The sequence below is a fragment of the Eurosta solidaginis genome, chromosome 4 (genome assembly GCF_040869045.1).
Source record: "Eurosta solidaginis isolate ZX-2024a chromosome 4, ASM4086904v1, whole genome shotgun sequence".
Lineage (NCBI taxonomy): Eukaryota > Metazoa > Arthropoda > Insecta > Diptera > Tephritidae > Eurosta > Eurosta solidaginis.
The window spans coordinates 63,343,270-63,919,985 of NC_090322.1; the positions used below are offsets into that span (position 1 = coordinate 63,343,270).

Here is a 576,716-nt window from a genome sequence, read left to right on the forward strand (position 1 = left end):
CTTAATTGCTGCCTCGAGATCTGGCAACTCTGCCGCCTCTAATAGCTAGAGCCTTGATCTGGGGAGCGCACGACAAGAGCAATAGAAATTTCTCAACCGTTCTTCCTCAAGATCGCATTTCCTACACCTGCTGTTACTGACGTGGCCTTGCTTATAACCGTGTGACGTCAGAAGACAGTGTCCAGTTAGTATACCCATCCTTCCCTAAATCTTGGCAAGTAATTTTATTAAAAATTAAAACTCTTTTTTTCTTTGATCATAGGAATAATTTCCTAAAAAATTTAATTGTATGACTATCACGGCCGTAGATTTCTAGGCAAGGTTTGCAAATTTACATTTGAGTACTCTTATTCACTTCGCTAACTCGTACATGTAAGTATTCAAGTATTATCGATTAAAAAAAATGAAGAAAAATTGTCCTCACTTTCCTCAAATTAATGAATAGTTTTACACAAAAATAAGAAATTCTTACTCGATGTATATTGGAACGATTTTACGTCATCCCTTGTCAAATTTGGTTTGGAGACAAATCGGTTTCTGATATAAAGATCTATTTCCAATAATACCACTCCAAGAGACATTGGAAGTAGTCAGCTCAACAATACAAAACAAAAACAAAAAAACAAAAACAAAGTCAAAAGCACGGAAATCACAAGCACGCTAAACACCACTTTACGTCAAAACTATGTTCAATTCAACAATAAAATATACAGACAAAAAAACGCTCTTGGAATGGGAAGCTCCACATCAGCCATTCTTATGAAAGTGTTCAATCTTGAAGATAATTACATACAGGAACTGAAGTCCAAATTAGGTGTGTAATATGCGCTTTAACTACTATTAACGAAGAAGTAATACTGCAGTACCTCAACAAGCAGCACGGAACATAAAGTTCACAATGGAAACCGAAAAAGCTGGAGGAATCAACTATCTAGACCTCACGATAAATATTGATAAGTTTGCCAAAAGATTTAACTACGACATATATAGAAAGCCACCGGCTACCGACACAATAATACATAATAACTCAAATCACCCCCAACAGCATAAAAATACAGAATTAAGGCCTTTGGTACATAGATTTAAATAAAATAATTTAAAAACATTTTTTAAGTTAAACGGTTTTATTGAAAACAATACTTACATTAAGTAGTAATAATACTAAAAGATAGAAAATAATTAGGTAAGTCCTAGGTACTAGACATCACACTCCCCATCAATCAAGGCCGTTGATCAGACAATTAAATAAAAGCGTTGGACGCGTCAAATTTCTATTGATAGTCATAAGTAAGACCAACTGAACCTTAATCAGATTATGCTACGTCTCACATTTTTAGAAATTTCACGCGGCCAACGATTTTATTTAATTGTCTGATCGACGCCCTAGATTGATGAGGAGTGTGATGACTAGTACCTAGGACCTACCTAATTATTTTCTATCTTTTAGTATTATTAGTACTTAATGTAAGTATTGCTTTCAATAAAACCGTTTAACTTAAAATGTTTTTGTTATTTATTTTATTATACTGAAACTTCACTAGCAAAATTTGAACTTATGTGCTCCAAAGTATTTTGACGTCACTTCTACCGGGAAATCAATTTTTTACTAAAATTTCACTGGCAAAATTTGAACTTATGTGCTCCAAAGTATTTTGACGTCTCTTCTAACGGGGCTTGAATTTTTATACTGAAATTTCACTAGCTCGCTTTCTATTCATGTATGTATTATGTGTTCCAAATATGAGCTAAATCGGACCACAAATACGATTTTTGTGATTATCTCGATCCTTGCGCCACCTAGCGGCGATTTTTTTCTTATTATTGCATTTTCATCGGGTTCTGAACTATATTCCAAGTTTCAAGCTTGTAGTTTATCGGGAAGTTACTTAAATTTTAATTACAAAATTCGCGCTGGCCGAGCAGCCTGTCAAGTCAACCTAAATAAAACCGTTTATAAAAAACACCTCTCAAACTAGAAGCATATAAAAGAGAGCTTGAACTCATATATAAAATTGCTGGAAACAACAGATATAAAAAAGCACTAGTAGATAAGCTCAGAAGGACGCATGGAGAACCAAAAAGAAACAATAAAAAGGAAAAAATAACACGACTATGACTATGACTATGCTGGAAAAGCAACATATAAATTGGCAATTTTTTTTTAAATACAACATTAACACATCGTTCAAAACACCGAGCAATCTGGGCGAAAACTAAGAACTAACACTAACTCAAAATCCAAACATCATACCAGAGTCCAACTTCACGAATCACATGTTCGAAAATGAATATTCAGTTAGGGTACTCCACATACAAACAAAAGGCCGACATCTGAGCGTACTCGAAAACATGGAAAGCTACAAACAGAAAGCATTCGAAGGTAGAATAAACAAAGAGCAGATAAACACAATCTCTGACACAATATTTGAGTCTTTAAAACTTGTTTGCCAGAAACAAAGTTATCTCAGAGGTACGATAGACAAAAACACAACAACAAATAAACACACCAAAGCGACAAAGCCACAAAGAAGGAAAACGACCAGAATTACTGACTTTTACCTTCAACATTCGGCCACACAAATCGATCAGTAAAAGCCACCCTGAATGAACACACAGCAAATACTCATATACACAATACACAAACATCCATTTTGACAATACCTGCTCATGTACCTACGAACATCTATGTATAAATACAAGACAAACAACAACAAGAACTGATCAGAACGAAAATCGACACCGATGATGGTACAACACCGAAACCGGTTTGACTCGAAACCAAATTTGACAAGGGATGTCGAAAATCGTTCCAATATACATCAATTATCCACCCTGTCGACAAATCAACAAAACCAAATAAGTCAAATTCTTAGTCACAAACATTGAAATTTTCCTCAATTTAAAGAAAAATTTGTTAGGAAATGTTTTCTTAATTTAAGTGCTTTTTTCGAGTATAGGCTTAGACACTTTTTATCTCGTTTGGTAACTGTTAGCCATATCGGTCCTACCTTGTTTGCTTTGTTTATTAATGCCCTTCTTACGGTTCTGACCTCTTGAAGCTCCTTACCGTTTGCCGATAATGTCAAACTTTTTATGCCCAGAGGACAGATTACTGCTACAATCCTATGTACATTATTTTGCTATGCGGTGGGATGTGAGCAACATGGAACTTAACCTTAATTATTTAAGTTCATGTGCTTCACGAGCAGAGCTTTGCCAGTACCTAGCTACACCATTGGTTGCTGCCTAATTTGGCAGAATTCAAGCTTCATTGATTAAGGTGTTACAATCGATCATAAGTGTCGTACAAAATTTTTTTATTTATTTATTTATTTCTCCTTACAGCTTATACTAAGCCTAGCTTATAACAATATGTAGTAATTAATATATAATCTAATTTAATTTATTTATATGAATCTATTGACTGCCCAAATGGAGTGAGAGATAGGTAGCAGACTAATGACACCAACGCAAGGATTGTACCAGTTGTATCTGACGCTGTTAACGTATTTAAAATGCGAAGGCAACATCTGAAGGGCTATGCACTTATTAGGTTGAGTTACAGCATTACAGTGTCATCCTACTAGTGCCAGCGTAGAGTACTCGGGATGTATGCAATGCTATTGGTGATTCGAAAGTTTGCCCACCTTGCAATAGAATGGCAATGTTCGACAGTAATTGTACAATTTGTGTTTAAATTCCCTTATGTTACTATATTTAACATCATTTGGTAATTCATTGTAGCATGTTAGTCCTTTATAGTACAAATTAAAAATTAAGAAAACCGTCATACGAAATGAAGAAGAGATACAACAATTTAAATTTTCGTAATATTTTGTCAGATTTCTCTAACACCTCCAAAAATCAGTTAACAGTTTATAAACTGCTAAAAGCGGAAACATGTCTCCTTTCCACCAACATATAAGTTTTGTTCGTAGACCAAACACAAATAAAGATAAAGGCCGATATATAGACCAACCAATGAAAGGGAGGTAACGAACGCGACAAATTTTGGGCAACAATAAAATATGTTACCCAAAGTTTCCAGAAAATTGTATTCTATTTTTGTAAAGAAGTACGCATAACTACTTAAAATCTGAAAGCTTTTTCAGTTTGAAATGCACGTTTTCTTTTTAAAAAATTTTTTGTAATTTTTGGGAACAAATGCGACACAAAAATAAGGGTAGAATCCATTTATAAAACCTCCGTTTTCCAAAGTTTTTTTATATTTTTTTTTAATTTTAAACAAAAGGCTAGAAAAAACTGTAATTAAAGCAAATATATAGATATAGGTTGAACAGCGCAACTACATAAAAAAAGACGTTATATTTTGCTAGTAATACAGCCAAACTCGCAAAACCGATGAAGATTTTCTTTGAAATCATATCTCTCTGTCCAGGATGAGAAAAAACAATAAAAAGTTTTATTTCCACATAAAACATATATTTGACCTTTAATCCAAAGTGATAGCAATAAAGTCTGAGCACTTTTGATTTTGGGTTCATGGTGGACCTTCTTTGAGATTCGCCCATATGGATTAAGGTGTGTGTCTCTTTTGACTCTGTAATATCTACGCTAGATGGGAATTCGCTAATTAAAATGGACTTTAATATTTTTTAACAACTTATACTTACGTCATATCCATACATACATACATATATATGTATATGTAATTCGATAATTCTAACTACAATTGTTAATTTGAAAGTACACATTTCCAAGGTCACTAGACTTATAGTTAGCTCGGAGCTCTATTTTTTTTCTTAATTGAAAATTTATATCCCTCAATAAAACATAAAAACATACATACATACAGAGACAGATACAGATACATATATATTCACTATGCACAATTAATAAATTCTTAATATGACATACATATTAATTGACTAAATCAACATTTAATTTTCTAACTATTGTTATTAAGAACTAGGTCTAGCACATTTAAGTATGTGGCAATTTGATTTACAAGTAGTCTGATAAAGTCGCAAGTACCTTCTACTACTAAATGAGTTTGTTTAATGATTTAAATCTCATTCTAATCGCTATCGATTGAGTAATCGTCAATTACAATAGTGCCTTTTAACCGGATATACACCAAGGCAAATTTTGGAGGGTACACTTTATTGCTCTCTAAAACGAAGGCGGAGAAGAAAAGCCTAGGGAAGATGATAAAACTGCGCCCGCAACCAATGAGGATGGAATTAAAGTCTCTCCACCTAATAATGACGAAATTAGAATAGCAATAACCATTTCCTGCAGAGCTATTCAAATATGGCAGCGAGGAGTTAGCAAGGCGGATGCATACATTTCTTTGTAAAAGTTGATCGGGCAGGAGCATTCCTTGTGATTGAAATCTAAGTATTCTTTACCCACTCCACAAGAAAGGTGATCCTGGAAATTGCGCCAGATATCGCGGAATCAGTCTAATTAGTATCGTATATAAGGTCCTGTCAAGCATGTTGTGCGAAAGATTGAAGCTCACCGTGAACCATTGGACCACGGAAAGTATCATTGCAGCTTAATATCTGGTAAATCCACCATCGACCTCATTTTCATTCTGTCCGAAATGTTAAAAAACAAGTAAGGAAGGTTAAGTTCGGGTGTAACCGAACATTACATACTCAGTTGAGAGCTATGGTGACAACATAAGGGAAAATAACCATGTAGAAAAATGAACCGAGGGTAATCCTGGAATGTGTTTGTATTACTTGTGTATCAAATGAAAGGTATTAAAGAGTATTTTATGAGGGAGTGGGCCATAGTTCTATAGGTGGACGCCATTTAGGGATATCGCCATAAAGGTGGATGAGGGTTGACTCTAGAATTTGTTTGTACGATATGGTTATCAAATGAAAGGTGTAAATGAGTATTTTAAAAGGGAGTGATCCTTAGTTCTATAGGTGGACGCCTTTTCGAGATATCGCCATAAAGGTGGACCAGGGGTGACTCTATAATGTGTTTGTACGATATAGGTATCAAATGAAAGGTGTTAATGAGTATTTTAAAAGGGCGTGGGGCTTAGTTCTATAGGTAGACACCTTTTCGAGATATCGCCATAAAAATGGACGAGGGGTGACTCTAGAATGTGTTTGTACGATATGGGTATCAAGTTAAAGGTATTAATGAGGGTTTTAAAAGGGAGTGGGGGTAGTTGTATAGGTGGCCGCCTTTTCGAGATATCGGCATAAAGGTGGACCAGGGGTGACTCTAGAATCTGTTTGTACGATATGGGTATCAAATGAAAGGTGTTAGTGCGTATTTTAAAAGGGAGTGATCCTAAGTTCAATAGGTGGACGCCGTTTCGAGATATCGCCATAAAGGTGGACCAGGGGTGACCCTAGAATGCGTTTGTACAATATGACTATCAAACGAAAGGTTTTAATGAGTATTTTAAAAGGAGTGGGCCTTAGTTCTATAGGTGGACGCCTTTTCGAGATATCGCCAAAAAGGTGGACCATGGGTGAAACTAGAATGTGTTTGTACGATATGGGTATCAAATTAAAGGTTCTATAGGTTAACGTCTTTTCGAGATATCGCCATAAAGGTGGACCAGGGGTGACTCTAGAATGTGTTTGTACGATATGGGTATCAAACGAAAGGTGTTAATGAGTATTTTAAAAGGGAGTGGGCCTTAGTCCTATAGGTGGACGCCTTTTCGAGATACCGCCATAAAGGTGGACCAGGGGTGACCCTAGAATTTGTTTGTACGATATGGGTATCAAATGAAAGGGGTTAATGAACATTTTAAAAGGGAGTGGGCCTTAGTTCTATAGGTGGACGCCTTTTCGAGATACCGCCATAAAGGTGGACCAGGGGTGACTCTAGAATGCGTTTGTACAATATGGCTATCAAACGAAAGGTGTTAATGAGTATTTTAAAAGGGAGTGGGCCTTAGTTCTATAGGTGGACACCTTTTCGAGGTATCGCCATAAAGGTGGACCAGGGGTGACTCTAGAATGTGTTTGTACAATATGGGTATCAAACGAAAGGTGCTAATGAGTATTTTAAAAGGGAGTGGGCCTTAGTTCTATAGGTGGACGCCTTTTCGAGATATCGCCAAAAAGGTGGACCATGGGTGAAACTAGAATGTGTTTGTACGATATGGGTATCAAACGAAAGGTGTTAATGAGTATTTTAAAAGGGAGTGGGCCTTAGTCCTATAGGTGGACGCCTTTTCGAGATATCGCCATAAAGGTGGACCATGGGTGAAACTAGAATGTGTTTGTACGATATGGGTATCAAAATTAAAGGTATTAATGAGGGTTTTAAAAGAGAGTGTTGGTATTTGTATAGGTGGTCGCGTTTTCGAGATATCGACATAAAGGTGGACCAGGGGTGACTCTAGAATTTGTTTGTACGATATGGGTATCATATAAAAGGTGTTAATGAGTATTTTAAAAGGGAGTGGGCCTTAGTTCCATAGGTGGACGCCGTTTCGAGATATCGCCATAAAGGTGGACCAGGGGTGAACCTAGAATTTGTTTGTACGATATGGGTAACAAACGAAAGGGGTTAATGAGCATTTTAGAAGGGAGTGGGTCTTAGTTCTATATGTGGACGCCTTTTCGAGATATCGCCATATAGGTGGACCAGGGGTGACTCTAGAATGCGTTTGTACAATATGGGTATCAAACGAAAGGTGTTAATGAGTATTTTAAAAGGGCGTGGGGCTTAGTTCTATAGTTTAACGCCTTTTCGAGATATCGCCATAAAGGTGGACTAGGGGTGACACTAGAATGTGTTTGTACGATATGGGTATCAAATTAAAGGTATTAATGAGGGTTTTAAAAGGGAGTGGTTGTAGTTGTACGGGTGGACGCCATTTCGAGATATCGGAATAAAGGTGGACCAGGGGTGACTCTAGAATGCGTTTGTACAATATGGGTATCAAACGAAAGGTGTTAATGAGTGTTTTAAAAGGGAGTGGGCCTTAGTTCTATAGTAGGACGCCTTTTCGAGATATCGCCATAAAGGTGGACCAGGGGTGACTCTAAACTTTGTTTGTACGAAAAGGGTATCAAATTAAGGGTGTTAATGAGTCTTTTTAAAAGGGAGTGGGCCTTAGTCCTATAGGTGGTCGCATTTTCGAGATATCGCCATAAAGGTGGACCAGGGGTGACTCTAGAATATGTTTGTACGATATGGGTATCAAATGAAAGGTGTTAATGAGTATTTTAAAAGAGAGTGGGCCTTAGTTCTATATGTGGACGCCTTTTTGAGATATCGCCATAAAGGTGGACCAGAGGTGAACATAATGTGTTTGTACGATGTGGGTATCAAATTAAAGGTATTAATGAGGCTTTTAAAAGGGAGTTGTGGTAGTTGTATATGTGAAGGCGCTTTCCAGATATCGACCAAAATGTGGACCAGGGTGACCTAGAACATTATCTGTCGGGTACCGCTACTTTATTTATACATATATGTAATACCACGAACAGTTATCCTTCCAAGATTCCAAGTGCTTTTGATTTCGCCCTGCAAAAATTCTTCAATTTCTTCTATTGAATATGGTAGGTGTCATACCTATTTTACAAATTTTTTTTCTAAAGTTATATTTTGCGTCAATAAACCAATCCAATTACCATGTTTCATCCCTTTTTTCGTATTTGGTATTGAATTATGGCATTTTTTTTCATTTTTGGTAATTTTCGATATCGAAAAAGTGGGCGTGGTCATAGTCGGATTTCGGCCAGTTTTTATACCAATATAAAGTGAGTTCAGATAAGTACGTGAACTGAGTCTAGTAAAGATATATCGATTTTTGCTCAAGTTATCGTGTTAACGGCCGAGCGGAAGGACAGACGGTCGACTGTGTATAAAAACTGGGCGTGGCTTCAGCCGATTTCGTCCTTTTTCACAGAAATAAGTTATTGTCCCAGAATCTAAGCCCCTACCAAATTTCACAAGGATTGGTAAATTTTTGTTCGACTTATGGCATTAAAAGTATCCTAGACAAATTAAATGAAAAAGGGCGGAGCCGCGCCCATTATGAAATTTATTTTATTTTTGCATTTTGTTGCACCATATCATTGATGGAGTTGAATGTTGACATAATTTACTTATATACTGTAAAGATATTAAATTTTTTCTTAAAATTTGACTTAAAAAAATTTTTTTTTTTTAACGTGGGCGTGGTCGTTCTCCGATTTTGCTAATTTTTATTAAGCATACATATAGTAATAGGACTAACGTTCCTGCCAAATTTCATCATGATATCTTCAACGACTGGCAAATTACAGCTTGCAAAAGTTTTAAATTACCTTCTTTTAAAAGTGGGCGGTGCCACGCCCATTGTCCAAAATTTTACCAATTTTCTATTCAGCGTCATCATTTCAACTCACCTACCAAGTTTGATCGCTTTATCCGTCTTTGGTAATGAATTATCGCACTTTTTCCGTTTTTCGAAATTTTCGATATCGAAAAAGTGGGCGTGGTTATAGTCCGATATTGTACATTTATTTATTATTTATTTTTATTTTATTTATTTATTGTTTAGTTACATACCAAATTTCATCAAGATACCTCAAAATTTCCTCAAGTTATCGTGTTAACGGACAGACGGACGGACGGACGGAAGGACATGGCTCAATCAAATTTTTTTTCGATCCTGATGATTTTAATATATGGAAGTCTATATCTATCTCGATTCCGTTATACCTGTACAACCAACCGTTATCCAATCAAAGTTAATATACTCTGTGAGCTCTGCTCAACTGAGTATAAAAACGCGAAAGAAAAGAAAAATAACTTCTTTTTCGATTTTAAAGCCGCCTTCGACAGCATCAAGTGCCACATCCCCTTCTTCCTCATCCCACATTTTCTTGGTAGTGTTAGGGGTTGGCCTCATATAACCTTTTTGAATTTCAATGCGCTAGCAGGAATACTTCCAGAGCTATGCACAAAAAGGACCTGCATTTATGCAGTGACGTCTGAATTTGATTGCACCGCAAAAGTTTAACGGCGGTACAAAATGACGTAGAGTAATTCAAATGTTAAGTCAACACTAAAAAGGCCCTCTCCGAACCATTCAAAACTTCAAGAGGCTTCAGACAAGTTGGTGCTGGAAAAAATTATACAAGCTGCAGAACTTAGCCGCTATGGAACAGTACAGCGTACAATGCCTGGCACCCTGAACACCCCCGTCGAAAGTCAGCTTACTGCAAACTGGAACACGAAGCGGAAACGATGGGTTTGATGGTGAATGAGAACAAAACCAAGTACATGCTGCAATCAAGCATTTTGTTTATTTGAGAACCAGCATTCACACAAAAAAACCGTTAGCGTAGAATTCCAGAGAAGAATCACCTTTGTCATTAAACTTTGCAACCTTTGACTGAGTGTGTAATGGAAGAGTAAAGTCTTCTCGCCAAACGAAAATTATGATCTACAAGTGATTGACGGAACACGTCCTGCTATAAGGTGCAAACGCATGGATGCTGAGAACATCAGTTGAGCCGGCGCTGTGTGAGTTCAAAACGACGCGTTGTCAACGACCCTTTATATGCCAAGTAAAGCGAAGAAGCGTCTTGTGTTATGGCCAAAACCGTTCAATAGTTTAAGAGACAATTGAGTAAGTAAAAATAATTTTGGTCCGATGTAATAGCGACGAAGAAAGAAGGTTTGCAGGAACGATTACCAATACAATTTCCACAATACGGAAAAGGTGTTTTTTAAAAATTCTTCACACGTTGGCGACACGGGATCTACATGTATTATGCCGACTGCCAACGGCAGCTGCTGGGCTGATGAATTTTCACTGAGAAGCTTTTGACGGAAGTAATACACTCGGAGTGCGTGCCAAATCACTGCCGAGGGGCGACTCCGCTTAGAAAAACTTTTTTCAGGTTATTGTATGTGCGATGCGGTGGCCACCAAAATGTTATATATAAAAAGCAGGTGTGGTTATTGTTCGACTTCGCGCATTCAAACATGCTTGGGAGATGAGTGTCAGGGAATGAATAAGATAGCGGGAAATTTCCTCAAGCTGTCGGATGAACTAGCTAAAATATGCCCATCCCTCGAAGCTTGCTCCGTGGATGTTCCAATTTGATTGGAATATTATTAGCTGAAGACAATAGTGGCACACGATCGACCAAGCAGGAAAGATCTACAGACATGGCTTCATTAATTTCTTTTTTTACCATGTGAACTTTTTGTGTTTGTTTTAGAACAGGAATACTTACGTATGCATTTTTTGTATTTACCTCAAAACAAAATCGGATCATGAAAATATAGATGCAACAAAACTAAAGTCAACCACAAAATTTTTTCTGTGAAAATGAAGTTTTAAAAACTGTTAGTAATTAAAGGCAAAGATATTTAATGCAAATACCAGAGCACAAGTGCAGGTGTTGCGTTATCGACGCAAGCAATTTGCCAATCCATCGAAACAAGCGCTTGAATATACCAAACGCATTCTTTGCATGTATGAGTATGTAATTGTTTATTTCTTGTTCAACAATTTCTTGACAATATTTGCTTTCAAGAATTTCCACACACGAGGCGGCGGCAAAGCTTTTGCTGCTGCTGTCTGAATGCTGAATGCCTGTCCGGCTTCCGAGCTTCGAATAGCAAATTTATAGATTAGATATGCGGTTTTTGTTCGATTTTTCCCGCTGTGGAAAAACTGAACCCTTTAGACGGGACTCGTTTGCCAGCATTTATTTGCTTACTTCTAGATGTGCTTTTATGCGTTAATATTCAATGGTTCATTTTGTGGTAATGATCGCTGCTCACCGTTTGTCAAGTCTGCTTGCCACCTATTGGATTTAGCGAATGTTAGGCTAGTTTATGTCCTACGATTGTGCTGTGGACACATTTTTGTTTTTTCATTTTTCACCGTACGCATTTATGTATTAAAATACTATTGATGTAATTGGGGTAGAGTTTTTACTTTTAAGGATATTTGTATCTGGGTCGTGCGCTTATCTCAAATAACTGAAGTCCCGAGTTCGAATCCTTTACGCTGTACTGTCGAGTGGTCTAACGAATATAGATTATTAAAAAACTTGTTGTTTTAAGTGCCTCCTTATGATTTTTAATACAAGCCTTCGATTTATTGACGAACAAAACAAGCATTAGAAGAACAGCTGAATACGCTGAGGACCCAGACGTAGTTAGTTAACCAGTCCGATTGAAATTTTTAATAACATAATAGCGCTGTAGGCAGATTTCGGCATTCGCTTGCTTTATTTTACTCCACCTTCCTTTCTTTCTCTTCCTTTACCTTACCTGCTTACTCCCGCATCTACTTCCCGTTTCACTTACACTCCCATTTCCACTCCCACCCCATTAACACTCCTACTCCCACTCTAACTCTCACTCCCACTCCAAATCCCACTCCACTTTTCATTCCCGCTCTAGAGCACACAGAAACCATCGAAATAGATTACGAGTTATGATGCATTTGAATTTCGTCTTTTCTGGGGGCGTGACAGCGTCTAATTTCCAAAACGATAAACAGTGTATGCTGTGACCATATAAAAATAATGTGAAAATATCGTTTAAAAGCTTTGGATGCCGAAACTCGAGTAAACCATGCATCAACATTTTGAACGAGAAGTAAAACTATCAAACTTGGCCCTAATTAAAAAGTGATCAGGAGGTCATTGCGCCATCTTTCGTAGCCTGAAATGTTCGGCTCAGTTTAACCGGCGTGCATTTTTCGATCTAGTAAAACATTGAAGAGAATCAGCCGTGAGCTTATCGAGTTGACGTAGTGTTCTTAATACTGGTTGCCTTGGAACCGTAAGAAGAAGACAAGGACATTTCGAAGCATTTCCCAGATAGCACAAGCAATTTTTGGAACGCACAGATCTGGCAAAGCCTTATCATCATCGATAATGCCCCCCAAAACCTTCGGGAAGGGTTTTTACCGCTTGAAGAAGAAGAAGAATGGCCGATGTACCAGTCAGACTCAGCTCGGTACAAGAGACACTCAAGTAATTTCTGATACCGATTCCTTCCTAAGAATGACAGAAAAATTATTGGCGATTATGCGGAACGAATGGGTAAGAAGGATTACACTTCAATTAATCTCATGCAACAGAAATATGCTCTAAGTGAAAGTAATGGTGAAGCTTATTGAAATTTCGCCGAAAGCTATCTCTGAGAGCTCATCAGAGCTGAAGAGTTTTTTCAACCCAAATCAATGGAGTTTTTAAAAAACCAGTTCTGCACTCGAAATCGTGATCTGATCTGCTGATTCGTCTATGTTAAGGTCTAAACGTATCTTTCCGATGCAGATTGCAGTTAAGTATCGATTGCAGGGTTTTAGGGCTGTATAAAACCTACACACACCTGCACGCTAGTCCTACAACTTTGTGGTATTGTTTTGAGTGTGGCTTCATATATAGTACCATCGACCAACCTGACACACATGACCCTCGATTTTTAGGCCGAGTTTGTTGGCACTAAGAGGTGCTGTCCATATGTCAATATGTCTGAATCAATTTCCCCATTTTAGCTCCAGGGGGCTAAGGGCCTTAGAATGCTACCTTGGAATGATTTTCGTAAGAAGCGAGAATCCATAAACCCAGTATCCAAATCGAAGTTACGTGCGCCTACCAGGGGAGGTTGCTTTCCTCAACTGCGAGCTTAGTCTTTAAGAACGGAACTTGGCGGGCATAGTGGTGCGACGCCGTTTTATGGATGTTTCTGAGGGTTTCATCATGTCCCTCTCTCTCAAACGGCTGAGTTCTTAAGTGCCGGATTTCTTCATAATGCTTACAAAAATGAATTCTTAAAATCCTGGGAGGCGATATCTGTTAGGAGGCCCATGCTGTATTCAGCAGAAGTATTATCGCTTCACTGTCTAGGTGATATTCTGGGGACATAAGAAACATCCCATTTTAATTATGACCGCGGTTTTTTTGACAGGCATGTGTTTCTTTTAGGCTTGGCGACCATATTGGGGACGCGTAGCAAACAAGCGACCGGCCAATAACTTCATAGGTTGTTATGAGCATTTCTCTATCTCTGTCCCAAGTGCGCCCGCAATGGGGTTGAGAACTTTATTACGGCTCTGGAATTGAGTTGCATTTGCGGCTGCATGCTCGTCAAGGACCACCAGTGGCGAGGACCACCAGTGGCTTTCTACATTTTGTGATAAAAAATGCTGCCAGCTTATTCCCAAGAGCAATGTTCGCGAGTTCTATATAGATTAGAAAAAAATACCAGGCACCTCCGAAGAGATTAAGGCCGAGTTTCTATTCCAATTTGCGTGATGCTCGTTTTGAATTTTCCTATGAATAGGCGGGACGTTTTCCTTCGAACGGCAACTACAAGGCAGATGAGTTTTCACTGAGAAGCTTTTCACGGCATTAGTACACTCGAACTGTTTACCAAACCATTACCCAGGAGCGACCCCGCATAAAAAACTTTCTAACTGAAAAAACTTGTTTCTACGTTTTCGATGTTGTATTGCACATTATTCGAACCCAGGATCTTCGATGTGGTAGGCGGAGCACGCTACCACTACCCCACGGTGGCTGCTTATATACATACGTACACTATAATTCAACAATCAGCATGGCTTACGAAAATTATATAAATTGTGGACTGAATGAAGAACCCCGCCATAAAACAATACTCGTAGCGCTATACTTATCGAAAGATAGAGTCTACTGCAAGATTTGGAAGGAACCACCCTTCCTCATAGCTTAAAAAGATGGACTGCAAATTATATATGTGGTCGGCAGTCATCAGTGCTGTTCAGGAACGTAATATCTAAACCCAGAAGAATTAAACAAGGCGTGCCTCAGGGTGATGTCCTATCCCTTTTGTTTAACTCTTACATATCGAAGCTCCCTTGCACAACAAAATAAATCCGCAAAGCCTTCGGGGAGCAGCCTTATCGCTACAACAACAACAACAACAACCATTGTGGCCTACACCGATAACTGCACGATAAAGGCAACAAGTCCCGGAGCTATGTTTTAAAAACAACTATCTCCCTAAATCTTTACAGGTTTTTTGCCTCCAGAAATCTGACATTGTCACCGACAAAACCCTCATCGACTTTATTTATTATTGGATATCCACGTCATCCAAAAATACAAGGTGTGACGTTCGACCAAGATCCGTTTCAATTAAGGTATTAGCCTGACCATTTCGGAAACGATTTAATAAGACCACATTGAACCTTCCAAGCCATAACGACTCCACACCCTAGCTGTTGATCTCCAAAGCCTCACCTGCTAAATATGTGTATAAAATATGGAAGTCCCGTCCCACCGATTTGAAAAGTTAGAAGGGGCATTACGCAAATTTGGAGAGAAATTCGGCCTGTAACTTCTCCGAGTCTTTAATTTTATCTTGTAGTCTCTTACTTTTTCACCTAATAAGGAACGAGGCACACCAGAATAAACTTATCTTATCTTGAAGTCTTAATCCTGCAACCTTCCATCTGTTTGGGAATATGAACTTCCCGCCTAAAGCAGGGCGTAATCCAACCATCCGCATTAAAAGTTCTTGCTGCTCATGGAAAAAAACTTTAAGCGAGAAGCTTGGCCTGCCAAAGCCCATATGTGCTTAATTCGTGCCATATTTAAAAAAAAATTGTTGGGTAAATGCTGTTGATGCAATACATTCATCAATGTTTGACTTGAACTGCAATTGCATTTCGTTGCAACATTTACCGACCGCCGACCGATTTCATGATGTTTCTGTTGGCCGCATTTGTATATGTACATAGACCAGTCTAATTATTTTCGCGAAAGAGAATGTTAGTCGGCTTCTAACTCACTCGACGGTAACTATGAAATGTTGTTGTGGTATGACTAGTTAAAGCGGACTTAAATACAAATAAAAAAAAAAGTTTAGATGTGGAAATGCTTTGTTGTTGTCTTAATATTTATATGGCTAATTCCGTATGGGGTTTTTAGGTCGTCGGTGCGGTGCGGTGCATTGCTGCACATGCGCATGCGCTCATGCCTTTTTCCTCGTTCTCTTTTTTTTGTGGCTGTGTTTACTTAGTTTTGCGCAAACAATTGTATAATTCTTCTGAAATGTATATATATAGGTGTTTTGTGTAGAATATGCACACTTTTGCTTTTAACTCCATATTCCCTGTCTGTACACTGGATTCGCCATCGCAAGAATCATGGATCTAAGCATTGCGTACGAAAGCCGATGAACAAGCCGCGCAAATTGTAAACAAGAAACTTATGCCACATTAGAGAATGGTTGGCTGGCTATTCAGGTTGTGGATTAGATATTGCTAACATAATATTGTGTTTTTATAATTGATAAACTGAGACAGCACGATGATACATAGTGTGCGATTTCTTTAGTCTATGTTTATAAAAATAAAAATTTTCGAACACGAACTAACCATCCTACTGTCATAGTTGAAATCGTGACTGGGAGTATATCCTTATACATCGTTTTACGCTAATTTCAACATATTCGTCTTCTTTTTCTTGTAATAGTGCTTCGCCCCATTCAGTAGTCGCGATCACTCACAAAATGTCATCGCTATCCTCTAACCGACGTTGGGTTTGGTTGAAGTGCCTGGTCTGTGAGGACCTCACATAGCTTGGATGAGTCCATAGTGTTATTAGAAGATTGCTCAACGACCAAACTGAAAAAAACCTATCAGGTTCTTTATTATAAAATTACTTCGTCCACGAAGCAATTACTAGAAGCTTTCTAGGACCTATGCCACTTGCTGCTTCTGCATCTAATAGTTGGAGTGTTAACCAGGCAAGCGCAGGGCCCGAGCACAAAACGTGCTCGACCATTTCCCTCTCCAACCCGCACATCCTAGATCTGCTATCACTGACCAACCCTAATTTAGAGGTAGGTATGTGACACCAGAAGCATAGTGTAGTCAGAATATCCATCATGAGTCTAGAGTCCTCCCTATTTAAATAATAGAAGTATGTAACTTTGTTAGTCAAGGGTTGTAAGACCTGCTTATGACCTTGGACACTAGGTTTCGGCACCCCGGCGCTAGGTTCCACGCTTTTTGTGCTTGGTCCATCATGTGGAGCTCTCGACCAATCCGATTGGAACGTCTACGTTACAACCTTCGAGCAATATGCTCTGTTTAGCAAGCTCCTTCGCTTTCTCATCTCCATATATTCTTATACGCCAACCGTAGATATATATTTCTTCCTATCCTGATTGTTTCCAGGAATAGCTTACACTATAACATACTTTAAGGTGCTGTCCTATGAGAGATTATAGCCCTAACTGCTTGCCTGTCAATGTTAAAATTGACGCCGCTGCAGTTTAAGCAATTTTCCTCCAGTGTTTGTACTACTTTAGGCTCTACTACTTCTACCTGAAAATCACTACAGTGATCTAGCAGCTTGTATGATTTGTTTATGTACGGATCTGTGCAGTATACCGTAGATCCTACTGCTTCCACTACTTTAGAACCATCGGTGTACATGTATATAGCCTCGTCTGCTATTTGCGCCAACCTTCCACCTCTATCTTGACACATCGAAGTGCAGGTAGCACACTTTTTAGTATTTCCGTCCAATATCTGATGACGCTGTACTACTATGGCCGTATGGTCTGCGCGCAAGCTGCTCCGAGGCTCCAGGTTTGGACCATAACGAAATTGGTGGTGGATGTATTTGTTCCATATTGCGATTGAAAAGATGTCTGGTGTCATGTGGGACAAATTAATGCAGTACATATATTGCGTTTGTCGGAATAAAGTATGGATAAGTAGGAGTTTAACCTATTAGAATAGCCAGACTGAAGTTGTGCCTCTCCTGCAAGTTGTGGAGATTGAACTCTATAAGCGGGGCTTCACGGGCATAACTCTGCATTACCGACTTTGTGTGGATTAGTATTAAGGATTTTAATACTTTCTTAATTCAAACGGCATGACTTTTGTGTGCCGAATCTCGTCATAGAGCTAACGGAGCTGTGCTCTTAAATATTCATTTGCTAGAGATTGTGTATTCGAGGTGTTGTTAGATGCACAATATAGCCAAGTCCGTTTTTCTCAAAAAGCTAAGCGGTCGGCGGGTATCATCACTTTTAGACTGATTTATCTATAGAATGAAACTCGAAGCACACGATCTTTGAAAAGCTTTCGATAAAGTCAATAACACCAGCTGTCTTCGAAACCTTAAGGACAGAAGAACGCATTCTATCTAGAGCGAATCGAGTCACTCTGCCTGGACTCCGTTCTGGTTGTTTTGACTTTTTAAATCTTTACCAATCCAGAGTAAACCTAGATATGACTAATGTTTCTTCCCATCAGACGACATGAACATTTTATTTCAGTGATCAGAGAAAGAAACTTAGCTAGCAACGTTAACTTGGTTCATCATGTTGAAACTGCATGTTTCTTATAACTTTCGTTAGAAGATAGTGCCAACAGGACAAAATACTTCTACAACAACAATACCTTTATAGATTGTGTGCTAAACATATATCTAGTAGATATTGCGGGAAAGGCGGTCGCGGTCCCATCGTTGGTAAGGCTTCGTGATATGAGCTATGGACTTTCTGACTTCCGGCACTCTAACCTTCTTACCAGATTCGATCTTATCCTTGACAGGACGGACTATTGTGTGCCGATAACTGCTACCTTCGCCTCAGTTATTCCCCCGAGAGAGGAATGGGAAAGGGGACTCATCTAGTGCAGGGGACCAGTTAACTTGTTCACTGATGGGTCAAAGCTGGACGGAAAGCTTAGTGTGGGGTGGCTATTTTGTCAAGAGCTAAATGTGAGCTGCAAGTTTAGGTTGACAGATCTGCGATTAATGATGCGGTGAATGAAATGGTATCCAGGGCTACTACGGTTAGGGAATTTAACATCTACGTCTAATAATAATCGAGTAGCTTTATGCTTGGTTGCCCAGCTTCTGCCAGAACTAGGCGAAAGTGTTTCAGTCGCGACTCACTGGGATCTGCGGAGGTTTTATCCAAGGTTGAGATTGATTTCAATAGAAGCTATATCGCTGCTACGCAACTATATATTTTGCGAAGGATTTTGATGCGATGAATCGAAATCTGGCCTCAAAACTGCTCTGTATCCTGACCTAAAAGTGCAAAAACACCGTTTTTGCCCATATTTGAGGTTATGTAGCATTGCAGATGTTTTCTTGGCATGTTTAAATACAAGTATTCTTCTTTCAAATGGCGTTGAGTTTGCTCAAATATCATTTTTTCGCTGAGATATCGCATTTTGAAATTTTCATGTTTCTAAATGGTGGGTTCTAAGTGTTAGGGGGTTCGTGGGGGTTGGTGGGTTGGAAGTTAAGTAAATTAGCCACTTGTAGTACCCTACAAGAAACGCTGATAGTTTTACTAATACACTCACACTTGTAATTGACAATGCTGATCTTGCGATGACGTAAACATTGATACTCAAATTTATGTATGTTCCTTTGTTCGCTCATGCATGTCCGCATGTTCCCAACGACAGCCTATAATAATGAAAAGGGACTCAAACTGGGAAGGCTTCGGACACCTGGTACAGAACAAAAGAACATACAGCAGATACCATTATTCATGTGAGACAGATACATAATTCTCAACGGAATTTTATGTATGCGAGGACAGTTTATCCGATTTAATCATGTTGTCACTACTGACTGTCATATGACAATCAAATGATTATCAAGGTTGTTTTGTTATTTTTTAAATTCCGCCATTTTCAACCGACGAAAACCATATAAAAAATAAGTTTAAAAAATGAAAAAAGAGCATTTCAAAGCTCCATGCTAAAAGAAAAAAAATCAAAAATAATATTAAAATATACAAAAAGCTGTCGGAATGTATGGGGCGCAATCAAAAAATTGATACGCGAAAAATAATAGTGGTTAGTGGTGATACATTTTTAAATGTGTTTCCGCATGAGGAAAGCGCTCTTCTGTTGTTTTGTTATTTTCTGAATTTAAATTGAACATTCTGAACTCGAATTCTTATAAAACTATTTATTTTAAACAAATAAGAAACACGTATGCTTTTATCACGTACAAAATTAAAAACGTAATGAAATAAAGTAAATAAAAAGCAAAAAGCATTGTTTCATTTTTGGCGGAATATAATAATGGTCATTTATGATAGTATAACAGTCAAACCTGATATCTACAGTAAACTATCATTTATGACACTTTTTGATAGTTAGAGTGTCAGCACTGATCCAGGAAAATGAATGAGAGCGAGCAGTACGGCTATATACTTAATCAGTAGGCCATGTTGGTGTATAAGAAGGAGACAACAATTCACACGTACAGAGTTGTTTACATCACATTTGCGCAAGTCCCCTTAAGTTTGTGATAGAAAGTTTGTATGAGGCGCTGATCGTTAGGTTGACATTGCTGACAATCAGATGATAGTCATATAATAGTCAGTATTCTTGTAGGGGTACTAAATATCAAGAAAAATATGCGACTAAACTCGCTGTGCCCAAGGTTAGATAGGTTTGCCTGCTTGTGGTGTGGTAGGGTTAGATAGTGTAGGGGTGTGTTGAGTTAGCACACTTATGGTGTGAGACAAAATTTTAAGAAAAATAAGACTCAATTCAAGAAAACTAGTAATCGACTATAGCATGTCTATGTTATCTCAATCGATTTTGAGGTGTAGGAAAATTTAGAAACATGAAAATTTCAAAATGCGATATCTCAGCAAAGAAAAATGATATTTGAGCAAACTCAATGCCATTTGAAAGAAAAAGACTTGTTTTTAAAGATGTCATCCTTTAATTTTGGTGAAAGAAAACATCTGCAAGGCTACATAACCTCAAATATGGGGAAAAACGGTGTTTTTTGCACTTCTAGGTGAGGATATCTCGAAAACAACCCATCATAAACTTTTGGACATATATATAGTCTGATTTCTGGGTCTGAATGTTTGTTAAATTTTGTCGGCCTATGTAATACTTAAATGAGCGCAAAAGCTAGGCAGGTTGAGGTGCTGCTGCTGTCGCACAAAAAACTATGTGGGAATACTTTTAAGTGTCTAAATGGAATTTGGTTGAAATCTCGTATGTTAAGCCAATATTTTGCAGTTTTCGCTGCTATCGGTTTTCATTACTGATATATACATATGTATTGTTACGAATATTAGCAAAACTAAGGGGTGATGCTATCGTCTCTAAGCCGATGCTAAGTAGTGACGTGAATTCACATCCATAGATCAATCATTATGTATCTACATAAACGAAACAATAATTGCGTCTACACATATGTACCATGTACGTATACGAGCAGCGGAGAGTCAATGCACAAACACATGTATATATCTGAGATACTCCTCTAAGTATGCAATGAGAAAAACTATAAAATTGTGCAATTGTAGTTACAGCTGAGAAGTTTGAGAGCTGCTGGACTAGTAGATTCTGGAAGCGCCTAGAAGATGCGAAGTTTGAAATCAAAGAGTATAAAAGGCGGTAATTGTAGAGGCGCTGGAATTCAGTTTGATTTGAGTTGTCAAGCAGTTTCGACTAAGACGCTATCTAGCGAGCAAGAGCAGTATTATTTTGAATAGTAGAGTTTCATTTGAGCTATCAATCAGTTTGGTTATTAAGCAAGCTATTCGTTGCACAGTTTGAGTGTTATTGTGAAGTACTTTAATAAAGGCCATTTTGCATTATTACAAATTGGAGTTATTTGTTCAACAGTTTAGTGATTCGAACTTAGCAGGGGATTGCAAATAAGAGGATTTACAAGTAAATTCGTTACAATTGGTGTCAGAAGAGGAATTGTTGTATAAATTCCAGAGGCCAACAAGGACATGGCAAGGTTCGGTGAATTGAAGATCCAGCAACTAAAGATGGAGTTGGAGAGCCGTGGATTGAATACAAGCGGCGTTAAACTTGAACTTCAGGCACGGCTACGAGAGGCAATGGAAGCAGAAGGAATTGATGTGGAAGAGTATGTCTTTCATTTTGATGGCGAGGAGACAACAAAAATTGAAGAGAAAAACGAAACATCGCAGACGGTTACCAGCACAGACTTGAACATGATATTGGCTGCAATATCTGCACAAACATCGACAGTATCATCAATGTCGTCGCAAATGTCAGAAATGTCGTCACAAATGTCATCTCAACTAGAAGAACAGGAAACGTATATGTCATCTCAACTAGAAGAACAGAAAACGTATATGTCATCACAGATGGAATTCCAAGAGACACGAATAACATCGGAGATGGAAGCACAAGAAACGCGTATATTCGAAATATCATCTCAGCTGGAATCGCAGGAGAACCGTATAACAGCGAAGATTGAAGCACAAGAGGCACGAATATCCGAAATGTCGGCGTAAATTTCAGCACAAATATCATCGCAGATCTCTGCTCAACTGGAAGAGCAAGAAGGACGTATTTCCTCGAAGTTGGAGGCGCAAGATACAAAAATTTTACAGTTTGAGGAAAAAATCGAGGCCGAGGTGGATGCTTTGAGAGGACGTATCGAGCAGTTGTAACTAAATCGCCCAGCAGTTTCAACGAGTAATCCAAAGGTAAAAACACCATCCTTTGACGGTTCTGTTCCTTTCCAGGTCTTTAAGCTACAATTTGAGAAGACCGCAGCAGTGAACAACTGGAATTCTGAAAATAAAGTTGCTGCTCTATTCGTAGCATTGAAGGAGCCAGCAGCCGAAATCCTACAGACGATTCCCGAGGGAGAGCGGAACAACTATGAAGCATTGATGGCCGCTGTCGAGAGATGTTATGGAAGCGAGCATAGAATACAGATATACCAAATTGAGTTGCAACACCTGTACCAAAGAGCAAATGAGACATTACAGGAGTTTGCTTCGGATGTTGAAAGATTGGCTCATCTTGCAAATGCGGACGCACCCGTGGAATACACTGAAAGGGTAAAGATTCAGAGCTTTATTAACGGCATACGGGACGTCGAAACGAAGCGAGCCACATGCGCGAACCCAAAGCCAACATTTGCTGAAACGGTATCCCATGCACTGACTCAGGAAACAGCGTCACTTTTGAGTAAGCCCGCATACAAAGCTCATCGCGTGGAAGTTGAAAGGCCAGATTGGGTAGACACAATTTTGGAAGCACTGAAGGGATTACAAAAAAACAATGCCGGAGTTATGAAGTGTTTCAAGTGCGGTAACCCAAGTCACATTGCAGCACCGGTCATGGTAGTTCCAATTTGGCTGGTCGTAAACGCAAATCTGGAGGAGATAAACAAGAGCGAGTCAAATGTAAGGATCGAGAACCTGCCCCAGCTATTGAATGCCGTGTGATACCTATCTCGCAAACTGGAAGGAAATCGAGCAGTCTAACCGTCAAAGGAAATGTGATGGCAAGGAGCGTGTACTGACTGTAGATACGGGCGCATCTCATTCCTTGATCCGATCTGATTTGGTCAACAGGAAAGTGAAGCCATTACCTGGAGCAAGATTGCGTACGATTACTGGCGAGTATAACCAAGTCCAGGGAGAAGTGGTATGTGAAGTCTTAATTGGGGAGGTCATGGTTCTACACAAATTCGTTGTGGCAGAGATCGTTGATGAAGTCATATTGGGATTGGACTTCTTGGTTGACCATGACATCATGATCGATATGCAGAGAAGGGTGATGCGTTATAAGAACCAGGATATACCACTTAACTTCAGTTTGGAGAAAGGGTTCAGCAGTAATAGGGTACCGGTGGAAAAGACTCGACAAAGACCACGAAAGTCAAAGGCAATGGTTGAGAGATCGAATGGGCCAAATAAATCAAAATCAAAAGTACCTGCGAGAGAAACACTGGCATTGACAAAACCTAATGGACGCACAAAACCGAAGCAACGAATTTCCCAGAAAGAATACGAGGGTAGTTTCAAGCCAGGGCACACTACTGTTGTGAAGCGTTGGAACGATACTGATTATGCAAAGCAAACCCGTCCAGCGCAAGCTCTACGAAGTAGTTCATTGGCCAAACAACACAGTGTGAAGGAATGGCCCAGGGTAATGAGTAGTAAGATGAAACACTGGCATGACAAGAACTTTAATTCGGAAGGTTTCTCGGCGGGAGATTTGGTACTGTTAAACAACCCTCACCGGCGGAAAGGTGTTCCATCCAAATTTCGGTGCAGTTGGAAAGGCCCGTACAAAGTTGTGAAGAAGATCAGTGACACCATCTACCGCATACAAACCATTGGGAAACCACGAAGTAGAAGAGTGGTACATTTGGATATGCTGGCAGCGTTTAGATCGAGAGATTTGTCTGATCGGGACGATCAGACTTAGGTGGAGAGCAGTGTTACGAATATTAGCAAAACTAAGGGGTGATGCTATCGTCTCTAAGCCGATGCTAAGCAGTGACGTGAATTCACATCCATAGATCAATCATTATATATCTACATAGACGAAACAATAATTGCGTCTACACATATGTACCATGTAGGTATACGAGCAGCGGAGAGTCAATGCACAAACACATGTATATATCTGAGATATTCCCATAAGTATGCAATGGGAAAAACTATAAAATTGTGCAATTGTAGTTACAGCTGAGAAGTTTTAGAGCTGCTGGACTAGTAGATTCTGGAAGCGCCTAGAAGATGCGAAGTTTGAAATCAAAGAGTATAAAAGGCGGTAATTGTAGAGGCGCTGGAATTCAGTTTGATTTGAGTTGTCAGGCAGTTTCGACTAAGACGCTATCTAGCGAGCAAGAGCAGTATTATTTTGAATAGTAGATTTTCATTTGAGCTATCAACCAGTTTGGTTATTAAGCAAGCTATTCGTTGCACAGTTTGAGTGTTATTGTGAATTACTTTAATAAAGGCCATTTTGCATTATTACAAATTGGAGTTATTTATTCAACAGTTTAGTGATTCGAACTTAGCAGAGGATTGCAAATAAGAGGATTTGCAAGTAAATTCGTTACAGTATGTAACTTATAACAGCAGCAAGCAGACATATAAATATCTATACATGAATGTTCATTTCTTCCTTGAAGAGCAGATTCTTTCCTAATCCACAATGTTGCCACTTTTCACTCAAATGTGGTTAGGCAAGCAAATTTAATGCAGATCCTGTTTGAAATACAAGATACTCATCTTCAATTGTAATTTATTTTTCCCATTTTTCTTCTGCCAGCTCTTAAAAGTTATTGCCTCTTGGGCTTTGGGTTGCAATCTGGGTTTTTACAACGTCAGAAGTCAACGGCCCATCAAGTCAATGGGCAATAATTTGTGTTGTAATGTCCCTTCGTATATTAATACATTTGATTAACGCACCAAGAGGCATTTGCGAAGAAGTTTGTATTTTATGACGTGTGGTTAGCCACTACAGTCAACAACTGGTTTTCGACATTAAGTTATACTCGTTAGTAAGATGGAATGCGAGTGTGTGCTTATGAAGCTTCTAAAGAGATGGGTTTCCATAATCATAAAATATTTTCTACCAGCCAATACGACAAAAGGCGTACGAAATGGTTCTGTGCACTACATTTAAGTTCAAGGAACTTTGGGTTTTATGTGCAAACACCTTCTGTTTCGTTTGCGCTAAGTATTGTTACAATAAAAGAACAGCAGACGCTGTGCTCGAGCCATGCATTCATGTTAGTATACTTAGACATGCTTTTTTTTTTTAATGGCCGTTGTGGCAACATGAAACCAGGCTAATCCGGTTCAAGCGATCGATTTTTATATATATATATAATAACTTTGTTTTTTTTTTGGTTTTTGGCGAGTCTTTGATGGACTGCTCAGCTTCAGAAGAAATATATCATGAGCTAAGCGTAATACTTGAAGAGATCAGAAACAAACGTATTGTAACGAATTTACTTGCAAATCCTCTTATTTGCAACCCTCTGCTGAGTTCGAATCACTAAACTGTTAAATAAATAACTCCAATATTTAGTAATGCAAAATGGCCTTTATTAAAGTACTTCACAATAACACTCAAACTTTGCAACGAATAGCTTGCTTAATAACCAAACTGATTGATAGCTCAAATGAAACTCACTTTCAAAATAATACTGCTATGGCTCGCTAGATAGAGTCTTAATCGAAACCGCTTGATAACTCAAATCAAACTGATTTCCAGCGCCTCTACATTTGCTGCTTTTATACTCTCTGATTTTAACGTTCGCATCTTCGGCGCTTCCATTTCCAGGATCTACTAGTGGTCCATGAGCTCTCAAATTTCTCAGCTGTAACTACAATTGCACGATTTTATAGCTTCTCTCATTGCATACTTTCAGGAGTATCTCAGATATATGCATGTATTTGTGCCTTGCATCTCAGCTGCTCGTATACGTACATGGTACATATATGTAGACGCAATTATTGTTTCGTTTATGTAGATACATAATGATTGAGCTATGGATGTTCATGATATCTCTGTTTAGCATCGGCTTAGAGAAAGCAGCACCCCTTAGTTTTGCTAATATTCGTAACAGTATTATAAATTAATTATTAAGAGAGATGAGAACAAATTAAATGTAGTCTCCTCTTCCCCCAAGTCGCAAAAGGTGGAGCGCAAATTATCTGTCTGGTCGGCAAGTATCGGTGCAATTCACGAACGCAACATCCAAATCAAGAAGAATTAAACAAGGGGTGCTACAGGGTGGTGTCCTATCCACGCTTATGTTTAACTTCTACATATCAAAGCTACCTTCACCACCAGAAGGAGTCACTATCGTTTCCTACACCTATGACTGCACAATAATGCACACAGGCCCAGGCCCACAGATCGATGAGCTTTGTAACAAAATAAACAGCTATCTCCCTCATCTCTCCAGTTTATTCGCCTCGCGAAACCTATCATTGTCACCGACTAAATCATCTGCGACCTTATTTACAACATGGACGCTCCAGATGGCGACCATATTGAACATCAACGTCGATGGGACCACGCTACCGACTGTCTTACACCCCAAAATCTTGGGTGTGATCAGGATCTATATTTTCGAGAGCATGCAGCGGCAATTGTACCGAAAATCCAGGGCCGTAACAAAATCCTCAAATCTCTTGCCGGCAGTACTTGGGGTAAAGATAAAGAAACGCTCATTACCACTTACAAAGCAATTTGCCTGCCGATTGCATGCTAAGCGTTTCCGATATGGTCGCCAAGCCTAAAGGTTACTCACTGGAAGAAAATACAGGTCTGCCAAAATACTCAGAACAGCTACGGGCTGCCTTCTTATGTCCCCAGAACACCATCTACATAATGAGGCGATAGTACTCCGCATTAGGGAGAGCATACAGCCGTATCAAGCAAAAAGCACAAGCAGGTCTTCAGTGATATCCAAGCGTCGGACCTCTATGTTGGGAATTGCCCGGCGAATCCAGTACTTAAAGAAAAATACCCAGAACTATCAGAGGAGGAACGCACTCTCCCTAGGGAAACGCGCGTCACTCTAACTCAAGGTTAAACTCTTACTTATCCGGAATCGACCCCGACATACAAAATGTATGTCCTGCTTGAAATGTGTCACCACATGATACCAACTATCTCTTCAATTGTATTGTGGAACCAACGCCTCTAACACCCCACTCATAATGGTCCACACCTGTTGAAACAGCAAGTTTCCTTTGACTCCCATTGGAGGACATTGATGACAATTTGTGATTGGTCGCGCCTATTGGATGGGGCGAAGCACTGCTACAACAACAAGAGGTGAGAACAGTCTTTTTTGCATAAAATGGGAATCCTAGCTATTAAATGTGTTTGAGCGAGAGTTATAATCTTGGCATAAACATCGAAAGGTACATTTAGTTCGAAATTCGTCGTACATTCTTTCAGCAGGGAACACAAAAGTTCACTTCGTCCATTTAAAAGTTTTGTGATAAATATTACACCAAGCATTTCCCTTCGATTAGCAAGAGCTGGAAGATTGGTAAGCTTTAATCGATTAATATAATCTTAAAGATTAGGAACTTTGGCTCGCCAGAGCCTCGCCTGCTAAACATTTGTATGATACATTCATATTTGTAACAGGATTCCCCTCGTGTAAGTGAGGTTGACAATTGGGTTGCGGAAGCTTTGAAGCTATAAAGCTTTGTATTGCGCCCTTGAGTCCCGTCCTTTGCCCGGTATAGATCAGGCACGTTCCAGTTACAAGCACCATTACGGTACTAAGCCGACCATCTTAGGAACGATTTAATATGAAAACATTGAATCATCCAGGTCATCCCGCCTTCACACCCCGTATTTCATGAGAAACTTTGAGTAACCAGAGCTTCGCCTCGCGTAGGTAAGGTTGACAATTGGATTTCGGAAGATCTTACCAATGAGTTTTATATGTGGCAAAAGAGGCAAACATTTTCCGGTATGTGGCTAAAGTGTAGAAATCATATTTATGGTCCGATTTTTGACAGAAACGATATTATATTGAAATATACAAATGTAAAATGTACACAAGTCTTTGGACTGACATCTAGATGGTGCCACTATGATTAAATCAATATTATTTTTGGAAAGTATAGATCTTCCTACAAGCTGAAAGATCACTATAGTGTTTTTTAAACCGAAGTGGTATCCGTTACCAAAGCAGTAGAAGCACTGGAAGAAAATAACTTAAACTGCAGCGTTGACAACTTTCATATTGACAGCCAAGCAACAATTAAAGCAATAACATCGCATAGTACAGCATTTAAAAGTGTCTTAGAGTCTAAGCAATCCCTGAAAATAATCGGTATAGGGAGAAGCATATATATATATATTGGGCCTCGGAGCATATGGGAACAGATGGGAATGAAAAAGCGGATGAACTAGCTAAAAAGGGCCCGAAGCTTTCTCTGTGGGCGTCGCAATTAGATTGGGTGAAATTAAAAGAAGGCGAGAGTTGTACATGATCGACCAAGTGGGAAAGGCGTAGACCGAAGTGTGGGATATAAAGCGTCGAAAATCATGTGTAGGTCACACAAGATAAGACTTAACATTAAAAAAAGGGGACCGTAGACTGATAGCAGGTATTCTGATTGGACACTGCGTCACTTGCCTTTAAATGAGGCTAGGCCAGTGATAGCAGTCGTAGTACGTACGGGTTGGAGAAGGAAACGATCGAGCACGTTTTGTGCTCATGCCCTGCACTTGCCAGGCTAAGACCCCTGCTATTAGGAGTGATACAGCTATAAGATATAGAAGCAGCAAGTCAACAAGTGGCATAGGTCCTAGAAAGCTTCTAGTATTTGTCAAGAGGAAGGTTAGGGGTTTTCATTTTGGTCGTTGAGCAAACTTGCGGAATAACTATGCGCTCATTCAGTCTATGTGGGGTCCTCAGGGACTGAGCAGTTCAACCTTATCAAACTTAAAAAAACAAAGCCAAAGCAGTATTTTGAAAAATCCTTCAACATTTATTTTTGTTTCACCATCTATCACAATGGTTCTTCTTGAGAAGGACGGTTGCAGCAAGGTAATCGCATATGCTGATGACCTTGCGCTGTTAGTTAGCGGTAAGTTTCCGCAGACACTATGCGATATAATGCAAAAAAAAAACTGAGACTGGTGGAGAACTGGACCAGGAGTAAAGGTCTATCGGCCAATTCAGCCAAAACTGAACTGGTTCTGTTCACCAGGAAATATAAGATACCTGCCTTGCAGCCGCCGGTGCTAGCGGGTATGACCCTGACGCTGAGGGACTCTGCCAAATACCTAGGAGTAATTTTGGATAGGAAACTATCCAGGAGGGAAAACGCTCAGGAGCGTGTAAAAAAAGCAACCGTGGCACCGTACAGCTGTAGGGGAGCTGTTGCGCGAAGATGGGGATTATCACCGGATATTACCCTGTGGTTCTACACCGCTGTGGTTAAACCAATTCTTTTATACGGGGCAGTGGCCTGGTGGACGAGCTTAGATACTAAATCAATTCTACGGGTGTTCCATTAGGTAAAAAAAGTGCTCTAATCTGCGTGGGGTACTCTGCGCACCACCCCTGCGGAGGCGCTGGACACTATTTTTAACGTGTTTCCAATAGATTTAATGGCCAAGCAATGTGCGGCCCTCTCTGCCCTGCGGCTGCGAGAGTTATCCGGATGGAGAGACAATGTGGATGGTCATGCAGCCATCCGTAAGTATCTGGATTCGCCTTCGTCGGACTATTGCGCTCCGACTCTATTGTTCAATATTAAGTACGAGGTTATTATCCCGGATAGGGATTATTGGTTGAAGGAGCCATGGGACCTGAGCGATAGGCTGCAGATATATACTGACGGCTCCAAACTGGATAATAAGGTGGGTAGCGGTGTCTTTGCACCTCAACTAGGGTGGAATCTATCATTTAGCCTACCCAATTATTGCAGCGTCTTTCAGGTGGAGGTGGCTGCTCTAAATGAGGCCGCTGATCACCTGGGGAAGGCTACTCACGGCTATAACCAAATTAGTATTTCCTCTAACAGCCAGGCTGCACTAAAGTACACAGTAGAGAAGTGCCGCAAATCTTTTATCGAGATCGCTGATCAAACTTCCCTCAGTCTGGTGTGGGTACCTGGACACTCGGATATACCGGGCAATGAGATGGCTGACGAACTTGCAAGAGGGGGCACATCCGTTCCGGTTTCGTCGTCCTGGAACGGATTGAGCATGCAGCTCGCTACCTGTAAACTCGTTTTGAAAGGGATTTTCCTTAGGGAAGCGGGTGTGAGATGGATCAATCTTGAATCCTGCTACCACTCTAAGCTCGTGTGGCCTGAATGGGACGCGAGATGCCTCTTTTTGGAAGGGGAGGGGGGCATATCTCCGGTGGTTGGACTTATAACCGGCCACATAGCAATCGGGACGCACGCACAATGGCTTGGTGCTCCCTATAATGATTACTGCATTAGCTGCAAAGACGAAGAGGAGATAGAAACAGTCAAACATTTTCTGGGCGATTGTCCCGCGCTTTGGCACAAGAGGAAGAAATCTCTGGGATCTCCCTTCTTTGAGGATCTTTGTGATCTGGCTAAGTTGGAACCTACGAAACTCCTGACGTTTGCTGTATCGACCTGTTGGTTTGAGTAGGGGAGAGATCCACGTGGTATCACAATGGGACCTTTTTGGGCCTAAGTGCACTGGTGCTCGCACCGGTGGCCACTCTAACTTAACCTAACCTATCTATCACAATCAACTTCATTTCTGATAAAATTTGTGAAAACTCCATGACTCAGCTGACCTGGCTTAACTGAGCTCATATAATTTTTCTCGCATGTTGCAAGTCTTTAACTTTTTTTAACTTTTTTTTCACTCCACCATTTCCATTTCCTCGACAAGGTTACCGCTTGTGTCTTGAATAAATACTTGAAATGCATCGTACAAACCCATAATTGCGTGAAATGGTAGGATTGTCGAAACTGTGAAGGTGAGTGCCTCGATGATTAAATTCGCTACACTTAGGCATGCAAAAGTAAGTAGAGACGCTTGCATATGCAACATACATAAATGTAAGCATTTTCATTTTCATTTTCCGATAAAAGTGCACTCTCAGTTTCTATGACTGGCACTGACTCAAGAAACTAAACCCGCAACTAAAAAGTGAGTGTTAAAAGCAATTCACAACAAATAGAGACAAGTTCATCAAAGCCACTCGTATGAAAATAAAGCAAAACATTACTAAAGACTTAAGAAACAAACTTGCCGCTGCAATATCACCAAGTAGGTAAGCGCTACGTGCAATACTCACAAACATACATATCCAAATATAAGTGGGTTTGTGTTGGCACATTTGCTGCCAGTGGCATTGTATGTGCAATGTGGTTTATTTGTATGCTTAGGTGGTTTTTGAACAATTTTCTTGCAATAATTCTTTTTTTATTCTACTATCAAACATTATTTCATTTCCAAGCTGCTGCATGCAACACGCGATGTGTAAGAATGTGCAAACTGGTGGCATATTTCTGACGTCATATTGTTGCATGGCTCACTGGCACACATATGAAATGTTGTAGCGCACGTTGCTTACTTCCCACTGCACATTTAGGATATCCAATGGTTGTCTTGTATATTCGGACAGATGTCTGACAGTAAATTGAAATTTTATATTGTGTTTGTTTTATAGTTTGGTTTTCAGTGTTTATGGGTCAGCCATTGCATATCTATAATATAATATTATATTTTTTTGCTATTATTATGATACTTGGCTTTTATATTTTTGTCATTGGTTGGTATTTTATTTTTTAAATAGTTATTCGTTTTTCGATCGATTTAATCAATTTAATATACAGATATTACAAATATATCGGCAATAAAATTGTTTAAGTGTTGTGAAGTAGTGTTAGATAATATTGTAAAGAATTCCGGGGGATTCTATTATTTTGCACCTTCTGCTAATGTTCGAATCACTGAAATGTCGATTGAATAACTCCAATATTCAGTATTGCAGAATAGTCTTTATTTAGACTACTTTGGGAGCAGTACTTCACAACAACACTTATACTTCACAACTAATAGCGTGTTTAAATCAAACTAATTAGTTATTCCTCAGCTTGCCCTGCTTTTATACTCTCTGTTGACTCGTTCGCATATTTCTCCTAAGGTCTAGACGTTTCACCTTCTAGAAGAGTTGTATCTCCTGCTTGGTTATTTAGTTATATGCGTGTGTATGTGTAAGTAACAACTTCTGCTCTAAGCTGATGACTAAATATGTGTATGTGAGATAATTTCTTTGCTTTAAGCTGCTGGTTATGTGAGTGAAATATTCTTCGTCGCCTTCTATGTATGTGTGTAAATGGCTTACTTTGATGTGTTTATGTACACAAGTGTGACTGCTTGCTGTTTTTGTTGTTGTGATTATTTGCTAACAACATAGAGATGCTAATATTGGCCGCAATATTATCTAAGCTTTTGTGATTCGGAGGGCAAACAAATTTTTTAAATTATAATATTTGTTATTTTCGGCGTTATTATGTATAACGAAAAGCGACGCAAAGAGTCACTTTCACCCAAGTGAAACCAAATTCGTATCATATGAGAGCATTCATTCACTTTAGTGACTCTCGGTGAATATCGGTGAATGCAGGTCTTACGTTTTTTCGTATTAATAGCGACTCAAAGTGTCATGAACACTCATTTTTGCTGTCAAAACATTCACTTGCTTTTGGGACGCGTTTGCTTCATTAACTTCGCTTTTTTATGGTCGTTTTTTTTATCATTTTTAGTAAAAACTGAAGAATCTTAACATTTCGTGAGAAAATTATTCAAATATTCGATAGACAGCCGATAAAGGTTATATGCAGAGCTTCGTTCAATGTGGATGCATATTTCGTAAAATTTTACAGGAATAAAAAAACCTATACAAATTATAGCCAGGGACCCAAACTGGTATTCCTTTTGTAATAAAAGTTCTTCAGAAAAATTTATTGGTGGTATGGCCTAGAAGGTTCAATGTGGTCATATTAAATCCTTCCCGAAATGGTCGAGCTTGTACTTAATGGTGCTTGTTACCGGAACATACCGGATATATATCCGGTAAAGGACCATCAACGTTATTGAAACTTTCGACGAGTTTTTTATCGCTACAACAACAACAACAATGAAATGAAATGCTAACCAAACTGTTTCTGTTGAATACCCACAAACCTGGACATCCCAACAGACATCTGATTGATGAGGCTCCACCGCCCAAGGGCTTATGGGGTAATCTCCGTAAACGTTATGAGGAAATACGGCACCTGAGAACACACCCGTATGAAGAAAAAAGCACAAACAGATCTTCAGTGATATCCACAAATAAGCCTCTGACCTCTAAGCCAGGAATTGCCCGACACATCCGGTACTAAAAGAAAAATTCCCAGAACTAGCAGAGGAGGAAGTCACTTTCCCTAGGGAAATGCGCTTCACTCTAGCTAAACTTCGATCAGGGTACTGTAATAGGTTAAACTACCTATCCAGAATCAACCCCGACATACAACTTGAAAGAACATTGAAGGAATTTTAAAATAAAATTCGAACACAAAATATTGAAAAAAATTAGAAATTTGGCAATACTCTAGAACAGGGGTCGACTACTAATACGCGTCCAAAAATATCGTGAGTGGTGTCAAACGAAAATAAAAATATTGTCACGGATATTAGCATCACTAAGCTATACCATCACTAAAGCCATGCTAAGCGATAATTACGTCAATAATCAAATCATGTATACACATATATAAGGCAGCCGAGAGATGTCACACACAGATGCATTTACTTACACGCCTATGTATGCGCGAGAGACTGTAAACTACAAACATTCACATCAATAATTTAATCATTATGTAACTACATAAACGAAACAATAACTGCGTCTACATATATGTACCATGTACGTATACGAGCAGCGGAGAGTCAATGCACTAACACATGCATATATCTGAGAAGTTTGAGAGCTACTGGACTAGTAGATTCTGGAAGCGCCTAAAAGATGTATAATATTGTGCAATTTTAGTTATAGCTGAGAAGTTTGAGATCTCATGGACAATGCTAGTAGATTCTAGAAAAATGCGAACGAGGAAACCAAAGAGTATAAAAGGCGACAGATGTAGAGGCGCTGAAATTCAGTTTAATTTGAGTTGTGAAGCAGTTACGACTAATACGATATCTAGCGAGCAATAGCAGTATTATTTTGAATAGTAGAGTTTCATTTAAGCTATCAGTTAGGTTATTAAGCTATTCGTTGCACAGTTTGAGTGCTATTGTGAAGTACTTCAATAAAGGCCATTTTTCCATTATTCAGTATTGGAGTTATTTATTGAACAGTTTAGTGATTCGAACTTAGCAGAGGATTGCAAATAAGAGGATTTGCAAGTAAATTTGTTACAATTGGTGTCAGAAGAGGAATTGTTGAATAAATTCCAGAGGACTACAAGGACATGGCAAAGTTCAGTGAATTGAAGATCCAGCAACTGAAGAAGGAGTTGGAGAGCCGTGGATTGAATACAACCGGCAATAAGATCGAAATTCAAGCACGGCTACGAGAGGTAATGGAGTTGGAAGGAATTGATGTGGACGAGTATGTCTTTTATCCCGATGTGGAAGAGCCAGCGACTAAATTGGAAGAGAAGATAGAGACTCCGAATCCATTGGCGAGTGTAGACACTAAGGCGATACTAGCAGTGCTGTTGCAAATGTCGTCACAAATATCAACCGATATGTCAACACAGCTCGAAGTGCAAAAGACAGATATAACATCTCAATTGGAATCATAGGAGACACGTATAACATCCAAGATGGAAACTCAACCGGAAGAACAGAAAACGTATATGTCATCACAGATGGAATCACAGGAGACACGTATAGCATCTCAACTGGAATCGCAGGAGAACCGTATAACATCAAAGATTGAAGCACAAGAGGTACGAATGTCCGAAATGTCGGCACAAATATCAGTGCAAATCTCTGCACAACTGGAAGAGCAAGAAGGACGTATTTCTTCGAAGATGGAGGCGCAAGACACAAAAATTTTGCAACTTGAGAACAAAATTGATGCCGAAATAGAAGCGTTAAAAGGTCGTATGGAGCACTTACAACTAAACCGCTCAGCTGTTTCAGCAAGCAATCCAAAGGTAAACACACCATCATTTGACGGTTCTGTTCCTTTCCAGGTCTTCAAGCTACAGTTTGAGAAGACCGCAGCAGTGAACAACTGGAATGCGGAAGATAAAGTTGCTGCATTGTTCGTAGCTTTAAAAGGATCAGCTGCGGAAATCTTACAGACCATCCCAGAGTACGAGCGGAACAACTACGAAACATTGATGAGCGCTTTAGAGAGACGTTACGGAAGCCAGCATAGAAAACAGATATTCCAAATTGAGTTGCAAAACCGTCACCAAAGAGCGAATGTGACTTTGCAGGAGTTTGCCTCGGATGTTGAAAGGTTGGCTCATCTCGCAAATGCGGACGCACCCGTGGAATACACCGAGAGGGTAAAAATCCATAGTTTTATAAATGGCATACGGGACGTGGAAACGAAGCGAGCTACATACGCAAACCCAAACCTGACATTTGCTGAAACGGTATCACATGCATTGACTCAGGAAACAGCCTCGCTTTTGAGTAAGCCAGCGTTCAAAGCACGCCGTGTGGAAGTAGGAAGGCCAGAGTGGGTAGACATAATTTTGGAAGCACTGAAGGGATCTCAACAGAAGAATGCCAGAGTTATTAAATGTTTCAAGTGCGGCAACCCAGGTCACATTGCACGTCTTTGCGATCTTGGTCCTAATAGTTCCAACAATGTGGGTGGCCGTAAACGCAAAGCTGGCGGAAATGAGCAAGAGCGTGTCGGATGTAAAGAATGAAAACTTGCCCCGGCTATTGAATGTCCTGTGATATCTGTGTCGCAGATTGGAAGGAAATCAAGCAGTCTTACCATCAGAGGGAATGTGGATGGTAAAGAGCGTGTACTGACTGTAGATACGGGGGCATCTCATTCCTTGATTCGATCTGATTTGGTCCACAGGAGAGTAAAGTCATTACCTGGAGCAAGGTTGCGTACGGTCACAGGCGAGTATAACCAAGTTCAGGGAGAAGTGATATGTGAAGTATTGATTGGGAAGGTCATGGTTCTACACAAATTTGTTGTGGCGGAGATTGTTGATGAAGTTATATTGGGAGTGGATTTCTTGATTGACCATGACATCAAGATCGATATGCAGAGAAGGGTGATGCGTTATGAGAACCAAGATGTGCCACTTAACTTTAGTTTGGAAAAAGGGTTCAGCAGTAATCGGGTACTGGTGGAGAAGACTCGACGAAGGCCACGAAATTCAAAGGTAAAATTGATGGAACAAATGGACCAAACAAATCAAAACTGAAGGTACTTGTGAGAGAAACACTGGCATTGAAAAGCCCTAACGGACGTACTAAAACGAAGAATGAATGCGAGGGTAGTTTCAAGCCGGAGCGCACTACTGTTGTGAAATGTGGGACCGATACCGATTATGCAAAGCAAATCCGTCCAGCGTAAGCTCTACGAAGTGGTTCATTGACCAAACAACAGAGTGTGAAGGAACGGCCCAGGGTATTGAGTAGTAAGATGAAACACTGGAATGACAAGAACTTTAATTCGGAAGGTTTCTTGGCGGGAGATTTGGTACTGTTAAACAACCCTCACCGGCGGAAAGGTGTTCCAGCCAAATTTCGGTGCAGTTGGGAAGGCCCGTACAAAGTTGTGAAGAAGATCAGTGATACCATCTACTGCATACAAACCACTGGGAAACCACGGATTAGAAGAGTGGTACATGTGGAGATGCTAGCGGCGTTTAGATAGGGAGATTTGTCTGATCGGGACGATCAGACTTAGGTGGAGGGCAGTGTCACGGATATTAGCATCACTAAGGCCATGCTAAGCGATATTTACGTCAATAATCAAATCATGTATACACATATATAAGGCAGCCGAGAGATGTCACACACAGATGCATTTACTTACACGCCTATGTATGCGCGAGGGACTGTAAACTACAAACATTCACATCAATAATTCAATCATTGTGTATCTACATAAATGAAACAATAACTGCGTCTACATATATGTACCATGTACGTATACGAGCAGCGAAGAGTCAATGCACTAACACATGCATATATCTGAGAAGTTTGAGAGCTACTGGACTAGTAGATTCTGGAAGCTAAAAGATGTATAAAATTGTGCTATTTTAGTTATAGCTGAGAAGTTTGAGAGCTCATGGACAATGTTAGTAGATTCTAGAAAAATGCGAACGAGGAAACCAAAGAGTATAAAAGGCGACAGATGTAGAGGTGCTGAAATTCAGTTTGATTTGAGTTGTGAAGCAGTTACGACTAAGACTATATCTGGCGAGCAATAGCAGTATTATTTTGAATAGTAGAGTTTCATTTAAGCTATCAGTTTGGTTATTAAGCTATTCGTTGCACAGTTTGAGTGCTATTGTGAAGTACTTCAATAAAGGCCATTTTTCCATTATTCAATATTGGAGTTATTTATTCAACAGTTTAGTAATTCGAACTTAGCAGAGGATTGCAAATAAGAGTATTTGCAGCAAATTCGTTACAATATTAACTCGTTCAAAATTTATTAACGAAAAACCGAAAAATTACCCCGGGTCCCTCCAAAACTGGCGGTGACATCCACAGTATTTTTGCGCAGAACACCTTTCTGCGTTGGTGGTCTTCGGCCGCGCTTATAAAAATTACTCTGGCCGATCCACCAATGGGATGGGATCAAAATTAAATGCGTGCAAAATCCCTTTTTACACAAAATTTTTTTCAGTGCACAACATTACAACAACCACATAAAATGCCAACTTGAACTGCAAATATCTACGGACCGAGATACAATTTTTATTTTCCGCCTTCGTATTATTGTTATCGAGGTCAATACGCATCTTTTGACACCCTGACCCCTGTTCTGGACTTTTACCAGCTTTTATATTATGAGAAAGAACAGGTCAACATTACAAACAGTGTAGCGTTAACAACTGCAACGAGGCTGAGTCTAGGGAAGCTTGAGCGCAGCCCATACGGCCATAGTGGTATGAACTTCAAGGCGCATGGTACCAAAATTGCAGCTGTAGTGCAAGGCCCCAACAAAATCCTCAAATCGATTGCCGGCAGTACTTGGGAAAAAGATAAAGAAACATACAAAATTAATCCGCAATTGAAAAGTAACGAAGCAACTGCTTTTAAAATTTTCAGGTGTTTCGCTGCAATATTGCCAGCTCGTTGAAGCGAAGTTATTCCGAAAAAATTGCACTGCAAAATTTTCCGAAATAACAAAAGTAATAAGTGACTATGCTGGCTACGTATTGGGGTTGACAGTCTCAGTGAATACGTAGTGACTACGTAAGAGGACAAACGCGAATACGTAAGAAGTTATAAAATACAAATTCTGGGTGAATGTGAATGTGAGTGAATGCGACGCAAACATTCACGGTGACATACATAATACGGGCCTTTATATCTTTATTTTATTTGTTTGTTCTTGTAGAGGAGCAGAATATGCCAAGCACCAGTTACACCTTTGTATGTATTTAATTGGGAGCGAGCACTTGGGCTGAAAAATCCCGCTTTTGAATAATAATTTTAAATTATATATTTCACTAACTAGTTGAGAATTACAAGCGCATTCAATTGTTAACGAAGGAAACGAAAGAAGAATTTTCATATTTTAAGTCACTTGAACAAATATGTCAATTCGCATCCAGATTTTTTTCTTAGAAGGAATCATTTTACTATATTATTTTGCATATCAATCTATATACGGGGTATTCCATCCCATTTCGACCAATTTTGAACCCGACCCCTTTAGAATTGGCCGAAATTTCTTCTTCTTTTTCTAGCTTACGAAAGACGTTTTTCAGAATTTTTTCAAATTTTTTCATCCAACTCAAAAAAAGTTATAAATTTAAAAAAAAACACCGTTTTTGTTTTCAAAATGCTATAGCTTTTTCAAAAATTGACCGTTTGGGATCTTTTTTTTTAATTTGTTTTTAAATGTACTTTTCTGAAAAAATACAAAAAAATTTTTAAAGTTTTTTTTGTAATTTTTCAGTTTTTCGAGATTTTTCGAATTTCGCCATTTTTTTTTTTCTCATAAAAAACTTCAATCAATTCTGCAATCATCCCCACTAATCCGCGAGTGGGCCGATAATTTTTTTTTATTTAATTGAAAAGAAAAAACTTTAAAAATTTTTTTGTATTTTTTCCGAAAAGTACATTTAAAAACATATTTAAGAAAACAAAAAGATCCCAAACGGTCAATTTTTGAAAAAGTTATAGCATTTTGAAAAAAAAACACCGTTTTCCAACTCAAAATAAGTTATGACTTAACAAAAAAAAAACGATGTTTTTTTCAAAATGCTATAACTTTTTCAAAAATTGACCGTTTGGGATCTTTTTGTTTTCTTAAATATGTTTTTAAATGTACTTTTCGGAAAAAATACAAAAAAATTTTTAAAGTTTTTTCTTTTCAATTAAATAAAAAAAAAATTATCGGCCCACTCGTGGATTAGTGGGGATGATTGCAGAATTGATTGAAGTTTTTTACGAGAAAAAAAAAATTGCGAAATTCGAAAAATCTCGAAAAACTGAAAAATTACAAAAAAAACTTTAAAAATTTTTTTGTATTTTTTCAGAAAAGTACATTTAAAAACAAATTAAAAAAAAAGATCCCAAACGGTCAATTTTTGAAAAAGCTATAGCATTTTGAAAACAAAAACGGTGTTTTTTTTTAAATTTATAACTTTTTTTGAGTTGGATGAAAAAATTCTGAAAAACGTCTTTCGTAAGCTAGAAAAAGAAGAAAAAATTTCGGCCAATTCTAAAGGGGTCGGGTTCAAAATTGGTCGAAATGGGATGGAATACCCCATACATATGTATATAAAAGTCAAATTACGTGTGTTTGTGTTCCCTATGGAAACGATCAAGACGAAGGCTTTTCATATTTCTGAACTAAGAATTTTAAATAAAAATTTGTTTTCAATTTCACGTGCGCCACTGGCTGGTGCGACAAATTTTGTATGTCAGCAAAAGTTACTCATACGCCATGTACGTACCTAAGATCAGAACTTTTGTTTGTTCCTAGCATTGAATTCACAAAAAGTTAAAGCGATTGCATTGACTGACTAAAAAGTTTTTATCAAATTTAAGCATACCATTGTAAAAATAGCTGCATATATGATTTGATAGACAAAAATTGTGCAGCTAAAATATTTTGATTAAGTTATGAGATTTTGAGTATGAATTGTGTGTGATAAAATGAAATTTTAAAAATAAAGCAAAGAATGATAAATTAGAGGAATGAGGGATCTAAGAAAAAAGAAGGAGAGAGGTAGAAGGTGTAGAAAAAGAAGAGGGAGGGATAAGGAAATTATAAAGGGTAAAAATGAGGAAAATTCGGAGACACCTTTTGAAGAAGATCAATAAAATCCTATATACTGATTGCTTGACTTGGAGTAACGCGAAGGAATGCGTTAAGATACACCCTTTTACTTAGATTATTATCTACCCGACCCGAGCAACGCCGGGTACCCTGCTAGGTATTTATATTCTTAAAATCATCATCACAAAACAACGAAATGAAATGGGTATAAGTTTAAGGGTATTTGATTTAGATCAATAATATTTTGTATGAATGTCACTTATATCTAAAGGTCTTAAATCTTATAGAAAAAACTCGGTAATATCGTTGTACGCCCATCACTTCACACAGAATGCTACGATTTTAAAACGGTCTTTTGCATTTGAAAGCTTAGCTACGTGAGATGGATATTTTCAATATTTGAATATCTTAAGGTATATATTATAGGGGCGTGGAAAATTGCAAAAATGTAGTAAACAATCATAAATATAATATATATAAATTCAAAACGGATGGATCGATTTTGATATTTCTTCTTTGCAGTTTTTTTATTTTTAATTCTTTGAAATATTTACCTTCGATCTGCATAAAAAAAATATGTGACTTCTCTTTACTATGAGCAAAATTGTTTGAACAAACGTAACATTTTTTCCAAAAAAGGCAGTGAGTGTTTTTCTTTGCTGTGAACTATGCGAGCAAACTTGCTTTGAGTGGGGCAGCCTCACAAACATACACACATGTTGAACTAGATCGAATTGTGAAAAAGGACAGCACTCGCTAGCGTTTTTTAACTTCGGGAGTACATTTATATCAGTTTAGTATACATATGTATGTAAATTTTTATGCGCGTTACCAAGTTAATGCAACACAAGTGGTAAAAATTCTTTAACAAAAGTTCTATTTTTTTGTATGCTTGTATGTACATACTAATCTTTATGCACTAAGGAGGTTTGACCTATTATCTCTATTATATTGTGGCGAATATTAGTAGTTCTATACATCGCTGTAGTGCTTGCAAATAAATTCACAACAACAATAAACCAAGCAGCCACACCTATGTACATGAACACATCGAAGCAAGCAGCCACACATACACACATTTGCCGCAAGCTGATTATTTCACATACACATATGTAGTCAGCAGATAAGAGCGAAGAAGAATGAGAAACAATCACACATCATGTTATCATGAGCTAAGAGCAGAAGTTGTTACTCACACATACATACGCATATATCTAAATAACCAAGTATGAGATGCAACTGTTCCAGAAGGCATGTTCGTGAAAAGTCTAGATCTTAGCAGAAATATGCGAACGAGGCAACAGAGAGTATGAAAGCAGCGCAAGCTTAGGAATAATCAATCAGTTTGATTTAAACGCGCTATTAGTAAAGTATAATTGTTATTGTGAAGTACTTCTACCAAAGTAGTCTAAATAAAGACCATTTTGCAATACTGCATATTGGAGTTATTTATTCGACAGTTCAGCGATTTGAACGTTAGCAGGAGCTAAATAATCGGAATCCTCCTAAAATTTGTTACAGTACATAGAAGGATGACTGTTTGTATGCTGCTTATGCACTCCGAAACTATTGCGCCGGTTTTATTAAAATTTGTAAGGTCGCTTCACAGCAACGCGATGAGTATTCCTGTAAAGTTTCGTTCCGGAAATTGGACCAGGGATCGATCTACTCGAACAAAGTCTATTAATGCCATTTGCCGGAAACTTGGCAAATATGTAGGTAGCCCTTTGCCTATATTAGCATTTATTAAACTTTTTGTTCAGGTAAACGGACCATGGACCGACTGGGAGTGGGACTTGGATTTCGATGTACTGTAACTGGAACTGGGACTGGGAACAAGGGATGTAGAATAATAAGAAGAGCTAGAGAGATGAGAAAAGACGGAAGCGTAAAGTGACTGAGAAAGAGATAGAGTTAGACGAAGAAAGAGAGATAGGGATAAATGGAACAGAAAAGAAGTGAGGGAAAAAAGTAGAAGTAGAAAGAGATGCAGAGAATAGAGAAAGAATAATGAAAAGAGGGAAAGAAAGGCGGATTATTATTATTATTATAGATGGAAGTGATTTTAGAAAATAGGCACAACAATAAAAACAATATTCGTAATTGTATATAGAAATGTGTATTTGTATGGCTAACTCAATCTTAATAAACATTTAATATATATTCCATTATTGTTATTTAATAAAGCATTAAAACACTTATTTGACGTTTACGTTTATCAAAAGTGAGTTTAATGATGAACAAATGTTTACTCTTTTAAAAATGTACAATTTAACTCAAGTAATGCAGAACAGGAAACAAATCTGAATGTCGGAATTATACTAAACCATAACACAAAAAATGTCTTTATGTATTCAAGCTTGCAGGTGATCCTCTTCAAAATCGATTAGCTTACTTAGCTCATATTTGTTATTACATACTTACGTAGCCGTATGTCCGTATTCGAGTAAGAAAAACAAATATCAGCAACCTTCAAATTAAATGCATAACCACAATGCTAATAAACATTTTCAAATTCTCAGATGTCTCTCTTCGTACTTGATGAATATTTAATAGCCAAATATGTATGCCGTTATGTACTTAGGTATTAGCACTTACAATTTGTGGATTTAAAAACTAATATTAAGATCAGCCACATATATGAATGTAGATGCTATGCATGACCATATAAATTATATGAAATCAGACATGAATTGCCTGTTGACTTAAATTTTTACTGATTTACAATTGCTACGTAAGAATTTATTCTAAAACATGTCCAATATTTTTTTTTCTTAAAGGTCATCGCATATTTTTTAGTTGAGTTAAAGCAAAGAAAAATACGCACGTGAAGCATACAAAAATAATTACAATAATTAATTAGTGAAAATTAATTTTGTGTGTAATTTTGATATAAGCAAGAAAACCTTAGTTCAGACGAAACCGAACATTATATACCCGGCTGTGTCTCTCATATACATATATAGAAATGATACAGTTAAAGAAAAATATCATGAACAATATATGATGAAAGCAGAGATTTACTTCTTTTACATATGCAAATATCGTCTTCCCTGAGAAGTAACGGTTGCAGTCAGGGAAATAATGTTCTTACCAAATCTCGTCAAAATTGGTCGCTTTTTGTTCGACCTAAAATAAAGGTTTAAAAAGTCTAAGTACTTAAAAGGAGCAGTCCAGCAGAGCCCGTACTTTTTTTCGCTAGCCCATCCTTGAAAGAAAAGGAATATAAAAGAGTTCAAGCTGCGTGAAGTTGACACACTGAAGTGCACACTTTTTAATAAAAATTATAAGATTAGCCCAAGAAAGACCAAAACTTTATTTTCGCTAGCCCACCCCTCGAAAAAAAAACCTAAAAAAATGCTTCTAGTTGAAAACCCCCAAAATTGAAAAAAAAAAAATTAAAATGATTGTTTTCTCACTGTAGTTTGTTTGCCCAGGATAGTCCACCCTTTTTTTGTTAGCCAAGCACTGGAATACAATTCTTGTAAAAAAATTTTTCAACTATCAAATATATATATATGATAACAAATTTTCAATGAACAATAATTCTTTTCTAATTGCGCAGCTATGGCAGGTTGTCTGAAAAATTTTCTACTTACTATTCCAAAAACAAAATAAAATTTTTCAAATTTAGAAAAATTAAAAAATAACAATAATTATCATTAGAAACAAATTAATGTTCTGGCCTTGAGCTCGATTCGAACCTTGAATGATTTATCAATAGGCCGATAGAAACAAAAACAGTTGTTAATAAACCATGAGCACTTGAGAATGTCAAACAAAGTAATTGACAATAAACAAAAATCCACCATTATCAGTGATTTGCACCAGATGGCGCAACACTGAATAAATATAGTTGGTAAAAAGGAATAGAAGTAGCAAATTTGCCAGTCAAACAAACCACACCGCTGTATAGCTAAATGGTTAGCGCAGCATGCCTAAAGCGTACTGATGATGAAGGCTTAGCACCCTTCGAAATGGATCTATCTGCGCAGCTATGGCAGGTTGTCTGAAAAATTTTCTACTTACTATTCCAAAAACAAAATACAATTTTTCAAATTTAGAAAAATTAAAAAATAACAATAATTATCATTACAAAAAAATTATTGTTCTGGCCTTGAGCTCGATTCGAACCTTGAATGATTTATCAATAGGCCGATAAAAACAAAAACAATAATTCTTTTCTTTGAAAAGCGAATATCTCCTAAAGTGTATTTTTGTATTTTATTTTTTTGGAGACGAAGTGGACTATTTGAACTTTTATATCATGAAATTTATCTCGACTAAAACGTTGGCGGCCACCGTGGTGTGATGGTAGCGTGCTCCGCCTACCACACCGTATGCTCTGGGTTCACACACCGGGCAAAGCAACATCAAGATTTTAGAAATAATGTTTTTCAATTAGAAGAAAACATTTCTAGGCGGGGTCGCCCCTCGGCAGTGTTTGGCAAGCGCTCCGGGTGTATTTCTGCGATGAAAAGCTCTCAGTGAAAACTCATCTGCCTTGCAGATGCCGTTCGGAGTCGGCATAAAACATGTAGGTCCCGTCCGGCCAATTTGTAGGGAAAATCAAGAGGAGCACAGCGCAAATTGAAAGAGAAGCTCGGCCTTAGATCTCTTCGGAGGTTATCGCGCCTTACATTTATTTTTTTATTTTTTAAAGCGTTCTGTTTGGGAGTCAAGTTTTTTGAATGAAACAATTGTTTTTTTCCAAATTTGATTTTTTTCGGAAATTTTAAATAAGTATGAAGTTCTATATATCAAAGGATTTAAGTACAACAAAGTTCAAGTTTACAGCCGTAGGAAAAGGCATTGGTTTTTAATATTTTTTTCGCTGAAATCCTTTCTACCAGTACGTGTTAGGTGCCCCGCGCATTCCTCACTTTCAGAATCCTTGCAATATCAGGTATATGTACATGTAAACAAATGTCATTTATACCAATAAATTCTTGATGGCACCTGGCACCTTAACTTGTGAAAAGCAAATAAAATTTGTTAATTGGTATTGTCTTTATTCAGCTAATTTATTTACTATAAACAAAAGTGGACAAAATTAATAATTAGTCAAATTTAAACTCCAATTAAACTACTGAGCAGTTTTTCAGTCACAGTTTAAGGCCGCCTTTGGGGTATGCTTTTTTGTGCCGCAACATTGGTTTTTTATTATCTAGATAATTTGTAGATAGGACAACAGCTGGATTTTGTTTACCCAACAAACATTTAAAAGATATTACTCCAACGAAACATATATCTAGTTCCGGAGATGATATCCAACATTAGTATCTAGTTATTCTTAAACCAGATAGTCCTCAAGTTGATATCCATCTTCATTCTCGAATCACAATCCAACCTTTGAGAAATTTTGTAAAATTTATAGTTCTCGAGTTGATCTCCAACGTAATTCGCATTTTCAAATTCTTATCCAACATTTGAGAGATTTTGAGAAATGTAAAGTTCTCAAATGAATATTCAACACGTTTCTCCAGTTGATATCTTACATTGGATATCGGGTTGAGATGAAGTTGAAAAAGAAGGCGGTATTTCCAAAGTCACCAGCTATTTATTGTCAGAAATAAACATCTGATTGCTAACAGTGATGAAGCGTAATTAATCAAAAGTTAATTATATATATTTTATTTTATTTTCATGAAAATACTGGAGTATTGGAATCTTACATTTTCTGTTTAGATGACGCAATAATTCTCAAGTTGAGCCACTGTTTTGAGACAACTCTTGAGATTTTAGAAGTATGCCTTGTAATCAACATGAGCTCTAATGGTACTCAAGGCCAAATACTTGTTGTGTGTATTGTGTTTATGTTGTGTTTAACCCTGCCAGATCGCCCACTTGAGCTTAGATTAAACTTCAGTTCAAGCGAACTGAAAAAGTGTAGAATACGAGTTGAACTTGTACTGAAAAACCGGGCCTAAGAGTATGCAGATAAAAAAGTACATACATATGTATGTACATATAGCCATTCAAATGTTCCTTTGGCTTCTCTTCCATTATCGATTTTATGTTTATTAAGTAAATTTGCAGCTTTATATGGGTTTAGTACTTTGAACTTAAGATGCAAAACATTTAACAGCAAAACCACAGATACTCTTCATCACTTGTTACCTAATATTTACAGTATTGACTTTATACTATGCTTAACAATATTACCTAAGATTTCTGTGAGGGTGTTAATGCCAATAAACAGAGTTCAGTGATCGTAAGGTTATTTATAAACTGTTATTAAAAATTGGAACCTTTTTTTCAAATAAAAGCAATAAAATTTCATATTTACTATTATTGACTCCAATCAGCGCTATTGCTCCGTTTTAACATCATATTTCGTGAACTAAGCACGGGAAGTTGAAAATCAACGGTCAATGCCAATCGCAGCCGCATTAGCAACAATCTCTTATGCACTACAACTAGGAAACGATAGGTTGAACTGGCCTGTCTGTTAGGACCTCAAATAGACTGAATTTGTCCAAAGTCTTCTCGTTCGCTACGAAAATAATAGAAGCTTTCTAAGACATATCCTCTTGCTGCTTATAGGTCTAATATCTGTTTCATTCCTCAAAGCTGGAGTCTTCGTATGGTGAGCGTAGAACACGAGCACAGAATACCATAATGGACCTACAGTTCCGCCACTGCCTGCGAATCAACCAATGCAGCATATTATAAAAGGGTCATTGTTTTAAAAGCCACTATTGCATTTGAGAAGCTTCCAAGGGCCAACAAAAACCAAACTAATACGTGTCTGCAAGTTTTTAAGAAATTTTGTCACAGCAGTGCTTGGGACCGTTGCATATTTCTTTCGCTCCAAAAGATTTTGGCTATGACATGAGCTTTTTTATGTATGTGTAGCACAAATCATTTTGCATATTGGCACAATTAGCTTTAACTTTAGCCCCTAAAATGGTCATACATTCAACATTTTTGTGACAGAAGTTGAAGTAAATTGAAAACAAAATCAGTGCACTGTTTTAAGTAAAACTTATCAGTTATGTTCAAAAAGTTAAAATTGTATCTATGGCAACAACTAAAAACATTATTGTGAAAATATGCGTATTCTCAAAAATATATCTGTCTACTACGCCGGGTCGATTTGTGGGGAGGCAAAAGAATCGCCCATTGCTCTGTGAAAATCATATTCTAGGGATCAAAATAAGAAACTTTGCCGAAGGAACCATACCTCTAAAACGAATTCTGATGTCCCCCCTTTGAGTCGAACTTGCAAATTTTGAAAAATCCCACTTTGAAATGCATATGTTTTTTCTTTTTGGAGTTTATTTTTCGCTTTAGAAATTTATTTAGTCAGAACATATGTAAATAAAAAAATGAATTTAACTTAGTAATAGAAAAGAAATTAAAAAAAATTATTAGAAATTAGCGTTTTTACAACCCCCTTTTAAAACCAAGACATCACTGTGATTCATTTGTGGGTTTTTTATTCAACCGTTTTAAAAAATGAAGGTATCACTGTGACACAATTGCAGATCGTAAAATTGCTTGTGTTGTTTTTTTTAAGCCACCACAAGACACAGCAGGTAGAATTGAAATTGCCCCTACCCAAAAGTTCGACCCAAAGGGGGGGACATCAGAATTCGTTTTAGAGGTATGGTTCCTTCGGCAAAGTTTCTTACTTTGATCCCTAGAATACGATTTTCACAGAGCAATGAGCGATTTTTAAATCGACCCGCTCTACTGTCTACTCTAGCTGTTAGTCATAACGCAGCTCAGCACCGTAAAAATGGCAAATAATGTAGTTTTTTTTTTTAAATAGACGTTGTGACAGCGCACTGCACTCAAGTGGTCCAAGGAGCCAGGTTAATCCTGTTCATACCGATTCGTTGTAAGACAGTGGTTTGTTAACCGTCGACATCTAAAACGGCCACCCACAGCCAAGCTCACGATCCGCTACTGATCCGCAGTGACCCGCTGATAATGTCGAGACACATACAAGAGACTAGTATTAATAGGTCGTCGGCATAGGAAGTGGCGGCTATAAATAGCAGCAATTCGAATCTATTCCCAATATGTTCTTAGTTCATTCGTGATTGGTTATAAATTAACTAGTTTTATCTGCAGTTTATTCACAGAGATTACAAGGCGAAACTACATAGTGTATAGGTAGTTCCTTCCTGATTTATGGGTAGGGGCAAAAGTATGCACGTTTAACCACAGTCTTAGATATGACACTTATTCACAGGGAATTCAAGGAGTTATTTGAGCGCAATACATTGCTCAGAAACCTTGGCATTCCAACATACATCGGATTGAAGAGGCCCCGCGTCCCATGAACTAAAGCACTATGAAGAGACATACACAAAGAATCGGCAATTTAATATGCCTATAATTGCCCAGTGAGCCTCGTTCTTAATGACCAATACCAGAAAGGAGCAGTAGCAGGAAGCAATCTCCCCCTGGAGACTCGCATGACTTTGATGCAACTTCGATCTGGATACTGCAATAGGTTTAACTTTTACTTATCCAAAATCAACCCCTACATACCCAATCCAGTCTCGCTTGTACCGTGTCCTTAAATAACACGAGCCATCTTTTTAATTGCAATGTGGAACCATCGTCTCTAACACACATATCTCTTTGTTGAAACTCCAAGTTTCCTTGAAGATATCGATGACAATTTGCGAATGATCGAATCTGTTAGATGGGGTGAAGCACTGCTACAACAACAACAACATAAGGTGCGTCAAGGGAAGGAAGATGACCTAGAAAGTGCTACCTGGTCATATGAAACAGTAACTCGGAGTGACATTTGAATTTTATTGGCGCTAGTTTTCAAAACTTGCCAGAATTGTATTCAGAAAAAGACCATTATTCATCGATAATACTCTCCAAGACTATACCGCAACAACACCAACGTAGTAGGACACTTATTACCAAGACCATAGCCGTTGCTTTCTGCAGCGAGGATTATTATTAAGTCTGCTAAGAAAAAACCTTTTGATTTTCTTAGGCTTAGCTTTCAATAGCTTTAGTCTAAAAATAATAAGTGAAATACCTATTAAGGATATTGTGAGTCGTTTTTGTTGTTGTTGCAGCGATAAGAACACTGGAGTGTTAATGATATTGATGGGTCTCTATCGGATATGGATCGATACGTCCGGTAACAAGCACCACTAAGTAAAAAATTTAATGTGACCTCATCGAACCTTCTAGATCATCACCACACCATTTGAATGCTCACTGTAGAGAGCCTCTTCCCCAATTAACCTGCAAAATCTGGCCGAGCGCCATGGTGTATGAAGCTTATAAAGAACAACTCATCGGTCTTAACAAACACCGTTCAGAGTCGGCAAACACCTGTTTAATTTTAAATAAAAATTGCTAAACAATAACGGGGATTGCTATACCATAGACTATTGTTTTACAAATGCATATTTAAGCCTTTTTTGATTTATGTAAATATGTATGTGTAGCACAAATCATTTTGCATATTGGCACAATTGGAAGTAGACAATTGGAAACAAGTAGAAACTATATGAGAACTATAAACCCACGAAATAGTTGGTAAGTTCTGGAAATAGAAGAGCCTAGATGTATGCAGCGTAAACTATAAAAGCGGCGCAAGCGAGTAAGAAGTAATTCAGTTTGATTTAAGTTGTCAAGCAGTTTCGAATAAGACGTTATCTAGTGAGCAAGAGCAATATTATTTTGAATAGTGGAGTTTCATTTGAGCTATCAATCAGTTTGGTTATTAAGCAAGCTATTCGTTGCACAGTTTTAGTGTTATTGTGAAGTACTTTAATAAAGGCCATTTTGCATTATTACAAATTGGAGTTATTTATTCAACAGTTTAGTGATTCGAACTTAGCAGAGGATTGCAAATAAGAGGATTTGCAGCAAATTCGTTACAATTGGTGTCAGAAGAGGAATTGTTGAATAAATTCCAGAGGACAACAAGGATTTGGCAAAGTTCAGTGAATTGAAGATCCAACAACTAAAGAAGGAGTTGGAGAGCCGTGGATTGAAAACAAGCGGCGTTAAACTCGAACTTCAGGCACGGCTACGAGAGGCAATGGAAGCAGAAGGAATTGATGTGGAAGAGTATGACTTTCATCTTGATGGTGAGGAAACAACAAAAATGGAAGAAACACCGCAGACAATGGCAAACACAGACCGGAACATGATATTGGCTGAAATATTGGCATAAATGTCCGAAATGTCATCACAAATATCTACCAACATGTCATCACAATTGGAATCGCAGGAGAACCGTATAATATCCAAGATGGAAACACAATTGGAAGAACAGAAAACACACATGGCGTCACAAATTGCAGAACAATTAAAAGAACAAGAGGCACGTATAACATTACAGCTCAAAGCACAAGAAGAGCGTATCTCAACAAAGCTGGAGCACAGGAAACAAAATTCTCATCGCAGCTGGAGGCTGTTAGTGAACGACAAAATAAAGTGGAGGCCGAGATGGATGCTTTGAAAGACCGGATTCAGGAGTTACAATTGAACCGTTCAAACACTTCAACGTCTAATCTGAAGGTAAAATCCCCAACGTTTGATGGTTCTATTCCATTCCAGGTATTCAAGCTCCAATTTGAGAAGACGTCAGCAGTGAACAACTGGAATGCTGAAGATAAAGTTGCAGCTCTGTTCGTGGCATTGAAAGGACCAGCTGCGGAAATCTTACAGACCATCCCAGAGTACGAGCGGAACAACTACGAAACATTGATGAGCGCTGTCGAGAGACGTTATGGAAGCGAGCATAGAAAACAGATATTCCAAATGGAGTTGCAAAACCGTCACCAAAGAGCGAATGAGACTTTGCAGGAGTTTGCCTCGAATGTTGAAAGGTTGGCACATTTGGCAAATGCGGACGCAACCGTGGAGTACATCGAGAGGGTAAAAATCCAAAGCTTTATAAATGGCATACGGCACGTAGAAACGATGCGAGCGAAATATGCAAACCCAAAACCTACATTCGCAGAAACGGTATCCCATGCACTGACTCAAGAAACAGCATTGCTTCTGTGTAAGTCAGTTTACAAAGCACGCCGTGTGGAGGTAGAAAGGCCAGAATGGGTAGACGCAATATTAGAGGCGCTGAAAGGATCGCAAAAGCGGAGTGAAAAAGTTATCAAATGTTTCAAATGCGGGAAGTCCGGTCACATTGCCCGTCATTGCGATCTTGATCCTAGTAGTTCCAACAATGTGGGTGGCCGTAAACGCAAAGCTGGAGGAGATGAGTAAGAGGTAGAGATCGAGAGCTAGATCCAGCTATTGAATGCCCTGTGATATCTGTGTTGCAGATTGGTAGAAAATCGAGCAGACTTACCGTCAGAGGGAATGTGGATGGCAAAGAACATGTACTGACTGTAGATACGGGCGCATCTCATTCCTTGATTCGATCTGATTTAGTCCACAGGAGAATAAAGTCATTACCTGGAGCAAGGTTGCGTACGGTCACAGGCGAGTATAACCAACTCCAGGGAGAAGTGATATGTGAAGTCCTAATTGGGAAGGTTATGGTTTTACACAAATTCGTTGTGGCGGAGATCGTTGATGAAGTCATATTGGGAATGGACTTCTTGGTTGACCATGACATCAAGATCGATATGCAGAGAAGGGTGATACATTATGAGAACCAAGATGTGCCACTTAACTTCAGTTTGGAAAAAGGGCTCAGCAGTAAGCGAGTGCTGGTGGAGGAGATTCGACAGAGACCACGAAAGTCAAGGAAAGTAGATCGAGCAAAGGTTGATGGATCGAATGGGCCAAACAAAGCGAAATCAAAAGTACCTGCGAGAAAAACACTGGCATTGACAAACCCTAATGGACGCACTAAAACGACTGAAAGAATTTTCCAGAAAGAATGCAAGGGTGGTTTCAAGCCAGCGCGTACTACTGTTGTGAAACGTCAAGACGATACTGATGATGCAAAGTCAATCCGTCAAGATCAAGCTCTGCGAAGTAGTTCTTCATTGGCCAAGCAACAGAGTGCGAGGGAACAATCCAGGATAATGAGTAGTAAGATGAAATACAGGTACGACAACAAGAATAATTCGGAGGGTTTCTTGGAGGGAGATTTGGTACTGTTGTACAACCCTCACCGGCGGAAAGGTGTTCCTTCCAAATTTTGGTGCAGTTGTGAAGGCCCGTACAAAGTTGTAAAAAGTATCAGTGATGCCATCTACCGCATACAAACAATTGGGAAACCACGAAATAGAAGGATGGTTCATTTGGAGAGGCTAGTAGCGGTTAGATCGAGAGATTCGTCTGATCGGGACGATCAGACTTAGGTGGAGGGCATTGTCACGGATATTAGCATCACTAAGCTATACCATCACTAAGGCCATGCTAAGCGGTATTTACGCCAATAATCAAATCATGTATACACATATATAAGGCAGCCGAGAGATGTCACACACAGATGCATTTACTTATACGCCTATGTGTGTGCGAGAGACTGTAAACTACAAACTCACATACATCTGAGAGACGCTGAAAAGTAGACAATTGGAAACAAGTAGAAACTATATGAGAACTATAAACCCACGAAATAGTTGGTAAGTTCTGGAAATAGAAGAGCCTAGATGTATGCAGCGTAAACTATAAAAGCGGCGCAAGCGAGTAAGTACTTTAATAAAGGCCAATTTGCATTATTACAAATTGGAGTCATTTATTCAACAGTTTAGTGATTCGAACTTAGCAGAGGATTGCAAATAAGAGGATTTGCAGCAAATTCGTTACAATATCAAAGAGAAATATAAAAATCAACAACAATTAGATCTTTCGATCCATTTTGTTTATCGGTCTTTTTGGAGAAATATCATTTCCCACTATAAGACACAACTTTAGCATTTGAGCCACACTTTAGATTTCATTAGAACAGTTTAGATTACCACAATTAAGGGATGTGGCCAACCTTTTCAACTGGGAGGTGACAGACCGAAATATAAAAATAATATTGCTTTGAGTTAATGGATACTGATTCTTTCATATATGATATTCAAACTGATGACTTTTATAATGATATTCGTGATGATATTTCAAAATTTTTCGATACAAACTCATATCCAAAGGAAAATATTTTTAATTTTCCTCAGTTGAATAAGAAGGTTCTAGGTATGATGAAGGATGAATGTAATGGGAAGTTAATAAAAGAGTTTATAGGTTTAAGAGCAAAAATGTATTCATTTAAAATTGATAACGATATAATGAAACTAAAAAAATTAAGGGAATAAAAAAGTGTGTAGCTTCTACACTGAGTTTAAGTGATTTTAGAAAATGTCTGTTGGAAAATAAATTGTATAATGCATCAATGTATACATTTAGATCTAAATTACATACGGTTTATACACAAAATATTTATAAAGTAGCTCTAAGCAATATGGATGATAAGCGAATTGTACGAGAAAATCATATTGATACTTATGCTTATGGGCATTTCGGAACCTTATAGTAGTAATTTACTGTAATACATTTAAGAAAAAAAAAATAATAAACAATTTATATTTTATATAATTTATTTTTATTAAATAAAAATTTTAAACATAATTGATCGCATATTACTGTGTTGTATTTATCTTTCTGCTCATAATTGTAATGTATTGCCGGCTTCAGATAATTAATCAGTTCAATCGGTGGCTGTAAATTTCCAAAACTATCAAAATATTCTTTTTAGTTTTTCTTAATACTTTCATGTTCTTAGCAAGATTTGTTAATGCAGTCATATGATTATTTAACATGATTTTAAACGAGCGATCAAAAAAATCGGTTACCTATCAGCTATGTATCTGATAAGAATCTGCTAAATCTGTTACCTAACAGTTGTGTATCTGATCAGCGGAGAAATCAAAAAGAGACATGAGTTGTATGTGATCCATCAAGCAGGAAAGGTTTTGTGGTTGTTGATGTTTCAACGATAAAGACACTCCCCGAAGGTTTTTGGGAGTGTTATCGATGATGATGGTCCATTGCCGGACATAGATTGGGTACGTTCGGGTAACAAGGCACCATTAAGGTACTTGTCCCACTATCTCGGTAACGATTAATATAACCTCCCTAACATCCTAGACCATGCTTCTGGCATCCCATATTTATATGTTAGGCTTCGTCAGTGACAGCAGATGTAGGAAGTTCGAGCTGCAGGAAGAAAGAAGAAAATGTGCACCTGTCAACGCAGCAATTAAGCTAGGTTCTAGATATCTTCTATAGTTGCAATGAGAACGGAGTTACTTTAACTTTAGCCCCTAAAATGGTCATACATTCAAAATTTTTGTGACAGAAGGTGAAGTGAATTTAAAACAAAATCAGTGCACTGTTTTAAGTAAAACTTATTAGTTATGTCCAAAAAGTTAAAATTGTATCTATGGCAACGAGTAAAAACATTATTGTGAAACTATGCGGATTCTCAAAAATATATTTGTCTACTCTAGCTGTTAGTCATAACGCAGCTCAGCACCGTAAAAATGGCAAATAATGTTTTTTTTTTTTAAATAGACGTTCTGACAGCGCACTGCCCTCAAGTGGTCCATCCAGGTTAATCCTGTTCATACCGAGTCGTTGTAAAGCAGTGGTTTGTTAACCGTCGACATCTAAAACGGCTCAGCTACAGAGGAAACTTCATCAGCTAAGTAAAATAAATGACGTATTAGTAATTAATATACATACATATAATGGATAGAATTAGTAGAAATTGAATTCAGTATGTTAATGAATACTGTTAGTTAATATTAAGAGAGGAAAGAACAGATTTTTTAATGCAAAAAAGCGAGTCCGAAGTATCAAATGTGCTAGAGTGGGAGTTTTAATTCTGACGCAAACAGCGTAAGGGCTCATTTAATTAAAAATTTGTTCTGCAATGTTTTAGGTAGAGAGGTTTAAAATGTCTTGAAGGCCCGGAAGGGACATTAAAGTTTACTTCGCTCAACATAAATGAGCTAGATACCGAACCATTTAGCAATTTAATCATAAATACAATTCCAAGCTTTTCCCTACGACTAGCAAGGCTGGGAAGATTAATAAGTATCAGGCGATTAGTATAAGGTGGCAGATTATACGTAGAATCTCAATGGAAATTTCTTAAGGAGGAAAGTAAGAATTGTTTTTGGGATGATTCTAGCCGATCAATATGAACCTGGTAGCTGTTGTTGTTGTTGTTGTTGTAGCGATTAGTTACTCCCCGAAGGCTTTGGGGAGTGTTATCGATGTGATGGTCCTTTGTCGGATACAGATCCGATACGCTCCGGTAACACAGCACCATTAAGGTGCTGGCCCGACCATCTCGGGAACGATTTATATGGCCACATTAAACCTTCAGGCCATCCCTCCCTCCCCACCCCCAAGTTCCATGAGGAGCTTGGGGTCGCCAGAGCCTCGTCTGTTAGTGAAACGGGATTCGCCGCTCGAAGGTGAGGTTGACAATTGGGTTGGAGAAGCTATATATTGCGCTACACAACCCCTTGAATCCCAACCTGGTAGCTCGGGCCTGAGTAATGTTGTATAAAGAGCTTTAGTAACGTACGGGTCGCTAAATTCTTTAGACCATCGCTTTACAAACTCCAGAACACCTCTAGCCTTATTAACAGATGCAGTAATATGCAGGTTGAAGTTAAGTTTACTGTCCTTATTAACACCAAGGTCTATAAAACTGTATACCTGTTCAAGATTATAATTGTTAAGAGAGTAGGAAGCTGGCTGAAGTAATCTACGAGAAAAGCACATAAATTTGCATTTTTTAAGATTAAGTGGCATATAAGTTGATGGTGCACCAATTGTGCCATGCGTCCAGATCTGATTGTAAAAGAGACCTGTCTTCGCTTGACGCATAGGATAAAAAAAATTGTACATCATCTGCGTACATCAAAATTTTTGAAAAATTTATTGTTGTAGAAATATCGTTTATAAACAGCAACAACAGAATTGGGCCAAGATGACTGCCCTGAGGAACTCCAGAAGTTACATCAATGGCATCGGACAAAGCATTTTTAAATATAACTCTTTGAGTTCTATCAAGAAGATAAGATAGGAATATTTAATCGTGGGAAGGGTGCGGGATGGCTTAGAAAGTTTAATGTGTGACCACATTAATCATTCCCAACATGGTCAGACTAGTACCCTTATGGTGCTTGTTACCGGAGCGTACTGGATCTCTATCCGGCCAAGGACCATCAACATCGATAATACTCTCCGAACCCTTCAGGGACCGACTTTATCGCTAACACAACAACAAAAACAACCCAGGGGCATGCTACAGGTGCGGACGCTTGTTATCAATCAACTGCTCAAGCTTACGACGTACGCAGATGACGTTGCAGTTATCATATTCTTTATATAATCATATCATATAGTCCTTTAATGGAACGGACACTTCGAAATATACATACCTGGGCATTTAATGTCGGGCTGATCGCCAGCGCGGAGATAACGGATATGATCTTATTAACTTGGAGATATAGGGCGTAGGAATTGGATTAAGCCTAAGCTAGGAGAGGTGACCTTGCAGGAGAAATATTGTACAAAATATCTAGGAATAATCCTAGACAGCAAATTATTTGCGAAGCCAAACGTGGAGAAAAGGGAGAAGCAGGCCTCGACGGAATTTTATGCAAGTAAAGGAACGCTGGAGTATATATGAAGTGTAGCGCCTGGTCTATAAGAGCCACAATAGAGGTGGAGGTTTGGCGCATCGATGGTTTTAAATGCAGGGAGTAAGTAGGGTCTGCGCTGATTCGAAAATGAACAGATCCTACAAGCTGCCAGATCACTTTAGTGTTTTTCAGGCGAGAGTAGTAGCCTTGACTAACGTAATAGAAATACAGGAGGAAAATAGCTTAACTACAGCTGCCTCAATTTTTACATTGACCACCAAGCAGCAATTAGTTAATTATTTCTCATTGTACAACATTTAGAAGTGTGTTAGAGTGTAAGCAATCCTTGGAAAGAATCAGAACAGGGAGAAATATACAGTCGTACTGGATCCGTAGTCATATGTGAATAGATGGAAACGAAAAACCAGATGAGCTTGCTAAACAGGGCGTAGACGTTCCAATCAGATTTGACCAGATTAAATGAAGTCGAGACTTGCACCTGATCGACCGAACAGGAAAGGCGTGAAACCGAATGGGCTGCAAAGTGATAGCAAATCTAAGAAGTGCTTTGGAGGAGGGAGATATAGAGCACATTTTTTGCTCCAAATGTTAAGGCTCCAGCTAATAGGAGTGACGCAGCTATCAATTCTAGAAGCAACAATTGGCATAGGTCCTTAATAGCTTCTTGTATTTGCCAAGAGGACGAAGCTTTTTTATAACATAGGTCCTGGTTTCTGATAGAAGTTTTCAGTTTGTTCATTGAATAAACTTATAGAAACACAGACTCATTCAGTCTAAGTGAAGTCTTCACGTACCGGCCAGTTCAACCTATCCTAACTTTGTGGGCAACGTAATTTTTTATATTTTTTGGGCTTTGAAACTGTGACGCGAGAGAAATTCGAAAGCGTTAAAAAGAAGAGGCGCATAAAGACTAATAATACTCCATAAATCGACTTACATATTTTATGTAGGGTCAAAATTGGGCTTTATTTTGAGAACTACTAAATTAAAATCAAAACAGTGTAAAATTTTAAAAAGTTACAAAAACATAGTGCAGGAACAATTTTTTCGGGAAAAATGCTGTAAGAATCATTTGCAATTTGTTTAACCTTGAAATTTTGTGTTTTTGATATTTATTGAAAAAAAAGCGGAAGAAAAAGAATGCATAGTTTCGAAAGTCTGTATCATCGTAAAACGATCATATTGCGGCCACTCTCTTAGCACAATGACAACATTTTCACCAACTTGTGTGAATTTGGGAGATATTTAGTGTTTCGAGTGGGAACACTTGAAAAGTCTCAAATATTTTGGAATACTTTTACACACAAATATTGACCGAAAACATCATAAAAAGTGCAGTGTTAAGATAATTAAATTCCCCGCTTTTCGCTGTCTGACCGTGAAACCGTAGATTATGCACAAACATAAATACGTACATACATGGAGTAAGTTCACATTTTAGACACTTTAACTACATACATAAATGTAAATATTATGAACACAAAAACGCTCCGCAATATCCACCACGTGTACGTAATCACGCAGATCAACTGTGAATATTAGCTGATACAGCAATAAGCCAGTAGCTGATTAATTTGGTAGCAAAACACGTCGTACTTTTCATTCACGTACGTGCCTCCGCACTTAAGTGTTAGGCACATTTTCTTGAAGGGCGGCACTTGCTTAATTTTAAGTAAATATTTACAAAAGTTTAGTACTTACATACACGTGCTTAGCGGGAAGAAAAGTTTACTCTATGACAATTAGGGTCGCTCTATTTGTTATGTACCGAATATCGGAAAAGGAAAAAATGGAGTCTCAAAATGGTTAATTCACTATGTGCGAATGCGCCGAGAGGAATGTGTGAATACTGACGAAAGTTGAAGGTTGAAGAAAGAAGCTAGAAAACTAGCCATAAGAAGAAGTGTGTGAATAGCTTGAGCAACTAACCAAAAATTAGGGTCGAATGGTTTCAATACTGGTGTGAATTCTGACAGAAAACGGTGACCTGGTAAGCCAGTCTAGAGAGTACTTACATTATGGAGGGAACACTCTCTGTCCTCTTGGACGAAGACAGCAATGAAGCACTCTATGAAGATGCTGATCCTGAACCCTCAATCTGATTTGGAGCAGATTTTCCTGAAAACAAAACGCCACACATCACCATCGTTAGCACGAAAATTTGCTGCCTATATGGCGCTTTGTCCGAACTTGGATTCCACGCAATAGTTATATGGCTGTGAAAAATGCTGTTGAGCAACACCACCAGCTCAGTCAGAACTGGGAAGGATCCCTCCGAGCCTTTCGAAACTAAACGAAGGTTTTGGGTCGGTAAGAACTAGCATAAGCACATAGAACAATATTTGAAATAAAGCGCGGAGTTAGTTTTGCCAACAAATGTTACTTTTGAAAAAGTGGGGAGTTGAGAAATGAAGGCCTGTCCTCGCAAACGAAAATGTGATACAACAAGTAACTTTTCAGTACCATTCCGTTAAATGGTGCAGCAGCATATATGCTAGAAGACGAGACGGATCTGACAGTACTTGAAAGTAAAGTTATACGGGAGATTTGTGGACTTTTTCGCAAATGCGACGGCTAGTAAGCTGTAGGAGCTTTTTGAAGACATCCATGAAATTAAGACACAGTAGCCTCGCTGGCTAGAGCATGTTATTCTAATGAAAGATGCTCGTGCTAGAAGGTATACTCAGCGATACTTGTCTGTTGAAGCAGAGGAAAAGGAGAGCCCCCTGCATCATTAAGTGTCTAAGCCATGACAAGAACCCATTAGTCATGGGGTAGCAAAAAACTTGTTAGCCCAGCCGTTTGCGATTGTCAAGGCACAAAGTACTTTCAACTTTTTGAGGCCAAAGAATTTATATTGACATTCTTTTTTTACCAACCCTAATATACATAGATATATACATATTTTTCGTGCAATTGTTGATATTATTTTATAAAGTATTTTTGAATTAACAGCTATGCGTTGCATCTTCAAAATATTTAATTAACTTTTATACAAAAGTGGTACAAGTACCTTGACTTTGAACATTTTTGTCAATAACAACAACAACAAAATCTTATGACAAGAGTAAATATTTATTACGTTGCTGTATTGATCGGCAGTAAGTATACATATATACATATTTAAAGGGCTCTCATCGTACAACTTTATCAACATAATATACATACATACAACCAAACAATAATACAAATACAGTGATTTCTTTATATAGAAAATTTTATCATAAAACACTACTATGATGGAAAAAATTCTGAAAGCGTATATCCATCAAATTAATTAAACTCTGCACCAACAAAAAAAAATAAATTTGTTTAGCAAAATAGAGAGCATCAGACATTTATTGTACTTGGAGTGAAGGCAAAACTTATCACTGCAACTAGAACTTTAGGCCCCAACTAGTGCCTGCTACTATAAAATAAGATGTGTTTAGAGTGAGGGTCAGATTTTGTCCTCTAGAGTAAAAAACGTTACAAGCTAGGACCTGGGTTTTTGGTAGATAGTAGAAACAAGTAAAGACGGGACTGTCTTCAGTTGTTCCGAAGGCTTCATACCTTTTATTAATGGAGGTACCATTCATAATATCCGAATAATCGGCCGTATAAGATACATATGTACTTAAACTTTAAATGGACTGCCAAGTGCATTACTTTATCTAAACTTATGAAATTGTTGCGGTAAATTTCAGCATGCATTATAGTCAGTTGTCTCCATTTTACCTCTACACTATTCTCCACTTCTATGACCAAAAAGTGTGTGTGTCCACGATTCATCGATTCAGCTATAGATTATACACTATGGCCACCATAGGTGCGCGTCTCCCTGATAAGAACAACCCGTTTTGTAGCGTGTTATTTTAGTACTGCCGCAAGTCTTCAGTACTTCTCGCTAGATGGGCCTCCTTAACATTATCGAACTCTTGTTTGCGCGCTAAGCCTAGCGAGTGACAAACATACATTTAAGTGAAGCTAATAACCGTGTTTTTTTACACGCGTATAAGTTTCGTTTGCGCGTTAAAAAAAACGCCTATCCTCGCCTAGATAATGCTTAGGAGACGGCAGTGGTTAACAAAAAGCTACAGCACAGGGTGTGCCGAAAAGCGGAGACCCAACCCTCTAATGGCCATAGTGTATAACATATAGCTGAATCAGTTGCTATGAATTGTGGACACGCACCATTTTAAGAGGTGAACCATAGGCACATATTTCAATTACATCTGAGTATAATGCATATTGAAATTTAGTAGTACTAATTTTATGCGTGGCAATCTCAGAGGTGTATTAAAAGTTTGTCTCTTAGCAGTCCATATAAAGCTTACGCGTAAACGTATATAGATGTGAAAAAAAACACAGCTAATATAAGCGTTTAAAAAAAGAATAAATAGTATGTAAGTACAAAATACCAGTCTAGAAAAAAAGCGTTTTATCATTTGACGAGATGAAAGTCTGGGAGGAATGGCCATTTGAACGCAATTTTGACAATTTCGCGAAAGGTTTCGCTGCGTGGAAATTGGAAACGCCAAATATTTTATAACTTTGATCACTGCAAGTTCTTTTAATCTAATTATATATAATGTAATTGGATTTACGGTTGTTAAAGAGGCCAGTAATCTGTTGTCCTGAAAACCAAAGATTATCGATAACGATGCAAATCGAGATTGGTGAACCTCTTTTTCAAACATCCTTGTGGCAGTTCAATATAAGTTTTTGTGCGTCGTAACAGCATAAAAAAGAAAATCGCATTCCGAAAAACCACCAATTTTACTTTAATTTTGCAAATCAACAAACTTTGCGAAACTTCAAAAATTCCCAAATACGTAAAAAAAAATTTGAGTGAAACCTCTTTCTTTTTATTCCATGGTACAAACTCGTCCATCAACGTTTTTCCCACCGCTTTATTCAAGGTGGTGAACATTTTGTCTAATATATTAAATTACTTACAAAATAAACAAATATTTTGACTTCTAATATTTTGAATATGTGTTTTCTTTAACAACAAAGCTACAGAAACATGCAAAAATGTAAAAATTAAATTAAACAAGCCTTAAGAATTTGGCGAATATTAAAGTCTGAGCAATGGGTCATATGGAACTTATTCGATATATACCACCGATATCTACGATTTTTTCATAAACAATGTATGCCATATACGGACTTACAATTTTGTGATTCGGACCAAACTTAATATCACATTTCATTTTCATGAAATGTATATAAAGAAAGTAAGTTTATGTAATCAGCTTTTGGCTTCATTAAACATAGCTGGAGTATAATTAAAACATGGGTGGTACTTCATAAACCCTAAATATTTTTTACAACGGCTTTATTAACTCTCATTCCCACTTCTAATCTCACTCTTACTTTCACCTCCCTCGACATTTCAACCCACTCCCACCACTGTTTTTTACTTTGAAAATTCCGTCAAGAACATTGGATGCCCACAAAATTTTCACACACGTATACTCGGTTTTAATTTATCTTGTTTCGTTTGTTAGGTTGATTTGCAAATTTCACGCACTCCCACTATGTAAATGCAGTACCAATTTATGTGAAATGTGAAAATTCTTAGCAGACATATATCTGTTTATTGTTTAGTGAAATTTATTTATGCATTTAATGCTAAATATATATACATACTTAAATAAAGTTACTTTAAATAAATCTTTTTAATTTTTTTTATTGGTTTTGTCAAAATTTACATAAATTGCGACACTAAGGAATTCATAATGGCAACAATGAGGAGCTTTGTGGCCAACTTAACGGTTGCTATTGACAAAATATGAGTAAATTAGTTCTCAGCATTGAGTTATTTTTCATGTGAACAATAAACATTTTTGGAATGATAAATCTTTTCGTATCTCCAATTCGCATAACTAACAAGTGATGACCAATTAACTAACGAATTGGAGCAGCTGCATATAAAATGTTTAAATTGTAGGTATATAAACGGGAAAATAAATAAATGGATAGACTACAGTATAATGAAAGTTTTCGATTGCGCGTGAAAATCATCAAAATCTTAGGGACAAATTAAGTATAACGCAACGAGTAATTTTTCCTATGAACCGAAATTTCTATCATATACAGTGAGTAACAGTAAACCTAAATGCCTTAGTGAAATGTTTGGTATCATATAGTGGTGACTGTGAAAGTGAGTGACTGCCACGCAAAGCGTCACAACGTTATACATAATCTGGCCCTTAATATATTTCATATGTCACTGATAGTCCCAGCAAGAGACTTTGGCTCATGACTTTTCATATTAGCTAGTTAAAGATTTCAAGCTTTTCGCATAGCCGCAGTTTTTCCGAATCCGCTTTTCCCACTCACAAATAACTAAAAAGTCCTTAGGTGTTACTATCTGCACTATTGCGCATTGCCTCAACACAAATCGTTAATTACGTATGTCTCAAATGATTAATAAATCAAGATTAATACTAATTACTTAAAAATCAAAATTATGTAATACATTTTACAATGAGGGACTTTCAAGTGCTGACCAGTCGTGCAATTTCTTGTTTCCCAGCTTAACGTTTCGCATACGTGACGAATGTGTCAACCTTTGAACGTGGCACGTTTTCATGCGTAACATATCATCACTGTCAGTGCTTGAGGCGTCCAATTACTTAAATATTGTTACCACCCGCCAACGTAACGTCAAAATGCCGATAATTGTTTATATATTAGCTGCTTAGTATATTTCTAGCTAAATATTAACAAAGCCCGATGTTCACAGCGTTTCTGCTTGACTCTTCAATTGCCATTTTTAATGTACATACATATGTACATATGTATGGACTTTTGTTGATATATTTTTATGCTTGCATGATACATACATACAATTTCACATAATTACATGCATACTTTTCATGTGCCAGCCGTAACACGCGTCTTCGCTTACTTAATGATAACCTTGAATTTCGTCCCACAGTTTATGCGGCAACCATTGTCCGCTATTGGCATTTTTATTTATTTCTGTTATTGTCAACAATTGCGACTCAGTTTACAAAATATATTTGAAATACCTTACGCATATTAAAATATTTGCCACTGTGCTAAATAATACAAGAAAAAATTGGGGCATACCAAATGAGGTGAATGTCTTTATTTTTATGCATATCAAGTTCGTTGCTTGAGTCTTTAGTTTGGTGGATGAAGTGAAGTATGGATATTTTTAGCCACATTCTTCATTATATTTTCGGAAGTATTGCATTGTGTGAGTACGAGAGCCCTATAAAGAATTAATTCCTAAAAAGTATATCAAATTATTTTTATTAATTAAAAAAAGTGTAAAGTTTCCTAAAAATTACAAGATCTTTTTCTGTGTAATTTTCCAACATTTGCAGGGCGAATTAGGAGTAGAATGTTCGGACCCATCTTCACCTTCACTAAAACACATTCAGGCTTGACTTGGTCGAGCTGAAAACAAAAATTCACCTTAAGTATGGTTCCTGTACTTTCCTGGGCAAGTAAGGTGGCGACGCAAAGCCACTCCTCTCGGGAGATGGCACCATCTTTCCTACTCCTATCCAGGGCACCGAGGGTTATGACGTCCGCTCATTTAACGATTTCTTTAACGCAAGTGCGTCCCCACCTCCTCTGGCCCTTTTTGTCGTTGGGGCATTCCTCTCATCCGACTTTTGCCGCTTCCTAGCCCCAAACCGGCGTGTGATCGTCGCCCACTACGACGCTCCTGGCACACTCCAGCTCGCGGCGTCGATGGCCCGGCAAGCTTCGACCCCAATACTCCAGCTGGGAAAGCTCCTCGATACAGGGCCTCTTTAATGGTGCTAAGCTGGTCCGTCGCATTTGGCGGACCTCTCCCTTTCCCAGTCACAGCCCCATATGGATCCGCAGTGGGTGTAGGTTTCGATCACCTACCTGAACTACACGTACATACGGGGGTTGAACCCAGACCCCTGCGCTGATCCGTCTGATCAGCCCTTTTGATCCGTCGGGAGTTTTCCCGGCTACCAGTGACCTGCTTCGGAGCGCTCTCCGTGCCTGTCGCGTCCCTCGCACCATGACGACCCTACCAGCCCAAAGCAGTCAAGTCCAAACCAAAAAGAAATCCAAAAACCCCAAACATTCTAGTTTGTCACCGTTGTGTACCGATCTTGACACTTAACAGAGCCCTCCCTTCCCTGAGCATTGCACAATGACTCAGGGGTGCGGGTTTTATTGAGTTGTCCACTCTAGATCTGCCATTATCAGTAGAAGCAGGGGTACGTCGTGCAGGACGTGATAACTAATCACGCGTGACAGTTCGTCACTATGGCCGGTCTAAGAGTTGGGATATAGCAAAAGTCCTTATGCACAACTCCCAAGTGTTGTGAGTAGTAAATAATGAGGGACTGGCGAAATGAAAGATACCAAATTGAACCAAATCTTGATTGATATGTATATAAGAATGACAAAAAAAGTCCAATTTTGCACAAAAATAGTAAGGAGCTCTATGGGTATAGTTGGAATGATTAACTTGGCATAGATCAGTGAGACAGAGGAAGAATGAACTGTCAAAGAACTGACAAAGACTTTGCTATGGGCAATACTCAATTTTGCAACCGCATGCAGTGAGAAGACGCCTCAGATGCATCCAACAAGCCTGCTTCTGAGAGACAGAAGGGGGAGCGAAAACGCCTTAGTACCAGAAGCAGGAGACGAGCTAGCCGGAATGACAGGAACTACATCTCTAAATCCGCAAAGACGAGCGAAGACGGAAGTATAAGTACTGAAAATCCTAGCATAAGAGATAAAGACGAAAAGGTTAATAAGCTAAAGAGAGGTAGCGATTAGACTCCAAATTACTCTTTTACCATCTCTAATTAAAAAACGAAATATGAACGGAGGAAATAAAGGTCTATGTAATATGTGTAAATATTATAAATAATAAATATTGGAATGAATTTACTGCAAATCCTCTTATTTGCAGACTTCTGCTAAGTTCGAATCACTAAACTGTTGAATAAATAACTCCAATATTGAATAATGGAAAAATGGCCTTTATTAAAGTACTTCACAATAACACTTATACTTTGCAACTGGCTTGCTTAATAACCAAACTGACTGATAGCTTAAGTGAAACTGATCTCTCGCCTCCACTGTTGTCGCCCTTTTATACTGTCCGACCTCCTCGTTGCATATTTTTAGGCTTTTCTAATTCCAAAACTTACTAGTTAGTTTTAAATTTCTCAGCTACAACTACAGATGTATAATTTTTATAGCTTCTCTCATATCCCATGCGCTTGTATGTGTGAGCGACACTTCCACAATCACAATTGCATCTCAGATAAGATATCTGCATGTGTTTGTGCATCTCTTCTCCGCTGCGTGTACGTACATAGACAAAAGGATTAAATTATTGATGTGCACTCACGTCACTGCTTAGCATCGGCATAGAGATGGCAGTACCCCTTGGTGTTTCTAACATTCGTAACACTGCCCTCCACCTAAGTCTGATCGTCCCGATCAGACAAATCTCTCGATCTAATCGCTGCTAGCATCTCCAAATGAACCACCCTTCTACTTCGTGGTTTCCTAATTGTTTGTATGTGGTAGATGGTGTCACTGATCTTTTTCACAACTTTATATTTTATAATTATCAAATTCAAACCGGTTTGGAGACCAAAAATATATAAGCGCAAAACACTTTTCCACAGCCACATTTTTTTTGGGGGGCACTACAAATCATCAAAATTACAAGAACCACATGAAAATTTTAAATTTTGTTTGCAGATATCTCCGGAAAGAAATAGAATTTTCCATTTCCGCTTTCGGATTCTTGATCCTGCGTCCAAGGCGCGTCGTTTGACACCTCTACCGATATGGACGAAATTTGAGCTAAAGTAGTAGCATTCACCATTCACTAGCTACACACAATTATGTATATTATATATTGAACTTACCTAAATTAAGGGTGGGGATAGCACCAAGCTTTAAACATTTCGCCGATCTTGCACCTTCCTCGAAATGACGGCTGCAAACAAAAGAATTTTTCCGAGGAAGGTTTTCGTAAGTGGGGATTATCCCTCCACTTTAGCTGATCCTCATTACTCCTTGGAAAGGAATAAAATTGTATGTTTTTTGATGTACTATCGGAAGTACAAGAGAGAACGCGACACTTTCGAACTTTCGGCATTTTTGATATTTAAAGTTTAAAGAAAAACTGAATTTCAACACGACCGACCGACCCGAATAAATCAGTTAATCAATAATGAATAAAGCCGTTGAAATTTCTTCTTTGAAATTGGAAAGCAACCATGGGGCAGATTCACAGTTATTTTCATGGTTAAATATTATAAGGTAAACCCGGTGGGCCGAAATGACGTTTAAAAAAATGTTTAAATTCTCATTATTTTTATTTGCCATATATTTTTATGGCGGCCACCGTAGTGTGATGGTAACGTGCTCCGCCTACCACACCGAATGCCGTGGGTTCGCACCCCGGGCAAAGCAGCATCAAAAAATTTTAGAAATAAGCTTTTTAAATTAGAAGAAAATTTTTCTAAGCGGGGTCGCCCCTCGGCAGTGTTGGCAAGCGCACCGGGTGTATTTCTGCCATGAAAAGCTCTCAGTGAAAAACTCATCTGCCTTGCAGATGCCGTTCGGAGTCGGCATAAAACATGTAGGTCCCGTGCGGCCAATTTGTAGGGAAAATCAAGAGGAGAACGACGCAAATTGGAAGAGAAGCTTGGCCTTAGATCTCTTCGGAGGTTATCGTGCCTTACATTTATTTTATTTATATATTTTTATGATATTTTATCCAAACCCGAATTTTTGAAATCTCATTCCAGAATGAATTTTCAATTCAAGAATAGCATGCTTCTGAGGAATTGTTTAGAAATTATCTACGTCTGCGCGACGAGAAGAAAAACCCGACTTACCGCCAAGGTGTACGGAAGAGATACATATCTACTAATAACAACAATTTGGTGTGATATATATCTGAGGAGCTTAAGGTCTAGCTTTGCATCCAATTCGAAGGCTATTATCGTGTATTCGTTTTTCTACGAACTGTCTCCGCCGAGCCAAAACTTTATCTGCTAAGGCGGATAATCGACTAGCTGTACACCACGGCGGCAGACTTTGACAGTTCAGCCCCGTAAATGCAGCCTCCAGGAACTATCATACTCCATGTTCTAAGCTGCTAAGAGCTACGGCGTTTTTGCTGACGTGGGCAATGGGAAGATCCCACTGGGTTCAGAGAAACAGGTGGGGGAAGACTTTGACCTCTCTTGGTGCCCCCTGTTGGCGCCAGTTATCGCGGAACAAGGTTAGCTGGAGTCCTTGTTACCCAGCATCTCCTAAATGGTTAAGCGCCAATTAAAAAATATATCTCCAAAAGGACCAAAACAAACCAAAGAATACTACCAATCCAAGATCATTTTTTTCAGCAGTAGCGAGGACACTTGAGGCTGCTGATCCGTGAAGGCATAATTGTTGTTTGCTTTTGTGCTTTGCTTTTGTTTTCTAGCTTTGTTACTATTTCCGAAATTAAAATAAAATTTAACCATGTTGGGGGATATGGCGGGTGGGTGTCTGTGGTTGTGGCGGTGTTTGCCAAGGTGGTGAAAGGGAGGTGTGGTGTGTGATGTTGCTGCAGCAACATGCAATAATATGCTATACTTATTGTGTTCAGTGTTTAAATTTGCAAACACTTTGAAACTTATGTCGCCATTACTGTAAGTTGATCAGACAAAAGCCCCAACAGGAAAAATAAGAGCATTCCCTTTCAAAATTCAATTTCATATATATGTATGTTCAAAATTAAGCGATGGAGATATTTTATAGAAAACGTTGCAACATTGACGTAATGCATTTTATCTGGAATGCCATGTTAAAACTAGTGACTAGCACAATCGCTATCGTAGGCGGTAAGTCGTACGTTGAAATCTCGACAAAATGATGCGTTGCAGGTTAGAGATATTATTATTAGAATTGATTATGTTTCAAAAGTTCAAACCGTTTCCTTGTCCGCACAGAGCATTATGAATGTAGATATTTTTTAATAAAGATTTTTTTTTTTAAATATTGTCCATTTCAGCGCAATATCCAGTAGACGAGTTCAATAACTTTCAACAATACAACTTGTCGTAATTTTAACGATTTTTCATTTGCGATAATGACTGTGCTATTCACTAACTTAATATTGACATCGCTATCAAGGTGACAGTTTTTTTGATGTTAAATGGAAGGAAGGCGGCCTCATATCGAACGCCGTTGACAGAAATTAATTATTTGGCTTCGATAGCCGATCTTAGATTTACTAATATCGATAAACATTTATTAATGAAAATAAAAAACTTTATTTTTATCAATTCGTTGTATAACGATGGCGAGTATCGTTAGGATAGTTAGAGAATTCCAGTACAGATCACAAAAAAACGCTCAAGAAATTTTGTTTTTTAAACGGTTTTATTTAGCTTGACTTGACAGGCAGGCCGCATGCACGGCCGTTTGTAATTGAAATTTAATTAACTTCCCGATAAGCTACAAGCTTGACGCTTGGAATATAGTTCAGAACCCGATGACAATGCAATAATAGGAAAAAAATCGCCGCTAGGTGGTGCAAGGATCGAGATATTCACAAAAATCGTATTTGTGGTCCGATTTGGCTCATATTTCGAACAAATATTACATACAGTCCGATAGAAGTGACATTAAAATATTTTGGAGTTGGAGGGGGACAAACATACGTGGCGCAGAGTCGAGGAAAGTCTTTGGAAGGATTACGTATTGAGGACTTAGATTGTAACAAATTGTCAGGAAAGAGTCCTTTTAATAATGAGTTACTAAATAGATTGGCGGCCACCGTGGTGTGATGGTAGCGTGCTCCGCCTATCACACCGTATGCCCTGGGTTCGCACCCCGGGCAAAGCAACATCAAAATTTTAGAAATAAGGTTTTTCAATTAGAAGAAAATTTTTCTAAGCGGGGTCGCCCCTAGGCAGTGTTTGGCATGCGCTCCGGGTTTATTTCTACCATGAAAAGCTCTCAGTGAAAACTCATCTGCCTTGCAGATGCCGATCGGAGTCGGCATAAAAAAAACATGTAGGTCCCGTCCGGCCAATTTGTAGGGAAAATCAATAGGAGCACGACGCAAATTGGAAGAGAAGGTTGGCCTTAGATCTCTTCGGAGGTTATCGCGCCTTACATTTATTTTTTTATTTAAATAGATTGAGAAATAATAGGCAATTAAATAAAGACAAGAGAAGAAAACTTGAAAAAAAAAAAATACAAAAAAAAAAAAAAAAATTTTAGTTAAACGGTTTTATTGATAGGGCGTTGATCAGACAATTAAATAAAAGCGTTGGACGCGTCAAATTTCTATTGATAGTCATATATAAGACCAACTGAACCGTAATCAGGTTATGCTACGCCTTACATTTTTAGAAATTTCACGCGCCCAACGCTTTTATTTAATTGTCTCATCAACGCCCTAGATTGATGGGGAGTGTGATGACAGTACCCAGGACCTACCTCATTATTTTCTAACTTTTAGTATTATTATTATTTCATGTAAGTATTGTTTTCAATAAAACCGTTTAACTTAAAAATTTTTGTTAATTAGTTTATTTCTCTTCAAAGCCAAACTTGAAATTTTTTTATTTGAAAATATTTATTTTCCATTTTTATTTTTCATTTAAAATTTTTTTTAGAGTATGCTGCTACCATAAATTTAGGAATACAAGATTTTCTTGGCGCATTTTTTGGAAAAAATTGGAGCACGTTCTAATGGTCTGATCCAGTATCATGTCATACGATCAGTGACTGAAATCTATTTTCACTCAAACTATAACAATGCAACTGTCAAAATATTTCTAAAACTTTTAATAAGTTATGGATCTAACGAGTATTCGCTGTCGCTAGTTCACATATGTCATTAATCCGATCCACCATTTCAGAGCTATTGTGATTTAAAAACTGTGTTTCGATCTCGCATCGAAAACGTTAACAAAAAAATAACTTTCTTATTTAGAACTGAGTATTGTTTACGTTTAATTATAACTCGCAAAAAGAATCTTAATTTCGTTAAGATAAGTCCAAAAATTTCGTCGTCCTGTAAGAATTTATTATATATTAAATTCGGCTAGGCTTGTTAGGCATTTGCCTTAAACTGAAACATCATTTGCATATGCCATTAGTTTGGCTCGTCCTCCGTCCAACCGCCTAAGCAAAAGGTTGATAAAATTGGTGATAAATCCCCACCCTGCAGCAACAAACTTTGTTACCACCGCGACTTGATTATGTTGCAGCTTAAAGTGGAGCCGATCCAGTTTGTTAAGGCCGGATGAATTTCAATCGAGTTGAGATTGATGACAAGTGTGATGACTAGTATCTAGGACTTACCTAATTATTTTCTAGCTTTTAGTATTATTATTACCTAATGAAATATTTTTTTTTTTCAATAAAACCGTTTACCTTCAACTTTTTTTTTTTAATTATTTTATATCAAATAATTTTATTACTAACTACATTAAACATGAATAATTTGAAAATTCTTTATAAATACTGCATACTCATATTTTCGATGTAGGAATTAATTTAATTAAGAAAATTTTACAGGAATCTAGTTTCCTTTCATCGCATTTCTCCTCCCTATCTTTATTGGTATTTATATCTCTGTTAAAATCTTTAGTCCCATTCCTTAGCCCAATTATTTCCTCTCCCCTCGTACCTTGCCTCTATCTTTATCCATATCATTATGCTCATTCCCTGCCCATTTCTCTCTGCTCATCCAAATGTTCTATCCTCTTCGCTACTGCTATCCTAAGAAAAAAGGTACGACTACTGTGGTCAACGGCTTCATCTTTTAAAAGAAACTGCAAAAAACACACACAGGCAGTTTAAGGGTTTAACAAGGTCAGAAAAGGAAAAGACGCTTAGGGCATTTCATTGGTTTGTAACAAGTTGTTCATAAATAGTTTGAAATTTTAGTTCCGCGGGCGCATTCGTATCTGCACACCATTCACACTTTTAGAAACCAACTCGGCCAATATATGTGGTTTGAAGTCTTTCACCGGCAGAAACAATGAAAGATGCTAAATTTCAGTACCAATACAATTACGGACCCCCGCACTAAAAGGGACAAACGCGAATGGATGCAATTCCTTTTCGGATGCCAGAAAGCGGTCTGCAGCAAATTTTTGTGGATTCGGAAAGTATTTTTCATCACGATGGATCACATAGGCTAGCAGTGTGATTGTAACACCTTTTGGCACTGTGATTTTACCAATTTGTAAATCTTCGTTTACCATACGTGAGTAGAAGGGTACAGATGGATACATTCGTAGTGTTTCTTTTATAACCGCTTCCAAGTAGGGCATTGACTCTTTTTCACGGCCTTGCAACAGCACAGACTCCTCGTACGTCCGTTGTTGGACATCGTGATGCTGGGAAAGCAAATAAAGAGCGAATGCGATTGCAGAGCTAGTTGTATCGTGACCTTCAAAGTAGTCTTCGCGTATATGTTCATGTGATATATCGGTACCTTCCATTTGGCTGATAAGTAACATATCTAAAAATGCTAAGCGTCGTTTGACATCAATTTCATTTAGTTTTTCTGCATCCGCAAAATTTTGTCTATTGGAGTCTTGCAACTGTTGGCGACGTAATTTGATAACACGATTTGTTTCGCCACGTAAAATCCTTAATGCTTCCTTCTGCTCCTTGTAAGAATTTGAAAACCGAAAAATTGCGTCATACCGTTGCCAAACTGAGAATGATCGTTTACGTAGAGTACGGCAAATCCTAAAACGATAAAGCTTACATACATATAAGCTACCTAACTTCTCAACTATGAGTAAATATTTTCTTCTAAACATCGTTAGCTTTTATGACTCACGTTTCCACCGCCTTCACATATTCCGATTCGATTTGCATTTGAACGTTCTTTTTGATTCCCATTGCTGTCTCTAATATTGCATCCAAAGCAAATAATGTTATATAAGGATATATATCGAATTGTTGACCATTGGCTTTCTCGCGCAATTTACTTATAAGAATTTTGCAATTGTCTTCCATGGGCTCCTTGAATTCGCTAAGTATGCGAAAGTGAAAAGCGGGCGTCAATAATTTGCGGCGTTCACGCCAAGCTTCATTGCTACTAGTAAGTAGGCCCTTGCCCAACCATAACTCTAGCAGCCTATAGTTTTTTGACTTCGAGAGTAGCGTGTTGTTACTCAACAGTTTACTGATATCTTCTGGATCTGTGAAGTACACAGAAAGGTATTTCCCAAACCATATTCGAAAAACTGGCCCATATTTTATGCGGAAAGAGTGCAAAGATGCGAGAATTTCATATTTTTCTAAAGACTAAGGCATTCGAATAAAGAACCTTTTTCGATACCCCAGCGGGTTAGGGGATTAGAATATACCCGCGGTAGGTATGCCTGTCGTAAGAGGCGACTAAAATACCAAATTGATTCAATGAATTATGTAGCGCAAACCTTTCAGGTTGCCAGCGCAATATATAGCTTCTCCAAATCCAATTGTCAACCTTACCTATTCGTGGCGAATCCTATTTCATGTATCTAGGGGGTGGGAGGGCGGTATGACCTAGAAGGTCGCATGTGGTTATAACAAATCAATCCCGAAATGGTCAGGCTTGGTACCGGAACGTACCGAATATGCATCCGGTACAGGACCATCAACATCGATAACACTCCCTCCCCAAGGCCTTTGGGTAGTGTCCTTATCGCTACAACAACAAAAACCTTTTTCGGTAACCCGTTTTCGAGTTATTGTAAAAGTTTCGAGTAAAAACCAGTTCCCAAAAAATGTACGATCCGATTTTTCTTTAAAAAAAATTTGAACTATCACATTAAGAGACGTTACTAGTTCACTTTTAACATTTTGATGTCCCACGAAATAGGAATTGGTCCACCTTACAGACCTTAACAACGCGTTCTTAACTGTTTCCCTAGTAGGTGGCTCTGAAATTTAATTAATACAAATTAAAATTTATGATAATAGGCTTTACTGATCTAAGTCGAGTATGCAAATAAAACTAAATTATTTCACTATCTTCCCAACTTTTCGCTAATCTTTGTTAGCATCTTCAGAGGAGTAATTATTTTAAAAAATCCCTGCCTCAAACAGAAAAATTAAAAATAAGCAACAAATTAACACATAGTTAAATAAGTAAAATTAATACAAACACTTACAATAACTGCATTTTTGTATGGAAAATATAAAACCATTAAAACAGCAACAAAAACTTTGATCAACTTAAACATATATATTAGGGTGGGTCGAATTATTAACCGATATCGCGTCATTGATTTTTCGATAGGATTTGGGCTCAGGAAAAAAAGTTCCACTACGCATATCCAAAAAAATAATTTTCGAGCCTGCGAAATTGGAATTTTTTGGTTTTTTTTCGACTTTGATTTTTAAGGTTTTTTTCATGACCTACTAAAAAATTTTCTTTTGATTTTAAAATTTTCATGTATACCCTGTCCGACCCAAAAATGTCTGCTAAAAACGTTGGGGATAACAGTTTTTTGAAAAAATAAAAAATAAAATTTAAAAAAAATATATAAACATTTTCATAAATATTTTTTTTTTTCAAAAAACTGTTATCGACAACGTTTTTAGCGGACATTTTGAGGTCGGACAAGATATATATATGAAATTTTTTTATTAGGTCAGAAGGTAGGCGCGATATCGGTTAACTTTCGTCCATACAAATCGACCCAGCCTAATATATATACATATGAAAATTATCAGTACCATTTAACTGACAAGACTACCGTCAATATTAAATGTTCTTATCAGGGGGTGAAACTGTTATTCCTTTTATGATACAATTCCTTGCAAAACTATTAATTTTGGACTTTAAATATATTTGGATCAAGCTAAAAATTATTTTCGGATTTTTATTTTTTGAGTCCGATAGAACTAGTTAAACTCGGACTTTTAAAAATAAAAGTCCGGAAATAAAAGTTAAATCCGGGCTTTTATTTTTTAAGGCCAAAATAAAAGTCCCGCTTGATAACAAGGAAACGGCTTATCCGAATTAAATTTTTTTTTTAGTTTGGCCTTAAAAAATAAAAGTCCGGATTTAACTTTTATTTCCGGACTTTTATTTTAAAAGTCCGAGTTTAACTAGTTCTATCGGACTCAAAAAATAAAAATACAGATTTTACTTTTATATGTGGACTTTTATGGAAAAAGTTCAAAAAATAAAAAGATGCATGATTCGACATGATATTGCTCTAGGGATTGATACCTGGGAACTCAAACATTTTCACCTAGGACAATTTTTTGACCAGGACTTTTTCGACTCCGAAGAAAAATTATTATTATTTTCCGTCCCTGGTTCTTAATTTTCTAAACATGCTATGTAAGCGGCAGCAATTTTTTCTGTATCTTCGCGTTTGTTCATTGTCTTTTCTCGTCTTTCCCTTATCCCCAGGCTTTCCAATGTGTACCTTGTTGCTTGTTGTTTCTCTATTTTCTTTATCTATGACTTTCGCGTTTTCAAATCAGTTGTATGGCCCCACTTGTCACCATATGCTGTGATAACGCCGTGCTCGTCTTTTGCTTTTTGATGTCAGCTTCATGTTCGCCCAGTCTAACAGAGGCTCGCTTAGTTGTGCCGATATATATTTTGTCACATTTTCATTCTCTCTTCCTTTGTATTTAATCTCGTATATAAACAACGTTGTTGTGTTGTTGAAGCTGTATAGGGTATTTTGTTTTTGTATATATTGTAGAGACAGTGTGGTTTGATTTATAAGCGAGTGTTGTGTTGTTGCTATATTGTGATGAATATTTTATGTAAATTTTTGAATATATGTGACGCTGTAGAATTTCTTTTGTGTTTGTACTTCTGTACTTGTTTTTTTTTTGGGTAATTGTTTCTGCTTAAAATTCTATATATTTTGTCTATATTTGCGTCATGGATTTCTATTTGCACACTCGACTTAGACCAGTAAAGCGTATTAACATAAATTTTAATTAAACAGAACTGAACGGAATATACAATTAATTCAAAAATCGGAAGGCCTACGGGGAAAAATTTGTTTATTTGAATTTCATCTGCCACTAACAACCATAGCAACAAAATGAAAGACTTTTACAAACACATCAAGTACAAAGTACTTTATTAATCAAAAGCAGAAACTTGCAAAACATAAAGAAGAACTGAAATTCTTATTAGAATGCAAACGATATAGACTTATCCCGTATCACTTAACCAACTCCAACAAACACCTAAAAATAAATACTAGTTCCGAAAGGATAATACCGTAAATGGACAAGTTCAAAAGAATATTTCTTCTGAAAACACTAAACTTAGAAATAACGCAAACCAATATAAACATAAAACTTACGAAAAATACTGTAACCCAGACTCATCAACAATTGAAATATGGATTGAGTGAGGTAGAATTGAACACTTTTATAACAAAACAAAACTTACTGAGTCAAAGGATCGCAGAACAAAAGAGAACAACGCTATAAGGGAAGTTAGATAAGCATAAGCAAGAGCTAATGAGAAAGCCAATAGTCACAAAAAACAATGACTGGTTCGTTAACAAAACGTCGATTGAATTCCCAGAAGAAGGTAAAAGGATACTCTCACTTGGAAGAAAATTGACGTTACCAACAACTAAATCCAATTTCACTCCAATACATGTAATAGCGGAATGAGCAGATCATACAGTCTTTGGAAAACGAAAAAGAAAAGGAAATAGCGAGAAACAAAGTGAACAACAAAATTATGCAATTCAAAAGAAGCATAAAGCACAACGCATCGGAAAATTATATACTTAACCTCAAAACCTGTGAGAGTCAAACCGAGCAAATCCACGGCCACTTTGTTTACGACGTGGAAGAAACAGATGACGCAAATATTGGACGCTCACATCAATGGTGTTACACTATCAACGCTACGCTAGACTGAATAGCCATCGTTCCTTTAAACTGAGTCAATATGTTTTGGAGAGGTTTACAAAAACGCGTATACAGGATTCAAAATCCGGAACATAAAATATTTCGACAGATCGAAAGTTATGAGTAAATGAATTTGGCAACATAAATTTTGCATAGACTTTACTTACGGGCATCTCATTAATGCTCCAAAGTCTCTCGCAAAGTTCGTAGGCCGTGCAAACTTCGGTATATAAAAAAAATTTTCATTCGGATGGTTTCCATGATTATGAGCCAATTCGAGTTTTAGTAAGTTGCTTTGTTAAGTAACGGATTTTTATATTTCTAAGCTTTTTAATACGTACGATACGGGTAAGTATCGAGTACTTTCCCATGATACTTGCCTTGGTATCGATGACTTTTTTTGATACTTTTTGAGCAAAGGAATCGAGTATAAGGTGGTATCGGAACAAAACGATTTTTTATTTCGGTGTTTGATAAATGCTATATGATAATAAAATTTGTAAAGTCAGTGCGTTCAAAATTGCATATGTGTTTTACTAATATCAAAAAACTGAATTATTATTCTTCCTTGGAAACTTACGCCTTTTCTTCGAATTTTCGAATAACTCCTGAGCACTTGGTCCCGGTAGCGTTGATGCAAATTTTCTTATTCGTAAAAATTGAATAATATTTGGTAAAAAGCGCATGAAAAGCGCCCAAGCCGCGAAAGCGATCAGCGCCCACACATTCATTGCTTTTTTCGCGTTTATAAATGCGATAAAACTTCCCTTAGAGAGCGAAATACCGCAGCGATCCGTTGCCGTTAACACCAATTGGTTTGCGGCTCGTTGCTAGAGCAAAACTGAATCAAGAGAACAACAACGCTTTTGAACTATTATTGCTTTTAGTTTGTTTAATAAAAGTAAGAGACATAGCACAACGGTTGCCACTTTGGTCCATTTGGATCAAAAATGGTCCTTTCCAACCCTATTTGGTCCGTTGGTTCCTTTTTTTCAATTTTGCATAGCTTCAAAAATTTGTAAATCGTTAAAATATAACAGAACCATGGCATTTCACCTAGGAGATAAATTAGGTAAGGCATTGGAAATAAACGTACTGGATCCCAAGTCAAACAATGTTTTAATTCATGTTTAAGCTATGTGTGCAAGCATACCAATAGATTTTAGAGTTTGTTATGTAATACATCGGAGTTCCGAACGAAAAGTAACACTTTACAAATTTTTTTAAAAAGAAATCCTAGGGTAAAATTTTGAAAGTGTGTCTTTTCGTTTGGCACGTCGTTAAATATGTACATTTGTCTTACGTAGCCCAGAGCAAATTATTGAGTTCAAGGAACACCAGGACTATTGTGGTGTTACAAGTTGGCTTGCTTTGGAAAGTGTCTTCGTGAGTACGCCTCCCAGTGCGATGCGACTATATTTTCTATCTTCGTGTTCGGATGTTAATGGCATTCCTACTATTCAATTGTCAAATTCAATATCAGATATAGAATGGAAAGTTTATATATATTTTCGGCATACACTCTAAAAAAACTAATACCAAAGAGAGTTTTCAGCGAACGAAATTAAAAACGTAATACATACAAATACATTTTATTTTTACTTGTGCATTTTGAATTAAAACACCTTTTGTTATTATTTTTAACATGTTTTGATCAAGCTTTAAATAGAAAACTACGTAAACAACATAAAATTAAAGATGTTACAACGAATACGTGAGTTGCCTAATTGTTTGTATACCAATTAAATAAAATAAAAATTTGGTCATTATGTTTGAGGTGTGGCCCTTTTTTCGATGAATTGTGAAAACATTGTGTGGCACCCGTGCATAGAACAGTTTAGAACATTGTCGCATTTACAAGTTCATCAATACATAGATATGTACATATATGAAGTAGGGCATGACAAAGTCTACAGGTACGCTAATGAAATATATTTTAAACAAGTTTTCTCATGTTTTAAGTGCATTATGATCGCTTTTAATTGTTATTGTGAGCAGGTATCTTATACAATAATAATAATAAATAATAAATAACTTTGATAATTTTTGTGTTTCACAGAACAAAACTTATATTCATTAAAAGTATGGTTATGGCCTTTTCCCCGAAGTGGTCAAACGGAAATTTCTTAAATGTCCACTACACAAAATTCACAAAGTTAATTGGCCGTAAGGCCTTGATACGTGTGCAAAGTCTCAATTGACCTTATGGCCATTTTAAGTGGTCATAAGTTCAATTGACCGTATGTCCGTTGACCTTAAGTCACTCCGGTACTAAATCATTACATTGCCATTGGTTCTAGATACATATGTAAAGTTTCGTCTGACCTTAATGCCATTAGAAGTGTTCATGAAGCTAACTGACCTTATGTCCGTTGAATTTAAGTCACATCATCAACTTATTTTAATGCCATCGGTCCTTGATTCGTGCGAAAATTAAAATATACCTTATGGCCGTTTGAAGTCGTCATAAGGTCAATTGATTCTGTGTCCGTTGACCTTGTGTCACCCCACCACCATTGATAAATGTACAAAGTTTGAATTAAATCTGTCTGTTTACAAACATATGTACATGTGGAGCTAATATAAATGTGTTAAAAATTCAGTTTGTACATTATCAACTCGTTTTGATAAAGCTTTATTCATAAAACACAGATATCTATGCATGAATGCGATATCAACATTAGTTGAACAGTTCTATATTTTTAGCACCTTGTTTATATGCATAAGAGATAAATCTATGGAATTGGTAATAATGCACGACTTGCAAAAGAACACACCAACACCCGCTCGGTTACATCTAAATTCGCAAAAATCAGCACACTGTTACAATTTTTGAATTTTAATATGAATGAAATTTTCCAAAAAATTTATTTGTGCAATTCACAAGAGGGTCGTGTTCAAGTAAAATTGTTAGATTTATGTTGTTTCCATGGCTTCCAATGATTGTGAATTCCTTCAAGTGAATTATCTGTAGTTGTTTTTGTTGTGGCAGTGCTTCGCCCCATCCAATAGGTGCCACCGATCACAAATTGTCATCAATGTCCTCTAACGGGAGTCCAAGGAAACTTGCTGTTTCAACAGGAGTGGACCATAATGAGAAGGGTGTTAGAGGCATGGGTTCTACATTACAATTGAAGAGATGGTTGGTGTCATGTGGGGACACATTGCAAGCAAACCATACATTTTCTATTGTAACGAATATTAGTGACACTAAGTGATACTCACATCACTAATCTGGAACTAATCTGAAACTAATCTGAGTAAATAAAGCCACAAAAACAATAAAGCAAGCTGCCACACTTGTATGTACGTAAACAAATTAATCATTATGTCTACACATATGTCCATACAAGCAGCGGAGAGAACAGCACAAACACATGCATATAACTCTATCTGAGATACTCCCAAAAGTAGGCAATCATCTGTGGAAGTATCACTCACATATACACGCGCATGGGCTGTGCGAGAAGCTATTAAAATCGTGCATCTGTAGTTATAGCTGAGAAATTTATAGCTGGTAGTAAATTCTAGAAATAGAAATGCCTGGAAGTGTGCGAACGAGAAAATCACAGAGTATAAAAGGAGGTAAAGCTGAGAATCAGTAATCAGTTTGATTTAAGCACGCTATCTGTTGAGCAGTAGAAGTGTTATTGTGAAGTACATTAATAAAGGCCATTTTGCATTATTGAATAGTGGAGTTATTTATTCAACAGTTTAGTCATTCGAACGTTAGTAGAGGATTTGGAATAAGCGGAATTGCCCTAAATTCGTTACAGTATGTTGGGGTTGATTCTGGATAGGTAATAGTTTAACCTGTTACAGTATCCAGATCGAAGTTGATCTACAGTTACGCGCGTTTCCTTATGGAGCTTGCGTTTCTCTTCTGCAAGTTCTGGGTATTTTTCTTGAAGAACTGGATTCGCTGGGCAATTTCTGACATAGAGGTCCGATGCCTGTTTGTGGATATCACTGAGGACCTGCTTGTGCTTTTTTGCTTCATACGGCTGTGTTCTAGGTGTCGCGAGGCGAAGAAACTGGAGAGATCAGGGAGATAGCTGTTAGTTTTATAACAAACCTCATTATTGTGTGGACCTGGGGCTGTGGCCATTATTGTGCAGTCATCGCGTTGGAAACGATAGAGACACCTTCTGTTGGTGGTTCCAGGTCTTGCAGTAACGTGGCGTGGTTGACTGTATCAAAAGGTTTTCACAGGTCTAGCGCAACGAGTACTGTCCGATGGTGGGGTTTTTGATTTAATCCGCAATTTATTTCCGTGTTAATTGCGTTTAGCGCGATGGTAGTGCTATGTAGTTTTCGAAATCCATTCTAATGACGCAAGAAGCAAATTCGCACTGAAATAGGGAAGCAGAAAGGCTTCAAGTGTCTTGGCTACTGGCGGTAGGAGAGATATCGGACGATAAGAATCTCCTATGTTTGCAGGTTTCCCAGGCTTTAAAAGCAGAACCACCCTGGTCATTTTCCATTTTTCTGGGATGACGAAGGTGGACTGGGACAGGTTGAAGACATGCGCTAGGTAATTAAATCTCTCGCTGCCCAGTTTTTAAGCATTGGCATGGCTATGCCGTCTGGGCCTAGCACCTTAGATCGTTTAGCGTGAACGATGGCATATTCGACATCTATGGCGGTGATGGCAATTGGGCACACGCTGTATTTATGCCTGTGTGCGTGTCTGTTGGTCCGCCATCTGGCTTCGTCAACCGTAGAATGCATTACATATTGTCGGCGAAAAAGCGCTCGCGCATGTTTTTGCATCTGACAGCACTTTATTGCCGAAGGCGATGGAGATTTTGTCATTGTGCTTAGTCGGGTTCCATATGGACTTTACTGTGGACCATAGTTTACCTACACCGACAGAGAGGTTTTAATTCTTTAAGTGCTCCTCCCATTTCGCCCGCTTGTGTTCATCCACTAGCAATCTGATGCGTTGCTGCTTATACGATCACGTTCTCTCGCTAGAGTAGCGGCCTCCGCTGGAAAATGTGGCCGGATTTCCGAATTCTTCCGGCGGGAATAAACCGAGTCGAAGCGGATTTATTGACCTTGCGGAAAGCACGCTCCCCTTGACGGTCATCAGGCGGGATAGGAAGGGCAACAAACCGATTGCCAGTATACATTTTGTAATCATCACACTTTCCTTTCTTGATATTGATGAAAGTACGTTATTCAGTGGTCGCTTTCGGCAGATCGCTCGAGTGAAAGGAGTGTGAGTAGGTGGTCGGATGCTAATGTTACCATCCGCTGCCAGTTGACACAGTTTACTAGTCCTGCGCGCACAATTGATAAGTTTGGCGAACTCGGACAGCTTCCTACCATACGAGTGGGGGCGTTTATCGGGCAGAACGTCGTTTTTTCTATGTGGTCCGCCAACATCTCATCCCTGCTGTCCGCCTGTAGGTTAGAATGCCATAGATCGTGGTGGGCCTAAGATAATGCGATTATCGCCAGAGGGATTTAGATGTTGATGATCTCTAAATTAACATCGTCGGACCGGACAGATATGCCTTGTCGTTAAAGGACACTGTCCCATGCGGCCGATGTCAGGATCAAATATATTATATTAAACTGAGTGATGGGTGATAAACACGAGACCGCCTCCATTTTCGCTCTCGCGATCTTTTCTGTGGACGTTACACTCAGAGTAGGTCTGTAAAGCAGATATTGCAGTGAGTTTCGTCTCATTTGTCGCAGAAATGTGGATGTTGTGCCGGCTCAAAAAATCGACCATCACAGTTTAACTGCAGTATTCTGAAATGCAATGGGGGAGACGTCGTTACTCTGGGGGTAAGTGACGGGTGACTACGCCTGAGTTGATGGAGGCAAGGACGCAAGTGCTGTTTTGAGCCTGGGACTGGACGTCCCTGGGTGAGCATTGGAGTACCCGGTGTAGTTGGGTTTGCGGCCTGGCAGAATGGCGCGATGAAACCCGTGGGGAGGATGTCGTCGCTGAGACCAGAACATCTAGGAAAGTGGCACCGTCCAAGGCAGGAGCTGCATTGGGCAGATGTCGCAAACATATATATATATTCTGTGCTGGCAAACGGTGCAGAAGGTAGTAGGGAGTAAGAGTCTTTTTCCCTGACAGTTGACTAGCTAGTGCCGGAAAGATGGGGAGAAGAAGAAGTGGGCAGGGACTGACGCTCGGCATTGCTACCTACTCTACTACGGAGATTGCAGTTATGAGTAGGAGCGGCCGTATGACCTGGTGGCGCCATGGAGCGCGAGCAGCAGCAGGTACTTGTTGTGGTTTGATGAGCAGCGTGGCTTCTAGAGGGTAGTGGGTGGGGGGACTCTAATGCGCAGATCACGGGACGCCCTTGGGCGTGATCAGCAAGGATGCGGTTCTCAAAAAGAAAAACTGATTCCAAATAATTGTAGCATCAACCCAAAACGAAAATAAGAGAACATTTTTTTTTTTCGAAAACCAATTTAAGGCAATACAAATTTAGCTAACACTTATTCAGCAGGAAGGCGCTTTATTTAGGTTTTAAACTTAGATCTCGCATACGGGTCTCAAAACGCTCGTAATTTCTGAACTAGACGAAGATCGATGTTCATCCCAAAATGATATTTCTAAAGGCTAAATTTGATATCAGCAACAATATTTCAGGGACTAGCCGTTTTTTAGTTAATTTCTTTTAAAACTGGCTTGTCCAAATATCAAAAATATAAAAAAAACTCGTTCGGCGAAATAAAAAAAAAATAAGGGCAAATTACTAGAAAAACATGATAACCGGAGAATATGTGATTGTGGTGAAAATTTCTGTGGCAAGCTATAGCTATAGTTCCTTTTGCAGATTTGAGTTCAGAAACTCAAAATCTATAGTAGGATTGATTTTTAAGAAAAAAAGCTTTAGTTTTGTTTTCAATGTTTGACTTTTACCATATCGGCGAAAAATTGCCCCCTTTCAAATGTTCTTAGTTTTAACAGTTGGTGAGATTTTGAAGCAATTTTTTTCCATTTTACCCCATAGTACGGCGCCTGATAAATCTGCAGTTTGAAGTTGAAACTAAAGATGTTAAAAGGTGGGCTAAAGAGCTCGATGATCCGTACCTCACTAAGGTTCTTTACACATCGCTGATTCGTCCAATACTCTAGTATTGCTCATGCGTTTGGTCCCCTCTTTCTCAAAAGCATATAAAGCGTCTTGAGTCAGTTCAAAAGCAATTTTTGATATTCCCACTGCGCGGCCTTAATTAGCACTCAAGCCTCCACCTTCCTCCATATAGAAGTAGACTTCTTCTTATTAACTTACCCACTCTGGAAAATCGGAGAATATTACTGGGGGTATTGTTCATCCATAAGCTCATTATTGGAGAAATTGATTCTGCGGACCTTCTCAGCCGCTTGTTTTTTGCGGTTCAGCGTAGAGTATCCAGACACTACGTTCCTTTTCATTTACCCCTTTGCCGACGAAACTTTGCTAAAAATAATCCTCTTCTTATCTGGTGCGCGTACTACAATGACTTGTATAGCTGTATCAGTCTTGAATGTACTTTTGCCACTATACGTAATGCAATACTTGCCTATCTAATTTAAGAGAAATAAGTTAATTTAATTTAATTTGCCGGCATATATTTCTTCCATAAAAAACAGGAACTATCTCGTTTAAGGATGGAGGAACATTTATCAACATGTATCATTAAGAAGGAACATCTGGTGCATTCCAACAACGTAAAAAACATGCTTTGTCATGAGTCACTGACCGGAATCGTATTGATTCCGGCAGTATAATCTTATGGATCAGGCATCGAGCTGATTGAATTCCGGTGCATTCCAACAACACAGGCCATGTTACTTTTTTATGCCTTGTGATGGCGTATCCTCATTACACTACTCTTAGCACTGCCGGATTCCCATGACATGCTGATTGGAATCTTGTTGCATTCCAACAGCAAGATTGGAATCCACTGCATTCCGAAATTATGCTGAGCGGAATCTGATGCATTCCGCCAGTATAAGATCTCGGTATAAGATCTTATTTCTGCTCATATTTCTTATTATTATTATATTCTGAAATTAAAGTGTAATGTTCATTAATATATCTTTGTTTGTAATGTAACATTGTTGAAATCTCGATATATCTTAAATTTTATCTTTTGAGTTGTATATTTATATATCTTTTATATTATGCAGTCGACCATAGTTTGTCGTCGACTTTAAATAATAAATAAATAAATAAAAAAAGACTTACCTTTTTTTTAACATATAAAGTAAAACTCTGTTTACGTTTATGGGTTTTGATATATTTCTTTTTGATTTTGAAAGTTGGCTACTTACCAAAAATGATATGCAACAAAGTTGGTAAGCCTACAATTTTTTTATTCAATTAAATTTTTCGTTTCGTAAAACGCTAAAACCCAGCGTTGTATTTCGGAATGAGAAAAAAAAGAAATCGATAAATTCCTGCAACTGATTGTACTAGTGCTGAACTAGCGAGGTCCCCAGTTTTTAAGGATAGGCACTGGTACCTTAAGCACCCTATTAATTGCTGATTCAGAAAGTAAATAAACTTATGAAGCTCAGAAAATTACAATTCTAGTTCAGAATTTTTCACAGGGACTCAAAAAATTACAATTGTATATGCAACTTATAACTTTCTGAGTTTGAAATGTAACTTTCTCAACTTGAAGTTGCAGTTGAATTTTCTGAATTTTTAATGAAAACTTGATTTGTAATTTCTTCATTTTTAGTTGTAATTTGTGATTTTGAATTGAGACTTTCCGAATTTTAATTGGTATTTTCGAACTTACATTCTGAGTATGAATATAAACTTTTTGGGCTTAAACTGAAAAATGTGTAGTCCAAAAAGAAAAACTTGCATACTTCCCGTTTTTTCTTAGTTGATTCAAGGCGAACCCAGTAACAGGCGCTGTTATCCCATCAGCTGATGGCTTCTTCCTGATAATATCCAAACAACGCCTTGGTACACAAGATGTTAGTTAATCGAAATCAATACAAATTTTCATTTGATTAGACATTCTTCTGTACGGCGAATCGAGTTGAATTCGCTTTGCCACCATCTGATATATCAATCATTTTCGAAAAAAATCAATCAAATGAAAAAAAAAGAAAGAAAATTTGTTTAAGCAAGCTTTGGCCAGCCAACAAAATTGATTAGTGTCAACACCTCATAAGCTGCGAAAAGAAAATAAATAAACAATTAAAAACAAGTCTTTAGTGTTAGAGAATATTTATTGTACAATTTAGTTATTTTTTAATGAAACAATAATCATTAATAAGTTTTATATTTGACATATTATATATATTCTTTATTGTTCCAATTTTCGTGGATTATATTTATTGCATTATAATTATGATCTTCCAGCGTACAGCATTTTAGCAATTTGTTTACGTTAAAAAAAGGAAACATGCATGGAATAATGGATTTAACGGGTTTTGTAGTCAAAACAAAAAAGAATATACGCGAAAAACGATATGAAATCCGTTTTTGTTCTGCGTGACATTTCGGCTTGACGTGTCAACATATGTTTTGTATTGTCGCAACACATATGTACTTATCTCGGTCATGGCAAAAAAGTTCGTATACATATTGTGACGAATACTAGCAACACTAAGGGATACTATTATCTCTAAGCCGATACTGAGAAATGACTTGTATGCACATAACCAAATTAATCGTTATGTCTACACATATGTCCATACAAGCAGCGGAGAGCAACGCACAAACACATGCATATATCTGAGATACTCACGAAATTAGGCAATTATTTGTGCAAGTATCACTCACACATATACACGCGCATATGAGAAACTATATACGTGCATCTGTAGTTATAATTTTATAGCTGGTAACTAAGTAAATTCTGGAAACGCCTAGAAGTATGGAACGAGGAAATCGAAGAGTATAAAAGAGCGCAATCTGAGCAATCATAGATTCAGTTTGATTTAAGCACGCTATCTGTCGAGAAGTAGTAGTGTTATTGTGAGGTACTTGAATAAAGGCCATTTTGCATTATTTAATAGTGGAGTTATTTATTCAACAGTTTAGTGATTCGAACGTTAGTAGAAGGTAGCAAATAAGAGGAATTGCAGTAAATTCGTTACAATATGTTCGTGAGTTACGCAAACGCAATGCGTTTTGTATATTTTTAAAACACGAATCGTAGGAAATGAAATCAACCATATATATTCCTTTCATTTCGCTCACGAAAAGATTGTGATATTATTTTATGTGCAATTTTTTGACATTTCTTATTGATGCCTGTAATAACTTGCATAATTTTGTCGGAGAATATAAACAATCCATTCACCTTGCACCTTGGTAATCCCCTTATTACTTTGTGTTTACTACACTTTGATTCCATTTACAGTAATACTTTCCTAAATTAAAGCTTAAACTTTTTTTGTTATTTGCAATTTAAATTAAATTTCTGTTATGGCATGGCGACAATATTTTTAAGGCGGATCATCTGAAACAGATTATACTTGGGATAACCTACATACATATATAGTTACCTTGGATTAAAAAGGGTCAAATATTAGCACTTCCTGCTAAATACTAGAAACAGTATCTCTTCCAGAAATTCAAAAGCTTGTGCCTAAAGTATAGAGTTCTACGGTTTATTCAAATCAAAAATTGTTGAAATATTTTTACCCGTTCAGATGTTATGACCAATATAACTTTAAATTCGCAATTTTTTTTAAAACAAAGTATAGGGGAAATGTTAACATTTGGATCATTATCAGACAAGTGAACAATTTACGTTATCCAATTAAAAATTTGTTTAGGTGGCGCGCTTTAAAAATTTTGTCCCACGTGATTTTTTTTAATGTGAAAGTAATAAATTAAAAAAGTCCTTAATACCTACATTTTGATTCACATGCAAATGTGCTTTTAAATATTTTTCTCATCTATTAATGATTTCAAGTAATACTCGTATTCTTTTAAATTATTTCGTGCAGCACGCATAAGTAATTATTTAATGAAGAAATGGGAAAGTACATATTTTCAATCTCTGCGATTCCAGCGCTGAGTTGGGATTATAATTTACAAAGCATTTCATGAGCAACTTTTACTTTAGAAATATACAATCAAGTTGCTTTGTATGTATGTACATCGATTGAGTTATACTTTTTCTACTTTGTGAACTTTTCAAATATTCGTACATTTCCCTGACAATTCCTTCGCAGTTGTGTAATATTTAATTATATCTAAGTACATTTTTATATTTATTAGTGAATTTTAAGCTTTATTTGCAAAATAACGATATCAACATTTTTATTTGTACGAATTAATAACACATAGAAAGCTTTTTATCTTAATTTAAATAACATACATACACACATTACATACAAATGGTTCATTTTATTTACAGTATATTAATATCATATTCCTATCTAGATTGCCTTCAATTTTCTTGTTCAGCTTGCGCTAATTAGATTTATTCTTATTTTTTATGTATTATTTTTAAATATTTAGCATTTGGTTTGAAACGGGCATAATAGTTATATGTGTTATCGCATAAACCAAGGTGATTCAGTACCAGGTGGTGTCATTCCATCAGCTGATTGCTTCTTCTTGAACGCGTTGGTACACAAGATGTCAGTTAATTGAAATCAACGAAAATTTGTTTTGACTTGAGTTCTTCTGCATGGCTAATTGATTAAATTTGTTTCGTCTTGGCATACACGTTGCTTCATAATAATTTTTGAATGAAAATTGAAAAATTTTTATTCAGTAGTAATTTTTTGTCAACGTTTAGTTTTTATTTTTCTTTCAATAATTATTTGTCAACGTTTATTTTTTACGTACATACATATGTAGCTTGATAATTATTATGATCAATAAATATGTATTGTCACGGATATTAGCATCACTAAGCTATACCATCACTAAGGCCATGCTAAGCGATATTTACGTCAATAATCAAATCATGTATACACATATATAAGGCAGCCAAGAGATGTCACACACAGATGCATTTACTTATACGCCTATGTGCGCGCGAGAGACTGTAAACTACAAACATTCACATCAATAATTCAATCTTTATGTATCTACATAAACGAATAAATAATTGCGTCTACACATATGTACCATGTACGAATACGAGCAGCGGAGAGTCAATGCGCAAACACATGCATATATCTGAGAAGTTTGAGAGCTACTGGACTAGTAGATTCTGGAAGCGCCTAAAAGATGTATAAAATTGTGCAATTTTAGTTATAGCTGAGAAGTTTGAGAGCTCATGGACAATGCTAGTAGATTCTGGAAAAATGCGAACGAGGAAACCACCAACCACCAAAGAGTATAAAAGGCAACAGATGTAGAGGCGCTGTAATTCAGTTTGAGTTGAGCTATCAATCAGTTTGATTAAGCACGCGATCTGGCGGCCAATAGTAGAGTTTCATTTGAGTTATCAATCAGTTTGGTTATTAAGCCAGCGAGTAGCAAAGTATAATTGTTATTGTGAAGTACTTTAATAAAGGCCATTTTTCCATTATTCAATATTGGAGTTATTTATTCAACAGTTTAGTGATACGAACTCAGCAGAGGATTGCAAATAAGAGGATTTGCAAGTAAATTCGTTACAGTATGTTTTTTCGTTGGCATTAAAAGTTGTTATTTTAATAAAATTTAGAGAAGATATTATTGATTTCTTTGCTTTATAGCTTTTAGTATACAATGCTGGTAGAGATGACTTTATACGTCCATAATAAAGCACCTCAGAAAAATCTTTCCAGAAGACACTTACGCTTATTGATAAGCCGGGAAACCAAGTTTTTAATAACCTGTTTATCCCAATTCAGTTTAAACTTCCACCGGAGTGTACCAAGATCACTTATCGAGCTGAGTCTTCGAAGTCTCATTAGCTATGTTTTGCATAATTTAAGATGATACGCCGGTTTATGAGCAGCTCGCTTTCGAACTATCTACTGTTACATTGAGCAAGATGATGGATGATCTCAAAGATTTTGAGTGTGAAGAAAATAGGTTTAATTACGGTTTGGTTCAGCCTTTGCAATATACTAGGCTATTTGAGATTGGGCTTACGTTATGTAAAGAGTCATCATGAAAATAATTATAAAAATCTAGTTTTAGTAACCATGCTAATGTTGGTTTCCATAATTTCTAAAAGGTTGTTGCGGTCACCCTGTTTATTTCAACGACCTTTCTGCTAACACTGGCTGCAAACATGTTAAAGCTAATGCAACAACCTTGAACTACATGTTGCGAACGCAGTCAACTCAGCTGTTTTTGACATTTCTGCAAATAAGGCAATAGCTGCCACGAGCTTCGCGAAAATTCTGTCCTCTTTCCGGTGATTACTCAAGGAGTTGGACGTGATCAAAAATTAGATCACAAACTAATAAAAAAAAGGAAAAAAAAGCAACAAAAGTCAATTTGCAGGCTCCATCGCGTGCTCTAAATAAGAAGCTACCTTGGTATGCCAACACGACAGGCAGCATTAAGCTATTAAAGCTGATTGGCACAAACAAGTGTGGGCACCGCCGGCAGCGAATTGTAATAGCTGCAATTTTTTTTGGACACAGCATATTCAGTGCACTGGACACCTAACTAATCCGCTACTTACTAAAAAAGCGCACCTTTGGATAGACAAATCGCCAGCAGGCAAGTCACTACCCGGTACCCACGGCACAAACGGGAAGTGCCGGGGCAGATTGCTAGCAAATATACCAGGTGAGAGTGTCTTGAAGTTTTTTTGCATGGAAACCATCACAGATCGGCGGGGAGCTGCATAGATCTTTGCCACAGCTGTTGCTCCCGCGGCATCACAACACATTGGAGTGCATAAATAGTTGCGAGATCACCGCGAACAGCTTGTAGTTTGCCAATACATTGAACTTTCATTATACAATTTTATCTGCACATTAGAGTGCGCATGCCTTTTGTTTCCCTCTCCTCCTCAAGGAGAGAAATTTTAATAATAGTTTGACTGAATTCATCATAGTAATGTTTGTGAGTCGCACGGTTTCATGCGTGTGAACAAGTGTGCAGGGGCACCCCTAAAGTAAAAGGAAGAGAGGGCGGGGGGAAATTGTAGGGATACACCCGTAGTTTTAGCGCTCACCGGAGCAAGACGTCTTGTAGGAGGTAGGCTGCCAAAACCCAGGCGTGGATTACACGCTCAGTACCCTGCGGTTTCTCAAACCGCTTCTCTTTGGCCGCGTTGGGCAACTTCTTTTAAGCATTGATAATTTCAATCGTCGGGCCGAACTGGGCCAAAAAGATGAGACTAGGCGACACGTTTGAGTAGCTTCGAATTTTCCATAATTCTTTCTTTTCACATTTTTATTAACAAAAGCACTGTAGCTTTATAGGGTTACGAGGGCCGATCGTAAGGCTCATATAGTATGTAATAAATACATAGTAAATAAGGACCACACGTTGGTGTGAATACAAACATGTGAATTAATTTGTCAATAAATTTACAATGAATTGCTAATTAATTTAGGTTGGTGGTATTTGATTTCGGATGTGATGTGGTCAGACGGACGGACAGGGAGGGGAAGGACGGGTGACATGAGGGGATAGACAATTGTAGGTAGAACATTGGGGCCGGCAACCATAAGGCCACTGCCGACCATGGAAGGGAGGGAATAAGAGGGCTGGCCAAATAACACCATCGGCAGCTGCAAACTTCGGAGGAGTCATGGTAAGTTAAGCATGCAAACGGGAGTTCTGAGTGTTGTGCCCATCGAATGGGTGATAAACAAAGGAGGGTACGAATTTTTTGTATGGTGCGGTCATGCCGCGGTGCCACAAGAACCCACGGTCCGGCGAGCTAGCTCGTGCGTGAGCAAGCGTACCCCGTGGCAGACCGGGCATGGAAAGTTGAGGGGCTGAAGGCGAGGAGTTCTTCGCGAAGATAGGCAGTAGGCGCGTCCACCCAAAACCCGTACGTAACAAGGTAAAGGACTTTATTTGGTAACTCGATTAATTAGGCAATTGAGAAACAAAGTCCCTTCGCCTTCACAAAACCTGGAGCTAAATGTAAGTATCAAAGATCAATCAATAACAAAATGATCGGTGTCTGTAGAAGGTCCAAATTTCGACTAGGACCATAAATTTGGGCATCAAGAACAAACAAACAAAATCCCCATGCGCATGATTTGGGGCCTGATCGGAATATTGAACGGAAATGCAACAACAAAATTCTGCGAATCACGGAAGGTCTCAAGACCGATGTGCAGAGTGTAATTAAGTTATGGAAGTAACACTTTTTCTCATTGCTAAGCGACAAGGGCGAATATGAGGCAGATTCCCTTGATATATCTGATGGACCTTACCGTCGGACTATGAAAAAATAAAAATGGTAATATTTCACTCGCCCAGGAAATTGTGCACTACTTGCCAATGAGTCACATGGAGATAGTAGTTTGTTAGAAGTGCACGTTAATACTTTTGCAAAATATAGTCGCATGATCGCATGTCTCCCGTAGTTACTCCAATCCTAAGGAAAAAAATCAAATTATCCAAAAAAAAAATAAAAAAAATACTTGTATTATCGTTTTAAAATTCTTAAAAGCAACGTTTTTTGATAAATTTCGAGTTTTTAATTTAACAATTAAATTGGGTTTCTGGTTTGAAATGAATTCCAACGACAGAAATTTGAAAACCTATGGTATTTCAAGTCTATAGTGGGAACAAAAACTTATTTTAAGTATTTTTTCACTAAGGAATAGAGATAGATGATAGATCTCCGAACGATTTCTGCACATATCAATATTTTAATGCTCATAATATTTTGCTATGAAGCTATTTCTTAACTTCCTCGTTTTTATTTTTATTTGTTAAAGCTTGTTGTGGAACTATTTGTTATTTCTTAAGAGGTTTTAAACCGTTCTTAAGTTTTTATAGTTTAGCAAATTTAGATATTAAGTACTTGTTCAATAATTCGAATATATGTGTGTATTCCCTGGTATAAGAACATCAATAAGTGTGATAAATTTTGTAATTTTTAGTCATATATGTAATAATCCTATACTGCTAATAGAAATTGCTCGCAATGTGTTTTGAATTCGAAATCAAAAGAAGACAGCCTATAAAATTTTTGTGATTGTAGCAGCAAAGTGTGACAAGAAAAAATTTTAATTTAGGTACACTCGATTATTGAATACAAAAACAAAAATGTTTAAATAGCAATATATCGGCACTCTGATGTTTGGGAATGTACCTAGCCGTTTGTAGCAATATAGGAGTATTACATACATATATGTTTTTAGTAATCAATGCTAGTGACTTTGTATACATCGTTTACTGGATTACAAAATGTACATATTTCAGCTTTATTCTGTATAAAGGTTTCATGAAAATATCTCTGGTTTTTTAAATATTGCTGCGAATATATGCGATTCCGAAACATCACTATGCCGCTAGTAAAAACATAAATGCTGCAACAATGTAAGCAGATGATATAGCAAATATCTACGCAGTCATGTACACAGCAGCTAAGAAAACAGACGTCATTACGCACACATGTACATAGCTACAAAGAGCGCAGACGGCTTTACTCACAGCCATACATAGAAGACAACAGCGAATATGAGATGCAGAGATGTGAGAGAAATGATTTATCAAATAATGTATAAGGCTTTTCGCGAAAAGTCTAGACCAGGGGTCTGTATTTCATAGCATAATTGTGCTCTCATTGCGTAAGCGAAGGGGCAATCACTTTCTGTTTTTGGGGATACTTAGTCTAGAACCTGAGAGAAATAGGCGAACAAGTCACCTGTGAGTATAAAATCATCGCAGTCTGTGAAAGAGTCATTGACCTTGATTTTAACTCGTTATAAGTGAAGTACGCGAGTAGAATGTAAAGTTTTAGTACCATAGTAATGCTCTAAATAAAGAACATTTTATATACCGAACATATGAGGAGTTTATTTATTGGACAGTTCAGTGATTCGAACGATAACAGCGGGCGGAGTTATCGAGAATTTCTAAAAACTCACTTCAATATGTATACGGGGATGTAAAATTAAATCAACGATTTTTTATTCAAACAGAAAATCCGACTATCAGGGCTAGTATCTAATTTGTAGCTTTTTCCGGAAAGTACCGAATCAATATTCAGAAAAGCGCTTTCACCATCGATAAAACTCCCCAAAAGTTTTGAGTTAGTGTTTTTATGGTTACAAGAAGAGGAAGTAGAAATAATAACAAGTTTTGGTGCTGATAGACGGCGGTTACCGTACACCGCATGGAGCTCAAAGTTAAAGATTTTTTTATTATATAATTATTACATTATGTCGTAATAGCAACATAATTTGTTAGGTTTTTTCGACTGGTGCAATAATTTGAGCTATCAGCCGTGATGGGCATATGCTTTGACAATATCAAACTTGAACAAATACTACTTTTTGGGATATTAAAGCCGAATAATGCTCGAAAAAAATTCGCCGGATGACAGAAGCTTTTAAGACCGGTGCTAATTGCTGCAAGAATGATAATGGCTTGGTACTCGAAGTACACAGAGCCCCTAAGTTGTGGAGGGAGCATTTCTACTCATTCCTAGCTAGCGAGGGAGAATGCGAGCATGATACCCCATGGCTGATGATGAAATACACGTTTCAGCTGCCGGCAAAGATGGTGACAATTGCAATATTTCGGCTAAATAATAACAAGGCGCCGGATAATGGTGAAATACCCGCCAAGCTGTTTAAACGCGGAGATGAAAAGAAATACGATTCCATAAATCGCGCTAGTTACCGTGGAATCGGTCTACTTAATATCGCGTATAAGGACAAATCTACAGTACTGAGCTATATATTGAAGCCAAGAATCAGCAAATTGATTAGATTGGATTGATTGGTAAATCTACTTTTGACAGGATCTTCACAATATGTAGAAGACTCACGATACTAGAATCGATATTTAACTCTTTTTGTCGACTTCAATGCAGCCTTTGATGGCGCAAAATGTAATTGCTGATATGTCTGAGTTTAAAGTCCCTCCAAAGCTAATATGGACTTGCCAGGTGGCGTTGGTCAACACCACCAGCTCCGTAAGGATGTGAAGGTCTTCGTCAATCTGGAAACCAACATTGACAGCTTTTCAAATTTGATGTACGATAAACCACTTGGTATTTTGTAGAAATTTAAAACTAGCTTTATCTTAAAATTTATTTAAATTAAATTAAATTATACTTCACGTTAAGCAGTACAAACGTGTAAATAAATTTTGTCCTCAAGACGATTACCGACGGTAATTCGAAATATATTGGCAGAACGAAAAAATTGTGTTTTTATTAGTTTTTGCAAGAAAAACATTGACCCAGAGCCAGCAAATTGGAAAGTTAAATTAAAGGATCTAAAAAGACATATGAAGGTAATCGAAAAAGAATTTGCACGCTCCAACCATAATTTTTCAAGAAACCAAAAAAGAAATCTTTGTTATGGGATAGATTAAAATTTATTTTTTTATTTTCAGCCTATTACAAACTATTGTCACGGATATTAGCATCACTAAGCTATACCATCACTAAGGCGATGCTAAGGCCATGCTAAGCGGTATTTACGTCATTAATCAAATCATGTATACACATATATAAAGCAGCCGAGAGATGTCACACACAGATGCATTTACTTATACGCCTATGTGTGTGCGAGAGACTGTAAACTACAAAAACAGATATGTACATCTGAGAGACGCTGAAAAAAGTAGAAACTATATGAGAACTATAAACACACGAAATAGTTGGTAAGTTCTGGAAATAGAAGAGCTTAGATGTATGCAGCGTAAACTATAAAAGCGGTGCAAGCGAGTAAGAAGTAATTCAATTTGATTTGAGCTGTCAAGAAGTTTCGATTCAGACGCTATCTAGCGAGCAATAGCAGTATTATTTTGGATAGTGGAGTTTCATTTGAGCTATCAATCAGTTTGGTTATTAAGCAAGCTATTCGTTGCAAAGTTTGAGTGTTTTGTGAAGTACTTTAATAAAGGCCATTTTGCATTATTAAATATTGGAGTTATTTATTCAACAGTTTAGTGATTCGAACTCAACAGAAGATTGCAAATAAGGGGAATTGCAAGTAAATTCGTTACAATTGGTGTCAGAAGTGGGATTGTTGAATAAATTCCAGAGGACAACAAGGATATGGCAAAGTTCAGTGAATTGAAGATCCAGCAACTAAAGAAGGAGTTGGAGAGCCGTGGATTGAATACAAGCGGCGTTAAACTCGAACTTCAGGCACGGCTACGAGAGGCAATGGAAGTAGAAGGAATTGATGTGGAAGAGTATGTCTTTCATCTTGATGGCGAGGAGACAACAAAAATTGAAGAGAAAAACGAAACATCGCAGACAGTTACCAGCACAGACTTGAACATGATATTGGCTGCAATAACTGCTCAAACATCGACAGTGGCACCTCAGCTGGAATCGCAGGAGACACGTTTAACATCCAAGATGGAAGCGCAAGAGGCGCGTATAACAGAAATGTCATCACAAATATCCACAATTATGGCATCGCAACTGGAATCGCAGGAGAACCGTATAACAGCGAAGATTGAAGCACAGGTGGCACGTATTTCAGAAATGTCATCGCAAATGTCATCTCAACTGGAACAGCAGAAGACATATATGGCATCCCTGCTGGAATCACATGAGACACGTATTTCAGAAATGTCGACACAGATTACATCAAAGATGGAAACACAACTGAAAAAGCAAGAGGCGCGTATATCATCAAAACTCGAAGCGCGTATGGACGAGAAAATAACGCAGTTTGAAGAAAAATTCGAGGCAGAGGTGGATGCGTTGAGAGGTCGTATACAGGACTTGCAACTTAATCGGCCGGCTGCTTCAGCGAGTAACACGAAGGTAAAAACTCCATCTTTTGACGGTTCTGTTCCTTTCCAGGTCTTCAAGCTACAGTTTGAGAAGACCGCAGCAGTGAACAACTGGAATGTGGAAGATAAAGTTGATGCACTGTTCATGGCGTTGAAAGGGCCTGCAGCTGAGATTTTACAAGCCATTCCAGAGGGCGAACGGAACTGTTATGAAGCATTGATGGGCGCTCTACAGAGACGATACGGAACTGAGCATAGGAGACAGATATACCAAATGGAGTTGCTGAACCGCTTCCAGAGGCCTGGTGAAACATTGCAAGAGTTTGCGTCGGATATTGAAAGGCTAGCACATTTAGCGAATGCGGACGCACCCGTGGAATACACTGAAAGGGTAAAAATCCAGAGCTTCATAAATGACATACGAGATGTGGAAACGAAGCGGGCTACATACGCAAACCCAAAGCCAAAATTCGCAGAAACGGTGTCACAAGCTCTGATTCAGGAAACAGCGAAGCTTCTGTGTAAGCCAGTTTTCAAAGCACGCCGTGTGGAAGTAGAAAGGCCAGAGTGGGTAGACGCAATATTGGAGGCGATGAAAGGATCGCAAAATCAGAGTGAAAAAGTTATCAAATGCCTTCAAATGCGGGAAGACCGGTCACATTGCACGTCATTGCGATCTTGGTCCTAATAGTTCCAACAATGTGGGTGGCCGTAAACGCAAAGCTGGAGGAGATGAGCAAGAGCGACTAAGAGGTAGAGATCGAGAGCTAGATCCAGCTATTGAATGCCCTGTGATATCTGTGTTGCAAATTGGTAGAAAATCGGGCAGTCTTACCGTCAGAGGGAATGTGGATGGTAAAGAACGTGTACTGACTGTAGATACGGGCGCCTCTCATTCCTTGATCCGATCTGACTTGGTCAACAGGAGAATAAAACCGTTACCTGGAGCAAAGTTGCGTACGGTCACTGGCGAGTATAACCAAGTTCAGGGAGAAGTGATATGTGAAGTCTTGATTGGAAAGGTCACGGTTCTACACAAATTCGTTGTGGCGAATATCGTTGAAGAAGTCATATTGGGAGGACTTCTTGGTTGACCATGACATCAAGATCGATATGCAGAGAAGGGTGATACGTTATGAGAACCAGGATATACCACTTAACTTCAAGTTGGAGAAAGGGTTCAGTAGTAATCGAGTAATGGTGGAGAAGACTCGACAAATGCCACGAAAGTCAAAAGAAGAGGTTGATATTTCGAATGGGCCAAATAAGGCAAAATCAAAAGTACCTGCGAGAGAAACACTGGCATTGACAAAACCTAAAAGACGCAGGAAAACGAAGCAACGAATTTCCGAGAAAGAATGCGAGGGTAGTTTCAAGCCAGCGCGCACTACTGTTGTGAAACGTCCAGACGATAATGATGATGCGAAGCCAACCCGTCAAGCGCAAGCTCTACGAAGTAGTTCATTGGCCAAGCAACAGAGTGCGAGGGAACGATCCAGGATAATGAGTAGTAAGATTAAACACAGGTACGACAAGGAAAATAATTCGGAAGGTTTCTTGGAGTGAGATTTGGTACTGTTGTACAACCCTCACCGGCGGAAAGGTGTTCCTTCCAAGTTTTGGTGCAGTTGGGAAGGCCCGTACAAAGTTGCAAAAAGGATCAGTGATGCCATCTGCCGCATACAAACAATTGGGAAACCACGAAATAGAAGGGTGGTTCATTTGGAGAGGTTAGTAGCGGTTACAACGAGAGATTCGTCTGATCGGGACGGACAGACTTAGGTGGAGGGCAGTGTCACGGATATTAGCATCACTAAGCTATACCATCACTAAGGCGATGCTAAGGCCATGCTAAGCGGTATTTGCGTCATTAATCAAATCATGTATACACATATATAAGGCAGCCGAAAGATGTCACACACAGATGCATTTACTTATACGCCTATGTGTGTGCGAGAGACTGTAAACTACAAAAACACATACATCTGAGAGACGTTGAAAAGTAGACAATTGTAAACAAGTAGCAAGTAGAAACTATATGAGAACTATAAACACACGAAATAGTTGGTAAGTTCTGGAAATAGAAGAGCCTAGATGTATGCAGCGTAAACTATAAAAGCGGCGCAAGCGAGTAAGAAGTAATTCAGTTTGATTTGAGCTGTCAAGAAGTTTCGATTCAGACGCTATCTAGCGAGCAATAGCAGTATTATTTTGGATAGTGGAGTTTCATTTGAGCTATCAATCAGTTTGGTTATTAAGCAAGCTATTCGTTGCAAAGTTTGAGTGTTATTGTGAAGTACTTTAATAAAGGCCATTTTGCATTATTAAATATTGGAGTTATTTATTCAACAGTTTAGTGATTCGAATTCAGCAGAAGATTGCAAATAAGGGGAATTGCAAGTAAATTCGTTACACTATGATATACAGCAGAAATGATTGCATTGGCCGGATTAATTTTTGAGCAATGAAAGAGGGTAAGCTGAAAGAAGTCACTGCATGCGGAAATTGGCGCTGGAAACCATTTTCGCGAGTAGCCTTGAAACAAGCAAACGCATTCGTCTCATTCTAACTTAATTTAATTTTATGATGGTTTAATTTGAACCCTAAAATATTATCTGGACTCAATTTTGGGGCTACATCATAAAATATATTTTCTAAATAGGGTTAAATACTTTTGACCCACTAACTTCAAAGTTTGATGCAGGATTATACAATGTAGTGATGTGTGTGAATTACAATTAAAGCTCAATAAGTACTATAAAAATTAAGAAGCCAGTGCTTGGCGTCATGCTACTCCGTTTCATCCTTTCAGAGCCACGGAATGCAAATGGCACGACACATTTCGCGTGGTGCAGGCTCTACACCGCTATGACCGCCTCCTCCTCCGCCTCCTGTACCACCACTTCCTCGTCCCCCTCCATCACATCCGCTACTAAATCGGAAGAATGAACCCCTTCGTCAGTGTTTATTTCCAGCAACTGCACTCGGCGACTGTTGTTGATAATTTTGAATTTGTTGTGATGTTCCCATGCTAATGCTACCATATGATGGTCGTTGATTACCCCCGCCCTCCCCGATACTACCCATTGTCTGTGTACCTGTTGGTCCCGCACACGCCACTGATGATGCTCGTGATAATGAGGTGCGTCGTTTTGGTATAACAAATGGTGGTGGCGCTTGAGGTGTATACTGTGGCGGTGTGGAACTAGCAGATATTTGACGTACAAAGTTACGTGCTCCTGCAATGGCATTACTGGCTGCTGTGGAAGCCGCTGTCGAACTATGCACTTGTATAGAGCTTGCACGAGCCATTGTACTTGTTCGCGGTGGTATAGCTGGTGGTGGACCGATAGGAGGAGGGCCACGTAACTTTGTTATAGGTGGGGATGTGTGCAAACTTTCTGTGGAGGTTTGTGAGGGAATACGCGGTGGTAACTGCGGCAAAGGACCTGTTCCACTTCTACCGCTACTTGTACGACTGAGTGAATTATGAGCGGTCATATGATGTGGCGATGGCTGTTGATGATGTTGTTGTTGTGACGAAACAGGTGCCGTTTTTGGTTGATGTTGTTGTCGGATTGGTTGTTGAGGGTGGTTCCAAGTACTGCTTGCTGTAGTTGTTATTGTCATAGGCGTAGGGGTAATTCTGGCCGGTGACGCATGTGGCAATTCAGCCTGAGGTTGTACAGTAGCTGTTGTAACAGATGGTTTTCGCATCGGTATTGTGTGTCGTATCGTTATTGTTGGATTTCTACCATTCCCATGATGTGGCGGTAATTGTGCCAGTGAAGTTGGTGGGGCGCTTGAGCAGGGCGGTTGAGTCGCCAGCTTTGGTGATGTCACGTGTGCACTTGACCGATGACTGATGGCACCACTAGTGCTTGGGTGAGTATGTTGTTGCTGTTGTTGTTGGTGGTGTTGTAATTGCTTTTGTTGTTGGGCATGTTGTTGTTTTTGTTGGGCGTGAATATCCTGTATTTGTGGTGTGATGACGACAGGATTTTTCTTCTGCTCCTGCCCAGCGGCGACATATGAAAAAACGCACAATACCGCATAACAAATCTGGTCAGCCTTTTGGATAGAGAGAATGGAAAGTTTTAGTTTTTTTTTTAATTAATTCTAAACTTATTGGATGCATTTGTAAAATTAAACCTACTGTTGAACAAAAAAGCCTCAATTCATTTGCGTTTCTGTTTGTGAGTATGAATGTATGTACTTAAGTGTTGTATAATAAATTTTTTTTTTTTCAATAGGCGGGCTCGCTTGGTGCACGGATGGTTTATATCCAAAGTAATTGTATTACTACACCCCATAGGGGGTAAAAGCATAATCAGTAAGAAGCTTTAAAATATTGACATAAAAAATAACAAAATGCTACGAAAAATCATTAAAACAATCTTAGGTTTTTCGTGAGCGAAATGAGAGGATCGAGAGGAATACCGATGAAGCAAGGTTACATTTTAATTTCCTACAATTCGTTGCCCGAAAATATACATATTTGAGCATAACACAAATTACACGAACTGCATGAACTCTTGCGTGAATATTGTTGTTGTGGTTTTACAATCCGTGCAATCTATGCATTCCGTGCAACCCGTGCACCGTTGCAAGGCAAAGCGAATCCTCCTTACATCTTATTCTAGAGTCAGCTGTGCACTGAAAATATAATCATTGGAATAGCTATTATAAGTAAATATCAAGCTTTTACGTCGCCTGATGTGATCGAATTATTTATTTCTAAGATTGTTCAATATTAATCCAGAATTGAGCGTTTTTCAATTATTTGGTATATTATTACAGCCCCAAATGTTCCCATGACTGATGGACTTGGGTAACTTTTTGAGATTTATTGGAAAGTATTCTCCAGTAGGTGCTCCACGGAGTACTCAGAAGAAGTACTTCGAGCTAGAGTATGTTATCTTGCTCTAGAATATCCAAATGAAAACCAAAAGTACTATTTAGGCGATCACCGACATGTGATGGCAGCTCGATTGCCTACCCCGCGAAAGCAACACCCAAGGAGTTTAAAAAAGTTGTTTCTAAATAGTGTCACACCTCGGTAGTTCTTTAGCAAGCAGTCGAAGCGCATTTCTGCCATGAAGAGCTCATCGGCGAAAGTGCATCTGCCTAGAAGATGTCCTTTGTAGTTCAATCCCGCCTATGAATTAAAAATGAGGATGACGCAAATTGGAAGAGAAGCTCGGCCATAGTATTTTCTTAGCAGGGATCTATTATAGTAGTTATTTATTTAGTTATAAAAAGTCCGGGTCAATAAATTGTCTCAAGTGAAATTTTATGGGATCCCGGGGATATAAATGAATTTTTTTTTTCATACCAAACCCTTCTTGTTTTAAAAGAAAGCGGTGTATCAAATTTTAAGGCCATATGAAGAGTTACATATCAAAATTCAATAAGTGTACTTAAAACTTTGTGTTTAAGGAATTCAAAAGCTCAAAGAGGGAATGCACTACTATACTCACCTGGAAAAATTGTTAAAATTTCAGACCTCAGAATAGTTAATTTCTAGTTCGTTCTGTCCATCGAACTAGTTGCATGGGTATTTCTATTATTTTTACTATTTTCTAAACCATTTACTAGTTCAAAGTTCGTAACTCAGTTCACTGTGAAGGCCGAAGAAATTTCCGAAGCTCTGCGAAGCTCTTGAGGGCACCCCTCAATACAGAAATATTTATAGGCACATGAAGTTTGTAAAACCATGCTATTTAGATGCTTACCGCAAAATTCATCTTTTTTTAAATATTTACTCCGCAAAAATCTGTCTAACCAATAAATCGAAAGAAAATGTATTTAAACCAACACACCCACATTACAAATGCACTTGAATATATAGGAGAGAAACAGCAAGAGGGATAAGAAAAATAAGAAAGAATGCCAGTTACGGGAAAGCTTGCCGAATCACTATTAAGTAATTCATACAAACTTTTATTGAAAGCTGGGGTGGACATCATCATCATTATTTGACTCTTAACCGCTTAAGCAGTTCTGGCTCTTTCTTAACGAGCCACTCCAGCTTTCCATGTTTCGCGATAACTGACGGCAATTGGGAGCACCAAGGCAAGTTAAGTCTCCCTACACCTGGGCGAATCCCTCAGTAACGTAGACGTTTCAATCGTTCCACATGATCGACCAAGCAGTAAAGGCGTGGAAGCAAATGCGGGGCTGCAAAGTGTCGAAGATCATGTGCAGGTCTTATAAAAAAATAAATGTAAGGCGCGATAACCTCCGAAGAGAAGGCCGAGCTTCCCTTCCAATTTGCGTCGTGCTCCTCTTGATTTTCCCTAAAAATTGGCCGGACGGGACCTACATGTTTTATGCCGACTGCGAACGGCATCTGCAAGGCAGATGAGTTTTCACTGAGAGCTTTTCATGGCAGAAATACACCCGGAGCGCTTGCCAAACACTGCCGAGGGGCGACCCCGCTTAGAAAAATTTTCTTCTAATTGAAAAACCTTATTTCTAAAATTTTAGTGTTGCTTTGCCCGGGGTGCGAACCCAGGGCATACGGTGTGGTAGGCAGAGCACGCTACCATCACACCACGTTGTGCAGGTCTTACAACCTCGAAATAACAATGTTACTCCTACCACTGAAGAGAGCGAACTGTAGGGTCATGGTGGGTACTTTAACTGGACGCCCCCGTCAGTGATAGTAGATAAAGGAGGAGGAAACGGGCGAGCTCACCAGGCTACGAATCCAGCTATTAGGAACAGTACATTTATCAGATCTAGACCAGCAAGTAGTCCTAGGTCCTAGAAAGCTTCTAATATTAGCATAAAGGAGTTATTTTATAACAAAAGTCCTGGTTTCTGATAAGGTTTTTCATTTTCATTGCTGAGCAAACTTCTGGTAACAATATGTACTCGTTCACTTTATGTGAGGTCCTCACAGACCGGCCACTCAGCAAGGGTCTCCCCTTCATCTGCTTTCAAACGCGGGTGTCGATTGGGCTTTTATCCGGTGCTTATTATACTTCCTTCCATACTCGGTGTCGGCATCATGGACAGGGCCATACATAGTCCTGGGAATTTTTCTGTCGAACACTTCAAGAACCATGTCATCTTTTTTTCGACTCCGTCCATGATTCCCAGCCATACGTCAGGACAGGTGTGAGGAGCGTCTTTTAGAAAGTGATTTTTTTCATGGAGAGAGGACTTTACTTTTCAATTTATTCTCCATTTTATTTCTAAGCTTTGCTATACATAACCGCTATCATGATAAAAACACGTTCAAGGATAACCTTTTCTGACATTAAATCAAATTTCCTAATTGCTTCCATAAACAAATTTTAATATTTAACTTTGTTTATTTTTTTAGTTTGTATAGTTTGGAGATGATTTTTGAATATTGAATTGTGCAAAAACTTCAAAAAAGAAGTCATGCTCGACCAGAAGAGAGATCGTTTATACCTTGTAAGTGTTTAGTGTGTAAGTGGCCGCTTTTCCATGCTATTTTCCAGAGAATATTTTTGTAGTTTTAATACATATTTACAGGGGCAGAAACTATTGTTCCTTTTGTAATATAATTCCTTGCAAAACTATTAATTTTGGACTTTAAATATATTTGGAATTTTAATTAAAAAAATTAAAGTTCGGATTCTTTGTTATCAACCCGGACTTTTATTTTGGCCTTAAAAAATAAATGTCCGGATTTAACTTTTATTTCTGGACTTTTATTTTTAAAAGTCCGAGTTTAACTAGTTCTATCGGACTCAAAAAGTAAAATACAGATTTTACTTTTATATATGGACTTTTATGGAAAAAGTTCGAAAAATAAAAAGGATGCATGACTAGACGTCATATTGTTATAGGGATACCTGAGAATTCAAACATTTTCACCTAGAATAATTTTTTTACCCGTACTTTTTCGACTCCGAAAAAAAAAAAATTATTTTCCGTCCCTGCATAAATGGGTTGGCATCAAAGGGGAGTCACCAGTTCATTTGTTTTGGCTAATTAATAGGAATCTTGTTTTATTAAACGATTAAATTCTTTCGTTTAATATTTCAATAAAAATCCAAGCCTAAATATACTGAAATACATGTATATATCCCACGTTTCACCCAAATTATTGTAGATTAGTAGTAGCATCTTCACGTTTGACCCAAATTATTGTAGATTAGTAGTACCAATCTTCAAGTCTGGAAATAAGAGCGAGGTAGCAAACTACAGGCCAATCTCTAAACTATCAACCTGTTCAAAACTGTTTGAGAAAGTAGTAAAGGAGAAGTTGGCCTTTGCTATTAAAGGAATAATCGATCCATGTCAGCATGGGTTTGTTGCGTGTCGTTCAACAGTGACAAACTTAGCTGTTTTTTTCGCAATACTGTGTTTCTGCTTTTAAGGATGGGTATCAAGTTGATACTATATATACAGATTTCTCTAAGGCGTTTGATACAGTGTCCCACAAGATACTTCTTCAGAAACTTGAGTACATTGGTTTCCATTCAGCTTTTCTGTCATGGTTAAAGTCATACCTGACAAACCGAATTTTATTTGTTGAAATCGAGAATATGAGGTCGTATGAGTTCTTGGCAACCTCTGGGGTGCCACAAGGTAGTATTCTCGGTCCAATCTTATTTGTTATCTTCATTAATGACGTCGGCTTATATTTAAAGCATTCAAATTATTTACTTTATGCTGATGATTTAAAACTGTTTAGGCGTATCACCACTGTATCTGATGCATTGCTTCTACAGAGAGATTTGGATGCTCTTAATGTGTGGGCTTTTAATAATCATCTGAGACTTAACAGTAGTAAATGTTGGCATATAACGTTTTCTAGAACTACAAGTGCGCTTACGTCAACATACTATATCGCTAATACATATCTTGCCTCGGTCAAAGAATTTCGTGATCTTGGTGTCATTTTCGACTCTTCGTTCACTTTCGTTAACCATGTTAACTATCTTATACCAAAAGCGTATGCTAATTTAGCGTTTTTACGGCGTTATGCGAAGGATTTTAAGGACCCATACACTAGGAGTATATTGTATAATTCATTAGTGCGATCTAAATTAGAGTACGCCTCTATCATATGGAATCCCATTTACAGCACTTACTCTGCTAGAATTGAAAGGGTTCAACGTAAATTCATTCGATTCGCCCTCCTACCCCTTCATTTTGTTAATCCCCTACCACCTTATATAAACAGGTGCATGCTTATAAATGTTATGCCACTGCATGTCAGACGCTCAGTACAACATTTAATGTTTATTTACGATATTATCTCTGGTACTATTGATTGCTCAGCTCTGTTGGAGCAGTTAAATTTTCTAGTTCCTAGTAGATCTCTACGCTCTCATAATATATTCTACGGTGAAGTTCTGAGAACCAATTACCTTAGCTTTGCCCCTCTCACAAGAGGTCTCGAAAAGTGTAATAAAATTTCCAGAATGTTAAATCTTGACTTTGCAATGCCCAGGCCTTTGTTTAAGTTACGGATTGAGTCTTACTATCGAGAAAATTTATCTCATCCTTGAATTAATTAATTTTAGTTGCTTAGTTTTAAGTTAATTTGCAAACTTGTAAATCTAGTCAGTAAGGTTTCTGCCATTGACTCAATAAATATGAATATGAATATGAATATGAAAACAATGCCCAACAGAGAAAAAAGCAACAATATTATTTTTCTCTAGCTCAAGTCGAATCCGTACCAGGTGGTGACAAAGCGAATTCAACCAATACGCCGTGCAGAAGAATGTCAAGTCAAAAGAAAATTGCATTGATTTCGATTAACTGACATATTAAAGTACAAATCAAGAATAAGCAATCAGCTCTTGGGATAACAACAGCTGGTACTGAATTTGCCTTGCTCTAGCTCCATCACAAACTGCATTTCGTTTGGAGTCTCTTTTCTGCTATATGCTCTAAAACACAACTTAGCTCATAGCCAAGGCGAATTCAGTGCCAGGTATTGTTATCCCAACAGCTGATTGCTTCTTCTTGATAATTTTCCATTCAACGCCTTGTACAACAGTATGTCAGTTAATCGAAATCAATGAAAATTTTCTTTTAACTTGACATTCTTCTGCAAGGCAAATTGTTTTAATTCGCTTTGCCACCACCTGGTATATATTCGCCTTGCTCATAGTAGAGCTCGTTTGCCCTGCTATCACTTTGTTATGCTACGGTTCTGCTCTATGCTCTATTCATGTTCAGAGCAAGCGCAATAGCAACAAAAAATACTCCAGAGGCGTATGGCATTTCCAATCACTGATTTAATTTAAAATATAAATTTGCAAAATTTTTTTGATTTTTTAAACATATTTGGAGCCATGATATTAGTATAGAGAGGTAGTTCCACTTCTTCTTCCGCCATTGACCACATGCAACATAAACCGTGCTTGTGACATTTTCTTTTGAAACTATTTTGGAAGCTACCATATTCTTTGCTATCAAAGCGAACCGATTTTATATTTCAAAAACAAAAAAATTTAATCTTAATTGAAAAAATGTTTAAATTAGAATAGAAGAAAGAAAAAATTTTGAAAAATTATTGTTAGGCCTTGAGCTCGATTCGAACCCGCGATCTTACAAATCAGTAGGCCGATATAACAACAAAAAAATTGTTAATACATCCCAGAGCACGGGGAAAAAAGTGTCAATACAATATGACACTATGGCAGCATTGCCATCAAACAAGTCCAATTTCCACATCCATTCTGCAACAGATGTCGCAGTGTTGTGAATATCAATTGGCACGAACCAGAATAGAAGTAGGATTAATGAAGACAAACAAAAAACCGCTGTGATGGCTGAATGGTTATAGCAGCGGCGCCTAAACGTTGCCGATGAAGGAATTTAGCAGTTCCCGAAATGGATCTATACAACGAGCTTTGGCAGTTGTCTAAATTTTTTCTTTCTTCTATTCTAATTTAAAAAATTTTTCAATTAAGAAAAAATTTATCTTAACAATAATAATGATAAAAAATTATTGTTAGGCCTTGAGATCGATTCGAACCCGCGATCAAAAAAATTTAATACATTTCAATTAAATATTAGAAAATATGTCGTCATTTCTCTTAAATAAAGAGAAAGGTAAGTAAATATGGTGGCCTCTGTGGTGAGGTGGTAGCGTGCTCCGCCTACCACACGCAAGATCCTGGGATTACACCCCGGACAAAGCAACATCAAAATTCTAGCAACAAGTTTTTCAATTATAAGAAAATTTTCCTAAACGGGTTCGCCACTCGGTAGTGATTTGGCAAGCACTCCGAGTGTATTTCCGCCATGAAAAGCTTCTCAGTGAAAACTCATCTGCCTTGCACATGCCGTTAGAGTAGGCATAAAACATTTTTAGGAAAAATTAAAAGGAGCAAGACGTAAGTTGGAAGAGAAGCTCGGCCTAAATTCTCTTTTGGAGGTTATCATGCCTTAAATTTATTTCTTTTTAAGTAAAATATGGAATTCCTTATTGTACATAAATGTTTATATTTTTGTCATTAGGTAGAAATATGAGCTGCATTTTTAGGAATGCTTCAAACTTCAGTTTCCCGGCGGTACCATACATATGAGAAAAATGTTTTAAAGCGTGTATGGTAACTGCAGATGCAGTGCCACAAGATTCACCTAAGATGGTAAAGATATTAGCAAGTTGTTCAATTCAGTTTTCAAAGGTATTTATAGCAATAAAAGTGTACAATTTCACTCTGCAAATGTGGCCCGGCTAGTAATGTGGACATAAGCATAACAAAATGTCATACCAGTCTCGACGATTTTTCCTAAGAGCTACTAAAGTTAAACATAAAGAGGGTGACGGTCCTAACGGACTGCCTAACTAGTTTCTTAGAAACTGTGTTGTTGGACTTGATCAGCCAGGTGCCCAATACACAAATCAGGCTCTAAGTCAGACGCATTTAATTACAGGCCTATCTGTATACAGCCGTCTATTGCAAAACTCTTTGAGAAAATCATCCTTCCTCAACTAAAGCTAAGCTTCAAAAGAAATATCTCAACAACAAGGTTTTTTCGATGGTAGATCAACTACAACAAATCTCTTTCTGTATACAAACCACATTCTAAATGCCATCAATCAAGGGCTGTATGTACCTACCTGCTATTTATAAAAAAATGTAAACCGCTATAGCCTCTCTTCCAATTTGCGTCGTATTCATTTTAGTTTTTCCTACAAATTTGCGGGACGGGACCTCTACTACCATCTATTTTCAAAGCTGCTTATGTGACGGGCTTTAACGCTGGTTGGATCAGCTGTTTTATGCAGATAAGGTTATGGCAAGTTTTCTAGCCTCACATTATATAAAGGACGGTTTAAACTTGACGTATCCATATCCATATAAAACAGATGATTTTTGGTTTTATAAAAGCGTGCAATTACTGGCATATGCTGATGACATTGATATCATCGGCCTAAACACCCGCGCTGTTAGTTCTGCTTACTCCAAGCTGGAAAAAGAAGCGGTAAAGATGGGTTTGATGGTGAATGAGGACAAAACGAAGTACCTGCTGTCATCGAGCAAAGAGTCAGCGCATATGCACCTTGGCAACCACGCTACTGTTGGCAGCCATAATTTCGAAATAGTAAAAGACTTCGTTTATTTGGGAACCAGCATCAACATTAGCAACAACATCAGCACTGAAATCCAGCGAAGAATTAATCTTGCCAATAAATGCTACTTTGGACTAGGTAGGCAATTGAAAAGTAAAGTCCTCTCTCGGCGAACGAAAATCATACTCTACAAGTCACTTATCGTACCCGTCCTGCTATATGGGGCAGAAGCATGGACCATGACAACAGCAGATGAAGCGGCTTTGGGAGTGTTCGAGAGAAAAGTTCTTCGAAAGATTTATGGACCTCTACGCGTTGGCGATGGCGAGTACCGAAGAAGATTTAATGATGAGCTGTACGAGCTATACGCAGACATCAACATAGTCCAGCGAATTAAAACGCAGCGGCTGCGCTGGCTAGGCCATGTTATGCGAATGAAAGATGATGCTCCGGCCAAGAAAGTGTTTCTATCGGAACCCGCCTATGGAAGCAGAGGTAGAGGGCGGCACCCACTCCGTTGGAAGGACCAGGTGGAAAACGATTTAAACTCCCATGGTGTGACCAATTGGCGCCGGTTGGCGGAGCGAAGGAGCGACTGTCGCGCCTTGTTGGACGGCCATAACCGTTTAGACGGTTAAGCGCCAATTAAGTAAGTAAGTAAGTTTTGGTTTTTCGGCATATCCATAACCTAAAAATATTTGAGTTGGTGAATTTACTAACTTTTTATACCTTTCATGAACATGAAATGGTATATTAACTTTGGTCCGATGTTTGTTACGTTGAGAAATATAAAAGATAGGCTCACAATTAAGTATACCGAATTGATCAGGGCGACGAACTGAGTTGATATAGCCATGTCCGTCTGTCCGTCCGTCCGTCTGTCTCTTTGAACGCAAACTAGTCCCTCAAATTTTTTAGATACCTCAATGAAATTTGGCACAAGGATGTATTTTTGTATTTTATTAGACATTTGTCGGATCCGGTAGGATCGGACCACTATAACATATATCTCCCATACAACCGATCGTTCAGATAAGACAATTTTGGTCATTCCTGCCGCAATTTAGAAAATATAAACGTCAAACTAGGTGATATATATTCTAATATATCATAGAAGATATCCTGAAAAAGTCACTTTGATCGGAGCTATATATAATATATATCCCATACAACCGATCGTTCATATAGAAAGATTTTTGGCCATTTCTCCCTTAATTTAGAAAGTATAAACGTGAAACTCGGTGATATATATTCTAATATATCATAAAAGATATCCTGAAAAAATCACTTTGATCGGAGGTATATATAGTAAATATCCCATACAACCGATCGTTCAGATAAGACAATTTTGGTCATTCCTGCCGCAATTTAGAAAATATAAACGTGAAACTCGGTGATATATATTCTAATATATCATAGAAGATATACTGAAAAAGTCACTTTGATCGGAGCTATATATAGTATATATCCCATACAACCGATCGTTCAGATAGAAAAATTTTTGGCCATTTCTCCCTTAATTTAGAAAGTATAAACGTGAAACTCGATCATATATATTTTAATATATCATAGATTTTCTGAAAAAATCACTTTGATCGGAGCTATATATATATTGTTACGAATATTAGCAAAACGAAGGAGTGCTGCCAGCTCTAAGCCGATGCTAAGCAATGACGTGAATGCACATCAATAATTCAATCATCATGTATCTACATAAACGAAACAATAACTGCGTCTACATATATGTTCCATGTAGGTATACGAGCAGCGGAGAGTCAATGCACTAACACATGCATATATCTCAGATACTCCTATAAGTTTGCAATGAGAAAAACTATAAAATTGTGCAATTTTAGTTGTAGCTGGGAGGTTTGAGAGCTCATGGACAATGCTAGTAGATTCTAGAACATGCGAACGAGGAAACCAAAGAGTATAAAAGGCAACAGATGTAGAGGCGCTGTAATTCAATTTGATTTGAGTTGTCAAGCAGTTTCGATTAAGACGATATCTAGCGAGCAATAGCAGTATTATTTTGAATAGTAGAGTTTCATTGAGCTATCAATCAGTGTGGTTATTAAGCAAGCTATTCGTTGCACAGTTTGAGTGTTATTGTGAAGTACTTTAATAAAGGCCATTTTGCATTATTACAAATTGGAGTTATTTATTCAACAGTTTAGTGATTCGAACTTAGCAGAGGATTGCAAATAAGAGGATTTGCAAGTAAAATTCGTTACAGTATATATCCCATACAACCGATTTTCCAGATAGAAAGATTTTTGGCAATTTCTCCCTTAATTTCCAATATAAAAACGTTAAACTTGGTGATATGTATTCTAATATATTTTAACGAATTTACTGCAATTCCCCTTATTTGCAATAGGGCGGGTCGATTTAAAAATCGCTTATTGCTCTGGGAAAATCGTATTCTAGGGATCAAAATAAGAAACTTTGCCGAAGGAACCATACCTCTAAAACGAATTCTGATGCCCCTCCCCCCCCCCCCCCCCCCTTTGGGTCGAACTTTTGGGTAGGGGCAATTTCAGTTCTACCTGCTGTGTCTTGTGGTGGCTTAAAAAAACAACCTTGTGTTGATTTTACGATCTGCAATTGTGTCACAGTGATACCTTCATTTTTTAAAAGGTTGAATAAAAAACCCACACAACTATGTTTACGACATGCAAATGCATCACAGTGACGCCTTGGTTTTAAAAGGGGATTGTAAAAATGCTAATTTCTAATAATTTTTTTTAATTTCTTTTTTATTACTAAGTTAAATTCATTTTTTCATTTACATATGTTCTGACTAAATAAATTTCTAAAGAGAAAATAAACTCCAAAAAGAAAAAACATAGGCATTTCAAGGTGGGATTTTTCAAAGTTTGCCCCTACGACCCAAAGGGGGGCACATCAGAATTCGTTTTAGAGGTATGGTTCCTTCGGCAAAGTTTCTTATTTTGATCCCTAGAATATGATTTTCACAGAGCAATGGGCGATTTTTTGCCTCCCCATAAATCGACCCGGCCTAATTTGCAATCTTCTGCTAACTTTCGAATCACTAAACTGTTGAATAAATAACTCCACTAACTCAATAACGCAAAATGGCCTTCTTCACAATAACACTACTATTGCTCGCCAGATGCGTCTTAAATCAAAACTGATTTTCGCGCCTCTACTGTTGCGGCCTTGTATACTCTGCAATTTCTCGTTTGCATACTTCTAGGCTCTTCCAGAATTTACTTAGTTACTGCTATATAATTATAACTACAGATGCACGTGTATAGCTCTCATATGTGCGTGTATTTGTGAGCGAAACTTCCACAATTATAATTGCATACTTTTGGGAGCATCTCAGATAAGATATCTGCTTGTGTTTGTGCGTTGCTTCTTCGCTGCGTGTACATACATATGTGTAGACATAATGATTGAATTATTGATGTGCATACAAGTTACTGCTTAGCATCGGCTTAGAGATGATAGTATCCCTTAGTGCTGCTAATATTCGTTACACTGCCCTCCACCTAAGTCTGATCGTTCCGATCAGACAAATCTCTCGATCTAAACACTGTTAGCATCTCCAAATGTACCACTCTCCTATTTCGAGGTTTCTCATTGGTTTGTATGCGGTACATGGTATCACTGATCTTCTTCACAACTTTGTACGGGCCTTCCCAACTGCACCGAAATTTGGATGGAACACTTTTCCGCCGGTGAGGGTTGTATAACAGTACCAAATCTCCCGCCAAGAAGCCTTCCGAATTATTATTCTCATCGTACCTGCGTTTCATCTTACTACTCATTATCCTGGATCGTTCCCTCGCACTCTGTTGTTTGGCCAATGAACTACTTCGCAGAGCTTTCACTTGACGGATTTGCTTCGCATCATCAGTATCGTTCCCACGTTTCACAACAGTGGTGCGCCCTGGCTTGAAACTACCATTCCTTCTGGGAAATTCTTTCCTTCGTTTTCGTGCGTATCTTTGGTTTTGTTAATGGCAGTGTTTCTCTCGCAGGTACTTTTGATTTCGATTTTTTTTGTCCCATTCGATTGACTTCCGTGGTTTTTGTCGCGTCTCTCCACCAGTACTCGATTACTGCTGAACCCTTCCTCTAAACTAAAGTTAAGTGGTACATCCTGGTTCTCATAACGCATAGTTCTTCTCTGCATATCGATCTTGATGTCATGGTCAACTAAGAAGTCCACTCCCAATATGACTTCATCAACAATCTCCGCCACAATGAATTTGTGTAGAACCATGACCTTCCCAATTAAGACTTCACATATTACTTCTCCCTGGACTTGGTTATACTCGCCTTTGACCGTACGCAATCTTGCTCCAGGTAATGGCTTTACTCTCCTATTGACCAAATCAGATCGGATTAAGGAGTGAGATGCGCCCGTATCTACAGTCAGTACACGCTCCTTGCCATCCAGCTTTCCTTTGACGGCAAGACTGCTCGATTTTCTTCCAATTTGCGAGATAGATATCACAGGATATTCAACAGCTGGAGCTAGCTCTCGATCTTTACATCTGGCACGCTCTTGCTCATCTCCTCCAGCTTTGCGTTTACGGCCACCCAAGTTGGAACTACCAGGACCAAGATCGCAATGACGTGCAATGTGACCGGGCTTCCCGCATTTGAAGCATTTCATAACTCTTTCACTCCGATTTTGCGATCCTTTCAGCGCCTCCAATATTGCGTCTACCCACTTTGGCTTTCTACTTCCACACGGCGTGCTTTGAAAACTGCCTTACACAGAAGCTAAGCTGTTTCCTGAATCAGAGCCTATGATACCGTTTCTGTGAATGTATATTTTGGGTTTGCGTATGTCGCTCGCTTCGCTTCCACGTCCCGTATGCCATTTATAAAGCTTTGAATCTTTACCCTTTCAGTGTATTCCACGCACGCGTCCGCATTCGCTAAATGTGCCAGCCTTTAACATCCGACGCAAACTCTTGCAGTGTTTCACCAGTCCTCTCGAAATGGTTCAGTAACTCCATTTGGTATATCTGTCTCCTATGCTCAGTTCCGTATCGTCTCTGTAGAGCGCCCATCAATGCTTCATAACAGATTCGTTCGCCCTCTGGAATGGTTTGTAAAATCTCAGCTGCTCACTGTTCCGGTCTTCTCAAATTGTAGCTTAAAGACCTGGAAAGGAACAGAGCCGTCAAAAGATGGAATTTTTACCTTCGGCTGCTTGCTGAAACAGCTGTGCGATTTAGTTGTAACTGCTCCATACGAGCTTTTAAATCATCTACTTCTGCCTGAAATTCAGCCATTTTTGCATCCTGCACTTCCAGTTTGATGATACCTGTTCCAAAATTTCTGCCGACATTTCAGATATACGTGCCTCTTGCGCTTCCAATTGGGTTACCATATATGTCTTTTGGTCTTCCAGTTGAGATGACACTTGCGACGTCATTTCTGAAATACGTGCCTCCTGTGATTCCAGTTGGGATGCTATATATGTATTCTGTTCTTCCAGTTGAGTTTCCATCTTGGATGTTATCTGTGTCGACATTTCTGAAATGCGTGCCTCCTGCATTTCCAATTGTGATGCCATATATGTCTCCTGTTCTGCCAGTTGAGATGACACTGTCGATGTTTTAGCAGATATTGCAGCCAAAATCGTGTTCAAGTCAGTGCTCGTAACTGTCTGCGATGTTTCGTTTTTCTCTTCAATTTTTGTTGTTGTCTCGTCGACATCGAGATGAAAGACATACTCTTCCAGGTTAATTCCTTCTGTTTCCATTGCCTCTCGTAGCCGTGCCTGATGTTCGAGTTTAACGCCGCTTGTATTCAATCCACGGCTCTCTAACTCCTTCTTCAGTTGCTGGATCTTCAATTCACTTAACTTTGCCATGTCCTTGTTGTATTCGAAATCTTCGAAATTTATTCAACAATTCCTCTTCTGACACCAATTGTAACGAATTTACTGCAATTCCCCTTATTTGCAATCCTCTGCTAACGTTCGAATCACTAAACTCTTGAATAAATTACTCCACTATTCAATAATGCAAAATGGTCTTTATTAAAGTTCTTCACAATAACACTCCTATTGCTCGCCAGATGCGTCTTAAATCAAAACTGATTGTCGCGCCTCTACTGCTGCGGCCTTTTATACTCTGTCATTTCTCGTTTGCATACTTCTAGACTCTTCCAGAATTTACTTAGTTACTGCTATATAATTATAACTACAGATGCGCGTGTATAGCTCTCATATGCGCGTATATTTGTGAGCGACACTTCCACAATTATAATTGCATACTTTTGGGAGCATCTCAGATAAGATATCTGCATATGTTTGTGCGTTGCTTCTCCGCTGCGTGTACGTACATATGTGTAGACATAATGATTGAATTATTGATGTGCATACAAGTCACTGCTTAGCATCAGCTTAGAGATGATAGTATCCCTTAGTGCTGCTAATATGCGTTACAATATCATAGAAGATTTCATGAAAAAATCATTTCGATCGGAGCTATATATAATATATATCCCATACAACCGATCGTTCAGATAGAAAGATTTTTAGCCATTTCTCCCTTAATTTCCAATATAAAAACGTTAAACTTGGTGATATATATTCTAATATACCATAGAAGATTTCCCGAAAAAATCACTTTGATCGGAGCTATATGTATATAGTATACACCTATCCCATACAACCGATCGTTCAGATAGAAAGATTTTTGGCCATTTTCCCTTAGTGAAACGTGAAACTTGGTGATATATTCTAATATATCATAGAAGATTTCCTATAAAAATCATTTCGATCGGAGCTGGATATAATATATATCCCATACAACCGATCGTTCAGATAAGGGGGTTTTTTTGCCATTTTTTATTTTATATTTATCTTAAAAATCGTTTAGGTATGTACATCTGTTCACTATATATTTCTTATCTTACACATCCGATTATTTTGAGATTACGAACGGCGGCCACCGTGGTGTGATGGTAGCGTGCTCCGCCTACCACACCGAATGCTCTGGGTTCACACCCCAGGCAAAGCAACATCAAAATTTTAGAAATAAGTTTTTTCAATTAGAAGAAAATTTTTCTAAGCGGGTTCGCCCCTCGGCAGTGTTTGGCAAGCACTCCGAGTGTATTTCTGCCATGAAAAGCTCTCAGTGAAAACTCATCTGCCTCGCAGATGCCGTTCGGAGTCGGCATAAAACAAGTAGGTCCCGTCCGGCCAATTTGTAGGAAAAATTAAAAAAGGAGCACGACTTAAATTGGAAGAGAAGCTCGGCCTAAAATCTCTTCGGAGGTTATCGCGCCTTACATTTATTTATTTTTATTTTTTTTTATTTTATGAAGTCTTCGGCACAGCCGAAGACATTTCCGTCCTTACTTGTTGTAGATTTTATTTGTTGTTTTGGATACGTTTTGACTAAGAAAGTTATTATTTGCGGTTTATGTTTGTATTTTTTTGCGCTTTGTTGTTTTTTATGAAAATTTGACGATTACTAGCCCTACAAGACGGAGGTAATTAGTTCACCCACACATTCAAAGCTTTTTTCGCTCTCCACTAACACATCGACGTTTCTTGCTGTCATCGAAATGACAGCGTCATCTTAATACGACAATTTATTAATTATTCCGGGAAACATTTTAAAACGATGAAAAACTATAATTGTGGTAATAAAACTAAAAAAGTGCTTGTGCTACGGGCTTTTAGGTGTGACGTGTGTTAGCTGTTTAGGCACTTCTAAATTAACCTGGCGCATTAACTAGAGGCAGCCAAGTCCTCTTGCCACCAATTGGAATTGGAAGATTCGATTTCCAAAACTAAAAAACGGTAACGTTTTCAAGACAGTGCACAACCTAAACAAAGGTGGTATCAAAAGACGCGTGTCGAGATCCGTTTTTAGAATTTTAAAGTTGTATAGAATCGACGGAATGGCCTAGAAGGTTTCAGGTGGTCATACTAAATCGCTCCCGGGGAGTGTCCTTATCGCTACAACCAAAGCAACATTATTTACTCTCTGCTTTTCATTCATACGTATGTGTATTTTTAAATAAGGTAGTAGTGCAGTTTACGGTACCCACCCTAAAGTTGGGCTAAGATTTTCGATTGAGGTATCAAAAGACGCGTATTAATCTCGAGAACAATAATCCGAAGGCGGAAAAGAAAAATGTTATCTCTGTCCGGAGATATTTTCAGTTGAAGTTGGCGATATTCATGTGGTTGTTGTTGTGTTGTACCCACAAAAAAAATTGTGCATCACCGTGGCGGTAGCCACGGTTATACCACACCCCGGACTTGGCATGGCGTAACCCAGGGTTATTTTTTATAAGCGCGGCTGAAGGCCGCCAACAAAGAAAGGTGTTCTGCGCAAAAATACTATGGATCCCACCCCCGGTTTCGGAGGGACCACGGGTCTTTTTTCGGTTTTTCGTTAATATCTTTTGAACGGGTAAAAAAAGTTAACTTCCGCTTTCGGATTCTTGATCTAGACGTGAATACGCGTCTTGTGATACCTCACTCGAAAATTTTGGCCCAAATTTCGGTGGGTACCGTAAACTGCACTATTACCTTAAATAATCAAAAAAATGTTATATTATTTTAATATATATCATCTCTGCCGGGGTGCGATTCAGCTCAGGATATGCCAAAACAACAAGAACCCTAGAATTAAATGCAGATTCACGTGCCATTTGCCAAGGATTTACCGGTAAACAAGGTACTTTCCACAACCAACATGCTTTGGAATACGGTACAAATTTGGTTGGATGTATTTTCCCAAAAAAGAGTGGAACTACGCATCTTGGTTTGCCAGTATTTGCTTCGGTAATTTATATTGATTTGTGTTGATTAAAAATTGCAATAGTAGATAATGTAATGTGACTTAAAATTGAATAAGTAGCCGAAGCAAAAAATGCAACTGATCCGCATGCAACTGTTGTTTATGTGCCGCCACCGGGAGCTGCTGCTGCTATCATAGCAGTATTACAAGCACGACATTTCTTTGATTGGTTGCATAATCGAAATTGTGCCCTAATATGATATGGTTCGCGTTAAGCACGCTATGTTAAAGCAAAATAAATCTCGTCTAGTCAGGCCCGATTGTCCAGGATCATCGCACCAGAAAGGGTAAGTAAATTGCCTACCATATTAAATATATAAACAACATGTATGAATTTGTTAGTGATAATTTGTCATGCTTTTGTTAATAATCAACTGAAGAAAGCAAATACCAAAGAGTTTGAAGTTCATGTAAATACCAATTGATTTCTTTAAATAGCGTTTGGAGAACAAGACCCATATGTATGTATATTAGGGTGGAGCGAAAAATTTTTTTTCATCCGACTGCAATCTAATAGTGAAAATCTGGTGCCTTTTGGGCTTAAATTACGTCTGGCAAAATTTTGTCCAATTCGGATTAGAGTAACTGCCTCCGCAGCGGTGAAAATATGAAAGTTCCCAATTTTGCAAAACACTACTTCATATAGGTGCGTAGAAAATTTGCATTTTTTAATTTTTCGATTTGAACTGTTGAATTATACATTATACTAATTCCCATAAACATTATTTGCTTTTAACTCTATAAGTATCTTCAGTAGTTTGGCCACTGTGCCAAAAAACGTTCAAAAAACTGAAAAAATAACGAATTTTTTTTTTAATTTCAGATTTAACCACTTTAAAATCAGAAAAAGTCTATGGACGAAAAAAAGTTAGCCCTTCTATGTTGTAGTAAATTTAATTACGAAAATTTTGAGCGTACTAGTACAACATTATGATGTGCCCTTGACTTTATAAGCCCTGCTATATTGAAAGTCCTCAATCAAAAATTTTCTGTTTTTACCCAAGAAATTTTATTTTTGCATTCGTTAAAAGGGTATGATGTTTCCTAAAACACTTGTTGCATAGTATTAATATTAAAAAATAGTAGGCGAGATAAACAATAGTGAAATTCTTTGAAGCAGTGCAAATAGTCATTTTAAAAAAAGTTTGTTAAATGTTGATGCGCGTCGAATTCTTGTAGACTTATAATTACTCGCCGTCCTGTGCCTTAAGTTTTTCGATCTATTATAAACGGAGAAATCAGTCTTGTTTTTATAAGCTTAGTTCGGAAGTATTCGAAAATATATTTACCGGAACTTGTCACGCACGCGTTGTTTTCAGTGCTGTTTTTATTGGTTTCAATAGGTCGGTATGCAAAAACTCGAAGTGTGAAATGTTCTATTTTTGGGGAAACTTGTGAAATAAAAGATAATGTTTTACCTACATACGAAGATGTGATAAAGTTATATGAATGGACGAGACATCAACTGAAATTGCAATTAAAAACAGCAAAAGAACCCACTTTTTCGGAGATTATCGTGACGTCCAGAATAGAAAATGTATGGCGAACTACATGTATTCCGACAGTAACACGAACGAGGGTCATTCAACTGTTAAAGGCATTTCATTTAAAATATAAAAACCTACCTAAGTCTATCAAGAGGCTTTCGGCAAAGTAGTGCGAAACTTTTTGATTTAGCAACATGCAAGTGCAAAGAATTAAGTCGGTGCATTTGTCCTAAAAATAAAAAGGTTCCTCAACAAAAGCAAACTTTTCTGATAGATCAAAGAACGTTGCGATTGCTGAAAATCAGTGAAGATGACGTCTCTGCCTCAAAGAAGTTGCAAAGAACTTTGAAAAGGAAACGTCCAAGCACATCCCAAAATAGTTCAACGTTAGCGGATTTAGACCTGAGCATTTCTTCCGCGTCATCATCGGATTCAGAAACTTCAGAATACACAATTGATATAAGCGCTCCTGTGAAGAAAATTAAAAAGTCTGTGCCCGTCCATTTTCCTACGTTATCGAAGACATGTGATCGATATGGAGTATCAGACAGAGCAGCAGCGGCAATAGCTTCATCTGTTCTGTCCGACATTGGATCTGATGCCGAGGTAATTGATAGACACAAGGTACGAAGAGAAAGATTTAAACTACGGAAAAACTTGATCGATAACTCAAAAGTCACAGAGCTAATAGCATTATAATTTGATGCGAGAAAAGATAAAACTCTTAAAATTATTAGAAAAAGGGGTAAATGCTACAGGTCTACGATTGTAGAAGAACATATATCACTTATTCAAGAACCGGGATCTGTTTTCATGGGATATGTTGTACCCGAGGTTGTACTGCGAAAGAAATACAAACCGCCATAACAGGGTTTCTGTTAAATGGAGAAATTTCTCAAGATAATATGATGGCCATTGGGTGTGATGGAACGAATGTCAACACTGGGAAAAACGGTGGAGTTATAAGACTGCTGTAAAAAAAACTACAAAAACCACTTCAGTGGATAATTTGTTTGCTTCATATGAACGAGTTGCCTATGAGACACTTGTTTCGGCATCTCGACGGGTATACTTCGGAACCTAAATCTTATATGCGTCCATTGGGAAAAGCCGTAAAAAGTGTGAAAAACTGCCGGTAACGAAATTTGAGAGCATTGAAGGAGAAATGTTACCAAAAATGGCTAATGATCTGAGTACCGATCAGCAATACTTGTACCAAATTGTCTCAGGAGTAATTTTAGGTGTGTTTCCAAAAGATTTGGGAAATAAGTCTCCAGGTAAACTTTCACATGCACGTTGGATCACATGCGCCAACCGAACACTACGTTTGTATGTAGCAACTGAAAAGCCGACGGAAAATTTGATAAAAGTTGCTACTTTTGTGGTTAAAGTTTATGCACCGTCCTGGTTTTTAATTAAGAGCAAACCATCATGCAAAGATGGTGCTCGCCATCTCTTTCACATTATTTCGGCCTCCAGATATCTTCCAGAAACTTTAAAAAAGATTATAGATCCTGTTATCCAAAGAAACGGATATTTCGCGCATCCCGAAAACATTTTTCTTGCGATGATAACAGATGAGAGAAAGGACATAAGAGAGCTGGCAGCACGTCGCATACTAAAGGCATGCAGTATGAGTCAACCCTTAACACCTAGGCTTTTTGACGTGCCATTTATACATTTTAACGCTAATTCGTATACTAATTTAATATACTGGGAGGAAAACTTAACTGAGCCTCCACTTTTGAAAAATTTATCAGACGCAGAAATTCATGGGATTGTAGAATCTGGTGGTGAGAACAAACCATTGTTTTTAAAGCTTCCTTGTCATACTCAAGCTGTCGGCATGTGTTATGTAAGAAAGCTCTTGGGATTCTTCGGTTATCTTTCGATAGGTCTATTATTGTCCTGTAGCGACTTGTGCTATAACTTCATAACAGTAACTTAGATTGTATCAAACCTGGCGTATTGCTGTAGTGTTCTTCTCTCTTTTCCCCCCTTCTCCTAATAAATGCCCCTGTGAGCCAACTGACAGGAACGGCTCGGGATCGATGGGTCATGCAGTTCCTGCCTCTCTTTCCGGGTTGTCCGCCTGCTCTTGTTGTAGCAGTGCTTCGCCCCATCCAATAGGTGCGACAGATCACAAATTGTAATCAATGTCCTCTAACGGGCGTCCAAGGAAACAGAAAGTTTCAACAGGGGTGGACCATAATGAGAGGAGTGTTAGAGGCGTTGATTCCACAATACAGCTAAAGAGATTGTTGGTGTCATGTGGGGACACATTATAAGCAGGACATATGTTTTGTATGTCGGGGTTGATTCTGTATAGGTAAGAGTTTAACCTGTTACAGTATCCAGATCGAAGTTGGACTAGATTGACTCCCGTTTCCTTAGGGAGAGTGCGTTCCTACTCTGCTAGTTTTTTTCTTTGAGTACAGGATTCACCGGGCAATTCCTGGCATAGAGGTCCGACGCCTGTTTGTGGAGTTCACTCAGGACCTGCTTGTGTTTTTCAGCTTCATACGGCTGTGTTCTCAGGTGCCGTATTTTCTCATAATGTAATGAGGGCGTGAACAACAAGAAGCCACAAAAGATTTGTAAAAGTTACGAGGACGTCGGGTTTTGGGATCAAGCCCAGAGCAACCTGTCCGATGCAACCATCCCTTGCACGTGACACACTGACAAGAGTATCACCGCCCTAAAAAGATTCTTTTCCGGCAAACGCAGCAAGACCATTTCTCATGACCGTGGTCAGGAGAAGGACACAGATTGGGTTCGATACCTTCCCGGAGGAGGAGAGTATGGCGCAGACCCGCTGCATGGATCTGCTGGGAGTATGATAATTTGTGGGAGGGACGCAACAAACTAAACACTAGAGTCCGCCTGCTCATTACCCTGTACTCCCCTGTGGCCTGGGACACAGTGCAACAGTACTACGTTGTGCACCCAAGGACCAGTGCTGACTTTATTTCGAACGCCACAATTGCCTTTAGTGAGGCCTGACTGTCTGACTGAGTGTGGCAATTGTTTCATTGGAGTATCAACGCTGAAGGTTCAGCTTAGCGCACCAACATATGGCGAAACTTCCGCTTGAAAGCTGCTCGTATGTGCTTTTAGAGGTACTGATATTTTGGCTCTGGGTTCGGAGACTCTGGCTTCAATCCCCTCTGGCGTCTTCGAACCAGGGCTGTAGAGAGAAAATCCGGGCCCGGGACTAAACAAATTTACGGCCCCCTATAAAAAATCCACTAATACATTTAATTAACGTGAATTAATGACGTTTCATTCATAAATCATTATTGATGGATTACATCAAAAAAAAATTTTTGCCACATCAACTAAATGATTTTTGGCTAAGAGCTGACAATAAAGTTAACACAGAATATTTACTATTTGTTTTATTTTATTGTAACGTAGAAATAAAATTCTCTTTTAACAGCCACATATTATTTCAAATAATCTTTTCTAGTTATTTGGTAACATTTTCATAAATTTCTGATAAATTTAATGATGATTATAAATTTTAATTATTCAGTATAGAATGTTCGGATATCAAAGAGTGGCTTTACTTGCTTTTTTCGCTGCAAAATTTTTTATAATAATATCAAAATTTAACTGTCTTGCCAAAACGGATGCAACAAAAAGCGTGGCAAGTCCTAAAACTCGCTCTTTAGATGAACACGATCTATGAAAGTCTTTCATTCTTGAAAGGACGCTGAAGGAACGTTCTGCACTAGATACAGTGACAGGTAAAGTGCAAAAGGTACGTAAACCAATACAAAAGTTGGGGGAAAATTGTATACATATTTTTAAAATAGACGGTATTTATCAATTCCAATGGTGACAGACCTTTATCAAAATTTACTTCGTAAATGTGTTTAAAGTGAACTATTTCACATTCTAAGCTTTGAGAAATATCCGACTTGTATTTTTCGACAAATTTTGCTGCGCTCGTACGAACCGTAGTTTCATCCATGTCTTAAATTGCCACAAAAAGGAAAACTTTTCGTTAAAATTTCTCATAGCTGCAAATCGTTCAGTAATGCCAGTGATTACCGAATCAACGATCACCAAGAATATATTGTTTTTGAAATCAGAATCTGAATCATCCGTAATCATCTCATTTAAATTATCTTCAGAACGCCTTTTGGGTTTTCTCTTTCGAATGTTCGGAAACTATGGCGAGATGTTCAATTGAATAGCAACTATTTTGCATTCGTTTAAAATTGTTTCCCATTGGTTCCTTCAAACTTCAAATCAGCTAATAAGGCATCTAGATGTCGGACCTCAACATCTGTGGTGGCGTCTATCGCTTGGAGGACCACGCTTCTTTCATTAATGGTAGGGTTTTGAACCAAATTGAGGACAGCAAGATACATTCGAACTTGTTGATGTACTTGAGAATGCCGGTAACATCGCCGTATGCTTGCGCAGTCAAATTTGTCTTTTGGCTGAAAGACTATGAAGAGAGCTAGGTACATTTTTTTTGAGGATGTCACATCGTTGTGGAGTGCTGCCGAAGAAAATAATTGCAGCCGTACAACATTCTGCAGCATCAACACCACATAAATTGATAGCGTTTTCTTTTCTGAAATAAATTGTTGCCTAAGTAAATGGTAATACTCTACCCCATCGGGTTAGGGGGTCAGAATATACCCGCGGTAGGTATGCCTGTCGTATGCGTAAGAGGGGACTAAAATATCAGATTCCAGGGGCTGTGTAGCGCAACCCTGCAGGTTGCCAGCACAATATATAGCTTCCCCAAACCTAATTGTCAACCTCACCTATCCGCGGCGAATCCTGTTTCACTAACAGACGAGGCTCTGGCGACCCCAAGCTCCTCATGGAACTTGGGATGGGGAGGGAGGGGATGGCCTGAAGGTTTAATGTGGCCCCATAAATCGTTCCCGAGATGGTCGGGCTAGCACCTTAATGGTGCTGTGGTACCGGAGCGTACCGGATCTGTATCCGGCAAAGGACCATCACAACGATAATACTCCTCAAAGCCTTCAGGGAGCAACCTTATCGCTACAACAACAACAACAACAATAGAGTTACTCCTACCCCAGAAAATGGTCAACATTTATAGTGCATACAAAGAACATTTCAACTCACCAAATTCACTCATATTAACAGAGTATATGTGGAACTTAAGAGCGAATTGAGAGTTTCACAAAGTTGCACTGCCATACCGCCATTTTATACAGGGTAAAAGTGTAACGCTTTTGCGTTGCGAGCAGGCAAGAATTTTCACAAAAGAACGAAATACCCCGTAAAGGCGTTGCCTGTTTTTTAGAATAGAACAACAACGCTTGCGTAACACTTTATCCAGAAAAGAAAACGCTATCATAGCTGCGGGTTGCACAAGGCGAGTAATCAGCATTCGAGTTTTTGTCGAGAATGTGACGTAGTGCTCCGTTGTAAGCTCCTTTCATATTGGCGCCGTTATCGTACCCTTGTGCACGACAATCTTCAATCATGTATGGCAAACTAGATCAGCGATTTTCTGAGCAGTTTTTTGGTTACAATTCACGAAAGCCAAAATCTGTTCTGGAATTGTAAATTTGTTGCTTTCGAATAGAAATGGAGTGAGCGCAAAATGAACGTAGTCAACGTGACTAGCATCAAGCATAGCATCAACGATAATAGCAAAATTCTTAGCTTTCTTGCCTTGATCTAATATAGTTTCCCTCATATGCTTTGCACAAATTTCTATAAACTCGTTCTGAATGTCTGGGGAGAGATAGTGAACTTGTAAACGTTTGTGCTGCTATTGTGAAATCCTAACTTTCTCCAAATGATCTCTAGGTATCATAATGGCTTATGAGATCTTAGATGCCCAAAAAATGTCCATCCTTTCGCTTTTTAAAAAAAAAATAGTGTCCAAAATTCTATATAAAATTTCTTTCCACTTTTGAGTTTCAGTGATTAGCTGTTCATTGATAAGTGTATCAATTGTAGCCTCCTTTCGAATTAGGTTTTGTAAAGATCGCCACTGAATATAACATTTAATGTGATCTTCAGTATTTTCGTGTGATGGCAGTTTAGCGTATAGCTTCCTCCATACCTGGAATTTCGAATATTCGCCAGGACAACAAATTTTAGGTCGATTTAAAGTATTGGTGCTTAACAGACGACATGGTAGGCAATAAAAAGCATTGCTACTGGCACTCCACACCAACCAGTGACGCTCCACTTTCTCTCCATTTGGCAAGATTCCGTTATCACGTGGAAAAATAACTTTTGATGACCTCGACGAATTATTTCGTTGACTTCTTCAGATCGCAGAAAATCATTATTCACGGTACCGATATCGAAGTCGTTTAAATAATCTAGACTCTGATACAGAGTTGGTGGTATTGTTGGAAAGCTTTTTGAAGATGAACCTTCATCAGTGTTACCACGAAAACTTTACGATTTCGGATTCATGTAAACATATATTTTTGTTTGATGTTTTTATTGTCTCCTCACTGTTCGAGGGACCAGGTAAAAAATCATTATCAATATTCGTTGCTTTTGAAATTCGGCTTAAAATTTCCACATGGAACAACTAAAAACTCTCCTGAATTAAAAAAAATGTCTTAGTACCTCTAAATCGCGGGCCCCTGAGAAATATCGTGCCCTGCGCTTGCCAGGCTAAGGCTCCAGCTATTAGGAGTGCTAAAGCTGTCAGATCTAGAAGCAGCAAGTGGCTTAAGTCCTAGGAAGCTTCTAGTATTTGTCAAGAGGACGGAGTTTTTTTATAACATAGGTCCTGGTTCTTGATAGGGTTTTCAGCTTGGTCGTGAAAACAAACTTCTGGTAACACTACGGACTCATTCAGTCTATGTGAGATCCTCATGAACCGGCCACTTCAACCTAACCTATATTTTGTGTTTTGGTTTTTACTTTAGAATCTATCGGTTAAGTAAGCGATGTCAGCTAACTAAGCGCCTTCAAATGTAGATCCATAAGGAACATGAGGTTGCCAGAGTCTCGGCTGTTAAAGAAACAGGATTCGCCACGGGTAGGTGACGTTGACAATTGGGTTGGAGAGGCTATATATTGCGCTGGCAACCCATTGAAAGGATTGCGCTACAAAACCCCTTGAATCAATTTGGTATTTTAGTCGACAGGCATAGCTACCACGGGTATACTCTAAGCCCACTAACCCGCTGGAGCCATGAGAAGCGTGAGTGCATTTTGGGTGTCGCAAGGCAAGTTCCGTCGTGCCTGGTGTTGTTGCGTGAGCGACCAGGCAAGGCAGCAGGGTACACATGCACCATTCAGGAGGATACCCTCGCTGAGCCCAGAAAATCTGGGAAAATTAGATGTACTGCTCAGGTCCAGCAAACGAGTATGTTCTGTACTGGCATATGATAAACTTGCAGACAACCAAACGTTTACTTTCCTGTCCAAAAGGGAATTGGTGCTCGGCACTGCTGCTAAAGAAGAATAGACGTAGTCATATCAATTCGTTCCCGGGTTACTCGGCGAAAGCAATTTTAGCAGTACTTTGCCCGTTTCAATTTGCACATCAATTCAAAGAGCTTCGCATAATGGATTAAACAGTCATCTGCATTTATTCGTTTTTGTTTTTGTAGCACGCCTAATTTACTATTTATTACCCCAACATCTATCAATTATCCCTTGTTATAATCTTCGGGTATCCCCGCTACCGGAAGATGCCTTGGCATGGTGGAGGTTCACTTGAATTTACTTTACAGGTCCAATCAGGTTATCTGAAATCCCCTTGAGTATCTTGTATTTATTAAGCACTTCCGGTTATATTAAAAACTTATTATCTATCCTTACTGATATTCGTTTCTTTTTCATTCTAGGTAATTTGATTTGACGATGTGGGCATAGCAATATTCCAGCTGTGGCTGTAAGAAGAACGTACATTTGCTCAAACTACAAGAAAACTGCGACAACTGTCCCTCGGCCTTTTTAGTATCACATATAGGGCCCTACCACGCATATTATGGGAAAGAGTCAAGTTCAAAGGCTCAACATGACCTGCAAATCGACTTTGATAGCACGAAATGGGGCTGCATATATTCCGGTATTATATCTACAATACTCATATCTATGCAAACTGATACTAACAACACCACCCGCGCAGGAAAAATTGAGCACCATCAGTCTGAGCTTCGAAACTCAAAATGGTTTCAGAAAGGGCACGACTACGAATGAGTTTATGTCTTTACATATGTAGTTTGTACATATAAATATGCACATATGTAAGGTTTACTAGAAAATTAAGCAAATTATTTGTAAAAACCATTGTATACATAATTTATTCATAATTAAATATTATTTCAACAAAAGTTACCCGTGTTGTTGTTGTTGCATATGTTTTGGTTAGCGATAACGAAAACATACCTAATGAAGTAACTTAAAAATGTAAATAACATCGAGCGAGAAGGAATGTCGAAAACACAATAGGTAAGAGCGAGAAAGCGAGTCACACGTACACTATTTTGAGAGAGCGCATGCGTTACCTTTTTCACGACAGCAATGTAAAAGTCATTAAGACGATAATTGGTGACCAAGTTATTGGTAACGATTAAGTAATCGATTGGGTAACGGGCACTTGTCTTGTAGGGAGGTTAAGGCACCAATAACGGATGCCATTTGATATGGATAAGTAAAAATATGGTTATGAATATGGCGTTCTGACTATCTCAACTTTGCCGGACTATTAAGGGCCCATTACTCATACTTAGCATAGACTTGACTTGACTTGGCGTAAACTTGGCAACTTAGCCACGATTATACTCTACTTAGCGCATACAATCTGGCATCATAATCCATAAATGTCAATTTGTATGACAAAATGTCAAAATAAAATGGAAACAAACAAATGGCATCTCAAAATGTAAGCGTCACTTAGAACTTCATACATAGAAAATCAACATTCCACAGACTTCTAAGTCAAGTTAAGTGTTGCTAAGTTTTGAGTAATCAGTAACATGCAATGCTCATTTAACATAACTGTAAGTGACAGTTCTCAAGTCAGGTCAAGTCTATGCTAAGTATCAGTAATGGCCCCTTTATGTCAGCTAACGTCAAAGTGGAACTACCTCATTTCTTGTATAATGGTTTAGCACGTACACTCAAGATTTAATAAAAAGGTCGAAATAAACAAAGATAATTGGTTGAAACATTTCAATTTTAAGTGGGTACATATGTATGTATGTTCATATGTATATGAATTTGAGTATGTAACGTAAATTAAGAGAAACGCAAATGACGGGGAATATACTTTGTCCTTTCCTAAGCAGAACTGTACATATGTACGTACATATTTACAACACAAAATCAACACACTTCAAAACGGGTACATGGACAGTGTGCGAAAAACACTAAATACATATTCAAAATTATACAAAAAACACAGTTGAAATTTCCGAGTGATGATTATTTAAATTTTTATAAACATTTATTTAATATTACTTAGAGTGTTGTAGTTACTAATATTTACATACAATAGCAATACACAAAGCATGCAGACAATTTCGATACACTAAAAGTTTTTTAAACTTTACTATTTTAAATCGTTCTATTTATTTAAATTTTTTTAAATATTTGAATATAGAAAATTTGATTAAAATTTATTATAGATCTTAATAAAAGGTCATATGCATAAAACCAGTGAGCATTGCTTTCAATGCAATTACTTGCAATTTCAATATCATTTTAGGTGATTATCATAAATAGACTGTGCCACTTTTATGCATGTGACCCAGGGATTGTAAAAAAGACAAATATGTATAATTTGATTAGATACGTTTTATTATTATTGTAGGTAGCTAAAAATATGTTTCATTGTGTAGAGATTTCATATAAATTGTCATAAAATTAAGTCGGCACAAAATGAGGCAGCATTTTTATAATGTCTATATTAGATTTAAAATTTATTTGGCATTGCAGCTTCATTTTGAAATTTTCGTATTTGCAATATATATTCAGCGATCATTTTTAAAAAATTTTCAAAGTAATAGCGCTGAATATGTTGAAGCTCTTTTAAAGGATTTTAGATTTATCACAGCTTAATTATACATATGCATATGTATGTGAACTTGATTTGTCTTTTGCGTCATCTACTTTTCTTGCTCCTGCCCTCCATTTTCTCGTCACTATTGTGCAATTCCAAAGTCACCTCAATCGTCTTGTCGTCTTGTTAATTTTTTTTCTTTCTCTGCTGCGTATTTCTCTTTCTCGCAAGTGCATATTGTAAGCAACGGAAAGGACGCGTATAAAATGATGAAGGATATATTCAACAGGTACCTTTTTATTCATGTTGTTGTAGTACAAATTAATTGTTCGAGAGTATCGTGAAGATTGTTGCAATATTTACAAACATCATATTGTTTTGTTGTACAAATACAGATAAAAACGGAATTTCGCATAATAAAATATTTACACGCATATATAGAGCGATTTTTTTACAATAACGGTTATGGTTTTAAATATTTATGATGTGGTTATGTTGGCGAGTATGATTTGTTGTTTGGTGTTCGTGGTAATGGTTGTTGTGATAGCGGAGGTGTGAGTAAATACAGATATGAAAGTAAAAAAAGAATAAATAATGAACAATAAATGTGGAGTGGATGTTTTATATAAAATCTAGTTCAGGACTACTCGAAGTACATATGCACATACATGTTGCTCAGCAAATCCGTCTTAAAACCATTTCCTAGCTAAAATTTCGCAAGTGTAACATCCAAAGATTTGTATATCTCCAATTGCGATGAAACTTTGTAGAATTGTTGTAATATTGGACCTCAGCTTACATACCAAAACGAAAGCCTTTTTAGCAAGGCGCCTATTGATTTTATACATATTTCTCTCATATATGTATGTGGGAATGCAACTCTGGCTTAAGTGACCATAACTCTTAGCGACCCTGACACAAAGCGTCTCTATTGGCCGAGACACAATCAAGTTTTTCAAATGGATGCGTTCAGTACAATCTTATGCATGCCAATAACATCGAGCCGTAATCATAGTTGCTGACTAAAACACTTACCTAAATTAAAAATGAGATTTAAAATTTTGATCTGTCACAGTCATATTAAACACAGTTTTCAGCTAAAATAAGCATGGACAGGGTATCCGCTTGAAAAAACCGCATTGATCGGCGCTACGAAGAAATTTTTTAGAAGTTTTTGAAGTTCTCCCTGTTCCTTACAACCGTGGTTACTTGACTCCACGTATAAAAAATGGTAATTTTTTACTGGACAAAAATTGTCAAAGGAGTACCTGAAGACGCGTTTCGATCCCAGGAATCATAATCCGGTGGCGGATAATTATCATTCAATTCTATTTAAAAGTAATTAGCAAACGTTTTGTAAAAATTCGCTGTGTTCTATCAGCCGTCTATTTAAAATTGAGAACTCACTCTATTAATTGAACATGAACATACTTATTTAAAGAAAATTTACATAATTTCTTTTTTTTTAAATTATTTAAATCTCGTAACATAAAGGAAAAGGTAGTTAAATCGGATTTGGGCTCCTTAAAACACAATAAGTAACATGGCGATTCACTCATAGGTACACTCGTATTCATGTTGAATAGTTTTTCCTAATGCATCATGTCACAGAAATCATATCCGCAAAATGCGGATGAAGGCACAAAAGTCGTTTTCAATTCAATTTGTACGCTGTTTGAAAATTTACGTACTTGTATATGACGCACGTTGAAAGTTTCGTTGCTACCATGAACATAATAATCAGTTACCGATTACAAAAATATAAAAGTAAGGCCTCAATTTTCTATTACGAAACGAACGTTCGTTTCGCCTCAGACACGAATCGCTAGTGTATTTGCACTATGTTAAACGATGGTAAAATATCATTTGACATTTGCTTTCGCCTTCCTGTTTGACATTAAGGAAGAAACGTAAAGCCCGAACGAAGCTGATAGAGAATACCATTGCTAGAAGAAATCGTTTGGAGGCGAATCGTTATGTCTGAGCTGTCGTTCGCAATACAGAATGAAGCCCAAAATATTTGTACCTAAAAATGAAAGTGACAGATTTTTTATACAATTTGACGTTGCTGTTGCGTTGTATACTAGAACGTTGTGAAGAAACGTTGTTTGCATTAAGGCAAATGTGACGACCGAAATGATGCAAACCTTAAATGTTAGTTGGCCTTAACTTTTTTTTTATAAGCTTTTTTATTTTTACCCTCACTTGGCTGTTGTATGTAATGAAATCTTGCAAGTCAAATTTGATACACTTCCCGGTGTCCGATTGAGCTGAAATTTTGCACACATGTATAACTCCGATGACAATGCAATATTACTTTGCGAGAATTCGATAAATTAATCGATAACACAGTTATAGGTAAAGATTTGTGTTTACTTTGGCATAAAAGCCTAAGGCCCATACAAACCCGGCGGTACCTAACCGTGGATTCTGAGACTTAGACTTGGTGAATCACATGATATTTATATGAGAAAATTTTCTTACAACGTGGTGAATCCCACGCTTGCGAAAAACTGAGACAGTACCCTCTGTTGTATTTATGTGTATAACCAATATAGCTGATTTTTTAAGGCTGTTTAACTCTGTAATCTTTGCTGTAATTTATTTTCCTTTTGCAAAAATGACCTATTTGAAATAAGCTGGCTGAAAAATATTGGCATACCAGCTTAACTTAAATCAACAATGGATTTGGAAAATGGAATTGGAAAATGTGAGCAGATGTGGCAATTTCGCGCGTTCGTTGAACAAAATATTGACAATCTGTTGATCATCGCTAGGAAATTAGCGACATTCCATCAACTGAGCAGCACTTTAGCAATACTACTGTTATTATTTGGCTGCTCAAACACAAAGCACAATTAATATGGGGTGCATTAAATCTAAAATATAAAACTCAAAAACGCTTCCGGTTGTTATATCCGCAGCATTTATTTGCTTCAAATACACAACCAATAATAGTCAAAGCCATAATAATTTACACGAGTCATCAATACTTTCTCTCATTCAAAAGCTGAACTACCAGCGCTACCGTCATCAGCTCGGTGTCATCATTGCCAGTAGCGCCAATAACACCAAACTCGTGCCTGACACACAAAAGTCGTTTCACTCAATAGCGCAAGTGAAATGCACTACGCACTCACTACTAAGTAGCGTCAGAAATTCGCTTGGAGTCATTGCGTCAATGAGCTACCATTGAGCTGGCACCGCATTGGTGCTGGCGCCATGCAATTTACATCACTAAAATTGCGCGAATACCCAGGCTCACGACTTTTTTAATCCTGATGGTAAAAACGAAGCAGGGGCAAAACGTATGGTGTATTCCTGGCGCAGCAGTTCCACTTTGTGGAGAATGAACGGCTCTACAATGCTCCCTCTTATTATCCTACTCTCTTTTGTAGTACCTTGTGTGAGGACCCCAAAGCCGAGGACTTTGTATCCTCACAACATACACATATCCATACATTTCTCAAAAGAACATACATTTTGAAATAACTTGAAATTTATAATAATATCTGAATTTATCACTTATACATTTTATATTAAGCACCAGAATGATGAATTATACCCTAAATACATATATTCTGTTGTACATTGAATTGATAATTAATAAATTAAAGAACAAATTAGACTTGCGCACTTTTTCACGCAAGCAAAATATTTACATTTTCGCAAACATAAATTTTAAATATAGGATCACCCTAACATGCATTGAATATTTGGAAGGCAGGTAGATACGCACAAAACATAAAGACGCAGCGGTCAATCAACCCTTTGCACAGTCAAAATCCAATACACCCAGCTAAAATACAACATACACAATAACTTAAGTGAACGGAGATCAGCAGCAAGTCGTCAAAATAAGCGCCGCTACTCATTGAAATTTCGCTATACATATTTACGCACTAGCATACAACACACCAACGCACGCCATACAACACACCAACGCACGCCATACAACAGACGGCAGAAGCATTGGGCAAAGCAAAACACGACTTTAGAATCAGGTGACCACAAACAAATGTACAAACACACAATAGTTAAAGCAAAGGCTGGAAAGCAGGGTATGAGCAAGTACAAAGGCATTGTATTCAATAAGGAGCATTATGGTGCGTGGAAATTCATGGGAAGGAAATATTCACCGGAATAACAGTTGTTTTATATTGTTAATACTATTAGTTAGAAGTTGTTATTATAAAATAACCGTTTGCCTGCGTGCAAGAATTAGTATATAAGGGCGAAGAGTTCGCATTAAAATTCAGAGATTAGGAGACAGGCATACGAGTCGGTAGGTTTTATGACTACCGACCAAGAGTACACCTGAAGGTTTTTGACTTCATTTGTACTAAAAGTATATTCGTCTGGAGGCTTTATTACTCCATTTGACCGCAAAGGTTGGCCGAGGGCTTTATTACCTCAGTCACCTCTTACAAAGCAAGGGAATCAGCTAGGAGTAGAAATAGAATTTTTATTAAATAAATACTTTTATAACGTTTTTATACGAAATAAACGGGGTTATTCTTTTAGAAGGACCGGTAGGAATTTCTACTTTCAGGAACCCTGGATGGACTGAGGCCAACCCCGGCAAAGTCATAGGAAAAGTCCGTCACATTTTGGCGCCCGAGCAGGTTAAACAAATCAAATTTTAAGATATACTTTCAGAGCATCAGAAACGAAGAGGGAAACAAGATTCACACACTTCTGGGTTAATACGACGAGGAAATAAAGCATAACAATGGTAAAGGTATCGTGGATATACTATCTCACTCGAGAGGATCTGGTAGCCTACAGCACGGAATTTGGGCTAGAGGACGGCGGAACGGTTGACGAACTAAGAAAACGATTGGTGACATTCATCCGAGAGGAGAAGGATTACGAGAACTTACGGGATCGATACGGCATGCGCGGTTAACAAATCCACAAGCATCAAAGACAAGCAGCGACCTAAATTCACCAAGAAATGATAGGCAGGCAAATGGTGCACCCAATCAATTGGATGTCGGACAACCACCGGTACATTTTATTCAGCAGCCTGGTACGTACGCAACGACAAATTATATTCAACAGCCTGGCACATATGCAACGACCATGGACAGAGTAAGGAACTGGGTATTAAAGTACGACGGAGGTAAAGATCCCCTAGGATTCATCGAAAGAGTGGAGGAGCTAGAAGATGGGTATGAAATCAACCGCAACACAATTCCAAAAGCGCTGCCGGAGTTATTGAAGGACAAAGCGTTGGTATGGTACAGGAATAACAACCGGCATTGGCAGGAGTGGGACGCCTTCAAGAAGGGCTTCCTGAAGTTCTTTCTAAGCTCCCAATACTTAGAGCAATTGGAAGATGAAATTCGAATGCGCGTACAATGACAAGGTGAGCTACTTAAAGATTATGTCTTAGTATTACAAGGACTCATGCGTCACGCGGGCTACACCGAGGAGCAGAAACTAACCCGCATCTACAGAAACTCGCGCAGAGAGTACCAACTATATGTAAAGCGAAGCGAGGTCAGCAATCTTGTGGAGCTGGTAAGTTTAGCTCAAGACTATGAAAATATTACTCCTGACAGGGAACCAAAGCGACCAACCACGAGGTCATTCATACCACGGCGTCATGGTCAGTACCAGTGTCTCCAGGCAGAACAAAGACAGGAGGAGCGAGTAGAAGTCCAACAACAGCAGAGGTCAGAGCCACAACAAGAATATGTAGACACAAGAACGGCCTGCGGAAGAGGTGGTCACTTTGCATACGGGTGCCGAGGCATAAGGAGAGAATTTTGCTGGTCATGTGGTAAGATAGGCGCGCTCACGCGTGATTGTTGTAGGAAGCCACAGGGAAACGACCAAAGACCACATTGGAACCGAGGGATGGGGTCTTCGGAAGCAGCGATTGACACAGAAGCGGCGAGGAGCTTTATACGTGATGCAATGGCGAGAAGATTAAAAACTGGCAAATTCAAGGAAGTAAAGACACGAGTAAGAATGGGCGATGGCAGAGAAATAATAATCAAAGAAGCGGTAGATGCAGAATTAAGAATGGGTGATAAAGTACAGAGGAACGAGATGCTAATCCTACCGGCACTGGGCGATGAGGTGGTAATCGGCACGGACTATCTGGAGAAGGTAAACTTGGAGATGTGGTGGTCAAGAAATAACGTTGAGAGTAGACGAACGGAAGCAAGAGGCATGTACAACTATGGTGGAAACGAATAGCGAAGATTTCAAGAAACACAACTCAATGGCGGCGATAGCAACTAGCAAGACAGAAGATGCGGTGAGTAAATTTCTGAGCCAAGAATTACAAGTATTTTCAAAGATGTCAGGAGTATCCAACGTGGCCACACACAAAATAGTTATGAGGGACGACCGTCCAATTAAGCAAAGGTACTATCCGAAGAATCCGAAAATCCAAGAAATTATCAACAAGGAAGTCGGCGATCTGATCGAAAAAGGTTGCATCGAACCATCGAATAGCCCGCACAGCGCACCCATAGTTCTGGCAAAGAAGAAGAATGGCAAATGAAGACTCTGCGTAGACTACCGTCAACTAAACGAAAGATCAGTATCAGACGCATACCCTTTACCACGTATACAACATATCTTGGACAAATAAAGAAGCGCTAGATTTATCAGTAGCCTCGACTTGAAAAATGGATATTGGCAAATCCCTAGGGTAGCAAGCAGCAAGAAATATACCGCATTCACAGTACCTGGGCGTGAACTATACCAATGGGGGTAATGCCATTTGGCTTGCACTCAGCCCCAGAAACTTTCCAGAGAGCACTTGATCGTGTCATAGGACCAGAATTGGAACCAAATGCGTTTGCTTATCTTGACGATATTATCATTACAAGCAAAACATTTGAAGAGCACATTGCACATTTAACAGAAGTATTTCGATGGCTGCATAGAGCGAACCTGAGGATAAACCCGGAAAAATGTGAGTTTTTTAAGAAAAGGTTAAAATATCTAGGTCATGTCGTTAGCGAGGAAGGCATCCATACCGACCCAGACAAGATAGCAGCCATCAAAAAACTGGAACCACGGAACAATATACGAGAGTTACGACGTTTTCTAGGAGTTGTGTCATGGTATAGAAGATTCGTGCCGGATTTTTCGCAAGTGTCACACCCGTTAAAATCGATGCTCAAGAAAGGTAGTAAGTGGAGGTGGTCTGAAGAGCAACAATCAGCATTCGAAGCACTTAAGGCAGCACTGACGCAGGCACCGGTACTCGCTTGTCCAGATTTTTCGAGGAAGTTTAGGTTACAGACGGATACAAGTGATTTTGGTCTTGGTGCAGTACTTACGCAAGGTTCAGGCGACGAAGAGCGAGTAATAGCATACGCAAGCCGCAGGTTAAACAAGGCAGAGATGAACTACTCACAGACAGAAAAGGAGTGTTTGGCAATAGTCTGGGCAACACGAAAGATGAGGCTATGCGTAGAAAGGATACACGTTTGCAGTAATAACAGATCACCTAGCGTTGAAATGGTTGAATGCGATAGAGAGTCTGACTGGTCGGATTGCGAGATGCGCGCTGGAACTACAGGAATACTCATTTGACGTACAGTATCGAAAAGGAAATTTGAACGTTGTGGCAGATGCATTATCAAAGCAACCGATGGACGAGCAGTTGGGTACGTTGACGATGGATGACGGAAAAGCCGAGTGTAAGTGGCTTAAAGCAAAGATGGAAGATGTAAGAAAGGCCCCGGAGAAATTCCCAGAGTACGTTATCGAGGATGGAAAGTTGTACAGAGGCATAGAAAGTCAGGTGGATGGCGAAGATGCAGTGCCATGGGAGCTATGTGTGCCGACTCCACAGAGACGCAGAGAGCTAGAGGAGATTCACGACACACCGAGCGCAGGGCATATGGGCATCCGAAAATCGATAGCAAGAGCAACTTTGCAGTGATCGTCTTCGGAGGAAGGAGGAGGACAGCCCACCTAAGTGAGCTGAAAGTATACCACGCAGCCGACGCCGCCGACAACAACGAATCCAGGAGGCAAAGTCATAAACAGAGATACAAGAAGGACGCTAGTGAAGATCAAACCGCGTCAACATCGTCAAATCGAACAGCAAACAACAATCCCGAGGTACAACAACAGAGAGAGAACAGCGAGGTAGCCATTTGCGGTACGCTAACACGAGTCAGGGAAGAGACCGCGAGACAACACGAAGAGAACCAAGGTACAAGTCAACAGCTGATAGCATACAGAGACGGTCAAGTAAAAAACATTGCGGAGAATCAGGTACAAATATTTCCAGAAAATAAATTACAGATCGCCAGAGAACCGGCACATGGATCAAGATTACACCTGGGAAGGCAGTTCGCTATGGCAGCCTTTAACGAACACACACCCCGAGACAACTGCGGAATTACAGACTATTTTGTAAGATTTTACTTCAATCCGGATGAAATCGGTAGTAATGGACACGCCCAAACGAGACAGTGTCAAATTATACACGAAGAAATTTCATATCAAGAATTACCCGGAAGTCGAATCAACCACTAAAAGCTCGGTAAACTCTAACCACAATTACATAAATATCCCATAAATATACTCTTTAACTATGCGCATGATATACCACGTTTTTTTCAAATCCACCATACACGGTGGGATCACCCTAAGGAAACTCCACCAGTTTTCATTTAAAGTACAGGCTGGCATCATACATACCACCAACTGGAAGGGCAGCGACGAGCAACAACATAGCAGCATCCTGATGAAAGTTACAAAAACTAATTTGGTAAGAAGGATTGAGTGATACCCGTTGCCAGGAAAAGTACCGTCTAACGCGTCAGAAGAAAACATATATAAACCGGGCCGCGGCAGGCCAAACCACAAAGTATCGTAAAGCGAGTAGCAATGAATACGCCTAATTATTCCGATTTTTCTGAAGACCAGAATGAAGGGTGCGAGCGGGTCCTGTTGAGTGCCCTGCACTTGCCAGGCTAAGACTCCAGCTATTAGGAGTGATACAGCTGTCAGATCTAGAAGCAGCAAGTGGCTTAAGTCCTAGGAAGCTTCTAGTATTTGCCAAGAGGACGGAGTTATTTTATAACATAGGTCCTGGTTTTTGATAGGGTTTTTCAGTTTGGTCGTTAAAACAAACTTCTGGTAACACTACGGACTCAATCAGTCTATGTGAGGTCCTCATGGACCGGCCAGTTCAACCTACCTACCTGTTGAGAATACGGCTACGGCGAACGACACCAGCTGCCACATACGAGGAGGGAAGTGGCGATGACAGCACCGAGGATTACAGGTCCGAGTCCGAGGAGTGGGCCATCGTTCGGACCCTACCCCGATCCCCATTTCCTCAGAGAGCGAGGATGAAGACGACAAAGAACCACCACCAAAACAGCAGGGCGAGCTTTCGATACGCCAGGAAGACGTGGAGACTCAGGGCCGAGGGTTCGTGGAGTACACTCGGCGCGTCAATCTCAAAATGCGCATATATAACGCGCATGTCGAAACCGAACCCCCGGCCAAGCAGAGGATCGTGGAGGCGATATGCGAACCGCCAACAACGAACGACGACAACAACGAAGTATTAAGCCGTATAGCCAGCGAGGCCAACGGCAGCCTCAACGACGACAACTATGACAACAACATATTAAGCCGTATAGCCAGCGAGGCCAACGGCAGTCCCAACGACGACAACGACGACATCAACATATTAAGCCGTCTGGCCAGCGAGGTCAACGGCAGCCTCAAAGACATCAGCAGCGACGTGCTAAGTCTGACGGCAAGCGGACATCGGCGACCGCAACAATAACGACGGAGACGGCAGCAGTATGATAGACGAAATCCAACAATGGCTGAACATCGCCCAAACCGATACGCCGGAGACGTAGGAGAATCGCTCCGGTATTCAGCCACTGCCAGAAGAACTCATCAAGGACATCGAACGACTCCTACACCGGCCACAAAATCAGGCACAGAAACGACGACAGGGATCTTTCAAACGCTTTATTGAGGGTCATCTCTACGGCATAGGCATTACGCGCACTGGGCTGGTCACGGTGAGTCTCGTTGCGGCAGGTGAGGGGGGAGTGTGAGGACCCCAAAGCCAAGGACTTTGTATCCTCACAACATACACATATCCATACATTTTTCTAAAGAACACATATTTTGAAATAAATTGAAATTTAAAATAATATTTCAATTTATCACTTATACATTTCATATGAAGCACCAGAAATATACATATGTATACCTTTATGAATTATACCCTAAATACATATATTCTGTTGTACATTGAATTGATAATTATTTAATTAAAGAACAAATTAGACTTGCGCACTTTTGCACGCAAGCAAAATATTTACATTTTCGCAAACATAAATTTTAAATATAGGATCACCCTAACATGCTTCGAATATTTGGAAGGGAGGTAGAAACGCACAAAACATAAAAATGCAGCGGTCAATCAACCCTTTGCACACTCAAAATCCAATACACCCAGCTACAAATACAACATACATAACTTAAAATACGTGCATAAGATTGAGTTAAACGCATCTATATGAAAAACTGCTTATGTGACGGGGCTTTTACACCAAACGAAAGGACAGTTCAATAAAACCATTGTGGATTAGTATGGTTAACAATGAATAAAACACGGATGAACGGACGCATGGCTATTTAGTCTAAAATATCAAACTTAATATCCAAATACTTAAATCTAAATCGTATACCATAAACTTAATGTAAAATTACTTACAAACAATAATGCTATTTGTTTAATAAATATTAATTATTAAAATCAAGAAAGTGTTTAGATGGTGAGAATACTTTTCTGTGCTCATAAATGGGAAGAGCGGTGAAACGCCCAGGAAAGATGATGAACCCGACCGCGCAATCGATGATAATGGAATAAATGTTATGTTCCCCCACCCGACTATGATGAAAGAAGAATAACGATGACAATGGTGCTGATTGATTGCCTGCGAAACTATTCAAATACGGCGGCGATGAGTTGGTAAGGCGCATGTACCAACTTCTAAGTAAAATATGGTCGAAGGAGTGGTTGCCCGACGATTGGATTGTAAGTGTTTTTTGTCCAGTCCACAAGAAGGAGGGATCCTGCTAACTGCACCAACTATCGCGATCTAGACCCTAAGATTTTTTAAATCTAGCCCAAATTCATTCAATGTTCTTAAAATTGAATCTACTAAAAAATTGTTTATCTAGATATTCTAAAATATTGAAAAAATCCAAAAAGAGCTAAAAAAAAGCTGAAAAAAGCTTTAAGCTAAATTGCAACTTTTCAAGCTAAATGGAGGAAAAAAGCTAAGTCTAGCTTTAAAAAAGGCTAAAATGGCAACACTGACCCTGGCAGGTGAAATTTTCGTTCAGAAGGTTGAAATTAACTTTTACTAGACTGCAGTCGAGAGACAATTGCCTTTTAAGACTTATGTTAAGTATTTTTTTTTTTACTTGCTGCAGGATATGAACTTGGAAATTTCTTTCAAATTTAACACTTATTAGCTCGTATTACCGCCATCCAAGGCTGGCAGAAATTTCTGTTAGGACCTTTATTCCGATAAATCGCAAATTGTACCGGTTTCTGTTAACTTTATAGTATAATGTGCCTAGTCTCAAGACAGTCTCAAGACTTCATTACACGTACCTATTTGAAGAAATATTTTAAATTCGGTATCGGGCAAGTTGGGGAAATAGTTACAATGTACTAAACTAGAGTTGATGTTTTCTTTGTTTGCTGGCGAAAAACATCGTTTTTTTTATTTACATTAGATATGCATAAGCTAAGTGAGGAAAAAAAAAATGATTTTTGCGGATTTATTGAGCAGACATGTATGCTAAAATAGATTCCGTCTTATTTGCAGCCTCGTGAAGCAACAAAGCAAGACTTAAAGCTTCGATCTTAAAAATTGTAAATTGATTGTAAAAATTGCCTTGTTAATGGGCAATGCTTTCGTAAAAAAGCTCCTAATATTGGTTAGTCTCCATAAGTTCCAGTTATTAAGGCTTTTCTGGACGTGCGAGATTTAGTTTTATGTTTGTAAAAATAATTAATTAATATTATTTTCATTTGCGTAACATTTTTTTAAGTAAATTTTTATTTGAAACAAGTAATAGCACATGAACATCTTGCTTTGTACGACAAAGTTTGCAAAATAAGGCGCACCGATATCATTTATGGAAACTGTTAATGTTAGTTGCCTTTACAGGTCAGCTCTATTCAAAACCAAAAAAACTTCTTAACAAAAAGTAAATATTTTTTGTAATAGCCATAATGACAGATGTTCATAACTCAACCAGCGCAAAAATTTGTTAAAGAATAAAATAAAGAAAAAATTATTATTACACGTGGCTTGAAAAGCATAAGAGTTGTCTGTATATTTGAAAAAATATTTACTTTATATGGTAAGTTACACAAGTTAATAGTGAATTCTGAACATAACAAAATGACATAGCATTACAACTGTATGTAAGTATGTACTTATGTGTACATGCATACCGTTTCAGTAAAAGTTCATTTAGTTAGACAATCATGGGTGATACATTTTTTCAATACTCTTTACTTGTGTTTCATTTTCTAAAAATTAATTTCACTACTTACCAGTTTGGATTTATATTTCCGTTGAATTAGATTTCTGGTCTTAGGATCTGTAAATAAGAAAATATTAAGAAAAAACGAAATTAATTACTAATTTGAAATTTTAAAATTATAGATATTGATATTGTTGCGAATATTAGCAACACTAACGTTAGCAGAAGATTGCAAATAAGGGGAATTGCAGTAAAATCCTTACAATATCAAAGTTGTACAAATCAAATAAAAAAAATCTGTTAAGGTGTTTATTAATTAAACATTTTATTTTAATACACCGCGGGCTCGAATCGAGCTCAAGACCTTAATAATAATTTTTTGCATTATTTTATGTTTTTTCTTAATAGAATTTTTTTTAAATATAATAAAAGAGAGAACAACTTTTTGACAACTACCATAGCTCGTTGTATAGATGCACTTCGGGAGCAGCTAAACTCCATTGTAAACTTTAACAAATAGCGCAACTAATAGCACCGACACAAAAGCAGTTTTTCATATAGATGAGGTTAAGACAAGCTTATGCATTATGAGTAGATTGCACGTATTTTTATGGAGAACGGTAGAACGAGCGACACTGGCGCCATCTGATATTGAAAAGTAGCCAATTCCCAAATTTTGTTCCAAGCAAATCATTAGAAGAAGAATTTGACATTTGCTTTGGGTAAGGGTGTTGGCACACTTTGCAAGTGAAATTATTTTTCCCACTGGTTGACTCATTTTCTAACATTTTTCGCAATTAAAAACTGCAATATAAGAACCAAATACGACACAAAATATGTTAGCAAAATTTTTGTTGTATAGGGAGAATGTGCTTCGCGAAATTTTGTATGTGAATGGGCAAAGCGAAATAAACTTCAATTGCCACGTCTGAAGTTCCTTCATATTTACAAACGCAACATCTTGGTTGATTGTGGCGATGTTATTGGAATGCATAAGCTTGTGTTAAACGCATCTATATGGAAAATGTCATTGTGTCACGGCCTTAACATCTGATCGCTCAAAATTAACACATACACACAAACATTACTAATGACCATATCACGAAAATCATTAAAGAAATTCAAGTTAAATTTTTAAACAGACATAAACTCTGATCATTATGGAATATATAGCATTGAGGATACCTTATTTGCAGTGATTAAGAGAAAAAATCGGACTACAACCACGCCCACTTTTTCGATATCGAAAATTTCGAAAAACCGAAAAAGTGCGATAATTTATTACCAAAGATGGATACAGCGATGAAATTTGGTAGGTGCGTTGACCTTATGACGCAAAATAGAAAATTAGAAAAATTTTGGACAATGGGCGTGGCACCGCCCACTTTTAAAAGAAGGTAATTTAAAAGTTTTGTAAGCTGTAAGTTGGTAGTCGTTGAAGATATCATGATGAAAGTTGGTAGGCACGTTACTCCTATTACTATATATGTACTAAATAAAAATTAGCGAAATCGGATGACGAACACGCCCACTTTAAAAAAATTTTTTTTTTAAGTAAAATTTTAACAAAAAATTTAATATCTTTACAGTATAAAAGTAAATTATGTCAACATTCGACTGCAGTAATGATATGGTGCAACAAAATACAAAGATAAAAGAAAATTTCAAAATGGGCGTAACTCCGCCCTTTTTCATTTAATTCGTCTAGAATACTTTTAATGCCATAAGTCGAACAAAAATTTACCAATCCTTGTGAAATTTGGTAGGGACATAGATTCTACGACGATAACTGTTTTCTGTGAAAATGGCCGAAATCGGTTGAAGCCACGTCCAGTTTTTATACACAGTCGACCGTCTGTCCTTCCGCTCGACCTTTAACACGATAACTTGCGCAAAAAAACGATATATCTTAACTAAACTTAGTTCACGTACTTATCTGAAGTCACTTTATCTTGGTATAAAATATGGCCGAAATCCGACTATGACCACGCCCACTTTTCCGATATCGAAAATTACTGAAAATGAAAAAAATGCCATAAATCTGTACCAAATATGAAAAAAGAGATGAAACATGGTAATTGGATTGGTTTTTTTACGCAAAATATAACTTTAGAAAAAACTTTGTAAAATGGGTGTGACACCTACCATATTAAGTAGAAGAAAATGAAAAAGTTCTGCAGGGCGAACCCCGGGCCCGGGGTTTCTAATGGGGCCCGCGATTTAGAGGTACTAAGACATTTTTTTTTAATTCAGGAGATTCTTTAGTTGTTCCTTGTGGAAATTTTAAGCCGAATTTCAAAAGCAACGAATATTGATAATGATTTTTTGCCTGGGCCTGAGGAGACAATAAAAACATCAGAGACAAATGTATGTATGAATCCGAAATCGTAAAATTTTCGTAGTTACACTGATGAAGGTTCATCATAAAAATTCTTCCAACAATACCACCAACTCTGTATCAAATTCCAGATTATTTAGACGACTTCGATATCAGTACCGTGAATAATTGGTTTTTGCGATCTGAAGAAGTCAACGAAATAATTCGTCGAGCTCATGTCAAAGTGTCCTGTTATTTTTCCACGTGATTGTCATGAGGAGGCATTTCCTACCTCGTTGTTAAACAGAATCTTTCCAAATGGAGAGAAAGTGGAGCGTGACTGGTTGGTGTGGAGTGCCAGTAGCAATGCTTTTATTGCCTACCATGTCGTCTGTTAAGCACCAAATCGACCTAAAATTTGTTGACCTGGCGGATATTCGAAATTGCAGGTGGGAAGAAGCTATACGATAAACTGCCAGCACACGAAAATATTCAAGATCACATTAAATATTATATTCAGTTGCAATCTTTACAAAATCTAATTCAAAAGGAGGCTACAATTGATACACTTATCAATGAACAGCTAATCACTGAAACTCAAAAGTGGAAAGAAATTTTATATAGAATTTTGAATACTATTTTATTGTTCGGTGAAAGAGGCCCAGCTTTCAAAGGCGAAAATATATATCTTGGTGAACGAAACGATGAACATTTTTTGGGCATCTAAGGTCTCATAAGCCAATATGATCCGATACTTAGAGATCATTTGGAAAAAGTTAGGATTTCACAAAAGCAGCACAAACGTTTACAAGTTCGCTACCTTCCCCCAGAAATTCAGAACGAGTTTATAGAAATGTGTGCAAAGCACGTGAGGGAAACTATATTAGAAAGCTAAGTATTTTGGCGGCCACCGTGGTGTGATGGTAGCGTGCTCCGCCTATCACACCGTATGCCCTGGGTTCAACTCCCGGGCAAAGCAACATCAAAATTTTAGAAATAAGATTTTTCAATTAGAAGAAAATTTTTCTAAGCGGGGTCGCCCCTCGGCAGTGTCTGGCAAGCGCTCCGATTGTATTTCTGCCATGAAAAGCTCTCAGTGAAAACTCATCTGCCTTGCAGATGCCGTTCGGAGTCGGCATAAAACATATAGGTCCCGTCCGGCCAATTTGTAGGGAAAAATCAAGAGGAGCACGACGCAAATTGGAAGAGAAGCTCGGCCTTAGATCTCTTCGGAGGTTATCGCGCCTTACATTTATTTATTTTTTTAAGTATTTTGCTATTATCTTTGATGCTATGCCTGATGCTAGTCACGTTGACTACGTTAATTTTGCGCTAACTCTATTTCAGTTCGAAAGCAACAAATTTTACAATTCCAGAACGGTTTTTAGCTTTCGTAAATTGTAACCAAAAAACTGGTCAGAAAATCGCTGATCTAATTTGCCATACTTGATTGAAGATTGTCGTGCACAAGGGTACGATAACGGCGCTAATACGAAAGAGCTTACAACGGAGCACTACGTCACATTCTCGACAAAAACTCGAATGCTGAGTACTCGTCTTGCGCAACCCACAATCTCAATTTATGTGGTGTTTATGCTGCAGAATGATGTACGGCTGCAATTATTTTCTTCGGAGTTGAACAAAAATTTATAAAAATAATTTATTTTCAGCAGCATTTCACAACGATGGAACATCCTCAAAAACATGTACCGAGCTCTCTTCATAGTCATTCAGACAAAAGCCAAATTTGACTGCGCAAGCATGCGGAGATGTTACCGGCATTCTCAAGTACATCAACAAGTTCGAATGTATCTTGCTGTCCTCAATTTGGTTCAAAATACTGACTACCATTATTGAAAGAACGTGGTCCTCCAAGCTAGTGACGCCATCATAGATGTTGAAGTCTGACAACTAGATGCCTTATTAGCTGATTTAAAGTTGATCAGGGAAATAATTTCAATTTCAATGGGAAACTATTTTAAACGAATGCAAAACAGTTGCTATTCAATTGAACATGTCGCCAAAGTTTCCGGACATTCGAAAGAGAAAACCCAAAAGAAGTTCTGAAGATAATTTAAATGAGATGATTACGGATGATTCAGAGTCTGATTTTAAAAACAATACATTCCTGGTGATCGTTGATTCGGTAATCGCTGGCATTACTGAACGATTTGCAGCTATGAGAAATTTGAGCGAGACGTTTTCCTTTTTGTGGCAATTTGATGACATGGATGAAAAAAACAAGTTGGAAATTTCTCAAAGCTTAGAATGCGAAATAATTCACTTGGAACACATTTACGAAACAAAATTTGATATAGGTCTGTCACCATTGGAATTGCTAAATGCCATCTATATTCAAAATCTGTATACGATTTTCCACAACATTTGCGTTGCTTTACGTATCTTTTGCACTATACCTGTCACTGTAGCTAGTGCAGAACGTTCCTTCAGCGTCCTTTCAAGAATCAAAAATTTTCATAGATCGTGTTCATCTAAAGAGCGAGTTTTAGGACTTGTCATGCTTTGTGTTGAATCCGTTTTGGCAAGACAGTTAAATTTTGATCTTAATATATAAAAAACACGTGACACAGGTTTGAGGCCAATGTACTCCTAAACTACTGAAACGATTTTGAATTTGTTTTGCACCCCGTGTGTTGTTTGATCTAACTTGAAATATAGGATAGGTGATATCTCAGTTTATAATCGCAATATTATTTTATTGCAATTTTTTATTTGTTTATACGTAATAATAAAATTTTACGTATACGCAGTGGCACTCATATTTTCAGGTGGTGCGGATATACTTCCGTGTAATTGCTTGGTGTTTAATTAAACAACCTGCTTATAAATAAAAAATATTATAGCGAATGATATCAAGTATAGCACATCACCAGGCCCGCCGAGAGGGCGGTGGGAGGGGGTTTCTGAGGGGCCCGCGATTTAGAGGTACTATGACATTTTGTTTAATACAGGAGAGTCTTAATTGTTCCATGTGCAATTTTTAAGCCGAATTGCAAAAGCAACGAAAATCATTTCATTTTAATATTATAGTGAAGTGTGAAAAATAAAAATCTATACATATAAAAAGAAAGGCTAAAATGTGTGTTAGTTGGTCGCCAGTGTTTGAAGAGATGCGTCGGTCGATTTTGTTCAAACTTTCACACAAGTTGCGTAAACCTCACGCGGTGGTTACTACAGGTACAGGGTCTCGAGATATAGGCTAAAACGTGGGCCAGTGAATGCCTAGACAGTGTTTATACAATATGGATATCAAATGAAAGCTGTTGATGAGTGCTTTGGTATAGAGTAATATATTGTAACGAATTTACTTGCAAATCCTCTTATTTGCTCTTCTGCTAACTTCGAATCACTAAATTGCTGAATAAATAACTCCAATATTGAATAATGGAAAAATGGCCTTTATTACAGTAATTCACAATAACACTTATACTTTGCAACTAGCTTGCTTAACAACCAAACTGATTAATAGCTCAAATGAAACTCTACTATTCAACATATACACACGAAAGTGTGAATCGGGTACTCGAGAGAAGAGAGATACAGCGTCCAATCCGTATGTGGATAAACGCCTTATTGCGTACGAGGGTTGCCGAAACCTCAAGTGGGGACGGTTCAGTAGAGATTAAAACAACGAAGGGATGTCCACAAGGGGGCGTCCTGTCACCCCTGCTGTGGAGCCTGGTAGTAGATGAACTTCTACAGAGGCTCTCAGACAACGGAATCCGATGTCAGGGGTACGCGGATGATATTGTTATCATTGTAAGGGGCAAATTTGAGAGCACCCTTTGCGACATAATGCAAAGGGCATTGAGGTTAACGAAAGAATGGTGTACTGAGGTAGGGCTAAGCATCAACCCTAACAAGACATCCATTGTGCCCTTCACCAGGAAAAGGAAACTGGAAGGGATTAGGCAAATCACAATGGATGGAGTACAGATGGAGTACACGTCTGAGGTGAAATACTTGGGAGTCATGTTTGACTCTAAGCTCTTATGGAAGAAACACGTCGACAACACAAGAGCAATAATGGTGTGCAGACGTATTGCAGGAAGATCCTGGGGATGCAGCCCAAAGATCCTAAGATGGATGTACACTATGATATTGAGACCTATCATACTGTACGGAGCAGTTGCGTGGGCATCAAGAACAACCATGGTGACCGTACAAAAATCGCTCACGAAGCTTCAACGCTTAGCGTGTGTCTGCATTACGGGAGCTATGCGAACATGCCCGACGGCAGCAATAGAAGTGCTGCTTGAGTTAACGCCTCTACATATAATAATTGAGCAGGCAGCCAGGAGTACTTTAGTAAACATAGCTAAAGAGGGATGTGGAAGAGGCAAAGTGATACAGTCACGGAGCATGGCGAAGCTGCAGGAGAAGATTCCAATTATCCAACTTCCCAGAGATGATACGAGGAAGATAATTAAGTTTGAGAAGCGCTTCAAAATAGAGCTGGGGAACAAATGTACGTGGGACACCTCCAGGATTGAAGCGCTTCACCAGGAACACACTATAATATGGTACACCGATGGCTCGAAGACACCGGAGGGCATAGGAGCGGGGATCTTTGGGCCCCAAACCAAAATATCCCTACCACTCGGAAAATATCCGAGCATCTTCCAGGCCGAAGTTGTCGCCATAAGCCGGTGTGCAGAGATAAATTTACAGCGGGGATATACCAACGAGAAAATCGCTATACTCAGCGACAGTCAGGCTGCACTCAAGGCATTAACTTCGGTTGAGATTAAATCATCAACAGTCCTTGAGTGCGTGGAGAGGTTAAACAATCTAGGAGTCAATAACACCATCCGTCTGGCATGGGTACCTGGACACAGAGGAGTGGATGGTAAGGAGCGAGCGGACGAGCTTGCCAAGTTGGCAGCGGCCGGAAAGCTAATAGGACCCGAGCCTATGGTGCCAATAGGGTCACATACAATTAGGGAGGACTTTATACAAAAGGAGGCGTGCCTCAGAGAACAACACTGGCGCGAAAGTCCAGGACTTCGGCAGGCAAAGGCACTAATAGGAGGGTACAACTCGAAGCGATATAAGGCTATGATTAACCTCCCAAAAAGTAGCCTGAGGATTGTAACAGGTATGCTCACAGGTCACTGTAGGCTAAAGAGCCATATGCATAAATTGGGCATATCAGCTATCTGTGATGTCGAAGATGAGTCTGCAGAACACATCCTGAAGGAATGTGAGACAGTCGCGAGACGAAGGCTTAGAATCCTAGGATCATTCAAACTAGAAAATAGTCACATACACTCTCTGAAGCCGGGAACCATTCTGGATTTTCTCAGAGAAGTCGGCTTGGATGAAGTGTTGTAAGGAGAATTGAGGGCACAATAGATCTGTATAACACTAATATCGAGCGACCATCTGAAGAAGACAAGAAAAGAGCAAGGACACAAACAATAGCTAAGTCGCAAGAACGGTGGGAGGCCTCGAGTAAAGGGCGTTGGACTTTCACACTAGTTTGGAACGTAGCTCAATGGAATGAGCGGAAGCACGGCGAACTGAACTACCATCTCACGCAGATAATGAGTGGACATGGCGGTTTCAAAGAGTATTTATGGAAGCGTAGGATAGAGGAAGATCCTCATTGCCCAATGTGTACCACAGAGTTAGAAAACGCAGAACACGTCATGTTCTACTGCCCCCGTTTCCACGAAGAAAGACTCACCTTGCATGGAGTCTTTGGGGAAGAACCTATAACGAGAAATTTAGTTTCACATATGTGCAACAGGAAAGAGTGCTGGACTGCAGTGAGCAAAATGGCATTTATAGTAATGACACGCCTGATAGATGCTGAGAGGGAGCGCAGAGAAATTCGCATGCGAAGCAGTGGCGATTAAATGGACACTCAGAGCAAATAGCGGGAACCTGGATGCAGGGACAACAGTAGGCTCTTAAAAAATGAGAAATATGGAACGCCACCCTGAAGTAATGCGAAAGTGGTGTCGGGGTGGGCGACGGTTCCAGAACGGGGATGTTTTTTAGTCGGACACACGGTTGCTGAGACGGCAGCAATAGACCAATAGGTCGCAGTGCTTAACCTCACAACATCGATATATCTATCTATCTATCTATCTTCAAAATAATACTGCTATGGCTCGCTAGATAGCGTCTTAATCGAAAATACTTGATAGCTCACATCAAACTGAATTCGAGCGCCTCTACAATTGCCGCCTTTTATACTCTCGGATTTCAACGTTCGCATCTTCTAGGCGCTTCCAGAATCTACTAGTCCAGCAGCTCTCAAACTTCTCAGCTGTAACTACAATTGCATGATTTTTTTCTCATTGCATACTTTCAGGAGTATCTCAGATATATGCATGTGTTTGTGTATTGACTCTCCGCTGCTCGTACATGGTACATATGTGTAGACGCAATTATTGTTTCGTTTATGTAGATACATAATGATTGTTCTATGGATGTGAATTCACGTCACTGCTTAGCATCGGCTTAGAGACGATAGCATCACCCCTAAGTTTTGCTAATATTCGTAACACTGCCCTCCACCTAAGTCTGATCGTCCCGATCAGACAAATCTCCCGATCTAAACGTCGCTAGCATCTCCAAATGTACCACTCTTCTACTCTGTGGTTTCTCAATGCTTTGTATGCGGTAGATGGTATCACTGATCTTCTTCACAACCTTGTACGGGCCTTCCCAACTGCACCGAAATTTGGCTGGAACACCTTTCCGCCGGTGAGGATTGTTTAACAATACCAAATCTCCCACCAAGAAACCTTCCGAATTAAAGTTCTTGTCATGCCAGTGTTTCATCTTACTACTCATTACCCTGGGCCGTTCCTTCACACTCTGTTGTTTGGCCAATGAACTACTTCGTAGAGTTTGCGCTGGACGGATTTGCTTTGCATAATAAGTATCGTTCCGATGCTTCACAACAGTAGTGTGCCCTGGCTTGAAACCACCCTTGCATTCTTTCTGCGAAATCCTTTCCTTCGTTTTAGTACGTCTGTTAGGGATTTTCAATGCCAGTGTTTCTCTCACAGGTACCTTCGGTTTTGATTTGTTTGGCCCATTTGTTCCATCAACCTTTACGTTTGAATATCGTGGCCTTTGTCGAGTCTTCTCCACTAGTACCCGATTACTGCTGAACCCTTTTTCCAAACTAAAGTTAAGTGATATGTCCTGGTTCTTATAGCGCATAATTTTTCTCCGCATATCGATCCTGATGTCATGGTCAACCAAGAAATCCACTCCCAATATAACTTCATCAACAATCTCCGCCACAACACATTTGTGTAGAACCATGACCTTCCCAATTAGGACTTCACATATCACTACTCCCTGGACTTGGTTATACTCGCCTGTGACCATACGCAACCTTGCTCCAGGTAACGGTTTTATTCTCCTGTTGACCAAGTCAGATCGGATCAAGGAATGAGATGCGCCCGTATATACAGTCAGTACACGTTCTTTACCATCCACATTCCCTCTGACGGTAAGACTGATCGATTTTCTACCAATTTGCAACACAGATATCACAGGGCATTCAATGGCTGGATCTAGCTCTCGATCTCTACCTCTTACTCGCTCTTGCTCATCTCCTCCAGCTTTGCGTTTACGGCCACCCACATTGTTGGAACTATTAGGACCAAGATCGCAATGACGTGCAATGTGACCGGACTTCCCGCATTTGAGGCATTTGATAACTTTTTCACTCCGCTTTTGCGATCCTTTCAGCGCCTCCAATATTGCATCTACCCACTCTGGCCTTTCTACCTCCACACGGCATGCTTTGAAAACTGGCTTACACAGAAGCAATGCTGTTTCTTGAGTCAGCGCATGGGATATCGTTTCTGCGAATGTGGGTTTTGTGTTTGCATATGTCGCTCGTTTCGTTTCTACGTCCCGTATGCCATTCATAAAACTCTGGATTTTTACCCTCTCGGTGTACTCCACGGGTGCGTCCGCATTTGCCAAATGTGCCAACTTTTCAACATCCGAGGCAAACTCCTGCAAAGTCTCATTCGCTCTTTGGTGGCGGTTTTGCAACTCAATTTAGAATATCTGTTTCCTATGCTCGCTTCCATAACGTCGTTCTACAGCAGTTATCAATGCTTCATAACTGTTCCGCTCTCCTTCGGGAATCGTCTGTAGGATTTCGGCGTCTGGCCCCTTCAATGCCACGAACAGTGCAGCAACTTATCTTCCACATTCCAGTGGTTCACTGCTGCGGTCTTCTCAAACTGTAGCTTAATGACCTGAAAAGGAACAGAACCGTCAAAGAATGGTGTTTTTACCTTCGTATTGCTTGCTGAAATAACTGGGCGATTTTGTTGCAGCTCCTGTATACGACCTTTTAAAGCATCTACCTCAGCCTCGATTTTGTTCTCAAACTGCATTATTTTTTCGTCCATACGGGCTTCTAGTTGTACAGAGATCTGCGATGATACCTGTGCTGAAATTTGTCCCGACATTTCGGGTATGTGTCTCGTGCCTCCTGTGCTTCAATCCTGGATGCTATTTGTGACGACATTTCGGATATACGTGCCTCCTGTGTTTCAATCCTGGATGTTATTTGTGACGACATTTCGGATATACGTGTCTCCTTGTCTTCTGCTCTTCCAGTTGTGATGACATTTGTGACGACATTTCTGACATTTGCGACGACATTGATGCTACTGTCGATGTTTGTGCAGATATTGCAGCCAATATCATGTTCAAGTCTGTGCTGGTAACCGTCTGCGATGTTTCGTTTTTCTCTTCAATTTTTGTTGTCTCCTCGCCGTCAAGATGAAAGACATACTCTTCCACATCAATTCCTTCTGCTTCCATTGCCTCTCGTAGCCGTGCCTGAAGTTCAAGTTTAACGCCGCTTGTCTCGCTTCAATCCACGGCTCTCCAACTCCTTCTTTAGTTGCTGGATCTTCAATTCACTGAACTTTGCCGTGTCCTTGTTGTCCTGTGGAATTTATTCAACAATCCCTCTTCTGGCAACAATAGTAACGAATTTACTTGCAAATCCTCTTATTTGCTCTTCTGCTAAATTCGAATCACTAAATTGTTGAATAAATAACTCCAATATTGAATAATGGAAAAATGGCCTTTATTAAAGTACTTCACAATAACACTTATACTTTGCAACTAGCTTGCTTAACAACCAAACTGATTAATAGCTCAAATAAAACTCTACTATTCAAAATAATACTGCTATGGCTCGCTAGATAGCGTCTTAATCGAAAATGCTTGATAGCTCAAATCAAACTGAATTCCAGCGCCTTTACAATTTCCGCCTTTTATACTCTCGGATTTCAACGTTCGCATCTTCTAGGCGCTTCCAGAATCTACTAGTCCAGCAGCTCTCAAACTTCTCAGCTGTAACTACAATTGCATGATTTTTTTCTCATTGCATACTTTCAGGAGTATCTCAGATATATGCATGTGTTTGTGTATTGACTCCCCGCTGCTCGTTGTACCATGTAGACGCAATTATTGTTTCGTTTATGTAGATACATAATGATTGTTCTATGGATGTGAATTCACGTCATTGCTTAGCATCGGCTTAGAGACGATAGCATCACCCCTTAGTTTTGCTAATATTCGTAACAATATTATCCAGAGACGGAGTGGGACTGGGATTAGGACTAGAACTGAGACTGAGACTCGGAGTGGGACTGGGACTGGAATAAAATGCATACCACCCTCTGGGACAGGCAATAAGGGATGCAGAAGAATGAGAAGGAATTGTGAGAAGAGAAAAGAGGGGAGAAGGAGATTGAGAAAGAGATAGAATGAGACGAAGATGGATGAAGCGAAAAAGACGGAGGGAGGAGTGAATAAAAGGATTAGCAAAAAGTGAAGAGGGGGGAGGGCAGATTCAGACGGAAACAGCTTATTAAAATGTATGCAGATAGGTCAAATTTAGGGCAGGACAACGTCTGCCGGGTCTTCTAGTATTATTATAAAAATTTTGCAGCGAAAAAACCAAATAAAGCCACTCTTTGATATCCGAACTTTCTATATTGCATAACTTTTATTCATCATTAAATTTATCAGAAATGTATTAAAATGTTACCAACTAACTAGAAAAGATTATTTGAAACAATATGTGGCTGTTAAAAGAGAATTTTATTTATACGTTGCAATAAAACAGTATAAATAGTAAATATTCTGTGTTCATTTTATTTTCAGCTCTTAGTCCAAAAATCATTTAGTTGATGTGGCAAAAATTTTTTTTTTGTAAACCATCAATAATTATTCATGAATAAGACGTCATTAATTCAAGTTAGTGAAATGTATTAGAGGATTTTTTATAGGGGCCCGTAAATTGCTTAGTCCCGGGCCCGGATTTTCTCTCTACGGCCCTGGGTCCACCCTTATTGCGATATCTCGAAAAGGCGTGCACCTATAGAACTAAGACCCACTACGTTTTAAAAAATAATTAACACCTTTCATTTGATACACATGTCATACAAACACATTCCAGGGTTACCCTAGGTTAATTTTGCTAAATGGTGATTTTCCCTTATTTTGTCTCCAAAGCTCTCAGCTGAGTATGTAATGTACGGTTACACCCGAACTTAGCCTTCCTTACTTGTTTTACGACAAATCTATTTGGTAAACCTTACGTCATCAGCAGATATTATCAAACGAATAGCAAAATCAGAGTCGGCCAAGATGGTTACCTTAAGGAACACAGAAGAAACATCAACTAAATGACTAAAACACCTAATAATGTATATCTAAAGAGGTAATAAATCTTTATATATAAAGATCACGTGTTACTATGTTTGAAATATAGGATAGGTTATATCTCAGTTTATATTCGCAATATTATTTTATTGCAATTTTTTTTAAATGGTTATACGTAATAATAAAATGTTACGTATACGCAGCGGCACTCATATTTTCAGGTGGTGCGGATATACTTCCGTGTAATTGCTTGGTGTTTAATTAAACAACCCGTTTATCAATAAAAAATATTATAGCGAATGATATCAAGTATAGGGGTTTCTGAGGGGGCCCGCGATTTAGAAGTACTAAGACATTTTTTTTTAATTCAGTAGAGTCTTTAATTGTTCCATGCGCAATTCTTAAGCCGAATTTCAAAAGCAATGAATATCTGCATTTCGTTTTAATATTATAGTGAAGCGTGAAAAATAAAAATTTATATATATAAAAGGAAAGGCTTAAATGTGTGTTAGTTGGTCGCCAGAGATGCGTCAGTCGATTTTGTTCAAACGTGGACCAGGGTACCCCTAGAATGTGTGTATAGTATATGGATAAAAAATTAAAGCTGTTGATGAGTGCTTTAGTAGGGGGTAATTTTCATACCTCTGTGTGACTAGCGACTCGAGATATAGGCCAAAACGTGGGCCCGTGAATGCCTAGACAGTGTTTATACAATATGGATATCAAATGTAATATATTATACCGCGGGGTGACTAGGGTCCTCGAGATATAGGCCAAAACGTGGACCCCGATACCCCTAGAATGTGTGGGTAATATGGATATCAAATGAAAGCTGTTGCTGAGAGCTCTAAAGTAATTTTCGTTGTGATATTCGATTTAGTCGCATCAACCTGGCAAAACTGATAAATATGCATGCGAAGCCGAAATAGAGACATGAATTAATAATACTCACATACCTAGTTACATACGTCCTATTCGATTTACCTGAAATTTGGTATATAAATTTGCCTATATTAGTGTTTACGATGCTTTTTTTCGACCAGAGACGGACTGGGACTGGAATTAGGACTAGGACTGGGACTGGAACAAAAGAGATAGAATGAGAGAGTGATAGAATGACACAAAGATGGAGATAGATGAAGCGAAAAAGACGGATGGAGGAGTGATTAAAAGGATTAGGAAAAAGTGAAGAGGGAGAGGGCAGAGTCAGACGGAAAAGCTTTTAAAAATGTATGCAGGTAGGCCAAATTTAGGGCAGAACAACGTCTGCCGGGTCTGCTAGTAATTGAGGGGCTAAGCTCATAACAAAAAGAAAAATTTTAAAAGTAACTGTGTGAAGGCTCCCTAAAATAATTGATTCTTATTTGAAGGTTGTTAATTCGAGGGTTGGCATAACATTTTAAAAACCCAAAGTACAAAACATAAAATAAAAAGTCAAGATTTAACAGCTCTTGAAAGTTAAAAAAAACAACAACAGCGTCCGCGTTCCCTAATAAAAAATATAAGTACTAGAGCTCACCTAGTCGTTGAAATTCACTTCATTTGCTATTCTGTCCTTTCTTTTTGTTCTTTTCCTTTCCTTCCTCTTTCTTTTCGTTTCTTAAGTTTCCTTTGATTTTCTTGTTTTACCTTCCTTTCCTTTTCTCTTCTTTCCTTTCCTTTTATTTTCTTTATTTTGTTTTATTTAATTTTATTTTATTTTATTAACTAACAAAGTAGCAGACAAAATTTCTGCAACCAAGAAAACGAAATAAATACTCTAACTTGAATATCCTACACTTTGATTATCAGTAAAGAAAATTGCACATTTACTCATATTTGCTGATTCTCGCGCTATTCTTCCAACAAAACAACTATTTGCACAACATAGTTACATGGGACAAACAAAACGGCAAATAAAAACGAGGTTCAGAGAACACATTTGAGATTACAACAAAAAAACATGGAGTCCAAACATTATACCAGAGTCTAACTTCGCGAATCACATGGTCGAAAATGAATGATTCCCAGCAAACATCAATAAAACAGTTAGGGTCGCTCACACACAAGCAAAAGGCCGACGTCTCAACGTACTCGAAAACACGGAAATCTACAAACAGAAAACATTCGACGGTAGAATAATAAACGAACAGATAAACACAATTTCTGATCAATATTCGAGCCTTTAAAGCTTGTTTACAAGAAACAAAGTTATCTCACAGGTACAACAGCAAACACAGAATAACAAATAAATACAAAAGAATAAACGCTCCAAAATGACAAACCCACAAAGAAAGCAAACAACTAGAATTACTGACTTTTACCTGCCACACAAATCGATCAGTAAAAACCACCCTCGGTTCTGAATGAACACACAGCACATACATATAACTAAATATACACAAGCATCAATTTTGACAATACCTGCTCATATACCTACGAACTATAAACACAGGACAAACGACAACAACAGATCAGAACGAAAATCGACACTGATGATGGCACAACGGCGAAACCGGTTTGTATCGTAACGAAATTTGACAAGGGATGACGGAAAATCATGCCAATATACATTATTTGCACACTCTTCGTTAATTTGCTAACGAGATAAAATTCATTTCCTTGGAATGATGTCGCCTGGTTTTCTCAACACAACATCACACATACGTGGCGTCGTTAGGCCCGGTTTGTCAGTAGTTGGTTAAACGAAGCTTACACTAAGTTTGCTTAAACTCTAGTCAAATTTAAACTCCAGTTAAACTACTGAGCAGTTTTTCAGACACAGTTTAAGGCCGCCTTTGGGTACGCTTTTTTGTACGGCAATATTGGTTTTTATTATCTAGATAATTTGTAGATACGACAATGGATGTAGCTTACCCAACAACCATTTAAAAGATATTTCTCCAGCAAGATATATATCTAGTTCCGGAGATGATATCCTACATCAACCAGAACCAGAAGTTGATATACAACTTCATTCTCCAATCACTATCCAACTTTTGAGAATTTTTGTAAAATTTATAGTTCTCGAGTTGATTTCCAACGTCATTAGCATATTCAAATTATTATCCAACCTTTGAGAGATTTTGAGAAATGTACAGTTCTCAAATGAATATTCAACATGTTTTTCCAGCTGAAATCCTACATTGGATAGCGAGTTGAGGTGAAGTTGAAAAAAATCTCCAAGGTGATATCACCAAAGACAACAGTTATTGTGAGAAATAAACATCTGATTGATAGCAGTAATGAATTATTTATCAAACATAAATTATAATATTCTATTATCAATTTTTGTTGTTATATCGGCCTACTGATTTTAAGATCGCGGGTTCGAATCGAGCTCAAGGCCTAACAATAATTTTTTATCATTATTATTGTTATGATAAATTTTTCTTAATTGAAAAAATTTTTAAATTAGAATAGAAGAAAGAAAAAATTTTAGACAACTGCCAAAGCTCGTTGTATAGATCCATTTCGGGAACTGCTAAATTCCTTCATCGGCAACGTTTAGGCGCCACTGCTATAACCATTCAGCCATCACAGCGGTTTTTTGTTTGTCTTCATTAATCCTACTTCTATTCTGTTTCGTGCCAATTGATATTCACAACACTGCGACATCTGTTGCAGAATGGCTGTGAAAATTGGACTTGTTTGTTGGCAATGCTGCCATAGTGTCATATTTTATTGACACTTTTTTCCCCGTGCTCTGGGATGTATTAACAATTTTTGTTGTTATATCGGCCTACTGATTTTAAGATCGCGGGTTCGAATCGAGCTCAAGGCCTAACAATAATTTTTTATCATTATTATTATGATAAATTTTTTCTTAATTGAAAAAATTTTTAAATTAGAATAGAAGAAAGAAAAAATTTTAGAGAACTGCCAAAGCTCGTTGTATAGATCCATTTCGGGAACTGCTAAATTCCTTCATCGGCAACGTTTAGGCGCCGCTGCTATAACCATTCAGCCATCACAGCGGTTTTTTGTTTGTCTTCATTAGTCCTACTTCTATTCTGTTTCGTGCCAATTGATATTCACAACACTGCGACATCTGTTGCAGAATGGCTGTGAAAATTGGACTTGTTTGTTGGCAATGCTGCCATAGTGTCATATTTTATTGACACATTTTCCCCGTGCTCTGGGATGTATTAACAATTTTTGTTGTTATATCGGCCTACTGATTTTAAGATCGCGGGTTCGAATCGAGCTCAAGGCCTAACAATAATTTTTTATCATTATTATTGTTATGATAAATTTTTTCTTAATTGAAAAAATTTTTAAATTAGAATAGAAGTAAGAAAAAATTTTAGACAACTGCCAAAGCTCGTTGTATAGATCCATTTCGGGAACTGCTAAATTCCTTCATCGGCAACGTTTAGGCGCCGCTGCTATAACCATTCAGCCATCACAGCGGTTTTTTGTTTGTCTTCATTAATCCTACTTCTATTCTGTTTCGTGCCAATTGATATTCACAACACTGCGACATCTGTTGCAGAATGGCTGTGAAAATTGGACTTGTTTGTTGGCAATGCTGCCATAGTGTCATATTTTATTGACACTTTTTTCCCCGTGCTCTGGGATGTATTAACAATTTTTGTTGTTATATCGGCCTACTGATTTTAAGATCGCGGGTTCGAATCGAGCTACAGGCCTAACAATAATTTTTTATCATTATTATTGTTATGATAAATTTTTTCTTAATTGAAAAAATTTTTAAATTAGAATAGAAGAAAGAAAAAATTTTAGACAACTGCCAAAGCTCGTTGTATAGATCCATTTCGGGAACTGCTAAATTCCTTCATCGGCAACGTTTAGGCGCCGCTGCTATAACCATTCAGCCATCACAGCGGTTTTTTGTTTGTCTTCATTAATCCTACTTCTATTCTGTTTCGTGCCAATTGATATTCACAACACTGCGAAATTTTTTCTTTCTTCTACTCTAATTTAAAAAATTTTTCAATTAAGAAAAAATTTATCATAACAATAATAATGATAAAAAATTATTGTTAGGCCTTGAGCTCGATTCGAACCCGCGATCTTAAAATCAGTAGGCCGATATAACAACAAAAATTGTTAATACATCCCAGAGCACGGGGAAAAAAGTGTCAATAAAATATGACACTATGGCAGCATTGCCAACAAACAAGTCCAATTTTCACAGCCATTCTGCAACAGATGTCGCAGTGTTGTGAATATCAATTGGCACGAAACAGAATAGAAGTAGGATTAATGAAGACAAACAAAAAACCGCTGTGATGGCTGAATGGTTATAGCAGCGGCGCCTAAACGTTGCCGATGAAGGAATTTAGCAGTTCCCGAAATGGATCTATACAACGAGCTTTGGCAGTTGTCTAAAATTTTTTCTTTCTTCTATTCTAATTTAAAAATTTTTTCAATTAAGAAAAAATTTATCATAACAATAATAATGATAACAAATTATTGTTAGGCCTTGAGCTCGATTCGAACCCGCGATCTTAAAATCAGTAGGCCGATATAACAACAAAAATTGTTAATACATCCCAGAGCACGGGGAAAAAAGTGTCAATAAAATATGACACTATGGCAGCATTGCCAACAAACAAGTCCAATTTTCACAGCCATTCTGCAACAGATGTCGCAGTGTTGTGAATATCAATTGGCACGAAACAGAATAGAAGTAGGATTAATGAAGACAAACAAAAAACCGCTGTGATGGCTGAATGGTTATAGCAGCGGCGCCTAAACGTTGCCGATGAAGGAATTTAGCAGTTCCCGAAATGGATCTATACAACGAGCTTTGGCAGTTGTCTAAAATTTTTTCTTTCTTCTATTCTAATTTAAAAATTTTTTCAATTAAGAAAAAATTTATCATAACAATAATAATGATAACAAATTATTGTTAGGCCTTGAGCTCGATTCGAACCCGCGATCTTAAAATCAGTAGGCCGATATAACAACAAAAATTGTTAATACATCCCAGAGCACGGGGAAAAAAGTGTCAATAAAATATGACACTATGGCAGCATTGCCAACAAACAAGTCCAATTTTCACAGCCATTCTGCAACAGATGTCGCAGTGTTGTGAATATCAATTGGCACGAAACAGAATAGAAGTAGGATTAATGAAGACAAACAAAAAACCGCTGTGATGGCTGAATGGTTATAGCAGCGGCGCCTAAACGTTGCCGATGAAGGAATTTAGCAGTTCCCGAAATGGATCTATACAACGAGCTTTGGCAGTTGTCTAAAATTTTTTCTTTCTTCTATTCTAATTTAAAAATTTTTTCAATTAAGAAAAAATTTATCATAACAATAATAATGATAAAAAATTATTGTTAGGCCTTGAGCTCGATTCGAACCCACAATATTCTATTATATTTTCGTGAAAATACTGTAGTATTGGAATCTTACACTTGAGTCCCGTCAAAGAACTACAAGTTGAGAACTATCATTTTTTCAACTTAAGTAATAGCGTTTTTCGCTTTATAAAAAATTCCCTCCTTTGCTGAGTACACCATGATTCTCATGTTGAGCCACTGTTTCGTAACAACTCTTTGAGATTTTAGAGGTATGTTAGTTATCAATATGAGCTCTAATGGTACTCAAGCCCAAATGCTTGTTGGTTTCATTCGACGCCATTTCGAACGAACCAAATCACCGATAGTTTAATTGGAGTTTAACCCAGCCAGATCGGCCGCTTAAGCTCAGCTTAAACTTCAGTTAAAGTAGACTGAAAAACTGCAAAACAAGTTTAAGCGTAGTTTAACTGACAAACTGAGTTGAACTTGTACTGAAAAACCGGGCCTTAGTGTGCGTGTCAACAGTCTGATAGTATAAATAGGTGTTTGGCACTGGTAGTGGTGTCATTTTGAAATTCAAATTTTAGCGGTATAACTAACTTTTTTGGAATTTTTAATGGCCTACACTGCTCTTTGAGAAGGCCTATCGATGCATGTATAGTTGTTTATACTTAAAACTATAGTTATAAATAAATAACAGGTACTTACTATATTCTTCCAAAACGAAAACACCGCCTTTCTGTGTGAAACATTTTCGTATGTGATCCAAGCGCACGAAGAACTGTAAAAATATTAAAAAATTGTTTAAGGTTTTGAAAAAACATAACTTGATAATTGATTTTATTTGATATTTGCAAAATTTTGTGCTCATATTATTATTTTAAAAAATATGGTAAGTGTTTGAGTCATCATGTTGAATATAAATGTTTAAGAATTGGACATGCAAAATAAATGTTTTATTGGTTTAGTCGTTCCAATTTTGTATATACACAGTCATGTATGTCAAACAAACATGTTGAATATAAATTTAAAAAAATATCTACTAAATAAAGGTATTTTTTACCGTATAAAAAAATTTCAAGTCGCACCAACTATGTACACTGGCAACAATTTAATACTTAATTGTAGGTAAAGCAACTAAATAGCATACATATGTATGTATATATATTGAAATACATACATATAAACACTCAAAATAATATAAGCTTAAGCCATTAGGCCTTGTATAATTAAAAATTAAAGAAGTTATAAACAAAATGGGCTAGCGAACATTTCGGGCAAAAAAACTATGCGCGCTAATGCTACCAGATGCATGCAAAATAGTTCATATGTGATAAGCTTTTGTAATTCTATATACTTGTTAGTGTTTTTAGCTTAATGGTTTTATAAAACTTTACGGGAATCTAGGCAAAAAGGAAAGCAAACTTAAAATACCATTTAATCAAAATTATATATTAGTTATAGGAAAAATAAAATACACACGAATAAATTAAATAAAAATAAGATATGGAGTAAAAGTAAATTTTGAAATATATTTTGTTTTTTTTATTGTAAGCTTTCCGGTTTTTTTAAAGCTTCTTTTACCATAGTTAGTACAGGTTTAACTGAATTCTAATTAGCACTTGTGAGATGGTCTTAACTAAACAAAAAAGGTAGTTTTATATATAGCATTTATTGTTTGTCTTGGCTATATGTTATATATTTTAGTAATAACGCTAACATTAAAATAAAGCTAAGTGATCATGTATAAGCAATTGCTATATCAAAAATAAACGCATTTGTTTTATTTTTTAATAAAGTTTTAACCGCAACTGCGTTTAAAAAAATCTACAACCACAGAAAAGCATAGAATATAAGAGGACGCTATGAGTGATGTTGGTTACATAGGCTGGTGTGGCAAAGTACCTACATTGCAGTGAGGGGGTGTTTATATAAACGTTATAGATCAACTTGAACTGGGATTTGATGATTACCAAAGAAGGAACAGATGAAAGCTGAAAGTCAAATTAAAATGTAGTAAGCTATTAATGAGGTTTGCAATATACTCAAAGCCGCTAAATATGTAATTTTTATATTATTTGCTACTTATATTACCATATTTTTACTTCAAGTAATTAATTAACTCGGCATGCGATAGTCAGTTCTTTTTTATCTACCAATTATATATGAACTTTTTTTTATAAATTCAATAACTAATTTTTGTTTAGTTAGTAATGTGTTGAATCTAGATACATTATTTTTAAAGATAAATATAGTTTTAAAGAAAGAAAAGAAATTATAAAATGATTTAGAGCTATAGCCTTCTCTAATGCTAACTATTTGGCTTATAAATTTTGAAATACATTTTGTTAACTAAAAATATATATGTTAAGTCCAAAACAATAATCACCAATAACTTTTCAAACGTTTTTACATAAGAACTTTCAAATTCCACTACATCTACTTAATTTAAAATTATTAAAAGAAAAACTAAATACACAGGCACAAAATAATGACACTAAATGTAATTTTTAAACTAAACTTTTTTGATTATCTTTATAACGTAAACAATGCCATTGTTTAATAATTTTTCTGCTTTTCTAAAAACCAGTATAGTTATCTTTGTTAATTGACAGTGATTTATGTATTATATTAGTATGTATTTCGGCAAATGATATCAACCACCGCACATCACTATGCTTTTACTCCCTTCACTAATAAATAAACGCTGTTTCAACAACAAAAACACTATAAGCAAAGCGATAGGGTCAACGTATATAAGGTCAAAAGTAATGACTGATAGATAACTGGACGTTGGCAGACTCGAGATAAGTGTAAATTCCAGGTACGAAAACCGCAGTAAACTATAAAAGGCAGCGTTCAAACAAGGCATGGTGATCAGTTTGATTTTCACTTATTTTAAGTAAAAAAGGTGAAATACGTCAACGTATGCATGTGTAGTACTATATAGTGTGTTAGAGTATTCAAGGGCCGTCAGACTGCCTGTTAAAATGTATCCCTCCTCTTATCCAAATTTTTCCAAATTTTGTTACCATTTTTCGTTAACATACATTTGGGTAAACGTGGTGAGTCGCAAGACTTTTCACATGGGAATAGAGGAATAACAGAATTCTTGCGTTTGGCAGAGGAAAATAACAGAATTCTTGTGTTTTGGCAGAGGAAAATAACAGAATCCACCCGTGCCACGTGTAATTATTTCATTTCCAGTTTCACCACACTGCATCCGGATTTATATCAAGTTTTTAAATTCTTCCACGAACTTATCACTTACCTTTTTATGCCTTGTTGGCACAAAATTCACACTGTTTTCAAGCAAAATATTTTTTGTTTGCATTTGATTTTACCAGTATCTTTTACATCCATTCGCACCGCTGCCACACTTCCTCAATATTATCAAATCGCCAAAGTTATCTACCAGTTGCGTAATCCCCAGATTAACAGGCAGTCGAGCAAACGCCTCTAATAACGTTTTTTTTTCTGAAATAATGATTGCCTAGATAAATGGTAAAACCTTAAAAGAGTTACTCCTACCCCAGGAAAGTGTCAACTCTTATAGTGCATGTATCCAGCTGATTTTCACAAACGCGCTGTCAATAATAATAAATATTAATTGGCAATTATTGCCTTTATTTCAGTTTTCTTCGCCAGAAATTATTGATGTTACGAAATTGAATTGTCACGTTCAGCTGGTTTAGCAGGGTTACGCTGCCACACCGTCATTTTATGCAGGGTAGAAGTGTAACGCTTTTGCGTGGCGAGTAGGAACTAATTTTCACAAAAAAAAAAACCAAATACTCCGTAAAGGCGTTATCTCCTTTTTAGAATAGAACAAAATATATTTACAACCCTTATGCGGCGCACAAAAGCATAGCACTTTTTCCAGAAAAGAACACGCTATAAGTGTGTTAAGAGGTGGCGTCGATCTGTAGGAAAATAATTTTGAATGGAAATTTTTGACAGATTAAAGGGAAATATAATTTCATGTAGATTGCTATTCGAAAGAATTATTACTCTAGTAATAAAAGAGGTAATTTCTGCCAATTGACATAGAGGGCGTAGACATTGATAGCGTTTTCTTTTCTGAAATAAATCGTTGCCTAATACGGCCCATACATGACACAAAAACCATGCGCAAATATAAAACGACGAAATTTGTGCAAATGAAAATTTTGACATACACGGCTCAAGAACACTGCGCAATATTCATTTTTAAAGTAGCGCAACAAATGAAACATGTGTTCTAATTGTATAAAAAATTATTATTTATTATTGAATTTATGTGAATTCCTGTTACAAGCTAGAGATGGTCCTTGCGCCTTCGATATTAACATTTTTAAGCTATAATTACCGATGTTATATTATCAGGAACCACAGGTAAACTGTGTAAGATTCACCACACACGAAGAAAAAAGCATGTGCAATATTTGCAGACATGCGTAAATATCAAAATCGTTTTAATTTTAGCGCAGTGCTCTGCGCAAATAGCGCAACCAGTGCACACACCGGGCAAATCCTTGTGCAAATTGGTAATTGGCACAAGGATACTTGAGCCGTGTAATTGGCGTATAAGAAAGCTGCAGACATTGGTGCTTTATCGGTAACCGTAACCTTATAACAGCTGATTCGACCAACCTTATGAGAATCAATGCAATCGATTATTGGTGCCGCTAAGGTCGTAACCGTATCGAAGCCAACCAATTGGTTTTTGGTTTACCATCGTAACGATAAACAGCTGATTACGTTAGGGATACGACTACAGCGATACGACAAACGGCACCAATGACTACAGCTTAAATGGTAAAGCCTTAATACTGTTACTCCTACCCCAGAAAATGGTCAACTTTATAGTGCATACAAAGAATATTTCATCTCACCATATTCACTCATATCACAAATCACACAAGAAGATTGCGCATTGCGCATGTAAACATTAGATCATCTCTTTTTTATGGGCAATTCTTACGTCATTTTCCTTCACCTCTTGTTTTTTCGCTCTTTCTTTCATTCGCTCAAACAGTCAACTGTGACGTAGATGCCCAGAACGAAGCCATTTTGAACTCGTGAATTCGCAATCTGGGTAGGTGATTTCTGCACTCATATTAACAGAGTATATGTGGAACTCAAGAAAGAATTGAGAGTTTCACAGAGTTGCACTGCCACACCGCCATTTTATACAGGGTAAAAATGTAACGCTTTTGCGTTGCGAGCAGGCAACAATTTTCACAAAAGAACGAAATACCCCGTAAAGGCGTTGCCTGTTTTTTAGAATAGAACAACAAGCCTTGCGCGGCGTACAAAAGCGTAACACTATAGCAAAAAAAAAAACGCAATAACTGTTTGGGAATTATTTACCAGAGTAGAATGAGTAAACGTCAGTCGTGAAGCGATATATGTACGTATGTTCTTATCTATTTTAGAAACTTGTACATTTGGTTAAACTCTAGCGATAACCATGGTTCAATTATACAGGTTGGCTCATCTCATCAGCTGATTTTATTTATGTCATTGCATGGTCGAAGGGATTGTCAAAAGGAGATGGCTAACTCAAAATGAAACCAACACATTGGCAACATTTTACTTACACATGCAAAAACTGCTAAGTTTTATGTTTCCATTCCATACCATTCGCACCAACATCAATACACAGATTTTGACAATTTGAACAGACATATTTTGTTGCTTTACAGATGAGCCAACCATGTATAGTTGAACCATGAGCGATAACTATAGGGAATTAGACAAAATATATTTCAAAATAGACAATATTATACAAATTTCAAGGTACTTAATGTTTGAATCATGTACTCATATGGAATTCAGAAACTTTCAGAACTCTTCTTTCGAAATACTTCCGCTCAGTTCAATAAACCGTGTCACTAAATTATTCCTTGTCTTAACTATGGGACAGATACTCCGAAATATATCAGTTACGACTAGCTCGTATTATTTCAAATTGGGTTGCCAAAAAAATATCGATATGCTATTGGAGTGTTATCCATTTGCTATCGACAAGTTACTGGCATGTTATCTATTTTTTATCGGCGAGTTTGTTATCGAAAATATATCGATTTATTATGGAAAAGTTATTGATTTCTTTTCGAAAAGTTATCAATTTAGTACAGATGTCTTACTGATTTTTTACCGGTGAGCATGATATCGATTGGTTATCGACGAGTTATTGGTTTGTTATCCAGGTGATCTGTGTGTGTTATCGATAATACCGTTATCGACGGATCATCGTCGGAGTCCCTTAAGAGTTCAGACAATTTCTGAAAAGATCCTATACGAGTCCCGAAGAAAGCCTAAAATAGAAATACTGTTAATACTCTTTCGCGCCGTCAAGCAATTGTTAGTGGTATGCTGTGCTTAAACGGTCGTACAGACATCGATAATGCGCCACACTCTGTTCGTCCAAATGAGGCAGTTACTCCAAAGAATATAATATAAATTTAGGAAAATTGTCCGAAATGGTCTTAAAATGAAATTGATTGAGATAGCTAGCATCGTAAAATAATTCAACACAGGTATGCATAATATTTTACGCGAATGCTTGAGTATGAGAAAGCTGTTTTTTAAATGGGTGCCGCTTTTGCTCTTTCACCAAGACAATGTATGGTGCAAGTCGTTTGTAACAATAGAAAAATTATGTGAGTTGAAGTTCGAATTGCTGCCCCATCCACCGTATTCTCCAGATATGGTTCCCACCGACGATTATCTATTAAAAAATCTAAAAAACGAGCTCCATGGAAAAATAATTGGGTCATTTGAAGAAGTGATTGTCGAAACTGAAGCGTAGTTTGAGGGCCTTGCAAATCATACTACAAAAGAGGTATTGAAATGTTAGTGAAGCGTTCGACTAATTGTATCATTTTCAAAGGAGACTATCTTCATGAATAAAGTCGAATTTTGCCAAAAAATATTGTTTTCTTATTTCGTTCAAAAATTTTTCTACCCACGTGTTATATCTGTCTATACCTTGTGGGTAAACATGCCTTAATTTTTCAAAGGCAACACAGTGAGTGTAACTTTATTCTTCTTGCATCATTATCTTCATTAAAAAACTAACATTGAAACAGTTTTTTGTTATATTAGAGTAGGTTTAGCACCAATTAGAATCATTTAACTTTATGATTTTTGATTCTGGGTTGTGACTTTTTCGTGAGGAATATACTTCTGGAGTATAAAGCTACAAAGTTTCACTGGTTTACAGTTTTTACTTACAATTACAACTATTTAAATAGAATCAGTGTTTTTCATGAACAAGTTTTGTTATTCAAAGTTATGATTTATTTGGCGGGTTCCTAATTGATCCAGCAATCAGAATTCGCGTACTAATTTATAGTGTTTAAAAACAATTTATGTAATACATGTATGTTTATGCATATTTGCAACCAATGTCGAAAAATTTAATGAGTTACTTCGTAATTTTTGTGCAGCTATAGAACTATAAAAAACAAAACGTCAATTTACAAAGCTTACTACAATGTCTTAGTTAATTGATGTGAATTTGACAAATTCTTATTCAGTCGTACAAGTTTTTACTTAGTATTTACTAAAAAAAAATTCAGTAACTCAAAAATGCGTACAATACTAATTTTTGAGAATAGTAGTGAATGAAAAATATTTAGCAAGCGTGTTTGTGGATAAGTGTTTTGAATATAACCGTTGTCTTTTTTAAGATTTTAAATTTGTTGGTAGTGCTTAATCTAAAATTCTAAGCTTTAATTGAAATAAAAGCAAAAAAGTATAAAAATGAAATTTAAATTAATATGCACGAGTATAATATTACTACTTGAATGGTTACGAAAAAAAAAAATTTACAAAAATGTATTTTTTTGTACGAGTAAATGTTGCTTGTATTTAGTTTAAGTGGACTTTGCTCTGTTAAAAATTAACTTCATTTATATTTTGGTATTTAAGTGAAATGAAATAATAACATTTTCAGTACCTCGAAATCCTTTTTCGAATTGCAAGATTTGTTTGTTTGTTTTTGATTTGTTTCAGATAATTCACCAATCGAACGAGTTCGAATACGAAGTAACGAGTAGATATCGGGTTAATCCAAAAAGAAGAGCGGCAGCGATCCGCATGATTTTTAAAAACAAATAAGAAAATAAACGAGTAATAGACATAAAATAAAAACGAACATAATCAAACAATTAGATATACTTACTAACAATTTTCATATCTAATATCTGATTTATTTGTTTATTATTATAATTTTTTGGGCTGAGTAATAAATACTAAATATTAATGTTTTCTAAGTCACTGAAATATTATTATACAGCTATAAAATCATCACCAATACAAACGAAGAAATGATTGAAAATTAACAAAAAAAAAAATTAAGAATGAAAACTAAATAATCCTAACACTCCTAGGCAATTATTTTAGTGAGAAATAAATCAAAATTCATATCTCAGAAATAAATACAAAGAAACAATTAAGAAGGTTGCAAGTTAAGAGAAAATTTTTGTATAATAGCGAATGTACACAAGGACCATCTCAAAAGTTACCCACTTAGAGAATTTCTCATTTGCAGTTTTTAATTTTAAGTTTTTAAACTAATAAGTAATGCACTTATAAAAAAAATTCACGTGCCATTTCAAGTAATTTTACTTGCTTGCTTCATTAAGTAATCCGAAAGGGCTAAACGTCATGAAGTCAAAAAGTTTTAATTAAGAAAATATTTAAAAGTTACAAAAGTTTGTTATTGAATTAAAAGTGAAGTGGTTTAGGTTTATGAAGTTTGGCTATTTACATGAGAAAACATTTTTAGTTAGTTTTAAAATATTAACAAAAATTTAATCAAACGTCAAATTAAAATTAAATAAACAAAAACTTAATAAAAATTAATATACAATTATTTAACTACGAAAATAGAAATTTTAAAATCTAATCGCAAGTTGTCAATTTATTACGTGAATTGAATAATAACAACAAACGGAAAGTGTTTTTCAAAATTTAAAAAGAGAAATAGAAAAAGAGAGCAAGAGAGGAATAGATAGTTGAAGACAGAAGTACAATAGATAGAGATAACAAGAAAGTGTTCTTTTAAACGTTTACATATGTATATACTATGTATATCATTTAAAAAAAAAAATAAAATATTTGTTTGTTCGTTTGAATTTGAGAAGTCCTAAAAACTTTATTTCGAAACTCGCTGTATATGAAATTTCAAATCGTATACAACACGCTCAAAAATAATTTTATTAAACATTTCGTAATAAAAAAACAAAACCATAAGAATAGTAATTATGAATAATGATAATAATAATATTAAATTGCAAATATGTAATTGTAGCATCTGTTAGTAAATAAAGTTCTTAACTAACAAATATTAATTAGTATTTTGCATTCAGTACATTCACTAGCATTTTATTTATTTATTTTATTTACTCTGCATATATACTAAGATAAAAAAATATATATTGATTTAAAAAAATAAGAATAAAATTATCAGAAATGTAGCTTTAAATATGCTGAGAGAAAAAAATCTTGAGCTAAATGTGTCTTTTTATAATTATTATATAATTTGTTTATTACGTAAAACGTTTAGAAAAATTAAATATGTATTTCTATAATGAGCGATGAAACAAGCTACGTTAAATCAAAAAAAAAAAAGTTGTAAATGAAGAAATGAAATACGAAAGTAAAACACAAGAAAGTAACAATAAGCTTAATAATTATTGTTAGAATTGCATATTCATAGCCAGGTTGTTTAAGAAAAAAAAGAAATTTTCAAGGTAGTTTAGAATACGTTTGTTGATCACCAAATCAAAACAACGATCAACTCAAAAAATCACAATGTTCAGGAGGGGCAAAGAACTTATTGACTTTCCCATATGCTTTAACGCATTTATTAGTTTTTACCAAGCTTTTTTTCGGTGAGTAATAATGAATCGAATACACAGATCAGTAGGTATTGAATTGGGAAACTCGCTGCTTAACTTCAAAATTTCGGATTTTTGACTTAGCTCTCCTTTGATATGAGTGTGCGATAGGCCTGCAGAGGTCTACACCAAAATGTTACATAGCCAAAACTTTACCGTTTTTTAAGGATTTTTAAAATTGGAAGTGAAAAATGCAACTCTACATTTAATACGTCCAGTTGAAGTCATCAACTTTCTTTTATTCTCCATTCATCTCAAATAAACGTATAGATTTATATTGGAACGATTTTCCGTTATCCCTTGTAAAAAGGCGGAATAAGTAACGAGACTTGTGAGTTGACTTTATGACGAGAAATAGATATTGAAAATAAACTAAATCGGTTGGCAACCACGCCCAGTCCTAAAAATTTATATCGAAAATTTTGACAATTCATTACCAAAGATCAATGAAGTGATGAAATTAGATACATGGGTTGACTTTGTGACAAGAAAGATAAAATTTTGGAAAATGGGCGTGGCACCACCCACATTTAAACATGAAAATTTAAAAGTTTTGCAAGCCGTAAATCAAAATCCATTGAAGATATCGTATTGAAACTTGGCATAGAGGTTCTCCTTACCAAATATGATATTTGCATGTGTATTAGTTGTATATTTCGTTTGTACATCATTTAATATTCGTGATATTTCTCCTTTAATGTATTCCTAATAATATACAAGCATATGAAAGGCCGGCGATAAAAAGTGTATTTATTTTAGGTGTCAATAGAAGCGACACTTATAAACATATCCGTGAAAGCAGGGCCGTAGAGAAAAAATCCGGGTCCCCTATAAAAAATCCACTAATACATTTTATTAATTTGAATTAATGACGTCTCATTCCTGAATCATTATTGATGGATTACATAAAAAAAAAATTTGCCACATTAACTAAATGATTTTTGGACTAAGAGCTGAAAATAAAATGAACACAGAATATTTACTATTTATGCTGTATTATTGTAATACCTATATGACACTACTTTATTTTTTTCTGTATTTTTCTTGTATTTTCTCTTATATTTTTTGTCGCACGGTTAGATAGAATATAGTTCATTAAACACAAACGAGCCAGTTTGCGTTTCGATAGGTTTTTTTTTACTTTCGGCCGTTCTTTCTTTATTTTTTCTGACAAATGAAAATTTCGTTTTTAGTTTGAAAATTTCGTGCCTAAAAACACAACTAAAATCAACTTTCTTGAGAAAAAAGTGAACCATCAGAGACCGAAATCATTTTCCCGCCTTACTTGCATTGTTTTTATTGTTAAAAATGTTAATAAAATTTAAAACATAAACAAAAACAAGTCAAACTCACTAATTTTGAGGGGAATAGTGGTCTTGTTTTCTCATGGTAGACATTTTTTTTTATTTTGAAGTTCCGATAAAGTTTCGTCCATGATACAAAAAACGGAGGTAGTTCCATTTAGTCTTACGTTAGCCACTTGACTTTTGCGGGGACTATGACAATTTCACCAAAAACAAGCTACCAGATTGAAAAATGTTACGAATTTTTCTAATTTGGATGGATTTCATATTGTGACGAATATGAGTGAACTAAGTGATACTCACATCCCTAGTCTGATGCTAAGTAAATGAAGTCACAACAACAATAAAGCTGACAGTCATTTGTATCTACATAAACGAATCAATCATTATGTCTACACATATGTACGTACACGCAGCTGAGAAGCAACGCACGTCCACATGCATATATCTGAGATACTCCCGAAAGTATGCAATGAGAAAAGCTATAAAATCTTGCAATTGTAGTTACAGCTGAGAAATTTGATAGCTGATGGCCAACTAGTAGATTCTGGAAATGGAAGCGCCTAGAAGATGCGACAAGGCAACAACAGTCGAGGCGCAATAATTCAGTTTCGATTAAGCACGCTATCTGTCGGGCAATAGTAGAATTATTTATTGTGAAGTACTTTAATAAAGGCATTTTGCATTATTAATTATTGGAGTTATTTATTCAACAGTTTAGTGATTCGAACTTAGCAGAAGGTTGCAAATAAGAGGATTTGCAGTAAATTCGTTACAATATTAACGAATACGACTAAATTACTTTCATAGGTATTAAAAAAAAAAGACAAAAATGGGCCCCATGCCTTGGAAATATTTTAATACGAAATATAAGCCTAGCAAAGTAGATTTTTAATAAGTTTTTCGAGCTCCCGAAAATTGTTTTGGTGGATCGAAGTATGGAAACCAATAGAATATAGCCTACCTAAGTGTCCGTACGTTTGCTCAGGACATTTTTACAAAACATACACGTTTGTAAATTGCTTGCTCAAAGGAGGTCCTTATAAACCGACACCGCAATTTCTTGATAAATTGGCTAAAAGCCCACATTTTTTATTTTTTTATTTATTGTATAATTCAAGCGTTGCGCTTTAGGAAGGAATTGTTAAACCATTTTCTAGGGAGAACATTACCCTGTAGCTCTGCAGGTTAGTCACTAGTTATGAGAGTGTTCTTGCCGTTGTACCAGGGGTTACATTGGGGCAACCCCGCTTATACACATTATGTGCCCTTTTAGCATTGACATAGATGTGCATACTTTGGAGGTACACTTTTTCTCAACATGCCTTGAGAAATATCCACTGTAGGGGCATGATAATAGGGCCATGCTAGAACAACAGGATTTTTCGTATTCCTCTCTAGGGGTCAAGCTGCCATAAAGATATGAGTCATTATCCACTATTTTTCAATAAAATTGCATGTTTTACTATGTTTTACAGATGACCATTGCGTTTTCATCCTCAAGGAAATTTCCATCCCGAAAAACCACAATTTGGCCTTAAACAGTAACGGTATGGCAACGCTTCTGTCAAAGCAACAAACATTATAAAACTTCAAAAATCCCCAAATACGTCAAAAAATTTTAGTGGAACTACCTTCCTTTTTGTATAATAGTTTCGTCAGTTTTTCTTGTTTGGAATTCAAAACAAAATAAAGTAGTGTCATATAGGCATAACGTAGAAATAAAATTATATTTTAACAGCTATATATTGTTTCAAATCATCTTTTCTAGTTATTTGGTAACATTATAGTACATTTCTGATAAATATAATTATGATTATAAATTTTAATTATTCATATAGAAGGTTTGGATATGAAAGAGAGACTTTTCTTGCTTTTTCGCTGCACATTTTTTTATAATATCAAAATTGAACTGTCTTGCCAAAACGGATTCAACACAAAGCGTGGCAAGTCCTGAAACTCGCTCTGCAGATGAACACGATCTATGAAAGTTTTTGATTCTTGCAAAGACACTGAAAGAACGTTCTACACTAGCTACAGTGACAGGTAGAGCGCAAAAGATACGTAAAGCAACACAAATGTGGGGAAAATTGTATACAGATTTTGAACTTATGTAGATCGCATTTAGCAATTCCTATGGTGACAGACCCTCGTCAAAATTTTCTTCGTAAATGTGTTTTAAGTGAATTATTTCGCATTCTAAGCTTTGAGAAATGTCCGACTTGTATTTTTCGGCAAATTTTGCTGCGCTCGCCCGAACCGTAGGTTCATCCATGTCTTCAAATTGCCACAAAAAGGAAAACGTTTCGCCCAAATTTCTCATAGCTGCAAATCGTTCCGTAATGCCAGTGATTACCGAATCAACTATCACCAAGAATGTATCTCATTTAAATTATCTTTAGAACGTCTTTTGGGTTTTCTCTTTCGACTGTCCGGAAGCTTTGGCCAGATGTTCAATTGAATAGCAACTGTTTTGCATTCGTTTAAAATTGTATCCCATTGGTTCCTGAACGACTTCAAATCAGCTAATAAGGCATCTAGATGTCGGACTTCAACATCTATGGTGGCGTCTCTAGCTTTGAGTACGACGTTTTTTCATTAAATTGAGGACAGCAACATACATTCGAACTTGTTAATGTACTTGAGAATGCCGGTAACATCTCCGTATGCTTGCGCAGTCAAATTTGGCTTTTGCCTAAAAAACTATGAAGAGAGCTCGGTACATTTTTTTTGAGGATGTCCCATCGTTGTGGACTGTTGCTGAAAATAGTAAAACATTTTTGTACAACCCCGAAGAAAGTAATTGCAGCCGTACAACATTTTGCAGCATCAACACCACATAAATTGAGACTGTGGGTTGCACAAGGCGAGTAATTAGCATTCGAGTTTTTGTCGATAATGTGACGTTGTGCTCCGTTGTAAGCTCCTTTCATATTGACGACAATCTTTTAATGGGATTTCATGTCTACCTAGAGTATGGGAAATTAAATCAGCGATTTCCTGACGAAAGTCAAAAACCGCTCTTGAATAGTAAAATGTGTTGCTTTCGAATTGAAATGGAGGTAGCGCAAAATGAACGTAGTCAACGTGACTAGCATCAGGCGTAGCATCAACGGTAATAGCAAAATACTTGGCTTTCTTGCGTTGATCTAATATAGTTTCCCTCACGTGTTTTGCACAAAAAACTCTGCCAAATGAAATATTTATTCTTAAATTTTAAGGAAAAGGACGTTTCAAATTATTTTTCACACTTCACTATAATATTGTAACGAATTTGCTGCAAATCCTCTTATTTGCCCTTTTGCTAGGTTCGTATCGCTAAACTGTTGAATAAATAACTCCAATATTGAATAATGGAAAAATGGCCTTTATTAAAATACTTCACAATAACACTCAAACTGTGCAACGAATAGCTTAATAACCAAACTGATAGCTTAAATGAAACTCTACTATTCAAAATAATACTGCTATTGCTCGCTAGATATCGTCTTAGTCGTAACTGCTTGACAAATCAAATCAAACTGAATTTCTTCTTACTCGCCTGCCCCGCTTTTATGGTTTACGCTGCATACTTCTAGGCTCTTCGATTTCCAGAACTTACTAGTTAGTTTCGGCTACAAAATCGCCAGCCACAACTACGTGCAAAAATTATTGCTCTCTCTTGTGACAACTCATATAAGATATATGCATGTGTTTGTGCATTGCCGCTCCGCTGCTCGTATACATACATATGTGTAGACGCAATTATTTATTCGTTTATGTAGATACATAATGATTGAATTATTGATGTGAATGTTTGTAGTTTACAGTCTCTCGCGCATACATAGGCGTATAAGTAAATGCATCTGTGTGTGACTTATTTCGGCTGCCTTATATATGTGTATACATGATTTGATTATTGACGTAAATATCGCTTAGCATCGCCTTAGTGATGGTATAGCTTAGTGATGCTAATATCCGTGACAATATTAAAACGAAATGCAGATATTCGTTACTTTTGAAATTCGGCATAAAAATTACATATGGAACAACTAAAAACTCTGCTGAATTAAAAAAAAATGTCTTAGTACCTCTAAAACGCGGGCCCCTCAAAAACCCCGGGCCTGGGGGAATCTCACCTCCCCCACTCGTCGGGCCAGCGTGAAAGTGTGGTAAAAAATAAGACGGCAGTAAAAGCTGGCCTTATCATTTTTTCCCTTAGGCTTGGTTAGGCTAAAGTGGTCGCCTCCGCTGCCCAAGCGCAGACGCACGTAGGCCATTGTCGCCCATTGTGATAGCACGAAGGAGCCTTTGTTTCCATTCTGTAGAACGTGGACCATACCCATGAAGCTGCGTTTGCTTAACGTAGCGCAGAACTTCGTTTATATTTGCAGATTCTAGCTCCGCAAGGCACCCAAAGAAGTAGAGACATTGGTACCTGGTCTTCGACAAGACGGGACAATGGCATAGATAGTGCTCTACGCTTTCTATCTTTCTTTAGGTATAATTTCGGGAAAATATCAAAATCATTTTGAGACTGCTTCGGAAGAATTTTGGGGCAGTTGATGCATCGTTTCGGGTACACCTCACGCTTTTTAAGGTATTATTTCGGGATAACTTCGGGATAATTTCAAGACTATTTCGAAACCATTTCGGGACAATTTCACTTTAGATTAATTTCGGGAACAATCCTAGGATAATTTTGTTATTATTTCAAGATCCTGTAACTGTCCTTAAATATTTCGGAATTGGTCCCGAATTAGTTTCGAAGTGGTAACAAAAACAGTCCCGAAGAGTACCTGAATGGATGCTTCAACTGCCCGAAAAATGATTTTGAAATTTTCCCGAAACTAATCCTAAAATAATTCCGAAGTGATACTGAAATTGTTCCGGATTTGTTCCGAAATATCTCGAAATGATTCTGAAGGTATCTTGTAACTGCCCCAAAATAATATCGAAGTGGTCTTTAAATGATCCTGAAGTTGTCCCAAATGATACCTAAAATAATCTGGAAGCGATCCTGAAATTGTTCCGAATGTGTTCCGATATAGTCCCGAAATTTTCACGAAAGGCTGCGAAGTAGTCCCAAAATGGTCCAAGAATATATGATACAGTTCCAGCATGATCTCTCCACGCTTAATTGAATCATCTGGTATGTCTGCTTCTGATGGAAAAAACAATAAGTCCATGTTTTATTGTATATTTCAGTGTGTTCTTGTTTTACGGGAAAATATAATAAGTCCAGATTTTACTGCCGTGTTATTTTATCGCACTTTTACGGATATGTTTATAAATTTTGCTTCCATTCACTCTTAAAATAAACATACTTATTATCTAGGGTGACCATGCGTCCTCGAAATGCGGGACATGTTCGGGGTTTTGATGAAATATCCCCCCGTACCGGATATATCCGAAATATCCCGGATTTTAAATTCGAAGTGGGACGAGCAAAACACCCGCGAATTCGAAAGTGGCTTGTTTTTCTGAGATTTTGAAAATCGTTCAGTTCTTTTTTTACATTCCAGCTCACAACGCTAACTGGGAGAGAGTGTTTTCATTACTAAATTCGCAATGGACGGACGAAATGAATCATTTCGATGTTCGAAACATGACGCGTATTATGATCGTGCAAACTTTACATGCCATGATTTTTTCGACATTTTTCAGACCCTATGAATGTCAAACTTCTAAAACAAATTGCTAGTTCACAGAAGTACGGACCGGGATACTGAAATTTAAATTTGTTTTGTACTCTGAAGATTTGACTGAAGCTATGTATCATATGTATGACTAAAGGGTAACGCAAGAAGTCTTGACTGAATATTATAATTTAAAAAATGTAAGGAAGAAGAAAATTTGGGCTGAGACAGAAAAAAGTGTACAAAGATTCAACTGAAATTTAAATTTGATTTGTACTCTGAAGATTTGACGTATATAATTTTGCCCGCACGTAGACTTCCTTAGTGGCGTAGTGAGGTTTTCTTACGCCCGGGGAAAAAGTTCGGTTCCATCGAAATATGTATTATAAAATTCACCCAAGTTCTTACAATTTCTTTCTAAGTCGTTATTATCCTTGTTTAACAAATTTCCAACGTCTAAGAGAAATTCAAATCTTAAATTATAGTAGTGTAAATCTTGTACGTATTTCTTGTTGGATACGATCCAGAACACTTTTCATAACGTGAGAAATTTCACATTCTGCGGAAAGACTAACATCTCTAGCCGATTTTCCGGGCATTTTGCGGCACACATTCTTACAGGTTGTACTATATCAATATCCCATTTTTCACAAAGAGACTTCGCTTTTTCTATTGCTTCTTCACAGATACTGTATCGAATTTTCGGAATGAACTAATGGTATGAAACTAACAAAATTTTTTAGTATAGAAAATTTTTTCCAGAAATCAGTTATAATAAAAATACAAATTATCCAGGAAGTTCTGCTTTTGGGACCGTTTGGCGCCCCTCTGTGAGCAGCGCCCGGGACAAGAGGCTCCCCTTGCCCCCCCGCCTCCCTCACTACGCCACTGGACTTCCTTACTTTTTAGGATTACATTCGGATTACGATTAGTCAATTTATCAGCCGTGCCTTAAATATATGCGTAGAACTACAACTAAAAATTTTACAAAATCAAACATTGTATATTGTCATAAATTATAAAAACTACAAATTAATAAACCGTTAATTGCAACATGTTGGGGTTAACTACCGGAAATGCTACTAAATCCTCAGCACCACAATGCATATTTGAAATACTCCTTAACTAGGCATTTCAATCATATTATTAAATCATTTTTCAGTGAAAAAATGTTATATAAATTGAGAAGGTCCTTGCTTTTATACACAAACAAATATTTCGCATGAAAAACTTTACAAATGAGTGAACTTTTCAAAATTAAATGACGCTGCTTTTGTGAACAAAAAAAAACAAAAGAAAAATAATTAAATTTAAAAAATTAGGAAAGAATAAGAAAAAGTTTTCACGTAGCTTTACAATTTAAAAATTTCACAAAAAAATGAAAACAATCAAAAAAGAGTTTGAAATAGAAGGCGTTAAAGATTTTTGGGAAATATACTTAAAATGGTTGAATACTCATAACAACTTCCCACAAATACCTAAAGACCTTTTTACACCAGAATATGCTTTTAAGTATTTTAAATTATCGACAACCAAATAGAACATTGCATATTTAATTTAAATCAGTTCACTTACCTTACTGTTGGAAAACAACAAACCAACACCTTCTAAGCACACCTGTAAAAGGCCACCCTCACCGGTGTTCATGTCTTGCACTGGAAATTCGCCACCTAACTCAGGTACATTCTTTGGTGTTCCACTGCGTTCCATTGACTCTTTTATGCAGTTGTACAATTCTCTGCACTGTAGTAATTTAATGGAGAAAACATTTAAAACATTGGAAACAGTATAATATCAACATTTCGTTGACACACCTTTCGAGTATAGAAACGATTTAGTTGTATTTGTCCACCGTTGCGACGCCAAAGGCAGAGCACTTTTGTTTTCGGCGAATATGTCATATTAACCAAACGTTCATAGAACCAACGTTCGACAATGGTGCCATCTACAGAACGTACCACAAGTCCATCGTCACGTACCTCCATAAATAAAAGTGGACCACTTGCATCTGAACCGGGATGAACGGTGAAACTCTGACGATGCAGCAATCTCGAGCCGAGTGGTTTTAGATCGATATCATTACCATTCTGTGAAATTTGTTAAAAAATAGTAGAGAAACGTAATTAAATGTGACATCAAAGGTACTACAAGCAAGCTGTGCAACTCACAAGATTATTTATTTGATCTACAACATTGTGCACTTCGGTTGAATAAACCAAACCAATGTGGCTTTTGCCTAACAAGCGTCGTATTTTGCGTCGTATCTCTTCTTTATTTACGCCAAGCATAACGAGTATGGCTGTTAGATTGTACAGCATTGTAGAGAGCAGTCGATCTTCATCATGCTCCAAACGTTTGCGCTCCTCATCGCTTAGCGACTTGTAGCGTTCCATCATTTCAATCGGACCCTGGTGATAAAAAAACATTTAAATAAATTCAAGAGGTCAGTACCACGTTCTAAAGAGCTTAGAATACACATTTTTATACACATACAATGTCTTTAATATTATAAATGTGAAAGCTTGGATATCCGGATATTTGTCTTTAAGACTCAATCACGTCAGAACGGCTTAGAGGATTTCGATGAAATTTGGCACACAGATAGATAGGATATACTGGTTATTTTTTCAGAAAAGAGGCATTCAACGCCCTAGAAAATAGTCACTTTTGTATTATTTTATCGTTATGAACGAATTTGGATGAAATCTGACACAAAGATAGAAAAAGTGTGGAAGTATCTTTAAATTGCTTCAACTCTTCCCAGGCTAATCATATTTGGTATCTGAGGTATATAGATAGACTTCATATGCCTAGGTCGATTTGACCTATTACAATGATTTTTGATTTATGGGCCATATAAACCTAGACTCAATATATTTGGAGAAAGAGACAGTGTTACTCCCCTGAGCCATCGAACTCCCCCTACAACTTTTTTCAAAACCGGCATAACTCTGGGTAATTCAGACGTCCAAACGTCAGAACTTTGCATCATAATTTTAGGAGCTTTCTAGAGACAATTTCAAAATTGTTTAGGACTTCAGATCTTCTCATGATTGTTTCGGCTCAGTACCTTGGTTGTTTTCGTAATAATATCGCTTATACCACCATTTCATGAATATTTCAGGATTATCTGCGTATACTTTCGAGATTAGTTCAAAATTTATATCGGCAGAATTGTTACGGAATATTTACGAGCTTTCGCCGGATCATTTCGAATTTGGTTTCGCAACTATTTCTTGACCATTTAGAGACTATTTTCTAAAACAGTGTTTCATAGAAGTTTTTAGTCCCACTGTTTTAAAAAATCAAGCATAAATTTCCTTCTATGGATCATTTCGGGTTTATCTCTGGACTATTTCGTGATTGTGCGCTATAATCTAAGTGGTTGTGACGCAAAATATATACCCTGTCCAACCCATTTGTCTACCTACTTGTTGCGGATTTTTTTATATGTATGTATATAAATGTATACGACTTTTCATCGGCTACAACCTGCTCGGTGAGAAAAAGCAGTGATACCTGATCCACTATTTTGAATATTTCACCTCAAACTAGCATTTTCCTATTCATTTAATATGGAGTGGTAAAAAAACTAGTTGAGAATCCTTGACAGTTTTAACAACAACCAAATGAAATCCTTCAGGCTAGGGTCGAGCTGATACCTAGCACCTGCGCGCAATGAATTTAAAGTTTAAATTTTAAATAAGTTAGCTAACTTTTCAGATGCCTCTATCGACTCTTCCAACTGATGAGCCCCGCTGCACGCTTTTAAATTTGTCTCTAAGTATTGCCTTCTTGTTGGTATTCCTTCAATACACAATTTTATACGTACATATATACTAGATGTTTCAAATACCAATTGTGTGGAATATTTTTAGGCTAGATCATTTTTTAAATTTTTTACTAATACTAATAACAAAAGAAAATTGTATAAGGCAATAGGAGCATGTCCCGCTAATTAAATACGTATGGGGTATTCCATCCCATTTCAACCAATTTTGAACCCGACCCCTTTAGAATTGGCTGAAAGTTTTTCTTCTTTTTCTAGCCTACGTAAGACGTTTTTCAAATTTTTTCATCCAACTCAAAAAAAGTTATGAATTTTTAAAAAAACACCGTTTTTGTTTTCAAAATGCTATAACTTTTTCAAAAATTGACCGTTTGGGATCTTTTTTTTTTTAAATTTGTTTTTAAATGTACTTTTCGGAAAAAAATTCAAAAAAAATGAAATTAGAAAAACTTCTGAAAAACATCTTTCGAAAGCTAGAAAAAGAAAAAAAACTTTCAGCCAATTCTAAATGGGTCGGGTTCAAAATTGGTTGAAATAGGACGGAATACCCCATATACATACCTAAATTATAACGATATAAAAGTGAGCAGCGGAAACATTGCTAATAATGCACTGTTATAAAAATTCCAACGTCACTGGTAAGGTTCTGCTGAAAGAGCTTAAAAATATTCCGCACATTTTTGATTAAAAACATATAGTAAACATATTTGCCTAATTGTGCATTAAGGAAAGCAACAAAAATGCAATATTCAGAAACAAATTACAAAGCGTGAAACGGGGCATTCGTGTGGCTCAGTGGATAGAGGCCTATCAGTATCTGCCTACCAGTATGAATTTATGTAGGTTATTTCGAGTTCAAAACTCAACAACCAAAAAGCTAGCTGATGAATTACTGAAATTCAGAAACTTGTACTAGTATCCATTCCACAAAAGAAAAATTTTGCGCAAAAGACCATTTAGGAAAAATTAAACCAAAAACTTCATAAGATCAGTAGTAACTCCATTAAATGATACCGGGGTAAGCAGTACTCAGGTCAAAAAGTACAATTTCGTAATGCTACTACTATTATCGAGCACTCTTCAATCTCTTGCACTCACCTGATCCATGCCAATCATATCACGTTCTTGACTCACTGCATCCAAGAAAGCATCTTCCCAAAATTGCATTTGATTCCACAAATTTGAACGATCTCGGCCAATTAAACCCTCAAAGAGGTATACTCTTGGACTTTCCGGTGATGGTGAAGAAGAAGTGTTGATCAAATGTCCGCCCGTATAACGAAAACCGGCGCTGAGCGTTGATTTGCCAGACCAAATATTACCAGAGCTTCGTTTTGAATCTTTCGAGGTGCACGTGGTGGTCTGGAATTTAGTTATACACGTTAGTAATAACCTCATATAGTTACGAATAGGACATGCAGGGATAAAATTGTATATGCACATATTTTTCTAGAAGGGCAAAATTAGTAAAAGAAGTCAAAAGGAAATATGACATCTTTTAGCTTATTTCATTTCAAATCAATTTCTAACATAAGGTTTTAGTAGAGTTTTCATTCGTTGCTAGTTTATACTCTTGCACAATCAAACTTAAATAAGGATGAAGTTTAAAATCATATGACATTAACATACAACAAGTATTTTTGTACTTACATTTTCATATTCAGTATCAGATACCGTTGAGCGACAACTCGCAGGCATACGGACATTCAAACTACCAGCAGGTAGTAAGTCACTAACAACAGATAGAGCACCTGTGGAACCGGCACCCTGGGAATGGATACCACAAATCAGGAGGAAATTTGTTCATTGTTCATCTAACTAACTACTACGTAACAACAAAATGTGGTATGTAGATACAATATGTAATTGATAAACTACGAACAAAGAGCAAGCCGACAAAAGTACTACAGGCAACAATAAAGTGGTGTTACGCAACAACTCTACGAGCACGGTATTTAAATGTTTTTTTTAATAATACGTATACATGTTTAATATTAGCAATTAGTTATAGAGATATTTTTATGTATGCATACATATGTATATATATTTGGCCATTCAATGTTTAATATGGTGTCCACACGGAACCTCATTCGGCCTCCAATTATGTGCTGAATTACATCAAATTCATTTGCACATTCTTTAAGAAAGTGTGTCGGATTATATTAGGACCCTATTTACATATATGATTCTTTGAAAGTTTTTAAATAAGATAATACATCTTCTGAAGATATATACGTGGATTACTGATTGAATTAAATGAATCAAGATGATATGGGCATTCATTAGACAAAATATTTTTTTCAACAGAATAATTGGATTTGAAAAGTTCTGCAAAGAAGCCGGCAATCTCTTGATGGCCACCCTATCACCCTGCGTTTAGAGTTTAAATAAATAAATAAATGTAAGGCGCGATAACCTCCGAGGGGATTTTAAGCGGAGCTTCTCTTCCAATTTGCGTCGTGCTCCTCTTAATTTTTCCTGCAAACTAGCCGGACGGGACCTACATGTTTTATGCCGATTCCGAACGGCATCTGCGAAGCAGATGAGTTTTCACTGAAAGCAGAAATACACTCGGAGGCCTTGAAAACACTGCTGAGGGGTGACCCCGCTTAGAAAAATGTTCTTCTAATTGAAAAAAACTTGTTTTTAAAATTTCGATTTTGCTTTGCCCGGGGCGAGCACAAAGCGTTTTCGGTGTGGATGGCGAAACACGCTACCATCACAACACGGCAGCCGCCGCCGTAAAATGCCTTCGGATTGCAAGTTATATTTCTTTTCATTTTGCTTATATAAACTTTGTAGCACATTTCGTACAATAACATAAATAAATACTTATAGCGTTGAATTGATTACTGTATGTAACGGGAATGTAAAACCGTCTTATTTAACAAGTTTAAAGACCGATTATTTTTATTTTCTTAAATTTTCAGCACTTTAGTGAACCATACTTCGCTTGAATTTACACCAACCTGCTTAGATACGTATTCTTCCGAAACGCTTTGCTCCACGTCATCACTGTATATTGGTACAACTATTCGAGAGATATCACGGTTAAATTTTTTGAAGTTGGCATTCCCAAACCCAAAGCGATAACTGGAGTTATTATTTTGAGGGAGTGGTACGCATCTTCAGGTCCAATATTGGGATCGATTCGACTAATGGAATATTTAGAGATATCATCAGCAAAGATTTGAGCTAATACTTTTCCAAATATATTATAAAGGATATTGTTAATCTCTGGCAGGCAAAGTTCGACTTTGACGAAACCGGTACAATATTTAGGTGAGAGATGAACCATGCGTGCGGTTTTGCGGCAGATTGAACTCACCCAAGACAATAGTCGAAACGGAAGGCTTTAGCATCGAATTAATAGTTTTTAGCAAGGAATGTGATGTACATATGAGCCGTTTATTTTGAAAGTGGCATAAGTCATTTCCAACTCATGGTCTTAAATGCATTGTTATTTTTGAACGAATGCATATATAGATGGTTCTACAATTATAAAATAATAATAAGAATTGCATCTTTTGGATATTGGACTCTAACAAACTGGAGGCGAGGAGAGATACAAACAAATTATCATTGAACCTAAACGACATGAAATGACTTATGCCACTTTGAAAATAAACAGCTCACGGATAGTTCAAATATAACTTTTTTCTAACTGACTGCGTATGCAAGAACTCAGTTGTATCAACGAAGGATAGCTTAACCTTTTCAGATGGTATTTAGGAGTGTACAGCAAGAAGAGTGTACTTCTGGGATGAAAGAGCTCATTAAGGCACTGAACCATGATTTTCAGCGACCCATTTTAATAGCTTTTTTTTTAGCCGTAAAAGTCCGGGTAAAAAAATTGTACGAGATGAAAGTGCATGCGATCTCGGGGATATCCATAGCATTTTTATGACGACTTATGATTAGGTAAAGTAAGAAAATAAAAGGCTAATACCAATTTTTATTTTTTAAGGGCAGAATAAAAGTCCGGTCCCATAACTAGGTAGGAAGAAAAATTAAAATTGGTTGAAACAATATCGTTTCGACTTTAAATGAGACTTTTGTAGATTCAGAGCCATCTGAAGTAGTTTCGCCTTAACTTTGCAAAACTAATTCAACGAAGCTTAAAGTGAAGAGATAGTTTCCTGATGTATATTGAAACTTTTCGTCATCCCTTGTTAAATTCGGTTTGGAGACATCATCAGTGTCATTTTTTGTTCTCCCCTCTATTTTCCCTATTATGTAGGCTGGTAAATGTACATATGTCCCACATAATTTTATCTAATGAGATATGAGAGACTCAAGCTTTATTTTTGTTTAAAATCAACGTGTAACAGCCGTTAGGTCACTCACACCGAAACACAACTCCACTTTAATATCCCTAGGTAAGTAATCATGCTCTAGCGTAGCAAAAAGCTTAATAGCATGGTACTCTATAAATACTCAAAAAAACTTTATCAGAACATGAAAAAGGGAATGATTTTTCGCCAAATAACATGTTTTCTGGCCCGCTGTTATTCATGGCGGAACTATACCAGGTGGCAGCACGGGACAGCTGATTAGTACTTTTTAATTTGATTTGATACATCAACTTCCGACGCAATACGATATTGACATTAGTCCATCGAATTTCAAAACAAAACAAAAAAACAACAAAGTACATGGAATTTTTATTTATGGTTGCAGGTATGTCACCATGCTGCCACCTTTTATGGTTCCGCCATGGTGTTATTCAACCACGTATTGAAAACGATAAAAATCAATATCTCCAACGTTTCGTAAAAATTATAAAATATAAAATTTTCTCACACATTAGACGGGCTTCGGTGTTTTCAGAAAACCTTCATTGTTTTGAGGAAGAAATTCTTATGACAAAAAACCATCCCCATTTTTTTAATAAATGTTTGTTGAGTGTCATAACAAAAAGGTTGCTGTATGCAAGTCCAAACACACAATCACATGCACACATATATCAACAAATAACTTACATCTGAGTCGAATGAAGTCAATTTGCTTAAAAAAGCTGTACGCTTTTGCGCCAACATATCCTTAAACATCTCTGTTGTCGATTGGCCATCTTGACTTTCAGCCGATGACATACGTCGCGCTGTTGCCGAGTTTGCCGCAGCTGATGGACCAGCACGATCAGTTTGTGAAGAACTCTTGCGCGATTCTTGTGGCGAAGCCCATTCGCTGCCCAATCCGGAATGGGAATCCATCGGACTGGATGGAGAGCGTAAATTCTCACGACTACCCATAGGGCTTGCGACATGACTGGAAAGTAAACTAGAAGACATTTCTGTCGTTTCATGAAACTCTTTACTCCAATAGTGCGTATGTGCAATTTCCATCATTTGAAATATCGAAGCCATACCACCGAGACCAAAGTTTGAATAAGTAACTTCGAAACCAACTGTGACGGCCAGCAAACATTTTAACATTCCCTTCCAAACGGGCTTCGGAATACACTGTAAAAAATAATACCATAAATTAAATGAAAGGCAAGAGCGTAAACTCAGCTATGCGTAAACGATGATATCATTACCTTAATTTGCAATGGCTCTAACCAACAAATTAAATACTTTTACATCATTGTATGCAGATTTGCTTTTTAAAAGTGGCATAATACCGTTGTTATTGGAACTAAAAGTGATGATTAGAACCTCTGTAAATTAAGGTAATGGCATGTGAAATTGGTTACACCTACGATAACGATGCTGTAATCGGTTATTTAGTATTTAGAGTAATTTTTTTAACTAATTAAATTTTTAAGGTGTAAACATTTTTGCTCACGGATTGAGGTATCCTGAATGTAAGCGCAAATTATAAAGTGTACGCGTGGGCGTAGTCTTTTTAAGTGGTATGCTATGTGGGTGATATCTGTCGAATGTACATAAATGCAGGCGTAGTGTGTGGTTTACGTAAATGTATATTTAGTCACTGCACTAAAGCATGATGTGGGAACAATGATAAGGGTGAAATCAGAAAGCAAATCAAGGCAAGGCTGGGAAAAGCAAGGAAAAGAAAGAATAGGAAAAGAAAAAAGGAACGAAAAGAAAGAACAAGAAAGAGAAATATCGAACAAGAAAAAAGAAAAGACAAGACACGAAAGGGAGGAAAAGAAAAGAAAAGCAAAGAAAAGAAAGGGAAAGGAAATGAAAGGAAAGGAATGGAGATAAAATAAAAGGAAAAGAGGAAAGAAAAGGAAGGGGAAAGAAAGGAAAAGAGGAAAGAAAAGGAAGGGGAAAGAAAGAAAGGAAATAAAGAAATTAAACTCTAACCCGGAACTAGATTGAACCAAAATCTAGACCGGAATCGAACATGAACCCGGAACCGTATTGGTATCGGGATCGGAACCAAACCCGAAAAGAGAACTATACCCGAAACCGGACCCGAAATCATTTATTATTTTTTAACGGTTTGTTATCGATAAAAAAGTTTATCAATAAGTTACTGATATTATGAATACGAGCTATCGGCTTGTTATCGACATTTTATCGTGTTATTGTCATATTGATTTGCTGTCGAAAAGGTTTCAATTTATCATTGAAAAACGATGAATTCGTTACAGGAAAGTTATCGATTTGATTTCAAAATCGAACAAAGGGTCAGCGCATACGCGCCTTGGCAACCACGTTATTGTTGGCAACCATAATTTCGAAATAGTAAAAGACTTCGTTTATTTGGGATCCAGAATTAATACTAACAACAACATCAGCTCTGAAATCCAGCGAAGATAGGCAATTGCAAAAATAAAATCCTTTCTTGGCAACAAAAATCATGCTCTACAAGTCAGTTATCGTAACCGTCCTGCTATATGGTGCAGAAGCATGGATCATGACAACATCAGATGAAGCGGCTCTGGGAGTGTTAGAGGGACACGTTCTTCGAAAGATTTATGGACCTCTACGCGTTGGCGATGTCGAGTGCCGAAGGAGATTTAATGATGAGCCCCACGAGTTTTAAGCAGACATCAACGTAGTCCAGCGAACTAAAACTGACCAGCTATGCTGGCGAATGCGAATGAAAGTTGACGCTCCGGCTAAGAAAGTATTTTTACCGCAACCCGCCTATGGAAGAGGAAGATGGTGGCCCCCATTCGCTGGAAAGACCAATTGGCTCTAGTTGGCAGAGCCAAGAAGCGACTGACGCGCCGTTTAAACGGTTAAGACTTAATTGTAAGTTAACAATTTGCTATCTAAACCCTCCTGTTCGTTATGAAAGAGATACTGATAAATCCTATCAACAAAATTGATGATTCATATGTAATCCGGCTATACTAAGCCGGTAAGAAACCAATAAGAAAACCTCGGTGATAGTAATAAAAAGAGCGCGCCGATGTCAGTCTTACCGTCAGCTTGAATTTTCAAGTATATTGCGAAAAACCCGTTAGATATCTTACTAGTTTTCGAGTTTTTAGAAATTTTCTTGATATTTTGAGGATACACTCACTAAAATTAACCCGAATTCGAGCTCATAACTCCAAAAAATATGACGGTTTGTGAGTTGGGTTAAAAATAGAGACCCTTTATTTTTTGGGTCCCAGTGGTATGATTATTTTAATAGCGATTTAAAATTTATTTTATAAAATTATAAAAATTAAATGCAGTAATCGCAGGTTCTCGATTATTCAAATGCGATTATGATTACAGTAATCGTAACAGTTTGGTAATAGTAATCCTAATCGTTTAGCTCTGATTGCGAGTAACTACTAACTCACCACATCATCAATATGATCATCAGGCATAATTTTTTTATCCAAAGTCTTATTAAGTTTACCAAGTACTAATGTGCGATAAGATTCATCTTCCATTAGTTTTTTAAAACGATTCATCTTCAACCAACCAACACCCTCGCCGGCCAGTACTTGTGTTATTATATCATTTAGGAATGTTTGATTTTCTGAATTACTATGTGAACGTTCTTGATTTTGTTGGCGTGTAATATCTTCCTGACTTTTTCCAGGTCCAGAGTGTTTGATGAGTGGGGTGCGTTCTACTAGACCTTTGCGACTTGGAAATGGATCGAAATTGACGCCCGCCTTCGACTTTTGCTGCGCACCACTACCACTTTGATGTGAGTGCGACTGCTGTTGTTGCTTTTGTTGGTTTTCTAAGGAAACGTACACAAGATGTTTGGTGATTATACTTAATTATAACTAACATTTTGAATATACTCACTTTTACCACCAAACATGCCGGAAAACATAGTAGACGTCGACGAGGCGATCCCATTGAAATCAGTGCCTATCGATGTAAAGAAATTTCCACCGGATCCTTGCATTTGTTTGTTTGTGGCGATTTGCTGTCCTGTCGTCTGATCGTATTCTTCCACCTTTATAATGCCCTTCTTCGTAGCAGCTTCTTTGGCAGTTTTTGTCAAATCACCAATTGTGGACTTGCTAACATAAGTTAGATCATCGAAAGTGTGTTTACTGACGCCAGCCGCTTGCTTGGAAACTTCCAAAGCTTGTTTGGATGCCTCACCTGCTGCTTTTTTTGCATGCAGGGTAAACTGTTGAATGAAATAGTATGAAAATTATACGCACTCAAGAAATAATGAAGGGTCCATTATCGAATGTTGAGTAGAATAACACAGTATGTTGACCGCTGCACAGTGGCGCCTCTGCCGTTAAAGCATGGCAAAAACCAAAAAAATTATGAAAGCGTTCGCTAAATCTAATACATGTTTCTAATAGAGAATTTTCCTGGGATCAAGAATATGCAACCTTTTTTCACAGAAAATTATAGTTTACCAGGTAGAGCCGCTCAAAGTTGACCAATTTTCAACATTGGGAAAAATTTGAAATTTTTCTTCTTCGTTGTATTTAAAATGGTTTTATGAGTAAAGAGGGCGGGCGGTTGTCGTTTTCTTGTATAGCTATTAAAGATAATTTAATTTAGGATTGAAACAAAAAAAAATGGTTTTTTTTTGGTAAAAGTTGGCGGATATACCTGTTTTTCGAAATGCCAATTTTTAGGCCCTTTTTAAAACTTTGATCGAAAAAATAAAAAATGTTAAAATATGTGCTCCGTCAAATTAACAGTAGTTATTTGTGAAATATTCAGTTGCCTAAATTCATAAAGTCTACCTGCATCCAGCTGCAACTTCACTTTTTAACATCAAATAAAGTTAAACAGCCTTGGGCATAAATACGCGCCTGAGTAGGTATATATGATTCAGTACGGCCGTAAGGTCATTTTTGTTATTGGAACTTGTTAACAACATACGTTTTTTTAGTTACGAATTGTATACCTGAAATTAATTTTAATAATTTGAGTAGGTATATAAAGCTATCCATCATAAAATGCACATTATCATTCGTCTTTTGGAGATTAAGGAACTAAGTATTCTGTTTACTTAAATAAAGTGAATAGTATTTTTAAATATAGTTCACAGTTTAATATTTAGTCAGATACACTCGAAGCCAATTCTAATATTTATCTAGAAAAATTTAAACTATTTGCGGTGTTTAAATCTACATAGTCAAGACGGGACTTCGTTGAGGCTATTATGAGAGAATTAGCGAGTGAAACTAGCATTAAAGAAAAGGAAGGCCTGGAAGAAAAATTGGTTTACAATACATTATGATAGAAAGAAAATGAAAGGACGTCTATCGTAACAATTCAAAATTTCTAAGTAATCATGAAAAGTGGTTAGCTGACAAAACTTTTTTGGACGAAGAAACGCCTAGCACGTCAACCAATCCAACTAGAGGAAGACCAACAAAACCCATAGAAGCAGTCTGATACCACAAAAGCTTTGGTCACGACTCATCTTTCAGAAGCACTGGCTGTTAGATATATAAAAAAGACGAAGAAAACGTGAAGTCTCATATAACAGAAGGAGTTGCGGTAGCAAGTCCAGTGTGACTGATGAGGATCAAAAACAGCATTCCCACACCACCAAATGCGCTACCTAGGAAATACACTCCCAAAGAAGCTTTGGCGCTCTTTATAGATCTCGGTTTAACGAAGGAAAAATATATTATATTGCGTAAGTCATTACTGCAACGTAATGCCGATATTTTACCTGGATACAAAAAAATTATTCAAGCCAAGAAAGAAGCAGTTCCTCTAAGTCCCAAAATAACCGAAGTATCAGCTGAAATTGAGCTACAAAACCTAATGGATCATACGTCTACACGATTCCTTCAAAGTCTTACTGAAGAAAAGTTGAAATCACTGCCAAAGGAGCTAGCCTTGATAACTAAGTAGGGCTGTGATGGATCATCAGGACAAAGCGCAAATAAACAAAGAATAAATGTAGACGATGACCCAATTACAGATAGTAATATGTTTATGGCTTCTATTGTTCCATTACGACTAAAAGATAAAGCTTCAGAATATAGGAAAAATCCGGGTCCGTCATCAACTATATTGTGCCGCCCGATATTATTTAAATACGAGAAGGAGTTTTCGGAACTCATAAAAGCTACAGTGAGTGATATAAAAAATCAAATTGCCAAATTAGAACCAACAATAATTGAAATTAAAGAGGGGAATGATAATACAATACAGCATGATTTTCTTCTAACAATGGTCGATGGAAAAGTTTTGAACTTAATAACAAATACGACATCTACAATGAAATGTCCAATTTGTAAGAAGAGCCAAAAGGACTTTGAAAATCTTGATGATTCAATAACTGACGAACTAAATTATGAGTATGGAATATCTCCTTTGCATGCTAGGATAACACGTATGGAATTTGTTTTGAAGCTGGCTTATACACTACCACAACAAGGAGAAGTTTTCGACGACAATACAACATGTAAGGAGAAACAAAACAGGAGAAAAAATAATAATTCAGGATGCATTCTATAAAGAGATTGACCTTAGAGTTGACTGTCCAAAGTATGGATACGGAAATACAAATGATGGTAACTCCTCAAGAAGATTTTTTTGTAAACGATGAAGTGACTGCTCGCATAACAGGAGTTGATAGAGATATTGTGAAAAGATTGGGAGTAATTTTAAATATTTTAAACTGCCATGAACCAGTTAATGGACCCAAATTTGGAGAATATGTATCTAAAACTACAGAGATGCTGCATCAAAAGTATCCTGAGAAGAAACTTACACCAACGGTACATAAAATTTTAGCACATGGAAAAGATTTAAAAGAGTACCAGTGCTTACCATTATGAAAATTGTCTGAAGAAACTCAAGAATCTAAGAACAAGGACTACAAAAGACATAGATGTATGAACACCTGCAAAGTATCACGAGTTAGACAAAACGAAGACCTTTTCAGCATGTTAGCTATCTCTTCTGATCCAGTCATATCATCTATGAGGTATGTAAGAACACAAACAGATCTTACAGATGCGTATAGCTCAGAAATGGTTGCTTTGTTAGATATATGTTCCAGTGACAATGACTATGTTAAGATAAAATAAGTTTCTCATTTCTTATCACAACAATGAAAAACAGATTTACTAATCAATTTTGTTACTTTATTGAAAAATAAGATATCTATGTACAAGTTAATTTTTTATTTCGAAAAAAAAAAGAAATAATTAATTTAGTAATTTATAAATATATACTATTTATACTATATTTATACTATATTTCTCTAAAGTTTACCAAATTTATTTTAAAGCTTAGGCATTTCGCATTCAGACAAGTATTAAATTTTTATAGAAATCAATACGTCTATCGAGTTTGGTACAAATTGGTAAAGCGGTTACTAACATCAAACTTTTTAGCATAAATGGGCAAAATTCGTTGGCTGTTTAATCTTGAGCTCAAATAAAATTTCATTGAACCACTTTCAATAACTTTTAGTTATTAATAAAATACATATTTGGCTTGTAAATTTAAAAAAAAAACATGTAAAATTTTACGATGAATTTTGAAGCACCTTGTTATTGTGTCACCAAAAACGGAAATTTGAGTTTTATAAGAGTATTGCCATTTAAAAGAAACAATACGTCTATCGATTTTGGTAGTCATTGAGTACGTGACTACTTAGATACAACTTTTTATCATAAGTGGGAAGTGCCACGCTATCTTATCAAAATCATTAGTTTATCTTGTTTAATGCTTAAATACGTCATTATAAGACAAATCTCATTTTATTTTTTTTATTTTTTACTAAATTTTTAATACAAGTTAATAGCCTTGAATATTGTAAATTGTTAGATTTATTGAGCTAAAAGGCTTCAAGATGAATAAAACTTATTTTTTTGTTTATATTCATTTATAATTTATTTGGTCGATATTTAAACTTCAATCTGAAGTCATCATCAGGACTGGGAACAAAACAAAACAATAATAATAATTAATTTGATATATACTTAAGTACATATTCAAAACAAAGTCACCACTTACACATATGGATATGTATGATCGACTGATTGGAGGAATCACAGAAAAATAACAAATAAGGTAAAAATGCAAAGAGATTAAAAAATAAACCATTTGGAAAAATATCGTAAGTATAAACAATTTTCATGAACCACAAGTATAAACAAAAATACAATAACAACATGACTTAGTTTAACAATTATGTGTGTGTGCATGTTCCCCTGCTTGGATTGTTGTGCTGCTAACAAATGACCGCCTTATGATGTTGTTGTTTCAAAACCAAATTCCTGAAGCTTGTGCACAATTTTCTGTGTCGATTTTAAAGTTCATTCTTTGTTCATTAGGGGTGTTCAAAATATGTAGCATTTCTAAAGCGAATCGTTTATTATAATGTTTTTCATTCTCTAGAATGGCTACGTTTTCAAAGTCAGGGTAGTGTCCTGTGGCCTTGCAATGGGAAGTTAAAGCCGTCTTGTTGTTCGAAGCATTATTCCTTAGTTTTATATTGGACCTATGAGCGGAAATCCTTGTCTTGAGTTTGAGTTTTGTTGTCCCAACATATACTTTGTCGCATACGTAGGACCCGTCACCATTGCACGGGATTCTGTAAACAACATCAGATTTCTCCTGACTTGGAATTTTGTCCTTCGTTTTGCTGAAAATGGTTTTCAACGTGTTATTGTACGTGAACGCCAACTGATACTTTCTTTGTCGAACATATCGGATCTCCTAATCCTTTCCGATACTCCTGGAATATAAGCCATAGATTTGTATATTTTAGTCTTTATCCTTTTTCACCGGTTCTTTGGCGCTCGTTAATTGATGATTTAGGATTAACTTGTTGATCAAGTTCATAGGAAAATCATTATTTTCCAAAGTTTTCTTGATTTTCCCAATGTTCTTATTGTGAAACATCTTGTCACTAATTGTCAGAACTCTTCTTATATAATCATAGTACAGGTTTAAAAGTATGATATGTATGAGAAGCAAACAATTCCTTTCTCTTTCTAACACACTGCCGTTTGACACTTCGCTCAGTGTCAAACTAGTGTGGAACTCAGTGGAACCTGCGTGGAACATGCGTTTGACACTGAACGAAGTGTCAAAATTACCGGGGTTGCTTTCGTGGAAAGCGACGCAGGGAAACAAAAAAAGGAGCGGAATATCAGATATGGGTTGCCGTGATGGTAAATTTTTTTGAACGAATTTAGTATGAAAATGTATTGCACCTATATGCGTCCTACAGAAAATTATACAATTCAAGATTGGGGTATCTGAGGACGCGTAGTTATTCGAGCATTAAGAATACAAACACGAGTGCTAAGTTTTTGTACCCGTTCAAAAGTTTTCCGCGAAAAACAGTTTGAAACCAAGGTCCACTGCTATAACCCGTCCAAAAATGTGGAAAGAGAAATGAAAAGACGCGTTTTGTCCTGTTATCAAAAGTTCAAAAGCGAAAAAGTATTCGAATTATTGGGAGCGAGGCAAAAAGGCGTATATTAATACCTCCCCCGATGGTTTTGGTCGTATTTTAGCAATCGTCCCCGTTAATAAATGTTGAGTAAACGAACCTGTAACCGACTCTTTATTTGATTTTATTTTATCTGTTTTACCCTGCGTTATAAATTGACAATCTAAATTTGAATCAAACTGCATTTTTATATATTATGTTTTCTATGCCACCCTGCAACATTTTGCCTTAACATTCTCGAACAACTACTTGAAAGAATGTGAAAAATTGTATCAAAGAAATGTTGGTGGAAAAATAATAGCAAATAAGTAAGTTACATTACTTGGAAACTGTCTTTTGTTAATTTGCATTATTTAATACAGATAAAAACTCCCCTCCACATATTATACGTACTTTACTGGGTCTTTTATTTTCAATACTTGGACATAAAACGGAGTTCTGTTATACTTGCATTGAATTCCCAACAATAAAGTATCACAATTTGTTAATTAAAATATTCCAAAACATATGGATTTTAAAAAGAGATGTAATTAAGTGCTCATTTGAAAGTAAATAAGGATATTTCTTTGTAATTTTACAATAAAAATTTCACACAGTTTTCGCTAGTAGCTACTACACTTTTCTTGGACCTAAGAAGTACAACAGTGCCAAATAGCATCCACACAAAAACGAACAAGAACAAGCATTTTATCAGGTGAGCGTGACTGTGTATGTGCGCCCTGCTACATATCCTACTTGTAGACCTGTACTATGTATATAATTATTCGCAGTGTTCAAGATAGTTCTGCGTTGGTGTTTGGAATGATAATTTATCAGTCTTCAGGACGCCATAGGTTTTTTATATCAATCCATGTATAATTTATTATTATTTCTAATTATAAGTGTGTCGAGGAAAGCAAGTCTATTATCATTTTCTACCTCCATAGTAAATCGAATTGTTTTATAATATTTGTTGAGCAATTGAAGCATGTTATCTAACTCCTCTGCTTTAGCGATTGCAAATATGTCGTCTACATATTTTGTTAACAGACGTGACTTGGTTGTTGATTCTTCCTCGAACTTAGTTAACAACTCCTGCAGAACTATATCCGGTATGACTGGGGAGGTTGGTGATCCCATTGGCATACCTGATCGTTGCTCGTAGATTTTGCCATTATACTTAAAATAACGGTTTTCTTTCACACAAAATTTTACTATATTAAGGAATAGCTCTTTTGTTAACAAAGTGTGCTCTTTAATATCACCCCACTTCGAAGAGAAAATATCAATAGCTGTATCTACGGGAATACTGGGGAACAAGGACACCACGTCGAACGACACTAAACTCTGATCATCGTATATATGTGTAAATTTAATTTTATCTTTAAACTCCGTGGCATCTTTGACGTTGTATTTTGAACATTTTGTAACATTTTTTAGTATACCGGCAACATATTTAAACAGCTGACTTTGAAAACGAAGCCATTCTAGAGAATGAAAAACATTATAATAAACGATTCACTTTAGAAATGCTACATATTTTGAATACCCCTAATGAACAAAGAATGAACTTTAAAATCGACACAGAAAATTGTGCACAAGCTTACAGGAATTTGGTTTTGAAACAACAACATCATAAGGCGGTCAATCCAAACAGGGGAACATGCACACACACATAATTGTTAAACTAAGTCATGTTCTTATGTATGTTGTTATTAGGGGGACTCATGTAACCGTATAAATGCCTTATAAAGTGTGTAAACGTATAAATTTATCTAGTTTACGCACGAGCTGTCAAATTTTGTATGAAAAATCATTTACACAATTTGTATAAATTTACGCGCACATTTCATTGTGTAAACGCGGTAAACTCAAAGGAATGCAACCTTGCAGACATTGCAGACGGCATTTTCATCAAAAATATCCAACATCAGCAAGTAAAGGCGTTTTAGTTTTGATTTTTCACTTAATCTTGGTATTTTTTAATTTGTATAACAATCAAAAACATTTTTTTGGAAATAATACAGCTGAAAAACAATCAAGTTTATCAAGAGTATTACTAGGTGCGTTCATATAACCGCGTGTGTAAATGGATATAATTTTACACCTTATAAGTTTATATGCTATCATGAGTCCCCCTATTGTATTTTTTGTTTATACTTGCGGTTCATGAAAATTGTTTATACTTACGGGATTTTTCCAAATTGTTTAATTTTTTAATCTCTTTGCATTTTTACCTTAATTGTTATTTTTCTGTGATTCCTCCAATCAGTCGATCATACATAAATTATAAATGAATATAAACAAAAAAATAAGCTTTATTCATCTTGAAGCCTTTTAGCTCAATAAATCTAACAATTTTTTACTAAAAACATTTTGTTTTTGCATTTTTCTAAACATCTTCGAGTTTGACGAATCTTTTTGAAGCACCCTGTATATGTGACATTCTGAGCTTTCACACAATAAAACTTCAAATAATTAGCTTTCATTTGCATTTTAAATTTTTAAAATATCTTCATTGGTTCAAAAGTTATGATTTTTGCAAAGAAAAAACTCAAAAGGCGCCACTGTGCGCCGTTTGAAAACCCCGCTATCTCACAAAAAGTTTAATAAACAACCTATTTCAAAATTTATTTCAAAAACGCCCTCTCTCGGAATTTTTTTCATAAAATCCCCAGCTTATGTCAAAATTTATTGAATTTGATGCGTTTTTGAATAAAATTTTGAGATAGGGAATTATTCAAATGTTTTCCGAGATAGAGCATTTTCAAGACGGTAACCGATATAGGGTGATATTCCACGCAGCAGTCGATATAAAAATACACTTATTATAATTGATAAAAAAATCGATTAAATTAAGTCGAAAAAAATGAAACTAATCTACTTTAACTAAGAATGAGGTGCGTTGGTATATGTGTATGTAGGTATGTTTCTTTATAATATTTAAGCGAGTTTTGTGCGGGATTCAGTGTAAGTTAAGCGGTATTAAATATTATTCTAACTACCATAACAAAACACAGGGCTATTAATCTTATATAAGGGGGGTTGAATAAAATAATCTGTAGGCTTTGTTAGAATAAAAGGTGGTGCAAACACATCGCACACCTAGATTAATAGGGTACTAAGTAAGTCAAAAATCTGAAATTTTAAAGTTATACATACTGCATACTTTTTAATATCACATATAACTAACACGAATTGGGATATGATACTGTAACGAATTCTGAGGATTTCTGATAATTATGCACAGACTGCTAACGTTCGAGACGCTGAACTGTCGAATAAATAACTCCAATATTCAGTATTGCCAAATGGTCTTTATTTAGACTTCTTTGGGAGTACTACTTTGCAATTATACTTCACAACTAATAGCGTGTTTAAATTAAAACTGATTAGTTATTCCTCAGTTTGTGCTGCTCTTATACTCTCTGTTACCTCGTTCGCATATTTCTTCTAAGGTCTAGACTTTTCACGAACATGGAACAGTTGTATCGCATACTTGGTTATTTAGCTATATGCGTATGTACGTGTGAGTAACAACTTCTGCTCTTAGCTGATGACTACATGTGTGTATGTGAGATATCTCTTGACTTCGCGCTGCTGGTTATGTGTATGGAATATTCTTCGTGGCCTTGTACATAAGTGTGACTGCTTGCTGTTTTTGTTGTTGTGATTATTTACTAACAGCATAGCGATGTCAACATTCGCCACAATACGATATCATATCGATAGTTTTGACATCGGAACTTTTATAGGTAAGTTTTAAGTGATCAAGTATTCGAGTTGTAGTATCGGATAATGTTCGACGAAGAAATCATTTGCAGTTACAGCAGACGAGATTTTTAGAAATGTAAAAATAATTGTATTTACTTGGTATGAAGGAAATACATTGAAGCGTTTATCAGCGTGAGTGGATTTGTAGAAACTCTCTCCATTTTATTTATTTATTTATTTATTTATTTAAAAACCCTTACAGACAAGATAACAATAATAACAGTATAATAAAACTTGACTTACAATTAAAAAAAAAAATTTTTAAACAAGCAGGGACTTAAAAATAGAAAAGTTGGAAAGAATATCCACATGAATATTATCATAGTAAAGTGAGTTAAAGTCAGTTAGCATTCAAGTTCTTGACTCATGCTGAGCATAATTACGCCTATAATATTCAATATGAAAGAGATCATAGTGACGTAAAGATCTACATGGAACATTAAGCTTTATGAGTTCTAGCAAAGGGGGGCAATCAATATTCCCATTGAGTAGGCGATGCAGGAACAAGAGTCCAGAAATTGTCCTTCTATCCTCAAGAGTTTGCATATCAATCAATCTACATCGCGAAATATATGACGGAATAGGCAAGTCAAACCTTAATTGGAACAAAGCAAAGTGCAGGAACCTTTTTTGAACACGTTCAAGTCTATTCGAATAGATAGCGTAGAAGGGATTCCAAACTATGGCCGCATATTCCAATAATAAAGTATTTTTTTCATAAAGGGATGCTTAAACTCACTATTTCACTTTATAAAAGCAAGAGCGGCATAAGCCTTCGGTATAATAAAGTTAAGATGTTCTGTAAAAGAGAAGTTGAAAGCGAACACAACACCAAGATCCTTAATTTTGTTAAAAATGGATTGTTATAAACCACATATATGATATATTGTTCTAAAGCCGTATTTTTTCTAGGTAAAAAAAAAAACCTGTAAAATTTGGGCCCAAACTTAAGACCGTTAATCAAACTTCTTCATACTTTTTTGATCTAATACAGGGTGTGGTATTTTTTCCCAAGATAAGCTTATTCATTTTTAATAAATTCTATACTATACTGTAGAGAGTGGTCATGAATATAGAGCCCAGCAGCCAGTCCTACCTATATATGGTACTCTCGCTCGAAAGATACTCTTCGAATACGAGAGACGAAAAAATTTATGAACCATCCGCAACGAATGAGATTGAATCCTCCTTTCAAACGTTGTTTCCTCAGTCCCTCTAACCCCATCGTGCTGTATTTAAAGTATTTTCGAACTGCAAAAAGAGATAGCAAATCGACATAAGACTGGGTGTGTTTACGACCCAAATAAGCTTATGACGAATCACATAGAATTAGTAGCCCTGTATGATCTAAAAGTACATATGTGTATAATAATAATAAAATTGTGAAGGAGCGAAAAATGTTAAATATTACTCGAAGATTTTCGATGCATTTAAGTACTTTTCAAAGCTACATAAATTCGAAATTTGTTTTTTGTGCTTATGCATCGTGTACAAAACAATTGTGATATCTTATCTGTCAACAGCCTGACAGGGTGCTAAAGATGGCTGCTATTTAACGTTTGAAAGCATTTTGACAGGATGTTCAATATCTCTCAATCTTCAGCGGGTCATAAAATCATGATAAAGAATGAGACCACAATAGTCACTTTAAAAACCCAGGTGATCGGTTCTGTTTGTTGTTTTTTTTATGTATATGCCGAAGATATCACACTTGTCTTATCCACATGTGTTTATGTTTTAATCCATAGTCAACACTATTTTTTACAAACCTTTTCAAAAGTGTGTCGCATTTTTTCGTCTAACTCTTCGGGTATACTACCCTCCATAGAATTTTGCTAATAGTTGTGGTTTGTATAGAGTTTTCAAAAACAAATAATAATTCAAAGACAAAACTAACTTGTAGAAATAAAATGAAATTTAAAATAAACCGTGGACCCAAAAAATGTATGAAGAAGAAGGACTTGAACGGAAAAAAGTATTTAAAACCCTATGTGAGTTTCTTAAAGCTATATATTCTAGCGTTGATTTCCCGATATTCATCAAGTACATGTTCTCTTTCTAAATCATTATTAAAAATAATTCAACTGAGAACACTCTTTGGAGTTACTGGCATTATAGTTTGGTAGCTAGCGGCTTTTTCAGATCTTCATGTCTTCAAAGGTAAAACATTTTGTCCCAGATCATTCTTTTTATCATGTGGTTAAATAAACCAATGCAGAACATATAAGCTTTGTTATAATTGGATACCAAAACTGCATTTTTCCGATTCTCTTCAATTTTCTTTGGTCCACGGTAAATAATAGAAATTTCAGGTCAAATAAAATTTTTAAGTCAGTACATATTTGCATTCTAAAACCATTTGATGCTTACCTTATCTACCTGGGCCAATAATCCTTCTTGACTACTTTGCCGAGTAGTTTCACGAACTAAGTCCTTGGCATGTGACGTGAAATTCTCAAAAAGTGAGCTTTGCGAGCCTTGACGTCCAGGGCTACTCGAACTAGAGCCAGAACTGCCAGTGCGCGCGAGAATATTAGACACTGGCGGAGTTATTGGAGGCTGGTCACATAAAAAATATTTCAATATCAAATCAAAATTTTTTATTGTTTACATTTAAAAACAAACCGGCCGTTTCTTTTCAACACCAACACGTTCTGTGTCACCAACATGCCGCTGTTGTTGATGTTGTTGCTCATGCGCCATAACAGGTGATTTTCTGACTTCTCCCAGTTCATTGCCTTCATTGTCAACACTCGCTGCTCGTATGGTCGCTTCGAGACGTATTGCTGCTGGTGCAGCTACATCAAAAGGGCCCGCACTTTTAGCTGGAAATTCAAATTCAGAATCACGGCTAGGCGAACTCAAATCAGAGCGACTGGATGACGAAGACAAAGGTGATTCTGCACATTCCACTTCTTCATCAACATTGGCCGCTATCTTCTGTGACATACTCTCTGGATATTGCAATGTTCTAGGCGGATGATATACTAATGCTGGGTCAAGATTTGATGAAAGAGTTTGTGGCACATTATGTGGTCGGTTGTGTGCACCAAAGACATCGTGTATACTAGGTGATAAATCTGACGATACCATTTCCGAAACAAAATCACTTAGCGAAGAATATGAGGAACTTGAACTTTCTGCACCCTCCGAATCGGAGCCACTCTCATCAGTGGCCTGACATTCCAATTGCTTGAGTGAACGTAAAGCACCATTGAGTGAACTACCATCATCCCATACTGAGAAACGTATGGGTGTAAGGCTATGAGCGAACCATTTTGGCTTATCGCCCACCTGAGCTGGATCCATTACGCCAGTTTGCACACGCAAGAAGGCAACATTAGTAGGCGTCAGTGACCATTCAGCAAGGAACTCGACGGCTTGTGTGCGTGCAAACTGATTAAGGAACTGTGATGCGCGTGGACGTGAGCGTAGGAAACTGTTAATTTGAAAAGCCACCACGGGACGTGGATAGAGCCGTAGGGTGCGAGTATGCTCGGAAAAGTTGGCCAAAGTGTTTTGGGCGTTAAAGAAACGTACCTTAAAATGTATCGAATTAATTAAAATCAATTAATAAATAATAGCGGAAATAATGTTTTACCATAGCAACACGCGTAGCGACATCTACTGAGTCTACGTCGGTGCCATAAATAAATGGATTTAATGCGGGTGAGTTCATGGGACTTGGTTGTCTCGAATGGCCGCCTTGTGCTGACATCGAACTCCGTTGACTTGCGTATGCTGATTGTGTTGGATACTGTGTCGCCAAACGGACTTGCGAGACTCTGTAACGGATTTTTTTTAATTCCAATAAAACTTAATTTTTCAAATTTGAGACATGGGACTTACCCTAGCAGCGTTGGCTCTGTGAGACTGTCACGCACAGATGGCATAAGTTGTTGGGCGGATATGGCCTGAGTGGAAGCCGACATGGAAGACAGCGCCTGACATTTAAACGTAAAATTTTTTTAATAGTCCATAACAAATGTTTGAGTAAATACATATGTATGTGTTCTTGGCAAGTTTAAGTACAATACGCAATTATGCATTTTTTGCGAACTCTAGAACCAAATACCTAGGATGTAGCATTAGGAATGTTAAATAAATAAATAAATGTAAGGCGCGATAACCTCCGAAGATATCTAAGGCCGAGCTTCTCTTCCAATTTGCGTCGTGCTCCTCTTGATTTTCCCTACAAATTGACCGGACGGGACCTACATGTTTTATGCCGACTCCGAACGGCATCTGCAAGGCAGATGAGTTTTCACTGAGAGCTTTTCATGGCAGAGCGCTTGCCAAACACTGCCGAGGGGCGACCCCGCTTAGAAAAATTTTCTTCTAATTGAAAAACCTTATTTCTAAAATTTTGATGTTGCTTTGCCCGGGAGTTGAACCCAGGGCATACGGTGTGATAGGCGGAGCACGCTACCATCGCACCACGGTGGCCGCCATTAGGAATGTTACTAAACTAAAAAGATGTATATGCTTCTTCTTACATATGTGGGGATTCACATGCAGCGGACCAATGTTATAGGGATTGATTATGATTATTATGTGGTAATGTTGTTATGGAATATTGATGGATGATACAGGAAAGGTTGAGGTGTATTTTCAAAGGGTTCCAAAATACTAGAAAAATATCAACAGGAAGTAAAGAGGCATATCTATCGTTGTTGGCTAGATATCATAGATATAACAGATAAAAAATAGCAACAACTCCGAGGAACAATAACCACTTTCAATATATTAAGTATACATATTTGCTTGATCGGAGTTGATCGTATTTTTTTCCAAAAAATATCGAGATATCCACGACCTCAACCAATTTAGCGATGCATCCAATATATATTTTAATGACTAAAGCTTTGGAGCCTGGAAAAATAAGCCAGGCATTCTATCACTCAAACTAGCTGGACTTTATCAGCGCAAGCACTATTACGCCGGCAGCACTCAGATGGTGAGTCAGGAGCAAAGGAATTGGGAGAGTGACATTTGAAGAGAAGAAAAAGGAGTAGAGTGTGATTTCAACATATACGCACCCTATACCACTTGTGAAAAGAATGTGTCCAATCACTTCCTTTGTGTACGCATGAGATTTCAACTCTTCGCCGATTTTCAAAAACAACAGAGCAGTTTTGCAACTCTAATTTTTTACTAACCAATTTTTCAGCACGGGTTGTTCACTTCACTTGGTGCTATTGTCATATACCTTTTCAGATTCAAATTATTGCGGCTAGGACTCTGTCGTCTTATTAATGCAGCTTTACCAAATACAAAAGCTGAATTAGGAAGGCAAAAAAGGAGTCATGTGGACAATATTGTGAGAACTAAAACTGGGGCACACTTATTCCCACGAAGCATAAAAAAGCCTAATGGTTCATGTATCATCTTTAGTCAGGAAACTTTAGAAGTCTTTGATGTAGACAAACTTTCTGGGATGCACGGATGCGACGAGCATCACTACGCCAAGAAACTGTGACTATTCTCCGAAAACCGGCGTCGCAAACATATTAAACCAGTAAAACGTTAAACTGAATTTTTCTCTTGACGCCTCTACAAGTGTTCGTGCAAGAACTGGTCGCCAAAGGGGATCTACGACTAAGAAACTCCAACATGTGGAAATTAACAGAATACTGGACGCGACGATATTAGATGGCATGACAAGGAATAAGAGGAAAACCTAGATTATGGTAGGGACATTATAATCTACACAGACCGCTCGAAAATAGAAAAGTGAACTGGAGCTAAAATGTACTCAAAGCTTCTGCAGGTGAATCAATCTTACCGACTTTCTAACTCATACAGTGTCTTTTAGGTGAACATCTATATATAGAGAGAGCAGCCAGACTGCTTATTACTATTACTATATTATATTACGGTCCCAGAAAACCATTCGAAGCCAAAGTGATACAGTTGGATATCGTGCGGAGGTGTCGAGGCTCGCTGGCGTCTATAAGGCACATAAATTTCTCCCTTTGCTGTGTCCTAGGGTACAGCGATATTATTGGGAATGAATTTGCAGATGAGATGAGCAGAAAAGCCTCCGAAATGGACATAGCTGAGATGGACAGCTCCGTACAACCACCGCTGAATTATCTCAAAAGAAAATGGAAGAATATGAGATTAGGGCAACGGCCATGCTGTAGACCAACTGGATGATTGCGAGGTCTCAAGGTCCTTATGGCCATGTTTGGAAGGGAAAGGAATTCAGCTTCCTTCTCAAGCTAAGGAAATCTGCAGTGAGGGTACTTACGTGTGTCATCATATGTCATTGCGTACCAATGCTCCGACGGTGGCGTATACCAACACACTCCCTCTGAAGAAGCTGTCAGGATAAGGAGGATTAAAGAAATCATACGGTTCTTTGAGTGCCATTAGGGATTAATCTGGTTGGACAAATATGCCGCTACCCGATACTCACTGAGTGCGCTGGCAATTAACAAAAATACCTCCGAGTGGAAGTGTAGGAAATTCCCACCCATGCCCTCTTAATTTAACCTAACCTAACTAAGTAATATTACTTACTCCACATTTCTAGATAATTTTTGAATAACGTCTATTAGATTAAAAACTAATCTAAAACTTAACGACACTGGTATTTTTTAAGAATTCAACAAAAATACATGCTCTAGAAAATTAATGTCGCTATATAATATTTGTGTTAGATGAGAAATAAAATAAATATATTTACACCGAGTCCAGCTTCATCCAAAAATTGCATAGCCTGTGTTCATGTAATGAAATTTTGAAAAGAAAATAGTTTGTATGAGAAAATACAATGTAGTAACGTACATGAAGTAAGAAGCGAATGATAAAATTGTAGAAATTTTGTGAATTTAGTAGATAGAGAAAGATCGAGTTGGCATAAGCAGTAAGAATAAAATAAGCAACAGGTGCGAATTGTATTTGGAAAACTCCAAAAGAGAGAGTTTTATATGTGTTATTCATATTTATATATAAAACGAAATATATAAAACTGAGGCAGTGGCTACTATCCAGAAAACTCGTTTCGTTCAGAATAAAAAGCAAATAGCAAGGAAAACGAAAATAATATAAAAATAACACAAATTACAGAAAAAATTTCCGCATATACCGAAACATCCTGAAATTACAAACGCAAAGAACTTACAATTATTTATTTTTTTAATGAAATTTATTGAAAATGTAATATGCAATAGATGAATGATATGAATATGAAGAACAGTCACGTTATATCAAATAACAATTAAGTTACATTATTGTGAAAGGGAAAGATTTAATTAAGCTGGTTAGATAAAAACAAAATAAAAAATCTAGTTTTCAAAGATGTAGCTGCAAATAAAGCCAATTTAAAGTTACAACACAATTAAAGAATATAATTTTTTTACAAATTTTGTTTCGCTCCTAACCGGAATATACAAACATTATTAGATTTTCATATTTTTGTACTCAGTTCTGCTAAGCATATAGAGTGTTAGAGCGATGCATAAGGCCCGTTTCTTCAGTACAAGTTCAACTCAGTTTGGCAGTTAAAGTACGCTTAAACTTATTCTGCAGTTTTTCAGTCTATTTTAACTGAAGTTTGAGCTTAGCTTCACCGGCCGCTCTGGGAGGGTTAAACTCTATTCAACCTATCAGTTATTTGCGTTCATTTGAAATGGCGTCGGGTATACGCAACAAACATTTGGGCTTGAGTACCATTAGAGCTCATGTTGATAACAAGGCATACTTCTAAAATCTCAAGAGTTGTTTCGAAAGAGAAAGTTTTTAATAAAGCAAAAAATGCTATTACTTAAGTTGAAAAAATTATAGTTCACAACTTGTGGTTATCTAACTGTACTCAAATGTATGATTTCAATGGTATAGTATTTTCACGAAAATAAAAGTAAATACATATATACAGTTTATTTTTGATTAATTGCGCTTCATTACTGCGATCAACCAGGTGTATATTTCTCACAATAAACAGCCGTTGGCTTTGATGGTACCACCTTTTTTCAACTCCACCTCAACTCGATATCCATTGTAGGATGTCAACTGGAGAAATGTGTTGGATATTCATTTGAGAACTGTACATTTCTCAAAGTCTCTCAAAAGTTGGATAATAAGTTGATAGTGATAATAACGTTGGAGATCAACTCGAGAACTCCAAATTTTACGAAATTTCTCAAAGGTTGAATAATGATTGGAGAATGAAGTTGGATATCAACTTAAGAACTATCTGGCTTAAGAATAATTAACTAATGATGTTGGATATAACCTCCGGAACTAGATATATATTTTGCAGATAAATATTTTTTCCATGTTTGTTGGGTAAACAAAATCCAGCTGTTGCCATATCTACAAAATATATAGATAATAAAAAACCAATGTTGCCGTACAAAAAAACCTACACCAAAGGCGGCCTTAAACTGTAACTGAAGAACTGCTCAGTAGTTTAACTGGAGTTTAAATTTGACTAGAGTTCAATCAAACCTAGTTTAAGCTTAGCAAAACCAACTACTGAAAAACCGGTCCTAAGCCGCTTTGCTCTTTTCCCAATAATATTTGTAGATTTTTCAAATACATTTTCCCTTTCATCAAAATAGTTGGAAACGTAGGGTGGATGCAAATAGCCCTAGACTCAACAAATGAAATGAATTAAAGTGAAATGAAACGACTCTCAATCAACAGCGTGAGTAATCTTGATAAAATTGAAAACGACCGCCCTTTTTGCACTGTTGACGCTCGGGATGCACTGATGAATCTATCGTACTGTGGCGAATATTAGCATCACTATGCTGTTAGTAAATAATCACAACAACAGAAACAGCAAGCAGCCACACTTATGTACAAGGCAACGAAGAATATTCCCTACACATAACCAGCAGCTTGAAGCAGAGAGATTATTTCACATACATATATGTAGCCGGCAGCTAAGAGCAGAATTTGTTACTCACACATACACACGCAAATAGCTTGAAAAACATAAACAGCAGATATACATGTATATAGCTAAATAACCAAGCATGACATACAACTGTTCTAGAAGGCATGTTCGTGAAACGTCTAGACCTTAGGAGAAAAGGGCGAACCGAGGTAACGGAGAGTATAAAAGCAGCGCAAGCTGAGGCGGATATCAGTAATCAGTTTGATTTGAACACGCTATTAGTTAACTATAATAATATAATAAGGCCATTTTGCAATACTGAAAATTGGAGTTATTTATTCGCCAGTTCAGCGATTCGAACTTTAGCAGAAGATGTATAATTATCAAGAATTTCCCAGAATTCGTTACAGTATTTTTCACTTAAATGTGGCCGCCCGCATAATTGAAAATAAAGTACGGCGACATAGCATAAGATGTATGTATGCAAAGCACGTGATGCCATCACCCTTAGAAGATCTGGCTACTACAATTGATAAGTCGGGCAATGTAGAAAACTTGTGGAAATGCTGATACATCACTGCTGTAATTACATAAATCTGAGTAGGATACATGCGAAAAAAAGTATCCTCTTCTTTTCTTGAAACCTAGACGAATATAACAGATGTAATATCTGTGACAGGGTGGCCACCTTGGTGTTGTGGAAGCGTGCTCCGCCTATCACACCGAAAATCTTGGGTGTAACTCCTGGGCAAAGCATTATCTAAATTTTAGAAACAAGTTTTCTTAGTTAACAACACATTTTTCTAAGCGGGGCCGCCCCTCGGTAGTGATTTGGCAAACACTCCGAGTGTATTTCTGCCATGAAAAGCTTTTCAGTGATAACGTATCTGTCTTGCAGATGCTGTTCAGAGTCGGCGTAAAACATTTCCCTTCCCGCAAGTTTGTAGGAAAAATTTAGCACGTTGCTATCCAGCGTTGCCATATATTTTTTTTCCAAGTCGTTATACGCCGCCCAAAAAATCGCCAAAAATCGTCATATCTATGGCAACAACCAATAACAACCAAAGTTGAGTTAGGACAAAGTTTGGTAATTACCAGGGGACGTACGATTGTATTCGCCGGAAATCAAAATGAGATCGCCGGATTTCATTCAACAATATTAACTTTAAAAGCGCTTTTTTGAAAATTGTCTTTGATTGTTATTTTTGTTGCCACATACAACATATAAACTCATTTTTAATTAAATTCCTTTTATTTTATAAATAACAAAAACGTCTTAAAAGATAAATTTTGTATTACATACAAAAGGTACTTGCTTTCAGTAATTTTAACAATTATTTTGCTTTTGTTTTCTTTGAGCTCAAATTGAACCTCGCATAAACTCCTATATCATTTTAGCTTCTTAGTTATACATTTTTGCGTTCATTTTTTTTAGCATATTTATTTGCGGTTCAATATTATGACAGGAAAAGTTATTCAATTTTAAATAATCTTGGGTTAACAATATTCCTTTTAATGTTCCAGTTTCCAGAAGGTTTCGAGTTTTTGTTTTGTTTAAATTTATTTTAGAAAAAATTCGTTCTACATTCGCTGAAGAGTGTGGCAAACACATTAGATCTGGAACGAATGCACATAAATTAGAAAAAGCATATGTAGAGTCAGTTCTTTTAATAGTACAAATAGTTTTCCAAAAAACTTCTGGAGGAACCTTAGAAATGTCTTCAAAATGTGTCTTAAATTCTAAAAACTATAATTCCCTATACTCGCTATCAATATCCTGCACAATTTTCTGATCGATTGTGTGCGAAAAGTGTTGCAAGAGCATATGCAAACACACGCGCATGAGCTGTGAGAGAAGCTATAAAAATTGTGCATCTGTAGTTATAGCTAAGAAATTTATAGCAGATAACCAACTAGTAGATTCTGGAAATGGAAGCGCCTAGAAGATGGGAACGAGAAATCATAGAGTATAAAAGGCAGCGACAGTAGAGGCGCGACAATCAGTTTGATTTAAGAAGCCACCTGGCGAGCAATAGTGTGTTATTGTGAAGAACCTTAATAAAGGCCATTTTGTATTATTGAATAGTGGAGTTATTTATTCAACAGTTGATTGATTCGAACTTAGCAGAATGTTGCAAATAAGAGGATTTGCAGTAAATTCGTTACAATACAATCTTGTTTATATTTGGCTTCTTCTTGCTCGGAAATGTTAGAGGCAATATATTTGAAATGTTTTCATAATCTATAATTTCTATGTTGTTTAATGTAATACGTTCCGGCTGTACAAAATTATACAATATACTTAAATAAAGTCTTTTTTATTTCTGAATACATATTATGCACTTGAAGCCCCTCACTCTGGAAAATTTTATCTACTTTATTAATATTTTGAAGGATATACTTCAGGAAGGAGAGATAACTTTCATTCATATCATCCAAGTTATCAAGAATGGTTTTTTGTTGAAATAAAAACGCGTGCGAGATCTTCAAGTGCAAAAACGGAAGAAAGTTTTTATTATATCCCAGAAGAAGTAAAAACAAAAAGAAAGATGGCATACATTTAGACAGCTGGTGGAAGGAAGAAGTATTGTACATATGATAGCTAAGGCTCTGTTCACAACATTTTTGGACTGTCTATTTTGTCAACATTAACAGCGAAGTTAAAAAATATTTTTAATGTCTCATAAAGTTCTAATACTCTGTATACTACTGCTTCTAAGGATAACCAGCGAGTTTGAAATTGATGTAGCATCTTTTTTGGCTGCAATTCCAATTGCGCAATTATATTTTTCAATTGAGTAGGTAATTTTGTGAAAACAGTAATTAAATTAGGAATTTCTTTTTCAAAAGTTCGGGCGACCGAATGATTCGAACCGGTCATGTTATTGGCTCCTTCTGCAGCAAAAGTTAGCATATTTATACTCAGCTGAGCAGAGCTCACAGAGTATATTAACTTTGTTCGCATAACGGTAATCCGTAACGGCATAAACTAATCGAGATAGATATAGACTTTTATATATCAAAATGATCTGGGTGAAAAAAGAAATTCATTTAGCCATGTCCGTCCGTCCGTCTGTCCGTCCGTCTGTTAACACGATAACTTGAGTAAATTTTGAGGTATCTTGATGAAGTTTGGTATGTAGGTTCCTGGGCGCTCATCTCACATCGATATTTAAAATGAATGAAATCGGACTACAACCACGCCCACTTTTTCGATATCGAAAATTTCGAAAAACCGAAAAAGTGCGATAATTCATTACCAAAGACGGATAAAGCGATGAAACTTGGTAGGTGCGTTGACCTTATGACGCAAAATAGAAAATTAGAAAAATTTTGGACAATGGGCGTTGCACCGCACACTTTTAAAAGAAGATAATTTAAAAGTTTTTCAAGCTGTAATTTGGCATTCGTTGAAGATATTTATTTATTTATTTATCATGATGAAATTTGGTAGGCACGTTACTCCTGTTACCATATGTGTGCTAAATAAAAATTAGCGAAATCGGATGACGAACACGCCCACTTAAAAAAAAAATTTTTTTTAAAGTCAAATTTTAACAAAAAATTTAATATCTTTACAGTATAAAAGTACAAAATAATTATATATAAGTCCATAATAGAACCGCACTTTGTATACTGCTCATCTATTCTATTCATTGTGTCAGACAAAGAAATAGATAAACTTCAAAAGATGCAAAACAGATGTATGAGATTTATTCTTAAAAAACCTAGAGATACTTGTACGGCTGATATGCTGCGAAGTTTGAACTGGTTAAGTGTCAAGCAAAAGATTTTTTTTCACGCTATGAAGTTTATATTTAATATTAAAAGTGAAAATGTACCTGAATATCTAAGTAAAAACGTGGTACTAGTTAAGCAAACACATAACATTAATACAAGGAATAAACATAATTTCAAACTGCCTTCATTCAAAACTGAAATAGATCAGCAAAATATTTTTTATAAAGGTCTAAAAAGTTTCAATGAACTGCCTATAGATATAAAAAGTTGTAATGAAATCGTAGCTTTTAAAGCAAAACTTTATGAATATTGTAAAACCTTAGCAATGAGATAGTAAATTGTAATCTAATTTAATTTATGAATTCGGCTTTTTTACCGTAATAAATAAATGAAATGAAATTAAATAAAAGTAAATTATGTCAACATTCGACTCCAGTAATGATATGGTGCAACAAAATACAAAGATAAAAGAAAATTTCAAAATGGGCGTAACTCCGCCCTTTTTCATTTAATTCGTCTAGAATACTTTTAATGCCACAAGTCGAACAAAAATTTACCAATCCTTGTGAAATTTGGTAGGGACATAGATTCTATGACGGTAACTGTTTTCTGTGAAAATAGGCGAAATCGGTTGAAGCCACGCCCAGTTTTTATACACAGTCGACCGTCTGTCCTTCCGCTTGGCCGTTAACACGATAACTTGCGCAAAAAACGATATATCTTAACTAAACTTAGTTCACGTACTTATCTGAAGTCACTTTATCTTGGTATAAAATATGGCCGAAATCCGACTATGACCACGCCCACTTTTCCGATATCGAAAATTATGAAAAATGAAAAAAAAATGCCATAATTCTGTACCAAATATGAAAAAAGAGATGAAACATGGTAATTGGATTGGTTTGTTGACGCAAAATATAACTTTAGAAAAAAATTTGTAAAATGGGTGTGACACCTACCATATTAAGTAGAAGAAAATGAAAAAGTTCTGTAGGGCGAAATCAAAAGCCCTTGGAATCTTGGCAGGAATACTTTTCGTGGTATGGCATATATAAATAAATTAGCGGTACCCGACAGAAGATGTTCTGGGTCACCCTGGTCCACATTTTGGTCGATATCTCGAAAACGCCTTCACATATACAACTAAGGGCTACTCCCTTTTAAAACCCTCATTAATACTTTTAATTAATTTAATTAATTTGATACCCATATCGTACAAACACATTCTAGAGTCACCCCTGGTACACCCTTATTGCGATATCTCGAAAAGGCGTCCAGCTCTATAACTAAGGCCCACTTCGTTTTAAATAATCATTAACACCTTTCATTTGATACACATGTCATACAAACACATTCCAGGGTTACCCCAGGTTCATTTTGCTAAATGGTGGTTTTCCCTTATTTTGTCTCCAAATCTCTCAGCTGAGTATGTAATGTTCGGTTACACCCGAACTTAGCCTTCCTTACTTGTTTTAGTATAAGGTATACAATGTTCAGTAAAGCTTGTATCTCAATTTTAAATATATGTAATTTCTTGGTGTTTGAACATTTAAAATAAATCTTATATAGAAGGCAGGCTTAAATCGTAATTTTTCATTACAAAATCGTCCAAGCGTCATTCTAGTTGAAAATCGTCAGAATGACGACGGCGCAATCTGTCAACGCTGCTGCTATCACACCACGGGGAGCGCCTAACGCTGCTGTGTTAACTAGTAACTATAAATGTGACCCTAAAAATACCAAGCGTCGTGAGCGTAAGTTTCTCTTTAAAATTTTCATAATGTTGACAGTTATTCGCTGAAATTACCAACGAAATCGAATTTTCTAATTTAAAAAAAGTTCAGTTAAATATTTTATTTATGACGAGAACTATTTCTTGGAAACTTTGGAAAAATCCATTAGAGAATATTCCTTATTTTGAAAGGACCAGACTTCATTGCGAGTTTAAAATCCAGCTAAGGTTGAATATAGTTCAACCCTGCCACTTAAGCTGAGATGATCAGCAAAATTTAATGAAAAACCGGGCATTAGTGTCAAAAAACTAAAACAGTAAAAGCTAACAGCTGAGTACTTATATAATGTTCAGTTCCACAAGAAGTTAGACAGCCTTAATTTATTTTCTCTAATATCAAAAGCAAAAAAGTAACTCCCACTGTTCTGAAGAGCCGCACAACTGAGTACACTATGTTCGGTTTCAACCGAACTTAGATTTTCCTATCTTTATTTTACTTGAATGACTGCAATAGTCTCTTTATATTTTCTTACTTGTTTCAGGTGATTTTTGAGTATGGTACCCTCAGGCTCTGGTAGTGGAGGAATTTCCTCGTAACCACCTGTGGGTGGTGATAACTTCGTTGAGTCTAGATCCACTACCCATATGTCATCTGGTAGGCTGTAAGAACAAAATATAAACTTACCTATTAGTGACTATCAATAGCCGTATACGTAATTGAGCTAAAAGGCTGCTACTCACCTCCGAAGAGACTAAAAAGCGTATATAAACACCTGCCAAGAAATGGGTCAAGAAAATCTTTCACTAAAATTTGTTCAAAGCGATACTCAAGTCACAAGTAAAAACACTACTATTTTTCTTTACTTTCAAATGGAAATAAGTGGGAAAGGCCTGGACTTAAGCACAGGGCTGCAAAATTTCTATGATCATGTGAAAATCCTACGACTTTAGACACACAAAGTTGCTCATATCTCCAAAGAGACAAAACTAAAGACTCACGATGGACATACTATCTGGACACTGCCCATATTTATGAGTTAGGCCTCGTCAGTATCAGCACTTGCGAAGTTAAGGCTCCAGCTACTAGGGACGGCGTAGTTTCCAGAGGCAACAATTAAGCTAGGTCCTAGAAAATATCTAATATTTGCCACAAGGACGGCAAGTCATCACATAAGTCCTGTTGCCGTAATGGGGGTCTTCCGTTTGATACACAAATAGTTTGTGGTAACACTATGGACACACACAGTCTATGTATGTGTAATTGACCGGCCAGTTCAACCTAACCTTAATTAACTTTTATGAAAAATCAAAGGTTGGTCGCGGGTTTTCGTAGGCAAAAAACATACGAGCATATATGTAGCACTGCTATAACAACAACAGCATGTATGTATATTTGTCGAACGAACAAATATGTTCTTATTTTCTAGAGGCATTTTCTTGAGGGGTGAGTAGCGAGCTTAAGCCCGTGGGAAAAATAAAATGTTAAACTGTTAGGCAGCTCACAAGAGCATCGTATGCGCTGTCCTTATATTTAACTTCCAATATAAATTGTTACTAAAACATAGCACAACGACGAATAGGAGATCATGTGAATTGCCTAATTGTGTTTTACCTAACTTGCCAACCTAATATAAAAGCATGCAAGTCATTTTCTGTCAAAAATGTCTCATGCACATACAACTAGTATGAGAGCAACCCAAATTGAATTTGCTGCGTGAAAACCTAACTCGATTTCCAATTTTTGTACTGCGTGACATTTAGATTTGACGTTTGTACACATGCTTTACAAGCCAACCTAATATAAACGCACGCAAGTCATTTTCTGTCAAAAATGTCTCATGCACATACAACTTGTATGAGAGCAACTCAAATTGAATTTGCTGCGTGAAAACCTAACTCGATTTCCAATTTTTGTTCTGCGTGACATTTAGTTTTGACGTTTGCACACTTGCTTTACATTGTCGCAACGCATGCTTATTTGGGTTAGGGCAAAAAACGCCGGTTGTTTGCGTGCGCTAAAAAAACGCAGTGCGGTTTTATTAGGTTGGCCTGTTACATTGCCGCAACGCATGCTTATTTGGGTTAGGGCAAAAAACGCCGGTTGTTTGCGTGCGCTAAGAAAACGCAGTGCGGTTTTATTAGGTTGGCATGTAACATACAGCATAAAAGTTCCAAAAAGCTATCAATTTTTTCTTAATTTTCTTACAATAACTCATTTACTTACCGAAAGTTCTTTTTGTACATTAAAAAGGTTGCTGGTACACCAATCACAAAAGGTGTTGGTGCCAGCAGCAACTGTTCGGCGCAACTCAAACATGTCGGCAGAAGCGGTATCACCGGGAACATATACTCTAATGGATAAAGCATTATAACGAACGCCATTACCGACATGGAGAGCGCATTATAATCGCGTGATTGAAAGAGTACTTTGTTTTCGAGCATTATCAAAGTCCAAACTTTCAGACACGTCTCTACGCCCAACAACTCCAACGGCAAATGCAGCGGAAAATCAACCATTGAAAAGCGTGTGTGATCTGGCAATGAGAAGAGCAGAGGCTCGTGCACTGTAGGCGAGAGCACTTCAACCTGCAGGTGAGATATAAAAAAAATTCAGCAGAAATAATATTAGTGGTGTTATTAGCTTTTTTTATTTTTAATAAAAATACCTCGACACGCGTGGAACCAGGTACCGGTACTGGTGTAGACAGTAGACGCAAAATCCATGTCTCAATTTCGCGCACATCATGCAGCACAATGGACGAGGTAGCCTCTGTGGAATGTCCAGTCAACACTGTCCACACATTGTCACGACTTAATTTTTGTGAAGCGCCCAAACGCTTTGGTGATGACGACTCATTGCAGGCATCGATTAGCTTTTTAAGTATAAACAAACACTCACGAAATGTCGAGAAAAAAGGATGATGCGATATAATGCAGAGCGAGGTTAGCGACTGATTGCGCAGCTTTGTACGTTTGCGTGAGGCGCGTGGTGAAGGCGAATGACTACCACCTGACTCAGAGTCAGCCGATGGTGCCACCAAACCCAGCTTGGGCACTTGTTGTTGGTGTATCTGTTGTTGTTGTTGCTGCTGTTGTTGTCCATGTATATGCGGACCATGTGTTATATGACGTTGATTTGTTGTATCCGAATCACGGCGCGATGTAATTTCACGTTCCGAATCACTAGGAGCGACGTTACTTCTGTAGTCGCTAGAAGAAGTTAAGAGTCCGTAACTATTACAAAAAATACGTTATTTAGCATCATGTGAGTTAATGACTAACGAATTTGGAATAAATTTATTTCGGTTGCAATTTTTGTTATCACAAGATGTGCTGAGATGAGTTTGGGAGTAAGATACTATAGAATCAACTTGCCTACTAAATGCTGAATCCGAACTACGATCCATACTCTTACGCCAGGATTCACGTCGGAAAGCAGAACTGCGGCGCCCCCTCGTACTTTGTCCAAGACCAACAGCCCCATTTCCACTAGCAGCACCGCGATCCGCCGTATTTCTTTCAATAGGACGATAAAAATTAACACATATACCATAGCGTGTTTTTCCTGAATCTTTGTCGGTTAACGCAAATACAAATGAGGTCATGTCGCGTATAGCAGATCCAGTTCGGCGTGGGCCCACACTTGTGCAACCTTCCGGCTGGCAGAAGTAAACCATGTCCAAAGGTAGTGGAAAGTCGGCATGATCTGAAGGTGGATAGCGGCGAAGCAACTCGGGAATCTGAAATGGAAATTTTGTATACAAACATGCCTCTAAGCTATAAGTAAAAATTCGATATGCAAAGAAAAAAAATTGGGAAATTTTTCATCGTTGAGTTTTTCACTAAAAGGGAATCCAGGTTAATATCATAGAAAAGCTAAGATGATTTAGTTATATTTAGCCACTGACTAATACCGCAACTGGCTTTCTAAAACCTCATATCTGACATTTACATTTTACAGTAGAATGAACAAAACATATTTGAACTATTTTATTATTTAATTCTTTTTTGTGTAAGAGTGACGGACTGAATAGGTCGGCGTTTTGACCTAACACGACTTGAATACTAAGCAAACACACTAGGATGGGGCGAATATGTTATCAGAATGTCAGAACTTCATTGCACCAAGAAAGATAAGTCCAGATTGTATGTTTTGAACTCAAAGTGAAAATTTGGTTAAATCTCAAAAACGATTCTAGTTTTTTTTTATTTCCTTTATATTCGGTCGGTTGAATGTTTGCACGCATTTTAAATACAAATCTCTTCTAAGTAACTTCTCATTAAGCTACAAACGTGAAAGTTCACATTTAGGTTAAGACACCGAGACAATGTAACAAAAGGAGGGAAAAGCGAAATAATTAGATGACAACTTAAACCTGCTTTTAGGTAATTCTCGATGAGCTAGAGACTTGAAATTTCAAACTTGATTCAAAGGCCGATGACAGTTTAAAATGCATAATAAAAAGTTTCGCTAGGGGACGCACGGATCGAGATATTTGGAAAAATCGTACGGAACGGAGGGAATCTTGCGATTGATTTTTAAGTAACTTCCCATTGAGCTACAAACATGAAACTTCACAGAAAAGTTAAGACACCGGGACAATGCAACAAAAGTAAAAAAAATGTGTTAGGTGGCGCACTGATCAACATAATTAGATAAGGATTTGGAAATTTGAAACCGGCTTTTAAGTAAATTCTTGTTCTTGTTTATAAAACCCCGGTTGTAATGAAAATATCTTTTAAGCAGCTGTACTGAAATATCAAATTTTCTCAGTTTCTTAGTTTTACTGATATTTTGATTATGCATCATTAAATTTTCTTCCATTCATTCGCGCCTTCAGCTATATATCTTCTGTCTTACCCCAGAGTTGATAACACGTATGAATCGACGAATTACGAAACTCATTTGGAAAATTCGCCTACGCATTTCCAAGTTTTTTTTTATGTTGTTTATCAGTGGTTGGACGCCGAGACCTTTTGCGTAAAATACCAGCATGCAACCCACAATATTAGAGCTGCCGCCATTTACATTATCATAAATAGTTGCTATAAATAAACTTCGATTTGTACTTTACATACCAATTGACATGTAAGTGGAATGAGTTCACCTATTTAACATATACCCCAAGGGCGAGACGAGAAAATATATATCTACATTGTGCTTTATACATTTATATAAAATCTTATGTATTTATCATATTTACATAAGAAAAATCACTTTCCACTCACCTGCACCGCCGGCGTTTTGTTGCCGGGTATTCCTTTGGGTAGTTGGGGAATGGTACGTGCACCCACAATTGCCATGTAGTCTACCAGGCGTGGACATAACGAAAGTTTTTGTTGTTCAGCCATTTTTCAAGTATTTACACAAGATTTCTTAGAATTAATTTACGCTTTTGTAAAGCAACGAAATATGTTTGTTGCGTTTCTTAGGTTTCAATTATCTGCTTTAAATTTTTTGTTACCAACGGCTTCCAGGGACCTGCAAAAAAGTAGTTAAAAAGAAATTAATTATTTATAAAGTTACTTTATGTATGTTGAGGTGGATTGAACCATGTATGTATAAATAAGTACTTAAGTATATAATGCCCGTAATCCCGGTCAGAGCTAGATTCCGAACGGGCCACGCGAAACATTGTGATGGGACGCGTTTAAGGTCGACCCTACCATGTTCTCTGCATCGGTTGTGCGGATACCCAACGGCTAACCAACAGCTCCAGAGCGACAGAAGAGAGTCTTAAAAAACAATGTGCTGTCTTTGTCACGCTAGCAATATCTCTATGTCATGGACATGAAAGTAGGGAGATAAAAAGCAGGTATACTGGCGGAACAGTGAAACCACGGAGCTGCGGAAAATATGCCACGGGATGCGAGAGGCCTGAGGCTCTAGAAAATACGGTGGCGTACAAAATAACGAAGAATGTTCTCTGTACAAGTCAAGTTAGCTTGCGTGAAGTTCCGTCCGCCATACCAGCTGATGGACGAGGATATCATAATACACATTGTGGATGAAGACCGCGACGTGGACTAACTCCAGAAAAAAAGGTTCAAAAACACCCAGCGCACTATGCAACCAATAAAAGACCCAGGGTCTGACGAAATACCCGAATATCTTGAAGAAAGCACATTTCCCACCAGATGGAGGACAGCGCGGCTATATCTTATTCCAAAAGAGAAAGCATGCCCCAACTCTCCATCGTCTTACCGCTCAATGTGCATGTTGGACAATGCAGATAAATTGACGGAGAGCCTTCTGAAGCAACGCGCCACGAGAGAATTAGAGGGCGGGGGAGGAGTCTCACCGACAGCATGGTTTCCGGAGGGGGCAGTGAAATTACGGAGCTGCGGAAAATTGCAACAGTATGCGAGGGCTTGCAACCCGTGCGGATAGCAGGCCTGAGGCTCTAGAAAAGTCGGAAGCGTACAAAGTAGCAAAGACAGCTCTCCGTGCAAGTAAAGTTAATTTGCATGAAGTGCCTTTCGCCAAATCAGCTGATGGCCGAGAATAAAAACAGAGATATTGTGGATTTTCTGTTGCCCACTAAACCACCCAGAGAGAATGGGCACGTTGCTTAAAAATACCCGTTCTTTTCCCACCAGATTGAAGACAGCACGGCTATTTCTCATTCCAAAAGGGAATGGATGACCCCACTCTCCATCGTCTTAGCGCTCAATGTGCATGTTGGACACTGCAGGCAAATTGATGGGGAGCCCCCTGAAGGAACGAGAGCATTAGAGGGCGAGGGAGGAGTGTCTCACCGTCAGCATAGTTTCCAGAGTAGGAATTCCACAATATATGCCGTATCAGAAGTGATAGATGCAGTCAAGAAAACCGAGAGCAACTTTTAGCTCATCGTGATGGGATGACAGGCCTGAGCACTAGAAAGTACTTTCAAGGTACCGCAGTATTTGCTAGAAATTGTAAGGGTCTGAAAGAGATATCTAATGTATGAAACAACTCGCGGTCGAGGATAGGTAAAAATAACAGGCGGAGCGGCCCAGAAAGCATCTTCCTCGTCGCTTCCGCAGACGACGTGACAATATAACAGTGATAACAGCCAAATCTGCGAGCTGGCACAGCTGAAACTAAACCAGGTCATGCGCACTAGAGTTAGGTGCATGGCTGATCACGGTCTCCAACTAGCAGCAGCAGAACATTAACCTCACGAGCTGCGGATTCCTACTGTCAGAAATATGATGCTGGGGATCAAAAAATGTAAAAACGCATTTCAACGAAATAGCTGGGCTCACCTTTTCGGAGCACACTCGAGGAGCCTGTGGAACGGCTGTGCACCTGGGCCTGATCGTTGCGAGAACCATAGCGATATATGCTCTCGCTGCGGAAAAAAATGTATCATACGACAGCATATCGACTTTTCAGTTCGACTCAGTTTCTTACCGTACACGGTTACTTCCACAAATATCTCCACAGAATGAGCAAGATTGAAGCTGCCTCTACTGAGGAAAAGTAGACGATGAATGCAATAACTTCGCCGAACAGTGAAAGAGGGTACAAGAGATACTTGCTAGGCGATCCCCTGGCAGTATCATCACTAACGTAAGCTGCGAAAGCGACAGATGGTTTACGATCAGCACATATGTGATGCATATACTTCGAAGCAAACGTGGAGATGGATGCCAAACGCGTTAGCACATATGTGAGGTATATACTTCTCAGCAAACAAGAAGATGGATGCCAAGCGCGTTAGCGTGAGATTAGCCATGGAGCTCACTTAGCGTGCACGCAGTCCCAGGTACGGAGAAATGCGCGGGTTTAGTGGGTAGCGCTTCAAGGAATAGATGCCCGCAGTGATAATATTAAACCAGGTAAAGGAGGTCAAAAAAGCTCAAATTCTACTACGCGATCTTACCTAATCAAATTAGGGAGATGGAAAGCAGGTATACTGGAAAGGTTGGTTTGCCGAAATTTGGCCTGATAGGCTAACTCCTTTTCGACTTATGGCTCCCGAAGCGAAGAACATTTTTTTAATTTCCTGTCAATCGCACTTGGGGAGAAAATGACACTTAAGCAGCGCTCTATGCGTAATTTTGATACATATTCTCCTGGAACCAAATACATGATGTACCCTGTATTTGTTTACTCAAACCATTTGGTTATATCAATAAACCTATTGATGTTCTTTGTGGAGCATTTCGACACCGCCCCTAAGTCGGATAGCACAAAACTTCCTAAAGTTCGGAGCTTCATGCTAGCTAGGGTTGGACGCTCGTAAAGGAAACGGGTGACTGTCTCTTTACCGCGGTCCTCACTACAGCTCCTGCACCTGTCGTTGAAGGGAATTTTCGATTCTTTCCCCATTTGCGCTATATGGCCAGTGTCCTGAATAGTAGAAGTGGTCCCCTGAATATCTCTTTCCTGGTCATATTCAGCAAAAACTCCCTTATTCCCTGGTTGTAGTTGAGTCAGGTTTGCTTGGTTATTTTGCAGTTATCCATAGAGTATCAATTGCGAGTTGCGGTTTCCTTGAGTTTGGTAAGAATGTCTAACAAGGTTTGCTGCTTGGGCTAGCTCCATATTAGAGTTATCGAAAGCCTTAAAGAACGTATATGGTGAACTTAGCACTTTGGGCGCTGCTTGGCTTGGAGTATATGCATATCTCACCGTCGCTTATGCAATTCTCTAACAGCAAAATACTGGCCGTCACTATAGCTAGTATCTCTGCTAGGAATATACTATCTGAGTATAGAGGACTGATATTTTGCGACTTTTAGCTATTCGGAGAAAACCGCCGTCCAAACGCCACAGGTTATTTTGTATACGTCAGTGTAGAGTGACGTTCAACCCTTTTTATCTACGTCGGCTAGCCTATGCATTCTTGAGGGAAACCTCACTTCTTGTCAAACTTCAAAGATAGTCTGTTGTCGTATCCACTCTTAGGAGACTGCTGTGGCCATACAGCTTTTCATATCAGCTTCTTTAATCCCTAAGTCAGATGGCTGAGCTTGCAGCTATAAGGCGTAAGTTGAGGTCCAATAGCAGCTGGTTAAGGATAACATTTAATGCTTCCGGTGGACTCGACTTAATTGCTCCTGTCTTGTTTAGTTTCTTAATGTTGTATTGCTTCTTAAGCGCTTTAATGAGTAAAAATGGGGGTAAGTACTTATCTTGGTGTGTGATTGCTCTTGTATCAACTGAACTGCCTGAATTCAACCATTACGTGAGCACAGATGTTTACACAACCAAAATTATTTTCAGGAAAGTTTATGAGTTAGCTCTGGACGTGAGATATGTATGTATGTATATTAGACTGGGTAGATTTATTAACCGATATCGCGCCCTCGATTTTTCGATAGGATTTGGACTCAGGAAAAAAAGTTCCACTACGCATACCCAAAAAATAATTTTCGAGCCTGCGAAATTTCATTTTTTTTTTTTACTTTGATTTTTAAGGTTTTTTTCATGACCTACTAAAAAAATGTTCACTTGATTGTAAAATTTTCATGTATACCCTGACCGACCCAAAAATGTCCGCTAAAAACGTTGTCGATAACGGTTTTTTGAAAAAAAAATACATATGAAATTTTTTTAGTAGCAGGCCATGAAAAATACCTTAAAAATCAAAGTCGAAAAAAAGTCAAAAAAATTTAATTTGATTTAATAATCGGGGATTGCCCGTATTGCTTTTTTTTTTTAAATGTATGAAAACATTTTATTTGAAGCAATTTTTTAATTTTATAATTTATTTAATAATTTGGGAAAAATTTAAACAACGTGACATCAGGACGGACAAGGCGACAGCTGTTTCGATTATACCTTGTAAATCTCTTCAAAGCCTTTTCTCCCGGGAGTGGGAGTCGAACCCGCACTCCTACGATAGTTGAGATGGTTATAAACGCATTCAGCAACGTCATGCCTTAATTGTTGTAAAGTTTTTCCCAATTACCTTCTTTTTGCATATTTTAATCTTTTACACATTGCTTACTTCGTATGCAATTATGTGTTAAAGCTATGCTTGGTACGGCGGTTTTCAAAGAAACTTTGGTTTTGTTGCTGTTTTTTTTTCTATTTATAGCTTGGTACGCAGATCACAAGTAATTGCTCAAGAAAAATTTTGCCTTTTTTCTTGCGTGAAAAATAGTAGTATGGAAGTAATTTTGACGTTTAAAAATCTACGGTGAATAGTGAAACAAGCAAGAAGAAGAGCACATAAACAAAAGAAATATAAAGAATGTCACTTCCTTATTAGGGAAAGTATTCGCAAACATATATTTTTGATAATTTTCTGTCTAATAAATGTTGTTATTTTTCTAGAGTGGTCCTCAAATTGGTCAGCTACACCACCAACATCAATTGCCGGCAGTGTTATATCTCCATACCAGCAAACAGATGAACAGCAAATGCCGCCGCAACTGGGTCCAATGCCACGACAGCCTGGTCTAATGCAGTCAAAATCCGGTCAAATGCCACCTCAACACCCTATGCGCCAGTCATTTGGTGGCCATGAGCAACAAGGTCCTCCAGGTATTCCGCCCGCATCTACTGGACCAGGTGGGGCAATGACACCATATCCAGTTATGCCAAGGTATATACCACAACAGCAACCGGGTTATGCAATGCCACGATAACAGCAGCAACAACCTCCCCAGGATGGCTATCTGCCAATGCCACAAAATCCGGGCTATCCACCACAACCTCAAAATCCAGGTTATCCTCTACAACAACCAGGTGCACCACGTGGTTACATGGGTCAAATGATGCCACCAACACAACCTGGACAGACGCCAATGCTCAGTCAACCACCCAAGCCGGGTCAACCCCCAATACCCGGACACGTCCGGACGTTCTGGTTATAATGTATGCTAATACAACTAATAATTTACAAATTTGTTGATGATTATTTTTGTGTTATTTTCTTTAGCAACCACCTGCAACTGTTACTGGTAAATATCAACAGCCGCAACAGTATGATCAAGCCCAACGCCGTTTAGATCCCGATCAGATGCCAAATCCGATAAGCGTTATCATTGAAAATCAAAATAGCGCTGGTGGTGCTTTTATTACTAATGAACAGGGTTTTTTTACCACCATTGGTGACCACAAAATATGTGGTAGAAAATTAGGGTAACTCCTCGCCACGTTACGTTAGGTATCGATAATCGAAATTAATGTTTTGTTTGGCAATTACATTGATCTTTCTTCTTTGCAGGTCGTCTTTGTATTGCATACCTGCAACAGCTGATTTATTAAAAACAACAGCTTTGTCCATTACACTTACCGTCTCACCAATGGCACACACGGTTGAGGGTGAATATGAGCCACCCATTATAAATTTTGGTGAATTGGGTGCAATTAGATGTAATCTTTGCAAGGCTCATATATACAATTTGTAGATGCTGGTCGTCGTTTCCAAAGTATTGTGTGTAAAGTAACAACAGATGGTAAAAAAATCTGTAAATTTTGCTTGTGTTCATTGATCCATATTTTTTCTCAACAGTGCCAACTGAATATTTCCAACATTTGGGCCACACCGGACAGCGTGTAGATAAATATGAATGTCTTGAACTTGTATTGGGTACGTATGAGTTTTTGTGTGAAAAATGTTTGGGTACCGATAGCTCTCAAGGTAAACCTCAACTCATATCCAACATCAACGCCTCGCAATCAATTGTGGACGCTATACGCACTACATTGGGTCCACGCAGTATGGACAAGCATATTGTTGATTCCAGTGGTAAGGCCACAATTTCAAATGATGGGGTAAGCAGTATGAAACTATTGCATATTGTGCATCCAGCCGTAAAACTCTAGTCGACATCGCCAAATCTCAAGATGCTGAGGTAAGTTTTTTGTTATATTAGAATGTGTAGAATAAAAATGTTTCTCTTATCAGGTCAGCGATGGCACCACTTCAGTAGTACTTTAAGCAGGTGAAATCTTAAAACAAGTTAAGCCATATGTTGAGGAAGGCGTGCATGCACATATCATCATTAAAGCTATACGTAAAGCATTACAATTATGCATGACCAAAATATGACATGGCTGTACATGTAGAGGCGCCAATCAAAGGAATAACAACGTGCTTTGTTGGAAAAAGGCGCTGCCACAGCAATGTCCTCCAAACTTATTCATCAACAAAAAGATTTATTTTCTAAAATGGTTTTGGACGCTGTACTTTCCTTTAATGGACCCAAGGTCATACAAAAAATATAAAATCGCAAAATTAAATATAGAATTGGAATTGAAGGCTTTTATTCAGTCTATAAATTTCACTTTCAGACAATGTATGTATATACAAAGAAACATTAAAAACTAAAAATAAATATACATACAAACAGTGGCTCTGAAATCTATAATAGAAGCCACCTAAACAAAAGTTGCAAAAGATACAGAGAGTTAATCAAACTTTGAAAAACGGACATCAAAGTTTGCACCTTTTTAGGCAGAGGGTCTAGCAAATTTTTGAGTACGCAGTTTTGTAGCCCAATCAATTTCAAAATAATAATGTAAATGCTAGAACGACTAAAAAGTTTATCTGAATTTTCAGAACTTTTTTGTAGAGGCTGTTCAACATTTTCTTCCATACAAAAGAAAATTTTTCTCATGCGTTGTATGGAAGAAATTTCTCAACAGCCTCCACAAAAAAATTCTGAAAATTTAGATAAACTTTTTAGTCGTTCTAGCATTTACATTCTAAGATACGGAGTTTTGGAACTAAGTTATAAAATAGGGCGTTTTTGAAAAAAATTCTAAGTTAAGGCGTTCTTGAAACAATTTCTGAGAAAGGGCATTTTTTTAAATGTTTTGAAACAGGGTGATCTTCCACTCAGCCTTCGATATACTAAACAGTTATATATTAATAAAAGATACTTAGGCCTAGGAAACTTATAATTTGACTTTTGTTAAGCCATGTAGATTTTCTGAAAGGAATTTCGGTGCTTTATTTATGTCGCACACTATATATCATACATTTCACCAACAGATTTCAATATTTACTCTTTGAGAGCTCATTAATAATACAATACAATAAATAATAATAAAGGCATGCTTTCAATAAGCGCCTAAAAACTTCCCCTCTTATCCATAAAAAAAAAAAATAGGTTTATTAAGCTCTTATAATTGGAAATTTGTATGGAAATGTCATTTTAAAATGCTTTATAAACCTTCAATATTTTATATGAATAATGGGATTAAATAAATATACCCCCTTATACATAAAAAATCATGAGGGTTTATAAAGATTTTTAAAATGACATTTCCATACAAATTTCCAATTATAGAGCTTAATAAACCTATTTTATTTTTTTTTATGAATAAGGGGTATAATTTATAACAAACATAAAATAACATTTCTTTTTATCTAATAATATATTGGGCAATATGAACAAAAGAGTTTGCTAATAGACTTCAATATTTGGACGCTTTAAGAGCTTATTAAATGTATACTTTCAATAAGGGCCTGTATTAGGCTGAGGCGATTTGGCAATTTATACCGTGCCGTCGAAATTATAGTTCCTCATGTTCGTACGAACCAAAAATTTAATGTTGTTATAAAAAAAATTAAAAACTTAGAGGGAATCATTTGCAAATCTAAATCTTTTCCATTTTGAATTCAGAAAACGTCAACTGAATTTCAGAATAGGTAATTGGATTTCAGAATAGGCAATTGAAATTCAGAATGTGTGAAGTGGATTTCAAAAATAGACAATTCAATTTCGGAAGGCATCAATTGGATTTCAGATATCAAACAATTTATTACGCAAAGTTGGAAAATAATTTGTAAGTTCAAGGCATTTCATAAATTCATTTAAATGTAAAATGGTTCGAAAGGTATTTTCTGAAATCCACTCGACGATTTCTGAAATCCAATTCACACATTCTGAATTCCAATTACCTATTCTGAAATCAAATTAACATATTCTGAAATCCAGATAACTATTCTTAATCCAAATGACAAATTTTGAAATGCAATTAACTATTTTGAAAGGTGTAGTTGACCGATCAATTATGTACCTATTAATTTGGTAATGAGTGTATGTCGTAGACCAATTTTCTGTTCGTACTAACATAAGGAATCGTAATTTCGACGGCGCGGTCTAGCCTGCTTACTTAAATATAATTTATAACAATTTTTCATTAGGACGATATGTGATATGTGATCACAGGTGGTGCACTGACGTACAGACCAATTGATTCTGTGGTCTGGCTGGATTTGTGTTCCTCGACTTTCTGTAGATGGATACTGTTTATGTGAAGACACATGTCATCTCCGACAGAACGCGGCAGCTTATTTAGCAGCCAGTCGAAAGTCGATTATGCCTGGGCGTATGGGGATTTCTTACGATCCTCCAAAAAATCCTCTTGCTTTTTTAAAATTCTATTGAAGCGCCAGCTTCTCATCTGGACTTTGAGATAACGTAGACGGGTTCGAACGCTTTGGATTCTGTAAATACAAAATTATAGGTATGTTTATATATTTTATTTATTTATATTTATAGAACGTCATGCTGTTGCGCATATTGCCAGACATCAACGCAGAATGTGATGCTGTGGCAAATGCGCAATACTGCTGTCGATATTACCATCTGCACCCATACTCACATAGTCGTATTGGGAATCGTTGTCACTAATTTGCGTGCTGTTCAAGTCCCCTGAGGGATCTAAGGGAGATTGGCTTGATTCCTCACTGAAATTCAGTGAAGATGTAAATGTCCTGCAAGAGAGTACATGTACAATGTTAACATTTTTTGAAGTATACACACAGAATTCAGGACAATGGATCAAACTTCGAAAAAAATTTTATCAAAATTTGAATTTTTTAATCCGAATTTCAAAAAATTTTTCGAATATGCAGTTTTGGAATGTGCAAGTTAGAAGTTTCTCAGAAGTTTCCCGAATTTTTAGAACTTTTTTGTCGAGAGTGTTGGTTATTTTCATCCAGGCCTGCATAATAACGTTATTTTCAAAAAAAATAAAAATATTTCGTTTTTTATTCGATATTCAAAAGTTTCATTTCGTTGATATCAAAGTAAAAAAAAAATTATTTTTAGAGTTTGAGTAGTTTTTCCATACAAAAATTGCTCAAAAATTACTCGAACATTCTAATTTTTTGATTTTGTTTCTGATGCCAACGAAACGAATTTAAAAAAAAAATTTTTTTTTTTTGATTTCGATGTCGAAAAAAAATTATTTGTTTATTTCGTTGTGCAGCCTTGGTTTCTTCCATACAACTCATGCACAAAAATTGATTTTTCAAATCTATCGCAAGATGCACCATGTTTCTAAGAGATTTTCAGTTATCTCGATCCCTACACCACCCAAAGGAATTTGGTTTTCCATGAATTAAATTGTCACCCAGTCTCGAACTACGTGCTGAGTTTCAGGACTCTAAGTCATCGGGAAGTTAGTTAAAAGTGGATTGCAAAATTACCTTCGTTTTTCTGAAACGTTTGGCAAGAATGCCACTTCCCCGGCAAACTCCCAATTTCCTCTGAAAATTTAGGCTCATCCAACGCAGCGCCGCCGCTACTGCCACTCTTTTGCCGCTTGGATGCTCTGGCGTGGTAGCGATAGCTTTCCCGAAGGCTGGTCCACGCGTCTTTGCTTTCAATCACTAATGTAAATAACACATACAATTAAATGTAATACTTTGCATTTGCTCACAATTGTTAAAACATGTCCAAAAATGTCGCGCGAGGTATATATAAATATGCGTTTTGACTTCCAATAACACACTTACAGTTTTCGGAACCCCCAATATTTGTGCTTACACGAACCAAATGCAAATTACAGAAAATTTCCAACTTTGTTTGCAAATACCTGTTTATAAAAGACAAAACGCGTCTTTTGACACTCCTCCATATATTTTTGCACGTGGTTTAACAGTTTTGAGCTAAAGTAAATAATGACCAATTAAAATACACAAATATGGTATTGTTTACTTTAGCTCACAACTGCAAAAACCCGACCAAAAATATCGGGAGAGGTGTCAAAAGACGCGATTTGCTCCCAGGACCACGAACCCGAGAGCGAAAATTCAAAATTTCATTTCTGTCAAAAGTTATATCCAAAAACCGAAAAATGGACCCGGAGCGCTACGAAACCGGGGGTGAGATCCATAGTATTTTTGCGCAGAACACCTTTCTGCATTGGCGGCCTTCGGCCGCGCTTATTAAAAATTACCCTGGGTGGGTCCAACACCGCGTTGGAGGCCAAAACTTTATCCACGCAAAACACTTTTACCCACAATTTTTCTTGTGGGTACTACAAAATCATCAAAATAACCAAATGAAAATTTTCAATTTTGTTTGAAAATATCTCCGAAACGACATAAAATTTTGAATTTCCGCCTTCGGAATCGTGATCCTGGGTGCAAAGTGCGTCTTTTGACACCTCTCCTGATATTTTTGGAGGAGTTTTAGCAGTTGTGAGCTAAAGTAAACAATTACCACAAATATACATACAAAAAGTTTTATTAACATACCTCTTTACCAAGGGAGCTATTTAAGTGGACCCAGGCCTGATCCACTGCATTTTTGTTGCAATGCAATGGATCAGAAGTATCCCTTATCCTGGGCCACTTTTTCACTTCCCTTATCAGGGCCCGTTTCTCCTCCGCCGTGAAATTTAATACGCGCTTTTTGCGGTTTGGTGCTGCAACAATATTTATTTCCATTTCTGAAATAAAATAATAATTATTTATTGCAGAAAAATTAAAAACCATGTTCTTACCTACTTTTTCCAGTTGTTTACCTTTTTTTCTTCAAGAAATATATGGCACTTGACATATTTCTTGCGGAAACCGGTGTTGCCGTATGGATGATGGAAAAATAGTAGTAAAGTATCGTACTAAATTTCTTGTAAACTGCGTACTACCTCAAGAAAATTTACCACAAGGAATTTTCTTGAGCATTTCTTGAGCGTTTTTTATATGGAATTTTTACTTTCTTGTGATCTGCGTACCACGCTTATAGAACTACAACGAATTAATTAACCAATTTTGTCTGTTTGTATGATTTAATAATCGGGGATTGCCCGTATTGCTTTTTTTTTTAAATGTCTGAAAACATTTTATTTGAAGCAATTTTTTAATTTTATAATTTATTTAATAATTTGGGAAAAATTTAAACAACGTGACATCAGGACGGACAAGGCGACAGCTGTTTCGATTATACCTTGTAAATCTCTTCAAAGCCTTTTCTCCCGGGAGTGGGAGTCGAACCCGCACTCCTACGATAGTTGAGATGGTTATAAACGCATTCAGCTACGTCATGCCTTAGTTGTTGTAAAGTTTTTCCCAATTACCTTATTTTTGCATATTTTAATCTTTTACACATTATGTGTTAAAGCTATGCTTGGTACGGCGGTTTTCAAAGAAACTTTGGTTTTGTTGCTGTTTTTGTTCTATTTATAGAACTACAACGAATTAAACAATTTTGTCTGTTTGTATGATTTAATAATCGGGGATTGCCCGTATTGCTTTTTGGAGTGCGGGTTCGACTCCCACTCCCGGGAGAAAAGGCTTTGAAGAGATTTATAAGGTATAATCGAAACAGCTGTCGCCTTGTCCGTCCTGATGTCACGTTGTTTAAATTGTTCCCAAATTATTAAATAAATTATAAAATTAAAAAATTGCTTCAAATAAAATGTTTTCATACCTTTAAAAAAAAAAGCAATACGGGCAATCCCCGATTATTAAATCATACAAACAGACAAAATTGGTTAATTCGTTGTAGTTCTATAAATAGAACAAAAACAGCAACAAAACCAAAGTTTCTTTGAAAACCGCCGTACCAAGCATAGCTTTAACACATAATTGCCTACGAAGTAAGCAATGTGTAAAAGATTAAAATATGCAAAAAGAAGGTAATTGGGAAAAACTTTACAACAACTAAGGCATGACGTAGCTGAATGCGTTTATAACCATCTCAACTATCGTAGGAGTGCGGGTTCGACTCCCACTCCCGGGAGAAAAGGCTTTGAAGAGATTTACAAGGTATAATCGAAACAGCTGTCGCCTTGTCCGTCCTGATGTCACGTTGTTTAAATTTTTCCCAAATTATTAAATAAATTATAAAATTTAATTTCGCAGGCTCGAAAATTATTTTTTTGGGTATGCGTAGTGGAACTGTTTTTCCTAAGCCCAAATCCTATCGAAAAATCGATGGCGCGATAAGGATTAACTTTCGTCCATACAAATCGACCCAACCTAATGTATATCCAAGTTAATTGCTTCTATATTATGAAGTACACATTTTTCTTATTATTTAAGAATTCATGAGCTTAACACTGGCTTATAATAATTAAATATTCAACTAGAATGTTTTCTAAGAGAAACTGAAAAGAAAGAAACATTTACTGGCATATTGCGATGGTACCATTTCGAAAACCGCCACGAACACACCATTAAATATTAAATAAACAAACATAAAAAAAGTAAAAATTTTTCTACAACCGTTAATGAGAAAATAACTTAAAATGCTTGAATCCTTTCACCTAACAATGCAACATTTTACACATTCTTGTGAACTGAAAGAATTCAATACCCTTACCACTGCACAAAGTAAAAGTAATGAACTTTGACTGTTTTCAATTATGGCAATATTCTTCTATACCCTACAACCGCAGCTTACGCATTTTTACTTGCCCAGTATGAACTTCAATAAACAAAGTTTATTCACCCTTCGTTATAACTCATGACCTGAACGGTAGTGTGAATCACTACGCATGGGTGGGGATGAAACGATACTTATAAATACAAAGTAGTTATTAGTACTTTTGATCCGATACCAAGAAAATTGGTACTCGATACTTTTGCACCGACTACTGAGTAGGTATCGGAAAGAAGTAGTTGTATCGAAGCACAATTTATCCGCGAATTTATTAATTTCATCATAACTTATAGAAAAACATACCTTAACGCTTGAAATTGTTTTACAAAATGTGTTAAATATACCCTGAAACAGATCATATCTTGCTGTACAAAGTATGTGGCTTGTAAGGCGAGGAAAACAGTTGAGATATTCCTCGCGTTCCAATGAAGCGAGACCCAGATATGGATAGAGATGTAGCATGCAAATACAACAACAATGTGATCTATGATCAAAAAATTTAACTTTCGCGCCAATTTTGAAACTAAATGGTTGACCGGAGGTTGTAAACCTCCTTCTACTAAGTGCCAGACAGTGGCACAGAAAATGCTGCGCTTCCTGCTCCTCGAATATATGCAGCTGTGGCAGTAATCGTACAATTCGTGGCGTGAGTACAAAGAGCCAAAAAGTTCACCTATAATCAAAGAGATCGACGTCTAAAAAAGCTTTTTGGCCGAGGAAAGCGAGACGGGACAAACCGGAAGAAATTTTTGTTAGAAAATCTTCTAGATTGTAGCTTATTTTCTTCTCAAATTTATTGAAAAAGGAAATCGGCTGAAAACAATGAGATAACTTCTTGTTTATTAATTTTTTAAGTCATTTAATTAGAACAATACAATTTTTAGAAGAAATCTGCTTGTTTTTATGAGAAAATTTTTAAAAAGTAAATCAACAAGGTCATCTTCTTTTTTTTACTTGAACCTTATTGAATTTATTAAGAAGGAAAACTAATTTTTGGTGACAGTGACACTCTTTTTCACCCGTTACTTTCTTGTGCAGATAAATACGTGCAAATTCATATACATACATATGTGACCCGGTCTATGAAAAGGTGGCTTATGACTCAAAAAATATTACTACTACTAAGAAACTCAAGAAATGCATTGATTATCTTTAACAGCTGTTTCTCGCAATTTCTTTTTTGAGTCATAAGCTACCTTTTCATAGACCGGGTCACATATACTAATTTATTTTTTTAAGGCAATTCCATTTATTTGTGACCAAGAAGCTTTATCGACAAACAACAAAATTCTGGAATGACTCGAAAAAATGTCTGAGGATTTGTCCTCCACTAAGTCAAGAGAATCCAGTGCGCCACCTTCTTGTTCTGAAAATTCCAGTTGTTTGAACCTTGTAGAGTTGTTAAAAAAACAGTAATAGGTCAACTTTTTTTTAACTTTCCACGAAAAAAGCGGTTACCTGGATAGTAGAAACCAGAAAAATTTTACTCATTGCATAGTGGATAATTATACTGCCTTGGGGCGTAAAATACAATATTCAGATATAAGGAAATCGGCCAATGAAATTGTTGCGGTATTTCCAAAAGAAAACAAGGTAACTGCATGAGTTCGATTATAACTGTCAAAAACTTAAAAACATTACTTTTGGAAAGGAAAAAGGGAAAAAGAATCCGAGTGGGAAATTGTTCTCCCGTTGGGCCAATGCCATAAAATTGGAAAACAAAGTCACTTCTAATACGCAATATGCTCATGAAGATAATTTGGATGGAATGCAATACTTACTAATACTTTTTTAAGAATTTGTTCTTTGAACAATATTTAACTTCTTATATTGCAGATAATGTTTTGGAAAAACAATATTGGCTAGCCCATAAGTGCACTCCTTTGGAGAAAGTCAAACACATGCATTTTTAGAAATAAATGTAAGGGCTCTCTATCGGATTTGCTGTCAGCTTATACCTATCAAACATTGATCAGTGCGTCCTTTAGCACAGCGTATGTAGGAAGTGCTAGCCACAGCATATTTTCCTTGCGTATTGTGGCGGCCACCGTGGTGTGATGGTAGCGTGATCCGCCTACCACACCGTATTCCCTGGGTTCAAACCCGGGCAAAGCAAGATCAAAATTTTAGAAATAAGATTTTTCAATTAGAAGAACATTTTTCTAAGCGGGGTCGCCCCTCGGCAGTGTTTGGTAAGCGCTCCGGGTGTATTTCTGCCATGAAAAGCTCTCAGTGAAAACTCGTCTGCCTTGCAGATGCCGTTCGGAGTCGGCATAAAACATGTAGGTCCCGTTCGGCCAATTTGTACAGAAAATCAAGAGGAGCACGACGCAAATTGGAAGAGAAGCTTGGCCTTAGATCTCTTCGGAGGTTATCGCGCCTTACATTTATTTTTTTTTTTATTGTGTTCGTGCTCGCACGGAACTTTAAAGATGCCATAGGTATACCTACTGAATCATTTTTGGAAAGGAATTAGGCGGCCATACCCCTCTTTTATTTATTTATTTATTATTCATTCAGCCTAAAAAGTACAGGCTTTCTTACAGACTAGTTAAAAATAGAAAAGAGTTCAAGCTTAAACTTATATAAGCCATTATTAAAATTAAGAACACTGCTATATCGATTTGCTAGATTTATAGTCTTGGATATAGGCTCATTCATAGCATAGTTCGTTCTATGAGTTGCTTTGATAAATAGTCTATTATTCCGTAGATAACGTGGAGGAACATACGGAATGAATAAGCTGGATACGTCGGAACAGTTGATGTTAGAGTTTATACCATTATAGGCAAACGTGAGTGAGAAACAAGTTCTTCTGTCACACAAAGCCTGAAGACCTATCAATTTCCATTTTGTGCGAGTTAGCTTCATAAAATGGATTCCATATTATTGAGCAGTATTCCAGACGACTTCTTACCAATGAGGCATAAAGTGCCTTCAACGTCATAGGGTCCTTAAAATCTTTTGTGTTACGTGTAATAAATCCAACCATTGCAAAAGACTTCGAGACAATGAAATCAGTGTGATTTGAAAAGGAAAGTTTAGGGTCAAAAATCACACCCAGATCTTTAATTTCATGACAGCGATTCAGAGATCTGTCTTTTAGTCTATAATTGAAATATGTTGCGGTTGTCTTTTTAGAATATGAAATAACACACCATTTGTTTGTGTTTAGGAGCAAGTTATTGTTTGAGCACCATTCGGCAAAAGAATTGAGATCGGATTGTAAGTAAGAAGTATCACGGACTCTTTGAAAAAGCTTGACGTCGCCTGCAAACATTAAACATTTAGCGAACTTGAATTGCTGAGGCAGATCATTGATAAAAATTAGGAATAGTAGAGGACCGCAATGGGTACCATGAGGGATTCCTGACCAGGCGTTGATAAGCAAGGATGACCTATCGGCTCCAATTGACACATATAGCATCTTGTTTTCCAAAAAACTTGAGAAGAATTTTAACAGGTTACCATTGATACCGTACATCGCCAGCTTGTGTAGCAGTATAGAATGATCGACCTTGTCAAACGCTTTAGAGAAGATCGTATAAATAACATCAAGTTGCTCTTGGCTCTCAAAAGCACCGACAATTTGATTGGTGAGTAAAGCTAAATTGGTGGAGGTGGACCTTTCAGGAAAGAATCCATGCTGGCACTCAACTATAGCATTACCGATGTAATCGAATAGTTTACCATGCAATACATTGTTACGAGTATTAGCAAAACTAAGGGGTGCTGCTATCTCTAAGCCGATGCTAAATAGTGATATCATGCACATCCATAGAACAATCATTATGTATCTACATAAACGAAACAATAATTGCGTCTACACAAATGTACCATGTACGTGTACGAGCAGCGGAGAATCAATGCACAAACACATGCATATATCTGAGATACTCCTGAAAGTATGCAATGAGAGAAGCTATAAAATCGTGCAATTGTAGTTACAACAGAGAAGTTTGAGAGCTGATGGCAACTAGTAGATTCTGGAAGCGCCTAGAAGATGCGAACGTTAAAATCAGAGAGTAGGCAACAAATGTAGAGGCGCTGGAATTCAGTTTGATTTGAGCTATCAAGCAGTTTCGATTAAGACGCTATCTAGCGAGCCATAGCAGTATTATTTTGAAAGTCAGTTTCATTTAAGCTATCAGTTTGGTTATTAAGCCAGCTAGTTGCAGAGTATAAGTGTTATTGTAAAGTACTTTAATAAAGGCCATTTTTCCATTAATCAATATTGGAGTTATTTATTCAACAGTTTAGTGATTCGAACTTAGCAGAAGGGCAAATAAGAGGATTTGCAAGTAAATTCGTTACAATTGGTGTCAGAAGAGAAATTGTTGAATAAATTCCAGAGGACAACTTGGACATGGCGAAATTGAGTGATTTGAGGATACAGCAACTGAAGAAGGAGTTGGAGAGCCGTGGATTGAACACAACCGGCAATAAGATCGAACTTCAAGCACGGCTACGAGAGGTAATGGAGTCGCAAGGAATTGATGTGGACGAGTATGTCTTTTATCCTGATGGGGACGAGGCAACAACAAACATTTAAGAGAAGAACGGAAGTCCGAGTCCAGTCGCAAGCAGCGAGAATAATGCGATATTGGCTTTGTTATCACAGATATCGGCAAAAATGGAAACCCATAAAACACGCATAACAGAAATGTCATCACAAATATCCACAAATATGGCATCCCAACTGGAATCCCAAGAGACACGAATAACATCGAAGATTGAAGCACAAGAAACGCGTATATCAGAAATGTCGACACAGATTACATCCAAGATGGAAACTCAACTGGAAGAGCAAAAGACATATATGACATCTCAGTTGGCTGAGCAGTTGAAAGCACAGGAGGCCCGCATATCCTCGCAGCTGGAGGCACAGGAGATACGGGTAACATCAAAGCTGGAAGCACAGGATACAAAAATTGTGCAGCTCGAGGACAAAATTGATGCCGAGATAGAAGCTTTGAGAGGTCGTATACAGGAGTTGCAAATGAATCGCCCAGCTGTTTCAGCGAGTAATCCAAAGGTTAAAACACCATCCTTTGACGGTTCTGCTCCTTTGCAGGTGTTTAAGATTCAGTTTGAGAAGACCGTAGCAGTGAACAACTGGAGTGCTGGAGATAAAGTTGCTGCACTATTCGTGGCATTGAAAGGATCTGCTGCTGCTCCAGACTATTCCCGAGGGAGAGCGGAACAACTACGAAACATTGATGAGCGCTCTAGAGAGGCGATACGGAAGCGAACACAGGAAGCAGATACACCAAATAGAGTTGCAAAACCGCTACCAAAAAGCTAATGAGACTTTGCAGGAGTTTGCGTCAAATGTCGAAAGGCTTGCACATTTGGCGAATGCCGACGCACCCGTGGAATACACCGAAAGGGTAAAAAAATCAGAGCTTTATAAATGGCATACGGGACGTCGAAACGAGGCGAGCCACATACCCAAAGCCAACATTTGCAGAAACGGTATCACATGCATTGACTCAGGAAACTGCCTCACTATTGAGTAAACCAGCATACAAAGCTCATCGTGTGGAAGTGGAAAGACCAGATTGGGTAGACACAATTTTGGAAGCACTGAAGGGATCACAACAGAAGAATGCCGGAGTTATTAAATGTTTCAAGTGCGGCAACCCAGGGCATATTGCACGACATTGCAGCACCGGTCCCAATAGCTCCAACAATGTGGGTGGTCGTAAACGCAGAGCTGAAGGATATGAGCAAATCTCCAAGTCCACTCAATCGTTCAACTAAAGCGATTCAGCCGCAAGGGGCGACAGCTGGCTCCCTCAATTGAATGCCCCATAATCTCTATCTCACAAATTGGAAGAAGGTCAAACAATCTTACTGTTGGAGGACATGTGGATGGAAAGGAACGTTTACTGACTGTATATACGGGCGCATCTCATTCCATCATTCGAGCGGATTTAGTCAACAAAAAGATAAGACCATTGCTTGGAGCAAGATTATGTACAGCCACGGGAGAGGACACCCAGGTAATTGGAGAAGTAGAATGTGAAGTAGCAATTGGGAACGTCACGGTACTACACAATTTTTTAGTGGCAGATATTGTTGATGAAATCATAATTGGAGTGGACTTCTTAATCAACCAAGGCATCTGATTTGCATAAGCACGATGATGCGATATAAGAAAATGGATATGCCGCTTAATTTCGACTACGAGAGAGGCTGCAGCAGTAAACGAGTGCTAGTGGAAGAGAGTCAGCAAATACCACCAAAATCCGAAGCAGTCATCTGGGCAAAGGTTGATGGAGATTGTGGGACAAACAAATTGTGGGTTGTCGAAGCAGCAAAGAAATCAGCACTGAACATACTTGCAGGAAAAACCCTGGCTATGACAAAACAAGATGGACGTATTCCGGTAAGAGTACTCAATGAGTTCAAGTCACCATTTAATTTGACCAAAGGAGCTATTCTGGGAAGATGCCAAGAGGCTGAAGTAGTTATTAACTGTGAACAGCTCCAGGAACACGTTTCATTTAGTAATACTGATCTTTCAAATGACATCACGACGTGGACGCAGGGGCTAGAAGAAGCCTATCAGAATAAGGCAAAACAACTGCTCCTAAAGTACGCAAACATATTTGACCAGGATGGTTCCAAACCAGGCCGCACAAATGTTGTGAAACATCAAATTGACACTAGAGACGAGAGGCCGACACGCCAAGCTCCACTTAGTGTTCCACTGGCGAAGCGGGAAATTGTGAGTCAAATTATACAAGAAATGAGCGACAGCGGCGTCATCGAACCATCAGCTAGTCCCTGGAGCTCACCGGTAGTACTTGTAAAGAAGAAGGATGGAAAAATGAGGTTTTGCGTGGACTACCGGAAGTTGAATGACGTTACGAAAAAGGATAGCTACCCATTGACGATACTCTGGACTCGCTATCTGGTACGAAATGGTTTTCCACACTAGACTTGAAAAGCGGTTACCGGCAAGTTGAGGCGAAGGAGGAAGATAAAGAGAAAACAGCCTTCAGTGTCGGTGATGGTCTTTGGCAATTTACAGTGATGCCTTTTGGACTTTGTAATGCACCAGCTACTTTTGAGAGACTCATGGACCAGGTACTGAAAGGACTATATTGGAAAACATGCTTGGTGTACCTGGACGACATCATCGTATTGGGCAAGAATTTTGATGAACATCTTAAGAACTTGGAGGAAGTTATCCAGAGAATAGCTGGCGCTGGTCTGAAGTTAAGTCCCTAAAAGTGTGCGCTGTTTAAAAAGGAAGTAAATTATTTGGGTCACAAGGTAACGACAGAGGGCATCTGCACTGCGAACGAAAAGATAGAGGCTGTAAAGGATTGGCCAAGACCACAGAAGCTACATGAATTAAAAAGTTTCCTTGGGCTGTGCACATATTACCGCCGATTTGTACCAAATTTTTCCAGCGTAGCCCATAGCCTCCATGAGCTTACAAGAAAAAATAAAGCTTTTGAATGGAAGAAGGAGCAAGAAGTGGCTTTCCAAACATTGAAGGAGCGTTTGTGCACTGCCCCAATGTTAGCATATCCGATTCCAGGAGCAACATTTATTCTAAATACAGATGTGAGTGGATATGCTATAGGAGGCGTTTTATCACAACTAGTCGATGGACAGGAGAAGGTCGTTGCATATTACAGCCATTCGATTGGAAAACCAGAGAGGAACTACTGCGTTACGCGGAGAGAGCTGTTGGCATTGGTAGAGTGCATTAAACATTTTCACAAATACCTCTACGGCCAGCGATTCCGTGTCAGGACAGATCACGCAGCTTTAAAATGGCTTCTGCAGTCCCGTAATCCGGAAGGACAATTGGAACGGTGGATCGAGCGTCTACAAAGCTATGGCTTTTCCATTGACCATCGAAAAGGTAGTACCCATGGAAATGCCGATGCAATGTCACGAAGACCATGTAGTTTGGAATGCAAGCACTGTTCAAAATCCGAGGCTAAAGAAGACATAATAGATGTCCGGCTAATGACTATAACATGTACAGATGAATGGGACAAGGAACAGCTAAGAAAGTGTCAGCTAGAAGATACAGATCTGTCACGTGTTATGTAAGGGCTCGAACGAAACGAAAGACCAAACAGAGAAGAGATGTCAGCAGAGAGTCCCATTGCGAAGTCATATTGGGCACAGTGGAACAGTTTAAAATTGATATCCGGTTGCCTTCATCGAGTATGGGAGAGTGAGGATGGTAAATGCAAGAAGAAACTGATAGTTGTCCCAGGAAGAGGATTCCTGACGTGCTCAGCGAGCTGCATAATGGTCCAAGCGGAGGTCATCTTGGAATCACGAAGACGCTCGAGAAGATTAAACAGAGATTCTATTGGGTTGGTAGCCGTCAGTCGGGCACTGAGTGGATTGCGAACTGCGAGGTTTGCAGCAGAGCGAAAGGGCCCAGAACCCGAAGTCATGGCCAGATGAAGCAATATAACTCAGGTGCGCCATTTGAAAGGATCGCTATGGATGTCGCCGGTCCATTTCCTACTAGCAACGGCGGAAAAAAATATGCACTGGTAGTTATGGATTATTTCAGCAAATGGCCAGAGGTATACCCAATCTCAAATCAAGAAGCGGAAACGGTAGCAGAAGTGTTTATAAACAATTGGGTTACAAGGTATGGTGTACCAATGGAGTTACATTCTGACCAAGGCAGGAATTTCGAATCAGCTGTGTTCCAGGAAATGTGTAAATCACTGGGCATTCGAAAAACACGGACAACTGCATTGGATCCTCAATCCGATGGTATGGTAGAACGATTCAATAGAACATTGGAGGAGCACTTAAGGAAAGTAGTAAACAAGTACCATAAAGAGTGGGATACCCGCATACCATTATTCTTGATGGCTTACCGATCAACAGTGCATGAGACAACGGGCCAAACCCCTGCAAAAGTAATTTTTGGCAATGACCTTAGACTGCCATCTGATTTGAAGTTTGGGATAGATGCCAATACGGAGAGAAATGCCAAGAAATCCACTGGTGATTTGGAAGAAGAGCTAAGAGAAATACATGATCTCATAAGGCAACAAACAAAGATTATGAGTGACAATATCAAAGCCAAATACGGTAAAGCAATTAATTCGGAATGTTTTCAGGAAGGAGATTTGGTGCTGTTATACAACCCACAATGTAAAAAGGTTTGTCCCCGAAATTGCAGTGTAATTGGGAAGGCCCATACAAAGTTGTAAAACGGATGAACGATGTAGTGTACCGCATACAAACCATCGGTAAACCACGAACCAAAATGAAAGTGGTCCATTTGGAAAGGCTGGCAACGTTTAGATCGGCAGATTTGTCTAATCGGGACGATCAGACTTAGGTGGAGGACAGTGTTACGAATATTAGCAAAACTAAGGGGCGCTGCTATCTCTAAGCCGATGCTAAACAGTGATATCATGCACATCCATAGATCAATCATTATGTATCTACATAAACGAAACAATAATTGCGTCTACACATATGTACCATGTACGTATACGAGCAGCGGAGAATCAATGCACAAACACATGCATATATCTGAGATACTCCTGAAAGTATGCAATGAGAGAAGCTATAAAATCGTGCAATTGTAGTTACAACAGAGAAGTTTGAGAGCTGATGGCAACTAGTAGATTCTGGAAGCGCCTAGAAGATGCGAACATTGAAATCAGAGAGTTAAAAGGCAGCAAATGTAGAGGCGCTGGAATTCAGTTTGATTTGAGCTATCAAGCAGTTTCGATTAAAACGCTATCTAGCGAGCCATAGCAGTATTATTTTGAAAGTCAGTTTCATTTAAGCTATCAGTTTGGGTATTAAGCCAGCCATTATTCAATATTGGAGTTATTTATTCAACAGTTTAGTGATTCACGTATCTTGCGTATTGCTGGAGACTTCGTCATCATACTCCATGCAGGGATGGGCGTTATCAACAAATTTGAATAACCATTGACGAAAAAATATAAATAAATTTTTATTCATTATTCAAGAAAACTTGAGTGATGAATAACATGTTATTTTTTATTCAAGCATTTCTTGAATAATGAATATCATTTTCTCGTTATTCAAAATATTCTGATTGATGATAACCGCTCATTCTTATTTTTGCAAAATTTGAATAAAGAGTTATTATTCCTTATTTACAAAATATGAAATAACAATAAAATTTTAGTTTTTATTCAGTTATCCAAAAATAAAAAAATAAACCATCGAGATGCCCTGAAAATATACCCATATGCGTAACCAGTTCGTGTGTAGTTCTGAAGCTTCTTAGGGTAATATTGAGATGATTTTGGGGAGTATTCGTTAGGTTTTTTGGGGGCGGTTGGGGGTAATTTCTGGGACACCCTGCGGATCCTCCCGGGGCCTATTGGGGTCCATTCCAGGGGCCCCCTCGCGATCCTTCTAGGGTTTTGGGGTCATTTCGGGATGACTTTTGCGACTCCCTCGAGGTCTTTTGGAGGTCATTTTGGCATGGTTTAGGGGAGTACCACGGGGTCCTCCCGGGGTCATTCCGTGATCTTTTTGAGACTCCCTCGGGGTCATTTGGGGGTCATTCCGGGATGATTTTGGGGACTTCCTCGGGTTCATTTCGGGATGGTTTTGGGGACTCCCCCGGGGTCATTTCGGGGTCATTCGTAGGTTATTCGGGGATCTTTTTGGGGACTCCCTCGGGGTCATTTCGGGATGGTTTTGGGGACTCCCTCGGGGTCATTTCGGGATGATTTTGGCGACTCCCTCGGGCTCATTTCGGGGTCATTCCGGGACGGTTTTGGGGACTCCCTCGGGTCATTTCGGGATGGTTTTGGGGACTCCCTCGGGGTCATTTCGGGGTCATTCCGGGATGGTTTTTGGGACTCCCTCGGGGTCATTTCGGGATGGTTTTGGGGACTCCCTCGGGGTCATTTGGGGGTCATTCGTAGGTCATTCCGGGATCTTTTTGGGGACTCCCTCGGGGTCATTTCGGGATGGTTTTGGGGACTCCCTCGGGGTCATTTGGGGGTCATTCGTAGGTTATTCGGGGATCTTTTTGGGGACTCCCTCGGGGTCATTTCGGGATGGTTTTGGGGACTCCCTCGGGGTCATTTCGGGATGATTTTGGCGGCTCCCTCGGGCTCATTTCGGGGTCATTCCGGGACGGTTTTGGGGACTCCCTCGGGGTCATTTCGGGATGGTTTTGGGGACTCCCTCGGGGTCATTTGGGGGTCATTCGTAGGTCATTCCGGGACCCCGAGGGAGTCCCTAAAACCATCCCGAAATGACCTACGAATGACCCCCAAATGACCCCGAGGGAGTCCCAAAAAGATCACGGAATGACCCCGAGAAGACCTCGTGGTACTCCCCTAAACCATGCCAAAATGACCTCCAAAAGACCTCGAGGGAGTCGGAAAAGTCATCCCGAAATGACCCCAAAACGCTAGAAGGATCGCGAGGGGGCCCCTGGAATGGACCCCAATAGGCCCCGGGAGGATCCGCAGGCTGTCCCAGAAATTACCCCCCAACCGCCCCCAAAAAACCCCACGAATACTCCCCAAAATCATCTCAATATTACCCTAAGAAGCTTCAGAACTACACGCGAACTGGTTACGCGTATGAGTATATTTTCAGGGCATCTCGATGGTTTATTTTTTTATTTTTGGATAACTGAATAAAAACTAAAATTTTATTGTTATTCCATATTTTGTAAATAAGGAATAATAACTCAACTCTTTATTCAAATTTTGTAAAAATAAGAATGAGCGGTTATCATCAATTAGAATATTTTGAATAACGAGAAAATGTTATTCATTATTCAAGAAATGCTTGAATAAAAAATAAATTTTTATTCATCAATTAAAAAATTTAAAATGATGAATAATTTTTTATTTTTTATTTTGATTTGTTTCATTTCAAAATAACTCAACCCTGACTCCATGGTCATGGGGAAGCCAGCTTATCAGCTATACAATTGTCTTCAATATCCCTGAGACTAGGTACCCATACAAGGATAATTATAAAGTACTGGGTCCTCTCACTGAAAGATTCGCGACATTCAGTGGTCGACACATGCATACAAGACAGCCTAGCTGTCCGAGATAATTATCCCCCTTTTCCTCTTTTTAGGCACAAGTGCCAGGTGATTTACAGCACCGCTTTCATTCTGCTTACACTACATTCAGATGTCTTCTACTTACATACATATGTACATACATGTAGCCTAATAGCATTGCCCAAAATAAAACGTGCAATCCACTTGAGTGCAATATTAATTTATGTATTTATGCATTCTTGATTCTGATTCATATTTGTTTACGTTTGTCAAATAGTTGCATTGCCCAACGAACTGAGTGCATACATATATATACATATGAATGTGTGTATATAAATAGTTCGTTGGCTTGTATATTGACCCGGTATGCTGACTTGCATATATGAATATATGTACATTTAGTTTGTAAGTATTAGTGTAAATAGGTATTCTAGTAAATAGGAAATATTTGTATAAAAGAATCAATTTTTGTCAAATAAAATCTATCCGGTTCGACAACGAAACAGAACACTACAAAAAATAATTTTATTTATTTCATGGCGATCCTGCCTGGAAAAAAAGCTTACTGCTAAAACCGTAAGCAGGATTAATAATAAATCAATTGGTCGAATTCCAAGAAGCCTTCAATCTCTTTGACAACCGTGGTGAGGGTAATATTAAATTGAGTAAAGTTGGTGAATGTTTGCGTGCAATCGGTCAAAATCCTACCGAATCGGATGTAAGGAAATGCACACATCAACTTAAACCGATGAACCATTAGTTTTGAAGTATTTTTACCTATTTATCAAGCAATTTCGTAAACACGCTCAGGTGTTACAGCTGATGACTTCATTGAGGGTCTACGCAATGTTAATTATAAAGAGTTTGTGCGCATGGTGATAAATGGTTAATGGACGGCAGCAAGGAGTTGGCAACACATAATGAACACGACTGGCAGCAATAAATCAACACTTTGACTGCCAGAAAAAATAAGTATAAGTATAACCTAGCTTCACTATGGCAACCTAACGGTTGCCCACCAAGCAGCAGAAATTTTTCTGCTTAGGGTACATTTAACAGACATGACTTTCAAAAAAAATATATACATATATAAAAAAAATGAAATTACCAGTAACTAATTCTAACCAACTACTAAGTGAACAAATCAAAATGCTCAGGTAGATTAAATAAAATTATTGGGGTAAACTAAGAAATTTTTTTATTATTAATGACAGAAATAACAAAAGAAGAATTCGATGCCATCTTCAAAAAATGGCATAAAATCTGCAAAGAATTAGAAAATAAAATCAAAAACGAAAACATCCCAAAATTCACTGAAGAGGTTCCTCAAACCCCTATAGTGTTAAAGCAAGGTCCGTTGCCGATAACCATCTTCTAGTCAGACTCCATTAATTGAATAACATAAACCAATTGAAATAGGTAAATTGCCAAACGCAAAAGTCAAAATCAAAATGACACAAACAGTAGTAGAATTCATTAAGACAGCTTCATCAGTGCTACCCGAGTTTGATGGTAAGCCAGATAATTTGCAAAGTTTCTTAGATGCTCTTGATATCCTTGAACAAATCAAAGATAATCACGAAGATGTAGCAATAACAATGATTAAAACCAAGCTAAAAGGTAGAAGTAGAAGTTTTGACAGAAAAACTCCTTAACATACAACGTAGTAAAACTGTCAATCAATATACTGCAGAAATAGAAAAAATTAGAAAATCACAAGAAGGAGCTTACATATCTGATGGATTAAGCCCAGACTTGGCAAACAGATATTCTATACATGCAATTTCTAAATTTACAAATAGTTGTACAGAAATAACAGGCACCTCAAATTTCATTTTTAGCATACGGCAACAAAATCAATACCGTGGTAATTTCCGTGGAGGTTACCGAAATAACAGCTACGGAGGTTATCGGGGTAGAAGATTTAGACCATAGCCACTATATAACAACAATTTTAGACAAAATAACAACTCCCAGAGGGGATCACTAGCCCAAAACCGAAACAGAAACTTTAATCACACGCAAAACAACACTCGCAATGTACATAATGAACCCACCAGAAAAACCAGCAAACTCCACTTCAACAGCAAACAGCAGAAAAGTGCGTGTACTTAACCTACACTTAAATACTTACATATCTACCAAAACATCTCTAAACAACTCAATCTCAACTCTCTTAATAGATACAGGAGCAGATATGTCTATTATTAAAAAGAACCAAATTGATATCAATATCACAATTAATACCTCACAAATAACTGATTTAAAAGGCATTTCTCAAGGAATAACAAGCATACTAGGTACGGTCACAACAGATTTCAAAGGAGATGATCTCTTAATCAAACACAAATTTCACATAGTAGAAGATAATTTCCCAATCTCATGTGACGGACTTTTTGGACTAGATTTTATAAAGAAATATAATTGCATTTTAGACTATGGTAAAACAGGAGACAGATTAATTCTAAGACCTTATGATTTCTCAGAAAATATAATAATTCCTATGACAAATAGATCAGCTATCAACACAATCACAATTCCCGCTACATCCGAAGTAATTGGACAAATTAACGTAAATACTAAAGATCAAAATCTTTTTATTCCTCATCAAAAATTGGCCGAAGTTATCTTTATTGCAAATACAATTACAAATAAAAATCAAACTCTTGTTAGAATCATCAATACTACAGATAAAAACGCAACCATTCAAAATTACAATATTAAAACAGAAAATTTAGATAACCACATATTAATTCAAGAGCCTACAGATAATAAAAATAATAATAATACAGAAAAAAATAGAAAGATTGGCCAAGCATTTTCCAAAATTTGTCAGCTCTCAATTAACCTCATTATGCTCAGAATTTATAGACATATTTGCGCTAGAAACAGAATGAATATCTTCTAATAATTTGTATAAACAAAAAATACATATCGTCGCCCGCTTGCCAGAATCGTGAATGTGCCAAAATGAAAATGTTGGGAAATCGAGTTTTAAAGTTTATTGCTCTCTCAAAATTAGAAGAATTAGTTTCTAGTGTAAAAATGTACTTATATAGACTCACACTATGCTCTTTTAACTGAGATAATTGTTCTGATCGCATCCCTTCTATTCTCCGAGATTTAGCATATTCATTTTTCTGGCACAACAAAAATTTTAAAATCTGATATATTTTATGTTAACATATCTATACAAAAAAATTAAAAGTAGTCGGATCAGGTTAATCTGCCCATGCTTTCTATGCATCTTGATGCGCTCAGGTTAATCTGCCCATGCTTTCTATGCATTTTGATGCGCTTAATCCGAATAAGCTATAAGAATTGGCCCAACTGGTCATGGTATGGCCTTAACCTCAAAAGACATAAAAAAATCCTTACAGATTGATTTTTAAATAACGTTATGGCCAAGCCAGGACCCGCCAGGCCAATTCCGTTGGCGGTATGGGATTCGGAGCATCACAGTACTTGGGAAAACATCCGCAGCTTTGTCTTATCGAAAGTATGTATGTAAATGAAAAAAGTTACACATTGGCCCGTAATCATAGTCGCTGACTAAAATACTCTTTAGTTAAAATCTTGCCTAAATTAAAACTGGAATTTAAAATTTTGGTCTGTCATAGACATATTAAACACAGTTTCAGCTAAAATAAGCATGGTAAGGGTATCCGCATGAAAAAAGGGTATAGATTGGCGCTATGAAGAAATTTTTTAGAAACTTTAAAAGTTCACCCTGTTCCTTACAACCGTGGTTACTTGACTCCACGTATAAAAAATTATAATTTTTTACTTGACAAAAACTCTTAAAATACCACAAAAATTGTCAAAGGAGTACCTCAAAACGCGTTTGAATAATAATCCGATGGCGGATAATTATCATTCAATTATATTTAAAAGTCATTAGCAAGCGTTTTGTAAAAATTCGCTGTTTTTTATCAGCCGTCAATTTAAAATGGAGTGCACAATCTTTTAATTGAACATAAACGTACTTATTTAAAGAAAATTTACTTAATTTCGTTCTTAAAAAATTATTTAAATCTCGCAACATAAACGAATAAGTAGCTAATGCGGATTTGTGCTCCTTAAAGCAAAGCATTCATGTTGAATAGTTTATATAGTTTGTAAGGATGTTGTAAAGAAAAGTTGTTTTCATTAAGACAGATGTGACGGCCAAAATGATGCAAACCTTAAATGTTAGGGGGCCCTAACCGTTAAAGCCGTTTAATTTAATGTACCCGAAACCGAATAGGGATATCTCTAACCTCGATAATAATAAGTATGAGGACATTCAATGATAATCACGTTAGATCAAATTTAGGTTTGTCTTAGCAAAGTCAGCATAAATAAACGTTTAGAATAGTTTTCCATAGGAAAGAAGTGACCTAGAATGTTTAGCCATTGTACATGGACCTGCAAAGTGTAAGTCCCTTTTACATTAGAAAATCACTGAACTCAAGTCGATCATGATATAGACTAAGAGGGTGATAAAGGGGAAGTAGTTCAGTAGCGCCCGTACCAAGCAGTTCTTAAAATTTTTGTTGCTAATTCTTGTTGTATTCCGTGTTTTATTTCACGATTTCTTTTAAGAGGTATTGGCAAATGTAAAGGGGAATAGAAGATACAAAAGGATATGCCAGCAGAATTGAACTCAAGAATTCTGTAATGTAATTCAATAATTAGAAGTCGGAAATAAGAAATTGTTCTTTTATTAATAGATATTCACAAAAAACCGAATAATTAGCCTGAAACGGCTGCGAAGCTGGTGAAAATTGTATCAGCGCAAAACACCTTTTAAGTTAATTTTTTTTTGTGTACAACAATATCACCAAAATTACACCAACCACATGAAAGTCTTAAACTTTATTTTTTTTTTTGCAAAAATATCTTGACAGAGTACAAGTATTACTCTGCCGCCTTCGGATTATTGCTTGCGAAATTAAAACGCGTCATTTGACACCTCTCCCGAAATTTGTTGACATGTGTTAAAAATCGACGCCTGTGGTAAATAATTCCTTCCATTGAATATATATTTCTAAATTTAATGCCAAAATCAGTATAGGATGCCACTTTTTGCTCAAAAGATACTAAAATATCAAAACTCACAAATATCTTTGAACGCGGAATAGTCTTAATTAAAGGTTTCGCATATGTGGAGCCAAGTAACCATCGCAGATTTTAAGATTGTGTAATTTTCGACACAAATATATTAAGACGCATTCTAGGTATAATAAATTAGTTCCTGACATATACTGGCTTGTCGGGGAAGCCTTTTTTTCACTAGTTCATCGCGTTTATATAGGAAATTGTTTAACTTCTCGCAACTTTTGACAGCAGACCACCAACTTAAACCCTATTTTAAAAAATTAAACTCGGGCTCATGTCATTTTAAATTTCAAATACTTTTTTAGAGATAAAATAGTGTTTAAGTGGACTATAACAGACTTAAAATGATATTTAATTTAGAACCATGTTTAAACCAATAAAACTCTATTTTATTTCGACTATGATTACGGGCCATTCAATTCAATTTCATATATAGTAATGTGTTTTTATTTAAGATATTATTGCAAACATAGAACTAGTCCTTATTCTCATCAGAATCAAAATCTTCTGAAATGTTGGGTTCGGGAAAAACGTTGCCCTCAAGATTTTTATAAAAAGAATGATATTATTTTGGTATAACCAGTTTCTCACACAATTTTTCCAAGTATTTTAGTTTTGATTCGGGAAGAGGCAACAGCTTCGAATAAACCGGTTTGCCTTCAATTAGACACCTATTTTTTCGGGTATTAAGCTATTAAAAATTCTTCATCGATATAATTTTTTTTTAAGAATACCAGGCACGTATACCCGAATGACCGAACATACGAATATGGGCTGTTCTTATTTTTTTTTTTTTAATTGTAAAAATTGTTTAGCCATATCAACGAATTTGTCATACAATGTGCCACGACGATATGAAAGATGATACCCCAGTCTACATACAAAATTACAGATTATCTCAAGCACATAAAGGCGAAACGAGCAAAGAAGTAAATAAACTAATCGAAGATGATATAATAGAACTATCTCCATCAGAATACAATAGCCCAATTCTATTAGTACCCAAGAAGTCATTACCAAGTACTTAATAAAGAAAAAATGGAGATTAGTCATTGATTATAGACAGGAAAACAAAAAACTAGCTTCAGGTAAATTTCCACTTCCAAGAATTGACGACATTTTAGATCAGTTAGGAGGAGCAAAATATTTTTCATGTTTGGACCTTATATCAGGTTTTCATCAAATAGAATTAGACACAGACTCTAATGATATAACATCATTTACAGCAGAAGAGGGCACATACGGATTTAAAAGATTACTATATGGATTGAAGGTAACCCCTAATTCATTTCAAATAATGATGACTTTAGCATTCGCAGGTCTTAAACCTTCACAAGCATATTTATATATGTATGACTTAGTAGTATAAGGGTGTTCCGAAAACACATGATGAAAAATTTACGAGACGTATTTTCAACTTGTAGAAAATTTTATTTAAACTACATCCCAACAAATGGAATTCTACCAGACCCAAGTAAATTCGAAATAGTTCAAAATTATCCAACTAAAAAAACAGCCAACGAAGTTAAATGGTTTGTAACTTTCTGTAATTATTATCGAAGATTCGTACCAAATTTCGCAGAACGCTCAAGAGTATTAACTAGACTTTGTAAAAAGAATTTTTGATTGGACAGAAGAATTTCAAAAAGCTTTTGTCTATTTCAGATCATACGTCATTCATTAGCCCATTTATTTTACAATATCCAGATTTCAACAAAGAATTTTATATAACAGATGCCAGTGGCGCAGTTCTTAGTCAAGAATATGAAGGCAAACAATTACAAATTGCCTATGCGTCAAGATCATTCACAAAGGGTGAAATTAATTAAGCAACAATGGAAAAAAAATTAGCTACAGTCCATTGGGCCATAACTTATTTCAGATCATACATTTATGGCAGAACATTTTTAATTAAAACCGACCATCGACCTTTAACATATGTACCTTTTCTCGATGAAGAGTCCTTCATCAAATTTAACACGAGTTAGATTAGATTTGGAAGACTTTGACTTTGAAGTGGAGCACATAGCTGGAAAAGAAAATTAGATAGCAGACGCATTATCGCGAATCAACACCAAAAGTCTTAAAGAAGTGTCAGTGGAAGCATGGAAGCGTGCAAAATACTAAAAGTTACCACAAGATCGGAAACTAGAAAACCAGCCAGTAACAATAATAGAAATGAAGAAACTAAAAGTCACAATGAGAACCCCATAATATACGACGCGCTTAATAAATTTGAAGTGTTGAGCTTGTTTTCAATTATTTTTCAAAAAAGGAAAGAAAATTTGTAGCACAACAGATGCAAGCAACCTAATTGTTGAGGATAAAATTGACTTAGGACAATTCTTTACCGAGCTTACGAAAGAAGCCGGCAATTTAGGACTTGTAAAATTGCAGTTGTCCTTAGGAGACAAATTGTTTAAAAATAACTATACTGCAGGGGGTAATTTAAGGAAATAGGTACCCAAGTTCTTCAAAATTTAACAATTGCATTAACCCCAGAAGTTATGCATGTGACAAATGTCGACAAAATTAAAGAAATTCTTCATAAATATCATAACGATCCTGTTTTTGGTGGCCACCCAGGAATAAATCGCATGACAAACAAGATCAAACAAAAATATAGCTGGAAAAATATCAAAAATTATATAAGAAAGTATATAAAAAATTGCATCCACTATAAGAAAAATAAAACCAATAAACACATAAAAGAGCCAATAATCATAACGGAGACACCTCCGACAGAATTTGACATAGTATAAATCGATACAATCGGACCATTACTGAAATCGATATACGGAAATTAATGTGCCGCTACTATTGTATGTGATCTAACTAAATACTTAGTTGCAGTGCCAGTTCAGAGCAAACATGCAGTTGCAGTTGCTAAAGCTGTATTTGAGCATTTCATTCTGCTTTATGGTTGTATGAAAACAATTATAACGGATATGAAAACCGAATACACGAATAGTTTATTTGAGGAATTGTGCAGTTTTCTCAAAATTGATCATAAAACCTCAACACCTTACCATCATCAAACTTTAGGCACTGTTGAACGCAAACACAGAACATTTAATGAATATGTACGTTCTTACATATCCAGTGACAAAGACGATTGGGATGAGTATTAGGGTGGGTCGATTTGTATGGACGAACGTTAACCGATATCGCGCCATCGATTTTTCGATGTTCAGGAAAAAAGTTCCACTACGCATACCCAAAAAAAAATACTCGAGCCTGCGAAATTTCATTTTTTTTTTACTTTTTTTCGACTTTGATTTTTAAGGTTTTTTCATGATCTACTAAAAAAATTTTTATTTGTTTGTAAAATTTTCATGTCTCACCCAAAAATGTCCGCTAAAAACGTTGGCCAAAAATATTTTTTGATTCAAAAAACTGTTATCGTCAAATAAATTTGTATTTTGTTAAATAAAAATCAATTCCGTTCGACAACGAGACAGAACACTATAAAAATACTTTTATTTATTTCACTTCTTCGAACTGCCAGTTTCTCTATTTAGCAGAATAGCGTTGAGTACATCTGTCGGATTGGAGACAAGAGCTCATACAGAGCTTCCGACTCCTCTGGTATTTTTGTAAGCCATTGAGGTTCGTGGCCTTTGTGAGCGCCGGCCACCAATCCAGAACACCAGAAGGTTGAATTGAGCGTACAATGGCTGGTTAGATCCAATGTACTACTTTTGGAGAAAAACCTACCTAGCACCAATTGCTCTATAGGAGACCAACGTAGTTTTTGCTTTCTTTACCCGATCCGCTATATTATCACTCCGGAGTAGTTTTCTGTCTAGAATGATGCTCAGATACTTGACTCTATCGCTAAAAATCAAGCTTTCGCCGTGAACCTTAGGTGGTATACCATTCGGATTGACCCCTAGTCCCGAGCTTCTTGCCTAGTTACACCTTTTTAATAAAACAGTCTCCATTAGATTGCAATGAGTTTGGGGAAGTTTTCCCTGCATAATAACATAAATATTGCCACTTAGGCAATCACCTTTTGGCCATCCACTTCCATGAGTTGTAGAACTCGGTTTACTGTCACCACCCAAAGTAGTGGAGAGAGAACAACTCCTTGCCGGGTGCCTCTATTTACCAGCCTGTGGACCGAGTAACTAACCAACTAGCTTGCACTTTGATTGGGCTCCAAAACACCTCGCTGAAGTTTGACAAGACAACTTTTAGGTGGAAAAAAAGTAACTATTGGGTAAATTTCCGTAATTGTCCGTGATACAAAAAAAAAAAATGTCCGGGACCATACTTAGAAAATATCGAGTCGCATGTCTTAGTACCTCTAAATCGCGGGCCCGGGGTAATTCCCCCTATTACCCCTCCCCCCCTCTCGTCAGGCCTGGTGATGTGCTATACTTGATATTGTTCGCTATAATATTTTTTATTAATAAACACGTTGTTTAATTAAACACCAACCAATTACGCGGAAGCATATCCCACCTGAAAATATGAGTGCCGGTGCGTATACGTAACATTTTATTATTACGTATAAACATATAAAAAAAATTGCGATAAAATAATATTGCGACTATAAACTGAGATATAACCTATCCTATATTTCAAGCTAGATCAAACTACATACGGGGTGCAAAACAAATTCAAAATCGGTTCAGTAGTTTAGGAGTCCATTGCGGACAAACAATGTGAGACGTGATTTTTATATATAAAGATTACGGCAAATTTACGGCAATTTACCCAACAGTTAATTTTCGTTCACGCAAAAGTTGTCTTGCCAGTTTCAGAGAGGTCCCGCAACCCACATAATTGAACTAGAACTATAAATAAAAAGTTCGAAGTTTTCGTAAAATTTTCTCGAATTTTAATTTTTTTTAAACCGTTTGTGAGATTAGTTTGCATATTTTCATAATTATATATATATATATAATATAATTTTGATCTACAAACCGGTGTAGGACCCATCCAGGGCAATGTTTTGTAAACGCGGCAAAAGGCCAAAAGGTGTTCTGAGCAAAAATACCACGAATCATTTCTCTTTTTTTACGAAATATCTTTTGACAAAAACAATCATAAAATTTGTAATTATCGATTTCGGGCTAGAGAACCATTTCAGGTTTATAAAAAAAGCCGGAATACATTCGAAATAAATATCCTTTAACTTTTTTAGAGTGCAGACTTTGGAGCTCGTATAACACTTGGTACATAAACCTGCAAAGAAAAAAGTTACTCCCTACCCATGATTAGTTCTTCAGCACCTCCCCGCTCTTGCTTAGATTACTATACAGCAAAATTCTTAACTTTGTGCCTATCGTATAAAATTTCTTTAAACAAATTTCAAAATCTTCAAATTAAACTAGTAAAGACGGGTGTAACCGAACATTACATACTCAGCTGCCAAATTACAGCCTGTACAAATTTTAAACTACCTTCTTTTAAAGAGGGCGGTGCCACTCCCATTGTCCAAAATTTTACTAAAGTCAACCCACCTACCAAGTTTCATCGCTTTATCCGTCTTTGGTAATGAATAATTGCACTTTTTCGGTTTTTCGAAATTTTCGATATCGAAAAAGTGGGCGTGGTTATAGTCCGATTTCGTTCATTTAAATAGCGATCTGAGATGAGTGCCCAGGAACTTACATACCAAATTTCATTATGATACCTCAAAATTTACTCAAGTTATGGTGTTTATGGACAGACGGACGGACATCGCTAAATGAATTTCTTCAGATCATTTTGATATATGGAATTCTATCTCAATTAGTTTATGCCGTAATGGGGTACCGTTATGCGAACAAAATTAGTATACTCTATGAGCTCTGCTCAGCTGAGTATAAAAACCTGTTAACTGAACTTTAGTCCAAAAAGTGCCACTTTAGTATAGAACGGAAATTTGTTGGAAGATTACCAATAAATTAAGTTCTTGAGATTTGTTGAAACTTAACTAAGGCTGATGATTTGTATAATAATTGATTCTTCCATTATGAGTGAACAGCGGAAGCATTGCTAGAAACGCACTGCTAAAAATTTAATGGTACTTTTCAAAGTTCTGTTGAACACGTCTCAAAACATTCCACACATTTTGCATTAAAATTATATAGTATATACATATATACATACCTAATTGTGTATACATAAATTAGCAACAAAGGGCGACCAATTACAAAGCTTGCAATTGGTCATACATATGGCTAAGTCGACAGTGACCTTAATACTAGTATGAACAAGTAAGGAAGGCTAAGTTCGGGTGTAACCGAACATTACATACTCACTTGAGAGCTTTGGAGGCAATATAAGGGAAAATCACCATGTAGGAAAATGAACCTAGGGTAACCCTGGAATGTGTTTGTATGACATTGGTATCAAATGGAAGGTATTAAAGAGCATTTTAAAGATGGACCAGGGGTGACTCTAGAATGTGTTTGTACGATATGGGTATCAAATGAAAGGTGTTAATGAGTATTTTAAAAGGAAATGGGCCTTAGTTCTATAGGTGGACGCCTTTTCGAGATATCGCCATAAAGGTGGACCAGGGGTAACTCTAGAATGTGTTTGTACGATATGGGCATCAAATGAAAGGTGTTAATGAGTATTTTAAAAGGGAGTGGACCAAAGGTGACTCTATAACGTGTGTGTACGATATGGTTATCAAATTAAAGGTAGTAATGAGGGTTTTAAAAGGGTTTAAGTGGCCCTTAGTTGTATATGTGAAGGATAGAAAATTTTTTTTATGAAACAAATAGGAAATATAAAAATTAATATAAAAATAAATTTCAACATTATAATAAATTAAAAGATTGAAAATAATCATTACCATAAGTTCGAATTAATGAAACTAAAATTGAAAGACCTAATACCCCTTCACAAACTCTAAAAATTAAAAACAAAATTCTAAAAAATAATCTATAATCTATCAAATTTAAATATATAAATAATATAAAAAATAAACTCAAAACAATATATTCTAATCTCAATAATATTGATAACAAATGTTTACGATTAGAAACAAACCCAAAAACTACAATTAAAAATAAAATAAAAGGCAACATTCAATATAAAATTATTAGCATTAGTTTTAATAGTTTAATAAAAACATTGGTCTTGTAAATCAAAAATAAAAATCTTTTTTAAAACTTCAAGAAAAAAGAAACTTCTTTATCATTAATCTCCAAAATTAATATTTTCATAAACTATTCCTTGTATAATTCAATTATTTTTTTTTTATTACTATATTAATTTCTAGATTAATTTTTATTCAAATAAATCATCCATTAGCTATAGGACTAATATTACTTATACAAACATTACAAATTTGTATATTAACAGGAATACTATATAAAACATTCTGATTTTCTTATATTTTATTCCTAATTTTTTTAGGAGGAATATTAGTATTATTTATTTATATCACTTCATTAGCATCAAATGAGATATTTTCATTATCAATTAAAATAACAATTTAATGTATTATAATATTCATTATTATAATAATAATTTCAATTTTCTTAGATAAACCCTTTATATTAAATTACATAGAAAATAATGAAATAAAAACAATATATGATATGAAATCATACATACAAGAAAATTATATTGTACTTAATAAATTATATAATTACCCAACAAATATAATAACTATTATATTAATAAACTATTTATTAATTACATTAATTGCCGTAGTAAAAATTACTAATATATTTTATGGACCACTACGAATTATAAACTAATGAACAAACCTTTTCGAAATCAACATTCTTTAATTAAAATTTCTAATAATGCTTTAATTGATTTACCAACACCTATTAATATCTCAACTTGATGAAATTTTGGTTCATTATTAGGGTTATGTTTAATTATTCAAATTATAACAGGGTTATTCCTAGCCATACATTACACCGCAAATATTAGGGGGACTCATGAAAGCATATAAACTTATAAGGTGTAAAATTATATCCATTTACACACGCTGTTATATGAACGCACCTAGTAATACTCTTGATAAACTTGATTGTTTATCGGCTGTATTATTGCCGAACAACATTTTTTTGATTGTTATACAAATTAAAAAATGCCACGATTAAGTGAAAAATCAAAACTAAAACGTCTTTACTAAGATATACTTGTAAATGACTTGCTAATGTTGGAGATTTCTGATGAAAATGCCTGCTGTAATGTCTGCAAGGTTGCATTCCTTTGAGTTTACCGCGTTTACACAATGAAATGTGCGCGTAAATTTATACAACATGTGTAAATGATTTTTCATACAAAATTTGACAGTTCGTTTACGCACTAGATAAATTTATACGTTTACACACTTTATAAGGCATTTATACGGTTACATGAGTCCCCCTATTAATTTAGCTTTTGACAGAGTAAATCATCTTTGTCGAGATGTAAACTACGGTTGATTGCTACGAACATTACATGCTAATGGTGCATCTTTTTTTTTATTTGTATTTATTTACATATTGGACGAGGAATTTACTATATATCTCATTTGTTTACACCTACATGATTAATTGGAATTTTAATTTTATTTTTAGTAATAGCAACAGCTTTTATAGGATATGTATTACCATGAGGTCAAATATCTTTTTCAGGTGCAACAGTTATACAAATTTACTATCAGCAATTCCTTATTTAGGAATAAATTTAATCCAATGAGTATGAGGAGGATTTGCAGTTGATAATGCTACATTAACTCGATTCTTTACTTTCCATTTTATTTTACCTTTTATTGTACTAGCTATAACAATAATTCATTTATTATTCTTACACCAAACAGGATCAAATAATCCTATTGGATTAAATTCAAATATTGATAAAATTCAATTTCATCCTTATTTTTCTTACAAAGATATTATTGGATTCATTATTATAATTTCAATATTAATATTATTAACATTAATCCACCCATATTTACTAGGAGATCCAGATAATTTTATTCCAGCAAATCCATTAGTAACTCCTATTCATATTCAACCAGAATGATATTTTTTATTTGCTTATGCAATTTTACGATCAATCCCTAATAAATTAGGAGGAGTTATAGCACTAATTATATCAATTGCAATTTTAACAATTCTTCCATTTTATAACTTAAGAAATTTCCGAGGAATTCAATTTTATCCTATAAATAAAATTTTATTCTGAGTTATAATTATCACAGTAATTTTATTAACATGAATTGGAGCACGACCAGTAGAAACTCCTTATATTATTGTAGGTCAAATTTTAACAATTATTTACTTTTTATATTATATTACAAATCCTATAATTAATAAATGATGAGATAATTTAACTAAATAGTTAATGAGCTTGAATAGGCATATGTTTTGAAAACATAATATAGAAAAATGCTTTCTATTAACTTTACTTAACAAAATTAATTAAATAAAATTTAACAACAACAACTTAAACCCAATAAAAAATAATAAATAATTCAAAGAAATTGGTAAAAAACACTTTCAAGCTAAATATATTAATTTATCATAACGAAACCGAGGCAAAGTACCACGTACTCAAATAAATTCAAAAGAAATAAATATTAATTTTAAATAAAACACAAAGTTAAATAAATCACAACCTAAAAAAAAATTCTAAATAATATTCTCATAAATAAAATTCTAGAATATTCAGCTATAAAAATTAACGCAAATGCACCTCTTCTATATTCAACATTAAATCCAGAAACTAATTCAGATTCACCTTCAGCAAAATCAAAGGGTGTTCGATTAGTTTCAGCTAAACAAATACAAAATCAAATAAATCTAAGAGGTAAAAAAATTACTAAAAATGAAATATATTTTTGGTAATAAAAAAATTGAAAAATATTATATCTTCCAATTAAAAAAACAAAAGACAATAAAATTAAAACTATTCTAACTTCATAAGAAATTGTTTGGGCAACCGCCCGTAACCCTCCTAATAAAGCATAATTAGAATTTGGTGATCAACCAGCAATTATAATTCTATAAACACTTAATCTAGCACAACTCAAAAAAAATAACAACCCTAAAGTAAAAGAAAATAATTTTACAAATAAAGGCACACAAAATCAAACAATTAAAGAAAGAAATAAAGAAAAAATTGGAGAAAAATAATAAGAAATATAATTCGATAATAAAGGATAAGTTTGTTCTTTAGTAAATAATTTAATTGCATCACAAACAGGTTGAGGAATTCCTAATAAACCAACCTTATTTGGACCTTTTCGAATTTGAATATATCCTAATACTTTACGCTCCAAAAGAGTCAAAAAAGCAACTCTCACTAAAACACAAATTAAAGTTAAAAATAATTCAAAAATAAACAAGTACTATTTGTAATTAAAAATTAAATCTATAAATTCTAAATTTAATGCACTAATCTGCCAAAATAGTTAATTAAATTATATTAATAAAATTCACATAAATAAAATATAATTATTTTAATAACTGGTCCTTTCGTACTAAGATATTATAATATATTAAAGATAGAAACCAACCTGGCTTACACCGGTTTGAACTCAGATCATGTAAGAATTTAAAAGTCGAACAGACTTACCATTTAAGCAACTACACCTAAAATTATATCTTAATCCAACATCGAGGTCGCAAACTTTTTTATCAATAAGAACTCTCCAAAAAAATTACGCTGTTATCCCTAAAGTAACTTATTCTTTTAATCATTAATAATAGATCAATAAATCATAAATAAATGATAAAAATTAATTAAAAGTTAATTAAATTTTAATATCACCCCAATAAAATAATCTTAAAAATTAAAATAAAATCAATCTAAAAAATAAAAATTTGTAAAACTATAAAGATTTATAGGGTCTTCTCGTCTTTTAACAAAATTTTAGCTTTTTTACTAAAATATAAAATTCTAAAAAAATTTATATGAAACAGATTATACTTCATCCAACCATTCATACAAGCCTTCAATTAAAAGACTAATGATTATGCTACCTTTGCACAGTTAAATTACTGCGGCCATTAAAAATTTTCATTGGGCAGGTCAGACTTTAAAATTAACTCAAAAAGACATGTTTTTGTTAAACAGGAGAGTAATATATTTGCCGAGTTCTTTATATAAACTTTTCATTAAAAATTACTTATATATATATATATATATATATATATATATATATATACTAATTTAATCATTATTTCTTTTCAAATAAAATTACAAAAAATTTTTTCATAGAAAATTAAAACATAAATAAATAATATTTAAATAAAATAATTTTTAACAAAATTAATAATAATTGCTAATTCTAAGCATATATTTTTTAACTAATTTATTTCATTTATAATAATTTATTTTAAAGCTTATCCCTTAAAATATTATAATTAATAAATTTATTTATTAACAAAATAAATAAATAAAATCAAAAATTACTAAATTAAATTTATTTCTAAAAAAAACTAGATATATTTATAAACGAATAACATTTCATTTCTAATAACTTATTCAAAATAATTTTAATACATTAAATTTAATAAATTATTAACTCTTATAAAATCGAGATTAATATTTTTACTATTAATTATTTAATAAACCGTGATACACAAGGTACAAAAAATAAATTTTTTTATAAAATAAAAATTTTTCAAATTATTTCAATAATCTTTCACAATACAAATAAACTATAATTAAATTTATTTTTTCATTAAAAATTACTAAAACACTAATTTTTATAATTACTTTTAATATAAATTAAACAAATAATATTAATAAATAAATCATAAAATAAATAAATATTAAATTCAATTTATATTGATTCGCACAAAAATCTCTTCAATGTAAATGAAATACTTTACTTTATAAGCTTTAAATTGTCATTCTAGATACACCTTCCGATACATCTACTATGTTACGACTTATCTTATTTTAGAATAAGAGCGACGGGCGATATGTGCATATTTTAGAGCTAAAGTCAAATTTTTTATCTTTAAAATTTTACTACCAAATCCAATTTCTTTAAACATTTAAAATTTAAATTCATTTAAATAATTTTATTGTAACCCATTTCTACTTAAATATAAGCTACACCTTGATCTGATATAAATTTAAATACAAATTATTGAAAATTATTATTCTAATAAAATATTCTAATAACGACGATATATAAACTGAAAACTAATTTAAGTAAGGTACATCGTGGATTATCGATTATAGAACAGGTTCCTATGAATAGACTAAAATACCGCCAAATTTTTTAAGTTTCAAGAACATAACTAATACTACCTTAATGAAAAACAATTACATTTTTTATAATAGGGTATCTAATCCTAGTTTAATAATAAAATTTTTAAGACTAAATAAAATCAATTTAAAAACTATTATAAATTTAAAATTTCACTTAATAAATTTATATATATATATTTAACTTATATCTTTCATCGAAAAATTTTTATTTGCATTATTTGTATAACCGCGGATGCTGGCACAAATTTAACCAATACTAAATAAAATTACTAATTCCAATTTTAATTGATTAATAAAACTATTTTTTTTTTTTTTTTTTTTTTTTTTATTTACTGAGAATAAAATTTAAATTATCAATTATTAAAATAAATAATAATACACACAAAAATTTACATATAAAATAAATGTATAACAAAAAATAAGCTAAAATAAAACTTTATATAATATATAATAAATAGATTTATAAAAAATATGAAAATGAATAATAAATATTAAATACAAATAATAAAAATAATTAATTTTAATAATAAAAATATAAGTTATGAAAATTATTAATAATTTTAAAATTTTTAATATTATAAATTAACTAATAATTATCAAATTAATAATTTAATATAGTAATTTACCCCCCTAAAAATTTTTCCATAAATTCATTTAATAATATAAAATATACATTATGAAAATAATTAATAATTTTAAAATTTTCAATAAAAATCAATTTCATAATAAAATATAAAATAAAAACGATTAATAATTCTAGAATCTAAACTATTTTTTTCTAATAAAATAAAATAATTTATTTAAATTTTTAAAATTTATGTTTAATATTAATATATAATTACATTCAATAATTTAAATTAAATTTTCTTTTATAAATTATTTTCAATTTTATATTCTAACACTTAACTCCTCATATTTATAAAGTATATTATAAAAATAATTAATAATTTTAAAATTTTTAATAAAAACCAATTTCATAATTAAATATAAAATAAAAACGATTAATAATTCTAGAATCTAAACTATTTTTTTCTAATAAAATAAAATAATTTATTTCAATTTTTAAAATTTATATTTAATATTAATAGATAACTATATCCAATAATTTAAATTAAATTTTCATTTATAAATTATTTTCAATTTTATATTCTAACACTTTATTCCTTATATTTATAAAATATATTATAAAAATAATTAATAATTTTAAAATTTTTAATAAAAATCAATTTCATAATTAAATATAAAATAAAAACGATTAATAATTCTAGAATCTAAACTATTTTTTTTTTTCTAATAAAATAAAATAATTTATTTCAATTTTTAAAATTTATATTTAATATTGATAAATAACTATATTAAATAATTTAAATTAAATTTTAATTTATAAATTATTTTCAAATTTATATTCTAACACTTAATTCCTCATATTTATAAAATTTAAATATTATGAAAATGATTAATAATTTTAAAATTTTTAATAAAATAAATAATTCATAATTAACCCCTAATTAATTATTAATATTTAATTTATAAAAATTATGAAAATTATTAATAATTTTAAAATTTTTAATAAAATAAAATAATAATTTATAATTAATTATTCAATAAAATTAAAAATAATTAATAATTTTAAAATTTTTAATAAAAATCAATTTTATAATAAAATATTAAATAAAAATAATCAATAATTTTAAAAATCTAAAATTATTTTTTTTAACAAAATAAAATAATTTAATTTCAATTTTTAAATTTATTATTAAATATTAATAGATAACTATATTTAATAATTAAAATTATATTTTTATTTATAAATCATCTTAAAATAAATATTTAAATATAGTACTTAGCTTCCCGTAAAAATTTTTTCATAAATTCATTTTATAATAAAAATATAAATACTATGAAAATAATTAATAACTTTAAAATTTTTAATAAAATAAATAATTCATAATTAACCCCTAATTAATTATTAATATTTAATTTATAAAAATTATGAAAATTATTAATTTTAAAATTTTTAATAAAATAAATAATTCATAATTAACCCTTAATTAATTATTAATATTTAATTTATAAAAAATTATGAAAATTATTAATTTTAAAATTTTTAATAAAATAAATTAATAATTTATAATTAATATTAAATAAAATTAAAAATTATTAATAATTTTAAAATTTTTAATAAAAATCAATTTTATAATAAAATATTAAATAAAAATAATCAATAATTTTAAAAATCTAAAATTATTTTTTTTAACAAAATAAAATAATTTAATTTCAATTTTTAAACTTATTATTAAATATTAATAGATAACTATATTTAATAATTGAAATTATATTTTTATTTATAAATCATCTTAAAATAAATATTTAAATATAGTAATTATCTTCCCGTAAACAATTTTTCATAAATTCATTTTATAATAAAAATATAAATACTATGAAAATAATTAATAATTTTAAAATTTTTAATAAAATAAATAATTCATAATTAACCCCTAATTAATTATTAATATTTAATTTATAAAAATTATGAAAATTATTAATGTTTAGGCAGGATGCCTAACTTTTCCGCATCTGATTGCGATCCCCCCAATGCAACTCTGCAAATCGATACTCGATACTCGTTTTAATTTATAACCACCCACACCATCACTGCCACATGCATGTGCATGCATGTACATGCACGTGTATGTGTGCTTTTTGTCAACACTCATGCATATGCATGTCGGGGTTGATGTGCGGGTGCCTTCCCCTTCCAAAACGGAGGATTTTGCGGGTCAACGGTTGTAGCTTTCAATACAACCGGTCTCTTGGATTCTAACAGCCAACCTGTTCACATCTGCCGCCAGCGATCTCTGCCGTAATTGTTTGCGTTTATTCAGGTAATATTGTAACCAACTAATTCATATAGTTATCCAATAAACCACATATATTATAACGAGAAATCTCGTCTATTTGCTTATTTTCTATTCCATACACCTATTCCCACTGAGATCGACCCCGGTGCGCCCACCTACCTCCAGGAGCACACGCACCCCGGCCGAACATTTGGTCCTATCTCACCAGGAATTGGAAACAGCACCTTAACAATACAGTCCACAACATAATTAGCCCGAAAATTTATACGGAAAAATATTTGCCCATCAACAGCTATACCACAAAATTTTGAAAGTCTATTATTTAATACCAGCGTGCAAAACACTGAGCAAGCGACAGCCAGCTTAAGCCATCAGCAACACCACAAGTCATCTTGCCACATCATCACCAGAACATACAAATCACCAAAAAGTTCAAAGTAAGTGAAAAAAATAATAAATAATAAAGTGCGAAAAATCGATTTAAAGTGCCATACGTGATTATAATTAACCGCTAAAAGTGTGAAAAAACTGTGTAGTGCCAAAAAGGAAAATAAGTGCAAACGCGTTGCATTAACGTCGTTTAAGATTCCTTGTGACTATCTGGCCTGTCCCCCCACCAGCGGTAAGGCTCTCCGGACACAGCACAAGGAAGAGGTACACATAACCTCACTTTCACATAAAATTTCACGCCATTCGATTTAAATTTTCTTTTTGCATCACATTATTTTCACTAATTTTTCTAATTAATTTTGTTACACAGTTTTGTTCCTTGTTGCATAAGATTTATTTCACGGTTTCACACTTTTCGTCGAGTTTATATCAACGCGCGCACTTATTTCATAATAAAATTGAAGGTTGAAGTGGCGAGTGGCCCTCCTTTACTTTACACAGTACACATCGGTGTTGCTACCCCCTGCTCTCTGTTTTAAGGCACACATAATCTGCAAAGTCAGACAAAAATAAACAAATTAAAAGTAGTAACTAAAATTTTGCGTAATTTTAATAGTTGTTGGTTGGGTGATTCGCTCAGGTTTTTCAAGTTTTATATCCCTTGGTTAATTCGCTCTCCACTTTTCAACCATGAACATGGACTCCTACATTAGATTGGCCGATCGAATAATCGAATTCGAGGCCGAATTTAATGATATCAATGCGGCTCTGCACACTGTACACACTCTTGCAATACAGCAAAAAGAGTTGCAAGCCAAGTGGGAAAAAGCAGAGAACGCCCTAGAGGAGTTGCTTGGCTCTGACACGCTCGACGCAAAGAAAATTGCAGCGGTCAAGATCAAGCGTAAAGCGGCATATGCCGTATTCCTTAGATGCATGTCGAACATGGCTGAACTTCAAGCCAAATTGAAGGAGGAAAAAGATAGGGCAGTCAAACCTGAGGGAGAACGCGAGCGCGAACACAGTATCCGCCTGCTAGCTTGCGATACTGAGGTATTCAAGGGCGACTACCTATCTTGGCCAACGTTTCGTGACCTGTTCACGGCCATCTACAAAAAAAACAGTCGCCTAAGCCCGGTAGAAAAGTTGTTCCACCCTAACCAAAAAACCCAAGGTGAGGCAAAGGACATTGTCAAGAAATGTCCTTTGACAAATGAAGGCTTCGAAACAGCCTGGAAAAATCTATGTGAGAGATACGAGAATAAACGGATTCTCGTAAACTCACAACTACAAATTTTGTTTAATCTAAAAAAGATAGATAGCGAGTGCGGCAGCTCAATCAAAACCTTACAGCGCGACATAAATAATTGTTTAGCATCCTTCTTGACGTTTCAAATTGGGATGCGATTATTACTTATTTATGTTCGAGAAAATTACCTGAGAATACGTTGGCTCTATGGGAGCAGAGCATTGACCACAAGACGGACATATTCAAGTGGGAGGATATGGACAAATTCTTGTCAAATCGTTTCCAGACACTTGAAACCGTGTCTGGTTTTACAGGGAATGCCACTTCTAAAGTGCAAAAATCAAACACGTCGCGCCAGTCGACGGAAACCCTACAAAAAGACTTGGTGCTTTTCAAACCAAAGTAACCAAGCAAACAACAAAATCAATGTGTAAAATGTGCAAATCTACGGAGCACAGATTACGCAACTGTTCACGTTTTTGCGATTTAAACCCGGTGGAAAGGATTAAATTCGTCAAATCCACAAATGGCTGCCTGAATTGTTTATCCCCAGGACACACAGTGACGAGGTGCACCAGTTCATACAACTGTTCCAAATGCCACTCTCGTCACCACACGCTCCTGCATGTGGACACACTTCAGCAACCGGCGGTACGAAATCCCTTCAAAGATGCGGATAATGCCCCATCAACTTTCGCACAGGCAAGGAAAAGACAGGAATCGGGACAACCACCTTCCTCTGCGAATCAGAATGTCAAATCCTGCCATGCCAATTCCAGCACAGGCGTGCTATTAGGAACTGCTCGCGTACACATTCACCATAATGGTACCGACTTCTCCGCGCGGGCATTAATTGATTCTGGGTCTGAATGTTCCTTTATAACTGAAAGACTGAAACGCAGAATCAATTTGCCAGCGAGGAAAATGCATGCCCATGTTTCAGGCATCGCAAATGCGGTGTCAGCTCAGGTGAAAGAAGCATCCAACATCGAATTACGTTCACCAGTGGATCCCTGCTTCAGCCTGACTACACCCGTACTAGTTCTAGCGAAACTCACTGGGAATCTTCCATCCTGCCATATCAACGCAATGACTATGCAGGCATTCCCAGACTTGGTTTTGGCAGACAAGAGGTTCTACGTCAACGAAGACGTAGACCTCATACTTGGCGGAGACATATATCCCCAAATTATAATGAACGGTATAAAAAAGAATGTGCTAAACACACTCTTAGCCCAAGAGACAGTATTCGGTTGGATACTAACCGGTCGTATCGAATCACCGAATCCAACGAAGAGCATTATGTCTTTTTACAACGAGGTTGCGTTAGACAATCAATTAAAAGCTTTCTGGGAGCGAAGTGAGAATGGAAGGTACACCGTGTCACTACCATTCCGGCAGGATTACCCTAAAAATATTAACTTAGGACCATCCCTGAAGCGTGCATGCTCTCAATTCTTCCGGAATGAGGGGCGGCTAATAAAAAACCCAGATTTAGGTAAGGAATATGTTCGAGTGTTGTCAGAATATGAAACGCTCGGACATATGAGAAAATTGAAAAAGAATATCCCATCCGACGATTCGGATCATTACTTCCTGCCCCACCACGCCGTTGTAAAAGCAGAAAGTACAACCACCAAGATACGCGTAGTATTTAACGCCTCGAGCCCTACGGCCAACGGTAATAGCTTAAACGATATTCTCCTCCCGGGCCCAGTTCTACAATCCGATCTACCCATCCTTATATTACGATGGAGACTATACCGTTTTGTCTTCAATAGCGACATCGAAAAGATGTACCGTTAAATTTGGGTGAACGATAAGCACACCAAATTTCAACGTATTGTGCATCGCACGTCCCCGAATGACCCTATTAGTCTTTATGAATTAAAGACGGTTACCTTCGGAGTGAATTGCGCTCCATATCTCGCGATAAGAACGCTCCTACAACTGGCAGACGACGTGTCAAACTCACACCCTACAGCGGCTAACATACTACGAGAATACATGTATGTAGATGACGTGTTAGCGGGTGGACATACGATCACACCGACTCTTAAAGCCATAGATGAAATTCGTCAAGTCCTACACTCAGCGGGCTTTCCACTTCGCAAATGGACATCCAATTCAGAGAACATTCTAAGGGACATCCCCAAAGCAGACCTGCTCAATGAAAACTTCCTGGCATTCGAAGATACCAGTTCAGTTAAAGCGTTAGGCATTCGATGGAATACCCTCTCCGATTTATTTTATTTTAACGCAGGGACGCTGGACAACCCGGAAAACATTACGAAGAGAGTGATACTATCAGCAATCGCCAAACTTTTCGATCCCTTGGGATGGCTGGCACCAATGGTTATTGTGGCAAAAAAACTCATGCAGAGTATTTGGTTGGAAGGCACCGCTTGGGACGAACCAGTATCTACCAGTACGCTGGAACGATGGAAAACCTTCACCGACCAATACCATGAAATCGATAAAATCCGGATACCTATATGGGTCAACTTTTCACCAGGAACCGACCTCGAGATCCATGGATTTTGCGACGCATCCGAGAAGGCTTATGCAGCAGCCATTTACATGCGCGTCAAAACGGATGATAATGTCTGCACGAACCTGCTTCTAGCCAAAACCCGACTAGCCCCAGTGAAAACTCTTTCTCTTCCACGTTTGGAACTTTGCGGAGCCGTGCTGTTAGCGGAAATCACCGAATCCATTTTCAGAAACCTTAAGTTGGGACCAGTGAGAGTTCACCTTTGGACGGATTCAACTATCGTCCTCGCATGGATAAGGAAACCGCCGTGTTCCTGGTCCACTTTCGTCGCACATCGGATCACCAAGATCATCGACATGGTCGGAAATAAGGACTGGCTGCATGTAAACTCAGAATCTAACCCAGCAGATTTAGGTAGCAGAGGATTACCTGCGTCTGAATTGGTCAACAATTCGTTGTGGTGGCAGGGACCTTTTTGGCTGCAAGAAGACACTTCCCAATGGCCAGCACAAGAAAGTGACTACATCACCTCCGTAGAGGAAAAGAGGGCGAAGACCTGCGCAACAACAACAGTAAATACTACCGATGTTCTTCAACGCTTTTCAGACCTACCTAGGGCTTTACGGGTGCTCTCATACGTAATGAGGTTCTACCGAAGGACTCACCCCAAAACAAAAAAAATATTTCAGGTCGAGTCACCTTTAAGTCAGAAACAACACTATAGTTCCGAATATAGTGATCTAAAGGCCGGAAAACCAATTGCAGGGAAAAGTGCAATACTCTCACTTAATCCCTATCTAGACCAACATGGCATCGTTCGGGTAGGAGGGCGACTCGGGGCGTCAAACGACTTAGCTTTTAATGAACGCCACCCAATCTTCCTCCCATACAACTGCCGGTTATCCCGTCTGACAGTCCTAATGTTTCATCAACAAAGTCTGCATGGGGAAAACCAACTCATGTTACGTCTGATACGCACCCAATACTGAACACCTAACATCAAAACCATGATTAGGTCAACCATTCATAATTGCAAAGTTTGCACGATACACCGAAAGCGTGCTCAGACCCAACTTATGGGTATTCTCCCTCGCGAACGCACGACATTCAGCCGTGCATTCACGAATACTGGAGTCGACTTCGCCGGACCCTTCGACATTAAAAGTTACCGCGGCAGAGGGTGTCGACTATCCAAAGGCTATGTCTGCCTTTTCGTGTGTTTTTCCACACGAGCGATTCATCTGGAGGCCACTACTGACCTCAGCACCCCATCATTTCTTGCGGCTTTTGCCCGTTTTATATCTAGACGCGGATGTCCCAAAAACGTCTACTCCGACAACGGTACAAACTTTGTCGGAGCTTCACGATCCCTACGATCGGAATTTAAAACTTTCATTTCACAAACCCGAGACAATGCTGTCTCGAAGTACAGCCACCAGTCACTCACTTGGCATTTCATCCCTGCGGGCGCTCCCCACATGGGAGGGCTGTGGGAGGCTGGAGTGAAAAGCTTCAAAAGCCACTTCAAAAAGATAGCCTCACCACACAAATTCACATTCGAGGAATTCCATACACTCTTGTGCCGCATCGAGGCATGCCTGAACTCGCGGCCGCTCAGCCCGGCATCCAATGACCCAACGGACCTTGAGCCGCTTACTCCAGGTCATTTCCTCACTGGCAGCCATCTACTGGCTCCGCCAGAGCCGGATGCTAGTGAGAGCCCTGCCTCGATGATCAATCGGTGGCAGAAACTCAAAGCCCTCCGTCACACTTTCTGCAAGCGATGGAAAACCGAATAACTATCCGAACTTCAAAAAAAAGTGAAGTGGAAGCATCCCAGACAGAATATAAAAGTGGGAGATCTCGCTGTCCTCAAAGAGGACAACTTATCTCCCAACGAATGGAGGTTAGGTCGAGTTGTCAACGTACACCCCGGCGAAGATGACCGAGTACGTGTAGTCGACCTCAAAACAGAGAAGGGTCAAATCAGACGACCTTTGGTCAAACTGATCCTTCTTCCACCGGAAGAGACGGATTGCGAGAAGGCGACGAGCTCCTCCTAAGAATCCCTCCGTTCCTCCATATCCCTACTTTCAAAAAAAAAAAAATCAAACCCAGCTCTCGTTCACCCGGAACGAGGCCAACCATCAACCCAAATTCACTCGCTCACCCCGAGCGAGGACATAACAAGCAACCCCAACTCACTCGTTCTCCCAGAACGAGGACATCATAAAAGCCTACCGCAGAAGGGCGAACCGATCTGCCACAGAATCTAAGGGTTTTCGGCCCTTTGTATATTTTAAATTTCCCAAACTCAACCCCAATTCACTCGTTATCCCATAACGAGGTCAACAGAAAGGCCTACCGCTAAAGCGCAAATCGATCTGCCACAGAAGACCTTTGCAATCGTTGGAGCGCAATGAGGCCCATCGCAAGCCAAACGCAGATGGGAAAATCCACCGCAAGGTACATTTTTCGATATTATACTCGTTATAAATTGGTTGCGGTAATAATTCCCAAACCAGTTTAGCTCTCAGTATTCAGCGACAGTCCAAGCTCGTCTTTCAGCCAGCTATTTTGTCAAAACTTTTGACGATTCACGCGGTAAGCAGACATTTCACACTTGCCTGTTGCGTTAGTCAAATGTTAGGTTTACTATTTTATATTACAGTTAAATTTAAAATTGGCTTGCAATCGGTTCTCTATATTTGCATAAATTCAAAGTATTTTCGGCTTTAAGGATAAAATATAGTGAATTATATATTTGACTCTTGTATGCATCGATTTGCAAACCACGGGTTAGTTTGTGTTCATTAGGTTGAGAATCGTTTATTAAATCAGCCCATATTCACAGTAATCTCCAATAATTCGTATAAAAATTAACTCTTGGTCAATACAATCGCATGAAATACAAGCAACCTGAGAAATTGAATTTTTGTTTCGAAAAATAGTAAAGCCAGCAAGCTATATTGTTAGCACAAAAAATTCGATTAATTGTTTCCACAGAGCTTGAAGTTAATAATCTAATTAGCACCTCCGTTTAAAAAAAAAGAAGGGTAAATTTTCAGGTCGTATTGTGTCTTGATTAATATCTGTAGGCAGGTTTAACATTACCTTTACGTTTGTTTTTATACATATAGGTAAGTGATGACATGTAATAAATAACTTACTTAACAATTTTTTGCAATGCCGCAAACCTTTCGGATCGGCTCGTCCTGTTTCAAAGAATCGTCGATGAATTGTTGTCAAGTCACATCTGGAAATAGCACACCTTCATGCCTTTATTGGTAACTGCCGCCATAGATTATTGTGCTTGTCAAGTCATCGCTTCAATCGCTCCACATCACATATCCTAAAAATTATGAGGAAAAACAAAAAAAAGTCTCAACTCAATCCCTTGTCTTCAAATTGCACAGAAATATATTTTTCCTCACTTACATACGTGCACGTTTTGTCACAATACGTTGGGAATCAGCAGATTTGCCCTCGAACTCCAAATACTTCAGCTCTCTTGAATATCGTAGGCTATAGGCAATTCGCTGCCATACCATCTGTTTCTTTTTGCCCACCTCGATTACCTAAGCCTTGCTTATTGTACAGAACTTGATGCATTCGCACCCTTATCGATTGGTTTCATTGCTGCAGTATCGATGTCGCTGTTCCCTTATGTATTTGCACAGTTGGTGCCATATGATTCATTTGTGAGTCCAGCTCACATAATAGTTGTGCTTGTAGCTCGGAACGCTTCCTATACCTGAATGCGAGGGTACCTATTTGATAAGCGTTGAATCATTTTTTGGTAGCCTCAAGTGCTGGTTTTTTTTTTTGTTTTCCTCCCGATTATACGTACCTTCGCAATAATCGGCGACACGCTCCAAATTCGTCTAACTATCACGCAAGCTTTGTCTGCCACCCGGAATTTCCGTTCGTATCACTGATGCTAATTCGTCCATTATGTTTTCATTGACCATCACCGACCTGACGGTAGGCGTGAACCGATCCTTCCGTTGCCCATCTTCCTGTGTGCGAAAATCGAATTCTGTAGCAAAAGTGGCGCTACGTCCTTGACCCATCCCAGCGTCATTCTTCACTTCAATGTAAATAACAACACCTGTCTACACCCTTTTCCTTTTGTAACTGTTCAAAAATACTGGGATCACTGTTCAAAATAAATCCTTTCACTGCTTCAGTAAATACGTAACTATCACAGTCACTATAACTCCAATGCCAGTTTCTTGTAAATGTTCACATTCGTCCCTTTTAGTAATCAACTCAGGTAGCGCGAATTAAATTTTCATACGATATTAGTTAATTCATGTTCTCCTTAGAATTACCATTACTGAGAAAGACATGTGATAGTAAAACCAAGCGGTCAGCCTATTCAAATCTTCAGCATGGGCAATTTTCAAGGTTTCGCGCAGGAAGCGTTTCGCCTCATGAAGGCTGCCTTTCTGACCCACATAACATTCATTCATGCCTAGTGGCTCTACGTATGTGTATGTCCAGTTGAGAACGTGTCCAAAATTTGGTTTTATATCTTGTTCCCGATGGTGAGAAAAGAAGGGCTAAATTTAAATTAGCAAATAATTTCCGATATCGTTCGGTTGTTTGCACGCATTAATAACCAACCCGCTTGTGTACGATTCAAAGACATACGACTATTTTGCGATGCGGAACGTAAAAGCTGTTCTGCTGTATTAAATACAACTTTGCTTTGGTATGTGGTATGCCCAATGGTGAATAACGCACACTGTCTAAGGTGGCAGCCAAAGCAGAGCTATAACACGCTAGTGCTTTAGGCGAAAAGCGTAGATGTTCAATAGCATCAACAAAACGATCTGAGTGGCGTTATTTGGCTCGGTACAGCCACGCAGACGCAACGCAAACACCATGCAGCAGCTAAACGTGCCGCAGCGCATGGATGCACCAGCACTGCACAGGTAGCACCAATTGAGTTCAATGTGTGAGCATGTAGCGAAGTTTGTTCTGTAGTGCACAAACCAATCACTAGGGAACCTAACTCTTGGAGCGCGCAAACAAATAAATGTGGACGAAAATGTGTTTCTTGGTTGGAATCTTTTGCGTTTCAGGATTTAAATCGAGTGAATTCATTTATACGGCTATAATATGTATGAGCTCTTTGCCTGCTAATGTTTGCGCCTTCTCACCCAACATTTTTCCACCAATCGAACGTGATATAAACTTAACACATTTACGTGAATATACAGCATCAACGTGAGATGAAGCAGTTTTTGGATTTGCTGCCAAATCTAATACCTAAATTAGGAAAGTGTTTAAGATTACGTTCCAACCAAGCGCTTCCCATAAATTGTACGAATACCACATATGAATGTGTACCGCCAACACGTACCTCACGATTTACGCTTGAACTACCTTTGATGATTTCACCTGTACCCTTAAGGAAGGACACGCCACCACGCAAAAATTCTGACATCAAAATCCCCAAAGCTGCATTGAGCGAAATGTCGCCCGCTTGATTTTATCGCCCACCGAGAAGAGTGTCGCAAAGCAGCTAACTACCAATTTACGTGCCGGGCCCTGGTGAGCCGTGGATGTTTTCCTAACTAACTTCTTTTTGATATCCCTTTATATCGGATTTTTGCGCAACCGGTAGAACCTTTTCTAAGCAGCGTAACCAGCCGAATATGAATACTAGTCGCTTGATGTATTAGAGATGGATATGATATTTCAATTAACAACGTATCATTCGTGCAAGGATAACATTCATAGTTCGCTCTTAAATTTCATGATTGCAAAAGCATAGTGCAAAAGTTTTTTTTTTAATATAATTTTTCATATTTATATTCACTTCTTCATCACGGTAGCTCTAGCTCCTGGAACCCCACTGCCAACCTGCAAAGAAAAAATGCATTACTAAGTGCTACAAAAGACATCGTAAAAGTGTGACAACTGCCGACGCGGCCGACGCCGCAGTTGGAGCACACCTTTTGCGATGCCGGTAACCTAGAGAAAAAAAGGGAAAGAAAAATCAAAATAAGCCCGGTGTCCTGCACACAATCCACCAGGCATCACCAGTCACCTGAAAATAAAAGAAAATGTATTAAGAATCCGAAATAACATAAAAAATAACAATAAAAATTACTGACATAAAATAATTGCAAAATGTTTCACTACTTACCCTTTTGTTCAGCCACGCGTAAATTTCACATGTAGAAGCGAAACGGTAAAATAAATCTTTCGATTCATTTTTTTTTTCTTCGGCTTCATTCTCTATACTGGAATGCTCAACCAACGTAGGTATGTATATATGATACATACAAGAAAACGAGAAACGGCAGAGTTGCCACGTTACCTAACGCGACCACCAAATGGACCGTTTCACAACGCCTCTGTCAGGGTTCAGACACATCACTTTCCCTTTACCCAGGAAGACCAGGATCCAAATAAGAAGATCGACCTTATTTGTGAGCATTATATTTTATTCCATAAATAACATAGCTCAATCCAATTCCTAAATACAATAAAACCGAAATTCAAATGTTAAAATTCAAAAAAAAAAAAGGTATTTCATCTCGTGAAAACCACAGACCCCTATCCCTAGTGCACCCGTTTTCGGTGCAGGGATAACGCAGCCGAAGACGCATACCGCCTTAAACAATCCCCGCACCGGTACGGGAAAAAGCCCATATGCCCATTCAAATGGGCAATCAGACACGAGAACGAGCTTAGTGCCCGCTGGCACACACGGCAACTAAATTGCCAATGAGGCACTGGAACCTGGTGCGGCCGCCGCACCCATAACACCCCCTCACACCCGCGGTAAAATGTGGAGTACCACGTCGTGGCCCTGCCGCGCACCCTCACGACGATGGGCGTCCGCCTAGCACGGAGCACCCCGGGGTCGGCGCGCCGCAGCTCCTCCCTCACTGCATGTTGCAGGACATCGACCGGCGCAAAACATGGCCATGAGCCCCTTCGCCGCTCTGCATAGCGGATGTCCGCGACTACCTCAATGGGTTCCGCATCCCCCTCCGCAGACTCCAGTATCAAACATATATATTGCCGCGGGTCCATTTGACACTGAAAAGAAAAAAAAGAAAGAAAATAGAAAACCCATTAGAAAAAAAAAAACAAAAAAAAAATATTAAAAAATCAGTTAGAAATTTGTCATACTTACGTTTTACCAGCTTGAAAATACTTTTCCAAATAACAATGTGATGAGGGTAATTTATCCACCATAATCCTACATTAATGTACCCTGGAAAATTCCTGTTACGGGAAAACAACTGGATGGCAACCCGCAACATAACAACGGCAGCCTCACTAGTGCTGTCAGACTAAGGGCGGATACCGAACACTAAATAGACAAAATCAGTACCGAAAACCGCAAAACATCACAATCGGGACTGACGCGTTATTGTATTTTACTCATGTGGGCGTCTCATGCAGTACCAACCAGTCATACACAACAAAGGAACTCAAAAAAAAAGGGGGAAACAAAACAAAAAAAAAACCTCTCCTTGCACAAAATTTCACATTTTTTTTAACAAAGAAATTTGTTGTCGTCTTGTTTTACCTTGTCCGTTTTTTTGGGTACTGTTTTCTGGCTGGGGGGTAGGACTTGTTGTTTTGCAACAACAAATATCACAAAAGGTCATTATAAAGGCTCGGTGCAAGAACAATCCGAGTCCCGAAAATAAAAGAATCCCGACACGACAAAATCCCGAAATTGAAAAAAGCCAACTGTTTCTACCGGCCTAGTGTGCTACTGCCCCATTGACCTAGTTTTTTTTCAAGGGCAAGCAAATACATATATGTATATATATACTCGCACACCACAAATTCACCATACCAGCTGTCAGCTAACCAATAAATACACGACAGGGTTGCATGCTATCTCAAAATGGTACGTGCAGATAAAACGCGTCGTTGAGAACGCATCGTCAATCTGCATGCAAGCACCGGCAGTTGGTACACTTTCAAATTTAAGTACGAACTCATCTCTTTTAACATACGTTTTGTAATAAAACACCGCCGTTTCACCCAGCCAACCTCACGGTCACTCGCCCTGGCACCTCAAAAGATGCTACACCTCATCCAACAAAAAAAAAGGCCAGCCGCCGCGAGAGCGACACGATACACTAGACGCTGGAACGGAGACCTCGGCCTCTTCGTCCAGCCCAGAAAAACCTAAACAAAAATAATGCGAGTCTGGAACGGAGACTTCGGCCTCTTCGTCCAACCAAACAAAATAATGCGAATCTGAAACGGAGACCACGGCCTATCCGTCCAAAAAAAAAAAAACTTTTTTTTGCCAGTCTGGAACGGAGACCTCGGCCTCTTCGTCCAGCACGATGGACCTTCTACGTCATATCACTTCATGGATTCTATTAATATCTAAGAATTATGTATAACCAAAGGCAAGAAATATTCACTTTCCTCCACTTCTAATGTTTCTTATTCATTCTAGCTTAGGTGGCATGCTGAGCAAGTCGGGCAGGACTCCCGGTCACCCGCGACGCTGGCGAAATACGCAATTTAGGTTAAGTTTAGTTTTAATGCAAACGTTTTTCTCGTTGCTTTTCAGCGGTCGGAGATCGGTGGGGGTAAAACGATGTTGTGTATCGCAAGGGGGGCCGGCATGTTTAGGCAGGATGCCTAACTTTTCCGCATCTGATTGCGATCCCCCCAATGCAACTCTGCAAATCGATACTCGATACTCGTTTTAATTTATAACCACCCACACCATCACCGCCACATGCATGTACATGCACGTGTATGTGTGCTTTTTGTCAGCACTCATGCATATGCATGTCGGGGTTGATGTGTGGGTGCCTTCCCCTTCCAAAACGGAGGATTTTGCGGGTCAACGGTTGTAGCTTTCAATACAACCGGTCTCTTGGATTCTAACAGCCAACCTGTTCACATCTGCCGCCGGCGATCTCTGCCGTAATTGTTTGCGTTTATTCAGGTAATATTGTAACCAACTAATTCATATAGTTATCCAATAAACCACATATATTATAACGAGAAACCTCGTCTATTTGCTTATTTTCTATTCCATACACCTATTCCCACTGAGATCGACCCCGGTGCGCCCACCTACCTCCAGGAGCACACGCACCCCGGCCGAACAATTAATTTTAAAATTTTTAATAAAATAAATTAATAATTTATAATTAATTCTTAAATAAAATTAAAAATAATTAATAATTTTAAAATTTTTAATAAAAATCAATTTTATAATCAAATATTAAATAAAAATAATCAATAATTTTAAAAATCTAAAATTATTTTTTTTTAACAAAATAAAATAATTTAATTTCAATTTTTAAAGTTATTATTAAATATTAATAGATAACTATATTTAATAATTGAAATTATATTTTTATTTATAAATCATATTAAAATAAATATTTAAATATAGTACTTAGCTTCCCGTAAAAATTTTTTCATAAATTCATTTTATACTAAAAATATAAATATTATAAAAAAAATAATTAATAATTTTAAAATTTTTAATAAAATAAATAATTCATAATTAACCCCTAATTAATTATTAATATTTAGTTCATAAAAATTATGAAAATTATTAATAATTTTAAAATTTTTAATAAAATAAATTAATAATTTATAATTAATTATTCAATAAAATTGAAAATAATTAATAATTTTACAATTTTTAATAAAAATCAATTTTATAATAAAATATTAAATAAAAATAATCAACAATTTTAAAAATCTAAAATTATTTTTTTTAACAAAATAAAATAATTTAATTTCAATTTTTAAAGTTATTATTAAATATTAATAGATAACTATATTTAATAATTGAAATTATATTTTTATTTATAAATCATATTAAAATAAATATTTAAATATAGTACTTAGCTTCCCGTAATAATTTTTTCATAAATTCATTTTATAATAAAAATATAAATATTATGAAAATAATTAATAATTTTAAAATTTTTAATAAAATAAATAATTCATAATTAACCCCTAATTAATTATAAATTAATATTAAATAAAATAAATAAAACTATCAAATATAATCAATAAATATAAAATTTTTAATATTAAAAAATTTAATTATTAATAAATATCTAATAAACAAATAATAATTCTAAAAAATAATTAATAATTTTAAAATCTTAATAAATAATTAATAATTAATCCCTAATTAATTATTAAATAAAATTAAAAATAATCAATAATTATAAAATTTTTAATAAAAATCAATTTTATAATAAAATATTGAATGAAAATGATTAATAATTTTAAAATTTAATTTTCAATTTTTAAAAATCAATACTTAATATAAATAAATAATAAAATATAGTATATAAAATTTACATTTAATAATCAATAAAATTTAAATAAAATATAAAATTATAAATAATAAATTTTAAAATTACTAAGTCTTACAATTTGTCTTTTAAATAATTTAAAAATTTTTAATTTTTAACAAAATTTCAATTTTTTACAATATTAAAATTTTTTAAATTATTAATAATTTTCATAATATTTTTTTTTTATTGCAAAAAATTTCGAAATTTTTAAAAAAATTTTTAAAATTTTGTTACTAATTAATTTTCTTTATACCGAAATAGACACTTTTCATTCAATTATTTTATATACATGAGATTTTATTTAAAAATTATGTTCTATTCATTATAATTAAGAGATATACTATAAAGATCAATAAATATTTATATATATATAAATATTTAATATATTAATAGATGCATATTAATTTTGTCCAAAAACCCCTAAAATTTAAAAATATAGATTAGTATATTAAAATTTGATTATTAATATTATAATCTATTATTAGAAATTTTTATAAATCTAAATATTAAATATAAATAAACGATATACATCTATATATCTATATTAAAGTTGTGATTTTAACTCTCATACCTATCTATATTAGAATTTTTTATTATTTAAATAAAATTAAAATCAGTAATTTTTCAAACACTAATTTTAATTATTTAATATATTACATATTTAAAATGAATTTTACATAATTTTTTCTAAAATCTTAGTATAAAAAAAAACCATTTATTTTAGAATGAATTTTAATCTTTAATTTTAAAAAAGATAATTTTGCATTCTAAAAAATACATTCATTATATTTAATGGAAATAAACCATTTCTAAAAGTATCAAAAACTTATGTGCATCTTACACTAAAATATAAAAAGATAAGCTAATAAAGCTACTGAGTTCATACCCCATTTATAAAGGTTATAAATCCTTTTCTTTTTAATTTTTAATAATTCTGCAAAAATTATATTCTTTTCGATATTACTAATAAGAACAATAATTACAATTTCATCAAATTCTTGATTAAGAGCTTGAATAGGTTTAGAAATTAATTTATTATCTTTTATCCCCCTAATAAAAGATAATAATTATAATAATCTAATATCTACAGAAGCTTCTCTAAAATATTTTTTAATTCAAATAATTGCATCAGCAATTCTATTATTTTGTATACTTATAATATACACAAATATTTTATTGATACAAAATGATTATTTATTTAGTAAATGAATTTTAATTTCTTCTTTATTATTAAAAAGAGGCACTGCTCCTTTCCATTTTTGATTTCCAACAGTCATAGAAGGATTATCATGAAATAATAATTTAATTTTAATAACATGACAAAAAATTTCCCCTATAATATTAATTTCTTATTTAATTAATATTAATTTTATAAATGTTGTTATTATTATATCAATTATTATTGGTTCTTTAGGAGGATTAAATCAAACTTCATTACGAAAATTAATAGCTTTTTCATCTATTACTCATTTAGGGGGAATATTAGCAGCAATACAAATTAGTGAAATATTATGAATTACATATTTTTGATTTTATTCATTTTTATCATTTAGTATAATTTTCTTATTCAAAAATTTTGAAATTTATCATATGAATCAATTATTCAATTCATTTTTCAATTTAAAAATTTTAAAATTTATTTTACTATTAAACCTACTATCTTTAGGAGGATTACCACCATTTATTGGATTCTTACCAAAATGATTAGTAATTCAACATTTAATTATAAATAATCAATACTTACTGACAACAATTATAGTAACAATATCATTAATTACATTATTTTTTTATTTACGATTATGTTTTTCGACATTCACATTAAACTATTATGAAAATAATTGAGTATTTTCAATAAAATCAAATAATTTTTTTATTAAATGAATATTAATGATTTCTTTTATTTCAACATTTAGTCTAATTACAATTTCTATTATCTATCCACTATTCTACTAATATTTGAAGGTTTTAAGTTAAAAAAACTAATAACCTTCAAAGCTATAAATATTAGTAGAACCTTTTAAGCCTTAGTAATCTAATTACTGCTTTAGATTTGCAATCTAATGTCATTATTGACTATAAAACTTTAATTAAAAAGAAATATTCTTATAAAAAGATTTACAGTCTACCGCCTAAAATTCAGCCATTTAATTACACTATTGAATATACCATAAATAAGTCGCACTTAGTCGCGACAATGGTTATTTTCAACAAATCATAAAGATATCGGAACATTATATTTTATTTTGGAGCTTGGGCAGGAATAATTGGAACTTCATTAAGAATTATTATTCGAGCTGAATTAGGTCATCCAGGTAACTTAATTGGAAATGACCAAATTTATAATGTAATTGTTACATCTCATGCTTTTGTAATAATTTTCTTTATAGTTATACCAATCATAATTGGGGGATTTGGAAATTGACTAGTACCCCTTATACTAGGAGCTCCTGACATAGCATTCCCTCGAATAAACAATATAAGTTTTTGATTATTGCCCCCATCCCTTACACTATTACTCATTAGCAGTATAGTAGAAACTGGAACTGGAACAGGTTGAACAATTTACCCTCCTCTTTCATCTACTATTGCACATAGAGGAGCATCTGTTGATTTAACTATTTTTTCTTTACATTTAGCTGGAATCTCTTCTATTTTAGGAGCAGTAAATTTTATTACTACTGTTATTAATATACGATCGACAGGTATTACATTTGATCGAATACCTTTATTTGTATGAGCAGTAATATTAACTGCTCTTTTACTTCTATTATCTCTACCAGTTCTAGCAGGAGCTATTACTATATTATTAACAGACCGAAATTTAAATACATCATTTTTTGATCCAGCAGGTGGTGGAGATCCTATTTTATATCAACATTAATTTTGATTTTTTGGTCACCCAGAAGTTTATATTTTAATTTTACCTGGATTTGGAATAATTTCTCATATTATTAGACAAGAATCAAGAAAAAAAGAAACTTTTGGTTCTTTAGGAATAATTTATGCTATAATAACAATTGGATTATTAGGTTTTATTGTATGAGCTCATCATATATTGACAGTAGGAATAGATGTAGACACACGAGCTTATTTCACTTCAGCAACTATAATTATTGCTGTCCCTACAGGTATCAAAATTTTTAGTTGATTAGCAACCTTGCATGGGACTCAATTAATATATTCTCCAACGATACTTTGATCTTTAGGATTTGTATTCTTATTTACCGTGGGAGGATTAACAGGAGTAGTATTAGCTAATTCATCAATTGATATTATGCTACATGATACTTATTACGTAGTTGCACATTTCCACTATGTTTTATCTATAGGAGCAGTTTTTGCTATTATAGCCGGACTTATCCATTGATACCCTTTATTTACAGGATTAACTTTAAATCCTATTTGATTAAAAACTCAATTTTTAATTATATTTTTAGGTGTAAATTTAACATTCTTCCCTCAACATTTCCTAGGTTTAGCAGGAATACCACGACGATATTCAGATTATCCAGATGCTTATACTACATGAAATATCACCTCCACAATTGGTTCATCTGTTTCATTAATAGGAATCTTATTATTTTTATTTATTATTTGAGAAAGTATAATTTCTAAACGAATAGTTTTACATCCTATACAATTTAGATCCTCAATTGAATGATTTCAAAATACTCCCCCAGCAGAACATAGATATTCTGAATTACCTTTATTAACTAATTTCTAATATGGAAGATTAGTGCAATGGATTTAAGCTTCATATATAAAGATTTTACTTTTATTAAAAATTAAATCACAACATGAGCCACTTTTAGATTTCAAGATAGTGCATCACCTTTAATAGAACAATTAACTTTTTTCATGATCATACATTAATAATTTTAATTATAATTACAATATTAATCAGTTATTTAATATTTATATTATTCTTTAATAAATATACAAATCGAAATTTATTACATGGACAAACATTTGAAGTAATTTGAACGATTCTCCCAACAATTATATTATTATTTATTGCTTTCCCATCACTTTGATTATTATATTTATTAGATGAAATTAATGAACCATCAATAACATTAAAAACTATTGGACATCAATGATACTGAAAATATGAATATTCAGATTTTTTAAATATTGAATTTGATTCATATATAATCCCAACAAATGAAATAATTAATAATAATTTTCGATTATTAGACGTAGATAATCGAGTAATTTTACCTATAAATTCACAAATTCGAATTTTAGCTTCAGCAGCAGATGTTATTCATTCATGAACTATTCCTGCTCTTGGTGTAAAAATTGATAGAACACCAGGACGATTAAACCAAACTAATTTTATAATTAACCGTCCTGGATTATTTTTTGGACAATGTTCTGAAATTTGTGGAACTAATCATAGTTTTATACCTATTGTAATTGAAAGAATTCCTGTAAAAAATTTTATTAAATGAATTAATAATAATTCATCATTAGATGACTGAAAGCAAGTATTGGTCTCTTAAACCACTTAATAGTAAATTAGCAATTACTTCTAATGAATTTAATAATAAAATTATTTCATAATATAAAAAAAATTAGTTAAAAACATTAGTATGTCAACCTAAAATTATTAATAATTTTAATATTTTTTAATTCCACAAATAGCCCCTATTAGATGATTAATATTATTTTTTATATTTTCAATTACATTTATTATATTTAGAATTATTAATTATTATTCATTAATTAATCAAACATCTAAATCTAATTATTTTAAAAATAAAATAATTAATTCATTCAACTGAAAATGATAACTAATTTATTTTCTGTATTTGATCCTTCATCAAGAATTTTAAACTTATCATTAAATTGAATAAGTTCATGTATTGGATTATTAATTATTCCATCAACTTATTGATTAATTCCTTCTCGATGGAATATTATATGAAATTTTATCTTAACATCCTTACATAAAGAATTCAAAACTTTATTAGGACCAAAAAGTTACTCAGGATCCACTTTTATTTTTATTTCATTATTTTCAATAATTTTATTAAATAATTTTATAGGATTATTCCCATATATTTTTACAAGAACTAGACACTTAATTTTTACATTAACAATAGCATTCCTTTATGAATATGTTTTATAATCTATGCCTGAATCAATAATACTCAACATATATTCGCTCATCTAGTCCCTCAAGGAACACCTAAAATTCCAATACCATTTATAGTTTGCATTGAAACTATTAGTAATATTATTCGACCAGGAACTTTAGCAGTACGATTAACTGCTAATATAATTGCTGGTCATTTATTATTAACTTTATTTGGTAATACAGGATCTTCTATTAATAACATAATTATAATATTATTATTAATTAGTCAAATTGCACTATTAATTTTTGAATCAGCAGTCGCAATTATTCAATCTTATGTATTTGCAGTATTAAGAACTTTATATTCTAGAGAAATCAATTAATTATTTTTATAAAATGAAAACACATGCAAATCATCCATTTCACTTAGTAGATTTTAGCCCTTGACCTTTAACAGGAGCTATTGGAGCAATAACTTCAATATCAGGACTAGTAAAATGATTTCATCAATATGATATATCACTATTTTTATTAGGTAATATTATTACAATTTTAACTGTTTATCAATGATGACGGGATATTTCACGAGAAAGAACATTCCAAGGACTTCATACATTACCTGTACCACTAGGATTACGATAGGGAATAATTTTATTTATTTTATCAGAAATTTTATTTTTTTTATCATTTTTTTGAGCTTTTTTTCATAGAAGATTAGCCCCATCAATTGAATTAGGTATTTCATGGCCACCTATAGGAATTAAACCTTTTAACCCTTTCCAAATTCCTCTATTAAATACTATTATTTTATTAACATCAGGAGTAACAATTACATGAGCTCACCATAGATTAATAGAAAATAATTATTCACAAACAACACAAGGATTATTTTTTACAATTTTATTAGGAATTTATTTTAGAATTCTTCAAGCTTATGAATATATTGAAGCCCCATTTACAATTGCAGATTCTATTTATGGGTCTACATTTTTTATAGCTATAGGATTCCATGGAATTCATGTATTAATCGGAACAACTTTTTTATTAATTTGTTTAATGCGCTACTTAAATTATCATTTTTCAAAAACCCATCATTTCGGATTTGAAGCAGCTGCTTGATATTGACATTTTGTAGATATTGTATGATTATTATTATATATCTCAATTTATTGATGAGGAAATTAATAATTTACTAATATATATATATATATATAAATAGAACTAAATTAATTAATTAGTCTTTATAATATAATTGTATATTTGACTTCCAATCATAAAGACTACTAATTACAGTAGTATAGATAATTTATTTAATCTTAACAATAATAATATTAATTATATATATTACAACAATTATCATAATTATAGCATCCATTTTATCCAAAAAAACCTTAAGAGATCGAGAAAAATGTTCACCATTCGAATGCGGATTTGATCCTAAATCATCATCACGATTACCTTTCTCTTTACGATTTTTTTTAATTACCATTATTTTTTTAATCTTCGATGTAGAAATTGTATTAATTCTACCTATAATCATAATTATTAAATTATCTAATATTTTTATATGAACTACTACTTCAATTACATTCATTTTTATTTTAATTATTGGACTTTATCATGAATGAAATCAAGGAATACTAAACTGATCAAAATAATTATATAATAGGGTTGTAGTTAAAAATAACATTTGACTTGCATTCAAAAAGTATTGATTCTTCAATCTACCTTGAATAATGAAGCAATTTTATTGCATTTAGTTTCGACCTAACCTTAGGTAAATATTATACCCTTATTCATAATATTAATTGAAGCCAAAAAGAGGCTTATCATTGTTAATGATAAAAATGAGAAAATAAACTCCAATTAAAGAAGTAAGATGATCAAGAAAAAGCTGCTAACTTTTATCTTTTAATGGTTTAATTCCATTTATACTTCTATAATTTATATAGTTTAATAAAAACATTACATTTTCATTGTAAAATTAAAAAAGTTTTTTATAAATTTCATTATTGTTATTACTATAATTAATTCACTACATATATACAACATGTATATATATATATATATATATATATATATATATATATATATGTATATATTCATATATTCAAAAATTTATTAATTACCCTAACAACTTCAATGTTATACTCTAAATTTAAGCTATTTGAATAAAACAATAATAATAAAATTATTAATATAATAATTCATAAAATAAATAATGTTAAATAAATTTTTAAATTGTTATTATGAAAAACAAAAAATAATTGAGAATATTTAATTAAATTGTTATATAAATTTTGACTACCTAAAAATTCAGACCAACCTTGATCAAAAGATTTATAAACTATATTTCCTAATACTAAAGGATAATTAATTAATCCATAAGTAGAAATATAAGGTATAAATCATATTGACCCAAAATAACTAATAATTAAATAATTATTTAAAGATTTATTAAAATAAAATAAAGATACATTAGAAATTACATATCCCAATACTCCCCCTAAAATACAAATAAATAATGCTATATATTTCATATAAAAAGGTAAACAAATTATATAAGGAGTAATAAATAATAATCATCTCAATATTCTACCGCCTAAAATTCTTATAATTACTAATCCTATTATACCTCGAAGCATAATTCATCCCTCATCATTTAATATATTTAAAGACCCACAATTTAACTCACCAATTATTGAATAATAAATTAAACGAAATGAATAACATACAGTTAAACCAGTTGAAAAAAAAAAATACAAAAAATATCTAAAAAAATTAATATAATTTATAGAAACTATTTCTAAAATTATATCCGTAGAATAAAACCCAGCTAAAAAGGTATTCTACATAAAGCTAAATTTGCAACATTAAAACAAGTTGAAGTAAAAGGTATAAAACTTCTCAACCCCCCTATTAAACGAATATCTTGAGAGTTATTCATATTATGAATAATAGCCCCTGCACATATAAATAATAATGCTTTAAATAAAGCATGAGTTAATAAATGAAAAAAAGCCAATTTTATAAACCCTATTGATAAAATACATATTATTAAACCCAACTGACTTAAAGTAGACAATGCAATAATTTTTTTTAAATCAAATTCAAAATTAGCACCTAATCCAGCTATAAATATAGTTAATCCAGATAATAATAATAAAATACATCTTAACAAAGCATCTAATAATAAAATATTAAACCGAATTAATAAATATACTCCAGCAGTTACAAGAGTTGAAGAATGACTTAAGCAGAAACTGGAGTAGGTGCAGCTATTGCTGCAGGCAATCAAGAAGAAAAAGGAATCTGAGCTCTTTTAGTTATAGCTGCTAATATAATTAATAATATTACAACATTCATCTCAAAATCTTTTTTTATAAATTCTAAATAAAAGATAAATCTTCAACTACCATAATTTAACATTCAAGAAATAGCTAATAAAAAAGCAACATCACCAACACGATTTGATAATACCGTTAATATTCCAGCATTATAAGATTTCAAATTTTGAAAATAATTTTCGAGATATCGACCAAAATGTGGACCAGGGTGACCCAGAACGTCATCTGTCGGGCACCGCTAATTTATTTATATATGTAATACTACGATACTGTTCCTACCAAGATTTCAAGGGCTTTTGATTTCGCCCTGCAGAACTTTTTCATTTTCTTCTACTTAATATGGTAGGTGTGGCACCCATTTTACAAAGTTTTTTCCAAAGTTATGTTTTGCGTAAATAAACCAATCCAATTACAATGTTTCATCCCTTTTTTCATATTTGGTATTGAATTATGGCATTTTTTTTTATTTTTCGTAATTTTCGATATCGAAAAAGTGGCCGTGGTCATAGTCGGACTTCGGCCATTTTTTATGCCAAGATAAAGTGAGTTCAGATAAGTACGTGAACTAAGTTTATTAAAAAATATCGATTTTTGCTCAAGTTATCGTGTTAAGGGCCGAGCGGAAGGGCAGACGGTCGACTGTGTATAAAAAACTGGGCGTGGCTTACACCGATTTCGCCCTTTTTCACAGAAAATAGTTATCGTCATAGAATCTATGCCCCTACCAAATTTCACGAGGATTGGTAAATTTTTGTTCGACTTATGGCATTAAAAGTGTTCTATACAAATTAAATGAAATAATTGAATTTTTTTTTTATTTTTGTATTTTGTTGCACCATATCATTACAGGAGTTGAATGTTGACATAATTTACTTATATACTTTAAAGATATTCAATTTTTTGTTATAATTTGACTTAAAAAAATTTTTTTTTTAAAGTGGACGTGTTCGTCATCCGATTTTGCTAATTTTTAGTTAGCACACATATAGGAATAGGAGTAACGTTCCTGCCAAATTTCATCACGATATCTTCAACGACTGCCAAATTACGGCTTGCAAAACTTTCAAATTACCTTCTTTCAAAAGTGGGCGGTGCTACGCCCATTGTCCAAAATTTTACTAATTTTCCATTCCACGTCTTAAGGTCAACCCACCTGCTAAGTTTCATCGCTTTATCCGTCTTTGGTAATGAATTATCGCACTTTTTCCATTTTTCGAAATTTTCGATATCGAAAAAGTGGGCGTGGTTATAGTCCGATTTCGTTCATTTTAAATAGCGATCTGAGATGAGTGCCCAGGAACCTACATACCAAATTTCATCAAGATACCTCAAAATTTACTCAAGTTATCGTGTTTACGGACGGACGGACAGACATGGCTAAGTAAATTTCTTTTTTCGCCCAGATCTATTTGATATATAGAAGTCTGTATGTATCTCGATTAGTTTATGCCGTTACGGATTACCGTTATGCGAACAAAGTTAATATACTCTGTGAGTTCTGCTCAGCTGAGTATAAAAATGATTGCTGGACTTCAGCTGATGAAGAAGTGAAATTCAGAAACATGTTCTAGTTACCATCGCCGTGTGCAAATTTCGTACGCTTTATTGGAAAAGTAATGGCGTGCTCATTAGACAATCCAACAACGTGTGATGGTATTTCATTTAACAACGAACCGCAATTTACCAGAGCTATGCACGTGTGAAGGAACAATTCGAGTATTTAACAACTAAGAATCCTTGCAAGTTTAATGACCTTTCCATATTAATTCAACTTTTCTATCACTTCAAGCGTCAAGATTTCACTTCAATCGCATTGTATGAGGCGGAAAAAGAGAATATGAACAACAAAGGGCCACAGCTTAACCCATAGTACACTGTAGTACTGTACGTAGAGACGGGTTTGGGTTGTTGAGAATTTTCGCGTTCGTATTGACAAACTTGTGGCTTCAGAACAAATGTTAGCATTCACACTCTCTCGACAAGTTGCGTTGCATAAAACTGTATATAAACTTCACCAGAAACAAACAGTTCCGGGCTTTTTGAGAAGAGCTTCGTCGGCTTTTTATTGCTAGCCATATGGATTGCTTCTTTCTAATCGGCTTATTATCGATAATTGGTATAATGCCCACAGAAAATATCGCGAGAGCGGAAATGGAGGCGGTCTTGCGTTTATTATACACCACTCAGTGCAATATAATCTATTTGATCCCGACATCGGCCGCAGGGACAGTGTCTTAGAACGTCACGGCTTATCTGTCCGGTCAGGCGATGTTAACCTAGAAATCATCAACATCTACAACCCTCCTGGCACCTGTAGCTCCAGTGGATACCGCCCTATTATCAGAGCACTACTCACTGGCGAAAATCGCATTATCTTAGGCGATTTCACTGCCCATCACGATCTATGGCATTAAAACCTGCAGGCGGACAGCAAGGGTGAGATGTTGGCGGATCAAATAGTAGAAACGGCGTTCTGCACTATAAACGGAGACGCCCCCACTCGTATTGTAGGAAGCTGTCACAGTTCGCCAGGTATATCAATCGTGAACGCAGGACTCGTAAACTGTGTCCACTGGCAGCCGATGGTAACATTGGCATCTGACCACCTGCCTATAATTATTTCGCTTGAGCGAACCGCCAACTTCATCGTCACCGAAAAACCCACTTTCATAAATTTTAAAAAAGGAAAGCGGGATGAGTACAAATCCTTCACAGACAGTCGCTTTGCTGCCCTGCCTATCTCGACTGATGCCCGCCAAGGAGAACGTGCTTTCCGCAAGGTCATTGAATCTGCCTCGGCTCGTTTTATTCCCACCGGCAGAATAAGGGATAAAAACCAACGCATTAGATTGCTTGTGGATGAACACAAACGAGCGAAACGGGAGGAGCATCTAAGTAGTGGTAACCTCTCTCCCGGTGTGGGCAAGCTTTGGTCCACCGTAAAGTCCCTATCGAATCCGTCGAAGTACAATGACAAAATTTCCATCGCCTTTGTCTATAAAGTGCTGTCGGATGCGAAAAAAAATTTTAAACAACATGACATCAGGACGGACAAGGCGACAGCTGTTTCGATTATACCTTGTAAATCTCTTCAAAGCCTTTCTCCCGGGAGTGGGAGTCGAACCCGCACTCCTACGATAGTTGAAATGGTTATAAACGCATTCAGCTACGTCATGTCTTAGTTGTTGTAAAGTTTTTCCCAATTGCCTTCGCATATATTATCTTCCACACATTACATAATTCGTATGTAGTTATGTGTTGAATTTATGCCTATTTGTAAAGCGGTTTTCAGAGAAACTTGGTATTTGTTGTTTGTTCTATTCATAAACAATATTCAGCATCTTTTAAATTCTTTCAGTTTTACTCTCTCAAATCCCACTTGTCTCTCAATTCTGTATAACTTTTCTAATCAAGCACAATCGATTTTCGAATAATTCTCTCGTTCAAACTTAATTTCCTTTAAATTCAATTTCTATTCAATCTTCATAAACAAATTCCACATATCTTGCTCCAATAAAATTTTAATATTTTGTCTGTTCGTTTCAACACGTATGGACCTAAGAAACGGGAAGGTAGTTCCTAAAAATGCACATCCAGGTTCAAATTCCAAAAATTCAGAGCAAAATTTAGATTCCAAAAACTCAGTGCAAAATTTAGATTCCAATAATTCAGATTCCGAATCAGCTTCAACTGCATCTTCAACTGATACCTTAACAAGTGAACATTGTAAATTATCCCTGAGTGCAGATCTTTTAGGATTTGCTGATCAACCTGTACTTCCAAATTCTAGTTTTTCTATTCTAACTCCGATTATTAACGTTACAACCATGGCCACAATCGAGGAGAAAAAATCGTTTATTAGTACTTGTGCCTTGATTATGCGAGAAAACTACAGTGGAAAGTTAGCACTTGGCTCATTTATAAATAAAGTTGAATGAATGGAAGTATTCTCTAACGAAACTTAACTCCTACTTTCATTGCATTTTTAAAATCCAAACTCGAAGGCAAAGCTCGTGAATCCTTACCAGCGGAAATAAATTCAGTGAGCCAAATTATAGAAGCGTTACGCGGTAAAATAAAACCTGTCAACTCAAAATTTGTCGCTGGCAAAATCGCAGCTTTGTATTTGTATTTGTATTTGTATTTATTAGGCAATTCATCCCAGCACAACAATTTGACAAAAATTATTTTACAGTGCTAGTCGGTAAAAGGCATAAAATAGGAACAATCTAATCTTGAAACTTAAAGCTAATGACTATGGCTAAGAAAAGGTTACAACAAATAATATATTTAATAAATAGTAAATAGATAAATAAAGGAATGATAGAGTACATTTGCTTAGAAGGTATCAGTATTTTAATTGTCTAGGTTATTATAGAAACTTGTTAATTCTTTATTGAAGAGCAGAGCATTGCTTATAAGCCTAAGTCTAGAAGGGAGCGAGTTCCAAAGACGAATGGAATTAATGAAGAACTGGCGATCAGATATTAGCATACGATGTCTGAAGTGGGTAAGGAGAACAGATCTAGACGACTGGAGAAAATTTAGCCTCCGATACAGATAGTCAGGTTCCTTCATATATATCAATTTATGTAGCGTGGTGAGCGTTTTAAGTTTAATAAGGTTATCGAAAGAAATGTTTAGCAACCTGTAAGCATGTTGAGAGACGTGGTCAAGTCTTTTCAACCCATAGACGTATCTAGCAATGTTGTTATACACAACATTAAGTTTCCTATTACATACATAGTCACAATTGGAGTAAACCTCACATCCATAAAGGAGCGTAGGTATTAAGTACGCTTTTGCTATTAGTAGACGAATATGTAACGGAGTAAAATATTGTATAAGCCAGAGTGTACGAAGCATCCCATACACTTTTCCCACTGTGCGGAAGATGTGATCTTTCCATGTCAGGGTTTTGTTAAAAACTATACCTAGATTTTTTGCCGTGTCAACGTATTCTATAATAGTGTTGTCTAAAATTAAATTTTCCATTCCACTTTTATCTAGTGACCTTCTATGAATGACTATACATTTCGACTTCTTAGGGTTAAGACATAAGCCGTTCATAGAAGCCCACGTACCAATTTGACACAAATCGTAATTTAAGTTATTAATACATGAACTGGTACGATCACTAAGACAGCACATATACAATTGTACGTCGTCAGCATAAATGTGAATATTACAATACTTGAGAACACCAGGCAAATCGTTTATATACAAAACAAATAACAGGGGACCAAGGATTGAGCCTTGTGGGACTCCTCTTAAAACACTGACGAAGTCAGACTTTCTGCTACCAACACTTACTGCCTGAGTTCGGTCGGCCAAATACGATCTGATTAGGGCTGTTGCACAGTTGGAGAAATTAAATAAGTTGTCCAGCTTCTTGCAGAGAGGGTAAATAACAAAATTTTTCAGAATTTTCAAAACAATTAGAAGAGCTTTCGGATTCGCTGGAACGTTCCTTAATCATAGAGGGTATGACACAAGCAAAAGCTCATGAGATGACGGTTGAACAAACCATAAGCTTTTGCAGACTCAATAGCCGTTCGGATATGGTAAAATCAATCCTGGCGTCAACCACATTCAAAGATTCAAAGGACGTTGTAGCGAAAATGATTATAGAGCGAGAACAGGAAGTTAAAGAGCGACAAGTGTTAGCGTTTCGGTCACGTCCGATAAGATATAGTAATTTCCGTGGAAATTCCAGAGACAACAGTAATTTCAGATACAACAACAATAGTAATTTTCGATTTAACAATAACGCAAATAGGCAACACAATAATACAAATTTCCGAAATAACCATTATAACAGAGGCAATAATCGCAATTACAATAGAGGCAACAGCAATTCCAACAATAACAATAGTAATCGGTCCGGAAATAACAGGAATTCCAATAATCAGGGTTGAAATTCTAGAAATTCAGCCAATGTTCGTTCTTTAAATGCCGAAGCCCCTCAGGCTCAGGAACACTGAGGGAGCAGGAGCAATTCGACAAAATACTTCTCAGTCAATATATTGTCTAAATTTAAATTTTTCTGATTTCGTCGAAGCCGCTTGTAGCGATTCTCATAAAATATGTGCCTTTCTAGTAGATTCACAGGCAGAGATTTCATTAATAAAAATTTCCAGTTTGGCAAACGATGTAGAAGTAGACGATAGTAGCGTAATAAATATAACAGGCGTAACAACAGACACGGTAACAATACTAGGAACAGTTAATACAAGTATAATTGCATCAAATACATTTTTTCTTTGACTCTTCACGTTGTCAATGACAATTTTAATATTCCTTCGGACGGTATAATAGGGAAAGACTTCCTAAAAACGAACAAATGCATAATCAATTATGCTAATGACACAATTACGTTCGGACAAGGGACAGAAAAGGTAAATATTTCAATTTTGCATAGCACTTCGACAAATACTCTTGTAATTCCACCAAGATGCGAAGTTTTTCGTGTTTTTAGTTTGAAAAATTCGACAAGTCCAGTTTTTGTCGATTCCCAGGAACTTTGTAACGGTGTTTTCACAGCAAAATGTATCGTTGATACAAAAAACCCAATAATAAAAGTTATCAACACCACCGTCAAGCACGTAAAAGATTTCAATATTCAAACTGAAGACATTAAAAACTTCAATGCCTATCGCATAAATGATACACCTATCGATCCAAAACGCACAGTAGAGCTTAAATTCAAATGCCTTTTTATGCTAAAAAGAAATTACTTGATTTATGAAATATTCTGATATATTTGCATTAAAAACCGACTTAATGGCGCTTAATAATTTCTACGAACAAAAACTTAGATTAACTGACGAAACTCCTGTCTATATTAAAAATTACCGTTTGCAATACACACAACGCGAAGAAATAAATAAACAAGTCGAAAACATATTACAGAATGATTTAGTGGAACCTAGTTTTTCAAATTATAACAGTCCTTTAATTTTGTTACCGAAAAAAGATCCAACAGGCAAAAAGTCGTATCGTATGTGCGTAGATTTCAGAGCAGTCAATAAAAAGCTTATAGCCGACAAATTTCCACTAGCACGCGTTGATGACATACTCGACAATCTTGGCAGAGCCAAATACTTTTCAACTTTAGATCTTTTTTCTGGTTTTCACCAAATACCCCTTTACCCTAAATCTAGAGACGTAACTTCTTTCAGTACAGATCGAGGAGCTTTTCGTTGGAAAGTTTTACCTTTCGGATTAAATATAGCACCAAACTCTTTTTCTCGTATGATGTCAATAGCATTTTCAGGCATTTCGCCAAATCAGGCTTTTATGTATATTGACGACGTTATCGTCATTGGTTGTAGTGAGACACACCACCTTAAAAATTTAGAAAAAGTTTTCGAAACCTGTAGAAAGTTTAATTTAAAGCTTAATCCAAACAAATGCAATTTCCTTCGTTCCGAAGTAACTTTTCTAGGCCATAAATGCACGTCAAAAGGTTTGCTGCCAGATGATTCGAAAATAGACGCTATTAAAAGGTATGCTAAGCCAAAAGACAAAGATGCGGTTAGGCGATTTGTCGCGTTTGCAAATTACTACAGGCGATTTATACCGAATTTTGCATCACTCGCAGCGCCTTTAAATCGCTTAAATCGGAAAAAATTGAATTTGTTTGGGATGAAGCGTGCGAAAACGCTTTCGAAAAACTAAAACTAGCATTAATGTCTCCTCAACTACTACAATACCCTGACTTCACAAAAGAATTTATAATTACAGTAGATGCTTCTAAGAGTGGGTGTGGTGCTATATTGAGCCAAAAGCATGGTGATAACGATTTACCAATTTGTTTCGCGTCAAAATCTTTTAATAAAGCAGAACAGAAAAAAGCAATTATCGAATTAGAACTCCTAGCAATACATTTCGCTATAAAGCATTTTCGTCCATATGTTTACGGTACCAATTTCATAGTAAAATCCTATCACAGACCACTAGTTTACCTTTTTAACATGAAAGACCCTTCGTCTAAACTTTCTAGAATTCGATTAGAATTGTCAGAATATAAATTTACGATTGAATATATAAAAGGAAAATCTAACGTTGTGGCTGATGCTCTTTCACGCATTAGTATAGACGAAATAAAAGAATCTACAAAGCATGTTTTAGCAGTTCAAACGCGATCACAAACCAAACGAAAGGAATTACAAAATAAAGACGATAATTTTACTGATACTTTTTGCGAAACGCCTAAAGTACAAGTTTATGACAAATTTCCATACGATTTTTCAAAAACGATTCCGCGAATAAAGTCGACTATACAATTTAATAAAAATAATGAGATCTCCAATATACAAATTTATGCGCATTTAAAACATAAAAAACTAAATTTACTTAATTTTGTGAATGCTAACGGAAAAACAAATTTAGATGAGTTATTTTCGAGGCTTGAAAAAGCAGCCGGCAGTCACAATATTAAGCAGTTAGAATGGCCAAAAAACGGTATATTTTTCAAAGAATTTTCAATTACAAATTTTAAAATCAGCGGTAATAAAATTCTAAAATCATTACAAATAATATTAACAGACCCTGTAGAAACTGTAACAGAAACAGAGCAAAAAAAACCTATGACAATTTATCATGGGGATCCTTTGTTAGGCGGCCATTGTGGTACAAAACGATTATATTCCAAATTAAGAACAAAATACTATTGGAAAATTGTGACTCGTGACATAGCTAAGTTTGTCAAAAATTGCAATAAATGCCTTTTGAATAAAGTAAAACCAAAAACAAGGAAAATCTTGTGTTGACTCCAACACCCTGCAAACCCTTTGACATAGTAATTGTCGATACAATAGGTCCACTTCCGGAATCAAAATATGGTAAGAAGTTCGCTGTTACTATGATTTGTGATTTTTCTAAATACCTGGTAACAGTAGCTGTACTATATAAATTAGCAAAAACTTTTGCTTGTGCTATTTTTGAAACCTTTATATTAAAATACTATCAGACCCGTCAGAAGTGGTTCTGCCCTAAATTTGGTATATTTGCATACATTTTAATAAGCTTTTTCCATCTAGCCCTGCCCTCCCCCCTCTTCACTTTATCTTAATCCTTTTATTCTCTCCCCCCTCCGTCTTTTTCGCTTCATCTATCTCTATCTTCATCTCACTCTATCTCTTTGTCAGTCTCCTTCCCTCTTTTCTCTTCTCTGAAGTTTTTCCCATTCTTCTTCATCCCTTATTGCCAGTCCCAGAGGGTGGTATGTATTTTGTTCCAGTCCGATTCCGAGTCCCAGTCCCACTCCGAGTCTCAGTCCTAGTCCTAGTCCTAATCCCAGTCCCAGCCCGTCTCTGGTCTACTTCCCGGAAAAATAAAGGATCGTAAATACTAATATAGGCAAATTTATATACCAAATTTAAGGCAAATGGAATAGGACGTATGTAAATAGGTATGTGGGTATTATTAATTCATATCTTTATTTCGGCTTCGCATGCATATATATGCCAGGCTGATGCGATTAAATCGAATATCACAATGAAAATTACTTTAAAGCACTCAGCAACAGTTTTCATTTGATATCCATATTACAAACACATTCTAGGGGTATCCGGGTCCAGGTTTTGGCCTATATCTCGAGACCCAGTCACCCAGGGGTATAATGATTACTCTGTACTAAAGCACACATCAACAGCTTCAATACCCATAATGTAAAACCACATCCTAGTGTTACCCTGGTCCACGTTTTGGCCGATATTTCGAGACCATAGTCACCAATAAGTATAAAAACTTCCCTGTACTAAAGCTCTCATCAACAGCTTTCATTTGTTATCCATATTCTATAAACACATTCTAGGAGCACCCGCGTCCACGTTTTGGCACATATCTCGAGGTTCTAGTCACCCACGGGTATAAAGATTACTCTGTACTAAAGCATACATCAACAGCTTCAATTTTATACCCATAATGTAAAAACACATCCTAGTGTTACCCTGATCCACGTTTTGGCCTATATCTCGAGACCCTAGTCACAAATACATAGGTTTGAAAATTATCATGTACTAAAGCACTCATCAACAACTTTCATTTGTTACCCATGTTGTATTACCACTTTCTAGGGGTACCCAGGTCCACGTTTTGGCCTCAATCTCGAGACCCTAGCCACCCACGGGTACGAATACCCGTATCAAAGTATTCACAAACAGCTTCCATTTGATACCCATATTAGACAAACATATCCCAGGATTACCCAAGTCCACGTTTTGATCTCAAAACCCTAGCCAGAACGGGATAAAAAGTATCCTATGTCTGTCTCCTGGTTCTAAGCTACCCCTCCACTAATTTCCAGCCAAATCTGTTCATCCCTTCTTGAGTTATAAATAGTGTAACTAACACCACTTTCTTTTATATATATACATCTCATTAGAAACTTCAAAAATAACAGCATTTCTCCACTATTTAATGGATGTTATTATACATATAAACCTTCCTCTTCAATCACTCTATCTGCTAAAAAAAAGCGCATCAAAATCCGTTGCGTAGCTTTAAAGGTTTCAGCACTCAAAGGGACATAGGGACAGAAAAAGCGACTTTGTTTTATACTACGTAGTGAAAGTGATACATGCGAAAGAGTATTTTTCGAGAGATGTATGCATTCTTAACCATTTATTATTATTTGTGTATGTCAAGCTGATATGAAAACACATACATATGTACCTATAAACCTACGGCCGAAGTTAAATAACTGTTGTGTAGCTGGCTTTCAGTGGTAAGACAGAGTTGGCGTGTGGCATGGTGGCAAGCCCCTGCTAGCTCGTCGGACGGGGTGGGGTTTTGCGCACCAGCCTTACCAACAACTACACTAACAAAAAAAAGGGGTTCATGCCTAGAGAAGAATATATAAATAGAGGGAAAGTAGGAAATGGAAGAAAAAAAGGAAAGGAGGCCCGTCCAGAGTCAGGGGGAGTCTACCCACCCTCTTCGCGTGTCTTACGCGAAGCCATGCGCGCCGTGCTGACTCCTCTAATTTTACGACGCTCCCAATGCCTGACTCACGTTCGTCTGCCTAAGGGTCCTTCACGTCATTGTCCCTCCCACTTCCCCTCTTCGACCCAAGGACAACACCCGCTCCAAAGAATATGGTTTTAGCCCTCCATTATTAAAAATAAAATGTTCAACCCTTTAGATTACCAAACGTTTTAAACATATATTTATTCATTATAAAAAAGAAACAAAAAAAAATACTTTGCATAAATCTACTGCCTTATAATGTCGTTCTTCAATCAAAGAAAATGTAATTCGAAATAAATATAATTTTCTTATTTAAAAATGTAATTTAATTTAAAATTTAAACTAACTTATCAATTCAACGTTAGAAGCATCCTAATCCAAAAAAAATATTGTATATTAAAAAAGCTATTAAATTGAAACAAAAAAAATTGATACCAAGAAAAAGAAAAAAAATTTTAAAAGTAATTTAGGTACACCCTAATGCAGGTGGTGTCGGCCAATTACTTGGTTTAACCATATATACGATACACCTTTGTATCTTTAAATACTAATGACCCAAAACACAACAGAAGAAAGATCTGTGCATCAAAAATTTACTGTGTATGGAAAGAAAAAAATCCCTGACCTAGGCTAAGGTACTTGGCATGCACATAGCAAAGAGATTGTTTGTTACATATGTAGGTATATACGTGTGACAAAAAAAAAAGGCATGATCTTTTACTCACTCACCTGATCAGCACATCAGCATTGAAGGCGCCTGCAAACTGTGGGGGACCTGTGAGGAAAAGAATTTTACATACATATGTTCTTTCCTATGCGTACATAGAAACCATTTACCGCCTGAGCTAGGTTCAATGATTTCTTACTATTGATATCGCGCTCACTCACTCGCGATAGCGGGCGTCGAGGGGGTCAGAATAAGCGGCACGAAATAAATAGAAATAAAAGTAGAAGCGAATTTAATTAAAGATGACTAAACGCTAACAAAAATATAAAAAAAAGGAAAAAAAATTTAAAAGAAGCTAACCAGACCGCGTGCGAATGTGTTATTGAACCAAAAAAAAAAAGGAAAAAAAAACGTAAGTGGAAGAAAGCAAAGTTCAAATTTAACTTTAAGCTATAAAACTAGCAATAAAGAAATCCAAAAAAAATGTATATAAAAAAAAAAAAAAACTTATATAGATATTATCGAACGCATGCAAAAAAAATGTTTAAATACAAAATTATCAAAAAAATACCCAAAAAACAATGATTCATATTAACATTCATTTGCCCTCCTTGGGCTCGATTGTATTGGTGGTGATGTCGTCGCTGGTGTCGTGTTGTCAGTGGTGAAATTGCAGTTGCGGTCGCTGTCGCTGATGGTAGCATTCGCTGCTTGCGTCGGCGTGGTTGCTGGCGGCGGCACTGTCGTCAATACTGATAGACACCGTCCACCATTAGTGGCTCTTGCTTTCCACACACACTCTCTCTCTCTCTCTGACTCTCTCTGTCCTTCTCAAAAAAAGTTCCCATCCGTTAATTGCCGGCAAGTAGGAAATATGCGTTCCAGTTTTTCCACAAGTTCTTATATGCATGTAAGTATTAAGTAGGACCCTTTACTGAGGCCCGCCACAAAATCGGTGACAGGCTGTTCAACGAAATTTCCTTTTCGTTGTTGGTTGGCTTGTACTTTACAATTGTGCAGATTGAACGGAATTGAAACCGTTTTGCGAGAATTACGGGATTTTTTTTTTTTTTTGTTTTATTAAAAAATGAAGTTTTTTTCTTTTTTCCACTTGGCCGGCACTGTACTTTACTTTAGCTTTTCCGCGGCACGTCCACGCACTTTAAATCCAACTTTTGCAATCATTTTCTGAGCTTCAGCTCAATTGTGCGCATACCCCGATTCATATCTAAACGGAATTTCCTACCACTTTCACTCAATTCACACCCACGCATGTGCAGTTGCATTTCGTTTTTTTGCGCATGCACACATTCATACCTGTACATGTAGGCCTCCTTCCACTAATGTTGCGCAACGCGCGCAGATACCTGGTTGAAATACATTTTGTCGATAAGGGTGTAACGCAAGAACAAGTACGGTTGCCGGTGACATATGTATCTATGTATCTTGAGGCTAGCGTAACAGGCTCGCATCCGCCGATGGGGCTTGCTCCATGGAGCGTGTGCGTAAAATAAATTCATACGCGGCCGATTATGTGTCTTTTCCTTCTTCTACCCCAATGTGTGGCCTTGACCCACGACTTAATGCCGGGCAAAAAAAAAAAAATCTTCCAAGTCAGTTATAGCTGGGCATGTGCAACACGTGATTGCGACACGTACTCACAACATCACTATCTAAGCACCTGCTAACTACATATGTCACAAGATCACTCATAATTCTAGGTTTGAAAAAAAATATCACAGTTTTAATAGTCCGTCAATATTGTTAGTAAAATATAACACAGTTAGGATTAAGGTCGTAGAAAAAAAAATATCACAGATTGCTGACTATTGCTACTTGACTAAAAGAAAATAAAAAAAATAAACAATTGAATAAATAAATAAAAAGGGGTTTAATAATTACTAAGTGGTCAAGTAGGTATATAAAAAAGATCACTGGGTGTAAAAAATGCTAAAAATCCTACGTCAATAGAAAGGTAGTCGGATATGGGAATCGTCAGGTATGCAGATAAATAATGACGTCGTCGGAGGTAGAAGATTAGTCAGGTATTTGACAATCACATTGTTAACATTTAACATTCAACGTGCCACGTCTAACATGCAACATATAACCTTTACTTTGTACATATATCCTTAGCGTGGTATACCCCGATTCTTTTCCCGCTAACATCCCCTAGCTCGTACATTGAATTTCCTATTGTTTTAAGCACTATACATTTGACTTGCTTGGGTGCCAGTTTGGTATTATAGTTGTCAATCTGGGAGCTCTGTTTAAAATTCCGGCGGTATACCACTTGTCCAATTTTAAACCTAACGTCCCTACTTCTGGTATCATACACTTTCTTACTACGCTCGTATGCTAACTTCAGCTCCTTTTTAATTCTGTCCCTCAGTAACTGCAATCTATCACCATTTGTCTCCACCTCGCAATCAACATCCTTCAGCGACCCATACTTTCGGTATAGCTCGTATGATGCTGCATGCAGTGGCATGATAGGGCGTCATGTTGATTGCGGAGTGGACAGCACTTCGAAGTGCAAACGCCGCATCACTAATATGTCGGTCCCAAGATTTTTGGTTTTCGTTAATGAATGATCTTACGATCTGGAGAACCGACCGATTGACCCTCTCTGCGGCGTTTCCCTGCGGTGAATAAAAGGCTGTCTTGATATGGGTAGTACCATATTTCCCTAGGAGGGTGGCGAAAGTTCCCGAAACGAATTGTCTTCCATTGTCCGAATGGATGTATTCGGGTACCCCGAATATATGGAAGACTTCTCGTTCCAGAAATTTCACCACCTCGGCTGAAGTAGCTTTCCGCATGGGTTTCAAAAACACAAACTTTGTAAAATGATCTAAACATACAAACACGAAGACATTACCATCAGACGTACGAGGATAAGGACCCATAAAATCTACAAACATATATGAGACGAAAAATCTTCAAAACAAACTAACAAGTCATCAAGGTACACAAACACACATTCACGTAACGAAGCGGATATAACCTTGTCCATTAATCGACACATTCTTTGTGCCGCGTTGCACAGTCCGAAGGGCATAACTGTAAATTGGTAGAGGGGTCTCCCTGGCACTGTGAACGCTGTCTTCTCCCTTGATCTTTTTTCCAACGGAATCTGCCAGAAGGCGTCCTTCAGATCTATGGCTGATATATACCTAGTATTTTGTAGCCGGCTAAGTATTCCGTCGATATGAGGGAGTGGATAGGCGTCCTTGACGGTTCGCTCATTTACCTTACGCGCATCCAGGCAAAGTCGATTCTTAGTTCCCTTAATAACAAGTGAAACTGGTGAGTTCCAACTACTGTTGGATTCTTCGATTACCCCCATACTAAGCATTCGATCTAATTCCGCCTAGACTAACTTTTGAATCGCTGGAGAGATGGAGTAGTGGCGTTGTTTAACAGGTAAATTCTCATCGCGTACCTCTATCACATGTTCTTCTAATCCGGTACGGCCTAATCCTAAGACAGCGAACGACGGGAATTGTGCCTTTACCCTCTCTAAAGCTACTGTCTGGTCTGGGGATAACACATGTTGTACAGCGTCGAAGGACAAGTCCCCCTCGGCCGGAGCGAGCTCTGCTACTGTCGTGTGGATTGGATGAGCTGTGGGGCCTCTACTAACTACGTTCAGGTTGAAAACCTTTCAAAAATCAATCCCTAAATATACTTCTTGTTGGAGCCCTGGTACTATTAAAAACTCTAAGTCCGTGCACATCTCATCCCACATCACTGGTAATACTACCACGCCTGTCACTGGTGTTTCTTCTCCGTTTGCCGTCTTAATAAATTGATGCGTTATTGGCAGAATCCTTGCTTCGTGCCCTTCTAACAACTTCTCACTATTTTTCCCCAGACAGCATGCTCCTGCTCCCGAATCTAACAAAGCTAATGTGTCTTTACCCCCTATCTTGGTTTGCGCAAAAAATCTATTGTCACCCTTTAAGGTGACTATTGTCGAAATTATTTTTCTCCGGATTCTTCTAAACATCTTTCTCTTTTCTCTCATCTTTTGTATCTTTTTAAAATTTCTGCTTCTTCTTATTTCTACCATCTCCTCATTAAATATTCTCCTCCGTGCTTCCTCATATTCTAGTTTCCTTATATGTAAACTCTTCAATTCTCTCTTCTTTCTTACATCTAAACTGTTTTCTATTCTTCCATTATTATTTTCTCTTTTTAAAATTTTCATTGTTTGTTGTCCGGGCGCTCCTTCTCCTGGCTGAGTACCCCGGTCATCTCTGCCAGATTCCCATTTCCCTTAGGAGGTTTGAAAACACAAAAAGAGCTGCCCCCCCCTCCCACACGAAAAGCAGACCATGTTGTGGAAGCTGGATTTGCAACGCGTTTCCCTATTGGCTTCAGCGGGATTCTTCACAAAATGGTCAACCGGCATTCCACAAGAGAAGCACAACATTAAGTGGAAAGGTGAGGGACAGAAAGAGTTTACAGTTGGTTTGGTACCGGTTGTAGACGTTGTGGCAGGTGCACCACGCGGTGCCAGGTTTTGTGTCCTGTCATCAGGTAGCTGACCACTGTTTGGCCTATTTTTAAATGGGTTTCCTATCGCTTCAAGCGGCTTGGAACAACTCATCTCTTCTGAGAACTGTACGTCGGGGTAGACCAGTTCGCTTACCGCCCCTTTAGACCTACTTTTGTTTTCCTTGATAACCTTTTCGGCACGTCGGCACTCAGCCTTTAGCTCGGCTAGTGTGTCCATTTTCGATGAGAATGTAAGGTTAGTCAGGTATGGCTTTAGGTTCCCCTTAATTATTCCTACTAGCTCCTTTTCAGGAATTCTCTTCCGAAGCCTGAACGTCAAATTATGTACTTCCCCATAAAATTCATCAAATCCCTCATGCACCAACTGTTTTCGTTCCATGATTTGCCGAATCACCTCGTAGTCGGACTCTGCGGTCTTGAAATGGGCAAGCAATTCTGCCTTCAGATCCATATATCCGAAGTTTGGATCTTCTGCATGGTCTTCCAACACCTGCCAGTACCATTTCAAAGCCGCGCCCGACACGAGGCAATGGAAATCAGTAAACAGCTGGTGATGAGTGATTTGATGCTGTACCCTCATCTTCTCAATACGGAATAAGAAACTTTCGACCGAAATCCCCTTATCCGTGCCGTCAAACTTTATGTGCCACTTCTCCATTTTCCATTTTCTTCCAACGCTGTGGCTCCTGTGTGGCCTGACTTCTTCCGTCCGTTCGTCGTTCTCCGTTGTTGGTGTTGTTGCCAGCTCCATCTGAATTTGTTTGGCCTCTGTTGTTTGGCGTCGATGCCTGAGTGGAGCGGTGGTCCAATGCCTGTGCTGCGGAGGTTTCGATCTCGGCTACTCGGCCGCTGAGGTTGGCTACATAGGTCTTGATATTTCCGAGTTCGTTTGTCCACTGCGCCATTAGGTCGCCTTGCTGCGCCATCATGGCCATCAAACGACTTAGTTGTTGGTGTTGGTATCGGTGTTCGCCATCCTATTTCCTGAAGCTGCCGCAAAATTAAAAGTGAAAAGATAAAGAAATTTGGAAAATAAAATTCAAAATAATAAAGGGGTCTTAAAAATTAGATTCAATTTCAAAATTCGAAAATTAAAAATACTTACTTACTTACTTAATTGGCGCTTAACCGTCTAAACGGTTATGGCCGTCCAACAAGGCGCGCCAGTCGCTCCTTCGCTCCGCCAACCGGCGCCAATTGGTCACACCAAGGGAGTTTAAATCGTTTTCCACCTGGTCCTTCCAACGGAGTGGGGGCCGCCCTCTACCTCTGCTTCCATAGGCGGGTTCCGATAGAAACACTTTCTTGGCCGGAGCATCATCTTTCATTCGCATAACATGGCCTAGCCAGCGCAGCCGCTGCGTTTTAATTCGCTGGACTATGTTGATGTCTGCGTATAGCTCGTACAGCTCATCATTAAATCTTCTTCGGTACTCGCCATCGCCAACGCGTAGAGGTCCATAAATCTTTCGAAGAACTTTTCTCTCGAACACTCCCAAAGCCGCTTCATCTGCTGTTGTCATGGTCCATGCTTCTGCCCCATATAGCAGGACGGGTACGATAAGTGACTTGTAGAGTATGATTTTCGTTCGCCGAGAGAGGACTTTACTTTTCAATTGCCTACCTAGTCCAAAGTAGCATTTATTGGCAAGATTGATTCTTCGCTGGATTTCAGTGCTGATGTTGTTGCTAGTGTTGATGCTGGTTCCCAAATAAACGAAGTCTTTTACTATTTCGAAATAATGGCTGCCAACAGTAGCGTGGTTGCCAAGGCGCATATGCGCTGACTCTTTGCTCGATGACAGCAGGTACTTCGTTTTGTCCTCATTCACCATCAAACCCATCTTTACTGCTTCTTTTTCCAGCTTGGAGTAAGCAGAACTAACAGCGCTGGTGTTTAGGCCGATGATATCAATGTCATCAGCATATGCCAGTAATTGCACGCTTTTATAGTATATTGTTCCAGTGCGGTTAAGTTCTGCAGCTAGTATAATTTTCTCCAGCATCAAATTAAAGAAATCGCACGATAGGGGGTCACCCTGTCTGAAACCTCGTTTAGTTTCGAACGGCTCGGAGAGGTCCTTCCCAATTCTGACTGAGCTGATGGTGTTGCTCAACGTCATTTTGCACAGCCGTATAAGTTTTGCGGGGAAACCAAATTCAGACATAGCGGCATATAGGCAGCTCCTTTTCGTGCTGTCGAAGGCGGATTTAAGGTCGACGAAGAGGTGATGTGTGTCGATTCTCTTTTCACGGGTTTTTTTCCAAGATTTGGCGCATTGTGAAAATCTGGTCGATGGTAGATTTACCAGGTCTGAAGCCGCACTGATAAGGTCCAATCAGCCGGTTCACGGTGGGCTTAAATCTTTCGCACAATACACTTGAAAGGACCTTATATGCGATATTAAGAAGGCTGATTCCACGATAGTTGGTGCATTTTGCAGTATCCCCCTTCTTGTGGACTGGGCAAAGAACACTTAGATTCCAACCGTCGGGCATGCTTTCGTCCGCCCATATTTTGCTAAGAAGCTGCTGCATGCGCCTTACCAACTCCTCGCCGCCGAACTTGAATAGCTCCGCAGGCAATCCATCAGCGCCCACGGCCTTGTTGTTTTTCAATCTGGTTATTGCTATTCTAACTTCGTCATAATCGGGCGGGGGGACATATATTCCATCATCATCGATTGCGGGATCGGGTTCTTCATCTCTGCGCGGTGAAGCCTCCATTTAGGAGAGCAGAAAAGTGTTCCCTCCATAATCTAAGCACTCTCTGGACATCAGTTACAAGGTCGCCGTTTTCATTCCTACAGGAGTTTGCCCCGGTCTTAAAACCTTCCGTCTGTCGCCGTATTTTTTGGTAGAATTTTCGGGCGTTATTCCTGGTGGCTAGCAGCTCAAGCTCCTCGCACTCACGCCTTTCTGCTTCTGCTTTTTTCTTCCTGAAAAGGCGTCTCGCTTCCCTTTTCAACTCACGATAGCGTTCACACACTCCTCTTGTCGCGCTCGCTTTTAACGTAGCCCTGTAGGCAGCGTCTTTTCTTTCGGTTGCAACGCGGCATTCTTCATCATACCAGTTGTTTTTTCATGGCCGCCGGTAACCAATTTTTTCCTCGGCGGCAGTATGAAGTGCTTTGGAGATATGCTCCCACTGCTCCTGTATTCCTTCAGGATGAGTTGTGCCCTCAGAGAGCAGGTGTGAGAGTCGAGTTGCGAAATCATTGGCAGTCTGTTGTGATTGAAGCTTTTCGACGTCTAGCTTTCCTTGTGTTTCTTGTTCCTTGTTTTTAGCCGCGTTGAGGCGGGTGCGTATTTTGGCTGCAACGAGATAATGGTCCGAATCGATGTTAGGTCCTCGGATCGTTCGCACATCTAAAACACTGGAGGCATGCCGTCCGTCTATCACAACGTGATCGATCTGATTGCGAGTATTTCGATCAGGAGACATCCATGTAGCTTGATGTATCTTTTTATGCATGAACCTCGTGCTTGATATGACCATGTTTCGAGCACCGGCAAAGTCAATCAGCCTCAGTCCGTTAGGAGAAGTTTCATTGTGTAGGCTGAACTTTCCGACTGTAGGGCCAAAAACAACTTCTTTGCCCACCCTGGCGTTAAAGTCGCCAAGCACGACTTTTATATCATGACGGGGGCAGCGCTCGTATGTGCGTTCTAATTGTTCATAAAAAGTGTCTTTCACCTCATCGTCTTTCTCCTCTGTCGGCGCATGGGTGCAGAAGAATGATATATTAAAAAAGTTTGCTTTTATTCGAATAGCGGCGAGACGCTCGTCCACAGACGTGAACGCCAGCACTTGGCGACAAAGTCTCTCTCCCACCACGAATCCGACGCCGAAACTGCGCTTATTCGCATGGCCACTCCAATATATGTCACAATTTTTGATCTTCTTTCTTCCTTGCTTCGTCCAACGCATTTCTTGGATGGCGGTGATGTCAGATTTTGCTTTGACGAGGACATCAACCAGCCGGGCATCTGCACCAATCCCATTCAGGGAGCGGACGTTCCAGGTGCATGCCCTCAATTCATTGTCCTTCAAACGTTTGCCATGGTCTTCATCAATAGAGAGTGTATTTATCCGAGACTTGTTGTTATATTTCATTGGAGTATGGTTTTACGTGGCGGGTCCCAAGCCCAGCGCACAACCCGCTCAGCGGGGGTGAAAATATTACTTGGCACGTTTATATAGCGAGCCGCTTGCTCCAAGACAGACGCCCGCTTGCAGCCGCACCTAGAGGTGTACAGACGCTGCCGATGAAATCTCCCCCGGCTAGCCCTTAAACCGATTATGTCAGAGTGGCCTAGCCAGGTTGTCGCCTTCTCACATTAGCTCACCGCTAAACGGGTGTTTAGCGGCTACCCAGAGGATACTTGGCCGCAAGCGACCGGCAGTAGTGAGCTGCTTGAACCGCATGCAAAAGAATCGCTCTGGCCATTCCCAGGTGAATGGCGGTCAGAAGCTTTCCCCACTTTCGTGGACTTCTACACACGGCCCCACCCTCCAAATAGAAAGAAAAAATTTATGTAAAACTTAATTTTAAGTGGTAGTAAAGGGATTATATTTATAAGAATAAAATCCGAAAAAAAATCCAATAATTTTTAAATTCAAATCAAATTTCAAAAATAAAATAAAATAACAATTTTAAAGAAAAAAATAAAATGGAATTCAAAAATTAAAAATTCAAAAAAAACAAAAATAAAAAAACTTCAACTAACTGTTTAGATGGCAGAAGCCTTAAAATTCCTAGTAACTCACTAGAAATTCAAATCAAATATATATATATAACTGAAGTTTTAATCCAAGGTATAGAAAACCAGGGATTAAATTTCAATCTAAATTGATTCGTTTAAATAGGTATGATATGTAAAAGCAATAAAACGAAATAAAATTTTTTTGAAATTGAGTTTAAAACCCTAAGAAAATATAACCTTCAAAAGAACTTAGATTAAAAAGGATAAAGAAGTAATTCAAGTAAAAAAAAATTAAGGGTTCGGGAACCGTTGGAAATAAATATTGGTCTCAAAAAAACAAAAATAAAACTTAAATTTAAACTAAAGAAAGTAAAAAAATTCAAAGGATTTGCTTTAAACCCAAAGTAAGCAAATCAACTCGGTGTGATATCCTAAAACGGAGAATAAAAAAATGTATCTGAATTGAATATTAAATATACAGGAAATTTCGAATCGTAAATTAAAAATTCACAAAATAGACAGACTTCTGCGAATTTATATTTAAATAAATTCGAAACAGATCTAGGAGTTTTTGAAATTCCAAACAAAAAAAAATTTCGAAGTTGAGAATTTAAAGCAAAACTAGGAGTTGTAATTCGGAACTCAGATTTTACAACATTAAAACGAAATTTATTAAAAAATATCAAAAATGTATAAGTAACTAGTTAATTATAAAAAAATTAAAAAGGAATGCAGATTATTTCGCAATTAATTTCCAGCAAAAGAAATTTTGCAAATAAAACAAAATAATATTTTGTTGGTAAAAATCCAATATAAATTCAAATATTCCGTTTAAAGGATTACAAAGGATTTTTCCCACTGAACCCCAAATAAATTATAGTTTTGGGTGTATTTCAATAAACGTGTGTATATTTAATGTGTTTTACAAGTTATACATATGTATATTAAAAATATGCCACCTGTATAAAAAGGTTCTTGTAACAAAAAAAGTATCAGATTTAACTATCTTTCCTGGTTTATCTATAACTGTTTATGTTGTTACTCTTGGTGCGTATGGTGTTGCCCTCGGTGAGGTCATTGTGGGAGGTTTCAGTCCGGAATCATTCTGTCCTTGTCGTGTCAGCTAGCTAATTCCCCATGTAACGTTGTAAAGGGTGCACATCGATACCCAGTACTCGGCACCGAAGTACGGATGCAACACCTTTATACCCACCCTATAAAACTACCCCCATTTGAATGCATATTGCAAGCCTCATTCACACTTGTTGCTGGAACGAGTGTGCAGTAGCTTCAGCAACTGCATGCACACAAAACAGGAAACAAAAGAAAAAAAAAAAGAAATTAAATTTTAATAAAAGACGATTTAAACCACCTATGTATATGCACCTCTAAATCCTCCAAGTACCACTAGTGCCAGCTTTGAATATAGCAAAGGAACCTTGAAATCATAGAGAGACAACCCCCCTCTGATTCTATCATGGCTGCACATATCGCTTGCGACTGATCGCTAGTGAGGTTGCAGCCATGATCCCTAAAACCCTAGCTCTGTCCGGAAAGTAGTGAAGGATAAAGATAGAGAAGTGAGTAAAGCAAGAAGGGATATTGAGGTGACTAAAAGTAGGAGAGATATAATGGCAAATCGAAAAAAAACTATTCGGGCTATTACCGTTGGGCGCCATTGTTGTGATTACTGACTTTTAATGGTAAGGCGGAGGTGGCATGTGGCATGGTTGCAAGCCCCTGCTAGCTCGTCGAATGGGGTGGGGTTTTGCACACCTGCCTTACCCGCAGTTATCTCAACAAAAAAAGGTGGTTCATGCCTAGAGGTGAATACATAAATAGAGGGAAAGTAGGAAATGGAAGAAAAAAAAGGAAAGAAGGCCCGTCCAGGGTCAGGGGGAGTCTACCCACCCTCTTCGCGTGTCTTACGCGAAGCCATGGGCGCCGTGCTGACTCCTCTAATTTTACGACGCCCCCAATGCCTGACTCATGTTCGTCTGTCTAAGGGTCCTTCACGTCATTGTCCCTCCCACTTCCCCTCTTCGACCCAAGGACAACACCCGCTCCAAAGAATATGGTTTTAGCCCTCCATTATTAAAAATAAAATGTTCAACCCTTTAGATTACCAAACGTTATAAACATATATTTATTCATTATAAAAAAAAGAAACAAAAAATGCTTTGCATAAATCTACTGCCTTATAATTTCGTTCTTCAATCAAAGAAAATGTAATTCGAAATAAATATAATTTTCTTATTTAAAAATGTAATTTAATTTAAAATTTAAACTAACTTATCAATTCAACGTTAGAAGTATCTTAATCCAAAAAAAATATTGTATATTAAACAAGTAAGGAAGGCTAAGTTCGGGTGTAACCGAACATAACATACTCAGTTGAGAGCTATGGAGACAAAATAAGGAAAATCAATCTGGGGTAACCCTGGAATGTGGTTGTATAACATGTATATCAAATGAAAGGTATTAAAGAGTATTTTAAGAGAGAGTAGGCCATAGTTCTATGGATGAACGCCATTTAGGGATATCGCCATAAAGGTAGACCAGGGCTGACTCTAGAATTTGTTTGTACGATATGGGTATCAAATGAAAGGTGTTACTGAGCATTTTAAGAGGGAGTGGGCCTTAGGTCTATCGGTGGACGCCTTTTCGAGATGTCCCCATTAAGGTGGACCAGGGGTGATTCTATAATGTGTTTGCACGATATGGGTATCAAATGAAAGCTGTTAATGAGTATTTTGAAAAGGAGTGATCCTTAGTTCCATAGGTGGACGCCGTTTCGAGATATCGCCATAAAGGTGGACCAGGGGTGTCTCTAGAATGTGTTTGTACGATATGGGAATCAAATGAAAGGTGTTACTGAGCATTTTAAGAGGGAGTGGGCATTAGGTCTATAGGTGGACGCCTTTTCGAGATATCGCCATTAGGGTGGGCCAGGGGTGACTCTAGAATGTTTGTACGGTATGGGTATCAAACGAAAGGTGTTACTGAACATTTTAAGAGGGAGTGGGCATGAGGTCTATAGGTGGACGCCTTTTCGAGATATCGTCATTAGGGTGGGCCAGGGGTGACTCTAGAATGTGTTTGTACGATATGTGCATCAAACGAAAGGTGTTACTGAGCATTTTAAGAGGGAGTGGGCATTAGGTCTATAGGTGGACGCCCTTTCGAGATATCGCCATTAGGGTGGGCCAGGGGTGACTCTAGAATGTTTGTACGATATGGGTATCAAACGAAAGGTGTTACTGAGCATTTTAAGGGGGAGTGGGCATTAGGTCTATAGGTGGACGCCTTTTCGAGATATCGCCATTAGGGTGGGCCAGGGGTGACTCTAGAATGTGTTTGTACGATATGGGTATCAAATGAAAGGTGGTAAGGAGTATTTTAAAAGGGAGTAATCCTTAGTTCTATAGGTGGACGCCTTTTCGAGATATCGCCATAAAGGTGGACCAAGGGTGACTCTAGAATGTTTGTACGATATGGGTATCAAACGAAAGGTGTTACTGAGCATTTTAAGAGGGAGTGTGCATTAGGTCTATAGGTGGACGCCTTTTTGAGATATCGCCATTAGGGTGGGCCAGGGTGACTCTAGAATGTGTTTGTACGATATGGGTATCAAATGAAAGGTGGTAATGAGTATTTTAAAAGGGAGTAATCCTTAGTTCTATAGGTGGACGCCTTTTCGAGATATCGCCATAAAGCTGGACCAAGGGTGACTCTAGAATGTTTGTACGGTATGGGTATCAAACGAAAGGTGTTACTGAGCATTTTAAGAGGGAGTGGGCATTAGGTCTATAGGTGGACGCCTTTTCGAGATATCGCCATTAGGGTGGGCCAGGGTGACTCTAGAATGTGTTTGTACGATATGGGTATCAAATGAAAGGTGGTAATGAGTATTTTAAAAGGGAGTAATCCTTAGTTCTATAGGTGGACGCCTTTTCGAGATATCGCCATTAGGGTGGGCCAGGTGTGACTCTAGAATGTTTGTACGATATGGGTATCAAACGAAAGGTGTTACTGAGCATTTTAAGAGGGAGTGGGCATTAGGTCTATAGGTGGACGCCTTTTCGAGATATCGCCATTAGGGTGGGACAGGGGTGACTCTAGAATGTTTGTACGATATGGGTATCAAACGAAAGGTGTTACTGAGCATTTTAAGAGGGAGTGGACATTAGGTCTATAGGTGGACGCCTTTTCGAGATATCGCCATTAGGGTGGGCCAGGGGTGACTCTAGAATGTTTGTACGATATGGGTATCAAACGAAAGGTGTTACTGAGCATTTTAAGAGGGAGTGGACATTAGGTCTATAGGTGGACGCCTTTTCGAGATATCGCCATTAGGGTGGGCCAGGGTGACTCTAGAATGTGTTTGTACAATATGGGTATCAAATGAGAGGTGGTAATGAGTATTTTAAAAGGGAGTAATCCTTAGTTCTATAGGTGGACGCCTTTTCGAAATATCGCCATTAGGGTGGGCCAGGTGTGACTCTAGAATGTTTGTACGATATGGGTATCAAACGAAAGCTGTTACTGAGCATTTTAAGAGGGAGTGGGCATTAGGTCTATAGGTGGACGCCTTTTCGAGATATCGCCATTAGGGTGGGCCAGGGGTGACTCTAGAATGTTTGTACGATATGGGTATCAAACGAAAGGTGTTACTGAGCATTTTAAGAGGGAGTGGACACTAGGTCTATAGGTGGACGCCTTTTCGAGATATCGCCATTAGGGTGGGACAGGGGTGACTCTGGTATGTTTTTGTACGATATGGATATCAAATTAAAGGTATTAATGAGGGTTTTAAAAGCGAGTGGCCCTTAGATGTATATGTGAAGGCGTTCTCGCGATATCGACCAAAATGTGGACCAGGTGATCTAGAAAATCATCTGTCGGGTACTGCTAATTTATTTATATATGCAATACCACTAACAGTATTCCTGCCAAGATTCCAAGGGCTGTTGATTTCGCCTTGTAGAACTTTTTCATTTTCTTCTACTTAATATGGTAGGTGTCACACCCATTTTACAAAGTTTTTTCCAAAGTTATATTTTGCGTCAATAAATCAATCCAGTTACCATGTTTCATCACTTTTTTCGTATTTGGTATAGAATTATGGCATTTTTTTCATTTTTCGTAATTTTCGATATCGATAAAGTGGGCGTGGTTATGGTCAGATTTCGCCCATTTTTTATACCAAGAAAAAGTGAGCTCAGGTAAGTACGTGGGCTAAGTTTAGTAAAGATATATCGGATTTTGCTCAAGTTATTGTGTTAATGGCCGAGCGGAAGGACAGACGGTGGACTGTGTATAAAAACTGGGCGTGGCTTCCACCGATTTCGCCCATTTTCACAGAGAACAGTTACCGTTATAGAATCTATGCTCCTACCAAATTTGAGAAGGATTGGTAAATTTTTGTTCGACTTATGGCAATAAAAGTATTCTAGACAAACTAAATGAAAATGGGCGGAGCCACGCCCATTTTGAAATTTTCTTTTATTTTTGTATTTTGTTGCATCATATCATTACTGGAGTTGAATTTTGACTTAATTTACTTATATACAGTAAAGATATTAAATTTTATGTTAAAATTTGAATTTAAAAAATTTTTTTTTTAAAAAGTGGGCGTGTTCTTCATCCAATTTTGCTAATTTTTATTTAGCACATATATAGTAATAGTAGTAACGTTCCTGCCAAATTTCATCATGATATCTTCAACGACTGCCAAATTACAGCTTGCAAAACTTTTAAATTACCTTCTTGTAAAAGTGGGCGGTGCCACGCCCATTGTCCAAAATCTTACTAATTTTCTATTCTGCGTCATAACGTCAACCCACCTACCAAGTTTCGTCGCTTTATCTGTCTTTTGTAATGAGTTATCGCACTTTTTCGGTTTTTCGAAATTTTCGATATCGAAAAAGTGGGCGTGGTTATAGTCCGATATCGTTCATTTTAAATAGCGATCTGAGATGAGTGCTCAGGAACCTACATACCAAATTTCATCAAGATACCTCAAAATTTACTCAAGTTATCGTGTTAACGGACGGACGGACGGACGGACGGACGGACGGACGGACGGACGGACGGACATGGCTCAATCAAATTTTTTTTCGATCCTGATTATTTTGATATATGGAAGTCTATATCTATCTCGATTCCTTTATATATGTACAACCAACCGTTATCCAATCAAACTTAATATACTCTGTGAGCTCTGCTCAACTGAGTATAAAAAGCTATTAAATTGAAACAAAAAAAATGTATACCAAGAAAAAGAAAAAAATTTTTAAAAGTAATTTAGGTACACCCTAATGCAGGTGGTGTCGGCCAATTACTTGGTTTAACCATATATACGATACACCTTTGTATCTTTAAATACTAATGACCCAAAACACAACAGAAGAAAGATCTGTGCATCAAAAATTTACTGTGTATGGAAAGCAAAAAATTCCTGACCTAGGCTAAGGTACTTGGCATGCACATAGCAAAGAGATTGTTTGTTACATATGTAGGTATATACGTGTGACAAAAAAAAAAGGCATGATCTTTTACTCACTCACCTGATCAGCACATCAGCATTGAAGGCGCCTGCAAACTGTGGGGGACCTGTGAGGAAAAGAATTTTACATACATATGTATGTTCTTTCCTATGCGTACATAGAAACCATTTATCGCCTGAGCTAGGTTCAATGATTTCTTACTATTGATATCGCGCTCACTCACTCGCGATAGCGGGCGTCGAGTGGGTCAGAATAAGCGGCGCGAAATAAATAGAAATAAAAGTAGAAGTGAATTTAATTAAAGATGACTAAACGCTAACAAAAATATAAAAAAAAGAAAACAAAAATTTAAAAGAAGCTAACCAGACCGTGTGTGAATGTGTTATTGAACCAAAAAAAAAAGGAAAAAAAAACGTAAGTGGAAGAAAGCAAAGTTCAAATTTAACTTTAAACTATAAAACTAGCAATAAAGAAATCCAAAAAAAAATGTATATAAAAAAAAAAAAAAAACTTATATAGATATTATAGAACGCATGCAAAACAAATGTGTAAATACAAAATTATCAAAAAAATACCCAAAAAAACAATGATTCATATTAACATTCATTTGCCCTCCTTGGGCTCGATTGTATTGGTGGTGACGTCGTCGCTGGTGCTGCTGTCGTGTTGTCAGTGGTGAAATTGCAGTTACGGTCGCTGTCGCTGATGGTAGCATTCGCTGCTTGCGTCGGCGTGGGTGCTGGCGGCGGCACTGTCGTCAATACTGATAGACACCGTCCACCATTAGTGGCTCTTGCTTTCCACACACTCTCTCTCTCTCTCTGACTCTCTCTGTCCTTCTCAAAAAAAGTTCCCATCCGTTAATTGCCGGCAAGTAGGAAATATGCGTTCCAGTTTTTCCACAGGTCCTTATATGCATGTAAGTATTAAGTATGCCCCTTTATTGAGACCCGCCACAAAATCGGTGACAGGCTGTCCAACGAAATTTCCTTTTCGTTGTTGGTTGGCCTGTACTTTACAATTGTGCAGATTGAACGGAATTGAAACTGTTTTGCGAGAATTACGGAATTTTTTTTTTTTTGGTTTTATAAAAAAATGAATTTTTTTTCTTTTTTCCACTTGACCGGCACTATACTTTACTTTAGCTTTTCCGCGGCACGTCCACGCACTTTAAATCCAACTTTTGCAATCATTTTCTGAGCTTCAGCTCAATCGTGCGCATACCCCGATTCGTATCTAAACGGAATTTCCTACCAATTTCACTCAATTCACACCCACGCATGTGCAGTTGCATTTCGTTTTTTTGCGCATGCACACATTCATACCTGTACATGTAGGCCTCCTTCCACTAATGTTGCGCAACGCGCGCAGATACCTGGTTGAGATACATTTTGTCGATAAGGGTGTAACGCAAGAACAAGTACGGTTGCCGGTGACATATGTATCTATGTATCTTGAGGCTAGCGTAACATAACGCAGCGAATGCTATGTGTATATACATACGTATGTGTCGCATCATGCCTCACTCAAAAGTAATTTGCTCGAACAGTTGACACCTAACAATCACACACACGAATTTTTTGGTAAAAATGTTACTTTTCTTTAAACAATTTGGCTGATATAAGAAAGGAATCAAGTATTTTTTTTTTTTTGATGCAGGACGAAGGTAAATATTTCAAAGTTTTACTGAAAAGTAGAATTTTTCAAATCCATCTTTCCGTTTATGAGTTATAGCTGTGTAAACAAAAATTTTATGATTTTTTACTACATTTTGGCAATTTGCAACGCCCCAATAATATATACCTTCAAATTATATTAACTGTACCATCTCACGTAGCTAAGCTTTCAAATGCAAAAAACCGTTTTAAAATCGGAGCATTCTGTGTGAAGTTATGTGCATACATGGCATTTAGCGACTTTATTTTATAAGATTTATAGATAGATGGCAGCATGAAAGCTATTAGATCTGATTTAGGAAAGGAATATAAAACCGAATTATTCTCTGAATTGACAAAAATTTTAAAGATTGATCATGATTTCTTAACAGCTTACCACCACGAAACTGTTGGTACTGTTGAAAGAAATCATAGAGTCTTTAACGAATACTTGCGTGCATATCTAAATGAAACGTATTCAGATTGGGATACATATTTAAAATACTTTACATTTTTACACAATACTACAAGTAGTTCGGTTTTTGACAATAAATTTACTCCCTTTGAATTAATATTTGGCAGAAAAACTACAATGCCACATGAATTGCAAAAAGAGCAAATTGATCCTATCTACAATGTAGAAAATTACGCGAAAGAGCTTAAGTTTAGAATGCAAACATCGCATAAAATGGCAAAAAATTTGATTAACAAGCATAAGATTAGAAATAACGATTTATACGATAAAACGGCTAAGCCTTTAGACATTAAAATTAATGACAGAATTTTAGTAGAAACAGAACCTAGAAATAAACATAAAAATATATATCAAGGTCCTTACATTGTAAAAAATATTGATGGACCAAATATAACGATTAGTGATAGAAGTAATCAGAATGAAAAATTGTACATAAAAATAGAGTACGAAAAATTAATTAAATTTAGTCCGTACTTATTCCTATAAAAGTTACTAAATAATCTTTAGATATAAATATACAAGTATATTTTAAGAATCCGCCAATGAAGGCTAAAGAAAAGAAATTTTATGAAAATGTAAATATAAATTTACTAACGTAGATCCTACAATAAGAATAGAAAAACCGGTTCATTTCAAACAAAATTTCTATTAATTGTAAATCTCTGAAAATTTACTTTTTTTGCATATGCAATTTTCTTGGTAGTTTAAATTTTTCATTATATTTCCAAAAGTTGCACTGTTCTGAATGAATTAATCCCAGGTTAACACCGTTCATTCAAAACATTACAACAAATTACTAAAGCCCAAAGAAGAATGTGGCAAGATTAATTACTAATCTTACCAAATTCTTCTTTTCTAAAGGGGGATGATGTAGTGCCAAGTAAATTGCATTAAATAAAATTGTAGCTGGCAACTCCCTCTTTGGAAAAGTGCAAGATGCAACCATGCATCAAATGCACTTGGCATCACTAAAAATGTTAGAGTCGAGCATCGCGGAGAGTTTCTGATTGGTTGAAACTGCCGTTGCTCGACGCCATCATTAATTTCGTGGCTAAGCAACGTAAGGAAAAAGGTGCCTAGCTACAGAGTTGCGTTAGCGGCAGTTTTTAGTTTAAAGTGAACCGGAAAATTATCGACACGCGTTAGTTCTACAAATAAAAAAAAACTAAAATATAAGTGCCTAGTGTAACACAAATTTAAAAAGGTTAAATAAAAAGAGTATACATTTATATACCTAAAAAATAAATAAGTTTTTATTAATTAAAGATTCAAAGGACAAGAGAGAAGAACAGAATGATAATAGGAAGTGCGTGCGCGTTTTGTGCAGTTCACGTGCGTGCAGAACATTTCTACAGATCCGTAAAATGGATCTTTTAAATTGTCGTTTATAGCTAAGGCTACACTGAATTGCACTACACTGCGCTCCACTTATTTGATCAACATGGCCGCGCCGCGCAGTGCTGCTGCCACTAGGTGTGAATTGCTTCATAAGAATACATGCGAAGAATATTTTGCAGCGCAGTGTAGTGCAGCTCAGCGTGACCTTAGCTTTAATCAAAACCGCCACCATAGAGCAGTACTCCTTGCGCTAGACGTGTCAAATGCTTTTGACACTGTCAACCATGGCACGTTACTGCAAGACCTGGAAGGGTCTACCCTTCCCCAAAGTCTTAAAAGGTGGACCGCAGGCATCGGTGCAATTTAGGAACGCAACATCAAAACCAAGATGACTCAAACAAGGGATGCCACAGGGTAGTGTCCTATCCCCACTTTTGTTTAACTTCTACATATCAAAGCTACCTTCGCCACCAGAAAGAGTTATTATCGTGTCCTACGCCGATAATAAAAATATAAACGGCTACCGCCCTGATCTCTCCAGATTTTTCGCTTCGCGAAACCAGACATTTTCACCGACTATATCATCGACGACCTTATTTACAACATGGACACCCGTGTCATTTTTTATTTTCTTGCGCAATTGGGCTTTAATTTTTAATCTGTATTGTTAAATAAACTCGCTGATGAGCAAAAAATATAAAATCCAAATTGGAATTTGTGAAAACAGTGACTTTGTCAACAAGTTTTTATGAAAAAGTGGTGGCGGATTAGGCAAAATGCCGCCGTCTGAATGCAAAGAATGCTTGGTAAAACTAGTGCAAATAGACGATGCGTTTTCATGTTCGGGTGGATGTGGATTTTTTTTCTGCATAAAATGCAGCAACATGAAAAGAACAGAAATTAAACTATTGACTGAAAATGCTAATTTAAAGTGGTTTTGCAATCAATGCTCGGTATGTGATACTAATACCAAATTTATTGAAATAAAACATTTGGTACAAAGTTGTGATCAAAAGAGACTAGGAAAGACAGAAATGAAGGATATAATTGAAGAAGCATTATGTCACAAAATACAGCAGCTGAAAGTTAGTCTCTTTTCAATTCACTGCTTGAACATAATATAGAAATTAAAATTAATCAAATGAGAAAAGATATTCTGTCTGAGTTATCACAAACAATAGAAAATAATAGCGAAAAATTAAATGAAGTTTTGGCGGGTACCAGCCTAAACAACAACACAAATGTAAACAAAAAACAAGTAAGGAAGGCTAAGTTCGGGTGTAACCGAACATAACATACTCAGTTGAGAGCTATGGAGACAAAATAAGGAAAATCAATCTGGGGTAACCCTGGAATGTGGTTGTATAACATGTATATCAAATGAAAGGTATTAAAGAGTATTTTAAGAGAGAGTAGGCCATAGTTCTATGGATGAACGCCATTTAGGGATATCGCCATAAAGGTAGACCAGGGCTGACTCTAGAATTTGTTTGTACGATATGGGTATCAAATGAATGGTGTTACTGAGCATTTTAAGAGGGAGTGGGCCTTAGGTCTATCGGTGGACGCCTTTTCGAGATGTCCCCATTAAGGTGGACCAGGGGTGATTCTATAATGTGTTTGCACGATATGGGTATCAAATGAAAGCTGTTAATGAGTATTTTGAAAAGGAGTGATCCTTAGTTCCATAGGTGGACGCCGTTTCGAGATATCGCCATAAAGGTGGACCAGGGGTGTCTCTAGAATGTGTTTGTACGATATGGGAATCAAATGAAAGGTGTTACTGAGCATTTTAAGAGGGAGTGGGCATTAGGTCTATAGGTGGACGCCTTTTCGAGATATCGCCATTAGGGTGGGCCAGGGGTGACTCTAGAATGTTTGTACGGTATGGGTATCAAACGAAAGGTGTTACTGAGCATTTTAAGAGGGAGTGGGCATGAGGTCTATAGGTGGACGCCTTTTCGAGATATCGTCATTAGGGTGGGCCAGGGGTGACTCTAGAATGTGTTTGTACGATATGTGCATCAAACGAAAGGTGTTACTGAGCATTTTAAGAGGGAGTGGGCATTAGGTCTATAGGTGGACGCCCTTTCGAGATATCGCCATTAGGGTGGGCCAGGGGTGACTCTAGAATGTTTGTACGATATGGGTATCAAACGAAAGGTGTTACTGAGCATTTTAAGGGGGAGTGGGCATTAGGTCTATAGGTGGACGCCTTTTCGAGATATCGCCATTAGGGTGGGCCAGGGGTGACTCTAGAATGTGTTTGTACGATATGGGTATCAAATGAAAGGTGGTAAGGAGTATTTTAAAAGGGAGTAATCCTTAGTTCTATAGGTGGACGCCTTTTCGAGATATCGCCATAAAGGTGGACCAAGGGTGACTCTAGAATGTTTGTACGATATGGGTATCAAACGAAAGGTGTTACTGAGCATTTTAAGAGGGAGTGGGCATTAGGTCTATAGGTGGACGCCTTTTTGAGATATCGCCATTAGGGTGGGCCAGGGTGACTCTAGAATGTGTTTGTACGATATGGGTATCAAATGAAAGGTGGTAATGAGTATTTTAAAAGGGAGTAATCCTTAGTTCTATAGGTGGACGCCTTTTCGCGATATCGCCATAAAGCTGGACCAAGGGTGACTCTAGAATGTTTGTACGGTATGGGTATCAAACGAAAGGTGTTACTGAGCATTTTAAGAGGGAGTGGGCATTAGGTCTATAGGTGGACGCCTTTTCGAGATATCGCCATTAGGGTGGGCCAGGGTGACTCTAGAATGTGTTTGTACGATATGGGTATCAAATGAAAGGTGGTAATGAGTATTTTAAAAGGGAGTAATCCTTAGTTCTATAGGTGGACGCCTTTTCGAGATATCGCCATTAGGGTGGGCCAGGTGTGACTCTAGAATGTTTGTACGATATGGGTATCAAACGAAAGGTGTTACTGAGCATTTTAAGAGGGAGTGGGCATTAGGTCTATAGGTGGACGCCTTTTCGAGATATCGCCATTAGGGTGGGACAGGGGTGACTCTAGAATGTTTGTACGATATGGGTATCAAACGAAAGGTGTTACTGAGCATTTTAAGAGGGAGTGGACATTAGGTCTATAGGTGGACGCCTTTTCGAGATATCGCCATTAGGGTGGGCCAGGGGTGACTCTAGAATGTTTGTACGATATGGGTATCAAACGAAAGGTGTTACTGAGCATTTTAAGAGGGAGTGGACATTAGGTCTATAGGTGGACGCCTTTTCGAGATATCGCCATTAGGGTGGGCCAGGGTGACTCTAGAATGTGTTTGTACAATATGGGTATCAAATGAGAGGTGGTAATGAGTATTTTAAAAGGGAGTAATCCTTAGTTCTATAGGTGGACGCCTTTTCGAAATATCGCCATTAGGGTGGGCCAGGTGTGACTCTAGAATGTTTGTACGATATGGGTATCAAACGAAAGCTGTTACTGAGCATTTTAAGAGGGAGTGGGCATTAGGTCTATAGGTGGACGCCTTTTCGAGATATCGCCATTAGGGTGGGCCAGGGGTGACTCTAGAATGTTTGTACGATATGGGTATCAAACGAAAGGTGTTACTGAGCATTTTAAGAGGGAGTGGACACTAGGTCTATAGGTGGACGCCTTTTCGAGATATCGCCATTAGGGTGGGACAGGGGTGACTCTGGTATGTTTTTGTACGATATGGATATCAAATTAAAGGTATTAATGAGGGTTTTAAAAGCGAGTGGCCCTTAGATGTATATGTGAAGGCGTTCTCGCGATATCGACCAAAATGTGGACCAGGTGATCCAGAAAATCATCTGTCGGGTACTGCTAATTTATTTATATATGCAATACCACTAACAGTATTCCTGCCAAGATTCCAAGGGCTGTTGATTTCGCCTTGTAGAACTTTTTCATTTTCTTCTACTTAATATGGTAGGTGTCACACCCATTTTACAAAGTTTTTTCCAAAGTTATATTTTGCGTCAATAAATCAATCCAGTTACCATGTTTCATCACTTTTTTCGTATTTGGTATAGAATTATGGCATTTTTTTCATTTTTCATAATTTTCGATATCGATAAAGTGGGCGTGGTTATGGTCAGATTTCGCCCATTTTTTATACCAAGAAAAAGTGAGCTCAGGTAAGTACGTGGGCTAAGTTTAGTAAAGATATATCGGATTTTGTTCAAGTTATTGTGTTAATGGCCGAGCGGAAGGACAGACGGTGGACTGTGTATAAAAACTGGGCGTGGCTTCCACCGATTTCGCCCATTTTCACAGAGAACAGTTACCGTTATAGAATCTATGCTCCTACCAAATTTGAGAAGGATTGGTAAATTTTTGTTCGACTTATGGCAATAAAAGTATTCTAGACAAACTAAATGAAAATGGGCGGAGCCACGCCCATTTTGAAATTTTCTTTTATTTTTGTATTTTGTTGCATCATATCATTACTGGAGTTGAATTTTGACTTAATTTACTTATATACAATAAAGATATTAAATTTTATGTTAAAATTTGAATTTAAAAAATTTTTTTTTATAAAAAGTGGGCGTGTTCTTCATCCAATTTTGCTAATTTTTATTTAGCACATATAGAGTAATAGTAGTAACGTTCCTGCCAAATTTCATCATGATATCTTCAACGACTGCCAAATTACAGCTTGCAAAACTTTTAAATTACCTTCTTGTAAAAGTGGGCGGTGCCACGCCCATTGTCCAAAATCTTACTAATTTTCTATTCTGCGTCATAACGTCAACCCACCTACCAAGTTTCGTCGCTTTATCTGTCTTTTGTAATGAGTTATCGCACTTTTTCGGTTTTTCGAAATTTTCGATATCGAAAAAGTGGGCGTGGTTATAGTCCGATATCGTTCATTTTAAATAGCGATCTGAGATGAGTGCTCAGGAACCTACATACCAAATTTCATCAAGATACCTCAAAATTTACTCAAGTTATCGTGTTAACGGACGGACGGACGGACGGACGGACGGACGGACGGACATGGCTCAATCAAATTTTTTTTCGATCCTGATTATTTTGATATATGGAAGTCTATATCTATCTCGATTCCTTTATATATGTACAACCAACCGTTATCCAATCAAACTTAATATACTCTGTGAGCTCTGCTCAACTGAGTATAATTACATATGCACAAGCAGCCTCACAAAGTGAAAATAGGATTGTTATTAAACCGAAAGACAAAGCAAAGAAAAATAAACACACCCAAGTAGCGCTTAAAACAGTCATGTGTCAAAAAATTGATTTCGATACTCGTATAACGGATATATCTAGAACAAAAATCGATTTACTATTTTCGGATAATAATGATATTGTTTGCGAAAGGTTAGATGAACATCAAATAACTGATCATGAAACAATCCAATTTAAAATTAAAAGTAGTCCACAATTAAAAATGAGAAGTATTAGAAAAATAACCTCATGGGAGTATTATAATAATGAATCACTTCTTAACCAACTGCGTCTGTGTGATTTCAGTAATTTTGATCATATTGATTTAGAGAGTAAGGTTTTGCTGATTAATAATAGCATTTTAAATATCATGCAAAATCTTACCAGAGAAAAAGTAGTGCATTTAAAAATACATAATAAATGGTATGACAACGAGCTAGCCAATATGAACAAATTCAAATTTGAACTTTTCAAACTGGCTCAAATCTCAGGAAACTGGGACGAATACCGGTATATAAAAAATAAATACAAACAGTTGGTAAAAATTAAAAAAGTTAAGTATATGGAATATAATATAAATAAAAATTGTCATGATAGCAAAATGATGTGGAAATATCTAAAACAGGCCATAAGTATGGGAAAAGAAGATACATCAATAAAGAAGATTGTAATAAACGGTCAAATATACAATGGCGAATCAGAAATTGCTGTCAACTTAAATAAATATTTTGTTGATAGTATTACTGATATTTGTAATAATATAGAGGCATTTGATAGAGAAGTATATATAACTAATCAAAGAAACTGCGTTTTTAAATTTATCAAAGTTGGATCAGATGACATCGCTGAACTTCTCAGTAAGTTCAAAGCTGTGAGAGGTGGAAAAAATTGTTATCAGATGGTGTGGTGAAAGATGCAACCCCCTATTTAGGCTTCTTCTATTCTCAAATAGTAAATGAAAGTTTAAGTAGTGGCATAGTGCCTAGTATGTGGAAAGCTTCAACAATTGTTCCCATAGAGAAAGTTAAAAATACTATTAAAGCAGAGGAGTTACGGCCCATAAATTCATTGCCCAGTGATGAAAAAATTTTAGAACTGGTGGTAAAGAACCAATTGGTTCAGTACTTAGAAAAAAATAAGATACTTATACATCAACAATCAGGCTTTAGAAAAAATCATTCCTGTGAAACAGCATTAAATATGGTTTTAGCTGAATGGAAAGATGATCTTAGTAATAAAATGTCGAGTTTAGCAGTTTTTGTTGATCTTAAAAGAGCTTTTGAAACCATAGATATAAAAATACTAGTGGAAAAATTATCAGACATAGGCATTCAAGGTTTAGAACTAGACTGGTTTAAAAGTTTTTTAAGCAACCGTAAACAAAGAACAATCATTGGCTCATCGTTGTCAGATGAATTGGATGTTAGGGTTGGGCTTCCACAAGGCTCTGTCCTCGCTCCAATTTTATTCAACATTTACATTAATGATATTAATTCAATTTTGAAATATAGTTCAATAAAATTGTTTGCTGACGATGCACTAATTTGGATAAGTGGTAGAAATGAAAATGATTTAAGAAATAAATTACAAAGTGACTTAAATGCCCTTTATATTTGGTTTTGCGCTAACAAACTTAAACTTAATATCGAAAAAACTAAATACATGTTAATAACTAGAAAGAATGTTTCCGATATTGGTACTCTCAAAATAAATAATTCAGAAATTGAAAACGTAGATTCTATTAAATACCTTGGTATCGTAATAGATTGTAAATTAAAATTCAACGTCCATGTCGCTTATATAACAAACAAAATAGCAACTAAAATATGGTTTATGCAAAGAACCTGCAAAAACCTAAGTAATTACTATAAAACTAAAGCATATCGATCCGTTGTTGAACCTTACTTTTTATATTGCTCTACAATTTTATTTGTTATGAAAGATTCGCAAATCGATAAATTGCAAAAAATGCAGAATAAAGCTATGCGATTCATCTTAAACAAACGTTATGATACCCCAATAACAGATATGCTACTTAGCTTAAATTGGATGAGCGTGAAGCAACAAATATTTTTCTTTACGATGAAGTTTATATACAATATAAAAACCGGAAATTTACCTGAATACTTAAGAACAAATATTAGAGTTAATTATGATGTCCATGGAAGAAATACAAGACAAAGAAATGATTTCAAATTACCTAATTATAAAACAGAATCTGAACAGAATAGTCTTTTTTACAAAAGGTTAAAATGCTTCAATGAACTACCTGAATACATAAAAAATAGTGATAATAACTTGTTTAAAAAAAGGTTATACACTTACGTCAAATCTATGAGGATAAAATAAATACTAAGATCTGAGCTGGTTTGTGATACGTATTCCTAATTTATATATATTTCCTCGTTTATATATATATATATACATATATCTATTTAAAATGATGTACCTATTGTTAATTAATGCAATAATTTTTTTTTTGTATAAGCTAGGCTCTTCGAGTCGTAATAAATAAATTAAATGAAATGAAATTTTTAACATCCACGTCAATGGCACTACGCCACCGACTGTCTTACACCGTAAAAACTTGTGAAGTTTGATCAGGATCTACATTTTGGTGAGCATGCAGCCGCAATAAAATCCTCAAATCGTTTGCTGGCAGATTTTGGGGTAAAGATAAAGGAACGCTCATTATCACTTACAAAGCGTCCCCGATATGTTCGCCAAGCCTAAAAACCAGTGACTGGAAGGAGCTACAAGCCTGCCAAAATACTGCCCTCAGAACCGCCACGGCTTGCCTTCTTATGTCCCGAATACTCGCCATTAGGGAGAGAAATGAAATGCTAACCAAGGAGTTGCTATTGAATACCCAGAAACTTGGACATCCCAACAGACATCTGATTGATGACCCTAGACCGCCCAGGGGCTTAAGAAGTCATATCCGTAAGCATTATGGGAAAATACGGCACCTGAGAACACAGCCGTATGAAGCTAAAAAGCACAAGCAGGTCCTTAGTGAAATCCGCAAACAGGCGTCGGACCTCTACGCCAGAGTTTCTCGGTGAATCCAGTACTTAAAGAACAATACCCAAAGCTAGAGAGGAGGAACGCACTCTCCCCAGGGAAACGCGCGTCGCTCTAGCTCAACTTCGGTCTGGATACTGTAACAGGTTAAACTCTTACCTATCCAGAATCAACCCCGACATATAAAACATATGTCCTGCTTGTAAAGTGTCCCCACATGACACCAACCATCTCTTTAACTGTATTGTGGAACCAACGCTTCTAACACCCCTTTTATTATGGTCAACCCCTGTTGAAACAGCAAGTTTCCTTGGACTCCCGTTAGAGGATATTGATGACAATTTGCGATCGGTCGCACCTATTGGATGGGGCGAAGCACTGCTGCAACAACAACAAAATATCGTCGACATGTCGGTTTGTAATCGGCTTGTTATTGGCGAGTCATTGGCTTTGCTTGTCATCGATTTTATATTCAAATTTTATAGATATCTGTATCATAACAAACCGTTGAGTCGTCGTTAACAAATCGATAACATGAAGATAACAAACTGTTCGGTAAGAAAACGATAACTTTCAATAGTAGATCGCTACATTTTTGATAAAGAAATCGATAAATTTTCCATAAAACGCCAATAGCAAATTGGTATTACTTTTTGATAATAAATCCATACCTTTTCGGTAACACCCTGATAAGAAATTGCTAGAATTCGATAAGAAATTGATAGAATATCGATAATTTTTCGATGATAAATCCAAAACTTTTCGATAGCATAGGGATAACTCATCGATAAAAAATCGATTTAATACAATTATAATTTTTATTTTAATTCAACTTAATTTAACTTATTGATATTAGAGAAAAACTGCAAAGTTTACAAACAGCGACATCGACTAGCTTCTCGGGAGCTGGGTGTTGAACTCGAAATCTCCAACATTCATACCTTATACTAGTGTAAAAGCATATGCCTTTATCCACTCAGCCATACGAATGCTCCGTTGCTCACTTTGCAATTGGTCTCTAAGTGTTGTTTTATTTTATTTATTAAGTTTTATTTTATTATACTATATAATTTTTTTTTTTGTTTTATTTTTTTTTTTACTTTGTTCTTATTTCACATAAATTCAACCAAATAATGTATAAAGATGTTACTTACTTACTTACTTAATTGGCGCTTAACCGTTTAAACGGTTATGGCCGTCCAACAAGGCGTTCCAGTCGCCCCTTCTCTCTGCCAACCGGCGCCAATTTGTCACACCAAGGGAGTTTAAATCGTTTTCCACCTGTTCCTTCCAGCGGAGTGGGAGCCGCCCTCTATCTCTGCTTCCATAGGCGGGTTCCGATAGAAATACTTTCTTGGCCGGAGCGTCATCTTTCATTCTCATAACATCGCCTAGCCAGCGCAACCGCTGCGTTTTAATTCGCTGGACTGGATGTCTGCATATAGCTCGTACAGCTCATCGTTAAATCTTCTTCCGTACTCGCCATCGCCAACGATGTTACAATCAACAAAACCTTAATCAAATTTCGACCTCTGTGTATCAATAATAAAAATCGCGCATGTGCTGATATTGGCTATTAAATCTTTGGATCTTTATAACTGCCGTTGTTTTTATCTCTTGCACTTGCATGCATGAAAATTGTGTATATGGGCAGAGACTTATTTCATATTCTTACATTACGATGCAGTGTAGTGACTGCAATTACGCTCTCGTTCCTCATTACACTTACACCTTATGCTTACGTTCAGGATTCCCCATACAGTGATAAAAAAATGATTCGTCTGGAATTTCCGGTCGATTACAATGACCGACTATGACGAAACACAAAACAAGTTCTAGATTGACAATTTTTATCTGAATAATACTAACATTCGCATTCGCATACACAAATGTCTGCAATTCTATATTCGCAACATTCCTAATACATACTACATACAAACATACTTTACACATAACGTGCTGTTTACGAGTGCTTGTAACTCCCTCACTCACGTACAACATTTTCATTGAAAATAGCGCAACTCATCGCCTGTATTCTTTACTTTAATTCAGGGCAAAAATGTCTGGCTGCTTTTGAGCTTGTGAAAAGAAGTGTGGGACGCGTTACGTATACGCCATGGTGGGGGCGCATATGCTGATGGTCACTTATGTAAATGTTGATTTAATTCCTTTATGTCCTTTATATGTATATTTTAAGGAGAATTTAAATATAAATATATATGCAAATACGGCTTTCGATTGCAGTCATGTTCAGTTTAAAAATGTCCACTCGAGCCAAGATATGCACGTGACAGTTGCCAGGGATTTCATAAGGCCCTGATACAAATAAAATTTTTAGCAAAAAGTAGACCAATGCAACAGCGAAGGAGGTTAGGAATGACTGACAGCCCTGCATTTAGGCTGAGCCTGTCTTCCAATTCGCGTCGTGCTCCTTTTTGCCCTACAAATTGGCGGGACGGGACCTACATGTTGTATGCCGACTCCGAACCGCATCTGCAAGGCAGATGAATTTTCACTGAGAAGCTTTTTATTGCAGAAATACACTCGGAGTGTTTTCCAATTAAATAAAGTTATTTAAAAGTTTTTTATGTTGCTTTGCCGAGGAGTATGAACCTAGTATCTTCGGTGTGGTGGACGGAGCACGATACCACCACACCACGGCGGCCGCCAAAGTTCAAAACTATCGACATGCTATTAAAAGGATATCAAATTGTTTTCGAAAATTTTACGATTTGTTATCGGAGTGTTAACAATTTGTTCTAGGCGTTTTATCGAAAATTTTTCAATTTAGATATCATGATTAGATTTTCTATCGAAAAGTTATTGATTTTTTATCGGAATGTTACAAATTTGTTATCAGAATGTTATAGATTTGCTAACGATGACTTATCGGCTTTTTATGAAATACATATCTTCAAAACTTCAATATAAAATCGATGAAATATATGTAACTCTTGGATAGCAAGCCGATAAGAAACCAGGAAGACAATTACAAGCTGATAGCTAAATAAAAAATAAATGTAAGGCGCGATAACCTCCGAAGAGATCTAAGGCCGAGCTTCTCTTCCAATTTGCGTCGTGCGCTTCTTGATTTTCCCTACAAATTGGCCGGACGGGACCTACATGTTTTATGCCGACTCCGAACGACATCTGCAAGGCAGATGAGTTTTCACTGAGAGCTTTTAATGGCAGAAATACACCCGGAGCGCTTGCCAAACACTGCCGAGGGGCGACCCCGCTTAGAAAAATTTTCTTCTAATTGAAAAACCTTATTTCTAAAATTTTGATGTTGTTTTGCCCGGGAGTTGAACCCAGGGCATACGGTGTGATAGGCGGAGCACGCTACCATCACACCACGGTGGCCGCCAAGCTGACAGATAGCAAATCGAAAAATCGAAGATAATTCGCTTTCAATAATTAGCCGATAAAAAATTATACATCAAAACAATAACTTGTTGCTGTTGTCCCTCGCGAAGGACAGACAGCTTTCCGCGATGCGAGGGCTTAGTCGCTGACCATGGGGCTGGGCCACCCTTTAGGATGTAGGTTCGTATGGATTTCCATGACTGTGGCGGTGCTCCAAGAACAACGCCTAGCGAAGCTCTTCAGATAATTCTTGCCATCCTTTCATTGGATCTAGCTGGTTATCGTGCAGTGGCAACGTCAGCCATGCGCTTAATGGAGTTATCCTGTTGGTACAACAAGACCACAGGACACTCTAGTATACTAAACAAATACAATCCTCTGTGCGACTACAACAGTTGCGAAAACCAACTTTATGATAAAAATTCCCAGTAGGGATAATTGAACGGAGTCGGATAGGTGCCTTTCTGTTGACGGCAGCACATCCATATACACGGATGGCTCTAATCTAAATGGTAGAGTTGGAAGTGGAGTATACTCAAGGCACCTTGACCTCCAGCTCTCCTTCAGACTATCCGATCACTGCAGCGTATTCCAGGCAGAAGTTTCAGCCATCATGTAAACCGCAGTTAGGATAGAGAGATGGCCCAAAAGAACCGTGTACACCTCACATGGCTCCTTTAACTTAAGGACAACGAGGGAAACAGTATTGCAATTGAACACGCTAGACAGGGTACAACCAGGCAGATTCTTCCTGGCGAAGAACGCTTAGGTATGCCCCTTGCCACAAGCAAGCCAATGCTAAAAGAGCACATCCACCGTCACGCCGACGACAAATGGCTACCAACACCGGGGTGTCGGACATCGAAGGAAACCTGGGATCCTAAAAGAACCCGTCGCGTATACAACTTAAGTAGGAATACAATTTCCACACTTTTGGTGGCAGAAAGGTTAGAAGGGCCTTATCGTCGAAGCTGCAGGAGTTGATAAGAGGATGATGAGGAGGAAACGGTGGTTCACCTCATCTGCAACTGCTCGGCACTAAGTGGTGCACGGTAGCGTTTTCTGGGTGCTCCATTTCTAGATAATCTGAGCCAGGTTGTGTAGCATGACGTCAAGGACCTGGTAGCTTCTATCAACCTAGCCTAACCTCACCTGTTGATGTTGTAGCGATGCAGGCACTCCCCGACGGTTTGATGGTCCTTTTCCGGATATAGATCCGGTACGTTCCGGTAACAAGCACCGCTAAGGTACAAGGCCGACCATATCCGGAACGATTTAATATGACCACATTGAACCTTCTCGGCTGGGTAGTAACGCTAGTAAGATTTCTGGATTAAGGACTGGAAAATTCAACACTTTGGTGCATGGGGAGGCAGTTAGGCCTAGATCCTGTGTGCTTGTTAAAAGAGAGATTAAAGCTTTTATTCTCTCTAATTTCAGAAATGCTGACGTAACCACGGTCTGCCTCGAGCGAGGAAGTAATGAAATGTGGGTGGTCTCAGCGTACATGCCCAACGGGGACGTAGCGGGACCACCACCTGCGATACTGGGCGAAATCACCGCTGATGCAAGGCGGAGAGGTGTTGGCGTGATCATCGGTGCCGATGCTAATGCCCATCATAGCATCTGGGGAAGCTCGAATACCAACACTAGAGGTGAGTCTTTATTTACTTTTATCGTAGATGAGGGGCTTTGTATATGTAATAGGGGAATGACCCGACTTTTATTACTGCGTTAAGGGAGGAGGTCCTGGACCTCACCCTGGTTAGTAGAGAACTGGAAGGTCGGATATCTGGCTGGAGGGTTCTCAACGAGCACTCCTTTTCTGATCACCGATATATTCAGTTCTCGGTGAACGAAGAACATCCCGGTAAAATTTCTTTTAGGAACCCTAAACGTACCGTTGTTGTTGTTGTTGTTGTAGAAATGTTTCACCCCACCTAATAGCTGTGACCGATCACAAATTTTCATCAATATCCTCTAACGGGAGTCCAAGGAAACTTGCTGTTTCGACAGGAGTGGACCATAATGAAAGGGGTGTTAGAAGCGTTGGTTCCACATTACAATTAAATAGATGGTGGGTGTCATGTGGGGACACATTGTAAGCGGGGCATACATTTTGTATGTCGGGGTTGATTCTGGATATGTAAGAGTTTAACCTGTTACAGTATCCAGAACGAAGTTGAGCCAGAGTGACTCGCGTTTCCCTGGGGAGTATGCGTTCCTCTTCCGCAAGTTTTGGGTGGTGTTCCCTGAGTACTTGGTTCACCGGGAAATTCCCGGCATAAAGGTCCAACGCCTGTTTGTGGAGTTCACCAAGGACCTGCTTGTATTTTTTTGCTTCATACGGCTGAGTTCTCAGGTGCCGTATTTCTCAAAATTATTGCGGAGATGACTCCTTAAGTCTCCAGGCGGTGCTGGCTCATCAATCAGATGTCTGTTGGGATGCCCAGGTTTCTGGGTGGCTGAGCGACTGCCGCAGTCGTCCGCAGCCAACCATATTTTTTCTTTCAAACAAAATGAATTTAAATGAATTTATCATGAATTTTAATTGAATTATTGAATTTATATGTAGCTTTTATTTGTAAGCTACATACATGTAAAAATGTATACTAGAATTATTTATACATTGAATATGTATAGCCATCATGATCCTTAATAGTCATCACATATACTCATCAGTTGAGGTAAGTTTTATACCAATTTGTATTTCGCCCCTCTGGCAACCCCAACTGATGAGTTGACAGTGACATGTACGTATGTACATATATATATATTTGTTTTGACATTTGTTTTTATATTTTATTACTTACTCGAAATTTGTACTCTACTCGTGTGACTCTGTGAAAACCAAATAAATTATTATAAAGCCATTGAAATTCGCGGCCTAGATAAAGTTACGTGATAAATTTGTTATTACTAAAATACTCGTTGCCTTTGATAAGTGCTTCTTGGTAAATAATAGCCATACCAGAGAAACCCCCCTTTGCAATCAGAACCCTTTAAATTGTGCATGCTAGCAAAAAGGGATCTAGTGCCACCGCCACCATAATCCATCAAATCACCACCACCATCATCATAACCTTACCACAGCTATATCCCACAAGCAGAAAAAGGAAGGTAAATTTTGTACTGCTCCCCTAAACAGTGGTCCTTCGACGCCACTAGGGAAAACAGCGCAGGAAAAACAATAAATACCCATTTGCCAAAAACCGTGAGTATTAAATCAAATTTAATACCCACTTCCTGTTGCGGCGAAGAACATAAACGAGAAAATTAAAGAAAAATTTGACTCTCGAGGATTGGTGATTCCCGCCAATAATCCTCATTTCCCGCCAAACCTTCTCAAGTTCCCACCAAATTTGCACATACCATTTCGTATATATATATATATATATATATATACATATATATACATATATATATATACATATAGCAATAACCCCATATTGCAAAACTCAGTACGGTATATGTGCAAAGCAAAATAAGAAAAACTCAGTAGTTAGCTACAGTGGGCACACTTGCTAAAAGCACCCCTTATATTTTAATGCGACAAATCTCTTAATAATTTAAAATTTTCTCATTTTAAATTAAAATATCTCTTGTCGTTAATTAAATATATTGCACAACCTCTGCTAACTTCTGATTTCTCCCCATTTTAATTAATATAAAACGCAAAAAACATTTGTAAATCTCCATACTTGCGTATACTTACATACGGATATACCAAAGAAAGAAAACGACAAGCGGTGAAATAAAATCTCGTCCACAGTGGTACAAGAGTGGTGCAGTGCGTGTAATAGCACTTTTCTCACATTAAATTTGCACGCTATAAATTCTCAATCCCCATTAAGAATTTCGATAAGCTACTAATTTCTCTCTCCTCAAAGCCTCTACAGTCCAACAAATCGAAGCTAAATAAGACTCCTCTAAGTCACACCGAAAACACAAAAAAAAAAAAACACATTTTTTAGATAATCTCATACGAATTAATTTCACGTATCAAAATTATTATAATTTACCCCCGAGATACTTTTAATATGTATATATACATATATTTCACATAATTTTTCCCACGTATATTTAAACCACCCTCATATACATATATTAAATATATTAAATATAGTGCAAACGCAGCACAGTGGTAAAATTTTCTCAGTCTCACCCCCAAATAAATTTAACTTAAAAACTTTTTTTTTGGTTTTGAAAATTATTCTCTCTTGCTATTTAACGTGAATATTTAAACGTAACTCCCTCACATAGTTAAAAGCAAATACTCTCTACTCAAAAAAAAAAAAAAAGTTTTTCTCTCTCTTAGTTAAACTTTATTAACTCTCGACTCTAAGCGTCATAAAACTAAGTTCAAAATGAGTGACGATGAAACCAAAAAAGGTGGCTCCAAAACTAAAGGAGTTAAAAGATTTAAAATCTCGTCTGCCCCCAAAAAATTTACAACCGAAACGGACAATTTTATGGAATATTGTGCACGGTTTAGGTCGATGTCCCTCCAAGACAACACTGAGTCTTCCCTCAAAATAAAAAACTCGAATATAGAAAAATTCTGGAATAGAGTCCAACACGCTTTCGATAAAATTGTCGAAACCCCAGATGAGGACCTGCCCGAAGATTTTCCAACATCTGCAAATAGCACATACAGGTCCTGTCTCATAGCGTATGAAGACACAAAAGCCCAGATAGAAGACCAGCTTCAGTTGCTTAAACAAGCAAATGCACCCGCGCCCCCTACCGTCACACCCGGTCCATCCGACAACTCCGGTATTTCGCTAAAAATCCCTCCCTGCGATACCGAAATATTTTATGGTGGTTATGAAAAATGGCCCTCATTTCGTGACATGTTCACAGCCGTTTATATTAACCATCCCAAACTCTCCCAAGCGCAAAAATTGTATCACCTCAGATACAAAACCCAAGGAAAGGCAGCTCAAATAGTCAATCAATTCCCCTTGACTGACGACAACTTTGCCCTAAAGTCCCGATACGAAAACAGACGAGTTCTCGTAGATAACCAAATACGGGCCCTGATGAACTTAAAAACTATCACTACGGAAAACAGTGAAGACATCCAAAAATTGCAATCCTCAGTAAATAATTGTATTCAGATTCTCGCCACGCAACAGGTGTCCACAGATAACTGGGACCCCATACTTATTTATCTCGTGACCTCTAAACTCCCTGAAAATACAGTCACGTTATGGGAGCAGTCTCTGACTTCAAGAAGAGAACTTCCTAACTGGTCTCAAATGGACCAGTTCCTCACAACTCGATATGAAGTCATAGAGCGAGTCGATCAATGGCGACCAAATAAATTTAAAGCCACCCCACAAGCTAGGCCATCATTCAAACCCCAGCAGTCGTATCCCTTTCAAAATAGATCGACCTCCCACACCCAGTCTCATATGACAGAGCAGCGAACAATGTACAAGTGCGCTATGTGTAAAACCTCATCTCACCCCTTATAGGTTGCTTCAAATTTAAGAAGCTGTCGACCTCTGATCGCAGAAGGTTTGTGAGAGAAAACAATATGTGTTTCAATTGCCTCTCTCAGTCACACATATTGAAAGACTGTTCCAGTACTCAAACTTGCAATCAATGTCAAGATCAGCACAACTCAGTTCTTCACGAAGACACATCTGAAGTGCCGAAAAGACAACCCTCACGATTGCAAAGAACAGCCTCACAAGCCACGACCACGAATTCCACAGTCTCACCGGGTAATACTCTCGATCAAGCCAATGCTCTGGATGAAAGCCCTTCATGCTCGCAGAAAAGCCAAGTGCAATCGTTTTATTCCGAAAACGATTGTGAAATAATTTTACCCACGGCTATCGTTCCCGTAGAGCATAAAGGAGAAATTTTTAAACTAAGAGCTCTTGTGGATCAGGGATCTGAACGAACCTTTATCTCTACCAGAGCCCAAGATAGACTCAAGCTCCCATTCAAACCATCTAGATTTGAAATATCAGGGATGGGCGGCAAGGTAGTTCAGACCTCAAACAAATTGTGCTCTCTGACTTTGGTATCCCCCGATTTTAAAACCAGAATAAGTGCAGAGGCAATAGTATTACCCCGGCTAACAAAAACGCTCCCCTCGCTAAAGCTCACTAGCGAGCTTCAAGCAAAATGGGCACACCTCAACCTCGCAGACTCGAACTGTCACTCCCCCTCGCAAATAGATCTCGTCCTAGGCAGTGATGTAATACCGCAAATCATCCAAAATGGCGTAGAGAAACTTTCCCCCCATCTTCTAGCGCAGAAACCCATTTTTGGATGGATTCTGAGCGGTAGAGCCCCTGTGATGGTAAACGCTTTCTGCATGCAAGTGTCAGAAGTGTCGAACGAAGATCTCAACTCTCTATTGCGTAAATTCTGGGAATTGGAGGAAGTTCCCACCAAACCCCAAATAACCCCAGAAGACGAGTTTTGCGAGAATTTCTACGCAGCCACAACCTCACGCGACGATAACGGCCGTTATATCGTAAGGCTGCCGTTTAAACCCAGCTTCCCAGAGTCAATCTCATTATCCCACTCTCGGTCTTCAGCTCTAAGCCAGTTTCTTGGAATGGAGAGAAGTTTCCACAATAAAGGGGATTTAAAGACTCAATATGATAGTGTTCTAGAAGAATACCTCACCCTCGATCATATGGAGGAAACCGGCTCCTATGAAAAATTTGACGGAGGAAAATGCCTCTCATTTTATCTTCCTCATCACGCAGTTGTCAAACCCGAGAAAAAGACATCAAAGGTGCGGGTCGTGTTTAACGCCTCAAAAAAGTCGGCATCTGGACATGCGCTTAACAACGTTCTTTATACCGGCCCTACCCTCCAGCCCGATCTGATGCTTCTGATTCTCAAGTGGCGTACCTACCAATTTGTTTTTAACGGAGACGTAGAGAAAATGTAGCGTCAAATCATAATGCATGAAGACGACAGAGACTATCAGAGGATCGTCTTTCGCTCATCTCCGAGCGACCCCATAAAAGACTATCGTCTGAAAACAGTCACATTTGGTGTGAACTGTGCCCCCTACCTCGCCATACGTACTCTTCACCAACTGGCCAAAGATGTAGAAGAAACTTTCCCCAAAGCCGTCCCTGTTTTGACGAAAGAAACATATGTAGATGACATTCTCTCTGGCAGCCATGAAATTCTCTCTGCTGAAACATCTCTCTCCCAAGTCATCCAAGTGTTAGCGTTAGCAGGATTTCCATTACGGAAAATAACGGCCAATCACCCCAGTATAATAAAAAACATCAAAGAAGAGGACTTGCTAGATACCAATCTTTCGGAATTCGAGAAAGCAAGCAACACCAAAACTCTCGGCATACAGTGGAACGCTCTGACCGACAAGTTTTCGTATACAGTGGACTCAATACCCCTCTCGTCCGCTAGTACGAAACGACAAATTCTCTCCTCGGTCGCAAAACTTTTTGACCCCGCAGGGTGGCTTACGCCGATTATGATTCAGGCCAAGATTTTACTCCAAGAGCTATGGATAGACGGAACTGGCTGGGACGAACCAGTGAAGCCCCTCCGCTTCATTAAATGGACGCAGTTCGCAAAAAATTTACCCAACATCTCAAATATAAAGATACCTCGATGGGTTGACTACATCCCGAACCAGCAGGTTGAACTGCATGGCTTCTGCGATGTGTCAGAAAAGGCATATTGCGCCACTATATATCTGCGAACAACCCACCGTGCCACCACGTCGTCCCACCTTCTGGTCGCTAAAGGCAAGGTTGCCCCTCTTCGCACTACCAGTCTTCCAAGACTAGAACTATGTGCAGCTCTACTCCTTGCCCGACTAATCGCCGTCGTAAAATCCCATCTCCAGCTCTCTCTTAAAAATCTTTACATGTGGTCTGACTCGGAAATTGTGTTAGCATGGCTCGAAAAGCCTCCCCACGCTTGGAAAACTTTCGTATCCAATCGAACAGCTGAAATTATGGATCTCGTCGGAAGCGCCTCCTGGAAGCATGTAGGCAGTCGCGACAATCCAGCAGATATGGGCACAAGAGGATGCAAACGCATGGACTTGGCAAATTCTTCGCTGTGGTGGAATGGCCCTGCGTGGCTGGCCCAGCCCCCCGAAGCTTGGCCAAACCCATCTACCCGCAGCATCAACCCGCCTGAAATGCGCCGAGTCGAAGCACTATACTCAGCTGAAGATGACCCCGATGTATTGGATCGATTTTCCTCTTTTCCTCGCGCCCTCAGGGTCATGGCATATGCCTTCAGGTTCATTAATAATCTCAAGGACCGAATTCGAGGCATTAAACCCGCTCACACTCCCTCTCTGTCTCATGAAGATCTCTGCAAACGAAAAATAAACTTGTGACGTTAACGCAAACCCGATATTTTGCACGCGAAAGAGCATGCTTGGAAAATGCAAAACCCATTGATAAAAGAAGCTCTCTACTAACCCTCAACCCATACCTCGATGAAAACGGGCTCCTCAGGGTTCATGGTATATTAGTTCATTCGACGTTGACTTACAATGAAAAACATCCCGTTATTATCCCATAAAAATCTAGATTCGCTGTCCTCTATACACAGTATCTCCACGAACTTCTCTTCCACGCCGAAATACGTCTAATGCAGCAATGCCTCAGACAGGATCTCTATATTCCACGACTCAAACCCCTCATAAAGAGATGCATACATCAGTGCAAAACTTGTACCCTCCACAAGCAGCAAATGCGATCGCAAATCATGGCGGCCTTGCCCCCGGAACGATGCACATACGCTCCGCCTTTTACCACTACCGGTGTCGACTTTGCGGGGCCTTTTCAAATAAAAGCCTCCTTGCTAAGGTCTCACAACTTACTGAAAGGCTACGTGGCCGTTTTTGTCTGTTTCGTGACAAAAGATGTCCACCTTGAGCTGTGCTCGGACCTAACAACAAATGCCTTTCTCGCAGCATTCGCTCGCTTCGTCGGACGTCGTGGATATCCTGCCACAATGATGAGTGACAACGGCAAAACGTTTATTGGAGCTAAAAGAGCGACAGAAAAAGAGTTCGTTGACTTCATGAAAACTGCCTCTCAAGAAGTAATCGCAAAATACTCTCCCCAGGGCATTAATTGGAAATTCATTCCGCCCAGAGCTCCCCACATGGGCGGCTTGTGGGAGTCTGCAGTGAAGAGTTTCAAACTGCACTTCAAGAGGACTGCAGGAGCCCACAAGTTCACATTTGAAGAATTTACCACCCTCTTGGTAAGAATTGATGCCGTATTAAACTCTCGTCCTATCTCACCTTTGTCCCAAGATCCCACCGAGTTTACCGCGCTGACCCCCGGCCACTTTCTCAGAGGTGGCCCCCTCCTCGCTATCCCTGAAGTGGATCACGCGGATTTATCTCTTATAAACCGATGGGACAGGGTAAAAAGCTTACATCATCAGTTCAGCAAAAGGTGGAAGGAAGAAAGTGGAAAAATCCACAACCCGAACCCAAGGTCGGTGAGTGTGTCTGCATTCACGACGACTCACTTCCCCCGACTGAATGGCGCCTTGGACGCATTGAAAAAATACATCCCGGACCTGACGGCCATATACGTGTTGTTGACGTTCGTACTCAAACCGGCACCCTCACACGACCACTTGTCAAGCTCTGTTTCCTCCCTCAGACTGAACGCCCACCCTCTCGGGCAACCCCGGAGAATTCGTAGCTACTCTCAAACCACCTCTGTCCACTCTTACCACATCACCGTCACTAATATGTCGTATTTTGCAACATAATGCCAGCTGAAATCCCCTGTATCAGTATTTCTCTCCACTAAAATACTTTTAAAACTGTAATTACAGATCGCTATGGATCGTGCAAATCAGTCGTCGTCACGAAGACCAGTGCGGTCGGAGATCGTTGCTCCCAACCGCGCCAATGAATCACGCAGCTCGACACTAATAACGGATTACCGACGGTGCCGCATATGCACCCGTCAGCACGCTCTTCGGAACTACGTCATATTCAAAAAAATGAAACCACCCCAGAGATGGATGCTTGCACGAGCCCATAAGTTTTGCCTGAATTGCTCACATCACCAGCGAGTGCAGCTCGTACGACAGATGCCGGATCTGTGGAGCGCGACATCACTCCCTACTCCATCGGCGGGACGCTACCCCAAGCGCCCAGCGCGCCATCCAGGCACCCCGGCCTGGCAGATCCGCCGTACCGGCACCCCCTGCCGCCACCGGGCAACCCCGTTCTCGCCCGGGAAACAGCATTCCCTCAGCAGCACCCAGCATCGCACGACGCACCATTCGATGCACCGCACAAGGGCTGCAGACCGCCAACGCTAGAGGAAGAGTGTCCCAAATCCTCGTGCGAGATGCATTGCGGACCCTTAAGGAGCTACAGGAGGCTCTAGCCGCTGAACGCGCCTAGGGCGGGGACGATGGCTGAGCGACTGCCGCAGTCGTCCGCAGCCAACCATATTTTTTCATTCAAACAAAATGAATTTAAATGAATTTATCATGAATTTTAATTGAATTATTGAATTTATATGTACCTTTTATTTGTAAGCTACATACATGTAAAAATGTATACTAGAATTATTTATACATTGAATATGTATAGCCATCATGATCCTTAATAGTCATCACTTATACTCATCAGTTGAGGTAAGTTTTATACCAATTTGTATTTCGCCCCTCTGGCAACGCCAACTGATGAGTTGACAGTGACATGTACGTATGTACATATATATATATTTGTTTTGACATTTCTTTTTACATTTTTTTTATTCATTCGCAAATTTTGACCATCTCGGTGTGACACAAAAAGAATTGTACAAACCCTTTTTTATTAAAACGAAATAATTTTAAATTTCATAAAGTGCCCTTTTTATTCATGTCGAAAGCATAGTTTCGCCAGTTGAGACGCGTTCGGTTACCAGCGTCCCTTTTTACATAATCTCAGTGCACAAAGAGAACCTCCAATAAACCAGAGTGAAACTCTGCGTTAGCAGCAGGGACATATTGCCATCCATTCGCCACCGTTATCGTACTCAACCATACCAACATACCCCCATCGTTGGCATCGCTGTGTCCAGCCATCGCCGTATCCACAGCAGCCAGCACGTACAGATACAAGAAGGTAAATTTGTATTGCCACCCCCTAAACACTGGGTATTCAACAGGAACTGTGTGGTTAGCATCTCATTTCTCTCCCTGATGGGGAGTATTCTCGCCTCATTATGTAGACGGTGTTCTAAGGACATAAGAAGGCAGCCCGTGGCGGTTCTGAGCGCAGTATTTTGGCAGGCCTGTAGCTTCTTCCACTGGGCAATATTTAGGCTTGGCGACCATATAGGGGACGCGTAGCACGCAAACGGCTGGCCAATTGCGTTGTATGTGGTAATGAGCGTTTCTTTGTCTTTTCCCCAAGTACTGCCAGCAAGGGATTTGAGGATTTTATTACGGCTCTGGATTTTCGGAACAATTGCGGCTGCGTGCTCACCAAAATGTAGATCCTGATCAAACGTCACACCCAAGATTTTGGGGTGTAGGACAGTCGGTAGCGTAGTGCCATCGACGTGAATATTCAAAATGGTCGACATTTGGGACGTCCAAGTTGTAAATAAGGTCGCGGATGATTTAGTCGGTGATAATGCCAGGTTTCGCGAGGCGAAAAACTGGAGAGATCAAAGCTCATCGATCTTTCGGCCCGGGCATGTGGCCATTATTGTGCAGTCATCGGCGTAAGAAACGATAGTAACTCTTTCTGGTGGCGAAGGTAGTTTTGATATGTAAAAATTAAACAAAAGTGGGGATAGGACACCACCCTGTGGCACCCCTTGTTTAATTCTTCTTGACTTTGATATTACGTTTCTGAATTGCACCGATGCCTGCCGACCACCCAGGTAATTTGCGGTCCACCTTTTAAATCATGGGGAAGGGTAGACCCTTCCAAGTCTTGCAGTAACGTGCCATGGTTGACCGTATCAAAAGCTTTTGATTGGTCTAGCGCTACGAGTACTGTTCTATGGTGGGGCTTCTGATTTAAACCACAATTTATCTGGGTGCTAATGGCATTTAGCGCGGTGGTGGTGCTATGGAGTTTTCTAAAGCCATGCTGATGACAGGCTAGCTGCAAATTTGCTTTGAAGTAGGGGAGCAAAATGGCTTCAAGCGCCTTGGCTACTGGCGATATGACTCTCCTATGTTAGCTGGTTTCCCAGGCTTTAGTAGCGGGACCACCTTGGCCATTTTCCATTTTTCGGGTATGACAAAGGTGGAAAGAGACAGGTTGAAGACATGTGCTAAATATTTGAAACCCTCTTTCCCTAGGCTTTTAAGCATCGGCATGGCTATGCCGTCTGGGCCCACTGCTTTGGATAGTTTAGCATGACCGATGGCATCCTCAACCTCTTTGGTGGTGATGGTAATTGGTGACGCGCTAAACTCATATTTACGTGCGTGTCTGTTGGCCCTCCGTCTATTTTTGCGACCCTAGAATGCATTATGTATTGTCGGCAGAAAGCGCTCGCGCATTTTTTCGCATCCGATAGCACTTTGTCGCCAAAGGCGATGGAAACTTTGTCATTGTGCCTAAGCGGATTCGATAGGGACTTTACAGTGGACTAAAGTTTACCCACACAGGCAGAGATGTTACAGCCGCTTAGGTACTCCTCCTATTTCGCCCGCTTTTGTTCATCAACAAGCAATCTGATGCGTTGGTTTATATCCCTTATTCGGGGATCGCCGGGATCGAGCTGTCTTATAAGGTCACGTTCTCTCGCTAAACTTGCGGCCTCTGCCGGGAAGTGGGGCCGAATTTCGGGAATTCTACCGGCGGGAATGAAACGAGCCGAGGTGGCAGATGCAGCAAAACCATTTCTCAGGACCGGGGTCAGGAGACGGACCCGGATTGGGTTCGATACCTTACAGGAGGAAGAGAATATGGAGCAGTCCCGCTGCAAGGAGCTACTGGGAGGATGACCATTTGTGGGAGGGACGCAACAAATTAAATGGGGTTACTCTGAAATGGCAGTCCTTGGTCGGGAAAAATCCCGAGCCGCCCCGGTACATAGAACCGACGGCCTTGGGAAGCGCCGAAAAGTACTAACTGGGACTTGTATTGTAGGAAGCTGGGAGAGCTGTTACCTGCGGCGCCTACCGTTAGTTCGGGCCTGTCCGAATCTGAGATAGACGTTCTGGTGGAAAACTTGACCTCGGCAAGCAATAGAGCCTTTAAACTGTCCTGCCCATTGAAAACTTACAGGGGGAAAGGCAAGCCGCCCTGGTGGTCGGATTCTCTTGACTACCTAGGAGCGTCCATTCGGCGGCTCTTCAACAGAGCCAGGAGGAGTAAATTACCCTCGAACTGGGAACTCTATAAGGTGAGTCTGGGGATTTATAAATATGAAATAAGGATAGCCAAGCAAGATGCATGGCGAAGCTTCTGCGAAAACGCAGAAGGCTGCAATGAATCCGTGAGGCTAAGAAAAATACTTTCTAGGAATCTCGCTCCTCTGGGGTATCAGAGAGATGATTGTGGGGACTGGTCGATGAGAAGCGAGGAGTCCCTAAAACTTTTACTGCACAATCATTTTCCCGATGTCCCAGTTGCGCAGGGATCTTCGCCTGCATGGTCGGTGGTAATTGGCCATGCAGAAGTGCCTGCCATTCCAATACGGGAAAGTCAAATAACGTGGGCTATAGGGCCGTTCAAGCCCTATAATTCTCCGGGCCCGGATGAAATCATTCCTGCGCAACTTCTAAAGTCTTTGGGGTTTTCCTGCCACTGGTTGGCCATCATCTACACTAACTGCCTCAGGATTAACTATATCCCGAAGTCTTGGAACACGGTTAGGGTTATTTTCATTCCGAAGGCCGGCAGAAGCTCTCATGTATCACCTAAGGATTTCAGACCAATCACTCTTTCGTCGTTTCTTCTTAAAATGTTTGAGCGGTTGATTGACCTGTACCCACGGGAAAGGATACCTCGGGGGTTACTGTCGGCTTCACAGCATGCGTACTGCAAGGGCAGATCGACGGAAATGGCTCTCAATTCGATTGTAAAGCAAATATAGAGGTCCCTAGAACACAAAGAGTAAGCTTAGTGTGCCTTTCTAGACATCGAGTGGGCTTTTAACAATGTCTTACCGGGGGCAATCGAAAGAGCTCTGGTGGGTTTAAGAGTCGAGGCGGCTCTGGTTGAATTTATTAGCAAACTTCTATGCGGCAGAATTGTCGCAGTGGAGTGGGGAGGGGCCATAATTAAGAGGAAGGTGTGCAGGGGCACGCCGCAGGGGGTGTCCTATCTCCTCTCCTCTGGGTTGTGGTAGTCAACGAGCTTCTTGTGGACCTGGAAGCCAATGGTTGTCGGGTGGTTGCCTATGCAGATGACCTCGCTATCCTAGACAGAGGCAAATTTCTGGGCACCCTGCGCGATGTTCTGCAGGGCTACCTGGATACTGTCGCTAGGTGGGTTGAACCATGTGGATTGGCGGTCAACCCGGGAAAAACGGAATTGGTTCTCTTTACAAGAAGATATAAGATGCCCGATTTCAGAGCTCCCTCGATTGGAGGGGTACCGTTGGTACTTTCTGATAGGTTAAAATATTTGGGGATTGTTTTGGACAAGAAACTGTCCTGGAGACCCAATATGGAAGATCGGGCCAGGAAGGCCGCCATTGCCTTGTACTGCTGCAGAGGGGCTATCGGAAAGAGATGGGAATTCTCGCTAGGAGTAGAACACTGGCTTTATGAGATGGTGGTCAAACCGATTCTGCTATATGGGGTGCTGGTCTGGTGGAAAGCACTGGACACGGCGAGCACATCCAAAATGTTAATGTCTGTGAAACGGACGACGCTGATCGGTATCAGTGGCGCTCTTAGACCACACCTACCTTGGCACTGAACGTCATGCTGCACAGATACCCAGTAGATATTGTTGGAAAGGCGGCCGCGGCAAGTTCGTTGGTCAGGCTTCGTGATATGGGGTGCTGGTGTGGTGGAAAGCACTGGACACGGCGAGCACCTCCAAAATCTTAATGTATGTGAAACGGACCACGCTGATCGGTATCAGTGGCGCTCTTAGACCACACCTACCTTGGCACTGATCGTCATGCTGCACATATACCCAGTAGATATTGCTGGAAAGGCGGCCGGGGCAATTTCGTTGGTCAGGCTTCGTGATATGGGATATGGGCTTTCTGACCGCGGACACTCTAGCTTTCTTACCAGTTTCGACTTTATCCCGGACAGAACGTTTTATATGCCGACAAATGCTCCCTATACAACCTTCACCCTAGTCATTCCACCGAGAGAGGAGTGGGGTGGAGGAATAATCTGGGGCATGGGACCGGTTAACTTGTTCACGGATGGGTCGAAGCTGGATGGAAAGGTTGGGGGGGGGGGGGGGGGGGCAATTTTAAGTTGGCTGATCACTGCAGTGTATTCCAAGCGGAAGTTGCTGCGATTAAGGATGCGGTGGATGGAATGCTATCCAGTGCTACTACGGTTAGGGAATTTAACATCTACTCTGATAGCCAAGCGGCTATCAAGGCCTTGAGCTCAACTACAGTGCGATCGAGGGTCGTCTGGGAGTGCCTGACCTCGCTTGCGATTGCATCGAATTATTTTACAATTAAGATTATCTGGAATGATCAAATCACTTTATGCTTGATTGCCCAGCTTTTCCCAGAACTAAGCGAAAGTACTTCGGTCGCGACTCACTTGGATCTCCCGAGGATTTATCCAAAGTTGAGATCGGTATCATTCGGAGCTTTATCGTTGCTACCCAACGATTCTCTAAGTAGCTAGATCTAAGTCACCGTTATTTTTGGTGTATGTGGTATCACAACGGATCTTCGTGTTGTCCAAGTGAGCTGTCCTTATCAGGGCAGCTACCACCTAACTTAACCTAACCTAGTATCGGTTGTTCCCGATAAGAAGCCGACGAAGGTCTTCTCAGAAAGTCCGAAAATATTTCTTTCTGATAACGTTACCTCTGATGTCGATTTACTTCAGCCGCTGGGTGAGCTTTAGTTAACTGAAGAACCCTATTTTCCTAGGCATATGTACACTTATATATTTACACATCGATTTTCACAAATACTTGTTACTCATGCCTCTTTTGTATTGCCTCGTTGCCATGATGTGTATGTAAGGTTTCAAGGTTGTAACTCATGAGTTACTTACAAATCGATCTCAAAATTTTATTCCTAAATATCACATATTCTTTGGGCTCTAAGCTATCAAGGTGTCAGATATCTAGATTATCGCCAAGTTACTTAAAACTCAACCATAAAATTCTCAAATTCGTTCGAGTTTTTTAAATATCACGATACGTGCGTCACCTATCGGAAGTTTTTCCCCTTGATTAAGGTTATTGAAAATCGAGACATCAAAGTGACTTTATATAAAGCAAGGAAAAATAGCAAATACGCATGTATATGTATGCGTGCATGATGAGTATGTGGCTCATGCAAATACTTTTGTGAGTTTTCAAGATCATTCTTTGGTGGTTTTTTTGAAATTATAAATAATATTTTTCTCGGATAAGTGCAAATATGACATCAGTGCTTTGGCGTTTGCTGAATCAATGCAATCACATCAAAGCAATGAAAACGATACACATACATATATACATGCATATTATGTATACAAATACATTACGTGTAATACTTTTGACTGCTAAAACTGCGAGGGGAGCGGAATGTAAAACATAGAACTCAAAAGTATATATAATATGCGTATATATTAAAATGTGTTGAGAAGCAACTTGATGTGCAATTTGTATCTCCGCTGTATTATGCTGGCTTTGTTGCTATTGTGATGAATTTAGTATTGTATTTTTGTTAGATTTGTGTCAAGGCCGATATAAAGCAATTTCTGGTTGGATTAATATAAACTGTACATTTCCAAGCACTTACACAGTGTTCAGTAGTACTTTCAGTTTTAACTTAAATACATTATTGTGCTAAATAAAAGCAGCATGTTCAATCCAAATCAGTACCTATAGTCACAAGATGGAGATGTTCGCCTAGTTTGGAGGTGTACAAAACAAAAGCAATAGTACTGTATTTGTTGAAAACTTTTTGAGGTGGTGAGCACATCCCCAAACCACTATACCCAATTACATTTTTGGCTTGGAGATGTGCTAGCCTGCACGGGAAGTAAGGCCTTTCAATATACAAATTTGTTGCTTCTGTTTTGCAAAATACTGTATATGTAGTTATGAGTTTTAATATTTCTTGCTCTCATTAAAAATCGGGGAAACATTGCGCATAACTTATCAAATGAAATAACAATTAAAATGGGAAGTTAAGTATAGCGCCATATTATATCGGGCAAACAGAGTGTATGGTCCCCTACCTAAGCTTCGAAAGAGATCTTGGGCCACAGTTGAGCCTGAGGGTTGGCGTCAGGATGTAGTAAGGGCGGAACATACTGTACACGTGTGGTTCTAAATTAACAGAATGGGTCCAGTCTGCGTGTGTCGATCCAGGAATAAAAAGGTCATACAGACTGCCAGATTACCGCAGCGTCTTTCAGGCATACATTATAGACTTGAAGAAAGCAGCATAAATTATTGAGGAGGCGTCGTCGCGTTAATATATATGTTGATAGTCAGGCGGCGATTAATGCAATAATTTCACACAGTAATTTGTCAAGAAGTGTCCTGAAATGCAATGAAGTATTGCGGAGTCTTCGCTCAGGCTAGGCCACACATCTATCCTGGATTCCAGATCATAAGGGATATAAGGTAAGCAAAAGGCCGATAAGTTGGCAAGGAAGGATGCAGCACTCGCTGAATCAACGATTAGGCATCCCAATTCGTTTGGGAGAAATCAAAAGGAGACAAGAGTTGCACACGATTCATTCAGCTGGAAATGTGTGGACAAAAGCGCAGGGCTGCAAAATTTCAAAGATCATGCGCAAACCCTACGATAATAGACTCACAAAATGTCTCGTAACTCTGAATAGAGAAGACTTACGATGGGCAAACTTACTGGACACTGCCTTCTGACGTCACATGCTTATAAGTTAGGCCCCGTCAGTAACAGCAGATGTGTTGCAGGAAGAAACAGTTGAGCGCGTTTGTTGTTCGTATCCTGCGCTTGCCAGATTAAGGCTACAGCTATTATTGGTGTCAGAGTTGCCACATCTATCACATTATCTGGGTAATGAAAAAGGTCACACGAGAGAGTTCTGTGCTTTTATGAGAAATGTCAGGGGATATAAACCATACAGCAGGAAATATACTTATGCAAACAGTGTTTTGGCTTAAAATGTTAAAGGATACTATAGAAAAAAAATGTACCCTGCAGAAATTGCCGATGCCAACAGCACCATGGACTCGAGTTCATCTCGTTTATGCTGATCCAAATGACAATTTTTTTATGTTGTTGATAATTATCGATGCTTTAAGCAAGTGGTGGGAGGTTATCAAAACCAAGCTTACAACTAGTGAAAAAACTGTCAAGATATAAAGCACTAAATCACCAAGTTTTAAAGTCCCCAGTGAAACGGTCAAGCCGATTGTAGATTTGTTCCAGAAAGTGACTCAAAGAGTATCAGGAAATCTGGAAAATAAGTAACATGAATTTTTGTTTTCGTATCGATATATACGTTTTTAGAACATTGGAATGAAGTTGCCGTTTGACCTGATGACATGTCGTAAAATGCGAACAAAACTTAATCTTCTTAAGGCCTAGAAAAAGCAACATCCAAAATCTTTAGAAAAACGTTTTTTATTTGCATATTTCTTTTTTGTTGATTTGACTGTTAATTCAGAATAAACAATTTGTGGAAAGTTTATTCATGAGCCATTTGTTATGGATAAAAATTGAATTGACCCGTAATTCGGTTGATTTTATCGTTTTTTTTTTTCTTTTCTTCGAGCCATTGATCCTAAATGAACAGCAGGTTGCTAATATATATGTGAAAAATTGCAAATAAATATGACTGAAATGAAAGTCTAGCAGTTTCGTCTTAGAATAAATGCAGACTTTTTGCGTTTTCATACGTATAAAATGTACCATCATTCACAAAAATTGAATCAATAAAACAGTTTGAATTGAAATCCTCTTACCGGTTACCTCCGTAACTAAAAATGTATCTTAATTTTTGAAAACTTCACTAAAATTGAATTATGGATTTAATCTTAATAAAAACTTTATGTCAATATTATTTGCAGTAAAGCTGCTCCAAAGGCCGACGCTGATTGGCTTGCAGGGAAGATAGATACCTTTCCAGGTCGCCGCTCGGCAGTGATTTAGCCAGGCATGCTTAACCAACGAACCGATATCATTTCGTTATGATAATTAACGTTAATAAACGAAACAAAGTCATTTCGTTTCGTGTATTAACGTTAGGAATGTCAAATTAACGAAATGATTTTGTTTCGTTTTCTGCCATATCAAAACGAAATCAAATCGTTTATGTTGATTATTAATTTCGCACTATGCTGGCAAAGCTGATTGATGGCGGAGTCATTAAAGGTGAAAGCATTAGCCAAGCTGATTGCACCTTTTCTCATGAATTTTGACAGTACCAACATTTCTCAGAGTATTTTTGACATTACCACCAACGAATTACACAAACAAATTACATGGAGTTTGTGTGTGTATGTCCGCTTGCTGTTACCACCTTACGGCTTCACCATGGCTATAGCATTGCCAGCACAATTCAAACATAAAGTATCACGTTTTTGTTAACGTTTTTAACGTTAACGAAAGCTTTTCGTTTCGGTTAAAAACGACCCTACAAGACGGAGGTAACCAGTTCACCCACACATTCAAAGCTTTTTTCGCTCTCCACTAACACATCGACGTTTCATGCTGTCATCGAAATAACAGTTCATTAATTATTCCGGAAAAATTGAAACGCAAAAAAAATATAAATTGTTTACAACGAAAAATATCTTGTGCATTTAGTTGTGACATGTGACGGAAATTAAAAATTTTGTTGCAGAGACCACCTTTTTGCGTTGGCGACCTTCGCCCAAAATAACATTAAGTTAATTTGAGTTGTGACATGTGACGGAAATTAAGAATATTGCTGCAGAGACCATCTTTTTGCGTTGGCGGCCTTCGCCCAAAATAATATTAAGGGTAAAGTTTTACAAGACGGTACACCACCTAATTAAAAAATATCAAATAATAATAAAAACGGAGCTCGAAGCGCGCCTTTTGATTCCACGTTTGATAATTTTTGATAAAAATTGGGTGGTGCACCGTCTTTTAAATCGTTACCATATTAAGTTGTATAGAATCGACGGGATGGCCTACAAGGTTTTATGTCAACTAAATCGCTCCCGATATGGTCGGGCTAGTACCTTAATGGTTCCCGGAACGTACCCGATCTGCATCCGGCAAAGGACCACCAAAGTCCATAACGGGGAGTGTCCTTATCGCTACAACAACAACAACATTATTTACTTTCTGATTTTCATTCATACGTATGTGCATTTTTAAATAATAAAAAAAATGTTATATTCTAATAGATAGCATCTCCGCCGGGTTGCGATTCAGCTCAGAATATGCCAAAATCAAAGGAAATCTACAAAAACAAGGTACTTTACAAGCAACATGCTTTGGAATACGGCACCAAACTGGTTGGATGTATTTCCCTAAAAAAGGCTGGAACTACGCATCTTGGTTTGCCAGTATTTGCTTCGGTAATTTATATTGATTTGTAGTGATTAAAAATTGCAATAGTAGATAATGTAATGTGAATTAAAATTGAATAGGTAGCCGGAGCAAAAAAGGCAACTGATCGGCCTGCAACTGTTATTTATGTGGTGCCACCGGGAGCTGCTGCTGCTATCCTAGAAGCATTAGAAGCAGAAATGTCTTTGATTTTTTGCATCACCAAAGTTGTGCCATAACATGATAGGGTTCGCGTTAAGCACGCTCTCTTAAGGCAAAAAAAATCGCGTCTAGTCAGGCCCGATTGTCCAGGAATCATCGCACCAGAAAGGGTAAGTAAATTGGCTACCATATTAAATATATAAGCAACATGTATGAATTTTTTAGTGATAATTTGTCATGCTTTTGTTGATAATCAACTGAAGAATGCAAATACGACAGAGTTCGAAGTTCATGTGAAAACCAATTAAGTTTTTTAATTAGCATTTGGAGAGAAAAATACATATGTATGTATGCATAGAACTGCATAGAAGGGGAGGAAAAATGAATTATTATCAGTAGATTTGCAAGATTTTTGTCATTTCCCCTGCATCGCAGTTGTCATTACATTGCGTTAAGAGAGGACATCAACACCTTACTACCCACAGCCAGTTAAAATTATTGTAAATTTTGCTCTTTTCATCACTGTTTCAAAACGTGGAAAGTTATATATCGAGCATTCCATGGAGAATGGTGCATTTTAGCAGACTTTCGCATTGCCGGCATTATTAATATTCAATCCCTTGAAGGTTTAATGTAGTCATATCAATAGTTCCCGAGATGGTGGGGCTAGTACCACAATGGTGCTTGTTACCCGAACGTAGATAGATAGATCATTTATTGAGGATTGCACAGTGACTTGCACATCTCCTTCACAGCACCTCATCCTAGCCGACTTCCTTGATGAACCCCAGCAGTGTTCTTTGCTTGAGGGATTAAATGTGGGAATGCTCTGGCCATGGTGAGCCCATAAACTTAGCCCGACGTCTTGAAATTGCGCCGCAGTCTAGAAGGATATGGTCCACCGTCTGCTGATCCATCACAAAATCGGTATGTGTTGTTCGATACTATACCCAGCTTTTGCATGTCACTGTTCAGTCTACAGTGTCTTGTAAGAATAGCCGTTGGGGTTCTTAGGTTATCTTTTTGAGAGGCCTATTAATGCCCTATATCGAGTTGTCCTGTAACCCCCTAACAGTAACTTAGATTGACTCAGGCCTGGCATATTGCGCCAGTGTTCTTCCCTATTTCCCTTTCTTCTACTAATAGATGCCCCTGTGGGCCAACTGGCAGGAACGGCTCGGGATCGATGGGTCATGCAGTTGCTGCCTCTCTTACCGTGTTGTCCGCCTGTTGTTGTTGTAGTAGCAGTGCTTCGCCCCATCCAATAGGTGCGACCGATCACAAATTGTCATCAATGTCCTCTAACGGGAGTCCAAAGAAACTTTCTGTTTCAACAGGGGTGGGCCATAATGAGAGGAGTGTTAGAGGCGTTGGTTGCACAATACAGTTAAAGAGATGGTTGGTGACATGTGGGGACACATTAAAAGCAGGACAATGTTTTGTATGTCGGGGTTGATTGTGGATAGGTAAGAGTTTAACCTGTTACGTTATCCAGCTCGAAGTTGGGCTAGAGTGACTACTCTCGTTTCCCTAGGGAGAGTGCGTTCCTCCTCTGCTAGTTTTGTTCTTTGAGTACAGGAATCACCGGCATAGAGGTCCGACGCCTGTTTGTGGAGTTCACTGAAGACATGCTTGTGTTTTTTAGCTTCAAACGGCTGTATTCTCAGGTGCCGTATTTCCTCATAATGTAATGAGGCCGTGAACAACAAGAGCCACAAAAGATTTATAAAAGTTACGAGGACGCTGGATTTTGGAATCTAGCCCAGAGCAACCTGTCCGATGCAACCATCCCTTGCACGTGAAACACTGACAAGAGTATTTATTTTTTTAATTTAATTTATTTATTATTACGGCTGTTTAGGCCCAAAACTTAAACTACTAAGTACAATTCATTGTTATAATCACTTATTTCTATTGAATATGCTGTTGGAATGCCATGTGATTCCGATCAGCATATTTACTAGCGTGACAGAGGGACGAGTCTGGGAGCCACTCATTAAAGGAAGGTTGGAAAGGACGCGTTTCCAATCCTCCAGTGCTCCCAGCTTAAGGCAACAAAATTTGGAACTTATATTTTTCAATTATATGTGTATTTTAAGCTTTCGGAATGTATTAGTCTCCGATCAATGAAGCTAAACATGTCTTTGGATGTTGGAAATTGAAAATAAGTGTATCCAATCACCCCTCAACTTTGTTTAGTAAAGACGCTGTCGGAATGCATGAAGATTCCGATTAGCACAGCTCAACATATAATAGGAGGTTGAAAAGGACGTGTTTCCAATCCCCCTTGCTCAAACTTTTATTTGGCCTTATTTTCGTTAATTTTGTTACACATTATATAATTTTATTGTTATATTTATGCTGTCGGAATGCGAATTATTCCGATCAGCAACAGTAAATACCAGCTGGAAATACCGAATTCCAGCGAAATTAGTTGTTGGAACTGTCTGGAGTTACAGGTGGCGACCGATTTTCTTTTCCTTAGGGCCGGATGCATTGTATTTTGCTGCTACCATTATTACCATTCCCTTTTCGCGCTCCAGTATCGGTATATCATGTCAAAAAATAAAAGAAAAAAAAACTATCTTATTGGAAGGGTTTTACAATGCTCCAATAAACTTTTTTTAAAAGTATTGAAGTTATTACTACTTTTTATGTGATTAGGAAGTTCATTGAAATATTTCAGGCCCTTATATATATGACCGTCCTAAAAAGATTCTTTTCCGGCAAACGCAGCAAACCCATTTCTCAGTACTGGGGTCAGGAGAAGGACCCGGATTGGGGTCGATACCTTCCCGGAAGAGGAGAGTATGGCGCAGACCCGCTGCAAGGATCTGCTGGGGGGTTGACAATTTGTGGGAGAGACGCAACAAATTAAACATGGAGTCCGCCTGCTCATTGCCCTCCACTCCCCTGTGGCCTAGGACCCAGGCCAACAGTACTACGTTGTGTGCTCCTAATTGATTCAGCTTTTCTACGCACTGAAGGACAAGTGCTGACTTTATTTCGAACGCCGCAAGTGCCTTTAGTGGAACCTGACTGCCTGACTGAGTATGGCAATTGTTTCTTTGGGGTATCAGCGCTGAAGGTTCAGCTTAGCGCACTAACTTATGGCGAATACTTCCGCTCGAAAATGCTCGGATGTGCTTTTAGAGTTACTGATATTTTGGTTCTGGGTCCGAAAACTCTGGCTCCAATCCCCTCTGGCGTCTTCGAGCCATCTATGTACCTTCCGATCTTGAGCCTAGTAATACATTGCACCCGCCTATACCTATACAGCCGTACCAAGAGACGGAGCAGCCCATTACATATTGGCACAACCGGAGCACTGCTGGACATCCATCCTATATGAAAGCTATGCATTCAAAATTGTTTGTACCAGTGGCTGGTGCACACCGAACTGGACCAATGTATGCTATATTGAGGCCTTCACAAATACCAAGCTATGTTTATGTAAATAATGTTACTGCTAATGTCAATTTGCACGGTTGAGCACATACAGTACCTACGTTTATACAAGGTGGAACACCACACTACCTACATGGCGATGTAGCCACCGATCAGGTTGTTGTAAGAGATTAATTAAAATATGTTATTCATAAACACTGATTCTTATATTTTTATTATCATTAAACTGTAGACTAGACTCATGACGGGTATTCTTACTGGATACTGCCTTCTGGCGTCACATGCCTTTAAATTAGGCTTGGTCAGTGATAGCAGATGTAGGAAGTGCGAGTTGGAGGAGGAAACGATCGATTTCATTCTGTGCTCGTGCCTTGCGCTTGCCGGGCTAAGACTCCAGCTGACAGATGTCAGATCTAGAAGCAGCAAGTGGCTTAAGTTCTAGGAAGCCGCTAACCCGCTGGAGCCATGAGAAGCGTGGGTGCACTTTGGGTGTCCCAAGACAAGTTCCGTACCTGCTCCGAATAATTTGATAGATAGATAGATTAGATAGGGATCTGTTCTAGGTCCAACTCTTTGGAATGCGGTGTATGGCGGGGTGCTACAAAACCACCTTCCCGGAGGAAAATTGTCGGCTATGCAGATGATATTGTCGTAGTAGCAGTGGCCAAGAAACTTGATCTGCTCCAAGCATTATGTAATGACGCCATGGGAAGAATAGAGGAATGGTTGACGAACACGGGGCTGGAGATGGCTAGCAATAAGACAGAAGTGGTTCTGACGAGCTCAAAGCGGACTGTGGATGAGTTGGTCCTAACCATAGGAGATTTTCAAATAAATTCAAAGCCCTCCTTGAAATATCTAGGAGTAATCATTGACTCAAAACTAACTTTTAGGGAGCACTTCAGGGCGGTGGGGGACAAAGTTTCTAGATTTAGTGGAACCCTAACGCGAATAATGCCCAACATCGGCGGCCCAAGCGAAGCTACCCGTCAGCGATTATCCAACGTAACCAGCTCTATAATATTATATGCAGCACCAGTATGGCACAGATCTAAAATGGTCCACCAAAAAGATATACTAGCAGCCTACCGCATTACTGCTATACGAATAGCATGTGCTGTTCCGACGACGCGATCCATGTTTTATCCAGGAAAATCCCAGTAGATCTACTCTCAGGTGAAATGGCCGATCTGTATGGCATTGGATTCAGCCGACCATCTGAAGATGCTAAGAAAACCGCAAGGTCACGAACAATAGTTAGGTGGCAAGAACGGCGGGAAGATTCGAGAAAAGAGCGCTGAACCTTCATGCTAGTCCGGAATATAGCGGAATGGTACGAGCGAAAACACGGCAAACTAAATTACCATCTCACACAGATATTGAGCGGGCACGGTGGCTTGAAGGAATATCTACATAAGCGTGGGATAGAGGAGGATCCTTTCTGTCCAAGCTGTCCGTCCGAATTGGAAGGCGCAGAACATGTAATATTTCACTGCCCTCGTTTTCACGGCGAAAGGCTGTCTGTAAACAGAGTTTTTGGAGAGGAACCTTCCATTAGGAATTTAGTTCCACGAATTTGCGGACAAATAGATTGTTGGATTGCTGTGGGCAAGATGGCCTTTATAGTAATGACGAAATTGATGATGCATGCCGAAAGGGAGAGTAGAGAAATGCGCATACGAAGTAGTGGCGACTAAATCGCCTTTGAAGTTACTTTACCAGGTCCTGATTCTAGTTATCTGAAATTTCTCTTGTGCCTTTGGAAAAGAGCTATGTGTGGAGCCCTATTTATGGAACACTTTTCGGCTTATATTAAAAACTTTTAATCTATTCTTACTGATATGAGTTTCTTTTTCATTCTAGGTAATTTGATTTTGACGATGTGAGGATAGAAATATCCCAAATATTCCAGCAGTGGCTGTAAGAACATACATTTGCTCAAATTAGAAGAAAACTGCACGGTTGAGCACATCCAGTATCTACGTTTATACAAGGAGGAACACCACACTACTTTCACGGGGACGTAGCCACCGATCACGTTGTTGTAAGAGCTTATTTTAAATATGTTATTCATAAACACTGATTCTAATATTTTGTTTTGGTTTTTACTTTAGAGTCAACCTGTTATATAAGCGATGTCAGCTATGCCTGTAACTTAAGCGCCTTCAGATGTAATAGTTACCGCGGACGCGGTCACAGGAGTAGTTCACTACGTGGGGATTACACTAATCAAGGACTTTCAATATCGGAAGGATTTCCAGCACTATAACACACCAACAATATGTGCAATCACCCGAATAAATTGTACAACAAACGTTAACACCACATCAACAGCCAGCAACAACAACAACAAACGCAACAAGTTGAAACTTCTAAACAATTAATGACTAGTGAACCACCAACATATCCGCAATATGCGCAAACATCAACACCAACATGTGTCGCCTACTTTGCAACACGGTGAAGATGGCCAAGGCCATTCTGATTCTAATACTGATAAAGGCGAACCATTGGCAAATTTAAAAACTCAAACAGACCACGAAAAATGTTGATGATGGTATTAATTCTAGTACGGATAGTAAAGAATTTAAACCTAGGAAAAAAGCTAAACTTGATAAAAACTTAACCGAAGATGACAATGTTTCTAATTCTAATACTAAGGAAGATGAACCTTTGATAAATATGAAGCTTAAAACAGAGTTATCAAAAAATGACGATGATGATAATGATGTTGATGCAAAGTCCAATGTTGAAAATGATGAAAATTATGAAACAGAATCTGAAAATAGTATGAGTGTGGATTATAAGCTGAAGCAAAACTGTCATATCCTGTACGGCCAGAATTAGATGTTAAGAAAAGAGCCTACATAAAGAGGCTCAGTATATTTATGGAAAATTTATCATGAGACAATGCCCAATGTATGTATTTCAATTAAATTCAGCACATTGTTGGAAAAAGCATCTAAACTTTATGCATCGTGTAGAGAAACCAGAACATTTACAATTTAAATATAACGAACGTGGTGCAAAATGTAAATTTTGTGTTATTCAAGCAGCTACACCAAGCTTCAACAAATTATTGGACCATGAGATTTCTCATATGCCTAATAGTCATTATTTAAAATGTAAATTATGCGATTGGAAGACGAAAATACATTCAAGTATGAATTTTTATTTACGTGTACAACACGCTGAAACAATTGATGTAACAACGAAAAGTTTAGAATTGAATATTTGTCCATATTGTAATCACAATGGTATTTACGCAAACACTTAATACATCTTTTCTATGTTTAGAATGTGGTGAATAATTTAGAACAAATACAAGTTTACGTGTACACCACAAGATTTGAACGGAAATATCTTGAGGGTATGGTTACACCTATGTGGCATCTACAAGATATTTATAATTACTAGTATGGAATGAATCCGGATATGGAAGAAAACGGAGGTGACGAATCACCATGCTTCTTTGGATTCTGGTCATACTCCTGACATGGTTCCTAATTTCCCTACGTCTGATGTTACTATACCTACCAAACTAATATGACTGCAAACTGATGAGCAACACTACCAGCGCAGGAAAAATAAGAACTTCAAAACAAGGTTTCGGAAAGGGCACGACTATGAATAGACGTTAATGTATTTATATAGTTTATAAATATAAAAATTCACATATGTAAAGTTCGCTAGAGTAATAAGGCAATAATTTAAATTCTAAAAAAACATTGTATATATGAATAATTTATAATTAAATATTATCTGAACATAAAGGACGCGTTTCATTCATAGAAAAAGCGATTTGACAGAAGGTAACCGATACGGGTAACCGATAGACCAGTTACCCGTATTGTTGTTGTTGCATATGTTTTGGTTAGCGATAACGAAAACATAACTGATGAAGTAACTTAAAAATATAAATAACATCGAGCGAGAAGGAATGTCGAAAACACAATAGGTAAGAGCGAGAAAGAGAGTCACACGTACACTATTTTGAGAGAGCACATGCGTTACCTTTTTCACGACAGCAATGTAAAAGTCATTAAGACGATAATTGGTGAACAAGTTATTGATGACGATTAAGTAATCGATTAGGGAACGGGTACCTGTCTTGTAGGGGAGTTACAAATTATCTTGATAATTTCTTTATCGATAATATTTCGAAGTGTTTCAACGGAAACGGTGGACATTTTTTGATAAACGATTAGCTTAACGTTAAGGTGCATCCCTGGATTTAGCAAACACTCAGAGTGTATTTCTGCCTAGAAAGGCTTATGCAGGTCCCGTCCCTAAAATTTATAGAAAAAAAATTAAAAAGGCACACGGCGCGAATTGGAAGAGAAGCCCTACCTAAATCTCTTCGGAGGTATATCGCACCTTGTCTCTTTCATCGCATAAGAGGCGCTCTGAGCTTTCAGTTAAAGAGATTAAATCACTTCAATATATATTACACTGGGTCGACAAAAAAAAGTTGCTAATGTCCGCCCCTAAAGTTGAAGATTATGGAAACTTTTTTTTAATTTTTTTTGGTCCTTCGAAATACAGCCGAAAAGATTTTTTCGTTGTAACGTGTAAAGTAAACAAAGTACTATCTCCGTTTTTCGAACTTAGCCTCCAGAAAATAGATATCGGCTTATGATATTCGAAGTTCTAAATTCTACATTTCGATTTTTTTTTTTTTTAACGCGTTCAGCAAATTGAAAGAGTAAAAATGTGGGCGTGGCCCGCTCTTTTCCCTTATTTGAAGGGCTGAATTCTTTTTTTGAGAAATTTATTATAACAGCTTGTCGTGGACTAGCAGCCTTAGCTTAAGAATTTAATACTTTTCATATCTGTTTTACTGCATTCCTATGCAACTCTGTATTTTATTTCAATTTAATTTCAACGGCTTCCTTTGGCTTCACTCTTTCACGAACGAATACCGAGGAAGCACGAATAAGTAAGTGAATTAATTTCAATAATACCATTTTATGTACTATAAAATATGTTTTTATATATATTAAAACTACAAAATCAAAATTTGTAATCGTAAATTGCTGCCATTTGAATAAACGAGTTTTTAGTATATTCGTGCATTTTATTATTTGCCGGCGTAATAACATTTTAATATTTATTCCACAATCTGCTGTACTAATCCGCCACTTTACATATATGCATGACACGCTACAACTTTAGAAGGAGAAATTTAAAGGGTACATCGATTTCAAAGATGTAAAATTCGCCGCCAGCCATGCAGATGAAGCAAAACTAGATTTACTTGCCGACTCTGATGCTACACTTGCCTCATCGATGAATGCATGTATATCTACCGCCGCTAATTTTGCTATACCCCACACACCAAATACAAGTTTTTTTAATGCATGTACATCTACCGCCGCCAATTTTGCTATACCCCACATACCACATACAAGTTTTTTTAGCACTCCTTACTGTACTAACTCGAATCCTATTACTTACGTCGACACATTTTCACCCCGCAATCATCAAACAACGCCTATCTATGGTATGAATACGAATCCACAGCCAGCTAGCAGCATGGAAACCATTGCAACTCATTAGGTCATACTATTGGAAACTATTCCACTCCCCTTTTACCAAACACAAAATCGATCTATGTCAACTCTACTGGTGCCAATCATGTACCGATTTCGTCGCCAATACTAAACAACGCCCAAACGTGTATTCAACCATATAGCCAGCCTTTCATACGAAAAATTCAAGATTTGCCACAGTTTTCTGGTTTGCCTGAGGAGTGGCCTATGTTTGCTGTAGCTTATAAAGAGACACCGCATTTATATTCATATACAAACGTGGAAAATTTATTTCGGCTACAAAAAGCACTGAAAGGAGATGCCCGCAACAAAGTTGAATCATTGTTAATACATCCATCAAGCGTGGATGCAGTCATGTCATCGTTGGAGTTCCATTTTGGACGACCAGAAGTGCTCATACGCAGTCAGCTCGCTAAAGCAAGGTTATTTCCACCCATCACTGCTGGAAGAATCAACGAAATCGCCAACTTCAGTTCCATGGTAACCAATTTAGTTGCATTTTTGGAAAACGCTGGAGCTGTTCCGCACCTTACAAACCCAAGTCTACTCGATGAATTGGTGGGCAAGTTGCCATTATATAAACGCGAAGAATGGGCGCGTCACAAATTTACAATAAATACACCGTACCCTACAATTCGCGACTTTAGTTTATGGTTACAGCAAGTTTCTTTGTATATTGTAATGACCACTGAAGTAAACAAATTATCTGAAAACCCAGAACAGCTGACAAGAAAATGGAATAAGTCAGCAAATACCGTACTTGCCATATCCGAAGAAAATTTTAAGTGTCTGTTTTGCAAAGACAACCATAAGCTACATCAATGCCAAGAGTTTAAAGATGTTGATTGTGAAAAACGATGGGAAATTGTAAAAGCAAACAAGCTTTGTTTTGGCTGCCTGTATCCGGGCCATAGTATGTATAACTGTTCGCGTCGTCGTGTGTGTAACATTTCGTCTTGTCAGAAGTATCACAACAAATTACTGCACAATCAAACAAATCAAAATGCCGCTAATGGCAGCTCTGCGATAACTGAAACACCTATAGCTACTGTCAGCTCCTGTCAACCTTTTCAAAATAAAACTTTATTAAAATTCCTTCCAGTTAAATTACATGGTCCAAAGGGTTGTATAGAAGTAATAGCCTTTATTGATGAAGGTGCTAAAGTTACGTTATTGGAAGAAGAGGTAGCAAATAAAATTGGGGTTACAGGTAAAAAAGAATTACTACGCCTGAAATGGTTCGACAACAAGTCGACTAATGAAATTTCTAGACTTGTAAATTTAGAAATTGCCAGTACTTACAGAGATAACGTAAAGTTTCTTATGAAAGGGGTGCGTACTGTTAGGAAGTTGTTGTTGCCCCCGCAGACTTTGGAAGCGAATATATTTAAGAAGCAGAATGCGCAGTTAAAGGAAATACCAATAGAGAGCTATACTAATGCGACCCCGAAAATTTTTATAGGAGTTCCGCATACTAGTTTGATACGCCCTTTGCAAGTCGTAAATTTTAATGAAGGCTTCACTGTTCACGAGACGAAGTTAGGTTGGGTTTTGTTTGGGTCTGATGAGAATTGTTCTGATTCAGCAACCATTTGTCACGTACATGTAGATACTGCTATGGATGAGCTTCAAAAACAAGTCGCCGGTTATCTTGCTTTGGAGAAGTTTGAGACTGATTTGCCCCTCATAAAGTCAGCTGACGATATTAGAGCTGAAAACATTTTAAGTAATACAACCAGATTTGTCAACGATAGGTATGAGACAGGCTTATTGTGGAAAAAAGATGCGGTTACTTTCCCAGATAGTTATAGTGTTGCGCTAAAACGACTTCAAGCGGTAGAGCGTAAAATGCTCTTGGATAAAGAATACGGAAACTGGCACAAAAAGAAAATAGAAGAATACGTAGAAGAAGGTTATGCAAGGAAAATTAAAAGTTATGAAGCGAATTTGTCAGACGAGCGCGTATGGTACTTGCCGCATTTTGCAGTATACAATTTAAATAAAGGCAATAAGCCAAGGCTTGTTTTCGATGCTGCCAGTACCGTTGACAATATTTCTTTGAATTCGACGCTTATGAAGGGTCCTGAGGAGTTTCAGCCGAAATCTTTACAGACGATTTTATTAAAATTTCGTGAAGGGAAGGTAGCCATTTGTGGGGACATAAAGGAGGTGTTTCACCGTATTAATATACGCGATGAAGACGTAAATTCACAGCGGTTTCTCTGGCGTGATGGAGATATATCAAGGGAGCCTGATATATACGTCATGAAGGCCATGATTTTCGGCTCCATCTGTTTACCGTGTTCGGCTCAATTTGTGAAAAACTTAAATGCATCAAAGTTCGGAAACGCGTCTCCAAGAGCTGTTGAATCGATTGTCAACCGGCACTACGTTGACGATTTTGTAGATAGCTTTTCCGATGTTGAGGAAGCCATAATCGTGACAAAGAAAGTTATAGAAATTCATGGACGAGGAGGGTTTGAGCTCAGAGGATTTGTTTCCAATTCTACTGAGCTTCTACTGCCTATAACAACAGCGCCAACAATTGAGTGCACCACAAAAAATATGTGTAAACCTGAATTATCTAGCGAGAAAGTATTGGGTATGCATTGGGAAGCTAAGGGCCACGTTTTTTTCTTCAATTTGACTTTCGCTAGAGTACCGAAGGCCGTTCTGGAAGGCATTCGACGACCTACAACGACAGAGTTGCTGAGTTTTAGTATGTCAATTTTTGACCCAATCGGGCTAGTTGCTTTCTTGACTTTGGTTCCAAAAATCTTATTGCAGAGGCTGTGGCACATCAATATAGGCTGGCATGATGCAATTCCTGATGACGTTTACGATAAATGGTACGAGTGGTACAAATCCTTAAGAAACCTTAGGTCATTTAATACCCCTAGATGTTACAGCCAGTATCTTAAAGATCCTTCTGCCAATGTCCAGTTACACATATTTGTGGACGCTAGCGAGTTAGCCTATGTCGCTGTCGCTTACTTTCGTATATTGCATACTGACGAGACTACCGTTGCTTTTGTCTTAGCAAAATCTCGCTGTAGCCCTTTAAAACCCATGTCCATACCCCGACTGGAACTTCAACCTGCTGTTTTGGGGACGAGGTTAAGCCGGATAATAATTGAAGGTCACATAGTAAAACCAAAATCAGTGACCTACTGGTCAGACTCGAAAACTGTGATTCAGTGGATTCGGTCAGATGCTCGTCAATACAAGCAATTTGTTAGTAACCGAATTTCGGAGATCCTCCATGCATCTGGTATTACTCAATGGAGATGGGTCCCCGGGTCCCTAAATCCTGCTGATGAAGCAACGAGGCCGCAGTCGTGTAATACGTTCTCAGTACACTCCAGATGGTTGAATGGACCCGCATTCTTAAAGGAAACCGAAGAGCAATGGCCATCATTTCCAGATATTTCTAACAACAACAACGATGCAGAAAAGAAGGCAAAGCAGCTATATTCAATCAGTATGGAAGTCAATGTTATACCCTTTACAAAATTTTCAAATTTTTATAAATTTCTAAAAGTTATGACCTGGGTACGATACGCCATGGTAAAGTTCCTTGCGCTAATGAAAAAAAATACGAAGCTTTGCAAGGTACAACTGAAAATATCTGGGAATGAAATCTACGAAACAGAGGTATTTTTGGTTCGGCTGATTCAGAAAACAATGTTCAGCGACGAGATAAAATCATTGCAGGAGGGGCTCCAACTTTCAAAGCAAAGTTCGTTGTTTAAGTTAACTCCCGTACTAGACGACAAGGGATTAGTAAGGCTTGGAGGTGGTATTGACAATGTCCAGTGTTTACCATTATCTACACGGAGACCAGTATTGTTGCCGAAGGAACATCCAATGTCGCGACTTATTGTTCGCCACTTTCACGAAATTTTTACCATCATAATACAGGCGCTATTATATGTGCGATTCGGGCTAAATACTGGATACCGAACGTCGGAACTCTTTTAAAATCCGTAAAAAAGGAATGCCAGTTTTGCACGAATTCAGCAGCTATACCGAGACATCCGCTAATGGGTCAATTGCCAGCTGATCGACTTGAACCTTACGTAAGGCCATTCACGTACACCGGTCTTGACTACTTCGGACCAGTCATGGTCTCAATTGGTCGACGTCGTGAGAAGAGGTGGGTAGCATTATTTACTTGCCTAACAATAAGAGCTATACACTTAGAGATTGCCAAGGACTTGTCGACCGATGCTGTAATTTTGTGTCTACGAAACTTCGTTAATCGCAGGGGTGTTCCAGTTCGCATACGCAGTGACAGAGGAACGAATTTTGTTGGAGCCAGCAAAATTGAGTGGTTGGATGTCGCAGAAGGTATAGGGGATGAGTGTGCTCGACGTGGTATTGAGTGGGTTTTTAATACACCTGGAGATCCATCGGCTGGCGGTATTTGGGAGCGCATGGTAAGGAGTGTTAAACGCGTGTTGGCATTTTCGCTGAAAGAAGTAGCTCCACAAATTGAAACTTTGCAAAGCTTACTCATCGAAGCTGAGAATTTGATTAACTCTCGCCCGCTTACGCATTTGTCAATCGATAGTAGTGATTCCGATCCACTGACACCCAACCATTACCTTTTGGGATGTCGTAGCTACATCCAGACTCCTTCAAGTTCGACTACAATTTGTTTAAGGAAGCAATGGCGAATATTACAACAACTGAAGCAGACGTTTTGGCGCAGGTGGATTCACGAATATCTGCCTAATCTCACTCGACGCACTAAGTGGTACCAGAGGGTCGATCCTATAAAGGTTGGTGATGTGGTTATCATTTGTGATAGTGACGGTAATCTAGGCGAATGGAGGCGTGGAATGGTGCGGGAAGTATACCCAGCTGCAGACGGTCAAGTAAGGTCAGCACTTATAAAAACTTCAAATGGCATCTTGAAGAGAGCAGCGTCAAAGTTGGCAGTACTAGACGTGCGTAGTGAACCTCAGATAGCATGCCCTCCTTCGGCTCACGGGGGGCGGGATGTCGTGGACTAGCAGCTTTAGCTTAAGAATTTAATACTTTTCATATATGTTTTACTGCATTCCTATGCAACTCTGTATTTTATTTCAATTTAATTTCAACGGCTTCCTTTGGCTTCACTCTTTCACGAACGAATACCGAGGAAGCACGAATAAGTAAGTGAATTAATTTCAATAATACCATTTTATGTACTATAAAATATGTTTTTATAGATATTAAAACTACAAAATCAAAATTTGTAATCGTAAATTGCTGCCATTTGAATAAACGAGTTTTTAGCATATTCGTGCATTTTATTATTTGCCGGCGTAATAACACAGCTATTATATGAGGTGAAAATTCAGACTGACTTCTGACTTTTCGCCTTTACTTTTTCAATTTGCTGAACGCGTTAACTAAAAAATAAAGTTTCGAAATGTAGAATGTCGAACTTCGTAAGCCGATATCTATTTTTTGGAGGCTAAGTTCGAAAAACGGAGATAGTACTTTGTTTACTTAAGCCTCAATCTCTACAAAAAAGTGGGTTTTGTCCAATACCCAGAAAAAAAGTTGATTTTGCGTTATTATTATAAATACGAAACAACAGGTTTGACTCCTTTATTTACTTTGACTTCCCCTATTCATAATATTTGGCATATCTTTATTAACTTTTCAATGCAAATCCTGCAATTTTTCCTCCAAAAATATCATGAGTTTCAGGTCTAAGTATAATAAGAATCAGGTAAAATAACAGTTGCAATAAATATTGAAAGTGCTATAACTTCTTTATTTATTATTTTAGTAATATGGTTTCAAAGCAACATTTTCTTGAATTTTTAAGTACTTTCGTTGGGGGGGGGGGGGGGGGGGGGGGGGGGTCAAATTATGTTAGCTGACCTAATCATGTGAAAACGACTTCATAGCTTAAAAGGACATTAAACGGAAATGTGAAGCTTCTCAAGGCCAAAATAATAACATATTAATTTTAAAAATCGGACATCAAATAACCAAGTTACAACGAAAAAACCTTTTCGGCAGTATTTCGAAGGATCAACTCTCAACATAATCTTTAAATTTAGGGGCGGGCATTAGCAACTTTTTTTTTGTATGGGGACCAACCCAGTCTAATATATATCCACCACAAGAGCTCCTAGCACGAATAGCTCAAGAACTTCGTGCACGACCAGTGGCCATTGTATAATTTTTTATATTCATATTCATTTGCATATTTATTAAGTCAATGGCAGCAAACCTTACTGACTAGATTTACAAATTAACTTAAAATTAATTAACAATTAAATCAAGGATCAGTTAAATTGTGTCGGTTATAACGCGTAACTTAACCTAGGACCTTAGCTTAGCAAAATCAGGATTAAGCCTTTTATTTATTATTTTTTTAATGTTATTTTTAGCTTTCTTCGAAATATTAATTAAATTGCGCGCTTTGTTATTAAAAATATTTTTCTAAGAAATTTATTAATTTTTTTATCAAATTTTTAATAATTAAAGTTTTTCTTTTAATTATTTGACTTTACTTAAAAAAAAAAACACAACTATTAAACCGTTGTACTAAATAATTAGCCCTCTCTGGCTTCAAAAAATTGTCGTAGTGGACGATATTTCACGTCCCCATTGCGGGGTATTGGTTAAAGTTTTCAACTAGCAATAATCGCACTTCAGCAGATCTTTATTGATTACGATATCGCCTCTGCTCAATAATGTAATTCATACCCCTTAGGTTACAAAAATAAACATATAAATATGTGTATAAGTATATACTTATGTATGTATATGTAAGCGTTCAGCTTAATAAAAGAGGGTGATTGTTTTAATTAGTCTCCGAAGGCAAACATTGCGTGTTGTCCAACAAAGGTGATTAAAATATTAATTCCAGCAAGTTAGTCAGCTATGTACATACATACATATGTATTTGTATATTTATATGTATACTAGGATGCTTAATATTTCTTATGTTATGGACTTTACGGGCCGATCCTTTCATTAATGTTAATCTTTTCGTACTGACAGGCTAGATTTACAGTGTAAAGCCGAACAAATTTCTATAGTCTTTTAAACTATCCTGTCCTAGGCGGGGTATGAATCTGAGGCATGTGCCAAGCAAGTGCGGTGCTCTACCATATACATATGTATGCATGTTATACAATACGTATTTGTAAAGTAAATATATAATTGGGATATATTGCATAATTCCCAAGTGAGTGGGCGGCAATTGAATGAAAATGTATGGGCGTAATTTAAGCACTAACGAGATAAACTTATACATAGATACATACATATATACACCAATTTAAGTATATTACATATATTTTCCATATGTCAACTGCAAAGGATTGAATTAACACATTTCATACATTGATGACTCATTGCAATCCACGATGTTCATTTCTAAATTCAATTTCTCAGTTTTACTTTGCACGCCATTTATTACTTTACTATTATTACTGAAGAAAACAATAATAATTAAACAAGCTAGCAAGTAGAAGTTAGAGACTGATGAAATTTTAAATTGCAGCACTCATTTGTAATATCGCTTTTTCATGAGCCTGCGATACCACACGATATACCAGAATTTATAAATCAGCAATAGTATTGGATATCAAAATAAATGCAATTATCTGGAAAATACTCAATGGCGAACGAAACAGGGATTCTAAAGGGAGTTAGTTGCACCGAAATACTTTGCCTAGTTCTGGAAAAAGCTGGGCAATCAAGCATAAAGTGATTCGACGTTTCCACCGCATCATCCTTCATACAGCTACAGATGAATGGGTTTTCCAGTATATTGGGGTGTACCGCATGGATTTCCATTGGACAGTGTTCTATCAGAACCCCAATTATTTCGGCACCTCTTGAAACCCACTCCAACCACCTGCAAGATGCGGTGCCCGCTAAATGCTTGCTGAGCTGACTCGAGGCCCATCTATGCAGTGGTCTACCCACAGGAGGCCAGCGGAATCCCGAAATCCCTACAGCTGTCTTCATCCGGTTCAACTGTACTAATGCAGCTTGACAGTGGCGCAGGATATCACTATGGCCTGGAAACCAGATAATATTAATCTAAAAATAGTTCGATGCAATCGCAAGCGAGGTCAGGCACTCACCGACCACCCCCGATCGCACTATCGTTGAACCCAAGCCTTGATAGCTGCCTCGCTACATTAATGCGCTATGCACATCGTCACTGTGCAAGGCGTGACATAAAAAAAAAAAACAAGTAAGAAAGTCTCTGTGCGGGTGAACCCGAATATTATATACCCAGCGTGTGCTCTTATATATCGACCTATATTAATAGAAAGGTCGTAACTTAACAGTTTTGTTAAAAATGCCTTATCTCAACGAAGTCGTTAATAAAGTCCTATCCCGAGAGGCCGGCTAAAAAGAGTGTAACTGAAAAAATTACTTGTGTAGCAGTATACGCAATTTACATCCGATTCTAATTTGCGTCGTGCTTCTTTTTGATGTTTCTTACAAATTGGCGGGACGGGACCTACAATTCCAACTCCAAGCAGCAGCTGCAGGGCAGGTGAATTTTCACTGAAAAGCTCTTCATGGCAGAAATACATTCAAAATATTTGCCAAACCAGTGCCCACTTAGAAAAGCTTTTTCTAATTGAAACTATTTCTTCTACATTGTTGGTGCTGCTTTTCCCGTGACTTGAACATAGTATCCTCGGTGTGGTAGCATGCTACAACCCCATCATGGCAGTCGCGACCAATAACTAATGGCGTTGCTAGAATGGGAAACAAAGATTGTACCCAAGTCCGCTGCACGATAGTTAGATTTATATATCGAGCATTCCAAGAAACATCGTATATCAGTTTATACGCACACATGTGTACATATCGCTTTTTCAGATTAGGAAATTTTATCATTTGAAATGCAATTGAAGGAAGATCCATTTAATGTTACTCATACGACGTGGTGTATTATAATTTTTCCTCAGAAACTTTTCTAGCCAGCATAAAGCAAATTCAATATCAGCATTAGCAGCGCAAACTTTCGTTAACTGTTTCGGATTATTGACACATACGAACTTGCGACAACTAATTGAATTCTTTTTTATAAAAAGACTAGAAGCCCGGCAGACGTTGTTCTGCCCTAAATTTGGCCTATCTGCATACATTTTAATAAGCTTTTTCCGTCTGAATCTTCACTTTTTCCTAATCCTTTTATTCACTCCTCCCTCCGTTTTTTCGCTTCATCTATCTCCATCTTCGTCTCATTCTATCTCTTTCTCAATCTCCTTCTCTCTTTTCTCTCCTCTCAATTTCTTCTCATTCTTCTGCATCCCTCATTGCCTGTCCCAGAGGGTGGTATGTATTTTGTTCCAGTCGCAGTCCCAGTCCCACTCCGAGTCTCAGTCCCAGTCCCACTTCGAGTCTCAGTCCCAGTCCTAGTCCTAATCCCAGCCCCAGTCCGTCTCTGGATAATATATTGCTCGGTACTAAAGCACTCATCAACAGCATTCATTTGTTATCCATATTCTATAAACACATTCTAGGGGTATCGGGGTCACGTTTCGGCCTATATCTCGAGACCATGTATGTCGATAGCAACCAAACCTATGTAGTAACCACCGCGTGAAGTTTACGCAACTTGTGTGAAAGTTTGAACAAAATCAACGGACGCATCTCTTCAAACACCGGCGACCAACTAACACACATTTTAGCATTTCTTTTTATCTATATAGATTTTTATTTTTCACACTTCACTATAATATTAAAACGAAATGCAGATTTTCGTTGCTTTTGAAATTCGGCTTAAAAATTGCACATGGAGCAACTAAAGACTCTCCTGAATTAAAAAAAATGTCATAGTACCTCTAAATCGCGGCCCCCCTCAGAAACCCCGGGCCCGGAGCTAATCCCACCCCCCTCACCTTCTCTGCGGGCCTGGTGATGTGCTATACTTGATATCATTCGCTATAATATTTTTATTGATAAGCACGTTGTTTAATTAAACCCCAAACAATTACACGGAAGTATATCAGCACTACCTGAAAATGTGAGTTCCGGTGCGTATACGTAACATTTTATTATTACGTATAAAAAAATAAAAAAATTTGCAATAAAATAATATTGCGACTATAAACTGAGATATAACTATCCCTATATTTCAAGTTAGATCGAACTACACACGGAGTGCAAAACAAATTCAAAATCGGTACAAAAGTTTAGGAGTCCATAGCGGTTAAACATAGTGACACGTGATTTTTATATATTAAGATTGGCGGTTTAATTTTTATCGTTTGAGCGAAAATTTGTGCATTCCGTGATCCATATAACCCGATACGCCTTCTGTTTTTTTTATCAATCTTCAAAAAAGGGGGCAAAAGTTTATCCTATTTCGAATATTGAGCATTTTCTCTGGAATATCAATATTTTGCGATAATTTTTTATAGTAGCAATCAAATTGTTTCGTTGAGCACCGTAGTTTAATCCCTCTAGTGTTCTTTAATGCCAGCCGAGCCTAGACACCCTCAGAATTAAAAAAATTAAGACGGGTTACCTTTACGCTACGCAACAAGAAAAGCAGGGACTAATTCAGCAAAAATTGTAGTAGAAAAGTAAATTTATTAGGGTATTAGTAGCTATAGCAATTTTGTAAATGCCAACAGGTTTTAGGTAAATTATTCATATTGTGGCGAATATTAACATCATGCTATGCACTATGTTAGTACATAACCACATACATACAAGGCAACGAAGAGATATTTCACATATACACATGTAGTCATCAGCCGAAGTAGTTACTTACACATACACACGCATATGGCTATAAGAATGAGATACAATTACTCTCGAACACAATTTTCGCGAAATAACTAGACCTTAGGAGAAATGGGTGAACGAGAAAACCGAGAGTATAAAAGCAGCGCAAGCTGAAGAATCAGTAATCAGTTGGAATTCAACACGCTTTTGTGAAGTACGTCATATTGAAGTATAATTGTACTACTCCCAAAGTAGACTAAATAAAGACCATATTATATTACTGAATATTGGAGTTATTTATTTGACAGTTCAGCGATACGAACGTTGGGAGAAGGTGCATAATAATCGGAATTCCCCGAAATTATTACAATATTTTACTTAATATTCCGTGAAATGATAAAAAGTTATGTTGCTTTTTTAATTTTTTCAATATTTGTTCAAAGACCGCCGATGATTCAACTATACGGTTGGCTCATCTCTACAGCAACAACAACATACATTTGTTCAGATTGTCAAAATCTGCCTATTGGTATTAGGCGAATGAAATGGAGAGAACGCATCAAACTTTGCAGTTCTTGTGTGTTGTGGAAAAATTTTGCGCTAAATTAGATGGATTAACTAAAAAAATTACTTAAAGTGATGTGAAACTATTTTTATACTCAGCGTGCTTTTCACATAGAGTATATTATCTTAGATTGGATAACGGTTGGTTGTACAGGTATAAAGGGATCCAGATAGATATATTTTACTTAATATATAATAAATATATTAATAAATATTTTGCTTAATATTTCGTGAAATGATAAGAAATTATGTTGCTTTTTTAATTTTTTCAAAATTTGTTTGAAGACCGGCCATGGTTCAACTATACGGTTGGCTCATATCTACAGCAACAACATACATTTGTTCAGATTGTCAAAATCTGCGTATTGGTGTTAGGCGAATGAAATGGGGAGAACACATCAAATTTTACAAATCTTGTGTGTTGTGGAAAAATTATGCCTAAATTAGATGGATTTACTAAAAAAATTGCTTAAAGTGATGTGAAACTATTTTTTTATAAAAAATGTACCACCATGGCAGTCAATGTATTGGTTACATTTTGCATTTGTCATCATTGTGGATAAGGCAAGTGTGATATCTTCGACATATATAACCGATCACCTGATGTTTAAAGTAACTATCGTGGTCTCATCCTGTATCTCTTCCTATCATCCACTGCAAATAGCCGGCCGTATGCGCCGCCATATTGAGCATCCTGTCAAAACACGAAAAAGAACCCATGATGAACATTCTGTCAGGCAGTTTACGGATAAGATATCACACTTGTTTTATCCACAATGTACATATATATGTATATAGTAAAAAATGTGTCTCAATCTAAACAAAAAATTTTTTTGGAAACGTTTTCCTCAGTTTAGGTCAACGTTTTATTTTTTGGACTTTAAATAAAATATCATGGCATTGCTTTGCACATAAATTCATACTATTCATGTAGTTTAAGGAAAGTTACTTCCAATCTAGTCCATTCAGGGAAGGTACCCAGAAGATATAATCATGCAAGAGATATATGTGCATATGTGCTACTCAAAGTCTCGTTGTCCGCTCCCACATCGTATAAAATCGATAATCTTCGACTATCCACTTTAAGTGAAATTACTGATCTTGGTGTTCTTTCGATTGTAAATTTTTGTTTCAAACACATTTGAATTACATAATTGCGAAGGCATATTCAACACTTGCCTTCATTAAACGTATTAGCTCTGATTTCACTGATCCCTACACTTTAAAATTGCTATAAACCTCTCTTGTGCGATCTAAACTAGAATATGCTGCTTTCATCCATACAAACCATACTATAATTGTCACATTACCCGGCTTGAACGCGTACAAAGGGTTTTGTTCGATTTTCCGTACGGTCGTTGCACTTCAATGACCCGATTCCTTCTTACAGTATTCGCTGTGTGCTTATTAGCCTAAAGTCATTAGAAAGCAGACGTTCTATTCTGTCTCTCATCTTTGTTTTTGACTTAATAAATGGAGCGATTGACTGTCCATTTCTGCTAGCCAGAATTTGTTTCAACATCCCACAGATGAGTCTACGGAATCACGATACTTTCTGGCTGGACACGGTAGGAACAAATTACGCGTCTAATGCTGTGATCTTTAGAGCATAAAAAGAGTTTAATACGCTTTCAAATCCTGTCGGTCTGAACTTTTCCTCCACAAAATACATACTTATATCATTTTTAAATGATTTATATACGTAAACTTTTAGTTAATTTTTAGTTTTACGCTTAAATACTAGTACGTCTTCTTGTAATCTGTGCGAAAATTTTAACATTTTCTAGATTAATACGAAATAGATAAATAAATATTAGCATTTCTAACATCACTATGCTGTCAGTAAATAAACACAACGACAGTAAGCCATTTACACACATACATGCAAGGCAACGAAGAATATTTCACACACATAGCCAGCAGCTTGAAGCAAAGAGACTATTTCACATAAACATATGTAGTCAGCAGATAAGAGCGAAGAAGAAAGAGAAACAGTCTCACATCACGTTATCATCAGCTAAAAGCAGAAGTTGTTCCTCACACACACACACTCATATAGCTAGAAGAAAAAGATTAAGCACAGATATACATGTATATAGCTAAATAAATAAGTATGAAGGAGGATATGGCATATTGGTACTTTCTGAACAATACAAAAATCACCAGGAGCAGGGTTGGCACTCAGATTCGGCAGGGAAAGCCTCAATTTGGGCACCAGGGAAATTTCTCCCACAGGAAAATATGACGCCAACGGTAGCAGGATTCACGTGGGCAAAAATCAACGGTATATACGTCTTCAGTTGCTATGCCCCTCCGAGCATGACCATTGCCGAGTTCGCAGACATGATATACGGGATCACCATTGAAGCACGAGGTAAACACCCGCTTTTAGTGTGTGGAGACTTCAATGCATGGTCAACTGTGTGGGGAAGTAGACGAACCAACGAAAGAGGGAGAGTTCTTCTCGAAAGCCTTACTTCTTTGAGGCTAGAACTCCCAAATGAACCAGGGATATATACCTTCGACACAGGTACGAGACGATCCATTATAGATCTCACCTTCGCTAGCAGCGAAATAGCAAGACGAGCAAAATGGTCCATAAGCAACGTCTACACACACAGCGACCATAAAGCTATTAGCGTAGAGCTGCTCGAAACTCCACGAACGGTAGCAGCAAGACATCGACAAAGTAGGAAATGGAAACAGCACCTTTTCGACCCACAAATATTTGACATTATCTGAAAGGACGCCATAGTACGAGAATCGCATGCGGAAGACCAGTCGGTTCAAATCACTAAGTTGCTATGTATGGCATGTGATGCTGCCATGCCCAGAAGTCGCGGAAAAGTACAGCGCACTCCGGTATATTGGTGGAATGACGAAATTGCGGAAGAGCGTAGAAAATGTCACAAAGCACGAAGAATAGCGCAGAGGGCACGCTCATCACCACGATATGCGGAGTTACACAGCACCTATGTCGTACAAAGAAAGGCACTTAAAAATTCCATAAAAAAGAGCAACAAGTTATGCTTTAGGGAACTGCTGGATAATGTCGACCTAGATCCTTTGGGATCAGCCTACAGAACTGTGATGGCCAAAGTTAAAGGACCGATATCACAGCAACCTACGTGCCCGATACTGATAAATACTATTGTTGAAACACTTTTCCCTGCGCAAGATCGGTGGACTTATCCAAGCGAGGATCTAGAAAGGACGGAAATTTCGCAAATTACAGAACAAGAGGTGCTGGACGCTGCAACAAGATTTGCTGATAACAAATCCCCAGGACCCGACGAATTACCAAACATAGCCCTTAAAGCCGCGATTACTGATCTTTTTAAAGCCTGTATGCAAGAAGGCGTGTGCCCTCTCCCGTGGAAACGACAAAGAATTGTCCTATTGCTGAAACGTGGTAAACAGACGGACCAACCATCCTCATATAGGCCACTTTGTATGCTGGATTCCCTAGGGAAGATTTTCGAGCGTATAATATAAAGCGTATATAAACGTATATATAATAAAATAAAAGGAAGTTCTGTGCACTGATTATGTTGGACATCAAGAATGATTTTAACACTGCGAACTGGATGCAGATAATCGCAGCGCTGCAGAGCTTCGGCACGCCAGCTTACTTACGCAGAATAATAAGTAGCTATCTTAAAGACAGAATACTTCTTTTTGACACGGATCAAGGAGCAAAAGAGTAAAAAATCACTGGAGGAGTCCCACAGGAATCTGTTCTCGGTCCAACGCTTTGGAATGTAATGTATGACGGGGTGCTAAAGATTGATCTATCAGAAAACACGTAAATTGTGGGATATGCTGATGATATTGCAGTGGTAGTAGTGGCCAAGAAACTGGACCTGCTTCAAGCATTGTGTAATGACGCCGTAGCAAAAAAAAGGAATGGCTGACCAATACGGGACTGTAGTTGGCTAGCCAAAAGACGGAAGTGGTATTAGTAAGCTCCAAACGGTCCGCGAACGAGTTAGTCTTAACTGTCGGGGATCATCAAATCACTTCAAAAGATTCCTTAAAATACTTAGGAGTGCACATTGACTCTAAGTTAACTTTCAAAGAGCACTTCAGAGCGGTGGGGGAAAAAATTACCAAAGTTAATGGAGCACTTATGCGAACAACGCCTAACATTGGTGGTCCGAGCGAAGCTACACGTCAGCTATTGTCCACAGTAACCAGCTCAATAATACTATGCGCAGCACCAGTGTAGTATGGATCTAAACGGACCTATCAAAAATATATATTAGCAGCGTACCGACTTGCTTCTTTAAGAATAGCAAGTGCGGACGGTGTCCGACGACGCGATTCTAGTTCTAACCCGGAAAATCCCAGTGGACTTACTGGCAAGCAAAATGGCCGATCTGTATAACACTAATATCGAGCGACCATCTGAAGAAGACAAGAAAAGAGCAAGGACACAAACAATAGCTAAGTGGCAAGAACGGTGGGAGGCCTCGAGTAAAGGGCGTTTGGAACGTAGCTCAATGGAATGAGCGGAAGCACGGTGAACTAAACTACCATCTCACGCAAATAATGAGTGGACATGGCGGTTTCAAAGAGTATCTATGGAAGCGTAGGATAGAGGAAGATCCTCATTGCCCAATGTGTACCACGGAGTTAGAAAACGCAGAACACGTTATGTTCCACTGCCCCCATTTCCACGAGGAAAGACTCGCCTTTCATGGAGTCTTTGGGGAGGAACCTACCACGAGAAATTTAGTATCACATATGTGCAACAAGAAAGAGTGCTGGACTGCAGTGAGCAAAATGGCATTTATAGTAATGACACGCCTGAGGGGTACTGAGAGGGAGCGCAGAGAAATGCGCATGCGAAGCAGTGGCGATTAAATGAACACTCAGAGCAAATAGCGGGAACATGGACGCAGGGACAACAGTAGGCTCTTAAAAAATGGGAAATGGGAACGCCACCCTGAAGTAGTGCGAAATTGGTGCCGGGGTGGGCGACGGTTCCAAACCGGGGCTGTTTTTTAGTCTACGGTCACACGGTTGCTGCGACGGCAGCAATTATGGTGCATTAGTCATAAAAAAAATAAGTATGAGATACAACTGTTCCAGAAGGCATGTTCGTGAAAAGTCTAGACCTTAGGAGAAATAGGTGAACGAGCATAACTGAGAGTGTAAAAGCAGCGCGGTGCAAGCGATATTCAGTTCAGTTTGATTTAAATACGCTATTAGTGAAGTACTAGATAATTGTGAGGTACTACTCCCAAAGTAGTCTAAATGAAGACCATTTTGCCATACTGAACATTGGAGTTATTTATTCGACAGTTCAGCGATTCGAACGTTAACAGAAGTTGCATAATAAGCAGAAATTCTCAAAATTCGTTACAATGTATTAGAGGGGTTGGAAATTTTTGAGAGATCGAAAACATTATATCGAAGTACTGTTATTGATGATCATTAAAAGATAAAAATACCCCATTTTGTTTATAAACCTATAGTAAATGTATGGGTTCGAATGTTTTTTTGTCATTATTATTGTTAAAGTAAATGTTTCCTTAGTTGAAAATGTTTAAAGTTATTGTATGGATTGAGTCTCAAAAAAATTATTTTATATGACCCAATCTAATGCACAGAATACATACATACGTAGACAGGAACTCCATTGGTACCGAAACAATAAAACGCTTGAATGAGCGAACTCCTGAATGCCTTGAATGAACGACTAAATATGTATGAGACAATGATGAATGACGAAGACGGAAGTGAATATTATGAGAATGTATTGCGTGCTTGTGAGAATACAACAACTGCTCAAAGCGTTCCAACAAAATCCTTGCAATGCATTATTTCCAAAACCTCTAAACGAAAGCACAGACAAAGAGAATAAGGAATGCTTAAATGTGCTTATTCGCTTCTCAGTTGGTGTTAAGTTACAAGCACTGCGAAATTAAAAACGAACTAATTTATTTAACTGGTGTTATTTGTGAGCTACGTTTAGGGTTTCAATTATTTTTAAAATAGCGTTATTGTAATATATCGTACAAAGCATAAATTCGAATCGAAGCTAAAGTCATATTTGACATCAAACTTAAAGCAGCGAACCCTCTTCGAACCGCCTGAGCAGCTGATTGATTACCAGGGCCTGCAGTTGAAGTAAATCACGCCAAGTGCTTATTTTCTTTCTTCCAGTATTTCTACACCGCAGTGATCTGTTTGTAGGGTCTGCTGGTGTCGCTTCGTGTGCCATTTCGGCCCCAGGTGACAACAATAAGCACTATTTGGACTATTAGATCCTTATCATAGTGCGCACAAGGGATCAGTACTATACGCTGTATCCAAGGTGTCCACAGTCATTCAGTCTCATTGCATTTTTCATTTTTGGGCATTGATATCCTGCAGATCCCCTCTAATTTCCTAAGGTAGACTCTTTTATGTGTGGCTATCCATCAAAGAGGGAAACCTTGGTATAGGATAGGCTTGACAGTCGCTGTAAGTACCTAACGAGAGAGAAGAAAATAGGCCGAAAACGTAAACCCCAACATTCTTTCATATGTATGACTTACCGCAGAGGTGTTTTCCCCTCTGATCTGCACGTTGAGCTTCAACCACAAGTAAGTGTCTAGAAAGCTTCTGCTCAAGGGCAAGCCTTACCAGTTTAGAACAATTCAGGCCTTTATACCGCATTGGCAGTCAACCCGATGTTAAATTTCCAGGTAGGTATATCCCGAAGCGTTTGATCAATCAGATAGCTAATTGTTGGAAAATATTTTCCACTTATGACAACTGCACCGTCTTCTGCATATGACATAAATTTTACGCGCCCCTCTTTGAACCGCCTGAGCAGTTGGTTGATTACCAGCGTCTGCAGCAGAGGTGGTAACGCCCTGAGACGTGCCTTTGACCACTGATTTCGTGGCCTCATATGTGTAAGGTCATCCTAAGAATACGAGCAATATAATATAAAGGCAACCTAATCTATGGTCAATATAATACAACGGTTAGGCTGACCCTACCTTAGTAATTAATCCTACTAAATACATCATCTCTGCACATGAATGGAATAATAATCAATTGGCAACCCTTACTCAATGTCAGCGACAAAAGGGCAGTTTAGATTTGAACAACGCGCCGTGAACAACGTCGGTTCGGCAACGGGCAGAGAAATCATTCTAATACTCATTTTACTTTCAATAAATTAAACCATTTAATTAATTTCATTTAAACACACATATTTTCCTATATTTAACTTTAAACTTTAATAAACATGAATTGTTAGTTATAATGTGCTAATGTGCATAAATCGGCAGCGTTTTTATTTAATCGGAATCCAGAAAATCCTGACAACCCGAAAGATCTTGAATAAAGACTCTTTCAAATGGAATAATAATCAATTGGCAACCCTTACTCAATGTCAGCGACAAAAGGGCAGTTTAGATTTGAACAACGCGCCGTGAACAACGTCGGTTCGGCAACGGGCAGAGAAATCATTCTAATACTCATTTTACTTTCAATAAATTAAACCATTTAATTAATTTCATTTAAACACACATATTTTCCTATATTTAACTTTAAACTTTAATAAACATGAATTGTTAGTTATAATGTGCTAATGTGCATAAATCGGCAGCGTTTTTATTTAATCGGAATCCAGAAAATCCTGACAACCCGAAAGAGCTTGAATAAAGACTCTTTCATATGTTTCTTAACCTCACATAGACGATGGATCGAGACCATCCATTATCGAAAGCTTCCGCGGCACTGTATGCATGCAAAAGGATCCTAGTATACACGTGTGGCCTATCACCAAAACTCTCTCATTGAGTATTTACAGCAATTGTCAAAACCATACTTTACTATGGGGTTCTTGTTTGGTGTACTGCCTCACAAAAAGTACGTATACCAAAAAACTTGGGGTATGCAGCGTATCAATGATTAGCATAACGGGAGCCCTAAAAGCTGCCCCGACAGCAGCGTTGCACGCCACATATCAAGCCTGCATAAAAACATCGAGTTGGCAACGACGGTAGACGTCCCAATTCCTTGTGGAGAAATTGAAAGGAGACAGGAGTTGCATTTGAACCGTCAAGCAGGAAAAGTGTGGGCAAAAACACGGGGCAACAAAATTTCTAAGATTATGTGCAAAACCTACGATATTAGACTCACAAAGTGGCTCAAATTTCTGAGGAAAGAAGACCTAAGGCTCACGGGGCATACTAACTGAACACTTCATTCTGGCGTCACATGGTTATACGTAAGGCTTCGTCAGTAACAGCAGGTGTAGGAAGTGTGAGCTGCAGGAAGAAACGGTTGAGCACGTTCTGTGTTCGTGTCCTGCTTTCGCCAGGTCAAGGCTTCAGTTATAACAGGCGACAGGGTTGTCAAATCTCGAGGCAGCAATTAAGCTAAGTCCTAGAAAACTTTCAGTATTTGTGAAGAGGACGGAGTTATTCTATAACATTAGTCCTGGTACTTGATTGGGGTTCTTCTGTTTGGTCGTCCAACAAATTCTAGTAACACTGTGGACACATTCAGTCTATGTGAGGTCTTTATTGACCGGCCAGTTCAACCTAACCTAACCTACCTTGTTTATACCCACACAAATTTTCTTAATAAGACAAAAAAGTATTTTCATTTAAACGTCTTAAATTATAGAAATATGTATCTGCAATAAATTTTACTTCACCTTTCTTTTACGAAACCTAACTAAATCTTAAAGCCCAAAGAATATTTATTGCGGTTGAAATAGAAAATTGGGCGTAAAAGCTCATTTCCAATTCGCATTGAATTCGAAAAGTGATTATAATCGTCTAACGTCTAGATTAATGAGAAAGAGATTGGAAAATGAATCCACTTCGTATTTTCAAAGCGTTTTAACAAGCTCCTTATACATGGATTTTGACTGCAATGCACTAGTAAGTGATTTATTTACCACCTTCTATAAAACGGTTGAACCGGTCCAACTTTTGCCAAAGTGGATCAAACCACTAAACCGAACTTTTGCACATCAAAACTGAGGAATTGAAATCCGTCATCCAGACTGTCTGAAGATTGAGTCAAGCTCTCTGGAAAGATGATTAAACTCCTCGAGGTATGTTATGAGAGGGGTAAGCTAAGATAATTCGTTGTCAGAACTTCAATGTAGAATGTATTATAAGAGCGTACGAGGGCGAAGATCCACTGGAAACATGAAAATTTAACTGCAAAACATGAAATTCAAGCAGAACAGTCAATGTTACCAGAAATAATGTGATCGTCTGAGTAGCGTTTTGGGTTTAAATTTTTATGTATATCTATATTACTCTCTCAGCCTATATCAAAAAGTGGGTTCGTGGAGCAATAACTATATTTGGTTGCAGGTGTGAGCTAGTCGTCTTTTTATACTCAGTTGAGCAGAGCTCACAGAGTATATTAAGTTTGATTGGATAACGGTTGGTTGTACATATATAAAGGAATCGAGATAGATATAGACTTCCATATATCAAAATAATCAGGATCGAAAAAAAATTTGATTGAGCCATGTCCGTCCGTCCGTCCGTCCGTCCGTCCGTTAACACGATAACTTGAGTAAATTTTGAGGTATCTTGATGAAATTTGGTATGTAGGTTCCTGAGCACTCATCTCAGATCGCTATTTAAAATGAACGATATCGGACTATAACCACGCCCACTTTTTCGATATCGAAAATTTCGAAAAACCGAAAAAGTGCGATAACTCATTACAAAAGACAGATAAAGCGACGAAACTTGGTAGGTGGGTTGACGTTATGACGCAGAATAGAAAATTAGTAAGATTTTGGACAATGGGCGTGGCACCGCCCACTTTTACAAGAAGGTAATTTAAAAGTTTTGCAAGCTGTAATTTGGCAGTCGTTGAAGATATCATGATGAAATTTGGCAGGAACGTTACTACTATTACTCTATATGTGCTAAATAAAAATTAGCAAAATTGGATGAAGAACACGCCCACTTTTTAAAAAAAAAATTTTTTAAATTCAAATTTTAACATAAAATTTAATATCTTTACTGTATATAAGTAAATTAAGTCAAAATTCAACTCCAGTAATGATATGATGCAACAAAATACAAAAATAAAAGAAAATTTCAAAATGGGCGTGGCTCCGCCCATTTTCATTTAGTTTGTCTAGAATACTTTTATTGCCATAAGTCGAACAAAAATTTACCAATCCTTCTCAAATTTGGTAGGAGCATAGATTCTATAACGGTAACTGTTCTCTGTGAAAATGGGCGAAATCGGTGGAAGCCACGCCCAGTTTTTATACACAGTCCACCGTCTGTCCTTCCGCTCGGCCATTAACACAATAACTTGAGCAAAATCCGATATATCTTTACTAAACTTAGCCCACGTACTTACCTGAGCTCACTTTTTCTTGGTATAAAAAATGGGCGAAATCTGACCATAACCACGCCCACTTTATCGATATCGAAAATTACGAAACATGAAAAAAATGCCATAATTCTATACCAAATACGAAAAAAGTGATGAAACATGGTAACTGGATTGATTTATTGACGCAAAATATAACTTTGGAAAAAACTTTGTAAAATGGGTGTGACACCTACCATATTAAGTAGAAGAAAATGAAAAAGTTCTACAAGGCGAAATCAACAGCCCTTGGAATCTTGGCAGGAATACTGTTAGTGGTATTGCATATATAAATAAATTAGCAGTACCCGACAGATGATTTTCTGGATCACCTGGTCCACATTTTGGTCGATATCGCGAGAACGCCTTCACATATACATCTAAGGGCCACTCGCTTTTAAAACCCTCATTAATACCTTTAATTTGATATCCATATCGTACAAAAACATACCAGAGTCACCCCTGTCCCACCCTAATGGCGATATCTCGAAAAGGCGTCCACCTATAGACCTAGTGTCCACTCCCTCTTAAAATGCTCAGTAACACCTTTCGTTTGATACCCATATCGTACAAACATTCTAGAGTCACCCCTGGCCCACCCTAATGACGATATCTCGAAAAGGCGTCCACCTATAGACCTAATGCCCACTCCCTCTTAAAATGCTCAGTAACAGCTTTCGTTTGATACCCATATCGTACAAACATTCTAGAGTCACACCTGGCCCACCCTAATGGCGATATTTCAAAAAGGCGTCTACCTATAGAACTAAGGATTACTCCCTTTTAAAATACTCATTACCACCTTTCATTTGATACCCATATTGTACAAACACATTCTAGAGTCACCCTGGCCCACCCTAATGGCGATATCTCGAAAAGGCGTCCACCTATAGACCTAATGTCCACTCCCTCTTAAAATGCTCAGTAACACCTTTCGTTTGATACCCATATCGTACAAACATTCTAGAGTCACCCCTGGCCCACCCTAATGGCGATATCTCGAAAAGGCGTCCACCTATAGACCTAATGTCCACTCCCTCTTAAAATGCTCAGTAACACCTTTCGTTTGATACCCATATCGTACAAACATTCTAGAGTCACCCCTGTCCCACCCTAATGGCGATATCTCGAAAAGGCGTCCACCTATAGACCTAATGCCCACTCCCTCTTAAAATGCTCAGTAACACCTTTCGTTTGATACCCATATCGTACAAACATTCTAGAGTCACACCTGGCCCACCCTAATGGCGATATCTCGAAAAGGCGTCCACCTATAGAACTAAGGATTACTCCCTTTTAAAATACTCATTACCACCTTTCATTTGATACCCATATCGTACAAACACATTCTAGAGTCACCCTGGCCCACCCTAATGGCGATATCTCGAAAAGGCGTCCACCTATAGACCTAATGCCCACTCCCTCTTAAAATGCTCAGTAACACCTTTCGTTTGATACCCATACCGTACAAACATTCTAGAGTCACCCCTGGCCCACCCTAATGGCGATATCTCGAAAAGGCGTCCACCTATAGACCTAATGCCCACTCCCTCTTAAAATGCTCAGTAACACCTTTCATTTGATTCCCATATCGTACAAACACATTCTAGAGACACCCCTGGTCCACCTTTATGGCGATATCTCGAAACGGCGTCCACCTATGGAACTAAGGATCACTCCTTTTCAAAATACTCATTAACAGCTTTCATTTGATACCCATATCGTGCAAACACATTATAGAATCACCCCTGGTCCACCTTAATGGGGACATCTCGAAAAGGCGTCCACCGATAGACCTAAGGCCCACTCCCTCTTAAAATGCTCAGTAACACCTTTCATTTGATACCCATATCGTACAAACAAATTCTAGAGTCAGCCCTGGTCTACCTTTATGGCGATATCCCTAAATGGCGTTCATCCATAGAACTATGGCCTACTCTCTCTTAAAATACTCTTTAATACCTTTCATTTGATATACATGTTATACAACCACATTCCAGGGTTACCCCAGATTGATTTTCCTTATTTTGTCTCCATAGCTCTCAACTGAGTATGTTATGTTCGGTTACACCCGAACTTAGCCTTCCTTACTTGTTAAATTTCAAATACTTCTCAACAGCGCTTGTGCTCAGCTAACAAAAGAGGAATTATAGTGAACGTCTATCTACAATGAGCAAAACAAACGAAAGTTTACAATTTTGGTGAAATTCCATGTGTAAATGCTCCAATTAATCAAAAAGCTTCGGGAAATTTGCTTGATCCCTTTATTCAGGCAGGTAAAAAATACAACAAATACAAGAACAAAGTTAAAATCCTCAGCTGAGTTCAGTAGAGGAGCAAAATAAATTGTAAGTAACTTTTGTAATAAACATTCAAGTAAAAAACGTTTACCCTAGCAAAGGAAGAAACAAAAACTTGCTTAAAACAATGTGAGCAAACTCACGTTGTCCCTAAAATGTTGGTATATTTGATTTTTTCCTGCAATGAATTCAATGACATGGTTGTTTTTCAGCGCCCCAAAAGTTTTCAATAGAAAAGGGGTGTGTATGAAATACATACATATCTATCTCTTTATGTATGTATGTAAAGCCTCATCGCATGTAAGGCGGTGTGTCTCGTCCACGGTTGCCACTTTGGGTCCATTTGGACCAAAACTGGACCATTCCAACCCCATTTGGTCCACTGGTCCATTTTCTTCAATTTTGGCTCTTTTTAGGCAGTTGCCACGATTTTGGTACTTTTCTTTCTTTTTCACTCAGGTAAAAATTCACAATATTGCCCAAAAAATTTGCAGCACATTCGTTAACCCACATATAATTTTGAATTTACTTTAAATTTAATTTACATTAAAAAGAAAAGGGTTGGCAAACACACTGACGTTAATTGTTGATGAAACAGCCGACTTATGAAAAAAACTCTTGTTTAATATTTATAATAAGAATGACTAGATATTTCCATCAGTTATTAAACACTTAGATTTTTGTCACTAGTAGAGCTATAAGTGCGTATTTCAAATGCACTTGCGCCTCTAAGAAATTTGACAAAGGCTTGCAACTGATGAAGCGTGGAGTTTAATGAATTGAAAACTAAGTAAAAGAATGAAACTAATTTATTTTATATTAAGTGTACTTGCCACTTACTTAATTCAAGTCTACCGAGAGATATTGAGAGTTTGTGAAGGCACGTCGATATTTAAATCTTTCTCACCCAGAACAAGAAATATTTTAACTGGAAGGCAGAAATACTTCTTGAAGGCGATAACTTTATAGATGTACAACGAATGCGATTAAAAAATTTTATTTTTATATTCAGCTTTTGAAGTAAATGCAAAAGAGATTTAATTTTGGAAGAAATATTTTGTGTAAAATTATCCCTGTAGGTGCTAGCATTAACCCCTGATGCCAAGTATCAAAACTCACACGTACTGAATCTAGGCTATGATATAAAGTTTAAACGTTAAGAGAAAAAGTAAGCATCTATAGAAATAGAACTAACAAAATTGCTTAGTTTCATTTATGCTCTACTGAGTTTTCCACATAGTTCGACCAGAACGCAAATTTTTGAAGCCTTCCTTACTAAAACCTAACTGCGCTATACATTTTATTTCATTGCAACCAACAACATATTGCTGGAACTAAAAGCTTTGTGAGCAAATCTAGGTTCACAACGTTAGGTTGGTGAACGACATACACCTATTCTAGAAATGTGAAAATATAATACCAAAGTATTTATTATGTCCAGTAAAATTTTATATAGAAAACCATGGAAACATCCTAAGGTTTTGTATTTTACAACGAATACGATATATACCAATAAAATAAAACAAAAATTTGGTCCTTTTTTTCCGTTAATTTTGGTCCCAAATGAAAACATGGTGTGGCAACCGTGGTCTCGTCATTGGGTTGGGATCAGTGTTGGAAGAGCAAAAGTGTAATAAAGGACGAAATAAAACGTAGTAGAAATATTAGTTATGCGGTAAATTTTTCAAGCACTACACGCGAAAGCTTATTCGAAGCTTGACATAATATATATTTATATGAAGAACTGGACACAAGTCGTTGGCTGCGGGACAATCGACAAAACATGAAAGCTTCAAATCACTAAACAACGCTGATCGCTAGACGTACGTACGCATAGAAAAAATGAAGAAGAAGACTAGCTACGAATCCACTTTATAAGAAAACGTTCAAAAAAACTTCGTTAATATTTTTTGTGTGGAAAGTAGTAGTGACCAAGTTTTGACATTTCCTCGATCTACATATATGAAGGGCGTCACTTCTTTGCAAGACACAAAAATATTTTTAAGCATTAACTCGGAAGAAAATTTATTAAAATTTACATATTGGAATTGAAAATGCACTCAAGTACAAGAGAATATACTAAACAAGAGAAAAAGAACACTTGTGCTCAAATATAATTGCCAATTTCAGTAAAAAAAAACTCATAAATGCAGTCACTTTTATCACTGCTATTTACCCGAATTTGTTCTAAAAGGGTCGTTGCTCAAGAAATAATGAGACACACATATGTTTCTTGGCAAAACTGGGGCTCCCCTGTGTATGTCTGCTTAAAAATCTTTAGAAAAAAGTAACAGTAAGCGTAAGAGCTTTCTTAAGGGGTGGGTACTACAGAGAGAAATAAAATTTTCTTCGAGCGTTTTTTATATAGACTTTTCTTTTGATGCGGATACTAAGTTTAAATATGTGTAATTACTTGAAAAATTATTTTGTTATTATGAAAGATTTGTATGTGTGGTTTTAATGTAAACGATATTTCGACATATTTTATTTTGTTTATTATTTTATATCTACCCAGCAAACATTCGGAGGCATAAAGGAATCAAAAAGGAGTCCAAAATTGAAGCGTTTACGCTCTTTATGAACTCATTTAGGAGTCCGATATGAATGCTATTCCTTCTCGTCGTGGTCGTCCGATATGAGCCTTTTTCCATATATGATATGACCCTGAATATGACTCACATATGGCACTTTTTCGGAGACATCTATCAGCCTTAAAATCTTATACATATATTGCCATTTTTATACTCAGTTGAGCAGAGCTCACAGAGTATATTAACTTTGATTGGATAACGGTTGGTTGTACAGGTATAAAGGAATCGAGATAGATATAGACTTCCATATATCAAAATCATCAGCATCGAAAAAAAATTCGATTGAGCCATGTCCGTCCGTCCGTTCGTCTGTCCGTTAACGCGATAACTTGAGTAAATTTTGAGGTATCTCGATGAAATTTGGTATGTAGGTTACTGGGCACTCATCTCAGATCACTATTTAAAATGAACGATATCGAACAATAACCACGCGAAACCACGAAAATTTCGAAAAAGTGCGATAATACATTACCAAATATGGATTAAGCGATGAAACTTGGTAGGTGAGTGGAACTTATGACGCAGAATAGAAAACTAGTAAAATTTTGGACAATGGGCGTGGCACCGCCCACTTTTAAAAGAAGGTAGTTTAGAAGTTTTGCAAGCTGTAATTTGGCAGTCGTTGAAGATATCATGATGAAATTTGGCAGGAATGTTATTCTTATTACTATATGTCTGCCTAATAAAAATTAGCAAAATCGGAGAACGACCACGCCCATTTTTAAAAAAAAATTTTATTTAAATTCAAATTTTAAAAGAAAAGTTAATATCTTTACAGTATATAGGTAAATTATGTCAACATTCAACTCCAGTAATGATATGGTGCAACAAAATACAAAAATAAAAGAAAATTTCAAAATGGGCGTGGCTCCGCCCATTTTCATTTAGTTTGTCTAGAATACTTTTATTGCCATAAGTCGAACAAAAATTTACCAATCCTTCTCAAATTTGGTAGGAGCATAGATTCTATAACGGTAACTGTTCTCTGTGAAAATGGGCGAAATCGGTGGAAGCCACGCCCAGTTTTTATACACAGTCCACCGTCTGTCCTTCCGCTCGGCCATTAACACAATAACTTGAGCAAAATCCGATATATCTTTACTAAACTTAGCCCACGTACTTACCTGAGCTCACTTTTTCTTGGTATAAAAAATGGGCGAAATCTGACCATAACCACGCCCACTTTATCGATATCGAAAATTACGAAAAATGAAAAAAATGCCATAATTCTATACCAAATACGAAAAAAGTGATGAAACATGGTAACTGGATTGATTTATTGACGCAAAATATAACTTTGGAAAAAACTTTGTAAAATGGGTGTGACACCTACCATATTAAGTAGAAGAAAATGAAAAAGTTCTACAAGGCGAAATCAACAGCCCTTGGAATCTTGGCAGGAATACTGTTAGTGGTATTGCATATATAAATAAATTAGCAGTACCCGACAGATGATTTTCTGGATCACCTGGTCCACATTTTGGTCGATATCGCGAGAACGCCTTCACATATACATCTAAGGGCCACTCGCTTTTAAAACCCTCATTAATACCTTTAATTTGATATCCATATCGTACAAAAACATACCAGAGTCACCCCTGTCCCACCCTAATGGCGATATCTCGAAACGGCGTCCCCCTATAGAACTTAGGCCCACGCCCTTTTAAAATACTCATTAATACCTTTCATTTGATACCCATATCGTACAAACAAATTCTAGAGTCACCCCTAGTCCACCTTTATGGCGATATCTCGAAAAGGCGTCCACCTATAGAACTAAGGCCCACGCCCTTTTAAAATACTCATTAACACATTTCATTTGATACCCATATTGTACAAACGCATTCTAGAGTCACCCCTGGTCCACTTTTATAACGATATCTCGAAAAGGCGTCCACATACAGAACTAAGGCCCACTCCCTTTCAAAATACTCATTAACACCTTTCATTTGATACCCATATAGTACAAACAAATTCTAGAGTCACCCCTGGTCCACCTTTATGGCGATATCTCGAAAAGGCGTCCACATATAGAACTAAGGCCCACGCCATCTTAAAATACTCATTAACACCTTTCATTTGATACTCATATCGTACAAACAAATTCTAGAGTCACCCCTGGTCCATCTTTATGGCGATATCTCGAAACGGCGTCCCCCTATAGAACTTAGGCCCACGCCCTTTTAAAATACTCATTAATACCTTTCATTTGATGCCCATATCGTACAAAATAAATTCTAGAGTCACCCCTGGTCCACCCTTATGACGATATGTCGAAAAGGCGTCCACCTATAGAACTAAGGCCCACTCCCTTTCAAAATACTCATTAACACCTTTCATTTGATACCCATATAGTACAAACAAATTCTAGAGTCACCCCTGGTCCACCTTTATGGCGATATCTCGAAAAGGCGTCCACCTATAGAACTTAGGCCCACTCCCTTTTAAAATTATCATTAACACATTTCATTTGATACCCATATCGTACAAACAAATTCTAGAGTCAAACCTGGTCTACCTTTATGGCGATATCCCTAAATCGCGTCCATCTATAGAACTATGGACCACTTCCTCTTAAAATACTCTTTAATACCTTCCATTTGAAACACATGTCATACAAACACATTCCAGGGTTACCCTAGGTTCTTTTAACAACATGGTGATTTTCCCTTACTTTGTCTCCACAGCTCTCAACTGAGTATGTAATGTTCGGTTACACCCGAACTTAGCCTTCCTTACTTGTTGTTTTTGAATTGCACCTTTCTGACATTTGGAAGAGATATTGAAGGATACTAAAAAAGGAAAGCGTTGAAAATAGTCTAAGCAGATAGTTTTGATGAAATCCCTGGCATTGAAAGGGGCGGTATCCATATGAATGGCATACCAAGGAGAAAGTAATGCATTGAAAAATCACCAGAAAATATCTTGATTACTTATACTTCTGGGATCCAATGATTGGAGACGGTCCGCAGCAATAAAGTAAACCAAGTCCATATAAATGTGCCACACAGAAGCAGAAAAGTTCAAGCAAATGTTGTGCATAATGCTGTACTCATAATTTTCATGGTAATGGAGTCATAAAAGACTCTTATAGAACCATATTTCTAGGGCTCGTATTTTTGACATATTTCCGACTCATATCGGATTTCTAATTAATGAGCGCTCCGAAAATGTTTAAGGGGTTGATGATGAAATATTTAAAAATTACACGTACAAAAAATAAAGGGGAAATACAATTAAATAACACTGTAGTATACTATTCCGAAAGATAAAAACAAGATTGGTCATACATACATATATATATATATATTGATAGATATCCCACTTACTTGAAGCATAAAATGAAAAAAAAAATGTTTCGATAGTATATGTTGTTGTTCTTTGTTCCGGACGAATAATCTCTTATGGGCCCTAGCAGCTCTAAAGTAAATGCTTAAGAAATATTTTGATTTAAGCATTTCTTATGTATGCAAACGGAAGAAGCCAAGAATTTTTCACGTTTGATCACGGTTTTCAGGCACAATGCACATAAAATACTGAATTTTAACTGATTGTAAAAAATTTTTAACTTTGTTTATTTGTTTACCGACCGAAATGTCGCCTTTTCTTCAACAAACAATGCACAATCAATTATTTCTAAGCGAACCCAGAGTTGCCGTATGAATTTGTTCCTAAATATAATTAGAAAATATTAGCAGAAATTTCATCGGAGCTGCGCAATGCAAAAGATTTGACAAACGAAATATTTCTTAAACATTTCTTAAGAGTGATTTTATATGCATTTTTTTGGTCTTCTTGATAAAAGCATACGGATCTTCACAATATTTCAATACTTTCAAGAGTATGTACCACGTTCAAATTGAATGGTTTATCTTAAAAATCGTAGTATACTTTGGGCAAAATGAAATGTCTGGGTATATTTAATATTTTACGAAAAACGTAGTAAATATACTAAAATCCTATTAAAGTTCTAGCACGTTTGGGTTATTGTTTGTTGCTTGGTTTGTCGACTGGCTCTAGCGCAGTTGTTGTTGTGGTGCGATGTGCGCGTTGCGCGTTGATACGCAACAAGGTCACTGGAAAAATCGTTAAAGCAGACCAAGTTGCCTGAGTATACATACAAATTTTTTTCACTATCATTTGCGTATTTTTCTCTACATTTTTTCACACTTTTTCAGCAGATTGATTTCGAAAAAATGCTAAGTTTTTTAGAAAATAATAAAATTTTAAATTAAAATTTAATATATTTACACTTACCAGTAGATTTTTATTACTTTCTGCCTTTTTGTTGACTTTTCTAGCTTTCTTGCAAATTGACCTTCATTATAAATTTTTTCGGTCAATCAAATTTCAGAATTTAAAAAAAAAAAATATTCTTATTTGCTTGCTTTTTATTAAAAGCGATCATAAACACATTTCCTTTCATGCACTTAAGTCATTATTATTTATAAAAAAATTCCAAACTTTTATATTTCAAATTGCTTGATATTTCTTTCACACACTTTTCTAAGTTACGCCAACACCTTATTAAGTTTTCACTAGCGTCCAGAACATTTTTTCAGTCTTATTAAAATTAAGGACTAACATATAATTAATTTTTAGTATATATATTATATATATATACATTTTATATGTACATATGCAAGTAATTAATTTTAAGTTTTCCGATTTTAAATCTTTACTTCACTGGGTCTGCAACGCAACTGATAAAATTCCAAGTCCATGAAAATTGTCAAAGCTTCGAAAGCCTTGAGACCGTGTTGAAAGCTTAAAAGGTTATGTTGAGTTTTTCCTGAATTCCTGCAATTGGAAAATTTCCAACAACTTATGCTGTTATTTCGTCGCTCGTGCGCAAGTCTTGTTTTGAAATATTTCAACACTAACAATGGTTTGTTGGTAAACATTGAACTGCTGAGCCGGGTGAAACACGTGCATTAGCCGATTCGACGCAGGCGCTAATATTGCCGGTAGTTGTTTAAAGATTAAATGATATCTAACATTAGGAATGACAGTAGCTCTATTATTGTATGTAACACATATATATAAAGCGAAACTACATCTGTCAGTGTCAGGGCGGCCACCGTGGTGTGATGGTAGCGTGCTCCGCCTATCACACCGTATGCCCTGGGCTCAACTCCCGGGCAAAGCAACATCAAAATTTTAGAAATAAGATTTTTCAATTAGAAGAAAATTTTTCTAAGCGGGGTCGCCCCTCGGCAGTGTCTGGCAAGCGCTCCGATTGTATTTCTGCCATGAAAAGCTCTCAGTGAAAACTCATCTGCCTTGCAGATGCCGTTCGGAGTCGGCATAAAACATGTAGGTCCCGTCCGGCCAATTTGTAGGGAAAAAACAAGAGGAGCACGACGCAAATTGGAAGAGAAGCTCGGCCTTAGATCTCTTCGGAGGTTATCGCGCCTTACATTTATTTTTTTTTTTTTTTTTTATATCTGTCAGTGTGGTGGCAGGTGACCAAAACGATAAACCGGAAAACAGATTGCTGATAACTGATGTACATAGATATTCAGAGTTAAAGTTTTTTAATACGATTAATAAATGCCAGACGGCTTATTCATTCATTTATTTACTTCAACATGTATTGTAATCAGAGCTGGGTAAATTCAATTCCATTACATTACCCATTACATTCCTCAGTAATTGGCAAAAGTTATCAATTCCTTTCCTCCAAAGCAAAGGAATTGATTACATTTCAATTCCTCAAAAAAAAAAAATACCAAAAGTAATTTCGTTTTTTGAGGCTCAAGTACAAACCATGTTTTGTTTGTAATTGAGAAAAAAAATATTTTGTTCAAATGTAATTTCTGCCCCAGTACTTTCGAAAGGAATTGCAAATGTAATAGAAAACTTTCCAATTACATTACAAGGAATGGAAAAAGTAGTTTCGAATTTCCCATTCCATTCCTCAAAGGAATTGCGAAAGTAATTGAAAAACTATAAGTTAGTTTGAGTATAGGAACTTACTACGGTTGATGTGGGTGACTTTTCGGGTCACACTTTTCATTATTTCATCAGATTTTTCTTGTGAGTGCTAACTGAAAGCATTTGGAAACACCAGTGAATATAAAATCATTATCCTCTTAAAGTTCATAGCTAAGTAAAGGCATCTCCTTTCCTTCCTCCGCCATCAAAGGGTGGTGGCTATAGGAAAGCAGCACACTTTTTATTTTTCTTTGATACTGTAACGAATTTGCTTGCAAATCCTCTTATTTGCCCGTTTGCTAAGTTCGTATCACTAAACTGTTGAATAAATAACTCCAATATTGAATAATGGAAAAATGGCCTATATTATTAAAGTACTTCACAATAACACTTATACTTTTCAACTAGCTGGCTTAATAACCAAACTGATAGCTTAAATGAAACTGACTTTCAAAATAATACTGCTATTGCTCGCTAGATAGCGTCTTAATCGAAAACTCAAATCAAACTGAATTCCAGCGCCTCTACAATTGCCGCCTTTTATACTCTTTGATTTCAACCTTTGCATCTTCTAGGCGCTTCCAGAATCTACTAGTCCAGCAGCTCTCAAACTTCTCTGCTGTAAATACAATTGCACAATTTTATAGTTTTTCTCATTGCATGCTTATAGGAGTATCTCAGATATATGCATGTGTTTGTGCATTGACTCTCCGCTGCTCGTATACGTACATGGTACATATGTGTAGACGCAATTATTGTTTCGTTTATGTAGATACATAATGATTGATCTATGGTTGTGAATTCACATCACTGCTTAGCATCGGCTTAGAGACGATAGCATCGCTCAGTGCTGCTAACATTCGTTACACTGCCCTCCACCTAAGTCTGATCGTCCCGATCAGACAAATCTCTCGATCTATACGCTGCCAGCCTTTCCAAATGAACCACGCTTCTAATCCGTGGTTTCCCAGTGGTTTGTATGCGATAGATGGTATCACTGATCTTCTTCACAACCTTGTACGGGCCTTCCCAACTGCACCGAATCTTGGAGGGAACACCTTTCCGCCGGTGAGGGTTGTATAACAGTACCAAATCTCCCTCCAAGAAACCTTCCGAATTTTTGTTCTCATTGTACCTGCGTTTCATCTTACTACTCATTAGTCTTGATCGTTCCCTCGCTCTCTGTTGTTTGGCCAATGAACTTCTTCGCAGAGCTTGCACTTGACGGATTGACTTTGCATCATCATTATCGTCTGGACGTTTCACAACAGTAGTGCGCGCTGGCTTTAAACCACCCTTGCATTCCATCTGAAAAATTCTTTCAGTCATTTTAGTGCGTCCATTAGGTTTTGTCGATGCCAGTCTTTTTCTCGCAGGTATTTTTAATTTCGGTTTATTTGGCACATTCGACCCATCAACCTTTTCTTTTGACTTTCGTGGCCTTTGTCGAGTCTTCTCCACCATTACTCGATTACTACTGAACCCTTTCTCCAACTTGAAGTTAAGTGGTATATCCTGGTTCTCATAACGCATCACCCTTCTCTGCATATCGATCTTGAACCATGAAATCCACTCCCAATATAACTTCATCAACAATCTCCGCCACAACGAATTTGTGTAAAACCATGACCTTCCCAATTAAGACTTCACAGATCACTTCTCCCCGGACTTGGTTATACTCGCCAGTGACCGTACGCAACCTCGCTCCAGGTAACGGTTTTACTCTCCTGTTAACCAAGTCAGATCGGATCAAGGAATGAGATGCGCCCGTATCTACAGTCAGTACACGCTCCTTACCATTCACATTCCCTCTGACGGTAAGACTGCTTGATTTCCTTCCAGTTTGCGACACAGATATCACAGGACATTCAAAAACCGGGGCAAGTTTTCGTTCTTTACATCCGACACGCACTTGCTCATTTCCTCCAGCTTTGCGTTTACGGCCACCCACATTGTTGGAACTATTAGGACCAAGATCGCAATGACGTGCAATGTGACCGAACTTCCTGCATTTGGTTTTCACTCCGCTTTTGCGATCCTCTCAGCACCTCCAATATTGCGTCTACCCACTCTGGCCTTTCTACTTCCACACGGCGTGCTTTGAAAACTGGCTTACACAGAAGCGACGCTGTTTCCTGAATCAGGGCTTGTGACACCGTTTCTGCGAATGTTGGCTTTGGGTTTGCGTATGTAGCTCGCTTTGTTTCGAAGTCCCGTATGCCATTTATAAAGCTCTGAATCTTTACCCTTTCAGTGTACTCCACGGGTGCGTCCGCATTCGCTAAATGTGCTAGCCTTTCAATATCCGACGCAAACTCTTGCAATGTCTCATTTGCTTTTTGGTAGCGGTTTTGCAACTCAATTTGGAATATCTGTTTCCTATGCTCGCTTCCGTAACGTCTCTCTAAAGCGCTCATCAATGTTCCGTAGTTGTTCCGCTCGTACTCTGGGATGGTCTGTAAGATTTCCGCAGCTGGTTCTTTTAAAGCTACGAACAATGCAGCAACTTTATCTTCAGCATTCCAGTTGTTCACTGTTGCGGTCTTCTCAAATTGTAGCTTAAAGACCTGGAAAGAAACAGAACCGTGAAAGGATGGTGTTTTTACCTTTGGCTTACTCGTTGAAACTGCTGGGCGATTTAGTTGCAACTGCTCGACACGTCCTCTCAAAGCATCCACCTCGGCCTCGATTTTTTCTTCAAACTGTAAAATTTTTGTATCTTGCGCCTCTAACTTCGAGGAAATACGTCCTTCTTGCTCTTCCAGTTGAGCAGAGATCTGCGATGATATCTGTGCTGAAATTTGCGGCGACATTTCGGATATCCGTGCCTCTTGCGCTTCAATCTTCGCTGTTATACGGTTCTCCTGCGATTCCAGCTGAGATGACATTTGCGACGACATTTCGGATATACGCGTTTCTTGTGCTTCAATCTTCGATGTCATTCGTGTCTCTTGGGATTCCATCTGTGGTGACATATACGTTTTCTGTTCTTCTAGTTGAGATGACATGTTGGTGGATATTTGCGATGACATTTCTGTTATACGTGCCTCTTGCGCTTCCAGTTGGGATGCCAATTGCGACGACATTGATGCTACTGTCGATGTTTGTGCAGATATTGCAGCCAATATCATGTTCAAGTCTGTGCTGGTAACCGTCTGCGATGTTTCGTTTTTCTCTTCAATTTTTGTTGTCTCCTCGCCTTCAAGATGAAAGACATACTCTTCCACATCAATTCCTTCTGCTTCCATTGCCTCGCGTAGCCGTGCCTGAAGTTCGAGTTTAACGCCGCTTGTATTCAATCCACGGCTCTCCAACTCCTTTAGTTGCTGGATCTTCAATTCACTGAACTTTGCCATGTCCTTGTTGTCCTCTGGAATTTATTCAACAATTCCTCTTCTGACACCAATTGTAACGAATTTGCTTGCAAATCCTCTTATTTGCCCGTTTGCTAAGTTCGTATCACTAAACTTTTGAATAAATAACTCCAATATGGAATAATGGAAAAATGGCCTTTATTAAAGTACTTCACAATAACACTTATACTTTTCAACTAGCTGGCTTAATAACCAAACTGATAGATTAAATGAAACTGACTTTCAAAATAATACTGCTATTGCTCGCTAGATAGCGTCTCAATCGAAAACTCAAATCAAACTGAATTCCAGCGCCTCTACAATTGCCGCCTTTTCTACTATTTTATTTCAACCTTCGAATCTTCTAGGCGCTTCCAGAATCTGCTAGTCCAGCAGCTCTCAAACTTCGCAGCTGTAAATACAATTGCACAATTTTATAGTTTTTCTCATTGCATACTAATAGGAGTACCTCAGATATATGCATGTGTTTGTGCATTGACTCTCCGCTGCTCGTATACGTACATGGTACATATGTGTAGACACAATTATTGTTTCGTTTATGTAGATACATAATGATTGATCTATGGATGTGAATTCACGTCACTGCTTAGCATCGGCTTAGAGACGATAGCATCGCTCAGTGCTGCTAACATTCGTTACAATACATTCAGCTGGCGTAATGTAAACACCATTAATTATTTAAAATGCGTTTTCTTTTGTTGTTACATATTTCACAAATGCAATATAGAAAACAGGATTCCGGCACAGATGTAAAATGTACTCCAATAAAAAACAATTTGTGTTGATGAAAATGGAAATTTTTCGCATGAATTACCTGGCTTTATATGGGAAAAGGGTTTGGAAGTATGCTTCTAATATCCCTCACTAAGGTAGGCACATTGTCGTTTGTGTGAGGGCTTAGCCGAACACCATAGCGTCCGACTATGAGGCGCAGCGGTTTAGGACTGGCATCTAGGCCATTTCGCCTCATAGGAGGGCGGCGGAATGTCGGTGACCAAGAACTGCCAACCCCCTAATATAGGGCGTTATTGAGGCCGTGCCTATTGAACGATTTGCAGCCAGGGGATAAATTCGAAGGAAGCCTTCCCGATAACGGACCACTCGGCAAGTATTGATGGCATTACCACAGTAAGGGCGCTGCTGTGGAGGACGGTTCTTTCCCCGTACATAATACTGAACGCTGAATGGGCTCATGAGGCGGTAGAAGTAGGTGGAAGACAGTTCAAAAGGTTTGCTGCGAGAAACTCTCGGCACTGCACCCGGTATGAGTAGGAAGAAGTGTCGAATGGCAGAATGAAGAGGCAACGTTCGGCGGAAGGCGAAAAGTCTGCCTTCAAGAGCCTGAAAGGACCCAGTCCCAGAGCCGCGAGACAGGGCAGCCGCATAGACAAGATAATTAGGCTTAAAGCTGTAGGACAGGTGACCCAAAAGCGAGATAGCAACTACCTCGAAAGCTGCAAGTAAGAGCAAGGACATCAAAAGTGGCGAAGTGGCAACTAGGGAAGTAATAGATAAGCCAAAGGGAGAAAAGGCTAAGACTCCGGCTTTTCCCGAGAAGATGAATGATGTGGCAAGGTGGGCTTTGGCGCAGGTTGATCGTAGGAATCCTTTCGGACAGATGACTACTGAAAGGTGGAGATCTGTAGAAAGGGAGCTTATTTACTTAATGCTTAAGATGATACGGGAACAGCCACGTAAGGCCCTGGTGTGAGGATGATAGCGTCCGCGAGCTTGCTGTGGCTGGAGGAAGTAGTTCCAAACCTCCAAAGCCAAGGCACGAACACAAAGTTCGAGGTGGTGAATAAAGCGCAAATCCCCACGGTACCAAAAGTTAAAGTATGGATACCATGCGTGATGAAGTCGAAGGATACACTGCGACTTCTGCAGAATTAGAATTCGAATATACCGACACAGGATTGGATATTGGGATCTATACATTGATTTCCATTGTGCTGCAATATCACCAGGCTCAGCGCTATGATTCGAGCTCAAATGATATATGTTTAAAAATTAATTAAAATATTCTGTAAACTCCTTATCTAACCCAAAAAAACACAATGATAACACACGCCGACAGCATCTTAGACCCGGAAACCGGACTATATAATTTCGAAGGATTTTGATGCTATGAATTGAAATCTGGCCTCAAAAATTCTTTATCAGCTCTGGTTTTCGAGATATCCTAACATAACCTCAAATATGGGCAAAAATGGTGTTTTTTGCACTTTTAGGTTAGGATATCTCGAAAACCAGTGCTGATATAGCAATTCTGATGCCTGATTTGGATTCAGTGCATCATATACCTTCGAAAATATATAGTCCGGTATCTGGGTCTGAATGTTAAATGGTTAAATTTTGTCGGCCTGTGTAATTTATCCATCGCCTTTGGCGATACAACTCTGGTAACTCGAAGACAAGCGTGAGCGGTTTTTGCCGGTAATTTTTAATGCCCGGAATTTTTAATTCCCCGGATGAGGGGAACATAGACACAAACACGACGTGTGACCCGTTACCACCACCCCACAGAGGTTGAAGAAGCCATGAAAAAAGCCAAACCTTCTAAATCAATAGGTCCAAATAGAGTAGTCATGCCAATGCTAAAACATCTTGGCGCTGAGGGAGAAAGCTACCTGATGCACGTTTTCAGGCCTGGGAAACCGGCTAACGAAGGTGAGTTATAACGACCGCTATCACTCCGTTCGCGAGTAGCGAAGACAATGGAAACCTTCCTGCTCCGTCAGTTTAGTGCGAATCTTCGCCTAGCCACTAATCAGCATGGCTTCCGTAAAATACATAGCACTACCAGCGCTGTCAAAAGCTTTTCACACAGTCAACCACGGTACTATACTCCAAGATATAGAAGATTCACCCTTTCCCCTTTGTATAAAAAGACAAACTGCAAATTATCTGAACCTAGCCGGCCAAATCCACGGTCACTGTTTTGCGACGTGGAATATTGGACGTTCACGTCGATGGTGTTGTGCTACCGATTATCAGCCATTAAAATATCTTAGGAGTAACATTCGATCACACTCTCACCCTCAAGACGTATGCCAACGAAGTTGTATCTAAAGTACAAATCCGCAACAAAATCCTCAAGTCGCTTGCCAGTAGCACTTGGGGAAAAGATGAAGAAACGTTGCTATCCACATACAAAGCAATTGGCCGGCCATTCAACAGCAAATCTAAACTACGATGATACAATCTTACCATAACCTTCCTCATATATGGCGAGAAGAAATGAATTGCAAGTCATTGAAGGCAGTGCTTGTGTTTTAAAAACATTTTCTTATGGTCCAAAAAGTTACTATGACCTCATAAAGTCGCCGCTTGAATTGCAAAAATATTTTTACACTAATAAGAATGTTTCAATTACTTTTCTAATTCCTTTCAGGAATGGGAAATTCGAAAGTACTTTTTCCATTCCTTGTAATGTAATTGGAAAATTTTCAATTACATTTGCAATTCCTTTCTAAAGTACTTGGGCAGAAATTACATTTGAACAAAATATTTTTAAGCTATTGCATAGATTTTATCGCGGGCTTGGCGACTAAATCAAAAAAAAACCGTAACGGATATTTGTCAAAAAAGATCCGAAAATGCTCGAAGAGGTTCGAAAAGGTTCGTAAAGGTTCGGTGTTAGCAACAGGCCAAATACATAAAACTGGATCTCTATCATAAACAGCGGTGGGCACCACTACATTTACACGGTTACCAAATTGAGAATGTGTTAGTAAACACGAACGCGTAGCGAGCACGAAAGCAAATTCAATTATTTATTTACATAGTTTGATTTCAATGCTTGAACGGTGAACACGTGTCACACGCACTTTTTGGTACTCTGTTTTAAGCGCGCGTGCGACACTTCCTCACCGAACGACCATCGAAATCAAACTAAAAGAGCTGTCGTTGATTTTCACGAAGTAGCCATTGTCCTATCGCTTATCGTATACATATATGGTCGCTTACAAGCCAACCTAATAAAACCGCACTGCGTTTTTTTAGCGCACGCAAACAACCGGCGTTTTTTGCCCTAACCCAAATAAGCATGCGTTGCGACAATGTAAAGCATGTGTGCAAACGTCAAATCTAAATGTCACGCAGAACAAAAATTGGAAATCGAGTTAGGTTTTCACGCAGCAAATTCAATTTGAGTTGCTCTCATACAAGTTGTATGTGCATGAGACATTTTTGACAGAAAATGACTTGCGTGCGTTTATATTAGGTTGGCTTGTTAGCAGGTGCTAAGCTCACGCCCACCCCGGATCATAAAGTTCAAGTTAAAGTTAAAGTGAATGTTAAAGTTAAAGCGAAAGTTAAAAATAAAGTTAAAGTTAAAGTTAAAGTGAAAGTTAAAGTTAAGGTTAAAGTTAAAGTTAAAATTAAAGTTAAAATTAAAGTTGAAGTTAAAGTTGAAGTTGAAGTTGAAGTTAAAGTTAAAGTTAAAGTTAAACTTAAAGTTATAGTTAAAGTTAAAATTAAAGTTAAAATTAAAGTTGAAGTTAAAGTTGAAGTTGGAGTTGAAGTTAAAGTTAAAGTTAAACTTAAACTTAAAGTTAAAGTTAAAGTTAAATATAAAGTTAAAGTTAAAGTTAAAGTGGATGTTAAAGTTAAAGCGAAAGTTAAAGTTAAACTTAAAAACAAAGTTAAAGTTAAACTGAAAGTTAAAGTTAAAGTCAAAGTTAAAGTTAAAGTTAAAGTTAAGGTTAAAGTTAAAGTTAAAGTCAAAGTTAAGGTTAAAGTTAAAGTTAAGGTTAAAGTTAAAGTTAAAGTTTAAGTTAAAGTTAAGGTTAAAGTTAAAGTTGAAGTTAAAGTTAAAGTTAAAGTAAAAGTAAAAGTAAAAGTTAAAGTAAAAGTTAAAGTTAAAGTTAAAGTTAAAGGCAAAGTTAAAGTTAAAGTTAAAGCGAAAGTTAAAGTTAAAGTTAAAAATAAAGTTAAAGTTAGTTAAAATGAAAGTTAAAGTCAAAGTTAAAGTTAAGGTTAAAGTTAAAGTTAAAGTTAAGGTTAAAGTTAAAGTTAAAGTTAAAGTCAAAGTTAAAGTTAAGGTTAACTTCCTCCACTGGTTGCGCAACCAAAAATCCACAAGCCGGACACGCCTATGAGGCCCATCATTAATTTTAAATCCGCACCATGTTACAAACTGTCCAAATATTTAAAAACGATTTTGATAGATACTCTGGAGCTAAGGCACAAATTTGCAATAGCTAACACAACAGAACTAATAGAGAGACTCGAGACCGTAGAGCTAACAAGAAACAGCAAATCCTTTGACATAAAAGATTTATACCCATCTATACCACTATCGGAGACTTTGGACATAGTTAGCTCAACAATAGTTCATAACACAAAAAACAAAGTGAAAAGTATGCAAATCACAAATACGCTAAGAACCACTTTACGTCAAAACTATTGTCAATTCAACAATAAAATATATAGACAAACAAACGGTCTTGGAATGGGAAGCCCCACATCAGCAATTCTTATGGAAGTGTTCATGCAAAATCTGGAAGAAAAGTACATACAGGAGCTGAAGTCCAAATTAGGCGTGTCATTTTATGCTAGATACGTGGATGACATAATATGCGTTTTAACTACTAATAACGAAGAGTTTGTACTGGAGTACCTCAACAAGCAGCACGGAAATATAAAATTTACAATGGAAACCGAAAAAGACGGAGGAATTAACTATCTAGACCTCACGATAAATATTGATAAAGAAGCCAAAAGATTTAACTATGACATATATAGAAAGTCAACGGCCACCGATACAATAATACACAATACCTCAAATCACCCTCAACAGCATAAAAATGCAGCATTAAGGCACTTGGTATATAGACTTGAAAGAACACCGCTTACACAAGAGGCATATAAGAGAGAACTTGAAGTCATATATAATATCGCTGCAAACAACGGATATAAAAAAGCACTAGTAGATAAGCTCAGAAGGACAAATGGAGAACCAAAAAGAAATAATGAAAAGGAAAATAATAGCTGGACGACTATGACATATACTGGAAAAGCAACATATAAATTGGCAAACTTCTTTAAAAAATACAACATTAACACAGCATTCAAAACATCGAACAATCTAGGGCGAAAACTAAGAACTAACATTAACTCAGAGGATCCGTTTAGCAGCCACGGCGTATACAAGCTTACCTGCGGATGCCAGCATAGTTACATAGGACAAACAGGACGGCAAATAAGAACGAGGTTGAGAGAACATATTAGAGATTACAACAAAAAAATACGGAATCCAAACATAATACCGGAGTCTGACTTCGCGAATCACATGGTCGAGAATGAATGTTCCCCAGCAAACATCAATAAAACAGTTAGGGTTCTTCACATACAGGAAAAGGGCCGACGTCTCAACGTACTCGAAAACATGGAAATCTACAAACAGAAAACATTCGACGGTAGAATAATAAACGAACAGATAAACACAATTTCTGACACAATATTCGAGCCTTTAAAACTTGTTTACAGGAAACAACTTAATCACACAGGTACAACAGACAAACACACAACAACAAATAAACACAAAACAATTAACACACCAAAACAAAAAACCAACAAAGAAGGTCAAACGACTAAAATCACAGATTTCTACCTACCCCAGTCAGCCACACAAATCCATTAGTAAACCACCCTCGGTTCTGAATGAACACACATAACTAAATATACACAAGCATCAATTTGACAATACCTGCTCATATACCTAAAAAAAAATAAATGTAAGGCGCGATAACCTCCGAAGAGATCTAAGGCCGAGCTTCTCTTCCAATTTGCGTCGTGCTCCTCTTGATTTTTCCCTACAAATTGGCCGGACGGGACCTACTTGTTTTATACCGACTCCGAACGGCATCTGCAAGGCAGATGAGTTTTCACTGAGAGCTTTTCATGGCAGAAATACAATCGGAGCGCTTGCCAGACACTGCCGAGGGGCGACCCCGCTTAGAAAAATTTTCTTCTAATTGAAAAATCTTATTTCTAAAATTTTGATGTTGCTTTGCCCGGGAGTTGAACCCAGGGCATACGGCGTGATAGGCGGAGCACGCTACCATCACACCACGGTGGCCGCCAATGCTCATATACCTACGAACTATAAATACAGGACAAACGACAACAAGAGATCAGAACGAAAATCGACACTGACGATGGCACAACGCCGAAACCGGTTTGTCTCAAAACCAAATTTGACAAGGGATGACGGAAAATCGTTCCAATATACATCATTTATCCACCCTGTCGGAAAATCAACCAAACAAGATAAGTCAGTTATTGCTTGTCAGGCTTTTAACTTGAACGCGAACGGACTACTAACAATTTACAAGCGACGCCTACTGAAAATATATAAAGCAAAGGCGAGCATTTGGTTCAACAAACAATGCCTGGAATTGAATGTTACTCCGAAATTCGCAAAAATAACAATAAAGGCAAATACCAAATCTAGCAGGAAAACAGTTAGAAAAGCGGAAAAGGATTTTTTAAAATATGAGTTGGAAAGCTTGTACTCGAAGAAGGATGAGATAAATGCCGAGTTATTATCTATCCATTTAAGATTGGCAGAACAACTACCTACGACTGCATTAATGGAATGTTTCGACCGCATTAAGACAGAGGTCGATCAGGAACTACAAAAAAAATACAGGTCGCTGAACCGAAAATTGAACAAGCTGGCAGGACGACGAGAGGGTAACCAAAACCAAAACACTCACCAGTTTAATGACAAGTTCGTTAACCTCACAACAGTGGCCACTACCAAGGAAGAGGCACAACTTCTCGAAAAGGGCCTGAAGCATAATATCATGGACCAGAATACAGTAAGAAAAACGGAGCAAGCGATTGTAGATGCGGAGATCGCAATATCATTGATACCACAGGAAGAACAGGAGCACGCAAGACACATGTGCAGGGAAATCATAAAAAAGTAGGTGAAAGCACAGGAAGGACAAAAATCGAATACAGAGGAGAAAACAATAAAGAATCTACGGCATAAACTAAGGAAAAACAATATTGTCACAACGAAAACGGACAAAGGAAACACCCCTGTGCTAATCGAAAAAGAGCAATATATATCCAAAACCGAGGATCTCATAGAGGAAATGAAATGTCGTAGAATGAGAGAGGATCCCACAGATGAATACCAAAAACAAATCAAAGTTGCTATAAAGAATGCAACCAATATATTAGATTCTAACATGGCACATAGATTGGTCCAAATGAACCCTTCGGCTCCTCCACTTGGTCGGTTCTGAATGAACACACATAACTAAATATACACAAGCATCAATTTGACAATACCTGCTCATATACCTACGAACTATAAATACAGGACAAACGACAACAAGAGATCAGAACGGAAATCGACACTGACGATGGCACAACGCCGAAACCGGTTTGTCTCAAAACTAAATTTGACAAGGGATGACGGAAAATCGTTCCAATATACATCATTTATCCACCCTGTCGGAAAATCAACCAAACAAGATAAGTCAGTTATTGCTTGTCAAGCTTTTAACTTGAACGCGAACGGACTACTAACAATTTACAAGCGACGCCTACTGAAAATATATAAAGCAAAGGCGAGCATTTGGTTCAACAAACAATGCCTGGAATTGAATGTTACTCCGAAATTCGCAAAAATAACAATAAAGGCAAATACCAAATCTAGCAGGAAAACAGTTAGAAAAGCGGAAAAGGATTTTTTAAAATATGAGTTGGAAAGCTTGTACTCGAAGAAGGATGAGATAAATGCCGAGTTATTATCTATCCATTTAAGATTGGCAGAACAACTACCTACGACTGCATTAATGGAATGTTTCGACCGCATTAAGGCAGAGGTCGATCAGGAACTACAACAAAAATACAGGTCGCTGAACCGAAAATTGGACAAGCTGGCAGGACGACGAGAGGGTAACCAAAACCAAAACACTCACCAGTTTCATGACAAGTTCGTTAACCTCACAACAGTGGCCATTACCAAGGAAGAGGCACAACTTCTCGAAAAGGGCCTGAAGCACAATATCATGGACCAGAATACAGTAAGAAAACGGAGCAAGCGATTGTAGATGCGGAGATCGCAATATCATTGATACCACAGGAAGAACAGGAGCACGCAAGACACATGTGCAGGGAAATCATAAAAACGGAGGTGAAAACACAGGAAGGACAAAAATCGAATACAGAGGAGAAAACAATAAAGAATCTACGGCATAAACTAAGGAAAAACAATATTGTCACAACGAAAGCGGACAAAGGAAACACCACTGTGCTAATCGAAAAAGAGCAATATATATCCAAAACCGAGGATCTCATAGAGGAAATGAAATGTCGTAGAATGGGAGAGGATCCACAGATGATGTTGCTGGATCGTCAATTCACTCAACTTTGCCATGTCCAAGTTGTATTCCCAATCTTCGGTATTTATTCAACAATTCCTCTTCTGACGCCAATTGTAACGATTTTGCTGCAAATCTTCTTATTTGCCCTTTTGCTAGGTTCATATCGCTAAACTGTTGAATAAATAACTCCAATATTGAATAATGGAAAAATGGCCTTTATTGAAGTACTTCACAATAACACTCAAACTGTGAAACGAATAGCTTAATAACCAAACTGATAGCTTAAATGAAACTCTACTATTCAAAATAATACTGCTATTGCTCGCTAGATATCGTCTTAGTCGTAACTGCTTGACAACTCAAATCAAACTGAATTCCAGCGCCTCTACATCTGCGCCTTTTTATACTCTCTGGTTTCCTCGTTCGCATCTTCTAGAATCTACTAGCATTGCCCATGAGCTCTCAAACTTCTCAGCTGTAAATACAATTGCACAATTTTATACATCTTCTAGGCGCTTCCAGAATCTACAAGTCCAGTAGCTCTCAAACTTCTCGGCTGTAACTACAATTGCACAATTTTATAGTTTTTCTCATTGCATACTTATAGGAGTATCTCAGATATATGCATGTGTTAGTGCATTGACTCTCCGCTGCTCGTATACGTACATGGTACATATATGTAGACGCAGTTATTGTTTCGTTTATGTAGATACATAACGATTGAATTATTGATGTGCATTCACGTCACTGCTTATCATCGGCTTAGAGACGGCAGCACTCCTTAGTTTTGCTAATATTCCTAACAATATATTAAAGGTATAAAGTGCAAATGTGATATTATCCGGATAAAAGAATAACACCATAACAATTATAATAATTTTTCTTTAAATAAATCAAATAGTACTTTTAATACTCGAATTGTTTTATAGTAGGTAGAGTGGTTGCATCGACAGGAAGAGTGGTTGGGTTCGAAACCTGCTGTAGGCATGTAGTTATAAACATGTATTTCCGTCACTTATGGGTAAGTATGCAGGTAGATTTTCAAAATTATAAGACACAGAAAATTTTTCAAGCCTACGTCTAAAGCAGGTAGTATTTTCTTTTCCCGGCTTCGTATAAAAAGGAACCTTTCTGTCTAGGTAAAATTTGATTTTTTCAATTTTATTCTTGTTCCGAGTATAAATATGTTAATGCGCCTTGAAACTTCATAACATATGCAAGGCTCGCCGGAGATAGTACAGTTCATAAGTCAAATTTCAAAACCGTTATTTATTAAAAAAAATAAAATGAGTAAAAGGACGCGAGAATTTTAGTGTACTAACGATCCAGATATGTTCTGTTTCATGTGTGGCCAATATACTATCATAAAGCGACGACAAGTGTTCTCAGATCATATCAAAACTTTATACTCCAAGTATTTTGCCATTAAGCCTAAAAATGCTGAAAAACCATGGACACCGAACACTTTGTGTACATCGTGTCGAGTAGAATTGATTCAGTTGAAATCAAGACAACAAATAAAATTTTATACACCAATGATATGGAGAGAACCTACTTGCCATTCAATAGAGTGTTATATCTGTCAAACAAAAGTACTTGGCGTTGGAAGATCAAGAAGAGTAACATATGCCAGCGTACCTACAGTGACATTACCAGTACTACATTCAACGGCAGTTGCGGATCCATTTCCATTGTCAACAGTAATATCTGAGTGCGCGGAATCAAGTTGTACTGAATTTCGCATGGGAAACGAGAGAAACGGTCTGTCACAAGCACAACTTAATGATTGGATAAGAGATTTGGAACTATCCAAGGAAAAGGCCGAGATCCACACTTCTCGTATGCAACAATTTAAATTAGTGTCATCCGATGTTAAGGTGATATATTGTAGAACTCGTCAAGAACCATTTTCCAAACACTATACCAAGAAATACAGTATATGCTACTGCAACGACATTCCTGGTTTATTCAAAGAGTTTGGTCAAACATATTGTAACGAATTTGCCTGCAAATCCTCTTATTTGCCCTTTTGCTAGGTTCGTATCGCTAAACTGTTGAATAAATAACTTCAATATTGAATAATGGAAAAATGGCCTTTATTAAAATACTTCACAATAACACTCAAACTGTGCAACGAATAGCTTAATAACCAAACTGATAGCTTAAATGAAACTGACTTTCAAAATAATACTGCTATTGCTCGCTAGATATCGTCTTAGTCGTAACTGCTTAACAACTCAAATCAAACTGAATTCCAGCGCCTCTACATCTGCGGCCTTTTATACTCTCTGGTTTCCTCGTTCACATCTTCTAGAATCTACTAGCATTGTCCATGAGCTCTCAAACTTCTCAGCTATAACTAAAATTGCACGATTTTATAGCTTCTCTCATAAGCCATGCTTGTATGTGTGAGCGACACTACCACAATTATAATTGCCTACATTTAGGAGCATCTCAAATAAGATGTCGGCATATGGTTGTGCCTTGCTTCTCAGCTGCGTGTACCTACATTGTATGTGTGGACATAATGATTGAATTATTGATGTGAATGTTTGTAGTTTACAGTCTCTCGCGCACACATAGGCGTATAAGTAAATGCATCTGTGTGTGACATCTCTCGGCTGCCTTATATATGTGTATACATGATTTGATTATTAACGTAAATATCGCTTAGCATGGCCTTAGCATCGCTTTAGCGATGGTATAGCTTAGTGATGCTAATATCCGTGACACTGCTCTCCACCTAAGTCTGGTCGTCCCGATCAGACAAATCTCTTGATCTAAACGCTGCTAATCTCTCCAAATGAACCACTTTCATTTTAGTTCGTGGTTTGGTAGTGGTTTGTGTGCGGTACACTACATCGTTGATCCATTTTACAACTTTGTATGGGCCTTCCCAGTTACACTGCAATTTCGGGGACAAACCTTTTTTTCGTTGTGGGTTGTATGGCAGCACCAAATCTCCTTCCTGAAACCCTTCTGAATTAATTGCTTTATCGTACCTCGCTTTCATCTTGTCACTCATAATCTTTGCTCGTTGCCTTACCAGATCGTGTATCTCTCTCAGCTCTTCGTCCAAGACACCAGTGGATTTCTTGACATTCCTCTCCGCATCGGCATCTATCCCATACTTCAAATCAGCTGGCAGTCGAAGGTCATTGCCAAAAATTACCTTTGCGGGAGTTTGGCCCGTTGCGTCATGTACTGCCGATCGGTAGGCCATCAAGAATAATTATATGTGTGTATCCCAGTCCTTATGGTACTCGTCTACTACTTTCCTTAAATGCTCCTCCAATGTTCTATTGAAACGTTCCACCATACCATCGGACTGAGGATGCAATGCAGTTGTCCGTGTTTTTCGAATGCCCAACTTCTTGCACATCTTGGAACACAGCTGATTCAAAATTCCTGCCTTGGTCAGAATGTAACTCCATTGGTACACCATACCTTGCAACCCATTCGTTTTTAACCACTTCTGCTACTGTTGCTGCTTCTTGGTTTGGGATTGGGTATACCTCTGGCCATTTACTGAAATAATCCATAACCACCAGTACGTATTTGTTTCCGCGGTTGCTAGTAGGAAATGGACCAGCGACATCCATGGCGATCCTTTCAAATGGTGCACCTGAAATATACTGCTTCATCTGGCCATGACTTCGGGTTTTGGGCCTTTTCGCTCTGTTGATACCTCGCAATTGGCAATCCACTCGGTGACCGACTGACGGCAACCAACCCAATAGAATCTCTGCTTAATTTTCTCGAGTATCTTCGTGATTCCAAGATGACCTCCACTTGGACCATTTTGCAGCTCGCTGAGCACGTCAGGAATCCTCTTTCTGGGAACAACTATCAGTTTCTTCTTGCATTGACCATCCTCACTCTCCCATACCCTATGCAAGCAACCGGATATCAATTCTAAACTGTTCCACTGTGCCCAATATGACTTCGCAATAGGACTCTCTGCTGACATCTCCTCTCTGCTTGGTCTTTCGTTTCGTTCGAGCCCTTGCATAACATGTGACAGATCTGTATCTTCTAGCTGACACTTTCTTAGTTGTTCCTTGTCCCATTCATCCATACACGTTATAGTCATTAGCCGGACATCTATAATGTCTTCTGTAGCCTCGGCCTTTGAACAGTGCTTGCATTCCAAACTACATGGCCTTCGTGACATTGCATCGGCATTTCCATGGGTACTACATTTTCGATGCTCAATAAAAGTCATAGCTTTGTAGTCGCGATCCACCGTGCCAATTGTCCTTCCGGATTACGGAACTGCAGAAGCCATTTCAACGCTGCGTGATCTGTCCTGACACGGAATCGCTGGCCGTAGAGGTATTTGTGAAAATGTTTAATGCACTCTACCAATGCCAACAGCTCTCTCCGCGTAACACAGTAGTTCCTCTCTGGTTTTCCAATCGAACGGCTGTAATATGCAACTACCTTCTCCTGTCCATCGACCAGTTGTGATAAAACGCCTCCTATAGCATATCCACTCGCATCTGTATCTAGAATAAATGTTGCTCCTGGAATCGGATATGCTAACATTGGGGCAGTGCACAAACGCTCCTTCAATGTTTGGAAAGCCACTTCTTGCTCCTTCTTCCATTCAAAAGCTTTATTTTTTCTTGTAAGCTCATGGAGGCTATGGGCTACGCTGGAAAAACTTTGGTACAAATCGGCGGTAATATGTGCACAGCCCAAGGAAACCTCTTAATTCATGTAGGTTCTGTGGTCTTGGCCAATCCTTTACAGCCTCTATCTTTTCGTTCGCAGTGCAGATGCTCTCTGTCGTTACCTTGTGACCCAAATAATTTACTTCCTTTTTAAACAGCGCACACTTTTTGGGACTTAACTTCAGACCAGCGCCAGCTATTCTTTGGAAAACTTCCTCCAAGTTCCTAAGATGTTCATCAAAATTTTTGCCCAATACGATGATGTCGTCCAGGTACACCAAGCATGTTTTCCAATGTAGTCCTTCCAGTACAAAGTCCAAAATGCATCACTGTAAATTGCCAAAGACCATCACCAACACTGAAGGCTTTTTTCTCTTTATCTTCCTCCTTCACCTCCACTTGCCAGTAGCCGCTTTTCAAGTCCAGCGTGGAAAACCATTTCGTACCAGATAGCGAGTCCAGAGTGTCGTCAATTCTTGGCAATGGGTAGCTATCCTTTTTCGTTACGTCATTCAACTTCCGGTAGTCCACGCAAAACCTCATTTTTCCATCCTTCTTTTTTACAAGTACTACCGGTGAGCTCCATGGACTAGCTGATGGTTCGATGACGCCGCTGTCGCTCATTTCTTGAATGAGTTGACTCACAACTTCCCGCTTCGCCAGTGGAACACTACGTGGAGCTTGACGGATCGGCCTCGCATCTCCAGTGTCAATTTGATGTTTCACAACGTTGGTGCGGCCTGGTTTAGAATCATCCTGGTCAAATATGTTCGCGTACTTTAGGAGCAGTTGTTTTGCCGTACTCTGATATGCTTCCTCTAGCCCCTGCGTCCATGCCGTGATGTCATTTGAAAGATCAGTATTACTAGCTGAAACGTGTTCCTGGAGCTGTTCACAGTTAATAACTACTTCAGCCTCTTGGCATCTTCCCAAAATAGCTCCTTTAGTCAGTTTGAGTGGTGACTTGAACTCATTGAGTACTCTTACCGGAATACGTCCATCTTGTTTTGTCATAGCCAGGGTTGTTCCTACAAGTATGTTTAGTGCTGATTTTTTTGATGCTTGGACAACCCACAATTTGTTCCAATTTGTCCATCAACCTTTGCCCAGATGACTGCTTCGGATTTTGGTGGTATTTGCTGACTCTCTTCCACCAGCACTCGTTTACTGCTGTAGCCTCTCTCGTAGCCGAAATTAAGTGGTACATCCATGTTTTTATATCGCATCGTCTTGCTTTGCATGTCGATCTTGATGCCCTGGTCGATTAAGAAGTCCACTCCAATTATGATTTCATCAACAATTTCTGCCACTATAAAATTGTGTACTACCGTGACGTTCCCAATTGCGACTTCACATTCTACTTCTCCAATTACCTGGGTGTCCTCTCCCGTGGCTGTACGTAATCTTGCTCCAAGAAATGGTCTTATCTTTTTGTTGACTAAATCCGCTCGAATGATGGAATGAGATGCACCCGTATCTACAGTCAGTAAACGTTCCTTTCCGTCCACATGTCCTCCAACAGTAAGATTGCTCGATCTTCTTCCAATCTGCGAGATAGAGATTATGGGGCATTCAATTGTGGGAGCCAGCTGTCGCCCCTTGCGGCTGACTCGATTTAGTTTAACGATTGAGTGGTCTTGGAGATTTGCTCATCGCCTTCTGCTCTGCGTTTACGACCACCCACATTGTTGGAGCTATTGGGACCGCTGCTGCAATGTCGTGCAATATGACCTGGGTTGCCGCACTTGAAACATTTAATAACTGCGGCATTTTTCTGTTGTGATCCCTTCAGTGCTTCCAAAATTGTTTGTACCCAATCTGGTCTTTCCACTTCCACACGATGAGCTTTGTATGCTGGTTTACTCAATAGTGAGGCCGTTTCCTGAGTCAATGCATGTGATACCGTTTCAGCAAATGTTTGCTTTGGGCTTGCGTATGTAGCTCGTTTCGTTTCCACGTCCCGTATGCCATTTATAAAACTCTGGATTTTTACCCTCTCGGTGTACTCCACGGGTGCGTCCGCATTTGCCAAATGTGCCAACCTTTCAACATCCGAGGCAAACTCCTGCAAAGTCTCATTCGCTCTTTGGTGAGGGTTTTGCAACTCAATTTGGAATATCTGTTTTCTATGCTCGCTTCCATAACGTCATTCTATAGCAGCCATCAATGTGTCATAACTGTTCCGTTCGTACTCTGGAATAGTCTGTAAGATTTCGGCAGCTGGTCTTTTTAATGCTACGAAGAGTGCAGCAACTTTATCTTCCACATTCTAGTTGTTCACTGCCGCGGTCTTCTCAAACTGTAGCTTAAAGACCTGGAAAGAAACAGAACCGTCAAAGGATGGTGTTTTTACCTTTGGATTACTCGCTGAAACAGCTGGGCGGTTTAATTGTAATTCCTGGATCCTATCTTTCAAAGCATCCATCTCTGTCTCTATTTTATCCTGTCGATCCCTGAAGCCTTCATGAAACTGAGTTAGTTTTTCTTCCATATGCGCTTCCAGTTTCGATGATATACGGGCTTCCTGCTCTTCTAGTTGTGTGGAGATCTGAGATGATATCTGTGCTGAAATTTGTGCCGACATTTCGGAAATATGCGTCTCCTGTGCTTCAATCTTAGATGTTATGCGTGTTTCTTGCAATTCCATCTGTGATGTTATGCGTGTCTCCTGCGATTCCAGTTGAGATGACATTTGTGACGACATTTCTGAAATGCGTGCCTCCTGTGATTCCAGTTGGGATGCCATATATGTCTTCTGTTCTTCGAGCTGTGTTGCCATCTTGGATGTAATCTGTGTCGACATTTCTGACATTTGCGACGACATTGATGTTACAGTCGATGTTTGTGCAGATATTGCAGCCAAAATCATGTTCAAGTCTGTGCTCGTAACTGTCTGCGATGTTTCGTTTTTCTCTTCAATTTTTGTTGTTGTCTCGTCCCCATCAGGATTAAAGACAAACTCGTCCACATCAACTCCTTGCGACTCCATTACCTCTCGTAGCCGTGCTTGAAGTTCGATGTTATTGCCGGTTGTATTTAATCCACGGTTCTCCAGCTCCTTTTTCAGTTGCTGGATCTTCAATTCACTGAACTTTGCTATGTCCTTGTTGTGCTCTGGAATTTATTCAACAATTCCTCTTCTGACATCAATTGTAACGAATTTGCCTGCAAATCCTCTTATTTGCCCTTTTGCTAGGTTCGTATCGCTAAACTGTTGAATAAATAACTCCAATATTGAATAATGGAAAAATGGCCTGTATTAAAATACTTCACAATAACACTCAAACTGTGCAACGAATAGCTTAATAACCAAACTGATAGCTTAAATGAAACTGACCTTCAAAATAATACTGCTATTGCTCGCTAGATATCTTCTTAGTCGTAACTGCTTGACAACTCAAATCAAACTGAATTCCAGCGCCTCTACATCTGCGGCCTTTTATACTCTCTGGTTTCCTCGTTCGCATCTTCTAGAATCTACTAGCATTGTCCATGAGCTCTCAAACTTCTCAGCTATAACTAAAATTGCACGATTTTATAGCTTCTCTCATAACCCATGCTTGTATGTGTGAGCGACACTTCCACAATTATAATTGCCTACATTTAGGAGCATCTCAAATAAGATATCTGCATATGGTTGTGCCTTGCTTCTCAGCTGCGTGTACCTACATATGTGTGGACATAATGATTGAATTATTGATGTGAATGTTTGTAGTTTACAGTGTCTCGCGCACACATAGGCGTATAAGTAAATGCATCTGTGTGTGACATCTCTCGGCTGCCTTATATATTTGTATACATGATTTGATTATTGACGGAAATATCGCTTAGCATGGCCTTAGCATCGCCTTAGCATCGCCTTAGGGATGGTATAGCTAGTGGTGCTAATATCCGTGACAATATGATTCAAAAGAGTGGCGATTGTTCATAGACAGCAATAAACTGAGTTTGAAGGCTGTATTATTGCATATTGGTAACAAAAAGCCTTCTAACCCGATCGCACATGCAGTAAATACAAAGGAAACCTACGAGGAAATGCAAAAACTACTCAAGTTTATCAAATATATGAAGAGCATGATTGGAAAATATGTTCTGATCTCAAAGTCGTTGCAATGCTATGCGGTCTATAAAGTGGCTACACTAATCACTGCTGCTTCCTCTGCAAGTGGGATAGCCGAGCTCGTAAGGACCACTACGTCAGAAAGTATTGGCCGGAAAGTGTCGAGTTTACCGTTGGTGTGGATAACATCAAATGCACCCCTCTTGTCAAGAAAGAGAAAATCATACTTCCACCCTTACACATCAAGCTCGGTCTCATTAAAAACTTTGTTAAGGCTTTGGACAAAGAAGGCGAAGCATTCGACTATTTGAAAACAATTTTTCCAGATATTTTTCAAGCCAAGATAAAGGAAGGTATTTTTGTTGGACCACAAATAAAAAAGTTGATCAACAATTATCAATTCAAAGGACTACTCTCATCAGTTGAGGCAGCAGCGTGGGAATCGTTTGAAAAGGTCGTTGCTTCTTTTCTCAGTAGACACAAAAGCCCTAACTACGAGCAGATAGTGAACGACTTAATCAATAATTATGCGAAAATGGGTAAATGTTAAAGGCTTATTGTTATGTATGAAACGAAGTGGTAACGCCACACACTGAATTAATTTACTATCATTTGGGCAACTCTGTTTTGCTTATTCTTTTTCGTTCTTTTTTATTCTTTAGTATTAACGGAACTGAACGACCCATTGCATACGCAAGTCGAACACTGAATACTGCAGAACAGCGATACCCACAGATGGACAAAGAGGCACTGGCAATAGTATGGGCAGTTCAGAAATTTTTCAAATATTTATACGCGCGTCATTTCACGCTAATCACAGATCATAAACCGTTGTCACAAATTTTACAACCAGACAAATCTCTACCAGTACTTTGCATTAGCAGAATGGCTAATTACGCAGACTTTCTGAGTAGATTTGATTTCGAAGTGGTGTATAAAAATTCAAAGGCAAACGCTAACGCCGACTATCTTTCACGGGCCCACCCTCTACGACAGCAAACATTACAGGTGGGACAGGTGCGGCAGGCATATACGGATAATCCAGACGAATACGACGAGTTCGACAACTTTGTGATTCGCCAAATCAACCAATTACCATTAAGATCCGACAAAATTGCAAACGAATCCAGAAAAGACAAGCGACTGGGTAAAATAATTAAACTGCTGGAAACAGGTCAATGCTTGAAGAGGACAGGATAGAAGTCCCCAGAAGTGAGTTACAAGCTATCGTCAGGATGTTTGATGTTCGAGCATCGCGTCGTCATTCCACCAAAGTACAGAGCCAAACTGCTTGACAATTTACACACATCACACCTAGGGATTGTCAAGATGAAAGGAAACGCCCGCTCATTCATATACTGGCCGGGCATTGACAATGATATCGAGAACATGGCGAACAAATGCGAATCATGTGCAAAACATGCAAACAAACCCGGGAAAAGTGGCGATCATCATTGGGAGTATCCCAAGGGACCGTGGGAACGCATTCATATTGACTATGCGGGGCCGTTCGAAGGAGCAATGCTACTGATAATCTCGGATGCGTATAGCAAGTGGTTAGAGGTGAAAATCACTAAATCAATTACGGCGGCCGCGACAATTACTTTGCTGAACGACGTATTTGCGGCTTATGGCGTTCCTCAAACGGTTGTATCTGATAATGGAACAAATTTCACGTCCGCGGAATTTAACAACTTCCTGACTACAGTCGGTGTTAAATATCACAAATACTCAGCACCGTATCACCCGGCAACTAATGGACAAGCAGAGCGAAGTGTACAGACGGTCAAGAACGCATTGAAAGCAATGGGTACCACGAATAGTTCATTGCAGGAAAACATAAACGAATTCTTGAGACAGTACAAAAATGCACCACATTCGACAACAGGCACCTCGCCAGCAGTATTGTTTATTGGGCGGCAGCTACGAACACGATTGGACTTGATTCGACCAGAGGAAATCTCGAGGAAAGTAGAGGAAAAACAATACATGCATCTCAAGAAAAAGGGAAGAGAGTTCAAGGTAAATCAAAACGTATACTTCCTGTCGGGTAACCCGCGAATTTCTAAGTGGCTCAAAGGAACAATACACGCCCGTCTACGGGATCTTCACTATCAAATACAATTCAATGGGAAAATGATAAAAATACATGTAGACCAAATACGGAAGTCACACGCGGGGCCCGATAAAGCAACACCGGAAGTGAATCATCATGAAACAAGAGTTGCAGCTAAAGAGAACGGCACAGCTGCATCGGGTATAGTAGAAAACCACGAAGAAGGCGAAGCACCCATAGAATCACCACAAAATATATCATTGGGATCAGAAGAAGATTTGGAACTCCCAACACGACAATAATACAGGACGATACACCGCCATCGCATTCAACACCAGCACGGCAGGCGACACCGGAAAGAGATCCGGAACTAAGCGAGACGCCGGCAGCCCCTCATCGGTCGACCAGACAAAGGAAACCGAGATTTCCATTCTCACCTTAACTCCTGCAGAGGAGGGAAAAATGTTATGTATGAAACGAAGTGGTAACGCCACACACTGAATTAATTTACTATCATTTTGGCAACTCTGTTTTGCTTATTCTTTTTCGTTCTTTTTTATTCTTTAGTATTAACTCAACACATTTTATATTGTAATATTCATATCCACTCATATTAAATAAACTGAGTAAATATACATATACAAAACTTATTAAAATTAATTTCCCAAAATTCTATAACTTGTTTACCTAACTAGTATTTTCTTTCCAGGCGTAAATATGTCTTTAAAAAATCACTTTCTGCACTCACATTTGAGCTTTTTTCCGGCAAATCTTGGCGACGAAAGTGACGAACATGGCGAAAGGTTTCATCAGGAAATGAAATAAATTGAGAATCGATATCAAGGATTCTGGGACGTCGCAATGATGGGTGATTACTACTAGTTTCTCATAAGAGAAACCGATCCTAAACTGAATAAGCGTCAAAGTAGAACACATAATTATTTCGACTACATAGTAAAATCAAATTAAGATAAAGATTGTTAGAATCTAGTATAAACATAAATAAATTTAAAAAAAGTTAAAAATATGGGTAATTTCATTCATAAATTGAACTTTTAACTAAATAGAAACAGAGCATAGCTAGATATTTCACTCTTCTTTATACCATACATACGTTTTGAGGTATACGTTGAAATTGCGCAACCTGGGTATTTTTATTTGATCGCTTATAACTTACGTAATTTTGCATCTATTTTCTTCGGTGATAGCTTATCTTTTTTCTTATTAAACAGAGCTTTACGTAAAGAAAAAATATCTGGAAAAAAAGTTGTGGTTTTGGAATGATGCCCTCGCAGAGTAATTTTTTTTTATATTTTTTCATAAAAAAAAAACAAAAATCTGAAATGATAAGCTAATATCTCGAAAACTATCTGGTTGAGCAAAAAACAATGTATATGCATTTATAGAGATATACGTAATTAAAGGGAGCCATCTTTTTGGTTTTTTTCGAATAACGGTAAATTGCAAATATCTCAAAAACGGTACCATAGAATCAAAAATGAACTCGACTTTCGAAATCAGGGGGTGGTTTTACATACGAACTTTATAACGGCGTCTCTAGTAAATTTTGGCCGTCGACCAGTGTAATCGCCACAGTCTTAAACCATTATCCCCTTATAAATAGACCCAACATAAATAAATTAAACAAATAATAGGAGATCGGTGTGAGTATTTAATGCAGTGGCAAAAATATTAAAAGATTACTTTCTTCAAGTTGATTTTTCACACCCTTATATTAGCTTCACATGCGTATTTGTATGTACATCTGTAAATCTTTCGTACCAAATAAAAAATAAAAAAATTATACGTATACGCACCGGTAGCCGGTTTTCATGTTTGGGTTAGGCCAGTTTTAACGATTTTTTCTATTTCCGGGATTTTTGGAAATTCGGTATAGCAACCCCGGGACGAAACCATTTTCAAAATATTATTTACTTTGTAAGGCCAAATATTACAACTTAGTTTCCCCCACCATTAACACAACACCCAGCATAGATATCCAACAACAAATTTGAACCTTATTCATATGGCCAAAAGGCTTATGGTATGAGGCCTTAAGGGCGAATTAATGGTGACTTATAACCATAAAGCCATAACCAGATAAATCAGCTGATCGAACCTACCTTATGGAAAGGAATGTAATCGATTAATGGTGCCATACCATAACGCTAACGCCATAGCCAATCAATTGGTTTTTGGTTTTTCGCCATATCCATAACCTAAAAATATTTGAGTTGGTGAATTTAATAACTTTTTTTAGATTTTCTTCATTGTTTTGGATACGTTATGACTAAGAGACTTATTTTTTGTGGAATATGTTTGTAATTTTTTGCGTTTTCATCATTTTTATGAAGTTTTCACGATTTTTAGGTTAAGGCACCATTAATCGACCACATTGAGATTGTTATGGATATGGGTATGGTTACGACTATGGCGTTGGGGTTAAGGAAGTTTAATTTGGCTTTTAATTACACAAGGAATATTAGATGTATGGCGTATTCCTTATAGTACTCCTTATTTTTCTGTAAGCTTAAGGTTTATCTGAAGGATAACGATAGAAAGTAAGTTTTTGGAAAGTTGAAAGGTGTTCCATGCAAGAACTATATCAGTACTATAAAATCTATTCTCATTCACATAAACATAGACAAATTTTCAGCTTGCAAAATCTTAAATTTGTATGAAGTTATTGCGTTTTGGTTTGAAAGTTAGTTTTGGGAATGTTCCAGAATGGCTTAATTTACAATCATAAAGAATTTTTCTCATAAAGAATTTTACATACACTTTAGAAAGTGAAATAAAATGGCATCCATATTTGAAAAGAAATAGGTGTGCACTCATTCCGTTTAAGTTTGGAACTCCTCATATATGATCAAAACAAATTTGGTATAAAATTTAGATTATACCGGTCTTCGTGAGTTTGAATGTACAGAACTAGATGTATTTTTAAACTACAGAAAAAGAGGGGGTGACGAGGAAAGCAGCGCTTCCCAAGGCAGCCGATTCTTTGTACAGGGATTTTTCCCGACCAAGGGCTTTCATTTCAATGTAACCCCATTTAATTTGATCCGTCACGTCGTTGCATCGTGAGTGACCATTTTTATTCAAAGGTCCACAAAAAAGAGTATTATATAATAGCGTATTGTCACTAAAATTTGCTAAATTTGATAACAGTATGGCGTCAGCCTCTTGTGATTTGAGCCAAAAACTAAAATCCACTTCATGGCCATTATTTTTACCGCGTTTTTCAAATTTTATATTCAAATATCCACTCAATTGACGAATGATCGATGAAAGGACGTCAGATTAAGCTAATCATAATGCACATAGGCCTTTTTACATATTTCGCAAAACTATCGGCGACAATTATTGGGTTTCATTAAACTTCTAGTGCATGTTAGCAACTACAAACCACATGATCTTTATTTTCATGGGCGACCATATTCTACCTAAGGAATAGATTATGCTGGGTTAGTTTTTGCTAATATGCAATTCGCACCAAAGACAGTGTAGGATTAAGAGATACATATATTGGGATCTTACTTGGGAGGTATGGTACATAGGAGTATTTAAAGGCTGTCTTACCTGAACTGATATTTATTTATTTATTTATTTATCAGTCTACAAATTAAACAATTATACAGACCAAATATACCGGCACTTAAATTTCAGATGTAATATATAAACAACATAAGCAGTCATCAATTTTAAAGTAATATTTAAACAGTATTGAACCAAACGCTTGACAATTTCAATTAAAGACTTAGAAGTAAGCAAAAGATAAAATGTTGTAAATGTGTTAAAATGTACTCATGAAGGAACTAGTAAATAATAATTTATGAAATTGACAATAAAGCAAATTAATAGTAGATAAAATATACATATACAGAAAAGAATTTATACTGATGTATATTGGAACGATTTTCCGTCATCCCTTGTCAAATTTGGTTTTGAGACAAACCGGTTTCGGCGTTGTGCCATCATCAGTGTCGATTTTCGTTCTGATCTGTTGTTGTCATTTGTCCTGTATTTATAGTTCGTAGGTATATGAGCAGGTATTGTCAAATTGATGCTTGTGTATATTTAGTTATGTGTATGTGCTGTGTGTTCGTTCAGAACCGAGGGTGGTTTACTAATCGATTTGTGTGGTTGACTGGGGTAGGTAGAAATCTGTGATTTTAGTCGTTTGACCTTCTTTGTCGGTTTTTTGTTTTGGTGTGTTAATTGTTTTGTGTTTATTTGTTGTTGTGCGTTTGTCTGTTGTACCTGTGTGATTAAGTTGTTTCCTGTAAACAAGTTTTAAAGGCTCGAATATTGTGTCAGAAATGGTGTTTATCTGTTCGTTTATTATTCTACCGTCGAATGTTTTCTGTTTGTAGATTTCCATGTTTTCGAGTACGTTGAGACGTCGGCCCTTTTCTTGTATGTGAAGAACCCTAACTGTTTTATTGATGTTTGCTGGGGAACATTCATTCTCGACCATGTGATTCGCGAAGTTAGACTCGGGTATAATGTTTGGATTCCGTATTTTTTTGTTGTAATCTCCAATATGTTCTCTGAACCTCGTTCTTATTTGCCGTCCTGTTTGTCCTATGTAACTATGCTGGCATCCGCAGGTAAGCTTGTATACGCCGTGGCTGCTAAACGGATCCTCTGAGTTAATGTTAGTTCTTAGTTTTCGCCCTAGATTGTTCGATGTTTTGAATGCTATGTTAATGTTGTATTTTTTAAAGAAATTTGCCAATTTATATGTTGCTTTTCCAGTATATGTCATAGTCGTCCAGCTATTATTTTCTTTTTCATTATTTCTTTTTGGTTCTCCATTTGTCCTTCTGAGCTTATCTACTAGTGCTTTTTTATATCCGTTGTTTGCAGCGATATTATATATGACCTCAAGTTCTCTCTTATATGCCTCTTGTGTAAGAGGTGTTCTTTCAAGTCTATGTACCAAGTGCCTTAATGCTGCATTTTTATGATGTTGAGGGTGATTTGAGGTATTGTGTATTATTGTGTCGGTGGCCGTTGACTTTCTATATATGTCATAGTTAAATCTTTTGGCTTCTTTATCAATATTTATCGTGAGGTCTAGATAGTTGATTCCTCCGTCTTTTTCGGTTTCCATTGTAAATTTTATATTGCCGTGCTGTTTGTTGAGGTACTCCAGTACGAGCTCTTCGTTATTAGTAGTTAAAACGCATATTATGTCATCCACGTATCTAGCATAAAATGACACGCCTAATTTGGACTTCAGCTCCTGTATGTACTTTTCTTCCAGATTTTGCATGAACACTTCCATAACAATTGCTGATGTGGGGCTTCCCATTCCAAGACCGTTTGTTTGTCTATATATTTTATTGTTGAATTTAAAATAGTTTTGACGTAAAGTGGTTCTTAGCGTATTTGTGATTTGCATACTTTTTACTTTGTTTTTTGTGTTATGAACTATTGTTGAGCTAACTATGTCCAAAGTCTCCGATAGTGGTATAGATGGGTATAGATCTTTTATGTCAAAAGATACCAATTTGCTGTTTCTTGTTAGCTCTACGGTCTCGAGTCTCTCTATTAGTTCTGTTGTGTTAGCTATTGCATATTCGTTCCTTAGCTCCAGAGTGTCTATCAATATCGTTTTTAAATATTTGGACAGTTTGTAACATGGTGCCGATTTAAAATTAATGATGGGCCTCATTGGCGTGTCCGGCTTGTGGATTTTTGGTAGCGCAACCAGTGGAGGAGCCGAAGGGTTCATTTGGACCAATCTATGTGCCATGTTAGAATCTACTATATTTGTTGCATTTTTTATAGCAACTTTGATTTGTTTTTGGTATTCATCTGTGGGATCCTCTCTCATTCTACGACATTTCATTTCCTCTATGAGATCCTCGGTTTTGGATATATATTTCTCTTTTTCGATTAGCACAGTGGTGTTTCCTTTGTCCGCTTTCGTTGTGACAATATTGTTTTTCCTTAGTTTATGCCGTAGATTCTTTATTGTTTTCTCCTCTGTATTCGGTTTTTGTCCTTCCTGTGCTTTCACCTCCTTTCTTATGATTTCTCTGCACATGTGTCTTGCGTGCTCCTGTCCTTCCTGTGGTATCAATGATATTGCGATCTGCGCATCTACAATCGCCTGCTCCGTTTTTCTTACTGCATTCTGGTCCATGATATTGTGCTTCAGGCCCTTTTCGAGAAGTTGTGCCTCTTCCTTGGTAATGGCCACTGTTGTGAGGTTAACGAACTTGTCATGAAACTGGTGAGTGTTTTGGTTTTGGTTACCCTCTCGCCGTCCTGCCAGCTTGTCCAATTTTCGGTTCAGCGACCTGTATTTTTGTTGTAGTTCCTGATCGACCTCTGTCTTAATGCGGTCGAAGCATTCCATTAATACAGTCGTAGGTAGTTGTTCTGCCAATCTTAAATGGATAGATAATAACTCGGCATTTATCTCATCCTTCTTCGAGTATAAGCTTTCCAACTCATATTTTAAAAAATCCTTTTCCGCTTTTCTAACTGTTTTCCTGCTAGATTTGGTATTTGCCTTTATTGTTATTTTTCGAATTTCGGAGTAACATTCAATTCCAGGCATTGTTTGTTGAACCAAATGCTCGCCTTTGCTTTATATATTTTCAGTAGGCGTCGCTTGTAAATTGTTAGTAGTCCGTTCGCGTTCAAGTTAAAAGCCTGACAAGCAATAACTGACTTATCTTGTTTGGTTGATTTTCCGACAGGGTGGATAAATGATGTATATTGGAACGATTTTCCGTCATCCCTTGTCAAATTTGGTTTTGAGACAAACCGGTTTCGGCGTTGTGCCATCATCAGTGTCGATTTTCGTTCTGATCTGTTGTTGTCATTTGTCCTGTATTTATAGTTCGTAGGTATATGAGCAGGTATTGTCAAATTGTTGCTTGTGTATATTTAGTTATGTGTATGTGCTGTGTGTTCGTTCAGAACCGAGGGTGGTTTACTAATCGATTTGTGTGGTTGACTGGGGTAGGTAGAAATCTGTGATTTTAGTCGTTTGACCTTCTTTGTCGGTTTTTTGTTTTGGTGTGTTAATTGTTTTGTGTTTATTTGTTGTTGTGCGTTTGTCTGTTGTACCTGTGTGATTAAGTTGTTTCCTGTAAACAAGTTTTAAAGGCTAGAATATTGTGTCAGAAATGGTGTTTATCTGTTCGTTTATTATTCTACCGTCGAATGTTTTCTGTTTGTAGATTTCCATGTTTTCGAGTACGTTGAGACGTCGGCCCTTTTCTTGTATGTGAAGAACCCTAACTGTTTTATTGATGTTTGCTGGGGAACATTCATTCTCGACCATGTGATTCGCGAAGTTAGACCCGGGTATAATGTTTGGATTCCGTATTTTTTTGTTGTAATCTCCAATATGTTCTCTGAACCTCGTTCTTATTTGCCGTCCTGTTTGTCCTATGTAACTATGCTGGCATCCGCAGGTAAGCTTGTATACGCCGTGGCTGCTAAACGGATCCTCTGAGTTAATGTTAGTTCTTAGTTTTCGCCCTAGATTGTTCGATGTTTTGAATGCTATGTTAATGTTTTATTTTTTAAAGAAATTTGCCAATTTATATGTTGCTTTTCCAGTATATGTCATAGTCGTCCAGCTATTATTTTCTTTTTCATTATTTCTTTTTGGTTCTCCATTTGTCCTTCTGAGCTTATCTACTAGTGCTTTTTTATATCCGTTGTTTGCAGCGATATTATATATGACCTCAAGTTCTCTCTTATATGCCTCTTGTGTAAGAGGTGTTCTTTCAAGTCTATGTACCAAGTGCCTTAATGCTGCATTTTTATGATGTTGAGGGTGATTTGAGGTATTGTGTATTATTGTGTCGGTGGCCGTTGACTTTCTATATATGTCATAGTTAAATCTTTTGGCTTCTTTATCAATATTTATCGTGAGGTCTAGATAGTTGATTCCTCCGTCTTTTTCGGTTTCCATTGTAAATTTTATATTGCCGTGCTGTTTGTTGAGGTACTCCAGTACGAGCTCTTCGTTATTAGTAGTTAAAACGCATATTTTGTCATCCACGTATCTAGCATAAAATGACACGCCTAATTTGGACTTCAGCTCCTGTATGTACTTTTCTTCCAGATTTTGCATGAACACTTCCATAAGAATTGCTGATGTGGGGCTTCCCATTCCAAGACCGTTTGTTTGTCTATATATTTTATTGTTGAATTTATTTATTTTATGCTAGATACGTGGTTGACATAATATGCGTTTTAACTACTAATAACGAAGAGCTCGTACTGGAGTACCTCAACAAACAGCACGGCAATATAAAATTTACAATGGAAACCGAAAAAGACGGAGGAATCAACTATCTAGACCTCACGATAAATATTGATAAAGAAGCCAAAAGATTTAACTATGACATATATAGAAAGTCAACGGCCACCGACACAATAATACACAATACCTCAAATCACCCTCAACATCATAAAAATGCAGCATTAAGGCACTTGGTACATAGACTTGAAAGAACACCTCTTACACAAGAGGCATATAAGAGAGAACTTGAGGTCATATATAATATCGCTGCAAACAACGGATATAAAAAAGCACTAGTAGATAAGCTCAGAAGGACAAATGGAGAACCAAAAAGAAATAATGAAAAAGAAAATAATAGCTGGACGACTATGACATATACTGGAAAAGCAACATATAAATTGGCAAATTTCTTTAAAAAATACAACATTAACATAGCATTCAAAACATCGAACAATCTAGGGCGAAAACTAAGAACTAACATTAACTCAGAGGATCCGTTTAGCAGCCACGGCGTATACAAGCTTACCTGCGGATGCCAGCATAGTTACATAGGACAAACAGGACGGCAAATAAGAACGAGGTTCAGAGAACATATTGGAGATTACAACAAAAAATACGGAATCCAAACATTATACCCGAGTCTAACTTCGCGAATCACATGGTCGAGAATGAATGTTCCCCAGCAAACATCAATAAAACAGTTAGGGTTCTTCACATACAAGAAAAGGGCCGACGTCTCAACGTACTCGAAAACATGGAAATCTACAAACAGAAAACATTCGACGGTAGAATAATAAACGAACAGATAAACACCATTTCTGACACAATATTCGAGCCTTTAAAACTTGTTTACAGGAAACAACTTAATCACACAGGTACAACAGACAAACGCACAACAACAAATAAACACAAAACAATTAACACACCAAAACAAAAAACCGACAAAGAAGGTCAAACGACTAAAATCACAGATTTCTACCTACCCCAGTCAACCACACAAATCGATTAGTAAACCACCCTCGGTTCTGAACGAACAAACAGCACATACACATAACTAAATATACACAAGCATCAATTTGACAATACCTGCTCATATACCTACGAACTATAAATACAGGACAAATGACAACAACAGATCAGAACGAAAATCGACACTGATGATGGCACAACGCCGAAACCGGTTTGTCTCAAAACCAAATTTGACAAGGGATGACGGAAAATCGTTCCAATATACATCATTTATCCACCCTGTCGGAAAATCAACCAAACAAGATAAGTCAATTTATACTGAATTTCATTACATATAAAAATAATGATCACTACGCAATTTTGCAAACAAGTTTCAAATAACTGGTACTTCAAATTTGAAACAGAGAGTTGAACAGTATATCACGGTTTAGCGTTCTTTGCTTCATTTCGAATTACAAATTTAATGTAGTTAAAAGGTATTTTTTAATACCAAGAAACGAGTCGCTGACGTCTAAATTTTTACAGTGTTTACTAAAATCACGACATAAACAGTGAAGTGGTTCGTGCATTTCATAATTCGACCTGCATGTAGCTACAAAAATTGATTGAAAATGTCTAGATGGCCTAATAGGAACGTTAAACTTAATTTCGCCAAACAAAAATGGACTATTTATTGACCCTCTTATTAATTTAACAATAAATAAGACACCAAGCATCTCCCTGCGGCTCTGCAATGTGGGCAGCTGTATTAGTTTTAACCTGCTGCAATAGGGGGGAAGATTTTTAGAAGGGTCCCATGGTAAGTGTTTTAAAGCGAAAAGCAAAAATTGTTTCTGGACCGATTCCAGCTTGTCAGAATGAACCTGATAGCATATTCCAAAGTAGGTCTAACCAATGATGTAAAAAGAGTTTTTGTAACATATGGGTCATTAAATTATTTAGACCAACGTTTAACAAAGGCCAAAGTACCTTTAGCGCTATTCACGCAAGTTTCAATATGAAGTTTAAAATCGAGTTTTGGGTTCATAGTAACGCCTTAATCAATAAACTTAGTGACTTGCTTGATTACATAGTCGCCAATAACATAATCATGGGATTGGAAGGACTTCCTTGTAAAACACATGAACTTACATTTAGGTAGGTTTAGTGACATGGCGTTTACATTACACCAGTCACCAAGACTATTCAGATCAGCCTGAAGACATGCCCTATCCACGGGTGAGCGGATAGGCATTACAAGTTTGACATCATCAGCGTACATCAACGGCTTGCAGCTCTTCAAAACACTAGGAAGGTCATTAATGAACAACAGGAACAAAACCGGACCAAGATGGCTGCCTTGAGGAACACCAGAAGTTACGTTTATGAACCGAGACCGACAATTATTAAATATAACTGTTTGTTTTCTTTCCTTCACATAAGAAGAAACCCAAGATAGAAACAAAGGAGGAAATCCTAACCGATCAAGTTTGAGTAAAAGTATAGAATGAGAAACTTTATCAAATGCCTTACTAAAATCAGTATAAATAACATCGACTTCACAATTAGTCTTAAAACTGTTGGATACAAAGGTTGTAAACTAGAGGAAGTTGGACACCGTTGATTTACCCTTGCAAAAGCCATGTTGTGAAAAGTCAATTAATGAAGATACTCTAAAAGCAATCTGTTTTGTGATAATCAATTCAAATAGCTTAGGAATTGTGTTGAGTTTGGCTATTCGTCTATAATTTATAACACACGTTCTGCTTCCATTTTTATGCAGTGGTATAATGAATGATTCTTTCCACTTCTTGGGGAATACCCCTTGCTTCAGGGACGCATTAAACAAACAGGCTAGAGGTCGATATAAGTATCGAGCACATGATTTCAGCACTACCGACGGAATTTGATCCGTACCACTAGAGTAAGAAATTTTTAGATTTTCCAGATGAGTTAAAACATCATCAGTACATATATATGGGACTGCCTGGGAATCCAGAGGAGACAATCTGAAAGGATAATTCGATGGTGTTTGAATAAGTAGATTCGAAGAAATCTGCAAACATGTTAGCAATTTCGAAGCTATCGTTGGAAATCTGATCATTTAGCTTCATTGTAGAAGGAAACCCTTTTATCTTCCTTTTTGAATTCACAAAGCTGTAAAATGACTTAGGATTGACAAAAATTTGGCTTTTAATCCTACTGATATAGTTCCTATAACAAATTCTGTTCAATGTGTTATATTTGTGACGTAAAATTGAGTAGGCGGCATAGTCAGTCATTGATACAGAAAGTTTGTAGCGTTTGAATGAACGCGTCTTCTGATTTTTCAGGCGTTTCAATTCTTTAGTGCTCCAAGCCGATGATGATATAGCAGTGGTTTCGAACGTAGGTATGCATTTTTTAAATATTCCGTATAGTACATTATTAAAATGGGATATACTCTCATCAATATCCCCATCGTACTCAGGTCAATTTATTCTCGATACTTCGAGTATTACTTTAGACTAATTGGCTTTTCTAAACAGAAACCGGTGAGGGGTCTTTCGCACTACGTTGGAGGAACGCTCAGACAAATTATAAGATTCCATAAACATCACGAGAGCAGGATGATACACATCTTCAGGCAGGGCAAGGGGATCGCATCGATTTACAAAACAATTTGAATCGTCTGAGAAAATTAAATCCAAGCATTTACCGAATTTATTCTGAATGTTGTTAATTTGAAAAAGTCCAACATCTGCAAACTCGAAAAATGAAATGAAAATTTGCATACTTTGACTATTGTAATAGTTCAATCATGCGAGTCAACTCACTCGCTTAAGGGGCGTAGAATATTCCCTACCATAATAGACGCAGATCCAAAGATTTGAGGACTAAAATTGTTCCCGCCGGGGTCGGGTAGAACTAAAAGGTGCTAGTAACGGATTTATATTCGGGATTTCACATCAGTAACACTCCGGCGAACCTTCGAGTTTGGGGTTACAATAACTCTATTTGACATAATATGTTGAATTTTCCTTACTTCTTTATTTAACAAAATTATAATTATTAAAATAAACACTATACACACACTACAGATATTACAATTTACAGTTTTGATTACAAAAACAGTATTAAATGCACTTTATGAAATGATACAAGGGTAGAATAATAAATATAACGCCCTTACTTAAGTATGTAAATAAATGCAGCAAAACAGCCTTTCCCGTTGAAATAAGATTCCACAAATCCGAATTGAAAACCATCTAACAAATTTACTCTAGCAAAAATAAGGCAGGGTTCTCCAAATGTTGTTTCCACACATTAGAGAACTTTGCCATTGTGACTCCATCAATAACGCGATGATCTGCAGACCAGCTAACATGCATAACGTAAGCTTTGACAATTTCATCATTAGCGTTGAAACGCGGAATAGCCTAGAAAAGAGAAAAATGGGTAAGCGAGTGGTTCTCGGATAAGTACCATTTATAATATACTATTTACTAATAATTGATTACCTTCGTGCGTCCCATAGCGCCTATAGCCACTTGAGGAGGCATAATGCAGGGATGTGAATACGTTCCACCAATCTTTAGAAGCAAACAAAATGTTTATATTTTTTTAAATGTTAATTCCAATAAGCTACTCACCACACCAATGTTTGAAAGTGAAAAAGTACCATCCGAAAAATCGCGTGGAGCTAAAGCGCCCTTGCGTCCTTTTTCGACTAGTTCATTCAAATCTTTAGCGATTTCTATGACATTTTTACTCTCGCAATTCTTTATATTAGGCACTACCAAACCCTGTGGAGTGTCGATGGCTACACTAATATTGTGACTGGGTTTATAGATTACCGCCTCATTTCCAATGTCCAACGAACTGTTAAGAATCGGATACTTTAAAAGTGCAATTGATGCAGCCTTGATACAAAAGGGCATAAAGGTTAGCTTTGTTATGCCCCGTTCGATAGCAACACCTTTCAATTGATCCCGAAAGTCTATTAGTTTAGTCATGTCAATTTCATCGCTATATGCAAAGTGCGGGATTTTCTGAAATGTATAGATTTTTTTAATTAAACTTGAAGAGTATTGCATTTTTCGCTTCCCAAGGCAGTCGGTTCTATGTACCGGAGCGACTCGGGATTTTTCCCGACCAAGGACTGTCATTTCAGTGTAACCCCATTTAATTTGTTTCGTCCCTCCCACAAATTGTCATCCTCCCAGCAGCTCCTTGCAGCAGGACTGCTCCATATTCTCCTGCTCCGGGAAGGTATCGAATCCAATCCGGGTCCGTCTCCTGACCCCGGTCCTGAGAAATGGTTTTGCTGCATCTGCCGGAAAAGAATCTTTTTAGGACGGTCATACTCTGTTCAGTGTGTCTGGTGTAAGGGATGGTTGCATCGGACAGGTTGTTCTGGGCTTGATCCCAAAACCCGACGTCCACGTAACTTTTATAAATCTTTTGTGGCTCCTTGCTGTTCACGCCCAAGGGTGCCTCGTAGTCTACGTCTAAGCGCCCCCCCCATTACCTTCCAGCAGCACCGCTGCTCAGCAAGCCACAACAAGTACCCGCTGCTGCTCGCGCCTTACGGCGCCAACAACTCAAACAGCTGCTACCACTCATAACTACAATCTTCATAGTAGAGTCGGAAGCAATGCTGAGCAACAGCCCCTGCCCCCGTCTTCTCCCCCCTCTTTTCCGGCAGCAATCGTGTAGGTCAGGGAACCAGACTCTTAGTCCCTACCTCCGTTTGCACCGTTTGCCAGCACAGAATATATATGTTTGCGACATCCGCCCAATGCAGCTCCTGCCTTGGGTGGTGCCACTTTCCTAGATGTTCTGGTCTCCGCGACGGCAACCCCTCGACGGGTTTCATCGCGCCATGTTGCCAGGTCGCAAACCCAAATCATCCGGGTACCCCAATGCTTGCCCAAGGACGCCCAGTCCCAGGGCCACAACAGCAATTGCGTCCTGGCCTTCCTCAACCCAGGCGTAGTCACCCGTCACTTACCCCCAGAGTGGCGAAGTCTCCCCTCATGCACTTCAGAATTCTGCAGTTAAACTGTAATGGACTAACTGGGAAGATTACGGAGATAGTCAATTTCATGAAGCGGCACAACATCCGCATTCCTGCGATTCAAGAGACCAAACTCACAGCACGATCTGCATTGCAGACCTGCTCTGGGTATAATGTCCACAGAAAAGATCGCGAGAGCGGAAATGGAGGCGGCCTCGCGTTTATAATACACCACTCTGTGCAATATCACATATTTGATCCTGGCATCGACCGCAGGGACAACGTCTTAGAACGTCAAGGCCTATCTGTCCGGTCAGGCGATGCAAACCTAGAAATCATCAACATCTACATCCCCCCTGCCACCTGTTGCCCCGGTGGATACCGCCCTAATATCAGAGCCTTACTCATTGGAAACAATCGCATTATTTTAGGCGACTTCAATGCCCATCATGATCTATGGCATTCAAATTTGCGGGCGGACAGTAGGGGCGAGATGTTGGCGGATCAAATAGAAGAAACGACGTTCTGCACAATAAACGGAGACGCCCCCACACGTATGGTAGGAAGCTGTCACAGTTCGCCAGATATCTCAATCGTGAGCGCAGAACTCGTAAACTGCGTCAACTGGCAGCCGATGGTATCATTGGCATCCGACCACCTGCCTATACTTGTTTCGCTTGAGCGTACTGCCGACTTCATCGTCACCGAAAAACGCACTTTCATAAACTTTAAAAAAGGAAAGTGGGAAGAATATAAATCCTTTACAGACAACCTCTTTGCTGCCCTCCCTATCCCGACTGATGCCCGCCAAGGGGAGCGTGCCTTCCGCAAGGTCATTGAATCCGCCTCGGCACGTTTCATTCCCGCCGGGAGAATTCCCGAAATCCGGACCCACTTCCCGGCGGAGGCCGCAAACTTAGCGAGAGAACGTGACCTTATAAGGCAGCTTGATCCAGGGGACCCCCAAATAAGGGATATAAACCAAAGCATCAGATTGCCTGTGGATGAACACAAGCGGGCGAAATGGGAGGAGCACCTAAGAGGTTGTAACCTCTCTACCGGTGTGGGTAAACTTTGGTCTACCGTAAAGTCCCTATCGAATCCGACTAAGCACAAAGACAAAGTTTCCATCGCCTTTCGCGACAAAGTGCTGTCGGATGCGAAAAAATGCGCGAGCGCTTTCTGCCGACAATATATAATGCATTCTACGGTCGACAAAGTTAGACGGAGGGCCAACCGACACGCACATAAACACAAATTCAGCACGTCACCAATCACCATCACCGCTAAAGAGGTTGAGGACGCCATTGGTCGCGCTAAACCATCCAAAGCAGTGGGCCCAGACGGCATAGCCATGCCGATGCTTAAAAGCCTAGGGAAAGAGGGTTTCAAATATTTAGCGCAGGTCTTCAACCTGTCTCTTTCCACCTTTGTCATACCCGAGAAATGGAGAATGGCCAAGGTGGTCCCGCTACTAAAGCCTGTACTCGTAGCGCTAGACCTATCAAAAGCTTTTGATACGGTCAACCATGGCTCGTTACTGCAAGACCTGGAAGGGTCTACCCATCCCCCATGTCTTAAAAGGTGGACCGCAAATTATCTGGGTGGTCGGCAGGCATCGGTGCTATTTAGAAACGAAACATCAAAGCCAAGGAGAATTAAACAAGGGGTGCCACAGGGTGGTGTCCTATCCCCACTTTTGTTTAATTTCTACATATCTAAGCTACCTTCACCACCGGAAGGAGTCACAATCGTTTCCTACGCCGATGACTGCACAGTAATGGCCACAGGCCCAGGCCCACAGATCGATGAGCTATGCAATAAAATAAACGGCTACCTCCCTGATCTCTCCAGTTTTTTCGCCTCGCGAAACCTGGCATTATCACCGACTAAATCTTCCGCGACCTTATTTACAACATGGACGTCCCAAATGTCGACCATTTTGAACATCCACGTCGATGGCTCTACGCTACCGACTGTCCTACACCCCAAAATCTTGGGTGTGACGTTTGATCAGGATCTACATTTTGGTGAGCACGCAGCCGCAATTGTTCCGAGAATTCAGAGCCGTAACAAAATCCTCAAATCCCTTGCTGGCAGTACCTGGGGAAAAGATAAAGAAACGCTCGTGACTACATACAAAGCAATTAGCCAGCCGATTACGTGCTACGCGTCACCCATATGGTCGCCAAGCCTAAAAATTACCCACTGGAAGAAGCTACAGGCCTGCCAAAATACTGCTCTCAGAATTGCCACGGGCTGTCTTCTTATGTCCCCAGAACACCATCTACATAATGAGGCGAGAATACTCCCCATCAGGGAAAGAAACGAGATGCTGACCAAACAGTTCCTGTTGAATACCCAGAAACCTGGGCATCCCAACAGACATCTGATTGACGAGCCAGCACCGCCTAGGGGCTTAAGGAGTCATCTCCGTAAGCATTTTGAGGAAATACGGCATCTGAGAACACAGCCGTATGAAGCGAAAAAACACAAGCAGGTCCTTGGTGAACTCCGCAAACAGGCGTCGGACCTTTATGCCGGGAATTGCCCGGTGAACCCAGTACTCAAAGTAAAGTATCCAAAACTTGCGGAAGAGGAACGCATACTCCCCAGGGAAACGCGTGTCACTCTGGCTCAACTTCGTTCTGGATACTGTAACAGGTTAAACTCTTACCTATCCAGAATCAACCCCGACATACAAAATGTATGCCCCGCTTGCAATGTGTCCCCACATGACACCAACCATCTCTGTAATTGTAATGTGGAACCAACGCCTCTAACACCCCTTTCCCTATGGTCCACCCCTGTTGAAACAGCAAGTTTCCTTGGACTCCCGTTAGAGGATATTGATGACAGTTTGTGATCGGTCGCGTCTGTTAGGTGGGGCGAAGCACTGCTACAACAACAACAACAGTATTGCATTTTTAAAATACTTACCAACGATTCAGACATTGATTTAAGCATAGCCTTAGGTACGCCTTTCAATGGCTCAACCCGATCCACTGCTAGAGGCGCAGTTTCCTGAGTAGATTTTGTCGAGATAGCACCATGTTTGGCAGTGAGTGTAGGGTGTGGTATATTAGTGCCAAGTGGCAAACGACCCAAATACTCAAGTACATCGCCTTTGAGCACACGCCCTTGTTTACCTGTTGCTGGCACCTTAGAGAGATTTACTTTGTTTTCCATGGCTAAACGGCGAACTGCAGGCGTCGCAAGTGTTATATGACGTGCAACTTCCTCATCACTAGCAACTTGTTCAGCGCCTGAGTTTGTTGCATTTGAGCTGATTTTGCAGGCAACTGAATTTGAAGCCGAATTTGACTCAGAATCAGAGCTTCCATCGTCATCCTCTTCCTCAATTTCGAAATCTAATAATGGTTTGCCCACAAAAGCTATATCGTCAACAGGATGATGAAGCTTGACGATTTTTCCATCGTAACGACTTGTAATTGTAACGGAAGCTTTGTCGGATTGCACTTCGCACAGATCGTCAAACTGTTCAACGGTATCACCAACTTTAACAAACCTGCAAAATCGATGTAAAGTTGTGGATAGTTAGAGTAATGATATACCAAGAAATAATTATCACTTACCACTCCTTTACGGTAACTTCACGAATTCCTTCGCCAATGTCGCTGAGTTTGAAAGAAACTAATTTTTCCATACGAGGTGTGAGGTGTAAATTTCGAAGCTGATGGGTATGAAGAGTCTTCAAACCAAAATAAAAATAGGAAATTTGATCAAAAGGTAAGCAACAGAATGACACCCACTCATATTAAAGGTGTGACCCTCCAGCAGTAATTCCTCCAACCTTCATGCATTGTTTCTGGCATCACAAAAGACGATTGTGCGGCTAACCAAGCTGGTTAATGAGCTAAGAATTTGTGCGTCCACATCCGCAACAACAATCAATGCGCGAAGTCGGGGTCCATATGGCCTTATATAAAAAGGAGTATTTCTCTTATATAAAAAAGAAGTATTTCTACGAATCAGGAAATCTGTAGCCAGGGATTTTTATTGTACAAAGTCACACAACGAAAACTTTACGAGTGCTGTCGGAGCCATAACGACTGCAGGGATTGGAATTCGGGATGTCCCAGTGCGCAGGCCTGAATATACACAAAGGGTTTTGATCCTCTGGCGACCCCAAGCTCTTCATGGAACTTGGGGGTGGGGAGGGAGGGATGGCCTGAAGGTTTCAATGTGGCCATATAAATCGTTCCCGAGATGGTCGGGCCAGCACCTTAATGGTGCTGTGTTACCGGAGCGTATCGGATCTGTATCCGACAAAGGACCATCACATCGATAACACTCCCCAAAGCCTTCGGGGAGTAACCTAATCGCTACAACAACAACAACAACAACATCCTCTATTGGACCCCAGCGGGTTAGGGGGCTTCGAAGGTGTTCCATTTATAGCGCCTCCAACACAATTATCAAGGTCACCTACCCGTGGCGAATCTTTTTTCCTTAACAGCCGAGCCTAGTTCCCTGGAACTAGGGGGTGCGGGAGGAATGACCTAGAAGGTTTAATGTGGTCTTATTAAATCGCATGCACGGTGCATATGTCGGGGTTTATTAGGGATAATTAAGAGTTTAATCTGTCACGATAGGCGCATTCAGCAAACACAACTGGTGACCAATTGTTGGGTAATAAGTTTCTGAACGCACCGTTGAGTATTTTTGATTCACTCAACGGTGATGCAGTCACGAAAAATTACTGAACATAAATTTTTTCCGCTAGATTCACTCAAAGTGTTTATTTAAATTAAATGGGTTATAAGTTTTTGTAGCAGTGCTTAGCCCCATCCAATAGGTTTTACCACTCACAAATTGTCAGGGGATCAATGGCCTAGAAGATTTAATGTGGTCAAGTAAATCGTTCCCGAGATGAGCGGGCTAGAACTTTAATGGTGCTTTGTTACCGGAACGTACCGGATCTATATCTGCCAAATCCATTGGTCGTGCTAAACCATCCAAAGCAGTGGGCCCAGACGGCATAGCCATGCCGATGCTTAAAAGCCTAGGGAAAGAGGGTTTCAAATATTTAGCGCATGTCTTCAACCTGTCTCTTTCCACCTTTGTCACACCTGAGAAATGGAAAATGGCCAAGGTGGTCCCGCTACTAAAGCCTGGGAAACCAGCTAACATAGGTGAGTCGTATCGTCCGATATCTCTCCTATCGCCAGTGGCAAAGACGCTTGAAGCCATTTTGCTCCCTTATTTCCTAGCAACTTTGCAGCTAGCCCCTCATCAGCATGGCTTCAGAAAACTCCATAGCACTACCACGGCACTAAATGCCATTAGCACCCAGATAAATTGCAGTTTAAATCAATACCCCCACCATAGAACAGTACTCGTAGCGCTAAACCTATCAAAAGCTTTTGATACGGTCAACCATGGCTCGTTACTGCAAGACCTGGAAGGGTCTACCCTTCCCCCATGTCTTAAAAGGTGGACCGCAAATTATCTGGGTGGTCGGCAAGCATCGGTGCATTTTAGAAACGAAACATCAAAACCAAGGAGAATTAAACAAGGGGTGCCACAGGGTGGTGTCCTATCCCCACTTTTGTTTAATTTCTACATATCTAAGCTACCTTTACCACCGGAGGGAGTCACAATCGTTTCCTACGCCGATGACTGCACAATAATGGCCACAGGCCCAGGCCCAAAGATCGATGCGCTATGCAATAAAATAAACGGCTGCCTCCCTGATCTCTCCAGTTTTTTCGCCTCGCAAAACCTGGCATTATCACCGACTAAATCTTCCGCGACCTTATTTACAACATGGACGTTCCAAATGTCGACCATTTTGAACATCCACGTCGATGGCACTACGCTACCGACTGTCCTACACCCCAAAATCTTGGGTGTGACGTTTGATCAGGATCTACATTTTGGTGAGCCAGCAGCCGCAATTGTTCCGAGAATTCAGAGCCGTAACAAAATCCTCAAATCCCTCGCTGGCAGTACTTGGGGAAAAGATAAAGAAACGCTCATGACTACATACATACACGCTTCCCAAGGCAGTCGGTTCTATGTACCGGAGCGACTCGGGATTTTTCCCGACCAAGGACTGTCATTTCAGTGTGACCCCATCTAATTTGTTTCGTCCCTCCCACAAATTGTCATCCTCCCAGCAGCTCCTTGCAGCAGGACTTCTCCATATTCTCTTACTCCGGGAAGGCATCGAATCCAATCCGGGTCCGTCTCCTGACCCCGTTCCTGAGAAATGGTTTTGCTGCATCTGCCGGAAAAGAATCTTTTTAGGACCGTCATACTCTGTTCAGTGTGTCTCGTGCAAGGGATGGTTGCATCGGACAGGTTGTTCTGGGCTTGATCCCAAAACCCGATGTCCACGTAACTTTTATAAATCTTTTGTGGCTCCTTGCTGTTCACGCCCAAGGGCGTCCCGTAGTCTACGCCTAAGCGCCCCCCACTACCTTCCAGCAGCCCCGCTGCTCAGCAAGCCACAACAAGTACCCGCTGCTGCTCGCGCCCCACGGCGCCAACAACTCAAACAGCTGATACCACTCATAAATACTACCTTCGTAGTAGAGTTGGTAGCAATGCTGAGCATCAGCCCTGCCCCCGTCTTCTCCCACCCTCTTTTCCGGCAGCAATCGTGCAGGTCAGGGAAACAGACTCTTAGTCCCTACCTCCGTTTGCACCGTCTGCCAGCACAGAATATATAGGTTTGCGACATTCGCCCAATGCAGCTCCTGCCTTGGGTGGTGCCACTTTCCTAGATGTTCTGGTTTCCGCGACGGCAACCCCCCGACGGGTTTCATTGCGCCATGTTGCCAGGTCGCAAACCCAAATCATCCGGGTACCCCAATGCTTGCCCAAGGACGCCCAGTCCAAGGGCCACAAAAGCAATTGCGTCCTGGCCTTCCACAACCCAGGCGTAGTCACCCGTCACTTACCCCCAAAGTGGCGACGTCTCCCCTTATGCACTTCAGAATTCTGCAGTTAAACTGTAATGGACTAACCATTGGTCGTGCTAAACCATCCAAACCATCCACCGCGCTAAATGCCATTAGCACCCAGATAAATTGCGGTTTAAATCAAAACCCCCACCATAGAACAGTACTCGTAGCGCTAGACCTATCAAAAGCTTTAGATACGGTCAACCATGGCACGTTACTGCAAGACCTGGAAGGGTCTACCCTTCCCCCATGTCTTAAAAGGTGGACCGCAAATTATCTGGGTGGTCGGCAGGCATCGGTGCAATTTAGAAACGAAACATCAAAACCAAGGAGAATTAAACAAGGGGTGCCACAGGCGACCCCAAATAAGGGATATAAACCAACGCATCAGATTGCTTGTGGATGAACACAAGCGGGCGAAATGGGAGGAGCACCTAAGAGGTTGTAACCTCTCTACCGGTGTGGGTAAACTTTGGTCCACCGTAAAGTCCCTATCGAATCCGACTAAGCACAAAGACAAAGTTTCCATTGCCTTTGGCGACAAAGTGCTGTCGGATGCGAAAAAATGCGCGAGCGCTTTCTGCCGACAATATATAACGCATTCTACGGTCGACAAAGATAGACGGAGGGCCAACAGACACGCACATAAACACAAACTCAGCACGTCACCAATCACCATCACCGCTAAAGAGGTTGAGGACGCCATTGGTCGCGCTAAACCATCCAAAGCAGTGGGCCCAGACGACATAGCCATGCCGATGCTTAAAAGCCTAGGGAAAGAGGGTTTCAAATATTTAGCGCAGGTCTTCAACCTGTCTCTTTCCACCTTTGTCATACCCGAGATATGGAAAATGGCCAAGGTGGTCCCGCTACTAAAGCCTGGTAAACCAGCTAACATAGGCAAGTCGTATCGTCCGATATCTATCCTATCGCCAGTAGCAAAGACGCTCGAAACCATTTTGCTCCCTTATTTCCAAGCAAATTTGCAGCTAGCCTCTCATCAGCATGGCTTCAGAAAACTCCATAGCACTACCTCCGCGCTAAATGCCATTAGCACCCAGATAAATTGTGGTTTAAATCAAAACCCCCACCATAGAACAGTACTCGTAGCGCTAGACCTATCAAAAGCTTTTGATACGGTCAACCATGGCTCGTTACTGCAAGACCTGGAAGGGTCTACCCTTCCCCCATGTCTTAAAAGGTGGACTGCAAATTATCTGGGTGGTCGGCAGGCATCGGTGCAATTTAGAAACGAAACATCAAAACCAAGGAGAATTAAACAAGGGGTGCCACAGGGTGGTGTCCTATCCCCACTTTTGTTTAATTTCTACATATCTAAGCTACCTTCACCACCGGAAGGAGTCACAATCGTTTCCTACGCCGACGACTGCACAGTAATGGCCACAGGCCCAGGCCCACAGATCGATGAGCTATGCAATAAAATAAACGGCTACCTCCCTGATCTCTCCAGTTTTTTCGCCTGGCGAAACCTGGCATTATCACCGACTAAATCTTCCGCGACCTTATTTACAAGGTGGACGTCCCAAATGTCGACCATTTTGAACATCCACTTCGATAGCTCTACGCTACCGACTGTCCTACACCCCAAAATCTTGGGTGTGACGTTTGATCAGGATCTACATTTTGGTGAGCACGCAGCCGCAATTCTTCCGAGAATTCAGAGTCGTAACAAAATCCTCAAATCCCTTGCTGGCAGTACCTGGGGAAAAGATAAAGAAACGCTCTTGACTACATACAAAGCAATTAGCCAGCCGATTACGTGCTACGCGTCACCCATATGGTCGCCAAGCCTAAAAATTACCCACTGGAAGAAGCTACAGGCCTGCCAAAGTACTGCTCTCAGAATTGCCATGGGCTGTGTTCTTATGTCCCCAGAACACCATCTGCATAATGAGGCGAGAATACTCCCCATCAGGGAAAGAAACGAGATGCTGACCAAACAGTTTCTGTTGAATACCCAGAAACCTGGGCATCCCAACAGACATCTGATTGATGAGCCAGCACCGCCTAGGGGCTTAAGGAGTCATCTCCGTAAGCATTTTGAGGAAATATGGCAGCTGAGAACTCAGCCGTATGAAGCGAAAAAACACAAGCAGGTCCTCGGTGAACTCCACAAACAGGCGTCGGACCTTTATGCCGGGAATTGCCCGGTGAATCCAGTACTCAAAGTAATGTATCCAAAACTTGCGGAAGAGGAACGCATACTCCCCAGGGAAACGCGCATCACTCTGGCTCAACTTCGTTCTGGATACTGTAACAGGTTAAACTCTTACCTATCCAGAATCAACCCCGACATACAAAAAGTATGCCCCGCTTGCAATGTGTCCCCACATGACACCAACCATCTCTTTAATTGTAATGTGGAACCAACGCTTCTAACAGCCCTTTCCTTATGGTCCACCCCTGTTGAAACAGCATGTTTCCTTGGACTCCCGTTAGAGGATATTGATGACAATTTGTGATTGGTCGCGGCTATTAGGTGGGGCGAGCATTGCTACAACAACAACAACAACATACAAAGCAATTAGCCAGCCGATCACGTGCTACGCGTCACCCATATGGTCGCCAAGCCTAAAAATCACCCACTGGAAGAAACTACAGGCCTGCCAAAATACTGCTATCAGAATCGCCATGGGCTGTCTTCTTATGTCCCCAGAACACCATCTGCATAATGAGGCGAGAATACTCCCCATCAGGGAGAGAAATGAGATGCGGACCAAACAGTTCCTGCTGAATACCCAGAAACCTGGGCATCCCAACAGACATCTGATTGATGAACCAGCACCGCCTAGGGGCTTAAGGAGTATCTCCGTAAGCATTTTGAGGAAATACGGCACCTGAGAACCCAGCCGTATGAAGTGAAAAAACACAAGCAGGTCCTTGGTGAACTCCATAAACAGGCGTCGGACCTTTATGCCGGGAATTGCCTGGTGAATCCAGTACTTAACGAAAATTATCCAAAACTCGCGGAAGAGGAAAGCATACTCCCCAGGGAAACGCGTGTCACTCTTGCTCAACTTCGTTCTGGATAATGTAACAGGTTAAACTCTTACCTATCCAGAATCAACCCCGACATACAAAATGTATGCCCTGCTTGCAATGTGTCCCCACATGCCACCAACCATCTCTTCAATTGTAATGTGGAATCAACGCCTCTAACACGCCTTTCCTTATGGTCCAGCCCTGTTGTAACGGCAAGTTTCCTTGGACTCCCGTTAGAGGATATTGATGATTTGTGATCGGTCGCGGCTATTAGGTGGGGCGAGTATTGCTACAACAACAGCAACAACATATCTGCCAAAGGATCAACATCGGTAACACTCGCCAAAACCTTCGGAGAGTGTCTTTATCGTTAAAACAACAACAACAACAGTGTAGCGCCCCCTCCCCCCACTCCCTGGGTGTTGCGTTTTTCTTGTCTGCAATGATTGCACAGAGATCCGAACCTCTTATTCATATCCCAAAAGGACAGCCTACATCCGTGGCACTCATATACCTTTAGCGATTATTTTTGTGGTTACTACAGCAATATGTGTATTACCGAGTAAGAGTTGTTTCTTCCGCAGCAGCCATGGAAAGAATTGAAAAATGTTATCACATTTTACACTGACAGTTCGAAGACCTTAACAAGGGTAAAAATAATGTTTGTGTTGTATTATGTAACTCCATGCACAATTCTTAGTTATTTTGCTGGCATGATCCTTTTATATTAAATTTCCATTCTACTTAGCAAATAATTTCACGTTCGTCGTTTTAAGGGAATCTGTTAAAATATGAAAATATATCATTTCTTACCTTGCGGCCAATGTTGATCAAATGCGACAAATTATTCTTCAGCATCGCCGCCGCACCATTTTTCAGGAATAGTGAAGACATATTTAAAAAAAAGAGTTCTAACTACAGAAAAGCACTTACAACAAATAACTGAGGTCCTATTTACAACAGTCGATCACAATTTATATATAGCTAGTACTTTTTTTTTGAAGTTATTAACATAAAGGAAGGAAACCATGAAACCGTGAAAAACAAGTCTAATATTTACATTGTAATTAATATGTACATTTGTATACGTCTTATCAAACTGTCAAATTTGTTTATTTCTACTTATCACACAAAGGATGGCTGACATTTGTGCGATCGTTGATCATATTAAGCCACTCACAGATTAGGCGAGACGGCAGAGCGCGACATAGGCAAGATGCTTAAAGCCGGAGTCATTGGTGCCGTATGTCGTATCGCTATATCCGTATCCCCAACGTAATTAGCTGTTTATAGTTACGACGGTAAACCCAAACCCAGTTGGTTTGCTACGATACGGTTACGACCTTAGCGGCACCAATAATCGATTGCATTGATTCTCATAAGGTTGGTCGAATCAGCTGTTAAAAGGTTACCGATACGGTTACCGATAAAGCACCAATGTCTCCAGCTTAAATGTCTCGCAGCGTAAAGTGAACGTACCTTTAAACGCATCTAAAAGAAAACTGCTTATGTGACGGAGCTTTGATTGCTCAACATGTCTGTTCGCTGAAAGCGCTCAATATCATATGATGTATTGTTTACTTGTCAAAAAACAAGATCCCCCACGTGTGAGACATTATCAAAAATGGTAATTTATTTTTGTTTGATTCCACAAAAAGTTAAAGGTTTATTTTTCCAGACTAACTTACGAAAAGAGTTGCAAAAATGTAAACATCCCAACAGCAGGAAAACGAAAGCATTAAGCAGAAAAGCACGCCGTCAAAATAACAAACACAAGGCGAGAATGGGTCATGCAATAAAAAGCAATATAATGGGTGAGAAACTTTGCTGGTTTTTAGATCACATCGACGAAAAGCGTACAGAACCGTTTACACCTCAAGAGTTTGAAGATTTAATTGTGCTATATTTGAAGCGTTTCGACGAGGAGCTTTCACAAATTGCAATAAAGCAGTCCATCAGCAAGAACCGTGCAAAACGATATGCGGCGCGAGAAGATGTTATCAAGATAACATTAGAAAAGGAACGCAATGAGTACCAAAGTGGTGGAATGGGTTAGTTTTATTATTTTAATAACTTATTTAGTCGGGCGCTCTCATAATTGAATACTTTAAGCAGAACTTCTAAACCTTTGCGAGCCTACAAAGTTCAAATCGTTAATGGAGTGGAATGGAAATGCGCTTACTGTTCAACACTTAAAGCTAGATCTTGTTTCACATAATATGATACAACGTTTAAAAAATGTTGCATCGGAAAATATCGAACATATTATGGATGCAAATGTTACTAAAGCAACTGCTGTTGAATGCACAACAAATACGATACAAATGGATGTAAGATGAAAACAATGTATTTCTTATGATCTGCATGGTGATTTTTTAGAAAGGTTCAAAAGTATAAAAAATTGCTGTAACTCTAATTTAATCTCCTCTTATGACCGTTTCACCATCAAGTTTCTTAAGTAGGGGCAAGCGTCGTATGGCTTCGTTCCTGAAAGCCAGCTCATCCATATTTTCGTTAAGTATATTGCCAAGAAATGAAATTTCTTCCAACTTAGGTGCTAGAGCAATGCGATTAAACTCAGCCCAATCTTTAATAAGATTGTGTGATATATAAAATATTCGCAATACCTTCATCGACTCAATTGGTTTAATTTTTTCAATCATATTGTAACTAACCCACAATTCTTCCAATGTATCGCCAAGGGCTTCCTTTTAATATGAAAATAAATCGTATATTAAATGTAAGCAATAATTTATGACATACATAATTTACGTACAACACCGTTAATATTCTTCAAATTGTTTCTAGCTAATGAGAGTATACGCAGATTTTTCAGCTGGTTAATTCCAGTTATCTTTTCAACCATATTTGACGAGAGGCTCAGTTTCCTACAATTTACTAATGTATTTAGAGTGCTATCCATTTTTTCAATCGGCGGATATTGAAACTGTAAGCCGATTTCAGTAGCCGTCGTTGGATCCTTGTCATTTTTTTCTTCCCAAATACGAAGGGCGTCCTTAATGGTGGTTGGTTTGGCCATTGGAGAAATTAATATTATTGAAATATATTTGACTGTTTTAAAATGTTTTAGATATGTTCTTTTTTTTAATTTGAAAATATTTTTTTCCATAAACCAGCAAACCAAATGAATCTTTTTATACAGGTTTTATTTCTTATATTTTTTCAAGAAACGCTTTGTGAAAAGACTGCCTCCCTGATACATTTATTATGTAAAATAATAGTTATGTGATCTAATAGGATAAGAAGGACGACTGCTAATACGCGTCCAAATATTTAGGGAGAGGTGTCAAACCGCCCGTCTTGACCTCAGTATATATAATCGGGAGGCGGAAAACAAAAATTTCGAGTTGTTAAAAGATATAAAAAAACGGAAAGATGTCGCTGGGTTCCTTTCGATGGGGCTGTGGAGATTGAAACCACGTTTTTGGTTATATATAAAAACTCACATTACATTATTTGAAAATTTCCAACCCGAAATGAAAAAAACAATTTTTTTTTGATTATCGAAAAATTAAAATAGTATTGAATAAACTAAAGAAATTACAAAGTATACAAAGTTAAAGTAAAATTTATAATGTACTAGCTTTACCCGGCGTACGTTGTAACGCCCGAGGTCGAATGAATGTTGCGTTATTTTTTCTGTTTTGTTTGTTGATAATTTAGTTTATTGTTCTGTAAATTGAATTGAATTTTGTAACCATATTTGGTGAAATTTGCTTTTAAAACATTTTATTATTTTATCTTGTACTGTGGGTACACAATATTTTTGGTTTTTTCGTTCCGTGCAAAGGTAAACAAATTTTTTGGCGTTCCAACTCTAGAGCAAGCAACATATAACTGACCATGGGGAAATCATGGACGCTCTAAATTTAATCTTGCAACAGTAAGCGATTGTCCTTGTGCTTTGTTGATTGTAATTGCAAAAGCAATGCATACAGGAAACTGTAAGAGCTTAAAATTGAATGAGACAACTCTAGGAATCATTGGGATCCGTAGAATGAGCACATCTTCACCTTCGCTTTTACCGCTGATGGTTGTTGCTTCGATTACATTCGGCATTAATTTCTTAACGCAAAGTCTGGTTCCATTGCACAGTTTTGGTGGGTCTAAGTTCCGAAGAAGCGTGAGCCAATTTTCAAAGTTAATATATGCGCAGGCATTCCAGGTGATTCTAAAGAGTTCAGAAATTTAATTGCATAATTCACAATTTGATGTTCATCTGTAACTGTGTCGATCGATTTATATTGCGCCACTTCACCAGGAATTTGGTTTTGAATGCGATCATTGATTTTGTTAGCATGATCATATTTGGGAGCTAAGATTGCTCGTTCGCATAGCCAAAAAAAAACTTAAATTCAAAATTCTTTATTCTGAAATATGAAAAACCTTCGTCTTGATCGAAGGAACCTATAGCCGAAATTTGCTGATGATTGAAGTGTGGGAAATACGTTTCCATAGGGACACACACACAAAATTAGATTTTTATAGAAAATGTAGATAGACTGAAGCTATCAAATATTTTTAACGGCGGCAGATTACTAAACGTCCAAAAAGAATAACAGCCAAACTCAACAATGCAGTCAAACTTTAGGTGTTAAAATAACCTAAGTTTGTACGGCATCCATAGTTCTGAAAAATCCCATTTGTAGGGAAGGTGCCACGCCCCTTTTTTCCCAATTCCACATTTTACTTGAGGTGTTGGGCCTTAACGTTGTTGTTGTTGTTGTAGCAATGTTTCGCCCCACCTAATAGCTGCGACCGATCACAAATTGTCATCAATATCCTCTAACGGGAGTCCTAGGAAACTTGCTGTTTCGACAGGGGCGTTGGTTCCACATTACAATTAAAGAGATGGTTGGTGTCATGTGGGGACACATTGCAAACGGGGCATACATTTTGCATGCCGGAGTTGGTTCTGGATATGTAAGAGTTTAACCTGTTACAGTATTCAGAGCGAAGTTAAGCCAGAGTGACTCGCGTTTCCCTGTTGTTGTTGTTGTAGTAGTGCCTCGCCCCACCTAACAGCCGCGACCGATCACAAATTGTCATCAATATCCTCTAACGGGAGTCCAAGGAAACTTGCTATTTCGACAGGGGGACCATAATGAAAGGGGTGTTAGAGGCGTTGGTTCCACATTACAATTAAAGAGATGGGTGGTGTCATGTGGGGACACATTGCAAGCGGGGCATACATTTTGTATGTCAGGGTTGATTCTGGATAGGTAAGAGTTTAACATGTTACATTATCCAAAACGAAGTTGAGCAAGAGTGACACGCATTTCCCTGGGGAGTATGCGTTCCTCTTCCACAAGTTTTGGGTACTTTTCTTTGAGTACTGGATTCACCGGGCAATTCCTGACATAAAGGTCCAACGCCTGCTTGTGGAGTTCACCAAGGACCTGCTTGTGTTTTTTTGCTTAATACGGCTGGGTTCTCAGGTGCCGTATTTCCTAAAAATGCTTACGGAGATGACTCCTTAAACCCCTATGCCATGTTGGCTCATCAATCAGATGTCTGTTTGGATGCCCAGATTTCTGGGTATTCAACAGGAACTGTTTGGTTAGCATCTCATTTCTCCCTGATGGGGAGTATTCTCGCCTCATTATGTAGATGGTGTTCCGGGGACATAAGAAGGCAGCCCGTGGCGATTCTGAGACCAGTATTTTGGCAGGCCTGTAGCTTCTTCCAGTGGGTAATTTTTAGGCTTGGCGACCATATGGGTGACGCGTAGCACGTAAACGGCTGGCCAATTGCTTTGTATGTGGTAATGAGCGTTTCTTTATCTTTTCCCCAGGTACTGCTAGCAAAGGATTTGAGGATTTTATTACGGCTCTGAATTTTCGCAACAATTGCGGCTGCGTGCTCACCAAAATGTAGATCCTGATTAAACGTCACACCCAAGATTTTGGGGTGTAGGACAGTCGGTAGCGTAGTGCCATCGACGGGGATGTTCAAAATGGTCGACATTTGGGACGTCCATGTTGTAAATAAGGTCGCAGAAGATTTAGTGGGTGATACTGCCAGGTTTCGCGAGGCGAAAAAACTGGAGAGATCAGGGAGGTAGCCGTTTATTCTGTTGCAGAGCTCATCGATATGTGGGCCTGGGCCTGTGGCCATTACTGTGCAGTCATCGGCGTATGAAACGATAGTGACTCCTTCTGGTGGTGAAGGTAGCTTAGATATGTAGAAATTAAACAAAAGAGGGGATAGGACACCACCCTGTGGCACCCCTTGTTTAATTCTTCTTGGTTTTGATGTTTCGTTTCTAAATTGCACCGATGCCTGTGGACCACCCAGATAATTTGCGGTCCACCTTTTAAGACATGGGGGAAGGGTAGACCCTTCCAGGTCTTGCAGTAACGTGCCATGGTTGACCGTATCTAAAGCTTTTGATAGGTCTAGCGCTACGAGTACTGTTCTATGGTGGGGGTTTTGATTTAAACCGCAATTTATCTGGGTGCTGATGGCATTTAGCGCGGTGGTGGTGCTAAGAAGTTTTCTGAAGCCATGCTGATGAGAGGCTAGCTCCCGACCAAGGACTGTCATTTCAGTGTGACCCCATCTAATTTGTTTCGTCCCTCCCACAAATTGTCATCCTCCCAGCAGCTCCTTGCAGCAGGACTGCTCCATATTCTCTTACTCCGGGAAGGCGTCGAATCCAATCCGGGTCCGTCTCCTGACCCCGGTCCTGAGAAATGGTTTTGCTGCATCTGCCGGAAAAGAATCTTTTTAGGACGGTCATACTCTGTTCAGTGTGTCTCGTGCAAGGGATGGTTGCATCGGACAGGTTGTTCTGGGCTTGATCCCAAAACCCGACGTCCACGTAACTTTTATAAATCTTTTGTGGCTCCTTGCTGTTCACGCCCAAGGGCGTCCCGTAGTCTACGCCTAAGCGCCCCCCCCCCCCCCCCCACTACCTTCCAGCAGCCCCGCTGCTCAGCAAGCCCGCTGCTGCTCGCGCCCCGCGGCGCCAACAACTCAAACAGCTGATACCACTCATAAGTACTACCTTCGTAGTAGAGTTGGTAGCAATGCTGAGCATCAGCCCCTGCCCCCGTCTTCCCCCCAGGGTCGTAAACCCAAATCATCCGGGTACCCCAATGCTTGCCCAAGGACGCCCAGTCCCAAGGCTACAACAGAAATTGCGTCCTGGCCTTCCACAACCCAGGCGTAGTCACCCGTCACTTACCCCCAGAGTGGCGACGTCTCCCCTTATACACTTCAGAATTCTGCAGTTAAACTGTAATGGACTAACTGGGAAGATCACGGAGATAGTCGATTTCATGAAGCGGCACAACATCCGCATTGCTGCGATTCAAGAGACCAAACTCACAGCAAGATCTGCATTGCAGACCTGCTCTAGGTATAATGTCCACAGGAAAGACCGCGAGAGCGGAAATGGAGGCAGTCTCGCGTTTGTCATACACCACTCTGTGCAATATTATATATTTGATCCTGGCATCGACCGCAGGGACAATGTCTTAGAACGTCAAGGCCTATGTGTCCGGTCAGGCGATGCAACCCTAGAAATCAACATCTACATCCCTCCTGCCACCTGTTGCCCCAGTGGATACCGCCCTAATATCAGGGTCTTACTCACTGGCAACAATCGCATTATCTTAGGCGATTTCAATGCCCATCATGATCTATGGCATTCAAACTTGCGGGCGGACAGTAGGGGTGAGATGTTGGCGGATCAAATAGAAGAAACGACGTTCTGCACAATAAACGGAGACGCCCTCACGCGTATGGTAGGAAGCTGTCACAGTTCGCCAGATATCTCAATCGTGAGCGCAGAACTCGTAAACTGCGTCAACTGGCAGCCGATGGTAACATTGGCATCCGACCACCTGCCCATACTTATTTCGCTTGAGCGTACCGCCGACTTCATTGTCACTGAAAAACGCCCTTTCATAAACTTCAAAAAAGGAAAGTGGGAAGAATATAAATCCTTTACAGACAACCGCTTTGCTGCCCGCCAAGGCGAGCGTGCCTTCCGTAAGGTCATTAAATCCGCCTCGGCACATTACATTCCCGCCGGGAGAATTCCCAAAATCCGGCCCCACTTCCCTGCGGAGGCCGCAAACTTAGCGAGAGAACGTGACCTTATAAGACAGCTTGATCCAGGCGACCCCCAAATAAGGGATATAAACCAACGCATCAGATTGCTTGTAGATGAACACAAGCGGGCGAAATGGGAGGAGCACCTAAGAGGTTGTAACCTCTCTACCGGTGTGGGTAAACTTTGGTCCACCGTAAAGTCCATATCGAATCCGACTAAGCACAAAGACAAAGTTTCCATCGGACGCGAAAAAATGCGCGAGCGCTTTCTGCCGACAATATATAATGCATCCTACGGTCGACAAAGATAGACGGAGAGCCAATAGACGCGCACATAAACACAAATTCAGCGCGTCACCAATCACCATCACCGCTAAAGAGGTTGAGGACGCCATTGGTCGTGCTAAACCATTCAAAGCAGTGGGCCCAGACGGCATAGCCATGCCGATGCTTAAAAGCCTAGGGAAAGAGGGTTTCAAATATTTGGCGCATGTCTTCAACCTGTCTCTTTCCACCTTTGTCATACCTGAGAAATGGAAAATGGGGTAGGTGGTCCCGCTACTAAAGCCTGGGAGACCAGCTAACATAGGTGAGTCGTGGCATGAGTGGCAAAGACGCTTGAAGCCATTTTGCTCCCTTATTTCCAAGCAAATTTGCAGCTAGCCCCTCATCAGCATGGCTTCAGAAAACTCCATAGCACTACCACCGCGCTAAATGCCATTAGCACCCAGATAAATTGCGGTTTAAATCAATACCCCCACCACAGAACAGTACTCGTAGCGCTAGACCTATCAAAAGCTTTTGATACGGTCAACCATGGCTCGTTACTGCAAGACCTGGAAGGGTCTACCCTTCCCCCATGTCTTAAAAGGTGGACCGCAAATTATCTGGGTGGTCGGCAGGCATCGGTGCAATTTAGAAACGAAACATCAAAACCAAGGAGAATTAAACAAGGGGTGCCACAGGGTGGTGTCCTATCCCCACTTTTGTTTAATTTCTACATGTCTAAGCTACCTTCACCACCGAAAGGAGTCACAATCGTTTCCTACGCCGATGACTGCACAATAATGGCCACAGGCCCAGGCCCAAAGATCGATGTGCTATGCAATAAAATAAACGGATACCTTCCTGATCTCTCCAGTTTTTTCGCCTCGCGAAACCTGGCATTATCACCGACTAAATCTTCTGCGACCTTATTTACAACATGGACGCCCCAAATGTCGACCATTTTGAACGTCCACGTCGATGGCACCACGCTACCGACTGTTCTACACCCCAAAATCTTGGGTGTGACGTTTGATCAGGATCTACATTTTGGTTAGCACGCAGCCGCAATTGTTCCGAGAATTCAGAGCCGTAACAAAATCCTCAAATCCCTTGCTGGCAGTACTAGGGGAAAAGATAAAGAAACGCTCGCTTCCCAAGGCAGTCGGTTCTATGTACCGGAGCGACTCGGGATTTTTCCCGACCAAGGACTGTCATTTCAGTGTGACCCCATTTAATTTGTTTCGTCCCTCCCACAAATTGTCATCCTCCCAGCAGCTCCTTGCAGCAGGACTGCTACATATTCTCTTACTCCGGGAAGGTATCGAACCCAATCCGGGTCCGTCTCCTGACCCCGGTCCTGAGAAATGGTTTTGCTGCATTTGCCAGAAAAGAATCTTTTTAGGACGGTCATACTCTGTTCAGTGTGTCTCGTGCAAGGGATGGTTGCATCGGACAGGTTGTTCTGGGCTTGATCCCAAAACCCGACGTCCACGTAACTTTTATAAATCTTTTGTGGCTCCTTGCTGCTCACGCCCAAGGGCGTCCCGTAGTCTACGCCTAAGCGTATCCCCACTACCTTCCAGAAGCTTCGCTGCTCAGCAAGCCACAACAAGTACCCGCTGCTGCTCGCGCCCCACGGCGCCAACAACTCAAACAGCTGATACCACTCATAACTACTACCTTCGTAGTAGAGCTGGTAGCAATGCTGAGCATCAGCCCCTGCCCCCGTCTTCTTCTCCCCCCCCCCCCCTCTTTTCTGGCAGCAATCGTGCAGGTCAGGGAAACAGACTCTTAGTCCCTGCCTCCGTTTGCACCGTCTGCCAGCACAGAATATATAGGTTTGCGACATCCGCTCAATGCAGCTCCTGCCTTGGGTGGTGCCACTTTCCTAGATGTTCTGGTCTTCGCGACGGCAACCCCTCGACGGGTTTCATCGCGCCATGTTGCCAGGTCGCAAACCCAAATCATCCGGGTACCCCAATGCTTGCCCAAGGGCGCCCAGTCCCAAGGCCACAACAGCAATTCCGTCCTGGCCTTCCACAACCTAGGCGTAGTCACCCGTCACTTACCCCTAGAGTGGCGGCGTCACCCCTCATGCACTTCAGAATTCTGCAGTTCAACTGTAATGGACTAACTGGGAAGATTACGGAGATAGTCGATTTCATGAAGCGGCACAACATCCGCATTGCTGCGATTCAAGAGACTAAACTCACAGCAAGATCTGCATTGCAGACCTGCTCTGGTTATAATGTCCACAGGAAAGACCGCGGAAATGAAGGCGGCCTCGCGTTTATTATACACCACTCTGTGCAATATCATATATTTGATCCTGGCATCGACCGCAGGGACAATGTCTTAGAACGTCAAGGCCTATCTGTCCGGTCAGGCGATGCAAATCTAGAAATCATCAACATCTACATCCCTCCTGTCACCTGTTGCCCCAGTGGATACCGCCCTAATATCGAGGCCTTACTCACTGGCAACAATCGCATTATCTTAGGCGATTTCAATGCCCATCACGACCTATGGCATTCAAACTTGCGGGCGGACAGTAGGGGTGAGATGTTGGCGGATCAAATAGACGAAACGACGTTCTGCACAGTAAACGGAGACGCCCCCACACGTATGGTAGGAAGCTGTCATAGCTCGCCAGATATCTCAATCGTGAGCGCAGAACTCGTAAACTGCGTCAACTGGCAGCCGATGGTAACATTGGCATCCGACCACCTGCCCATACTTATTTCGTTCGAGCGTACCGCCGACTTCATCGTCACCGAAAAGCGCACTTTCATAAACTTCAAAAAAGGAAAGTGGGAAGAATATAAATCTGCAACAGACAGCAGCTTTGCTGCCCTCCCTATCCCGACTGATGCCCGCCAAGGGGAGCGTGCCTTCCGTAAGGTCATTGAATCCGCCTCGGCACATTTCATTCCCGCCGGGAGAATTCCCGAAATCCGGCCCACTTCCCGGCGGAGGCCGCGAGCTTAGCGAGGGAACGCGACCTTATAAGACTGCTTGATCCAGGCGACCCCCAAATAAGGGATATAAACCAACGCATCAGATTGCTTGTGGACGAACACAAGCGGGCGAAATGGGAAGAGCACCTAAGAGGTTGTAACCTCTACCGGTGTAGGTAAACTTTGGTCCACCGTAAAGTCCCTATCGAATCCGACTAGGCACAAAGACAAAGTTTCCATCGCCTTTGGCGATAAGGTGCTGTCGGATGCGAAAAAATGCGCGAGCGCTTTCTGCCGACAATATATAATGCATCCTACGGTCGACAAAGATAGACGGAGAGCCAGTAGACACGCACATAAACACAAACTCAGCGCGTCACCAATTACCATCACCGCTAGAGAGGTTGAGGACGCCATTGGTCGCGCTAAACCATCCAAAGCAGTGGGCCCAGACGGCATAGCCATGCCGATGCTTAAAAACCTAGGGAAAGAGGGTTTCAAATATTTAGCGCATGTCTTCAACCTGTCTCTTTCCACCTTTGTCATACCCGAGAAATGGAAAATGGCCAAGGTGGTCCCGCTACTAAAGCCTGGGAAACCAGCTAACATAGGTGAGTCGTATCGTCCGATATCTCTCCTATCGCCAGTGGCAAAGACGCTTGAAGCCATTTTGCTCCCTTATTTCCAAGCACATTTGCAGCTAGCCCCTCATCAGCATGGCTTCAGAAAACTCCATAGCACTACCTCCGCGCTAAATGTCATTAGCACCCAGATAAATTGCGGTTTGAATCAATATCCCCAACATAGAACAGTACTCGTAGCGTTAGACCTATCAAAAGCTTTTGATACGGTCAACCATGGCTCGTTACTGCAAGACCTGGAAGGGTCTACCCTTCCCCCATGTCTTAAAAGGTGGACCGCAAATTATCTGGGTGGTCGGCAGGCATCGGTGCAATTCAGAAACGAAACATCAAAACAAAGGAGAATTAAACAAGGGGTGCCACAGGGTGGTGTCCTATCCCCGCTTTTGTTTAATTTCTACATATCTAAGCTACCTTCACCACCGGAAGGAGTCACAATCGTTTCCTACGCCGATGACTTCACAATAATGGCCACAGGCCCAGGCCCAGAGATCGATGAGCTATGCAATAAAATAAACGGCTATCTCCCTGATCTCTCCAGTTTTTTCGCCTCGCGAAACCTGGCATTGTCACCGACTAAATCTTCTTCGTTCTGGATACTGTAACAGGTTAAACTCTTACCTATCCAGAATCAACCCCGACATACAAAATGTATGCCATGCTTGCAATGTGTCCCCACATGACACCAACCATCTCTTTAATTGTAATGTGGAACCAACGCCTCTAACACCCCTTTCCTTATGGTCCACCCCTGTTGAAACGGCAAGTTTCCTTGGACTCCCGTTAGAGGATATTGATGACAATTTGTGATCGGTCGCGGCTATTAGGTGGGGCGAGCATTGCTACAACAACAACATAAAGAAACGCTCATGACTACATACAAAGCAATTAGCCAGCCGATTACGTGCTACGCGTCACCCATATGGTCGCCAAGCCTAAAAATCACCCACTGGAAGAAACTACAGGCCTGCCAAAATACTGCTCTCAGAATCGCCACGGGCTGTCTTCTTATGTCCCCAGAACACCATCTGCATAATGAGGCTTGAATTCACCCCATCAGGGAGAGAAATGAGATGCTGACCAAACAGTTCCTGTTGAATACCCAGAAACCTGGGCATCCCAACAGACATCTGAACCAGCACCGCCTAGGGGCTTAAGGAGTCATCTCCGCGAGCATTTTGAGGAAATACGGCACCTGAGAACCCAGCCGTATGAAGTGAAAAAACACAAGCAGGTCCTTGGTGAACTCCATAAACAGGCGTCGGACCTTTATGCCGGGAATTGCGCGGTGAATCCAGTACTTAACGAAAATTATCCAAAACTCGCGGAAGAGGAACGCATACTCCCTAGGGAAACGCGTGTCACTCTTGCTCACCTTCGTTCTGGATACTGTAACAGGTTAAACTCTTACCTATCCAGAATCAACCCCGACATACAAAATGTATGCCCCGCTTGCAATGTGTCCCCACATGACACCAACCAACTCTTCAATTGTAATGTGGAACCAACGCCTCTAACACCCCTTTCCTTATGGATCACCCCTGTTGAAACGACAAGTTTCCTTGGACTCCCGTTAGAGGATATTGATGACAATTTGTGATCGGTCGGGGCTATTAGGTGGGGCGAGCATTGCTACAACAACAACAACAGAGGTTAGCTGCAAATTTGCTTGGAAGTAGGGGAGCAAAATGGCTTCAAGCGTCTTTGCTACTGGCGATAGGAGAGATATCGGACGATACGACTCTCCTATGTTAGCTGGTTTCCCAGGCTTTACTAGCGGGACCACCTTGGCCATTTTCCATTTTTCGGGTATGAAAAAGATAGAAAGAGACAGGTTGAAGACATGTGCTAAGTATTTGAAACCCTCTTTCCCTAGGCTTTTAAGCATCGGCATGGCTATGCCGTCTGGGCCCACTGCTTTGGATGGTTTGGCGTGACTAATGGCATCTTCAACCTCTCTGGCGGTGATGGTAATTGGTGACGCGCTGAATTTATGTTTATGTGCGTGTCTGTTGGCCCTCCGTCTATCTTTTTCGACCGTAGAATGCATTACATATTGACGGCAGAAAGCGCTCGCGCATTTTTTTGAATCCGACAGCACTTTATCGCCGAAGGCATGGAAAATTTGTCATTGTGCTTAGACGGATTCGATAGGGACTTTACGGTGGACCAAAGTTTACCCACACCAGCAAAGAGGTTACGACCTCTTAGGTGCTCCTCCCATTTCGCCCGCTTGGGTTCATCCACAAGCAATCTGATGCGTTGGTTTATATCCCTTATTTGGGGGTCGCCTGGGTCGAGCTGTCTTATAAGGTCACGTTCTCTCGCTAAATTTGCGGCCTCCGCCGGGAAGTGGGGCCGAATTTCGGGAATTCTCCCCGGCGGGAATGAAACGTGCCGAGGCGGATTCAATGACCTTGCGGAAAGCACGCTCTCCTTGGCGGGCATCAGTCGGCATAGGGAGGGCAGCAAAGAGGTTGTCTGTAAAAGATTTGTATTCCTCCCACTTTCCTTTTTTAAAGTTTATAAAAGTGCGGTTTTCTGTAACGATGCAGTTGGCGGTACGGTCGAACGAAATAAGTATAGGCAGGTGGTCGGATGCCAATGTTACCATCGGCTGCCAGTTGACGCAGTTTACGAGTTCTGCTCTCACGATTGAGATATCCGGCGAACTGTGACACCTTCCTACCATACGTGTGGGGGCGTCTCCGTTTATTGTGCAGAACGTCGTTTCTTCTATTTGATCCGCCAACATCTCGCCCCTACTGTCCGCCCGCATGTTTGAATGCCATAGATCGTGATGGGCATTAAAGTCGCCTAAGATAATGCGATTGTTGCCAGTGAGTAAAGCACTAATATTAGGGCGGTATACACTGGGGCAAAAGGTGGCAGCAGGTTTGCATCGCCTGACCGGACAGATAGGCCTTGACGTTCTAAGACATTGTCCCTGCTGTCGATGCCAGGATCAAATATATGATATTGCACAGAGTGGTGTATGATAAACGCGAGGTCGCCTCCATTTCCGCTGATGCGATCTTTTCTGTGGACATTATACCCACAACAGGTTTGCAGTGCAGATCTTGCTGTGAGTTTAGTCTCTTGAATCGCAGCAATGCGGATGTTGTGCCGCTTCATGAAATCGATTATCTCCGTGATCTTCCCAGTTAATCCATTACAGTTTAACTGCAGAATTCTGAAGTGCATAGGGGGAGACGTCGCCACTCTGGGAGTAAGTGACGGGTGACTACACCTGGGTTGAGAAAGGCCAGGACGCAACTGCTGTCTTGGCCCTGGGACTGGGCGTCCTTGGGCAAGCATTGGGGTACCCGGTAGATTGGGGTTTGCGACCTGTCAACATGGCGCAATGAAACCCGTCGGGGGGTTGCCGTCGCGGAGACCAGAACATCTAGGAAAGTGGCACCGCCCAAGGCAGGAGCTGCATTGGCTAAGGCGTAGACTACGGGACGCCCTTGGACGTGAACAGCAAGGAGCCACAAAAGATTTATAAAAGTTACGTGGACATCGGGTTTTGGGATCAAGCCCAGAACAACCTGTCCGATGCAACCATCCCTTACACGAGATACACTGAACAGAGTATGACCGTCCCAAAAAGATTCTTTTCCGGCAGATGCAGCAAAACCATTTCTCAGTACCGAGGTCAGGAGACGGACCCGGATTGGATTCGATACCTTCCCGGAGCAAGAGAATATGGAGCAGTCCCGTTGCATGGAGCTGCTGGGAGGATGACAATTTGTGAGAGGGACGCAACAAATTAAATGGGGTTACACTGAAATGATAGTCCTTGGTCGGGAAAAATCCCGAGTCGCTCCGGTACATAGAACCGACTGCCTTGGGAAGCGACTCGCTTTTCCCTGGGGAGTATGCTTTTCTCCTCCGCAAGTTTTGGGTACTGTTCCCTGAGTACTGGATTCACCGGGCAATTCCCGGCATAAAGGTCCGACGCCTGTTTGTGGAGTTCACCAAGGACCTGCTTGTGTGTTTTTGCTTCATACGGCTGAGCTCTCAGGTGCCGTATTTCCTCAAAATGCTTACGGAGATGGCTCCTTAAGTCCCTAGGCGGTGTTGGCTCATCAATCAGATGTCTGTAGGGATGCCCAGGTTTCTGTGTATTCAACAGGAACTGTTTGGTTAGCATCTCATTTCTCTCTGATGGGGAGTATTCTTGCCTTATTATGTAGATGGTGTTCTGGGGACATAAGAAGACAGCCAGTGACGGTTCTGAGCGCAGTATTTTGGCAGGCCTGTAGCTTCTTTCAGTGGGTAGTTTTTAGGCTTAGCGACCATATGTGTGACGCGTAGCACGTAATCGGCTGGCTAATTGCTTTGTATGTAGTCAAGAGCGTTTCTTTATCTTTTCCCCAGGTACTGCCAGCAAGGGATTTGAGGATTTTGTTACGGCTCTGAATTCTCGGAACAATTGCGGCTGCGTGCTCTCCAAAATGTAGATCCTGATCAAACGTCACACCCAAGATTTTGGGGTGTAGGGCAGTCGGTAGCGTAGTGCCATCGACGTGGATGTTCAAAATGGTCGACATTTGGGACGTCCAAGTTGTAAATAAGGTCGCGGATGATTTAGTCGGTGATAATGGCAGGTTTGCGAGGCGAAAAAACTGGAGAGATCAGGGAGGTAGCCGTTTATTCTGTTGCAAAGCTCATCGATCTGTGGGCCCGGGCCTGTGGCCATTATTGTGCAGTCATCGGCGTAAGAAACGATAGTAACTCCTTCTGGTGGCGAAGGTAGTTTTGATATGTAAAAATTAAACAAAAGTGAGGATAGGACACCACCCTGAGGCACCCCTTGTTTAATTCTTCTTGGCTTTGATATTTCGTTTCTGAATTGCACCGATGCCTGTCGACCACCCAGATAATTTGCGGTCCACCTTTTAAGACATGGGGGAAGGGTAGACCCTTCCAAGTCTTGCAGTAACGTGCCATGGTTGACCGTATCAAAAGCTTTTGATAGGTCTAGCGCTACGAGTACTGTTCTATGGTGGGGCTTCTGATTTAAACCACAATTTATCTGGGTGCTAATGGCATTTAGCGCGGTTTTGGTGCTATGGAGTTTTCTAAAGCCATGCTGATGATAGGCTAGCTGCAGATTTGCTTTGAAGTAGGGGAGCAAAATGGCTTCAAGCGTCTTGGCTACTGGCGATAGGAGAGATATCGGGCGATATGACTCCTATGTTAGCTGGTTTCCCAGGCTTTAGTAACGGGACCACCTTGTCCATTTTCCATTTTTCGGGTATGACAAAGGTGGAAAGGGACAGGTTGAAGACATGTGCTAAATATTTCAAACCCTCTTTCCCTAGGCTTTTAAGCATCGGCATGGTTATGCCATCTGGGCCCACTGCTTTGGATGGTTTAGCATGACCGATGGCATCCTCAACCTCTTTGGCGGTGATGGTAATTGGTGACGCGCTGAACTTATGTTTACGTGCGTGTCTGTTGGCTCTCCGTCTATTTTTGTCGACCGTAGAATGCATTATGTATTGTCGGCAGAAAGCGCTCGCGAATTTTTTCGCATGCGACAGCACTTTGTCGCCAAAGGCGATGGAAACTTTGTCATTGTGCCTAGACGGATTCGATAGGGACTTTACAGTGGACCGAAGTTTACCTACACCGGTAGAGAGGTTACAACCGCTTAGGCGCTCCTCCCATTTCGCCCGCTTGTGTTCATCCACAAGCAATATGATGCGTTGGTTTATATCCCTTATTTGGGGGTCGCCGGGATCGAGCTGTCTTATAAGGTCACCTTCTCTCGCTAAACTTGCGGCCTCTGCCGGGACGTCCTAGGACGTGAACAGCAAGGAGCCACAAAAGATTTATAGAAGTTACGTGGACGTCTGGTTTTGGGGTCTAGCCCAGAAAAACCTGTCCGATGCAACCATCCCTTACACGAGACACAGCGACAAGAGTATGACCGTCCTAAAAAGATTCTCTTCCAGCAGATGCAGCAAAACCATTTCTCAGGACCAGGGTCAGGAGACGGACCCGGATTGGGTTCGATACCTTCCCGGAGCAAGAGAATATGGAGCAGTCCCGCTGCAAGGAGCTGCTGGGAGGATGACAATTTGTGTGAGGGACGCAACAAATTAAATGGGGTTACACTGAAATGGCAGTCCTTGGTCGGGAAAAACCCCGAGACGCTAAGTTGAAGAGGTGGAAGGCTAGAATTGAAGGGTATAAACACGAATTGATTTAAACTCCTGGTAAATCAAATGTTGTGGCAGATGCTCTCTCCAGAATTCCATGTCAGGCAAACCAGTTAACAGCACCGTCGGGAACCAGCGACGTATTAGCGGAAGTCGGAAGTGAGGAAGGGACGGTTCACAGTGCGGACCAAGATTCGTCAGATCTTACGTGGAGGCTCCTTTAAATGTTTTCCGAAACCAGATATCGTATTGCATAAGCAGACGAAATTCAATTCATGGGAACTGCAGCGTAAGCGATATGATATGCGGACAAAATGCAAGTCGTGTGATTTGCCACGCAAGCGATAAAATATTCAACCCCATTACGGTTGTCAATATCAAGTCAATATTGTCAAAAATAGTGTCGACGCTCATGAAATGGTATCGGCTTTGTCAATGTCGATAACTATTGACAGCTGTTGATGCTTTTTTGGTATTGACTACAACAATATTGATATTCTATTGACGCGTGTCAACATAAAATCTGTCAACACAGTTTTTGGTGACGACAAGCGCTCAATTAAATATTCTGCTGTAAAAATTTGGTAAAATAATTCTGAATTATACCTTTTTACACACTTCATTTGTTTAGCTTTTATTTAATTTAGGAAAATGGATAAAAAAATGAAAATAACAAACAGCAATCAATTTGCGCAGCTTGTTTTAGAATTAGAAAACAATCCTGCGCTTGCTAAAGGATTTTCCAAAGGGACAGTTCCCTTGTGCCAAGAACCTTAGCGTAGTTGCCAACTTTATTTCATTAGAAATAATTGTTGTTCGCTTCGCTACTTTCATTGATGGAACGATTTTCTCCAGAACGAATTTGAAAGCTTCTTTGCTTAGCCGAAAATAATCAACAAATCTGAAAAAAATTAAACATAAACATGAAAGGTGGTTGAATCAATTTAGCAAACATCTAACAATTCGATTATATTTTCCATTAGTACACACCGCTCTAGGATGTAGAATCGTTTTTGGTGTACTAATGGGAAATTTAATCATCCACTAATATCTTCACAAAAGTTTAGAAAGAAGTTCTTTATATTTAGCGTGTAATTTTCGCTTGTGCACTAATAGAAATTGCAATGAGCAGTTATGGTACTCACTTCGTATCTGGCAAATTGAATATTTGAGATCTTTGGCGCATTTCGTTTCTTCTGAGGAGCAACATCTCTTTCCTCTCCTCATCGCTTGAGCTCGAACTTTCGTAAAAAACATCTTTAAATCTTTAAACAAAACTTAAACACTTTTTATGCACAACAAATTGTAAATAAACAATTGTCAAAAGTATAAGGATCGTAGTTTTGCTTTGAAATTATCGATAACACGTCAACGTCAATACATTGACGAAGTAAATACCAGAATTGTATTGACGCGACGTTGATATTGATACGACGTGATGTTGATATTGATACGAAGCGACAGTTGACGTTGACAACCATAATAGGGGTGATTATTTTTGCCAATCGTGGGAAGTGCAGTGTCAGCAAATAAGAAATCACTTAAACTAATTTAGAAGCTTAGAGTTAGTTTTAGTTAAGAATAAAATTCAGTCTGCTTTGAATAATCAAGGAGAATAAATGGTAAATATACTTAAGAGGAAAATAAACTCGCGGTTCCAACTTTAATTTTTTGGAGCCCTAGTCCTTGGGCTCCTTAACTTACATATATAAGTAGATGTAGATAGACTGAAGCTAACAATTTTTTTTAACGGCGGAGATTACTAAACGTCTAAAAGGAATAACAGCCAAACTCAACAATGCAGTCAAACTTTAGGTGTCAAAATGACCTAAGTTTGTACGGCAGCCATAGTTCTGAAAAAATCCCATTTGTAGGGAAGGTGCCATGCCCCTTTTTTCCCAATTCCACATTTTACTGGAGGTGTTAGGACTTAACGTCATATAGCTCCTTACCAATTTTCATTATCTTACCATTACTACATCCAGAGATATGCAGCATGATATATTCCATTTGTATGGGAGGTGCCACGCCCCTTTTTCCCAATTCCACATTTTGGTGGTGCTAGGGATTGACCTCATATAACTCCTTACTGAATTTCAATGTTCTGGCATGTATAACTCCAGAGCAGGGATGCACCTTAACGTTAAGCTAATCGTTTATCAAAAATTTCCACCGTTTCCGTTGAAACACTTCGAAATAAATCGATAAAGAAATTATCAAGATAAATTGTATCTCGTTTTTAACCGAAACGAAAAGCTTTCGTTATCGTTAAAAACGTTAACAAAAACGTAATACTTTATGTTTGAATGCTGGCAATGCTATAGCCATGGTGAAGCCGTAAGGTGGTAACAGCGAGCGGACATACACACACACACACCATGTAATTTGTTTGTGTAATTCGTTGGTGGTAATGTCAAGAATACTCTGATAAATGTTCGTACTGTCAAAATTCATGAGAAAAGTTGCAATCAGCTTGGCTAATGCTTTCACCTTTAATAACTCTGCCATCAATCAGCTTTGCCAGCATAGTTTGAAATTAATAATCAACATAAACGATTGGATTTCGTTTTGATTTGGCAGAAAACGAAACAAAATCAATTCGCTAATTTGACGTTCTTAACGTTAATAAACGAAACGAAATGACTTTGTTTCGTTTATTAACGTTAATTATCGTAACGAAATGATAGCGGTTCGTTGGTTAAGCATGTCTGCTTCAGAGTTATGTAGTATCAAAGATTTTGATTTATATATATTAACGAATATATATAACGAATTTACTTGCAAATCCTCGTATTTGCCCTTTTGCAAAGTTCGTATCACTAAACTGTTGAATAAATAACTCCAATATTGAATAATGGAAAAATGGCCTTTATTAAAGTACTTCACAATAACACTTATCCTTTGCAACTAGCTGGCTTAATAACCAAACTGATAGCTTAAATGAAACTGACTTTCAAAATAATACTGCTATGGCTCGCTAGATAGCTCAAATCAAACTGAATTCCAGCGCCTCTACATTTGCTACCTTTTATACTCTCTGATTTCAACGTTCGCATCTTCTAGGCGCTTCCAGAATCTACTAGTTGCCATCAGCTATCATACTTCTCAGCTGTAACTACAATTGCACGATTTTATAGCTTCTCTCATTGCATACTTTCAGGAGTATCTCAGATATATGCATGTGGTTGTGCATTGACTCTCCGCTGCTCGTATACGTACATGGTACATATGTGTAGACGCAATTATTGTTTCGATTATGTAGATACATAATGATTGATCTATGGATGTGCATGATATCACTGTTTAGCATCGGCTTAGAGATGGCAGCACCCCTTAGTTTTGCTAATATTCGTAACACTGCCCTCCACCTAACCCTGATCGTCCCGATCGCAATGACGTGCAATGTGACCGGACTTCCCGCATTTGAAACATTTGATAACTTTTTCACTCCGCTTTTGCGATCTTTTCAGCGCCTCCAATATTGCGTCTACCCACTCTGGCCTTTCTACTTCCACACGGCGTGCTTTGAAAACTGGCTTACACAGAAGCGACGATGTTTCCTGAATCAGAGCTTGTGACACCGTTTCTGCGAATGTTGGCTTTGGGTTGCGTATGTAGCTCGCTTTGTTTCAACGTCCCGTATGCCATTTATAAAGCTCTGAATCTTTACCCTTTCAGTGTATTCCACGGGTGTGTCCGCATTCGCTAAATGTGCTAGCCTTTCAATATCCGACGCAAACTCTTCAATGTTTCACCAGGCCTCTGGAAGCGGTTCAGCATATCAGGTATATCTGTCTCCTAGTTCCGTATCGTCTCTCTAGAGCGCCCATCAATGCTTCAAAGCAGTTCCGTCCGCCCTCTGGAATGGTTTGTAAAATCTCAGCTGCAGGCCCTTTCAACGCCATGAACAGTGCAGCAACTTTATCTTCAGCATTCCAGTTGTTCACTGCTGCGGTCTTCTCAAACTGTAGCTTAAAGACCTGGAAAAGAACAGAACCGTCAAAGGATGGTGGTTTTACCTTTGGATTACTCGCTGAAACTGCTGGACGATTTAGTTGCAACTGCTCGATACGTCCTCTCAAAGCATCCACCTCGGCCTCGATTTTTTCTTCCAACTGTAAAATTTTTGTATCTTGCGCCTCCAACTTCGAGGAAATACGTCCTTCTTGCTCTTCCAGTTGAGCAGAGATCTGCGATGATATCTGTGCTGAAATTTGCGCCGACATTTCGGATATTCGTGCCTCTTGTGCTTCAATCTTCGCTGTTATTTCAGATGACATTTCTGCAATATGTGTCTCCTGTGATTCTATCTTGGATGCCATATATGTCTTCTGTTCTTCCATCTTGTCTCCTGGGATTCTAGTTGAGATGCCACTGTCGATGTTTGAGCAGATATTGCAGCTAAAATCATGTTCAGATCTGTGCTCGCAACTGTCTGCGAAGTTTCATTTTTCTCTTCAATTTTTGTTGTCTCGTCGCCATCAAGATGAAAGACATACTCTTCCACGTTAATTCCTTCTGCTTCCACTGCTTCTCGTAGTCTTGCCTGAAGTTCAAGTTTAATGCCGCTTGTATTCAATCAGCGGCTCTCCAACTCCTTCAGTTGCTGGATCTTCAATTCACTGAACTTTGCCATGTCCTTGTTGTCCTCTGGAATTTATTCAACAATTCCTCTTCTGACACCAATTGTAACGATTTTACTGTAATTCCCCTTAGTTGCAATCTTCTGCCAACGTTCGTATCGCTAAACTGTTGAATAAATAACTCCAATATTGAATAATGGAAAAATGGCCTTTATTAAAGTACTTCACAATAACACTTATACTTTGCAACTAGCTGGCTTAATAACCAAATTGATAGCTTAAATGAAACTGACTTTCAAAATAATACTGCTATGGCTCGCTAGTTAGCGTCTTAGTCGAAACTGCTTGATAGCTGAAATCAAACTGAATTCCAGCGCCTCTACAGTTGCTGCCTACTCTCTGATTTTAACGTTCGCATCTTCTAGGCGCTTTCAGAATCTACTAGTTGCCATCAGCTCTCAAACTTCTCAGCTGTAACTACAATTGCACAATTTTATAGCTTCTCTCATTGCATACTTTCAGGAGTATCTCAGATATATGCATGTGTTTGTGCACTGACTCTCCGCTGCTCGTATACGTACATGGTACATATGTGTAGATGCAATTATTGTTTCGTTTATGTAGATACATAATGATTGATCTATGGATGTGCATGATATCACTGTTTAGCTTCGGCTTAGAGATGGCAGCACCCCTTAGTTTTGCTAATATTCGTAACAATATATAGAGTAAAAGGAACCCTACATTACTCCCCCTTTAAGAAAATTTAACATTAAACAAATGGAACGAGACTCTCTTTTTAAGTGAATTCTTGGTGTTGTTTGTGTCTGTTGTTTCAACTATTGCCGGTTTTAATCTGTCAATTGAAATAGTTTTTATATTTTTATTGATTTCAAGTTTAAAACATTTTTGGCGTTTTTCCACAATTTTGTAAGGTCCATCATATGGTTGTTGTAATGAATGTTTATTAATAACCCGAACAAATGCAAATTTACAAGTTTGAAGATCTTTTGGAACATACATTCCACTACCAGAATATTTATGATGACTTAAATTTGATCTAATTTTTCGAAAATGATCACGTAAATTACCTAAAATTTCAGTTGATGAGAAATTTTTAGCTGATGGCTAATGGAATTACAAAGTATATAAAGTTAAAGTAAAATTTATAATGCATTAAAAGGAACGCTTTCCAAGGCAGTCGGTTCTATGTACCGGAGCGACTCGGGATTTTTCCCGACCAAGGACTGTCATTTCAGTGTAACCCCATTTAATTTGTTGCGTCCCTCCCACAAATTGTCATCCTCCCAGCAGCTCCTTGCAGCGGGACTGCTCCATATTCTCTTGCTCCGGGAAGGTATCGAACCCAATCCGTGTCCGTCTCCTGACCCTGGTCCTGAGAAATGGTTTTCCTGCATCTGCCGGAAACGAATCTTTTTAGGACGGTCATACTCTTGTCAGTGTGTCTCATGTAAGGGATGGTTGCATCGGACAGGTTGTTCTGGGCTAGATCCCAAAACCAGACGTCCACGTTACTTCTATAAATCGTTTGTGGCTCCTTGCTGTTCACGCCCTAGGGCGTCCGTTAGTCTACGCCTTAACGTCCCAACCGGGTACCCCAATACTTACCCAAGGAGGTCCAGCCCCAGGGCCACAACAGCAGTTGCGTCCTAGCCTTCCATAACCCAGCCGTAGTCACCCGTCAATTACTCCCAGAGTGACGACGTCTCCCCCCATAAACTTCAGAATTCTGCAGTTAAACTGTAATGGATTAACTGGGAAGATCACGGAGATAGTCGATTTCATGAAGCGGCATAACATCCGCATTGCTGCGATTCAAGAAACTAAACTCACAGCAAGATCTGCTCTGCAGACCTGTCCACAGAAAGAATCGCGAGAGCGGCCTTGCGTTTATCATACACTACTCTGTGCAATATCATATATTTGATCCCGACATCGGCCGCAGGGACAGTGTCTGAGAACTTCAAGGCTTATCTGTCCGGTCAGGCGATGCAAAGCTAGAAATCATCACCATCTACTTCCCTTCTGCCACCTGTTGCCCCAGTGGATACCGCCCTAATATCAGCGCCTTATTCACTGACAACAATCGCATTATCTTAGGCGATTTCAATGCCCATCACGATATATGGCATTCAAACTTGCGGGCGGACAGTAGAGGTGAGATGTTGGCGGATCAAATAGAAGAAACGACGTTCTGCAAAATAAACGGAGACGCCCACACACGTATGGTAGGAAGCTGTCAAAGTTCGCCGGATATATCAATCGTGAGCACAGAACTCGTAAATTGCGTCAACTTGCAGCCGATGGTAGCATTGGCATCCGACCACCTGCCTATACTCATTTCGCTCGAGCGTACCGCCGACTTCATCGTCACAGAAAAACGCACTTTGATAAACTTAAAAAAAAAGAAAGTGGGACGAATACAAATCCTTTACAGACAACCGCTTTGCTGCCCTCTCTATCTCGACTGATGCCCGTCAAGGGGAGCATGCTTTCCGCAACGTCATTGAATCCGCCTCGGCTCGCTCCATTCCCGCCGGTGAATTCGCGAAATTCGGCCCCACTTTCCGGCGGAGGCCGCAAATTTAGCGAGAGAACGTGACCTTATAAGACATCTCGATCCCGGCGACCCCCAAATAAGGGATATAAACCAACGCATCAGATTGCTTGTGGATGAACACAAGCGGCCGAAATGGGAGGAGAACCTAAGCGGTTGTAACCTCTCTGCCGGTGTGGGTAAACTTTGGTACACCGTAAAGTCCCTATCGAATCCGTCTCGGCACAATGAAAAAGTTTCCATAGCCTTTGGCGATAAAGTGCTGTTGGATGCGAAAAAATGCTCGAGCGCTTTCTGCCGACAATATATAATGCATTCTACGGTCGACAAAGGTTGGTGTCATGTGGGACACGTTACAAGCACGACATATGTTTTCTATGTCGGGTTGATTCCGGATAGGTAAGAGTTTAACCTGTTACAGTATCCAGATCGAAGTTGAGCTAGAGTGACTCGCGTTTCCCTTGGGAGTATGCGTTCCTCTTCTGCAAGTTTTGGGTATTGTTCTTTGAGTACTGGATTCACCGGGAAAATTCCTGGCATAAAGGTCCGACGCCTGTTTGTGGAGTTCACTGAGGACCTGCTTGTGTTTTTTGGCTTCATACGGATATGTTCTCAGGTGCCGTATTTCCTCATAATGCTTACGGAGACTACTTATTCAGCCCCTGGGTGGTGTTGGCTCATCAATCAGATGTGTGTTGGGATGACCAGGTTTCTGGGTATTCAACAGGAACTGTTTGGTTAGCATCTCATTTCTCTCCCTGATGGGGTGTAGTCTCGCCTCATTATGTAGATGGTGTTCTGGGGATATAAGAAGACAACCCGTGGCGGTTCTAAGAGCAGAATTTTGGCAGGCCTGTAGCTTCTTCCAGTGAGTAGTTTTTAGGCTTGGCGACCATTTAGTGGACGCGTAGCATGCCATCGGCTGGCCAATTGCTTTGTAAGTGGTAATGAGCGTTTCTTTGTCTTTTCCCCAAGTACTGCCTGCAAGACATTTTGAGGATTTTATTACGACTGCATGCTCACCAAAATGTAGATCCTGATCAAACGTCACACCCAAGATTTTGCGGTGTAGGACAGTCGGTATCGTAGTGCCATCGACGTGGATGTTCAAAATGGTCGACATTTGGGACGTCCATATTGTAAGAAATTAAGTCTACAAGACTGTAAATAAATAAATAAGGTCGCGGATAATTTAGTCGGTGATAATGCCAGGTTTCGCGAGGCGAAAAAACTGAAGAGATCAGGGAGGTAGCCGTTTATTCTCTTGCAAAGCACATTGATCTATGGGCATGGGCCTGTGGCCATTATTTTGCAGTCATCGGCGTAGGAAACGATAGTAACTCCTTCTGGTGGCGAAGGTACCTTTGATATGTAGAAGTTAAACAAAAGTGGGGATATGACACCACCTTGTCGCACCCCTTGTTTAATTCTTCTTGGTTTTGAGGTTGCGTTTCAAAATTGCACCGATGGGAAGTTATTTAAATTTCAATTATAATATTCGTGCCGGCCAGCCAGCCAGCCTGTCAAGCTAAATAAAACCTTTTAAAAAACACAGCTAGTATTTCAAACTTGGAGCTCAATACGAAATAGTCACATAGCCACTAGGGTTCTTGTTGGGAATTGAGCTATTCTCGTACGCGCCACCAAACGGGAAATTTAAACAAACTTAAATATGGCAGCACTTTAATTTTAAATTCGATGGTAACTTTGGTGAAATTGGAAAAGAAAATTGACAAGGTTGTAATGTTGGCAGATCCCGTGATTTTTGAGGAAAATGTTATCTTTGATTGTGACCTCTCAGTCACGGCGTATTTTATCCGTGACTGTGACTGTGACATAGGAAGAGGAAGAGCTACCCTTCAAGACGGTGGTTGGTGGTAGTTCACGCACACATTCAAAGCTTTTTTTGCTCTCCACTAAACATGTAACATTTGATACTGTCATCGAAATGACAGTGTCATATTTAATAAACTAAAAAATTCAAAAGGATTGGTTGGAACTGTATCATTGTGGTCTGCAAACAAAAGCTGGAGACATTGGTGCTTTATCGGTAACCGTATCGGTAGCATTATAACAGCTGATTCGACCTATCTTATGAGAATCAATGCAATCGATTATTGGTGCCGCTAAGGTCGTAGCCGTATCGTAGCCAACCAATTGGGTTTTGGTTTACCGTCGTAACGATAAACAGCTGATTACGTTAGGGATACGGATACAGCGATACGACATACGGCACCAATGACTCCGGCTAAAAGGCGGCACGTCCGACAAGAGCCTGGATAACCAATTGACACTTGCATTGATTTGAGCAATGCTACGAGCAGCTGTTGACATCAGCTGCAACCATTGCTAAGTACTTTATTCAAATTTAGAATGCTATGCTGGATTTCTTATATATACGCATATTGTCACTTGCGAAGCGAATGAAAATTTTGTCGAATTTCGCGGTCTCGAATTGCGAGATGCGAATCGCTAGCGAATTCGCAAAAAAAAGTCGAATGAGTTACGAAGATGAATTTGTCGAATTGCCACAAGCGAAAAAATCATATTCGCTTCGCCAAATCTGTCAAAATTTGTCGAATGCTTATTTTGTTCGCGCTTGAAAATAGAAAAGGACGCATTGGCATTTATTTGAATGTTTTCAATTGAAAAAAGTAAATAAATTGAATAAATAAATAAAAGTGAGTAATTCATTAAATTAAATTGAGTTATTTATTGGTTTGAATAAATGAAGTTTTCAGAATGAGAAGAACAACGCCGCAGCAATTCCAAAAGCTGGTCGAGCTGATGGAAAATAATCCAGACGTCGCCAGAGGCATGGGGAATTTTGGAGAGACCAGGAGGAGCATGGCAGAATTGTGGGACCATTTCGCCACGGATCTTAACTCCATAGGTCCTCCAATACGTAACGGGCGCGAGTGGAACAAGGTAAGAAGGATATACCTGCACGAATAATACAAAAGTATACATCGCAGAATCGTGGCATCGTAGCATCGTACGGTTACTGACTGGAGTTACTTTTGATACTTAATGCTGTTTTACACGAGTCGAATTACTGATGGTTTTTTTGACTCCCAACTCAATTCAACCATCATATACAAGTAGGCACTTTGTTTGAGAAAATTTACCAGGAAATCGACTCGAGTAAAGCAGCTTTACCTGCTAATGTATCTACTCGGGTATGTTACTGGCATTGTGAATGGTGCAGAGATGGGCCCTAGGTTTGGTTAGATCCTAGCTCCGAGCCACCGCCTACTATTTTTCTGATAATACCCGATAAGATACTTGACCAGTTAGTTTCAAAAGTAACCGTACGATATCACGATGCAAGTTTCCAAAGTAACTGACAATGTGATAATTGTCAGAAGCTTTACTTAGTTATATACCCGAACCATCGTATCCGTGCAAGCCTCTAGTAGTAACTGAATTGTATTCTGCGTGTCAGTTCATACTTACCAATATATTTGTCCTAGGTTTGGTTAGATTATAAGTTGAAGCTTAAAAAAAAGGTGCCTACAAACCGCAGCGAGACCGTAGCCACTGGAGGAGGACCGTACGCCCAGCGAAGTTTATCTGCGCTAGAGAGATCCGTGGATGAGCTACTGAACCTCCAAGAAGCCGCCAACCCGACAGGACAGTCCTTTGGAACCAATAATCCGGGTGATAACGGGCATGGAACCAATATTCCGGGTAATAACGGAAAAAAGATCAACGTTATAAAACATTTTTAACTTTATTTATTACTATTTAATAAACTTGTTTTTTACATTTCTGTTTGTGCACAAATAAATAATAAAAACAGATGACAGAAACGTCAAATTCGGATGAACTAATTAAATTTGTTTGAATGGCAATGACACATTGCAGTCGAATAAGTTCATTCGCCACTCACAATGCAAATTTGATGTGAATTCGCCAATACGTTCGACTCGCCAAATATATTCGCTTCGCAAGTGACAATATGCGTAATAGTTTCTCTGATGATGAATTGAAGTGTTAAGCCAAACCGGAGGGGTGGAACGAATATATTAATGGTATTGTAAAGTCGGCACGTGTGTTAGCAAGTCGTTTGCCTGGAGAAGAGGATTTCTTACGTGATCTGGAATTGTTTCGTCTCAAAATGATATTGCGCCTATTACTCGTATCTAGCTTCAATGGTAAAATGAATGCGCTAAATGAAATCAATATAGTGCTAAGCTCATATTCACATCGTACACAACAACAACAGCATTGTATGCCCGATGATGAAATGGATTGGTTGACGGCAGAGCGTAAGTACACGTAAACAATTTAATATAAAAATGTTGGCTTTTTCATTGCGATTTTATTTGGTACTAGAATTATATCAAACTTTCTGATGTTTTGTGCTCGAAAGACTTGCCTTGCTCAGCTACAATATGTTGAAAAGCTGGAGAAGAAAATACGATTTCTATAAAAGAACACGCCTCAACACTTGAAGATTTAGATACAGTATGGCGTACACAGATTAACAAACATGAAGCAATTGTTAAGAATGTGCATGACCTTTTGGCGAAATTAGCTTGGGGTTTTACGCCCGAACAATTGGATCATCTGTTTGAATCATTCCAGGTAGATACAAAATTAACATTAATTGATATTTAAGAATAATTAAAATTTTCACTATGTTTTCTTACTATAGGCTAGTATGACCGCCACTAATAAGGGTCAGAGTGAACGGCTTCTCGAACTAATAAGGCGCCTTGCCGAGGACGATAAGAATGGTTTAAAGGCTAAAAAGTGTTAAAGATTTTTTGAACGCTTGCCCATAACCAGAAAATACCGCCATAAGTATTAGGTCAAGTATTACCAGCGTTTAATACGCGAAATTTGTTGCTTGTATGTTTAATCGCCCAGTCGTGCTCCGCGCACTCAGCAAACACTTAATCGCCAACAAGTAATTGATAAAATTCTCAACATGATTGCTGAAATGCCGAATGTTGAGCGGAAAACTTTATGTATTGATGGACGTTATCCGCATAATATGCAAATACAGGAGCGTTTCGATTTTCTCAAGTTGTTAAAGGATGGGCACCTGTGGTTGTGCGCCGAACAAGTAAGAGATTATTGCAATCGTTTTTCATCTATTAATAAAGGCGTCAGTTATTAATTTTAAGATTTGGGTTGGTGTTGTTGTAGCAGGTTGTTGTTATTGTAGAGTACTCGTTATTTATAATTTGTAAGCACCATTGTATATATAATGAAAGGAATTAAATGTTTAATTTCGCTTTTAGATACATGATAAGGAGGTCGAGGTGGATAATTAGGGGGGTTCGCCGTCTTTTAAAACCCAATAAATTGCAACATCTGGACAAATATACATCAGCTGCTGACATCATTCCATTCCGACAGCACTAATAATCAATTCCTGTTACTCGGCATCACAGTCCATCCCGACAACTGCTTTAATAATATATATATATTTTATAATATAATTTTGTTCAATTTGTATGCTTCTGTAATTTATCTGTAATCCGTAACTATATTTAATCTGATTAATTGTTAAATTGGTAGACTACTAAATAAATAAATAAGTGGTAATTTTAAAACCCAATTTTTTGTTATCAAATTCTTTTTATTTTATCATAGTCAGGATTTAGTTCAATTAACATTTAAATACAGGTACCAAAAATATTTTATGAAATAAAACTGCAAAAATTGTATATATTCGTACATACAGAAAAAAAATTAAATATAAATACATATTCAATCAATCTTAGTAAAATATTTTTTTTTGGATGCGTTTAATTTAAAAATGTTATACAAAACTTTGATTACTGTTTAAGAAGATAGGCATCTCAGTTTTTTTCACTTTGTCGTGAGCGACGGTCACTAACTATTTGGCCTGCTTTCGAAAAAACTTTCACATGAAACAGAAGATGCTAGTGCACATAAATATTTCCTTGCCAAATCTGCTAGCTTAGGGTATTTATATTTATTTTCGCGCCACCACTGAAATGAATTGTTTGTTATGGAAAATATTCCATCCTCTAAATACCGCTGCATTTCAATGATGCTTTTTGCTTCAGCACTACCTTTCGGTCTATTTTGGTTGGCATATTGATCGAAAGTGCTCCAAATGGAATGAAAATATTCTGCAGGTTCGTCTACACTCTCAGACAAGGGAGCCGGTTCTGCCCTGTACAGTTCCATAAGATTACTTTTCACAATTTTTTTACAATTTTCTGCAGCTAATTCATCCGTCAATGCTAATAATTTAAACCTAGGATCCAAAAATGTAGCTACAGAAAATGTGTTGCTTTTATGGATATTGCCCAATCGTTCCCGAATACCATTTACAAAAATGTCTATAACCTTGCGCACAGGATAGGGCCAAACTTTTGTTAGCAAATGCCTGTAGACGTCCTGAAGACCATTTGTAATCGGTATTACCAGGGATCCCGTACAATACGTTTCGCCACTTATGGTTACTGTAGCGTCTTTGAATGGTTGACATATTATACATAAATCTTTGACTATTTTCCATTATTCACTGGACAAGGTTAAAAGGCCCCTGTTTAAAATAACTAGCGTACATTTTACTGCTTCCTCAAGCGCAGCGAATCGTTCCATCATTGCAAGAGTAGAGTTCCACCTAGTCTCAACTTGTTGAATCAGCTTCAACGGGTCCCTGCCACTGTTTCGTTGATAGCTCAGAAAGGCTACGTTGGCTGAAGAAAAAAAAATTGGCTGAAGAACTTTTCTTAAAATAGGTAACTATACCTTTGATCTTATCGATTATTTCAGCAACTTCCGTTACACGCAACCCATCTTTAACAATCAAATTCATTGTATGAGCCATACATCCAAAATGTTTCCAATTCAACTTTGTTGTAAGGGCACATTTTATGTTGCTGGCATTATCGGAAACAGAAAGCAAAATTTTTCTTTCTACATTCCAGTCACAGACAATTTTGTGTATCGCGTTAGCTAAGTTTTCGGCCGTATGGTTAATATTGAGCTCTGAAGCCGACAATAGTATGGATTTCAGCTCCAACTCCGGTGATACAAAATGTGCTGTCACAGCAATGAAGCTAGAAACATTTCTTGAAGTCCAAAAATCCGTTGTAATACAAAATTTGTTGCCGCCTTGTATCATTCCTTGCATTTTATGTCTGCACTGTTCGTACAAAGCAGGAATCATGGTTTTGGAAACTACCCGTCTGCTTGGGAGTACGTACATAGGGTTCAAAGATTTCACAAATTCCCTGAATCCTCTGTCGTCTACAACGCTGAATGGATGTAAGTCTATAGTAAATAACTGCAGAAGCTTGCTATTCAAACCCTCTTTTGAAATTGGGCGATAGTTTTTTTATAATTTTGCATTGTGTCATCCGTTTTGGTGCTGCACTGGAAGTTGATGGCTGCTCTTCGGTGATATCAATGACAGGTTCAATTTCGATAGGTTGAGGTTTATCCTGCAAAGGGAAATGCATACATACACAGGGACACTAACAAATCTTGGAAGTCGTTAAAATTTACCGCAAGCTCTTCCAGTTGTACGGTCGGATGCCTCCGAATCATATGTCTCTTCAAATTACTGGTCAATGTTTTATAAGATATTTTGCTTTTGCAAATATTGCATGTGGAAAAAGAATGATGCACCTTTTCAAAAACTGCCATAGGAAACTGGTTTTGGGTTTTTTTAACATCTTTCATAAATAATTAATGTTTATAAAACTTTAAGCTTAAAGTGCTACACTCCAAATCGCCCAGTCCAGTCAATACGCGAAAATTAAAAATGAAACGATTTTCAGAACGTATGTAACAGACGTATTCACATCAATAGAAACCGTATTCAAAACGGAATGCAAAAAAAATATCCATTCCAAATACATATACATGCATGATTTTACATGGCGACTGCGCCATCTGCTGCTAATTAGTCACAGCACGAATCACAGATTCATTGACTCATGTGATTGAGATTATAATTAAACGTGATTGTGAACGAAGTGCAGATGCTATCACAGTCGGTCAGTCACGGCTATTCCTCAGAAGCAGTCACAGCGTTCAGCTGTGATCATGTAGTACCTGTGACAAAATCACAGGTACACGGATATTTGCCAACTCTATAAATAACTAAAAACGTATTTAAGGCAGAATAAATCGATTTGGCCTTCTTGTAAACTCGCAACAACTCAATAATGGGGAACGCACCAGTAAAAGAAGTAGCTCAAGCAGCCGCCGCGAAGGTAACTGGTACAGAGATTCAGGTAACGGAAAAGCCAAAATGCAAGGCATGTTGTGCCTGTCCAGAAACAAAGAAAGCACGTGACGCGTGGTAAGCTGCATATTTTTTTTTTTTTTTATATAATTAGCCTGGTCTAATATAGTGTTATTGTTACAGCATTGTTGAAAATGGTGAGGAGAACTGCACGGATTTGATAGAAGCGCATAAAAAATGTATGCGAGCGCAGGGCTTTAACATATAATAAACATACTTACCTAGTAAGATATAACACTCGGAAGTGTTTGTTATTTAAGTTTAATTTGTTTGATTTGGCTTAATGAAAGTTTCATTATGCACTGTTATACGCCTAGAAGTCATGAACATTATAACGTTTAGCGGTTTAATTTAGTTACTTTTAATTTCCATTTTGTTACTAGTCTTCTTACATAATTGGTAAAACTATTTGTATGAAATTTGTATTATGAATAAATAGTATAATTAGAAATATAAACAAGTATGTGCAATATAATTTCATAGATAAAAAGACTAATATTTAAATATACACTAACATGTGCAAAGCGGGTTAGGGGATCAGAATATACCCGCGGTAGTTATGCCTGTCGTAAGAGGCGACTAAAATACCAGATTCAAGGGGCTGTGTAGCGCAACCTTTCAGGTTTCTCCAAAGCCAATTGCCAACCTCACCTATACGCGGCGAATCCTGTTTTCACTAACAGATGAGGCTCTGGCGACCCCAAGCTCCTCATAGAACTTGGGGGTAGGGAGGGCGGGAATGGCCTGAAGGTTTAATGTGGCCACATAAATCGTTCCCGAGATGGTCGGGCTAGCACCTTAATGGTGCTATGGTACCGGAGCGTACCGGATTTGTATCCGGCAAAGGACCATCACATCGATAACATTCCCCAAAGCCTTCGGGGAGCAACCTTATCGCTACAACAACAACAACATGTCCAATGCCACAGAGCACGCCATGTAAAATGTTATAGCCATTGGTATGGCAAACGCAAGATAGCGTGATGGCTGTGTTACCGGACGAAACGCAAATACAAGGGTGTGTAGTACTCTGGCTATACCCACAATACGAAAGAGAACACAAGCAAGAGTTGGTCTCGGATGTGTGCAAATATAAAGTAATGCCATTGTAAAGTATGGCAGTATATTTTCCATGTCATTGCGGTGTGCTCTAAACGGAAAACAAACAAAATTTAACTATCAAACAAATTTATATCGCTGGTTTAGTGTGAAATTAACTCATGCATGTAACAGAAATCGGCAAGGTCTATCCGTTGTCATACATACCGTCGTACACGCTCAACATGAGGATCGTTGAATTGCACCTCGATATTCTGGAAAAATAAATCCTCCTCGTTAGGGAAAATCTGTGAAATAAAGATGAAGATAGATAAGAGTATAGCATACTTTTGTGTGTATAAACTAAATGGTATTCATAATAAGTTTTATTTTAAATAAATCCACTCTATTAATCTTTCCTATTTTCATATTGAGTTGTCTTGTACGCGGTCATAAAAGTTCTATCGTCAAAGTCGCACGAAAACCATGTCACGAAATGAGATAATTTATTGAACAAAACTGAAAGAAATTTTTTAAGTGGATTGACTAATATGCGTTCAAAAATGTGGTTGTTCTAACGATAAAAAACACTCCTCGAAGGTTTTGGGTACACCAGATGGAACATCAAATAATTTAATGAATTAACTATAATTTTATGCTTTCTTTCTCTAAGGTCCGGCTTTTCAATGCGAGTTGCAACTTGACTAGATGTAAACCTTGGGGCCACCGTGGTGTGATGGTAGCGTCCTCCGTCTACCACACCGTATGCCCTGGGTTCACACCCCGGGCAATGCAACATCAAAAAAATTTTAGAAATAAGGTTTTTCAATTGGAAGAAAATTTTTCTAAGCGGGGTCGCCCCTCGGCAGTGTTTGGCAAGCGCTCCGGGTGTATTTCTGCCATGAAAAGCTCTCAGTGAAAACTCATCTGCCTTGCAGATGCCGTTCGGAGTCGGCATAAAACATGTAGGTCCCGTTGTTGTTGTTGTAGCGATAAGGTTGCTCCCCGAAGGCTTTGGGGAGTGTTATCGATGTGATGGTCCTTTGCCGGATGAAGATCCGGTACGCTCCGGTACCACAGCACCATTAAGGTGCTAGCCCGACCATCTCGGGAACGTTTTATGTGGCCACATTAAACCTTCAGGCCATTCCCCCCTCCCCACCCCCAAGTTCCATGAGGAGCTTGTGGTCGCCAGATCCTCGTCTATTAGTGAAACAGGATTCGCCGCGGATAGGTGAGGTTGACAATTGCGTTCGGAGAAGCTATATATTGCGCTGGCAACCTGAAGGGTTGCGTTACACAACCCCTTGAATCTGGTATTTTAGTCGCCTCTTACGACAGGCATATCTACCGCGGGTATGTTCTGATCCCCTAACCCGCTGGGGCATGTAGGTCCCGTCCGGCCAATTTGTAGGGAAAATCAAGAGGAGCACGACGCAAATTGGAAGAGAAGCTCGGCCTTAGATCTCTTCGGAGATTATCGCGCCTTACATTTACTTTTATTTATTTATGTAAACCTTAGAACTTAGTTCCATGTCAGGTTAGCTCTGAGTTAAAAATTTAGCTTGCCGTTCTGCAAGTGGGCCTTAGAGTTAGTATATTTACCCTTGCAGAATCCAAAGTGAGACGAGTTAATATATGATGAAACTGAAATTGGTTGTTGTTGTTGTAGCAGTGCTTCGCCCCACCTAATAGGTGCGACCGATCACAAATTGTCATCAATATCCTCTAACGGGAGTCCAAGGAAACTTGCAGTTTCAACAGGGGTGGACCATAATAAAAGTGGTGTTAGAGGCGTTGGTTCCACATTACAATTAAAGAGATGGTTGATGTCATGTGGGGACACATTGCAAGCGGGGCATACATTTTGTATGTCGGGGTGGATTCTGTATAGGTAAGAGTTTAGCCTGTTACAGTATCCAGAACGAAGTTGAACCAGAGTGACTCGCGTTTCCCTGGGGAGTATGCGTTCCTCTTCGGCAAGTTTTTGGTATTGTTCTTTGAGTACTGGATTCACCGGGCAATTCCTGGCATAAAGGTCCGACGCATGTTTGTGGAGTTCACTGAGGACCTGCTTGTGTTTTTTGCTTCATACGGCTGAGTTCTCAGGTGCCGTATTTCCTCATGATGCTTACGGAGATGACTCCTTAAGCCCCTAAGCGGTGTTGGCTCATCAATCAAATGTCTGTTGGGATGCCCAGGTTTCTGGGTATTTAACAGGAACTGTTTGGTTAGCATCTCATTTCTCTTCCTGATGGGAAGTATTGCTGTTGTTGTAGCGATAAGGTTGCTCCCCGAAGGCTTTGGGGAGTGCTATCGATGTGATGGTCCTTTGCCGGATACAGATCCGGTACGTTCCGGTAACACAGCACCATGAAGGTGCTAGCCCGACCATCTCGGGAACGATTTATATAGCCACATTAAACCTTCAGGCCATCCCTCCCTCCACATCCTAAAGTTCCATGAGGAGCTTGGGGTCGCCAGAGCTTCGTCTATTAGTGAAACAGGATTCGCCGCGGATAGGTGAGGTTGACAATTGGGTTGGAGAAGCTATATATTGCGCTGGCAACCCCTTGAGAGGGTTGCGATACACAACCCCTTGAATCAATTTGGTATTTTAGTCGCCTCTTACGACAGGCATACCTACCGCGGGTATATTCTAAGCACCCTAACCCGTTGTGGGACTCCCATCGGGGCCACTAGTGAGAAAGGCTATTCCCAGTGAGGTAGCAAATTTAGTCAGTCAGTCGCTATCCATGATTTTGTGTTGGATGACAATTGTTTATTTTATCTCGGTTATGTAATTCTTTTAACACTTAATATGATGTGTTGCAGATGTCGTTCGGGATCGGCATAAAACATGTAGCCCTCCAGAGGTAGGCCCCAAAGCTGTTATTACTTAGAGTAAATTTACAGTAAGTTGTTTTAAATACAGAGAAAGGCTAACTGGGTTTGTATTTCCCGTTAATGTATGTGTGAGAGCCAGCAGCTGCGTATATAACTTGCGGTTACATCTAAACTTAATTTCTTGTTTGTTAATTTTATTTATGGTTCACTTATGTATGTATGTTAATTAGTTGATTGCACCTTTCGTAAACACCTATGAGGGAGAAAGCCAAAAATCTGTAAATATTTGCGAAAAATTCTTATAACGAAAATCCACTAAAATATATGTAGCTTTTCATATAAAAGCTTAGACTTACTTTTTTTAGGTATATCTTATAGGCATTATAAATAAAATAGGTAATAGTCTAGTTGAGGGGTCGAATGCTAATACGCTACCGAGTGAGGTGTCAAAAGACGCGTATTAATCTCGAGAACAATAATCCGAAGGCGGAAAAGAAAAATTTTATCTCTGTCCGGAGATATTTACAGTTGAAGTTGGCGAATTCCATGTGGTTGATGTTGTTTGTACCCACAAAAAAAATTGTGCATCACCGTGGCGGTAGCCACGGTTATACCACACACCCGGACTTGGCATGCCGTAGCCCAGAGTTATTTTTTATAAGCGCGGCCGAAGGCCGCCAACGCAGAAAGGTGTTCTTCGCGAAAATACTATGGATCCGACCCCCGGTTTCGGAGGTACCCACGGGTCTTTTTTCGGTTTTTCGTTAATATCTTTTGAACGCTTTAAAATTTTCCGCCTTCGGATTATTAAAGCTGGAGTCATTGGTGACGTTTGTCGTATTGCTGTAGTCGTATCCCTAACGTAATCAGCTGTTTATCGTTACGACGGTAACCAAACCCCAATTGGTTGGCTACGATACGGTTACGACCTTAGCGGCACCAATAATCGATTGCATTGATTCTCATAAGGTTGGTCGAATCAGCTGTTAAAAGGTTACCGATTCGGTTACCGATAAAGCACCAATGTCTCCAGCTTAATACTGATGTCAAGACGCGTCGTTTGACACCTCTCTCGACATTTTTGGTAGCGTATTAGCAGTCGACCCCTCGACTAGACTATTACCATAAAATAATTTTAAAAAAATTGTAAGTTAAACGGTTTTATTGAAAACAATACTTACATTAAGTAATAATAATACTAAAAGCACCAATGACTCCGGCTTTAAGCTTGATAAAGAAGCACTCCTGTACTAAATTTCAAGAAAATTGCTTTATGAATTTAAGTTGTTTAGGGTAGGTCGGTTCTTGGTTTCACTTTTGTAATAATACCTAAAACGACGTAAGTCTAATGATGTAAGTTATAGAATGTAAACAGGGCATTAATTGCTAAATAGCTTGTATTGATTAATAAACCATTGTTCAACTATGTATATACAGGTTGGCTCATCTGTAAAGCAACAAAATATGTCTGTTCAAATTGTCAAAATCTGTGTATTGGTGTTGGTGCGAACGGTATGGAATGGAAACATAAAACTTAGCAGTTTTTGTATGTGTAAGTAAAATGTTGCCAATGTGTTGGTTTCATTTTGAGTTTGCCATTTCCTTTTGACAATCCCTTCGACCATGCAATGACATAAATAAAATCAGCTGATGAGAAGAGCCAACCTGTACATAATTGAACCATGGATTAACCCATGATACAAAAAAGAAGGTAGTTCCACTCAAAATTTTTTGACGTATTTGGGGATTTTTGAAGTTTCATAAGTTACGTTCCATTGAGACTTGAGCGAGATACGGATAGAAATTTAACATGCAAATGCAACAACAACGTTGTGATCCTGATATTTATCTGGTTCAATTTCTGATCCGTATAGCAGTTCTGTTCGTTTCGTTTTCTGTAGTAGATTTTTTGACAGCTAACCACTTTTGAGTTGGTAGCACTCATGGCTCAACTATATGGTTGGCTCATCTCTACAGCAATAACATACCTTTGTTCACATTGCCAAAATTAGCGTGATGGTGTTAGACGAATGGAATGGAATGAAAACATAAAACTTAGCAGCATTTGTAAGTAGTAAGAAAATGTTGTAAATTCGTTGGTTTCTTTTTAAGTTTGCCATCTCCTTCTGACAATCCCTACTCCAGTGAAATGAAAAAAATAAAATCAGCTGGTGAGATGAGCCAACCATATAGTTGAGCCATTGTAGCACTGAACTAAATACGTGTACATTTCTGTATACATAAAAGATCTCGCTATATTTAAAAGCAAGAACACTGAAAGAGTAAACAACATGAAGATGATGTAAGGAAAATAAACAGTTTGCTTACGTGCGAAACTATTTAAATGGTAATAATTCTATCAGTATCTTAAAATTTTGTGTACGTTTCTTCTTATTTTCTACAAAACAGATGTTTTATATTAGTGCTGCCAGATCTCATAAAGTTGATCTAGATCGTTCCAATGAGATTTGAGCCAGAGCCAGAGCTCGATAAACCAATGGAACGGCCCTATAATGTTTGTTGTTTTGCCAGAAGTGTTGCCATACCGTTACTGTTCAAGGCAAAATTGTGGTTTTTCGGGATGTAAATTTCCTTTAGGATGAAAACGCAATGGTCATTTGAGACAATAATAATATGCTTTAGCACGATTTATGTGCATACATATCGATTGAGAATACAGTAAAACATGTAATTTATTGAAAAATAGTGGATAATCACTCATACATTGGTTAATGACTCATATCTTTATGGCAGCTTGATCCCTAGACAGAAAAAAATACACGAAAAATCCTGCTGTTCTAACATGGCGCTATGATCATGCCTCTACAGTGGATATTTCTCAAGGTGTCTTGAGAAAAAGTGTACCTCCAAAGTCTGCAGTGAGTGGTAGGTGTTTACTTTGTTACGTTTATGGGACGTCAATGCTAAAGGGGTACACAATATGTATAGGCGGGGCTTGCCCCAAGGTGACCGCTGGTACAACGGGCAAAATAACTGGCGTAACTACTGCAAACCTGCAGAGCTACAGGGTAATGTTCTCATTAAAAAATGGTTTAACAATTCCTTCCGTAAGCGCTCCGCTTGAATTATACAATAAATAAAAAAATAAAAAATGTGGACCTGTAGCCAATTTATTAAGAAATTGCGGTGTCGATTTATAAGGACCTCCTTTGAGCAAGCAGTTGACAAACGTGTATGTTTTGTCAAAATATTCTGAGCAAACGTACAGGCTATATTCCCTTGCTTATTATATTTCGATCCGTTTCTTCCATGTGACATTAGCCACTTGACTTATAGCTTCTCCAAACCCAATTGTCAACCTCACCTATCCGCGGCGAATCCTGTTTCACTAACAGACGAGGCTCTGGCGACCCCAAGCTCCTCATGGAACTTGGGGGTAGGGAGGGAGGGAATGGCCTGAAGGTTCAATGTGGCCACATAAATCGTTCCCGAGATGGTCGGGCTAGCACCTTAATGGTGCTATGGTACCGGAGCGTACCGGATTTGTATCCGGCAAAGGACCATCACATCGATAACACTCCCCAAAGCCTTCGGGGAGCAACCTTATCGCTACAACAACAACAACAACAACTAAGTTACTTTCATAATTATTTTAAATAAAAAAGAAAAAACAGTAGGCTCCATGCCTTGGAAATATTTCAATATGAAATATCAGCCTAGAAAAGGTTTTTAATAAGTTTTCGAGCTCACGAAAATTGTTTTGGTGGAAGAAACGGATCGAAATATAATAAGCAAGGGAATATAGCCTGTACGTTTGCTCAGAATATTTTGACAAAACATACACGTTTGTCAACTGCTTGCTCAAAGGAGGTCCTTATAAATCGACACCGCAATTTCTTAATAAATTGGCTACAGGTCCACATTTTTTATTTTTTTATTTATTGTATAATTCAAGCGGAGCGCTTACGGAAGGAATTGTTAAAACATTTTTTAATGAGAACATTACCCTGTAGCTCTGCAGGTTTGCAGTAGTTACGCCAGTTATTTTGCCCGTTGTACCAGCGGTCACCTTGGGGCAAGCCCCGCCTATACATATTGTGTACCCCTTTAGCATTGACGTCCCATAAACGTAACAAAGTAAACACCTACCACTCACTGCAGACTTTGGAGGTACACTTTTTCTCAACACACCTTGAGAAATATCCACTGTAGAGGCATGATCATAGCGCCATGTTAGAACAGCAGGATTTTTCGTGTATTTTTTTCTGTCTAGGGATCAAGCTGCCATAAATATATGAGTCATTAACCAATGTATGAGTGATTATCCACTATTTTTCAATAAATTACATGTTTTACTGTATTCTCAATCGATATGTATGCACATAAATCGTGCTAAAGCATATTATTATTGTCTCAAATGACCATTGCGTTTTCATCCTAAAGGAAATTTACATCCCGAAAAACCACAATTTTGCCTTGAACAGTAACGGTATGGCAACACTTCTGGCAAAACAACAAACATTATAGGGCCGTTCCATTGGTTTATCGAGCTCTGGCTCTGGCTCAAATCTCATTGGAACGATCTAGATCAACTTTATGAGAGCTGGCAGCACTAATATAAAACATCTGTTTTGTAGAAAATAAGAAGAAACGTACACAAAATTTTAAGATACTGATAGAATTATTACCATTTAAATAGTTTCGCACGTAAGCAAACTGTTTATTTTCCTTACATCATCTTCAAGTTGTTTACTCTTTCAGTGTTCTTGCTTTTAAATATAGCGAGATCTTTTATGTATACACAAATGTACACGTATTTAGTTCAGTGCTACAATGGCTCAACTATATGGTTGGCTCATCTCACCAGCTGATTTTATTTTTTTCATTTCACTGGAGTAGGGATTGTCAGAAGGAGATGGCAAACTTAAAAAGAAACCAACGAATTTACAACATTTTCTTACTACTTACAAATGCTGCTAAGTTTTATGTTTTCATTCCATTCCATTACATAGTGGCTTTTTGTGCAATTTAAACATTCAGTCTGTGTGTTCATATATCATAGATTTTCACAAAAATTTGTGATAACTGCATACCTTTTTGTTGGTAGCTGCTATTAGCAAGTCATTGTGTGCCCTTTTTGCTTTGTGTTGTGTTCGCTGCTAGCTATACGCTGTCTTGCGATTTGCATCCAGTGCTCCAAAATAACTCTTGCCCATAATTTTTGAACGGCTGTTCAATTTATCTTATACTTATAGTTTCTTTTGCCTATTTTTCTTTTGGGTTTGTTTATCTTTGCAATTATGTTGGATTGCTGTGTCAAGAAGTGCACCAATCAAAAGAAAATTTCCCGTGGTGATACTTATGTTTGTTGTTGGCTCTGTGATAATATGGCTCATGTTATCTGTGCCGGTTTCTCTCACATAGGTGGTCGGGTGGTTGACCTAATATCCAGCAAAATTGGACTGAACTGGGCATGTCATGATTGTCGTTCCGTAGAAAATGACATGCGAGCTTTTATGAGGCAAACTCAGAAAGAGTTCAACAACATTTTTATTGGGTTTCGTGACCTTAACGAAAGATTCAAAACGATGGAGGCTCACTTTAAAAAATTGAAAGTGATATCTGAATCCCCAAAACGAAAGAAATGTATGCCCAACAATGACTTCAATTTGTCTTCGAGTCAGGGGCAAAGCTGTCCTCCTACGAATGTCCCTTCAACCGCGTTGACTAATACGAACAGGCTAACCAAAGACGTTATGAACAATGCAGCTCAGGAATCTCCACAAGGTTGTGTCGAGACTTCCAGTGAGACGATCTCTGGCAAATTAAACGATGCACGAACTAATAGTGGTACCTTTGCGGCTGTTTGTTCTACGTCACCAATGTTGATTTCGCTGGACTCCCCAATTCATCCTACACCTCCACCGGTATCTTTAGCTCCAACAATAACAGTTACCGATACTGGGGTTGTTGCTAGCGATACAAGTGTACCTGAAAAAAATAGTACGGGCTCGATAACCAACGCTATAACGGCCGCACCTTCCCAGCTCTCTGGTGCGCTATCCGCTACTCCTTTGCAGGTGACTGCCGTGCCACCTCGTAGGGCTGTATTTGTGTCCCGATTACACGCCTCGCTTACCGAAAATGACATTGCTCATTACGTTTGCTCTAAACTTGGTGTTGCACCCACCAGTAACATCAATGTGTATAAATTTAACTTTAAATATGAGAGAGACATCTCCTCATTTAAAATATCCCTTTCAGATGAATATTTCGATAAGGTACTTGATTCCTCTTTTTGGCCCAAGCATACTGTGGTTCACTTGTTCACGAGAAAGGCGAGGGCTGAACCTGTTTTATTACAGCCAAAAAACGGTATGACGAACACAGTAATAACAACACAACGGTAATTGCTGATCTGTCCCGTCTTCTCATTAATTATCAAAATGTTCGTGGTTTACGATCAAAACTTGTTCCATTCTTCCTTAATTCTTTCAACTTTTCTGCACAAGTTGTAGCTTTTACGGAGACCTGGCTAAAACCTGATAATTACAATTCTGAGATTTTTTCAAATAAATAAGCTGTTTATCGGCGTGATCGCATCTCTAGAGCGGGAGGTGTCCTTATTGCTGTTGAATCTAACCTATCGTCCGAGTTGATTTCGCTGGACAATATCTCTCATATCGAATTCATAACAGTTAGGCTTTCATTCGGTAGCTATAGCGTAATTGTTTGCTGTTCGTATATACCACCTCGTTCGGATATGGATGTTTATGCTAGTCATAGCTCGGCCATCTGTGATTTGCATTCGCAGTTGGGAGATAACGATCGACTTGTTGTTGTTGGTGACTTTAACTTACCAACAGTTAGTTGGGTTAATATAAGTGATTCAAACTTTTTAACTCCCACTGCTCAACATGAGTTTCTCAATTGCTTGTTAGACTCATCTCTTTTACAGATTAACAATGTTCCAAATAGTGGAAATAAAATGCTGGATTTAGTATTTGTGGATGGCTCGGTGGGTACTGCCCTTACGCAAATACCACCTTTATCCCTTCCAGAAGACCCTCTTCACCCTACGCTAGCGATATCACTTGATATCAGCCTACCCCGTAGGATTCAAGTACAGTCTCGTCCCCGATCTAGATGCTTCTACAAAACGAATTTCATTATGCTCAATGATCTGTTGGCTTCCCATGATTGGTCGGATCTCTATGCTTGCACTGATGTCGATTCGGCTATCTCTATATTTTACAGTACGCTTGATAGCTTCTTTGATACCTGCATTCCTACTCGCTATACCCTATGTTCGAATAAGCCCCCTTGGTTTTCAAGGCAACTTATCAGACTTAATAACATCAAATCTAGGCTTTATAAGAGGTTCAAGAAATCTGGAGCATCTGCAGACCTCTCTAAATATCTAATAGCTCGTTCTAAATTTCATCGTCTTAATCAGCTTTGTTATAAAAATTACTTGAGTTGTTGTAAAGCCCAATTTTTTAGAAATCCAAAAAAGTTTTACAGTTTCGTAAATTCAAAGCGGAAAACTTCAGGGTATCCTTCCTCATTAACCTTTGGAGGTAAAAAAGCTTGCACTGATGACGACGTTGCTGAACTATTTTCTGAGTTCTTTAAGTCCACGTATTCATCCAGTGGTTTTCATTCTGGTCAATATCCCTATTGCTTAGATAGCTCGAATTACATTAGGAATCCTGCTATTGATGGTAATATTGTTCTTCAGAGTCTTCAATCTTTGAAGCCCACCTTTTCTCCGGGACCGGACGGTGTTCCTAGTTGCGTGCTTAGGTACTGCGCCGAAAACATGTATTAGCCTATTTTAAAATTATTTGAGCTATCTCTGGGATCTGCGTCATGCCCGGCACTTTGGAAACAGTCTTTTATTATACCCCTGCATAAAAAAGGTAGTAGGTCAAAAGTTGAAAACTACAGGGGTATTGCTAAACTTTCAGTCATTCCTAAAGTCTTTGAACAGATTGTCACCAATCAACTGCAATATCAGTGTTCTAGTCTTTTATCTCCATGCCAACTCGGTTTTATTCGTCAAAGGTCAACCACTACAAATTTGCTTGTATTCACCTCTATAGTTATGGAAGGATTTTTAGCGAACAAGCAAACGGATGTCATCTACACGGACTTCAGCAAAGCATTTGATACCGTCAACCACGAGTTGCTTATTCATAAGCTTGATTTACTGGGCTTTCCGTTTCACCTATTAATGTGGCTGAAAAGCTATCTTTCTAACCGGACCCAAAAAGTCCTGTTCAAGTGCAATCTGTCGGAATCGTTCGGAGTTTCCTCCGGCGTACCCCAGGGAAGTCATCTAGGCCCTTTGCTCTTTGCCCTTTTCATTAATGACTTGCCACAGACAATATTATATTCCCATACTATAATGTATGCGGATGATGTAAAACTTTGCTACACTTACTGTCCTACCGATTTGAGTTCCTTGGATCTTCTTAAGGCCGACTTGGACTCGTTCCAATGTTGGTGCACAACAAATTTATTAGCTTCAAATTGCTCTAAATGTAAGCATATGACATTTCACCGAGTGAAGCCAGCATTGAAATCTTATGTAATAGATGGTACGCCTTTGGAGCGTATATCTATTGCAAATGATCTAGGTGTCCTTTTTGATCCGAAATTGAATTTTAACATGCATATTTCATCTACAGCCAACAAAGCGTTGGGTTTACTTGGATTTGTTAAAATATGGGCTAAAGAGTTCGATGATCCGTACCTCACTAAGGTTCTTTACACATCGCTGGTTCGTCCAATACTCGAGTATTGCTCATGCGTTTGGTCCCCTGTTTCTTAAAAGCATATAAAGCGTCTTGAGTCAGTTCAAAAGCAATTTTTGATATTTGCATTGCGCGGCCTTAATTGGGACTCAAGTCTCCACCTTCTTCCATACAGAAGTAGACTTCTTCTTATTAACTTACCCACTCTGGAAAATCGGAGAATATTACTGGGGGTATTGTTCATCCATAAGCTCATTATTGGAGAAATTGATTCCGCGGACCTCCTCAGCCGCTTGTTTTTTGCGGTTCCCCCTAGAGTATCCAGACACTACGTTCCTTTCTATTTACCCCTTTGTCGACGAAACTTTGCTAAAAATAATCCTCTTCTTATCTGTTGCGCGCACTACAATGAGTTGTATAGCTGCATCAGTCTTGAATGTACTTTTGCCACTATACGTAATGCAATACTTGCCTATCTAATTTAAGAGATGCAAGCTAATTTAATTTGCCGGCATTTTATTCCTTCGATAATAAACAGGAACTATCTCGCTTAAGGATGGAGGAACATTTATCAACATGTATCATTAAGAAGGAACAAGACAGTACTGTGTTGATTGGAATCTGGTGCATTCCAACAACGTAAAAAACATGCTTTTTCATGAGTCAGTGACCGGAATCGTATGCATTCCGGCAGTATAATCTTATGGGTCAGGCATCGAGCTGATTGGAATCCGGTGCATTCCAACAACACAGGTCATTTTACTTTTTTATGCCTTGTGATGGCGTATCCTCATTACACTACTCTTAGCACTGCCGTATTCCCATGACATGCTGATTGGAATCTTGTTGCATTCCAACAGGGAGATTGGAATCCACTGCATTCCGAAATCATGCTGAGCGGAATCTGATGCATTCCGCCAGTATAAGATTTCGGCATAAGATCTTATTTCTGCTCATATTTCTTATTATTATTATATTCTGAAATTAAATAGTAATGTTCATTAATCTTTCTTTGTTTGTAATATAACATTGTTGAAAGCTCGATATATCTTAAATTTTATCTTTTGAGTTGTATATTTATATATCTTTTATATTATGCAGTCGACCATAGTTTGTCGTCGACTTTAAATAATAAATAAATAAATAAATAAATAAATATAAAAGGACTAACATTTATATATACACTAACATGTCCAATGCCACAGAGCACGCCATATAAAATGTTATAGCCATTGGTATTCCAAATGCTAGAATGCGTGATGGCTGCGGTACCGGACGGAACGCATATACAAGGGTGTGTAGTACTCTGGCTATACCCACAATGCGAAAGAGAACACAAGCAAGAGTTGGTCTCGGATTTGTGCAAATATAAAGTAATGCCATTGTAAAGTAGGGCAGTATATTCTCCATGTCATTGCGGTGTGCTCTAAACGGAAAACAAACAAAATTTAAATATCAAAAAAATTTGTATCGCTGGTTTAGTGTGAAATTAACTCATGCATGTAACAGAAATCGGCAAGATCTATCGGGTGACATACATACCGTCGTACACGCTCAACATGAGGATCGTTGAATTGCACCTCGATATTCTTGAAAAATAAATCCTCCTCGTTAGGGAAAATCTGTGAAATAAAGATGAAGAGAGATAAGAGTACTGCATACTTTTGTGTGTATATACTAAATGGTATTCATAATAAGTTTTATTTTAAATATATCCACTCTATTAATCTTTCCTATTTTCATATTGAGATGTCTTGCACACGGTCATAAAAGTTCTATGGTCAGGGCCGTCGAGAGAAAATCCGGGCCCGGGGGCAAAAAAAAATCAAAAATACCGTGTTTTACATATTTATATGCTGTCTCGCTGTTGGTGCTTCAATACAGAGCATGCCAAGTCCTGTAAGGCGTTCTTGAGTTGAACACGATCAATGGAAGTTCTTTACCCTTCCAAGAACACTGAAGGAGCGTTCAGCACTAGCTACGGTAACAGGTATCGTGCAAAAAATACGTAGAGCAACACAAATGTTGGGAAAAATATAGGTAGATTTAGAGCAGAGATAGCATTCAACAATTCAAATGGTGACAGATTTTCGTTAAAATTTGCTGAGTAAATGTGCTTCAAGTGGATCATTTCATCTCCTAAACTCTCGGAAGCATCTGAATTGTATTTGCTGAAAAATTGAACGACATTTTCTCGTACTGAAACCTCATCCATGTATCCAAATTGCCACAAAAAAGAAAGTGTTCTTCAAATTTTTCATTTTTTCATGACAGCAAATCGCCCGGTAATACCTGCAGTAACCGAATCAACTATCACCAAAAAGGTGTTGTTTTTGGAATCAGTCTCGTGATCGTCGTTGATTGTCTCGTTCTCTTCACATTTATAAAAATGTATTTTACTATTCCTTTTTCGAACGTCAGGAAACTTTGGTGAGATTCCCAATCCAGTGGCGTCTGTTTTGCATTCGCATAAAATGTTTTGCCATTGATTTCTGATCAGATTTATATCAGAGATCAAACTTTCTAAGTTTATAACTTCGATATCGATCGTAGTATCCCTGGCTTGCAGAATAATGTTTTTTTTTCATTAATAACTGTCAAAATCTTGAGCCAAATGGAGGAAAAAAATACTTGTCCTTGTATTGAATAACGCCATTAACATCACCATATGTTTCCGCTGTCAAATTTAGCCCAAGTAACTGGTTTAGTGCCTGTTTCAATCCTTGGCTACAATTTGCAAAAGGCTTAACTGCCTCAACTTATAATTTATTTATTTTCTGTAAGCAAAAAGCTTGGATAGCAATTTGAGATTCCCGGGCCCCTCCAAAGCCCGGGCCCGGGGTAAATGACCCCTCTCGACGGGCCTGTCTATGGTCAAAGTCGCATGAAAACCATGTCACGAAATGAGATAATTTATTCAACAAAACTAAAAGAAACTTTTTAAGTGGATTGACTACCCTGCAAAAATCGTTGGATCATGTGGTCCACTGGAGTACTTACCATTATACTCCACTGTAATGCAGAAATGGACCAACTCATGTTTCTACACGAACATATTTTTAACGATTGTAATCACTACACGATGTTTATTGGACTGTGGGTACTTCATGGATTACTCTGATGTAATGCGGAGCTGGAGTATATGGTCCGGTCCTAGGACATCGCAATGTTAATTGGACCATATTTTTTGTATGAGTTGTGGTTAATTTTGGAGCACTCGCTTGTTCCATAGCGAGTACTCCATACATGCATGCATGGAGTACTCGCGATTTTTGCAGGGTAATATGCGTTCAAAAATGTGGTTGTTCTGATGATAAAAACACTCCTCGAAGATTTTGGGTACACCAGATGGAACATCAAAAAATTTAATGAATTAACTATAATTTTTTGCTTTCTTTCTCTAAGGTCCGGTTTTTCAATGCGAGTTTCAACTTGACTAGATGTTAACCTTGCCACTTTGTTCGATATCATAAAATTTTTCTGCTCATCTTAGCTTAAGCGGCCGAAGTGGCAAGGTTAAACTCTAGTCAACTTTGACTAGACTTAAGCCCCCATTACTGATACTTAGCATTGACTTGACTTGACTTGGCGTAAACTTGGCAACTTAGCCACGATTATACTCCACTTGGCGCATACAATTTGGCAACATAATCAGCGTTGAAATTTATTTTTAAATAAATGTCAATTTGTATGACAAAATGTCAAAATGAAATGGAAACAAACAAATGGCATCTCAATCTGTAAACGTCACTTAGAAAATCAAAATTCTACAGACTTCTAAGTGAAGTTAAGTTTTGCTAAGTTTTGACTAATCAGTAACATGCAATGTTCATTTAACAGAACTGTGACAGTTCTCAAGCCAAGTCAAGTCTATGCTAAGTATCAGTAATGGGCGATTTAGGCCCACTTGCAGAACAGCAGGTTATTTTTTTTAGTTTAGAGTTGATTTATAAAGCTTTTCAAGAATTGTTTTTTTTTTTTTATCGGCCTATTGATAAAGGATTCAAGGCTCGACTCGAGTTGAAGGTCAGAGCAATAATTTTTATCATAATTATTATATAAATAAATGCAAGGCGCAATAACCTCCGAAGATATTTTAGGCCGAGCTTCTGTTCCAATTTGCGTCGTGCTCCTTTTAATTTTTCCTACAAATTGGCGGGACGGGACCTACATGTTTTATGCCGACTTCGAACGGCATCTGCAAGCCAGATGAGTTTTCACTGAGAGTTTTTCATGGCAGAAATACACACGCAGTGGTTGCCAATCGCTACCGAGGGGCGACCCCGCTTAGAAAATTTTCTTCTAAATGAAAAAACATGTTCCTAAAATTTATTTGTTGCTTTTCCCGGAGCGTAAGCCCAGGATCTTGGGTGTGGTAGGCGGAGAACACTACCATAATTGAAAATTTCCAAAAATAAAAAATAATGTTTCAATTATAGAAAAATAAAACAACAATTATCATAAAAATTATTGTTCTGGCCTTGTGCTCAAATCGAACTTTGAATTTGTCAATAATATATGAGTTTAACTCCTCATGTCCGGTTAGCTCAGAGTTAAAAATTTAGCTTGACGTTCTGCAAGTGGGCTTAAGAGTTAGACCCGGTTTTTCAGTAGTTGGTTAAGCTAAGCTTAAACTGAGTTTGCTTAAACTTTAAATTTAAACTTCATGTTATCGTTGGTCCAGAGTGAGCGAATTTAACGCATCAAAATCCAATACAAACCAAAAGAAATAAATCGACAAATGGCGCTTCTTATGTTAAAATAGTCCAATGATGGATGGATAGTGGTGGTTTATTTCGCTGTTTCTTCTACGTATGCTGGCCAACGATTAATTCGAAGTACCAAATTTAAAACGGAATCAAGTGGAAAATTTTTGTACATAAGTATACTTATAGCTAACGTGACACGCATACATACGTACATACTCAAACGAAAGAATTTAACAAACGGAATATTACAACAAAAACATAGTTGACGAATTCGTACATAGATAAAAAAGTCAAACGGGTTATTACAGGAACAATGCATATTTGACAAAGTATATGAAAACAAATTTCATATTTTTATAGGGTAGTTGGGCGCTGCTTTGATGACATCCCCACCCTCGTGGATCGACTCGATTCACCATTATCAATATCAAGAATGGCCAATCTCGATACTGCTCTCCGCCGTAAACCTGAACTTGTGCGCACGTCAGCTTGACGCACTTCACCATCTCGACCGTGATACACCTCTTCTAATATGCCGCGGCACCAATCCTTTCGTGGAACGTTTGGGTCACAAATAAACACAAGATCTCCCTTAACCATTGGATTTGTACGCTGGCACCACTTTACACGCCGTGTCAGCGTAGGTAGATACTCTAATACCCAACGCTTCCAGAAGTGGTCTCGGAGCTGTCGGGCGATGCGCCATTGTTGGCGAAGTACGCATGTAGCCTCGATGTCAGTCATTTTGGGAGTTTGGCCAGTATTCGGCGTCCCGAGTAAAAAATCATTTGGTGTTAGCGGCTGATCTTGATCAGCAGTCACTGGCAAGTGCGTAAGTGGCCTCGAATTTACAATGTTCTCTGCCTCGATTAACAGACAATTCAATGTGTGCTCCTTTGGCGCGATCTCTTTTAGCGTGTGACGCAGCACTCTTTTAACACACTGTACCATCCTCTCCCAAGCGCCGCCTTCAGATGAGTTGAACGGCGAGTTGAAAATCCAGTCGACTCCCTTTTGAGATAGCTCGCTCTGTATACGCTCACAATCGAACACCTCGTTGAAACGCTTTGCCTCATTATTGACACCGACAAAATGTTTCCCGTTGTCGGACCTTATGCGGATGGGGACACCCCGACGATTAACGAAGTTACGTATTGCGACGATGCAGGCATCAGTGCTTAGGTCATGCGCTATCTCTAGGTGCACTGCTCGTATTGTGAGGCACGTAAAGAGGGCCACCCATCTTTTCTCCGTACTTCGCCGCACTGCCACATTAATCGGCCCAAAGTAGTCCAGCCCCGTGTACGTAAATGGCCTTACATACGGGGTAACTCTGTCGACTGGAAGTGATCCCATTAAAGGAGGAACGGGTGATGTCTTGCAAATGCGACACACGAGGCAACTGGCGATGATATTACGTAAGAGGCTTCTTAAACGTGGTATCCAATAATTCTGACGTATGGAGCATATAGTCGCCTCTATGTTTTGGTGGCACATGAGTATATGATGATGCATTACGAGTAACTTCGTGAACAGATGTGTTGGCGGAAGTATTATGGGGTGCCGGGTATCGGCTGCAAGCCAGCTGGCAGCATCTATACGGCCGTGAACGCGCAGTAAACCGTCGCTGTCGAGGTAGGGTGACAGCTGCAACAATGTACTGTCGGATGATACTCGTTGCTCACTTCGAATACCAAGAATTTCTGCGCGAAATTACTCAGCTTGTACAAGACGACAAAGAAGATGCTTGGCGGTTTATAGATTGTCGGAAGTTAGCCCATACTGATTATTGCCTTGCTCTCGATGGCGACATGATTCAACAAAACGAATGACCCAGGCTGTAGTTCTCAACAACCTGTTGAATGAAGAGAAGCGATTAAAATTTATAAATTCACAACTTACAGTGACTAATGCGTATCGTGGGCGGAGTTCTTCCTCGCAGTCTTGATCAGTCGTGGTGATGGTTTCTTCGTAAGGCCACATAGACTCATTCTGGCGAAGAAATGCGGGACCATGTAACCAACGGGCGGCTGGACTGAAATCGACTTTGTTGTTGAAGCGTGTGGCCTCATCAGCTACGTTCTCCTTGGTGGGTATCCACTTCCAATCAGATACCTTTGTGGCGGCCAAGACTTCAGCGATTCTATGTTGGACAAATGGTTTGTATCTGCGATGTTTGCTTTGAACTCATGAGACGACGGTTTTAGAATCGCTCCACAGTATACACCTTTCAAACTTTAGATTGTGCTCGTCGCGTATAGTTTGCATCAAACGCGTACCCAGAACGGCTGCTTGGAGCTCTAGCCGTGGTACAGACAGTGGTTTTAATGGAGCGCATTTTGATTTCGCGCATATAAAGGATATTTCGACGTCACCATGACAATTGGTTGCTCTCCAGTACGCAACGGCTGCGAATGCATTTTCGCTGGCGTCCACGAATACATGGAGCTGTAATTGTGCTGGACTGCCATTCCGGAAATAAAAACGAGGAATTGCATACTCAATAACGGCGTCTAGTTGCTTATACCACATTTCCCACAAATCGGCAATGTTTTCGGGCAGTGGATCATCCCAGCTGGTTTCATGGCGCCATACTTCACGCATAACGAGTTTAGCACCAACGGCGAAATTGGCGAGAAGTCCTAGTGGGTCAAATATTGACATGACCACACTTAAGAGTTCTCGCTTAGTAGGCCGCCTGTCACCTCGCAACACCTCTTTGCTGACGTTATTGAATTTCGGACTGAAACTGAAGCAATCCGTAGTTGGGCACCAATGCAGACCCAATACTCTCTCCGTGGACAAATCTTTCTTACCGAGAAATTTTGTAAGATCCATCCCATCCAGTGCAGCGGATACCTCTTGTGAGCTCGACGAGAAATCACGTAACTCAAACCCGGCATCCAGGTGAATGGCCTTAACTTTCTTGGCGATGGCAATTGCTTCGGTTGTGGTATCGAAGCTGTCCACAAGGTCATCAGCGTAATGGTTGTCTACGATCGATTTTATGGCACGAGTTGTAATAGGATCGTCATTGCGGTGATCCATGGCATTTTGGATCTTTATGTAGTGAGCTGCACTGGGTGAGCAAGCTGCGCCAAATGTCATCACGCACATATCAAATACATCGGGTTGTTTGCTTGAGTCCCCGTCTCGCCACAGAAATCTTTGGGCACACCTGTCTTCTTCGCGTATCAACACTTGATGGAACATCTCTTTGATGTCGCCACAGACACCTATTGCTCGCTCACGAAAATTAAAAAGGATCGGAGGCAATGGCCTATACTCTTGCGGCCCTTTCAGCAGATAACGATTCAAAGACACACCGTTTACTTCAGCAGCGGCATCAAAGACTAATCGCAGTTTTAAAGGCTTTTTCGGATTAACCACCGCAAAGTGCGGTAGGTACCAAGCTCGAGGCGTTAACAGGGCGGCTGCGAATGGCGTTAATTTGCGTGCATAACCACTAGTGATGTATGATTGAATGATTCGCTTGTAGGACGCAGCGAAACTTGAATCACGACTCATTCGTTTTTCAACACTCACCAATCTTTTTATCGCCATGGCATAACTGCTGGGTAGCGTGACTTTGTCGTGTTGCCATAAAAGACCGGTCTCGAATCTTGTACCAACGCGACGTGTGGTTGCCTCTAGTATTGCTCTAGCGCGAACATCAGCTTCACTATCGATAGGTGGTGTGGCTCTTACACCGAAACTTTCGACTTCAAAAAAGTCGGCTACAATATCGTGAAGCGATCTATTGACATTGGTATTAACGAATAAGCACTTTGATGGCACTTGAGACTCCTTACCAGTTGGTCCAAACACTACCCAACCAAGCTGTGTGTTTGCTGCAAATGGACCATACTGTTTCATTGCGATGGTGGTAGATGCCAGACCTAAATGGCAATTGTCTATCCCGATGAGCATTTTTGGCACTGCGTCAATAAGTGGCTCTACCGGAAGTTTACTTATTTGATTATACTCACACTGTAGATCGGCTGAACTAAGGCTTTGCATAGGCAGCTGTAGGTTTTGCACGGCATAGACGTTTTGCAGCTTGTGCTTTTTTGCCATACCAAGACCACTTATGGATAGGTCGACCAGGTTTGCTTGCTCGCGTACAGCATGTCCTCCGAACCATTGGACACTGAGGTGGTGCGGTCGGCATCGCAAGTCTAACTCCTTGGCGATACTGTCATCCAGCTTGTTATCGTTGGCCAAGGGTGAGCGAATTTAACGCATCAAAATCCAATACAAACCAAAAGAAATAAATCGACAAATGGCGCTTCTTATGTTAAAATAGTCCAATGATGGATGGATAGTGGTGGTTTATTTCGCTGTTTCTTCTCCGTATGCTGGCCAACGATTAATTCGAAGTACCAAATTTAAAACGGAATCAATTGGAAAATTTTTGTACATAAGTATACTTATAGCTAACGTGACACGCATACATACGTACATACTCAAACGAAAGAATTTAACAAACGGAATATTACAACAAAAACATAGTTGACGAATTCGTCCATAGATAAAAAAGGCAAACGGGTTATTACAGGAACAATGCATATTTGACAAAGTATATGAAAACAAATTTCATATTTTTATACGGTAGTTGGGCGCTGCTTTGATGACACTTCAGTTAAACTACTGAGCCGTTTTTCAGTCATAGTTTAAGGCCGCCTCGAATTAGTGTAGATGTGAAACATAAGGGGGACTCATGTAACCATATAAATGCCTTATAAAGTGCGTAAACGTAAAAATTTATCTAGTGCATAAACGAGCTGTCAAATTTTGTTGAAAAACCATTTACACAATTTGTATAAATTTACGCGCACATTTCATTGTGTAAACGCGGTAAACTCAAAGGAATGCAACCTTGCAGACGCTACAGCAGGCATTTTCATCAGAAATCTCCAACATCAGCAAATAAAGGCGTTTTAGTTTTGATTTTTCATTTAATCTTGGCATTTTTTAATTTGTATAGCAATCGAAAACATTTTGTTTTGCAATAATACAGCTGATAAACAATCAAGTTTATCAAGAGTATTACTAGGTGCGTTCATATAACCGCGTGTGTAAATGGATATAATTTTACACCTTATAAGTTTATATGCTTTCATGAGTCTCCCTATAGACACATATTTCAGTTGCATCTGAACCTAATGCGTATTGAAATTTAATAGTATTAATTTTATGCACAGCAATTTCAGAAGAATAGATAAAGTTTGACGCTTAGCAGTCCATATATGTAAAGATTGAGGGTAAACGTCTATAGATGTAAAAAAACACAGATACTATCCTAATTACGAGAGGTTTTGAGAAATGTACAGTTCTCAAATGAATATTCAATACATTTCTGCAGTTGATATCCTACAACGCATATATAGTTGAGGTGGAGTTGAAAAAAATTTCCAAGGTGGTACCACCAAAACTGACAGCTGTTTATTGTCAGAAATAAACACCTGGTTGATAGCAGTAATGAGCGTAATTAATCAAAAATAAATTATATAGGCGTACGCTATGATCTTCGAGTTGAGCCACTGCTTCGAAACAACTTGCTGAGATTTTAGAAGTATGCCTAGCTATCAACATGAGCTCTAATGGTACTCAAGCCCAAATGCCTGTTGGGTATATTCGACGCCATTTCCAACGAACGCGAATAACTGATAGGTTAACAAGAGTTTAACCCTGCCATATCCGCCGCTTAAGCTCAACTTAAACTTCAGTTAAAGTAGACTGAAAAACTGCAGAATAATTTTAAGCGTAGTTTATCTGACTATCTGAGTTGAACTTGTACTGAAAAGCCGGGCCTAAGCACCACGAAAAGGACTGAAGCGCAGGAAGGACTTTATCTTGCGCTTGTTGACCACAGAACCCACTTTGTTCGCTCTTTATCCAATCCAGAGAAAGCAGTCCTTAAAGCGGTAGTCATTGGTGCCGTATGTCGTATCGCTGTAGTCATATCCCTAACGTAATCAGCTGTTTATCGTTACGACGGCAAACCAAAAACCAATTTGTTGGCTACGATAGGGTTACGACCTTAGCGGCACCAATAATCGATTGCCCATAAGGTTGGTCGAATCAGCTGTTATAAAGTTACCGATAAAGCACCAATGTCTGCAGCTTAAAGCGTGCCTGTTGAGGCCAATTATATCAATAACATCAGTATACCCCAACAATTGGACGCTTTCGAAATAAATTTGTTCTGCTCTGTGTAGGACCCCTATCGTCTTTTACGATCACGTATCGAATACCAATTTCACTGAACGATGAATATGAATCTGTCCAAAAATCCGTGGAAATGATAATAAGTTATGGATCTAATGAGTACTGGTAGCCATCATTTCACATATTTCCCTAGTCCGATAAACCATTTCAAAGCTATTGCGAATTAAAATAAAATTTATTTCGATCACGGATCGTATAAAGCGAACCAGGCCCAGACAAAAAGTGATATAACGTTATAGTTTTATTAAATTTAAATAAAATACATAGGTTCATATGTGCATAATAACTTTTGTGTATATGTATGTTCATTTTTGTATTCGCGTAGTTGCTATAATTATAGCACAACTCTTTAAATTCTAAATTAAAACCTGTTGTATAAACGAATCAAAGCCATGATTTTTTAACGTATATAAAAATATGTATAGAGTATTGGCATAACTTACAGAAAGCCTCCAAATGACGGGACAACTAACATCAAAACAAATTCAGATGAAAAGTTTCAGTGGCGGCACAAAACACGTATATAAGTCCACGAATTTGTAGAAAAAACAAAAGGAAAACATACAGCAACACATTCTAAACCCAGAAGAATTAAATAAGGGGTGCCACAGAGTGGTGCCCTATCCCCGCTTTTGTTTAACTTCTACATATCGAAGCTCCGTTCGCCACCAGAAGGAGTCACCACTATATCTTATGCCGATGACTCCACGATAATGGCTACAGGTCCCGGCCTACTCATCGATCGGCTGTATAATAAAATAAACTATCTCCCTCTCTCTCCAGTTTATCACCTCGCGAAACCTGACATTGCCAGCTACCATATCATCGGCGATCTTATTTACAACATACACAAAACATATATCGACCATATTGGGCATCCACGTCGATGGCATTACGCTTCCGACTGTATTGTAAATAAAAAAAATGTAAGGCGCGATAACCTCCGAAGAGATCTAAGGCCGAGCTTCTCTTCCAATTTGCGTCGTGCTCCTCTTGATTTTCCCTACAAATTGGCCGGATGGGACCTACATGCTTAATGCCGACTCCGAACGGCATCTGCAAGGCAGATGAGTTTTCACTGAGCACTTTTCATGGCAGAAATACACCCGGAGCGCTTGCCAAACACTGCCGAGGGGCGAACCCGCTTAGACAAATTTTCTTCTAATTGAAAAACCTTGTTTCTAAAATGTTGATGTTGCTTTGCCCGGGGTGTGAACCCAGCGCATACGGTGTGGTAGGCGGAGCACGCTACCATCACACCACGGTGGCCGCGACTGTATTACACCAAAAAATACTGGGTGTGACGTTCGATTCGATCAGGATCTACATTTTGGCGAGCATGCAACCATAGTACAGGTTTACAAGTATGATATGTATGAGAAGGAAACAATTTCTTTCTCTTTCTAACACACTGCTGTTTGACACTTCGGTCAGCGTCAAACTATTGTGGAACTTAGTGGAACCTGCGAGGAACATGCGTTTGACACTGAATGAAGTGTCAAAATTACCCGGGTTGCTGTCGTGGAAAGCGACGCAGGGAAACAAAAAATTTAGCGGAATATTAGATATGGGTTGCTGTGATGGTAAATTTTTTTGAACGAATTTAGAATGAAAATGTACTGCACCTATATGGGTTCTACAGAAAATTATACAATATTCTTGAATTGGGGTATCTGAGGACACGTCGTTATTCCAGTATTAAGAATACAAACACGGGTGCTAAGTTTTTTTACCCGTTCAAAAGTTCTTCGCGAAAAACAGTTTGAAACCGAGGTCGACTGCAATAACCCCTCTAAAAATGTGGAAAGAGAAATGGAAATACGCGTTTTGTCCTATTATCAATAGTCCAAAGGCGAAAAAGTATTCGAAATATTGGAAACGCGTCTATTAATACCTCCCCCGATGGTTTTGGTCGTGTTTTAGCAATCGTCCCCGGTAATAAAGTATCACAATTTGTTAATTAAAATTATCCAAAACATATGGATTTTAAAGAGAGATGTAATTAAGTGCTCGTTTGAAAGTAAATAAGGTTATTTCTTCGTAATTTTACAATAAAAATTTTACGCAGTTTTCGTTAGCAGCTACTACACTTTTCTTGGACCTAAGAAGTACAACAGTGCCAAATGACATCCACAAAAAAAAAAAACGAACAAGAACAAGCATTTTATCAGGTGAGCGTGGCTGTGTATGTGCGTGCTGCTACATATCCTACTTGTAGACCTGTACTATGCATGCAACTTTAATGGTAAAATTACCCAAGTCATCTTTTCACTGACACATATTACACTATAACTTTCATTACTGACATGTCATTGTGAATGCTAAGAAGAAAAGAAATATATATTAATAAGTATTCAGCCATTGTAAGGCTGTTAGGCAGAAAGAATAAGATACATATGTGGGGTGCAATATGAAAATGACGATTGGCAAGGGTGTCCTCGACATTTTTATATTGCACCGCCATGATCGTAATTTTGACTGGCTTCAAGTGCGCTCACTAATTTTTTTGGTAATAAATAAAATAAAGTAATTTTATAATTTAACAAACACAAGTATATTCATTTGCTCGATGTGTTGGAGAATAAGACCCCCTAGGGCATATTAAAACGCAGTGATGGCTACGGTATGGAGGCGGCGTCTTCCAATATAATTGGTGTGAAAAAGGTGACGCCACATGGCGTACCCAAGGAGCTTGAAAGCTACGAGAAAGTAACATCATGAACGCGGGACTAACATGGCGACCGTGAGGCTGGAGCCCGGTCATTACAATTTTGGCAGCAGTGGTGAGTAGAGTGGTGTTCAAAAAGTGGCAGTGGGTGATAGGAATTTTTGGAAAAATTAATTTAAAAATTAATATTGTATAATAAAATAAAACTAAAACTACGACCAATAAAAACAGAAATAAAATAAAAGCGGTTAAATAATAAAATTACAAATAAATAAAACAGGAGTAATACAGAGCTAATTGTAGAAAAGAAAATTTTCGATTAAAAGCAAACTAATACTACGTTTAAGGGAAGCAGAAATAATACAAAAGAAAAATCATTTTAAATAATAAAATCACCTAAAGAAAAAATACAAATAAATTATTCGGAGATAATACGAAATTCAATACTTTAATAAAAGAAAATTTTTAACAAATCGACTAACTCTACGACTAAATTCAACAGAAATAATATAAAAATCTTTTAAAAAACATAATGAACTAAAAAACTACAACTAAATAATACAGAGGTAATACAAAAATAAATATCTACTTGTAGGAAAGAAAATTTTTAATAGAAATAAAACAAATACAAGGGGGCTTACTCTGTATTGCGATGCGAAAGGCAGTGCGATGCGAAAATAAATTGCGATGCGAAAGGTAATTGGAACTCTGTAGCGCTATCGCATCGCTAACAATGTCGCTTTTTTATTTTTCGCTAAGTTTTTGCTCGAGTATGCATCACTGACGGCGGCCACCGTGGTGTGATGGTAGCGTGCTCCGCCTACCACACCGGATGCCCTGGGTTCAAACCCCGGGCAAAGCAACATCAATAATTTTAGAAATAAGGTTTTTCAATTAGAAGAAAATTTTTCTAAGCGGGGTCGCCCCTCGGAAGTGTTTGGCAAGCGCTCCGGGTGTATTTCTGCCATGAAAAGCTCTCAGTGAAAACTCATCTGCCTTGCAGATGCCGTTCGGAGTCGGCATAAAATCATGTAGGTCCCGTCCGGCCAATTTGTAGGGAAAATCAAGAGGAGCACGACGCAAATTGGAAGAGAAGCTCGGCCTTAGATCTCTTCGGAGGTTATCGCGCCTTACATTTATTTTTTTTTATGCATCACTGACCAAACTCAAAGAAAGAGAACAAAAGAAACAAGGCGATTACAATTTCGGCAAACGATTAATTTTTGTTGAACAAATTAAAAAAAGGATTCTGTAGCATTATGGAACGATTTAAATGAAGAAAGGATTGATTTAAATGAAGAAATCCTCCCAGTTCAGAAATTGAACTGGAAGAAGTGAACGTGATAAATACAGAAAATGTGGAAAATCATAGAATGGGAAATATTGCTAGTTGTATCAGAGAACAAATAAAAAATGACATGATTTCCAAAAGAAATGCTTTATAAAAAAGTGGTTTCGATTTAATTGTTATTTATTTATATGTTTTAAGTCAACTAGGATTACAAATTGTTGCTTTTGTGTTTGTTTTGTTTTTTGAGTTGTCCTATATATTTTTAAATGAATATAAAGATATCAATTTATAAAATCATCAATTAATACTTACATATTTGAACAATGCGAATGCCTTTACTTGTAGCAAGAAAAATGCGAAAATGAATGCTGTTTGACATTCGCTTTCGCTTTACAGAGTGCCGGCAATGCGAAAAGGGAGAAAAATTGCGAATGGGCAAAATGTGAATGCGAAAGTCAAAATATACATGCGAATGTCAAGATACAGAGTAACGATTTTGCGATTTCGCGTATTTTTTCTTTCGCATCGCAATACAGAGTAGGCCCCAAGGACTAAATTCGACAGAGATAAAACAAAATCTTTAATTAAATAAAACCATATAAAAACTACAATTAATAACAAAACGGATATAATATAAAGGCAAAAACGAGGAACATTTTCATAAAACATAATGCTATTAAGTAACGGAATCTAAAACCCACGCCACTAGCCAACTGTAAAACATCGCCATTTTTAAACACCACCACCACCACTAGCAATTAACATCAGCAGCAGCAGCTACAACAGCGTACACAAGCAGCAGCAAAGCGGAAATAAGCAGTAGCAACACCAGCAGTTGAAGCAGCGAACAAGTATATATATGTATATGTATTGATAAATTCTGCCTACGGTTTTTTTTTACAACACATATATGTACATATGTATAGAAAACAGAAAAATTCTTTTTATTAAATGCGGTGCGTTCCCATATACATATATACATTTTGGATTTTTTACTAAAACGGCAAAGTGGTGCGTTCTAAATTTAACTACTTCAATTTCCAACAATTTTTAAAATTTTCGAAACATTTTATAAAGTCCAACATTTTCAGATTTATATCTAAATTTTTTTCTTCCAAGGTTAAATTCATTTCACAGATTTACAATTTCTTCAAAATTTTCAAGTTTTCAAAATTCTAAATTAAAAATTCATCAATTTATTTTACAAATTCACATATTTTCAAGCTTCCATTCTTCAAATTTGCAATTCATTTCACAAATCTTCTATTTAAAATTTCAAATTTCGGATTTTCCATTTTTCAAATTTTTATTTACTTCAGGTAAATTTTTTTTTATATATACTCCCATTTTACAACATAATATTAATTTTCACCATATAAGACTGTTGAACTAGATAAGCAGTTTGTAACGTGTAAATTTTGGATTTTTTGACACATGCGTTGCTTCCGTTAAAAAACAATTAACATTTTTTAATACATGCGGTGGTTCCGTGAAAAACCAACTAAGATTTTTTTTATATAAGCGGTGGTTCCGTGAAAAACCAATTGAGAATAAAGCGGTGCGTCCGTGCTTACCACATTTTTGAGATTTTTACCAATTCATACTTACATACTTTTGAGCAATTTTAAATTCAATTACTTTTTACAGATTTTTCATACAAGTATACTACAGTTTCAATTAATTCTTCTAATAAATTGTTAAATATTTCTTTAGCGACTATTCAACTCTAAATCAGTTCCCTTTAACAAAATTTTTTTTCTCTTTTTCCCAACATTTCAGCTTCAAATATAAATTCAGACATTCAAATAAGTACTTCTTTAATATAAATGCTTCTTTAATTTCATATTTGAACTGAATTCTTTTTACTATTCTGATAACTACATATGTACAACCTTAGAAATAGGAAGCAAGTGCAAGAAACTTCAGATTCAGAATCCGATTCCAATAAATCAGCCTCAAGATACGAAATTTTAACTTCATCTTCGACCGAAAAAGTCACCAAACAGGAAAATAAATTATCTTTGTCAGTAGATTTCTCAGGCTTCGAAGATTCTTCTAGCAAAAATTTAACTTCTAATTTAGATTCAAATCTTAACGATTCAAATAGTGCAAAATTAACTTCAACTTCCGCTAACGTAAACCCAGATCCTAACGATCCAATTATTACAAACACTTGCCTCGCCTTCTTCGAATTCAGCTTCAGATCTTAACGATCAAATCATGGCAACACTTGAGGAAAAGAAAACTTTCATTAACACATGTGATAAGTCTATTAGAGAAAATTACAGCGGTGATCCTCTAGCACTTGAGACTTTTATAGACAAAATTGAATTACTTGAACAGTTCGCTACTGAAGATCTAACTAATACTTTTATAGCATTTTTAAAATCAAAACTTGAGGGTAAAGCCCGTGAAGCAATACCAAGACAAGTAACTTCAGTCAATGAAATTAAAGTAGCTCTACGTAGTAGCATCAAACCGGACAACTCGAAAGTTGTAGCAGGGAAAATTGCAGCGTTGCACGTTAACAAAAAATAACAATTATACAGATTTTGCCAAAAAAGTTGAAGATTTAGCTGACTCACTTAAGCGGTCTCTTATTATTGAAGGGATCACTAAAACGAAAGCTCATGAAATGGCAGTCGAACAAACTGTTAACGTGTTTCACTTAAACGCAAATTCCAATTTAGTCAAAACCATTTTAGCCTCAACGGCATTTACTGATCCGAAAGACGTAGTAGCGAAATTAATTGTAGAACAAAACAACGAAGTAACAGAGCCTCAGGTTCTCCCCAGCGGGTTAGGGGGTCAGAATATACCCGCGGTAGGTATGCCTGTCGTAAGAGGCGAATAAAATACCAGATTAAAAGGGCTATGTAGCGCAACCCTTCAGGTTGCCAGCGCAATATATGGCTTCTCCAAACACAATTGCCAACCTCGCCTATCCGCGGCGAATCCTGTTTCACTAACAGACGAGGCTCTGGCGACCCCAACCTCCTCATGGAACTTGAGGGTGGGGAGGGAGGGATGGCCTGAAGGTTTAATGTGGCCATATAAATCGGTCCCGAAATGGTCGGGCTAGCACCTTAATGGTGCTGTGTTACCGGAGCGTACCAGATCTGTATCCAGCAAAGAACCATCACATCGATAACACTCCCAAAAGATTTCGGGGAGTAACTTATCGCTACAACAACAACAGAGCGTCAGGTTTTAGCTTTAAATCGCGTGGAAACAATACATTCAGAAATTCACGTGGTAGTTACCGTGGCTTTTACCCAAACCGCGGCCATACTGGTTATAGAAACAATAGTTCATTTGCATACAACGGCAACCGTAACGGTAGCAATAATCAGAGATATCGAAATTATAACGGAAATAGATACGCGAATAGCATCAATAGTAATACACGTTCAAATACAAATTCTAATTCAAATAATAGTAACAATAGAGGTAAAAATTCTAGATCGTCAAGCGGTAGAGGCAGAAACGCAAACGTTCGCGCTTTAAACGCGAGTGCCCCTCAGGAGCGAACACTGAGGGAGGGCGAACTAAGCAAGTAAGCGAACTTCCCTCACCAATAGGCATCTATTGTTTGAATTTAAATTACTCAGATTTCATAGAATTACAATTTAACGAGTCATAAAAATTGTGTTCTTTCCTAGTAGACACTCAAGCCGAAATTTCTTTAATAAAAATAGCATGCATAGACAGTAATATTTCCTTAAATACAAACGACATTATTAAAATTACCGGTGTCACTTCTAATTCAGTTTCCACTTTAGGTAAAATTACCGTAAATTAAAAATTTTCAAACTTTTCTATTAAGCATACTTTACATGTAGTGAATGAAGACTTTAATATTCCATCCGATGGCATACTGGGTAAAGATTTCCTGAAAATTAACAAATGCATTATTAATTAGGAAATAAATAGTATTCCCTTTTGGGTAGGTAATGAAAAAATCGCGATACCAATCCTGCATGGAACAGAAAGTGACAGTTGTATCATTCCTCCCAGATGTGAAATATTCAGACTTTTTGATTTAGCAGATTCACCCGATCCACTTTTCGTGGACTCGCAGGAAATTGAAAAAGGCATTTTCACAGCTAGGTGTATTGTTAATTCCAGTAACCCAATAATTAAAGTCATAAACACCACGGATGATGTCAAGTATGTGAAAAGAAGCAGTATTCGGACAGAAAAACTTTAAAATTATAATGTTTATACAATTAACAAGACAGAAACAGAAGACAAACGTACGAAAAAACTAATTTCGATTTAAAAAAAACAAATACCCCAACATGCTCACAGTAAATTAATTGACCTTTGATCATGCCGACCTTTTCGCTCTTGACACGGACAAAATGACTTTAAACAACTTCTACGAGGAAAAATTAAGATTGACAGACACCGAACTGGTATATGTTAAAATTTATCGATTGCCATACTCTCAACGCGAAGAAATAAATTTCCAAGTAAACAAACTGTTAGAAAACGAATTGATTGAACCTAGTTACTCCAATTATAATAGTCCTTTGATTGTAGTCCCAAAAAAGGATACTAATGGTCAAAAAGCTTATCGTATGTGCGTAGATTTTCGCGCAGTAAACAAATAGCTCATTGCTGATAAATTTCCCCTAGCTATAGTTGACGATATTTTACACAATCTCGGTAGGGCAAAGTACTTTTCGACATTAGATCTTTTTTCGAGATTTCATCAAATCCCCTTGCATCCTGACTCACGTGACATTACTTCTTTCAGCACTGGCCGAGGTGCATTTAGATGGAAAGTTCTTCCATTCGGCTTAAATATAGCACCAAATTCATTCTCACGAATGATGACAATAGCTTTATCGGGTATACCACCCAACGTCGCATTTTTGTACGTCGACGATATTATCGTCATAGGTTGTAGTGAAGCACACCATATTAAAAATCTTTCAAACGTTTTCAATACTTGTAGGTCTTTCAATCTCAAGCTTAACCCAAATAAATGCAACTTTCTACGACCAGAAGTTACATTTTTATGTCATAAATGTTCAGCCAAAGGTTTGTTGCCAGACGACTCCAAAATAAACGCAATTAAAAAATATACAATACCAACTGATAAAGACGCGGTACGACGATTCGTCGCGTTTGCAAACTATTACAGAAGGTTTATACCAAATTTTGCGTCTCTGGCAGCGCCTCCAAACCGGTTAAGCAGAAAAGGAGTTAAATTTGTATGGGATGTAGAGTGCGAAAGAGCATTTTTATCTTTGAAAGCAGCATTACTTTCACCAAAACTACTTCAATATCCAGATTTTACTAAACAATTCATTATTACCGTTGATACTTCCACAACTGTCTGTGGCGCTATTTTGAGTCAAGAACAGCAAGGTAGTGATTTACCAATTTGTTTCGCTTCTAAAGCATTTAATAAAGCAGAGCAGAAAAACCCAATTATAGATTTGGAGCTCTTAGCTATCTATTTCGCAATAAAGCAATTTCGACCATACGTTTATGGCACCCATTTTATTGTAAAGTCAGATCATAGACCTCTAATATACCTATTCAACATGAAAAGCCCCTCTTCAAAACTTTCGAGAATAAGGCTAGAACTAGCTGAATATAATTTCACTATTGTATATATTAAGGGTAAATCAAACGTCGGTGCTGATGCACTATCGCGTATTACAGTCGATGACATTAAAGAAGCTAACAAACAAATTTTGGCAGTACAGACAAGGGCAATGACAAAACAGGCAAACTACAAAAATTTATATAGGAGAACTGAAAAAAAACGACAAAAAACAACTAACTTTACATGTCTACGACAAATTTTCATTTAATTAAAAAAAGATTCTAGGAATAAGATCTGAAATTACTTACGATAAAAGTATTAGGAGTATTTTATGAGGTAGTGGGCCATAGTTTTATAGGTGGACGCCATTTAGGGATATCGCCATAAAGGTGGATCAGGGTTGACTCTAGAATTTGATTGTACGATATGGGTATCAAATGAAAGGTGTTAATGAGTATTTTAAAAGGGTGTGATCCTTAGTTCCATAGGTGGACGGCTTTTCGAGATATCGCCATAAAAGGTGGACCAGAGGTGACTCTAGACTTTGTTTGTACGATATGGGTATCAAATAAAAGTTGTTAATGAGTCTTTTTAAAAGGGAGTGGGCCTTCGTTCTATAGGTGGTCGCCTTTTCGAGATATCGCCATAAAGGTGGACCAGGGGTGACTCTAGAATATGTTTGTACGATATGGGTATCAAATGAAAGGTGTTAATGAGTATTTTAAAAGGGCGTGGGGCTTAGTTCTATACGTGGACGCCTTTTCGAGATATCATCATAAAGGTGGACCAGGGGTGACTCTAGAATGTGTGTGTACGATATGGGTATCCAACTAAAGGTATTAATGAGGTTTTAAAAGGGAGTGGTGGTAGTTGTATATGTGAAGGCGTTTTCCAGATATCGACCAAAATGTGGACCAGGGTGACCCAGAACATCATCTGTCGGGTACCGCTAATTTATTTATATATGTCATACCACGAACAGTATTCCAGCCAAGATTTCAAGGGTTTTTTGTTTCGCCCTGCAGAAATTTTTCATTCTTCTACTTAATATGGTATGTGTCACCCATTTTACAAAGTTTTTTTCTAAAGTTATATTTTGCGTCGATAAACCAATCCAATTACCATGTGTCATCCCTTTTTTCGTATTTGGTATAGAATTATGGAATTTTTCGTAATTTTCGAAATCGAAAAAGTGGGCGTGGTCATAGTCGGATTTCGGCCATTTTTTATATCAATACAAAGTGAGCTCAGATAAGTACGTGAACAGAGTTTAGTAAAGATATATCGATTTTTGCTCAAGTTATCGTGCTAACGGCCGAGCGGAAGGACAGGCGGTCGACTGTGTATAAAAACTGGGCGTGGCTTCAACCGATTCCGCCCTTTTTCACAGAAAACAGTTATCGTCCTAGAATCTAAGCCCCTACCAAATTTCACAAGAATTGGTAAATTTTTGTTAGACTTATGGCATTAAAAGTATCCTAGACAAATTAAATGAAAAAGGGCGGGGCCACGCCCATTTTGAAATTTTCTTTTATTTTTGTATTTTGTTGCACGTTGTCATTACTGGAGTTGAATGTTGACATAATTTACTTATATACTGTAAAGATATTAAATTTTTTGTTAAAATTTTACTTAAAAAAATAATTTTTTTTTAAGTGGGCGTGGTCGTTCTCCGATTTTGCTAATTTTTATTAAGCAAGCATATAGTAATAGGAGTAACGTTCCTGCCGAATTGCATCATGATATCTTCAACGACTGCCAAATTATAGCTTGCAAAATTTTAAATTACCTTCTTTTAAAAGTGGGCGGTGCCACGCCCATTGTCCAACATTTTACTAATTTTCTATTCTGCGTCATAATTTCAACTCATCTACCAAGTTTCATCGCTTTATCCGTCTTTGGTACTGAATTATCGCACTTTTTCGGTTTTTCGAAATTTTCGATATCGAAAAAGTGGGCGTGGTTATAGTCCGATATCGTTCATTTTAAATAGCGATCTGATATGAGTGCTCAGAAATCTATATACCAAATTTCATCAAGATACCTCAAAATTTACTCAAGTTATCGTGTTAAAGTCTATATCTATCTCGACTCCTTTATACCTGTACAACCAACCGTTATCCAATCAAAGTTAATATACTCTGTGCGCTCTGCTCAACTGAGTATAACAAATTTAAGAATTTTTGCGCATATTAAACATAAAAAACTCGAGTTACTTAGTTTTGAGCTTGTTAACGAAATAATGACTTTAGAGAAATTACTTTCGAGGCTTGAATCAGAAGCCGGCAAACGCAAAATTAAACAGATTGAATGGCATAAAAATGATATTTTATTTAAACATTATTCTATTACAAATTTCAAAGATATTAGAAATAAGATTTTAAAATCATTAGAAATTATACTAACAGATCCAGTGGAGACAGTAACAGATGAGGATACAAAATTAAAGCTAATGGGAATTTATCATAACGATCCCATTTCTGGTGGACATTGCGGAATGAAAAAATTATACGCAAAACTACGAACAAAATTTTATTGTAAAGATATGACTCGTGATATGTCGAAATATATCAAAAGTTGTAATGATTGTTTTTTAAACAAGGTTAAACCTAAAACAAAAGAAAAAATTGTTTTAACACCAACTCCTTGTAAACCATTCGATATACTAGTAATAGACAAAATGGGACCCCTACTTGAGTCCAAATATGGTAACAAGTTCGCACTTACCATGATTTGCGACTAAATACCTGGTAACAGTCGCTGTGCCAGACAAATCAGCAAAAACAATTGTTTCAGCAACTTTTGAAGGATTCATTTTGACATACGGCACAATGAAGGCCATAAAATCAGATTTAGGTACAGAATTTAAAAATTAATTATTTGAAGAATTAACTAAACTTTTAAATATTAAACATAATTTTTCAACTGCATACCATCACGAAACTGTTGGTACAATTGAACGTAATAATAGTTTTTAATTAATACTTACGTGCATATTTGAAAGATACTTTTTCTGATTGCGATGTTTATTAAAAATACTTTACTTTCCTACACAATACTACGAGTAGCACAGTTTTCGACAATCAATTTTCGCCTTTCGCGTTAGTTTTTGGAAAAAAGACAACTTTGCCTAATGAATTAACAAAAAAAAAATTGACCCAATTTATAACGTCGAAAACTATGCTAAAGAAGTTAAGTTTAGAATGCAGAAAGCACACAAAATGGCACAAAACCTAATAAATAAAAATAAGTTACAAAGTAAAAATTTATATGATAAAACGGCTCGTCCTTTAATTGTCAAAATCGGCGATAAAGTCCTTTTACGAAAAGAACCACACCACAAACATGAAAATATTTATAAAGGTCCGTTTACTATAACTAAAATTAACGAACCTAATGTAACTATTTTCGATGAAACCAAAAATAAAGAACACGTTTTACAAAAAAATCGCCTTAATAAAGTAAATTAACATTGCTTTAATAGCTTAATTAAACTTTTAAAATTCTATACAAAATAATCTAAAATTTAGTTAAGTTTTATTTTCGGCATTTTTAAATAGCCATGAAGGCACAACAACTACATATAAAAAAAAATTTGTATATTCAAATGAAAAATGTATTTTATAAAAATTATTCATACATGAGTATGGTTTTAAAATAATAAAAAAAAGATGAAGCAAAAGTAAACACGAATTCCTGTTCATTAAAAGCTTAAAAATTTAAACAAAATTGTATTTCTTAAGTTACAAAAAAAAAACATATTTCACAAGTAACAAAAATTAAAACTGTAAAACTTCAACAAAACTTAAGTTGAATATATATAATGTAAATATCTACAAAAGAAAATTCAAAAAACAAACAACATACAAATTATTTTACTAATTTAAAATGTGATTAATATTCATACCAGTAAACTAACATAAATGTAAATAAAATTTGAGTAATTTACCTCTAAGTTCATTTGTAATAATCAGTAGCAAAAATGGTTCCCAACCAACGAATTCAAAAGGGGAGGAACACTCGTTTGCTCGCAACAATTTTTATAAGTTTATGGGCAAGAAGAATGTGGCAAAACTGATCACTTTGTCAATTCTTCTTTTCCCCAAAAAGGATGATGTAATGGTAAAATGACCCAAGTCATCTTTTCACTGACACATATGGCAACACTATAACTTTCATTACTGACATGTCATTGTGAATGCTAAGAAGAATAGAAAATATATATAAATAAGTATTCAGCCATTGTAAGGCTGTTAGGCAGAAAGAATAAGATAAATTTACGAATATTAGCAACACTAAGGGGTACTGCCATCTCTAAGCCGATGCTAAGCAGTGACGTGAGTGCACATCAATAATTCAATCATTATGCCTACACATATGTACGTACACGCAGTGGAGAAGCAGCGCACAAACACATGCAGATATCTTATCTGAGATATGCAATTATAATTGTGGAAGTGTCGCTCACAAACACACGCGCATATGAGAGCTATACACGTACACCTGTAGTTATAATTATAACAGATAATCAACTAGATTCTAGAACAGAAGCGCCTATAAGATGCAACGAGGAAATCAAAGAGTATAACAGGCCTCAACGGTAGAGGCACTACAATCAGTTTTGATTATGACGCTATCTGGCGAGCAATAGCAGTATTATTTATTGTGAAGTACTTTAATAAAGGCCATTTTTCCATTATTCAATATTGGAGTTTTTTATTCAACAGTTTAGTGATTCGAACGTTAGCAGAAGATTGCAAATAAGGGGAGTTGCAGTAAATTCGTTACAATACATATGTGGGGTGCAATATGAAAATGACGATTGGCAAGGGTGTCCTCGACATTTTCATATACCGCCATGATTGTAATTTTGACCGGCTTCAAGTGCGCACACTGATTTTTTTGGTAATAAATAAAATAAAGTAATTTTATAATTTAACAAACACAAGTATATTCATGTGCTCGATGTGTTGGATAATAAAACCCCCTAGGGCATATTAAAACGCAGTGATGGCTACGGTATATGAAGGCGGTGCCCTCCAAGATAATTGGTGTGAAAAAGGTGACGCCACATGGCTTACCCAAGGAGCTTGAAAGCTACGAGAAGGTAACATCTTGAACGCGGGACTAACAGAACCGCAATTGTACCTAAAATCCAGAGCGGTAATGAAATCCTCAAATCTCTTGCCGCCAGCACTTAGGGTAAAGATAAAGAAATTATTTAGCAATTGGTCGGCCGCTTACAAGTATATTTATGTGCTCGATGTGTTGGAGAATAAAACCCCCTAGGGCATATTAAAATGCAGTGATGGCTACGGTATGAAGGCGGCGCCCTCCAAGATAATTGGTGTAAAAAAGGTGACGCCACATGGCTTACCCAAGGATCTTGAAAGCTACGAGAAGGTAACATCTTGAACGCGGGACTAACACAACCGCAATTGTACCTAAAATCCAGAGCGGTAATGAAATCCTCAAATCTCTTGCCGCCAGCACTTAGGGTAAAGATAAAGAAATTATTTAGCAATTGGGGCCGCTTGCATGCTAAGCGTGCCCGATATGGTCGCCGAGTCTAAACATTACTCACTGGAAGAAAATACATGCCTGTCAAAGCACCGCTCTCTAAACCGGTTCGGGCTGTCTTTTATGTCTCCAGAACACCACAGAAAGTGAGGCGAGACTACTAGGGAGAGAATTAAGGGCTGAACAAAGTTTCTGTTGAATACCCAGAAACCTGGGCATCCCAACAGACGTCTTCATTGAAGAGGCCCCGCCTCCCAGCGGCTAAAAAGTCATCTCTACAAGCATTATGAAGAAATACGCACCTGAGAACACAAACAGGTCTTCAGTGATATCCACACAAAGGGGTCGGATCTCTGTCATATGCTCCCTTTTTGCGTAAAACAGAAATAAAAGGCCTAGTTTCAATTCCACATGAAATATTACTTCTATGTATATCTCTTTAACTGAGAACGTGACACCAAAAAATATTAAGCCAAAATTTTTTATATTGAAGTGCAAATCACAATAAATGTACAAAATTGTATATACACTGACATTTTTTTTTTTGTTTAAAAAATAAAAATTTTGTTTTTAAATGTTCAAAAAGCTCAAAAGTTTCCTTAAAACATTTCGTAAATCGCTAAAGCGATATCATCACTATTAGTAGGAGAGCTGGTAAGCATTTTTGAGCAGGTATTTGAGGCACAATGAAAATTATGTACAACGCTTTTTTAATGGTATCTAAGTATAGAAATGCAGAACTGGCTAAGGGGTGGCGGGGCTGAGACTGCCCTTGAATTTAACAAAAAAAAATTTTTTGTATGCTAAAAATGTTTTTGAGGCACTTTGAAAATTAAATATGTTAAAATTTAATATTTGAAAAATATAAAAAGAAATAAGCCAGATTATTAGGTTGGGTCTAAAACTTTGCCAGGTCATTGCAAAATACTTTTTTTTTTAATTGAAAACAGTTTTTGAGGCACTTTGAAATTTATAAAAAGAAATAAGCCAGATTATTAGGTTGGTCTAAAACTTTGCTAGGTCAGTGCAAAATATTTTTTTTTTAATTGAAACAAGTATGGACGGAACTGCCTTCGGCTGTCCCGAAAACTTCATACCTTTCATGATAATGAAATGGTATATTAATTTCGTCACGAATTCCACAATGGTAAGTCCTTAAAGGAAAATAGATAGAAGTACCATTAAGTATACCGAAATAATCAGGATGAAGAGCTGAGTTGATTTAGCCATGTCCGTCTGTCCGTCTGTCTGTTTGTATGCAAACTAGTCCGTCAATTTTTGAGATATCTTGATGACATTTTGTGAGCGGGTGTATTTAGGTGTCCGATTAGACATTTGTCGGAACCGACCGGATCGGACCACTATAGCATATATCCTCCACACAACCGATTTTTCAGAAAAAGAAGTTTTTTGTCATATCTTCCTCAATTTTTCAGATTGAAACTTTGAACTTCACCATATGCTTACATATATAGCATATATTGTTGTCTGAAAAAATCATAGAAATCGGTGGTATATATAGTATATATCTCATACAACAGATTGTTCAGATAAGAAACTTTTCTCAATTTCTGCCCCATTTTAACAGCTAGAGCCTCAAATTTCACCAAATACTTACGTATATAGCACATATTTTTGTCTGAAAAATCATAGAGATCGATAGTATATATATTATATACCCCATATAAACTGTAATTTTTGCCCTTTTTTACGGCTAGAAGTATAAAATTTTATCAAAAACTTACGCTTACCTCACATATTGTTGAAATAAGTGATTAGTGGTCATAGCTTATACATGCAGACCACAAAAAACGTGAAACTTTGCATCCTCACACAAACTACCTACCTATTTTTTTATTTTATATTTATCTTAAAATCGCTGAAGTATGTACATCTGTTCACTATATATTTCTTATCTCATACACCCGATTATTTGGATATTACGAATGGGATAATATTATTGTTCAGCCCCATTCATGAAAGGTATTAAGTTTTCAGCACAGCCGAGGACAGTCCCGTCCCGTTGTTTCAATTAAAAGAAAATCTTTTGCACTGACCTGGCAAAGTTTTAGACCCAACCTAATAATGTGGCTTATTTATTTTTATAATTTTCAAATACTAAATTTTAACATATCTAATTTTCAAAGTGCCTTAAAAACATTTTTTCAATTAAAGAAAATATTTTGCAATGACCTGGCAATATTTTAGACCCAACCTAATAATCTGGCTTATTTCTTTTTATTTTTTTCAAATATTAAATTTTAACATATTTAATTTTCAAAGTGCCTCAAAAACATTTTTAGCATACAAAAATAAATTTTTTTCTTAAATTCAAGGGCAGTCTCAGCCCCGCCACCCTTAGCCAGTTCTGCATTTCTATACTTAGATACCATTAAAAAAGCGTTGTACATAATTTTCATTATGCCTCAAATACCTGCTCAAAAATGCTTACCAGCTCTTAGACTATATACTCAAGAGCAATTAAACTTAAATCTCAAAATCCAGTAAAACAACTTCACTACATTTCTTAAAAAAAAAACCTATAATTATGAGTATATTTATACTTTTTAATGAATGTGAGTTCTAGAATCTATAATTTAGTTATATCACTACCCGGCAGAAATATGGGGAGACAGTCACGCTTACAGCTCCGACACAGCAGTTTTTCATATAGATGAGTTTAGCACAAGCTTATGCATTACGAGTAGATTGGACGTATTTTTATGCAGAACGGTAGAATGAGCGACGCTGGCGCCATCTGATACTGAAAAGTAGCTATCTCCCAAAGTTTGTTCCAAGCAAATCATAAGAAGAGAATTTGACATTTGCTTTGGCTAAAGGTGCTGGCACACTTTGCAAGTGAAATTATTTTTCCCACTGGTTGGTAAATTTTCTAACATTACGCAATTAAAAACTGCAATATAACAATCCATTACGACACAAAATATGTTAGCAAGTATTTTTGTTGTATAGGGAGAATGTTTATAACAGTGCTTCGCGAAATTTTGTATGTGAATGGGCAAGGCGCAATAAACTTCAATTGCCAAGTCTGAAGTTCCTTCATATTTACGAGCGCAACATCTTGGTTGATTGTGGCGATGTTATTGCAATGCATAAGCTTGTGTTAAACGCATCTATATGAAAAATGTAATTGTGTCACGGCAATTGGCGACAATTTCGCACTACAAGTTTAAAGAACTTGCGCTAAAGTTGAAATTACGTTATTATTTTTGTGTTGAGAAGCTATATATTTTTTCATCTTATATTCTTTTAAATTCTGAAGTCGGTATAATATAGTTTTCTGAGCTCACAAGGACATTGGAAAGAAACCTTTTCAGGATAAGAATATTTCCATATAAAAGAAATTTCGGCTGTATTTAAAAGATTATAAACTTTTTTCTGAAACCCACTTAAACTAAACACTAAAACACTTAGGGCTGTTTTCATCATCTTCAGTTATTCACTTATCTCCATGCTAACTGAAGATTGGCCTCTCTGTTAAGCGCAAGGAAAAAGCTTACATAATAGTCAGTTGTTTGCTGGTTTTTTTACTCGTTCTTATGGCCGCGTCAGATTGTATTTTTTCATATAGGTGCCCTCAACACAATCGTATGCATGATAGTAACATTGCCATAATCACGTAAGATGTTGCGGTTTTAAGTATAAAGGAACCTTACACTAAATGCCGCGGCAGAATGACATTTTTCATATAGATGCTTTTAACACAAGATTATGCATTCCAGTAACATCGTCACAATGAACCAAGATATTGCGTTTATAAATATGAAGGAACTTCAGACTTGGCAGTTGAAGTTTATTTCGCCTTGCCCATTCACATACAAAATTTCGCGAAGCACTGTTACAAACATTTTCACTATACTATTGCTAACATATATTCCTCCAATTTTTTTTTTTAATTGCAGTTTATAATTGTGAAAAACGTTGGAAAAGTACCAACGAGTGCGAAAAATAATTTCTCGTGCAAAGTATGAAAGCACTCATAGCCAAAGGAAATGTCGAATTCTTTTTCTTATGATTTACATGTAGCAAAAGTTGAAGAATGTCAACTTTTGTATGTTAGATTGCGCTAGTGTCGCTCAATCTGCCGTTCTCCATAAAAATACGTGCAATCTACTCATTATGTATAAAATTGCGTTGAACGCATCTATATTAAAAGCTGATTGTGGCGCGGCCATAAGTTTTTTCGATATGTCCTGCCTACTTGCAGAAGGAAAAGTTAATTTTTATACTCAGTTGAGCAAAGCTCACAGAGTATATTAACTTTGATTGGATAACGGTTGGTTGTACAGGTATAAAGGAATCGAGATAGATATAGACTTCCATATATCAAAATCATCAGTATCGAAAAAAAATTCGATTGAGCCATGTCCGTCCGTCCGTCTGTCCGTTAACACGATAACTTGAGTAAATTTTGAGGTATCCTGATGAAATTTGGTATGTAGGTTCCTGGGCACTCATCTCGGATCGCTATTTAAAATGAACGATATCGGACAATAACCACGCCCACTTTTTCGATATCGAAAATTTCGAAAAATCGAAAAAGTGCGATAATTTATTACCAAATACGGATTAAGCTATGAAACTTGGTAGGTGAGTTGAACTTATGACGCAGAATAGAAAACTAGTAAAATTTTGGACAATGGGCGTAGCACCGCCCACTTTTAAAAGAAGGTAATTTAGAAGTTTTGCAAGCTGTAATTTGGCAGTCGTTGAAGATATCATGATGAAATTTGGCAGGAACGTTACTCTTATTACTATATGTCTGCTTAATAAAAATTAGCAAAATCGGAGAACGACCACGCCCACTTAAAAAAAAATTTTTTTTTAATTCAAATTTTAAAAGAAAAGTTAATATCTTTACAGTATATAAGTAAATTATGTCAACATTGAACTCCAGTAATGATATGTTGCAACAAAATACAAAAATAAAAGAAAATTTCAAAAGGGGCGTGGCTCCGCCCTTTTTCATTTAATTTGTCTAGGATAATTTTAATGCCATAAGTCGAACAAAAATTTACCAATCCTTGTGAAATTTGGTAGAGGCTTAGGTTCTAGGACGATAACTGTTTTCTGTGAAAAAGGGCGAAATCGGTTTGAAGCCACGTTCACGTACTTATCTGAACTCACTTTGTATTGGTGTAAAAAATGGCCGAAATCCGACTATGACCACGCCCACTTTTTCGATATCGAAAATTACGAAAAATGAAAAAAATGCCATAATTATATACCAAATACGAAAAAAGGGATGAAACATGGTAATTGTATTGGTCTATTGACGAAAAATATAACTTTAGAAAAAAAATTGGTAAAATGGGTGTGACACATACCATATTAAGTAGAAGAAAATGAAAAAGTTTTGCAGGGCGAAATCAAAAGCCCTTGGAATCTTGGAAGGAATACTGTTCGTGGTATTACATATATAAATAAACTAGCGGTACCCGACAGATGATGTTCTGGATCACCCTGATCCACATTTTGGTCGATATCTCGAAAACGCTTTCACATATACAACTAAGGGCCACTCTCTTTTAAAACCCTCATTAATACCTTTAATTTGATACCCATATCGTACAAACACATTCTAGAGTCACCCCTCGTCCACGTTTATGTCGATATCTCGAAAATTGCGTCCACATATAGAACTAAGGTCCACTCCTTTTTAAAATACTCATTAACACCTTTCATTTGATACCCATATCGTACAAACAAATTCTAGAGTCACCCCTGGTCCACCTTTATGGCGATATCTTGAAAAGGCGTCCACCTATAGAACTAAGGCCCACGCCCTTTTAAAATACTCATTAACACCTGTCATTTGATACCCATATCGTACAAACAAATTCTAGAGTCACCTCTGGTCCACCTTTTTGGCGATATCTCGAAAAGGCGTCCACCTATAGAACTAAGGCCCATGCCCTTTTAAAATACTCATTAACACCTTTCATTTGATACCCATATCGTACAAACACATTCTAGAGTCACCCCTGGTCCACCTTTATGGCGATATCTTGAAAAGGCGTCCACCTATAGAACTAAGGCCAACGCCCTTTTAAAATACTCATTAACACCTTTCATTTGATACCCATATCGTACAAACAAATTCTAGAGTCACCCCATGTCCACCTTTATGGCGATATCTTGAAAAGGCGTCAACCTATAGAACTAAGGCACACGCCTTTTAAAATACTCATTAACACCTTTCATTTGATACCCATATAGTACAAAGAAATTCTAGAGTCACCCCTGGTCCACCTTTATGGAGATATCTCGAAAAGGCGTCCACATATAGAACTAAGGCCCACGCACTTTTAAAATACTCATTAACACCTTTCATTTGATACTCATATCGTACAAACAAATTCTAGAGTCACCCCTGGTCCATCTTTATGGCGATATCTCGAAAAGGCGTCCATCTATAGAACTTAAGCCCACACCCTTTTAAAATACTCATTAATACCTTTCATTTGATACCCATATCGTACAAAATAAATTCTAGAGTCACCCCTGGTCCACCTTTATGGCGATATCTCGAAGAGGCGTCCACCTTTAGAACTTAGGCCCACTCCCTTTTAAAATTATCATTAACACATTTCATTTGATACCCATATTGTACAAACAAATTCTAGAGTCAGGCCTGGTCCACCTTTATGGCGATATCCCTAAATGGCGTCCATCTATAGAACTATGGCCCACTTCCTTTAAAATACTCTTTAATACCTTCCATTTGATACACATGTCATACAAACACATGCCAGGGTTACCCTAGGTTATTTTTACAACATGGTGATTTTCCCTTACTTTGTCTCCACAGCTCTCAACTGAGTATGTAATGTTCGGTTACACCCGAACTTAGCCTTCCTTACTTGTTTTAACTCAGAGTTATCCTGACATGGGGGGTTAAACTCATACATATGTATATTTTTGACAATTTTTTTAAATTAACTCTGAGTTAAAAAAATTTGCCGTGTTGCAAGTGGGCGTAAATTAATTAAAAACAAGTAGGGAAGGCTAAGTTCGGGTGTAACCGAACATTACATACTCAGTTGAGAGCTATGGAGACAAAATAAGGAAAATCACCATGTAGGAAAATGAACCTAGGGTAACCCTGGAATGTGGTTGTATGACATGTGTATCAAATGGAAGGTATTAAAGAGTATTTTAAGAGAGAGTAGGCCATAGTTCTATGGATGGACGCCATTTAGGGATATCGCCATAAAGGTGGACCAGGGCTGACTCTAGAATGTGTTTGTACGAAATGGGAATCAAATGAAAGATGTTACTGAGCATTTTAAGAGGTAGTGGGCATTAGGTCTATAGGTGGACGCCTTTTCGAAATGTCGCCATTAGGGTGGGCCAGGGGTGACTCTAGAATGTGTTTGTATGATATGGGTATCAAATGAAAGATGGTAATGAGTATTTTAAAAGGGAGTAATCCTTAGTTCTATAGGTTGACGCTTTTTCGAGATATCGCCATAAAGGTGGACCAAGGGTGACTCTAGAATGTTTGTACGATATGGGTATCAAACGAAAGGTGTTACTGAGCATTTTAAGAGGGAGTGGGCATGAGGTCTATAGGTGGACGCCTTTTCGAAATGTTGCCATTAGGGTGGGCCAGGGGTGACTCTAGAATGTTTGTACGATATGGGTATCAAACGAAAAGTGTTACTGAGCATTTTAAGAGGGAGTGGGCATTAGGTCTATAGGTGGACGCCTTTTCGAAATGTCGCCATTAGGGTGGGCCAGGGGTGACTCTAGAATGTGTTTGTATGATATGGGTATCAAATGAAAGATGGTAATGAGTATTTTAAAAGGGAGTAATCCTTAGTTCTATAGGTTGACGCTTTTTCGAGATATCGCCATAAAGGTGGACCAAGGGTGACTCTAGAATGTTTGTACGATATGGGTATCAAACGAAAGGTGTTACTGAGCATTTTAAGAGGGAGTGGGCATTAGGTCTATAGGTGGACGCTTTTTCGAGATATCGCCATTAGGGTGGGCCAGGGGTGACTCTAGAATGTTTGTACGATATGGGTATCAAACGAAAAGTGTTACTGAGCATTTTAAGAGGGAGTGGGCATTAGGTCTATAGGTGGACGCCTTTTCGAAATGTCGCCATTAGGGTGGGCCAGGGGTGACTCTAGAATGTGTTTGTACGATATGGGTATCAAATGAAAGATGGTAATGAGTATTTTAAAAGGGAGTAATCCTTAGTTCTATAGGTTGACGCTTTTTCGAGATATCGCCATAAAGGTGGACCAAGGGTGACTCTAGAATGTTTGTACGATATGGGTATCAAACGAAAGGTGTTACTGAGCATTTTAAGAGGGAGTGGGCATGAGGTCTATAGGTGGACGCCTTTTCGAGATATCGTCATTAGGGTGGGACAGGGGTGACTCTAGAATGTGTTTGTACGATATGGGTATCAAATGAAAGGTGGTAATGAGTATTTTAAAAGGGAATGGGCTTTAGTTATATAGGTGAACGCCTTTTCGAGAAATCGCGATAAAGGTGGACCAGGGGTGACTCTAGAATATGTTTGTACGATATGCGTATCAAATGAAAGCTGTTAATGAGTATTTTGAAAAGGAGTGATCCTTAGTTCCATAGGTGGACGCCGTTTCGAGATATCGCCATAAAGGTGGACCAGGGGTGTCTCTAGAATGTGTTTGTACGATATGGGAATCAAATGAAAGGTGTTACTGAGCATTTTAAGAGGGGTGGGCATTAGGTCTATAGGTGGACACTTTTTCGAGATATCGCCATTAGGGTGGGCCAGGGGTGACTCTAGAATGTTTGTACGATATGGGTATCAAACGAAAAGTGTTACTGAGCATTTTAAGAGGGAGTGGGCATTAGATCTATAGGTGGACGCCTTTTCGAAATGTCGCCATTAGGGTGGGCCAGGGGTGACTCTAGAATGGATTTGTATGATATGGGTATCAAATGAAAGATGGTAATGAGTATTTTAAAAGGGAGTAATCCTTAGTTCTATAGGTGGATGCTTTTTCGAGATATCGCCATAAAGGTGGACCAAGGGTGACTCTAGAATGTTTGTACGATATGGGTATCAAACGAAAGGTGTTACTGAGCATTTTAAGAGGGAGTGGGCATGAGGTCTATAGGTGGACGCCTTTTCGAGATATCGTCATTAGGGTGGGTCAGGGGTGACTCTAGAATGTGTTTGTACGATATGGGTATCAAACGAAAGGTGTTACTGAGGATTTTAAGAGGGAGTGGACATTAGGTCTATAGGTGGACGCCTTTTCGAGATATCGCCATTAGAGTGGGCCAGGGGTGACTCTAGAATGTGTTTGTACGATATGGATATCAAATTAAAGGTATTAATGAGGGTTTTAAAAGCGAGTGGCCCTTAGATGTATATGTGAAGGCGTTCTCGCGATATCGACAAAAATGTGGACCAGGTGATCCAGAAAATCATCTGTCGGGTACTGCTAATTTATTTATATATCCAATACCACTAACAGTATTCCTGCCAAGATTCCAAGGGCTGTTGATTTCGCCTTGTAGAACTTTTTTATTTTCTTCTACTTAATATGGTAGGTGTCACACCCATTTTACAAAGTTTTTTCCAAAGTTATATTTTGCGTTAATAAACCAATCCAGTTACCATGTTTCATCCCTTTTTTCGTATTTGGTATAGAATTATGGCATTTTTTTCATTTTTCGTAATTTTCGATATCGATAAAGTGGGCGTGATTATGGTCGGATTTCGGCCATTTTTATACCAAGATAAAGTGAGTTCAGATAAGTACGTGGGCTAAGTTTAGTAAAGATATATCGGTTTTTGCTCAAGTTATTGTGTTAACGGCCGAGCGGAAGGACAGACGGTGGACAGTGTATAAAAACTGGCGTGGCTTCCACCGATTTCGCCCGTTTTCACAGAGAACAGTTACCGTCATAGAATCTATGCCCCTACCAAATTTGAGAAGGATTGGTAAATTTTTGTGCGACTTAGGGCATTAAAAGTATTCTAGACAAACTAAATGAAAATGGGCGGAGCCACGCCCATTTTGAAATTTTCTTTTATTTTTGTTTTTTGTTGCATCATATCATTACTGGAGTTGAATTTTGACTTAATTTACTTATATACAGTAAAGATATTAAATTTTTTGTTAAAATTTGAATTTAAAAAAATTTTTTTTTAAAAAGTGGGCGTGTTCTTCATCCAATTTTGCTATCTAGCACATATATAGTAATAGTAGTAACGTCCCTGCCAAATTTCATCATGATATCTTCAACGACTGCCAAATTACAGCTTGCAAAACTTTTAAATTACCTTCTTGTAAAAGTGCGCGGTGCCATGCCCACTGTCCAAAATTTTACTAATTTTCTATTCTGCGTCATAACGTAAACCCATCTACCAAGTTTCATCGCTTTAACGGCCTTTGGCAATGAATTATCGCATTTTTTCGGTTTTTCGAAATTTTCGATATCGAAAAAGTGGGCGTGGTTATAGTCCGATATCGTTCATTTTAAACAGCGATCTGAGATGAGTGCCCAGGAATCTACATACCAAATTTCATCAAGATACCTCAAAATTTACTCAAGTTATTGTGTTAACGGACAGACGGACATGGCTTAATCAAATTTTTTTTCGATACTGATGATTTTGATATATGGAAGTCTATATCTATCTCGATTCCTTTATACCTGTACAACCAACCGTTATCCAATCAAAGTTAATATACTCTGTGAGCTCTGCTCAACTGAGTATAACAAGTAAGGACGGGACTATCTTCGGCTGTGCCGAAGACTTCATACCTTTCATGAATGGGGCTGAACAATAATCTTATCCCGTTCGTAATCTCCAAATAATCGGATGTATAAGATAAGAAATAAAAAGTGAACAGATGTATATACCTAAACGATTTTTAAGATAAATATAAAATAAAAATTGGCAAAAAACCCCCTTATCTGAACGATCGGTTGTATGGGATTTATATTATATATAGCTCCGATCAAAGTGATTTTTTCAGGAAATCTTCTATGATATATTCACCCTTATCGCGAGTTTTATTTTCACCCGAAAATATTCACAGTTATTGTTCACCCTATCGCAGAGGGTGGCGAAACAATTTTTCATGTTCGAAAAAGATTTCAACTTATCGGCAACTCTTTGTTCGGGCGAAATGAACAGCGGGGAAACCAAAATTTGTTCACTTATATTTTACAGGCGAACGAGAGGAAAACAAAATGTAAGTAATTTTTTTTTTGAAATTTGATACTCTTATAATTATATGTACTTCTATTTTAGAAATAAATCAATAAATAATGCACAATCGGAAGCTGAGTGGAAAAAAGTGATATTTCTGTATTGCTAAGTAGGTAAATTCTATTTTTAATGACAACGTATCAGTCGGCAAAGTTAACCATTGTGGACAAAGCAACGGTTCCAAAATGCTGATCACCTCGCTGAAAAAAGATTGGTTAAGACCCACTCCTTGGTCCTTTACAACGCCTTTCCCTATGCGAAAAAACGAAGGCATGTACTCATCTTTACAATTGGTGGAACTCCAAATTTGTGCTTCACTTAGGGCAAGGAGTTGGTAAGATATCTAGCAAATATTAGAATGCCGGCTTGTTTACCCTGTAATATTGGCGAAAGCTAATTGAAAAAAATATAACTTTTTATTCAAAACTGCTGAAAATAGTAATTACAACAATAACAGTGAATTATTTAGCTTCAAAGGGTTAGAACTGTTCCTTAATTGCCTCCGAATCGCTTTCACATTTATGTATATTCTCCTCACGCTCAATCAATACCAACCTAAGAGCAATACTAAACATTATTTCATAAATTTTTTATTTCTATTTTTGTTGTATTTTAAGGAAATATATGCTTGGTTACAAAATTTAAACAATTGTAAATAAATTATTTGTTCACTGCCAATTCGCAATAGAGCATCAGCTGTTTCGAAATTGCCGATAGGCGGAAAAAGTTCACCAGAACGAAAGAAGTGAAGGCGAACACTTTTCCGCGTGAACTTCGCGATAAGGGTGATTAGAATAAATATCACCAAGTTTAACGTTTTTATATTGTAAATTAAGGGAGAAATGGCTAAAAATCTTTCTATCTGACCGATCGGTTGTATGGGATATATACTATATATAGCTCCGATCAAAGTGATTTTTTCAGAAACTCTTCTATTATATATTTAAATATATATCACCGAGTTTCACATTTATACTTTCTAAATTAAGGGAGAAATGGCCAAAAATTTTTCTATCTGAAAGATCTGTTGTATGGGATATAACTATATATATGTAGCTCCGATCAAAGTGATTTTTTCAGGATATCTTCTATGATATATTAGAATATATATCACCGATTTTCACGTTTTTACTTTCTAAATTGCGGCAGGAATGACCAAAATCGTCTTATCTGAACGATCGGTTGTATGGGAGATATATGTTATAGTGGTCCGATCCTACCGGATCCGACAAATGTCTAATGTAATACAAAAATACATCCTTGTGCCATATTTCATTGAGATATCTCAAAATTTGAGCGACTAGTTTGCGTTCAAACGGACAGACGGACGGACGGGCGGACAGACGGACATGGCTATATCAACTCAGTTCGTCGCCCTGATCAATTCGGTATACTTAATGGTGAGTCTATCTTCTATATTTCTCAACGTTACAAACATCGGACCAAAGTTAATATACCATTTCATGTTCATGAAAGGTATAATGAGTTGGAATAGTTGAATAATTTTTTCATACATACCTTATATCGAAACCGTTGCACTGCTGTCAGTAGTGACATTAACAGCATCTTAATAACCAATACACTTGCCCAAAAAAGGAAGCAACAAAATACAGGATTTTTAAGGGTTAAATAGTTTTCTGTTATCTTATCAGCCATTTTATATATTTTCTAAGTAGCTACTTCAATGTTGCCAATTGAGTTATTGTAAATTATTGCGTAAACAAATTCTATTTAAATTTCTAAAATCGTGTTAATATGCATTGACTTGACTTAACCGACTGTCAGCGTTTAGTTGCGAATCCCAGCGAAGCACGCGAATTGAACGTACGTTTTGAATTAAAGTTGTTTGCCTTCAATTAATTATTATGCACTTAGCTGGTATGTATACAAATGTGCATATGTGTATTTTTTTATAAACTGATTTAACTTATTATATATAAATTCGAGTAAAGCAAGTATGAGACTTGCAATAGCGGAGCACGTTGGGAACAGGCCGGTGGTATATAAATATTTAAATAGAACTGCTAAGTTTAGCATATGGGGTATTCCATCCCATTTCGACCGATTTTGAACCCGACCCTTTTAGAATTGGCTGAAAGTTTTTCTTCTTTTTCGAGCTTACGAAAGACGTTTTTCAGAATTTTTTCAAATTTTTTCATCCAACTCAAAAAAAGTTATGGAATTTTAAAAAAACACCGTTTTTGTTTTCAAAATGCTATAACTTTTTCAAAAATTGACTGTTTGGGATCTTTTTTGTTTTTAAAAATTTGTTTTTAAATGCACTTTTCGGAAAAAATACAAAGAAAATTTTTAAGGTTTTTTTTGTAATTTTTCAGTTTTTCGAGATTTTTCGAATTTCGCCATTTTTTTTTTTTTTTTCTCATAAAAAACTTTAATCAATTCTGCAACCATCCCGACTAATCCCGGAGTGGGCCGATATAGCATTTTGAAAAAAACACCGTTTTTTTTAAATTCATAACTTATTTTGAGTTGGACACCGTTTTTGTTTTCAAAATGCTATAACTTTTTCAAAAATTGACCGTTTGGGATCTTTTTTTTTTAAATTTGTTTTTAAATGCACTTTTCGGAAAAAATACGAAGTTTTTTTTTTTCAATTAAATAAAAAAAAAAAAACAAGTAAGGAAGGCTAAGTTCGGGTGTAACCGAACATAACATACTCAGTTGAGAGCTATGGAGACAAAATAAGGAAAATCAATCTGGGGTAACCCTGGAATGTGGTTGTATAACATGTATATCAAATGAAAGGTATTAAAGAGTATTTTAAGAGAGAGTAGGCCATAGTTCTATGGATGAACGCCATTTAGGGATATCGCCATAAAGGTAGACCAGGGCTGACTCTAGAATTTGTTTGTACGATATGGGTATCAAATGAAAGGTGTTACTGAGCATTTTAAGAGGGAGTGGGCCTTAGGTCTATCGGTGGACGCCTTTTCGAGATGTCCCCATTAAGGTGGACCAGGGGTGATTCTATAATGTGTTTGCACGATATGGGTATCAAATGAAAGCTGTTAATGAGTATTTTGAAAAGGAGTGATCCTTAGTTCCATAGGTGGACGCCGTTTCGAGATATCGCCATAAAGGTGGACCAGGGGTGTCTCTAGAATGTGTTTGTACGATATGGGAATCAAATGAAAGGTGTTACTGAGCATTTTAAGAGGGAGTGGGCATTAGGTCTATAGGTGGACGCCTTTTCGAGATATCGCCATTAGGGTGGGCCAGGGGTGACTCTAGAATGTTTGTACGGTATGGGTATCAAACGAAAGGTGTTACTGAGCATTTTAAGAGGGAGTGGGCATGAGGTCTATAGGTGGACGCCTTTTCGAGATATCGTCATTAGGGTGGGCCAGGGGTGACTCTAGAATGTGTTTGTACGATATGTGCATCAAACGAAAGGTGTTACTGAGCATTTTAAGAGGGAGTGGGCATTAGGTCTATAGGTGGACGCCCTTTCGAGATATCGCCATTAGGGTGGGCCAGGGGTGACTCTAGAATGTTTGTACGATATGGGTATCAAACGAAAGGTGTTACTGAGCATTTTAAGGGGGAGTGGGCATTAGGTCTATAGGTGGACGCCTTTTCGAGATATCGCCATTAGGGTGGGCCAGGGGTGACTCTAGAATGTGTTTGTACGATATGGGTATCAAATGAAAGGTGGTAAGGAGTATTTTAAAAGGGAGTAATCCTTAGTTCTATAGGTGGACGCCTTTTCGAGATATCGCCATAAAGGTGGACCAAGGGTGACTCTAGAATGTTTGTACGATATGGGTATCAAACGAAAGGTGTTACTGAGCATTTTAAGAGGGAGTGGGCATTAGGTCTATAGGTGGACGCCTTTTTGAGATATCGCCATTAGGGTGGGCCAGGGTGACTCTAGAATGTGTTTGTACGATATGGGTATCAAATGAAAGGTGGTAATGAGTATTTTAAAAGGGAGTAATCCTTAGTTCTATAGGTGGACGCCTTTTCGAGATATCGCCATAAAGCTGGACCAAGGGTGACTCTAGAATGTTTGTACGGTATGGGTATCAAACGAAAGGTGTTACTGAGCATTTTAAGAGGGAGTGGGCATTAGGTCTATAGGTGGACGCCTTTTCGAGATATCGCCATTAGGGTGGGCCAGGGTGACTCTAGAATGTGTTTGTACGATATGGGTATCAAATGAAAGGTGGTAATGAGTATTTTAAAAGGGAGTAATCCTTAGTTCTATAGGTGGACGCCTTTTCGAGATATCGCCATTAGGGTGGGCCAGGTGTGACTCTAGAATGTTTGTACGATATGGGTATCAAACGAAAGGTGTTACTGAGCATTTTAAGAGGGAGTGGGCATTAGGTCTATAGGTGGACGCCTTTTCGAGATATCGCCATTAGGGTGGGACAGGGGTGACTCTAGAATGTTTGTACGATATGGGTATCAAACGAAAGGTGTTACTGAGCATTTTAAGAGGGAGTGGACATTAGGTCTATAGGTGGACGCCTTTTCGAGATATCGCCATTAGGGTGGGCCAGGGTGACTCTAGAATGTGTTTGTACAATATGGGTATCAAATGAAAGGTGGTAATGAGTATTTTAAAAGGGAGTAATCCTTAGTTCTATAGGTGGACGCCCTTTCGAAATATCGCCATTAGGGTGGGCCAGGTGTGACTCTAGAATGTTTGTACGATATGGGTATCAAACGAAAGCTGTTACTGAGCATTTTAAGAGGGAGTGGGCATTAGGTCTATAGGTGGACGCCTTTTCGAGATATCGCCATTAGGGTGGGCCAGGGGTGACTCTAGAATGTTTGTACGATATGGGTATCAAACGAAAGGTGTTACTGAGCATTTTAAGAGGGAGTGGACACTAGGTCTATAGGTGGACGCCTTTTCGAGATATCGCCATTAGGGTGGGACAGGGGTGACTCTGGTATGTTTTTGTACGATATGGATATCAAATTAAAGGTATTAATGAGGGTTTTAAAAGCGAGTGGCCTTAGATGTATATGTGAAGGCGTTCTCGCGATATCGACCAAAATGTGGACCAGGTGATCCAGAAAATCATCTGTCGGGTACTGCTAATTTATTTATATATGCAATACCACTAACAGTATTCCTGCCAAGATTCCAAGGGCTGTTGATTTCGCCTTGTAGAACTTTTTCATTTTCTTCTACTTAATATGGTAGGTATCACACCCATTTTACAAAGTTTTTTCCAAAGTTATATTTTGCGTCAATAAATCAATCCAGTTACCATGTTTCATCACTTTTTTCGTATTTGGTATAGAATTATGGCATTTTTTTCATTTTTCGTAATTTTCGATATCGATAAAGTGGGCGTGGTTATGGTCAGATTTCGCCCATTTTTTATACCAAGAAAAAGTGAGCTCAGGTAAGTACGTGGGCTAAGTTTAGTAAAGACATATCGGATTTTGCTCAAGTTATTGTGTTAATGGCCGAGCGGAAGGACAGACGGTGGACTGTGTATAAAAACTGGGCGTGACTTCCACCGATTTCGCCCATTTTCACAGAGAACAGTTACCGTTATAGAATCTATGCTCCTACCAAATTTGAGAAGGATTGGTAAATTTTTGTTCGACTTATGGCAATAAAAGTATTCTAGACAAACTAAATGAAAATGGGCGGAGCCACGCCCATTTTGAAATTTTCTTTTATTTTTGTATTTTGTTGCATCATATCATTACTGGAGTTGAATTTTGACTTAATTTACTTATATACAGTAAAGATATTAAATTTTATGTTAAAATTTGAATTAAAAAAAATTTTTTTTTAAAAAGTGGGCGTGTTCTTCATCCAATTTTGCTAATTTTTATTTAGCACATATAGAGTAATAGTAGTAACGTTCCTGCCAAATTTCATCATGATATCTTCAACGACTGCCAAATTACAGCTTGCAAAACTTTTAAATTACCTTCTTGTAAAAGTGGGCGGTGCCACGCCCATTGTCCAAAATCTTACTAATTTTCTATTCTGCGTCATAACGTCAACCCACCTACCAAGTTTCGTCGCTTTATCTGTCTTTTGTAATGAGTTATCGCACTTTTTCGGTTTTTCGAAATTTTCGATATCGAAAAAGTGGGCGTGGTTATAGTCCGATATCGTTCATTTTAAATAGCGATCTGAGATGAGTGCTCAGGAACCTACATACCAAATTTCATCAAGATACCTCAAAATTTACACAAGTTATCGTGTTAACGGACGGACGGACGGACGGACATGGCTCAATCAAATTTTTTTTCGATCCTGATTATTTTGATATATGGAAGTCTATATCTATCTCGATTCCTTTATATATGTACAACCAACCGTTATCCAATCAAACTTAATATACTCTGTGAGCTCTGCTCAACTGAGTATAAAAATCGGCCCACTCCGGGATTAGTGGGGATGATTGCAGAATTGATTGAAGTTTTTTATGAGAAAAAAATGGCGAAATTCGAAAAACTGAAAAATTAAAAAAAAAACAAAAAACTTTAAGGCCCGGTTTCACCAACTCGACTTAACTTAGTTAAGTCATATTTTTTAATTTTTCTGTTTCACCACCAATGCTTAGCTAAGTCGCAAATTAGCCTACCTGTCAGCTGGCTTATTCTCGACTTTCAACAGTGTTGCTGTAGTACAAATTTTGAGTCGAATTTAATGGCACTATTTATACTTATTTCATTATGCAAATATAGCAACCCCGCTATTGTTGACATCTGCAATTTCTCTGAAGTGGCTTATTTTATTTGTATTCTCGTAAAAAATTTAATGGATCTTCGAGATTCTGGCGAAAGTGATTGCGACTTTGAAGCTCTGCAGGTAATCGTGCTTCGACGAAAAAGAAAAAATTAAAGAGCGTCCTGACCTGTTGACTTTCGCGAACGATTTCGTATGTGCAAAGATGCTGCTTGGTTTGTTTTTTCTTTAATAAAAGACAAAATTTATCTTGGCGCACGGTAAGTTTACATCATATTTTATAAATGTTGCCCTAAATTACTTCTTCGTTTACAGCAACAACGCAATGCAGCCACATCAAATGTTTTTCATCGCACTCCGGTTCTATGCTTCAGGATCTTTTCAGCAAATTGTGGCAGACCTTTCCAGAGTTTCAAAAGCAAGTGCCTCACGTGCAATTACGCTAGTTTCCTACCATCTAGCATCCTTGCGACGAGATTTTGTGAAATTTCCTCAAACGGAACAGGAGCGCTTGGAAACACAGGCTGCTTTTAAAGAAAAGGCAAATTTTCCGCGTGTAATTGGGGCAATGGACTGCACCCATGTTAAAATCAATTCCCCAGGTGAATATGCGTGAATAGTAATTGGAAAACAATATCTCTATATTAATTTATAAACGCTTCCCAAGGCAGCCGGTTCTGTCCGGCTGTCATTTCAGTGTAATCCCATTTAACTTGTTGCGTCTCTCCCACAAATTGTCATCCTCCCAGCAGATCCTAGCAGCGGAGTAAAAATCTAGTTGAGGGGTCGACTGCTAATACGCTACCAAAAATATCGAGAGAGGTATCAAAAGACGCGTATTAATCTCGAAAATAATAATCCGAAGGCGGAAAATAAAAATGTTATCTCAGTTCGCAGATATTTGCATTTAAGCTGGCGATTTTCATGTGGTTGTTGTAATGTTGTCGTACCCACAAAAAAATTGTGAACATAAGTGTTTTGCGCGGACGATAACCACGGACAATAACCACGCCCACTTTTTCAAAATTGAAAATTTATAAAAATGGAAAAAATGAGATAATTCAATAACAAGGTAATGACATTTACTAGGTGGATTTGTTTTATGACGAAAAACATAAATTCCCAAAAATATTGGTATATGGGCATGGCAAAACCCACATTTAGAAGAAGAAAATTTGGAAGTTTAAAAAGCCGTAAATCAAATACACTCGGATTTTCATGTGGTTGTTGTAATGTTGTCGTACCCACAAAAAAAATTGTGAACATAAGTGTTTTGCGCGGATATAGTTTTAGTCTCCAAACCGGTGTTGGACCCACCCAGGGTAATTTTTTATAAGCGCTGCCGAAGGCCGCCAATGTAGAGAGGTGTTCTGCGCAAAAATACGATGAATCTCACCCCCGTTTCGGAGGGAAGAGCGGGTAATTTTTCGGTTTTTCGTTAATATCTTTTGAACGAGTTAAAATTTTTAATTTCCGCCTTCGGATTATTAATACTGATGTCAAGACGCGTCGTTTGCCACACCTTTCGATATTTTTGGACGCGTATTAGCAGTCGACCCCTCATATAGATTGTTACCTGCAGCGGGACTGCGCCATACTCTCCTGCTCCGCGAAGGTATCGAACCCTAAGGGCGCCCCGTAGTCTACGCCTCAGCGCCCCTCACTACCTTCCAGCAGCTCTGCTGCTCAACAAGCCACGCCCACGGCGCCACCAGCTCATACGGCCGCTTCCACTCATGCAATGCCGAGCATCAGCACCCGCCCCTGTCTTCTTCTCCCCTCTTGGAACCAACGCCTTTAAAAACCCTCTCATTAGGGTCCACCTCTGTTGAAACAGCAAGTTTCTTTGGACTCCCGTTAGAGGACATTGATGACAATTTGTGATCGGTCGCACCTATTGGATGGAGCGAAGCACTGCTACAACAACAACAACATTAATTTATATATAGGTGGTGATGATGGTGAAGTCTTTTGAAATAGAAAAGGCTTTTTTTCTTTCAATGTGCAGACAATATGCGACAGCAAAACGAAAATATTGGATATTGTAGCTCGATGGCCGGGATCTGTGCATGATTCAAGAATTTTTCGGAATTCGCGCATTTCCTATCGGCTTGAAAATAGGGAGTTCCAGAATGGCCTAATTGTTGCTGATAGTGGCTATGAAAACTCGAGCGTCGTGGTGACACCTCTTTCAAATTCTACAAATAGAGCAGAAAATTTGTATAATGAGTCGCATATCAGAACACGTAATTGCGTCGAGCGCTCATATGGTGTGCGGAAACGTAGATTTCCTGTGCTATCAATGGGCATTCGAATGAAAGTCACTAGAGTTCCTTACATTATTGTAGGAACAGCAGTATTGCATAATGTTTGCATTCGCTTTAATGATAAATCAGCACCACAACTTTCACCTGAAGTTAACGATGCTGTAATTAATGTTTTAACAGTCCCGCCAAATCGCTCAAATGAAGGGCGATCTCGAAATGACCATACCAGAAGAACAATAATTGATACATATTTTGCTCGGCTATAACTTCATAATAATTTGCAATAATAAGGCAATATTAAAAAAAAAAAAATTTAATACATATTTTCAATGGTAGTCACCCATGGCCATGAGCGAACACATTTAGTGGAAGAGAAAATTCTGCATCCAAATGTAACCCGTCAGGGTGATATCGATATTTCCAGCATAATGGTTACCGAACCAAATTTAGTACAACGCGCCAACATTTCAAAAATGAAAAACTTCCAGCAACCGATTGATAACAACACTATATTCGATGGCATTGCGGCCAATCACAAACAGCAGCAGCTCGATAATGAAAATACTCTTAAAGTCAACAAAAGCCTTTGATATTCCTAAAGGAGAACGTAAGTAGAAATACATTTCTGTATTTTCTTTTTAAAATAAATTGTATTATTTCTTTACAGATCTATTCTATTAAAGCTAACTGTAAAACACCAACGCTACCACGTGAACTCAATTCTTTCATGGCAGATATGTCTACTAAAAGCTACTAAAAGCGATTAAAGCACGTTTGAAGGGTAAGGAAGGGCGTATACGTGGTAATTTGATGGGTAAACGATTTCTCAGCACGTACTGTCATAACACCAGATCCAAATTTGCGTATCGAACGTGCATATAATTACAAGACAAAAGTAAATACCACATATATACATAAAGGAGAAATAAATAAGCAGCTTTTCGAGAAGGTTGTTCGTGAAGAGTCTAGACCAGCGGTCCTCATTTAGTGGAATAAATTTTGGCGCCTCTTCACATGTATTATTATTCTCTTTCGTCTTTATTCGTCTTTATTTGTCGCTGAACAAGCAGAGTAGCAACATCGGACGAGGTTATTGTTTATTTACGCATTTGCGAAAAGATATTTAACGCTCATGCGCAGAATGTTTTCATGGTTTAATGTTAACAATTTATTTTGTTTAAATTTCTCCTTAGACTCAAGCAATTATGAGGTGGGTTTTGTCTAAGGCTGGGGTAACGCTCAGTCAATCCAGAGTCGAGTAAAGGTCCCACAAACCCCTACTGAATAAATACACAATATTTGTGTGTTAAGAACACACGCACACACGGCTGGAGATATTAGGCGGGCAGCAGCTTTCCGTCGCAAAATGGCGAGGGGCGGAGCGGCGGCTAACGGTCGTTGGAATAGAGGAGGTTCGGCAGAGCGGTTGAACGGTCGGGTAACGGACGGGTTGATACGGCGGTACGGAAGCAGCGGCGTGACGGAAGCAGCGGCTTAACGGCGGTAGAATGGCAGACGGCCAACGGTCATCGTATCAGCGGCGTGACGGATGCAGGGGCTTATATGGGTGGTGCCGCAAACTGGTTGAGAAACCAATACACCATTATTGTGATTTTCTTGTGTGGACGGAACACACAATTGATTTGCTATCAGTCGTTGGTAGCGTGTGGTTATTTACCATAGTGGTTGTTGGCTATGCTATAGAAAAATAAGTACAGGGAGGTTCAGGTTTAAGTGAATAAAGAAATACAGGGGGGTGATGTTATTGTAATTACACAATAAAGTAGTATTTGTATGGCATATTTACGAATTAGTTTTTATTGTATTAACAAACATGCCCTACCTCATTGATTTTTCATCAACAACTAAACCACTACCAATAAGATTATTTTAGTTTTACTCATACAGCCACAGTTTTCAAATTGGAGACCACTGGTCTAGACCCATGTAGAAATATGAATGGGGCAACAGAGAGTATAAAAACAGTGAATAATCAATCAGTTTGATTTTAATACGCCTTTAGTGAAGTAAGGGAGTATTGAAATTGTGAAGTACTACTACTACAGAAGAGTTGTAAATAAAGGAGGTATTGTTATACTGAGCGGAGGACAAAGACATGTCCAAGTTGAGTGAATTGAAGATCCAGCAACTGAAAGGAGTCATAGAACAGTCTATTGAATACGACCGGAAATACATCCGAACTTCAGGCACGACTACGAGAGGTAATGGAGTTAGAAGGAATTAATGTGGAGGAGTATGTCTTTCATCCTAATGGGGAAGACGCAACAACAAAAATGGAAGAGAAAAACGAAACACCGCAAACAGTGACGAACACAGACTTGAACATGATGCAATAATTGCACAAACATCGACAATGGCATCTCAACTGCAATCGCGGGAGACACGCATAACATCCAAGATGGAAACATAGCTGGAAGAACGGAAGACATATATGGCATCCCAACTAGAATCACAGGAGGCACGTATTTCATAAATGTCATCGCAAATGTCATATCAACTGGAAGACCAAAAGACATATATGGCATCTCAATTGGATGAATAGAAAACACACATGGCGCCATAGATTGCAAACCAATTGAAAGGACAAGAGACACGCATAAAAATACAACTCGAAGCACAAGAAGAGCGTATCACATCAAAGTTGGAGCCACAAGAAACAAAGGTCTCGTCGCAGCTGGAGATTTTTATTGAACTACAAGATAAAATTGAGGGAGAGATGGATGCTTTGAAAGATCGAATCCAGGAGTTCAAATTGAACCGTCCAATCACTTCAACATCTGCTCTGAAGGTAAAATCCCCAACGTTTGATGGCTCTGTACCTTTCCATGTATTTAAGCTCCAATTTGAGAAGACGTCAGCAGCGAACAACTGGAATTCTGAAGATAAAGTTGGCGCACTGTTAGTGGAGCTAAAATTATGAAGCATTGATGGCCGCAGTGGAAAGACTTTATGGAAGCGAGAATAGGAAACAGATAGGCCATATTGAATCGCAGAGCCGCTTCCAGAAAACTAATGAAACATTGCAGGAGTTTGCGTCGGACATTGAAAGATTGGCTCATATCGTAAATGCGGACGCACCCGTGGAATACACCGAGATGGTAAAAATTCAGAGCTTCATAAACGGAATATGGGACGTCGAAACGAAGCGAGTTACATACGCAAACCCAAAGCCAACTCTTGCTGAAACAGCATCACATACACTAACTTGGGAAACAGTGTCACTTTTGAAGGCCAGAGTGGGTAGATACAATTTTGGAGCATTGAAGGGATCGTACAGAAAAATGCCGGAGTTATTAAATGTTTCAAGTGCGGCAACCCAGGCGACATTGCGGCACCAGCCCCAGTAGTTCCAACAATGATTAGATTTTAGATTAGATTATTATTTATTTCATTATTCTCATAAGCGTATGTACATATTCGATAGCTTAATTTTACATGTCTACAATATCATTACTTAGAGAATAGTTAGTGACATCTTTATTTTATATAATAAAAATAGTGTTGTATGTCACATCATGTTTTAACAAATTCCATTGTATAAATAGTAGTAGTGGGGTGAACAAAAAAAAGAATACAAGATATATATAAAAAAAATTTATTTAAAATGAGAATAAGATATTTCAAAAATAAATTGACTAAATTAAGTCATGAAACAATTTGAAGAAAGAATACAAAAGCTAAGTTTACAGAATTCCTCATAAGAAAACAGCAAAAAGAAAATTCAAAACTATACAATGCATATATAAAATTAAAGACTATATTATACAACGTAGTGCATCAAAATTTCTATCTGGTTGGTATCAAACTCAAGAAGCCAAGTTTTTATTTTTTTTAAAAACACAGATCTGGATCTAATGTCTCGTATGTTTTCTGGAAGGGAATTAAAAAGTTTGCAGGATAAGACAGTGTAGGAATTTCTAAACAATGTTGTTCGAAAAACTGGTAAAGAAACAAGTGTACTATGGTTACTAAGCAGGCTGTACATTCCTCGTGTGGGATTTTGCAAATAGCCACCTCTCATGTAAAAAATTTTTAAAACTTTGTAATAGAACAAATGCCGAACTGGGAATATTTTTGATCTTCTAAATAAGTCAAAGGAGTGAGTCCGACGTGGACAATTAAAAATTTTCCTTACTGCACATTTTTGCAGTACAGTTAATTGATTTATTTTATTGGAGTGAGCACCACCCCAGCAACTTATTCCATATTCTAATTTTGAATGAAATATACTATAATAAACTGTTTTCAGTGTATGGTTTGGAACGTATTTTCTAAGACGGTAAAGTATACGATTGGTTGAAAGTAAGTATTTTCTTACAGTTGCGATTTGCTCATTCCAGTATAGATTACGGTCAATTGTGACTCCTAGGTATTTGAAGCTATTCACTTTTTCAATTTCAAAGCAGTTAGAGTCATATGCTGTATTATTTTGAAAAGAATACTGATAACGATGGTTGGAGCACTTGTTACTATATAGGATATTACGTTTGCATATTGCACTGTGAAAAGTTATATTAAGATCTTGTGCTTCTTGAAGTTTTGGACTAAAGCACATTAATTTGGTTTTATTGCTGACAACCAGTTTATGTTCCGCAAACCATGACCGAAGTATGTGTATATCGTGGTTCAGATCCGCTATCAAATTTAAAGGATCCGTTGAGTTATATGCAATTCCTAGGTCATCCGCAAATGCTTCGACTTTGCCCTTAAAAGGTTGAATAAATAGTGAGTTCACATAGATAAGGAATAATATGGGACCCAGAACCGATCCTTGTGGTACACCAGAGTTTATGACTTTGGTCTCACTAAGAGTGTTGCCTATTTTCACTCTTTGGGTTCGATTTCCTAAATAAGAAACAAACCAATTGTATAACAAGCCACGAATTCCCAAATCATAAAGCTTATTTAAAAGACGGCCATGATCAACCATATCGAATGCTTTTGTAATGTCCACAAAAAGCCCAGCACAATCTTGGTGGTCGTAAACAAGATGAAGGGGATGGGCAAATCTCCAAGTCAACCCAATCGTTAAACTAAAGCAAGTTAGCCGCAAGGGGCGACAGCTGGTTCTCGCAATTGAATGCCCATAATATATGTCTCGAAAATTGGAAGAAGGTCGAACATGTGGATGGAAAGGCACGTTTACTGACTCTAGATGCCGGTGCTTTTAATTCCATCATTAGATCGGATTTAGTCAACAAAATATAACACCATTGCGTACAGCCACCGGAGAGGACACCCAGCAGCTTTTCGAGAAGGTTGTCCGTGAAGAGTCAAGACCCTTGGAGAAATATACAAAACGGGGTAACAGAGAGTATAAAAGCAGCGCAAGCTGAGGAATAATCAATCAGTTTGATTTTAACATGCTTTTATTGAAGTTCGCGAGTATTGTAATTGTGAAGTACTAGGTACTACTACTGTAGAGTTGTAAATAAAGGAGATATTGAATATTTAAGTTATTTACCTGACAGTTCAGCGATTCGAACGATAGAAGAAGGTGCAAAATAATCAGAACTTCCCAAAAATTGTAGCAATATCACAGGGTAAACGCACTTAGCGCCCTCCTTAACCTTGGCATCACCTAATTTTCTTGCTATAAATACTACTGCGAATAGAAAAATTCCCTTCCAACTGCAGAAATATTTCCTAATAGTGAAGCGTAAACATAGTTTTTAAATATAGAATTGGTAAATTTAAAAAAATAAATTTCCAAAATCTCGATTTTCATTAGTGTCCGGACAGTAAAAATTAGTTTCCGAACGCTTTTATTTTAGTAAAATATTTTCTTAGTTTTGCTCTTTAATGAATATACATATATTATAGGTTTTATAAAATATTTACCAGAAATTTCTCGAAAAAAAATCCGAATTCTTCGGTAGCCACTATCGACTTGATCGGTGATAATGCTTAACGATTTTTTTTTTTGATATCCTGCTTAAGTCAACCGAAAATCGGTAGTACCAACCGAAAAAAAGTTTATGTTAGCATTTCTCATCCATTCATCGGCCATTTGTCCGAGTTGTAATCATCACACGTTTTTCCGCAATAACTTTCATTTAAAGAAATTTATTGTAATGCAATTTAACGCACTATTTCTTCGGACCGCGACAAAAAAGGCCTTTTTGATTACTTTTGATTATTTTTGATTTTTTCGATTATTTTTGATTTATTTATTTTTTTATTTTTTTTCTGCTTTGTTGAAAGAAAAATTCTCGTTTGTTGCATGCACGGTATAATATCTACATACAAGTAAATTTTAGGATGCAATATTAAATCGTAACCGCTTATCGAGGCAAATATATACATGCAACATATAGGGCGAATGTTAAACGAGCGTTGATCTAAACATATTCTCGGGTAAGTATATACACGTGCATACACGTACACTCATTATATAAAATAATAACGATCCTCTATGGTTCGTCCTTAAGTCAAGCCAATTTTGTTTTGTATACAAAATTAATATATCCACTATTTTGGATTACGTTATGGCTATGCACTGATTGTTTTGTACATACACTTACATTGGAGGATGTACCGGATCGTGAGCGCTTATGTAGGCATATGAGTACATATGTAGGTACATACCCACCTACAAATTATCGTGTCTATAAGTGTTTCCGATGAATACCTGGGGAGTGCGTATTGTTTTATGACAAAACAATATGCTCAAACAATATGTATGAGTAATACTACTTAGGTTGATAGCTTCACTTCCAACTGGAGCGATCCTCTAAAATGTCATTCATCATCATGATTAGTTGTCTAACCAAAGGTTGTTATATCCCAGATAAATTTATTAACATATGTCCATGTACATTAGATTAAAACTTCTTTTTATTTCCTTATGATTACGTCTAGGATATTTTCTTTAAAATCTTAAGTTTTGCATAGTGAACCATATTTTTATACTCAGTTGAGCAGAGCTCACAGAGTATAATAACTTTGATTGGATAACGGTTGGTTGTACAGGTATAAAGGAATCCAGATAGATATAGACTTCTATATATCAAAATCATGAGTATCGAAAAAAATTTGATTGAGCCATGTCCGTCCGTCCGCCTGTCCGTCCGTTAACACGATAACTTAAATAAATTTTGAGGCATCTCGACGAAATTTGGTATGTAGATTCCTGGGCACTCATCTCAGATCGCTATTTAAAATGAACGATATCAGACTATAACCACGTCCACCTTTTCGATATTGAAAATTTCGAAAAATTGAAATAGTGCGATAATTTATTACCAAAGACGGATAAAGCGATAAAACTCGGTAGGTGAGTTGAACTTATGACGCAGAATAGAAAACTAGTAAAATTTTGGACAATGGGCGTGGAACCGCCCACTTTTAAAAGAAGGTAATTTAAAAGTTTTGCAACCTGTAATTTGGCAGTCGTTGAAGATATCATTATGAAATTTGGCAGGAACATTACTCCTATTATTATATGTATGCTTAATAAAAATTAGCAAAATCGGAGAACGACCACGCCCACTTAAAAAAAAATTTTTTTAAGTCAAATTTTAACAAAAAAGTTAATATCTTTACAGTATATAAGTAAATTATATCAACATTCAACTCCAGTAATGATATGGTGCAACAAAATACAAAGATAAAAGAAAATTTCAAAATGGGCGTAACTCCGCCCTTTTTCATTTAATTCGTCCAGAATACTTTTAATGCCATAAATCGAACAAAAATTTACCAATCTTTGTGAAATTTGGTAGGAGCATAGATTCTGTGACGATATATCTTTTCTGTGAAAATGGTTGAAGCCACGCCCAGTTTTTATACACAGTCGACCGTCTGTCCTTCCACTTGGCGGTTAACACGATCTTTACTAAACTTAGTTCACGCACTTATCTGAACTCACTCTATCTTGGTATAAAAAAATGGCCGAAATCCGACTACGACCACACCCACTTTTTTAATATCGAAAATTACGAAAAATGAAAAAAATGCCATAATGTAGATTGGTTTATTGACGCAAAATATAACTTTAGAAAAAAACTTTGTAAAATGGGTGTGACACCTACCATATTAAGTAGAAGAAAATGAAAACGTTCTGCAGGGCGAAATCAAAAGCCCTTGGAATCTTGGCAGGAGTACTGTGCGTCGTATTACATATATAAATAAATTAGCGGTACCCGACAGATGATGTTCTGGGTCACCCTGGTCCCCATTTTGGTCGATATCTCGAAAACGCCTTCACATATACAACTAACACCACTCCCTTTTAAAACCCTCATTAGTACCTTTAATTTGATACCCGTATCGTACAAAAAAATTCTAGAGTCACCCCTGGTCCACCTTTATAACGATATCTCGAAAAGGCGTCCACCTATAGAACTAAGGCCCTATCCCTTTTAAAATACTAATTAACACCTTTCATTTGATACCCATATCGTACAAACAAATTCTAGAGCCACCCCTGGCCCACCTTTACGGCGATATCTCGAAAAGGCGTCCACCTATAGAACTAAGGCCCACTCCATTTTAAAATGCTCATTAACATCTTTCATTTGAGACCCATATCGTACAAACAAATTCTAGAGTCACCCCTGGTCCTACTTCATGGCGATATCTCGAAAAGGCGTCCACCCATAGAACTAAGGCACACTTTCTTTTAAAATACTCATTAACACCTTTCATTTGATACCCACATCGTACAAACAAATTTTAGAGTCAGCCCTGGTCCACCTTTATGGCGATATCCCTAAATGGCGTCCACCTATAGAACTATGGCCCACTCCCTCTTAAAATACTCTTTAATAACTTCCATTTGATACAAATGTCATACAAACACATTCCAGGGTTGCCCTAGGTTCATTTTCCTACATGGTGATTTTCCCTTATTTTGTCTCCATAGCTCTCAGCTGAGTATGTAATGTTCGGTTACACCCGAACTTAGCCTTCCTTACTTGTTAGTATTAACAACGGAAATTACACAAAAGTGAGGTTTCGTCCCAATCTTATGTACATGCTCAATGGTACAGTTAGAAAATGTAAGCTTTAGTAATTTCATGTTATTTTTTATTAATTTTATATATATGTGTTTTTGTAACGATAAACATTGCAAAAATTCATGTTTTAAAAGTAAGTAGTAATGTTATGAAATGTGTATCTAATTAATAATTATTTGCATCAATTAAAAATTGTTTCATTAAATTAGCATTGCCAAAAATAACGATATTTCGATGGAAATCAAAACTTGAAAGAAAGTAAAATAAGAGTTATTTTTGTATATTCATTATCTAAAAGTTATTTTAGTCATTATAACAAATTTGCATTTGCTTTCAATAAAGTTAAGGTTTCGAATGAAACGTCTGACAACGGCTGACGCCTTGGGGCATATATAATTCCTGCAAAGAAAAATAGTCGCCCAACAGGAGTAGAAGAAGTTAAAGGCGTGTTGAAGAGTCTTGTAGCTTCTTTAAATGCACTTCGTGTTTTCCAAATGTCCATGCTAGTACATGAATCACCCAGATAGCTATACAGCTCATTTTGTACCAAATTTTTCAGCCCACATTTTGTTGGAGAATACTGCCCCACACTGGAAATATTTTCGTTGTCTGGAAATAAAACAATTAACCTTTTAAAACAGGTATTTTCAATTTGATATGCACATGCGAATGTGTGTATATATACCGTCGTCATCAAAACTGAAATATGCACTCCGCGTTGTAGAACAACCTGTTTTTATGTAATCGTTAGGGAAAGAAATTTTTCTATTGTGGATGTGCAAATTTATTGTTTGCAATACTCTTCTTAAAATGTTTTCTTCGCTGGCTTCTTTGTTGTCCTTTGCAATACTCTTAACCAGTTTAACTTAACATCAGGTGTCAAAACCGATGCAGTGATGGCAATGTTTGCTTCAAATGACAATTTAAAAAAAAATATCGAAACGCATCTCCAGTTTTCCAGCAACAAAACTGAGCAGATTGTTATTTATTTTACATATTTTCATTAATTTGTTACTTAACGTTATAAGCATAGGTAAAAGATATCCATAAAATACATTTTCTTCGCCTTGTAAAAAGTCCAAAGCTTCGGAAATAGGCTTCATTAAAGATATAAAAGACTCCAAATAATCAATATACTCTAACGATATATGCGGAAGACTTAGTCTATCGTTAAGCTCGTTCAGAGTTTCCTTATAACAAAGGAGCTTTGCAAGAGAATCGTAGAGGGAGTTCCAGCGTGTAACCACTGGTACAATCAACGAACAGCCTAAAGTCTCTATAATTATTTCCGAGGATTTTGGCCACTTACATTTCTTCCACAAATTATTGCACTTTTCAAAAACTTGTAAAAAAGCGTGTTTCATTTATGTGATTATCGAAAACATACTTAGAGTGACGAGTGTGACTTATGATAAGCAAGTTAAATAAGAAACGAAAAATTTGTAATTTTTGCTTGGGGGGCACTATATTAAGTGGGATCTATTCAATCTAAAGGCAATAACGTGGCCACCATTATATAAAGTTATCATCATAATAATTCCGATGCACACAAAAATAGCATTAAACTTTAAACAAGTTTTATTAATGAGTGGTATAACGTAAATTATGTAAACTAATTTCATACCCGTTTCAGGAAAGTTCGAAAAGTCAAAATATTACAATGTGAGTTCGTGTCTTGAGTCTTTGGTTTTTCTTAAGGAATATTTAAAAAATATTAAACTAGCACACAAAATAAAATAAGTGGGCTGCACATTTGACATGTATTTCGTGGTACTAGGAGTTGCTTTAAATTCGGACCTAGCACGTTGAAATACTCGTCGCTCCATGAGTTGTTTTAATTTAAAATATTTACCATTGCATGTCTGCTATACAGAGATTCGTTGCTCTTTAATATTTTCATTGCTAGTAAATTTAAAGTGTGGCATCGGTGGTGTTTTCCCAAAAAGTCATCATTTTGGAAAACTGGTAACTCTCTTTCGTTTTCGTTTGCAATTTGCTCGAAGCTTTCGTCGGTTCCATAATATTTAAACGCTTTGACAAAATTAGACCCGTTATCAGTAACTGTCATAATTACATTACAGCAGTTAAGGCCGAATGTACTATTGATGTCTTTGACTATTTGAGCAATTTTTTCCGCAGAATGTACTCCCTTTATCCTTTTGCATGCCAGGGCCATTGATTTTCTCTCAAAATTTTCCGATAACCAATGGCATGTACATCCCAAAAAGCTTCGATGGTTTCCCGACCAGATATCGCTGTCGTACAAAAATATTTTGCCATAGATATATTTTGCTTTATTTTTTTCAAAATCTTGCCGTACATTTCGTCCAGCTTTTTCCCAGCTGTTTGCCTACTCATTACCTTAAGCCCTGTGTCTGCAAACAAATCTATAAATGACTATTTGTCTACTATAGACACTGGCAAAGCGCAATCCACAATAGCTTTTAAAAGTTTGTTATCAAAGCGATCCTGAGAATTGGAATAAGCCACGTTCACGTCTTTAAGAGTTTTATATTTTCGATAAACATCAGTGTGTTTCGCTTTCAAATGAGTTATAAAGTTTGAAGATACATCTCCAGTTCCTCGTATTACGCGACCACAAGTTGACCACTTTGCGTTTGTAAAAAATTTGTTATTTTCATTAAACTGAATGGAAAACATTTTAATTTATTAAAACGACTGTCGTATTTGAGCCAGAAGATGGAATCAAATATTTAATTTATCATCCCAAAAATTGTTTTTAATTTAATGGTGTGTACACGTATTTGCGCATTTACACCCTCTCATTGTGAACTAAACGCCATTTAAAATATCAACAGAAGATGTTTGATAAAGGGCATGGTTTTACGTCCATGACAAAATTCTTGTCAAACTAGGTATCTTGCTAAGACTAGAACAATATGGAATTGATCCGTCATTGTAGTAGCAATATAGGAGTATTCCATGTGTATATAAAAATAAGCAGATTTTTCTATATTTGTAATGCTTTATGTAGATTTAAAAAAATTTTTTATACACACGTACTTAAGTATTAACACGCTCACGCATGCATACTATTGACAAATTTTACGGAAACTGGTTAAACGTTAACTAGTATATTTATATTAAAAAAGATATATTACCAATATTTAATTTACAATTGTTTTTGCTTTATCGGCCTATTGATAAAAGCCAGCACAATAATTTTTTGTAATGGTTATTGTTTTTTTAATTTTTCTATAATTAAAAAATTGTATTTTGTTTTTTGGAATAGTAAGTAGAAAATTTTTCAGACAACCTGCCATAGCTGCGCAGATAGATCCATTTCGAAGGGTGCTAAGCCTTCATCATCAGTACGCTTTACGCACGCTGCGCTAACCATTTGGCTATACAGCGGTGTTTGGTTGGACTGATAAATTGCTACTTCTACTCCTCTTTACCAATTATATTTGATCAGCGTTCCGCCATCTGTTGCAAGGCACTGATAATGTTGGATTTGTTTATTGTCAATAACTTTGTTTGACATTTCCCTAGTGCTCTTGGTTTATTAACAATTTTTTTTGTTTTATCGGCCTATTGATAAAGGATTCAAGGTTCGATTCAAAAAGTGTGGGACGAAGAACACTCACATAGTGGTGATGATATGAAACCAATATTACTAAAATAAAGCGGACAATATGATAAACTTTGATTACAAAACAATCAGTGCATAGCCATAACGTAATCCAAAATAGTGGATATATTAATTTTGTATACAAAACAAAATTGGCTTGACTTAAGGACAAACCATGAGGGTCGTTATTATTTTATATAATGAGTGTAGCAAATTATGCACGTGTATATACTTACCGGAGAATATGTTTAGATCAACGCTCGTTTAACATTCGCCCTATATGTTGCATGTATATATTTGCCTCGGTAAGCGGTTTCGATTTAATATTGCATCCTAAAATGTAGAAATTATTCCGTGCATGCAACAAACAAGAATTTTTCTTTCAACAAAGCGGAAAAATAATCGAAAGTAATCAAAAAAAAAAAAATCAAAAAAAAATCTAAAATAATTGATTTGATTACTTTTGATTATTTTTGATTTTTTTCAATAATCGGAAAAAATCATTATTTTTTTTTGATAATTTTTTTAATTATTTGAGAAGTAATCATTAAAAAAATAAAAAAAATGGCAAGTAATCATTAAATGGTGTTTAAATAATCAATGGAACGGCTAATCATTACCATTAGTAATCATTATTTAACAGGTCTGGTTCAAACTATAAGTAAGTAGCGACACAGATCTCTAGCCGGCAAGAAGAACAGGTATTAGAAAGCATCTAGCATTTGCTTGGAACACTGAGTTATTTTATAACATTAATTCTGGTTCTTGATAGCGTTTGTCAGTTTAGTCGTCTCATCGATGACTGTGCAGCTCTGATAAAAATGCTCCTCAAACAACATTTTTTTTTTTTTTCTCGGACGTTGTGGCAGCGCACTGCCCTCAAATGGCCCGAAGAAACCAGGCTAATCCTGTTTTTGTTTTTTTAGTTCATACATACTTTTTTTTATCCTAATTCCTATTTATGTGTTATTTATAGTTTTTTTTGTTACCGAGTCTTTGAGAGGCAGTGGCTTCTTAAGCGCCGAGATATAAAACCGCTCAGCTACAGAGAAACTCATCAGCTGAGAAATATAGATTCAAAAAATACAATAGATTAAAGGTATAAATATAATTTTTTAATTATTAAGAGAACATAGAGCCGTTTTTTTTATGGCAAAGAGCGAGTCCGAAACATCAATTATTCTCGAGTGAGAGTTATAATCTTCACACAAACATAGAAAAGGTTCGCGTAGTTGGAAATTGCTTCTGCATTGTTTAAGAATTATAGGTTTATAATGCCTTGAAACTCGGCATGCAACATTCAAGTTTACTTCGTTCAAAAGAAATGGGCTTGAAATCAATCCATTTAAAAGTCTAGCCATAAATAGTACGCCTAGCATTTCTCTACGACTTGCAAGGGTAGGAAGGTTTATTAGTTTTAATCGATTAGTGTAAGGAGGAAGATTATACGGAGAGTCCCATTGAAGATTTCTCAAGGCGAAAAGTAAAAACTGTTTTTGAATTGATTCTAGTCTATCCACATGAACTTGATAACGCCTATTCCAAATTATCGATCCATATTCTAATATCGGCCTCACCAATGATGTAAAAAGGGTTTTTGTAACGTAAGGATCACTAAACTCTTTTGCCCATCTTTTTACAAATGCTGAAACTCCTCTCGCTTTATTGACTGTGGCATTAATATGACGGTTGAAACTAAGTTTGCAATTCATTGTAACTCCCAAGTCGAGAAAAATAACAACGCTTTCCAGAGTTTGGTAATTAATTGTGTAGGAAGCTGGTTGTATGTTCCCACGCGAAAAACACATGGATTTACATTTTTCTATGTTGAGAGGCATAAAATTCGCATTACACCAAGTAACTAAACAATTTAAATCCGCCTGGAGTACAGAACGTTCTTCAACCGACGCGTATGACTTAAAAAGTTTTACGTCGTCGGCATACATTAAAATTTTAGAATATTTTATAGTTGTGGAAACATCGTTTATAAAGATCAAAAACAGAATAGGACCGAGATGGCTGCCCTGAGGCACACCGGAGGCAACATCGATGACATTCGAACAAATGTTTTTAAAAAGGACTCTTTGAGTTCTACCGCAAAGATAGGAGGAGATCCAGCGAGTTAGGCCAGGTTGAAAACCAAGCAATTCGAGTTTATAAACAAGTAATGAGTGGCTTACTTTGTCGAATGCTTTGCTGAAATTAGTGTATATAACGTCGGTATGATGATTGTTTCTAAACCCATTAAAGACGTGAGTTGTAAATTCAAGCAAATTGGTTGTGGTTGATTTGGCTCTACAAAAGCATGCTGAGAACTATCTATCAATGTATAAATCGAAAATGTAAGGTGATTAGTAACGATTGCTTCGAAAAGCTTAGGGATAGCGGAGAGCTTTGCTATTCCACGATAGTTTTCAATAGACGACTTGCTCCCTTCTTTATGGAGTGGGATAAGAAAAGATTCCTTCCAAGCCGTCGGGAAAATGCCATTTTTTAAAGAGAGGTTAAACAGATCAGTAAGGGGCTGGTAAATGTATTCCGCATATTTTTTAAGAAAACATGTTGGGATCAAATCGGGACCGTATTTGAAGGATTCTTTTAGACCCTAAAAGTTACTAGAATGGAGCTCATACGGATAATTTGTAGGTGATGAATCAACCACAGCAGAGCAATTAGAGTAAAAGAATTGAGCGAAGAAGTTTGCAATCTCTTGATCGTCGCTGGAAATGCTATTTCTAAACTTCATGGCAGAAGGAAACCCGTTAGTTCTGCGTTTAGAATTTACGAAATCATAAAGACTTCGGGTTGCAAATAATGTTTCTTTTAATTTTACATATGTAAGCTTTATAACACTTTTTATTAAGTTCAAAATACTTATGACGGAAAATAGCGTACTGTGCATAATCAGAATGTAAACCGGTTCTCTTATATAATTTGAATAAACGTGATTTCTTATTTTTTAAAGCTTTTAAATCTTTAGTAAACTAGGCTTGCACTGGTTCAATGTACGAGCATATGCGTTTTGGTACATGTTTTTCAAATAAAGTATAAATGATTTTATTAAAATGTAAAACGTTTTCCTCTACATCCTCTTTATATCGAGGCCAAGTTACCTCAGAAAGCTCTTTATTTAAATTGTTGAAATTAGTTTTGGAAAAATGAAAGCATCTGGTAGAGACACGTGTTTTGCAGCCGACTTCGTTGCTTATGATTTCGTAAGTTATCTCAAGAGAAGGATGGTAAACGTCTTCTGGCAAAACAAGAGGTTCACACCGATTTATAGAGAATTTAGATATGTTGTCAACAAATGCTAAGTCTAAGAATTTTCCATACTTATTCGGAAAGAAGTTGATCTGATTAAGGCACAGATCAGTAATTCCATCCAAACGGACACGGGGACAATATTGTGATCAACGGTATTCCAAGATATATATGGCAGGTTAAAGTCGCCTAAAACGATCATTGAGTCCGTGGGCTTTAACATCGAATTGACTGCTTGTAACAGTGAAATATGGTGCATATACACTTATAGATCAGAAGACGGTGGAATATAGCAAACGGCTAAGTAAATATGACCCCGGCCTAGTAAGATTCGGATGCATTTAAACTCGATGGAATCAACTTCGGCTAAATTAACATTTTCAGATGGAATTGAAGAATGTACAGCTAGCAAGACACCACGTCCGGTCCTATTTAAGCGACCATTTCTACAGGTCTGATACTCACCGCAAAAAATTTCGGAATTTAAAACATTGGGTTTCAGCCATGTTTCGGTAAAAGCAATAATATTATAGTTACAGTGAATGGTTTTCAAATATAAGTCAGTTAATTTAGTATATAAGCGTCTAACGTTTTGATAGTAAATGCTTAAGCAAGATGTTAAATTAAGTTGTTTGGATCGGAACTTTGAGGAGGAATTTTTGCTACATTTTGAGTAATCTCAATAGTTTTATGCACAAATTCGCGAAAAGCCTGGTGGGCAAAATGCGCTGTCCAAAAGTTTATCAAAATCTTTTGAGTAGACATCAATTCTAAATGAAGAAATGTTTCTTCGTAATTAAATTTAAATTTTCTTAAAGTCATGCCGTCAGCCTTAATTTTCGAAGTGACATAAGACTTGATATCCTCAACGGAAGTGTCCTTGTCAAAGCAAGATACAAAAATCGATTTTTTGAGCGGGACTACAACCAGCTTCTTAGCCGGTGCTCCTGAATAAGAAGTCATAGATTGAGAAGTTACAGTTTCAGAAGTTACAGTTTGAGACTCTAAAGTTTTTTCCGCGGCCTTAGAAGTGGATGGAACCACAGCTTGCGGATTAGGGGAAGCCAAGTCTATGAGCTCCACTTGCGGAAAATTAATGTTCTAAGCAGGATTAAGATTCAAAGCGTTAGGTGTGTCTTCAGAGTGTTTTTATTTATTATCGCGGTTGTCTTTATTTCTATTTAAACAATGCGGTAACTCATCCAAACACTTGACAGATTTGAACAACGTACTCCTATCTCCCCATCATTGAGAGTGTCAACAACTCTAGCCGTCAGTCACGCGCACTTTCCATGGCGAGCCCATCGCAAAGCCAGCAAGAGACAAAACGTTCGGATTCGCTTTTTACCTGACAGTTTTTGAAAATGCAAGTCATTTTTTATAGGAAGATAATAAAAATAGACTAGTATAAGAATATAGAAATGGTAAAGATATGTTTGTAGATTACAAAGAAAAAACAGTTGAAATAGCACTGAGAATGAGAAAGGTTATATATAAAGTGTTTTTTGTACAAACCGAATGGTTTGAACTAAATGCCCGAATGTGTATTTCATCATATATTTATAAGTTTTTATATTCAGTTGAGCAGAGCTCACAGAGTATATTAACTTTGATTGGATAACGGTTGGTTGTACAGGTATAAAGGAATCGAGATAGACATAGACTTCCATATATAAAAATCATCAGTATCGAAAAAAAATTCGATTGAGCCAGTCCGTCAGCCGTCCGCCCGTTAACACGATTACTTGAGTAAATTTTGAGGTATCTTGATGAAATTTGGTTTGTAGATTCCTGAGCACTCATCTCAGATCGCTGTTTAAAATGAACGATATCGGACAATAACCACGCCCACTTTTTCGATGTCGAAAATTTCGAAAAATCGAAAAAGTGCGATAATTCAATACCAAATACGGATTAAGCGATGAAACTTGGTAGGTGAGTTGAACTTATGACACAGAATAGAAACTAGTAAAATTTTGGACAATGGGCGTGGCACCGCCCACTTTTAAAAGAAGGTAATTTAGAAGTTTTGCAAGCTGTAATTTGGCAGTCGTTGAAGATATCATGATGAAATTTGGCAGGAACGTTACTCTTATTACTATATGTATGCTTTATAAAAATTAGCAAAATCGGAGAACAACACGCCCACTTTTTAAAAAAAATTTTTTAAAGTCAAATTTTAAAAGAAAAGTTAATATCTTTACAGTATATAAGTAAATTATGTCAAGATTCAACTCCAGTAATGATATGGTGCAACAAAATCCAAAAATAAAAGAAAATTTCTAAATGGGCGTGGCTCCGCCCCCTTTCATTTAATTTGTCTAGGATACTTTTAATGCCATAAGTCGAACAAAAATTTACCAATCCTTGTGAAATTTGGTAGAGGTTTAGATTCTAGGACGATAACTGTTTTCTGTGAAAAAGGGCAAAATTGGTTGAAGCCACGCCCAGTTTTTATACATAGTCGACCGTCTGTCCTTCCGTTCGGCCCTTAACACGATAACTTGAGCAAAAATCGATATATCTTTACTAAACTTAGTTCACCTACTTGTCTGAACTCACTTTGTATTGGTGTAAAAAATGGCCGAAATCCGACTATGACCACGCCCACTTTTTCGATATCGAAAATTACGAAATATGAAAAAAATGCCATAATTATATACCAAATACGAAAAAAGGGATGAAACATGGTAATTATGTTGGTCTATTGACGCAAAATATAACTTTAGAAAAACTTTGTAAAATGGGTGTGACACCAACCATATTAAGTACAAGAAAATAAAAAAGTTTTGCAGGGCGAAATAAAAAACCCCTGAAATCTTGGCAGGAATACTGTTCGCGGTATTACATGTATAAATAAATTAGCGGTACCCGACAGATGATGTTCTGGATCACCCTGGTTCACATTTTGGTCGACATCTCGAAAACGCCTTCAAATATACAACTAAGGGCCACTCCCTTTTAAAAACCTCATTAATACCTTTAATTTGATACCCGTATCGTACAAACACATTCTAGAGTCACCCCTGGTCCACGTTTATGGCGATATCTCGAAAAGGCGTCCATCTATAGAACTTAGGCCCACTCCCTTTTAAAATACTCATTAACACCTTTCATTTGATACCCATATCGTCAAAAAAATTCTAGAGTCACCCCTGGTCCACCTTTATGGCGTTATCTCGAAAAGGCGTCCACCTACAGAACTAAGGTCCACTCCCTTTTAAAATACTCATTAACACCTTTCATTTGATACCCATATCGTACAAACAAATTCTAGAGTCACCCCTGGTCCACCTTTATGGCGATATCTCGAAAAGGCGTTCACCTATAGAACTAAGGCCCACTCCCTTTTAAAATACTCATTAACACCTTGCATTTGATACCCATATCGTACAAACAAATTCTAGAGTCACCCCTGGTCCACCTTTATGGCGATATCTCGAAAAGGCGTTCACCTATAGAACTAAGGCCCACTCCCTTTTAAAATACTCATTAACACCTTTCATTTGATACCCATATCGTCAAAAAAATTCTAGAGTCACCCCTGGTCCACCTTTATGGCGTTATCTCGAAAAGGCGTCCACCTACAGAACTAAGGTCCACTCCCTTTTAAAATACTCATTAACACCTTTCATTTGATACCCATATCGTACAAACAAATTCTAGAGTCACCCCTGGTCCACCTTTATGGCGATATCTCGAAAAGGCGTTCACCTATAGAACTAAGGCCCACTCCCTTTTAAAATACTCATTAACACCTTTCATTTGATACCCATATCGTACAAACAAATTATAGAGTCAGCCCTGGTCCACCTTTATGGCGATATCCCTAAATGGCGTCCATCTATAGAACTATGCCCACTCCCTCTTAAAATACTCTTTAATACCTTCCATTTGATACACATGTCATACAAACACATTCCAGGGTTACCCTAGGTTCTTTTTACTACATGGTGATTTTCCCTTATTTTGTCTCCACAGCTCTCAACTGAGTATGTAATGTTCGGTGGAAAGCAGCGGAGCGTAACAAAATTCTAGTAGGTCACTTTCACCACACCAAAAACTTTAACACAATTTTTAACATAATTTAAGCACAGAAATACACTGATTGGAGTTTTAGAGAGTAAAAATGTGAATTCTGAACACATTAGCTGAATAAAAAGTGTACAAATAATTGTTAAATAACAAATACAGACAGTGGTAGTTTAACAAATTCTGCTGTGGTAAGTGGTGATTATGACCTACTAGAATTTTGTGAAGCTTGCTTCACACTATTTTTCGTCCCTACAATGTCTCTATGTTAATATTGTCTCTGGTAGCGCAAGCAAATATTATCGAAAATAAAGATGTTGCAGGGACGAAAAATCGTGTGAAGCAAGCTTCACAAAATTCTAGTAGGTCACATTCACCACTTACCACAGCAGAATTTGTTAAACTACCACTGTCTGTATTTGTTATTTAACAATTATTTGTACACTTTTTATTCAGCTAATGTGTTCAGAATTCACATTTTTACTCTCTAAAACTCCAATCAGTGTATTTCCGTGCTTAAATTATGTTAAAAATTGTGTTAAAGTTTTTGGTGTGGTGAAAGTGACCTACTAGAATTTTGTTACGCTCCGCTGCTTTCCACCGAAGTATGCGCCTGCAACATCTTTATTTTCGACAATATTTGATTCTAGTAGGTCACTTTCACCACACCAAAAACTTTTAACACTATTTTGAACACAATTTAAGCACACAAAATACACTGATTGTAGTTTTAGAGTGTAAAAATATAAATTCTGAACAGATAATTTGAATAAAAAGTGTACAAATAATTGTTAAATAGCAAATACAGACAGTGGTAGTTTAACAAATTCTGCTGTGGTAAGTGGTGAATGTGACCTACTAGAATTTAGTGAAGCTTGCTTCACACGATTTTTCGTCCCTGCAACATCTTTACTCTTCGATCAGTCTTTGCCAATAATAATGACCGTTTCAAAGTTGCATATCTCTAGCTGTATAATAACTGATACAAATAAACGTACTTTTGTGTTTTCGCGAGTGCCGATATAATATTTCAAGCCTTTTGTGCAAGTGATTTTCAATATTTGTATGTGTCATTAAAAAATAATGTATTGCAAGTGAAAGGTGAGAATGTGATGTTTGTGGTAAAGTGTAGTTAGATTTTTTTAAATAATTCATAACCCATTAAAAAACAGAAAAATAAAAATTCAGGGTCCGGGGTAGATACAGCGTTTTTTAATGGGGCACATCCAGGGCCGCAGAGAGCCGAGCCGGGCCCCTGGGACACTTCGCGTTTACGGGGCTCCCTAAAAAATAAACTCAATCCAGTAAAAAATAACATAACATACATACATTTTTCAATTCACATTGTCAGTTTTATTTCATATAAAATAAGATTTACTTGAGCACTTACATAAATGAAATGTTAGATTTCATTGTTTGATTTACTTAGAGCTTGAATCAGCCAAGGAAAACCTTCCGTGCTTTTTGGTCTACAAATATGAAAATTACCTACTCAAAACTAATGCTGCGAGCAAGGCTGGACTCCAACGCCAATGTTCCAAGGCTTGTCAAGCGATTTTGGCTCATAGTAGAACGTAAACTATTTTTCACGCGGGACAATAGACTAAAAGAACGCTCCCCTTCAGCCTTCACTGACTGGAAGTGTGCAAAATATTCTTAATGCTATGCAGATGTTCGGAAATAATACTTCCATCTTCAAGCCATGAAATTTGTTCAGAAGTTGATATGGTAGCAGCGAATCATATCCCAAATTTGCTAAGTGGATGGCTTTGAGATGAATGATTTCATCTATTTGATCCGTAGAAATATCGATACCATAAATCGTGCAGAATGCCGCTGCCTTTTCTCTGAGCTCTTCTTCCGGCAGATCGTCATACTTCTACAAAAAACTAAATTTAATCGCAATGTCATTTACGGCTTCGAAACGTCGTGTCATGTTACCAATCAAGCAGTCCAAAAGAAGGTCAAAAAATTGCTGTTTGAATTGAGTTTCGGAATCACACTCAGGTGATTCGCCAGGTAATTCATCGAACTGTTGCTTTCTTATCTTCCTCCTTTCCCTGCGAAGGTATTCACAACTCCTATACTCCCTGCCAGAACCTTACATTCTTAAAGTATGATCGACCATTGATCCCTGAATTTCTTCAACTCATCAATCAGGCTACGTATATTTTCTTTTTCCACGTCCAGTGTGGCATTTCTAGCTTGCAGTACCAGATTTCGATGATTGATTACTATCAACACTTTGAGCCAAATGTAGGCTAACAGGATACACTCAAATTTCCCCATATATGCTTCAATACCTTTCAAATCCGTTATTGTTTCTGAACTCAGATTGAAAAGCTTGATTTCATCAATAGCTTTCAATATTTGGGGAATGTGAGTTGCGAAAGGTTTCACACTATCCACACGAGCAGACCATCGTGTTTGTGACATGCTTGAGAATTTCTCATCTCTGAGGGCTTGCGCTAAAGATATTATAAAATTTCTGCATAATACCGAAAAATGTGATGACTTCTTCCAGAGTCCTGTCTAATAAAAAATAACGCAATATAAAAACAGTCTGCTCAATATGCGCCGAATCAGGGGTTGCATCCCCTATTACTGTGTAATACTTGACGGAATTTCTCTCGCTTTCTATCTTTCTAATTACTTGACTTGCACAGATTTCTATGAACTCATTTTGTATTCCATCAGACAAATAATGTGCTTGGAGGCGATTCTTTTTCGTTTGAGATTCCCTCACCTTCTCCAAATGTTCATAAAATAGGGGGTCATAATTGCTGATCAGTTCCAAAATACCAAGAAAGTTTCCATTTTTTGGATTTCCGATCAATGAATTATCCCCTCTAAATGCCAATCCTTTTTCTCCAAGAAATAAAACAACATCAAGAATTCTGCGAAGTATCTCTCCCCAGCGAGCTGCTTCATTTTTAAGAGTTTCCGCTAAGAGAAAATCCACTGAACTTGCATTTCGAATTTTCATTTCATATTGGCGCCACTCTATATAGCAAGTTTTATGATTTTGACTATTTTCATGTTCAGGAATTCTGTCGTGTAACCTCTTCCAACCTTTTTCTTTAGAATAACCTGAAGACTTTGTCAAATCTGATCGGGTATTTTCGGAAATTTTGCTGAAAAGTCGGCATAGAAAACAAAAAAGAGCTTCTTTTGTTGCACTCCAAACGAGCCAATCACGCTTTACTTTTTCTCTGTTTTTTTTAGAGTAGTATGGAGTATGATTTGAAGGAAATGGCGACTACTTAAGTCGTTGGGAAGTTGAAATAAGATGTGATTTTAAGTTAGTTTAAGCATTTTTGACAGATAGCGCTTATAAAATTGTGTCAAAAACGTTTATCTAACTTAAAATCACGTTTTATTTCGAATATGACTACGCCCCATAGTCTTTGATCGGATGCTTATGATTTTAGTTAAGTGATTTTCAATTTTAAAACAATTTATTGTAGCAACAAAATATGTATCTATGAAATCCTAGTTAGAGTACTGTAAATACTGATTTGCCTTGCCGGGCCCCCAAAAACCTTCCGGGCCCCAGGGCAATTGCCCTGTCTGCCCCCCCCCCCTCTCCACGGCCCTGGGCACATCTTGGGGGCCGAATGTGCCCCAATAAGACTGTGTATGTACCCCGGACATTAAATTCTTATTTGAATTAAAACTTTCTTCCTAGATTTATCGCAATAAAAAGGGTCCCTCAAACGAAAGTGAAACAAGCGTTATATATGCAGATAAATAAATAAATGTAAGGCGCGATAACCTCCAAAGAGATTTTAGGCCGAGCTTCTCTTGCGATTTGCGTTGTGCTCCTCTTGATTTTTTCTTACAAATTGGCGGGACGGGACCTATTTGTTTTATGCCGACTCGGAACGGCATCTGCAAGGCAGATGAGTTTTCACTGAGAGCGTTTCATGGCAGAAATATACACGGAGTGCTTGCCAAACACTGCCGAGGGGCGACCCAGCTTAGTCAAATTTTCTTCTAATTGAAAACCCTTATTTCTAAAATTTTGATGTTGCTTTGCTCAGGGCGTGAACCCAGGATCTTCGGTGTGGGTGGTGGAGCACGTTACCATCACACCACTGCGTCCGCTAATTTATATCAAAAAATACTTTAAACATTTTTAATCTCATTTCGGAGCTTTACTACATGACAGATGAAGGTGCCCCATCAATGCCGCCAGTACCTCGCCATGGGGCACATTCAGCGAAATCAACTATTTTCATAAAATGTAAAAAAATGCAGCCTTCATTAATATTTCAGGAAATGTTTTTTTGGGATTTCATTCTATATATACTGTGGGATCGAATGGACTTATATCTGTTTCAATTCGTAAATTATTTGTCGAGATACGAAGCTACCCCGGTCTCCCCTAGTGGTGGACCTTATTATGGATTAACCCATTATTAGTATGTACGCATGAGTGTATATGTTTGTATGACTTAACCTGTTTCATTGTAATTTTGTCTGCCCAAAGGTATGTGGTCTGTCAAACGAATACTCGAAAAGACACGTAAAAGATCAAAGTCCAAATTTGTGTTTAGTTATTCGCTACCACACAGCCATTTTATGACGAATTTATTATGAAAACAAATACTTAAAAGAGAAAACGTTTAAGAGAGGCAAATAAAATAATATTTCAAAGATATATTTTTAAGAGTAAAAAAGTGGCAGCGAGATATAAGAGAAATCTACATACATATGTATGTATATAATATAGGTCGGCAAATTGAAACGTGAGGGTGGATTGGTAAACGGGAGAGTAATTGCGCTACAGTTGTGTAAAAAAGGAAATGTGCTTAAAAAAATGGGACCCTCAGCTATGGGAAACTGTTTTTTTTTTTAACTTTTAGGACTGATCTTGAATTTTTATCGTCTTTTCATCTTATACGTTTGTCAATTTTTATGAGTTATATAGTTCTTTTTATTAAATTATTATGCTTTATTATAACAGAAAAGCTGAAAAGAATTAAACATATCGGCTGACATTACAGTTATTTCCATCCTGCCAAAGATTTTATTAGATGTCTTTGTATTTTTAAATTAGAAATTATGTTCTCCCGAGCTGAAAATCGAACTAGAGTCATCAAATTTAGAATGCCGCGCGCCGTCGTAGCCTAATTGCATAGATGAATGGATTTGCAACTCTTTGTTTCGAGAGAGCGCTGTCAAAATGCATATTTTTTATAACATTTATCAATAATGTCACTCCAAACAAAAATGAATAGATCTGAAAATGGGGATTTTTGACATACATTTCGGCGATTATAGTTTCAATAATTTAATAAAATGATAGTCGTAAAATATTTATTTCCTTAAAGTTATTTTACAATAATACGACTAGTTAGAGTTAAATATAAACAAATCTAAATAAAACTAACATTTCCATTAAATTAATTAGTCAAATATTGTAACGCATTTAACTCGCAGTGAAAACCATATATTCTTTTGAAATTTCAGTAAATCGGACCTATGATATAATAGTTAATATTATTTAATGTATAGGGCTTATCCTACATGTCTGGCGTTCCAGGTTCTGTGATCAAAATGGACTAGTTGCATCGGGAGTTCATATTTACAAAACCTGTTTTTATTGATAACTTTTGAATGGGAAATAATACCTCCCCTTCGCTTTCGAACTAATAATACTTACACTAAAACAAGTATTTTATCCTTTTTCTCATAATTTTTGAACGCTATTCTACAGTTGTAGGTCAAACTAAAGTTTACCAAAATTTTTGGCACGTTTTTCGTTTTGGCTGGCACATTTTTTGTTCTGGCACCCGCTTCAGCTGGCGCGAGGGATTTATCTGTGATTGTTGCCAGCAACAACTAGAAGATAAATCCCTCGTGAGATCGAAAATATGAGAGCGTAAACAAAAGATTCGTATCAACCTAATCTATGCTAATTGTAGGCGGAATGGAAATAACTGTAATGTCAGCTGGTATGTTCAATTCTTTTCAGCTTTTCTGCATAATAATTTAATAAAAACAAAATTTACAAATATTAAGGACTGATTATATGAGAAAATTGATATAACCGAGTTCTGGAGAAATTCAGTTTGAAAATAAGATTTTTATGTAAATAAAAAATAACTAGTTTGGCCAACTCTAAGGTTTTTTGTTAAAATGAAACAGTGTTTTGAGTTCATATCAGAAAATATGTGTTCACAAAAGAAAGTTGAAGGAAAAAAGCTTAAATGAAATGTCTTTGAGCTGAGGATAAAATGAGCTATCTAAGTTCCTCCAGAACTCGGTAATATCATTTTTATCAATAAATGATATTTCACTCCTAAGAATTATTATTTCTGATTGTATTTCAAACCCGCATTGGCTGATGTCACATTTTAAAGGATTTTCAAATATGTCAATGAAATGTTGTATTTTTCGGAGGTCTTCAAATCTTTTAAAAAATTCCAATAATTCAGCGTGCCTATTTTTTACTTCTGAAACATTAGTACTGTTGATGAAAGCACAGGTTTGAGGAAAACTTGAATAATCCCCAGATTTTACTTCAGACAACAGTAAAAACAGAATAGTTTGAAACGGAAGGGCTTCATTAAATAAAGTTGGTAAAGTTTTTTTCCTTTGCTTGTAATTTCAAATTAAGCTCATTTAAATAATTATTTATATCAGAAAGAAATGTCAAAGGAAAAATAAATTCTTTATTCTGTAAAGCCTGTATAAAGTCATTTGTTCCAGCCAATTTCTCCTGTTTTAAAAACTGTAGAACTTCATTCCTTATAGCAAATAATCTGTTTATACAATCACCCCGGCTTAACAACCGTACTTCGGTCAACATTGTACTTTTTAAAAACTCCTTAAATTTCCGGTGGGTAAGTGAATGATGCCCCCCTCTAATTGTGTTAATTATTTACTCTGCAGTTTTCATATACGGAAGAGTGCTCAAAAATTTGGAAGCAAGAGAGAGCTGGTGTATTATGCAATGAAAAGAATTAAGCTTAATATTATGCTTTTGCAACTGCCTTACGAAACCTTCCTTTTTACCAATAATTACGTTGGCCCCATCCGTACATACGCCAGCAAACATGCTAACGTCCACCTCAGAAATTAATTTTTGGCAAACTGTGTCAAATATCAACTTACCAGTTACATTTCCATGAAAAGTTTTTAATGAAAACATTGATTCGAAAATTTCGTAGTTGGAATCTACACCTCGAACACAAATTAACATAAGTCGTTTATATCAGTGTTTTCATCCAAGCATATGAAAAAAAAATGTGCAGTCATGAACTCTTTTTTTATTGCTATTTCAATAGATGTGCCTATTTGGTCTACATTTCGTCTTATAATTCTGGATGATAGAGGCATTTTTTCAAAGAAAACTTTGAGTGGGCTGCTAAGTTTTTGTAACACTTTTACAAACAGTTCTTTGATAAAAATTCCGTCTACAAAGGGTCTTCCCTGCCTAACAATGCTTAAACTGATTATGTTTGTCACATCTTTTAATTCAGTCTCTGCATTTCTATAATTTTTCTGGCCTTCTTTTTCAACTTGGGAAGTCCACAAAAAAATATCATCTCTTTCTACACCCTTATATTTATCAAAATCTTTATGAAAATAATTATAATGTCGTCGAAAATTGTGCGTTACCAAAGCCATCTGAAATCACAAAAAAGTTTTTGTCATTCATTTTTAATCGCGGACAAAGTGCTATCTCATTAAATGTAAACAACTAAGCGACTATCTCGTTACCTCGTTGCTGTCTGTGAAACGACTCATATGAAAATTGTGTTTTTACGCCACTGTGGCGCAATTGCTTTTTCGCTCTCAACAACGACTGAAATGAAGAGCGTAAGAATGTGTGTGATGAGCATACTGCTCATGTGACTCACAATGATGTGAGTCAACTTTGCCAACTATGGTATATAATTAGTTTAATTCACAAAAGCCCTAACCAACAAATTTAAAATTTTACAGAAGAAGCGAAAAGCACTTTTTTACATTCACCACATTTTCTAAGTCCCTAAAATTCTTGCTGGGGATGTATTTTGATATATTATACCAAAATCTGTGAAAAACGCACTTTCGACCTTTGTTGGTTCGGACCTTTGTGAATTAAGCTAAGGATATGTATGTATATTTCAAAGGAATGGAAGTGAAAATATACCTCGATAAATCTTTATAAATGTACGCACTTTGCTGAATACATACATAAAAAAAAATCAAACATTCAAAGTAACCCAGCCTGACTGGGCCAATCATAAATCGACATCTAATACCAAGCTATATGTCTTTCGACTGAGTCAAGTACCTACTTACTTTAAGTAGAAGCTGGAAAATTTGGCTCGAAATTTAAAGGTTTTATAAAATTTTACTAGAAAATAAACAACATTACATATTTAAGAGTGACTTATTCCGAGGAAATAATTTTCAGATATGGTACATAGTTAATATTTATTTATAACAAATATATAGGTACATATGAATACATACTTATATAATATAAGCTGCGTTGGTTTCTTTACATTTACTGCTAAGCGTCAAATTTTAAATACACCTCTGAAATTGCTACGCATAAAATTAGTACTCCTAAATTTCAATACGCATTATACTCAGATGCAACTGAAATATGTGTCTATGTATTACCTCTTAAAATGGTGCGTTTCCACAATTCATCGCAACTTATTCATCTATATGTTATACACAGACATACAAGAGAGGGTTGTGTCTCTGCTTTTCGGTACACCCTGTGCTGTAGCTAGTTTTTTAACCACTGCCGCTAGATGGGTCTCCTAAGCATTATCTAAGCGAGGATAAGCGTTGTTTTTTTACGCGCAAACGTAAACGCATGTGATGTATATTGGAACGATTTTCCGTCATCCGTTGAAAATCGTTCCAATATACATCATTTATCCACCCTGTCGGAAAATCAACAAAACAAAATAAGTAAACGTATATATACGCGTGTAAAAAAAAAACGGCTATACATACATAAGTACCTACATATACGCCGTGTTCTTTAGATGTATACAAATCTACATTTGAAGAAAAAAAACGCTTATCATGACTCAGATAATGGCCGTGTTTTCTTACACGCGTATACGTTTCGTTTGCGCGTGAAAATAACGCCGATCTTCGCTTAGATAATGCTTATGAGACCCATCTAGCGGCAATGGTTAAACAACTAGCTACAGCACAGGGTGTACCGAAAAGCGGAGACACAACCGTCTGTTGGATTTCTGTGTATAACATATAGCTGAATCAGTTGTGATAAATAGTGGACGCGCATAGAATACATAGAATTAGTGCAGAGGGTGAAACATAAGCCGTTTTTTTATACACGCGTATACGTTTACCTTTGCGCGTAAAAAAACGCCTATCCTCGCTTAGATAATGCTTAGGAGACCCATCTAGCGGAAGTGGTTAAACAACTAGCTACAGCCACAGGGCGTACCGAAAAGCGGAGACACAACCCTCTGATGGCCATAGGGTATAACATATAGCGGAATCAGTTGCGATGAATTGTAGACAAACATAGAATACATAGAATTAGTGCAGAGGGTGAAACATAGACACAAATTTCAGTTACATCTGAGTATAATGCGTATTGAAATTTAGTAGTACAAATTTTATGCGCAGCAATTTCAGAAATGTATTTAAAGTTTGAGGCTTAGCAGTCCATATAAAGTTTAAGCGTATAGACGTTTACGTGTAAAAAAAACACGGCTATAGACACATATTTTAGTTACATCTGAGCAGTGGCGTATCCAGGATTTTGCCAAGGGGGGATGAGTAATAATTTATTTTGAGTTAAATAGAAATTAAGACACACAGTAACTAGGTTTACCTTGGGGAGTAACCATGGCCTTACCGCGTCAAGGGGCTCTGCCGCGGCGGACCAACCCAGTTCCCCAAACTAAAGCAGAGACAACAACGCTTGCCATGTCAATCAAGTTGTCGTAAGGAAAAGATGATGAACAACAACAACAAAAAAACCAACAACAACAATAACAATAAAAGCACAACAAAAAAAACGGGCTCCAAGAAGAGCAGCGGGCAGATAAGCAGCAGGCCACGCACGTACTCCAGGCAATTCCTGGAAAGCCTCACGAGAGAGGAGGCAATGCTCTTCTTAGAGCATCAGAGGGATGCATCTCCCTCCACTAGCACTGGAGTATACAGAGAACCGGCTCTCAAAACCGCGAACCCCAAGGGCAACACCAAAACCCAAGGAGAGCAGAGCGGGCCCGAAGAGCACCAACCAGGAAGCAGAGAAACCCGCGATCCCCAGTGGACCCCTATCCACTGGTGAGCAGCGCGGGCAAGTCAAACAAGGTGAGAAGGCGGCGGCAGGAAACAAACCCGCGGTCCATGGAGGGCCCAGTACCTCCATTGCGCAGCGCGGGCCGAAAGAGAAAACAAAAGAGTTAACTGCAAGAGAGCGAGAAAAGCTGACAAAGAGAGGCTACGACGGTGCATCCAAGCACGAAAACCACCACCCTAGCAGTCCCTCTAGAGGGACGAGTAAGTCTAGGCATTCACCGTCGGAGCATGACTCTAGTAGCAGCTCACAGAGCACCTATGAAAGGTCCCAGGAAGGGAAAAATACAGAGCGGAACCCGGAGGAGTGGAAGCGGCCTAACAGAAGACACAACAGAGGCAGGCAACCTGCACTTCCCCACGGGGCAGTCCAGGAGCGCTGGATGACAAGAGACGCTTTGGACTAAGTGGGGCTGGGGTAAAAAGATACCTCCGATATCTAGAGGAAGGCCTGTCGCCCAGGGAGGCAAGAGCCAGGGCAGATGAGCGCAGGCATGAACCAGACCACGGGCAGAGAAAAGCCAATGCTCAAAGTGGAAGCAAAGAAGGAAGGAGAGCACAGCCAGCGGCAGCTGACCAGCATGCGCCCGCTCCCGCTGAAAAGCGCAGGATCGGGCAAATTACGCCGGAGGAAACTCCGAGCTCAAAAAGGCAACGGGCCCACGCTCCCAGGAACACTGCACCCACGGGCAGGGAGATTCAAGCCAGGGCGACTGGGGTACCCGCTGGGATGGCACCAAGGCAGCAGAGCTATTCGGAAGCCCTTAGGGGTATCCGAATAGCTGTTCTGCCCAGTAACTACCCGGCGGAGGCCCTAAGTCAAGAAGACCTGACGAATCTCCAAGAGCTCATAATGGACGGAGTGTTCAGGGGATGTGGGCATGCCCTAGTTTTTTGCGGGGTATACTTCCGAGCAGGGCTCCTCCTCGTGGACTGCGAGGACGAAAAAACAGTTAAGTGGCTCGTTGAAGTAATACCGACGCTTGAGGGGTGGACAGGGCCACAATTATGCACGAGACGCTGGGATGAAATACCGCCAACGCATAATGTGACTATGTTCCTCCCCAGAAGTGCGGAACGCCCAAAAGAGTTTGCGTTACGACTCCTCGCCAACCATAATGAGGGCCTCAGGACGCAGAGATGGCGCGTCATTAATTGTAGCGCAGAGGAAACAGGCCTACGTCTCGACGTAGGCATAGACGAGGAATCGTATCAAATCATACGCAGGAACGGGCTTAAGCTGCACTATAGGTACGGCCTGGTCCTAGTGAGACCCTGGAGGCAGAGGCAACCAGGGAATAGTGAGCAGCCGGAAGACAAGGCGGAGGCAGAGGGCACCGACAGAGGCGAGCTGTCGGACGAAAACATGACGGACGCGAGGACCGATACCATCAGAGCTCGCGAGACCACAAACCCTCCCACCGCAGCAAGCAAGGACAAAATCGTGCAGCCTGGGGATGAAAAAGAAATCCCCACCACACAAGAGCTCATCGAGGGCCTCGACCTCCAGGAGCTGGAGCTGAATAGGCGGGACGAAAGCGAGAGCGGATTGTCGGATGAAGATGATCCGATGAGGCCGGCCGGGCCAAAATGATCGGCACAATCATAAAAATAGCCCAGATCAACCTCCATCACGCCATTGCAGCGTCGGCTGTACTGGTGAGGAGGTTCGCCTCGGATGATCTGGGCAACGCCCTCATACAAGAACCTTGGGCTTACAAGGGACAGGTGAGGGGCCTTAATGTAAGTAATAACAAAGTTATTTGGGATCTCTCACAGCAGAGACCAAGAGCATGTGTAATGCTTAAGTCAAACATTAACTATTTTTGCATTACAGAATTTTTAAGCCGGGATCTGGTGGCGGTGCAGATCGAGGCAAAGGTGAATGGAGACAACACCAGCATTGTGCTGGCCGCAGCCTACTTCCCGGGGGACGACAGCACAGTCCCTCCAGTTAACGTGCAGAAGATAGTGGAGCACTGCAGAAGAGCGAAACTTCCGTTGATCATAGGAAGCGATGCTAACTCCCACAACACGGAGTGGGGCAGCAATGATACCAACCAAAGGGGTGAGTGTTTACTAGAATATATAGTCAGCAACGATTTGAATAACTCTTTAACGGGGCAAGAAGAACCGGCAACTGGGAGGAATACACTCAAAATCTAACAAAGTACAATAAAGAGATAAGGAAAGCTAAGAGGGAAAGTTTCAGAAATTTCTGTGAGGGAATTTCTAGCACACCTGCAGCGGCAAGGCTCCACAAGGCCCTAGCCAAAGAGCAGAGGGAGATTAACTTAGCGATTAGGCTTCCAGACGGTACCTATACCGGAACGGTGGAGGAGCGAGCGAGGGCCCTGCTACACACGCATTTTCCGGGTGCCTCTCCGCAAGTACCGGAACCTGTGTTCCCCAGAGTGAAGCCAACCCCATCAGACTGGCAACTGGCCAACTCCCTCTTCAGTGAGGCCAGAGTCAGATGGGCAGTGGAATCCTTTGAGAAATACAAATCTCCGGGGGTGGATGGCATCTACCCTGTGCTAATGCAGCAAGACACACAGATCATCCCACATCTGGCCAGGATCATGAGAGATAGCCGGGCACTGGGATACATACCCATGATGTGGAGAAGAGCAAAAGTGGTTTTCATACCAAAAGTAGGAAAAAAGGACTATTCGCAGGCAAAGTCCTTCAGACCAATAAGTCTAACTTCCTTTGTCTTGAAGGCAATGGAAAAGATATTGGACCAAGAAATCAGGTCGAACGCCCTCAAGAGCTGGCCCTTACATCATTGCCAGCATGCGTACAGAGCGGGTAGGTCCACGGACACAGCTCTGTACCAATTAACATCTGAAATAAAGAGGGCGTTCGAAACAGAGGAAACAGTGATTTGCGCTTTCCTTGACATTGAGGGTGCCTTTGACAACACATTTCACCAGAAGAAGGGCCCTACCAGCCCTGAGAGCAATTACAATAAATGGCGTGGCACTAGAACATGGAACCGCGGTGAAATACTTGGGGGTCACTTTTGACACCAAGCTCCTATGGAAACAGCACTTCGACTCCATGATAGCTAAGGCCACGAGGTCCATCATGATATGCAAACGTCTAGCAGGCAAATCATGGGGCTGTAGCCCGCATGTGCTAAGATGGATGTATACCATGATAGTAAAACCTATGATAACATACGGTTCGATAGCCTGGGCATCGAAAACAACTCGGGCGACGACGAGGCAAGCGCTGTCGAAACTTCAGCGACTGGCATGTGTATGCATCACGGGAGCTATGCGCACATGCCCTACAGCAGCGCTGGAGGCTATCCTTGATCTGACCCCGCTGCATATATCAATAGAGCAGTCAGCCAAGCGAACCCTCCTGAATATTGCTAAGGAGGGCTCGGGCATAGGTAAAGTTATATCGTCCCGAAACATGGAGGAATTGAGAGAGAAGATCCCAATCTCTCAACTCCCGAGGGATGATATCCTCAGGCAGATAGTCTATGAGAGAAGGTACAAAGTAGAATTGGGAGACAAGGGTACGTGGGAGGAAAGCAGAATTGTGTACATTCATCAGCTAAATAGAATAGTATGGTACACAGATGGCTCGAAGACGCCAGAGGGGATTGGATCTGGAGTCATTGGACCCAGAACCAAGATATCAACGCCTCTGGGAGCACACCCGAGCATTTTTCAAGCGGAAGTGTTCGCTATAAGCCAGTGTGCTGACCTGAACCTTCAGCGCGAATACTCCAACGAGACAATTGCCATACTCAGTGACAGTCAGGCCGCCCTCAAGACGATCTCGGCGTCTGAAATAAAATCAGCACTAGTACTTGAGTGCGTTGAAAAGCTAAATCAACTAGGAGCACACAACAAACTGTTGTTGGCCTGGGTTCCTGGCCACCGGGGAGTGGAGGGCAATGAGCAAGCGGACAGCCTGGCAAGGGAGGCAGCAATGACACGACCTATTGGTCCTGAGCCGTTCCTGCCAGTAGGCCCGCAGGAAATCAGAGGGCATCTACTATTAGAAGAAAGGGATAAGAGGGAAGAACACTGGCGCAATATGCCAGGCTTGAGGCAATCTAAGTTACTGCTGGGGGGCTACAACACAACTCGATATAGGGCATTAATGAGCCTGTCGAAAGATAACCTGAGGATCCTAACAGCTATTCTTACAGGGCACTGCAGACTGAGCAGCCACATGCAGAAGCTGGGCATACTATCGAACAACACATGCCGATTTTGTGATCGATCAGCGGAGACTGCGGAACATATACTCCTGGAATTTGACGCAATCTCAAGACGTAGGGCTAAGTTTTTGGGCTCACCATAGCCAGAGCACTCTCACATCAAATCCCTCAAGCCAGGTGAACTGCTAGGGTTCATCAGAGAAGTCGGCTTGGATGAGGTGCTGTGAAGCAGTTGAGGGCACAATAGACCAATGGTCGCAGTGCGATCCTCAATTAATTATCTATCTTATCTAACTAGGTTTACCATCTGTGTGTATTTCTTTATAAATAAAGCAATACTGACCATCATATACATATGTAACGAATTTAGGGCAATTCCGCTTATTTGCAACCTTCTATTAACGTTCCAATCACTAAACTGTTGAATAAATAACTCCACTATTCAATAATGCAAAATGGCTTTTATTAAAGTACTTCACAATAACACTTCTACTGCTCAACAGATAGCGTGCTTAAATCAAAACTGATTCCTCGTGCCTCAACTGCTGCTGCTTTTATACTTTTCTGTTTCCTCGTTGACATATTTCTAGGCGTTTCTATTTCTAGAATTTGCTACCAGCTCTAACATAACTACAGATGCACGTTATAGCTTCTCATATGCGCGTGTATATGTGAGTGATACTTCCACAGATAATTGCCTACTTTTGGGAGCATCTCAGATAAGATATATGCATGTGTTTGTGCGTCTATCTCCGCTGCGTGTACGTACATATGTGCAGAGATAATGATTGATTCGTTTATGTAGATACAAGTGACTGCCTGTTTTATTGCTGTTGTGGCTTCATTAAAAAAATAAAAATAAATGTAAGGCGCGATAACCTCCGAAGAGATCTAAGGCCGAGCTTCTCTTCCAATTTGCGTCGTGCTCCTCTTGATTTTTCCCTACAAATTGGCCGGACGGGACCTACATGTTTTATGCCGACTCCGAACGGCATCTGCAAGGCAGATGAGTTTTCACTGAGAGCTTTTCATGGCAGAAATACAATCGGAGCGCTTGCCAGACACTGCCGAGGGGCGACCCCGCTTAGAAAAATTTTCTTCTAATTGAAAAATCTTATTTCTAAAATTTTGATGTTGCTTTGCCCGGGCTTTGTGGCTTCATTAGTGTCACTAATATTCGTCACACATATATACTTATGCAAAATCGTTTACTTCGAAGGAAATACTTTTATTATTTCAATTAATATGTGTTTATTATTTATTTATTTCAATTAAATTGAAAATATTTATTTAAAACTTTAATTCTGTTTGTTATTAAACGAAATTTAGTCTTCGCTCCTTAACACTCAATCTCTTAATCTTTTTATACTCAGGTGAGCAGAGCTCGCAGAGTATATTAACTTTGATTCGATAACGGTTGGTTGTACAGGTATAAAGGAATGGAGATATATATAGACTTCCATATATCAAAATCATCAGTATCGAAAAAAAAATTTAATGATCCATGTCCGTCCGTCCGTCTGTCCGTCTGTCCGTTAACACGATAACTTGAGTAAATTTTGAGATGCACGTTATAGCTTCTCATATGCGCGTGTATATGTGAGTGATACTTCCACAGATAATTGCCTACGTTTGGGAGCATCTCAGATAAGATATATGCATGTGTTTGTGCGTCTCTCTCCGCTGCGTGTACGTACATATGTGCAGATATAATGATTGATTCGTTTATGTAGATACAAGTGACTGCCTGTTTTATTGCTGTTGTGGCTTCATTAGTGTCACTAATATTCGTCACACATATATACTTATGCAAAATCGTTTACTTCGAAGGAAATACTTTTATTATTTCAATTAATATGTGTTTATTATTCATTTATTTCAATTAAATTGAAAATCTTTATTTAAAACTTTAATTCTGTTTGTTATTAAACGAAATTTAGTCTTCGCTCCTTAACACTCAATCTCTTAATCTTTTTATACTCAGGTGAGCAGAGCTCGCAGAGTATATTAACTTTGATTCGATAACGGTTGGTTGTACAGGTATAAAGGAATGGAGATATATATAGACTTCCATATATCAAAATCATCAGTATCGAAAAAAAAATTTAATGATCCATGTCCGTCCGTCCGTCTGTCCGTCTGTCCGTTAACACGATAACTTGAGTAAATTTTGAGATGCACGTTATAGCTTCTCATATGCGCGTGTATATGTGAGTGATACTTCCACAGATAATTGCCTACGTTTGGGAGCATCTCAGATAAGATATATGCATGTGTTTGTGCGTCTCTCTCCGCTGCGTGTACGTACATATGTGCAGATATAATGATTGATTCGTTTATGTAGATACAAGTGACTGCCTGTTTTATTGCTGTTGTGGCTTCATTAGTGTCACTAATATTCGTCACACATATATACTTATGCAAAATCGTTTACTTCGAAGGAAATACTTTTATTATTTCAATTAATATGTGTTTATTATTCATTTATTTCAATTAAATTGAAAATCTTTATTTAAAACTTTAATTCTGTTTGTTATTAAACGAAATTTAGTCTTCGCTCCTTAACACTCAATCTCTTAATCTTTTTATACTCAGGTGAGCAGAGCTCGCAGAGTATATTAACTTTGATTCGATAACGGTTGGTTGTACAGGTATAAAGGAATGGAGATATATATAGACTCCCATATATCAAAATCATCAGTATCGAAAAAAAAATTGAATGATCTATGTCCGTCCGTCCGTCTGTCCGTCTGTCCGTTAACACGATAACTTGAGTAAATTTTGAGCTATCTGGATAAAATTTGGTATGTGGGTCCCTGGGTACTCGATCCAGATCGGTATTTAAAATGAACGATATCGGACTATAACCACGCCCACTTTTTCGATATCGAAAATTTCGAAAAACCGAAAAAATGCGATAATTCATTGCCAAAGACGGATAAAGCGATGAAACTTGGTAGGGGGTTGATCTTATGACGCAGAAAATTAATAAAATTTTGGACAATGAGCGTGGCACCGCCCAGTTTTAAAAGAAGGTAATTTAAAAGTTTTGCAATATGTAATTTGGCAGTCGTTGAAGATATCATGATGAAATTTGGCAGGAACGTTACTACTATTACTATATATGTGCTAAATAAAAATTAGCAAAATCGGATGAAGAACACGCCCACTTTTTAAAAAAAAAATTTTTAAAAGTCAAATTTTAGCAAAAAATTGAATATCTTTACTGTATATAAGTAAATTATGTCAAAATTCAACTCCAGTAATGATATAGTGCAACAAAATATAAAAATAAAAGAAAATTTCAAAATGGGCGTGGCTCCGCCCTTTTTCATTTAGTTTGTCTAGAATACTTTTAATGCCATAAGTCGAACAAAAATTTACCAATCCTTCTGAAATTTGGTAGGGGCATAGATTCTCTGACGATAACTGTTTTCTGTGAAAAAGGACGAAATCGGTTAAAGCCACGCCCAGTTTTTATACACAGTCGACCGTATGTCCTTCCGTTCGGTCGTTAACACGATAACTTGAGCAAAAAGCGATATATCTTTACTAAACTCAGTCCACGTTCTTATCTGAACTCACTTTATCTTGGTATAAAAAATGGCCCAAATCCGACTATAACCACACTTTTTCGATATCGAAAATTACGAAAAATTAAAAAAATGCCATAATTCTATACCAAATACAAAAAAAGGGATGAAACATGGTAATTGGATTGGTTTATTGACGCAAAATATAACTTTAGAAAAAAACTTTGTAAAATGGGTGTGACAACGCTTTTATTTAATTGTCTGATCAACGCCATAGATTGATAAGGAGTGTGATGACTAGTACCTAGGACCTACCTAATTATTTTCTAGCTTTTCGTATTATTATTACTTCATGTAAGTAATGTTTTCAATAAAACCGTTTAACATAAACAATTTTTTTTTAATTATTTTATTTTTAACTTACACATTTCGCTTGTTTGCTAATTTTGTATTATCTACTTTAATTTTACTTATTTTTGTATTAATTTATTTTGTTTATTTTTGTGTTAATTACTAAGGTTTTTATTTTATTTTATTAATTTTATAAATAAAAATAAATAAAATAAGATAAACTAAACAAAAATAAAATAAAGTAAAATAATACAAAAATAACTAAAATTAAACAAAAAAAATACAAAATTAGCAACCAAGCGAAAGGTGTCAGTTTTTCATAAATCAAAACGAACTGAGATAGTCTTCGACGCAAATAACGAATCGTTGGGACCGACGATATGGAATTTCATGAGTACTGTATACTCCACGACAAAATTAAATATTAATATTACCTTCCCACGTACGTACTTATATAGAGATTTTGATTTTCACTTGTATTTTCTTGGTAAATCAGAAGGAAGTTTGGTAATTTTAATATAAATTACGAAGTAAAATAAGAAGTTGAGCGACGAAGGGGGGGATCTATCCCCCCAAATCCCCCCGCTGGATACGCCACTGCATCTGAGTATAATGCGTATTGGAATTTAACAGTACTAAAGTTTGTCGCTTAGCATTCCATATAAAGTTTAAGCGTAAACGTATATAGATGTGAAAAAAACACAGCTAATGTTTAGTATTGTGCTTAATAGCGGAGACCCGCACCTCTGTTGCTCATAGTGCATAATCCATAGATTAATCGGTTGCGATGAGTCGTGGACATACACACTTTTCGGTCATAGAAGTGAAGAAGAGTGTAGAGATAAAATGGAAAGACACATTTCAGTTGCAACTGAGTATAACGCATACTGAAATTTAGCAGTACTAATTTTTTGCGCCCGATAATTTGTTGGATAAATTAAAAGGAGCACGACACAAACTGGAAGAGAAGCTCGGCCTAAAATCTCTTCGGATGTTATCGCACCTTACATTATTTTATTTTTTTAATTTTCTGCGCAACAATTTCATGAGTGTAGACAAAGTTATGCACTTAGCAGTCCGTATAAAGCTTAAGTGCATATGTATATACATGTAAAAAAAAATCTACGTACTTACTTATGAAATAAAAAATATTCCCCTGAAGTATTCATAAAAAGTAAAGAAAGTTCTCGGCAAACTTTGTTCTGCATTGAGAAAGTGAGCCTTGCTTCCCTCCTTCACTCTCTATCGCATTCTCTTCTACTTTATCTTCCATTTTTCCTTATTTTTGTGCATCCCTTATTTCCCAGGCCCAATCCCACTTTTTATACCTCCCATGGAAAGAAAGAAAGCCAAATATTAAGCTAGGCAAAGATGTACCTCCGTACCAAATCTCAATCAAATCACAATAGATCGGCCCCTAGTCCACTTTCCGGAAAGACATATTTCTAAAATTATAAGCTAGTTAAGGAAGTACTCCTGTACCGAGTTTCAAGGGAATCGTACCATAAATTATAGTTTTTTTTAGAATTGGTCGGTGCCTGGTTCACTTCCGTGAATTAAAAGAAAGAAAACAGAACAAATTGTGAATCCAAAACATTCTCAAATCCCCTTGAACATAGTGCGAAATTTCATTAAAATCGGTCCAGTAGCTTAGGAGCAGTTTAGTCACAAACACACGTACAAAAAAAATAAATCTATATGAGGAGTTCCTTATCAAAACGCAATACATAAACATTTATTTGAAGCAATTTTTAATTTATAATTTATTTAATAATTTGGGAAAATTTTAAACAACGTGACATCCGAACGGATAAGGAGACAGCTGTTTCGATTATACCTTTTAAATCTCTTGAAAGCCTTTTCTCCCGGGAGTGGGATTTCAAATCCAAATTATTAAATAGAAAATTGGTATAACTTACTAAAAACCTGTTTGGATGAAGTTATTGCGTATTGATATAGAATTCCTCATATATAATAAAGATGTATTTTTTATTTATTTAAACATTTTCTTTCACGTGCTTTTTTATAGAACCATCAAGTGTTCTACCTATTGAGGTACGACGCACAGCAAATTGTTATGAAAAATATTCTATGTTACGGAACTGAACCGATGCCTACCGACCACACAGATCAACTTTTGAGACTGGGACGGTGGGTAGACACTTCTAAGTTTTCCAGGAACATGTTGTGATTAACTGTGTCAAACATTTCTGATAAGTCTAGCGCTACGAGTACTGTTCTATGGTGGGGTTCTTGGTTAAATCTGTAATTTGTTTGTGTGTTGATGGCGTTCTGTGCGGTTGAGACATGCGGTAAAATAAGCGAGCAAAATCTTAAAGCCGGTTTGGCTACTGGCGATATAAAAGGTGTCGGACGATACAAGTTTAGACGTTAGCTATTTTCCCAGGCTTTAGTAGCGGTACCACCCTCTCCATATCCTATTTTTCAGGTATGACGAAAGTGGACAGAGACAGTTTGAAGACGAGCGCCAGCTATTTAAAACCCTAAAAGGCAGATTTTTCAAGCATCGGCATGGCAATCCTCTCCGGGCCTACTGCTTTGGATGGCTTAGCGAGCTCGATGGCTTCTGTAACCTATGTGACGGTGATGGTAATGGGAGACGCGCTATGTCTGTTGGCCTGCCGCCTGCATTTTCAAGCGTGTAATGCATTACGTAGGGCCGGCAGAACGCGCTTGCGCATTTCTTCGTATCCGATAGCATTTTATAGCCAAAGGCGATGGATATTTTTTCATTGTGCTTAGTCGGGCTTAGGATTGGCTTTGCTGTGGACCATAGCTTATTAAAATCGGCAGAGAGGATACATTTCTTTGAATGTTCATCATATTTCAACCGCTTGTGGTTGTCGCACTTTTATTTTTTGAATCACAATCCTACAATAATGATATTTTGACCAGTGAGAAGAGCGCTGATATCAGGGCAATATCCACTGGGGTAACAGGTGACAGGGCGGATGAAAATTATGATGATTTATTAGTTCGCTTCGCCTGAACGGACAGTTATTCCTTGACGCTCTAGGACACTGTCTTTGCGACCGATGTCGGAATCAATTAGATTATACTACACAGAGTGGTGAGTGATAAACGCAAAACTTCGTTGGTGTAGAAAAAAGCGTTATCTACTGTGGAAATGCCCCGATCTATAAATTTCTCTATAAATAAAAAATAATCAGCTAAACTAGTTGGATGATTGTACAAAGTTCAAGAAATACATATTTATTGACGGAATGATACTAAATATTAGTTGCCATCCCCTATAAGAATGTGTCAGACGAGAATTAAAAAAAAAATTAAGGCAGCAATAAAAAAAAAGTTTGTCAACAAAATATAAAAATTGAATCGTCGTTAAAGTTGCTGCGTGATAAGCTTTATCAACAAATTACAATGTCCAATATTGTACTAACCGACTGAGATATGTATTTACATACATTAGGATGGGCCTTATTGAAAATATTTTCAATTTCTACCTCCTTTACATATTTTCATATAAATAAGTTTTTCAAACTGTTTTGAACCATGGTATAAAAAAGAAAGGAGTTCAACTTACAAATTTTTGACGTATTTTGGGATTTTGAAAGTTTCATAATGTTTGTTGCATTGTGGATAAAACAAGTGTGAAGCCCCCATTACTGATACTTAGCATAGACTTGACTTGACTTGGTGTAAACTTGGCAACTTAGCCACGATTATACTCCACTTGGCGCATAAAATCTGGCAGCATAATCAGCGTTGAAATTTATTTTTAAATAAATGTCAATTTGTATGACAAAATGTCAAAATGAAATGGAAACAAACAAATGGCATCTCAAAATGTAAACGTCACTTAGAACTTACATAGAAAATCAAAATTCAACAGACTTCTAAGTCAAGTTAAGTTTTGAGTAATCAGTAACATGCAATGTTCATTTAACAGAACTGTAAGTGACAGTTCGCAAGCCAAGTCAAGTCTAAGCTAAGTATCAGTAATGGAGCCTTGATATCTTATCCGTCAACTGCCTGCTATTGACGTCCATGCAGAAGATATCACACTTGTCTTATCCACAATGCTTTGTTTGTTGTTTTTTTTTTGCTAGAAGCGTTGCCATACCCTTACTGTTTAAGGCGAAATTTTTGTTTATCGGGATAAGAATTTATTTCAGAATGAAAACGCTATGGTCATCTGAGACAATAATAATATGCTTTAGCACCATTTATGTGGATACATATCGATAGTAAAACATGCAATTTTATTAAAAAATAGTGGATAATGACTCATACATTGGTTAATGACTCAAATCTTTATGGCAGCTTGACCCCAAGACAGAAAAAAATACGCGAAAAACCCTGTTTTTCTTGCAATTTCTCAAGGCATGTTGAGAAAAAGTGTACCTCCAAAGTCTGCAGTGAGTGGTAGGTAATTAATTTGTTAGGTTTGTGTGACGCTGCATCCATGTCAATGCTAAAAGGGCACAGAATGTGTATAGGTGGGACTTGCCCCAACGGTGACCCTTGCTACAACGAGCATAAGAACTCTCACAACTAGTGGCTAACCTGCAGAGCTACAGGGAATGTTCTCATTAAATTGTTTAACAATGTTTAACAATTCCCTTCTCCAACGCTATGAAATTTATCACCATTCAATTTCATAAAAATTGCGTTTAAGTATTCTTTACTCTTTAAAACGCGGGTAAGCAATTAACAAACGTGTATGTTCCGTCAACATGTTCTGAAAAGCGTACGGACACTTGAGAAGGCTGTGTTCCTTTGCTTTGCATACTTCGATCCGTGTTTCTTTCACCCACCGAAGCAATTTTCGGGAGCTTCTTTTCTAGGCTGATATTTCGTATTAAAATATTTACAACGCATGCAGCTCAGTTTTTTTCTTTTTAATTTAAGATAACTATGAAAGTAATTGAGTTATATCCGTTAATATGAAATCCATCAAAACTAGACATTTTTCAGTCTGGTAGCTTGTTTTTGGTGAAATTGTCATTGTCCCCGCAAAAGTCAAGTGGCTAACGTCACATCAAATGGAACTACCTCCATTTTTTATATCATGTCTTGATCTACATTTAAAACATTTGAAATTATTACTCTGTTTTCTAATTCACAATATGTGTATAATCTTAAAATTGTTTTAAGACTGAACCAAAAAGCTTAAAGAATCTTAAAGTAGAAACTTATAGAAGATTAAACAAATTTTAAATTTAAACTTGCATACATTTTTGAACTTAAAGCAAAGCAAAAAAGTTTAAACTTAATGCTGAAAATTATAGATTCTTTATCACAGTATAAATATATATATAAAAATAAATAAATGTAAGGCGCGATAACCTCCGAAGAGATCTAAGGCCGAGCTTCTCTTCCAATTTGCGTCGTGCTCCTCTTGATTTTCCCTACAAATTGGCCGGACGGGACCTACATGATTTTATGCCGACTCCGAACGGCATCTGCAAGGCAGATGAGTTTTAACTGAGAGCTTTTCATGGCAGAAATACACCCGGAGCGCTTGCCAAACACTGCCGAGGGGCGACCCCGCTTAGAAAAATTGTCTTCTAATTGAAAAACCTTATTTCTAAAATTTTTGATTTGCTTTGCCCGGGGTTTGAACCCAGGGCATCCGGTGTGGTAGGCGGAGCACGCTACCATCACACCACGGTGGTCGCCATAATACATACTATACATAAAAAGTTATGATTGATCAGTGGCTATATCAAACGACTCTTATTTGTACAACGTTAACTCAAAATTAGGGATGTCAATTTTTAAGATTTTTATTAATCCGGAATTTTCGAGGATCGTTCCCGGGATTTAGAACTCATAAGCAATAGCTTAACTTGAAAAACGTGAATCAATACTGCTTGTGCAACCCCAACTCCCCCCAAAAAATACACCCCTAAACAATAAAAATACTTTTGCTATTTTTTATATATCTATACAATTGATTCTGGGGCGATCCATAAATTACGCGATGCTTATTTTGTTGCACTTCGATTTTGAATAATTTTTTTTTCTACTGACGTGTTAAAAATTTGTTGCATATAAAAAGTGCCGACTGTTTTATATTATAAAATCAAATTCAACTGCAAGAAAAAAGTTATTAACAAGCAGCGAAAATTTTCAACAGTTTCGAATTAGAGTATTTTAATGCTAAAGTTCTGTGGATTATAACAGTATTCTTGAAAAT

General features: G+C 38.0%; 8 protein-coding genes, 4 long non-coding RNA genes, 1 other non-coding gene and 2 pseudogenes across 34 annotated transcripts; 7 read left to right on the forward strand and 8 right to left on the reverse strand.

Moving 5' to 3' along the window:
• Positions 1-71,373: 71,373 nt before the first annotated feature.
• On the reverse strand, positions 71,374-77,990 carry Cyp4s3 (Cytochrome P450 4s3). The gene is given in 3 exon segments (XM_067781913.1): positions 71,374-73,024; positions 73,119-73,581; positions 77,754-77,990. Coding segments are annotated over 3 exon segments (1,431 nt in total). The 5' UTR covers positions 77,905-77,990; the 3' UTR covers positions 71,374-72,207.
• Positions 77,991-86,368: 8,378 nt separating this feature from the next.
• Positions 86,369-391,082, reverse strand: Rab3-GEF (Rab3 GDP-GTP exchange factor). Of its 14 annotated transcripts, none has more exons than XM_067781886.1 (26): positions 275,047-275,119; positions 272,737-274,760; positions 272,325-272,656; positions 272,057-272,238; positions 219,247-219,499; positions 217,393-217,757; positions 216,684-217,251; positions 216,242-216,603; positions 214,551-214,677; positions 206,388-206,420; positions 203,546-203,640; positions 203,298-203,481; positions 202,322-203,236; positions 202,067-202,255; positions 201,466-201,531; positions 190,342-190,675; positions 189,882-190,273; positions 187,150-187,629; positions 183,818-183,934; positions 183,266-183,529; positions 180,546-180,785; positions 180,192-180,464; positions 179,953-180,120; positions 162,271-162,343; positions 142,367-142,413; positions 86,369-101,040 (listed from the first exon to the last, which is right to left on the reverse strand). In XM_067781886.1, the coding sequence occupies exons 5-26, from the start codon at positions 219,367-219,369 to the stop codon at positions 99,928-99,930; spliced, it is 6,528 nt and encodes a 2,175-aa protein (XP_067637987.1). In that variant the 5' UTR covers positions 219,370-219,499; positions 272,057-272,238; positions 272,325-272,656; positions 272,737-274,760; positions 275,047-275,119; the 3' UTR covers positions 86,369-99,927. The 14 variants fall into 14 exon arrangements, with proteins under 14 accessions (XP_067637987.1, XP_067637992.1, XP_067637986.1 ...); XM_067781891.1 differs by having other exon boundaries at positions 216,684-217,227; positions 272,737-274,947; positions 275,047-275,075; XM_067781885.1 differs by having other exon boundaries at positions 272,737-274,947; positions 275,047-275,075.
• On the forward strand, positions 222,972-226,350 carry LOC137248526 (T-complex protein 1 subunit eta-like; annotated as a pseudogene).
• Positions 227,314-230,649, reverse strand: LOC137247953 (uncharacterized). The gene is made up of 4 exons (XR_010951957.1): positions 230,460-230,649; positions 229,407-229,868; positions 228,578-228,689; positions 227,314-228,419 (listed from the first exon to the last, which is right to left on the reverse strand). It is a non-coding gene; the product is annotated as an uncharacterized lncRNA (long non-coding RNA).
• Positions 245,117-245,808, forward strand: LOC137247955 (uncharacterized). Its single transcript, XR_010951958.1, has 2 exons — positions 245,117-245,333; positions 245,405-245,808. It is a non-coding gene; the product is annotated as an uncharacterized lncRNA (long non-coding RNA).
• Positions 280,411-304,395, reverse strand: LOC137248527 (NADH-ubiquinone oxidoreductase chain 5-like; annotated as a pseudogene).
• Positions 350,001-358,041, forward strand: LOC137249884 (uncharacterized). 3 transcript variants are annotated; one of them, XR_010952586.1, is made up of 5 exons: positions 350,001-350,161; positions 350,554-350,727; positions 350,800-351,030; positions 356,132-356,312; positions 356,383-358,041. It is a non-coding gene; the product is annotated as an uncharacterized lncRNA (long non-coding RNA). The 3 variants fall into 3 exon arrangements; XR_010952587.1 differs by lacking the exon at positions 350,001-350,161 and adding an exon at positions 350,180-350,508; XR_010952588.1 differs by lacking the exon at positions 350,001-350,161 and adding an exon at positions 350,180-350,508 and having other exon boundaries at positions 350,558-350,727.
• On the reverse strand, positions 366,384-366,523 carry LOC137251535 (U4 spliceosomal RNA). The gene has a single exon (XR_010953280.1). It is a non-coding gene; the product is annotated as a U4 spliceosomal RNA (small nuclear RNA).
• Positions 391,083-428,048: 36,966 nt separating the features above from the next.
• Positions 428,049-441,073, reverse strand: Dbct (Dihydrolipoamide branched chain transacylase E2). Its single transcript, XM_067781915.1, has 6 exons — positions 440,786-441,073; positions 433,634-433,749; positions 432,978-433,566; positions 428,671-429,069; positions 428,539-428,610; positions 428,049-428,457 (listed from the first exon to the last, which is right to left on the reverse strand). Exons 1-6 carry the CDS (start codon positions 440,864-440,866, stop codon positions 428,296-428,298), a joined length of 1,419 nt encoding a protein of 472 aa, XP_067638016.1. The 5' UTR covers positions 440,867-441,073; the 3' UTR covers positions 428,049-428,295.
• A 404-nt stretch (positions 441,074-441,477) lies between these two features.
• On the forward strand, positions 441,478-443,363 carry LOC137247956 (translation machinery-associated protein 16 homolog). Of its 2 annotated transcripts, XR_010951959.1 has the most exons (4): positions 441,478-441,599; positions 441,651-442,023; positions 442,088-442,712; positions 442,781-443,363. XR_010951959.1 is itself a non-coding variant. In XM_067778875.1 (3 exons), the coding sequence occupies exons 1-3, from the start codon at positions 441,597-441,599 to the stop codon at positions 442,309-442,311; spliced, it is 600 nt and encodes a 199-aa protein (XP_067634976.1). In that variant the 5' UTR covers positions 441,478-441,596; the 3' UTR covers positions 442,312-442,723. The 2 variants fall into 2 exon arrangements, 1 of the variants encoding a protein (XP_067634976.1); XM_067778875.1 differs by lacking the exon at positions 442,781-443,363 and having other exon boundaries at positions 442,088-442,723.
• Positions 442,168-443,339, reverse strand: LOC137247957 (dynein axonemal light chain 1). The gene is made up of 2 exons (XM_067778876.1): positions 442,749-443,339; positions 442,168-442,680 (listed from the first exon to the last, which is right to left on the reverse strand). Exons 1-2 carry the CDS (start codon positions 443,100-443,102, stop codon positions 442,390-442,392), a joined length of 645 nt encoding a protein of 214 aa, XP_067634977.1. The 5' UTR covers positions 443,103-443,339; the 3' UTR covers positions 442,168-442,389.
• Positions 443,364-465,824: 22,461 nt separating the features above from the next.
• On the forward strand, positions 465,825-470,955 carry LOC137249896 (uncharacterized). 4 transcript variants are annotated; one of them, XR_010952592.1, is made up of 5 exons: positions 465,825-467,934; positions 467,988-468,181; positions 468,727-469,524; positions 469,592-469,843; positions 469,914-470,955. It is a non-coding gene; the product is annotated as an uncharacterized lncRNA (long non-coding RNA). The 4 variants fall into 4 exon arrangements; XR_010952594.1 differs by having other exon boundaries at positions 467,995-468,181; XR_010952593.1 differs by having other exon boundaries at positions 465,830-468,181; positions 469,914-470,327; positions 470,506-470,952.
• Positions 470,956-473,267: 2,312 nt separating this feature from the next.
• Positions 473,268-473,958, forward strand: Cox17 (Cytochrome c oxidase copper chaperone COX17). Its single transcript, XM_067781918.1, has 2 exons — positions 473,268-473,555; positions 473,622-473,958. Exons 1-2 carry the CDS (start codon positions 473,419-473,421, stop codon positions 473,704-473,706), a joined length of 222 nt encoding a protein of 73 aa, XP_067638019.1. The 5' UTR covers positions 473,268-473,418; the 3' UTR covers positions 473,707-473,958.
• A 7,322-nt stretch (positions 473,959-481,280) lies between these two features.
• On the forward strand, positions 481,281-533,561 carry LOC137249893 (putative nuclease HARBI1). Of its 3 annotated transcripts, none has more exons than XR_010952590.1 (6): positions 481,281-482,051; positions 530,030-530,290; positions 530,346-530,632; positions 532,634-532,904; positions 532,965-533,386; positions 533,491-533,561. XR_010952590.1 is itself a non-coding variant. In XM_067781916.1 (5 exons), the coding sequence occupies exons 2-4, from the start codon at positions 530,226-530,228 to the stop codon at positions 532,885-532,887; spliced, it is 606 nt and encodes a 201-aa protein (XP_067638017.1). In that variant the 5' UTR covers positions 524,935-525,217; positions 530,030-530,225; the 3' UTR covers positions 532,888-532,904; positions 532,965-533,391. The 3 variants fall into 3 exon arrangements, 1 of the variants encoding a protein (XP_067638017.1); XR_010952589.1 differs by lacking the exon at positions 481,281-482,051 and adding an exon at positions 524,935-525,217; XM_067781916.1 differs by lacking the exons at positions 481,281-482,051; positions 533,491-533,561 and adding an exon at positions 524,935-525,217 and having other exon boundaries at positions 532,965-533,391.
• On the reverse strand, positions 487,105-525,181 carry LOC137249894 (microsomal glutathione S-transferase 1-like). Its single transcript, XM_067781917.1, has 3 exons — positions 524,858-525,181; positions 487,646-487,725; positions 487,105-487,529 (listed from the first exon to the last, which is right to left on the reverse strand). The coding sequence occupies exons 1-3, from the start codon at positions 524,993-524,995 to the stop codon at positions 487,277-487,279; spliced, it is 471 nt and encodes a 156-aa protein (XP_067638018.1). The 5' UTR covers positions 524,996-525,181; the 3' UTR covers positions 487,105-487,276.
• Positions 533,562-576,716: the final 43,155 nt, after the last annotated feature.

Coding starts and splice junctions, on each gene's coding strand:
- LOC137249894 (XM_067781917.1), bottom strand. CDS start 524,995: ATGGCTGATAAGATAACAGAAAACTATTTAACCCTTAAAAATCCTGTA. Junction 487,726..524,857: donor TGCAACGGTTTCGATATAAG/GTATGTATGAAA, acceptor TTTATTTCACAG/ATTTTCCCTAACGAGGAGGA. Junction 487,530..487,645: donor CATGTTGAGCGTGTACGACG/GTATGTATGTCA, acceptor TTTTCCGTTTAG/AGCACACCGCAATGACATGG.
- Cox17 (XM_067781918.1), top strand. CDS start 473,419: ATGGGGAACGCACCAGTAAAAGAAGTAGCTCAAGCAGCCGCCGCGAAG. Junction 473,556..473,621: donor AAGAAAGCACGTGACGCGTG/GTAAGCTGCATA, acceptor TTATTGTTACAG/CATTGTTGAAAATGGTGAGG.
- LOC137249893 (XM_067781916.1), top strand. CDS start 530,226: ATGTGCAAAGATGCTGCTTGGTTTGTTTTTTCTTTAATAAAAGACAAA. Junction 530,291..530,345: donor AAAATTTATCTTGGCGCACG/GTAAGTTTACAT, acceptor CTTCGTTTACAG/CAACAACGCAATGCAGCCAC. Junction 530,633..532,633: donor TGTTAAAATCAATTCCCCAG/GTGAATATGCGT, acceptor TTTCAATGGTAG/TCACCCATGGCCATGAGCGA.
- LOC137247956 (XM_067778875.1), top strand. Junction 442,024..442,087: donor GTACCAAAGTGGTGGAATGG/GTTAGTTTTATT, acceptor TACTTTAAGCAG/AACTTCTAAACCTTTGCGAG.
- Rab3-GEF (XM_067781887.1), bottom strand. CDS start 219,369: ATGGCTGAACAACAAAAACTTTCGTTATGTCCACGCCTGGTAGACTAC. Junction 190,274..190,341: donor CGGCATGTTTGGTGGTAAAA/GTGAGTATATTC, acceptor ACGTTTCCTTAG/AAAACCAACAAAAGCAACAA. Junction 183,530..183,817: donor CTGATACTGAATATGAAAAT/GTAAGTACAAAA, acceptor ACTAAATTCCAG/ACCACCACGTGCACCTCGAA.
- Dbct (XM_067781915.1), bottom strand. CDS start 440,866: ATGTCTTCACTATTCCTGAAAAATGGTGCGGCGGCGATGCTGAAGAAT. Junction 429,070..432,977: donor AATCAATGTCTGAATCGTTG/GTAAGTATTTTA, acceptor TATACATTTCAG/AAAATCCCGCACTTTGCATA. Junction 428,458..428,538: donor GCGCTATGGGACGCACGAAG/GTAATCAATTAT, acceptor TCTCTTTTCTAG/GCTATTCCGCGTTTCAACGC.
- LOC137247957 (XM_067778876.1), bottom strand. CDS start 443,102: ATGGAAAAAAATATTTTCAAATTAAAAAAAAGAACATATCTAAAACAT. Junction 442,681..442,748: donor TGAAGAATATTAACGGTGTT/GTACGTAAATTA, acceptor TCATATTAAAAG/GAAGCCCTTGGCGATACATT.